The 457,871-nt window shown below is 40.0% G+C and overlaps 1 protein-coding gene, 4 non-coding genes and 1 pseudogene across 5 annotated transcripts; 2 read left to right on the top strand and 4 right to left on the bottom strand.

Annotated features, from left to right (window-relative positions):
• Positions 1 to 15,792: 15,792 nt before the first annotated feature.
• On the bottom strand, positions 15,793 to 361,943 carry LOC126266966 (structural maintenance of chromosomes protein 1A-like). The gene is made up of 24 exons (XM_049971693.1): positions 361,813 to 361,943; positions 361,179 to 361,293; positions 348,330 to 348,429; positions 329,969 to 330,108; positions 318,176 to 318,344; positions 306,482 to 306,694; positions 263,332 to 263,571; positions 261,028 to 261,242; positions 245,951 to 246,149; positions 240,956 to 241,182; positions 223,600 to 223,747; positions 219,317 to 219,439; positions 204,935 to 205,069; positions 197,810 to 197,875; positions 175,487 to 175,644; positions 131,897 to 131,994; positions 116,308 to 116,489; positions 103,122 to 103,244; positions 94,169 to 94,275; positions 81,494 to 81,632; positions 66,637 to 66,816; positions 49,424 to 49,602; positions 21,271 to 21,448; positions 15,793 to 16,577 (listed from the first exon to the last, which is right to left on the bottom strand). The coding sequence occupies exons 1-24, from the start codon at positions 361,922 to 361,924 to the stop codon at positions 16,446 to 16,448; spliced, it is 3,678 nt and encodes a 1,225-aa protein (XP_049827650.1). The 5' UTR covers positions 361,925 to 361,943; the 3' UTR covers positions 15,793 to 16,445.
• Positions 105,527 to 105,644, bottom strand: LOC126268306 (5S ribosomal RNA; annotated as a pseudogene).
• Trnas-cga (transfer RNA serine (anticodon CGA)) lies at positions 249,921 to 249,995 on the bottom strand. The gene has a single exon. It is a non-coding gene; the product is annotated as a tRNA-Ser (tRNA).
• On the bottom strand, positions 250,221 to 250,295 carry Trnas-cga (transfer RNA serine (anticodon CGA)). The gene has a single exon. It is a non-coding gene; the product is annotated as a tRNA-Ser (tRNA).
• On the top strand, positions 261,781 to 261,855 carry Trnas-cga (transfer RNA serine (anticodon CGA)). The gene has a single exon. It is a non-coding gene; the product is annotated as a tRNA-Ser (tRNA).
• Trnat-ugu (transfer RNA threonine (anticodon UGU)) lies at positions 338,392 to 338,466 on the top strand. Its single transcript has one exon. It is a non-coding gene; the product is annotated as a tRNA-Thr (tRNA).
• Positions 361,944 to 457,871: the final 95,928 nt, after the last annotated feature.

Raw genomic sequence — 457,871 nt, 5'->3', positions numbered from 1 at the left:
AGTAGGAAGGACAGCCCAATGAAGTCCTGTATGTCGTGTGTGCAGACTTGCTTGAGGCCTTGCGTTGTCATGGAGAAGGATACGTTCGTTTGCGTGTTTGTGGCGACGAACACGCTGTCGTAGTTTCTTCAGTTTCCTGAAGCTAGCATAATACATTTCAGAGTTGGTCGTTGCACCGTGAGGGACGGCATTAAACAAAATAATCCCAGAAGACCGTCGCCATTACTTTACAGGCTGAGGGAGCTGCTTTGAACCTTCTGTGCGGAGTGGAGTCGCGCCGCGCCACTCCAGCCGTTGCCGTGTTGTTTCTGGTTCGAAGTGATAAACCCAACGCGCAGATGGCCCTTCGTTGATCTTTGTGGGGTTCTGTTGGGCGGCGAGGAACACAGAGGGCACAAACCTTTGAGTATCTTGAATGGGGTGTCAGCACTCCCAAGAGAGACACCCAGTTAAGCAGCGCGATGTTTGAGTGTAATCTGTCGATCACTTCGAACGAGAGTGTCTGCAAGTTCCAACATTGCAGGAGTCACAGGTGTGTGGGGTCGGCCGGCACGCGGTAGTACGACAGGTTTGCGTGACCTTGTTGCGATGATGATAGACACCTCGCCCAACTGCTCATCGTGCTTTTGTTCACTGGCAGGTTTCCGTAGACAGTCTACAAGCGCCTATGAATATCTGCGACGCTCTGGTTTTCCGCCATAAGAAACTCAGTGACAGCTCTCTGCATGGAACGCACCTCTGTTACAGAGAGAATTTTTAAGGCTACTTATAGTGCGTCATCCATCGAAACTTAATGAAACTATAGGCGCTGATGCGGAAATATTCCACAATGTCCCACAACAGATTACACGTTTTTTTTTTTTTTTCAACCGAAAATGAACGAGAAGAAAAGTTGTCGCATAATTTGGTTGACTTACACCTTCTAGAGCACGTTGGGTGGCACGGGATACATGCGGACGTGCATTGTCCTGTTGGAACAGCAAGTTCCCTTGCCGGTCTAGGAATGGTAGAACGATGGGTTCGATGACGGTTTGGATGTACCGTGCACTATTCAGTGTCCCCTCGACGATCACCAGAGGTGTACGGCCAGTGTAGGAGATCGCTCCCCACACCATGATGCCGGGTGTTGGCCCTGTGTGCCTCGGTCGTATGCAGTCCTGATTGTGGCGCTCACCTGTACGGCGCCAAACACGCATACGACCATCATTGGTACCAAGGCAGAAGCGACTCTCATCGCTGAAGACGACACGTCTCCATTCGTCCCTCCATTCACGCCTGTCGCGACACCACTGGAGGCGGGCTGCACGATGTTGGGGCGTGAGCGGAAGACGGCCTAACGGTGTGCGGGACCGTAGCCCAGCTTCATGGAGACGGTTGCGAATGGTCCTCGCCGATACCCCAGGAGCAACAGTGTCCCTAATTTGCTGGGAAGTGGCGGTGCGGTCACCTACGGCACTGCGTAGGATCCTACGGTCTTGGCGTGCATCCGTGCGTCGCTGCGGTCCGGTCCCAGGTCGACGGGCACGTGCACCTTCCGCCGAACACTGGCGACAACATCGATGTACTGTGGAGACCTCACGCCCCACGTGTTGAGCAATTCTGCGGTACGTCAACCCGGCCTCCCGCATGCCCACTATACGCCCTCGCTCAAAGTCCGTCAACTGCACATACGGTTCACGTCCACGCTGTCGCGGCATGCTACCAGTGTTAAAGACTGCGATGGAGCTCCGTATGCCACGAAAACTGGGTGACACTGACGGCAGCGGTGCACAAATGCTGCGCAGCTAGCGCCATTCGACGGCCAACACCGCGGTTCCTGGTGTGTCCGCTGTGCCGTGCGTGTGATCATTGCTTGTACAGCCCTCTCGCAGTGTCCGGAGCAAGTATGGTGGGTCTGACACACCGGTGTCAATGTGTTCTTTTTTCCATTTCCAGGAGTGTAGAAGGTTCATCTTCTTAGTCATTCAGCAACTCAAGTACAGCCACACTCATCTAAATAAAGAAATTTCAACATTTCTTCCAACGAGAGACCAGTTTTGTGATACTGTCTCTGTAGAATGTTTGACTTTGTCGACGGAGCCACAATGTCGTCTCTGCTTGCACTGCTTTATCACTACAAGACTTCAGTCCTCAAAAGCGTTTTTTTTAAGTTTTCGAAACAGATGACAATCGGGTGGGATCAGTCAGGACTGTGTGGAGAAATGTCTCCTCGAGAAAAGTGTGCAACCATTATGGTGCCACCATCATATATCCTGCGAAGGAATCATGGGAATGAAAGAGAGGATTAATACGTGTACAGAGGCATATAGACATTTTCTCTCGCTTAACACGCGAATGGAGTAAGACAAATAGAGGGTAATACAGTTACTAAGTGCCTTCCACTAAGCGCTGTACAGTGGCTTGCCGAGTAATCGTGCAGATACAGATAATATAGCGCTACGTCCAGGTCTGAAAGTTTTTATAGGATGCATGGTTCAGCACATTCCCGGTAAACCTATTTAAAACAACAGAATGCAGAAATTACGTTACGAAGCGCCCGTAATACAACCAGGGCCGCCATGTCATCTTTATGGAGAGGAGTCACAATCGGTGTTCCGCAGGGTTCGAACATGACACGGTGATCTTTGATCTCATCAAGGCTGTAACTGTGGTGGTGGTGTTTGAGAAGCATATTGATGAAATCTGAGGTCATAAACCCTGTTGACTACTAGTTGTTTCGTCTGTTCGTGATTATGAGGCGATACTTTTCTATGGCCAACTTTGAAAGGCCTGTAGAGTACATTCAATGACGAACTGCAGTTGTTCTGCACGTCAGTAACTTCTGAACTTGACCCCAACGTCCCGATTGGTTATAGTAAATATCAATATCACCATTTACGTTTTCAAAAAAGCGTTTCCATCCGCCTTTCCCTGGTCCTAAGTATGCGAGGACCTATTGCTACCTTCACAAGCCTTGTTGGAACAAGATGCTCCAGTTGCCAATTTATTTACGCAACTGGTTTAGACTGTTATGAATCAAAATGGTTCAAATGGCTCTAAGCACTATGGGACTTAACATCTGAGGTCATCTGTCCCCTAGACTTAGAACTACTTAAACCTAACTAACCTAAGGACATCACACACATTCAAGCCCGAGGCAGGATTCGAACCTGCGACCGTAGCACCAGCGCGGTTCCGGACTGAAGCGCCTAGAACCGCTCGGTCGCTGATGATAGCTGTTATGAATCACTCAAGTCTATGTGTCTGTCAATAGCCTATCTGTATTACTAAAGGGCTAACAATGCTGTGCACGGCCTCCGGAAGCAGTTTGCCTATACACGGCGTTTGTTTTAATTTGAGACAACTAAAAATCTTGAAAACGATGCACCGTGCGAAAAAAATGTTTTAAGTGAAAAGTTAATATTAGCAAAGGGGTCATTGCTCTGTACTATAACTGGACACCTTATCACCTCTCCTGTGTGGCCGGGGTCAACGTTGTATTTTCAAATGGAAACTCCCATTTTTATTTAATATTCGGATTCTATGCCAAAAGATAAGTATGGTCTACTCACACCATTATTTCCCATTCGTGGAAGATGCCGCTGTAATCGGCAAATGTCAAGTGTGCCTGTTTTTGCAATTAAGAACCGACGCATTTGACTCTACATTTCATTTACGATTTAAATGTAAAACTTTGTTCTGACCATTGATACTGGTGTTCAAACGTTACTGTGTGTTGCTTATCCGATTGTAAAGTATTATTATATTATTATTGAAGGGATTAAAAGTGACGTTTCTGCCAGATAAGCTAGTTGCACGCTAACGTAGTTTTCTGTTGATTGTCGTGATTCCGCGACCCATCGGAATGCTTGGTTCCGGTGGCCGCCCTCGGCCACCGCCACCAGGGTGTGTTTGCATCCAACCGCCGTAATTCTCGCGCTGACCACTACGTGGCTACCGTCAGAATGCAAACCGCAACCATTGTAATGAGGTAAAATGTGGATGAGCAGGCAATGACAGACGCACCTGTCATGGAAACTCTCCGAAATGAAGCACCACAGTGGTGAGAGGTAAGGGGACTCGCCGTTATCAAGCATCCCGACGGGAACAGAAAACTATTATATCCACAACGTTGTTCCTGAATCACGCTAAATGTAATTTCTAACGAGAAATTGAAACAGCTAACAATATTGGCTGTACAATCAAATTTGCGACACTAAAGTAAATTTTGAATATGAATATCAACCGTTAGAGCACAAAGGTTTATACTTACATCGTTACAAAAACAGGCACACTTGATATTTGTCCATCACAGCGCACTCTACCACGAATGGAAAACAATGACTAGAGTACACCGTACATTTTTTTGGCTTAGAATTTGAATATGCAATAAAAATGCGGAGTCCCTATTTGAAAATACAAAGTTGACCCCGGCCACGCTGGAGGGATGGATAGGAGGTGACCAGTTGTAGCGCAGACAGATTTCCTCTTTAGTAGTATTAATATTTCACCTAGAACATTCTTTTCGTACGATGTGACGTTTTCAAGATACGAGGTCTATTAGGAAAGTCACTTCCGATTGGTGACGAAATGAAAGCCTCTGTAGAAATCCCATGACGCTTTGCACATATGCGTTGAGCAATGTCTCTAGTACGCCCATCGATCTCGTACGTCGCTATTTTCAGTTCAGAGTGCACCTTGAGCACGTAAAGATGCCTAGAATAGAGTGTCGCCCACCAAGTATGAGAGCCTAATGAGAGATTTCGAATGATGTTATGCATCCCACATAACGTAACTGTCACACGGTTTCTTCTTCGTAACAATTCTCAGCCTCTCCCTGCAGGGGGAATGAAGATGCTCCTGCCGCGTTTTCGATGGGAAGTATTTGACCACCCACGATAGAGCTCGTGATTGGTAAAGAAAACGAGCTGTAGGTCAGCGTAGAGAATTGGCGGAAAGCACAAGTGGCTGCCTTCAAAGACGATGGTATTGGAAAGTGGGTACAACGGACATATGTCTAAGTAGAAGTGGTAACTACGTGGAGAAGTAGCTCAAAGGTGTAGCTAACTGTTCCAAATAAAAAAATTTTGATTTTCACAGTGGTTTCCATTACGTGACCGATCTGAACTTACTTTACGAATAACCCTCTTACTTAGTTGTCTCAGATTAAAGCAAACATCCTGTATAAGAGCTTCCAAGAGCAATAAAAATTTAATTTCCAGTATTTCATATAACTATTGATTGAATTTAAAAATTTAAAATGCTGTCATAATCTACTTATAAATAATCCTCTCATAAAGATGTATGAACTTACATCAGAAGTTTAACGCAATAAGACAAGTACTACAGATAGAAACTGTGTGTTTGTATTGAGGCAGTGTAACTCAGGGTGTGAAAATTACCCAGACTATATTCATCTAGTATTTGAGAGTGAGAGCACTTAGCAGCTTCCAACAAACTTTGCACGTAACTTTTTCTCGCTGAAACCGTCAAAAAATAATGTAGTGAAATAGTTTTTCGCTTACTATATTCGCTGTTCATGCAGTAAAATTTCAACATCAGATATGAGGTTTTACTTTTTGCTTTTTTACTACACTACTGGCCATTAAAATTGCTACACCAAGAAGATGACGTGCTTAACCGACAGAAAGAAGATGCTGTGATATGCAAATGATTAGCTTTTCAGAGCATTCACACAATGTTGGCGCCGGTGGCGACACCTACAACGTTCTGAAATGAGGAAAGTTTCCAACCGATTTCTCATACACAAACAGCAGTTGACCGGCGTTGCCTGGTGCAACGTTGTTGTGATGCCTCGTGTAACGAGGAGAAAAGCGTACCATCATGTTTCCGATTGCAGCCTATGGCGACATTGCTGCTCGCGTTGGTCGAGATCCAATGACTGTTAGCAGAATATGGAATCGGTGGGTTCAGGGGGTTAATACGGAACGCCGTGCTGGATCCCAACAGCCTCGCATCACTTGCAGTCGAGATGACAGGCATCTTATCCGCATGGCTGTAACGGATCGTGCACCCACGTCTCGACTATCAGCTCGGATATCATGGCTACGGTTACCCTTGACGCTGCATCACAGACAGGAGCGCCTGCGATGGTGTGCTGAACGACGAAACTGTTTACAGTATCATGATGGTCGCATCAGTGTTTGGCGACATCGCGGTGAACGCATATTAGAAGCGTGTATTCGTTATCGCCACAATGGCGTATCTACCGGCATGATGGTATGTGGTGCCATTGGCTACACGTCTCGGTCACCTCTTGTTTGCATTGACGGCACTTTGAACAGTGGACGTTGCATTTCAGATGTGTTACGACCCGTGGCTCTACCCTTCATTCGATCCCTGAGGAATCCTACATTTCAGCAGGATAATGCACGACAGCATGTTGCAGGTACTGCACGGGCCTTTCTGGATACAGAAAATGTTCGACTGCTGCCCTGGCCAGCACATTCTCCAGATCTCTCACAAATTGAAAACGTCTAGTCAATGGTGGCCAAGCAACTGGCTCATCACAAGACGTCAGTCACTACTCTTGACGAACTGTGGTATCGTGTTAAAGCTGCATGGGCAGCTGTACCTGTACACGCCATCCAAGCTCTGTTTGACTCAATGCCCTGGCGTATCAAGGCCGTTATTACGGCCTGAGGTGGTTGTTCTGGGCACTGATTTCTCAGGATCTATGCACTCAAATTGTGTGAAAATGTAATCACATGTCAATTCTAGTATAATATATTTGTCCAACGAAAACCCGTTTATCATCTGCATTTCTTCTTGGTGTAGCAATTTTAATGGCCAGTAGTGTACGTACTAACCCAAGTCGCAACACATTTTGCAAGCAGTATGTACATTCGAGAACTGTTCAAAAAATTCCGAAACATTCGTAATTTCACAAAAATGTGCGCTGGAGCAAAATTCGGTTGGCACCCTCGCACATGCCTGTGTTTAATGGGTAACTGCCGGAAGTTTCACCGTTTTACGTCTGTTGGTAATTGCTCAGTGCTTTATTGAGTAGAAGGTTGTGTCGCACAATTTGCGAATTTCGAGATGGCAGAGTTAAAGGAGCAACGTGTCTGCATTAAATTTTGGGTGAAACTCAAGAAAACCTTTACAGAAACACACCAAATATTGCAGGAAGCATACGGTGATGAGTGCTTAAGCCTTACTCGGTGTTAAATCACACGATTTAAAAATGACCGGCCGGAAGTTAAAGATGACCGTTCAGGACACCCTTCGACGTCTAGATACCGACGACGCTCATGTCAGAAACATCAACGGAATTGGGTGTACCAATCGAAGACTGTCTGATAGATTGTAGAAGAATGTAACATTTCATTAGGATCATGTCATGAAATGCTAACACAGTATCTTGGAATGTATCGTGTTGCCGCGAAGTTTGTCCCACGACTCACGAGTCAAGACTAGAAAGACCTTCGCCTCACAGTTTGTGAAGAGCTTTGAATGGCGCAAATGAGAACGAAATGTTTCATAAGAGAATCAAAACTAGTGATGAGATGTTTATCTACGGTTATGATACTGAGACCACGGCTCAGTCGTTACAATCGATTGGGTCATCAGTTGAAGTAATTACACACTGTATGCTGTTACAGCAAGCACAGATTGATTTGCATATTTATTACCACGAACAATGTAGACAATTTTTTTGGAGAATAGTTAAAGTTTGCTTGTGCAGGAATAGAACTCGTGCATTCTTTGCAGCTTTCAACATCCATTTTGTGAGACGTGTTTTATTCGTTGCTGTGAACATTTTATATACTATTGAGTGTAGTACAAGTGAGATTCTTTCACTTTATGCATTTGTAGCATATATTGTGCTTAGAATGAGTGATTTTACTATTAATCTGTGCTAATGCTAATGATATAGTCCCAGTTAAAAGTATTCTTTTTTATTGAATCTTTAAGTGCCACATGGTTAGACAGACAGTGTTTTTTATGGTAAATATTGCTTTGTGCCCTTTACTGAAGTGTAGGTATTTCATTTCACATTGATATTATCAGAAGCTTGGCTTTGCATTTATTCAGTGAATTTTGTAAGTGTTTGTTTAACTATTTTGAGCTGGATATAAAATTTGAAGAACATGACATAATACAGGCCAGCAAATATGGTACATAGAAACAAAAAAATTAGAGAGGAACTTTTAGCCGTTTTAAATGAGAAAACTAAACAGGTCAAGCAACATGTACGTGAGGAGTTCAACTCTTTATAAATAATATAAAGTCAAGAGTTGAACATATTGATATGGTTAAAACAGCAGGATAATCAGTTTGTAACCACAATACAAAGTCTTGAAGAGCAGTGTGCACCTTTTAAGGATAAAGAGACAGAATTTGCTCCCCAAGAACAGTTACATACAGTTACCAAACAGGTTCTTGGATCATTGTATCTTGCATGCACTGGAGGTGGTTTTCCCACCATGGCATCTGTCAGGGGAGCCTGAATAGAAGCAGTGTGAGGGATATGATGCCGGAATAAGTTCATCATGCCAAGAAATCATCTGACATCACAATACATTTTGGGTAGAACCAGTTCATTAACGAAAGCCACGCAGTCTGACGCTCGATGTGTGGAGTGACAGAAGGTAATACTAAGGCAACAGTGTTGTGATTTATCTCTACACCCTTGTCCACAATAACTTGAAAGTCTTAAAGGTGCGATAATGGCTATCTACGGAATATCGTCTTTGTGTGTTGGAATCAGATTCTAAGCCTTTTTACACTCAATAACAACAAAGAGCTGTGCACCATAGCTGTTGCACGAAGTGTTGAGTGTTAGGTATTGGACAGTTGTCCATGACAGTATGCATATGGAGTTTAACATAGCTTTCACATAATTGAAAGGACCATGTTTCTTAGCAACAAGGTAGATTGCCGGCGACCAATTGTTATCAGATGGGCATACGATACCAGCATCTACGAGCTCTTATATGGTGGACTTAGGATGACATAGTTTTTTTAGAAGAAAGATATCTAGCTTTGTAACGGATGGGAGGACCTTTTGTGGTAGTTAGCCTGTGGCAGTTACCATTAGATATCACATTAACACATAGTTCAGAGGTGCTGAATAGGGAGCTGTGCAGTTTCCTGTGAGGGGGAATACAAACATCACACAAAACAGTATGGGACTGAGAATCACTGATATTATGTGTTTGTGGCATGGCTGCTGAAGAGGCAGGAACCTCATGGAAGATGGCTGTGAAGCAATGAGGCCTTTGACTGTGGGAAGAGCACACATCATGCTGGCTGACGTGTTGGCGATCATCTGACAGAGAATGTTGTTGGCATGTAATGCATCTTTGACTTGGCACTGAGTCAAGAGGGTAGCAAAGAAGTTGAGTAGAGAAGCCTTAGGCGGGAGCACTTGAAGGAAGTGCACATAAGATCACAGTGAGCTGCAGGTAAGTTAGGGGCAAAGGCAAAGAAGCTGCAAATGCATGTGCCCAAACTGTAGTGAAGCAAGGCATCTGTGTGAAGGTGCGGTGAGAAACCAGAATGTCTAAGGAAATCAGGGCCATCCACGTCGGTGGCATCAAAGGTGCAAGAGAATCGAAGCTGAGTCATAAACTGGAGCCGAAGATTGGTGGCGCTGTGAATAGTGATACTGGAGCTGTTGTCTGGTCATAGAACCATCGATGATGGTAGAAGGCTCTGGGGTACGAAGGAGGGAACAGTGACACTTGAACTGGCACCTGTGTCGATAAGGAACACACATTAGTAGCTCAGTCGAACATGTAAAATTTTTGGAGGGTGAATACCGATTTTGGAGGCAGTGCCCTGTTGCAGTGACATGAGATGAGGAGCCTAGAGTGGCACACACGGTATGTTTGGGTGCTGTGCGCAAGGAGTTCAACAGTACCTTGTAGTGTTGCCAAAATGTCATGTGGAACCAGAATAGCAAGTAGACAGGGTGTGGAGTGCAATAGGAGTTACTCATACTATCTGCTGCACATCTGCAGGTGGCAGTGCATTACTGTTTAGTGTCATATGTGTTCTTGCTCACCCCCCTGCTGTATGGGTGAAAGGGGGAGGGTCTGAAGCACTGTTGCCAACTAAGTCCAAGACTGGGTGAGTCACTGAAAACAAGAACTGGCAATGACATATTATGCAGTACATTTGGTCAGCAAGGTGAAGTTGGGCATCCAAAGGCTCAATGACATGGGATAATATTAGCAGTTGCAGGTCATGAGGTAACTTCACTATCCACAATGTCCATAGGTCCACATCCATAAACACTTCAGGATTGATGAGGGCACACAATCTGCACCACAGCTGTAATGGTGATTTGTCACCCAGTTGCTCTTCGTGCATGATATGATGAAATGCATCTTCTGGTGATTGAGACAGGTACTCAATAATAATGTCTTGTGTGCTGCCATATTTAGGTGAGGTGGGTGGAGAGAGTATTAAGTCGACAATCAGTTGTTTATGCAGACGGCTGATGAAGCACACGAATTTAGCATCATCATTGCAGATGCCATGGATGGCCAAAATATTGTCCAACAGGGCAAAACAAGTCTTTGTGCTGTCCTTGAGTAGTTGCTTTAACTTCGGAAGTAGTCCGACGTGCTCCTACCTCACCACGGGAGCACCTAGCAGAGGCATGGAAACAGTCTGTTGCAACAAAGTGCATTGGTGGTGTCCAACTGCAATGTCTCCCAAGATCTTGTTGACAGAGCAGGAGGGGGGTTGTAGGCATGGCACAACAGTGTGGCAGGAACGAAGTGTGTGGACCAGTAAGGATGCAATTGCCATAGCCGTTTGAAAACCCCAACTGCAACCAGTCTGAGCACTCGACAGAATGATGTGGTACTTGTGTGAAACACAGATTATATGCCAGTTGGAATGTTGGGAACAAGTAAAGTTCATGTTTGATCGGTCAAATCCTTGGGGTGAAGTGAATGTTGATCCATAGTTGCCGGAGAGAGTGGCGTCAAGAGTATGCAGCATGGCATGATGTTCCCGTCCTGGTGGTATTGTCTCACAAAGGTGAAGTTCACACACTGACATTTTCAGCAGCAAGACAAGATGATTTTGTGGTTGCAGTTGCACTGAGGAACACGATTATGTCATACATGTTATACCCTGTGTGAACGGTGACAGAACATTGATATTATACTGATCCATTGTTTTTGTAACTGTTTATGCCGATGGCTTACAAAGAGAAATGGCACAGAGCAGCGAAATAATGAAAGCAATGTAAAAACAGGATTTACACATTACATACAGTAGAGAGTAGAATGAATCTACACTTAGGATTGATGTCAACTTTTAGTACACATAACTCGGAAAAGAGTAACACAAAGCACATACAAGTAACATGACCACTGACTAAATTAGTCAAAGAAGCTTGAAGAATGGATGGCTATTGACAGTGTGGCTGTTGATAGTTGCCACATGTCCTTTCCAGGTGATGTAAAACTTTCTTCTTGCCTCACTGCATTGGTGGAATGCACTCACTTGAGTTTTATCTGGGCTGGGCACAAGGGGTTGTCATTATAACTGATGGCAAGTTATCTGTGGATAGATGTTAGCTTGGATTCTGTTTCTTCAAATATCACTCGCTGAGAAGCAACAGCTGTCATCTGCGTAGATGAAGAACTGGGTTCCAGTGCTCATAACTGATCACTGGTATGTGTGTTATATAATATTGGAGCCAGCACACTTCCCTGTGGAGGGCTGTTCCTCTGCATTCTCCAATGACCCTTTTTGTAATTTACACTGACAAAAAATCATCTGTTCTGCAGCAGACACTGAATAAACTGCGTCGGTCCTAGTTCTTAAGTGTTGTGTACAGCTTCTTTGTTTGTTTCTTATGATTCATTGGATCATAATCAGCTGTAATATCTATAAAGGTATCCCCCATAATCTGCTTTCTTTCATGCCTTTCCTCGATTTTCTGAGTTAAATTAAGTATATGACTAGTGCCTGACTTTTCTTTTCTGAAACCTGACGCTCCTTTCATTACCTTCTTGTTGACAGACTCAGAAATTAGATTGTTCCCGACATTGAATTGCCCTATCGTCACACTGATGCAGGCCAATTTAAAACAAGGATCTATAACTATACTGACTACCAAATATCATGGGATTGGCACCTAATTGTGTGGGAGGTCTCCTCTGGGTCTGCCGACGGCAGTGAGATGCTGTGGAAGTAAGTCTACAAGTCTCTCTTACTCCTCTGGAAGTAGCTTACACCAAATCATATGCAGAGCAGCAACCAATTCTTGTCTGTTCATGGGTGCAAGATGCATGACACCGAGCCTGCATTCCATTACAATCCGGATATGCTCAATGGGGTTCAAATTTGGGGTCCAGGTTGGCCACATCAGTCTTTTGATCTCCACTGAATGCTCCTGGAACCATTCAAGGGTAATGTTGGTGTGATGTGGTGGATCAGTCATCTTGAACACTGCAGATCTGCCAGGGTGTTGGAAGGCCAAAGGTGGGTGGAGATCACCCCGAGCAGCTCAGTATATCACGGAAAATTCGAAAACCCTTCCAGAACAACTAAGGGGCCCATTCACTACCACGAAAATGCACCACAGGGCATAACAGACACACCATCACCTTGGACCACACCGTCTTTGCAGGCAGGATCCATCGATTCATGTGGTCAGTGCCACAAACAGTGTCTCCCACTGCCATGATGCAATTGAAATCATGAATCATCTGACCATATCATGTTATGCCATTGTTCCAGTGTCCATCTGTGGTGATTGGTGACAAATGCAAGCTTTTGTGACCTACGATGTTGGGTTAACAGTGACACCTCTGTGCACCAGTGTCTCCCATATGCCATGTTCCTGTAGACCGTTCACTGGGAGACACGTATAGCACATCCTCTATTGAACTGAGCTGTGTTTTGTTGCACTGTTGCCTTTCTGTCAATACTGACGATCAAACTCAAGATATTGCTGGCCATGGTCGCTGAGGATGGCTGGTAGTTCATCTGTTGTAGGCTGTGACACTCTCATTTAACCATTCACAATACACCCTGGACATGTTTGAACATGTGAATCTGAATTCCTCCACCACTGCCGAAATCGAAATTCTCATCTGTCAGGCATCGAACACTGTACCTTGTTCGAATGCCGTCAGCTCACAACAGTGTTGCATATTACACAAATCACTTGCACAACCACTTCTCAGATGGTCTGCTATACAGTTGCAGCTGGCAGAGGAAGAGTGTGGTGCACCATGCAATACACTTGCACCACCTTTCCCCACTACCCCTGACACCTGCTAAGTCTATATACATAACCCAGTCACCATCAATTTTTACGAAATTAATGGATCACATCTTTTGCCACCCTTGTTCACTATTGTAATGTAGACCATATTCAGCTTTAGATTGTGAAACTGCTCCAGATCAATAAAACAACAATGCTACCAGCAGTCAGCGCAATTCTTCTTAACATCATGGCTTTCGGAAGCTGCAGATGTCCAGAATATAAAATACTATTAGCCTTAAAAATGAATGGTAATGACAGAACAGAGGGATGAGAATTCTCAGAATCTATTATGCAATCACATAATCAACAGGTACTGCAAAAACGCTATGAAATGACATCACAACACCATGCAGAAGGAATTTAGAGGTATAGTTGACAGTGAAAGAGCAAAAATTTACCAAGATCAACACATGTGATTCATTGTTCTTTATATCAAGAAGCACTTTATGCTAAATTTGCAGGCATGGAACACTTAAAGAAATTGGTCGTATGAACAGTAAAATTTCTGAAGTCGCACACTTTATTCCATTGTCAGTTGCAACAGTTTTCGATGGACTGAATGAGGAGTATGGAGGCTTTACACATAACTGCAATGTATGTTTGTTAATGATTTTCTGTTTGAAAACACACTATTTTTGAATTTATTAAGGAAAAAGGAGAACAGGAATGCAAATTAGAACATCCTGAATGGATTACAGAGCCTGTCTTTTAAGTGGGCTGGACTGCACTCCACCCACAGAAAGACTTTGCTATGTGAGAAACATCACATTTCCAATCTGTTGGGAATATACTTAAGAAGAAAATCACGTTGTAGACATGACAAATTCTGACAAAAACCACTCATTTCCCTAAGTTCATTGATGTTAAAGAAAATGTGAGGTACGAAGAACTCATTGTGGCCTTGAATATATTACAAGAATAGTAGTTTTCTAAATGTTTTGAGCACACTGCCAATTTTACATTGTTCTATAGTTGTTTTTGAGACCATTTGCTGTTTCAGTTGATAGTGCCCTGTGCATGTGCAGATGTAACTGATCCTTTTACATTAAAACTGCCCAGGACATCTAAATTGTTTTCCTCAGGTAATAATGAGGCTTCAAAAGCGCAACTATATTTCAATTAACACATGTGTGCCAAAGATCTTTTTTCAGTTATGAGGCTAAATAAGTCACGATTATGTGGCAATCCGAGTGCAATAATGTGAAATTGCCGGTGGCTGTCCATAATCAAAAGTTTGTACCAGACAGAAATTATAGTATGTAATTAGGATGCCAAAAATAATTAAATAATACTGAAACACTATTTTGTTTGTGAACTATGTTGGTGAGAAATATGAAAGCAAGTTCTACGCAGTTTGACTGAATTGCTATCCAAATACAACTCTCGTCCCCCTCCTCCAACACAGGCACCGTTGTGCGATGGTGGGGGAAATGTGCATCCAGGCTGACCGCTTTGGAATATGAGACAGAGCACAGCTCACATGCGTGTGTATGCATGTGTGTGGGCATGTGTGTATGTATTTGTACTCAAGCTTGTCAAAGGATTTATTCAAACAGCTAGCAAAGTTTTCATTCTTTCTGTATGTCTGTCAACAACTCAATGCTTCTGCTGCTTAGTGGGTAGTCTCCTTTACTCTTAGACTATTTATTTTCTGCCAGTACTTTCCTTACTATATTCTGTAAATTCATATTTGTAGTTCCAAATTTTTGAAAAAGTTGTAGTTATAATCTGTAATGAAAATAAAAACGTTGCTTGATTTAAAATTTTGAATTATTCTAATTAAAACTTGTAGAATTGACTCTCTTTCTCTATTACAAACAGATTTAAAAATGGGGATGAAGAGACTGAAGCCAACAAAAAGCATTTACTCTAATCATTATATCAAAGATAAGTACTGATACTTTCGGGAGTATGAGACTTTTCCAAAATGGAATTTTTTTAGTTTGGGTACTGACATGCATTTCTTTTATATATTTGTTGACATATTAACCAGGAAATTAGAATAAAAGTGGAGAGGTGATGAAAGGCAGAACAAACATGTTCTTATAAGAACTGTTCCCGTTAAACAAATAAACAGAGTAAGATGCTATTTTATTTCAGGCCATTTGTATTAGAAAAGATTGTTTAAAGAAAGTACATTTGATCACAACAACATAAACCACACAAATAAATAATTATGTTGAGTAATGTTATACAGGTAATAAAACACAAACTTATAAATGAAGAAAAATATCTGTGTTGACATATAAATCATTGAATTAAAATACAAGCCTGAAGGCAATTAAAGGCAGAGTTTATATTTCAGTGTCTTTACAAGAACAAAGATGTGAATACCAATACAGCAGCACTTGTTACATAAATAAATAGAGTAATACACTATTCTGTCAGGCATCTGGTTTTACAAAATGGTTACTTGTAAAAGATATATACAATCATAATAACATAAAATGAATCATATATAAATATTCACACTTGTAGTTCTTTACGTAAAAGACATTTGAACAGAGAAAAGTCAAGAAAACCATTAAACAAATACAGATAAATACACATGCTGCTTAATGTTAAAACAGATAATGAAACAAAAAATCACAAGAAGAAAAAAAAAAATTAAGAAATCCCATCCTGGAAAATTACGGGAATAAAATCTATTTGTAGAATACATATTATAAGAAACACAAAATATTACAACATATAAACTGACTTCTGATTTCCAGTCTCAGTGTATTCAAACAAACAAGAAAAATATTATGTACTGACAGAAGTGTGTTATAAATAAGGAGGAAATGTTTCAGTAAATCACTAATCCAGGAGCTAAAATATATTTGTCGCACTCAGTTCTCATGCAACTTTGACTACCCTCTTTGCAGTGCCAACTCATGCTTTATAAGTACAATTTTTCATTAAACTTAATTAAAAAAATCAATCCAAAACATTAATGCTTAAAGTAACATAACATCATTAACTTAGTGTGCGTATGTTGATAGGAAAGAAAGCACATACTAGTATTCCAAACAAATGTATATAAATCTACGGAATTTAAAAGTTCTATTCATCCATGTTTACTGACAACAGTTCATATATTGAACATAAGGCACCTCAAATTACTCTTAATAACTGAACTTAAGAAAATGTCTCGATAATTAAAACTCCCTTTTCTGCTGAAGAGCCCTACATTGCTTCTATCTGCTCATGATAACAAAGGTTATTGACCTTCCTTTTCTCTCCCAGCTTTGGATTTTTCTATTAGTTCCTTCAACTGTGTTTCTCCATTTTTAGGATACAAACTTAGATTGAGTGTTATGACTTTGGTAACTAACTGTTCCTTGAAGGTATGCTGAAAGGAAAGAAAAAAGTTTGTCTTGCACCTCAGAATGAAAATGAAAAAATTGAAATTCAGGAATGTTTGTCTTAGAAATAGTCACCAAATAGTTTTACACTAATAGTGATCAAAATTCAGCTATATCTTAACAAGACCAAGATGTACAAAATAATGTTGGGTAGCCAATGTACAATATTCAGGGTTGCCACATGTCTCCTCAAGTGAAATTCCCTGATATTTTCTTGATTTCCAGGCAAATTTTAGAATTTTTCCCTGATGAACTGCTTTCAGATGTAGAAAGCAAGCCAAGTGGTATATGTGTTTCATTACGACCACTATTGTTATTTTATTTCAATAAAATGAAACACATGTGGTGACAAAAATAAGCATTTTCTTGGAGCCACAAGATAGATTTAAAATAACTTCACTGATTTCTGGAACAACCAGGGAAAAAAGTACACCTCTTGAAAGAAGTGTATACGGCAGGGAAGAGTTGTAAACAAACACTATAGGTGACAGCCAATACAATGTTTTCTTTCGAGAAATATATGAGTATATAGTGTACAAACTGCCAGCACTGCTATAATTTTCTTCTTGTTATTGTCCATACTTTCTAATATATAAAGTACATTTTGAAATGCCAAAATGTCTATAAAACACCACACTGTACAATGTACTTGCGGTGAGACAGTTGCAATTCCTGAAATCCATTGCGCGTGGTCTCTGGCCTGCCGAGGGGTCCATGAATAAACCACGAAAATCCTCCGTATTATGCCACACACGAGAAGACCAGACCTAAGGGCAGATCGGTGAGACTAGATCAGACGGGCAGGGCCTGCACATTAATGAAAGATGGGTTTCAGATCTGCAGGCCCGATCCATTAGAGATACCCGAAGAAATGGCTTGCATTTTGGCCCGTCATGGGAATCCACCCATGTGGCCAGCTATCCATGTGTATTTTTATCAAATGAGACCATAGTGATCAATCCCTGCAACAGGCAACTTGTGCAAACACCTGAGAATCAATATTAATGAGAGTAGGTAGCAACTCACCTTCAAGATGATCGCTGAGCCACAGACAGGCACAAAGAAAAGAGAATCACACTCTCACAGCTAAACTTTCAGCTCATAGCCTTCGTCAGAGAACGACACACACACACACACACACACACACACACACACACACACACACACACACACACATACACACGACTGCCGTCTCTGCCTGCTGTGTCAAAAATCTCTGGAAGTTAGATCCAAACAAAGCACTCCTCACACCATCCTGCCTCTCATTGGCAGCTGCTAAGCTAGTGGCAAGAAGTGGTGGCAGCACTGACTGAAAACTGAGGGGAGTGGTAGGAAGGGGAGAAGTAGTAGGAATGAGGGAGTAGTGAAGCGGCGCATGTTCTCAGCTGTGCCCAGCCAGTGACAATGTGTGACACCTCAGTAAACAAACCATTTCATATACTGAGACAAAAATGATATTTTTTCCAGTGTTTCTTTTTCTTTTTTTCAAATTTCCCTGATTTCTCTGACATGTTTGAAATTTCCTGATACTCTCTGGTTCCCTGACTTCCAGAACTTGTGGCAACCCTGATATCAGTAATGTTATGTCATGATAAGAAACATATTATGAACAAATTGTGTCACATATTTTGTGATAGTGGTGTAATAACATGATCATACTCACATTTCAAAAACACAATAACATTTATTAAAACATATTTTTATGCTTTTTTAATACCATACTATATTTTACAGACTATAAGACCACTTTTTCTTTGAAAAATTGGCCCCAACATTCAGGTGCATCTTATACTTGAAATTAATATAAATATGTAAAGTGTTTGATTTAAAATCCCTGCCAGTCTTAAAAATGGCCACATATTTGATGCCACAGGAAACCTAACACTATCTGGCAACACTGAATTCAACTGCGAACAGCAGTGTATCAATGCAACAAACACGAGTTGCAGGGCTTCACACGCTTACTAACAGTCTCCCTCCCACCCAGCCATCACAAACCCAGAACACTGTCTAGCCTATGATGCATCATTACAGTCTACAGTGCCAGTGAACTTGAATATGGTTTGTGTTATCAGTAACAGTACAATATTTTTGTTAGCAGATAAGTTTTGTAATGGAAAAAAATAAAACATATTCATTGATGAGGGTTATGAATTGAAAGTAATGGTATATGCAGAAGAACATGGAAACAGAGCACCATTTCGGTCTTCCACCAAAAGAAAAACCATTCACAATTGGCGGGATAGTACAGACTAACTGAAAAAATAGGGAAAGTCTAAACGTGCAAATAGAGGACTGAATGCAAAATGGCCATAAGTAGAAGATGACAAACTGAAATGGATTCAAGGACACCATCAAAATGGCACTAGAATTAATTCAAATACATGCACAACTTAGCATTACAGTGGAACTTATCAGACTTTACAAGTAGAGTTGGTTGGTGCTACATGTTTATGAAGCGTCATGGACTTAGCATGCGAACCAAAACAAAAGTATCTCAGAATATGTTACAGAGAATGAAGAGAGAATATTATCTTTCTATCACTTCATCATTCAACATCGAAAGAAAATTAGTGTGGAACTAAACCACATAACAAATGTGTACAAAACTCCTATGACATTTGATGAGCCGAACAGCACAACTAATTCCATGAAAGGTGCTAAACTGTAACCATAAAAGCAGGTGGACATGAAAAAATGCACTACACTGTTATCCCTTTAAGTTGTGCTGACGGTACTAAACCTAAACTAAAGATCATTTTCAAGTGCAAAACAATGCCAAATCCTTCTGAAATAGCTGCCGGGTATTGTTGTTCACATACATGACAAGGGTTGGTTGGATGGATGGGGCTGGTATTAAATTCTGGACTAAGTGTGTGTGAGAAAAAAAAGGAGCTTTACTGAAGAAGAATTCTTTTCTTGTGTTAGATTAGTTTAGTGGTCAATTGAAAAATTCTGTGAAAGAGAAATTTAGACAGATAAATACAGAGCTTGCTGTTATTCCAGGAGGATTCACTTCACAATTGCAGCCCCTTGATGTCTCGATAAATAAACCATTTAAAGTTTATATGAGAGAGGAATGGAACAAATGGATGTTGGATAAAACCCAACATTAAATCACACCGTTTGGAGCTTTATCATTGATTGGCTCAATTTGTTGGATAGGGTGAGCAGTAAGCTGCAACTGTTTGTAAAGGAAATGTTGTCACTGAGTGACTAGCAGGTTTCACGGTGACCTGGACAAAATTTCCATTTGGTGTGATGAATGGCAGCTTGCTCTATATGTAGAAAAATATATGTTAATGAACATGAGTAGGGAAACAAGTTCTGTAATACTCCAATATAGTATTAACAGTGTGCTGCTCGACACAGTCACATCAATTAAGTATCTAAGCATTATATTACACAGCAATATGAATTTGAATGATCATGTATGATCATGTATGATCGATTATAGGGAAGTCAAATGGTCGACTTTGGTTTACTGGGAGAATTCTAACAAAATGTAGCTCATCCACAAACAGACCATTTACAGAATACAAGTGTGAACCACTGACTACCACGAAGTCAGACTGAAGGAAGACACTGAGGTAATTCAGAGGCAAACAGCTACATTTGTTACCAATTTGTTTCAATCAACACATGAATAATAGGGAAAAAGCTCTGTGAACTCAAATGGGAATCCCTGGATGGAAGAACATGTTCTTTATGCGAAACACTATTGAGAATGTTTACAGAGCCGGTATTTAAGACAGATTGCAGAATTATTTTACTGTCACCAATGCACATTTAGGGACAATGGAGACAAGATAAGAGACATCAGGGCTCATATGAAAACAGACAGACAGTTCTTTTTCCTTTGCTCCATTTGCAAGTCGAACAGGAAAATGAATAACTAATAATGACACAAGGTATCCTCCACAATGCATCCTGTGGTGGCTTATGGAGTGTGTATGTACATGTAGAATTTTCCTTTTGATTCATGTTTCAAATTATATGAATCACAAATACAGAACACTGGGCGACAATATAAAGAATAATGCGAAGTTAAATTTTTACAGGGTTTTGGCTACCCCTGTTCTAATATACAGAAAAGAATCATGGACATTGATTAAGAAAGACAGAAGTAGTATACCATCAACTAAAATCAAATTTTTAACGAAACTTGAATGATTTACACTGTGAGATCAAATACAAACACATAGTATAAAAGAAAAACTTAATATAAAATGACAAATGAAAAAATAGAACAAGGATGCATAAAATGGAAACAACACATCAACAATCCCGGACACAAATTAATGAAAACAAGTAATCAGTTATAAACCAACAGGAAAGAAAAATGTAGGATGGCCAAGCAACAGACAGCTTCTTTGAAGGTTGTTAGCCTACTCCATGAAGTGAAACAGAAGATTACTTACTTTTCAAGTATGTCCACTTTCCTCTTTACCAGAAGAGGATGCCGATGTTTATTTTAATAGCCTTAGATACTACACAATCTTTTTGTCTGGGTATTTACTTTATTGTGAGAGATCATGCACCTAACCCATGACTTCCTTCAACCTGAACGCCACTGACTTTTTAGCACACATATTATATTTTTATATTTTATGTATATGTCAGCCGTAACATTAGGCTGTTAGGCAATTACATTAAACAGAATTAGTCTGCAAAACTTACATTTGGGCAAACTCCCACAATAACATCACACTCAGCAGCAATCTTTTTATTCAGAGTAATTACTGTAATCTGCATTGAATCTTTGTGGCTATTTACATATCTCACAAGTCTGTCAATATTATTTGCATCAAGTGCATCATCCACTTCATCAAATATCAGCAATGGTGAAGGTAAGAAGCTGAAAATGAAATAAAGAATTTTGATGAGTTTATAATTAAAATAGTTTTCTAGGTTCCTGAAATACATACAAACAGTGTGCCCATAAATTTAAAGTAATTAGTGTTCTTTGAAACAGCCAAACATGTGTATGTTAAATAATGGTTATCATATCAGGGTTAGTTGGCTCAGAAAACTGTGAGATGTTACCATTTGTTAGCCAAGGAATAAAGAACCACATTAAATACACTACATAATATCTTTTTTGTAGCACATTTTTGACTCGGTATTCCCATCTCCCATGGCAAATAATATTCAGAATGAGAATTACTCGTCATGTGGTAACGTATCAATGAAAATTATCAATGTTTAGAACAAAATATTGTGGTACAGGAAACGGTGGGAGCGGAAAGGGATAAGAACTGCTGCCGCCTGGGCAGAGGTCTGGTCTGCTGATGAAGTGAGCCTGGGATGGCCAAGTCTGGAAGGAGGACGCAGTGCAAGAAGCTCATATCGCGATGCAGACCTGAACTCATGACTGCTGCTGGCAACCCCACGTGGCACCTTGTCTGGTCTAGCCCTCACATCCTGGCAGATTAGCTGGGCTGCGAATGAAATTGCTATCAAAATGACAGCTATTTATACAAGATAGCAGGGCATGCCAATGTACCACTTTTAGTCACACATTTTCAACAAAGCCACTAGAACACGGAGAATTAGCCCCCTCACCTGCACTGTGCTGTACCACTGTGCTAGCAGGTTTCACCAAGTGTGCCTGGCTCATCTCACAATAAATCAACAGCTCTGTTACTTCAATTGGAATGCCTACATCCTATACTCAACAGCGACCAGTGGCTGCTGCAATATGTCACCATATATCCTCACAGATTTGCCCATAAAATGGTAGTGGCACTACACTACCCCACTCCACAGAAAGACCCAGCCACCCTGGTTCTCATTTAAGTCCAATCTGCAACAGCATATCACATTTGCAGAACATGTTTGTACCATAAAAGTGTCTGGCTGCTTAATGCACAGGGTTCTCAGACTGCATTTAATCTATAAACCTTACTAGTCTGATCTTAAGCTACTCAGATGCCCACTTAATAGTCCATTATTCCCTTATTTTCTTTGGAACACTGCATTGTGCTTGTATCCTTTTACATCCTAACCAGTCATGTGCTCTTGGCAATTCTCTTTACATAAGCTCATGACTTGTTCTGTGACCTCATATCCTTTTAAATTGCTTTCATGCCCTACGAATCCTGTCTACTGAAACCTGTACTTATGGTGGATTGAGTTGATGGATGGCTCTCCACCTCAGATAGGCAAAGACTATGCACAGCAGAGCTAGTCACTACAGTGCTAGATTTTATGAAGCCAAGGTCATAGTCGCTCCTGTTGCCCTTCCCTCAATTCCTTAACATGCTGCATCAACTGTTCTACTAAAATCCACCATTCATGTGGGACTATTAATTGGTTCTGGGAATGGGTCAGGTCTAGTTTCAATGTGTTATTCAGGAAGATTACATTCTATATTGGGACTCTTCTAGAGATTCACCTGGCTAGTACAAACATGGCTTTGTTCATTCAACCGGGCAATTCCTGTTACTTTGGCTGGAGATGGAAGGTTGTCTCCATTAGATCACACACTGGCCCATTAATCAACAACCCACTATCCCTCAGCCTCTACTTTCCCCGCCTCTGTGTGCCTTCCCTGTTCATAGCAACGTTTCACAACTAATGCACTGCTGTATACAAGACAAACAGCTGCATTGTGCATGCATTTTCACCATTTTCAATCATCCGGCAGATTCTGACAATGTTGTAGTTCTACCTCTGCCATGACCACATGCCTTTCTCCTCCTGCTGATAACAACACAGCATCTGTGCTTACTTGCACAAATATCCCTAGGGCTCCCCATTTCAAAAGAGTTGGTATGTTCCACCATCTTGCTCAATTCTTTGATGACACAGGCCTCTGATGGTCCAAACACCATCCTCAAAACTCTCCCCCAAGCACATCAATTAATTAGCTCCCCATCTCATGCTTACGTGGGAAAGGTGTAACATTTAAATTGTGCATGCATATCCAATACTGGGAACCCAATGAGTATGTACAACTGTGCCTGTTCAGTCTCCACCTCTAATGATGCCACATGGTAATAAAAGAGTTATGCACTGCCTACTGGGCTCTGCAGTCAACCCCAGTTCCCTGCACTCTTCGCAATGTTGACAAGCTATTGCTCTGTTGATAACAGGATGGGATTCAGCTGTTCATGCAATGCGGTACGAATAGCTTCCTGTAAGCTCACAATCACCACCCATGGCTAGCGATTGCAAGAGCCCTCTCTTAGTGTCTCTTGCATCCAACATGTCTACCCATGCTTCCATGATTACCAGTTCTTGATTTACAGTGCCCTCTGCTGCCTTTGCATACTGCCATCACCTTGCTTGTCAGCTTCTGTAGCATGCCACTCTACTACCAACTTACTACCCTCTGCTAATTTCCTCACCATTTCCACTGTCTCATTCAATTCTCTGATGTCACAGGCATCTGATGGTCGAAACACAATCAAACACAATCTTCTGAATTCTCCCCCAAACATATCAAAACCCTCTTCAATTGAGGTAGTGAATGTGGCACCACCTCCACTACTTGCTGCATCTGTTCCTATAACTGTTTGTAGGACTTACGCAACTTCTCACATTCCTCAGTAACTACTCCAAACCCACCCCTGCTCTTGGGTCATTGTTGAAACCCAGAAAACATCTCCTCCTGCCTCTTCACTTCATTCTGGAATTCCCATGCATTAAGAACTCAGCGTCAATTGGTGGCTGGTAACCACCAATCCCCTTGTATGGCAAAAAGAACTCCCCCCACCACCCACTCTGCTCCATGTGAAGAGATGTAGCACTGACATGACTAGCACCCCTTCCATCCTTGACCTTGGTGTACAGCAACCTGAGAAAAAGACCTGTCATCATCCTCCCTGTCCCCTCAGAAGTCTGCTGACACTGGCCAGCACTTCCATACAATATTCAAAGACCTCTCACTCTTAACACACAAACTTATTCCTTTATCATTAATATATTACACTCTGACACCTCGCACATTACTACTGACAAACACAATTAAATACCTCTGTCACTTCCTTGACCTCAATGCATATAGTACCTCATGAACGGGTCATCCACTTTCTAATGTCTACTCCTTCGTTTCTTCCCTTTTGCGACCTTCTCAGGCTCTGCTCTTAACACTCCTGGGATAGAATCTGGACCAACTTGGAATGGTCGAAAGTGTCCAACAGGCACTATTGTTGATCTTATTGGTAACTGTAGCATAACACTGACTGGTGATATAATTTGGTAAGATCCTTGGTACCACATGATGAATTTTTTAGTCTTATCCTTAGGCATGTAAGGGTTCAAAAACGTTATCCACTGCCTTACTCTACAAGATGTTGGCTTCCCATGAGTTTCGCAGCTTCCTCCCATCTCTTCAATGCCTTTTTTGTTTTCTGCACCTATTTCCACACTTCCTTCACCATTCTCACAAAATCATGGAATGACTTTCCATCCTTACCCCTTCTTGCCTTCATCATATCAATTGATTATGGCATTTTCCTGCCATCTCATACTGCATATTCCCATATTAGCTTAGACCTCTGAATTGTATTGCTGACATGACAAATGAGAGATGTGTGATTTCACATAGTAGTTGAACAGTCTTCCGATTGCACAATGCAACAATTTTATCGTGGACTATTTTTCAGTTTCTTCTTGTTTGGTGTAGTAATCATCTCCACCTACTGAGAAAAGTGATCTATTACTGTCATCACAAAATGGTTCCCTACTGGAGCCCAGCTGAATGGTCCTAACATATTCATCCCAATTATTTTAAATGGCTTCTATGCTCCTGGGGTCTCTATAATGGTATTTGATTATCACACAAGTGTGCACATTGTTCACATTCTCACATACTGATTAATATCTCCATTTCCACCAATATCTGTCAATCACACTTCACACTTCAGTTTGTTATTCTGCACCATTCATGACCAGACATGTTTATGCGTATCTTTCAGTACTTCCTTCTTCAACATAGTCAGCACCACTATCTGTGGCTTTGCCTAGTTATTTTAATCACACAAGCTAAACTACTGTAGCATTTTATATTGCCTGCAGTCACGACCAGCATTCTCTGGTGCTTGGCATTCAGCAAGGTCATGATCCAGTACGTGCTCTATTGCTACCGTTCTGCTCAAAGCATCTGCATTTCAGTGTTTCTTCCTAGTCTTGTGCACCACTAGGTAATCCAAGATACTGAGTCTTAAGGGTCACCTTATTCTGCTGGATGGGTCTGTTAACCCCAACAACTGTTTCAGAGTGACACGGTTCCCATAACAGCACAAATAAGTGACTCTATATGCAAGGCAAAGAATCTCTTTCTCACAAGGGAATCTTGCAATCTCGGAAATTCAATTTGGGATGAAACTTCGCTGGTTGGTAGTATACCTCACGGAAGTCTTATAGCTCACTATCCAGAAAAGTCTGAGAAAAAGGAGTTTCAGTCCGATCTTACCTGCAGGCTCAATTTTATTTTGTTTTCTTAATTGTTTTAAAAATTATAAAAACTTTTAAAGGAAGTTAATTACCAAAGGTATTATCAATTAAATCATAAATAATTTTATTTTGTTTTTGAAATGACTGTTACAGGCTACTCAAAATGTGAATTACACTCATCAATACTTTCTTTTTAAAAAGATGAATAATTTCACATGCATTTTTAATGGAGGTAAATTAAAGTTTTGATTACTACTGGGCAATATTATAAGCTGTGGAAAGGTTATAAATAGGGTAAGGTGGGGTAAATCCAACCCAATAATTTCCTGTGGCTATAAAATGCTTATCCAAGGTCGGATCTTAACGTTATATAGGTTAAATTATAGGTAATATAAAGGAGCAACTGTTTGCAAAATATTTTGTTATACCATCAATAATGTTTGAGATATCCGTATTTTAAGAAATAAGAATAAGAAATTTTAACTGAAAAAAGATGATTTCATTGCACGGCAGTGCAAGAGCAATGTCGATCTCGGAATGTTAAAAATCACGAGTGACAGCTCGTACAGAGATTCCCATTTGCACTGCAGCAACTGCTAGGCGAATATTGTTTTGATAGAATTTTGTCATATTTGGTTTGTAATTTTGTACCATTTTCCTAAAAATAAACGAAAATTAACTTTGTTTCCATAAATAAATAATCCCATACACATAAACAATAAGCAATATGCGGTCGAATTTACCCCACCATTTAGCAGCCGGCTTTACCACACCATGCCATTTTTATTTAACACACACAGAAACAATTTACACGAAATTTCCAACAAAAACGATACATACACTGAATAGGTCACCAAATGCACTACAAAACCACTTACCGTTTGTTTTGAGATTGTTTTATTTAGTAAGGTATATCTAATGTTGCAATCTGCACAAACATTAAATTGAAACAATCAAAAACCCACTTGTTATCTTTTGAATGTGTAAATGTCAAATGCGGCAAAGCCGTCAAGGGGACATTTTCGTTAATTTGAATTCTCTACATGGTAACACTAATACGAAATCGCTCCACTTTGCAGTTGGGTTTACCACCCAGTCGGATTTACCCCACCTTTCCCTATTTGTTGCAAATTCGAGGAACCAGTGTCTTCATGGAAAAGCAGAGTATAGCTGTTGCCATATTTTGTATACAAACAGGCAGACAGTTAGGAAGTGTCAAGATCCGCATGGAACTAATCGAGGAATGGGCTTACATACCACAGTGCCAGTTTATTCCTATCTTTCACAGAGATTGGAGTGTTCTGTACTGTGAAATATTACTGAAATTTTTACAATATTGTCAATCAGAAATGTCTGTCAATGGACATCACAAAAGAGTCTGATACTGCACAATCATTATAAAGGGGAGCTCTGTGCACTATGGGACTTAACTTCTGAGGTCATCAGTCCCCTAGAACTTAGAACTACTGAAACCTAACTAACCTAAGGACATCACACACATCCATGCCCGAGGCAGGATTCGAACCTGTGACCGTAGCAGTCGCGCGGTTCCAGACTGAAGCACCTAGAACCGCTCAGCCCATCCGCCCGACAATTATACAGTGAAATGTCGAAGGTGATGTTAAAAAATACAGTTGTTTATTATGAAAGCTTGCTTACTGCAAATAATTTGACTGCATTGGAATCTTCAACGACAATTTCTTGTGATACAATGTTGATGGTTGAAGACATTTACGTGGACATGTTAGCTGAAAAAATACTTGCGACCGATGATGAACTTGTTTACAAAAATGAAAACTGCGAAGGTGAACGTTTTGAAAAGTACGAAGACCACAGATCATCGGATGAATATTAAACAGAAGAAAAGAAAGCAAAAGAAGTAGACTGTCTTTCTTTGGATTATAAAATTAGTGTTGTTAATATCACAAAGAATTAACCCACATGTAAACTATCAGCTGGTTAAGAAAGAAGGAATATTTATCCCAATGGGAAGAAGAAATAAAAAAAGGCAATCAACTGATAAGTACACAGCAATCCGTTCCTGGATGTATGATGGTTTTCTTGAAGCCCAAGAGAATTATCAACAAGTGACTACATGGAATTACAACAATTGGCTTTAGCAGAAGCACAACAGTTTACAGATTTTGAATTTAAAGTCTCTGACAGCGGGATTCATAGATTCAAAAATAATCATGGAATTTATCAGTGAAAAGTGACAAGATTTGTTTCAAGAAAAGAAACAGTGACAATCGAAGAAACCTTGGCAATTTCAATAAAGATTTTGTTATCAACATTCATCAGACAGGTATTTATTGTACGGTATCTAAAAATTCATTTTGCTCCCTATTTTTATGATTTTCTGACAAAATACTTCAATTTCTGTTGTTTTTTTCTTTCCAGGATATCAGCACCATTTGGTGTACAACAGGACTCTGGTTGTCAAAGGAAGCAAAGCTATTTTCATCAAAAGACATGGGATGAATTAAGTGACACATACATATACACTCAATATACTCTCACACTGTCTGGAAACATCCTATCTCAAGCGTGTGTTTGCTTACAAGAGGCAATCGGTAACTATGGTCCCCAAGTTCAAAAAACAGTAAAAGAAATGAGCAACATAATGAAAACATTGTAATAACATCTTCCAAATCTGTGAAGCTAGTGACAGAACTATATACTAACCTTTTCAACTGGTGGGTCAAGAGCGATTTCTATTAATTATTGACTCTTCGGGTGGACAAGCAAAGCCTGAATTATATGACAAGAACTCATCAACATGAACAATTAATGTGATTCCTTAAAAATGTACTCAACTTTTTCAATGAAATGAAATGTCGTGTGACTAGGGCCTCCTGTCGGGTAGACTGTTCTCCGTGTACAAGTCTTTTGATTTGATGCCACTTCGGCGACTTGCGCGTCCATGGGGATGAAATGATGATGATTAGGACAACACAACACCCAGTCCCTGAGTGGAGAAAGTCTCCGACCCAGCCGGGAATCGAACCCGGGCCCTAAGGATTGACATTCTGTCGTGCTGACCATTCAGCTACCAGGGGGGGACAACTTTTTCAATCATGTGATGTATATTTCTATACACAAGTAAAAAAATCTGATAAAGCATGTACAAAACTGCACTTATCTTATTGAAAACGACAGAAAAAAAATAAATTCTTGTGAAGATGTGTAAAAATACAATCAATGGTCCATCAGCAGTAATCACCAATTATTAGGAAAATGATCCAATATGCCTGGTATGCTTTCTGATGAAAGATAAGTTTTCAGGAATGTCAACAAAGTATGTTTTTCAACTGATCTTTTTTTAAAAAAAAAAAACATTGTTCCTGTAAACAATCCTTTTTCATAAATTGTGCCAGGTGCCAAAATATTTTTTTGTTTCCATTGTTATTGTGACAATTACATTGTGGTGCTTGCACATAAAATACAGAATTGACAAATGAACATGATGTAAAAAAATTGCATAACTGAAACTTCTCCCAGAATTTAGTGACAGTGGTAATTAATTTACCTCCATTAAAAATGCATTTGAAACTATTCACCTTTTAACTCATCAACATGTACAACTAATGTGATTCCTCCAAAATGTACTCCACTTTTCCCATCGTATGACATCTATTTTTATACACAAGTAAAAAAATCTGATAAAGTGTATACAAAATTGCACTTATCTTATTGAAAACAACAGAAAAATAAATTCTTGTGATGACTGTGTAAAAATACAATCAACCGTCCATCATCAGCTGTAATCACCAATTTTTAAGGAAATGATCCGATATGCCTGGTATGCTTTCTTTTGAAAGAGAAGTTTTTAGAAATGTCAACGAAGTATGTTTTTCAACAGATATTTTTTAAAAAAATATTGTTCCTGTAAACAATCATCCTTCATAAATTGTGGATAAAATACAAAATTGACAAATGAACATGATATTGTAAAAAATTTGTATAACTGAAACTCCACCCAGAATTTTGTGACAGTGGTAATTAATTTACCTCATTTAAAAAAGCATTTGAAATTATTCACTTTTTAAAAAGAAAATGATGCATGACCTTACTAATGAACAGAAGAAAAACTTTGCCCTTGGACCACTGTTGTTCGTCGTTACTCCTTATTCTCTGCCTAGAGCCAAGTGCTCGATCTATATCCTTGTTAGAATAGCCATTCTTCACGAAAGTTGAGCATAGATGTTCAATCTCATCTTTTAAAAAACAGGTTCACAAAGTTTGCACGTCCTGTCTACCAAAGTTTTCATTACACCTCTTTTTTGTCTAGTGTGGTGGTTTGATTTTTTGTGTAGATAACGATCAGTATGTGTGGACTTTCTGTGCACCTTATGGCCCAACGTTCCGTCCCGTCGTTTAACCACAGACACATCCAGGAAGTTCAATTGCCCATTCCTTTCCGTCTCCATGGTGAATTGGATTTTCGGATTAATGCTGTTTAAATGTGTCAGGAAGGCATCCAACTCCTCTGCTCCTTGTGTCCATACTACGAACGTATCATCGACATAGCGATACCATCTGGCTGGTCTCTTACTGGCAGTCTGCAACGCCCATTGTTCAAAAGTCTCCATAAATAAGTTAGCCACAGCAGGACTGAGAGGACTGCCCATAGCCACCCCATCAATCTGTTCATAAAAGTTATTATTGTATTGAAAGTAGGTTGTGGTGAGGCAGTGTCGGAATAATGCCACAATATCGGTAGGAAAAATATCCGCTATGCGTAAGATAGCTTTGTTTACTGGAATCATGGTAAATAACGACACAACGTCAAAACTGGCGAGGATATCATCCGGGCCCACGCTCGTTTCCTTTAACCTGTCAATGAAATGAGCTGAATTTTGAATATGACTGTCCGTCCTACCAACATAAGGCTGCAGCACTGAGGCAAGGTGTCTAGCTAACTCGTGTGTTGGTCCGCCTATAGCGCTGACAATTGGCCTCAACGGAACCCCAGGTTTATGAACTTTGGGTAAGCCATGAAGTCTAGGTGGGTATGCTTCTGTTTTACAAAGCAGCTTCTTATTGTCGGAGCCAAATGAAGACGCTTTCACCAGTTGATTAGTCATTCTTAAAATCTTACTAATCGGATCTTTCTGGAGTTTTTTGTTATTGGAGGGAACCAAAATATCATTGATTTTTCCATTATAGTCCTCACTGTTCAGTATGACGGTGGCATTACCCTTATCTGCATTAAGAACAATAATGTTTTTATCTCCATTTATATCCCTCAGCGCCTTCCTCTGAGCCTGCAACAAATTACTTTTAGGTGGCTTACATGTACGTAAAATCCTAGCCGTTTCCATCCTAATTACAGCAGCGGACTGCTGTGGCAGCTGATGGATACTGGCCGATATAAAATTCCTTGTAGTTGTGGACAGGTTTACATCGGTACCACAAAGAGAAGTGTGAACACCCGTCTTGCTGAACATAAGAGGAATTGCCACCTGGGTCACACGGATAAATCGGCCGTAGCAGAACATGTTTACCAGGAAAGTGATCATAAAATAAAATTCAGCGAGACGAGCGTCACATCAAAAACCTCTCATTATTATGCACGCTTGTATAGAGAGGCTATCGAGATTGATAAACATTGTAATAATTTTAACACGAAAGATGAAGGTGTTAACCTGGATAAAATTTGTATGTCAGCGTTGCACCGCAAAAGTGACGATCGATTACTTTCAATCGAGAATGTTGGCGTTACCAGAGACAATCTCATAGCCGACGCCACGTGATCAACAGTGGCGCCCTCTGTACTGCCTATATAATCAGTGCTTCCTCGAGTTCTCTTCGCAGTTCGCCGCTTTACCTCCGAGGATGTCTCCCGCAGTAGGAGACAAAATGTCAGTAGAGAGTTTTATACTTCGACCACGGCCTATCAGCCCGGAAGTTTTAAGTGAAGACAATACCAGCCGTGAAAGCTTACATTGTATGATCAAACGCCTTTACGGGGAGGATGTGTCAGCATCGGTTCGACAATTTGAAGGAATGCGCAAGAAGAAAGCACAACAACTGTGTACCCTCACCTTCCTGTTACGCTGCAGGCACACTTCGACGGTTTCGAAATTTCTGAAGGTGAAGAGGATGTTTGGCTCGGCCCAGGCACATCACATTTACAACCGTTTGGAGTCTGCAATACTACGTGAGAGGATTCATCAGACACACGGAGCAGGGGAGTTGGATGCCTTCCTGACACATTTAAACAGCATTAATCCGAAAATCCAATTCACCATGGAGACGGAAAGGAATGGGCAATTGAACTTCCTGGATGTGTCTGTGGTTAAACGACGGGACGGAACGTTGGGCCATAAGGTGCACAGAAAGTCCACACATACTGATCATTATCTACACAAAGAATCAAACCACCACCCTAGACAAAAAAGAGGTGTTTTGAAAACTTTGGTAGACAGGGCGTACAAACTTTGTGAACCTGTTTTTTAAAAGATGAGATTGAACATCTATGCTCAACTTTCGTGAAGAATGGCTATTCTAACAAGGATATAGATCGAGCACTTGGCTCTAGGCAGAGAATAAGGAGTAACGACGAACAACAGTGGTCCAAGGGCAAAGTTTTTCTTCTGTTCATTAGTAAGGTCACAGACCGCATAGGGAAAGTTTTAGGCAAGTATGGGATGGAAACTATTTTCAGATCCATGAAGAAAATAAAAGAATTTTTAAAGTCGGCAAAAGATGCACGACACCCTTTGGCTACACCGGGGGTATATAAAATTCCTTGTAGTTGTGGACAGGTTTACATCGGTACCACAAAGAGAAGTGTGAACACCCATCTTGTGGAACATAAGAGGAATTGCCGCCTGGGTCACACGGATAAATCGGCCGTAGCAGAACATGTTTCCCAGGAAGGTGATCATGAAATAAAATTCAGCGAGACGAGCGTCATATCAAAAACCTCACATTATTATGCACGCTTGTATAGAGAGGCTATCGAGATTGATAAACATCGTAATAATTTTAACACGAAAGACGAAGGTGTTAAACTGGATAAAATTTGGATGTCAGCATTGCACCGCAAAAGTGACGATTGATTACTTTCAATCAAGAATGTTGGCGTTACCACAGACAATCTCATAGCCGACGCCACGTGATCAACAGTGGCGCCCTCTGTACTGCCTATATAATCAGCGCTTCCTCGAGTTCTCTTCACAGTTCGCCGCTTTACCTCCGAGGATGTCTCCCGCAGTCGGAGACGAAACGTCAGGAGAGAGTTTTATACTTTAACCACGGCCTATCAGCCCGGAAGTTGTAAGTGAAGAGGCATCGGTATACCGAGAAATTCACGAAAAATGACAAAATGACCAAATGACAATCGGGGAAACCATATATTTCTTCCAAAGGCAAACATATCTCTGGATGGTCAGTTAAACCAAAAGATTGCTCAAAGGGCTTAAGGAAATGCAGTTCTAACTTCACTGAGGCTGGGTGACCAAACTTTCGCTAACAATTTTGTAATTTACATGATACGACAGACAAACAGCAGTCATACATCAGTTCACTCTTAGAAAAGGAAGATAAGTACAGTAATAGGACTTCTACAGACTCATCTAGCAGGAATGTCACAAATAAATACTTTTTAAACAAAAATGGTCAAAAGGCACAGGTCTGTCAGTCCACCTTTCTTGCAATGTTGGGTTTGACTCATTCATTCATACACAAAGTTCCGTACAAAAGGCATGATCACAGCATATTTCTTAGAGATTAAAGAGTACAGCACAAATTATCTGTAGCTCAATCAGATACTGTGAAAGAAATCAATACCTTTCAAAAACTCCCTTCGCACACATCATGTTAGGAAGGATTTTGAGAAAGTGCACTTGTCTCACGAGGTAAATCTTCGAAAAATGTACCAAATGAATGTCAAAACTTAAGAAAATAATCACATCACCCCTGAAATTGGGTCTGTTTTATTGAAACATATTTAATGCCAAATTTAACCTATCCTTTCATTACCAAAGTCAGATACTAAAGCACTGTTCTGTCGACAAAGGCTTGTGGTGTACAACCTGACTGTATAAAATAGTTTCAACAGAAGCTGCATGCCACATGTGCACAGCCAAATGTGGAACTGCAGAAACTGGTCATGCTCATTTAATTTTCTAGAACCAAATACAAATGGTAATAACTGGAATTTCTTTTCCAATACATGTGGAGAGAGAGGAAAAATTACAAACATGTCTGTTATGCTTCAATTTGCTATTGATCTTCTTGGTATCCCTGTAATTATACGAAGTGGGGTAGTACAGTGGTTAGGACATAGAACTCGCATTTGGGAGGATGACAGTCTGGCCATCCTGATTTAGGTTTTCTGTGATTTTCCTAAATCATTTACAGCAAATGCCGGGAGGCTCCCTCAAAAGGGTACAGCTGCTACCCTTCTCCATTCTTCCCGAATCCAAGCTTGTGCTCTATCTCTAGTGACCTTGTTGTCAGCGAGACATTAAACACTGATCTCCTTCTCCTCCTCCTCCTCCTCCTCCTCCTCCTCCTCCCCCTCCTCTTACTCCTGTAACAAACCATATGTCCTTTCAGCCAGGTCACTCACAAATTGACTCAGTTCATGCCTCAATAGAGAAAAATACAAAACTCTTCACATATTTGATCCATCAGGATGGTTCTCTGTCATCAGAATGACAAATAAAAGAATACCATGTTACTGTAGTTCAGCAGTAGGATGTTCTGGATTTCCCAGAACTGATATGCTAGAAAATAAAGAACAGAAAAGTTGACACTGATGGAAATTATGTCAATTGGCTAAAGACATTCTGGTTTCAGTATCAAAAAGAAAACTCAAAACTCAGCATATTTATTTAAATACGGCAACAATAATTCTGAAGAGTTTAAAACAATGGAAAAGTTCCACAGAGCTAAAACAAGGTTGTAAGAATCTTCACACTTCACCCTTTGTATTCTTCTGCAATTCCCATGCCAAAAGAAAAGGTTAAGGCTCCTCTAGATCTTTGCAACCAGAGCAGTATGATCACTTCTACAAGTCATTAATGATAAATGCAACTTCTGATAAAGAAACACAAATTAATGTTGATGATAATGAAAACTAAATTATTTGCTGCTCTCATAATGTTTTGTTTACTAATGCATTGATATCTTTACAAATAAATAAAATAAATATGTTCATTCTCTGTTGATCCATTGTGGATTTGGGACAGTGACTGGTCAAATATTTAACAAAGAAATTCTCCAAACAGTTATGCAAATTAAGATGTTATTTTATTTCTGTGGACAGTCTTGGCAATTCAATATGTCATCCTCAAGCCCCACATGAACCTCTCAAAAATTATTGATGCTGGCATAATGGGCCACTGTTTCTGGATGTCGCAAATTCTCAAATGCACTTGAGAATTCGCAACATCCGGAACAGATGGCATATGGAATTGCCAAAACTGGTAGTGAAAATAGAATAAAATAACTTCTCTGTTTTTGTGGTTGTCTGTCAAATTTCTCTGTTCAATAATTATGTTTTGTTTGTCATATATGGCAATTTCTCTTTGTGTTGTTTAAAGTCAAATGAGCATATAATTAACTTTCGAAGCACTGTAAAATCCCTAAAACAAATTGTTAAGAATTTTTAATGGAATTAGGCAAAATATATTTTGTTTACAAGTGCATTCCATGTTATTGTTATTCCCACTACATCAGATGCAACTACCCAGAGCACTAAGATGTTTAAAGTCAAAACAATGTATTTAAAAGAGAGCCTATCTTTCTGCTTATGCAGTACTTAATGCTGAAGTTGAAAAATTGTTGAATGAGTATAAACACACTGTTACAACCATGAAGTATCATGATTAACAGCATTGTGAACTTAGGTGGCCCAGATGATACTGTTTCCACTGTTGCAAAACTTCTTTTGCCTTTATCTGAAAACACACACTGTGTAGTTATGTTGCCATAAGCCTAAATCCCTCATTTTACTTGTACATTTGTAGTACATCGGTGCTGGGTAGCCACCATGCCCTCATTCGACTTGGAGAGAGCTGGGTGAACAGCAAGAAGACAACCAGCTGGCTGCAAAACACGCGAGCGCGCGCTTGCGCACACACACACATTGGTTTGCTGACACCTGTGTTCAATGTGCGTGCATCACAAACACCTTGTGTCAGCAGTGCACATAGACAGTTGGGGATCTTGTTATGGCAGCCAGCTCTGTGAAGAATGACTGCATTCCAGCAGCCATTGGCGTCCAGCCCGGAGGCACACCAACTGTGATAGCGGAAAACAGCTGCCGTTCATGGGAAAAGAAGTCCAGCCTGCTGATGGTGTGAGCCTGGGATGGCATGCTGCACCATGACACTATGTCTGGAGGGCTGACATGATGCTGGAAGCTGGTAACATGATGGAGACCCGAACATGTGACTACTACTGGCGGATTCATGTGATCCTCTCATCTGTTACAGCCCCCACATCCTGGTTGAACTGCTGGGCTATGAATGAAACTGCTACCAAAAAGAAGCCACTTATAAAAGATGGCTGCACTTCTGTTACACCAATGTGCCACTTAAGAGTCATGTTCTTGGAAAAGCCACTGTGACACATTGATGCAAAAATCCCCTCGTCTATAATGTGCGTTACTGTAACTGAACCTGTCCCATCTTGCAACAAATCAAGAGCTCTGTTACAGTATCAGAATGCCAACACTCTGCCAGTGGCTACTGCAGTACTTCACCATGTATCCCATATATTTGCCAACAAAATGGCAGTGGCACTACAAAATGCATGATAATTAATATTTAACATAAATTTAGCATTACAATATCAAGGATTGTATCAAACAACAGCCAACCATACCACTAATAACCACACAAGCTGGAAGGAACAATAAGAAAAAATAAAATAGATAGAATAGCTGAAAACATAGTAGCCAAAAATAAACCAAATAGAGCAGACGAATAAAATCCCCCAAACTTATACAGATTCAGCTGATAAACAAGAGGTAATGTACAAATGGGATGCTTGTAAAAGGACAAAGTAAATCAGTCCAGTAACTCAAAACAAGGCCAACATTATAGATGTCAGAAAGGCAATACTCGTAGCACAACTAATAATAAAATAAAGTGCACCACAGGATACAATTCACTTAGAATCTTCTCCTATTAAAACCTATTTCAGATAACAATGCTACACTTTGCAGTACCCTGCCAATATGACAGTTGAACAACTAGAACAGCTTAAGTTGAAACACAGCCACACACAAGAGACTACACACTGATGTTTCTGACAAGCAAAACTGCCACAACACTCTTCTTGTGCACCAACATCCAAGAGCATACACGATGATTAACATCTGTTTGTGGCTCGTCAGCATGACCTGTCCAGAGGCCGAGATGCCGGTACAGCCATCTCCCCATGAATAGGAACTGAGGCTTCATGTTGACACCAAGTCACTGCTTGCTTGCACCCCAACTCCACAAGGCTCACGCCACTATTGACCATGTGAATTTGCTGCTCTGTCAGTACAGTTCACATCTGTCTCAGTTCCTCATTTGTTGTGCTTCCTTACTGGCTCTCTGCAGATAGTCTGCACCTCCTTTTGCTTCCGGCTCTTATGACAACAGCCACATGGGGCTCTTGTCACCAGCTGTCACCTGCTGCTTGCCAGTCAGCTTCCTGAACCAGCCAGTCCTGGGCAGAAACAAGCTAGGTGATGCAATTTTTGACATGACAATGTTGATATAATATGGCTACACTTCCACTACTTAACAATGCCTGCTCATAACTGACTGGTTGAATGCACACTTGTTGTTAACAGTTGATAGTTCAAACTGCCACTACAGACTCTGAACTTCTTGAAACGTTTTGACTGGATTATTTCCTCAAGTGTTGGGCAAATTTGTGGCCAGAAGCCCTTCCTGTCACTGTAGTACCAGTTATCTTAGAGAGAGAAGTCGTGTATGTCACCTGTTTGTGAATTGTGTCAATTTTGTTCTGTGTGGGTTCATATTTTAACTGTCCATTTAGCATATTTTCTGAGGCAGAAATGAGAATGATAAACTGACAAAAAACCATACTCAGACTTCCTAGTGTATCAGTCAGTTGCTAATCCAATACATGGATTTGATTCTGGTCGAGATCACTTTCTTGTCTCACAAGCTAGCACACTGTGCATTATAATGTATTATGTGTTTTAGTCTAGGGAGCCACACCCATTAAAGCACCACAGGTAACAATAGAACGTAGATTTTGCAAAAAGAGCAAGAGAATTACTATACACACAGCAAAGATTTGTCCCTTTCCGGCTGAATTAGAACATGCAAAATTTTAACTAGATAGGTTGAAGGAGGAAAAAGATGGTGGGAACTGGGTAAAGAAAACAAGCCATAGCCAAAACACATCAGCTTACAGTATCAAGTAAATCTGACTTATTGCCTGGAGTAGGATAGAGTGCAGCAGACTTCTAGCAAAGAAACTAAATGTAGACCACTACCAACAGAGAGTATCTAGAAATTAATCTCGCTGCTTGGTAGTAGCATTGGCAAAGGTTAGACCAGATGGTACAGTACAAATCAGAACAGGGCAGCAGATCACAAGTAATGGGAAGATAAGGTGACATGGGACATAGGGAATTTGTGCAAATAGTAGGTGAAACAGGGAACAGTCAGACTAAAAACAGAAATTGTACCATTAGGGATGACATGGAAGAAACAGAAGTAGCAACTACACAAACACAAATGGGAGTTTTGTGGAGGTCTTAGGACGCCATGATCAGCCTTGGATTAACACTGCTGTCGCCTTTGTAAACACCGAGTTGAGCAGACTGCTGCTGATTGAAATGATATCTCCTACGAGAACACGCCTGTTGCTACAATTGCGAGATGGGGATAAAAGATTACATTCTAGCATCTTATACACGTAGGGCTTACCTTAGAAAAGGAGGAGTTGTTACATATATTAAGACAACACAGGTTCAAAAATACTGAGGGAATTAGATTTTCTGGTGACCGACACACATAAATGTGCACTTGTGAATAAATACTGAAAGTTGATTGCTTTTAATTTTAACCATACATAGATCCCCACTGGGAAATTTTGAACTGTTTATGAAGAATTTAGATTCTTTACTATGCTGTCAGACAGCTGTTGTTGTTGTTGTTGTTGTGGTCTTCAGTCCTGAGACTGGTTTGATGCAGCTCTCCATGCTACTCTATCCTGTGCAAGCTTCTTCATCTCCCAGTACCTACTGCAACCTACATCCTTCTGAATCTGTTTAGTGTACTCATCTCTCGGTCTCCCTCTACGATTTTTACCCTCCACACTGCCCTCCAATGCTAAATTTGTGATCCATTGATGCCTCAAAACATGTCCTACCAACCGATCCCTTCTTCTAGTCAAGTTGTGCCACAAACTTCTCTTCTCCCCAATCCTATTCAATACCTCCTCATTAGTTACGTGATCTATCCACCTTATCTTCAGTATTCTTCTGTAGCACCACATTTCGAAAGCTTCTATTCTCTTCTTGTCCAAACTAGTTATCGTCCATGTTTCACTTCCATACATGGCTACACTCCAAACAAACATTTTCAGAAATGACTTCCTGACACTTAAATCTATATTCGATGTTAACAAATTTCTCTTCTTCAGAAACGCTTTCCTTGCCATTGCCAGTCTACATTTTATATCCTCTCTACTTCGACCATCATCAGTTATTTTACTTCCTAAATAGCAAAACTCCTTTACTACTTTAAGTGTCTCATTTCCTAATCTAATTCCCTCAGCATCACCCGATTTAATTGGACTACATTCCATTATCCTCGTTTCGCTTTTGTTGATGTTCATCTTATATCCTCCTTTCAAGACACTGTCCATTCCGTTCAACTGCTCTTCCAAGTCCTTTGCCGTCTCTGACAGAATTACAATGTCATCGGCGAACCTCAAAGTTTTTACTTCGTCTCCATGAATTGTAATACCTACTCCAAATTTTTCTTTTGTTTCCTTTACTGCTTGCTCAATATACAGATTGAATAACATCGGGGAGAGGCTACAACCCTGTCTCACTCCTTTCCCAACCACTGCTTCCCTTTCATGCCCCTCGACTTTAATAACTGCCATCTGGTTTCTGTACAAATTGTAAATAGCCTTTCGCTCCCTGTATTTTACCCCTGCCACCTTTAGAATTTGAAAAAGAGTATTCCAGTCAACATTGTCAAAAGCTTTCTCTAAGTCTACAAATGCTAGAAACGTAGGTTTCCCTTTTCTTAATCTTTCTTCTAAGATAAGTCGTATGGTCAGTATTGCCTCACGTGTTCCAACATTTCGACGGAATCCAAACTGATCCTCCCCGAGGTCCGCATCTACCAGTTTTTCCATTCGTCTGTAAAGAATTCGCGTTAGTATTTTGCAGCTGTGACTTATTAAACTTATTGTTCGGTAATTTTCACATCTGTCAGCACCTGCTTTCTTTGGGATTGGAATTATTATATTCTTCTTGAAGTCTGAGGGTATTTCGCCTGTCTCATACATCTTGATCACCAGCTCGTAGAGTTTTGTCATGACTGGCTCTCCCAAGGCCGTCAGTAGTTCTAATGGAATGTTGTCTACTCCGGGGGCCTTGTTTCGACTCAGGTCTTTCAGTGCTCTGTCAAACTCTTCACGCAGTATCGTATCACCCATTTCGTCTTCATCTACATCCTCTTCCATTTCCATAATATTGTCCTCAAGTACATCACCCTTGTATAAACCTTCTATATACTCCTTCCACCTTTCTGCCTTCCCTTCTTTGCTTAGAACTGGGTTGCCATCTGAGCTCTTGATATTCATACACGTGGTTCTCTTCTCTCCAAAGGTCTCTTTAATTTTCCTGTAGGCAGTATCTATCTTACCCCTAGTGAGATAAGCCTCTACCTCCTTACATTTGTCCTCTAGCCATCCCTGTTTAGCCATTTTGCACTTCCTGTCGATCTCATTTTTGAGACGTTTGTATTCCTTTTTGCCTGCTTCATTTACTGCATTTTTATATTTTCTCCTTTCATCAATTAAATTCAATATTTCTTCTGTTACCCAAGGATTTCTAGCAGCCCTCGTCTTTTTACCTACTTTATCCTCTGCTGCCTTCACTACTTCATCCCTCAGAGCTACCCATTCTTCTTCTACTGTATTTCTTTCCCCTATTCCTGTCAATTGTTCCCTTATGCTCTCCCTGAAACTCTGTACAACCTCTGGTTCTTTCAGTTTATCCAGGTCCCATCTCCTTAATTTCCCACATTTTTGCAGTTTCTTCAGTTTTAATCTACAGGTCATAACCAATAGATTGTGGTCAGAGTCCACATCTGCCCCTGGAAATGTCTTACAACTTAAAACCTGGTTCCTAAATCTCTGTCTTACCATTATATAATCTATCTGATACCTTTTAGTATCTCCAGGGTTCTTCCACGTATACAACCTTCTTTCATGATTCTTAAACCAAGTGTTACCTATGACTAAGTTGTGCTCTGTACAAAATTCTACTAGGCGGCTTCCTCTTTCATTTCTTAGCCCCAATCCATATTCACCTACTATGTTTCCTTCTCTCCCTTTTCCTACACTCGAATTCCAGTCACCCATTACTATTAAATTTTCGTCTCCCTTCACTATCTGAATAATTTCTTTTATTTCATCGTACATTTCTTCAATTTCTTCGTCATCTGCAGAGCTAGTTGGCATATAAACTTGTACTACTGTAGTAGGTGTGGGCTTCGTATCTATCTTGGCCACAATAATGCATTCACTATGCTGTTTGTAGTAGCTTACCCGCATTCCTATTTTCCTATTCATTATTAAACCTACTCCTGCATTACCCCTATTTGATTTTGTGTTTATAACCCTGTAATCACCTGACCAGAAGTCTTGTTCCTCCTGCCACCGAACTTCACTAATTCCCACTATATCTAACTTTAACCTATCCATTTCCCTTTTTAAATTTTCTAACCTACCTGCCCGATTAAGGGATCTGACATTCCACGCTCCGATCCGTAGAACGCCAGTTTTCTTTCTCGTCAGACAGCAGCAAGCAGTTAATAGGCTGTGATGATTTCAACGTATATTTTCTAAAGGATTCTAATAGGAAAAATAATTTGGAAACCTTATTTGAATCCTACACTTTGATCTCAGTAATTAACTTTCCAACACAGGTGGATGAAGACAGTAGGACCCTAACTGATAATGGAATCAGGTAATAAACTGTTTCAGTTGTAAATATTTTATTCACTCAATCATGATCAGTTTCAGGCATCTTTAAATGAACAAGATTGCATCTAAAAGTGAAAAAGATTGTATTAGGAAAATGGAGAAACTACAATAAGAGACTTCATACCATGTAACATGTGTTTGTTATAAGAATAGTGGGAGTAACAGAACTTACAACACGAGGCATGTGGCCTCTGCACACCGGATACCAAGCTGCAGGCAGGTGAGAGCAGTGTGTGAAGCTGAGATACGGTTTAATGGGGTGGTACAATGTAGGCACACATGAAAACTAACAACTTCGCACTGCAAGGGAAGGTAAAGCCATCTAGTGGTGAACAGCGTCAGAGTTGATGAGCCCAATCATTAACATGTGGTTTAATACATAATATGTGATTGAATCAAATAGGGTTAGATGTAAATTGTTGACATTTAAGCAATATATAAAAATTATGTACCTGTGCATAAATGTCTGTCAAAAATGATAGAAAGGTAAAAATTAACTTAAAAAAAAGAACAACAAATGAGCCAAATGTGGCAAGCTGGATAAAAAAACTAAATAAATTTTGTTTGTTTTGTTTTAGGTCCAAAAACAACTAGGGCCACATGTACCCATGTCGGAACTGTAGAACACGAAGAAAAAATAAGAAAAAGGTTAAAAACGACTACATGTTAAGCCCAATCAACAGAAGGAAAGACAGCTAAAAACAGGGACTTGGAGAAAGATCCATAAAACACATCATAGAGAAATGGAGGTCCTAGACTAAATATTATTGTCCTTCTCCATATTGCTATGATGGATAAAAGGAAACTGTGGTCATTCACTAAAATGACCAATAACTCAAATCAAGAGTGGGCCAGGGACAGCTTTCCTGGACCCACTGTACTAAGGGATGGATGGTGTACAGTACATAGGGGCTCTGAAGGACATTGAGGGAGTCAGAGCAGATGGAGCAATTGAAAAGCCTGTGTCTCAGGATGAACTGCGTACCTCAATACAGGGCGAAGATTTCTGCTGCAAATACTGAGCAGTGTCCCAGAGGCCGACACCGAAATCATCGGTGCCAATAAGGAAGGCACACCTGACACCATGGTCACTCCAAGAGCCATAAGTGTACACAAAGGTACTATCGCAAAGTTCCATGTTAAGGTCATGAAACTTAAGGCGATAGAGCAAGGCTGGAGTAGTGTCCTTAGGAAGAGGGTGAAGGCCAGGGTGAACACAGGCCACCGCACGAAGCCAAGGTGGTGAAGGGTTTACACACATCAGGAAAGTAGCAGGTAGCTCGAAGTTAAGCTGCTGAAGCAAGAGCCGAAAGTGAACTCCACGAGGTAACTGAGAAGAGGGATGTGTCCCATATTGGCGATCAAAGGAGTCATCGAAGGAGGCGGCATAGGTTGGGGGACCAGGCATGGCAGACCAATGGCATGCACATCTGTTAAGGAGAAAGTCACAGTGGTAGTTTGGCAGCTTCTGCATAGACTCTCAACCGGGCTAGTGTAAAAGGTGCCAGTGGCCAATCAGATGCCATGATGGTGGTTAGTATTGAGAGGGCATAAGAGGGACAGATGTGCAGATGTACAAACAAAACACCCATAGTCTAGTTTTGAACGGACAAGGGACTGGTACAAATGGAAGAGGGTGATCTGATCCACTTCCCAGGAAGTATGGCTGAGGACATATGACACTGAGGGAGTGAGTTCAGTGGGTGGCCATGTAAGATATGTGGGAGGACCAAGAAAGAGTCCCAGAAATTTCATAGTTTAACAAACAGAAGAGCAACAGGCCCAAGACGGTGGAAGAAACCAATTGCACCACCACAAATTCATACAAATGGTATTGTCAGTGGAAAGGCAAAAGCTATAGTCAATGTTTCATGAAAAAAGATGATTGAGACATGGCTCAAGATGACTGAAATATGCTATTGTTAAGCCCCTCTATAAGAAAGGAGATAGGAGAAATGTCAATAAACACTGACCTTTTTCACTATGGCATCATTTTCCTGAAGTTTTGATACGTTGCTGTATTCTAGAACAGTATCTCACCTGAGCAACAATAATATCCTCAGTAACTCACAGACTCGATTACAGGAGAGTTGCTCTACTAAGAATGCCATTTACATGTTCACTCACCAAATTTTACAAGCATCAAATATGTGTCCTTTTTGTGGATGGCACAAATATTTTAATCAATCCAAGCATACATACAGCAACAGACAAAATGGAACAATATTCTTATAAGTTTCACTGACTGGTTTTCTGTAAATGGTCTCACCCTAATTACTGAAAGACAACAGCTTCTGTTCTGCACATCTAGAGCTGCTACACCAATAATAACTATAAGACATGGTGAGGAAATAATACATGTGATAGACAACTTCAAAATTCTTAGGTATCCATTTGGATGAGAATTTGAGCTGTACAAATTACATTTTGAAACACCTAAAACAACTTAGTTCAGCCATATTGGCACTTAGAATCACTGCAAATCCTGGGGAGAGATATTGGCACTTAGAATCACTGCAAATCCTGGGGAGAGACAACTCAGCAAGTTGACGTACTTTGCAAATTTTCATTCAACAATGTCATATGGAATAATGTTCTGGGGTAACTCATCTTTAAGAAAGGAAGTCTTCTTTGTTCAAAAACATGCATTAAGGATAATATGTGGTGCTCACGCACAGCCATCTTGTATACATCTGTTTAAGATTTTTGGCATTCCGACCACTGCTTCAAAGTATGTTTATTCCCTCATGAAGTTTGTTGTAAATAATGCACTGCAGATCCAAAGGAACAATAAGGTACATAATTACAGCACCAGAAGGAAAAATGGCATTCATTACTCCACATTAAAATTTTCTTTAGTACAAAAAGACATGCACAATGCTACAATTGAAATTTTTGATAACTTACCTGGTGATATAAAATGTCTGACACATAGTAAATTAAAATTTGAAAACAAACTGAAAAAGTTTCTCCTTGTCAACTCCTTCTATTCCATAGACATATTTCTATTATTATAATGTGTAAAAGGTCATGGATAAGAATTACTAACTCACATCTGCGCATCCTCTCTCTTAAAAAAGTAAAAATAAATAAATAAATCTCTACACATATAAATTGAAGCCCCTGCTCGCTTTTTTGTGTATGTTCAGGCTACTCTCAGGAATCAATGTAGGCATTTTCATGCAGTTTTTACAAATAGGTAGGGTTTACAAGGAAGGTTTGTTTGTATAATTCATAAATATTTTGTGCAAATAGGGTGAATTAGTCAGCACCTGCTATGAAAACAATGCCATTTCCATCTAGAAGTGAATGGCAGAATCCCAGCTCTGTTGCTCTGACTATCTCAGATAATATTTGTTTGAACAACTTCAAATTATATAGAAGATTGGCAATAATGAGGCTTTGGCCTTTTAAACGACACAAACATACAGGCAGTTCCTTCCTGAATGGGATTCAGAAATTCCCTGCAAGTGATTAATGAGGATTTTGAAATACTTACAGAGGTGATTGGTGGTTGCATTTCAAAAAATGATGATGACAATTTCTGACTGCCAATTTCATATTCTCTAAGATTAGCAATCTGCTTCATTTACAATCAGCGTGTTCTTTCAGCAGTATAGCAGATGACTCAACGTTCATTCTTTCCTTGAATCAAACATAGATACAGACACAATTCTTCGTGTTGCCAGGCAAAAAAGTCAGCCACAATGAGTCCACAATAAAGAACTGTGGTAATGAGTCTCAAAATGCATCAATGTGCACTAAGCTTCACAAGAGGTGCTGTCACAGGTTACATATCTACATCATGCATGTTTTTCATTTTTTCCCCCTTATATTTCTGCCCCTCAGCCAGCCAGGGACTGAATCTCCCCCCGCCTGCCCTCCTATCTCTCTCTCTCTCTCTCTCTCTCTCTCTCTCTCCCCCCCGTCTGCCCTCCTATCTCTCTCTCTCTCTCTCTCTCTCTCTCTCTCTCTCTCTCTCTCTCTCTCTCTCTCTCTCTTTCACACACACACACACACACACACACACACACACACACACACACACACACACACACACACACAGACATCTATCATTTGCATACAGTATTTATACTGGCTGTAAATATACTGCTTCATCACAATGTGTTCCCATCGCTGCCATGAGATATCACTTCAAACATCAATTCAGTCTTAACATTAATGCCTCAAGACAACTTACCTGGGGAGTACTATTTACATCGCTTAAATTATATTAATTTGATGATACTCAGTTACCTAACATTATTCTCTGAATTTTATTCACAGTTCTTCTAACTGGCCCGCAAACAAAATTACCGCTGTGCCAGACAAGTTGTCCGGGCATAGGTACTTAATGCTACCTGTGCAAAGCCAAATCAGGTTGTTAGTAAATAAATTATCAACATGTAGGCATATTTATTGGCAGATCATATCTGAGTGGCAAAGTTGTTACAATAATGTAAGTGAAATTTAAAATTGCAGTACTGTGACCAATTTCTTATTGAAATCATAGACACATTTTCTTTCACATAATTTGCATCTCCTAGCAGAATGACACAATTGATTTCCAAGAGATTGGAGTATTCACTGTTTTGTCTCCAAAGTCACCTTGTCAAAATTAGCCCCAGGTCCCACTTCTCTATAAAAACTTATTTTGTTCTTAGTATACATACACATCAGATTCGAAATGTTTTGTGCATTGTTGTCACCAAATAATTTTACCTTAATTTTTTCTGTCACTGTTGAACCTTCACAAAGATTTCCTTGCATTCATTTGTGTTTGAAAGACATACACACCTGATATCCCTTATTTTACTTGGTATTCCATAGCTCTCCTCTTTAACATCGAGAACAGCACATTTATTTGTCATATTTATCTCGCTTACTCTTTCAATTTTCTTCTGCACTATATTCAGTGACATGCTGTACGTTTGTTGGTTTCATGTGTCTGTTTAAAATTACTTGATAGTTGACATCTGTCACTTGCTCCTACGGTGTTGCCACTTCAGCCACTGGCTATCACTTTGATACAGGTACTACACAAACATGGCAATTCACTTCACAAATGCTGTTAATCTGTAATGTGGTGCAATGTTGGAAGTGGCCAACACAAGATATGTTGGAAATGCGACACTCTCTATTGATAGCTGATTTTAAGTGACCAATGACTGAATTGTGGCAAGAGACATGTTTTGTAGCCCTTAATTCAAACTCATATTCTAAGCTAACAACAACTTCGTGATGTGTAATGTATCCAACAAAGCAGCAGTGGTCTACAATCTGCGGCAGAACTAAAATCATGATCACTTTGTTCACAGCTATTAAAGCTAACCTCTATGAGTAAACTCAAAACAGAAAAAGTTCTGTTTCAGCACTAAATGCAAACAATAATTTCTTGCTATCACTGGTTACCTGAAACTATTCTGTCGTTGGCCGCGCAAGCTGCCGTGTTACCAACCAATGAGCAGTTCTTGTTGGCACTTGGTTGTAGATTATAGACGACATAGGCAGAGTCCAGATGAAAAAGGAATGACAGGTAGAAAAATAAGAGCAAATAAAAAAGACAATATGATGATGAAAATGATGTGGCAAAGACTTAGAAATTAAAAAAAATTACTTTTAAAACAATTAACTGAATAAAAATAATAATCAAATTCTTTTGATTAGATTTAGAAATAAAAAAAAAAATTCACAACCTGTGATGAGATTCAAACCTATAACCTTCAACTCGTCAAGTTAATACAGTAACCATGGCACCGGACTACAACACTGAATAAGGTTGTTATGTTTTTGACTGTGATCACCCAGTCGCAATGATGAATCTAGCCTTCAGAAACTCCGTTTCACTAAATGTTGTGTGAAGCTTATCTAATGTAAGCCATCTGTGTGACTGTGATAATTGATAATCGCTTATACGATTTTTAATTGTGTATTGTGTGGAAGAATCCAATAGTGTTTAGTTAGTGCTGTGTATGAAACGTGTATTTCATTAGCACTGTTAGGTGTGGGTGTTGGTTTTGTGTGGTCATCACGTAAGACGAAACAGGAAATAAATGTGCTAGATCCATGATTTGGGATCCAAACACATTAAGAAAGAAAGTCGGTAATGACTTGGAAGCATGTGGTGCTGAGTGCTCTGATTCGAGGAAACCAGCCCAAAAAGTGAAATATAAGAGTCGAGGGGCATGAAAGGCAATCAGTGGTTGGGAAGGGAGTGAGACAGGGTTGTAGCCTCTCCCCGATGTTATTTAATCTGTATATTGAGCAAGCAGTAAAGGAAACAAAAGAAAAATTTGGAGCAGGTATTAAAATTCATGGAGAAGAAGTAAAAACTTTGAGGTGCGCCGATGACATTGTAATTATGTCAGAGACAGCAAAAGACTTGGAAGAGCAGTTGAACGGAATGGACAGTGTCTTGAAAGGAGGATATAAGATGAACATCAACAAAAGCAAAACGAGGATAATGGAATGTAGTCAAATTAAATCGGGTGATGCTGAGGGAATTAGATTAGGAAATGAGACACTTAAAAGTAGTAAAGGAGTTTTGCTATTTAGGAAGTAAAATAATGGATGATGGTCAAAGTAGAGAGGATATAAAATGTAGATTAGCAATGGCAAGGAAAGCGTTTCTGAAGAAGAGAAATCTGTTAACATCGAGTATAGATGTAAGTGTCAGGAAGTCGTTTCTGAAAGTATTTGTATGGAGTGTAGTCATGTATGGAAGTGAAACATGGACGATAACTAGTTTGGACAAGAAGAGAATAGAAGCTTTCGAAATGTGGTGCTACAGAAGAATGCTGAAGATTAGGTGGGTAGATCATGCAACTAATGAGGAGGTATTGAATAGGATTGGGGAGAAGAGAAGTTTGTGGCACAACTTGACTAGAAGAAAGGATCGGTTGGTAGAACATGTTTTGAGGCATCAAGGGATCACTAATTTAGCATTGGAGGGCAGCGTGGAGAGTAAAAATCGTAGAGGGAGACCAAGAGATGAATACACTAAGCAGATTGAGAAGGATGTAGGTTGCAGTAGGTACAGGGAGATGAAGAAGCTTGCACAGGATAGAGTAGCATAGAGAGCTGCATCAAACCAGTCTCAGGACTGAAGACAAGAACGGCAACAACAACAACAACAACAACAACATGATGTCATTGTTTTTCCTGCTGCCTCTTTTCTACGTAGGCGTATTTTTCACTGAGAACTAAGGCAGCATACCTGTGTAATGCAAATGTGAGTGCAAGTCCAGCCATAACAGCCTCACCCCCTGATAATGATGCCATACCAATACAAGGCTTTCCATGTTCTACGAAGCACACTTGTACACCACCAAGGTATGGCTCCTCCTCATTTTCAAGTGTCAGCATAACGTGACACAAGTCACTCTGCATTAAATCCTGAAATAAAAATTAATTCATATAGTTTCAGGACATAAAATTAACTGATGAGTGCTAAAAAAATTCTGAACAAATAGTTTAAATAATATGCAAAGTCTTTTAAATTTCATTTATTGAAAGTGTTTTAGCAAATTAGAAGCATGCATGTAATGCTAAGAACAGGGTTTCCCAAATTGTGTTCCATGGAACAAGGTGTTCTGCTGGAAGTGAACAGGTGGCCTGCAAAAAACTATTAACAACACAGTGGTTTTTCCCAACATTTTCACAAAACAAATTATTTTTTATTTTATTATCATTTCTGTGTTATTGGTTATGATTTGAAAGTGAAATAATAAAGTTTTTCTCATTATTTAACATTTTAATAACCTTCACAATAAACAAGATGTTCTACCAAACCACCAGGACTCTCAAAGTTTTCTGTTGAAGGAAAAGTTTGGGAACCCCTGCTCTAGATATATTATTTTCCCTTGGTCTTGAAGTGTTTTGTTTTTGGGCATAATATATAGTTGAATATTGTGGAAACGATAGTTGCCATTCACCATATAGCACAAATACTGAGTCACCGATAGCCACAACAAAAAAACAGTCAGGAAATGAACTTTCCACCAGCAAGACCTTTTTCAAAAACTGACAAAATTCATACAAACACACAACACACCGAGACAAACACAAGTCACACACACAACCACAGCCTCTGGCAGCTGAGGCCAGATTGCAAGCAGCAGCACATGATAGGAGACACAGCTGGATGATGAGGGTAAGGTGGAGGCTGGGGTGGGGAGGCAGAGGAATAGCAGGATAGCTAGGTGCAGGATGGAGGTTAGATTAAGGGTGGGGCAGCGGAAAAGGAGAGAAGTAAAAAGACTGAAGGTGCGATGATGGAACAGAGGGCTGTGTAGTGCTGGAATGCGAACATGTAGCCCTGTATTTGATGGGACAAGTGATATTTGTGACCAGACAGGAGCAGGTGGGTTAGGCAGCACTATATGTGAGACCAGTCATATGATCTACAAGCTAAGCTACAACCGTTCTACATGGGCACGACAAGGAACAATCTGTCTGTCTGCACGAATGGCCACCGACAAATTCTGGCCAAGAAACATCTGGACCATGCTGTTGCTGAGCACGCTGTGCAACACAACGTTCTTCATTTCAATGACTGTTTCACAGCCTGTGCCATAAGGATCCTTCCCAACATCACCAACTTTTCTGAACTGGGCAGGTGGGAGCTCTCCCTGTAATATATCCTACATTCCCATAATCCTCCTGGCTTCAATCTTTGTTAGTCATTGTCCTTACCCATATAGCCCCTTCCCTGTTCCCATTCCAGTATTACGCAGCCCTCTATTCCACCAACGCGCCTTTAGCCTTTTTACTTCTCTCCTTTTGCACCACCGGTCCTCTGCCTCACCCTCCATTTAACCTTCCGACTGCACCTAGCTGCCCTAACCTCTCTTCACTACATCCCTGTATGCTCCCACAAGCAGCACTTTACTGCCCCCACTCCTACTCTGCTATGCCTCCCGTCCCTGCCCCAGCCTCCTCTTTACCCCTGCCAACCAGTTGCCTCTCCCATCGTGTGCTGTTGCTCACAGTCTGGCTTCAGCTGCCAGAGAGTGTGGTCATGTATATGTAAGTTGTATTTGCATTAATGTGTGTGTGTGTGTGTGTGTGTGTGTGTGTGTGTGTTTAATGTTGTCAATTTTCAACGATGGCCTTGCTGGCCGAAATCTTGCTTTCCACCAGTCTTTTTGTTGTACCTGTCTGCAACTCAGAATATCTGTTATATGATGAGTAGCAACTATCCTTTTCACAATGTCACTGAGATAAATCTAAACCATCTGACTTCACATCTTGTAATTGTACTGCAGTATCACTGCTCACCTCATAATTGGTAGTTGCTTCCCTCAAGATTGTAGTGTGAATGTCAGTGGGTTGCACGTGCGTCTTAGTTGTCAGTGCCATGATTATTGCCCTACAAAAATACTAACTGTTGTGGTGCCAAGAAGTTACATGTTTTATATCAGTATCAACCACCAAAAGTATCTGTAATTATTTATTAGTTATGTATTTGTGTGCTGGGTCATCAATGTAGCAATAAGCCACACGGGACAGTCTCAGAATCAAAAGACATGGACTTTCTCATAATTCAGTGAACATTAAATTGAGGGATGCCTATAAACTGTATGTAATTAAAATTCATGAGTGGAGACACTTTCATTTGAGTATCATGTTGCACTATCAATAGGCAGCCGCATTGCAAAAACCATTTACGCATATGCTTCTGAAAAAGATTGGTAGAGAAATTGTTCGAACTATCAAAAACAGAATTAAATATCATAACAGTGACTTTTCAATATTTGAAGGGCTACTGAATGAACAATGTATTTTAACAATACAATAGGCAGTAATGCATCACAAATAGACAACTTTGGCTGCGGTGATATTCACAACGTATGACTACTATTGTAATGCTACAACAATATGCGAATAGTGCAACCCACATTATTATTTTATACATATATCATATACATGGACCTTTAGCAGACAATTATGCTCCTCATTATATGCATGCTCCCCCATCCCGCAGCTAATTAAATCAACAATAACAAGGTTAAACTGTAGTTGGTGGTTGCAGCATGGAGAAGATAAGTGCCATGGGGGAAAACGTGTATGTGGTCTAGGCACACAACTGTTAAATATTATGGTCCAAGTGCCTCTAAGGCGTTTTACTAGTTGTGTGAGAGGCTCTGAACTGTGGATACAGGGTTATCTGTCCAATGTGTTTTTAATCCTCAGGCCATTCACATGGCTACCTTGAATCAATATGTAACCTGAGGTGAAGGAATTTATTAATAATAAAACTGTGAACAAACAGCTGATTGTCATGTGATATTACGAGTGGCATTGCAAAGAATTTTAGAATGCAGTGATATTACAGGAAAACCTCACTAACCCATCCCCTACATGACTGGGAGCATGGTTGGAACACAAAAAAGGCCAGATTATCAGAGGAAGACTTTTATTGATCCAATACATCACAGTACAGTAGAGCACAGCTCTAATGTTCAACTGGAAATACTGTATGAGTGTGTGTGTGTGTGTGTGTGTGTGTGTGTGTGTGTGTGTGTGTGTGTGTGAAAGTTTAACACCTGTCCATACCTTATTAGAGTACTGCGTTAATACACAACTGATTTGGACTTGAAGAGACCAAACAGTGAGGTCATCAGTCTCATCGGATTAGGGAAGGATGGGGAAGGAAGTCAGCCATGCCCTTTCAAAGGAACCACCCCAGCATTTGCCTGGAGTGATTTAGGGAAATCATAGAAAACCTAAATCAGGATGGTTGGATGCGGGACTGAACTGTCGTCCTCTGGTATTGGGGTAGGCCTGTAGCTTTGTTTGATGTGTTGAAGGACTACATCAAATGCATTTTTAGCATCTATGTATGATACTCAAGACACAGGTTCATTGTCTTCATTGTCATCACCATCTTTCTCCTTGTCACTGGTTGTTCAAGTTACAGCATCAATGAATTGGTCATCAGTTGATTCTGCTTCTGTTATGCAGTCAACATCAGTTGTACTCATCACTGGGATCAACATCTGCTTGTAAAGATAGCCTTATATGATGTTTAACTGGTTCCATAATTTAGTTGTACACACTTTAATATGTAAGAAGAACACTGTTACTAATTTATAAAAACATCGAGTTAGAAATATTTCGACTGAATTAGAAATTTCATATTTAAAGTGATGAAACTATCACAGCTGGCATCGGTCAACTCTCAACTGATCCATATCGCAGACGATGAGCCATCCACAAGTCCAGCCCTGACTGCAGCAATGCCCATGTAGGTAAACAAAACACCGGTAATGGTAATCTTTGGACTACGCAGGGAGTTGGATCACCCAATGTCAGATTGGCAAGGTTCTTTGCTGTTATCTGTGACAAAAGTGGCACCTACGATTGAAGCAACTAACTACAGGCGGAAACTGCAGATTACCAACCAGCCACTGGATGGCATTGCTTCATTTCAACAAGACAACCATGGAATGGGCGTGACATTGTGGCCATGTGAGCTCTGGAGTGACCAGTTGTCTGACTCAAGTTTTATAGCAACATAGCACTTCCTGATGCAAATAAAGCACCAAAGTGAAGTTTACCAGCAATACACACCCTGATTCAATAATTGCAGTATTACTAAATATAGTGACAATAAATTATAAACTTTGTCTTCTACTCTGGCACCTGTTAATCAGTTATATAAATGTGGCTGCCTAGTCTATTCTACCTCATTAATGCAATGCTAAATTATGATTAGGCTGTCTGTATTCTAAGACTGTATGTATGTCTGGTGTGCCTCTTAGCACTGTGTATTGGCACTGAAATAAAAGTGTTTCAATTTTTTCCCTTGGTCATTTGTATAATAGAGGGTAGTTATTTATGATTCAGTATTTTAATTATGTCTGTCTGCTCATGTTATATATATGTTAATCCAAACTGTCAGACAACAAAGTCAATGCATTGCAGCAATGGTCAGGAATGTAGATAGTGTCTCATGTGGTGAAAATAATTTAAAATGAAGTAGATAGCAGCAAGGTATCAGGAATTCTGAAACAAGGGGCTGCAGTCTGTCAGTAGACAGAGGAAGTCTATGTGCTGAATTGTCACCTGGCCCAGAATATCTCATTAACATGTCTGAATAGCATAAAACAATAATTGCTTATATATATCATATTTGTCTTTCTTGGTGCCGGAGATCTTACATGGTACCAGAGCTCCTTCATTCCTCCTTGCTCCATGGAGATTACAAATGCTCTTCAGCAGGTAGACTCTGTACCTGTTGAGTAGTGCTTTCGCACCGTATGTGTCCTGATGTTGACAAACTAATTGCGATCATGCATGTCTTTGCTGTGTATTTGACGTATGTGGTATATGCCCTTCCATGAATGGCATGAATCACTACAATATCGTGTGACAAAAAATTATGTTCAGCCATTGAATGCTTGTCTCATTGCTCTCCTTATGCTCATTTTTCAATTTGTTCAGCTTTTGTTTGTCAGCTAGATATTTAGACTTCTCTTCAATCTGTGATGAAGCTCTCTTTCTTTATGTAGCAGTTTTATGACCTGGTCATTAAACAATGGGTGGCCTTTCCCATCCCTTAAGACCTTTCTCGGAACATACTTTTCCTAGGCGTACTGAACAGTGTTTTTGAATTTTTTCCATTTGTGCTCCACATCTTTATCCTCAGCATTGAACATTTGATGGTGGCTTCTCAGATAATCTGCAATTTAATTCACGTCAAAGGATACTCACAACATGCCTCATTAGGAACTAGATTCAGGGATTAAAAAATTCTGTTAGCTACATGGCACGTAGCAGAGTTCATTGTACAGCTGCATGACAAGTCATAATGTACTTAAAACAGTAATCAGTATTTACAGATGAGTGTAAACATTTTCTTTGCACAATATCATTGTAATCAAGTAAATATTAATCCACCAAGTACAGATAACAGCAGCTACTTAGTATAACTGAGAAGGCAGAAGCTTTTTTAAAAGTAGCAGCTTTATTTCTAATGTATTTGATTACACTTAGCTAAATAGCATTAAGCAGTATAGTTTACTTATTATTGGATATACATATACAATTCACAGCAATATTTACAAAATAAAGACAAAAATGCATGGGCTCTGGTCTTAATTGATCTTATAGACTCTATTCATTCCAATGTTAGGGGAGGAATTGGTGATATCCTTCTGGTATCCACTGAAACATCTCTTGGGACATTTCTCTATCATGTGGTCAACGATGAGTTCTGAAGCTACACAGTCTTGCAACGGGGAATCTGAGAGTCGCCATTTGCAGATGATGGGCTTAGTGCTCGCATGTCCACATCGGATTCTGTGCAGCTGACAACAGGTTCTTGTAGGCAGTTGCAAGCCTGGTGTATGTGTAGGGCTTTTGAGGCTTTGCCGATGTATGTTGGTGTTGTTTTTCCACTTCTCATTCCACATATTTTCATTTTTGAATGGTTGGCTCTCACGATTTGTTCAGAATGGTTTCCTTGACTTAAGAGGCATGCTGGGTGCACTGAGCACAATTTACTGTATCTATAGCTTCTGGAAATACTATAAGTTACTAACTTGGTAGAAAGGAGTACCATGAACAACATACCAATATTCCTGTGTCTTGGGATGTGAGCATGTGGGTTGGGGGTGGGGGTTGGGGCAGGGGGCAATCTAGAGTTTCATTCTTTATGTTTTTCTTTAATAGCTCACAAACATCGGTTTCAGGCAGAAATGTATTCCTGTATACATTTAAACTATAATACATTAAATTTCCTACAAAAAAGATCCTATTAATTTTTTTCTATAGAACTAGTAGTTTCCACATCGCATGGGATGTAAAAATTGCAGATTATGAAAAATAATGTGTTAATCACATAAAATTAATATTTATTGTTGGATGAAGTCGGTTAACAACAAATATTAAATACATTTACTACATCTAAGATGCATGCGAGAAGGAAAGTCACTGGCATGTGGTCATATTTGAACTTGTTAAGTGAGCTTGTATGTAAAATATGTTCCTATGAACAGTAGCTGAGATGTTTTTTAGTTTGCAAGTGGGATGTTGTTAGTGGCCTATGTAGTGTTGGTGGGAAAGGGATTGGACTGGTGAACATAGCACCTTGCTCCTGACTATCCCTGACAGTTTATTGTAAAACTGCGAAATCATAATGTAGTAATTTGGTGGTGAATTAATAAATGACCATAAAGTTACTGCACTTCACTCATCATTAATCATGTTGCTGGTAGACTGCATAAATTTCTTCCATTCAGGAGCTGGTGGCTCTTGTCGGTGGGCAGCACCAGGTGGAGCCACTTACCAGACAATCAAAGCATAACTTGAAACGTAGGCGAGAATATGTCTGATGGAATGGAACTGGTCATGTTGAAGCCTATAACAGGAATCTGCTGTAATGCAATGCCTGAGTTATATTGGAATATCTGACGCTTCATAATAACTAGGTGACCTACTTCTATCACAGAGGGAGCTAATTTAAGCCTCTGAGACTCTTCAGATGTTGGGAGGGCTCAGGCTGGGCTAGTCCATTTGATACCCCTGATGCTCTGAAAAAAAATTTATCCATTGACAGCGGTCACAATAAAACTGACATTGTTGAACACATATTGACAGTAAGTTCGCTTGACATAATAGCAAATAAGCACTCAATACATTGAAAATAACTTCACTATATATAAACGAGCTGACAAGAGAATTGGACAGATTGACAGGAAATGCTGGGGAGGGGCAGAGTGTAAACTGTGCAGTGCTCCTGGTGGGGGAAGTTGCCTTTCCTGGGAGGACACTACAACTGCTGTACAGGATGATGAAGAGTCAATCTCCCCTAGAGCAGTGTAGAACAGTGTGCAGCAATTTACACATATCCAATCCATATGTGTTTCTTGTGTTAGTGTTATTAATAATTTGTACTGCATTGTATGTAATATTAACAATGTCTCTGCAAACTAAACACCTCTCACGCGTAGGTGCCTGCTGCAGAAGGATAGGTAACATTTGTGAACACCCTGTAGTTGCTTTGCTTCTTGTCAGGTAATGGGATAGTGAGAGTGAGGAATCACCTGTTTGCTTTTCAGTTTGCACACACATGAAGGAGAATGGTGCACAACAACAAACTGGAAACTACCTCACTCCAACCCCCCTTCACCACTGTTACACCCCGAAAGCACAGGGTTATCCCTTAATACTGCTCTACTGTACTTCGTTGTGGTGCAAACATTTATCGTTTGTTCTTAATTCACTCCATTAAACAATAAACATTTATTTTATACCATTGAAACACTATTTTTAGTGATATGTGATTGTTTCATTGCCTGCAATGCCAAAACGGTTAGCCCTAGAGAAAAAAATGAATAGGACATTTATTGTAATAAATATAATGCAATTAAATTTTGTGGTAGGGAACTTTTTCAGTTTAAGTTGCATTTTCAAGTTACTCAATAAAAACATAAAAGTGGACCTCTAAACAACCCCTATGCTCATATCCCGCTGCTCAGGATTTTCAGTATGTTATTCATGGCACTCTGACCTACCTCCAGGCAAAAATTTGTGACTACACGTATTTTTTTCCCATAATTTTCCTTCACTGACTGGACTGAAGCCAGGATCTGTTTAATACAAATGTTAAGAGTTGTAAGGAATGTATATACCTGGACTCAAAATAAACATTTAGAGTTATGCAGAATTTTCACCCCGGAGTCCAAATATTTCAATAAACTGTAGGAGTGACCAAAGAGATAATCTTCTATGAGGGTGGTTTGAAAAGTTCTCAGAATCACCATGAGAAGTCCGTGCTAGCACAACGAGTTGTTCAAGTGATATTCATGGGACTGTTGCCTGTAAACATGTGCCACATCAGTGCTCTTGGAAGAGAGCTGTGGCGGTGATATGGCTCTGTTGTTGTTCCCACATAGTGATTTGTGAAGATGGAAAAAATAGAGATTTAAGCAGTGATTAAGTACTTCGTAAAGAAAGATATGAATGCAAAGGACATTCATGCCGATTTCCCCCCACTGGGGGACTCTGCTCCTTCATATTCAACTGTTTCCAAGTGGATAAATGAATTTAGATTTGGTCAGGAGAGCTTAGATGATGATCTGTGCAGTGGTCGGCCAAGATGTGTCACTGCTCCAGAAATCAATGCAAAACTGCACAAAATGGTCATGGAGGATCACTGATTGAAAGTGCATAAAACTGTTCACGCTTTCCAGATGTCTTCTGAAATGGTATATCACATTGTAATTGAAGAATTAGAAATTCAATAATTATCTGCAAGGTGGGCACCACGACTCTTGACACACGATCAAAAACGCATGCTGTCGCCATGACAGAATTACACAAACTAAGGTATGAATTGTTGCCACACCCACCTTATTCACCTGATATGGCTCTGTCAGATTTCCATCTCTTCTCAAAACCCAAAATTTTTCTTCGTGGATGAAGATTCACTTCAAACGACTTACTGATACCCAGAGTTGACAACTATTTTGCAGGCCTGGAGGAAACTCATTTTCGAGATGGGATCAAGGCACTGGAACATCGTTGGACCAAATGCATTAATCTACAAGGAGTTTCAGTGGTGTAAGTACTTTTTTCTTTTCCATTCTGAGAACTTTTCAAACCAACCTCATAGTTTGTTTTTGAATGTTTGGTGTATATCAATTTTCTGCCTTGTATTTACCAGCAACCTGTTATACACTTTTGCTTCAGAGAGTAAAACTCCATTCTGAACCTTACACAGGAATTGCCTGACTACCGGTATGTGAAAATTATTTTTACTTCCAGTAATGTGATTGTGAATTGCAGAGTTCATCCTAAATTAACTCTTGTTATTAATCACAAATACAATTAAAGATATGCAGTGAATGTAAAGTGGCTTCTGCAGCATGTTTGGTTATCAAAATTACACACTATTTTTAATAAATTCATCTGCAGTTTTTTGACCTCAGCGTCTCTGACCTAGAAGATTATGCCATTGGACAGTACTGAACGAAAGTATGCAAAGTATGCTAACTATTCAATCTGCAGGTCAACACAAAGAGATAGATTTGCAAGTGTAATGCAGGCAGAACTGAGCTCTTACATTTATTAATCTATGTCCTGGTGCTACTTCAGTTTGTTATCCATCTGGATGCCGATAAATATCACATACAGAGGCCCATCCACTGTTTACTCATTGATCTTTTCTTCTGGTACTTGTGGGTCAGTTTGATTTGTTTGGCATTACATAATACCAAGTTTTTGTAAGATTAAGGTTTGGCTGAGAACCAGCTGTAAGTGTGTACAATTTTTGCCCTTTAAATTAATGTTTATTGTTATTTGAAGTGGCTTAAGAACATATGTTAAACACATGTACCATGTCTGAGATCAGACTTCAGAACCAAATTAATGGATCTTTATCCAAGTCAGATTTGGTATGTATGTGTTGTGTCATCACCAAACATCATGATTTTTGCTAAATCATCTATCTAGATTAAGAACAGGAACAGCCAAGCATTGAAAGTTGCAGCACATCTTGTTTAATGTTAATTTTGTTGCGTCATATTATACAGTAATCCTTGTTTTTTTATTATTAAGACATCTCTCTATTCATAGAAGGAGAAGGCCTGATTTACACAATAAAAGACCTTCAAAAGGTGATGAAAGATGCTATTAGGTTTTAGAAATTTAAAATGTTGATTGTGGTATGTATTTAACAAAACAGAGGGGTAACTGGTGAAACAAACCAAAAAGTTCCACATATTCACAATTGAAGATTATATAGATATACATGATAGGGGTAAATATTTAATAAAAGTACCTACACAAACAGAAAAAAGTACTGAAGGACCAGAAAGAGCAAAATGTGCAGCTATTAAAGGGAAAGCAAGAGTTTCAAGCAAACATTAACAAGAGAGTAACAGAATATGCTGAATTAAACAAAATTATTTGGAGCGTCTTTGAGAGGATGTGAGATCTGTGCCAATATTCGTTCACAAGCATGATTTTTGCCTACAATCATAAGAAGAGGCAGTCATTTCTTCCATCCTGCAATACATCTTAAAATATACATGTGCTAATAATCAAGATTTTGTAGATGGCCTGTATGATTGGCAACTGCAGAAAATTAGATGGAAATTAATAATGTCAGTGTAATTTAATAGTGACATGTGTGTGTGTAGTAACCGAACAATCGACTTTTTGTTAAACACCAAGTTTTCTGCAAAATACAGTTTATAGATATAGTAATAGTATTGGTACTTTGCATTGTATTTTTGTTACAATGCGAGGAATACTGTTCATGGCACCATTTTAGTTACAACAAGAATTCATACATTAATTCCAGTACTACAAGTAGTAATTATCTCTCATTATGTAAATTTCATGCCGATTCATACTCTTTGCGTTAGCTGTTGGGCTGCCTCCCAGCAAGGTTATTCCAACATCGACCAATAGACCTAACACAAAAGAACTTTGATAAAAGAAAAAAAGGAGAGAAGTTTTGGGAACACCTTTGATGTGCAGCAACATATACACTGCATATTTTCATATTACAAAAGTATAAATTCTAATTCCATCAAATGCAGCACGTTAGTTTCCAGAGCACTGAAATCAAGATTGTGATGTCCTTTTGCAATCTGATCATATTTCGTGTGACATGACCTCGCCAGCCGATGACATCAGATATTCAGAGAATAGGACATGTGTTGTTGTCAGCCAATAACAAGATCAGTGTTAAGTAGCACGAACATACAAAGACGAAAAGTTAATGATTTACATTAATATACATAGTGTAGATACAAGAAAAGCTAAGCTTTCACATATGATATTGGTCTTGAAGATTAATAAGCTACAAGAGAAACTTACTTTTCACATGTGATATTGGTCTTTTTGTGTATGTGTTACTCTTTAAGATACATCATACAAATGTGCCAGTAAATTTAAAATAATGACATAAATGTCTGGTCTTCTGGACTAAAAATTCTTCTAAGTAGCTGGTCCTCAAAGTGTTAAGTTTTAAATGAGCGTCAAACGCTCTGTGATTTCAGAAATTCATCCCACACTCTCGCAAGTAACGTAATTCATCTCATATAAAAGGAAATTTAGTAATGCTTTTCAAATCACCATTTGCAATACTTTCCTGAGACTGTTAGAAATAGGTTCGTTTTAGCAGTTGCCAGAGAGCACCAGAAAACGGGCATTATTGTGTATGCGTAGCTCTGGTGATGTAGGAAGCTCACATGTTCCGAGGTATAAAGCATTAAGACATCTCACATTAAGCTATTAAAGAAACGGGACATCAGAGCATACTCCAAGAGCATGGGAATTTCGTAAACCATACTGAAATGCATAAGTCCGCTTGAAGTGCAAACTGGTTTGTCCAGATTCAGAATGAAGTAAGCCCCACCTGATATTAAGTTTTTCATTGTGGTTTTTGGGATGTAAATTTTCTTGGAGTACCAGTACTGTACTATTTCATGTTTGGTTCTTTATTATGGCATAATGCCAGAAGATGAAAATGTGCACTTGAAATTCAGCAAACAATTGGAACTAGCCGATACTGTGGAATGAAACACTTCATTTCAAATTAATTTATTGCCTCAGCGGAAAAGATTAATAAAGCAAAATTTCTTTACCAAACCAACAAAAATAACTTCATTGTTCTGCAAGGTGATTAATGCTTGACTGCCAAAAACATGGAAATAAAATAAAATCAGAAAACTGAAACTAATAATATATTTTTGCCTTTTGTAATTATGTGAATCTGTTTTAATTCATTTGATAGCTCCCAGCCATAGAAATCCACTTTGTTTTCATTTGACATGGGAGCTGTAAATGAAGCGGAAACAGCAAAATCACTTAACATAAACACGGGTCACATGGACACTACCACCGTCCCCACTACAACTCAGACAACTCTGCGCATGTGTGGATCTGGCAGGTAGTGCATGCCAGAACAATTTTTCTCATCAACATCTGGCTGCTTACTGCTGCCAATACAGCTAACAGCCACATTTCAAGCAGACAGAAGTGGAAGAAGGTACTGCTCATATGAGTGTCAGCAGCCCATGCGCATGAGCCCGCTGGCAACTAATCAAACAAACCAACTGTAAACAATTCTGACGTCATGCTCATAGAAAGCTGTTTATTGTTAAGAAGCATTGCATAGTCTTCACCCTAAAACCTTTGACATATTTTTGCTGTTTGCAGAGGCTTGTGTGTGCACGGCATTTTGTTGTTGTAAATGGCGCATTTCCTTTGCAACTGAACTTTTATTTATTTTATTTTTTCATTTATGTTTTATTGCTGCAGTATTATTCTCCAGTAGCCGGATACAGTAACATTCTTTGTTAGAATATCAGTTATTACCAGTCAAAATTACAGAAGTTTAACTGAAAACTAAAACAATCAAAAATTCCCGTAGTTCCAAAAACTTCCCGGGTTTTTCCTGGATGAAAAAATTAATGGGTTTTTCCTGGATTTCCCAGTTGTTCCGGGACGTATACACCCTTTTAGTACTTCCGTATCTGAGTTCTTTGCATACTGATTCTTCCTGACTAGCTTCTTAAACTTCAGCTTACTCTTCATCACTGCTACATTGTGATCAGGGTCTATATCTGCTCCTTGGTACACCTGGACCTGATTTTGGAATCTATGTCTGACCATGATTTAATCTAACTAAATCTTCCCATATCACCTGGCCTTTTCCAAGTATGCCTCCTCCTATTGTCCTTCTTGAACAGAGTATTCGCTGTTACTAGATGAAATTTATTACAGAACTCAATTAGTCTTTCTCCTGTCTCAGTCCTTGTCCCAAGGCCATATTTTCCTGTAAACTTTCCTTCTACTTCTTCCCCTAAAATTGGATTCCAGTCCCCTATGACTATTAGACTTTCATCACCGTTTACGTACAGTATTACCCTTTCAATATCCTCATATACTTTCTCTCTTTCTTCATCTTCAACTTGCAATGTCGGCATATATACCTGAACTATCTTTGTCGATGTTGGTTTGCTGTACATTCTGATAAGGACAACCCTATCACTGAACTGTTCACAGTAACACATTCTCTACCCTACTTTCCTATTAGTTACCAACACAGTAAATAAGAAAATTGTTCAAAAAGCACAGAATATGTAAAAAACTGAATTATATTTTTTTTTTAGCAATGTGTAGTTCAGATCCAATACTTCAGTTATAGTATGCGAATTTTCATGATCTCTCCACATGGTAACTTTTTATAAGTACCTCTGTGCAACCATAAGTTGGATAAGAGACTACACTGATAAAAATGTCCACTTGTAACTGGATATTTCTATCAACCACCACACACCCCCCGATGTAAGTGAAAATTTTGAAGAAAACCTCAGTTCTTTGGTATGAATGTTTCCCAATTATCCTGGAAGAGACTTCAATCATCTAATATTCAATTGAGAAAATTACAGTTTTGTAAGTGGTCAGTGTGGCAAGGCGTCCTGTGAAACATTACTAAGTGCCTTCTCTGATATCCAACTAGGAAAGATGGAGATACATTACACCTAATGGTAACAAAAAGATGTGAACTCTTTGAGGATATCCATACTGAAACAGGTACCAGTGACCATGACATAGTTGTGGCAATAATGATTTCTAAAGTGCAAAGAGCAGAAAAAAGTACAAAGATTTACATATACAGTAAAGTAGGTAAAGGCATTTTTTTTTCATTTGAATCATAATATGATGTAAATCCCTTGAACAAAAAGCTGTGCTCGTCGATTAGAAAAAGCACATATCACATCCATCTACAACTAGGATAACAGGAAAAGGTCCACAACACTCCCATCAAATCTCATTGATGTCCATCTGTTGTAGAATCCTAGACTGTATTTTGAGCTCAATCAGAACGTGGTACTTTGATTAGAACGTTCTCCTCCATTCAATCAGCATGGATTCTAAAAACATCGATCATGCAACCAACTTGTGCTTTTCTCACCCCAAAACCATGCATCAAGAAAATCAGGTAGATGCAGTAGTTCTTGATTTTTGAAACGCATCTGACTTGGTAATACATTTATTAACAAAACTATGATCAGACAAAAAAAAGTATCTGTGACTGGATTGAGGATTTCTTGGTAGGCAGGACATGGCATGTTATCTTGGAGAGTGTGATAAAAAAAGTAAAGTATCTTCAGATGTGCTCCACGAAGTTTGTTGGGAACCTTGTTGTACATACTGTACTTCTTGAGCTGACAGATGATATTAATAGTAACCTCACATTCTAGTAGATTGATGTAATTATGTGTAATGAACTACTATCTAAAAAAAGCTACACAAGTATCTAGGTAGATTTTAATAAGCTTTCAAAGTGGTGCAAAGACTGGCAACTTGCTTCACATGTTCACTAACATAAAATTGTGCATTTCAAAAAATGCAGAATAGTAGTAGCCTATGGCTACAACAGCAGTGACTCATAATTTGGATCAATCAATGCACACAAAAACTTGGATGAACGATTTCTAGGGATATGAAATAGAATGATCACATGGGTTCAGTCGTAGGTAAATCAGGTGGTAGATGTCAGTTCATGGGCATGATACTCAGAAAATGTGGTCAGTTTACAAAGGAGACTGCTATAAAACACTTGTGTATCCCATCTGAGATTGTGGTAAGTGTGTGGGACCCATACCATAGAGGACTAACAGAGGATATTGAATGTATATGAACAAGGGAGACATGAATGATCACAAGTTTCTATGGCTCATAGGAGTGTGTCATGGAAATGTTAAAAAACATAAATTAGCAGACTCTTGAAAATACATACAACCAAGAAGCAATATTAAGTGAAGATTCTAAAGCAGTGATCTTCAAATCTTTTTGCTCAAGAGCCAAAACTGACACTGTGGGGTGGCACCTCAAACTGCTTAAGTACTGACCATGTAATTAAATGGCAACATACATGAATTACCACATTATGCGCCCCCTATAGAATGGTTAGAGTAAGGGTAAAATAAGTTGTCCAACTGCCTCAAAGAACTGTCTGTTAAAAGTCAGTAAAATTCAGAGCCTGTTGTGTTGATTGTGGTCTGTTTCCGATTGCTGTAAACTTCAGCGTCATGATATTACAGTTGCATGCTGAAGTGCTGTTGATTTTATTGTATATATGAATAACTTTGATAAACAACAGTATTTGTACTTGTATTTAAATGCTGTATTGAATATAAATATGTCTGCTTGTGTCTGTGTATGTGCGGATGGATGTGTGTGTGTGTGTGTGTGTGTGTGTGTGTGTGTGTGTGTGTGTGTGTGTGTGTACACCTGTCCTTTTTTTCCCCTAAGGGAAGTCTTTCCGCTCCCGGGATTGGAATGACTCCTTACCCTCTCCCTTAAAACCGACATCCTTTCGTCTTTCCCTCTCCTTCCTGAAGAAGCAACCATCGGTTGCGAAAGCTAGTAATTCTGTGTGTGTGTTTGTGTGTTTTGTTCATGTGCCTGTCTGCCGGCGCTTTCCCGCTTGGTAAGTCTTGGAATCTTTGTTTTTAATATATTTTTCCCATGTGGAAGTTTCTTTCTATTTTATTTACACCATTACAAAAGTTTTATTTACGATTTAAATGCCAGTTTTCTTCTACTCACTGCACTGTATTACAACAGCTTTAATTAATTTAATGTTCTTTGCTGCAAATAAGTACCTTGTTTGAAGAAAACCATCCCCGTATTGCGCACTCACAAATCCGTGTTATCTTAATGTCCAAATTTATACTACAGCAGCTGATCAGTACAAATCAATTGTCAATACTGTAAAATGTTCCACCTGTAACACCCTCTAACTCCGCAGTGGTCACACTCCTTACCCGACTGCATCTAAGGTAGGCTGCTAACTTTACTTTGCTTACAGCCGAATTCACCAATATCATTTAAAATCAAGCACACCTTAAAATATTACTATCTCTGGAAATATTTTTGTTTGTTACTGAGCACAAAAACTACACTCTTAAGAAGTTCTTAAGATTAGTTGATTTTTCTGGATTTGGTTGTTACTTGCTAGATGCATATTATTATAAAATACGGCTAAGAACTACACAGCGCATGAATACTTCATTCGGACTGCACACAGCCTGAAGGCCACAGTCTGGAAACTACTGCTCTAGAGATATTCTTCAGCTCCTCATGTATTGCTCCTGCAATGACTATGAAGACAAAATTAGACTAATAACAGCATGACATAGACATTTAAGCAGACATTCTCTCTGTGCTCCTCACATGGCTGGAATGGGAAGAAACACTACTATGTGGTATCATGCTAAGGTATGCCATCCATGTCACAGATGTTTGCAGAGTATATATCTACATGTATATGTAGATACCAAAATAAGATACAGAAAAATTAAGGATGACAATGTACTAATTAGAGACTAAATATCAGTCTCTGCTTAACATTTGATACTACAGAATATTCTGTGTACATATTACTCTATTGCTAACCTTGTATATATTACTGATCATAGATGACACATGTTTGAAGCAAGCCATGAATGCTTCAAAACGTCTTCTCTTAATATTTTCAAATTTATTTCTCAAATTGTTTGTCTTGGCAGTCTCTCTCTTCAGTTTGGAATTGACTTCTTTCATTTTATTCTCCCACGTGTTCATTCTTTCTGTAACCTGATAAAAGCAGAAAAAGACAGTAATTAAAGTTATATAGTGATACATGATAATCATGTTGAACTGAATGATATATTCTTTTTTGTCATGGCCTGACACAAACTAGGCAGATTAATGCTACAAACCATCCAGTTATGTGGAAACCAAGAGTGATACTAAGTTGATGCCTGAAATCATTGCAGTGAGCTAGTGTTATGACTACATGTAATTTGAACTTAAATCAGTATGCAGGAGGGAAGTCACAATTGTAAACAATAACAGAGAGAATCAGAATTCCAAAATTAAAGTCCAGGCTCAAAAGTGAGGTAGAACCAGAATTTGTGTACTAAGGTTTCAATAGCCACATATGAACTGCCAGTCTATCTCTCTGGCCTGATACTTATTTCACTCAGTGAGCCACTGATGACCACCATTTGATATGTTAACCATAACCTCTGGTGACACAGATATCACTGGAGGAACTACCTGCTGGACTGGTGCTCATCAGTGCTCTCCAAGTCTATACCCGTATCGCTTCAGTGGTGAGTTGTTAGATTCCACCCCATGCCCATAAGGACGGTAGCACCTGAGGTGAAATCAGGCTTGTGATGTGAGGTCACGAGAAGTACGCAATTCTGCCAAATGCTCAATGCCACCATTCAGTGTATGGCTGCAAATGTCAGCCCTTACAGTACTAGGGCATGTATGTGAGGACTGGACTTACTGGCTTAGACACAAAAGATTGAAAAGATACATGTGCCTGTGCACTATCTCAGCTGGGGTATGGCCATTTATGGGAGTGGACCAAGATAGAGGGACACAGCATGTCAGGATTTCTTCTTCAAAGGTGTTATCATTGTCATTTTGGCCTTATGCATTCTGACCAGTTAATCTGGTTCTGAGTTAGATGCACTACAAAATGGATCAGTGGTCAGATCTGCTACATTGCTCCTTTGATAAAAGGTACAGATCTAAAACACTGTGAATTGTAGATGGTTGTGGAATATAATGGTGTGTGGCACTCCACCTATTGCAGAAGAAGTGACTAGTTTTCAGACTGCAAATGATGATGCTGTTGATGACATCTAGGCAAGATACAGTAATTAATAAAGATTTAGTCAATCAGTAGCTCTTAGCAGTTCTGAAATAAGACTTTATTTCAAATATCTATGAACTGTGAAGCACAACCAGCTCAAAATATAGCATAGAGCCCCCTGAATGGCCCTGCAAAGGTGATATCCATGCACTCCAATAGCTTATTGGGAGTAGACCATGGGAGACAACATCATGCCAAATCCAAATGATTTTGTGCCCACATTTGGCAGGCCTGGACCACACATTCAGCCACTGCACGACACCTTGCCAATGCTTTCATCCTCTACATCCTCCAGTGTACCTCATAAACTAGCTTCAGGACTTGAGGCCGAATCATACTTGGGATTACCACTTTTCTGTAGTCAGCATCAGTATCCCTGATTAACATTGATTTTGCGGCACATCAAAAAATAGATCCAGTTCGCAGGTTCTGATGATCTGGGCAGGTAGTACACCCAGTTGAAATGAGTGTACTTAACCATTTCGTGGCATGTAGAATCCTGAGTTGTGAGTTTATGGACACCTTCTGAGCCCTCGCGCTGAGTTTGTCGAGTTGTTTTCACCAACCTGGTAGCTATCTACCTGTTGTTTATTGGAACCATCTGCGGATGGAACACAGCATTGGCACTGGCATGTGGAAGTTTAGGTTGCTAGTGAATTTTATTATGGTAATCATTAAACAGCATCATCTTATTGGCAAATTCACTCAGGGCCTTGTGGCCAGTAACCAGATGGAACTTTGCATTACATGAGAAAGCATGACATTTTTTGATACAGCCTCTTTTGCTACTTGGCTTTAATCCACTCATGACATATTCGTGTTTCAGGCATATATGCAGTCAGTGGTTTTGTGCTATTAGTGACTTAAGTGACAGAACAGTGTTGATTCTGAACTGCAAAACACCTGTTGACAGTACTACTCTGTCTTCCTGTGTAAATGTGGTCAGTTTGGGAACAGACATCAAACACTTTTTAGCTTCACAAGCACTGCCTGACAATAGTGAATTACAGAATTTTAAGATGACGGAGGGGGTATAATATCTGCACAGCATTCAGAATAAATTTGCCAGAGAAATTTATATTGGCCAAGAAGAAGTGGAGTTTCATCAAATCTTTAGGTGCAGGAAGAGTAGTATTTGCTTCAACATCAGCTGACATGGGCCAGAGGACACCTTTGTGTAGTAAGTGGCCAAGGTACTCAACACTCAGTTGGAAAGAGCAACACCTACTTTAAGTCTGAATTTTTACTATCGGCTGGATCTAGTGACTACATCATCCACGCAGTTCGCAGCTGCTCCACATATTTTTGAAATACTGTGGGATTACTCTCAACACCATACATCGATGCAGCCCGAAAGACATCTGATTACCATAAAACATTTGATTTTGCATCTAATGGTAACTGCAGGTAATTGTTAACTAAATCTATCTCGGAACAGACCTGGTCCCCTGATAACTTAGTAGTCACTGTAGTGAAACATGTGTTATTTGTGAGAATGATCCGTGTTCCACTGAAGATGCTCATGCAGGCGAAAGATGGTCCTGTCTTATAAACAATTTATGTAGTGTGAAAAATATAATGTGTGTGCCTCAATCTGTGCAGATTGTGCGTTTGCAGTGAGATAACACAGCAGGGGCAAGGCACGGCATGGTATGGCAATACTCTCTGGACATGGGTATTTATTCTTTGATGACACCCCATGAAGATGTCATGCACACATCAGAGGAAATGGAAATACTGCAAGGTGAAAGTTCAAGACAAGGAAAGTCTCTAGAACATTGAATTTTTAGCTTGAGTTTGGTATGGTCAGATGTATTGCATGATGTATCTGAAGTTATGAGTCACTAATAACTGGATCTGTCTTCACAATTAAAGTACACAGTGGAAGCAATAAAGAAGATTATCATTGAAGACATGCTCATAATTTAGTAGCTGGAAATAGTGAGACACACACGTACAGCATCACTCTGCCTGGAGATGAAGTCAAGAAGAATAAGTCTACGCATGATACAATGCACCAGCTTCACATGTGCAGTCAATGGTAGCATTTCGTTCACTGTTCAACACACCACATCAGCTGTGATTTTTGTCAGTTTCGCTTTTGTGTGTGTGTGTGTGTGTGTGTGTGTGTGTGTGTGTGTGTGTGTGTGTGTGGAAGAACTAACAAAATAGGTTACACACGTATGCAAGTGAAGAAACTCAGTGAACACCTTGTTTAAATAATTAGTTTGGCATTTAATTAATACTGCATGCCAGTATGGAGACACCAGAATGGTTTTGGTCATCCATGCAAGCACATTAAGAAGCTCACAGGAAGTCCTTAAAGCCAAAGTGAAAGGTATCATTAAGGCTGAAGAAGATGCTACTCTTAAGAAGGTAGAGAAAAGTTGCAACCAAGTCAGAAGCTACCATTACCAAGCTGGTGGCAATTAAATTGCAGGCAGAAGCATTTGAAGAGGAGTTGATATCTACAGTTAATGTACAGGGTAATAAAATTACAGTTATGGATCAAGAATCAAATGATTTTCCATGAAAAGTCAAATAGACATTATGGCGGCAGAGTGTGATTTAGTGAGGAACGAAGTACACGATCATTTGAAAGAAGTTCATGATAAAGTACAAACTTTAGAAAACTAAATCTCAGATATATAGGAGCAGGCTGAAATACAATAGGGCAGGGAAAATTATTGACTGAAATTTTGAGTCTACAAGCAACCTTGACTAGTTTGGAGGAGAGATTACAAAAGCTTTCCCCATAAAACATACAGGATATGACTGAATCGACTTGTATTAAAGCCAATTCTTTGGGAGCTACTGTAAATAATAGGAAGGAAATGCTGAAATTTATAGGAGAGTCATTATCAAAATCCTCTGCATAGACCCCTCCAAAAAAGGAAGAAGAGACAGCAGTAATAGACAATAAGAAAAGTAAGTTACATGGGTCAGCCCAGTGCAGACTAAATAAGAATAACAAAGTGTCAGATGTGCCTATATTTAGCACAGATGCCCTAGTTTTAGTAAAAGATGTCCATCATAGTTCCAACTTAAAGAAACAGACATGTAAGTTCTTTACTGGTATTGTGGACCTTTGAAGGTGGTAGGAACACCTCACCCTAAAGCTCTGTTCCTGGTTGGTCGAGATACAGGCCATCCAAGTAACAGAGTTATCCCTCTGAACAACAACGGAAATAAGCTTCTCATGAGTCGCACATAACAAGGCAAAGGACTCCTACAGAAGGGGCAATGTAAGTGATCCACAGAACAACTGATGTAAGCTGTACAAACTATAAGAACATAGCGACAGTGAGTCAGTGCTGCTCCATGTGCGAACAGGCACAAGTTGCTGGTACACAGTGTGGGTGCACAATTTCTACAGGTAGCCTCTAGTGGCTGGGCCGCAATGACACAGTTGGTGGGTGATTTAAGCAGTGACACTACACTCAGTGCACTCACACTCACACTCACACACACACTAGTAGCAGGGTACAACACTATACAATGCTGATATGATTAAGAAATATATATCCCCAGGAGAGTTTGCAAGCTTTACAAATCCAGGTAAAAAACGCCTGATAGTTCAAGTTAATAGCTTTGGTATTTTTTCTTTCGTTTCCTCCAAAGCCATTTCTTCTCCCTACACTATTCTATATTCTGTACCTCTTACTATTCTATCTTATTTAATACCTACATTTTATCCTTGTTTGTAAAAGCCAGAATATAGCACTCCAAGTTCATATTCAGATAACTGGAACTATCATTTTTTTTAAAATTATTAATAATGTGTAGTATGTTTCTAACAGAAAAAGATACATACATATGACATCTAGGTATACTGTTAGGTATAACTGCAATTTTATATTTTTGTAAGAGGAAGATACAAAATGGTAGGATTTCTATTAGTTTTACAATGGAGATTCTTTATAGGTAATTGATGGAGATGAAAATAGAGAGACACTTCTAATGGTGATTTCAGATGATTTAATGTTGTTCCTTTTCCTTTCTGTTCATGTGGTGTTGTTCTTTCTGTCCACGCTTCCAACAGATATTTGCTAATGTCAATTTACTGTGTCTGCAAGAACAAAGTTGTAACAAGTCTGATCTGTTGAGAATGCCTAACACCTCTCCCACCAGCATCACAACAAAGAACTTTAACAGAAGTGGGAATTCCTTGGGGTGGACAGTGGTAAGGGATTCTGTCTTTCAGGCCTACCTACTTTCTTTGTTTAACCTTAACAAATCTATAATTTACTTTCCTTTCTTCCTTCTCCACCCTCCATCCATATTCATAAGTTTAAGTCGGTAAAATCCTTCACTTTTCCACATGTTTCTGTCACAACCTGTCGTCACAGGATGGCCAAGGGGAGTAACAAACGTGTGATGATATGAACTGGACAAGTTTAGGTAATTTTCGTGCCATACACGTATTATGTATGACATCAGTTTGCTGCATATTAGGCATGTCGCACCTTGTGGGGGAGATAACAGAGGAAAGCCTGTGTGTGCAGAACAATGGTCTGAAATATGGTGCGCTAACATGAGCGTAACAAGTAGAATATACAAGTGCCATCTAGTGAGAAATTGATTAATTGACAGCACATACGTGCAACAAATAAAACTAGATAATTTTAGTAGTGTACACAAAACTGAGGCTGTATTTAGGTAACATACTGTTCAATCAGTGTCAGAAGACATAAGTGATATTTAATTATAAGTGACAATGGAGAAAAGAAAACTGAGTTACGTATATCAACTACCCTAGCAGGTTTTGTCATCAACGTAAAATCTCTGCTTCCTCAAAAGGTGAATATGGCAATTTCAGTCCCTGCTTAGAATGCCTTGTGGACTTTTAATGATAAAGTGAGCCGTATGTGTTGGAAGAATTTTAAGTACAAACATAATAGTGGGCCTAATGATCTAGGAGACGTCCAATACCCAGTAGCGGAGCATGCCCTCCAGCATAATTCTAGGGACCTAGGAACCTGCTACACCGTATGTGCCATTTGGCTTCTCCCACCCAACACCAGTGCCTCTGAACTGCGCAGATGGAAACTTGCACTCCAACACATCCTTTCATCCCACCATCCCCCTGGACTGAACGTACGTTAAACAACCTCACTCCCATTTATTCTTCAGTCTTCTCCTCTTTCTCTTTCCTCTTTAGCCATTCATCCATCTTTTCATCCTACATCTTTATACTATATACCTCTTTACTTCTGTATGCATCCTCTTTGGTTTGAAGCTGCCACAGTACTTATAATAGAATATCTTTGGCTTCCCTCTGACAGCCATGCCTCCATCCTTGCTACCTTCCCTGTTTTCCTTTCCCTGTTGCTTCATAACCTGGGTTGTGAGTAACTAAATCCACTTTCCCTTTTTCTCTTTCTTTCCCTTCTCTCCTCCCTGATGAAGGAACATTTATTCCGAAAGCTAGGAACGTAAATTTTCGGTTGTTTTTTGTGTATCTATCGGCTGTACTGAGCTCAGGTAACTACTGGCCAGCCCCTCTATCTCTTTGTTAGTATTTGTTTCACATCTTTATATGAGATTTTCCATTAATTATTTAGATCACCTATATGGTCCACATTCTTCATTGTTTTGTCCCTTTGTTAGCTATCACTTACATCTGTCATCTAAAAACTTTCTCTTCTTCAGTGTTTTATATATACATAAATAAATATTTTCGTCACCAACTGTGCTAGTTTCATTTGCCTCCTATTATTTGTTCCGTTTATAGTCTACTTCTCTTTTTCTATTTATTGATTCATTTATTTAACATTCCATAGTTTTAACGTTCGTTATTCGCTGTTTTCCAGCCAACAATCTCTTCCACACCTACCAGTATCATCCATTTCCATGGATTTTGTGTTGCTGGTGATATTTTTGTGCCATTGGCTAACTTTCTCTGCCACAGGAAACATTTTTTGGGACATTTCTGCGCCACCCGCGACTTTTTTGCGGCACGCGCGATCTTTTTTTTGCGGCTTGCGCGATCTATTTTTTTGCTACTCGCTATCTCTGTTTTTGAGCAGCGTGTTTTCTTTTCCCCTGATCTGGACATACTTGCTTGGTCTGGTCAACTTTTGCCGAATTTTTCTTATTTAGTGGTCTTCCTTTGGTATTGAACATTACCAACACAATTTCTTTCTTTCTCATCCTTCCTTCCGTGTTTTATTCATTCTTATGATTACTATTTTAATTTAAGTTATTTAATTTCCCTACCCACCAGTTACCCACTATGTTCCCTAATCCTAAACCACATTATTTACATTCATTCCGGAAACGTAGCCAAACTGCAATCCACATACTTTTCCTCCGTTCCTGGTTAACCTTTGAAATTACCCTTAAAGGACTTACCTTAAAAGTTCCCATCTCTGGGTGCAATTCCTCCTTCTACCAATGTCTCCTGGACTTCCAGAACCTTCAGTCCTTAGCCCTTGCCCAACTTGTCCTGAATCTCTACACTACTTCATGTAACCACCACTCCCAACAGCTCCTATATCTCTTCAAAGTTCTCCACCTGTCAAACCCTTACTTGGAGAACACACTCACGAACATCATCCTAGAAGCCAGCTGCAAACTTGAGTCCCATGCCACACACCACCTGAAAAAACTATCCACAGTGCTAGTGCAACACCTAAGAAGTGGGGTCCCTCTCCCTATCACTCACAAACACCAACCACAACAGAACCGTCAACAAACCCCCCTCATAGCCAACAAACCTAGCCTAGCCACCCTACTCAATCTCCCCTTCCCAGCACATACCCCACACAGACCAAATCTCAACTATAACCACAGTCAAATGCCACATATCACCACCTCCAATTCAGTTCTAAACCTCTCATCCAGATCCCTCTCTCCTCCAGATACATCTGTTCTATCAAAAGGCTTAACCTTTAGCCCCACACCTAAATTCAACCACACTGCCCTGGTTAAAGATCTCCTCTCATTCACCCGGAACCTCAACTGGAAATATCACTTCACTACCCAAACACAGCCCCCAAATACTAGACCCAGTGTTGAACCTTGTCTAGAACAGTTCCAACCACCTTCTCAAAGGGATCCTCCTCCCCTCCCCCAAAACAATCCCTTGCAGACATTTCAGGAATTCCTCACATCCAGTGTTGCCTCCCAGTCCTTCTTGAAGAACATCCCGACAACCCCCAACATCACCCCAGCTGAATCCCGTGCCATTAAGCAGCTGAGAACAGACCGCTCTATTGTAATCCTTCTGGCGGATAAAGGCTCCACAACTGTGGTACTTGACCGTGTGGAGTATGTGGCAGAAGGACTGCGTCAACTCTCCGACACCTCAACCTACAAAGCTGTTACCCAGGATCCCATTCCCTCCATCCAGACTGAGCTGCAGAAAATTCTAAAAATCCAAGGTCCCTCACAAGGCCTCACAACGGCTTCCATAGACTTACTCACTCCACCTGAGCCACGTACCCCTACCTTCTACCTATTACCCAAAATCCACAAAGAGAACCATCCTGGCCGTCTCATTGTAGCAGGCTTCAAAGCCCCAACAGAATGTATCTCAGCTCTGTGTAGACCAACACCTCCAACCTATCACCCGCAGACTCCCATCCTACATCAAAGACACAAACCACTTCCTAGAAGGCCTCAAATCCATTCCCACTCCTCTCCCACCTGAAACCTTTCTTGTCACCATAGATGCTACATCCCTTTACACAAACATCCCACACACCCATGGTCTCTCTGCCCTTGAGCACTACGTCTCCCAACGCCCACCCGAAGATCTTCCAAAAACCTCGTTTCTTATCACACTTACCAACTTCATCCACACCCATAATTACTTCACTTTTGAAGGCCAGACCTACAAACAAATCAGGGGAACGGCCATGGGAACCAGGATGGCTCCGTCCTATGCCAACCTCTTCATGGGCCGCATGGAGGAGGCTTTCCTAAAGACCCAACAGCTGCTTCCCCTGGCCTGCTATAGGTTTATAGATGACATCTTTGTGGTCTGGACTCATGGTGAAGAAACACTCCTTAATTTCCTCCATAACCTCAACTCCTTTTCGAATCTGAATTTTACCTGGTCCTCCTCTAAAACCCAAGCCACCTTCCTGGATGTTGACCTTCATCTTGTTGAAGCTCACATCCACACCTCTGTCCATATCAAACCCACAAACAAACAACAGTACCTTCACTTTCATAGCTGCCATCCATTCCACATCAAACGCTCCCTTCCCTACAGCCTAGGTATTTGCGGCAAACGTATCTGCTCCAGTGACGAATCCCTCAACAATTACACCAATAACCTGACCAGTGCTTTCCTCTCCCGCAACTATCCTGCAGACCTTGTCCACAAACAGATTACCCGAACAATACATTCCTCCCCGTCCAACAACACTGTTCCTACCCTCAGACCACACAGAAGCATCCCCCTTGTCACCAAATATTATCCTGGCCTCGAATACATCAATAAATTACTCTGCCAGGGATATGACTTTCTCAAGTCAACCCCTGAACGAGATCATCACTTGACAAAATTCTCCCCACACCACCCAGAGTTGCCTTTTGTCGCCCCCCTAACCTCCGTAACATCCTTGTTAAACCTTACAATATTCCCAGACTACCTTGTCTACCCAGCGGTTCCTACCCCTGTAACCGACCCCGCCGCAAAACCTGCCCCATGCATCCCCCCACAACCACCTACTCCAGCCCCACTACTGGTAAAACATACACAATTCAAGGCAGGACCACATGTGAAACTACAAGTCATTTATCAGCTGACATGCCTGCACTGCACAGCCTTTTACATTGGTATGACAAAAACTAAACTGGCTAAGCGCATGAACGGACACAGACGAACCGTCCGCCTCGGAGACGTCCAATACCCAGTAGCGGAGCATGCCCTCCAGCATAATTCTAGTGACCTAGGAACCTGCTACACCATATGTGCCATTTGGCTTCTCCCACCCAACACCAGTCCCTCTGAACTGCGCAAATGGGAACTTGCACTCCAACACATCCTTTCATCCCGCCATCCCCCTGGACTGAACGTACGTTAAACAACCTCACTCCCATTTACTCTTCAGTTTCTCCTCTTTCCCTTTCCTCTTTAGCCATTCATGCATCTTTTCAGCCTACATTTTTATACTATATACCTCTTTACTTCTGTATGCATTCTCTTTGGTTTGAAGCTGGCACAGTACTTACAATAGAATATCTTTGGCTTCTCTCTGACAGCCATGCCTCCATCCTTGCTACCCTCCCTGTTTTACTTTCCCTGTTGCTTCATATCCTGGGTTGTGAGTAACTAAATCCACTTTCCCTTTTTCTCTTTCTTTCCCCTCTCTCCTCCCTGATGAAGGAACATTTATTCCGAAAGCTAGGAATGTAAATTTTTGGTTGTTTTTTTGTGTCTCTATCGGCTGTACTGAGTTGAGGTAAGTACTGGCCAGCCCCTCTATCTCTTTGTTAGTATTTGTTTCACATCTTTATATGAGATTTTCCATTAATTATTTAGTATATCGTATCACTATTATTAAACCACTGCTCTTACCTAACAATATATTTCAGTTTAAAAGAAGAAAATACATCGCACACCCTTATAAGAGACAAGCACAATTACTGTTATGGAGTACGTACTGACTGAACCTGAACACTGTTGTATGCTTGGTTAGTGGAGACACATTTCATGCTAATTCTGTGAGACCACATAAATAACTATGTATGGACATTTAAATAAAATATTTAATACACCTATTAAAGAAAAATAAAATGGATAACAAACTGTAATAAATATCAAGTAGGTGACACTCAATTGTAAACAGTGTGTTAAAGGAGTTCTACATGACATTTATCATCTCAGTGGGGGACTCTGTACTGTAACATGGCTTATTTTTTAGAATTATTTTTGAGAATGACTCATGTCTTTTATAAACATTTTACAGAGTGTGAAAAATATACTATGCATGCCCACAGCAGCAATAAGGCATGGTGTGGTGAGTGAGGTAACACTTGCTGGATGTGGGTATTTATTTCTTGATGAAGGGCCTTGAAGGTGTCATGAACATATCAGAGAAAACAAAAATACTGCAACATAAAAGCTCAAGACAGAAGAAGACACTAAACCTTAGATCTTAACTTGAGTCTGTTGTGGTCAGATGTTTTGAATGATGTATTTGAAGGTACGACTTACTGGTAATTGGATCTGTATTCACAATTAATGTACACAGTTGCAACAATATAGATGATTATCGTTGAAGATGTGTTCATCATTTAGCAGCTTGGAATAGTGAGACACACTCTTACAGCATCACCCTGACTAGAGATGAAGTAAAAAAAGAATAAGTTCGTGCATGGCTGTAGTACGGAGTAGCTGTACCATGAGAACAAAACAAAAAGGGTATCATATTTGAAAGAGAACAGTAAAAGGTAATTCAGACCACATCAAACTGACAGGTCTGCCACACAGTATTCCTTATTCATGCTGTGACAGTCAAGTCACCATACACACATACGGAAGGGAAACACCGCAGTAGCTCTTCCAGATGCATGAGCAAATGCATATCTATATTACACTGAGCATCGGAAATATTATGAAAAGGATAGATTACTACTCACCATATACCGGAGTTGTTGAATCGCTGACAGGTACAACAAAAAGACTGCTGTCTGTGTAAGCTTTCAGCCAAAAGGCCTACTGAAGTAGACAACACACACACACACACACACACACACACACACACACACACACACACACACACACACACACACTCACACATTCCCAACTCATACACACACGACTACTGTCTCTGACCACCAAGGCAGCCAAAAGCATATTTGTTTAGCAGTTGTTTGTTGTGCCTGTCTGCAACTCAACATATCCACTAAATGATGAAGAGCAATCAATCCTTTTCATGGTACTGTCATTAGATTGAGAAATAACAGATGCTTTACAATTGTTATGAATCCAAACTGCGTCACTAAGTTTCTTAATTATATACATGTATTTTGTCCATTTGCAAGATGTGACTGAAGTCACAACAGGAGACACATTCAAACAATCAGGTTCTGGTTTAACACTTCCTTTACTGCAATTTCAGAGCCATGATCAGGAAAAAAAGGAGAAGTAATATTATGTTTTAATGATACTTCAAAGTTTTGTATACGACCACATTACATCCAAAGAAATCAGAATTGTTCTTACATAAAGCACTCAAATCACTAAATTGAATGCGGTTAGATGTGATACATACTGAATCTTGTATTTGAAAACCAAAGCCAGTAACGGAGTCTACAACAAAATGTTTTTGCTACTGGTTTTTACATTATTATTATTATTATTATCGTATTTGTGTCCGAGGCATTAACACAAGATGTGAGACACAGCTGGTAGTAGAGGTGATGCACAGTATGCACTTCTCCGCAGTCATAGCTGGTAATGCTGACTGGAATTCCTCATTTTTGGAGATTACCTCTAGGTAGTCAGACCACAGAGTGTAGGTGAATGACAGTCTGTCATGTGGTCTACTTCTTTTGGGTGTCCAGGAAAGAAATTTTCAGATCGCTGAGGCCTATGGGGATCATATTAGTCTTCTGGTGTAGACACTAAGCCGAATATTCATGGCCTACATACATATTATTACATAACACTGACTGTTACTGGGCGTTTTAAAGCAATAGGCTTGTTACTTATGTTACCAAATTATATTTAGTTGCCTCCAAAGGGCCAATACACCATTATGTATCAGTATTAGTTAGGAGTGCAGAAGCTATGATATCCACTTGGAAATCCATGTTCACATTGTTAGCGAATAGTGAGGCCATCTTTGAGTGGAGTTTTGGTACGGGCTGATGGCAGAAGTGTGATGCTTTGCAGTATAGAACCACACCATGGTGAAGACAATGGACAGCCTGGACATATAGTTTTCACATGTCCATATTTGTTGCAACAAAAATGTATAGCATTATGCTGTTGCCAACTGCACTTGCTGTCACTGCAGAAACACTTGGCGCAGAATTTTCTTGTTTTTGCTACATTTTTCGAACTGGCACTATGATAACTACCAACCATTACTACTGCTGGAATTTCAGTCTATATGACATCATATTTTTGCTTCGGACAACATGGACAGGGGATTTCTATCCTATATTGCCAATAAGTTTATTTCTCACGATATAGCAGAGATGCTAAGTCACAGATAAGCACAACAAAAAGACTGTCACAAATAACCATTCAGCCAGCAAGGCCTTTGTCAAAAATAGACAACACACACACACACACACACACACACACACACACACACATGCAAATGCAACTCGCACACACATGACTGCAGTCTCTGGCAACTGAAGCTTCAGTTTTCAGTGCCTTCAGTCGTATGTGTGTGTGTGTGTGTGTGTGTGTCTGTGTGTGTGTGTGGTCTATTTTTGACGAAGACCTTGCTGGTAAAAAAGTTATTTGTGCCTATCTGCGACTCAGTATCTGCGCTATATAGTGAGAAGCAACTTTCCTTTTCATAATATTGTTACATTCCAACCTGGATTTTCCTTTGTTTGGTTTAATAAGTCTATTTGTGCTTTGTGTGACAGTGCCACCGAATCATCTATAAATGAGGACCTTTTCGTCTTCTCAGTTGAGTTTGGGGGACAAATGACTTATTTAGAATGCACTTTCGCCAAGGCTAAGTCAACAGTGGGTACATGTTGTTTAGTAGATGAGTCATCTTAACTGGTAGCAATAAAATGTTTTGGCAAAATTTACAAGCCTTTCTACAGCCATATTTATGCACAAATCGCACAAAAGTTTCTTTGAAAATTATAGTGCTTCCACCCATTCTAAAAATGAATTTCACAAAATGCTAAATCGATAGAAAATTTGTCGAATAACACAACACTTCAGGAGGGCTCAGACATATGTTTCATGCCTTGCAGCAAACACATATTTATTGAATAGCATAGTTACTAAATATTTGGTCAATACAAGGTGTGGAAAATACAAAACAAAGAATAAATTTTTCATGAAATCTCACCTTTGTAATTTGCAGTTCTCTATTTCATGGGCAATGTTCAGTTATTTTATACAGAATAAGAACAATCACATTTTTTTTTTAAAAAATCAATGTTCCCATTTTTTATTGCATTCATCTGTATCATGATGGATTAAAGGAATGAAATACAGTCTTCCAAACCCATATTCATGCTCAGGTAAGTAACTTATTATTCTGCAGTCAAGAATAGTTTCTTGGAACTCATATTTTTATGTATTCCTCATGCCAGTTGATTAAGGTGTTCTGTATAAGCCCTTCATTTTCAAGGAAATATTAAATTATGTTTTATCTGTCATTGATTTTCCTTGTGAATTTATCCAATAAACTTGTGAATGAGCAATACGACGCATTGATTCAGTCACAGGTTTCGCATTTGGGACAAGTGAAGTTCAAATTACTATTTGATTATCCCTATATGGTTCCTCCATTGTCTCCAAAACTATTTTTGGTAATTTTGACCTTATTTCTTGTGAGCAATTTTTGAAATGTCATAAAAGAATCACAAAAAGCTTGCATTTTTCTGACTGCTCTATTTGTCTTTTGTCCACATTCCACATTCTGGCACAATAATACAAACCTGTACTATGTCTGGGGAATCCAGGGAGTTGCTTTCCAAATCTTGAATTTCAGATTCCATAGTAACAATCAAACTGTCAAAATCTTCTGCAGAAAGTGACTTGTCTTCTTCAGTTAGGTCACTGAAATCTACTTCAACCCTATAAAAGTACAAAACGAAATTTCAGACATCAGGTAGCAGGTACAGTTCTTTCTAAACACTACATGTGCCAGAACTATTACATCTCCAACAGCAATACACTATTACATCTCTGACAATATGAATCAGGATAGATTTCCACTCACCATCCAAAGAGGCCAATGAGTGGCAAACAGGCAAGCTTTAAGTGCATTCAAAAGTAGACTATGCCACGACACGCAATCCTTCAACTTATGAAAAACACACACCCATTCATGCGTACACAACACACACAGAGATATGGCCATTCTCACCTTCAGACACTGAGGTCATACTGAAGTGAGTAGCAGTCTCAGCTGAGGTGAGTGGTGAGAGTGCAGAAGAGGTGTGGGATGGGGATGTGGCAGAACAGCTGGATAGGGGTGGGAGAAGATGCTGTGATGCCTCTTGGGAGAATGGAGGGATGTGGTGGGGAGAGGCTGGAAGAGATGAGACAATGATTATGCAAGGTGGGCTGCTGGGGACAGAATTCACTTGTGGAGCTGAAGTTGAAGCAGGGAAGGGGATAGACGCAGATGGAGTACAAGAACTATTATCTGTATCACACTCATGTAAATGTCTACTTTTATTTGGTGTATGAATATTACATATTAGTAGAAAAGGGGGCGACATACAGGGTAATATTTATGAGGAAGCAAGCTTTTATGAGCATTTTTTTGTGACTCATCTTTGGGAAGTCATAGACACCAGACTGTCACTAGGAGAAAAATTGCCTTTGCAAAGTTTAAGATACTAACTTTTTCTACTTACAGGCAGATTTTTGTTACTTTCTGATTAGTGATCTCATTACTACAATGTCAATAGTGGGACACTGTGATTGAGCTTTCCATTGCAGCTATTGCAGGTGTAAAGCTTGAACTTTTGTTGGTTGCACTGTATGTCATTACAGTGAAACCACTATCTTACATTTTAGTGCTGTCCAGACTTTAAAAAAAACGCGAAGCTGAGGAAAATGCAGAATCGAGGAAAATGTTAAAATCCCTAAAATGTGAGCAAAAACATATGTAATTTAAAATCATAATATTTTCCAATACATTGTACAATATCTGTACAAGTGAATGAAATTAAATGTATAGTACAACGTTTATACAACAATTTGTGGTATTGAATTCCATCTGTTCTCAAATAAATTGCAGATGTGCGCTGAAGTTAAACACTGCAAGTTGTGTTAGCAATGCCAGTCAAGGATAACATCAGCATTTCCTCTCTTACATCTCTCCTCTCCACAACGGCCTAAAATATTCCCTTATCTCTACCACTACCTGCTATGTGAACCGCCTGTCTTTTGTGCCACTTATATTTTGTTCAGTACCATCAGAAGTCAATAGGATTAAAATGGAACAAAGTCAAGTGAGACATTAAACAAGAACGTAGAATCATGGTAAACCTTACTAGGAAGAAATGTAAAATTGGAGAATTTTTAGCATTGATGTTATGGATATTTCACAGGGGCTACGAATTTATGGTGTAGAATCACAAAAAATATAAAATTAGAGAACATAAAGTGAAGGTCCACTGTAGTAATGAACACTCCAGTTGTTTTCAGTTAAATAGTTTTTAAAGTAACGGCATCAGTAGCTGCAATTTATGTGGGACTGTGGCGGAGTGTAGTTAACTTACCGCCAACAAACTGCTACTGCTGTACTGTGCAACAAGTTAGTATTCACCAGTGAAGAAAGGCAACTTTATATTCGTATTCCAATATAGCACTGCCATGTTCAGTTGCTGTTGCGAGTAGAGGGTAATAAAATGGGAAATTGCAAGTGAAAGCCTGATAAAGCAGCTCTCTCAAAATGAACTGTGAAATTATTATACATTTTAAAAGTAAATAAAAAACTGATTAGCTAAAAAAAATTGCAGAAAACAATGTTAACTGAAATAAAATCTCCCTTCATCATTTTCACAGCTGATTGAAGTCTCACTGCTGCTATTGCAGTCATCTATTGCTATGTCAAGACAGTGGGCTCTTTGTGCATATCTGGTTTCAAGTTTTTTCATTTGGGAATCACAACTGTAAAGTATCACTTATCTTAAAATTCTTGTTCTCCTTTGCTACCTTGTTCTTGAGAAAGATCCAAAAAGTTCAGCCTCACTGAATTCACAACGCAGCACAGTTAACCACGGAAGTTTAATTTCGTTGTCCACTGAGCACACTACTCTTTCCAAACATTATTCTTGTAACCTGAAGTGTGGTCCTGGTTGTTCTAGTAACCCTGTTTTTTTTTATGGATTCATCATAAAGTGATATGGAGCCTCATCTATAACAATTTCAGATTGGTTTGATAATTTCTTGAGAATGATCCTAAACCACTCTTTGGAGTGTCTGGCATTCATCTCAGAATGATAATCGGCTCCTTCTTTATGCCCAGTAAAACATAAGACAAAATTTTCCATGACTGTTGTACTTTATAGTCCTTTTTCCAGAACTGGATGGCGTTTTAATTCTTCCTTTCCCACCTTTCCACTCTTGAGCACTTTCTCTGTGATGACTCCATAATTTTCTGACACATATAGCATTTTTTGTTTCTGTCTTCCAAACTTTCTGGAATGTTTTGCACCTCACCCACTCTCATTAGTGTAACAAATTCTGCATCCAGTGTTTTGCAAGTGTCTTATTTCCCACAAGAAATCATTGCTTTTTTACCTGATACTCAGTTACTTTCCATCTGTAGATGTACGTCATTGAACTGTTAGTATCTGAAACCCAGTTTCCAACTAGCATGTCAAAGGGTTGTTCCACTTGTGCAAGGGAAGTTTTTCAATCCAGTCTCCAGTTTCTGCAGTGTGGCTGCTACTGCTGATAACTGCTTTACCAAACACAAGTTGTGGATTTTCTTTCTTATTACTCCCTGTGACTCTTTATTGGTGGTAGAAGACATAAAGTTCCTCTATATTCTCACGAAATTTGCTTCACGGTATTTTCACTAATATCAGAGGATTCAGAAGTTCTCTTTACCAGCTGTGGTACAGAACTGCTCAAGCCCTACTCTTTTCTGACCTCAAGATAAGCACACAGACTGATCACTATGGACTTTCTATACCCCCTTAATGAAGCAGGGTTGACACAAGTACAAGGAAAAACACCCATAAATGAGGCAGGGTTGACACAAGTACAAGGAAAAACAATCACTATTCATTACAAAATACAAGAAACTAATCAAACAAAATGTTGTGTACAATCATGGCACTAACTGGTATGTTTTCTAGTGTCATCTACCTACTATTCATTAGGTCAACATCTTGATCTTTTCTTATGTCCAGGAATCCTGGAAATATCATCCTTGGAGGTCCATTCCATCTGACATATTGTCGACCACACCTAGAATAGCTTTTCATGACCCTCACAATCTCCGCAGTACCCGTGTCAGGCTCTATGATTCTTCTGCATACATTTCCCTACCCTACCCCTGTGATCATCCTCGCTGTAAGACTTGACCTATGCATCCTCTTGCCATCACCTGTACCAATCCTATAACTGACAAAAGATACACTCTCAAAGGCAAAGCCACCTGTGAAACAACATATGCCATATACCAGCTGTTATGTAAACATAGTTCTGTGCCTTTTACATCAGCATGAAAACCACTATGTTATCAGTTAGGATGATTGGCCGCAGGCAGAGGATGTATACTGACAACACATAGTATCCTGTTGCAGAGAATGCTCTATAGCACAGCAGTTTTAACCTCGGTGCCTGTTTCACCACACATTCAACCTGGGTTCTTCCCCCACACACCAGTTTCTCAGAACTCTGCAGATAAGAGCTGGCATTACAAAATGTCTTCAGTTCTCACCACCCCATGGTCTTAATTTTTGTTAATTTCTTTGGTTTCAGCCTTTCTTCACAGTAACTATTCCTTTGTTTACTCCCTTTTAATTTTCTAAACCTTTCATTTTGTAACCTGTCTATCCCCCCCTCCCCCTCCTCCAACCACTACTACATGCAATGCAGTTAGGTTTCTGCTCTTATTTATTCATACATGATGTTTGGCAGTAATTTTTGCCTTGTGTATTAGCCTATCTTCCACCTTTAAACTCTCAGGTTTGCAAATCTCATTCAGTGCATCCCCAACAAACAGTCTTTTCTTCTCATCCTGTCTGGCAAGACTTCCCTGACTTGGGCTTCCGGGTGACTTTTCCATACTTTCCCTATTTCCTAGACCTCAACAGTTCTTTTCCTGCACACCTCTTCCTTCACCTTCAACCCATCTGAGAGAACAAGGAGCCACTGGCTTGAAAGCTTGCAAATTCTAATACCTTTTGTATATGTGTCCTCCGATGCTGCTTGGTGAGTAGAAACACTCTACCTTCTCCTTAACATGTCTAATACAGATTTTTCTCTGAGAAATTACCTTCCCTAAGATATTTGTGAATTGACCAACAGTAGTCTCCCACCTTACTCATATTCCCAAAGACCTGATATTATCTTTCCACCAATCTAGTGTCTTGATAAACACCCTCAGCTTGTTTCTCACTGACATTGCCAAAATGTTCAGAGAAAAAAATCAAAGTGATTGTTCCAAATAAGCATCCTGAGGCTCAGCAAGCAGCCTATGTGCTTCAACTGTTCCATCTGTTGGCTACAACAGAAATGTAATTTGGAACCTTTCCCATACCTAAGAAATTAGTAACAACCTCCTTGAATCATACACAAGCCTCCCTTTCACACAAAGTCATTTTGTATTCTACTCTGAAATTGAACATTCTTTTCTGAAAGTCAGGCTCCACCAAACATGCCTTCTTGTAATTTCACTTCTGACAGATACTTGAAACAATTTCATTGTTTGGATAAGATTTGTTTCATCAGGCCAAACATAATGGATAAATGTGGTAACAGGACTTTTTTCAGAAGCATGACAGCTGTGCAGAAGTTCTTCTTTCCAGGCTTCAATGATTTCTTTGCAGGCCAGTTTATTCTGTACTAATGTTAATCCATTGCCTTACTATCTTATTCACATAAGAAGTACAGGTGTGTCACAATTAATGGCGTAAACACACACAGTGAAAAGCACATGATACTATCAAATGTTCATTTTACAATTGCCATTTTAACTGAGTGCACTGTGAACTGTTGTGTGCTGCTATTGGTTGTTTTGGATGATGCACGAATGGTATAACTGTGCTCAGTGAAAATGTAACACAGTTCGTGAACTGGACTTGGAATACGTGCAGCAGATAAAACACATGTACACTATTTTAATACATTCTTGTACAGAAAGACAATTATTAAAACTGTTGTTTTATGGTCAAACAATGCAGCTGTGTGTGCATTTAGGAGACACTGGTACATTTGCTTTTAATATATTTTTCTACAACAGGAAAACTAAAAAATGTAAAAAAAAAAAAGTTGTTTCACGATCTAATAACTGAAGCACAACGTATAATACATTTGCTATCAACACATTCTTCTACAGAGAATTGTGCAAAATTAAAATAAAACTGTTGTTTTTGAATCTAATAACTTGAAGTGGGCATGGAGCAGATAAAAATACATTTGCTGTTGATACATTATTATACAGGAAAGCATAAGAAATGAAAATGAAATTTTGGTGTATGACTTAATACCTAACAAAGAGAGGTCCCCATTGGGGGGATTGAAGTTTCAGAATTTTGCGGGAGAATCTATACCATTAAAATAAATGGCACATACTGTCAGTTGAGGTAGTGAAGTGGACAACACATCTGCTTACTGTACAATATACTAAGATATCAAATCTTGTCAGGTGCTGTAAAATGCTTTTTTAATTTTCAGATCTTTATCAAAATGACTCTTATCACAATATTATTAAATCTTGTATTGAAAAATACATTTTGACCACATTGCACAACCAACAGAAACAGATTACTCTACTTTTGTTTTTTAATCATCAGCATTTCCAAACATTTAAATATTGTGATACATAAATCAAAATAATTAAAATCACATACACAAGGATTCCAAATTAAAAAAGGAAGACAGGAACAAAAAATTTGATCCAGAGAAAAAAGTTAATATAATGTTTTCAACAACCTTTAATCCTTATGTAAGGGCTGAACATCTAGCTCTTCTGTACACAATTCTGCCTCATCCGATATCTCCTCAGAGCCACCCGACGAAATTTCACTGTCGCTGTCTGGTAGAAGTTGTATGATTATGCTCTCAATAGTTTCATTGACCAGTGCCAGTATTCGTTCACAACAGTCTTCACTTTTTTACTTCCTTTCTTTCAGTCATTTTTCATAACGCTCTATATTGCAGTCGTAATTCATTTAAGTTGGAGAAGGGTAATGCTGCTGACATTGTTTGATGAAACTTCCTGTCAATTAAATTCCTGATAATTTCAAAGGGGTTTAGATCACAGTTGTAAGGTGGAAGGTGTAACACTGTAAGTACTTTCCTGGATTCTTTTAGTATTCTCTCCACTGTATATTCTGGCTTGGCTTTGAATCATTTCACAACTTCCAAGAACTCATTGTGTGTTAAATCCACATGAAATGGAATTTTCTGCTTAGTCAGCCATGATTATGTATCATGTTACAAGAGGATGTGTTAAGGTGCTTTATTTTTGTCAACATGATGGTAGAGTGCATTGTCTAATACCACAATACTTCCACTTGGAATATCTTGCAACTATTTTTTCATTGTGATAACCTTCTGATGTTGATCTCAAATCAAAGATTAGCTCTGCACCCTCAATGAACCCCATTCTCTCCCACATGACCCACTATTGCTCTTTGTCGAGAACTTTCATTTTTCTACACACTTGGTATGTCACTATCCTGCCAACATTTACTGACAGTATAATGTATATGCACCCATGTTTCATCAGTATACACGTGTTTTTTTGTACCTTTCTTGTTTCCTCTCAACATTCTATGAAAGAGTGCATGCCGTGTTATAACGTCCTCCATCTCAATCAGAAATGTTCAGCTATGTCTACATTTTTAAAATGAAACTCCATATCCTTCAAAATTTTCCTTGGATTGGTTTGTTTCATGTCTGTATCCTGGATAGCCCCACTGTAAAGCTTTCAAATTGTGGGTATTTCTCTTTTAACATCATAACATTCCACGGACATTCTTTTCTGTAAACACTTATCAAAGCCGTCGAGATACTTCATTTTGTTCCTCAGTCTCTTCTTTCTTCGTGTCACAATTTCCTGAGCACTCTGTCTTAACATTGTTCACATAATACGCTGTCTTCGCACTCTTTCCCACAGTTGCTGCTGCTTTCTCCAGAGCTCCTTTTAACAGTATTAGCAAACCTTTCCGGTTTTCTTCTTGAGGGAACTGAACTACGCTATTAATCAAGACTTCTCTGTCTGAACATACTCTTCAATAACGTATATTTGTGCAATCACTGTCCATTTCAGAGGATGCTAAGAAAACACAGCAGTAGTAACACTCTATGGCAATAACATGACTGTACAATTCTGAGCCAAGTGCATCATTCGTGTACTGTCAAGTACTATCAGACACCTTTGGCCCTGTCAATATGAAACAAATCTTAGTTCTGCACTCTGCCATCAGCAATTGTAAAATGAACAGTTAATAGAAGCAAAAAAGTCTCAGTAAATCCAGGACCATAAACAACTGTTTATGAGGTAATTGCAACTTTGTGGTTATCAGCCACTACTGACTACTGTCAGCCAGCACCACATGCCAGTTCATGGTGTGGTCTTTGTTTACATTTTTGAGATGTGGAGTTGTAAACTGAATGGATACAACAGTATAGTACAGAAGCAGTGTGTAACTCATGTCAAATGTTTGTGGACCATCAGCTGAGTTGTAGAGTGTTAGTGGTAACATGGAACATTACAGTCTGAGATGTATGTATGCGGATATGCATTTCATGTGTGGTAAGGATAGCTTGCACTGTGCAGGAGGTTGTATGCTTGTAACAAGAAGCATATCCTGCCTGAAGGCACCTCAAGAGTCAGATGTTTTACATGGATGCATCAATGTCACCAATAAACTGCGAGTGTTTCACATGCTATATAAGTGGGCAGCCTACACAAATTATACCAGTGCTTGAAGATCTGGTGCTGGTAAAAGTGAACACTCTTAGGAATCTTGATGTGGAGACTTCTCACACAAATTCCTGGAATGAGTCACAATAGTGGTTGGAAAATAATGCATCACAATGCAATGTACCTGTACCACCTCCAATGAGTTCAGTGTCTTATGGAGTTGGATTTTTGTCCTAGACCAACGTTCTGCCAGGGAATACTACAACAAGCTGTAGGCAACCCTACATTCCACAATAACAGTTTATTTACAGATGAAGCAAGTTCATTTGTGACAGTGTGTTTGATTACTACAATTTTCATGTCATCTAAGCTCCAAGTCACAAGTTGTGCACGAGTTTTCACATCAGTGATTTTCCTCATTGAATGCTTGGTTACGGGTAACAGATGACCATCTTATTGGGCTGCATGTCACACTAAAGAAATTGAATCGACAAAATTAGGTTTGGTTTCTGCACCATCATCTTGCAGGATGGCTTGGGGACGACCCATTAGTGCAATGCCAGATGATGTGGTACGTGCATGATGGAGCACTGGCCCACTTTGTTGCCATGGTGAGACGACATCTAATGCAACAAGACAGCCAAGATGGGCAGTATGTGGATGACCTGTACAGAAGCCTCCAAGATCACCTGACCTAAACCACGTGGATTTCTGACTTTGCAGCCAGATTACATGTGTAATGTACACCACTCCGGCTGACACACTTAAAGAACTGAACCAGAGACTTGTCAGTGCTTATCAAGTATTTCAAAATGATCCAAACTTAGTTGAAAAGATTCAAAACTCATTAAGGTAGCAGGTACAGGCCTGTATCTGGGTACCAGAATGACAGTTTGATCAACTCCTTTGGCTACGACTACAATCATGTAACTGTTTCATGGTCATTCAAAACATTGGCACTTCTACCAAATTATCTCTAATAGCTATTCTTAATCACTTCCACAAAATTACCTCTAACAGCTCTTCCTAATGTTATCCAGTATTGTTACCTTTTACTGAGTGGGATGATGTTTACACCGAATCAAGTTAGTGGTGGCCGGTAACCACAAAGTCGCAATTATCTTGCAAATGCTTAGTTTGTGGACCTATGTTTGTTGAGAGTTATTTGCTTGCAGTACCATGTATTATCAACCCTATGCTTTTATGCCACTAACTATGGTATATCCAGTGTATTAACTAATGCAGCATATATAAGACATTCATATTATTGAAGTCAGTAAAGGTGCATTGTTTTCATTTGAGTGGTAATTAAAAAAAAGGATTGGTCATAACGTTTTTTGTCATTCATATTATGCCTCAGGGTGCTAAGAAACACAAGAATAAGCCACTAAACAAATGGTTCATTGTTGTGCTGAGTAATACATACTGATTTTAAACCTTCTGTTTCAGCCAGACTGCAAGCTTCGTTGCAAAAACAGTTTACTTTTCTGAAAGCCCTCCAGGTCATATGTACTTGTAACTTTTCCCGTCTGTACAGTCATTATCTTCAACTGTTTCAAATGCTCTGAATGCAAACATTCATCAACTGGTTCTATGATTTCATTATTGATTTTAGCTATTTTCTTTTTGTTGTGTAATTTATAAATGAGTTTAGGTATTTTACTATTGATTTTCAGACATAATTTTAGACCTGTGCTATTCAGTCCATCCATTTGTTATTCAAGTTTATCTGCACCAGAGTGCAGTCATCAGTAAAACAATGACGGTTCAAATACTGACCATGAACACATATTCCTTCTTTCTCCTAAATTAAGAATTGTCAAACAGGGTGATCTTGGGCAGTTTTGAGATTATTTTCACTGTAATGGGCATAGGTTATTCTAGATTGCATTGTCTGTAATTCTCCATTCTTCGTATTTGATTTTAAAGGCCTTTAGCAGGTGTTACAGGTGTCCATCATTACAAATATGTGACAAGGATTGAGAAGATGAAAATTTTATATATTAGAGGTCAATTGTTATTTTCTAACAAATAAAATTGCAAATTTTTAAAGTTCTAAATCAAAGTATTAAAAACATGAATAATGCAAAGAAATTCTATTACAAGATCAAAATCAGTTTTATTACTCAACATTCAAAATTAAGTTGAATGCTTCAAACATTAGCCACAAAGTTACAAAGGCAAACAAATCTTAAGTACATTTCCTCTAAAAATAAACATCTCTCTCTTCTCAGAAGTGTGGGAAGTCCTCACAAAACTTGTTCCTTTTGTATTGTGTCTTCATCAGGGACATTAGGAAACATAAACATGTTTCTACTGTTGTTGTGTGGGTGCAAGAATTTGACACTTATTTCCCTTGTACCAACATTTGTGACCAAGCCAACATACTACCTCACTTCCTCCTTGTTTCCATACATGTATGTATAGACCACAACAAGAACAGCCTCTTCTTTCAGAGCCAAAACTTTATTGGATGATAGATTGGTTTCACTTTTACTACTGTTAGAGGCACTACCACTTTTTTCTGTAATGTGTTGGTTAATGTGGAAGACATAGAGCATAATCGATTTCCCAGCAGGAAAACTGAGTTTGCAGGCTTACCTGGAGGGTACCAAACTTCTTTGGGCATTTCTTCAAAACTGGACATCCATGCCTCTCTGTTGCTTTGCCGGCACTCCATATTATCGGACCACTTCTGTAAGATGTGATCTGTATCAGATGAGATTAGGCCTGTGCCACAAAATCCACTCTTTATGTTTTCAGCCGAGTTTGCCGAAATCTTAGTCAGTGTATGCTTCAGAAGAGGTGGAAAAGCATCCTCAAAATGATCCCACAAGTGTACTTCTTCCATTCAGTTAACACAGCTTGCCACACTGCTTTCATTGGTCTGAAAAAACTTTCATCTAGCAGTTGGAAGAGGTGGGTGCTAACTCTCTTTGTTAATGTGACTGGTTAAGTTGTCCCCTGTCATCACTGTTGGCCCATTTTGCTTCTTCAAATAGGACAAAGTGATTGTAAAGAAACAGTCTTCAAACATCAGTAGACTAGATCATCTGCTCTTATTTCTACCGAAACTGGGTCCCCACAGGTCACCTTCCTGCCACGTGTCCCACAAATGCTCAGATTTGTAAACGACAAATAGAGGAAGCAATTCTGCTGTCATCATTATTGAAATGCTATATTTCAATGAATCCATCTCTTTTTCAGCATGTTTACTCCCTCATTTTGTAATTATCTGCTGTTTGCCCAGATCATCTGACATGTTGGTTTTGTCATAGATGATTATGTTGCTTAGGCAGCAGATTTTCCAGAATTTGCTTTATACTGGAGAAATACATTTAACTGTCACTCTGTTCACTTCTGCATGAGCTCTTTTAATACTTTCGCTTAAGCAAGTGGAGAAATCTTCTGAATGCTGCTTGAGGCATAGATGCGTTCATTCTTCTCCGGGTAGATTGTTGGAAACTTTTATCTCTTTTTGGCCACATTAATAAGATATCCTTTCCTTAAGTATCTAATACCCAAATTAGTAAAAGGAAATCGCAAATATGCAGCCCTCAAGATACATCACTTCAATCTTTCTTCTTCTTCCTCACTTAGAACTTCTTGTCCTTCAATTTTTTTGGATGTGTGGGAACTATTTGGGGACTTCACATTTTCAAGATTTGGTGTTTAAACAGAATGGATACAACAGTACACTACATAGACAGAGTGCCACTCATGTCAGTTATTCTACAGGGTAGATCTCGGTATACCACACAAATCACACTCTCTTCTGTATGATAATTTGCCACACTGAAAATCATGTAAAGATTTATCCAACAGTTTTGGGTCATAATTACACAATACTTTAGTACCTTTTTTGCTTTAAGACATTCTTGACTTCGTCTGAGATTAGCCCACAGAGTGCACAATTTTGTAAAAACTGTTGTTATTTTATAACTTCACACAAAACTCAGCAAACTTGCATGGCAGTTGTCTCAATGCCATAGCTACTGATCTCACTGACTTCAGTTATAATACTTTCCCACTGGTAGCAACAATACAAAGTTTCCACTTGATGATACTGTGCAAATTTTCAACAATGAGATTGTTCATCAGATATTTACTTAGGTAAACATTTGACGAAAAATTAAAGTTGTGAAATTTGGAAAATACAATCTTGAACTTAGAATAACTGGTGCATGGAAATGAAAATTAAAGTGACAATTCATTGCTAAGCAGGAGGAAAGAGCACATATATGACACTGTCAAAAATCCTGCTGGTGTCTGACATCACTGTTTTATGGAATCTCAAATGTTCCTCTGGGGGTGCTGAGTATAATTTTAGTGATGAGCAATCTCCTTGTATGAGTCCTCACCTCAGAAGTGGGGGAAAGAAACACCCCACACACACAGTACTAAGTTTCTGTAAGGTAAATGAAGTAACATTTTCAACACAAATTTCAAAATAAGGAGCCCTGCTGTAGAGATTCCATAATGAACACACTGCTCATTTAAGTGTGGTTCTTCAAAATCATGACTGTAGCCTTTCAAAATTAATACCCACTCATCACTTCGAAGAACTGTCCTCTCTGCAGAAGTATCAGAAGAAGAAGATGTTAATGACACATCAGCTAAACTCCCTCTCACAAAAGGCAGATCAATATTCTTCATCTGAAAAGAAACATATGATATTTTAATAGTTTGAAATTATTTAAACTTGAAACCTTCTTATATTCCTACAGGTAAAAATTTACCCAATTATAAAATGAAGTGTTCTCCCAAATTCATCATTCGAAAAATACAGGGTCCCTTTATATTTGCAGATCACATTCGAACAGGCTCAAGATTTCCTAATACACTGACACACTCAAAACAGTGTCGACATTGCTCAAACCATCATGTGACATTTGACTCGCGCAGCGCTACTGCAAAGGTACATGAGAAACTATGAACTAACCACTACAATCCTCTATTGCTCTGCTCATAAGCTAACAATTTTGTAAAACACTGTGTTTTGTTTGAACAGATTTGCACTAAAAGTTCTCAGACTTGTATGGAAGCTGTATGGAAACTGTGTACAAACATTACGTGGTATAACTGTTTTTCAAGTACAGGTAACATTCAAAAGCGAAATTTTGTCATTCACTTGATTCTGAACCCAGATCAATGTTTTAGTTGATTATGAGAGACTGAAATAATTTACTAAGTGAATTGCAAATAACAAATTTAGCCGCTGTTCACAAATTAGAATACCAGGTAAAAATGTAACCAGCTTTCAATCAACTGGTGACAATCGAGAAGTAAAATTAATCCACAATAAAATGTGAAACAAACACAGTAAATCATATTAAACTGTAACTGTTTACAATAAATTACAGTGGCAAGATCTTTCATGGAGATTGCACCAACAGATGTCAGTAGATCGTGGGACGAGCAAAGTTTGAGAATTGGACTGAATCGTGATTACGATCTTTTATTTAAGTGTGTTAGTTGCTCTTGTTACATATGACTCAAACACTAGTAGATCTTGCAGTCCATGTTTCACAGTTGCTCCAGCCCAGCACTACAGAAGGGTTGGAGGGGAAACAGTTGTCACAGCTTGGCTGAAGACTTGGTGAGAGCAGGGAAGGGAGTAGTGAGAGAGCAGTAAATTATGCTATTTTGTGAACCATGGGAATCTATACCATGTACTTTGGCTTTTTAGGAACATCTATCACGTTTATACTGCAGTTTGCCTGAATCCATTTGTAGTGAGAATTGAACTGACTTTAGAATTGGACAAATATTCAACAATAGTATTCATTTCTGCAGTAGATGGTAGAAATCTAGATAGTGGCAAGTGGTACATTTACATTTTTTGTGCTGCAGTGCTGTCAACACTCACTAGGACATGATGGGAACGAAAGAGGATGTGTCAGTTGCTGGTTCTATGCAGCCGATGAGAGAACAGTGGGCAGAAATATGTTATATGTTTGGTAGGAAGACACATTGTAACATTCTCATGTCAGTACGGAAGTGAAATCTGATAAGTACTTGGATGAAGACATCTGTGTTCTCAGGTTCCGTGATAACTATAACTTTAGAAATTGCAACATATTCTGAAGAAAACCCCAAATATTTATGACAATGAAGATATAAATTTCACAGCTCTGCAATTAGGACATTGATTAAAAATAATGATACTAAAAAATGTAGAAAAGAAAATGGTCCACAAATTAATGTAAACCACTTTTTTCATTTATTTATTTCTCCTTGTATTACTAAAATGTAACAATCAATAAATGCCATAAATTTAGAATAAGCATAATGTTAACTTTTTAGGCAGATATTTTATGCCAATAAAATAGGCACTTGCAGCAGCATGCTCCCTGTTGCCGCTCCCTCCACATCCTCCCATCACCTGCAGTCTCAGCCCCTAGAGAGGCCTTCACCTGCACATGTTGATGTTGAGCCCATTGATTTTGATCAGTACTCCCCCTCCTCCACCTCCTTGCTCCTAGCCATCAGAGGTGGCCCCACCTTCACTGCTGCGAACAGACCCCCAACTGCTTCAGCCCCTGGGCCCTTTCATCAGAACCAGTGGTGTCAGCATTGCTTCTTTGGCAGACAGTCTGCTACAGAATTCTCCATGGACCTATCCGTTTTTATGCTGAAAGTTGCAGCCCAAGGTTGGTCATTTTCACCCTACATGGCCTTTTCAAGGTTGAGGGATTTAGTAATACTGCCAGCGAACATTGTGGTGCAGGCAGACAAGCTTGCATGGGTAGTGCAGTGGAACAGTGCAGAAATCTGCCATGTGGGGTGCACACAACACTTAGTGTAGGGAAACCCATTGACAGAGATATTCACCTGCATTTGGCAGTGGGCAAGGCTGGCCAGTGCTTACATGAGAGTGCAACCATTGCAGACCTCGTCTTGTGCTTTACATTGAGTGTTGCTACCAAAAGCTTAGCAAGTAGCTGTCAATGTGAGTTGTGTGCTGTTTCATTCCCATGCCCATTTCTCTGTGGGTTCAGATTCTCCACTCCCTGTAATAGATTCACACCATCTACCACCTGATGATGCTGACTAGCTGTCTCTGGGAAATATTGCAGGATACACAAAATGTGATCGGGTATCAGACCTGGCAGCCATATAATAAATCAAATAGAAAACGACAAGAAGTTAATTAATATAATCAATTTCTCTTCAAGTTATGCTTTGTATTGTATTGTACGTTAACCGGGGGCCTAGAAAAGACGGAGAGGCTCCATCTCCGCCGCAGCCACAGTAGTCCACAACGACTATGGCAGTCCACTTAACCCCTCTGCCGCCGCCCCCCACACCGAATCACTCCTTCAGCATTATTGTGCAGTTCGATCCCCAGTGGACCACTAACTAACCCCCCCCCCCCCCGCCCCCCCTCCCCTGTCAGGGAATGTCTCACACCAGACGAGTGTAATCCATATGTTTACGCAGTAGAGTAATGGTGGTGTATGTGTACATGGGGAAGTGGGGAACTTGTTTGCGATGCAATCGCCAACATAATGTAGCTGAGGTGGAATTAGGGGAACCAGCCCACACTGCCTAAAAACCATCCACAGACTGGCCCGCTCAACGGACCTTGGCACAAGTCCACAGGGCGGATTCTTGCTGGGGATCAGGCGTTCCCTCCCCATCCCGAAAGCTGTGCGTTAGATCGCACAGCTAACTGGGGAGGCAAGTTATGAAGTTATGCTTTACTTACAGTTAAAAGTTTAACCCTCCCCATTTTTTTCTGAACGTGTTCTCCCCAGCTATATTTATTTTGGATAGGAAATAAGGTTATTGCATTGTTTGTAATGAACTGACAGCTCTACATAAGAAAGGCAGAAATATGAATTTGCCTGAGGATTTCATTACCTGTTATGAGTAACAGTTTCGTCAATTATCTTTCTGTCTGTATTTCATGAGGCATTATCAGGATAAAGTACAGCTTTAATGTTACATATCTCACAATAAATGATAGTTTATCTTTTAGATATTTCATTTCTTTCATTACAAACCTCAAACTCCTCTGTTTATTTCTTTCTGTTTGGCATTATTTATTTTCTCGTACAGACTCCATTCAGTGAGGAAAGATAGCAGTTTTCCGCACTCTCTAGAATTTCTGTTCCATAATATTGCACACAAGAAGAGTGGTGAATTTTCCCCCATTACAAAGATGCCTCTGCCCTTTTGTTCATTACCCTTTTAACCAATGGTGTAAAGGACACATCTGTCCAAATCTGCTACTTCTGAAAGCAAGGAGAGTATTTTATCACACCTTTTGTGTATATCTCTCGCAGCCCAAATACTGGTCAATCATTGCCCACTCCTTCCATAAACATTGTGTTCTAGAGCAACTGCTCATTTTACAAAATGAAATGACTGTTATGATCAACTGTATTTTAGGGCCACAGAAGGTATTGAGCATTGTAACTAACATTTTGTCACAGAAAGATACAGACACTACTTACTTATTACAATAATAAGTACACAATTCATATGGATATAGTTTCTTCTACAGAATCCATCAGTATAGATGAGATATCCTGAACCATTGATTGTGCATGCTTATGGAGCTTGTGCCGCATGAATAACTATTCAAGATGTGCTGTCAAAACAGGATGATTAAGGTTTTTATCTCTTCTCTTGCAATAAGACAAAACGAGATAAAAACATAAAGATTTTGTGAATCACAAAGGTAAAATATTCTTTGGAATACAGCATTTGAGAAGAATTCTATTTTAAACATACTGTGTTCTCAACCCTAATTGCAATTCTACCTAATATATAAGGTTCATGTAAATAAAATAGAAAGAAACTTCCACATGGGAAAAATATATTAAAAACGAAGATTCCAAGACTTACCAAACGGGAAAGCGCCGGTAGATAGGCACAATACATAAAACACACAAACACACACACAGAATTTCTAGCTTTCACAACCGACTGTTGCTTCTTCCCCGTCCAACAACAATATTCCTACCCTCAGACCACACAGAAGCATCCCCCTTGTCACCCAATATTATCCTGGCCTCTAAGGTAAGTCTTTCCGTTCCCGGGACTGGAATGACTCCTTACCCTCTCCCTTACAACTCACATCCTTTCGTCTTTCCCTCTCCTTCCCTCTTTCCTGAAGAAGCAACCGTTGGTTGCGAAAGCTAGAAATTTTGTGTGTGTTTGTGTGTTATTTTATTGTGCCCGTCTACCGGCGCTTTCCCACTTGGTAAGTCTTGGAATCTTTGTTTTTAATATATTGAAGTAATAAATAAAAATGTCATGAATGATGCTGATGTTTTACTGAATGAATAGCATTTTAATTAAGTCAATAATTGCATGAAGCATTGAAAATGAAGTTTGTGTTGGTCTTGGAAGCTGTTGATAGATAAACTGCAACTGTGGTTGGATGACTGTGTCTGGGTTAACCATGCTGTGATATAGATAAAAGAGATAGTCACAGTATCTCCCACAGTTTAACCCTGTAGCTTCCTACTGCAGTGCAGGCATGCTTCTGTTCTTTGTTTTCTGGTATCAAAGCCAAAATGCTAAAATCATCAATTTCATTGTGCAGTTGGGACATGATTAGTGTCTTCAGAAGATTTTATTCTCTACATGATGTAACACTTTTATAGATCTTACAAGAAATAACAGAATAGAAATACATTGAATATGGAAATTTTGTTCTTCCATATATTTGAAAGATTTGTGCCAACCGGAAGTTTTCTCCTCTCACCATTGCGAACCAAGAGTGATGTCACTATCACATTTCAGTTGCCTTCATAGCACTAGTTTCTGTGGAGAGTGATGTAAACTTCTGGTAGGCATGCCATATAAATAGCCACAACAACAGCACAAAACTTCTCATATTTATAGTACTGCTGTTGTATTTTTAAGAATACATAATTCAAGTGAATGTTGTAGCATAAACTGAAGGCAGAACAAACCTGCATCTATGGCAAACCATTGTGAACTGTACAGCAGAAGCTGCATAGCCTGCTACCACACGTTAGGATTTCTTCCTGTTCCAAGTGTGTATTGAGCATGAGAAGAGAACAAACAACTAAGCCTACGGGATCATTTCATATCGTATCTCTACATCAAAGTATTTTTATGCATTGACTGATTCTAATTATGAATGATCTAACTAATTAATGGAAAATCTCATATAAAGATGTGAAACAATTACTAACAAAGAGATAGAGAGGGGCTGGCCAGTACTTACCTCGGCTCAGTACAGCCGATAGAAAAACAAAAAACAGCTGAAAATTTAAGTTCCTAGCTTTCGGAATAAATGTTCCTTCATCAGGGAGGAGAGAGGGGAAAGAAAGGGAAGAAGGGAAAGTGGATTTAGTTACTCACAACCCAGGTTATGAAGCAACAGGGAAAGGAAAACAGGGAAGGTAGCAAGGATGGAGGCATGGTTGTCAGAGGGAAGCCAAAGATATTCTACTGTAGGTACTGTGCCAGCTTCAAACCAAAGAGGATGCATACAGAAGTAAAGAGGTGTATAGTATAAAGATGTAGGATGAAAAGATGCATGAATGGCTAAAGAGGAAAGGGAAAGAGGAGAAGACTGAAAAGTAAATGGGAGTGAGGTTGTTTAACGTAGGTTCAGTCCAGGGGGATGGCGGGATGAAAGGATGTGCTGGAGTGCAAGTTCCCATCTCCGCAGTTCAGAGGGACTGGTTTAGGGTGGGAGAAGCCAAATGGCACATACGGTGTAGCAGGTTCCTAGGTCCCTAGAATTATGCTGGAGGGCATGCTCTGCTACTGGGTATTGGACATCTCCTAGGCGGACAGTTCGTCTGTGTCCGTTCATGTGCTCAGCCAGTTTAGTTGTTGTCATACCAATGTGCTGTGCAGTGCAGGCATGTCAGCTGATAAATGACATGTGTAGTTTCACATGTGGCCCTGCGTTGAATTGTTATGTTTTACCAGTAGCGGGGCTGGAGTAGGTGGTTGTGGGGGGATGCATGGGGCAGGTTTTGCAGCGGGGTCGGTTACAGGGGTACGAACCGCTGGGTAGAGAAGGTAGTCTGGGAATATTGTAGGGTTTAACAAGGATGTTACGGAGGTTAGGAGGACGACGAAAGGCAACTCTTGGTGGTGTGGGGAGAATTTTGTCAAGGGATGATCTCATTTCAGGGGTTGACTTGAGAAAGTCATAACCCTGGCGGAGTAATTTATTGATATATTCGAGGCCACGATAATATTTGTGACAAGGGGGATGCTTCTGTGTGGTCTGAGGGTAGGAATATTGTTGTTGGACGGGGAGGAGTGTATTGCTCGGGAGATCTGTTTGTGGACAAGGTCTGCAGGATAGTTGCGGGAGAGGAAACCACTGGTCAGATTATTGGTGTAATTGTTGAGGGATTCGTCACTGGAGCAGATACGTTTGGGGAGATTGAGTAGGGTGGCTTCCCATCCAAGCACATACCCCACACAGACCAAATCTCAACTATAACCACAGTCAAATGCCACATATCACCAACCCCAATTCAGTTCTAAACCTCTCATCCAGATCCCTCTCTCCTCCAGATACATCTGTTCTATCAAAAGGCTTAACCTTTAGCCCCACACCTAAATTCAACCACACTGTCCTGGTTAAAGATCTCCTCTCATTCACCCGGAACCTCAACTGGAAATATCACTTCACTACCCAAACACAGCCCCCAAATACTAGACCCAGTGTTGAACCTTGTCTAGAACAGTTCTGACCGCCTTCTCAAAAGGATCCTCCTCCCCTCCCCCAAAACAATCCCTTGCAGACATTTCAGGAATTCCTCACATCCAGTGTTGCCTCCCAGTCCTTCTTGAAGAACATCCCGACAATCCCCAACATCACCCCAGCTGAATCCCGTGCCATTAAGCAGCCTAGAACAGACCGCTGTATTGTAATCCTTCCGGCGGATAAAGGCTCCACAACTGTGGTACTTGACCGTGTGGAGTATGTGGCAGAAGGACTGCGTCAACTCTCCGACACCTCAACCTACAAAGCTGTTACCCAGGATCCCATTCCCTCCATCCAGACTGAGCTGCAGAAAATCCTAAAAATCCAAGGTCCCTCACAACGGCTTCCATAGACTTACTCACTCCACCTGAGCCACGTACCCCTACCTTCTACCTATTACCCAAAATCCACAAAGAGAACCATCCTGGCCGTCCCATTGTAGCAGGCTTCAAAGCCAACCTATCACCCGCAGACTCCCATCCTACATCAAGGACACAAACCACTTCCTAGAAGGCCTCAAATCCATTCCCACTCCTCTCCCACCTGAAACCTTTCATGTCACCATAGATGCTACATCCCTTTACACAAACATCCCACACACCCATGGTCTCTCTGCCCTTGAGCACTACCTCTCCCAACGCCCACCCGAAGATCTTCCAAAAACCTAGTTCCTTATCACACTTACCAACTTCATCCTCACCCATAATTACTTCACTTTTGAAGGCCAGACCTACAAACAAATAAGGGGAACTGTCATGGGAACCAGGATGGCTCCGTCCTATGCCAACCTCTTCATGGGCCGCATGGAGGAGGTTTTCCTGAAGACCCAACAGCTGCTTCCCCTGGCCTGCTATAGGTTTATAGATGACATCTTTGTGGTCTGGACTCATGGTGAAGAAACACTCCTTAATTTCCTTCATAACCTCAACTCCTTTTCGAATCTGAATTTCACCTGGTCCTTCTCCAAAACCCAAGCCACCTTCCTGGATGTTGACCTTCATCTTGTTGTAGCTCACATCCACACCTCTGTCCATATCAAACCCACAAACAAACAACAGTACCTTCACTTTGATAGCTGCCATCCATTCCACATCAAACGCTCCCTTCCCTACAGCCTAGGTATTCGCTCCAGAAAAGAGGATAGGTATATACTCGCGCGTGTGTGTGTGTGTGTGTGCACGAGTATATACCTATATCCGCTCCCGGGATTGGAATGTCTCCTTACCCTCTCCCTTAAAACCCACATTATTGCGTCTTTCACTCTCCTTCCCTCTTTCCTGAAGAAGCAACCATTGGTTGCGAAAGCTAGAAATTTTGTGTGTGTTTGTGTGTTATTTTATTGTGCCTGTCTACCGGCGCTATCCCGCTTGGTAAGTTTTGGAATCTTTGTTTTTAATATATTTTTCCCATGTGGAAGTTTCTTTCTATTTTATTTATTACTTCTTTAGAAATAGCTATTCACAACATGTTTTGCAGACACTATCTACATAAACCACTGAATGTACTTGTAGACTTATATCTTTGTATGACATATAGTTCAAGTGGTATGACATCATAAAAATTGAGATGCACTGAGAAACTAACTATTGCTTACAATGGAGCACAAATTGCCCAAACTATACTGATCTCGTATTTGACAATGAGAGCACTTAGCTACTTGGTATTTTGGCAACTTTTATGAGTGGCATAATGCTTGTATCACATTTATTGTCTATCTACAAACTTTTTATAACTAAGTAAATTTTATCATTAAAATATTTAGCAAATACTGTTATAGACATACTTTGCTCTCGAACAAATATTTTATATGCCATTGGTGCTGCTGCTTCAAATTTGTTTCAAGAACTTCCATAGTTGTTGACAACATCCACTTCTCATGATCTCTGGTACTGATTCTCTTCTCTATCTGCAAAATTGAAAACACTCTATGCAACCTCATACTGAAAATGGACTGTAATTAAGGAATGTGAATGTAGAAAGGAGTTTCTTTCTTCATTCTAAATGTGACCTATTCAAATACCAACGGTTGGGTAAAAAACTGCTACTTTATAGCATTGCCGTTTTTTTAACTATTGAACATAAATATGTTTTTCTTTTTCATAGTTGTGATGCCACTCTGAACAGTAATCAAAATAAGATCAACATAAATGACGTACACAGTTACACTCTAAAAATTACTTCACAGTACGGGAAGAACTGAGTTCCGCAAGTGCTTCACGCAGGCTTTTTCAGAGCAGACTAGACGTTTTTCTTTTTCATAGTTGTGATGCCACTCTGAATAGTAATCAAAATAAGATCAACATAAATGACGTACACAGTTACACTCTAAAAATTACTTCACAGTACGGGAAGAACTGAGTTCCGCAAGTGCTTCACGCAGTCTTTTTCAGAGCAGACTCGACGTCACAAACACAGGTCTATGATCTCAAATATGGACATGGAGTGGTTGCAAACTTGTGAAGTAGAGGGAATTTACAGTGAAAACAATCCTTACAGAAATCTTTGAAATTTATTGTGTTTAAATGGCATCATTAACATGAAAAGAGAAAATATCCACTATCACCACAGTATGGTGAGTGGCTTTCCTTGCAATCAAGCAACGACAGATTTAAAATCTACAACTTGTGCTACTTATCACTGTCTGCCTATCCCATTTTATCACGACACTTGTGCTTGCCAAACTGCCTCCTGAACACATATGACACAGATGTGTTGTCCGTAACAGCACTCCTCTTGTAAACTTAGTATGTACTGGTTCACTATGCACAATCATTGCACCAATTCTTCGTTGTAAGCAATTTTGCATTAAAAATTAAAAATCGAAAAACTTAGATTCACATATCCCCCCCCCCCCCCCCCAAATCATTCTAAAATGATTGCAGGGGAACTAATCGGTAAAACATTGGAGTCTTCTCCCTCTTACAGTCTCACATCACAGTTTGATGATGTGTGACTGTCTATTCATCAGTGGTCATATTTATTATGATTTAGAAGTTTAGTAATGCACTGTCCATCATCTGATAAATTAGCACTGAATTTTGAGTGTGAAGTGTGATAACTAATGTAAGGGAAAGAGAAACTGGCAGTCTGAAATTGTCTTTTTTTGACATTCATCTCCCTAAATTTATGAAGTGTGTTATATAAATACTTATGTATAAAGTGTATTATTGTAACCTTAAATACATATGCCTAGAAATGACTTTCAGCTGTATATTTATAACTTGACTTGTCCAATGTCTTCTGCATAAGCTGCTTTGTAGACAACAGGACCAAAGAAAATACAATACAATGCAATACAACATCTCTTAGCAGTCTTTCGAAATCAGCTGCAGTCATCTGCAAGAGATTTTTGAAGCCTATTCTGTCCTTAGTTACAGTGTCAAGTAGATCAATCCCCTGAGAGAAATTAGTGAATCCCTTTCCATCCTCCATTTTTACAATTCAAGAGCATTGTACCTATGTCTGTTTCCTTCTTTAAGATCACAAATACAGTAATGTTTATGAGTAATGCTGCTACTTTTCAGCTGGTGCAGTTTGTGTTATATATTGCTGCATCTGCAGCAGCAATGTATTGAATTAACTTTTACATACCTTTCTTGCCTGTTGAGATTTGTCTTATGTATAAGTGTCCAAACAATTAATATTTACATATGTTAAGACATATCCATAACAGGTGTGCCATGTTGAGTATATTCAGCCAATTGTGAGTACATCAAAAGAAGCAGAGCATTTATACGCAGTCAGTTTGGACAGGACTGCACTGTGACATGCAGAGCTGAATCGCACAAAGTGGTTTCAGTTGGAATGCATGCAAGGTCACAGCCTGAGTAAGTCACGATTGCAAGTGCCACATTTATTGTACTGTACTGTCATTTAAATAGAAAGGAAAACTCTACTGTCGGTGGGTAACATGAAAAATAAAATTTAGGACAATGTGCAGTGGAAGCAGTCTTTCCAGTCAACTGCTTGCTTACAAGAAGAAGCACTCACTCCGTCATCAGGCCACAAGTGGCCCATCGGGACCATCCGACTGCCGTGTCATCCTCAGATGAGGATGCGGATAGGAGGGGCGTGTGGTCAGCACACTGTGCTCCCGGTCGTTATGATGGTTTTCTTTGACCGGAGCTGCTACTATTCGGTCGAGTAGCTTCTCAATTAGCATCACAAGGCTGAATGCACCCCGAAAAATGGCAACAGCACATGGCGTCCTGGATGGTGACCCATCCAAGTGCCGGCCACGCCCGACAGCGCTTCACTTCGATGATCTGACGGGAACCGGTATATCCACTGCGGCAAGGCCATTGCCTGCTTACAAGAAGAGATGGTCCAAAAACGTTTTATCAAATGTATTCAAAGACTCTGAAGATTTGTTGTATCTGAACCATGAATATTGAATACAGCCAATACCATTCATGATCTATTTCCAATTTTTTTTATTATTATTTTTTTATGGGACGATTATTATCCTTAGGGTCCAATAACATCTGCTTTTGTCTATGTTGTTTAGATTCTTTGAATTTTGACTACATACTTAATGAGAACACATTGTCATAATATGAATACAAGCAGTCACAGGATCACAGCAGCTGCAACAAAAAGCTGCTTATGAACTATGAGCAACCTTGTGAACTATCACACTGTATTCGGGCACTGTGAGATAATCACTTGCTGCTTGGTGTTTCCTATTTTGAGTAGTATTTGAGACACTCATGAAATACTGTCCCACAGTCATCAGATTCAAGATGCAATGTCAGGGACTCAAGGCACAATGTTGACATTCATGTTAAACTTATGATCAAGACAGTATAGCAATACTGTGTTGATGATTTTGAATTAGATCCATGCACATCTCAATAAATGGCTCAAGCACCATGTAAATACATATATAATCCAGACTACTGAAGGTGCTTTATAATAAATTGTGGCAATATGTGCATGTCAAGATATAAATTGCATTAATTCAGTTTCAAACAAGACATAAACCCAAACTTAAACAAGACAGTAAATGTCAGTAGCATTATGTTCTTGATTAATAATGTTATAATTTTCTATACTTTTTTTTAATGCATTATAGTAAGTTTCTGGCTCTTAAGTACTTGAACTTTAAACACTTCTTCCTTCTTTTAGAAGCCATGACACCTGAGGGTGTAGGGGGTGACCTAATACTAGCCTGAGTGTGTTCATGCAGTAAATTGCTACCAGCATAGAATATGAGTAGAGCTCACTGGAAAATACACTGAATTCTTCAAATGCAAATAAGCTGCACTCATACATTAATGTGTGCATTGAAAAGGCTACATTTTGCAGTCAACTGAAGCTAGTCTTGTAGCTTCATATCAAATCACTCTTCAAGTCACTGAAACCAAAACATCTCATAAAATAGGACAGGATCCATCAGCCCTTCATTACTAAACATGGTGAAGCCAGTTCTAAGAGCAACATGTGTAAAAGAGGAGAAGATAGTGCATCTCAGCCAACAATTAACAACAAAATTAGAAGTCACGTTGGGGACATGAGTTCAAAAATTTTGGACATGGTACTCAATAAAGTAAGATCAAGACTTTTTGCCACTAGATGTGTAACTAAACAATTCTCCACCTGAAAATGATGGTGTGAACCACTGAACTTGATAGTGGAAAAATCAATAAATGACAGGTGCATAAAACTGTATATTTATAGATGAATCGACCAACGTTGTGTACTGTTTCCAGCTGCCTGTCTATTGTTGAAAACAAAAAAATGATGACCTGAAACAATAATACTTGTTCTTGCAATCACTGGCAGTGAAGAATACTGTGGGAGGGGGGGGGGGGGGGGGGGGTGCAGGTGCACTGATTGAAGTTAGTAGGTGTATGTACAGGCAGAGCACCTGAGCACCTCCCATTTTAGGGTTCGCTCTAGATTCCACACACTGGTGAAAGGACTTGCTCCAAATGCAACATTCAGCCATTGCATTATATGCCATTACGCTTTGGCAATGAAAACACTTGCAACTGATTTGTTAAATGTACCTACTCATGTAGTGAAGATGAGGTAAGGTGTTGCATAGAGTGCTCAAGCTTCAACAAGAAACCACTTTGTTTCTGGAAATGAGCAGACTTATATGCCATAATAATACATAATATATTTATCTCCGAAGTGCTACGCCTTGTGATTTTATTTGTAGAAGCACACTTCACAATGACTTGCTAGGAAATAAGGTATAATTTTCACAGTACAAGACAAAGTTGCCAGTTTTCTTTGCAGATTGGAGATTTACCAACACAGGGCTGAAATTCAAAAAAATTCAATGTTCCCAGAACTGAAAGTGATGCTCTATGCCAGCAGTGAAAAATACTCTTTCATACATGAAGTAAATCAATAATAAATTACAGTAGTTCAAAAGAGAAACACGTTTTGCATACTACACATGAAGTCTTTTTTATTTATCTTGTTCACCCAGATGTGTTTTGCATTAGTTACAAAGTAATCTGTAGTGGGTGTCCCGAAATACTACATGATTCTTTTCATCCACACATAACAGGTTATTGTTTGCACTAGGATACAGATTTAAAACAGTTCATTGAGGATTTTTGTAATAAAATGGAGAAGTACTTACAAATCAGCATATAATTCATTATTTTTAAGCCAAGAAGTACTCGCAGTTCAGCATCTATTCATTATTTTTAACCCAGGCAGCTTCCTCTCATGTGGCAAACTGGTTGTCAGTTTGCACTTTTCTTTTTGGTCACTGCTTTCAAAGTATAGCAATTTAACTGCCGCAGTAGTTAGTCATATTCACTTGGTCATTTAGTAGTGATCTTCCTTTCAGCCTTTGCTTTGAATATGTCATAATTTTCTTGTAAGGTTAGGAGGCGTCTTTCATTATTTATTCTATTTTTTCTTGTAAGGTTAGGAGTTGTCTTTCGTTATTTATTCTATTTTGTCACAAATGTTCCACAAAAGTTGAGGGCATATCCCATATTTCCATGCTCTAATATGTTCTTTGCACCACGTGTTGGATGTTCTGCTGGTTTGTCTTCCATATCTTCCACCACTTGTTGCATTGTAGGTTGGTATATTTCTGCTTTCTGGTAGATGTCTGGTATATTCTTTTGGACTGAACTGTCGGTTTTGAATGCCTTGTCCTATGAAAATGTTTTTGTTTTTATGTGTGAATTTGTGCTTGTAGGTCATTGTGTACCATCTAGAATCTTATTTCTCATTTTCAGGTAGTCTTTGTGTTGTTGTTGTTCTGTTGCTGGGTGGGCTAGTTTGTGTGGTGTTTTGTTGTTCGGTTGTTTATGGCTGGGTATGTGTCAAGTTTATAGACTGTACTTGTTGTTTAATTTTTTTGTTTAACTTTGTGATTAGATTGCTTTTGGACCCACCATTTGTCCCTATTTGTGTGACGATGTCCAGTTTGTTGTCTAGTTCTTTCTGTGAGTTTTCTGTGCTGAGTGGTATTACATTGAGTCTATGAAGCATCTCACTGACTGCTGACTGTTTCTGAGTGTAGGTGATTTGAAGTCTGATATATGACAGTGTCTGTCTGTTGTAGGTTTACTGTAAATTTCAAAATTTATGCTGTTTGTTTTTTTTTTTTTGTGATTATATCTAAGAATTTTATTTGGTTTTCATGTTCTTTCTCCATTGTGAACCTTATATTTTTGTTTATTGTGTTTATATCCGCTTGAAACTGATCAATTTTGGCTTGGGGTTCATCAGTTAATAAAACTTAGTCATAATTATACAACAATAAATTTTGTCAATACTTTCCTAAAATGGAGAATCAACTAGTAAATGCCTCACTTTTAAAACTGTTTTCAGTGAATGAAGAAATATTTTCAGAAAGTGAAGTTCCAGCCAAAGCAGAATTACTGGGACTGCCTGCAGATACATTGAAAAACTGTCTGCAGATAACACACTGAAAACACATTACTTTAAAACAGTACAACCAACATGTTGAAGAAAGATTGGAGATGAGTTTACATTATTATAAGAAAAATCATTAAGAATATTGATCCCTTTCTCCACAACTTATAGGTGTGAAACTAGATTTGCAACTGATGGTGGCAATGAAAATGAAAATGAAAGTAAATAACTGACTGAACTTGGAACACAATTTACAATGTGCATTGGCTGAGACCAAACTGAATATAAAAAAAGGTTCATAGAAATAACCAGTACCGCCTATCTCATTGAGTTAATCATTTCTGGTCTCACAAGGAGAAGGCCTTAGACACATCCAAACAATTCGGCTCAGATTTGGCAGGTCACCTTTGTACAAGCTAAAACAAAGGACTATAAGATATTTTGGCTCCACACCCTCCCGTTTTTGATAAAATCACCCCTAAAGGTTATGACGAGCAATCGAACCAAAATTTGCAGGATTGATAGATAATTGTAAATAGAGCACTCAATATGTATGGGGTCCTCAAACGCACACTTTCCCAGAAATCGAGGAAAGAAAACTTTTGCAACTGCCACTTCTGTATTCACGTGGTAAACGCTTTTTGGTGAGAGTGCCGATAGTGCAATGGCAGAGGTAATTAGCTGGGACATGGAGAACTCGTGTTCGAATCTGGAGGAAACAGTAACGGTTTCATTTTTTTAAATTGTAGTTTTCGTATCAATATTCTTAGGGGTAGAAGGGTTAGTAAGGTACGCAACTCAACACGGAATAATAATATACTAAAGTTGGAAAACGAATTTCCTAAACACTGCGAATTACTGAGAATTAAACTTTTATGCCTTGTTGGTGATAGCGCAAAAGCCAAGGTAACTGGCTGCGAAGCGATGAACCCGTGTTCCAATCTCAAGGAATCCTAGTGTATGTTATTCTTCTCATTCATATTTTGCCATATCTCAATTGATAGATATACGAGGGTTAATAAGGTAAGTAAATTAATAACAAATGATAAAAAGGTAGAAACATAAATTTCTCAAACCTACTGGGATGATAAACAAGTAAAATGTTACTCCTGTTCACATTATAATGGCTCTTCCAGCCACTGTTACATCTCCTCACTTTTTTTCGAACAACTAGATGGATGGTACTTGTCATAAAAACATCCGAAACAAATATACTCACGGCACCAAAAACATCTAATGAATTCAATATTTCAACAGCTACACTGTCCCTTCTGAAGAGTTAAGGCAGAAAACAAACTTGGTTTACATTTAAAACAATGTCTTTTTCAGTAATTAATTTTGATGCATTCCATGCATACAATATCACTGCCTGGAAAATCGGTGCTGAAAGTTGGTTATGAATTATGTTGTGATTAGTTAATGCATCCATGAGGTTGTGCAATTCCCACTGGGTTTCCAAAAGCACACTGCAATTCTGAAGCCTGTAAATAAAGTTTTTAACCTGGCGATAGAAATAAATATCACGCGGCTGACACACAGGTGTGCAGTTACTTTAGTGTGCACATCGGTTGACCTTTGTCATCAATACACACGGTGTCACACATTAGAGGGTTAGTCTGTCCTCCCCAGGAGTCCAATATTAGACAAAACTTGTTATCAGCAACATATGCTCGTTAAACATTCTCAATAAATGTTCTGTAAATCACATTTGTCAATTTCCGGGATTTGGAGCAAGTAATGTAAACATTTTTCAATGACTTGCTTAAGCAACTGACCTCTTCTATAACCCGATGATCAAATGTAACATTCGTTTCTTGTAAACACAGGAAAACCTTAGGCAACCCTTTTCCAGAGGCTGTGGTAGCCTATTGTGCCTTGTACGAATGTGTTAGTCTTTTTTACTACCAACTGTGACAAGGGTTCATTTTTCTCCCTTATGCGATTACATGCGTTGAATGTTCACCCAATTCTTACATCCTATTTGATCGGTGTTGATCACATAATGACAATTAAATCCAGTCACAAGCGATGCCGTTTGCATGCTGAAAAGAGCCGCCACTTTCTGTGTATCTTCTATATTTTCTACCGCCTTACAGGAGATGTATTTAGTAATGTGCTGTTGACGAATTTTATATTCTTTTTTGAAATTCCTTGCCAAAGATAATGATGCAACAAATTTAATATCCTTGTTGGTCGTATATTGGAGCCCTGCACCTGCAGCCCACTCCTGGAGTGTTCTTCTTGTTACATTCTCGTTATGACAACAGAATTCAACAAATTGTTCATATGTACACTTATTTATCGCCTGGTATTTGTCGTATCTTGCCCCTCCTTTAATGATATCATTTTCCCACAGTTTTAGGTCCTTTTCCCTTTTCAAGGCTGTTGCTGCTCCATTCTTTTGCAGTGTTTGTAGGTCGCAATTTGGATGATTCCTGGCTAGCACTATCGCCTCTACTTTTACTTCAAGGGGTCTAGTGCCATAGTTCAATCATTTAGTGACCGGTTCATAATACTCATCAAGAACAGATGAAACACAGACTGCTTGCAACGTGGACATTTCCAAAGTTTTATGACCATTTTGCAATTCACTAGTCATGATATCTTCCACTGAATCATCTTCTGCTTCGCCTTCATGGTATAGTTATTCAGTACCAACAAAAGTAATTTTGTTCGTCAGCTCCAAAAATTGATCGATGATAGCCACTCCTATCACTCTGGAACACTAAGAAATAGAACTGCCTTCTTCCAGTAGTGCATTGATAATACATCTGTCTTGCAACACTTTTACAAACTAAAACACAGCATCGGTAACTTCCTGCTTTCCGTCGTCTGAGACAGGCTCCCAACTATGTATTTCAGTGCTGGTAGAAACATATACATCCTCCATTATTCAGATTAAGCAACTGAAAGATATGACACAACAAACAATAACTAGTTACTATGGCATAAACAGAGAAGATAATTACTACAAACTACATACTGTACAAGTCATATGTTATTTATGGAACATCACTGTATTCTTTCACAAAACATATTTTATTCGGTGGATTAACAATGAAAAATCATTACACATATCCTTGAGGTTCCTGACAGCCTAACCACAGAAAACAACTCTTTGGCTTCCATAAGGTTCGTGCTGAACACCCTCACTCTTCGAGATTCACAAGTATGATATGACTAACAGGCAACCAGGACAACATAACTCTCTCCGAGTGCATTCTGTCCCGTGTCTCGCTGTAAACCACGTCACGTGGGTGACTATCTATGGTCCCTCGTGAGGAACTCACAGCACATTTAAAATGGAATGATCATATAAAGTTGATCGTCGGTAAAGCAGATGCCAGACTGAGATTCATTGGAAGAATCCTAAGGAAATGCAATCCAACAACAAAGGAAGTAGGTTACAGTACACTTGTTCGCCCACTGCTTGAATACTGCTCAGCAGTGTGGGATCCGCACCAGATAGGGTTGACAGAAGAGATAGAGAAGATCCAACGGAGAGCAGTGCGCTTCGTTACAGGATCATTTAGTAATCGCGAAAGCAGGACTCTGCAGGAGAGACGCTCAGTAGCTCGGTACAGGCTTTTGTTAAAGTTTCGAGAACATACCTTCATCGAAGAGTCAAGCAGTATATTGCTCCCTCCTACGTATATCTCGCGAAGAGACCATGAGGATAAAATCAGAGAGATTAGAGCCCACACAGAAGCATACCGACAATCCTTCTTTCCACGTACAATACGAGACTGGAATAGAAGGGAGAACCGATAGAGGTACTCAGGGTACCCTCCGCCACACACCGTCAGGTGGCTTGCGGAGTATGGATGTAGATGTAGATGTAGATGTAGATGTAGATGTAGGTTTTCATGTGACAAGGCTTAAAAGAGTAGTTGTTTACTAATCCACGTCGTTTGGAAAATTAGTTTGGCTGTCTTACTACTATCATTATTTCGTGTTGAGTTGTGTACCTTATTAACACTCCTATCACTGTGAATTCTGATACGAAAAACTGAAATTTAAAGAAATGAAAGCTGTACAGTTTCCTCGAGATTTGAAAATGGGTTCTCCGCATCCCAGCCAGTTACCTTGACCCCTTGCACTATTTGCGCTCTTGCTGAGAAGTGTTTGCCATGTGGGAACATAAGCAGCGGCTGTAAAAGTTTCTTTCCTTGATTCCTGGAAAACTATGTGTTTGCGGACCTCATACCTGATGATAAAAAGTGCTTTGTTTACAATTATCTATCGGTCTCACCAATTTTGGGTTGATTGCTCATCATAACCTTTAGGGGTGATTTTCATGAAAATGGACAGGGGTACACAAACGATCTGCCAAATTTGAACTGAATCGGTTGGCTGTGTCTGAGGCCTTTACCTTGTCAGCCAGTGCACATTGTAAATTGTGTTCAAAGTTCAATCGGTTCTTTAATATAGCACCTACAAAAACATGTTCCATTTGTTGAACATTGATGAAATGTTTGCATTTCTCTGTAATTTAAAAAATAGGATAAAGAATGTTTTTCTCCACTCTAAATTTTAGTTACATGCCAAACCTTGTAGGGGCATTGGTTTCTAGATGTCTTTGTTTGGGGATAATGGTTTCATAAAAGATGGGAACCACAGCCACAGAGTATAGTAATGGAATTAAGAGATCAAATTATCTGCATTTTTTCTTGTGATTTTATTTTGGTTTTGGGTTGTTACTTAAAAAAGACTTCTGTCAAATAAAATAACACTGAGACAAGTTTTTGTCCTGACTGGACCACCAAACAAAAAAATTTGAGCCACTTTTAAATAGCCCATGGAATGAAGCAGATGCTGAAAATTTGATTTATATAGGGGACACTAGTGTTGCATCTAATTCTTCTACCTCACATATTACCGGAAAAAAGAGATTCAAGAACACCCTTTCCACACAAAGTCGGGTTTTTTATAAGGAACATTTATGTTTTTTCTACAGAAATGAAAACTAGAAGTATAATTAATTATGGTATACTTGGTTTCAATGATATAAGCCTCATACATTCTAAAATATTAGCCTTTAAAGGATGACAATGGTGCCACGGTTTCTACTATAATGGGCAGGGCAAGGGATGCCTGCACTGTCCTGCAGCCTGGTAAACAGACCACTAACAATAGACACACTCTACCTACACTGTTCAATCTACTAGTGTATCCTGTTTGGACCTGCTGTACTGCCATCATGGTCAAACAGAAAAATACAATGTGGCGCACATACATTTTGAATGGTACTTTCCCTGTTTTTGCGAAATTTGTGGTCATCTCATCTATATGCCAGTCTCCAGTAATGAGGAAAAACTAGACATGATGTTTATTTATGGTGAATATCACAGAAATGCAACCACTATTGTACCAATGTACAGTGAATGCTACTGACATCAACAGCCTCATTCACATCACACAATTTCCAATATCTGTACAAATCTCACAGAAAAAGGCAGCTAGGCATCCAGAAACTGTCAACGTACAAACACAACAGGTAACAACAACAACAACAAAATTCCTGTTTTGGTTGCTGTAGTGCACAGTCCTGAGGCAAGACTACGACAGATTGCACACGGTTCTGAGATAAGTCATAGTAATGTGTGGAGAATTTTGCACAGCCATGCATTTCATCCATGTTGTATCTCACTCCAGCATGAACTGTGTGGGAATGACTTTGTATTCCGCATTGAATTCTGTCATTTTGCGCTTCACTGGTTGCAAGGTTATCCTGACTTCCTACATCATATGGTGTTTACAGATGAAGCTTCATTCACAAATCATGCTCATGTGAATCTGTGGAACACACACTACCAATCCATGCAAAATCCCTACTTGCTCTGTGTGGCAGCTCTTTAACGACAGTGGGGTGTCAATGTTTGGTACAGCACAACTGGTACCTATATTGTAGGCCCCCATTTTTATCGCGGAACATTAACCTGAAAGCAATATGCATAGTATCTGCAAGACACTCTACCCCTTCTCATGGAGGTTGTGGGATTGGAAACACATCTACCAATGTGGTTCCAGCTTGAAGGATGCCCCACACACTACAAAAGTGTTCCCAGGGAAGTTGTGGATACAATGTTTCCAAACTGGTGGATTGGACAGGGATGTCCTGTGAACTGGCCAGCCAGATCCCCCGACTTGATTCCATAAGACTACTTTCTCTGGTGTGTAGTTGAAAGAGTGTGTGTACCATGAACCCCCAACGACAGCAGAGGGTACACAAAAATGTATTACCACTGTGTGCAGAAACACTACAATCTCTGTAACGCTCAATTGTACATTGTCTCCACAGGTGCACTGATACAAATGGTGGGCACTTTGAACATCTGTTGAGGTTAAATAGGTTTATCGGACATGATGTTACTAGTTATTTGTAAGTGAATTCTCCATGCTGGATGTCATGTACAACCTCTAAATTTCTGGGGGCTATATGTTAGTAATAACTGTGTTTAAGGCACTAGAACCATGTCTTATCACCAAGTTGTACCTCCAGTTTTCATTTCTGCAGAAAAGGCATAGATGTTCTGTTCAATAAAAAACTTAACTTTGTGTTGAAAGTGGTGTTTATTGACCTTTATGGATTATGTATTCTGGCACAGTGTTTAAGCCCATGATGTAGTGGCATCCCTGGCCAACTGCATTATTCACATTGTTCCATTTCGGTAATATATGAAGTCGCAAAGTCAGGTGTAATACCCTGTATGTTGGTTAGCAATACTGGCACTGTAACATAGTGCTGATACAATAATGCATTTCTCTCCTGGATTCCGTCAGTGATCACATTTCTTCTAGTATAATGTTTGAATCATTCATATTAACCATTCATACCCAGAAACAATATAAAATTTTACTCATATCACAATGGAAACCAGTTTTAACACAGGACGTCAATACACAAAAGAGATCCATATTATAAATTTTATGTATCCCACAGCACTTAATGCCAAAGCCCCAAACAAAAATGAAATGCAGATTTTAATGCAAATGCACAGAATATCTGCAAGTTTTTGCATTTTATTGGGAAGCAGGAAGTGTAAATATGTCACCGTCTTAATAATATAAGGAGATAAAAATTCCAGGAATATTACATAAATAAAAAAAATTACCTGTTTAATTTTTTCTGAGATGATTTCTTCTCTTGCTTCTGCTTCTTTTATTTTTCTGTCCAGAGTAGCTGTATCATCATTGTGGGCTGCTAACTCAATACTCAACCTTTCCTCTTCCTTTTGCAGATCCTCATACATATCTTGCTTTTCCCTCACTATTTTCGTCCACATGTCTATTTTGTCTGAATCAATATAAAAATTTTATCTTACATGATATTCGGAAATTGCAAGTGTAAAATTACATTTCTTTTTGTACACAATATTTTAAATAGAAACCTTTCCTTGTCGACATTCCACTGCATACAGTCAGCATCCACAACAACTCCCTTATCTACGTATGTAAGCAAGTTGTACATATAAAATAACTAACCTATATATCACAAACATGTATAGATTTATTTGAATGCATAGTACCTGTTCCTTCAAAACAACAGACACCACACATACCCCGCACCTGTGAAACACTGTATGTAAATTGAAGGGGGATGACTGCTGTCAGCTGCAGCGGGACATTACATACAGCATTTCCAACTGCTGGATCTGCGTGGTGTCTGTTCTTCCAAAGGAACAGGTACCAAGCATTCAAATAATTCATAAGCCTGATTGGGCAATGGATCCACTTTCTTTAGTGCAAATGCACAAATATGTCCGACCTGTTGTGGGAATCTCTAAGTAGCGGGCAGGAGTGTAAAAGACAAGGACTGTGGATAGATGGCATTTAGTGAGAGTGCGGATTGGTCTTAAAGCATACCAAGGTAGTCCATGCAGTTGCGATAACACTGTGTCCCAGATGGCACTTTGATTACCCCACCTGCCTAGTAAGCAAGAAATCCTAGGTTCGAATCCCAGTCCGGTACATGTTTTTGTTCATTGCCACTGATTCTGCTTAAAGTGCTGCTGCAGCTGATAGCAGTCACCCCCGTCAATTTAAACAGGTAGATTTTCATGATATGTACCATATTTCTATGTCTGTAACAAATTCATACAACTCGTGCAATATTTGGAAATCCTGTGTGGAATGCTGGGTTTGTATAAAGAGTTATGAGCACAAATTTGAGAAAAAAAATTACTGAAGACCTCACCTCAAACAATTTAAGGTTTTTGGAACAGGAAATATAGGTGTTGACATGCTTCTGTGAACAAATTTTCCATCTTGGAAGGTGCCCTGGAAGACCTTTTACAGAAATTATTTCAGTGCCACTTTGATTTCTCTTACCATGCCTGGGCATTGAACTTTGAAGGTTGTCTTGATTTAAGGGAAACTGAAAAAACTCTGCTGGGCCACTTCAGTAATGTAGGGGGCCTAGGGAAATGTTGCAATGCCATTCCAAGGCAGGTAGTCAATGGCATGTGGTTTATTGCATTACCATGATTTAGTTTCTAATTAACAGCAGTAACTGCCTTGACTCAGTTCCCCCATTTCTTCAACATCTTCAGCACTTTCGTGTAGAAAGTACGAATGAAGGTCTATCCCTCAGAAAGAAAGTGGTGTTCAACCACATCCCGTGTGCATAAGAAGACAATAAGCATGGCTTTGGCCTTTAACCTGCTCTTTTCTGGAGAGGGGATACTGGTGTGCACCATTCAGCACTTTGTCCGTTTCTTTGTTATAACACTGCCCAAACACTCATTGTCATTCTGAACATGCTGCAAAATATCTTTGCAATCAAGTTTTGCATTCTGAAACAAACCTGGCACAAATTTTTCTTGTCTGCAGTTACAGTTACTGATGGTCAGCAATCACTCAACACTTAACCGGGACAACTGAACATTCTCCTCCCTTGTGGATGGGCGTACTGCATAAGGTTCATATTCCCAATTCCCTCACTCTCTCTGAACCACTTGTCTCATCTCAAAACAACAGCTTTTGATAGGCTTTCATTTCTGAACAGTTGCCGGATCATGGCCAATGTCTCCATAGCCAATTTTCCAAATTGTATGTAGAATTTGGCAACGTAGTGCTGTTCATTAAAACATTGATATTCGTAAGCTCCAAGCAAATCCTGTATAAACAATGAGATGAGTACAGCAAATATAATCACTCAACATACAATAGATGCATTCAGTACTAAGTAGGCAACAAACAAGCTGCCATTTGGCTGAGCGGCTTACATTCTTGTGTTCTTGTTCAATGCACATAAACACAAAAAATATATAGGATAAGAGGGGAGGAGTCAGTAAGAGGAGTATACAGAAATAAGAAGAGTGTGCTTGCTGCAGTTTGGGGTAGTAGTATGTTGCACATGGCAAAATAAGGGATACTCCAATAGCTGCCAGCTGTTACACACATAAAAGTCTCTCATGTAGAGTCTTCCAAGCCAAGTGCAGTACCTCTACAATGATTCATAAGCCCCCTTCCATTATTCTCAAAGCCATCAGTGATACCTAAAATGACTGGGAGTGAAACAGGTATTCCAGAAACAGGTAATCCAGTGGAGAAAAAAGGTGTATAAATCCTAAGAATGATATTATAAAGACAAAACAAAGTTACCTGCCACCTAAAGACAAAGAACTGACTGAGAGAACAGGGAATACCATGATCACAATGGGAAATCAAGGAGTAAGAGTAATTCTCATGGACACCTGAATTCACTGAACTATAGGCCGATTAAAATTACTTGCTAGTTGACATCTGTTACTTGTCACTACAGTGTTGTCACATCAGCTGCCACTTGGTTAAAGGCAAACATGGCTGGCCACTTCACAACTGGTGACGTGTTGTTACATATAATGCTGAGTAATGTTGGAGACAGATGCTGTCAGGTGTGGCAGGTATGCCAGATTCTCTGCTTACAGCTGATTTTAAGTGAGCAATGTCTGAACCGAGCAGACAATGCATTTTGTAGCCCTGAATTTACCCTTATATTCTAATCTAACCACAATCTCATGATATGCAATGGATCAGAGAAAACAGTGATTAACAACCTGCAGCAGAACTATTAATCACACTCATTCTGTTCACAGTGATTGAAATGGGCCTCTATGATCAAACTCAAGACAGAAAAATTTCAGTTTCAGCACTGAAAGCAAATTCAATTTCTTGTTTTTCCTGGTTACTTGAAACTGTCCTCACAATGGTTACATGAGCTGACATGATACCAGCTAAGAAACAGTTCTGGTTGATACTCCATTTCAGGCAACACAGGCAGGTTCCAAATGAAGAAAGAACAATATGAAGAAAAAATAAGGGCAAATAAAAAAAGGAATATGATTATAAAGTGACAACACAAAGAATTTAAAAAATCACATTTAAACCAATTAATTGAATAAAATAATGATCAAATTCGTACTATGAAGAAAAAATAAGAGCAAATAAAAAAGCAAAGTGATTATGAAATGATATGACAAAGAAAAAAATCACATTTAAAACAACTGAATCAGTAGTTTAAGGAAGGGAATAAGTGCCAAAATTCAATTCCCCCCACCCCTCCGACCAATCAAACATGTGTCAGCTTATGCGTTCATATGGTGAGCTATAAGAAGGAAATAAAAACATTCAGATGCTGGCTTAATTTGACTTGGAAGTATTTTTTAGTTTGAAGAAGGGAACATATCCCAGTTTCCAGTTTGTCCACCCTCAACGCTCATTACAGGTGAATGAACAATAGTTATTGATAGAGCCACTACTGTAGACATTTTCAAAGAGTGTTAGTTTGGCATTTCTAGTGTGATGTAGTTGTTGTGGTCTTCAGTCCTGAGACTGGTCTGATGCAGCTCTCCATGCTACTCTATCCTGTGCAAGCTTCTCCATCTCCCAGTACCTACTGTAACCTACATGCTTCTGAATCTGCTTAGTGTATTCATCTCTTGGTCACCCTCTACGATTATTACCCTCCAGGCTGCCCTCCAATACTAAATTGGTGATCCCTTAATGTCTCAGAACATGTCCTACCAACCGATCCCTTCTTCTGGTCAAGTTGTGCCAAAAACTTCTCTTCTCCCCAATCCTATTCAATACCTCATCATTCGTTATGTGATCTACCCATCTAATCTTCAGCATTCTTCTGTAGCACCACATTTCGAAAGCTTCTATTCTCCTCTTGTCCAAACTATTTATCGTCCATGTTTCACTTCCATACATGGCTACACTCCATATAAATACTTTCAGAAACGACTTCCTGACACTTAAATCGATACTCAATGTTAACAAATTTCTCTTCTTCAGAAATGCTTTCCTTGCCATTGCCAGTCTACATTTTATATCCTCTCTACTTCGACCATCATCAGTTATTTTGCTCCCCAAATAGCATAACTCCTTTACTACTTTAAGTGTCTCATTTCCTAATCTAATTCCCTCAGCATCACCCGACTTAATTCGACTACATTCCATTATCCTTGTTTTGCTTTAGTTGATGTTCATCATATATCCTCCTTTCAAGACACTGACCATCCCATTCAACTGCTCTTTCAAATCCTTTGCTGTCTCTGACAGAATTACAATGTCATCTGCGAACCTCAAAGTTATTATTTCTTCTCCATGGATTTTAACACCTACTCCGAATTTTTCTTTTGTGTCCTTTACTGCTTGCTCAATATACAAATTGAATAACATCGGGGAGAGGCTACAACACTGTCTTACTACCTTCCCAACCACTGCTTCCCTTTCATGTCCCTCGACTCTTATAACTGCCATCTGGTTTCTGTACAAATTGTAAATAGCCTTACGCTCCCTGTATTTTACCCCTGCCACCTTTTGAATTTGAAAGAGAGTATTCCAGTCAACAATGCCAAAAGCTTTCTCTAAGTCTACAAAGGCTAGAAACATAGGTTTGTCTTTCTTTAATCTTTCTTCTAAGATAAGTCATAAGGTCAGTATTGCCTCACGTGTTCCAGTATTTCTACGGAATCCAAACTGATCTTCCCCGAGGTCGGCTTCTACTAGTTTTTCCATTCGTCTGTAAAGAATTCGTGTTAGTATTTTACAGCTGTGGCTTATTAAACTGATTGTTCGGTAAAATTTTCACAACTGTCAACACCTGCTTCCTTTGGGATTGGAATTATTATATTATTTCTGAAGTCTGAGGATATTTCGCCTGTTTCGTACGTCTTGCTCACCAGATAGTAGAGTTTTGTCAGGACTGGCTCTCCCAAGGCCGTCAGTAGTTCCAATGGAAAGTTGTCTACTACGGGGGCCTTGTTTCGACTCAGGTCTTTCAGAGCTCTTGTCAAATTCTTCACGCAGTATCATATCTCCCATTTCATCTTCACCTACATCCTCTTCCATTGCCATAATATTGTCCTCAAGTACATAGAGACCCTCTATATACTCCTTCCACCTTTCTGCTTTCCCTTCTTTGCTTAGAACTGGGTTTCAATCTGAGCTCTTGATATTCATACAAGTGGCTCTCTTTTCTCCAAAAGTCTTTTTAATTTTCCTGTAGGCGGTATCTATCTTACCCCTAGTGAGATAAGCCTCTACATCCTTACATTTGTCCTCTAGCCATCCCTGCTTAGCCATTTTGCACTTCCTGTCGATCTCATTTTTGAGATGTTTGTATTCCTTTTTGCCTGCTACATTTATTGCATTTTTATATTTTCTCCTTTCATCAATTAAATTCAATATTTCTTCTGTTGTCCAAGGATTTCTACTAGCCCTCATCTTTTTACCTACTTGATCCTCTGCTGCCTTCACTACTTCATCCCTCAAACCCACCCATTCTTCTTCTTCTTCTGTATTTCTTCCCCCCATACCTGTCAGTTGTTCCCTTATGCTCTCCCTGAAACTCTGTACAACCTCTGGTTCTTTCAGTTTATCCAGGTCCCATCTCCTTAAATTCCCATCTTTTTGCAGTTTCTTCAGTTTTAATCTACAGGTCATAACCAATAGATTGTGGTCAGAGTCCACATCTGCCCCTGGAAATGTCTTACAATTTAAAACCTGGTTCCTAAATCTCTGTCTTACCATTATATAATCTATCTGATACCTTTTAGTATCTCCTGGGTTCTTCCATGTATACAACCTTCTTTCATGATTCTTAAACCAAGTGTTAGCTATGATTAAGTTGTGCTCTGTGCAAAATTCTACCAGACGGCTTCCTCTTTCATTTCTTAGCCCCAATCCATATTCACCTACTACGTTTCCTTCTCTCCCTTTTCCTACACTCGAATTCCAGTCAACCATGACTATTAAATTTTCGTCTCTCTTCACTATCTGAATAATTTCTTTTATTTCATCATACATTTCTTCAATTTCTTCGTCATGTGCAGAGCTAGTTGGCATATAAACTTGTACTATTGTAGTAGGTGTGGGCTTCGTATCTATCTTGGCCACAATAATGCGTTCACTATGCTGTTTGAAGTAGCTTATCCACATTCCTATTTTCCTATTCATTATTAAACCTACTCCTGCATTACCCCTATTTGATTTTGTGTTTATAGCCCTGTAGTCACCTGATCAGAAGTCTTGTTCCTCCTGCCACCGAACTTCACTAATTCCCATTATATCTAACTTTAACCTATCCATTTCCCTTTTTAAATTTTCTAACCTACCTGCCCAATTAAGGGATCTGACATTCCACACTCCGATCCTCAGAAAGCCAGTTTTCTTTCTCCTGATAACGACGTCCTCCTGAGTACTCCCTGCCCGGAGATCCGAATGGGGGACTATTTTACCTCCGGAATATTTTACCCCAGAGGACGCCGTCATCATTTATCCATACAGTAAAGCTGCATACCCTCGGGAAAAATTACGGCCGTAGTTTCCTCTTGCTTTCAGCCGTTCGCAGTAACAGCACAGTAAGGCCGTTTTGGTTATTGTTACAAGGCCAGATCAGTCAATCATCCAGACTGTTGCCCTTGCAACTACTGAAAAGGCTGCTGCCCCTCTTCAGGAACCACATGTTTGTCTGGCCTCTCAACAGGTACCCCTCCATTGTGGTTGCACCTACGGTATGGCTATCTGCATCGCTGAGGCACGCAAGCCTCCCCACCAACGGCAAGGTCCATGGTTCATGGGGGGGTTCTAATGTGATGTCATGGTTTTTTTTTTTAAATATTATTGCTTTAATGTCTGCATCCACCTCTTAAAGTGGTATTGTCTCTAGCACACTAAAAAGTAAAAAGAAGGAACTGTTGTACAATGTAAATACTTTATGATTAAAGAACACGCGCTGAAAAGCAGAAGCGTTGAGTTGTCGACAGGCACACACAAAAGGAAGAAAACGTGCTAGTTTTAGGTTTTTATGATTTGTCAAACAAGAGAAAAAGAGAATACACACACACAAACACACACACACACACACACAAAGGCACATGCCTATGCCCATATGTGGAGCTACCGTATTTGCTCGAATCTAAGCTGCACTCAAATCTAAGCGGCACCTGAAATATGAGACTCGAAATCAAGGGGAAAAAAATTTCCCGAATCTAAGCCGCACCTGAAATTTGGAAATTTGAGACTCGAAATTCAAGGGGAAAGAAAAATTATAGGCTACATCTCCAAATCGAAACAAAGTCAGTCCATTTTAATATGAGACACAATTTTGGTCGAATGAATGACGATACAGCTACAGTAGTTTGGTTCGAGTCGTAAGCTTAGCAGTTAAGCTTTACCAGGTAGCCATTGCTATGCGTCAGGCGCTCCGTCCGTTTTTATACGGGTACCCTTCCTTTTCCACGTGCTTCCTCTGGTTTGAATTGATTGCTTATTTTTCTTTGATCTGATATGCGCAGTTTTCTTTGTTATAGGTGTTTATCAATCTAAGCTGAAAATGCATTACTGTACTGTGTCATGCATTGTTTGTCGCATTCTAATAGTGCATATTTATAGAAGATGTTCTGAACGAAAGTTAGCGAAAATTTTTCACCGTTTGAACATCTTTGCAGGCGCCTCTTTCGTACATTACATTCTACACAGAAATTAGAGTCATCTTAGATTTAAAAATCTAATCAATTGTCGTGCTCCATTTCTGACTGTATCACTAATAAGCATAAGAATAATATGAATATAAGCATGACATGGTATGTATATTCTTCCGCGTTTGCTGTTGTTTCACTCTAGTTTTGTAGTTTATTAGGCAGACAGGATTTAAATGAGATAGCAGCAAACATGAAACAATACATGGCAAAATGTTTATATGTGTATTATTCTTATGGAGACGAGAATACTGCATGTGATTCACAATTTATAAAAGTTCCTATTAGCAACCATCTCTTCTCACAGATAGGAAAAAATTCAGAATGTAGAGTTGGCTATATTGACAAACATCCCAAACAGTCTTGCCAGTCGGATTTTCGTAGTACATTGAAATGCGGCTACATTCTAAGATGAACAATACGGAATTTGTATTTACTTCGTTGGATAATGTATGAAAATGCAGTGGTCGAAACTCGGGGCGGAGAAAATAGCTCGTCTACCACCTTTTTTTTTTAAATTTATTTACTGACGCACAGGTTTTGGCGCCAGAATTTATCTTTGTGCCTACAAAGCATGCCTGTGTAGTGCTACATATATTCGACGGCAGAAGTAACTTGTAGTGGCACCCACCAACTTTTTTTCAGAATTTCCGCTTGCTTTGCACTCGATTCTAAGCCGCAGGCTGTTTTTTACATTACAAAAACCGAAAAAACAGTGTGGCTTAGATTCGAGTAAATACGGTAGCTAGACTGGCAGTCCTGATGTTCTTTTGTGGCAAGTGGGCTACTTGTACTGGAGGTAGTGTCAGATGGGATGGATGGAGGGATACGGAGGTGGGAGACAGGGAGGGGGGATTGGGGTGGGCAGCTAGTGGCTTGGATGGAGATGACCAGTTTGCTGGCTATGAATACAGAAGGGTGTGGAGGCAGGTGCATGGGCTGGCATTTCTTTCACAGCTGATGGGAAGCAACAGATGCTGAGGGTGACATGGGGATGTGAACTGGGAGGGGGGCTGACAGTATGGAGGAAGGGGAAGCTCTTGGGTTACTTGAGACTGAGGCCAGGATGACTGCAGGAGTCTCAATCACAGGTAACTCACAAGTCACTGCCACCCTCCACCCAAAAGTTTCTACTTCCTCCATCCTGTCGTCCACACCCAATTCAAGTCTCCACATCACATTCAGCATGTGCTGCTTCCCACTGGCTGCTACGTTTGTGCCAGCCCACATACCGGCCAACCCCCTGCCCCCGTGGCATTCTTAGTCAGCAAACCATCCGCCTCCCTCCCTTCGACCCACATTCTGCCTCCTCCTCCCTCCACCCACCCCATCTGACACAATCACCACTATAACCATTTCATCTGCTGCAAAGGAGTACTGACACCATCAGTCTAGTCAGTTCCATGAAAGGCATAGGCATGTGTGTACTCTAGCTCATCAAAGGATAAAATCTGAAAGCTATTAACCCTTTAACTGCTCTGAATGTGTTAACGTGTGCGCCATTGTACCTGTCCCCACGTGGTCTGAACGTGTTTACACACAGCACCAGTCCTTTTACTTGGTACTCTGAACGTGGCTACGCTTACACAGGGACAGGTACAAAGGTGAGCACGTTAAAACGCCCAGAGCTGTTAAAAGGTTAAGTTTTCTTCCTTTTGCGTGCACCTATCGACAAACTCTATGCTTCCGCTTTTTGGTGAGTGATCTTTCATTCTCACTTATATAAAAAAAGAAGAATGTTGTTCGCCACCCATAAACATGTAGCTTTGTGATGTGTAATAGGACAGGCACAACAGTACCATCTATGACAAATAATAGTGGTGTTTGCTCATGTAAACATAAACGTACTGAAAGGTTAAGTGGACAAGAGAAGAAACTTTGCTACAAAACTTTGTTTGATGTATATTTTAAAAGTAAGTGGCATACTTTCTTAATGGTGCTGCTTTACTGAAAATCACCTTTAGGGAAGTGATCTCAAAGAGTAGCACCACTCAAATGAGACAGTATTTTTGTTTATCATGTAAAGAATGCATTTAGCATAAATAATAAAGCAAACTTTCAATTACTGTCGTTCATTACTGCAAACCAGTTTGCTGTGGGTAAAAGAGGCACAGTAATGCAACACAGAATAACATTAGAACTTTTACTGGTGTAAACACATTAACAAATTACCTGTTAATGACACACACTATCACAATCAGAATATAAAGGATCTGAGTGCCGAACATAACATTAAAATCATGCATGACCGCTTTTGTAATAAAACATCCACACCTTTCAAAAGAAGTAAAATATGACTCTTAAAGAAAGTACCTTCACGAAAATTATGATCGGTGCTTTGGACGTCCTCAAGCCAATTTCTGTCTTCAGAATGATATTTTCACTCTGCAGCGGAATGTGCACTGATATGAAATTAAAACTGTGTGCACGACTGAGACTCGAACTCGGGACCTTTGCCTTTTGCGGGCAAGTGCTCTACCATCTGAGCTACAGAAGCATGACTCACGCCCGGTCCTCACAGCTTTACTTCTGCCAGTATCTTGTCTCCTACCTTCCAAACTTTACAGAAGCTCTCCTGCGAACCTTGCAGAACTAGCACTCCTGAAGGAAAGGATACTGCGGAGACATGGCTTAGCCACAGCCTGGGGGATGTTTCCAGAATCATATTTTCAGTCTGCAGAGGAGTGTGCGGTGATATGAAACTTCCCAACAGATTAAAACTGTATGCCCAACCGAGACTCGAACTCGGGACCTTTGCCTTTCGCGGGCAAGTGCTCTACCATCTGAGCTACAGAAGCACAACTCACGCCCGGTCCTCACAGCTTTACTTCTGCCAGTATCTCGTCTCCTACTTTCCAAACTTTACAGAAGTTCTCCTGCGAACCTTGCAGAACTGGCACTCCTGAAAGAAAGGATACTGCGGAGACATGGCTTAGCCACAGCCTGGGGGATGTTTCCAGAGTGATATTTTCACTCTGCAGCAGAGTGTGCACTGATATGAAACTTCCTGGCAGATTAAAACTGTGTGCCCGACCGAGACTCGAACTCGGGACCTTTGCCTTTCGTGGGCAAGTGTCACTGCCAATGTTTTTGCAACTGTCTCCTCTGCAGTGGGTGCCAACCTCTGCCGCGGCTCTTCCCCTCATAGCCGGCACCACCTATCCGATCACCTTCACTACAACTGCCTTCCCTGGGATTTGACTCCATATGGCGTCTCGCAGGTGGCAGACTCTGCACCTCTCCATGCTCATGTCACTTCAAACCCTACACACCGGTAACAGTGCATCACATGACTGAGCAACCTAGGCAGACCACAGAATAAATGGGCATGACCACAGTGCTCACTTCATTGCTAAGGAGGAGGAGTGATGCAACAACCAAGACTGTTTGCATTGCTTCATAGTCTGCGCGGTAGAAGTTTGAGCTAGATACAGCTGCTACAGATCACTCAACTAGCCTGCTAATATGGCAGTATTTGGATTCACAGTCTGCCAGCTCCACCCCCTGCTGGAACAAGTGCATATATAGGCCAGTGCGCCAGGCTTCGTCGGCCACTTGTGCATTGCTTATTGTATTGTATCTTTTTTGCATGTCTGTACTGTTCAAGCAATAAATTACAGTGTTCTAGAGTTAGAATGTTCGTCATCTACATTTTCTTCTGCATGCTCAGAAGAAACTTCTCTACCTTCACTGATGCCTTGTTCTTCTCTAAGCTGGCTTGTATTCTCTTCCACAACCTCAATCCTCATTTCTTCTTTCTGCTCCTCTGATTCTGAAGTTATATCTATGTCCTCTTCACCACAACAAATCCTGTCATCACAACAAATTGTATCTGATTCTATTGCAGGTACATCAGGTACTTTCTCACTTTGAAATACTGCTGGTGTCAAGAAAACTGCATCTTGATGCACCTCAATTTTCTTTGTTGGGGGAGGGTTTAAATATTCTGTACCCCTTCACATCATTATCATAACCCATAAATAGATCTACCTTGTTTTTGGAATCTAGTTTCAATCTATTTTCTTTGGGTACAAGGACAGACAGATGAAACCTAAATATTTTCAATTCTTCTAAGAGCAATTCTCTGCCATAAAAAGCTCCAAATGAGTTTTACTTCTGACAGCGTAGTACATAAGCTGTCATGTGTAGTGCTTCAGCCCAGAAATGTTTAGCATTCCTGAAATCACTGAATGAGCAGCCTCAACCAAGATGCACATTTCCCTCTCAGTTCTTCCATTTTGCTGTGATGTGTACATGGTCCTTATTTGATAGCTTACATCATTTTCACTCAAAAATGTACCTAATTCAGTATTCATAAACTTCAGTCCTTTATCATGCTTTAGAATTTCACTTTTCAAACTAGCTTCTCTCTCTGCTTTTGCAACAAAGGTTTTGATCAAGCCTTTAACTTCAACCTTCCGTTTCATAAAGAATACTTTGTGATAACCTGCATAGTCATACTTCAGTATGCAAAAATGTCTCACTCCTCCAAGTGAATGCATCGCCATCGGCCCATAGGCATTTGCATGAACAATTCAAAGTGGGGCATTAGCTTTGATGAACTGATGGGGAAAGGCAAGTGATGTTGCTTACCTGCCAAACGCTCTTCACATGTGACACAGTCGTCTATGAAGTCCATTCTTTTACACGACAAGAACTCTCTCACATGCGTAATGCTCTGAGGGCATAATTTTTTTGCCAACCGCTCAAGTTTTCAACGTGTTGAGACAAATATACCAGACCACTATCATGACTGACTGACAAGCTCACTAGTGTTATTACTGTCAACCACAGAGTCATTTTGTCTCCACAAGTCGGAGCAATCAATGACAAGGTTTACAGTTCAACAATTCATTGTTCTTTGCTTGACACAACACATACCTTTGTTTGACACAGTTCCTACCAAAAACAGATTGAATTTTAGTTCAGGCATAAAAATCACTGCACTAAATATTGTTCTGATAAATTTAACGCCTACACTCAGCAGAAAAGACCCAATGTTTCTCTATTCCTAAAAAAGAAATCTTGAAGTTAACTTGTCAACTGGTTGTTTCACAGAGTGGATGGGTTTCCTTCTTTAGGGTTGATTTCTTCTATTTTCGACCTAATTGTAACTGCCGAGTGATTATTTAATAGATGTGAAAAAAACTTTGGCTGAACTTGATGATTGATCACCGCAGACTCTTTCTCATACACAAGTCTTCAGTTTAGCCCACATGCCATCTGACAACATACACAAAAGTAGATGAGTGAGTGATGCTACCTCCACCTGCATTACAGTAAATTCCTGTGATTTGGCATCTGTTTCCAGCCATGTTTTTCCCTCAGCTTCTTTCTTTTTTGGATGGTTAACAAGTGTGCCAATGACAATATCTAAGAAGCCTCTGAATATCACTTCCATTTGGAATTTCTGGCCCCTCCAGAAAACTTCAAAAACTGATCTGCAGACTGCTCCATTACACCAGTAAACTCAAATTTGCTGTTGCTCATGATAATACCAAAAAACTATGCCCCTACAATGAGAAACAGACTTATGTACCTGGGCCTGTAACCTGTAATCAGATGCAGTAAATGAAGTTCTATTACAAGTCTGTTTGCACAAAATTTATTTAAATATATAATATTTACACTCAATGGCAGAAGACAGTAAGACACACAGAGGATAAACAAAAAACAAAAACATCTGAAAAACAGAAGTTAACACAAACCAAAAGAACATTAACACTGTATAACTAACAGGAGGTGTTGATGGGACAGACAACAGCTAATGTAGAGGACAGTGAATGGGAGGCCAGTAATTAATTTCAGAGTAAATTTCGTAAATCATGCTTTAAAAATGGTTAGTATAGATATTTCCTGCATATGTTGTATTAGGAATGTTTTGTAAAAATACAATTTCTGATGTTGTAATAAGAAATTTTAATCTCTTATTTCATAATCAGTTTGAAGAAGGAAACAAATCCTCAGTTTTTAATATCATGATTCATCCTCAAGGACAATCCAATTTATATTTTCAAGGTACTCAGATAGGACATTATTGTCAAGAATTGCGGTTTTTGTATTTCCCCACAAACAGAGGGGATTTGGATTCGTTCCCTTCTTTAAACTACCTGCTCAATTAATTGAATAAAAATAATAATCAAAGTCATTTTGGAAAAAAAAAATTATCACCTGCTGACACTCAAACCCACAACCTTTTGCATGTTAAAACTGTTAATTATCCACTACCCTTGTAAGGTTAGAGATATAATTACTCTCTTGAGTTTCAATATCAATACCTTACACATAACAGCTTAGCACAGCACACTGCCACCAGGTGAGCCCCCCCCCCCCCCCCCTCCCCCAGTGATCAAGAAGCTATGGCTGGATGTCAGATGTGGTTAGAAACTACATGGCCGCGTGCCGTGAGAAGTTCGATAAATCCATTACATGTTGCAAAGTTCATGGACAGGATTGAGAACTCATCAATATTAGAAGTGAGTCATAAGCAAAGATCAATAAAAGCAATGGTTACTTTATAAAAGTAACAACAAGCAGAAATAAGCGTGAATGTCAATACTTGGGTGTAGAAATGTTAGAAACGTGTACTGTACTTTGTACTAAAGACTATAAACCTTTCAGTTCTATGAAGTCAGTGTCTCCTTTCAATTACTTTCATATCTTAATAGATATAAACTAACTGACTATGCAGATTTTTAATGGCAAGTATGGTGATTTTGATAGGGCGTGTACCAGTAGGCACTTGGTCCAGTTTTTCGACTTCATGTGCATGTTTCTTGGAAGTGATATGCCCACTCTTAAGTCGTGTAGCATAATCATTTGTCCAATCACTATTGTTATATCAACATGTCTTGTTTTACAGAGAAAGTTGGCCACAATATATTTGAATACGGGAGTTCGCATCTTACATGCTACAGTAGCACACACTATTATAGTTCTATATTCATTCCTATACAGATCCAGTCACAATTATGATTTACTGCCTTCAAAAAGTCTGCCTCATGCAATACTGTATGAAACTTCATGAGAAGTAAGAAGCATTATTATTGGTGGGTGTAAGTGTATGTGTGTGGAGGGGGAGGGGGGGGGAGTTGTGTTTGTTAATACAAACAAGTTATAAGATAAAACAGGTACTCTGAACCAACGCTGTTCTCCAACGTCATGACATCAGCTTTTCACATTACCTACAGTTTGTGGTCATTCATTACAAACAGGAGTTTACAGATTGCCTTGTCAAAGCAAAATGTGAGCTTCATTGTTGAATCACATTATTACGAACACCTGATGGCATCCAGAGAATCTGCTGTTTGAAACAAATCTGCAACTGCAGTGGACGGCTGAATCAGGTACTGATAAGTTCCCACAGAAATCTAGAGTCATCTTGTCTGTGATTTTTCCTATCCAGTAATTTTAAGACAGTTGTAGCTCAACAACAAAGTATGGTATGTTGCTGAAAGATATCAACCCCCCGCCCCCAAAGAAGAGAGAAGGAGAAGGAAGGAGGAAGGAGAGTGAGAGAGAGAGAGAGAGAGAGAGAGAGAGAGAGAGAGACTGCAGCAGACCAGTTCTGCTGAAAATAAAGATACAGGCTATAGAGAACCATGTCCTTAATGTAAGCTTAGTGTTTATTACTGCAGTAAAGATACAACTCAAGAACTTCAATGTACCAAAAAATAAAATCCAAATGTTATGGTTCACAATTTAATCAGACAACAAAAATATGAATCACACATACCTGCAGTACTCTGGGACAATTCAAAATTCTTTTGCTGCTTTAGGAACTCCAGCTTTTCCTGCAGTTCTAGTTTCTTTGTAAGTTTCTCCTTGTATATCCTAAAAATTATGACAAACATGTACAAAGGCAAGCTTGACACATATATTTTCTGCATGATCACTAAGATTATACAGATGAAAAGAAAAACTGATATAAAAAAGATATTAATATTAAAGTCTAGTCATCGAAGAAAAAGTAGGATAAATAATTTGTGTAATCACGAATTTATGTACGATGGTCAGAGGGAGTGACTTAAATAACATACTAAAATTTCTGACTGGGGACAGGGGGATGGGAGTGGGCGGGGAGGGGGTGGGTTAAGCTTGGGAGTCATGGTTGTATAAACATTTCTTTTCTCATGTTTTACTCGTATGACTTGCAATTCATGGTCCCTAGCAAAAACATATTCCAATAAAAATTAAAATGCATTAAATTTCCTACAGCAAAGGTCTCATTAATTTTTTTCCAGACTAATACTTGGCACAACAAAGGGAATGGAAAAATTACAGATTACATTAAATAGTGTTTTAATGGTATAAAATTAATGTTTAATGTTAACTAAACTAAGAATTAGGCGGACATAGACCTTACTTGCCATAAACAAGCATTTTATCTTGAAAGCATACATTTAAAAAATTAAGAATTGAACCATTATCGATATTATCTTATTACAATTCCAGTAACAACACACAATTTGCCCAAACGCCACAGCATATGCTACACATCGTAGAGCATGAAATCCATTTCATTACACACATCCAGTAGAACACTGACAAAAGATGTTCCACATCGCTTCAGTGCTACTTGATCTTTGGTAGCCACTGTGATCCATTTTCCCCCCAGCTCCATCCCCAATCGATGGATTACGAGGCTGTTGAGCTACTATTGTATGTATAAATAAATAACCAAACTTCTGTAAGTAACAACAAATAGTGTTGTAAGAAGCATTACAAGTATAAAAACAGTTAAGGTCATAAAACTAATATACATATAAATAAAATCTTAAAGAGTGTTGGTGCGCTTGTTCTGTGGTTGATGACAGTGAAGCAAATTCTGGTTTGAGCTTTGTTGATGCTTTCAGGACTGCAGTATATTGGAGCTTGTTTCAGATCTTCCTGATATTCTTCATTTGGTACATTCCTAGAAACATCTCCTCACCACTTTGTGTGAATCTGCTGGTGTCAAGGACAAGACGTCTGATACTACCTTCATTCTGTAGGAATACTGCTGAACAGTGTCACCGTAAATGATGAATGTGGTGTCATCTGCTAAAGGCACGGAGCGAAAGGAATGTTTCAGCAAAAGGACTTTGTTGGAGTTTAGACTGAACCTTGTCCCTACCACACCTAATGAGGTCTCCATTACTCCGTGGTATTGCAAACGCAATGAATAAAACAATCAAATTGATATCTTCCCTTATCGTCATGACAGTGGAGTATATGGCAGCTTTCTCAAGCCAACATCTCACTGCGCAATAATCATCGCCTATAGTAACTACTGTTTCCATTCAAATGGTTAACTTCTGAGGTCATCAGTCGCCTAGAACTTAGAAGTCATTAAACCTAACTAACCTAAGGACATCACACACAATCATGCCCAAGGCAGTATTCGAACCTGCGACCGTAGCGGTCGCTCAGTTCCAGACTGTAGCGCCCAGAACCGCATGGCCATCCCAGCCGGCTCACTGTTTCCATTCCCCTTGCTGTTGTTTTGTCACTAAGTAGTTGTATGAGCCTAGTTCTGTTCATTTAACCTTGTGATAAAATGCTCCTGTTGAACTTTGACCCTCATGCTTTCATAAAAATTAACGGCAACTTAAATTGTTGAGGAGCTTTCTCTTCCACCCTGTTTGTTTTGCACTGTTGATAACATCATAACCTTTGAAAACCACAGTATGATTTTGACCACAATGTTTGAGTACACAGACTATGTATTAATAACAAAATAACAGAATCTTGGTTCCCACATTCCATTTCATACTGTGAAGAAGGGAGGCACCAACTACCAGACTGCTGCTCATTCTTAGATCATGAGTTGCGTAACTATCCTCTGGCACCTCTCTGGGGGACAACACCACTGTCTGTGCGGGTGGAGAGGCTTTCATATCTGCGTGAAGCTGAGGGCTATGACAAAGGTGGAGGACCTACTGCCAGAAAGGCCTCAGCTGATAGATCAGACTAAGAGTGTCCCACAATGCCCCATCTTCCCTATGCACTCCTAGACCTTACCTAATTCCCTTTTCCAACCCAAGGTGTGATGCGATCCGTGCCGAGGGGGGTGTGGCACATGGGAAGATGTGACACAAATGGAGCCTCAGGGATACTGGGCGACCTCCATGAGTAAGTAGCCTTACACCATGCGGGGTATCCGTGGTGTGGACCATGTAGATCTCCAAATCTTGTGGGACCAATATGGACATGACAAAAGAAAATAAATTAAAACAAACTGAGGGGCAAACTTAGACCTCAGATGACAGTTATCTAGGAGGGCTATCCACTGGTAGCCATCGCCTTGCAGCAGGAGGAACTTGTACAGATAGCCGTCTTTGAGAAGACTGCGGGGGGGGGGGGGGGGGGGGGGGGGGGGGGCAACTTGTTGGGAGGGTGGAGAAAGCACTTCACTTCCAAAAAATAGCCACCACATCTTCCTGGATATTGAGGGTGCCTTCAGTAACATGACCTTCGATTCCATGGTAAGGGCAGCAGAGATGCATGACCTAGGGACCACTATATGCAGATGGACCAGGGCCATGCTTAGTGGAAGGAAGGTAGAGGCTACCATGATGAATGAAAATATGGTAATTAACACCACTAGAGGTTGCCCACTAGGAGGAATTCTGTCCCCTTTATTGTTGAATCTAGTAGTGAACAAACTCATTGAGGAACTAAATTCCAGACAATGCTTCTCCCAAGGATATGCAGATGACCTTGTCATAGTAATACTTGGCAAACTTACTGACACTGTTAGAAATATGGTACAAGGAGGATTGGACATTGTGCAAGAATGGTGCATTAAACAGAATCCAAGGGTTAATCCTAAGAAGACTGTTGTGCTGCCATTCACGAAGAGGCATATCCAACACTTAAGTTGGAATCTAAAGCCCTTCAATGAAACTCTACCTGTGATGGGGTAACCTTAGATGAGAAACTAACATGGACCCTTCACATTAATAGCATCTGCGCCAAGGCAAAAAGTACCTGGTGAGAACCAGAAGGGCTTATGGTAAAAACTGGGGTCTAAACCCCAAAGGTATGCACTGGATATTCACCACGGTGGTTAGTCCTAGGATATCCTATGGGGCCATAGTGTGATGGAAGAGGGTAGAACATCAGGTTGCAGCTAAGGAGCTTGCTAAGCTGCAGAGACTGGCCTGCTTAGCCATAATAGGCAGAATTAGTGGCACACCAACTGCTGGGATGGAAGCCATGCTGGACATGCCTCCACTACACCTTTGGATCAAGATGGAGGCAGCAGCTTGGGCATACAGACTTCAAACTGGTAAAAACTAGATCTTATCGGGGTATCCAGAATCAAACACTAAGATAGTGAGTGAGGTAAATACGAGATGCATTCAAGTTCTAAGGCTTCCGATTTTTTTTCTCCAGACTGGAAAGAGATAGAAACATGTGCATTATTTTAAAATGAGGCCGCGTTCATTGTCAATACGTCCCAGAAATGGCAGCACCGTATGGCAGATAGAATTTTACCGCCAGCGGAGAGAATGATAACTGTTTTAAATACTTAAAATTGCGGCATTTTCCTTACTTGAACAGCGTGCAATCATTCGTTTTCTGAATTTGCGTGGTGTGAAATCAATTGAAATTCATCGACAATTGAAGGAGACATGTGGTGATGGAGTTATTGATGTGTCGAAAGTGCGTTCGTAAGTGCGACAGTTTAATGAAGGAAGAACATCGTGTGACAACAAACCGAAAGAACCTCGGGCTCGCACAAGCCTGTCTGACGAAATGATCGAGAAAGTGGAGAGAATTGTTTTGGGGGATCGCCGAATGACTGTTGAACAGATTGCCTCCAGAGTTGGCATTTCTGTACACACAATCCTGCATGACGACCTGAAAATGCGAAAAGTGTCATCCAGGTGGGTGCCACGAATGCTGACGGACGACCACATGGCTGCCCGTGTGGCATGTTGTCAAGCAATGTTGACGCGCAAAGACAGCACGAATGGGACTCTCTTTTCGTCGGTTGTGACAATGGATGAGATGTGGATGCCATTTTTCAATCCAGAAACAAAGCGCCAGTCATCTCAATGGAAGTACACAGATTCACAGCCACCAAAATAATTTAGGGTAACTGCCAGTGCTGAAAAAATGATGGTGTCCATGTTCTGGGACAGCGAGGGCATAATCCTTACCCATTGCGCTCCAAAGGACACTATGGTAACAGGTGCATCCTACGAAAATGTTTTGAAGAATAAATTCCTTCCTGCACTGCAACAAAAACGTCCGGCAAGGGCTGCGCCTGTGCTGTTTCACCAAGACAATGCACGCGCACATCGAGCTAGCGTTACACAACATTTTCTTCGTGATAACAACTTTGAAGTGATTCCTCATGCTCCCTACTCACCTGACCTGGCTCCTAGTGACTTTTGGCTTTTTCCAACAATGAAAGACACTCTTCGTGGCCGCACATTCACCAGCCATGCTGCTATTTCCTCAGCGATTTTCCAGTGGTCAAAACAGACTCCTAAAGAAGCCTTCGCCGCCGCCATGGAATCATGGCGTCAGTGTTGTGAAAAATGTGTGCGTCTGCAAGGCGATTACGTCGAGAAGTAACGCCAGTTTCATCGATTTCGGGTGAGTAGTTAATTAGAAAAAAAATCGGAGACCTTACAACTTGAATGCACCTCAAATAGGAATGGCTGGGGAAATGTCGGCTGACTATATAATAACTACTAACTGCTTCAACAAGCCTTACAATATAATAATTGAAAGTAGGGAGCAGTGGGAAAAAAGAGTTTGACACTGTACGGGGAACATTGTTTGGTTCACCGATGGGTCGAAATCAGACCAAGGCATTGGGGTAGGACTGTACAGGGTTCAGCCAACACTGGAGGGCATCGTCTCTCTAGGAAAACTGGCCTTGGTATTCCAAGCTGAAATTACTGCAATCAGGACATGTGTGGAGGAGAATATGCATAGTTGCTACAAGGACTGTAGCATCTACATCTATTCAGGCAGCCAGGTAGGCCTGAAATCACTGGCAGCTCCTGCAACGAGATCAAAAAGATTGTTGCGGAATGTCACAGAACTCTGGTGGAGCTAGGGAGAAGCAATAAGGTAAACCTAGCGTAGGTCCCTGGCCACACAGGAATCTGTGGCAATGAACAAGCTGACAGATTGGCCAGGATGGGGGCAACATCTCAATTTATTGGATGTCCTGACAATCACCTAGGCTATGATCAAATTAGAACTACGCAACTGGCTTAGGAAATGGCATGTAGAATATTGGACCAGGGTCCATAAACAAAAACATGGTAAGGTAATGATGCCCAAGCCATGCTTTAAAAGAATCTCTGTAATCCTGGGATTGAACAGGAAAGAGATCAAACTCATGACTAGACTGATGACCAGCCATGGTAATTTCAAAACCACCTACAGACAATGGATATAATGGAAGAAGACCCTAAATGTAGGATCTATGATGAGGGTGAAGAAACTGCATCACACCTAATCTTCGAATGCATGGCACTGGAGAGCAAAAGATACAGAATCTTTGGGACAACTAGACCTGTAGAAATTGTGTCTAGAAATTGTGTCTAACAGAAAACTGGTTAGGGGACTCCTTGAACTATTTAAGGGCATTGGTTGGCTTTACTAGATATACAGGGGGTGATACCGCACAATAAACTCAATTTCAGTGTGGGCAGTGGTCGGTTAGACCTAAACTGTTTTACTTTCCTGTCAAAATCACATCATATCAAATCAATCCTCTGGAAAAACATTGTTGTAAAAATTCTTTCTTTTTCTTATTCCCTCTCCATGAAAGAAAACCAACGAGAATGTCAATAATTCATATTCCATAAATGGTGCAACATCTTCGCCATTCTATTTTGCAATGGCTGTTCTCTGAAAACTTGTTGTAGGATTAAAACTGTTTCACCATTCACTTTTACGGCATTGTTAATACTAGACGAAAACAACATCACATTCTGATGTCACTTGATAACTATTTATTTTTGAATGTAATTTGATCTACGATGGATGTCATAAACTCCATGGATATTCACACTTGTTTGTGAATAATACAACCAGCCAGAAATACTTATAAATGCTTTATTACAATGACATAACCAGTTCTGGAATGTTATGACCATCTTCAGATGGCTAATGTTTCTAGTAACATAAATGTTTTCATCGCCAACATGTCATCTGCTCCTGCATTGCAGAAAAATATTTGAATATTAAGTGCCAGAACTTCAAATAAGTTTCTGCACCAATAACACTGTGCACTCTAACATAAGACACAGTACCAAAATCACCAGCCTAGATTATGGAAGATCAGAAGTTTACAAGAGTGCTTGTGACAACTGCCCCAGTTTTTATGCTGACCAAACTGGCAGAAGATTGATATAAGATACTGGAAACACACGGATGCCTTTGACTCAAAAATTTCAGTAAGTCTGAAATCACCACTCACATGGAAATACATGGACACACTGTTTCCAACATTGAAGTTAACTTGCAGATATTACAGAGCACTAACAAAAGCCACGAAAGTGGGCTTCCTAGAAGAATTAGAAGTATACATCAGTTCACCCCAATACAAAGTGAGTGACTGGAGCTGGTTAAAAAATAATTCCTCGAGTTGTTCATGAAAATTAAACACAACATAGACTCCCAGACAAGTGCAAGACAACAACTTCTTCCTCTGTATATTTCGACACACAGAAAATACTAATTATTCTTTGTTGCATCTCATCATCAGTCATCCACAGTAGGAGACAAGTGTGAGACAGCACTTGTCCCCTCTATATTCTGATACACGTAAAATACCAACTATTACATATTGCTACTACTAGAAACGAACTCAACACTGTTTTCATTCTTTACTAACTGACAGCAAACACGAGATAACAACAATTGCTGGATACTTATCAGAAACTCAGTTCTCTTCCCTCAAATGTGTACAGTCTTCTTGTATTTTACTGCAGCAGGATTGAACTGTCACATTATAATGGATCCAATGATAGCTGTAGCACTGCTTCTTCTGATTCCTGGTACCAACTTTCACTGTGACTGCAAATGGCTTGGTTCCACACACTAGGCACTTACATGCTGATTTTTAAATGTGGTCCTTCACTCCTTCCATCCGCCTGTCTCTTGGTCTTTCCCTTCCCTTTCATCTCGTGTATATTTGTGGGTATCCTTTCACCTCTATTCGCTTAACATGTCGACATCATTTAGGCTATCATTTGTTTATCCTATCATGTAATGGCTCCTCCTTCACCTGATTAAATTTGGCTACATTCCATTATTCTTGTTTCACTTTTGTTGCCATTAAACTTATAACCTCTTTTCATGACACTATTCCACTCAACTGCTCTTCCAAGTCCATTTCCACCTCTGAAAGGATTACATCAAGCCTCACAGTTTTTATTTCTTCACTCTAAACTTTGATTTCCTTTTCAAATTTCTCCTTAGTTTTCTTCACTTCTTTTCAGTGTACAGAGTGAAAATTATCTCACTCTCATTACACAGTGCAACAAATAAACTGTTAAACGTGAGAAACTTTGCCTCAAACAATGGAAAGCCCGGGTTGGAACATCATCAATATTATGGAAAGGATAGATTGATACTCACTGTAAATGTGATACACTGAGTTGCAGACAGGCACGACACAAATACTGTTACACATCGAGCTCTTGGACAAACCCTTCTTTGGAAAGGAAAATACACATGCACACTCACACAAGCAAGCAAACATATTGCACACATGGCCGCACAAACCTATTGCGCACATGGCCGCATTATCTGACCAGAGATAGCAATCATGTTCGAGTGAGGTATGCTTGCTTGTGTTTGTTTTCCTTTCTGAAGCCTTTAGTCGAAAGCTCAATGCGGAGCAGTCTTTTCATTGTGCCCGTCTACAACTCAATAAGCCATCTTTATGGTGAAAATCGATGCCTCAGCATAATACTATGTTTTTTATATGTTACTCAAAACCATAATCACTTTACTTAATTGCTTTACTGAATATTAAAGCAAGAAACAGCAGGTTATGGGCCCAGTCTACCCAGTAAGTGCAGTTTGCTTAAAATTATCAAACAAAAAGAACTAAGTTTAGTCATCTCTTTGAAACCAGAATTATGTATTAATTACATGACTGCTTATCGAAAAAATGAAGGAACGAGAGAACTACAACACGTGGCAGTTTGTAATGAAAAAAGATGCTGTAACAGAAACTTTGCACACTATTCCTCCAAGGGTCCGAGACACTATAATACTAAATAAGGTCATACTGAAAGAAACTGTCATAGCAAAGCCAAGAAAAGCAGTAAGCCAACTGAAATGACTTCAAATTATAGGACATTTTTCACCACAAAAGGTAGAGCCATAAATAATGACTGGGCTATTGACCATGGTGCTTCAGCACCCATGTCCAAACTCCCATGTGAAATGGATTCATGTAGATCAATGTTCACAAGTGGTAGTGGTAAATAATGAGAATTTATCCATTGATGGAATTGGTGACACACACAAAAAAAAGTTAGTCAAAGAAAGACAAAAATTGAAGTAACAGTTGCTGTTTACTGCCACAGTTAACTAAGAATTTAGTTACTGTGAGTAAGATGTGGAAAAAGAGACAATCTAACACCTTTGATAAGAGAGGCTGTCACATATACGATAAGGAAAAAGAATCAATTTGCAACAGCAACACTTTATATGTACAAACCAGACCAACCAGCTAATTGTTTAGTTAAAGCAAGGTAGCTACTTGGGTATATATGAGAATTCCATGTGTGAGTAAGAAAACCGTGATACTAGCCACAACTGGTAGTTTAATTGCCGTTAGTAAACATTGATAATTTGTATGTAATAATATTCATGTAATTAACACACATTGAAATATTAAGTATTTTAAAATTTATGATTTATAGAACTCAATAAAAATAAATTTCATTGCTAGGTTAAAAACACAGAATTCCTTGAAATTTTACAGGGTGTATACGTTGACAAGGAAAAACAATTCCTGGATGTCCTGGTTAAGAAAATACTTTTTCCTGGGTGAAAATACGCTTTTTCCGTGATAAGTGCAGAATACTTTCTCTCAGAACCATAAAACTTATCGACCCTTTGAATGGTTAAGGTTTTATACACTGGTGTAGAACTTACCCACACTTTAGAAACTGAATGACCCCCCCCCCCCCCCCCATACACACAAACACACACACACACACACAAAATAGCATGTTTTGTAAAAATCTTTGATGTGCAGCAGCATGTACACTGCATATTTTAGTATTACAAAAATATATATTTGAATTCCACCAAACACAGAACGTTAGTTTCCACAGCATTGAAATCAAGTTGCGATGCGCTTTAGTAAGCCAATCATAGCTGATGTCATGTGATCTCTCCAGCCAATGATAGCAGATATTCAGAGCATAGGACACATGTGCTTGTTCTCAAATGGCTACAGCAGCCTGCAGTAGGTGCAGCAGGCTGCACAGCTACACAAGAGCCTCAGAGTACTGACAAAGGGACAGCCAATTATGGCAACAGACAAGAGGTGGTGGAGTAATCGAAGGCAATCAATGTACAACACTCCAGATAGGCCCATTCATTCATTGGGACTCTTATGAACACAAGCAGATATCTAAGTAAGCTTGCCCACTTATGTTGTCACATCACTTTTACATGACAGACAAGGGGACAAATCGGTGCTACCTAATGGATTCTGGCTAAGATGTTAGTGCATTCCCATTGGATATCAAGTTCAACAAGAGTTTCAACTGGAGATTCGTTCTGGCTGACATGCATGAACCAATCCTTGGTAAAGATTTCATCCCTCATCCAGAACTAGGATTGCAAGTCACATGACCAATTGCCTTAGTCAAAAGTTTCTCTGCAGACAACCACATTTGATCACAAACAGTAATTTATGTTTAACATTTAAATTACATACAGTGAAAATTATTATTACAAATATTTAATTATTCTTTCATCTCGTTCATAATTGTTATAAAATTCACTTATTTTTTCGATTGTTACATCGCCGGAATCCACACACACAATTCAAAAGTCTTACTAAATTGACTCCTACTGTTCCCTCAGTGCATTATTCAAATGCCTTTTTTTTTTTAAATAAAAGAAATAAAATTACCAACTTTTCATTCAATAAACATATACTCAAATCTTATATGGATTAATGCAGAATCTTAACTTGTTTCTTTTCTTGCCTTTCACTTTTTCCGAATCAGTTTTCTCTAATCCTATCAGAAAATTCTTGGTAAAATTCCCCACAGTACACATGTTCTGCTGATGACAGTGCCACAGTTGTGATATTTATTAATGTGCAACACTATCGCCTGTTATCTTACAACCGCTATTATATGCCAAACTTGCTGGAATTTATGAGTGTTTCAGACGAGTGTAATCAACTGCAAAAAAGCATATAACCAGATTCCAGTCACAGAAGAAGACATTCTCAAGATGACCGTAACAACATCTTTCAGAGAATTTGAGCACCTATGTATGCTTTTTGGATCGAAGAATGTGGGTCAGAGCTGGCAGAGATTTGTAGATGAAGTGTTGAGGAACGTGTTTTTCAACAGAAATAAGTGACATATCTTGGGCAAGAGGTATCAGTTGGAGGTATCCATCCTCTCAAGGAAAAAGTTGAGGCACTATGGAATATTCCGCCACCGACAAATTATCAACAGTTGCACTCCATTCTTAAGGATCGTTAACTTCTATAGATATAATCTATCTGGGGTGGCAGAAATGCATGCACTGATGATGGATGCACTATCAGGGAGGAATCCAATAGGCATGCAACCCCTGCTACCAGAAGCTCAAACTAAGTGTAATGCATATGATAAAGAGTTACGGGCCATTTATGAAGCCGTACGGCACTTATGTCCATATGTTGAAGTGCAACCATTTACAATCTTTACTGATCATAAGCCAATCGCATACACTTCCTAGTGTATTAAAGAAGGTTGTTCTTCTTCTCAGTACCGCCACCTGGAATTTGTAGAGCATTTTACCACTGATGTTAAGCACTTCCTAAGGACAGACAAGATAGTGGCTATTCATTCTTGAGGGCTGGCACAAATCCTGCCATGGTAAATGGGACCAGTTAAGAACTGATCAAGCCACAGATCAGGAACTGCAGCACTTGTTGCGAAACAACTCCAGATCCCCTAAACTCAAACACGTGTGTTTGCTGGGAAGAAGTGACCTAATGTGGTGCAATACATCAAGGGCTCTAAAAATGCTGATTGTGACCCAGTCACTACTGTAGTGTCACAGGCTGTTTTGTAGGTTGTAGCCTGTCACATGCAAGGTTTAACTTAGCAGAAGAAATATGAAGGAAGATTTATTAATGTGTAAGTTACACAAAAAGACCAGACAGCCACTGCGTGGGGAATTCTATGCAGAGATGGAGTAATCCAAGGAAGTCATTTGTCTGGGGAACAACATGGGTGTTACCGTAAAACATTGCCACCTGCTGTGATGTGGGGTCACTCACTACATGCTGCTGCCACATCAGAAATAAGCTTTGCCCATGGAATAGTGCCATGGACGACAATGCATGACTTTCTTTTTATCTGTTCAGAGATATCACATGGTGTTGATTTGGGCCTAGGGTGATAATATGTCACATAGAGAACATTGACTGCATTAATAATTGTAATACTGATCTTGTGTTCTGCAAGACATTATTTAAGGAAACTGAGTATTCAGAACACCAGACAAGATGCTGTATGCACTTGCACATACTACAAGCATCAATCATGCCATGCAACACTGCACATCAAAAGAATTCCAATTGTCAAATGACTTTCAAAAAAGCTTTAAAATAAAATATAACTATTAGATTGCACTTGAAAATTTACCTATGGAACTATGAGGCCATAAGTAGTAAATAATTCTTGGGGGTTGTTATAAGAAATATATAGAGCAGCATCTAACCAGGGCAAAGTACAGGGTGGCGCTCGAAATGTGTTACCATTTTGTTTTTGAATATAATCTTTATTGTCGATACAATCTGAAAGGAACATATACTACAATGAAGAGCCGTACATGGAGATTTGTTCTAACTCAGCACATGCTCAATATGTCCACCATTTCGTTTCCTAGCTTCCTTCAAATGAACACTGAAGTTAGAGATTACCCTATGGCACATGTATTCCGCAATTTCGCTGAAAGCTTGAAGAATAAGTCTTCTGAGTTCCATTAAATCAAGTGGACGTTTTGGGAAATTTTTTTCCATTAAGTACCCCCAAAGAAAAAAGTCACATGGATTGAGGTCAGGACTATTGGGGGCCCAATTTGGTCCGTCATTGAAGCTACCTGGAAACCTGAGTGAAATGATCCGCATGTCGAAATGCTCGTGTAAAAACTCCAACACAGTGTTTGCAGTATGTGGCCTTGCTCCATCTTGCATGAACAACTGCATGTTGAAGGGCAAGGCAGTAGCAAGAAGCTGTGGAATGAAGCTATTGCGAAGCATGCTCAAATAATGCTCGCTGTTCACAGTTTCTTCAAAGAAAATGGGTCCAATAAATCCGTGACTGGAAATTGCTGCCCAAGCTGTAATCCTCGGAGCATAATGTTGCTGTTCATGAAGCACTTGTTGGTTTTCAGTGGCTCAGAAGTGTATATTTTGTTTGTTAACCACACCATCTAAATGAAAATGTGCCTCGTCTGAAAACGAAACGTTGTTGAGAGTTTCTTCCCTATCCTCTGCCCACTGAGCAAACTTTAGTCTCTGCTGCTTGTGTTCTTCAGTGAGCTTCTGTGCACAGGTCACCTTGTGTACCGAGAGAGGTGGCACAGTGGTTAGCACACTGCACTCGCATTCAGGAGGACGACGGTTCAATCCCGTCTCCAGCCATCCTGATTTAGGTTTTCCGTGATTTCCCTAAATCGTTTCAGGCAAATGCCGGAATGGTTCCTTTGAAAGGGCATGGCCGATTTCCTTCCCCATCTTTCCCTAACCCGAGCTTGAGCTCCGTTTCTAATGACCTCGTTGTCGACGGGACGTTAAAAAAACACACACACACAAAACAAAACTGTCATCTTGTATGGGTACATATGGAGGCCACTTTTAAGAACGCATTGAACAGAGCGTCTGGATATTCCCAGTTGCACTGCTGCCTTTCTACATGATTTCCCAGGACTTCTCTGTACAGCAACTTGTACCGCTTTAATATTCTTCGACGAACAAACAGCTTAGGCCAAGGTCGCTTCGCTTCCAATACTGTTCCTTCCTGTACAAATTTATCGTACAACCTGTGGATGGTCTTCTTGCAAGGGACCCATCATGTGTTACACTGTTGTCGAAAACACCTCTGAGTCACAACAAAGCTTTTTGTTTCACGAAAAATTAACACAATTGCTGATCGTTGCTGTGTTGTCAGTCTTCCATTGTCAGCCACTGCTGCTTACTAGTCTCCTAGCGGCAATATCGTGAATTACACATCATTTACTAACTCATTTGTTTTTCCAAGCTCTGCTGGTAATGCTGTAGAGATCCCAGTGGGATATCTAATGTGCATCATAAATTGTGAAAGAAACAATTGGTAACACATTTCGAGTGCCGCCCTGTATTTCGGTACTCAACTGGAAGAAACATATTTTCTAAAAGTACTGGTGACGAGACTCCCTTATTACGCTGAAAAAAAAAGTACAAAGGTTGGTCAACAGAACACTACATTTTACCTTTTGTTGAAGGTTTACAGTGGAACTTCAATTTTACATTCTCCGACTTTGTTTTTCATGATTCTACACCATAATTCATAGTGCCTGTGAAAAACGCATAAGATCAATGCTAAAAATTCCTCAATTTTACATTTCTTCCTAGTAAGGTTTACCTCAACTCTAAGTTCTTACTCGATGTCTCACTTCACCACACTAACACACATAAAATGAACTCGCGTACTGGATGCGTGCACAGGGCAAGTGGCCCTTCAGAAACGGGAGTGTTGGTAGGGTTGAAAACATTTTGTGAAGTGCTGAAAATATATTTTTCATGGAGGTGATGTGCTATGACAGAGGTTTCACTTGGAAATAGAACAAAGATTTTGCAAAAGCACATCTTAATGACTTTTATGTTCAAATCTGACATGATACAGTTGCAACAGCCACATACACTACTTATGTATATACTTTCCACCGCACACACCACAAACTGTAGATCGTAAAGATTGGCAGCATTGATAGAGGGCATCAAGCGGAACTGTAGCACCTCAGCTTTCTTTCAAATTTACAATTTACACAGTATGCAGAAATACACTGACCAAATTTTAATAAGCTTGTAACATCAATTGCAGTAGTAAACTCATTTTTTCACATCTCCGTTTCTCTCATCAAGCCTAAAATAGCACTGTGTGTTGTAAGAAAACCATTAAGCAATAACAGCAATGGTGACAAACTATGTCTTTAAGCAGATGTCTGCACTTACGCCTGTGGTTTAATCTCTTAGCTGCTGTGATGTTTTTGTTTAATTCAACGTGTTCATCAAGTTTTGCTTTTTTTCTGGTCGAGAAAAGTGGATGAGCCCTCAAAAATGCATGTTTCGAACATATAAGTTGTGATCGTAACAAGTCGGAAAACAACTCAATTACCTTGTAGTCAAATAATAATTACAATTTTTTGATAAGCTTTTACTTGCTGTTACACATCTGTGACTTTTAACGGACTTGTGAAACTCATTACCACAAATTATTGGATACACATTTAATTTCCTTCACTTTGACAGATTTTATACAAAGAATTGGAGAGGATGGTATTGTATTCTAGATTTAATTTCCTTCACTATGACAGATTTTATATAAATAATTAGAGAGGATCATTATTTTTAACCATATGTGCCAATAACATGTGCTTTCTCATATTTTGTGGAGCTTTAACATTTTCTTCGAGTCAGAATTTTGCCCGGTTTTGCATTTTTTAAGTCAGGACCAGGCTAAAAAATAAAACAGAGGTTTCACTGTGCTAAATTTACAAACCAAGAACCAATTCGTTTAGCCAACTGGTTTTTATTAAGGAAACTACAATAAACCACAAACAGTAACACACTCTTCAAAGCCAAAAAAACAATAAGGATCCCTTCTGTGGATCAAGCAAATAACAACTAGTTCCTATATCCAGGGTGCCTTTCAACTCTATCTTGTACAACTGTTCCACATCAAAGTTGTCTGTTAGTAGCTGGTAGATAGCCTACACAATGAAAGCGACATAGTACAATCGTTGTGCAAGAGGAGATGGTAAGGAGGCACATCGCTGGACCGGCCAAACTTCTCTGCACTAGACGAGTCAAGAACTGCCCACTGAACAGCCGTGTGCCAGCTTATCTAGCCCTGGGTTGAAGGGTATTTTGGGACTATTTGCACACACATGACTGATCGTCGTGCTCCCTTGCTCTGCTGCTGGTTGATGCCCTCTGATGGATGTTGGCTGCACGTAAGTGGTGTTGTCAACTGTAGTACTTGCTTTTAAACACTCTTACATCAACCAGACTTCACAGTGGAGTTGGAAACCTGCATCACTGGTCTGTCTGCAGTGTTGCCGCTGCAGTAGGCATCTGTTGTCAGTGCAGCAGTCTTCCCCCCCACCCCCCAAGGGGCAAGGCGAAGGCACACCTTGATGTCAGTTCCCGGTTCCGCTGGTGGAACGAGACCATGGGTGGCGGGGGAGGTAATGGTGATGGAGGCAGCCCCATCAATACCCATAGGCGAGGGACCAGTCCACGGTGACCCTGCAAAAGCCGGTGGCGGCGACGGATACAATGTTGGCAGCTGTAACGGTGGTGGCTGTTAACTGTGGTGGCTGCAACGGCAATGGCAGTGTCTGTGACAGCGAAGGGCTGTCCGATGAGTCCCCGGCCTCCCGGAAGACCTCAGACCAAAGGTGCAACACCGGAGACAATGGAAGCACCGGGCCTGCCCATGACGATGCTGTAGCTGGTTGAAGTGCTTCTGACAGAACGAACCATTGTTGAGGACGACAGTGCATCTGAGAAGTGTATAGACCTTGGCAGGAACCCAGCGGGAGCAGTCCTTTGGAAATACCAGCACCATGCCGTGATCCTGCAGAAACAACTGCAGCCACGCCGAACCAGAGCAACTAGATGAGGGGAAGCACGAAACAGGAGCGATAATGGCAGCTTCTTCGCCGGAGAGGACCCATCGTGAGCAGGAGAATGATAAATAGACAGGAAGAGGTCAATGATAGCTGCCTGTGAGTGACGCTGACACAGTTTGGCCATCTGTGATTTAAATGCATGGACAAACCTTTCAGAAAACCCATCGGATGTGGGATGGAATAGTGCCGTATGGAGCAGTTGGATGCCCGACGTAGCACAGAAGGAAGTAAACTCTGCTGACGTGAACTGCGGGCCATTGTTTGTCACAATTACTTCCAGTAGACCCTCGGTGGCGAAAATATGAGAGAGGAATTGAATGGTATTAAGTGGCAGTCTTCAAGGACATGGGTGCAACATATGGAAAACCACTGCCAGCGTCCACCAAAATGAGCCAGTAGGACCCTATGAATGGACCCACAAAATCCAGATTGCGCCAGGACAACGGGGGTGGCTGTCAGAGGCCATGGAAGCAGGCATTGTGGCGGCACCAACTACTGATCTGGCACTTACAGGAGGAACAGGAACCCACCATTTGGGTGATATTGCTGTCTATTTCCCACCAATAGACATGTTGGTGGACGAGGCGATTCGTCAGCACTATTCCCCAGTGCCTGACGTGTAGGAGTGCGAGGACCCTCTGATGGATGGAGGAGGGTACATGACACACCATCAACCAGTGTCCCCTAACAGAGGAAGAACCCCGTCGCAGACGGAAAAGTCAGTGCTGCAAGGCCAGTAAGCCCGAACCTCTGGGTCCAACACCTTGCAACAATCAGAATGCCACCCAAGTTGAATGTGGTGCAGAATTGTCTGGAGAACCATGTCCAAGGCTGTGTGCTGTGTGACAAGCCGGGCGTTAGGTGGACACGCAGCGATGGTGAAGGAGGCCACATCGTCCGGATGAAAACAAGTAACCGGATCAGCATCGAAGTCAGAATCTGCCACTACAGTAAGTCTAGAAAGAAGATCGGCATTGGCATGGAGGGCTGTGACCCTGTAATGGATGGCATAGGTGTACCCTGCCAGGAACAACACACAGCACTGCAGACAGCAAGCGGTCCAGATAGGAACGGCGGATGTGGCGGCGAACACAGAGACAAGTGCTTATGGTCAATGTAGAGTGTGAACCGGTGGCCATAGTTGAAGTTGTGTAACTTCTTGAATCCAAATACGATGACTAAGACCGCCTTCTCAATGTAGCTATAGTTTCGCTGTGCAAGTGATACAGTTTCCAAGCTGAAAGCAACTGGGCACTCAACACTGTCAACAATATGAGACAACACAGCCCCCAGCCTAAAATCTGATGCATCGGCGTCCAAAATAAGGAGCTTGGTGGGATCATATGGGACGAGGCATGGAGGAGCGATAAGAGCAGACTTGAGATGCTGGAAAGCCTGATCATATTCCGGCGACCAGGTCCAGGGAACATTCTTGTGAAACAGGTAATGCAGATGCTCCACCAGAGCCACAGCATGTAGGATGAAACGCCAGTAATAGGTGAGTTGACCCAATGTGGATTTGAGCTAGGAGATATTTGTCGGTGTTAGAAACTGCTTAATTGCCTCAAGGTATTCCAGGTTTAGATGCGCCGTCGGCTTAGTGCAGCAGTTGTATCCAGAGGTAGAACCCCATGCCATCCCTTAAGAACAGCTGACCGCCAGTTTAGCAAAGTATTTTGATGCCCAGGTCCAAGTCGCAGCAGCCCACCACACAATTCCTTCAGCTGTCAGAAGCTTCCATCTGTCTTAGAGGGAGTGGATTGCTTGCCTTCAAGGTCTCTTCTGGGACTGACGGTTCTCCTGTGCCAACCCAGGGTGTAAGCAATCGTATGGTTTGAGCCTCAATCGCAACATGATTCTGATCCATGCTTCTGACGATGCCCTGCGAACCGATATGTTGAAGCTGAAGATACCTCCTTGGACATGTGTCTGTTGGTCATTCGTGCCCATGAACAGTCTTCTCATTTACATGCGATGCTGCATGCCTCGCCATAGGTCTTTGTTGCACAGCCACTCCGTCGTCGTTCAAAGACACAGTCGCTGGAGAAAATGGAGGAATTTGAACAAACTCATTGCCACTACCAAATCTACAGAGCAAGAAACAACTTGTTTTTAACAAGGAAACTACAATTAACCACCAACAGAACACACTCTTCAAAACAAAACAAAACAAAAACAATAAGGATCCCTTCTGCAACTAATTCCTATAATCAGAGTTCCCTTTGACTCAATACCCATACAACTTCACAAGCCAGTTGTTAGCAGCTGGTAGATACCCTACATGACGGAAGTAACATAGCACAATCGTTGCGGAAGAGAAGATGGTCAAGGTGGCACACTGCTGGACCAGCCAATCTTCTGCGCACTCAGTGAGACGAGAACTTCCCGCTGAATGGCCAGGCGCTGGCTCATCTAGCCCCGCACAAAAGAATATTTCCAGGACTATAAGCACACAGGTGATCGCCAAGAAATAGTTTGTTGATCGTTGCACCCTCTTCCTCTCCAGCTGGATGTTACCCTCTGATGGACATTGGCCGCTCCTGCGTGTTTGTTGTCAACTGTGTTACTTGCTTGTAAACACTCCTGCATCGGCCGGACTTTGCAGCAGAGTTGGCAGCTGCATCGCTGGTCTGCCTGTGGTGTTGCCATTGTAGTAGATGTCTGTGGTGACTGCAGCACACTGTATATACTTTAAACACACAATGAGGGGAATTTATATCAGAGGAGACAAGATCTCAGGAGGCATTTGAGAACAGGCAACACTCAAACATATTTTCAAAAAGAAAAGAAACTAATTTTCACAGGATCAATAGTGCTGCACAATGAAGGCATAATAAAAGGAAATGGGAGCAACAAAACATGACATCACATGTTTGTATCCAATTAGCAACAAATATAACAAATGAAGATACATTAATGCCACTGGACATTTTCCAAATTGTTGGGAAACAATTCTAGTCTGGGAACCAAGGTCAGGAGCTAGAACATTGTACATTCATGGAAACTTCAGGGCGACCATGGTCCTAAGTGGTCTATGTATTGCGATGTATGCAAGGCACCCAAGTTACCCAGTGCAATACTTCTTCTTTTCCTTTTTCACCTCATTGAGTCTTCATTCTGTTACTTTTCTATCACCTGTAAATCACTTTACTTATACTGTCTTATACCATTACTTAAAATATATTAGTGAATAGAAGAAATAAAATACTTGAGACTATTGGTTTGAAATCTTTAAGGTTTCAGGACACAGGCCTAACATGAAAATACATACACATCCATATATACACACAAGTGCACTAACAAACAAACACTAACAGACGTTTAAAAATAGCACTTATTGTACTGAGGTTGCTTTTGGTATTAGGTACTTCACCTTTCATTGGGAAGGGGGGGGGGGGGGAGTGCTATTAGGAAAATAACCCAGAACCTGAGAGGGAGGAAGTGAATGGCACGCTAACATCTTAAATTTACTGGTAACAGTAAATTGAGTCACAGAAAACAGGGGATATGAAAATACTACAAAGCAACTCAGAAGGGTAACACAGAATGCCTAGAAAGAAAGGAACAACATAAGTCTATTGGGAGGAAGAAAAGAAATATCAAAGGCAGAAATAAATAATTTAAGGATAATGTTACATGGGAAGGTGTGAGCAGAAATAAAAGAGTATAGGCAAGGAGATGGCCAGGATTCAAAAAGATGAACTTAGGGGGGGGGGGGGGGGGGGGGACTCATGGAGAGGATAACTACAAGGTGGACACATGGCCGAGCCAACTTTTACCATTGTAGGGAGTAGATTAGATTTTGTATAGAACACAGACCCATCAGGTATTATGAATAATGAGGAGTATCTTCTTTTCTGAATGAAGGTAATTTACTTGTTCTTATATGAAATTGAGAGACAGTATTCTAAAAGCATCCTCCAAATGGGAAAGCAGCATCAAACACAGTGATAATTTTTACAGGAGATTAACGAAAAAGTTATAAACTATGATGTAAAGGAATGTAAGGGAAAAAGGCCATACAGGTTCTGAAATTTCAACAGAATATGGTTCATCATACAGGAAGATGGAAAATAAATTTTAATGAAAGATGTTCTCAAAAATATGAAAAGGTACATAAAGATAGTAAAAATAAACTAAAATAAGATGATGAAGTTTCTCTTTTCTCCTGTAATCAGAAGCATATAGAAATGGGAGTAGTGTTAAGAGACATGCGTAAAGTTTCACAATAAGCCTCAATAAAATATATTAAAAAGCCATAAGTTAAGAAAGAAGCAGTACAAGTTCAATGTAAATGATGATTCTGATATCTTTCCCCTCCATGGCATGATATGCAGTGTCACAGCTTATTTGGTAGGAAATTGCATGTCACTCTCGAGGTTTAGCAAAAAGACTGGGTAACCCACTGTGTGGGAAATTTTGTGCACAGATGGAGTAATTCATGGAAGTAATATGTCTTCGGGATGGTACATGCATTAAAGCATTGCCATCTGCTGTGATGTGGGGCTGCTTACGCCATGCTGATGCTGCACCAGAGATGGGCTCGGCCCACAGAACAGCACCACTGATGACAATGCATGATCGGGATATCAAATGGTGTTAATTTGTACCTTGGCTGAGACCTGTCGCACAAAGAACATTGCCTGCTTTGACAATTGTAAAACTAATATCATGTTCTGCAAGATGTTAATGTGAAGTGTTGTTAAGTTAAACTGATGTCTGAATATTTGTTAATTTGGTGATGTTAGCTGGAGAACAGCATCTCTTCTAGCTCCATATGTAACTGTCTGGCGAAAAATAATGATTAGAGGGGCAGATAGGAACGGAGTAGTGAGTCTGGTCCACTAGTGCAAATGGTAACCAAATTCTTTAAGCAAACCGTGAATATTCAGAACACTACAGTGTACACATCTACAACTACATAGGTACTCTGCAAGTCACTGTACAGTGTGTGACAGAGGGCACCCTGTACCACTACTTGTCATTTCTCTCCATGTTCTACTCGCAAACAGAGCAAGGGAAAACTGACTGACTGTATGCCCCCATATGAACCCTAATTTCTCATATCTTATCTTTGTGGTTCTTAGGCATGATGTATGTTTGTGACAGTATAATTGTTTGGCAGTTAGCTTCAAATGCTGGTTCTTTAAATTTTCTCAGTAGTGTTTCTCGAAAAGAATGTTGCCTTCCCTCCAGGAATTCCCATATCAGTTCCCGAAGCATCTCAGTAACAATTACGTGTTGTTTGAACCAATAGGTAACAAATCTACCTGCCTACCTCTGAATTGCTTCAACATCTTCCTTCAATCCAACCTGGTACGGATCCCAATCACTATAGCAGTACTCAAGAAGAGGTCGCACTAGTGTCCTATATGTGGTCTCCTTTACAAGTGAACCACTCTTTACTAAAATTCTCCCAATAATCTGAAATCGACAATCTGCCTCCCCTACGACAGGTTTCACATACCTGTTCCATCTCACATCGCTTTCCAACATTACACCCAGATATTTAAATGACTATGTCAAGCAAGACACTAGTAATACTGTATCCAAACATTACACGTTTCTTCTTCCTACTGATCCACATCAACTTATGTTTTTCCACATCTAGGACTACTGCCACTCATCACGCCAACTGTAAATTTTGTCTTAAACTGTCCTGTATCTTCCTACAGTCACTCAACTTCCGACACCATGCAGTACACAACTGCATCAGCAAATAACCGCAGATTGCTGTCCACCCTGTCCGCCAAATCATTTATGTATATAAAAACACTTTCACATATTACATACATAAGTATAAATATCAAGAAGCCATTGCGACAGTGCATTACGAAAGTCAGTTTATGACAGCACCCACAGCTTCACACATCCCAGTGCGAACACCACAGCCTGGCTGATGACAGAGAAGTTTGTATGGCCATGTATGAAGGAGGATTTTTATATGTGGGCGAAAACATATATAGCCTGCCAGACATGCAAAGTTGGTAGTCATATGCACCAACCAGTGCAGCACTTTTCAGACATGACAAGTCAATTTTCTCACTTGCACACAGACCTCATTGGCCCACTTCCACCAATGGTGAGTTGCCATTATTTGTTGTAATACAAGTTATGCGGAAGTGATTTTGTTAGAGTTATATTAGCAAAGACGACAAGAAGGGCATTCATGACTACATGGATTTCACGATTTGGTTGTCCAATTCATGCCACAACAGACCAGCAGACCAGCGTCAATGATTTGAATCAACATTGTTTCCAGGACTGTTAGATTATGAGGATTCCAGCACCACTATTCCACAAGCTATAACCCGTCAAACAACAGAATAGTGTAGAGATCGTATAATACTCTGAGGGCTGCACCTAAATGCCATAATTGTTAGAAAGAAATTTTGTTAGGATTATGCATAGCAGGAATTGGGGCATCAACTGCTGAAATGTTTTATGGAGAAAAATTTTGTCTGCCTTTAGAGTTCTTTCAGAAAAACAGATGTCTATGGAATCAGAGATGCTGTATATGTTACAGCAAGTGGAGCTAACAAATGGCCAAGCTATGGCTGACCCCAGCATCATGTCATGGAGTTCAAAAGAGGTTTGTACGCTCAGGACATTGTGACATGCTCACTTGTGATGCTGTGAACTGATGCTACACATGCACCTTTCTGGGTGTTAAGACATAGTGAGCAAACGGTTCAAATAGAGTACAATAACCAGCCTTTGACAGTGCCATGGGAATGTGTGCTCTCTAAGGATGCACCCATACAACAGCAGGGGAAGAGGGCTACTGCACTGATTACTGCGACCCCACCTGGAAAGAGGCATGTGCTCTCTCAGGATGCACCCAAACAACAGCAGGGGAAGAGGGCTACTGCACTGATTACTGCAACCCCACCTGAAAGAGGCAGAACACTCGGTAGCTGAACCACTTATGACAAGTCAACCAAGACCGCAAAGATATAAATTGTTGCAATTTATCTTGGTAACACATTAGTTTTCAGTAATAACCAATAAGAAAAAGAAAGCTTCAAAAAGAAACTCAAAGAACACAAAATTTAAATTGAAAGAGTGGGGAGAAGTGGCAAACTGCTTGAGCATCAGAATCACAAGAGGTTGTAATAGGAGGATATTATGGATGGTTCAGTCTCACTATACAGAACAATTTTATACTAAATCTATACTACTGTATAAATACTACTACATAAAGGAAGGGATTACTGATATCAGCTGCATCGGGGCATTACACAAAATCAGCAGCGATGAGCAAATATGTGTACCAGACCAGGATTTGAACCTGCGATCTCCTGATTACTAGGCAGTTGTTTGATACACTGTGCCATCCGGCGCACACTGTTATCGTAACTGCATGGACTATCTCGGCAAGCCTCATGACCGAGTCACATTCCCACCGAGTGCCAACTATCTGCAGTCCCTGTTCATTTCCTCCAAGCTCACAACTCCTGCAGGATGTCGGACTACTTGTGCACCTGTGCTGACCCATTGCCCGTCTAGGTGAATCAATCATATGACCACGTGATGTTTGTCCTTCCGGACATGTCCAAAGGAACAGACACCGTGCATTCTTATAAATGCGGTATTTTGTTTCCTTCCCCACCGTTCAACTCAACAGAAAACAGGAAAGTACACCAATGATCTCAAGCCATTTACCCGAGTGACTTAATTCCCGGCCAAGGTTTTATTTGCAATAATAATAAATAAGGCCGAAAGTCAGAGAGAGAGGAGAAGAGGGGGATGAACAAAAAAAGGAGGACTCAAAGCGGAGGAAGGAGGAGATGGACAGAAGGGGGGGGGGGGCAAGGAGAGGAAGAGGGAGAGAGGGGGAGAGGAGATGGACAGCAAATTTGGGAGGCGGTGATGAACTGAGAATATGAGAGAGAGAGAGAGAGAGAGAGAGAGAGAGAGAGAGAGAGAGAGAGAGAGAGAGAGTGGAGAAGGACATATACACAATTTCCATACATATTTAGCTACTGCAAAGCATTGCCAGGTTTGCTAGTATTAAATAAATACAGTGTGAAGGATTTCAATGCAGGGTTGACGCCTCTGGACAACAATCATGTACTTAACACACGATGTGAGCCCAGCGACAGGAGAAGAGAGAAAAGCCATGAGAAATATTCCCTACAGAGAAGATGTAGATAGTTTATGTAAACATAGTTGAGAACGAGACGTGAGCTTGTATATGCAACTCAGTTGTAACTTGCTTCATCAGTAATAGATACCTCACTAGGAGGAGTGAAAAGAATCATGAGACGCTTGAAAGGAACTAAGGTCTTGAAGCTGGAACTTTCTATGGAAGAGAACAGTGTCACAGTGAACGGTGACACAGCTGGATGGGAAACAAAGAGAACAGAAAGTCAATCACTGGTTTTCTGTTTAAATCACTATGAGATGTAATTTCATGGCGCAGCAAGAAACAAACAACAGTAGCTTTTATCAACTATTGGAGTTGAATACATGATCCTGGCATCGACTAGTCAAGAGGCACTCTCACTACAGACTACACCCTCTCTGTATCCTGAAAGTGATCCGAAAACTTTGCTGTGATAATAAGGTTCAGTTGATTTATCCAAAAGTGCCTACAGCAGACGAACAAAACATATTGATATCAGACATCGTTTTATTAGATAAAAGATAGTCATAGAATAAGTTATGATGGAACAAACCTCACAGACAAAATTCTTGCTGATGTGTTAACTAAACCACTTGCGAGAACAAGATATCATCAAAGGATTAAGAAATAAGGACTGATAGTACAAGGTGTTTTAAAAGTAATGTCATGATTTTGAATAAATTCTACAGAGAACTGTTCAAGGTAACGAAACAATTTAAATGTCAAATTGAAGAGAAAAAACAAAGTCCCCTCGCCATAAATTCATAAGTTTCGATGTGAGATCCATTTGCTGCTCTACGGACATCAAACGGATACTCGATTTCATGCCATATGTTTAGTAGCACCTCTGCTGTTACAGTTGTGATGGATGTTGAAATTCTCTACTGTAGGTGTCTAAAATTTCAAATTTTTTCTGCATGGACAGTGTTTTTTACACAGCCCCAGAAAAAAGTCCAAAGGGGTAAGATCAGGACTTCTGGGTGGCCAGAAAATAGAAACAAACCTATCCAACCATTTGGAAATCTACTGTTTAGTGTATTGGACACTGAGATGATGATGAGACGGGGTACAATCTTGAATGAATATGACCAGTTAGGTGTTCAATTTCTGTGACTGAAACAGCTGAAGCAAATCCAGATACACTTGACTGTTATTAGCAATAACTGTCCAATCTCCAAAATCACAAACTGAGACACTGATCCACCTGTAAACATTCTCACTGAAAAATCTGCGTAATAGCTATCATTTAGAAACTGGTGGAAATTTAGGCAATCATGTACACTTTATTAAAACTCTGTTAAGTGTTTAAAAATATTATATACTTGTGCAGTTTTGTCTAACAAATGTCTCTTGGCCATTATTGCTTTGTTAGAAAGCTAATATTCTGGCTCCAGCAAAAATAAATCACCCACTAAATTGTTGATATTTTGATATGACTATAACAAGCCCATACATAAACATATTTTTCAGATGTATTTATTTATTTCATACTAAAGCAAATACAATATGAAGAGCAGTAATATGAAACGTGTACTCAAGCCAAGGTTCTGTTTTGCACATTATTCAATCTTTTAGCCATCATTATGTATCTTCTTCAAAACGGACTACACCATTAAATCCTTCTATGTCATCAACGAGTTGATCATCTCCAATAACAAAATGATAAAAGTGCCTGGCATTGCTGGGAATCAAGAGCAACATAGATTTGAGATCTTCAAGTTTAGGTCTTGATACAGCTTTCCCATGATGCCCCAGAGAGTCAAACAATCAATAAAAATTTGAGTTAGAAAGTGCTCTTTCTTCTGTAGGTCTTCAGTCACATAGCCATCACTATTTTGGTATGCTTTTACGTACAGATTGAATGGATCTTCCTTTTTCCACGCCACATGACTCTCGCCCACAATATACTTCCTGAGATACAAACCTACTTCTTGGGCACCTCGACCTGTGGTGCCTTCAAGCTAAACAAAGCAAAAGCCTTTTCTAATAATATGTGAGTGAACTCCATAATTGTACAGCTGCAACTGTCTTTTATAAAATGCAGTGTTGGTTAGGATTCTTGGTAACGGCAGCGTCTTCTTAAGATCAGACATGATCATTTCAAACCCTTCAACCTCCTTCTTTTACCCTTTGCATATTTTGCATCAAATTAATTATTACTTTTTTTGGCATCACCTGTTGCCATTAACGTATTTTTGTGTAATTCCATGTCAATGCAATGCAGAAAAATAACATTTTCAACCGGGCAATCTTACATTTCTTTCGAAATTGGTGCATCGAATGGTCTGGATGAGAGATAAGAAACTACCAGTCAGCAGAGATACGTGACAATTGTGAAGAAAGATACAGGTCTGCCAAGTTCAAAAACTGTATGACATCTATATGCATCAGTAATGAGAGGTTTCTAATAACTTTCACATTCAAGGTTATTGACCTTAATCTTTCATCTTGTATATCTAAAAACACTCCACTTTCAATTTTTTGAAAAAAGTGTAATGTATTGCTATAATATGCTACTATAAATGTGGTACATATCAAGATGGCGCACCAAGGTGTCATGACCAAATGTTTATTTTATCAGCATAAGTACACTATCAAAATACAGAAATAATATGAAACACAAATAATTAAAAAAAAGAACATTCATAAGTAATGCTGTATAAAAATTATTGTTTATATTATCGTAGTGGTATTATGAATCATTTACAGTGTAGCTTCACTGGAAAGGCAATAAAAAGTGGTTACATCTAATTTCACATGTCTCTAATTAAATGATTAATGTTCACCAGATCTGATGAAGGGGGATATATCCTTCTAGTCGGTGTCACTGGATACAGCCTTATGAGAATGTCACATCTTCTGGTAAGACAAGTGTTTGGTATGGCAGGAAACACAAATGATGGAGATGGTCCACGTGGATGCCAGAAGCTGGACTGGATTTCATGTCACACAAACAAACAACAAATCCATGTATGTCTGTTAACAGCATTCTCTCTTCAATTTGATGACAAACCAAAATTTTCTAAATGAGTGCTGTTTTCAGACAAAGCAACATTTGCTACAAATGGTTGTGTTAATCATCACAATTGTAGGATATGGTGTTCAGAACACCCTAATGTTGTGCAAAAAAATGTCTGTGATTAGTCAAAAGCAAATGTGTGCTGTGTGTTACTTTGTGACAAAATGATAGGGACTTTCCTTTTCATTGAAAGAACAGTTACAGGCATAATTGAGTAATGATTAGCAACAGCAATCCAAGCACCAAAACAGAAATAGTAATATTGTGACACTGGTCGTACAAGCCTACATAGTAATTGAAGAGTGTCATCTGAGGTATTTTGAACTGATGATGTCATTGGGAAACAATTTTTTTACTCTTGTAATACAATACTGCCAGATTTCAACTTTGTCTTAAATAGCTCTCAGCCAGCCTGTTGAATGTCCTTTCAACACACCTCCTGCATCTCAATAATGATTTAACAACAACAAATTGCTTTGTCACTGGGTGCACTTTGTCCTGGATAACCGTCCTGAAAATGAGGCTGCACACTAACAACTGATTTAAATTCAGCAGAGCAAAGGGCACGATGCGCCTTCTATTACACCGACAACATAGTACTGGAAAGGGAGTCAAAGTGGTGGCATGCCAGCGCGCAATTTTTTTTCACATGTCAAAGTCATATGATACGACAAACAAAGCTTAGTTACTTTATCTTCAATTGAACAGTGTTTCAGTAATGCCTGTTCAAAATTCTGGAATTATTTAGGAACACCCTGTATGAAACATTGCTTTTATTAGGCATTGATACTGATGTGAGTGTTGTAAATGAAAATCTACGTCTCTGCCGCCAGCACGTGCGCGCGCACGCGTATATGTGTGTGTGTGTGTGTGTGTGTGTGTGTGTGTGTGTGTGTGTGTGTGTGTGTGTGTGTTCTTTGTCACTAATTTCCATGTAATTTCTTATTCTTGTTCATATACGTGGGTGTTCTGAATATTACATACATGCCTTAGTATAGCAAAATGCTTTTGTATGTTATGAGGGTAATCCCAAAAGTAAGATTCCTATTTTTTGTAAGTACATAGACCTGTTTATTTATACAATGGTTTACATCAGTTTACAGCTTGAACGTTTAGCCATTTTTGACATAATCACCAATTCCGTCGATGCATTTTTGTAGACGCTGTGCCAGTTTTTGTATGCCTATGTGATACCAGCTCGCCACCAGCTCTGTGGCTTTGGCGAAGAAGGATGCCACCACTGGCGTGATTGTTGCTTGGTCTCAGGTGTAAAGTGGTATGCCCAAGTTTCGTCACCCATGACAATTTAGTCCAGAAAGTTCTCCTGTTCGGCTGCAAGGTGGTGAAGAAACGCGCGGGAAACATCAACTCGTTGCCGCATGTGTCCTCAGCCAGCATGCGTGGCTCCATCTTGGGCACACCTTTCGATAGTTTTATGTTTCCGTTAAAATTCTGTGAGCGGTACTTCGGGAAACCTCAGGCACCAACGTGCATAGATCATCCAGAATGACCTGCTGATCTCCATGCATGCTTTGCTCAGCCTTCAACACTGTCTCCTCAGAAACTGATGGTCTCTCGACCTTTTGTTCATCGGGAATTTTGGTCCAACCAGCTGAAAACTCTCTACACAGCGTACGAACATTTTTGACATCCACGCACATCTCACCACACACTTCCGTCAATTAGCGATGGATTTCAATCAGCACAGTGTACTTTGCATCAAGAAACCGAATAACTGAACACAATTGGCACTTGGTGGTAACATCCAATGGGAGCTCCATTCTCAATGGCTGCCAAGCCAAGACTGAGTGCCTCAGCGCGGCATGTGCATGTTTACACACAGCGCATGAAACATTCTTCATAACAGTGTGACTAATTGCCACACAATCAGAGCTCTGTACTTATAAAAAATTAGGAGACCTTACTTTTGGGATTACCCTTGTATTAAAACCATGACTGCTTTACTGAGTATTACAGCAGTCGAATTCTATATCATTTTCTTAGCCAAAAACTGATCATCTGTTATGAATATACACATACACTTACAACAAAATGGAAAGGATAAATTGCCACTTAACATGTAGAAAAGGTGTTCAGTCGCAGACAGGCACAATTTAAAAAAAAGGAATATTTAAAACTCTCACATATACGCAGAATAAAAACAACCACAAGTGCATCACTATCATCTCCTGCTGCTAGGGCCTCACTACGACTGAGTCTGACATGGGTAGCAATCTAGCGGTCTCCTGAGGTGGGTGATGGGGGTAAAGAGGTGGCATGGGGCAGAGAGAGAAGGAAGGATAGCAGGATATGGGCACGGAAAGTTGCTCTGCTGCCTGAACAAGCATGCAAATGTGTGGTTGGACATGATACAGATGCTATGTGCATTGTCTAGAGCTGTGCTGGGGCAGGCAGCGGTTTGTGTGTGTGTTTGTGTGTGTGTGTGTGTGTGTGTGTGTGTGTGTGTGTGTGTGTGTGTGTGAATCCAGATGGCACAAAATATGAAGCAGTCATAAAATTGGTGGGTGGCAAGTTCAGCAATCAGATGGACCTGCTGTTTCTTGACCAAAGTCTGGTAGTGGCCATTCACGTGGACAGACAGCTTGTTAGTAGTTACAGCCACATAAACTGTGGCACAGTGGTTGCAGCTTGGTTTGTAGATCACATGGATGCTTTCACAGATGGCCCTGCCTTTGATGGGATAGGAGATGCCATTCACAGGACTGGAGTAGTTATTAGTGAAACTATGCACTCAGTCTTTTTATTTCTCTCCTTTTCTGCTACCTCGTCATACTCTCTCTCCCCTGCCCTTTATCTAACCTCCCAATTGCACCTAGGTGCCCTACTCTCTCTCCACCTCGTCTCTGCACGCTCCTCAGTAGCACTTCACCGGCCTTCACCCCTACTGTGCTAACCCTCCACCTTCCCACCCCAACCTCTTCCTTACCCCATCCTGTTGCCTCTCCCCAGCTGATACTGCCCATAGCATTGCTTCAGCTGCAAGTGGCTGTGGCCATGTGTGTGTGAGTTGCATTTGTAATAGTGTGTGTGTGTGTGTGTGTGTGTGTGTGTGTGTGTGTGTGTGTGTGTGTGTGTGTGTGCGTGTGTGTGTGTGTGTGTGTGTGTGTGCATGTGTGTGTGTGTGCGTGTGTGTGTGTGCGTGTGTGTGTTCGTGTCTCGTCTACTTTTGATAAAGGCCTTGTTGGCTGAAAGCTTATTTTGTAACAGACTTTTTTGTTATGCCTATCTGTGACTCAGCATCTCTGCTATATGCTGGGTAGCTACTATATTTTTCATAATATTGTGTCATTACATACAATATACATATAAACATTATATATGACAAGAAATTATCTAGGAATGAGTGTGAATATTGGAACACTGCTACAGATCTATGCCCTCCACTTGCCAGAGCAAGAGTGTATAAAATTCCTTGCATATGTGATCAAGTGTACATAGAAACTACACACAGAAGGAAAACTCTGGAGGACAGCGCTATTTAATCCTCGTACAACTGAGAGGATTAATGAAATAACTATCAGTGTCAGTGGTGTTGAGAAACAGAATCTTAGAACATATTTTGAACTCAATCATAATGAGGTAACATGAATATAATGGCCTCCTCAATGCCAACCAGCACGGATTTCAAAACCATCGATCATGTGAAACCCAACTTGCACTTCTCGCACATGACACACTAAAAGCTTTGGATCAAGGCAACCAGATAGTACAGTGTTTCTTCATTTCTGAAAAGCATTTGACCCAGTGCCACATCCATGCTTACTCTCAAAAGTACAATCATATGGGTAATCAAGTGACTCGACTGAGGACTTTTTGGTAGGGAGAACACAGCAGGTTATCTTGAAGGAGAGTAATCATCAGATGTAGAAGTGACTACAGATGTGCCCCACTGAAGTGTGATGGGACTCTTGCTGTTCACGTTGTATATTAATGACTTTTCAGAAAATATTAATAGTAAAATCAGGCATTTTGCAGATGATGCAGTTATCTATAATGAAGTATTATTTTAGAGGAGATACAAAAATATTTAGTCAGATCTTGATATGATTTCAACATGGTGTAGAGATTGGCAACTTGCTCTAAATGTTCAGAAATGTAAAATTCTGCACTTCGCAAAATGACTATAATATCAATGAGTCACTGTTGGAAGCAGCTAACTCATACAACTACCTGGGTGTAACACTTAGTAGGGGTATGAAATGGAATGATCAAATACGTTCAGTTGTGGATAAAGCAGGTGGCAGACTTTGGTTTGTTGGTAAAATACAGGGGAAGTGCAATCAGTTCAGAAAAGAGATTGCTTACAAATCACTCGTGTGAGCCATACTAGAATATTGCTCAAGTGTGTGGAACCTGTACCAGATAGGATTAATAGCAGACATTGGACTTTATAGAGAGAATGGCAGCAGGTATGGTCACAGGTTTGCTTAATCTGTGGGAGAGTGATACAGACATACTGAAGGAAAAGAACTGGCAGACTCTGGAAAACAGATGTAAACTATCCCAAGAAGTCTAAGTTTCAAGAACCAGCTTCAAAGGATTACTCTAGGGATATACTACAAACCCCTATGTATCGCTCACACAGGCATCATGAGGATAAGATTAGAATAATTACTGCACGCAAAGAGGCATTCAAACAATCATTCTTCCTGCGCCCCATACATGAATGTAACAGGAAGAAACCCTAATAAATGGTACATAGGATGTGCACTCTGCCATTCATCTTACAGTAGTTTTCAGAGTATAGATGCAGACGTAGAAGCATTAATATCCACCTTAAGGAACACAAGTGAATTTTTCTTCAATTTTTCGACTGGGCAACACACACAAATCACCAGTAGCAGATCATGCACTATGACTAGGGAATCACCGAATCTGTTACTCCGGTACCATGGTTATATCACTAAGCAGTCATTACTACCAGTCTGCTAACACACACAGGGAGGCCCTAAAAATACAAAAGCACAGAAACAACTCTGACAGAAGAGGAGAAGTATGGAAATTAGAGAAGCTGTGGGCTTTGATGCTAAATAAAGACAACAGTATCTACTCTTTCACACCACAAGCTCAATACTTCTTCCATGCAACAAGCGCCAGAACACAAGACAGCAAGAATTTGCAATATCAGACAGTGATCCTATAATGTTACAAACTGACCGTTGCATGGATATTTGTAAAAATTTCAGCTCACTGAGCTTCTTTGAGATTGTAACGGCTTTCTCAGTCATAATAGCCTCTGATGTCACAAGTATTCGAAGACAAAACGTTTAAACAGAGGAATATGTCTTGGACCACAACCTAACACCTATAAAACAAAGATCACCAAGGATGCAAATACCAGTCTTGAAATTCTGCACTGTATGAATTAACATCTTTATCCCATGGCAATTACATTTATTTTTTGTGTATACAAGAAATACAGCCCTTCCATGATCTAACAAATGAGATAAGAAAGGTCTGATTTTATGTATGATATCATGATGAAGATGATTCTTAGGAATGTATCTTAAATTGTCATTAAAATGCAACTTTTATTGTGTTGCCATGAATCTACAATGTGTATGAGAAAAGTAATGAGATTCATTTCTTATCTACCAAAGTTTTTATTTTTTTCAAACAACAATACTGTCATCTTTAAAGTAGTTCCCCTCGGCAGCTATACACCAATGAAGACATTGCTCCCTGAATAGGTAGCAGTGCTGAAAGACTTCAACTGATTGGACCTTTAAATTGTCTGTCACAGTCTTTTGAATGATCTCCAGAGCCTTAAATGATGACATTTTAAGCCTTTTTCTCAATTCTGGGAAAAGAAAAAAGTCACAGGGACTCAGATCAAGGGGACAGGGCAGCTGTGGAACAATAGGAATCTATTTTGAGGTAATCATTCCGTGAAAAAAGTGGCAATGTGACATGGGGCATTATCATAATGCAACACCCACTAGAATCACCATTTTACTGGGCCTTTCAAGGACATATTTGTAAAATATTGGTTCACAATTTGTGCTGTAGGAACAATCTCATAAGACTATGCATACATTCCACATTTCTGTTAGTTTTTGAAGTTGAAGATATCTCTGAATGAGGTTCATCTTCAACATGTTCCCGGAATACCGTGACGTCGTCGTGTTGTATTGTAAGGCGCCACATATACTGTTTGTATATCTATACGTGTATGTCATCTTTGTCATCTCTTCTTTCCCTCATTTTTATTAGATCATGAGAAATGTTTATATTTGTGTTTGCCTATTTGTTATTGGCAACACACAACTACAAGGCCACGGTACCACCTGATTCCAGAATAGTTAGCTTAATATAGTATAAAGATAGTGAGTTTCGATGCAGTGTTATTTATGTGTGATTTTATTCTTCAATTAATCTTTGTGACTCTAAGAGCCAGCTACTCTTAATCAGGCCCAAAACTCGACTTGCGACCAGTCTGTCACAATATTAATAATACGTGACGCTCTACGCCACAATAAGAAAATATCACTGTTCATTAATTAACGAATTTGGAATAAACTTCTTTATATCTTTCCTTTTATTCAATCAAATGCTTTCAAATGTTTATTTCGCACCCACAAGTCATTCACACCTCGATGTAGAGTGTAAACGTGTGCATGAAAAATAGTACACTGTTTCTGGTGATAACCACATAGGAGCTTTTGGGTTGCTAGGCTACTTCGATCAACAGGATTTATATTGGATTTTGAAACTGATCTTTCTATCCAAACTTACATCCTCCACAATGGCCCATCAACAGTGGGATAACCATCAAATATTCTACCCTTTCGAGATAATTAAGAATTCACGTAAATTGTGTTTTCGCGAGTTTAAAGCAAACCATCGGCGGCACGAAAGCAGTCTTGATGGCGCAACACACTCGCGACGCTTAATAGCCCGTCATGAAATTGACCTGCATACATCTACAATCAATTCCAAGGTCATAATTTGCCCCATGCGATTATGTGCACTTGAACTTCGTCAAATCAATTATTTCTTGAATCGTAATCACTGATCCCGACACTGACCATTCATAAACACACATTAACACTTTTTTTTTCTAAGAGTATAAGAATGACGTCACATCTTCTACATAGTTATTAAAATATTATTCCAAATGACCTCAAACATTTATCGTCATTATATTTTAACAGTAATGAGAACAATATGATTTATTACCGGAAAATAAAACATAACAGATCGCAAATCACACATAACCAAATGACAGCTTTGCATAGCGTCAGGACTGAATCAAGCAAGACTATATAAAGAAATGCCCAAAATCTCAATTTCTCGATACCAATTGACAGAAACAAATAAGTTATTCAAGACTTCATAGATCAATCCCAAACTGCAATATTATACCAGTCTTGCAAAAATGATTTGTGCCAGAGAAAAACTTGTGCTTTTGATAAGGATTTTTCCCAATTGGGCTGTTTCAGCTTTACACAGGTCACACTTGCGGATTCCCCAAGTTTAACACAAAACGTGATGGCATAACGTTGCTCTAGATTCTGCTATGCCATTTATTGTAACACACAACAAAAACACAACTTTGCTGACGGCACTCTCAAAAGTCACGTGATGGATGTATGGAGCAACTTGGACTGAGCATCTGGAAGTGATGAGTACACCAATCTACAAAAGTTGAACATCACAGTGTTGCCAGATCGCTTGCAGTGTTGTCAGTCTCATTACTTTTCTTACACACTTTGTATTTCTGCTCATGGATCCTAGGAAAATGATCCAGATGAAACTGTTGGTCATTCCTGTCTATGAATCCCAAGTACTTTAGGCTATAGTACATTTTCCAATTTGTCAAAAACGGATTTGGTGTACCTTTTTGCTTCTTATTCACATTCATCACAGATTGAGGGGAAAAGAATCAGAAGATTGAAATTCTTATCACCCGCTGCTCTTACTCCACTTTATTTTTTTATTTTATAAATCTCTGTCTCAGTGGGATGATGGTCAGCTATTGTTGTTGTTGTGGTCTTCAGTCCTGAGACTGGTCTGATGCAGCTCTCCATGCTACTCTATCCTGTGCAAGCTTCTTCATCTCCCAGTACCTACTGCAACCTACATCCTTCTGAATCTGCTTAGTGTATTCATCTCTTGGTCTCCCTCTACGATTTTTACGCTCCACACTGCCCTCCAGTAGTAAATTGGTGATCCCTTGATGCCTCAGAACATGTCCTACCAACCGATCCCTTCTTCTGGTCAAGTTGGGCCACAAACTTCTCTTCTCCCCAATCCTATTCAATACTTCCTCATTAGTTATGTGATCTACCCATCTAATCTTCAGCATTCTTCTGTAGCACCACATTTCAAAAGCTTCTATTCTCTTCTAGTCTAAACTATTTATCGTCCATGTTTCACTTCCATACATGGCTACACTCCATACAAATACTATCAGAAAAGACTTCCTGACACCTAAATCTATACTCGATGTTAACAAATTTCTCTTCTTCAGAAACGCTTTCCTTGCCATTGCCAGTCTACATTTTATATCCTCTCTACTTCAACCATCATCCGTTATTTTGCTCCCCAAATAGCAAAACTCCCTGACTACTTTAAGTGTCTCATTTCCTTATCTAATTCCCTCAGCATCACCGGATTTAATTTGACTACATTCCATTATCCTCGTTTTGCTTTTGTTGATGTTCATCTTATATACTCCTCTCAAGACACTGTCCATTCCATTTAACTGCTCTTCCAAGCCTTTGCTGTCTCTGACAGAATTACAATGTCATCAGCGAACCTCGAAGTTTTTATTTCTTCTCCACAGATTTTAATACCTACTCCGAATTTTTCTTTTGTGTCCTTTACTGCTTGCTCTATATACAGATTGAATAACATCGGGGAGAGGCTACAACCCTGTCTCTCACCCTTCCCAACCTCTGCTTCAATTTCATGTCACTTGACTCTTGTAACTGCCATCTGGTTTCTGTACAAATTGTAAATAGCCTTTCGCTCCCTGTATTTTACCCCTGCCACCCTTAGAATCTGAAAGAGAGCATTCCAGTCAACATTGTCAAAAGGTTTCTCTAAGTCTACAAATGCTAGAAACGTAGGTTTGCCTTTCCTTAATCTTTTTTCTAAGATAAGTCGTAAGGTCAGTATTGCCTCACGTTTTCCAGTATTTCTACGGAATCCAAACTGATCTTCCCCGAGGTCGGCTTCTACTAGTTTTTCCATTCGTCTGTAAAGAATTCGTGTTAGTATTTTGCAGCTGTGGCTTATTAAACTGATAGTTCGGTAATTTTCACATCTGTCAATACCTGCTTTCTTTGGGATTGGAATTATTATATTCTTCTTGAAGTCTGAGGGTATTTCGCCTGTTTCATACATCTTGCTCACCAGATGGTAGAGGACTGGCTCTCCCAAGGCCGTCAGTAGTTCCAATGGAATGTTGTCTACTCCGGGGGCCTTGTTTCGTCTCAGGTCTTTCAATGCTCTGTCAAATTCTTCACGCAGTATCGAATCTCCCATTTCATCTTCATCTACATCCTCTTCCATTTCCATAATATTGTCCTCAAGTACATCGCCCTTGTATAGACCCACTATATACTCCTTCCACCTTTCTGCTTTCCTTTCTTTGCTTAGAACTGGGTTTCCATCTGAGCTCTTGATATTCATACAAGTGATTCTCTTATCTCCAAAGGTCTCTTTAATTTTCCTGTAGGCAGTATCTATCTTACCCCTAGTGAGATAAGCCTGTGCATCCTTACATTTGTCCTCTAGCCATCCCTGCTTAGCCATTTTGCATTTCCTGTTGATCTCATTTTTAAGACGCTTGTATTCATTTTTGCCTGCTTCATTTATTGCATTTTTATATTTTCTCCTTTCATCAATTAAGTTCAATATTTCTTCTGTTACCCAAGGGTTTCTACTAGCCCTCATCTTTTTACCTACTTGATCCTCTGCTGCCTTCACTACTTCATCCCTCAAAGCTACCCATTCTTCTTCTACTGTATTTCTTTCCCCCATTCCTGTCAATTGTTCCCTTATGCCCTACCTTAAACTCTGTACAACCTCTGGTTGTTTCAGTTTATCCAGGTCCCATCTCCTTAAATTCCCACCTTTTTGCAGTTTCTTCAGTAAACCAAGTGTTAGCTATGATTAAGTTGTGCTCTGTGCAAAATTCTACCAGGCAGCTTCCTGTTTCATTTCTTAGCCCCAATCCATATCCACCTACTACGTTTCCTTCTCTCCCATTTCCTACACTCGAATTCCAGTCACGCATGACTATTAAATTTTCATCTCCCTTCACTATCTGAATAATTTCTTTTATTTCATCATGCATTTCTTCAATTTCTTCGTCATCTGCAGAGCTAGTTGGCATATAAACTTGCTACTGTAGTAGGTGTGGGCTTCGTATCTATCCTGGCCACAATAATGCATTCACTATGCTGTTTGTAGTAGCTTACCCGCATTCCTATTTTCCTATTCATTATTAAACCTACTCCTGTGTTACCCCTATTTGATTTTGTGTTTATAACCCTTTAGGCACCTGACCAGAAATCTTGTTCCTCCTGCCACCGAACTTTACTAATTCCCACTATATCTAACTTTAACCTATCCATTTCCCTTTTTAAATTTTCTAACCTACCTAACCGATTAAGGGATCTGACATTCCATGCTCCGATCCGTAGAACGCCAGTTTTCTTTCTCCTGATAACGGCATCCTCTTGAGTAGTCCCCGCCCGGAGATCCGAATGGGGGACTATTTTACCTCCGGAATATTTTACCCAAGAGGACGCCATCACCATTTAATCATACAGTAAAGCTGCATGCCCTCGGGAAAAATTACGGCCGTAGTTTCCCCTTGCTTTCAGCCGTTCGCAGTACCAGCACAGCAAGGCCGTTTTGGTTAGTGTTACAAGGCGAGATCAGTCAATCATGAAGACTGTTGCCCCTGCAACTACTGAAAAGGCTGTTGCCCGCTTCAGGAACCACACATTTGTCTGGCCTCTCGACAGATACCCCTACGTTGTGGTTGTACCTACGGTACGGCTATCTGTATCAGGAACCACACATTTGTCTGGCCTCTCAACAGATACCCCTCCGTTGTGGTTGCACCTACGGTACGGCTATCTGTATCGCTGAGGCACGCAAGCCTCCCCACCAACGGCAAGGTCCATGGTTCATGGGGGGGATGGTCAGCTAATGTCCAGTTAATTCAGTATGGGTCTGTTTCTTTTTAAAACTTTGTTGCTTCTTGGATGTGCAGACAACCATGTTGTAGAGGACTATTAAGTCTGAACAGGTGCAGAGCCAGTATCAGATTCCTCTGCAATGCAGATGATAGACACAATGGCTAGCATCTACATCTACATCTACATCTACATGACTACTCTGCAATTCACATTTAAGTGCTTGGCAGAGGGTTCATCGAACCACAATCATACTATCTCTCTACTATTCCACTCCCGAACAGCGAGTGGGAAAAATGAACACCTAAACCTTTCTGTTCAAGCTCTGATTTCTCTTATTTTATTTTGATGATCATTCCTACCTATGTAGGTTGGGGTCAACAAAATATTTTCGCATTCGGAAGAGAAAGTTGGTGACTGAAATTTCGTAAAAAGGTCTCGCCGCGACGAAAAACGTCTATGCTTTAATGACTTCCATCCCAACTCGTGTATCATATCTGCCACACTCTCTCCCCTATAACGTGATAATACAAAACGAGCTGCCCTTTTTTGCACCCTTTCGATGTCCTCCGTCAATCCCACCTGGTAAGGATCCCACACCACGCAGCAATATTCTAACAGAGGACGAACGAGTGTAGTGTAAGCTGTCTCTTTAGTGGACTTGTTGCATCTTCTAAGTGTCCTGCCAATGAAACGCAACCTTTGGCTCGCCTTCCCGACAATATTATCTATGTGGTCCTTCCAACTGAAGTTGTTCGTAATTTTAACACCCAGGTACTTAGTTAAATTGACAGCCTTGAGAATTGTACTATTTATCGAGTAATCGAATTCCAACGGATTTCTTTTGGAACTCATGTGGATCATCTCACACTTTTCGTTTGTTTAGCGTCAACTGCCACCTGACACACCATACAGCAATCTTTTCTAAATCGCTTTGCAACTGATACTGGTCTTCGCATGACCTTACTAGACGGTAAATTACAGCATCATCTGCGAACAGTCTAAGAGAACTGCTCAGATTGTCACCCAGGTCATTTATATAGATCAGGAACAGTAGAGGTCCCAGGACGCTTCCCTGGGGAACACCTGATATCACTTCAGTTTTACTCGATGATTTGCCGTCTATTACTACGAACTGCGACCTTCCTGATAGGAAATCACGAAGTTATGTGATAACAGAAACACAACCAGAAACATCAGTTGCAGTAGCATTGCGAAGAAAAATCGTATGAGGAAGCAGCTTGCCTGTATATGAACCTTCTTCATACTTTTCATACTCAGCTATTGCTTCCTCCATTCCAGAATCATTCAGTTCTCTCTCTAGAGATTCTTAAATTTCCTGCTCATGCAAAAAATGTGACATGTTTGAGAAAAGAATCAGTAGAACAGCACAAACTGAAAACAGCCACGTAAATCTAATGATATAAGCACACGATGTTAGTCACTACAACACTTATGTGTCACATACAGTTTCTTTCAAAACAATTCTATTACAGCACAGAGGGCAGCACCACTCAAGGAGTGGGTAGTAAGTTTTCCCACAAAAGCCAACTCATTTCAGATCCTTAACTGGCTCTTGGACCGTGTGTAAGGGTGGCCACACCTAAACTCGGTGCAGTCTTTTCACAGCAATTTCGTAATCCAATCTATACTCAGGTTTGGTTTCCAAAGTGTAAAGGATGTGTTCACGAAATTTTTACAAAATTACAAATCACAAAACTGTCACACTTTACATTGTAAAGACTGAAAACGTAAAGGATAGTGATATACAATAGGCAGAAATATAATTCTGATTAATGATTTATTCATATACTTAAATTTTATTTTTTCATAAAATAACAAGTTATTCTAGTAAAAAAAATTTTTTTTGGAAAAATATTTTTAAAAAATCTGTGCTACCATACACTGGAATCAGTTTTCTGAAAGGGTTAAGTTTCTAGATTTGGACATTCTAGAAACTGACAGTTTTGGATAGATATAACTTTTGAAATACACAAATTTCAGAAAAGATGAAACACTCTTCAGAAAGACAAGAATAAGGGTTTTCAAATAAAGTAGGTTGGTCATGAAACAAAGAATTATTAGTGGGGTCAAATTTTGAAGTGTGTATGGTTTTAGTGAATTGCAAATTTTGAATATTTCTTTAAATTAAAAGTTTCTATGTGAACTAAACATAATTTTGTTATCAGAAAGCTATAAATCATATACTGAACAGTAACGTTTAGGAAAATACAGCTTGAATTAGAACTTGGGATAATTCATGTGTGAGGATAATCATTCTCTATGATTCAGAGAACATTCTGATTACTGGTGCATAATGGAAATACTTTTACTAATCAAAAAACTAACTGAAGACGCTGTAAGGGATACTTTCATCTCAAACTGTAATGTAACCCAGAGGTTACATCTCTTTCACCAGCTAAAAAACTATAGACATTATCTGTTCACAAACTGTAATCCCCCTGCCTATGACAATAAGTTGCGTTTATTTTTGCTGAAGTTTGTCTATAACATGACAACAGTAAATTAGCTAAAATATCGCAATGAATGCTAACAAGATAGAATTTTGTATGCATAGTCCTACACTAAGGAAAATTCTGTTGTTAAAATTTCAACCAACATATGGGCGATAATAAATAGTTTTAAGTTTTTTAAAACAGCTATAAGTCACACTTAGTAAATTTTATTTCACTCTTCAGCTGAACAAGAGCATCATCAGAATATACACGGTAAAAGATAAAAATTAGGATAACATGGAAAACTTACACTGATGTTACATAAAGTACATATTCTGGTTCCAGTATGGCAACTTTCATCTACAGCTGGCTGACCGCTCTAAAGATTGTGTTTTAAGTTGGTTGACAGCACTGGCTGCACTATAGTACTGAAACTTTAAAGTACTTTTAAAGTACATTAGTAAATGATGACACTGACAGTGCCAAAAATTAAATTGCTTGTACAATAGTAGTTGTAACATCAAAAGATAATTTACAATTACAGAAAACGAAATTTACATTTTAATCACCTCTTTCATGGTCATGTGTATATATATCTCACATCCGCACATATCTGTACAAAGGAGAATGTCATTCAAAATACATACTCCCTTTGGCAGATAAGTTCTGGGGCACTTAAAAAAAATAGAAAATTGGACTTACCAAGGATGCTCCTTGCCCCTATCAAAGTAATCCCCTTAGCTATTTATAAACAGTTGTCAATGTTTCAGAAGGTCTTGAAAGCAAGCAAGGAAATTTTCTTCAACTGTGATTCTTGTAAGCTCATTTGTCACAGTCTGTTGGATTTCAGCGATATCTTGATGCAGCTTTCTTTTCAGTAATCTTTTCACTCACGGAAACAAGGAAAAACTGGAAGGCGACAGGTCAGGCAAATGTGGTGGATGTGAGAAGGCAATAACAGAATGTATGGATGGATACCTGGTAACAGATAAAGCATACTGGGTCTTATATTGTCACCAGTAAGAACCAGTCCTGAGAATTTCACAAATCGGGGTGGCAATGTTGAATTGCTTGTCACCAACATTTCAAGGCTTCAATGTAGAGAGTTTGTTTCGCTGTTTGCCCTGGAGGAAGTCTTTGTTCTTGAAAGCTGTCATTTGATTTTTCTCGAGGCTGGTGATCCACGACTACATCATTCAGCACTTTGACACTTTATGTGAGGATCATACTGAGAGTGCCAACTTTCATCCCCAGCCACAATCCTTGACAGAACTGTGGGATCATGTCTGGCTCTATCCAGTAGTTCAGCAGAGATTCTTTGTCTTTCCTCTTTCTATTCGTCTGTTAGTGTGTGAGGGATGAGTTTTTGCATTAAGTTTCTGTTTCCCTAAATGTTCCCACAAAATGTTATGACATGCATCATGATTCAAATTAAGTTCTTCTGATATCGCATGCACAGTTACACGATAGTCTGCTTGTAATAACTGCATAACACGCTCCATGTCTCCATTGGGATGCGCTGTAGATGGACAACCAACTCTGGAACTGTCTTGTACTCAATCTCTGCCTTCACGAACCTTTTATGACACTCTAATGAGTTTGTGCAAAAACATGAACACAAGCACATTTCAAGGATGCATATATTCCAGCTAACATAAAATCATTTGTTCCTTTTTAGTATTGCATACTCAGAAACAAAGAAATCTGAAACTTCCTGGCAGATTAAACCTGCATGCCAGACTGAGACTCAAACTCGGGAACTCCCGAGTTCAAGTCTCGGTCCAGCACACAGGAAGTTTCATATCAGCGCACACTCCGCTGCAGAGTGAAAATCTCGTTCTGGAAAGAAATGACTCTTATGATGAAGGGAGTATTTAAAAATGTCTTTACAAATATGCATTCAAACTTGCCATATTTAAAAATATTTCTTTTAGGATAACATAGCACTATTATATTATAGTTGCTTATCTATAGCACTTGATCAAATAACTGGAAGAATCCATGTAAATTAATTTTATTTGTTTGTTTAATAAAATTTGTGGGCTTTTCTTCTTTTCTATAAAAATTTCCTGTTCTTCTAAAATACTTAACATAGGACATTTATTTGTGGTGTGGATAATTTTCATACTGCCTTGAATCTCTCCTAAAGTACGTTTAGTTGTTCTGAAATGTTCAATCAATGCTGCATGATTTGAATTTTAACTGCAATGTTCCTTATTGTATAATGTATTTTAAATGCTCTTCTAATTTGGCCAAAGTACATACTTGGACAATTTTTGCACTTCATTATATATAATCCTGATTTGATGTATTTTTCCTTATGAACTTTCTCTTTGTGCATTAGTGCATGCCTACAGGAGTCGCTAGTTATTTGTAGAATTTAACATTAAAGTGACAGGCTAAAATCATAGACACAAAAACAAACTGAACGCACCTGTAATCACGCTGTTCAAACACATAAATGCTGGGACTCCCTAACTCTCTGAGGAAATTCTGGAACACATTATCCTTAATGGATTCAATCTTCTGTCGTAGATCATCCATCAACTTCTGACGTTCCACCAATTTATTTCTCACATCAGTGATGATATTCTGAAACGTAACAAAAAAATTTTAAAATCTTAAAGTAGCTCAATAATCTGACTCAAACAATGGAAAATCCAGGATGGAATGTAATACAGTCATGAACCTTTCCTCCTCAAGCCATATCCCCACAGAAACACCAGTCCTTTCCAAAGGCCTCACCTTTTGCTCCACTCTCAAACTCAATCATGCAGGACTTGTTAAAGACCTCCTTCCCTTCACCTGGTCCCTACAGTGGAAACACTTTTTTGCCACCAACTCTACCAATCATACTCAACCAAAGACCAATATTGAACCTTGCCTAACGCAGTTCACTCCTCCAACCAAATATGACCCACCCCCACTGCCCCCAAACGAACCTCTGTTAACTTTCCAGAATTTCTTAACATCAAAATTTGCCTCACCATCATTCCCCCAATCCCTCAACATGCAGACTAGCCTTACATCTATGGAAAGAACCACAGTCCACCATCTAAAAACTGATCCTGACCTTATTTTCCTACCTGCGGACAAAGGCTAGACCAAGAAGTCCCTTCTGTACAGCCTACCCACCCATGGTCGTCGCATCTGCAGTGACGAGCAGTCCCTCTTGAAATATACCGAGGGTGTCATGCAAGCCTTCATTGACCGTAATTATCCTCCCAACCTTGTACAAAAACAAATCTCCTGTGCCTATCTTTCCAGTCTCCCATCACCTCCTCAAGTCCCACTGTACAGCCACAGGGGAGAATTCCCCTCATAACTCGGTACCACCCAGGACTGGAGACACTGGATTACACTCTCCGCTAGGGTTTCAATTACCTCTTATCATGCCCTGAAATGAGAAATGTTCTGCCCACTATCCTTTCCACCCCTCCCACAATGGTATTCCGCCGTCCACCGAACTTACACAATATACTCGTTCCTCCTTACACTACCACTGCTCCCAATCCCTTACCTCATTACTCATAGGCCTGTAACAGACATAGACCAAGACCTATCCCATACATCCTCCCACCACCAGCTACCCCAGTCTGGTCTCTAACATCACCTACCCCATAAAAGGCAGGGCTAGCTGTGAAACCAGTCATATGGTCTACAAGCTAAGCTGCAACCACTGTGCTGCATTCTATGTAGGCATGACAACCAACAAGCTGTCTGTCTGTATGAATGACCACTGACCAACTGTGGCCAAGAAACAAGTGGATCATCCTGTTGCTGGAAACGCTGCCAAACATGATATCCTTCATTTCAATGACTGCTTCACATCTTGTGCCATATGGATCCTTCCCACTAACACCAGCTTTTCTGTATTGTGCAGGTGGGAACTTTCCCTGCAATATATCCATAACCCTTCTGACCTCAACCTTCGTTAGTCACTCCCCACACCCATCCAGCCACTTCCCTGTTCCCATTCCACACTACACGGCCGTCATTCCACCACCACATCCAGTGTTTTTATTTCTCGCCTTTCCACAAATCCCTCCCCTCCTCCTCCTCCTCCTCCTTCCCCCTGCTACCCGTTTAAACCACAACACTTTACTGTCCACAATCCCCACCATACTATCCCTCCCTCTCCCCACCCCGGCCTCCTCCTTACCCCCAGCATGTCACCACTCCCATCATGCACTGGTGCTGCTGCTGCTGCTCACAGTGTGGCTTCAGTTGCCTGTGACTACACTTGTTTGTGTGAATTGCATTTGTGTGTGTGTGTGTGTGTGTGTGTGTGTGTGTTGCTGACAAAAGCCAATGGCTGAAAGCTGTAATTGTGAGAGTCTTTTTGTTGTGCTCATCTGTGACACAGCATCTCTGCTATTTGGTGAGTAGCAACTATCAATATTCAGACTCAATTTTCTAATTTATGCTTTGACTATCTTAACAAAAAAATCTATTACAAGATACCAGAGGTAACAATATACATATTATAATAATTATTATGAAAAACTGTTTGAAATACATCATTGTTTCATGTGAATAATTTCATTATCAAATCAAATTACCAAATACCCAGGTAGGGACCTGACTGTCAAGAGTTAGCAGTGGTGTGCGTGATGTGTGCTTGCTTGTGTGTATGAAAAGTGTGTGTTTCTCTTTCACTGATGAAGGCTGTGGCTGAAAACTTGGTATAAACATCTTTTTGAATTGAGCCTGTCAGCAACTTAACATGTCTTCTTTACAGTCATTATAAAATCACAAGTAGACAGATGACTTTAATAGATATATCTGCTTATTATACACTTAACAGACACTGGAGTTTGGTTGATGGTTTCAGGATTAGTTCAACGAGGCTTTGTCAATGTTAACTACCCGGCACAACTGGATTAGGAAAGACCACAACAATATTAACTCCAGATGAAGACTGTGTAGTTTATTCATTCATTAATCATGTTCCATAGATCCTGTGAAAATTGTCATCTTCAGGGACGCAATACGAGACAAGATATACGTATATGAAAGACAATTAACACACAGAAACTTAATTTGTACCTTAACTATAAAATATTATTATAGTGCTTAATATTATTTATTTCTACACAAGATAAAAGTTATCTAGTAAATTAGAAATTTAAAAAAAAAATCTTTCAGGAGAGAACTGCTTCCTCAGGCATATTAAATAGATGATGTATACCTGTTATTGGTACATAATATTACTCCATTACATTGTTATCCTTCGAAGGAAATAAATATCTTTATATAGGCTTGTTTACATAGCTCATAGGAATGTTCACTCCTGGAATCTAAATGATTATACCATTTGTAGGCACAGTTAAAGACATATGATCTCAATTTTATTTTGAGTTGGTAGGGATTCTGAATTTCTCGTGTGATATTAGAAGGGAACTTAGAGAAAACCTTCGCACCACAATACATAACCCACACTGACCATCAGACAAGGAGGTAAAGACTTCATGAACATTACTTTTGTTCCTTGCCACGTGATTATACACATCACAGTTCATCTGATCTGATTTTTGCCCAATTTCTTTTTTGATGTCAGAATGGAACTTACCAAAAACCTTTGCACCAGAGTACATAACCCACTCTGACCATTAAACAAGGATGCAAGATTTCATGAATACAATTTTTGTTCCTTGCAATGTGATTATTGACAGCACAGCTCACCTGCAACTGATTTTTAAAATCAGCATCTGAAAGTATTAAGGATAAATGTTCTAAAAAGCCTGTGTAAGAATTCCAAGACACTTACAGAGACATCTGCAGAATGTGTTGGTATTTACTTTACATAATATGCTTACTACTAACTTTTGCTGAATACTTTATTCACCTTAGGTGCAATGCCAAAAAGATAATTCCCTAAGAGAAAAACGAGTAGCTAAATTCATTAAAAACTACCATAGATTGATGTTGATAAATTTTGCTTAGAGCATTATGTGGATTGAGGAATTTTTGTTAGAGCATTATGTGGAAGCTTGTACAACAGATGTAGAATTCCATAGCAAATCTCTTATCACAATAACTGTACAATGAGCACATGCAGAAAATGTCAACTTATGCTAAATCACTTTGAAGCTATATTGGTCTATTAAACGGTAAAAAAACTTCTTATAGTAAATATTTACTGCAGTCTGTAACATCATTATTCATTTAACTCTTACTGCAAATTTTCCAATCAGGGCAGCTAACTGCTACAAATGATGATAATAAAAAAATCTACAAAATCTCTGAGTTCAGGAAGACAGTTAGTTAGACAAAAACTGAGAACATCATGCAACTGATCAAAGACATGAACATGAGAGATGTTTGATTCTTGATGCTTTCCTGGCATACTGAATGTTCAATGAGGTTTCGGGATTGCAGCCAGACCATGTTGACTTCTTGCCACGATATTTCGGCTGGTAAGTTAGTGTCCATCACTGGAGACTGGAAGTTCCCTGTGTCGGCTTTATAGCAAAAACTGGTGTGGAAACACATGCATAAAGGTGAAAATTACATGTCTGCCCTCTGTCGGACTACGTGCTCATGTTGCTAAAAACAGATGTCAGGTGTCACCAGACCTGTCATTATGAATAACCTGTCTTCTCTCAGAAGAAATCAGAGAGATCCACTGGTCCCAAGCCTTGTCCAGTTGAAAACCGCCATCACGATTTATAAGATTTTGTGCTAGGCATATCTCCGCAGATTCTTTAATTACTGAATCCCAAAAGGTTCTCACTGGGTCCAAGATTTTGCCTCTGACTGATTTTGTTAGTAATGTTAAGAAAGCTGTTAGACCTCTTTCTAGTGATGCCACAGAAGAAATAAAAACATGAGACATGCCATGCACTCACAAATGCTCCACCTCAGAAGAGCAACATTTCTACCATGGGAAGGGCCACATTACGCAAGCTACAAGAAGTTCCTCACACGGTTATCTTACCAGAGGATAAGAGAAACGACACAGTGCTGTTGCCATGTGAGGTTTATAAACAGAAGATTTATAACTTACTGAGTGAATCAATGTATCGGAAGATTGATAAAGACCCCACAGCGAAAGTGGAAAGGAAGCGTCAGCACTGGTGAATTATTCTTCTATTCTGCAAGAAGTGGCCTGGTCAATTCTTCTTCTATTCTGCAAGAAGTGGCCAAAAGACTAAGCCCTGATAGTTCTGTGCCATCCAGGCTATATGGTCTTCCGAAGATCCATAAAAAAGAGTTTCTGTTACAGCCAATTGTCAGTAATATTGACGCCCCCAAGTATGATTTGGCGATACATCTCGCCTCTCTACTGACACCTTTTTTGGGGAAGTGTGTGCATCGTGTTCGCAACTTGGCTGATTTTATCAACAGATTGAAGTCACTTCAACTCAGTGAAACTGACTTACTAGTGAGCTTTGATGTCATCTCACTTTTCACTAAGATTCCTCTTATGAAGTCTCTGTCACTCATGAGCAATAAGTTCACGGCCGATATAACAGCACTTTTCCATCATGTTGTTTCCTCAACCTACTTTTTATTAAAGAACAAATATTTTGAGCACACTGACGGTAATCCCATGGGCAGTCCTCTCCTGCCTTTGGTAGCAAGCTTTTTTATGGAGGCCTTTGAGGAAAGGGCACTTGATTCGGCAGAACTTAAACCAAGAATCTTCTGGCGATACGTAGATGACACATTTGTAGTGAGGCCTCGTGGCGAAGAAGATATGTCACATTTATTGCAACATCTGAATGCAATCCACAAGAACACCCAGTTTATGATGGAAATAGAGAAGGGTGGTTGCTTGCCATTTTTGGTCGTCTTGGTTACTAGGAGAGTGGGTGTGTCATTAGGGCATTCTGTCTACTGTAAGCCCACACATACGGACCTTTAACTGCAAGCGTCAAGTTTCCATCACACTTCACAAATTGCAGGCATCCTTAGAACATTGGTGCACTGGGCTCATGTTGTTTCTGATGCAGACAGCCTTACAAAGGAGCTGGAACATCTACAGTCGGTGTTCAAGGGTAATGGTTACTCTCCACATCAGAAAAGCACAGCGCTAAGAAAGAAGAAACATGACCACCCACAACATCAAGAAAATAAGGAGCTGTTTAAGTTCAGGGTGTTCCTTTCATACATCCACAACCTTTGGTCTGAAGTAGGCAGGATCCTAAGGAAACATCAAGTTAAAGTAATCTTCCAGCCACTGATGAAGATTAGTGCCCTTCTCGGTTCGATAAAAGACAATCTGGGTCTGCGGAAGGCCAGGATCTACAAAATTCCTTGCCAGTGTGACAAAGATTAGACTGGTCAGGCGACACACACAGTGCATGAAAGGTGCATTGAACATGAGTTCCACACTTGCCTTTCACAGCCCAGTAACTCGGACATAGCTGAGCATTGTATTATCACGGGACATGATATGGATTTTTCTGCCACAAAAATCTTGGCCCCAGCAAGAACATTTTGGGATTCAGTAATTAAAGAACCTGTGGAGATACACCTAGCACAAAATCTTGTAAATCATGACAGCAGTTCTCATCTGGACAAGGCTTGGAACCAGGTGATTTCTCTAATTTCTCCTGAGAGAAGAGAGTTTATTCACAATGACACATCTGGCAACATCTGATGTCTGTTTTTAGTGATGTGAGAGCACATTCCGACAGAGGGCGGACATGTCTGGACGATTGCCAGCCGAAATATCGTTGCACGAAGTCCACATGATCTGGCTGCAATCCCGCAACCCCATCGAACAGGAGAGATTTTTACAGTGTTCATGACAGTAAAGAAAAATATGAATCACTTATAAAAATCCCCTTATCTAAAAACTGTTTTCGCCCAATTGTAACTCAAGTTGGGGAAAAACTCAAAGAATAAATATATGTTGTAGGAGGAAAGGAAACTTATCTGTCAGATAGGAAAAGTTCTGATGTTGATACTTTCACTCAGTACAAGAAATACTGAAGAGAGTAATCTTAATATTACAGCAAATGCAATATGATGAGAAGATGACCATATCAGGCAACAAAATAGAGATAATACAAAAGACTGGAGAAGGAGACCACAAGAGCTACATATGAAGAGAAGCAGATTGTTTTAAGACTAGATAATTCTATGGTAACTGTGTTGACTGTCACAAAGTTTTTTTAACAAGCACCTCATGTCAGGAACTGATAAAATAAGTTTTTAAAGCTCAGTAAACGCTGCACTATAATCTGATAGACTATCCTATACAAACAACTTTGGTAACATGAATATGACCTGCACTACATCAGAAGTTGTGATGGCCTAGTTTTGAGGTCCAAAAACAAGTTGTATCAATTATTTATGGCATGAATCCAAAACATCTTGCTGAACAAGATTCTAACAACTAAGTATACTAAAATTCAAAACAACATATTTATTGATAACATTGTATTACAAACATGAGATGAATTGCAAAACACTCAAAAATCTTGAAGTTATTGCTAATCTGTTACAAATGCTCTACGTGTCCAACAGCAGCAGCACAGACAAAATATAGAGGACACCTAAATTTGCACACAATTTAAACCATGTATCTGCTTTTACACAAGTTATGGTGCTTTTTATCTTGTTCTTCACTTCTTCTATGTCATAACGTAAAGGGGACATGAACACACGTTCCTTCACATAATAGTAGAAAAATTGCATGGAGTCATGCCGTGGGATCAGGATCTCATGCACCGTATCCATCATTGAGCCTGAGTGTCACTGAGAAACTGGTGTACATTGTTGTGCAGATGTGGCAGAGTTCCATCCCATTGAAAAGTGAAATTATTGGAGTTCATTGTAGTCCTCCTGAAGTTGTGGAATCAGCTTTTTCTGAGCATTTGAAGACAGTCCAATGTTTTATAGGGCGCATGGGAACCCAAGACACTGCGCTGCAGTCTTGGCCTCCAAGATTTTTTTCAGGATATATGAAGAAAAGTGTGTTTATCTCCCCTTTACCTTGTGACATAGAAGAAATAAAGATTGGAATAACAGCTGCCATAACTTCTGTAAAAGCAGATACATTGTGTAAAGTTAAATGACAAATTTAGCTGGATGTTGTTCATGTTGCTGCTGGTGGTGGACACATAGAGCATTTGTAAAATCATATCTAGAACTTTAAGAGTTTGCGAGTATTTTGCAATTAATCCCACGTAGGTAGTACGTTTTTATCAATAAATATGGATTCTGAACTGAGGTCATTCTTTTTGAAAAACCTTGTACTTATTTCTTAACGAAATTTGTTCACAAGTAATATACATCACTTTAAAACCAATAGCTCAGTTTTGCAGAACCAATACCATGAATTTGAGCACTCTTTGTGAGGACTTGAATTCATTTAATTTGGCCTAGAATAGTTGTGTTGTTGTGGTCTTTAGTCCTCTCCATGCTACTCTATCCTGTGCAAGCCTCTTCATCTCCCAGTACATACTGCAGCCTACATCCTTCTGAATCTCTTAGTGTATTCATCTCTTGGTCTCCCTCTACGATTTTTACCCTCCTCACTGCCCTCCAATACTAAGTTGGCAATCCCTCGATGTCTCAGAACATGTCCTACCAATCGATCCCTTCTTCTAGTCAAGTTGTGCCACAAGCTCCTCTTCTCCCCAATTCTATTCAATACTTCCTCATTAGTTATGTGATCTACCCATCTAATCTTCAGCATTCTTCTGTAGCACCACATTTCGAACGCTTCTATTCTCTTCTTGTATAAACTATTTATCCTCCACATTTCACTTCCATACATGGCTACACTCCATACAAATACTTTCAGAAACGACTTCCTGACACTTAAATCTATACTCGATGTTAACAAATTTCTCTTCTTCAGAAACGCTTTCCTTGCCATTGCCAGTCTACATTTTATATCCTCTCTACTTCAACCATCATCCGTTATTTTGCTCCCCAAATAGCAAAACTCCTTTACTACTTTAAGTGTCTCATTTCCTAATCTAATTCCCTCAGCATGACCCGACTTAATTCGACTACATTCCATTATCCTCGTTTTGCTTTTGTTGATGTTCATCTTATACCCTCCTTTCAAGACACTGTCCATTCCGCTCAACTGCTCTTCCAAGTCCTTTGCTGCCTCTGACAGAATTACAATGTCATCGGCGAACCTCAAAGTTTTTATTTCTTCTCCATGTATTCTAATACCTACTCCGAACTTTTCTTTTGTTTCCTTTATTGCTTGCTCAATATACAGATTGAATAACATCGGGGATAGGCTACAACCCTGTCTCACTCCCTTCCCAACCACTGCTTCCCTTTCATACCCCTCAACTCATATGACTGTCATCTGGTTTCTGTACAAATTGTAAATAGCCTTTCACTCCCTGTATTTTACCCCTCCCACCTTGAGTCTTCTAATCAACATTGTCAAAAACTTTCTCTAAGTCTACAAATGCTAGAAACATAGGTTTTCTAAGGTAAGTCGTAGGGTCAGTATTGCCTCACGTGTTCCAACATTTCTACGGGATCCAAACTGATCTTCCCTGAGTTCGGCTTCTAACAGTTTTTCCATTCGTCTGTAATGAATTCACGTTAGTATTTTGCAACTGTGACTTATTAAACTGATAGTTAGGTAATTTTCACATCTGTCAACACCTGCTTTCTTTGGGATTGGAATTATTATATTCTTCTTGAAGTCTGAGGGTATTTCACCTGTCTCATACATCTTGCTCACCAGATGGTAGAGTTTTGTCAGGACTGGCTCTCCCAAGGCTGTCAGTAATTCTAATGGAATGTTGTCTCCTCCGGGGGCCTTGTTTCGACTCAGGTCTTTCAGTGCTCTGTCAAACTCTTCACCCAGCATCGTATCTCCCATTTCATCTTCATCTACATCCTCTTCTTCCATTTCCATACTATTGTCCTCAAGTACATCGCCCTTGTATAGACCCTCTATATACTCCTTCCACCTTTCTGCTTTCCCTTCTTTGCTTCGAACTGGGTTTCCACTCTTGCTATTCATGCAAGTGGTTCTCCTTTCTCCAAAGGTCTCTTTAATTTTCCTGCAGGTAGTAGCTATCTTACCCCTAGTGAGATAAGCCTCTACATCCTTACATTTGACCTCAGGCCTTCCCTGCTTAGCCATTTTGCACTTCCTATCGATATCACTTTTGAGACTTTTGTATTCCTTTTTGCCTGCTTCATTTACTGCATTTTTATATTTTCTCCTTTTATCAATTAAATTCAATATTTCTTCTGTAACCCAAGGTTTTCTACTAGCCCTCATCTTTTTACCTATTTGATCCTCTGCTGGCCAGAATAGTACCATTCACGAACACAAATAACATGAGAAAGAAGTCAAGGTTCTAGACTCATATCTCTTACCAGCAGGTTTGACTTGCTCTCTGCTACTGAAATTGAAACTGAGCAGTCCAAAACCTCACCCATAGGGAAATGTGCTGTGTCTCCTGTCAGAGGAAAGAAACAGAAAAGGACAGGGGTCTGTTAGTCATTGAAAAGTTCAAATCTATGGTGAATAACAGTACCCCTTAGGAAATTGCTGCATATTTATGGTAAAAAGGGTGACTTCTGGGGAATGCCACTTTACTGTAGCTCTATTTGCATGAAAAAGAAAGACAAAGAAATCTATATGAATTGTGCATAATACACACCTTCCGAGTATGTGTTCTCTTATTCTAATGGTAGTTTCCTGAAGTTTGGAGCCAACTCCACATTGACACCATCTGCCCTCAAAAGTGTTGTGTAAAAGACTAAGCTGTCAGTTTCTACACACTTCTTATGGCAGGATATAACGAAAGTTGCTCTGACTCAGAGTTTTACATTCTTCACATCAGAGAGCATTAAACTGCAGAACCTACAGAAGTATGATTATGCCCTCTAGTGCAAATGCATTATCTGCTAAGTCACAAAGTGCACGGAAGTGTGTGATGAGTATGAAAAGGTTTTCAAATATTGCTACCAGCTACAATATTTGTTGACAACTACATTATTTATTTGGTGACATGTTTTGAGTTGACATCTCATCATCAGGCTATATTGGCATTACAAAAACATTGTGATGAGTGATCATGGCAGACAGTCACTGAAGGCGATTGTGACAAGAAATAAGGGGGTGGCTGTTGTACTAAGCATAGTAAACACTGAAGTCCAAGTTCCAGTACAGCATTTGGTTCAAGTGGCTCTGAGCACTATAGGACTTTAAATCTATGGTCATCAGTCCCCTAGAACATAGAGCTACTTAAACCTAACTAACCTAAGGACATCACACAACACCCAGTCATCACGAGGCAGAGAAAATCCCTGACCTCTCCGTGAATTGAACCCGGGAACCCGGGCGTGGGAAGCAAGAATGCTACCGCACGACCACGGGCTGTGGACACAGCATTTAGGTTCTAAGTCCAGAGCGCAACTGAATCAACATCAAAAAGCTTGTCCACCACAGCGTAGCATTTCTGAGCTCTGGAGTGGAAACATAGTATGATGAGAACTGGCTTGCAGACATCAGGAGCAGCATTAAATAAGAGTCCATAGTTAATGGAGTCGGTGGCTGCAGTCACTGTATATCTGGGTGGTGAGTCCCTGAGTGTTATGGGAGGCCAACCCGCTGTGTTTTGAAGCGCAAAAGGGGTCAGTGATGTTAGCAGTGGGCCACGCACAGAGAAGTACAGCCAACAATGCATTTTTTGGCCACACATAATGAAGTGCAGTGCGTCGCTGCTCAGTGTGGAGATTTAATAGTGGTGGATACCACACCTGTGCCCCCTTGGAGAAGTGGGGAAGCATGAGCTGCAAATGAACACCACATCCACAGAGTCCTCCTCCAAGTCCTCAGCAGCAGTGGTAACTAGGGGCACTGGAGCATATGGATGAAAATGCCCCAGCCAGGTGTGAAGATTGTATAGTGTGGACCTCAGCAGCAGAGCCAGTGGAGCAGGAGCCAGCAACATGTCTTCATCTTCATCTGGAATTACTCATGGTTGGTGACCAGTTGACATCTTGTAGTCCACGAAGGGCAACCTCTGAGGCTGGGCGATGTCTGGAGTAAGCCATTCTTGTTGGGTTTTGGCATTGGTCAGCTGGATGTGAGCAAAAGGCATGTATAAGCTTGGTGTTACACTGGCTGGGTGGCTTGGGTAGATGGGAACTAGGTGACTAGTAACGGTAGGGTGAAAGGGGGATGGAAAAAAATTGCTGGGAAACTAGTCAGGGATGAAGTTGATTGGCATGTTGCAGAACCTCCCAGTTCAGAATCTGCACCCCGAAAACCTTCCAGCCTCAGTGTTGGACAACTGCTCCCAGAATCCAGGTTAGCTGCCGACCAAATCCTTTTGCTCACACCAAGGTCCCAGGGCGGAACTTGGAAGCAGGCAGTGGTGGTGCTGGCTGTGGTGTCAGCATGAGCAGGCTCAAGAGAGTTCAGGGTCTGCTATCAGTGAAGAAGTTTCACAGGACTTTTGTCTCCAATGGGTGTGGACCCGTAACTGCTTTAAAAAAAAATAAATAAATAAATAAATAAAATAAAAATAAGAAGAAGAAGAAGAAGAATTGTGATGCATCAGTAGAGTGATCCTGGAGGTATTTCTTCACTTGAGGTTTGAAAGTGCAGGACATTCTCTCATCTTCTCCATTTGATTGAGGGTGGAAGGGGGGGGGCTTGCTGTAATGTGGTGAATGCCATGCTGGAACAGAAACAACGAAACTCCTCACTACAGCATTGTGGACCATTGTCAGTTATGAGCACTTCCTGCAGACCATCAATGGTAAATAATTTTTCTAAGGCTTTGATGGTACTGGTGGTCAACGTGCATTGCATCGGACGATGTATGGAAATCGGGAGTAAGCATCAACCACCATCAAGAACATGGTGTTAAACACCGGCCAAGCAAAATCAATGTGTACCTGCTCCAAAGGGCAGGCACATGGTGGCCAAGAAGCAAATTAATGTCGTGAGGCTGCCTGCTGACTTTGGCAGGATGGGCATGGTTGGGTGAGTCATTCAATCTCCCGGTTCATGCCTGGCCAGTAAGAGAACCTTCAAGCCAGGAGTTTAGTTCAAGATACTATCCAGTGACATTGGTGCAATAATTGCAGGACTTGCCAACGTAAAGAATAAGAAATGATTACTTGTGGACGTCCCTCGTCCAAAACGAGTAGTATGATGAAGTATGTGGCTCTGGACTTGTTGCAGTGCCTCATTCCTGCTGGTTGTGTCTGTGATCTGGGAGACGTTAATGCGAAAAGAATCTATGGCAGCTTCTGCTTCTTCATCACTGTGGAAACACAGAATTTCTTCTTTATCAAACTCTGGATCAGGTCCCCATAGAAGATGGGAGAGAGCATCAGCATTGGCATATTGAGTCATGTTGCAGAACTGATTATCATACTGGTAGCATGCCAAAAATAAAGTCCAGCACTGGAGGCAGTGAGCAGTTCTGTTGGAATCTTCGCTGCTGGATTCAATTCGCAGATCTGCAGTTTATGGTCTGTGACAAGGTGAAACTTTTTGCCATGAACAAAAATTCTGAATTTCTATAATGCGAAGATGATGGCCAGTTCTTATTTTTGTATTTGGAAGCACCTGCATTGGATGTAAGTCAATGTTTTTGATGCATTGGCCACAGGGTGCTCAGAGCCATCCATCTCCCTGTGTGCCAGGACCTCTCCGATGCCTGTATCAGATGTGTTCATTGCAATAACTATCTGCTTTGTTCGATCAATACATGCAAGGCACGGGGCCGTCAACAACTGGAATTTCAACCTGTGGAAGGCACGCGTGGAAGCTGATGTCCACTCGAAAGGTGCCCCTTTTCTGCATATTTGGGACAAAGTGCCAGTTTCTGCTGCTGCTGCGAGCAAGAACTTTTGGTAATACAATATCTTCCAGAGAAAGGAACGAATTTGCTTAATCATTGTTGGTCTGGGAAGCTTGATTATGACTTCCACATGTTTATGCCGAGGACAAAGGCCTGAGCTAGAAATGATGTGGCTGAGGTACCCAATCTCAGGCTGGAAAAAACATTTTTCTTTTCTGCATTTTAGGTCAGCCTCCCTTAAAAGACACTGAATGAAGATTTCAGAGTGTGAAAGTGTTCCTCCATGGTTCTTTCTGTTACAATGACAATGTCTAAATAGTTAATGCATCCATCCACTTAAGAGTATTAATTGACCAAACACTAGGCATTTCCAATGGTTAAGACTGTGAGGCGTGTTAAGTGTAAGAAACTGTTGAGATTCTGCATCAAGGGGAAGTTGGAGATAAGCATCTGCTTGGTCTATTTTAGAGAAGAAGTTTCCACTTTTTAATTTTGACAGACAGTAGTTTTTCTGGCTTTGGAATACGATATCTCTCAATCTCTCACTGGGCACTGACAGTTACTTTAAAATTGCTGCACAAGTGGATCTTCCCCGATGGCTTTCACATTATGACTAATGGAGTAGCCCACTGACTAAAAGGAATAGGTTCTAGAACTCAAACTGCAGTTAGGCAATCGACCCTTCCTTTACTAGATCTCTGAGAGCTAACGTTTCAGTGTGATGTGCACCTCAAAATCCTTTGTGTGCTGAGTTCCAAGGCGAACAGGTCCTCATAATTCTGCAAAGTTTCTCTAGGTCTGAGTATACAAAACCTTCGGATACCAAATTCACAGAATAATCTATTGAAAATCCAAATTTCTGAAAACGAGTCCAGTCCAAACACGTTCTCTGCAGAGTCAATGTTAACAACTAAGAAGGTAATGTGGCGGGTGACATTATGATAAGTTGTTGGTAGTTTGAACTGACTGTGTACTGGTATGGTATGTTTATTATACGCCATTAGATGTCTCTCTGTTTCTTGCAAGGGAGGAACTCCAAGTAAATGCTCATGACTGCACTGATGTCTACTTGTAATTGATCTGGTTTCTCTGCAATTTGCACTCCTACGAAAAGCCTGTTGGAGGTCTCTTGATAGTCTACAGTGGCTAAAAAATTAACATTCATCTGTTGGGCAGGAGGCAGTCTTGCTTGATGGGACTTACGACTTGCAGAAGCTAAATTGCTGTTGGCAGAACAGTTTTGGCAACTGGCCCCGTTGTCAGGACGGTCTTCATGTTGCTGGTTTTTAAAATAATTTGGACATGATAGTAATCATTTAGATACCCAGGACCGGTCTGAGCAGCTTGAGTGGGGTGGAAGAAATTGTTGGTTAATGCTACAGCACCCCGCCTGTGCAGTTGCTTCGTCCAAATTGCCATTAGTGTGGCCATTGGCTGCTGGCTCAGATGTTTACATTAATGGCTGCTCTGCTGATTCATGACCCCAGTTTCTTGCCTGCTGCTCGGGTCGCTTCAAACACTTGTGCTAAGTTACTAAGCCCAAAACTTTGTCCAATGATGGGTCTTCAAGTTGAAGTGCCTCATGCTGGAAATCCCTGTCTGGAGTACCCCAGATGATTATGTCCCTGATCATTTTTTCTGCTAATGACTCCTTACTTTTAGGGGTAAAAAAATGACATTTTTGCCCTAAACCTAGCAAACTCTGCGGCCTATTTTCTATGAGTCTGATTTGGATGTTTTTTGCACTGGTAAAATGCTACCCGGGAGGAAATAACATGGGTGTGCCACAGGCAATATTTAGTCAGCAACAAATGAATATTTGAAAATGTGAGCTCTGAAGTCATAGATAAGGGGGCCAATTTGCACAGTAGCCAGTAAATCTCAGGCTTTGACCATGACAAAAATAAAGATTCCATAAGGCTGGCATCAGTTATCTTGGATGTGTAGAAATGCCTAGTAATCTTGATCATAGGCTTCCAAAGTCTCTAAGGCCTTTTCAAAGCTGCAGCCTGAAGTAGAAATGGTTGGATGGCATTGAGTAACTGCTTCTGGCTCTCGTCATCCTGGTGAATATGTTGCATGAGTAGAGCTTCCAATGTAGATGGCTGCTGCTGGCTCATCGGTATGTTATTTTGTTATAACTAGGGATAACACAATAAGTATAACACCGTTCTACGGCTTATTGGCGCAACACTGATGCAAGTAATTCTGTTATCAATTGTCAAGTTGTAGATGAACACTTTATGGAAAATTATACAATTGATGGTGGTCATACCAATATCCAGGAAGTGCGAGTGAAATGCAGAAGCCTGTTGAATATTAGGCCTAGTGAACATTGAAGTCCAAGTACCAGTATAGCATTCGGATTCTAAGTCCAGAGCGCAGCCAAATCACATCGAACAGCAGGTCCACCATAGCATAGCTACCCTGAGTTGTGGAGTACAAACATAGCACCATGAGAACTGGCTTGTAGATGTCAGGAGTGGCATTAAATAAAGTTCCACAGTTAATGTAGCAGGCAGCTGCGGTCGCTGTATGTTCTGGGCAGCCATTCTCTGAGTGTTATGGGAGGCCAATCGCTGTGTTTTAAGGCACGCGTGCTTCAAGGCAGCATGTGATGATAACAGCGGTCTGTGCATGGAGGAGTGTGGTCAATGATGCATTTCTCTGCTGTGTGTAATGGGGCATGTCGCTGTTCGTTGTGGAGATTTAATAGTGGTGTATACCACAATTAGGCACGGTAATGTGTTGTGTTTTTGGTGTGGTCCATATTTTTGTCCACCTCCAATATGTGTGGAGCTGTACTATACTTCTAGATTCCTTACTTAGTACAGGAAGTTTTGTGTAAGTATTCTTTCATGGGATAATTGCAATCTACCTCCAAGTATCTGGCAGTTCAGGTTTCTCAGCATGTCCACAAAGCTGCCTCATGAGTCACACAAACCTGTGACCATAAGTGCTGTCATTCTTCGTACACAGTCAATATACTTGTTACTCCTATTTGGTATAAGTCCAAAACACTAGAGCAACTTTCTAGGATGAATTGCATGAGTGTTTTGTAAGCAATCTTCCTTGGTGTTATGCATATTGTAAGGTCATGTCCTGCCTTTATTCTTAAGATATGACACTGGTCATTGTTTCAAGGAATTTATTTGCCTCCAGGTATAAATCTATATGTGATCATCTGTGCTGGCACAATCTAATAAATGAAGTTTGAACAGGTTTCACATACAAAATTTCTAGCTTTCGCAACCAACGGTTGCTTCTTCAGGAAAGAGGGAAGGTGAGGGAAAGACGAAAGGATGTGGGTTTTAAGGGAGAGGGTAAGGAGTCATTCCAATCCCGGGAGCGGAAAGACTTACCGTGGGAAAAAGGACAGATGTACACTCCCACACACACACACACACACACACACACACACACACACACACACACACACACACACACACACACACACATATCCATCCGCACATACACAGACACAAGCAGAAATGTAATGTATAAAAATGTACTGTATAAAAATATATACACATACACAAGCAGATGTCTGCTTGTGTCTGTGTATGTATGGATGGATGTGTGTGTGTGTGTGTGTGTGTGTGTGTGTGTGTGTGTGTGCGCGCGCGCGCAAGTATATACCTATCCTTTTTTCCCCCTAAGGTAAGTCTTTCCGCTCCCGGGATTGGAATGACTCCTTACCCTCTCCCTTAAAACCCACATCCTTTCATCTTTCCTTTTCCTTCCTTCTTTCCTGACGAAGCAGCCGCCGGTTGCGAAAGCTCAAATTGATGTAAATAAAATAGAAAGAAACTTCCACATGGGAAAAATATATTAAAAACAAAGATTCCAAGACTTACCAAGCGGGAAAGCGCCGGTAGATAGGCACAATAAATAAAACACACAAACACACACACAGAATTTCTAGCTTTCGCAACCAACGGTTCCTTCTTCAGGAAAGAGGGAAGGAGAGGGAAAGACGAAAGGATGTGGGTTTTAAGGGAGAGGGTAAGGAGTCATTCCAATCCCGGGAGCGGAAAGACTTACCTTAGGGGGAAAAAAGGATGGGTATATACTCACGCACACACACACACACACACACACACACACACACACACACACACACACACAAAGGAGTTCCTCAGCAGCAAGGGCTTTGAAACGAATGGCAATGTGAAAGAAGCAGTTAAAGACCGTTAACCTCACAGGTAGCAGGTGTCTGTCTTACGGATGCAGAAGATTGTGGAATGTTATGAAATGTGTTTAAACAAATACGGAAACTATGTAAAAAACGGAGAATCATTTAAGAGTTTAAATAATACAGTTTTCTGAAAAAATCTGTAATAGTTTATGTTTCATGAGAAATTGGGCCTTACTTTCTAAATAACACTCACATATAGAGTTACAATTGAAAAGTGAACTATTTTTTGATATTAATTCACAACCACACACTTCTACGTGCTAATCACAACAAAGTTTGCTTGTATCAGTGTTTTGAACTTCTGTTCTATCTTAATGTACCTCACAACTCCTCCTTTTCCCACATTAGTTCTGCATGAGTAAGATGCTAGGGTGAAATCCTTTGTGTGTAACTTATCTAAACCTGTGGTTATGAGCTGCTCACATAGCACAGGATGTGCTTATTACCAGTCTTCTAGTGTTGGATGAAATAGTAATTCTATGTCCGCGGCTAGTGGGCTTGCGGTAGCGTTCTCGCTACCCACGCTTTATAGCCATCTCACAAGAATCTGCCATTATTGTGAGAGCGTCCGCAAAGGAAGATTCGTAGGGGATTCGTAGGTTATTTTTTTGGCTCGTAATGAAATTGGTTTCCATCAATTTTCTTCTTTAAGTTTCTTTTCCCATCCATTACACTGGCCGTACACCTCTGGTGATCGTCGAGAGGTCACTGAATAGTGCACGGTACATCCAAACCGTCATCGAACCCATCGTTCTACCATTCCTAGACCGGCAAGGGAACTTGCTGTTCCAACAGGACAATGCACGTCCGCATGTATCCCATGCCACCCAACGTGCTCTAGAAGGTGTAAGTCAACTACCCTGTCCAGCAAGATCTCCGGATCTGTCCCCCATTGAGCATGTTTGGGACTGGATGAAGCGTCGTCTCACGCGTTCTGCACGTCCAGCACGAATGCTGGTCCAAGTGAGGCGCCAGGTGGAAATGGCATGGCAAGCCGTTCCACAGGACTGCATCCAGCATCTCTATAATCGTCTCCATGGGAGAACAGCAGCCTGCATTGCTGCGAAAGGTGGATATACACTGTACTAGTGCCGACATTGTGCATGCTCTGTTGCCTGTGTCTATATGCCTGTGGTTCTGTCAGTGTGATGATGTGGTGTATCTGACCCCAGGAATGTGTCAATAAAGTTTCCCCTTCCTGGGACAATGAATTCACAGTGTTCTTATTTCAATTTCCAGGAGTGTATTATAGCAATGTGTAAACGGTGGTGGGAAAGAATTACTAAATCACTGTTGTATATTTAATAATAATAATAATAATAATAATAAATGTTCAGCATGTTTACAAATTAATTTGCTATGTGACTGCAAAATAATTCATTCCACATCATTATAATTTATCAAGAAACTGATCCACGGAACATGAAACTAACTAAGTATTTACTGAAAATCAGTTCGACTTTAGCTATTCTGCTGTTTGTGTCTGGAAGTAGATGTGTTCTGGCCCTTTATCAGCACACTTTTATCATCAGCAGCAAACATTAACAATTTCTTGAGGTGGACTCCAGTGTCATTGGTATACCACTTATGTATGTCAAAAACAAGAGTGAGCCAAAAAACATAACTTGTGGCACACAATGTATTTAGTCTTACTCACTTTGTACCAATGGTTAATATGTTTTCTGCTGCTGAGATGTGACTCTGTCCATGCTAGAAAAGGCCTTTTAATACCATAATGCTTTAGTTTCTCAAGGAAAATTTTATGAACTATAGACTCCTGAGCCATTGAAAAGTCACAGAAAATAACGACAGGATAATTTGTCTCATTTATTTCCACCAGAATTACATTTTGAGATCTTTCTCTCTAAAGTTAGTCCTTCAACATTTAGATAAAGCTGTGATCATAGTCGCTGAGCACCCTTGCTATCTGTTTTCTGTGTAACCTAACCTTTCGTAAAACATAAAATGATTCTTAGTTTTGTACGAATATTCTGAAGATATCATTAAACTTCTAAACTGATGTGTGCCCTTGCTATAATTATTCACATTGTTTTATCAGTAAATACTCTAAATAATGTGACTGTACAAGCATTTCAAGTTTCTTTGAAATTGTACTTTACGTACTTTAGCTACATCTTATGGATTAGGAAGCTTTATAACTAGCATCTGACAATCATGACACAGAAGAGGCACTGGGTCACAGAGTCACAATGTAAAAGACTGCAAAAATATACAGGCTTTCAGACTAAGTCCTTCTGCCAAGGTGGAAAACACCTACATTCACACAAGCATAACAAAACAATTGGCCATTGCCTCTGAATCCAAGCTGTAGAGATAGTGGCCACTTGTGTGTGAGTTGCACTTGTGTGAATGTGTGTTTGTGCGTGTATTGTATTTTGGATGAAAGACTGTATGAAAGCTGAAAACCACTGGTGGTAAAAATAACCCACCACCATGAAGCTTATTAGTTACATGATTAATAATTCTCCAAACTGATCATGTATTGTCCTTGGAATTTATATGACATCAGTTAATGTTGGTAGGCATACTTCTACATCTGAAAAATGATGACTAATCAAATTTCATGGCAGTCGCAAAAGAGTGGTGCTGATAGTGCCACTGTGAGAATGCAAAATCAGGTTTGCTTCAGATACATGCTGTTGTGGTCGTGAACATTAGTTACCTTTAAGACTGGTCAAGGTGAGGTGCCTTTGGATTGTACATGGTGAGTTGATGTTAGTCAAGAATGCTTTTAAGGTGACAAACACCATTATCAGCATCCCTCTGAGGTTGAACAAGGTTGGGCAATAGGGCTACAAGAAGCTGGATGTTCCTTCCGTGATACTGGAGAAAGACTTGGCAGGTACGTAGCCACTGTACATGACTGCTGGCAGCAGTAGTCACAGGAATGTAAGATCGCAACAAGACCGGACTCCGGACGACCACGTAACACTACAGAAAGGAAGATCATCATGTTTAGCAGCATCTGCAGCAGCAATATAAGTGACAGTTGGAACTACAGTGACACAATGAACTGTTACAAATTTGTTTTATTTCAAGGACAGCTCCGAGCCACTGCCTCAAGCCATCACCATCTGCAACTTCTGTGGCGTCACACGAGAGCACATTTGAGGGGAGTATGGAAGTCTGTTGTTTTTTCTAATGAAAGGTGGTTCTGCCTTGGTGGCAGTGATGACCATGTGTTGGAAGGGCGAGGGAGGCATTGAGCACCTGCAACCGATCTTGTGTGCTAGACACACTGGATCTACACCTGGAATTACGGTCTGAAAGAGTGTGATTTTGTATAACAGCAGGCGCCCTCTATGGTTATCCCACGCACACTGCTAATTTGTATGTCAATCTTGTGACTGTGACCTGTTGCACAGCCATTCATGAACAGCACTCCAGGGAGCGTTTTCCAAATGGATAACACTCACCCACACTACTCTGTTGTAACCGAACATACTCTACAGAGTGTTGACATATTGCCTCGGCCTTTTCAATCACCAGATCCATCTCCAATTGAGCACCTATGGGACATGACCAGACAGCAATTCCAGCATCATCTACTAACAGCATTAACTGTCTCTGTATTGACCAACACCGTGCAACAGGCATGTAACTCCACCTACAACTGACATATGGCCGGCACAATTACACCACAATGCATGCACATTTGCATGCTAGCATTCAACATTCTGGCAGTTAGACACATTATTAATGTACCAGCATTTCACATTTGCAGTGGCTTATCTCACGCTTACATTAACCTGTGATATAACAATGTTAATCACTTAAATATGATACCTAGACTCTACATTAATTTTTTTGGTGTTGCAATTTTTTTCCATCAGTATATTTTAGGAGTCCATTGTACCTGTCTGCAGCTCAATGCCTCCTCTCACAATATATCCTTACAATATTGTTATGATTCCATCATTGGCTATCCATTGTTTCATTTGACAAACTTGGTCAGACAACCATTTGCTATAGGCTCACATCCACTTCATGAAAAGCATTTGTATTTACAAATAAATTAATAATCACTGCATGATCTTTACCAAATCTTTTGCCAGAGAGCCTCAATGATATGTGACACCATTAAGCCCTGCATTCCGTTTCAAAATATTAGTTAGTTGGTGTTCATTTCCCAAGTTCGAATTAAAATTTGAATCCTATCACTACTCTTAGCTACAGCCAGCTTTAACATTCATGTTTTTCTCTGTACTGTAAGGCTATTGCTGAATTCCCTGTAATGCCTGAAAATTTTTGTCCACAGCGCTTTCCACAAGAGTAATACACACAACTACAGTGGCATCAATGATAAGTCACTTCTCCATCCAGGTTTTCACAACATGACGTCCATCATTTATTACTTCTTTATTGTAGTTTCCATATTTTCCACTAAGAAACTGTTTGACACGATTTGTTCAATGGAAAAGTAAGATTACACTTTGCACATTTTATTTAACAGGAAACAATTGCTTTGAATTATGCTCTACAAGAGGAATATGCGTATGACTGAAGGCCACGAGGAAAAAGCAAAATACCTCCAATAAGCATTTTCCTAGTGAGCTAGTGCTGCTAATAATGCGGGAGCATCTTCAATGATTTATAACACACACTGCCTTCACATTTGGTTGTCACTCCTGAACCAATTTTATATTACCAGATTCTTCTGCACCTCTTGGCGGAGCAATTTCATATATAAGTCTGAACTACTGTAACTTGTTTGCTTTTCAACCTCAAAAATTTTGATTTTCTACACAATCACACAACCAGTACTCACCTCTGATGTCTGAATATTGCTCTTAATCTGAACAGTTCTCTGTTCAGTGTAAGTCATGTCATTCTCCTGAAAAGAAACATAAATAATGACATATTTGTCCACAGCAAAAAGTAATACTTATAAGTTATATGACATTCATTCATGTGATCAATAAGGAATGTGTCAAAGCATACATTAATGCAAGAAACTCGATCTGTCTGCTGTTCTGACAATAAACTACTATTACAATGCTTAATGTCATTTATGCTGATACTATCTAAATTAAATCAAGTAAATTACTATGTAAAATCTTACTTTTAAAAAAGCTGCTGCTTCCTCCGTTTTAATTTACAGCTGCTGTTTATCTGCTTAATATTTACTTGATTATAATGGTATTTTTCAAAGAATATATTTTTTTACATCTGTAAATACTGACTCCCTGTTTCCAGCACATACTGTCACACAGCTTTATGAGAAATAGTTCTACCTGTAGTGTAGCTAACAAAACCTTTCAGTCCCTGAATCTAAATAATCAGATAATTTGTGGACAGGGTATGCTTTTAATTTTTTTTTGAATTGGCATAAATTCCCAATTTTTTGTTTTATGTTCGACAGAGTACTGAAGTCCTTCATGAACCCTGGACAACGAGCCAGTCTATATAAAAATTATTTGTATGTCGTATATTGTGACTGCGTATTATCACAGTTCAGTTGACACTGATTTTTGTCATGAGCAACCACTAAGGAGTAAATGTATTGGGAAGTGGGTGTAAGAATTTCAAGGTTTCTTGTTTGAAATTATGTAACATGAGTTTTTGTGGGATTAAGACAAACTGTTAGTTGTAAACCACTTGTAGCCCTGTTCAGCTATCAGTTGAACTATGTCTGTCAGGACTTAATCTAGACTCTTGATTAGTATGTTTGTATCACATTAAAAGTTTTTGAATTGTCCCTTAAAGTAACTGGAAGATCATTTATGTGGGTTAGAAATGAGACATCACACAGCACCGATCTGTATGGCACTTCTCATGTTATGTTTCCCCAATCTGATGTTACTTTCATGCCTGAGAAACAATCTGTGAATGAGAAAGTAAGTTATGCAGACATGATTACATCCACGCAAGAGGATAAAGCCCTAATACTTTAATTTGCTGCATAGAATTTTGTAATCTACACAATCAAAGGTTTTGGCAAGATCACAGTACATACCAGCAGGATAATATTTCTTGTTTAGCTCTGTTAGCACTTCATTTGTGAGATCTTGTACTGCTTTCAGTTCTGTGTGAAGAAACTTTTATGAAAGCCAAATTGAGGGGCAGTTAACAAGTTCTGCTCAGTTAAACGAGTTTGTATTCTATCATAGGCCACTCCCTCAAACACTGTTGAAAAGACTGGAAGAAGTAATATATGTTTGTAATTACAGGTGATTTGCATATTCCCAAGTTTGTAGATGGGAATTACTACACCACAATGAAGTCCATAAGTCTGTCAGAATATATGCTCCGAGTCACTGACTGATCACAAAGATAGCCTGAGAACAATCTTAGCAAGTCAGCAAAAGATTTTAATATTCTGCTAGAAACAGCATCATAGCCAACAGAATCTTTACTGATGAATTCTGTAATCTTCTTACTGTTTGTATTTTTTATCTTCTTTGAGGTGACAAAAGTGATGGTGTGCTTCCAAATATCGTGTTGTACCTCCTTTTGCCCAGTGTAGTGCAGCAGTTCAACATGGCATGGACTCAACAAGTTGTTGGAAGTCCTCTCCAGAAATATTGAGCTGCATTGCCTTGACAGCCACTAATAATTGCAAAAGTGTTGCAGGTGCAGGATTTTGTGCACAAACTGACCTCTCAATTATGTCCCATAAATATTTGATGGGATTTACATCAGGCAATCTGGATGGCCATACCATTCGCACAAACTGTCCAGAATATTCTCCAAACCAATCAAGAACAACTGTGGCCCAGTGGCGCACTGTCATCCACAAAAATTCCATCATTGTTTGGGAACACGAAGTCCATGAATGGCTGCAAATGGTTTCCAAGTAGCTGATATAACCATTTCCAGTCAATGATTGATTCAGTTGGACCAGAGGACCCAATCCATTAAACACAACCCACACTGTTATCAGACCACCACCAGCTTGCACAGTGCCTTGTTGACAACTTGGGTCCATGGCTTGGTGACGTCTGCACCATACTCAAACCCTACCCCCAGCTCTTACCAACTGAAATTGGGACTTATCTGACCAGGCCACAGTTTTCCAATCATCTAGGGTCAAAGCGATGTGATGACGAGCCCAGAAGTGCTGCAGGCAATGCCGTGCTGTTAGCAAAGGCACTTGCATGCATCGTCTGCTGCTATAGCCTATAACACCACTGTCCTAATGGATACATCCACTGTACATCCCACATTTATTTCTGTGGTTATTTTATGCAGTGTTACTTGTCTGTTACCACAGACAACTCTACGCAAACACTGCTGCTCCCAGTTGTGAAGGCCGTTGGCACTGTGTTGCCCATGGTGAGAGGTAATGCCTGAAATTTGTGTTCTCAGAACACTCTTGACACGGTGGATCTTGGAATATTGAATTCCCTGACAATTTCCAAAACTGAATGTTCCATGCATGTAGCTCCAACTGCCATTGCTCGTTAAAAATAATTCCCATCATGTGGCCATAAACTGCCACAAACCTTTTCACATGAATCACTTGAATACAAGTAACATCTCTGCCAATCAAATGCCCTCTTATTTCTTGTGTATGGGATACTACTGCCATCTGTATATTAGCATATTGCTACCCCACAACCTGAGTCAGCTCAGTGTAATGTCTTCCTCACACACATTCACACAAGCAAGCACACCTCATGCACACTTGACCTCCAATGTGATCAGAGCTGCCAGTGGTGGCGGCCAAGTCTGCACGAGGTGTGCATATTTGTGTGAAGGTGTATATGTTTTCTTTGCTGAGGAAGGCTTTGGCCAATAGTTTCATTTGTAAAAGTCTTTCCATTGTGCCTGTCTGCAACTCAATGGGTCATCTTTATGGTAAGTAGCAATCTACCCTATTCCTTATATTGTTATTCCAACCTGCAGTTTTCAGTGTAATGTCTGTTGGTAATGCTTTTGCAGTCTCACAACAAGGAAGTCTAATGCATCTATATTTGGTTGTTCATTACTCTATGTGGTGTTTGCAGGCACTGTGAGGAAGTAATCATAGAATTTGGTGGCCAAAGATATGAAAGTGTCACCTTTTATGCCACAGTTATTTTATGGGGACTCAGTTTCATCTGGGTAAATAGTTTTGTTTGTTTCTTGTTTAATAATGTTCTATATAGTTTTCACCTTAGTGTTCTATATAGTTTTCACCTTAAGAGCATTTTGCTTTTGAGCTTTTTTAAGCATAAAGATGGAGGGTGTTGACAATACTGGTGGTAATGGAATCTTTACTATTGTTTGTTCTCTGTATTATGTAAGGCTCTCTTCCTGGCAAAAGGTGCTTTAATCCCAGGAGTTATCCAACCCATATCCTAGCTTCTGTGCAATCTGGACCTTTTCTGTCTTGGTGGAAAACAAGATTCAAAATTCTTTATGAATATGATTAAGAAAAGAGTTAAATTTTACATCAACACTTTCTGCATTATAAATTTCTCTCTAATGTTCTTCCAGTAATTTTTCTCTAAACACTGTGATCGAGTCATTGTCTATGATACTTCTGCACAACACTTTTCTTTTATGATCTGTACCTAACTGGTCAGTAAATTTTATTGTTAAAATTTGACTATTTGTTTTACAGATAAATCATATCAAGTTATTTGTTCTAAGAGAAAACAATTATCAACAGCTGTTGCTCTATATTTTTTCATATACTCAGGAATTTTATTAAGGAAAAAGCCCAAACCTGGACATCAATAACATCATATGCCCTCTGTCAATACTATCTGACAGAAATTCTACGTGAAAGTCTCCATTAACAATGCTTTTCCAGTTAAGTCTACATAAACTTATTAAAACTGCTTCCAGCTGTTGTCAGCAGTTTAAAAAACTTCATTTTGGTGGTCTGTAAATAATCAGCACTACAAGCTTGTGTGTTTAATGATCCACTATTGGCGCCACAGCTTTCTAAGAGTTGTTCATCACAATATTCATTGACCTGTTCCTCCATGTTTTTTTTTAACACTCACAGGAATTTTATTACGGAAAAAGCCCAAACCTGGAAATCTTGGCCAGAACTCCAGTCAGAGGACACTCACCAGACAGGATGAGAAAGAAAGACACTATTCCTTTTCCTGAACCTCACCAGCCCTTTTCTATAAACCCTCTTCCTCCCCCTTAAACTCTTCTGCCAGCATAAGGAGGCACTGGTTCCAAAAGCATGTGTTCTGCTGCCACTTGGTGAGTAGATTTTTTTCTATCTATCAAGTTACACTACATGTATACATTTATATCACATAATTCACGAGATAACTCCTTACAAAAGGAAACCAGGAATGGTAAGGATGTTTTGAGTTGTTTAACAATTAATTAATGAGAAGCAAAAGTAAACACAGTTAATATTTGTTGTATAATTAAAAAGGAAGGATTCTACTTATGATACATGATGTTTGAGTTAGATGACTTTGGAAAATAGAAACACATTTACTCATTTATATGAGCTGGCATGTGGGGGGGTGCAAAACTCAGATGAATTAAGTTCAAGAATTTTCTCATTAGCATTAAAACTGTGAAAATTTTTGCACTCCCATAATTTATAAATGATTAGTAAAACTTATTTTGTTATAACTTTAATATTAAAAACTATTATTTACATGTAGATAATATACTATATGTGTCCATATGTTGGTTTTCAAACATTGGAAAATCTGGGATGGAATAACATGAATCTGAGAAGGACAGATTGTTACTCACCACATAGAGGAGGCATTGAGTGGCAAACCGACTCAATGAAAAATACTAGTACATATTACTTAGCTACCAGACTAAGTCCTTCAACTGGATAGATAAAAAATCTACTCACCAAGCGGCGCCAGAACACATACACAAACGACGATTGTAATTGGGAGCAATGTGTCCTTTTAATATTGCAAATATGTGTTTTGTAGTTTTGTTATTCCTTTGAGGTACTCTTAGGACAACTTCTAGTGGATGAAGTTCAACACCAGAATCCCCTGTCACAGCAGAAGTTACAAGGAGCTACCAATGCCATATGGAGCGCCAAGGAGAACTCAAAGAGTGCTGCACTCCAAAGTAAAATCAGGGATGAGAAAGATATCAATGTTAAGAAAGAAAAAAAATACATGTAAAACTCCTAGTTCCTATGAGTTTAACTACTTCTCATACCAGATGTTTGTATTCACAAATATGTAACAGAAGTTCATCACTATTCGAAAACAGAAGCATCGTTTTATTCAGTAAAAGTCAGAAGATAAAAAGACACTACCAATCATTATTAATATGGATTTTACTATTGAAAAGGTCAAAGTGATGCTGCTACAACTGGAGAAACAAAAAAGGAAGGAGAAGAAGTTCAACTTTGATGGATAATACATGGTAGTCAGTTACAAAAATTTGGAAAAGACAAGAGACATTTTAAAAGGCAATACTCTATCATTTAGTTTTTACTGCAATGCTCAAAAACACCTTTTTTACTGATCAACAGTTATACTAATTCAACAATGAAGAAAAAGGAACAGAAACTGCATGTCAAATATATTAAACAGATTATATGTACTAAAAACAAAGATTCCAAGACTTACCAAGAGGGAAAGCGCCGGTAGACAGCCACAATAAATAAAACACACAAACACACACACAGAATTTCTAGCTTTCGCAACCGACGGTTGCTTCTTCAGAAAAGAGGGAAGGAGAGGGAAAGACGAAAGGATGTGGGTTTTAAGGGAGAGGGTAAGGAGACATTCCAATCCCAGGAGCGGAAAGACGTACTTTAGGGGGAAAAAGGACAGGTGTACACTCGCACACACACACATATCCATCCGCACATACACAGACACAAGCAGACATTTGTAAAGGCAAAGAGTTCGGGCAGAGATGTCAGTCGAGGCGGAAGTACAGAGGCAAAGAAGTTGTTGAAAGACAGGTGAGGTATGAGCGGCGACAACTTGAAATTAGCGGAGGTTGAGGCCTGGCGGATATCGAGAAGAGAGGATATACTGAAGGGCAAGTTCCCATCTCCGGAGTTCGGATAGGTTGGTGTTGGTGGGAAGTATCCAGATAACCCGAACGGTGTAACACTCTGCCAAGATGTGCTGCCCGTGCACCAAGGCATGTTTAGCCACAGGGTGATCCTCATTACCAACAAACACTGTCTGCCTGTGTCCATCCATGCGAATGGACAATTTGTTGCTGGTCATTCCCACATAGAAAGCGTCACAGTGCAGGTAGGTCAGTTGGTAAATTACGTGGGTGCTTTCACACGTGCCTCTGCCTTTGATCGTGTACACCTTCCGGGTTACAGGAATGGAGTAGGTGGTGGTGGGACAGGTGGAACAGGTTTTACACCGGGGGCGGTTACAAGGGTAGGAGCCAGAGGGTAGGGAAGGTCGTTTGGGGATTTCATAGGGATGAACCAAGAGGTTACGAAGGTTAGGTGGACGGCGGAAAGACACTCTTGGTGGAGTGGGGAGGATTTCATGAAGGATGGATCTCATTTCGGGGCAGGATTTTAGGAAGTCGTATCCCTGCTGCAGAGCCACATTCAGAGTCTGATCCACTTCCGGGAAGTATCCTGTCACAAGTGGGGCACTTTTAGGGTTCTTCTATGAGAGGTTCTGGGTTTGAGGGGATGAGGAAGTGGCTCTGGTTATTTGCTTCTGTACCAGGTCGGGAGGGTAGTTGCGGGATGCGAAAGCTGTTTTCAGGTTGTTGGTGTAATGGTTCAGGGATTCAGGACTGGAGCAGATTCGTTTGCCACGAAGGCCTAGGCTGTAGGGAAGGGACCGTTTGATATGGAATGGGTGGCAGCTGTCATAATGGAGGTACTGTTGCTTGTTGGTGGGTTAACCCCCTGAAAAAAGCACTTTCCCGCTTGGTAAGTCTTGGAATCTTTGTTCTTAATATATTTTTCCCATGTGGAAGTTTCTTTCTATTTTATTTAGATTATATGTACTTGTTCATAACTTACTATGTTCTTCAGCAAAAATTTATATTTACTCATCTTCGATTCTAGTTCAAATATATCTGTTTCAACAGCAGACTTTTGTTGTATTCTTTTATTAATGGTTAAGTTGACGTCCTTCACTTCCTTTTCCAGCTGTTTCTAAAGGAAAATAAATTGATAGAGACGACTAATTAATCACCAGGTACAGTATATTTCTTGATACATGATTTATTAGATCTAATATTTCTTACACAATAAAAATAGGCAAAAGAGTGTAGAAAAAAGGAATATTATTGACCATTTTATAATGACTGACTCCTAGCTTCGATCTCCTCATGTGTCTTGTGGCAACATGGCACGATGAGCATCCATGTGTAATACTGGTTTGTGCATTTGTGCAGCTACTCATGACATCCAGTGTGGGTTGTAAATATCATACAACAGAAAAACTTAGTAGATATTCTAATGCACTTATGTGGAAGCGATTTATGCAGGGGGAAAAAAAATTATTTCTAACTTTGGCCATCAAGTGTAAATCTGGTACTGTGAATGCAGAAAGATGTATAGAAATGTTTCCATTTACTGCAGCTTAAACAATTTGTTGAATATGAGCACCAGAGACATTGACGAGACCATTGCTCACAGCAGTTCAGTTCTCAGTCCGTATACCAACCTTCAGATCAGCTAGAGACCGAATGTCTCATTGGTAAACATGATATTTTAGGTATCCCCAGAGCCAAAAGTCACACTGATTCAGATCGGATGAACTTGCTGTCCATACATTTGGGGAACCTCTGGAGATAATACTTTCGTGGAAGGCTGGATTAAGAAGATCTTTCGATGGGCACATTACATGAAATGTTGCCCCATTTTGTATGAAAAACATGGTTTTTCACACAGTTGCACTCTTCCAAAGCAGGAAGCACGTTATGTATAAGGTCATCACAATACACCTGGTTGGTCATCTGGCTGTGTTCGCATCAAAGACAAATGGAACAAGAATAAAGGAGCTTGTGAATCCACATGATACAGTCAAGTACGGTGACTGCAATGGCGTATGTGTGACACACTGTTTAACAGTAACCCAAATTTTATGGTTCTGTGTATTCACTGTACCCTGCAGTGTAAAATGTGCCTTGTCACTTCATACAATATTGCACATGTAGTGTAACATTGGTTATATGTGAGACTGACTTGCGCGTGATGAGTGCAATAGCACATGCTATATGTGGACATTTATGTGTAGGTGATGTCCTTTGAATGTGTCACGAACACTTCAGAGAAAAAGGACACACTACAATGTAAATGCTTTGGGCTTGAAAGTGACTGGAGTAGAATGTTGAGTTGCACTTCAAACTGAGCCCCAATGGACAGCAAAGACATGACTGGAGACACCTTAGACAACAGTGGAGGTGTCCCAACCTGACTGTCGCCCACCCATATGGCCCGACAATCACAAGTGATGGTGTACGGTGCCATTCCATTTCATAGCAGGAGCCCTTTAGTTGTTATCCGTAGCACCATTACAGTACAGCGGTACACGTACAATATTCTACACTCTGTTTTGTTGCGCTTTATGGCAGGCCATTCATGCGCTAAAATTTCAGCAAGATAATGCCTGCCTGTATTGTCTTCATTGCTCATCAAACCCTGCCCTGGCCAGCAAGGTAGCTGGATCTCTCCCAATCTGAGAATGTTTGGAGCATTATGTGTAGGTCTCTCATATCAACCCAGGATTCAGATGATCTAAAGCCACAATTCGATAGAATTTGGCATGTTATCTCCCATGGCGACATGCTACAACTCTTTCAATCAATGGCAAGCTGAATAACTGCTTGCTTAAGTGCCAGAAGTGGACCAACACATTATTTACTTGCACTATTTGTGATGCTCTTTCTATTGAATGAATCATTCAATTTTTCTGAAATTGTCCTCCACCCTTGCTGAGTGGTTACATGCTTGCCCCCCTATGCAGCAGGCCCGGGTTCAATTCCCAGCTGGGGGAAATTTTCTCCACTCGTGGACTGGGTGTTGTGTTGTCCTTATCATCATTTCATCCTCATCACCAGCACGAGAGATGCCCAATGTGGCATTGACTGCAATAAGACTCACACTCAGCAGCCAAACTTCCCCAGATGGCACCTTCCTACCAGCAATGCCATGTGCTCATTTGAAATTGTAATCATCTGTTTGCTGTATATGTACATCACACCTATCAATTTCCATCCCATTCGGATAATTCTTCGTGGTCGTCATTATTTTTGTCTTCTCGTTGCTGTTGTTGTGGTCTTCAGTCCAAAGATTGGTTTGATGCAGCTCTCCATGCTGCTCTATCCAGTGCAAACCTCTTCATTCCCAAGTAACTACTGCAACCTACATCCTTCTGAATCTACTTAATGTATTCATCTCTTGGTCTCCCTCTATGACTTTTACCCTCCCACACTTACCTCCAGTACTAAATCCTTCTTATAATCAGGTTGTACCACAAATTTCTCTTCTGCCCAATTCTATTCAGTACCTCTTCATTAGTTTTTGTCTTACAGAGTATGTAAAACAATGCAGATTGGACATATAATGAGACACATTTGCTGTTTGTTAATGTAGGGAGAATAATTAAATGTTTAATGTAAAATGAGAACAAAATGTTTAGCTTTGTCACATATACAGGGGTACTATTACGTAATTATATTAATTATGTGGGAACAAATATAAAAGATACAGATGAACAGTATTTTTTTTTTCTTTTCAAATTAAACATCCTTCTGCTATATTATGTATGTAATTTATACTATCTGTGGTTAAAATGAAGTGAGCTGAGTAGAAATTAAGTTTCTGAGGTTCATTTTCAATAATACTGCTTAAGTTTTGGGAGTGAAGGGAGGGGGAATGAATATTCAATTGCAGTAAAATATTTCACTGGCAATGCGTTTCTTTCCATGACATTGGATAACACTGCTAATGAAAGTCTAATAGTACTACTAAATAATTAAAGTCCTGGATGGAATAACACACAGCTGTTGGAAACAGTGGTCATGTGTATGTGAGTTTGGATTGTGTGAATGTTTATGTATTTTCTATTTCCAAAGAAGGACATTTTTGTCTGAAAGCTTAAATGTTTTGTACCTGCCTGCGACTCAACACCTCCTCATTGTTGTTAAATAGTACTATTACGCATTTGATGGTCTGGGCTGGTACTGAGAGACAGATATAAAAAGCTGTAACTATTGCCTTGCAGATGAATTAGCACAGACAACAAATCCTATAATATTAGAATAGGCACTGCCATTTTGGGGTATTCACAGACAGACTTGCAGTCATATTGCAGCAGCAATCAGCAGTAAATTTGCAAAACTTTTGCAATCATTTCATCTCAGGTAGTTGTCACAGGCAATGAAGATTAGTTTATTAATGTATAACACTTTGAAAGCACGTACAACAGGTGCAACAGTCTTATTGAAAATGTCAGTAAACTGTGGTGAGGGTTTCCATTTCTGACAAAGAGGAATCACCCACAGATTATCTTGATGTTGACTGCATAAGGAATTTTGTACTTTTATCCATCTTAGTTTCATGTTATCACAAACTGTAGCAATGAATGTAAGATACTATGTACCTGGAATTATATAGCAATTTAAATCCATGAAAAACATTCAAGTGTTCATTGCCCTTGCATGTCAGCTTTAAATCAACATATATTCCTAATGAAGAACGAAACACAGTTTCCATCTCTAAGCTTTCCAATATTCCATGAGTAAGATGTGACTAACTTATTGCCCCCTATTCTTCTCACTGTTACAGTTTAGGCAAAGTGTCACGGCTAATACACTCTGTAATTTCCTTAAAAGGCTAAAGGACACTTGCAAAAATAATACAGCTGTCAATCTTCTACACTTTTACCTTCCTCTTGTTAACCCTCAAAGTAAAACTGTTGGTCCTTCTGAAAACTTGAATTAAGAAATGTGTTATCTTTAAGTGTTACATTTTCAGCTGTGATTTATATGCATGGCACGTGTTACCTTCATACAATATCTGACCCAAAAGAAACAACTGCTTGTGCCACTTAAGGAGTATGTTAATGTGTGCTCTTTTTGACCTAGATCTCTGTCCTTGTTAAGTGTGTGCAATGTTCATAATCACTGATGTTGATTTTGATTTCTGTCATTGATATCCAAACAGCAACAGCTGATAATAATACATCCCAAAACATCAATGTTAAATAAAGAACCTACAGAATGGTGTAAAAAGCATCATACAAATAGATGTAATATCATGTATATTAATCAATGAAAATAATCAATTATTAACAATATAATGCAGATGGATAGATAAAAAATGTACCCACAAAGCGGTGGCAGGGGAACACACACACAAAAGGATTTAACTTTTACAAGTATTCAGAGCCAGTGGCTTCTTCTTCTGGCAGAAGAGTTGAAGGGAAAGGAAGACGGGTGAAGGAAAAAGACTGGAGAGGTTAAGGGGAAGGGATACAGTTCAGAAAAGTCACCCAGAACCCCAGATCAGGAGAGACTTAGTAGACAGGATGAGTTGATGCTGCCTAGTGAGTAGATTTTTTTATCCATCCATTTACAGTATTCATATTAATCAGTAAATAAAGCAATAATTAACATTACATATTCTACTACCTTTTGTCTAAAGACTGAGACATTTCCCCTGCAAGTCTACTGCAAGGTGACAGAGACCATCTCCTGCTTTTGAGAACATTCTTTCAGAAGCTGTTGACATGGCTATACAGCTAAAATTTAAGTGCAGCTTTCTGTGGTTTTGGATACGTAGTACCAATTATGTGATTTAACGCTTCTAATGGATCTTGTTTAAGAATAATAAGGTGATTTTTCAGACAATATCTGTGATGATAGATCAATTTCTGTTCCTGTTTGAAAATTATGCTTTTTTGTGCCACTTTATGACATTCACTTGTGTAACAAATTTGGTTTCCCTCTTCTCCTGCAATTTATCAATGTACTGTTCATCCTCACTGACAATCCTTTCAACAACTACAAGAAAATTCTTGCTAGTTTTGGCTGTCTCTGAACATGCTAAGGAATTTTGAAAATGTGTGTTCTTCACTCTAGGATTGAGCATTATTGATATGGCTAATATTTTAACATGTTCAGTTGGTACTGAGTCCTTTCTGAAAACTATTCTGATATTACTCTCCAAATTTCCTCCGATAGTCTGTACTGGTCGCATGGCAGATATTTTGATATTCCACATATTAGTTATTGGCATTACTTTAATGCTTCAAAATACATTTCGATGCAAATTTCACCAGTAATCACTTCTAAAAAAATATATAAACACAAATGTCTGCGAGATTCAAATTACAGAGAATCTGCAGCTGTCAGCAGGGTGGTTCACTATCATGACAATTAATGATATTAATGATAACTGGTTGCACCTGCAAAAATCTTTCAATGATATAAAATGTTGAATTCTTCTAGTGAATATTCCTTAAATTGTCAGAGGTCCATTTATTTTCTTGGCTCATAATTCACAACTGCCCTTTGTTTAAGCTACAAGACTTCTCACAGCAGTAATCAATTCTGGCAGTTCGCCAGTCTTTTCAACAGATGTTTTTGCTATCAAACCGAGCACATGGGTAAAAAAAGCTCTATGTCTTCTTCTTTCAAATGCTATAACTACTTCTGTGCCCATATTTTCTCCTACATTAGTCAACACTGCCATATTTTGCTGGTACTTAATTCCCATTCATTACAAGTCTGTAAAAGCATGCTTGGAACACATTTGTTGACTGTTGCTAGGGAATGTCTGACACTTGCTACGGAACAACTACCGATTACTACAGAACAACTGACGGTAGCCACAGAACACCTGGATAATTATAATAACAAGAAATGTAGCAGGTGACTGCAGTGAAGCCTGTACACAATGCTCTGTATGCATCTGACAGTTCATCCGGTATGGTGTTTGGTTAAGGTTTTGTGGAACAGATTAGTGAAACATTCCACGTAGTATGGCAATATGTCTGCAAGGCATCATTTGAATGCTTACAATCAAGCCGTTGGATGGCTCAAAGCCGGTCAATTAAAGAAGACCACTGAAACTGGAAATGCTATGCTGCTGGCGGTTAACAATGGACTACCACACCACAGGAGCATCAGTACATAGTCCCAGTGGTGAAAAGAAAAATGATATCTCACTCCAAGGCAGAGCGCTGCAGACCTTGAAACCACTACCGGTATACATGTGTCTGCCACAACCATTTCACAGTGATTAAACCCGGCTGGTTTGTATGCTCAGAAGCCAGTTAATTGCATCCCACTTCAACCATGCCATTGTTAAGAAAGTTTGTTGGCCTAAGGAGCATGTTGGCTGCAGTCAGCAACAGTGATCCAGAGAGATATTCTCCAGCCAATCCCCCTTCATTGTGGCAAGTGGTTCTGGCCACCAGTTAATGTGGGGAAAGAGGGTTATGTTACACACCACAGAATGTTCATGAACATCATCGGTATGGCCTAGGTGCTATGGGGTGGGCAAGCATCATGCACAATGGCCAAACACCACTGCATATCCATGCGCAAGATACCATTATAGCACAGTGGTACTGCAGAGAGATTCTTCTGGATCATGTCCTTCTGTTTAGATACATGGTAGGTCCCAACTTTCTGTTTATGGATGACAATGCCCACCACAAAGGACTATTGAGGTGTCAGAAACAATGGAAAGTGGAGATATTGAAAACACATCTCCCCAAACCATGCAAGAACTCAAAACCATCTTGAGAGAGGAGTGGAACAATATCCCAAGTACTCCTTAACAGTTTAGTACCCAACATGAATAACAGATTCAAATTGTCCAGTAGTGCCTGAGGAGGGCATATTCCTTATTGAGAGTCTGATATCGACCTTTATGCTGAGACTCTAACCTGTGAAGACATGATATTATTTAAGTCTGTTATCCTACTTTACCATGTGTTGAAATCTGTACTATTTTTTGTTATAAATATACAACCCCATCTCTAATACGTAAGTAATGCATTTCATTGTTTCCATCATTGCCTGTGATTACTCCTGTCTAACAATATCTCTGTTCCTTAACAATTGTACTGTCAGGCAGTGCACACTTGCCTGTGTGTGATCCTTACAAGAGTAGCCATTTTCATTTTACTGCCATCAAAGTAATGAACAGTGATTACCAAGTAATTTGTACACAGCATTTTGTCTGCTAAGTACCTGTCAAGAGTACTAAACTGTTGGGGTTCTGAATATTATTTTTTAAATAGCAAATTCAAATTGGTATTACAGCAACATTTGAATGTATGTCTTGATGGAAAATTTTAAAAAGACTTAATTTTCAACAATTGGAAAGGGATGAATGTCTTTACAAGTACATAACTGCATTAGACAAGTGTACACCTTTTATTCCAGATTCAGATTAATACAATTAGATATTTTGAAACATGGAACCCTACATTGGCTGAAGAGAGTTTTTAAATACTGAGTATTGCTTTTACTTCATTCAATAAAATATGCCGCCCCCCCCCCCCCCCCCCACACACACACACACACAAAAATGAAGAGGTAAAAAGAAGCTTGGGTATTTGGTAACACAGAAGACTGATATTTTGTCATTAACACAGATGTTACAATTTTTGAAAGATTTTAGTGGTGATATCAACGTTTTGACTCCCAAATGTCATTATTGAAGATTATCGAGTATCTCTGGCCCCTTATAGTATGACAAGTTGCAGTCTTTTTGATCACCTTAGTGATGGTGGAAGAGCTGTTTACTACAGACATTTCTCTGGTTTTCACAGGAAAACAATATATACTAAATGTGAACCGCAACTAAACAATGGCTTTTTTTTCTGAAACTTGAAACAAAATCAGCAACACAGAGTGTTTGTCATGTGCATCCACCTTTGAATGGTAGGAGATTTTCTCTGTCCATCAGGCCTGAAAAATGACCACGATACCCATGGGCCTCAAGAGCCAAGAGGAACGCAGTAAATATTTGAAAAACATTACAGAAGAAATGGTGTATAATCTTGTGTTTGTAATATTGACAAAATGTGGCATGTGGACAGAGAAATTGTTCAACATATTTTAACAAAAGATTTGTAAATAAAGAAGGTTTAAGAGAGGAGTTGAACTTATAAGGATTGGGTGTGCAAACACTGCTGAAAATTTTGTTTGCGTAAATCAAAAAGGAAGTTTGTTATTAACATTTTGACATTTCATTATAAATTAATGAAAAACTAATTCTTTGAAAGAGTATATGCGCATATGATGATATGATTTAGAAACCAGAGGCAATCCATGCATTTTAAATCATTAATTGTACCACACATGATGTCCACGACATCACTGTGGTAGAATATGTATGAGCCATTTAAAGCTCAAAGCAGTGTTTAAGCAATGGAAAATCAAGGATGGAATGTGAAAATATTACGAAAAGGATAGTTGCTACTAACCATATAGCGGAGACGCTGATTTGCAGATAGGTACAACAAAATTGACTCACGAAGCAAGCTTTCAGTCAACAAGGCCTTAATCAGGAATGGACAACACACACACACACACACACACACACACACACACACACACACACAAATGCAACTCACACACACCTGACCACAGTCTCTGGCTAAGTCTGGTCTCTGCAGCCAGAGACTTCGGTCATGCATCTGTGTGAGTGTGTTTGTTTATGATGTCTAATTCCAATGAATGCCTTGTTGGTCAAAATCTTACTTTCTGACTGTTTTTTGTTGTGTCTATCTGTGCATCAGCATCTTTGCTATAAGGTGAGTAGCAACTATCCTTTTCATAATACTGTCAGAGCAGTGTTTAACATTTTCCTGAGTGTCTACGGCATTACAATGACAGAATGGGTAAAATAGTAGGATTCACAACACTTTATCAGAGAAACGAGTTATGATTAATATAATCAGTTTTGGGCATCATGCATTTTTTCCTATTTACAAAAATCACATCTGTTTCAAAGAGAGGTTGACACAAAAATACATGCAGAATTGTTTCAGCAGTGGAAGGAATAAATGCAGACCTGTGAACTCAGTGGGTCCTACACTGAATGAGATTACCATTAAATCCACATAGCCAACACGTAAACGATTTTTCTCTGTTATATTTGATAGTTCTGAATTGATAGTGTCTGGAAACATCTGCCACTATCAGCCTTATTGAATAAACAATAATGAGTGCAGGAGTATTGTGGGAGGCATTGTTGAAGGCCATTTTTCGTTTCCCTGTGCTGTACTCAGGCTCACTGTACTAGTACAGGGGACAGAAATGAAGTATTTTCTCCCTGTAGAGGGCTATTAGCAGTTGTGTAGCAGTATGGACATCCCAGGAGAGATTCAATTTCAGCGAGGTGATGGGCACAGAAAGGGGAAAGTTCCTGCACAGCATGAACGGCAAAGTCCATCAGGAAAACATCAGCCACCCCATTGTTAGTGTGCAACTGCAGTTTTATCATGATATGAGCATAGTGATTTACACTAACATGAAGTAATCATCCTTTTCATACCAGAACAGTGCAGTTATAAGTAATTCTAATTGCACAACATAGTAAATGATGAGATCATAGCAGGCCAATATTTTACAGCAATTAGACTCGAGTTGTCGTGAACTTGGCTCTCAGAAAATGGAGGCAATATAATGATGCTGTAGGAGCTGCAAACAACATAAATGTGTCAAACTTGGTGATTGTTGTCATTCTATGAGGAGACTCAAGCTTTCCTGAAGGCTGTCAATTAATTTACAAAGTGATAACCATTACTGATCATTACCATGGACAGAAGAACTCTGCTAATTACGATAAGTGTATTTGGACAACAAAATTATTCCCATGTTTGGCAAACTGAAGTTATTCCCAGTTTTGATAAACTACAAAACCAACATATTGCAGTTATGGTCAGTATTGCATGTAAGGGACACAGATCAAAAAGCCAACACTGAAAATTTTGTTAGACATTTTTGGAATACAGTGATCAATAGATTATTATATTTTAACTAAAGTTCAGTCTTGATCACAACACTTATGTCTCAATAACATAGGTGACCGGTTTCGGTTATATTTATATAACCATCTTCAGACCTGTGAATTAATTTTAGAAAATACTAGAAACCAATCATGAAATAAAATGAAAAGTGTCCAATGACAACAAAATTTTAACAAGACAAAATAAAACTTATTATACCCATGGCTTCCTTGGAGGATGATAGGCGGAGCTCTCCTCAGCAGCTACGAAGTCAACTGATGGTTATGAGTGCTGAGAATGAGCTTAAATATGCAGAGGCTCCGCCTACTTCCTCTCACACTACTTCACAACTGCCAATCAGCGTTCATAATTTGACGCTATCATCAATGTATAAAAATACGAAATATACTAATAACATAAAATTGATTCATTTAAAATGTCTGATTAACAGATAGTTAGTATGTGTAGAACTTATTTATATTTTAGATAACAACGGTAAACTATGATGTGTAATAGCTGTGACCTCTATTGGCAACCTTAATACTATTATAGTGTCAGTTAAATCAAAGATGTGAAAGTCCTTGGAGTTGTGGTATTTATTGATTATACCGAGTCACCTACATCACAATTGCATCTTTGATGGATGTTGCAGAATTGTCTTACTTTAACTGTAGTTTTCATAGTAATATTCTTTATAACAGTAGGGTACCAGCCAGGAGTACGTTCCGCATTATGTATGTCTGAATAACTGATGAGACCGCTGATTAAATATTTAGAACTCATCGATCTAATAGTTTTTATAATAATCAGTTTCAATTTAATAAATTTTTTTAAATGTTATATAGCATATTTTTCATACATAGCTTTTGCCATGGGTATAACTAATCTTGTATTTTAAAACAAAAGAGTAGGTGCATCTTCATTATAAAATTTCGTCAAAAAGGTTGTAAAAATATTTTTTGCGAAAATCAAATTGTTCATTGAGCGGCACTGATGATTCGGTTTTCAAATGAGCATATATCTCGATTTCTTCTAAGATATTCATAAGTAAACCTTTATTTGCATAATGAAGAACTTATAGATTCTACTCTACTGTCCCCTCAGCATGATTATTGAATGTTATGTGATAGCCTAATACAGATTTTGTTTGTGAGGCACCCGACATATGTTCTTTGTACCTTACTGCAAAAATTTCGACCTGTTTGGCCGATATATATTTTCTCACAGTCTCTACATTGGATCTTATACATATATGTTTCTCATGTATGTCATCTTCATATATTTTGGATTACCTATTAGTGGAGTACTTTGTGATTGTTCACACCTGATCTGGTAAATTTTTCATTATCTTTACTTAAAATTGCGAAAACCAACTCTTTCGATACACGACAGGTAGATATCATTTTTAATAAAGTGCAACAGTCACAAAGTGATCAAGAGTGAACTTTAGTTAAAATACAACACTGAAAAGTTTGCTTGATTATTTGAGGAGTCAATACGATAATGTATTTTCTTCACACAAACAGAACAGATACGCCCCAAGCAAAAGACACACTGTGAAACCCCTATTTTACGTTTTCATGCGATCCAGACACACCACCAGCACAAAAATTGAGGAAAATGCATAATTGAGGAAAATGTCCATGCATTTAGAATAGATGATTAAAACTCACAATCCTCTCCAAAAAATCTGTCTAAGTGAAGTAAATTAAATGTACAATACAATGCTTATACAATAATTTGTGGTAATGAATTTCTCAGTTCTTAAAGAATTGCAGATGAGTAACAGCAAGCAAAAACTCATCAAAAAACTGAAATTGATATCTGGGCACAATGTAATTCAGCCATTTTCTGACATGCTATGACTACAAATTACATGTTCAAAACAAGCATTTTTGAGAGATCATTCTTTGTGCTCGCCCAGAAAAAAAGCAAACATTTATGAACATGTTGAATTAAACCAAAATGTCCCAGCAGCCAAGTGCTTGAACCATAACCATAAATATGTACATATGCTTAATGACCTACTTTGTCACCACTGCTGGCTTAAAAAAAAGAACTGCACTTCATACACTCAGCACTGATAAAGTGTTAGTTTAGTCTTGATAAGAGAAATAGAGACATGAAAAAAATTAGTTTACTTCCACAGATGATGTTACAAGCTTATTAGAAGTAAGCTCAGTGAATTTCTGTAGACTGTGTAAAATGTAAATTTGAAAGAAAGCTCAGGTGCTACAGTTTCACTTCACGCCTTCTATCAATCTTTACAATCGACAGTGTATGGTGTACGTGGTGCAAAGAAAATACATGAGAAGTGCATGTAGTTATTGCAACTGTCTCATGTCAGAATTGAACACAAAAGTCTTTAAAATGTGCTACTGCAAAACCCTAGTTCTATTTCCATGTAACATCTCTGTCATAGCACATAACCAGCATGAAAAGTATATTTTCAGCAATTCACAAAATGTTTTTACCGCTACCTGCACTCCCGCCACTGAAGGGCCACTCTCCCTCACCACAAATCCAGTAGGTGAGCTCATTTATGTGTGCTAGTGTGGTGTGGTGGCTTCCCTGGCTATTGGGTGACTTAACAAGTCATCAGTGAATAAGAGTTCACTCGCCAGAAATGTTCAATGTTTCCTCGATTATGACCAAGCATATTCTTTGAGACTCAGTATTTGAATTTAAAAGGAGGCCAATTGTTATTGTTGCTGAGTACAGTACATCGGAAATACAAGCACAAAGATGAGACTGAGTTATAAGTGGCACAACAGAGGGTGTCGACTGGGCCCCTTCGTCACATATTGGCTCGGTCCGGAACACTTCGCGCCAACTGTCTTGTTTTTCCATTACCGCAGCAACCTAGCAGTAGTTGTATCATAGCTGTGCGGTGAAGCTAAATGTTGCAAGTTGTACTGGCAACAAGATTGTGGATTACATCAGAATTTCCTCTCTCACATCTACCCTCACCACAATGGCCTAAAATATTCCCTTAATACCACCGCCACCTCCAGTGCAAACCATCTGTCTTTTGAGCCACTTACAACTTGTTCAGTCACATCACTTGTCAATGGGAAGAAAACGGAGCGAAGTCAAGCGAGACGTCAAATAAAAACATAAAACTGAGGTAACCCTTACTAAGAAGAAATGTAAAATTGGGGAACTGCTAGCACTGACCTTGTGTGTTTTCACAGGGGCTACGAATTTATGGTGTAGAATCGTGAAAAACGTAAAATTGAAGAATGTAAAATCGAAGTCTCGCTGTATTACATTGATCACTACTTGGCCATTCAGTTCTCTGACTACCACCATAAAAGTGTGATTTTAATGTAATTGAACTAGCTTGGTGTCAACTGAAGCATTATGTAGGAACATACCAATGTGACATGTCACCAAAAAATTGCAGGAACATGTTCGGAAAGAAATTCAAATGGTTACAGAGAATGACCAGTCACATTTCTGTTGTCGAAGAGTCAAGTTAGGAGACCCTTATGGGTAAAGAGGTGGAATCATGGAAGATATGGTAGATTAAAGTGCCATTAGTTAACACAAACATTACAGTGAGAGTGAATGTATTGGTGATTTCCTTGATGCATTCAGGCCTCTGTAAGCAAAATAAGTAGACATCTGTTTGTAATTCAGACTGTAATAGTGGCACCAGTCAACATACCAAGCAGCCCCATCCCATTAAGGCTTGAGAAAAAAGATATGAGCCCTACTGTTTTCAGATACATTGTTTTTTCTTATGGAAATACATAAACACCATATTCCTGCTGAATAATTTACATGAAAAAAATTTCAGCATGTAATAGTATCTGCTGTAAAATATGTTGACTAAAAACCTAATATTTATTGTAAAATTGTATCCAAAAAATTCCATTTATAACAATTTATACCTACAAGAAGTTTTTTATCCCTTCTCATATAATGAAGATTAGTGTTATTTTTTATTAACATGTAACAAATTAATGGGAAGGTAAACACATCAAAAAAGATCCTTCATAATTACGCATTTCGTATCCTGATTTTCTGTCCATTATAAACAAGATCTTTACCAATAATATTGTTCAGTGTGCTACAAAATACAAGACTCCCAAAATACTGTTGCTAGCCCATCACAATTATTTCTTTCCATCTCTTTGCTGCATATTTTGTGTGTGTGTGTGTGTGTGTGTGTGTGTGTGTGTGTGTGTGTGTGTGTATGTGTGTGTGTGTGTGTTTTCCTTGTGATGATTCAGGGACAGGGAATGGTATATTTATGTAAATGAGTGCACAAAGGTACCAATAATGATTAAAGTTAACTCTATCCGTAGCAGTTTTGAAAATTCAAACTAATAACAGTGTTGTCTGTTTTAATTGTTATTTCTTAATAAACAATACTAAAAAGTCATGTTTGTTATTCATAACAAAGTGAAACTACAAACCTTCTGCAGTCTAAGTTCTATGATGTCTTGAGACAGCCATCGCTCTGATCTACGCTCTAACTCCATCATTCCTCCAACAATTAGACCGCTCCTTTTGTATAATGTCCCTTCAAGTGTCACAGCCTGAAATTATAATAATTTCAGTCAGTGTTGGTCAGTGTCAGATTACTTCTCCCGTCTTATTAATTAGATGCTACCAATAAATGAAAGACACTGATTTATACAGTACACTAGGAAATAAACAAAACTTCTAAAAAATATGAAGACACAATGAATCAATAGTTCCAGTGAACATAGCTACCATTTTTTCAGACCAGAAGTAAAACATCTGACAGCCTAAAATGTGAGGAACAACTCTGATACCAAAAGAAGCAAAGGATGAAACTGAAAAAAATTAAAAGTAATATGCACTGGAGCAAACAACCAAAAAAAGAATGTGTAGGGGTGACAGCAAGAACAGTAAGGAGAGAAAACAATTACATAAACCGACTATTACAACTATTAAGCAAACTAATAAAAGTAACAATTAAAACAGGACATTAAATTCAGGATGATAAAACAAAAGATGGGAGAGGAGCCTGCTGATTGTATGAGCCAAGTGGAGAGTCAAAACTGATACATTATTGGCGTACATAAAGTTCTGGAAGTATTTCCATATATAGAACCCAAATAATCTGATGTGTATAATAAAAGGAGCCAGCAGCATGCATGCTGTGTTATGTTCAGATTCCAATTAAATGTATTGTGAATGATACTTGAAACAACTAACATCCTAAAGTGAACTACTTCTATTCAAGAATCTTTGAGCATATCTGTGAAGTACTTTCAGCGAGTGACATGTCACCTCCTTTTATCGTTACTTATAGATGGCATGCATTTTTGCAAAACAGATCTGCTAGACAAACATCTACAGCTGTCAGAAAAAAATCCTTTCCTGTGGCCATTGCCCCAGCCATACCACCTCAAAACAAAAGAAAAATAGACGATGTGCACTACCGGGAAACTACTTATCATAGCATATTAAGGCATGACCTTTTTTCCAACCTTTAATTGTGTCGTTAAACTGTGCCGAGTTTCATCAAAATCAATCAACACAGTGGCAATAGATGAACAAAGTTACTACAGACCTGTTTTAGACACAACTTTGAGGATGTCACCACTAACTGTAAATATCTGCAAAGTTTGCAGCATCAGTTTGGTTGCTGAATATGTCGAAACTCATAAATGGTATCTTCCAGCAGAGTCTAGGACATGACTTCTCTATAGGAAACAGTTCATTCACTACCAATATGTTGGTGAATTTTGCTGCAACTTCAATCTTCGAAAATATACTATTGTAGGTCACAAAATAGTGAAGCACTAACAAATCATGACAAATGGTTCCTTAATAAGGGGTGCAGCCTTGTCCTTTGTGTTAATGTAGTTAACATTAACTTGAGCAACCAACAACAGGCACTCTGGTCCAGAATGAGATTTTCACTCTGCAGTGGAGTGTGCGCTGATATGAAACTTCCTGTCAGATTAAAACTGGTACTCTGGTACTTATAAACTGCTCATGTGCACTTAGCAGAATTTTAAGATTTTGTACTTCTTGCCCCCAATTTCACCAGACTGCAGCTCGCAATGCAATTTGGTTAAATGCAACTTTCACAGTGGAAGTAGTATACTTGGGACAAATTTTCATTAATATAGGCAGTCATAAAAGTGAACACAGCTTGATAGCGACCAACAACCTTTAAACACTGCAAGACATTATGGGGTTGCTGGCATTTGTGTTGATTTCATTCTGAGGGTCCCATATATTGTGCAACCCTTTGCTGAACTTTTTTTTCAAAAACGGACTTCATTCAAATGGTCACCAAGTTTCAAACAGATCTACACAAACTTCAGCAACACCTCTATCGTGTCTCCTCCATGGCTCACTACAAGCGAATAACGCCATTTTTCCTGTCAGTCAAGACATCCAGTATGATAGTACCATCATCTTAATGAGACAAAACATATGTTACCAAAATTCCAATTACTTTTACTTACAAGAGCCGTCAAGTAACTCCAAAACTGAAAAGGTGGTATCAGATGTCACGTAAGTCACAAAATATTCCCTACCTCTCCGAGATCTGTTCACATTTGTTTTAAGTCATACATGAACACAATCAATTTCACACCACCAGTTAGTATTTAAGTGGATGTGACTTCTCTCCTGTCAATGGACTCAAACTCGAATGTAGGTCAGTAGTAAACTGATATATGTGTCTTAACACTGTGAACTGTTTTCCAACTGCAACATCAGAAGTGATGTACATCCCATGTCTGAATACTTCTCTCTACAAAGAATGAACTGTTCTCTGCAAGACAGCTGGCTAAACCAAAAACATCTATTGTGTCGACAAGTCGCATCTTGTTGAGTACCAAATGAGATAACTGCCAAATAGATCTTTCCCACTCCAGGCACACTAACGTCTTATACTAGCTACACAAATTGTCTGACACATGAAATGCACAAAAATATAATTTGGTGCCACATTTAACGACCAAACATTAAAAAATAGTACACAGCCACTGCATCAAGAAAAAGTTATAACCAACAGCTTTTCAAACTGTAGTTTAGCACATCACATCATGAATGTGGTACCACATTCATATCAAATTCAGGAAGTAATTCTTGTGTACCAGTGGCTGATATACTTCAACATTGCACCTACATTGTTAACATAACATCCATTTCAGCAGAAACAATGGTGACTGACTATAGGAGCTTCCTTGGTAGTACTTATAGAAGTTTAATGTTCACGTACAATGTGTTTCTGAACTTCCTTCAGTGCATCAGGATCATTTATTACATCTTAACATTGTTGCACTCCCAGCAAAATTGAGATGTCAAACAACTTTTCTGCAGTTCCAACCATGAAATGTATAAGATGATAATGGTTATGATATTAACACTGTTATTCAGCACCCTACTCACAACATTAGTCAATGGTGACAATCGGAAGAAATTTTTTGCAGCCACCAGTACTGAAATGTCACTTAACTTTCTCCGCCCATCAACTGCAGACATGGCCCATCTGCTCACAGTGGATTTTCAGCCAGTGTCTGTAGCCTGGACACAACCATTTTACAGCCATAGTGTTGGATACCTGACATTGTGGTTTACCAAAATGAGTAGACAGTAGGTAAAGTAGTATGCAACTCTGCCATCAAACAGAAATTTCATTGGCGCTTGACTGCTGTCCAGTCAGCTGCTGCAGTAGTTTTCAAACTGGCTAGCGATCTGTTCCTGCTTTCACAGCCAGAAGCAACTGCCAGTGTCATACAGTGACAATCTGTGACCTCCATACAGCATAGACAGGAAAGGCCTCATCTCAGTGCCATTCCACCTCTGCAGAAAATTCGTAAGTGTTTAGACATAAATGAGTTCATGCTGCTTCTCCCAGAACAAGGACCAACAACTACAGAAGGGGTGAGGTACTACAAATCCTATCAAGGCAGTGACAACATTTAGGATTGCAATAGCCACTGCACCAAAAAATTTTTAGCTTTGTGGGTAAAATATATGGTGGAGAGATCTGGTACCTTGGCATAACGTCAATGACAACACCGTCCATCACATGAGATGATAGAGACATTGTGTATACAGAGTGCACTGAGCACAAGCTACCAGTGCCATCTAGTGGTGCATAGGGCGGAGTTAATGATGCAAAGAACAATGAACTGGTGTGCATCCCTCTTCAGTATTGAATAAACATGCCATATTGGGTTCACTATGACTTCATTCTTGTCTCAGCTACATCATCTGTTAATTGCCTATTGCAGTTAACATGGACATTCCTCAAGTGATTGCATTATCGACAGGGACTGTGTAATGAAGATTTTTTAAAATATATAAAAACATGCTTGTTTATGATTTCACCACACAGTTATTCATCTTCTAACACATTTTTGGTTTCGCATTTTATATAAAATAAAGAACCAGGCACCCACTGACAAAAATACACGTGCACATATGCTGAGAAAAAACAACCTAATGGATAACAAAAATTAACAAACTACAATTTGCTTTCCCTCCGGAACTCAACAAACATAAGTATCTTATAGTATTACTGATTTTGAATAAAGACTGCACTGGGAGTGGCAGATATTCGTTGAAATCAACTGACTTTTTATAACTGGTAAATGACAACATGCAAAATGCATTACATTCATTGATGGTATTTTATTAGTAAGCAAACAAAAAATCATTTTTCTGTAACCTGGAAGAGGAAAAAGAACAACTGAATGCTTACATCACATCTGTTGTTTTCATTATAAGCAATACTTTGGGCCACACCGTCACTGGTGCACACCACCACATTCCCTGTTACTGTCACTATAGCTTTCCTCAGATTCTGATTGAAACACAGTAAATCAAGCAACACAGTAGCGTAACCATCTCTGTAAAATACAAATAGACAGTTACTACACATTACAACATTATGGATCAGTACAGGAATCTTCATGGTACAACTTCTCACTGCACATTCAACACAAATCCAGAAAGACAAGGGTGACTTTCTCAGATTTCATAAATAATAATTTAGTTTATTCATAAGGTTTGGACTATTGATTGTGACAATGGGAGATAAAAAAAATAACAATAAAAACATAAAAAAATAAAAATAAACACATTTATGTAGCATATAAGACTGCAATAAGGTGTGTTTCCTAATTTATAAAGCTGCCAACAAAGAGAAACCGTCCCCAGCTTTAAGTTGTGCTAATTCCACACTCATAGCATATACAAATAATATTGCTTACACAAAATTAACACAAAAACGACTGGGGAAGAAAATAACATCCCCACTAGAATTCTGCTATTTCTATGACTGCCAACCTTTTATGGAGAAAATAAGGGATTGAAGAGAAAGGCTACAGAATATACATTTCAAACAGAGTTTTAAAAAGAATAGTACTATTAGGAATATATTTAAAATATGCAAGCATGTTTTATTTTAAATTATTGTTTGTATTTATTTACAGACTTTGCTTCTGTTTGCAAAGATTTATTCGTAAAGAATTCTCTACAATTAAAATTAAAATTCACTGCTACTTGTAGTTCCCCTTTTATAAGTTCCATGGTGCATTTGTTGCATATCTCTCTTTGTCCCTTTATGGTTCATAAAGAAAAAATACTTTCTGTGTCAGCACTTGAACCAGGAATGCTTAATACAAACCCAACTACTTTCATTAAACTGGAAACCTAAACATTATTCCAGCTCTCAAGGAACAGAAAACATTAACCCAACTCCCGTTTTGCATTGCCGTCTGTGGCTATGCTTTACTTCAAAATATCCTTTGCATTACAAAATTCACCATTCACAAAATCTTCATCTACATCATCTATCTGAACTGAGTCAAGTACTTCTTGAAGATGCTTAAATTTTATCTCAGAACTTAGACACAGGGGCATCAAAGATTCTATTGGCATCAACAACTGATCTTCAAATTTGAAGTTATTGACTCAATCTATTTACAATGAAATCAAACACTGGAATCTCTAGGTAGAAATATCAACAATGTAAGAAAAGACAAATTGCGACTTACCACACAGAACACAAGTCAAGTTGCAAACAGAAACAAATGAAAGACACTTACATAAAGCTTTCGGCTACAGTCTTCATCAGTAAAAGAGAGGCACACACCATTCACACACACATGCAATCATACTTTACACACACATGACCGCCAACTCCAGCATCTCAGGCTGGAATGCAGCTATCACATGGGATGCAAGCAGCAATCTGGAAGCAGTGGGAAAGGAGAAGGGATAGTAGTATAAGGATGGGGAGAGAACCAAACACTTTCTGGTGGAGTGTGCTGAGACCAGACTGCCAACAGGTGCAGTGTCAGAAGGTTGTAGGGCAGCGAGGAGGGGAAAAAAGGAGCAAAAAACGAGAGGAGCAGAGAAAGATGGGTAGATGCGTTGGCAGAGGGTAGCATGTAAAAAGGTTGCGGATTGAGAATGGGGAGCATATGACAGGACAGAAGGGGTGGAACCTATTGGGTGGTGGGTATGGGGAAAGTATATTACCATAGGTTGAGGTCGGGATAATTATGGGAGGGGAGAATGTGTTGTTAACCATAACTCCCATCTGCGCAGTTGAGAAAAGCGGTTTCAATGGCACATAAAACACCGTAAGATTATCTTCTAATTCTGGAACAAGTGAACTTATTAAAAAACTTTATTTGTGCCACTACCAAAATATCTATCACTCACTGTTTGCTCAATTTTGCTAATCACAGAAGTTTACATTATATTGATATTAGGGTGTTCTCAAAACTTAGAACAACCTAAAGGAACTGCACCAACATCACATCTGCAAAGTTAACACTCTGCAAGGGTCTTTAGAATCATTTAAAATGTCTTTAGAGCTTAGAGAGAATCCTTACAACTTTTCATGCAACTTTTAATGGATTCCCAATTTGTAATGATTATGTCAACGGCTAGTGTTAAATAAAACCGTCTAGCTGGTACATGTTGGAGAATTTCACTCCATTCTACATCTACAAATTTAAAAAAAGTTTTTAGAACTTCCCTTTGCTTTACAGAAACAGAGAAGAGGCCACACAATTTTAAGACCAATTTTTCGAGATTAACATCTAGGGTATCACTTTTATGTTTCATCGCATTCTGCAAAATACAATATGAATAGTTGGGCTTGAAGATTTGTCTGTAAAGATCATTTAAGGCATTATCAGCACACAATGCAATACAATTGTTTAAATGAAGTTTGTAGAATTCCAAGGAATGTTTACAAAAACTGTGGATAGACATCCCTGTTCCACTGCTCTCCTCTATAAAATCCAGAAGTTTATTCTGAATTTCATTTTCAGAATCAAAAATCTCAAAACAACACCTTCTTCTTTTTATGGTTTGAGGCATCACCTGCTTTACAGAAGAATCCCCTTGACTTCCTGAGACTGTTTAAATGTAACACTTTTGTAATACTTTTTGGAGCTAAAACTTTTTTAATTACTGTGTTAAGATTTTGTGCAATGCAATACTAGAATCACTGAATTCATCCTTTTGACTTTAACATTGCAGTCCAAGCTATTGTAGCTGAGGTTATGTGTCATTGTGTGATACACAAATATCAATTCTACTTCAATGGCTCTGCTTAATCCACTTATTGTTAAGCCACCTTAGCAAAAAAGTAGCTGGAAATCTTGGAAGATTCCTTTATGTATTTCTCCTTGTTTGGATGTCCTAACAAAATTAAAAATATTTACTACTAAGTTAAATTTATGTTTGCATAATTTAAAACTGCACCAAACAAAAAAAAATAATGGTACTATTAAATTAATTACAGTTTACCTGTAGTTTTTGAATGCTCAAAACAGTTGGTACTGCTGCCGTTTGCCACACTAAATTCCCATTTGAAGGTAGAAAATAAGGTTTTGAAACAATTAGCAATAAATCACTCTGAATCCAAGCAGATAAATGCTCACATCCTCTAGCTTGACGTAATGTGGTCCTTCCTTAAGTTCCTGGGTCGCCAGCCAGCTTAGCAGATTTGTACGTAAGCACTGTTGCTGTTTTACTTGTTCATCACAGGATCGGATATTGTGGGGAAAAAGATGTGGCATGTCAAGGAAAATAAATTATTTTAACTACCATTGCGAAAGTTAGAAAAATATGGGATGAATTTGAAATAATATGGGACATAGGATTTGACAAAAAAATAGCAGTAATATGTGATTTCCTGGGAAATATGGGATAGCTGACAATCCTAGTTACCTCACTTTATGTTCTAAGTAATAATACATTGTGAGTGGTGACCCCCCCCCCCCCCCCCCCCTCTGTGAGTTATTTGCTTTTGACATCCTTGTCTTCTATTTGGACTATTTTACAACCTTGTATTCAATGCAGTACTTATCACTTCTTTGTCATCATTTTTACATCAATCCTCAACATGCAATTAAACACTGGTAGTTGACATTAAATTTCCTCTGTGTGTATCTAATAAATATATCTACCTTACATAAAGTTCATGAACACTTTCTGCTTCAACTAAATCACTTATACACATGAGATATACACGATATCAAAGTGCTGACAGACATAAATAATAGTGCATACATTATACCAGACTGTTTTCAGGCTGTTCCAGCACTGTCCCAATGGACAAAAACACTCCTGGGCACCCACCATGCAGCAAAATCACATGTTTTCTTAATATGCACCAGCCACTTAGCTGCCCCTGCCTGCAGGTGTACAGTTATGTAGGTTACAGCCTGGCTGGTTGGCTGCGCGTCAGCTGTTTCCCTTCCCCTGCCCACCTGCTGCCTGTGTGTGATGTCTACTTAAAGTGGCGTCACACCATTGCACAGCTGGCATTCAAAAGGCATGAGAGTCCATGCTCCTAAATCTTCTTTTGCTGGCTGTTAGTTCACAATTTAGTCATGGTATTTATCTCTGGATATGGCAAGGTGCAGGCACTGTCTACTGCCACTTTGTGAAATTGTGGGGAGATTCTATCTATAAGGTCTCATCCACAGCAGAAATCACCAGTTATGTAGAAGATATTAATACCACATATACTGATCATAATTGTTTTAATTCAGAAACTCACTAAAAACGTAAAACGAGGCAAACAATGAATGAGGAAGAGAATAACTAACACTTTCACAGAGTGTATTTAAACTTGGTTTACCAGTCATTTATTTCCACAATCTCATATGCCATCAATGAATGAAAACATACAAAATATACTGATTTCCATATCCCCAAAGTTAGCAGTTATTCTTACAAGAAAAGTAGTCGACCTTAACATTTTTGCAGGTCTGCTGTACAGTTTTTCCACTTTAAGTTTTCATCAGTATGCACACCTAAGAACTTAGAATCTTCTACACTGTTTCCTTTTTTTGTTGGTTTACGAAGTTAAAAGGAGGTGCGATATTTTTGACAGAACAAAACTGGATGAACTGTGTTTTTTCAAAGTTTAGAGTTAATCCATTTATGCATAACCATTCAGTAACTTTCACAAAAACAACATTTACTATTTTCTCTGTTGATACTGCATTCCTTGGATTTACAACAATGCTTGTATCTGAAAACAAGACTAATACTGCCTCTTGATTTAAATAAAATGGCAGATCAGCAGCGTAAAGCAGAGCAGTAGTGGGCCAATAAAAAAAACTGTGTCAGGCTCCCTTTGGAATTATTCTCTATGCAGATGATGTGGCATTCCTCTTTGTATTACTCAAACAACCTAGGTTAACTTTCTGCATTCTGTTTCTTAAACACGAACTAAACCAGGCATTTGCTTAACTACGTATTACATAAGACATTTACTTCTCTAGTACAATATTATGACTGACACAATCAAATGCCTTTGATAAGTCACAGATGATCCCAAACTGTGAAGTTTTATCATTTAAAGAGTTCGTTATGTGCTCAGTAAATGTTAAAGAGCTGTCTCGGCAGTATGGCCCTTTTGAAATCCAAGCTTTGACTGGCTATGTGTTATATTATTACACAGCTTACCTTCGCAAAAACTATGTAAGGATTGACACAGGGTGGTAGTTCTTCATTCACATCTGTGGAGTTGTCCTTTGTATATAGGTGCCTAACAATGACAAATTTCAATCTTTCTGGGAAATGGTTCATGGTGTGGGTTCCTGTAGTCATGTCCTAGTTCATGAACCACGGGCAATGTATGAGTGGCCAAGTAAGTAGTCCCGACAGTCGGGATACCAGTTACTCTGGAATAAGGCTGGGCATCTCGGACATATTCTGAGTCGTGGTCACCTTTGTGCTCATACGGCAAAGACTACCAAATCCACCGATTAGTCCCTAAACCGTTAGGGGTAAAACTCAATGGGACTCGGGGCAAGTAAGGCTAGCAACCTGCTTCCCTAGTACTTTAAATATGATGCTGGCAACAATCAGAGCAAAATGCCTCGGACTTTTGGAGGTGACGAAGTTCCACCTCTAACTGACAAACCAGGGACTCCTAAGATACGACTTGGCAAACAAATGGTAATGAGATGGGGAGCTATTAATATCAATGGGGGCTACTCTGGGAAGAAGGTAGAGCTGGCAGAGGCTGCAAGTAAGATGGGGCTGGATGTTTTAGCTGTTAGTGACATTCGCGTAAGGGGTGAGAAAGAAGAGGATGTGGGAGAATACAAGGTCTAACTGTCAGGAGTCAAAGCAGGAACAGCACAATGGGGTGTAAGGCTTTACATCAGGAAAGAAATGGAGCCCAGCATAGTTGCAATACGGTATGTAAACGAACGACTGATGTGGATAGATTTGACAGTGTCTAGCAAGAAAATTAGGATTGTGTCAGTATATTCGCATTGTGAAAGGTCAGATCAAGATAAGATGGATAGTTTTTATGATGCACTCAGTGATGTAGTTGTTAGAGTAAAGGACAAGGACAGTGTTCTGCTCATGGGTGATTTTAATGCCAGGATTGGAAATTGAACAGAAAGGTATGAAAAGGTTATGGGTAAATTTGGAGAGGATATGGAGGCTAACAAGAACGGGAAACAACTCTTGGATTTCTGTACCAGTATGGGCTTAGTAATCACAAAGTCCTTTTTTAAACATAAGAACATTCACCGGTATACTTGGGAAGGCAGCGAAACCAGATCTGTCATTGACTATATAATAACAGATCAGGAATTCAGGAAGGCTGTGAGGGACACACGTGTATCCAGGGAATTCTTTGATGACACTGATCATTATTTAATCTGCAGCGAAATTGGGATTGTGAGGCCGAAAGTGCAGGAGGTCAGGTCCATATGTAGGAGGGTAAGAGTGGAGAAACTTCAGAATAAGGAAATCAGACACAAGTACATAACAATGATCTCAGAAAGGTACCAGTTAGCTGAATGTGGTCAATTACAGTCATTGGAAAAGGAATGGACAAGGTACAGGGACACAGTGCTAGAAGTGGATAAAGAATGTCTTGGAACAGTAGTGTGTAAAGGTAGGATGAAGCAAACAGATGGTGGAATGACACAGTCAAGGCAGCCTGTAAAAGGAAAAAGAAGGCATATCAAAAATGGCTACCTACTAGAACTCAGGTAGACAGAGAAAGTTATATTGAAGAAAGAAACAAAGCGAAACAGATAATTACAGCATCCAAGAATAAATCTTGGGAAGACTTTGGAAACAGGTTGGAGACTTTGGGTCAAGCTGCTGGAAAACCATTTTGGAGTGTAATTAGAAATCTTTGAAAGGGAGGTAAGAAGGAAATGACAAGTATTTTGGACAGGTCAGGACAACTGCTTGTGAATCCTGTGGATTCCTTGGGCAGATGGAGGGAATATTTTGAAGAGTTGCTCAATGTAGGTGAAAATACAATCAGTAATGTTTCAGATTTCGATGTACAATGGGATAGGAATGAGGATGGAAATAGGATCACATTTGAGGAAGTAGTGAAAATGGTCAAAAGATTGCAGTGCAATAAAGCAGCTGGGGTGGATGAAATTAAGTCGGAACTCATCAAATACAGTGGAATATCAGGTCTTAAATGGCTACACAGGATAATTGAAATGGCCTGGGAGCCAGGACGGGTTCCATCAGATTGGACAAAAGCAGTAATCACACCAATCTTTAAACATGGAAACAGAAGAGATTGTAACAACTACAGAGGTATCTCTTTAATCAACGTTGTGGGTAAAATCTTCTCAGGTATTGTTGAAAGGAAAGTGCGAGTATTAGTTGAGGACCAAATGGATGAAAATCAGTGTGGGTTTAGGCCTCTTAGAGGTTGTCAGGACCAGATCTTTAGCTTACGGTAAATAATGCAGAAGTGTTATGAATGGAATAAGGAATTGTATCTATGCTTTATAGATCTAGAAAAGGCATATGACGGGGTTCCTAGGAGGAAGTTATTGTCTGTTCTATGAGATTATGGAATAGGAGGCAAACTTTTGCAAGCAATTAAAGGTCTTTACATGGATAGTCAGGCAGCAGTTAGAGTTGACAGTAAATTGAGTTCATGGTTCAGAGTAGTTTCAGGGGTATGACAAGGCTGCAACCTGTCTCCACTGTTGTTCATATTATATATGGATATATGCTGAAAACAATAGACTGGCTGGGTGATGTTAAGATGTGTGAACACAAAATAAGCAGTCTTGCATGACTTAGTTGTGATGGCAGATTCGATTGAAAGTTTGCAAAGTAATATTTTAGAGCTAGATCAGAAATGTAAGGACTATGGTATGAAGATTAGCATCTCCAAAACAAAAGTAATGTCAGTGGGAAAGAGATATAAACAGATTGAGTGCCAAATAGGAGGAACAAAGTTAAAACAGGTAGACAGTTTCAAGTACTTAGGATGCATATTCTCAAAGGATGGCAACATAGTGAAAGAACTGGAAGCGAGATGTAGCAAAGCTAATGCAGTGAGTGCTCAGTTACGATCTACTCTCTTCTGCAAAAAGGAAGTCAGTACCAAGACTAAGTTATCTGTGCACCGTTCAATCTTTTGACCAACTATGTTGTATGGGAGTGAAAGCTAGGTGGATTCAGGGTACCTTATCAATAAGGTTGAGGTTACGGATATGAAAGTAGCTAGGATGATTGCAGGTACTAGTAGATGGGAACAATGGCAGGAGGGTGTCCACAATGAGGAAATCAAAGAAAAACTGGGAAAGAACTCTATAGATGTAGCAGTCAGGGTGAATAAGCTTAGATGGTGGGGTCATGTTACACGCATGGGAGAAGCAAGGTTACCCGAGAGACTCATGGGTACAGCAGTAGAGGGTAGGAGGAGTCGGGGCAGACCAAGGAGAAGGTACCTGGATTCGGTTAAGAATGATTTTGAAGTAATAGGCTTAACATCAGAAGAGGCACCAATGTTAGCACGGAATAGGGGATCATGGAGGAATTTTATAAGGGGGACTATGCTCCAGACTGAACGCTGAAATGCATAATCAGTCTTAAACGATGATGATGATGATGATGATGGGAATACATCCTCTGCACTACATAACTGACTAGGAACATTACATTACATATTATAGGCCAAGTGTCTTACTGGAGATATTATCCACCCAATATGCGCTTTTACTTTTTAGAATGGAGGGTTCTCTCCTTCTTGTAGCGATCTTACTCATTTCGGAGGGATCTTGCCTTCCACCAAACTTTTATTGTGAAATGACTACTATTACAAAGTAACAGATGTTGATACACTCGCAAACAGGGTTTATTATCCCAATTCAAACTGGCTTAACTTCCAATCAATAATAAACTCACACAAGTGTTAACATGAACAGACTCCCCGTATCATTCTTGTCAAACTTGGTTATGTTTTATACATCGATCTTCTTAGTTACCAGTCCCACAAACATGGAATTTCACCATGGATGGAGCTCCATGGCATGCCATGCTCCTCAGTGACTCTGATCCCCTGCCTGCTTTGATGTCACAAGCAGCCGTCCAACATTCCTGAAATACCTCTTACATAAATCACAACATAAATCCAAACAGAACCTGATTTTCTTTTACCTGTAACGATTATTACTTACACCTAGTTTTCCGCCAATTCAACCCATGGCTCTATATACATATTTCCGTGAACACCAAGACGCACGATCTTGCTATCTCAACTCAGTAGTACGGGTGCCTATCACGGACTCCCCCATTGGCCACCCACACATTTGCACCCTCACGAGTCATGATGATATTTCTTATTTCAGCTGGAGATGTGAGATTAATTTTTATTTCAGTATACTGTTTGTTTCCTCTTTTGAACTATTAGCAACAACTTTCTCATCTATTTTTAAAAAGTATTAAAAATATCTACTAAACATGAAATGTTTTTTACAATGCTCCCATTCTCTTTAATGGAAATAAAGTTATCTTCCATGTGTTTCTTCCCTTTCTCTCTTTTACAATATTCAATATTGATTTGGTTTTATTGTCTGAGCTGTCAATTTCAGACAATATGTGCATACTCCTGGATATTTTTACAACTTTCCTTAATATTTTATCATCCAAGGTTTCTTAAATGACATATCATTATTGCACTTATCTTTTTAGGAAAATTACTGTCAAAAAAGGCTACAAACTCATTAAAAAAATATGCTGAATTTACTGCTTTATTCGGGTGTTTTCCAGCTGTACATGTAGCTTTGTTGTATAAAGTAACTGACTGCACATCATGATCTGACAATCTGTTTACCACCATATAGCCATCTGCCTCTTTAATTTCTGCTTGTGGGAAGAACATACTATCAGGATGCCACAAGCTTGGGCAATTCTGGTACGGAAATTTATGACAGATACTGAATTCTACGTGGTTAAAAGCACCTCCAGATTGCTTTATCTGTCACACTCCTTTAAGAAAATTACATTAAAATCGCCATAAGTTAATGATCACTTCCTTCCGCCTGACAGAGCACAATAATTCATCACAATTTTTCAAGAAAATTTCCCAGTCGCCCTGTGGAGACCTGTATACTGTAACAAACACAAATAATACATTTCTCAATAAGAACTCACTAGCACTACTATATCCTGATCTATAGAGAATTTACTTATTTCTTTGTTTTCACATTTAAGTCCCTTTTTGTGACTGTGAAACTCCTCCTTTATCCATGCTGAATCTACATGAATATGCAGCTAACTTATAACCACTTACATTCAGATTTCCCATTCCTGTGCATACACTTATGGTATTCAGAGTCAAATGACATTAATTTCAACTGCAAATTAACAATGCATTACCTTCATATTTTATATATATAAAATAACTTTACATTTTATATGTGTTTACTTTATATTTCTGGTGAAGCAAGTTGATTTCACTTCTTCCTGCATTATAAGATAAATTGGGGTCTCTGTCAGTTTAATTTCCTTTAATGCTGTCTGTCTTGTTTGACATATTATTGGTGTCTCACCTGACAACAATAACCACAGGGATTTGCCTTTGTGTGCTGATGACCCTCCACCTCGCCCGCCCCAAGTTTTCTATAAATAGATATCCTTCCTATTCAAGTGTGGGCAATAAGAAGTCTATCCCCATCTTCCTATAGTGGCTGCTGGAACAGCACCCATGCAAGATTTTGCATCTATCTGAAGTAACCCTCTCAGTTCCATATTTAATTGCTTTACAGCGAAATTGCCCCAGGCTTGGTCATGGTGCCGCAGAACCTCCACAAAACCCACATTTATGTGTTTAGTAGCTGGCCCTATTAGTTCAGATCACCCACAACACTACATTTTTTGTTTTTTCGCCTGGCTGTTTCCAGCTTCCCCAAATATGAACCCCTAATCTTCTTTCTTAAAATCCTCACACCTTTGTTTTCTGTTACCTTCCAAGGACTAGCACTTGGTGTCACAAAACTATTTGAAATTTAGGTTGAAATACTGGTCAGATTATTATAAGTGACAGATTTTCCTCTGTCTATTTGTATTTTTATCAATATTAACGTATGGTACAACAATGATGGTGCTTTCTTGGGTAAAATATTCCAGAGGTAAAATAGTCTCCCATTCAGCTCTCCAGAAGGGGACAACTTAGAAGGATGTTGTCATCAGGAGAAACAAAATTGGTTTTCTACGAATCGGAGTGTGAAACATTTGATCCCTTACACAGGCAGGAAAATCAGGAAATTTAAAAATGGAAGTGGATAGGTGAAAATTTGATATAGTGGGAATTAGTGAAGTTTGGTGGCAGGAGGAACAGGACTTCTGGTCAAGTGAATACAGAGTTATACATATAAAATCAAATAGGGGTAGTGTAGGAGTAGGTTTAATAACAAATAAGAAAATAGGAATGCGGGTAAGCTACTATGAACAGCACGGTTAACACAGTATTGTAGCCAAGCCCACACCCATTACAGTAGCACAAGTCTATGTGCAAACTAGCTCCACAGAAGATGAAGAGATTGAAGAAATGTATGATGAGGTAAAAGAAATTATTTGGATGCTGGTAATTAGGGGATGAAAATTTATTAGTAATGGTGGATTATAAGCTGAAATAGTAGGTGAATATGGGCTGGGGGAAAGCAATGAAAGAGAAAGTCACCGGGAGCAGTTTTGCACAGAGCACGATTTAATCATTGCTAACACTGTGTTCAAGAACCATGATGGTATGTTGTACATGTGGAAGAGGCCTGGAGACACCAGAAGGTTTCATATTGATTGTCTGTTGGCAAGGTAGAGATTTTGGAACCAGATTTCAAATTGTAAGACATTTCCAGGGACAGGTGTGGACTCTTGACCACAATTTATTGGTTATGAACTGTAGAGTAAAATTGAAGAAATTGAAAAAGTTGGAAACTAAGAAGATGGGACCTGGATAAGCTGAAAGAACCAAAGGTTGTTGAGATCTTCAGAGGGAGCATTAGACAACTGCTGACAAGAACAGGGGAAAGGAATGCGGTGGAATATGAATGGATAGCTTTGTGAAATGAAATAGTGAAGGCAGCAGAGTATCAAATAGGTAAAAAGACATGACCTGGTAGAAATCCTTGTATAATACAGGAGATATTGAACTTAACTGATGAAAGCAGAAAGTATAAAAATGCAGTAAATTAAGAATGTAAAACGGAATACCAATGTCTAAAGAAAGAGACTTACAGGAAGTGAAAAATGGCTACACAGGAATGGCCAGAGGACAACTATAAAGATGTAAAAGCATATAGGTGGAAGGATGTCTATACAAGGGAGATGTACTTGATGGCAATGTTATAGAAATAGATGAGGATGAACATGAAGATGAGATTGGAGATATGATACTGGGAGAAGAATTTGACAGAGCAGTGAAAGACTGATGTTGAAACAAGACCCTGAGAGTAGATGCCATTCCGTCAGAGCTACTGATAGCCTTGGGAGAGCCAGCCAAGACAAAACTCTTCCATCTGGTGAGCAAGATGTATGCGACCAGCAAAATAGTCTCAGACTTCAAGAACATAATAATTCCAATTCCAAAGAGAGCCGGTGCTGACTGGTGTGAATATTACAAACAATCAGTTTAATAAGTCCTGGTTACTAAATACCAACTCAAAGTCTTTACAGAAGAATTGAAAAACTGGTAGAAACCAACACTGAAAAAAATCAATTTGGTTTACACAGAAATGTAGGAACATGTACAGCAATACCGACACTATGATTTCTCAAAGAAGATAGCTTAACGAAAGGTAAGCCTATGTTCATAGCATTTGCAGAATTAGAGAAAGCTTTCTACAATGCTGACTGGAATATTACCTTGGAAATTTTGAAGATAGCAGGGGTATACTACAGGGAGCGCAAGGCTATTTACAACTCATACAAAACCAAAGAGCAGCTTAAAAGTCAAGGGGAAGCAGTGGTTGAGAAGGAAGTGAGTCAGGCCAGTGTTATTGAATCTGTACATTGAGCAGGCAGTAAGGAAACAAAGAAAAATTTGGAGTAGGAATTAAAGTCCAGAGAGAAGAAATAAAAACTTGTCGATGACATTGTAATTCTCTAAGAGACAGCAAAGAACTTGGAAGAGCAGTTGAACAGAATGGGCAGAGTCTTGAAATGAGAATATAACATAAACATCAACAAAAGCAAAATGAGGAGAACAGAGTGTAGTCAAATTAAACCAGGTGTTGTTGTTGTTGTGGTCTTAAGTCCAGAGACTGGTTTGATGCAGCTCTGCATGCTACTCTATCCTGTGCAAGCTGTTCATGTCCCAGTACCTACTGCAACCAACATGTCCTACCAACCAATCCCTTCTTCTAGTCAAGTTGTGCCACAAATCTCTCTTCTCCCCAATTCTACTCAGTACCTTGTCATTAGTTTTGTGCTCTACCCATCCTATCTTCAGCATTCTTCTGTAGCACCACATTTCGAAAGCTTCTATTGTCTTCTTGTCTTAACTATTTATTGTCCATGATTCACTTCCATACATGGGTACACTCCATACGAATACTTTCAGAAAAGACTTCCGGACACTTAAATCTATGCAACTTGCCTGCGAAAGGTAAAGGTCCCGAGTTCAAGTCTCGGTCTGGCACACAGGTTTAATCTGCCAGGAAGTTTCATTTCAGCACACACTCCGCTGCAGAGTGAAAATCTCATTCTGGAAACTTAAATCTATACTCGATGTTAACAAATTTCTCTTCCTCAGGAACACTTTCCTTGCCACTGCCAGTCTACTCTTCATATCCTCTCTACTTCGACCATTATCATTTATTTTGCTCCCCAAATAGCAAAACTCTTTTACTACTTTAAGTGTCTCATTTCCTAAACTAATTCCCTCAGCATAACCTGATTTAATTCAACTACATTCCATTATCCTCATTTTGCTTTTGTTGCTGTTCATCTTATATCCTCCTTTCAAGACTCTGTCCATTCTGTTCAACTGCTCTTCCAGGTTTTTTGCTGTCTCTGACAGGTGATTCTGAGGGAAACAGATCAGTAAATGAGGCACATAAAGCAAAATTGGGGACTGGCGATGGCAAGCAAAGGGTTTCTGAAGAAGAGAAATTTGTTAACATAAAGTATTGATTTAAGTGTCAGGAAGTCTTTTCTGAAAGTATCTGTATAGAGTGTAGCCATGTATGGAAGTGAAAGACGAACGATTAACAGTTTAGACAAACAGTTTAGACAAGAAGACAATATAAGTTTCTGAAATGTGGTGCTACAGAGGAATGCTGAAGATCAGATGGGTCAATCATGTAAGTAATGAGGACGTACTGAACAGAATTGGGAAAAAGAGGAATTTGTGGCACAACTTGACTGGAAGAAGGTATCGGTTGGTAGGACATGTTCTGAGGCATCAAGGGATCACCAATTTAGTACTGGAGGGCAGTGTGGAGGGTAAAAACCATAGAGGGAGACCAAGAGATGAATACGCTAAGCAGATTCAGAAGGATGTAGGTTGCAGTAGTTATTCTGAGATGAAGAAGTGTGCACAGGATCGAGTAGCACAAAGAGCTGTGTCAAATCAATCTTTGCAAGGAAGACCACAACAACAACAACTGTAAAGCATGAAGTAAAATACTATTATCAACAACATGAAAACACTAGTTATAATAGCAGCATCAACAATAATACTAGTTGAAGAAGTTACTTTTATTTTCATTTAGGACAATAATCTTTCAGCCAATAAACTGCATTGTATAAAAAATAATAGGTAAGATAAAGTCAAATAATGGAAAGTCCATGTTGGAATACCAACATTTACAAAAAGGACAGATTGCTACTCACTGTAAAGATGACAAGCTGAGTTGCAGACAGGCACAATAAAAAGACTGTTATACACCAAGCTTTTGGCCAAAACCTTCTTCAGAAAAGAAAGGAAAACACACACACATCCACACAAGCTGACACACTCATGCACATATGACCACTACCTCTGGCCACTCCAGTCAGACTGCAACTGTTGTGCTGACTGAATGCAGCAATCAGGAGTTGGGCAGGGAAGGAAAAAGGATAGCAGAGTATAGAGTGGGTGGAGAGAAGAGTGCTGTCTGGCAATGGGTGCAGGGACCAGAGAAGACTGCTACAGAAGGCTTGGGTGGGGGGGGGGGGGGGGGATAGGGGGAAGGGAAGGGGATCTGGGAGTGGAAAAGGGGAGGAGCAAAGAGATCAAAAGACTAGATGTGGGAACAACAGGTTACTGTACATCCAGGCTGGGATAATTTTTGAAGCAGATAATACATTATAAGGTTAACTCCCAACAGTGTAGTTAGAAAAGCTAGTGGTGGAGGAAAGGATCCAAATGGCCCGGGTTGTGCAGAACCCATTAAAATCAAGCATGTTATGTTCAGCTTCACAGAGCCACAGAGTGGTCCAGTTTTCTCTGGGCCTCTGTTTGGTTAAAGCCATTCGTCCTGTAAGCAGCTAGTTGGTAGACACACCAATAAAAAATATTGTGCAATGATTGCACTGGTATATGACTTGGCTACTTTTGCACGTGGCCCAGCCTCTGTTTGGGTAAAAATCTGTGGCAGGACTGGAACAGGAAGTGCTGAATGGGTGGATTGGGCAGGTCTTGCAGCTGGGTCTTCCACAGTGATATTGATGCCTGTGGCATGGTGTTGGGTTGGGAATGGCATAGTGATGGACTAGGACGTTATAGAGGTTCAATGTGGTTTAGCTGTTCCAATCTGGGGTGGCGATATTGGATGACTAAGGCTGTACTCCTCTGTAGCTGGTTTTTAGATGTGGTGGGAAGACCGGGGGTGTATGGGGATATAGCATGGAAAATCTCTTTTCGGACATGGTCTGGGGGTTAATGCTGTCTATGAAGGCCTTTGTGACACCTTCAGCATACTGGCCAAATGAGTTCTTTTGTCACTGCAGATTGGAGACAGTGTATCTTCAGTGACAAGAACCCCTTTGCCCAGTATGCTGAAGATCTCACAAAAGCGTTCACATACCAACATTATACCTCAGACCATGTCCACGAACAGATTTCCATGCCATATCCCAAACATGCCAAGTCCCACAACCAACCCCAAGAACCAGAGACGAATGAGCACCCCCTTTTGTCACCCAATACCACCATGGACTGGAACATCTGAACGACATTCTAACTTAGATTCTTCCCACCCCTCCTAAAGCGGTGTTCCATCACCATCCAACCTCCACAATATCTAATCCATCCCTACTCCATTACCAATCCCAACCCCTTGCCACAGGCATCATATCCCTGTAGAAGACATAGGTGCAAGCCTGCTCAATCCATCCACTCAGCACTTCCTATTACAGTCCTGCCACAGGCTTGGCCTAACCCATCAGAGGTCAGGCCACCTGTGAAAGCAGCAATGTCATATACCGGCTCTCTGCAACCACTGCACAACTTTTTATATTGGTATGACTAGCAACCAACTGTCTACCAGGATGAATGACCACGCCAAATTGTGGCCAAGATCTAAGTGGACCCTCTCTCAACATAACATGCTTGATTTTAATGGCTGCTTCACAATCTGAGCCCTCTGGAGCATCTCCTCCACCACCACCTTTTCTGAACTGTGCAGACGGGGAGTTATCCTTGCAACATATTCTCCATTCGAAGAATTATTCCGGCCTCAACCTACAATAACCTACAGTCTGCACACCCTCCACCCAACTGTTTCTGCACCCTCTGTTCTATAACCTCCTCTCAAGTCAAGTCCCCTCAACATCATTGCACTCGCTCTCCACGAAGCACCCACTAGTCTTCTCTCCTCTCTGCTCTTCTCCTTCTCCACTGTTCATTCCCCCCCCCCCCCCCCCCCCCCCCCAAACCTTCCAAAGCTGCCGACGACTTGTCCTACCGCCTTTACAGCAGTTCCTGCACGCATTGCCAGACAGCACTTATCTCTCCCCCCACTCATACTCCGCTATCCCTTCTCTTTACCTGCCCCACTCCCGGCTGCTGCGTTCACCCAGTGCAACAGCTGCAATCTAGCAACAATGGCTGTAGATAGCAGCCATGTATGCATTAAGTGCGCCTGCTTGTGTGAATGTGCTTGTTTTTGTTTCTTTTCTTAAGAAAGTTTAGCTCAAAGCTTAGGGTGTACAATTGTTTCCATTATGCCTGTCTGCAACTCAATGTGCCTTCTTTATGGTGAGTTGCAACCTTTCCTTTTCATAATTGTTAATAAATATTTGACATAGGCAACTAAATAAATAAATTTTATGTAGTACAACTATACTTGTGAAATACTCTGAGTACCTGCCTGATAAAAGGTTTGTTGTGAAGCAAATGATGGTAGTCCTTCGGATCAAGATTATCGAGTGGGAGAAATGTCTCGCGTAAACGCTGTTCTCTGAGGTAACCCACACACTGAATAGCAGTTCTTGCTGTAGCAACAACAATTGCATCCATTTTGTTACCTATGACTCTTGTCACTGCAATTTTATATTCATCATTAATGGGCGAACACAGGTCAACAACTCTCCCATACTGCAAAAACAAGTGGTATACTCAGATCAAAATGGTTACTTGCAGTAACTTTAGTAATTAAACATCCCAAAGATTAAATTAAATTACACACATAGTAAATGAAAACAGTATGCAATATAAGACAACATACATTAAATCAAGAGATATTTAAAAGTTCCAAAGTGAAATAAATCAAACACCATTGCATCTCAAAGCAATACCCTATAAAAATTTGTTCACTCATAGTTCTGTCTCACACTATATGTGCAACATCAGAACTACAAATAATTCCTCTGGTTGTCAAATAAATGAATTATTAACGCTAATCTGAAAATGAAATCAAATTTCAAGAACTTTCAGGCTTCAACCAACTTAATACGACTTAAGTTCTCAAGATGTGAAAGTGGTCCTTACATATTTTAGTTTAATCGCACTCTTTTCTTCAGAATTTCTGAAAGGATAAGAAACAAGGGATTTGTTAGACATGAAATAAAGGAAGTATGGGTCCAAAGAAAATGTACTGCCAGGACACAAAAACATAAAGTTTGGGAATTTTTGGATTAATATCACAATATGTTATATGCTCAAGAGATATATGGCTGACAGCATGAACTTGCTTCACAAGGACACCCACATCTACTCAGCAAATGGGAAAAGAAAGAAGCAAATGGGAAAAGAAAGAACAATTTATTAGGATTAATAGGCTTTTAAAGTTGAACTCGGAGCTACTTTGTAAATTGTCATCAACTTTCAGACTTAACAAAGAACAGCACAGTACATTTTGACAAAAACATCATAGTCAGAGCTGTGATGTTGCGCTATATAAATTTCAAAATGAATAACTGTATAGCTGCTGTTCCCTTGGGATTTGATGAGAAGAAATCATGGAGGGGAAAAAAAAGGAAGTTCTCTGCACTAAAGCTTTCACAGCCCTACATTTTTTAAAAAATCTGAAAGAAATTATCATGTTACAGATGGAGAAGAATACACTTGACTATAGTATGTTAACAGAAAGGCGCATATAGTCTGTTGACATTGTCACAAGCAAAACAGTTACAAATTTGAACAGATGTTGGGCTATAGATCTAGTTTATGAAAGGGGAATTGTAAGAAATGGAATGGAAGAGTTAGGGGACCACATTGAGAAAACTACTAAGATAACAAATGACTCTGACCTATTAGGAAATAAGAACTGCATAAAACAAGGGCAAGATCTTTATTTTTTTTTAAATGCCCCCCCCCCCCCCCAGGCGTATAGGAAAAGACAGAGAAACCAGTGACCATAACAAGTCTGTGTGGTGAAGGGTTATACTGAGAAGCTCATGTGGTGTGTGCCCTGCAGCAAAGCAAACTGTAGAGCCAGCTGTAGTGGAAATACCTTGTCAATAAAATTCTTCTGGGTTAGAGACCGCATTGTCATTTATAAAATTCCAACGTTTCAGCGTCTGTTGCAAGACGCCTTCCTCAGGGTGTGTTGCTAACTGCTGAATGAGCACAAGTGTGGGTACATATATACTATGGAAGAGTGTTGTGATTGGATGTGAGGATGAGGAGGAAGGGTACTAGGAGTTCATTTTATTGGCGTTTGCATTGCGTCTTGTTATTGGCGGAAATAGGCGTTTTCCATTGGAGTTTCCTTCACTGTCTGCCATTGGTGGAAATCGGCGAATAGGAGACTTAGTGGCGACTGCAGCGTAGCGTTGTTTACTAACTGCCTAGTATCGACTAGGCCGCGTCAGCGCTCTGTGTACCATCCTCCGCTGTGGCCTACCGCACGCCTGTTGCTTTGCGCGAGCTGTCCTTCCGGCAAAGCTGTCACGGCAGGCAGCCAAGACGCTGGAAGTCTGTACCCGTCTTCTCTGTTCATATTATCGGGTCGCTTGGCTATTTCTATAGCCTCTCTAATCTTCCTCCTCAAACTAAACGGCTGTTTCGCCAGTACTCGGGCCTCTCGAAATTCGATGTTCATCCTGCACTGCTCATGATGTTCTGACACCGCTGATTTGCTATATTGTTCGAGGCGGATATATCTCTCATGTTCAGTTAGCCTCGTGCTTATTGGACGCCCAGTCTCACCTACATACACCAGTCCACATTCACACTCGATTTCATAAACTCCGGCGGCATGAAACTTGTCAATTGTATCTTTTGTCGAGCCCAGAATGTCTTTTATTTTGTTGTTGCTACGAAAAATCGGCTTAATACCTGCCCGACGGAGAATTTTGCCCAAACGTTCAGTAACCCCTTGTACATACGGTAGCACGGCGGTGTTCTGTGCTTCGTTCTGTATTTCCCTGTTGCCCTCCTCCTTCGGCGCCATGGTTTTGCGTATCAGCCTCATGTCGTAGCCATTAGCTCCAAAAATGGTCCTGAGGTTCTGCAGTTCAGCTTGCAGGTTGTATTCATCACTGATCCTGTAGGCTCTCTTAGTTAAAGTTCGCAGGGCCGAATTCTTTTGCATAGGATGGTGGTGGGAGGATGCATGCAGGTACCTGTCCGTGTTGGTGGGCTGCCTGTAAACTCTGTGTCCAAGCTTCCCATCTGGCTTACGATAAACTTCTACGTCGAGAAAAGGCAATACCCCGTTCTTTTCAATCTCCATGGTAAAATGAATTTTGCTGTGCTGCTGGTTAAGATGTTCGTGGAAGTTCTGAAGCTCTTCTTCTCCGTGTGGCCAGATAACAAAGGTGTCATCCACGTATCGTGGAAATACCTTGGTCCTGCTACTAGTTACAGCCACTCTCCAGTTAAAGTAGAGTACATTGTTACTTTACAGTGCAAGCACAGAAAGTGATAGTGTACAATACTTCCATGGGAGCCACAGTGGCTTGCTGTTAACATCATTAAATTAGAGGACCGTGCATACAAGGAACGTGACAGAACTTTTAAGCAAATATTTAAGAGCAAAAGTTAAGCAAGTCGATGGGGTGCAAATTATATGACAAGGCACACAATGCAGCGAGTTGCCCCAAAGCAGAAAAAATTAAATGCTCACACTAAATATTTCATTTATGATACAGATAAATGGGTAGTTTGGTAGCAATTTTTTTTAAATATTATGAATAATGTAAAGGAATACTATCTTTGCAAAAAGTTCAGAGCTTTTGTAACACAGATTTGGATTTCCAGGCTAGCAAAGTAACTCTGAGAAAAAAAGTTCCTTGTAGAGAGTTTTCTTTTTAAAACATGCCAAAGTAAATGAGATTCTGTATGAATGAGAAAAAATATTTCAAAAAAAAAATTATACGGAAAAAGAGAAGTACTGGAACTGAAGCATCTTGTAATTTATTTAGACTTACTGTAGCTTAATACATATTACACAGGTGTTAAATTTTGGTTAAGTGACAGTGTATCAAGAGTAATGCCAAACAAAAGTGCCAGTCAATGTTACATTTCTGCGAATATAGGCACTGATAGAAATTTTGTTTTGTGTTCACTTCTCCTACATAACTATCACAGCAATACCTTCAGACTATCACACAGAAATGTACAGAAAAATTTAAATAAAGAGCAAAGATAAGCCAAACTTTTGGGATTAATTAAGGAACACAATCTTTCTCCTTTATTGCATGAACAAAATTTTTTAGAAAAGCCCCCCCTCCCCTACTACTGTCAAATCATCAAGACCTAAATCTTATCTAATATTGGAAACAATAAGATCCATAATCATAGTACTTTGAGCATCTTGCTTTATAGCTAGAAAAAATAATGACTGATGCTTCTGCTGCTAATAAATAAATGTCATGTGTCACACAACCTGGCAGAAACCATCAATGTGATGCCACTTCAGCGACCTGCATATCAATTTGGGTGCTTTTGTGTTTCAGTATCTTTCCAAATTTTGTCTCACAAATCTGACTGGACCTCCTTCCAGACCATTCCATTAGAGAAAGATTTAAGGTGGTCACTTGGAGTCAAACCCAGCCCAAAGGCCTAACCACTAGATCAAGGACTCAGTGTACTTTTGTTGCACTGGTATTATTGAAACAGAAATGCTGTGTATCACACCAAAAAATATGTGGTGACTTCTGGAGTAGAAATACTTTGATGGATGAGGAAACTAAAAATATAATAAAATCAGCTAGCAAAGATTCAAACAAGGAGTGGAACAGACAAAGACAAATCAAGGCACAGCCAAGCAAGAGAGCAACATTAACTGGGTATGTACTTTCACAGATACTATAAGCAAAGTTTTGCAAGCAGGAAAGGTGATATCTCCTGTACACCCCGTTTCCGTACTCCCCCTCCCCTCCCCCTTTCTTGGTCATTAACATGCAGTACTGCAACCCTGGACAGGTATTCAGTTTCACTTTGGCATGTAATATCAATCCTCTGTCCTTTGGCAAGGCGAGCCAAAGAAGTGGGCTCCTGCCACTAAAATAACAGGAAATCCAAGTATGCATGGTATGAAAGAAAGTAATTTAAAGCATAATAAAGAAACAAGAAGAAGACATGGGGGAAGGATTGAAAAAAAGAAGAAGAAGAAGAACGAAAGCAATGTTCAAAACAAGTAGCATACCCACAGTAATTAATATATCAAACTAATCTACATGAATAAAACTATAATATTTAATTGTGATGGGAGAGAGCACAAGGGTTCCTCTACTTAGTTCATGTAGTGAACACGTAAAGGTTAAGAATGTTCAAAATTTAAGATTTTGATCACACCTGGCTAATGCATACCTCTGGCAGGTAATGCTGAAACAAAAGGCTCTGAATATTCAGAAAGATAATCCACTTAAACTGTAAAAAACATATTAATTAAAAAGACAAAAGTTATAGCACTCACCACACCAGGAAAAAGTGACTGCAGTTTTCTTATCAAATCTCTCTTATTCTCTTCCTGTTTTCTGAAATTAACATCTAACAGTGCGGCATCAATTACAGCCAGTTTGTTCAGCAATTCCCTTTTTTTAAGCTCTTGAGTTTCCTCAGAAACCGTTTCTCTGAGTTTATTTTTCATAAATTCAATTCTTTCTTCAACTGACCTTCAACATAAAGACAAACGAATAAAATGTGAATCGAATAAAACATGAATCATTTTTAAACTGACTGCAGTAAGAAATATCAACAGGCAGAAATTTTCATTCTGTGAGCATATGAAAAGATTATGAACTAATGTATGCTGTTAATTCCTGCCAACAATACAGTTTTCTAACAAATGAAATCATTGATTAGTTCTGACTGGTCTGCCACGCGGGATTAGCCGAGCGGTCTAAGGCGCTGCAGTCATGGACTATGCAGCTACTCCCGGCAGAGGTTTGAGTTCTCCCTCGGGCATGGGTGTGTTTGTCCTTAGGATAATTTAGGTTAAATAGTGTGTAAGCTTGGGGACTGATGACCTTAGCAGTTAAGTCCCATAAGATTTCAAACACATTTGAACATTTCTGACTGGTCTGCTTTCAGTTGTTCTACTAGTTGCCTCAAGCAGGCAGAGGAACCTAATAAAACTACTCTTGGATGCAAAGGTTAACTCCTGCATAGAAAAACAATACAGTCAGAATGTTCTGTCATTATCCATGCTGACTTAATAAGTCATGCTAAAATAGACCCTAACTAATCAGTACATTTGAAACTCATAATCAATTTAGTGGTCTTGCACTGAGCTTCACAATGAGAACTATTGGAGTAGGAGGCACACTTGTGTTAAGCACAATATCCCCTGCATAACACATCTGCAGTTGATGCTTATCAATTAACTTCTGCAACAGAGAATCTAAGTAGTTTTTAAAACAAATATTGATGGTTGGGTGTCCAGAGTCCAATGATTTATTTTGTAGAATATTCATCATGTTGCAAAGCAATGAAATCTGATAATACAGTTAATACCAAAAGATACTGTACTAATGTGTACATGTGGCCAATGACAGGCATTCAATGTTGTTCAGGGGTATTCATCATATTTTCTTTGCATAAAGTAGGTTTGCTAAAGGTAATAACATGGAATATGTACCCAGCATTGTAAGATTGAGAGGTGTCTTCATTTCTCAAATTTACGAAGCATAGATAGTGATTTCAACATATCTTCAGATTCAATATTGAAGATCTCCAATGTTTAGGTATAAAAAGAAATTGGGATCTTTAAATAATGAAACATAGACAATTAGGGCAGTCTGTATACTGCATGATAATTAGTTCGAGAGAGAATCTAGGTAGTTTTTAAAAGACATAAAGGTAGGGTGTACACACACCCATCAGCACAATTACTGTTTACTACAAAACACTTCAGTGATGGAATGGAGAGAATACCACTGGCTTACCTAACATGCATATTAATATGCAATATTGCTGCACAACATTATCTTCATTATGGGTTGCACAATTGGTCTTAGAATGATGTTGCCCTCCTCGAAGTCGAATTATAGCTGAGGGAATCATGACATGTAAAGCCAGATACGAAAGGATAGACATGGAATCACATGACATATGTTAGTATCTCAAACAGATATTCAGTCACAGGAAATGTTATTCTTTTTAATGTTTAAGGTGTATGGTGGCAGAATACAACAGTCTGAAAGGTACCACTTCGTCATACACACTGACTGTGTAGGAATTTCTTTACCCGTCATTACTTGTTCCCATTCAAAGTTGTTGGGAGCTAACAAAAAAAGTTACATAGAGCTCACATATTTTTGGAATAATTCTATCTTTTCTAACTCTGCCTATGCTCCACCATCTGAGTTGAATTCTTTTCTTGCTTTCTCCTTGTTGCGGCAAACTCAGTTCATTAAATGCAGAGTCTTTACATATGCTCCAATTGCAATTGAATTATAACCATTGAAAATAGTAATTTCTTTGACAAACTACATAGTGTTTAATGTCCAACTGTGGCTGGCTGTAAGGTAGACAATAAATGAAACACTTCTACTTCTGCTGATAAGATCATCAATGTAGTTAATATTGTAACAATTGTGCATGATGTCAATTCTTCATAAGAACACAATAGAAACACATATACTGAAATCAAAGTATAATTTCACATGGAAAACATCAGTTTTTGATTTGATGCATCACTGACTTATTCAAAATCAACTCAGCAAAAGACTTTAATTATATGACTATCCATAATTTACTCTTTAACTCTGCCTTGCCTTTTCCTGTAACATGGGATACAAACATTGATGCTGATGCTAAAGACTGAGAGGACTGAGAATAAGTAACTCAAACATACTGATATAATACTATGATGAACAGTTCTTGGTGAGATATTAACAACGGAAGGCGTAAAAGAAACAACTTGCTGCATAACTGACACACTATGCAATTAATGTTAAAAATGGTAAAATATATGTGCCAATACTGGATACTAAGAATAAATAAATCAAATGTATCAACATAAATATGGTAATAGATAGTTCTTAGTGGGACATTAACAATGAAAGGAGTAAAGGAAATGACTCACTGTATAGGTGAGATACTGAGCAAATGATACGCACATAAACAAGACTTAAAACACAGCTTAGCTTCAGACAATATCATTCTTAGGGAATTAGTAGCAATTTTAGTCTTGTTTACTATCAACCATCCAACAATTCAACTACACGGTCGATTATTACATTAAACCTTCCAACATTTATTTTAGTCCAAAGCCTTTCTGTTAACATATGGAGATAGAAAATGTAAATGCTTGTGAGACTGATTTTGCAAAATTAAGCATCAAGAGAGAGCAAAAACTTAGAACTCGGCCTTTCTATCAGCCACCAGACACATCTCAAGATTCAACCTCAAATGTTACAGAAGTTATCAACACACTAATACAAATTCTTTTCATATACTGTATAGAATTTGCTCCTGAGTTAGCTTCCTACTGGTATCCATCTATTGCAGAACCCTATAACCTACTGTAATTTCAAACACTTAAGGTATCTCAAACAGAATGATTTTCAACAAACAAATCAACTCTGACTGCAAACCCACAGATAATGTGAAATCCAATTACATTTTTCTCATGTGATCACGGGAATCGCGTAGATGTAGTGGTTCTTGGCTTCTGAAAAGCATTTGACTTTTATTAACAAAATTATGACCATATGGAGTAGTAAATAAAATTTGCGGATGGGTTGAGGATGTCTTGGTAGGGAAGACACAGCATGTTATCTTCAATGGAGAGTCACTGACAGAAGTAACTTCAAGCTTACTACAGGGAAAAGTTTTGGAAACCTTGCTGGTTAGTTGTATATTGATGGCCTGGTAAACAATATTAATAACAAGCTCAGACTTTTGCAGCTGATGAATTTATCAATAATGAAGTACTATCTGATAAAAAAATAAGGGTTGCTTAAATCTTTGGGCAGATATTAATAAGATTTCGAACTGGTGCAAAGATTGATAAATTGCTTTAAACATACAGAAATGTAAAATCGCACAGCTGACAAAATGTAAAAATGTAGAATGCTGTAACTACAAACTCAATCCATCACAAGTGGAGTCAGTCAACTCATGTCATTACCTTGCAGTAACAATTTGTGTGGATATGAATTGAAATGATCACACAGGCTCAGTCACGGGAAAATAAGATGGCAGACTTCAGTTCATTGGCAAGATACTGGAAAAATTCATTAAGTCAACAAAAGACATTGCTTACAAAACATTTGTGTGTTCTATCTTAGAACATTGCTAAAGTATGTGGGACTTATACAAATTGTAACTAACAGGAGATGTTGAATGTATTCAAAAACAGGAAAACAAATCCAGAATGAGATTTTTACTCTGCAGCGGAGTGTGCGCTGATATGAAACTTTCTGGCAGATTAAAACTGTGTGCCCGACCGAGACTCGAACTCGGGACCTTTGCCTTTCGCGGGCAAGTGCTCTACCAACTGAGCTACCGAAGCACGACTCACGTCCGGTACTCACAGCTTTACTTCTGCTAGTATCCGTCTCCTACCTTCCAAACTTTACAGAAGCTCTTCTGCGAACCTTGCAGAACTAGCACTCCTGAAAGAAAGGATACTGCGGAGACATGGCTTAGCCACAGCCTGGGGGATGTTTCCAGAATGAGATTTTCACTCTGCAGCGGAGTGTGAGCTGATATGAAACTTTCTGGCAGATTAAAACTGTGTGCCCGACCGAGACTCGAACTCGGGACCTTTGCCTTTCGCGGGCAAGTGCTCTACCAACTGAGCTACCGAAGCACGACCACGTCCGGTACTCACAGCAGGCAAAGGTCCCGAGTTCGAGTCTCGGTCGGGCACACAGTTTTAATCTGCCAGAAAGTTTCAGGAAAACAAATACTCACAGACTTGTGTGGTTCACAGGGCAGCATCACAGAAACAATGAAAAACCGTTGGCAGATTCTTGAAGGTAGATGCTAATTATCCTGCAAAAGTCTTCTTTTAATGTTTCGAGAACAAGTATTAACTGAAGAATAGAGAAATATACTTCAGTCCCCTGTGTATTCTTCCCATAACACTGCAGAGACAAGTTTGGACTAATTATGGTGAATACAAAGACATTTACGCAATCATTTTTCCTTACTTTCCATACACAACTGGAACAAAAAGAAGCTCTAGCCTGTAGTAAAACGCTTAGTACCCTCTGTAACGCATTTCAGAGTGGTCTGCGGAGTATGTACGTAGATGTATATTCATCCTGTTATGTTTGATTTCCTTATTAGCTATGCATTTCCAATAATTAGTTATCCCAACTATTACAACAATGATCAACTGATGTTCAGCAAGTTACTGTTAAATGTACAATTGTTAATGATTACTGAAGGAATACATACTAAACACTTATTGGAAATACGTTTAATACTTCTGGTCTACAACCTCATATACCAAAAAGAAACAAAAATAATACTCATCAAAGTTGCACTCTGAAAAGAATATCAGTACACATCCTGCTTCCTTCCAAAATACAGAAAATAATTTTCCATGTGCAAGAGGCCCTTGAAAACAAATAAGTATGGAAATTAGAATATAAAGTTAGAAATAAGTCCCAATGACAATACCAAAGATCTCAAAAAATATCAGAGCTGAGGATTATATACTCCCATTATAGTAGATATCTCTTCCTATGCTCCTCATCTGCTTCCCAGTATACTTCACCTATAAGTAATGACAGATCCCACCATGGTTTAGAAACAATTTTCAGAAACTGTTGAGGAAGCAGAGGCTGCTGTACTCTTGGTTCAAAAAGAACGCACAAATGACGACAGACAAGACACCGTAGAGATTTGTGTGTCTGTAAAAAGGTCATAAAACAATAATACCTTAGCAAAAGACCTTGAGGAGAACCAGGAAAAATTCTAGCCCTACGTAAAATAGTCATGAGGGCTGAATGCTTTTATCCAGTCACTTGTTGACCACTCTAGTAAGTCAATAAAAGACAGCAAACAGGAGGCTGATAAACTTCATGTTAAAGGAATCATTCACACAACAGGTTTGTACTAACATTAACACTGTCTGACTGCCTCACAAACTCCTCTATGGAGGATAGAGTAATAGGCATCCCCAGTGTAGACAGGTAACTGAAAGAGTTGAAAATAAGCAAGTTGTAAGGTCTGGATGAAATCCCAATTCGGTTACACGGAGGGTACTCTACAGCATTAACCTCTTACTTAGTTTGCATTCATCATGATCCTCACTAAGTGCAAAGTCCCAAGAGACTTGAAAAAAGAGCATGTGACTCCTATATATAAGAAGGGTAAAAAGAAAGGACATGCAAAATTACAGACAATACCCGTAACAGTGATTTGATGCATAATTCTTGAAACATATTCTGAGTCTGAATATAACAAATTTCCTTGAAAAGGAAAAACTTCTGTCCACAAATAAACAGGATTTCAAAAGCATTGCTCAAGTGAAACTCAGCTTGCCCTTTACTCATATGATATCCCGCAAACACGGATGAGGGTCAACAGGCAGATCCCATATTCCTAGATTTTCGGAAAGTGTTACATACAATGTCCCACTGCAAACTGTTAACGAAGGTAAAAGCATGCAGATTAGGTTCCCAGATAGTGTACTGAATCACATTATTTTTCTTTCTTTTCTTTTCTTTGCTATATGTAAAATGAATGAGCTATAAATGAAAGACACCGCCAAAGGTGGATTAACAGGTTGTTTTGTGGCAAGGATAATGTTTTGATACATTGTTAAACAAAGTAAGAAATACACTCTTCAATTTATTAATTCATGTATCTTCATTCTTCTGTTTTGGGAGGTGAAAACATATGGACATATGCTTGGATCAGTCACACCAGCATTGTTGAAAGTGTGTATTTTAACCGATCATTAAAAGTTTTATAAAAGGTATTAGAAAAAACACTTATTCACATGGTTATAAGTTCAAATCCTATCTGTTCATCATTTCACTCATTGCCGAGATCCTGCATCAAGACGTTAAGTGCAGACAAAAATAATCCAAACTGTATCTGGAGGAGTGTTCCTGCCTAAACACAATGGAATTAATGTGAAGGTAATGAGTCAGACTTGGTAGGCACCTACTGAACTTGGTTTACTTATACTAAAAATATTGTGCTTCATGTGACAGGTCAACAGTTTCAATGGTTGCGGTGATTATTTGGTACCACACACTACTGGAAGCAGCAGTACATAATGCAAATTATGTTTATTGAGCCTGATTTTAATGATATTAAAGGGCTGTTGATAATGATATCAGTTAAAGTTCACCCAAGATTCTGCACAGATTCATAAATTACTTTCAATTGTTTTAACTATTCTTTCCAATCAATTTTTCCAATCATTCAAGCAACTATTAATCCATTACCATTTCCACATCTCTACTAAATGTTCAAGTGGCTTGAAGACTTCTTAAGTAATATATCACAGTATGTTGTCCCCAAGAGTGAGTGTTCATCAGGGACAAGGGTATCGTCAGGAGTGCCCCAGGAAAGTGACAGGGCCACTCTTATTCTATACATACATAAATAATCTGATGTGCAGGATGAGCAGCAATCATCGTCACTGAACTGCTACCTTGTGCTGTACAGGATAGTGTAATTGTTAAGTGGCTATAGGAGGAGACAAGATGACTTAGACAAAATTTGTAGTTGATGTGATGTATGGCAGCTTGCTTTAAATTTAGAAGCACGGAAGTTAATGCAGATGAGTAGGAAATATAATCAATCAATGCTGGAATACAGCATCAGCGATGTGCTTGAGACAGTTCATCAATTAAATACCTAGACGCAATTTTGCAAAGTAATATGAAACAGAACAAACATGTGAGAATGATGATAGAAAGAAGTTGAAGCATGGTACCTAGGGAGAATTTTAGGAAAGTTTAGCTCATCTGTTCAGGACATCCTGTACAGAACATTAGTGTGACCAATCCTTAAGTGCTGTTCAAGTGTTTGAGATCCCCACCCATCAGATTAATTATGGGAATATGGAGTGGGGCAGGGAATAGGGAGGGATAGCAGGGTTCAGGTGGGGCATGGGGGCAGAGAAGAGAACAGTCTGACAGAGCATGGAGGGACTAGATAGAGGCATGAGAAGATTGCCCAGTGCAGCAACAGGAGGCTGTGTGGCTGGGGCAGGGAGGTGGGGGGGGGCAGACTCGAATAGGGAAGGAGCAGGGAAGGGAAAAGATAGTTTGGTTTGCCGGCTGAGGATAGAACACAATGAGGATGAGGGGGCGAGAATAGGGAGGTGGAAACTGTAGCGTGGAGGGTGTAGGGACAGTAGGTTACCATAGCTGCAGCAGCCATTGAAATCAAGCTTGTTACATTCAGCTGCAACTTGGGCAACCAGGTGCTCCACTTTGCTCTTGACTATAGTTTGGCAGTGGCCTCTCATCCTGAGGGATAGCTGGCTGGTAATCATACCAATAAAAAAAGCTGAGCAATGTTTGCAGCAGAGCTAGTACACAACATGGCTGTTTTCACAGGTGGCCCAGCCCCTGATTGGCTAGGCAAAGCCTGTGACAGGACTGGAACATGAAGTGCAACTGGGTCTTTCAGAGGGATATGATTCCTGTGGCAAGGGGTTGAAATTGAGACTGACCTAGGGATAGGCTAGGATGATGAGGATTTTTGGTGGGCCACAGAACTTGTGTGTGTAAGGGGTTCTTGCTTGCTTGTGTGTGTGTGTGTGTGTGTGTGTATGTGTGTGTGTGTGTGTGTGTGTGTGTGTGTTCTTTACTGGAGAAAGCCTTCGCCGAAAGCTATAAATGTAATAGTTTTAGTCTTTTTCTTGTGCCCATCTGCTACTGAACTTGTCATCTTGTAGTGTCACAGGCTGTTTTGTAGTAAATAGTGTATCACAGTCAAGGTTTAACATGGATAGAGCAATCCATGGAAGATGTATGTCTGGGGAATTGTATGGGTGTTAAAACCATTGCCACTTGCTATGATTTGGGGCCGCTTACTCCATGCTGGTGCCACACCAGAGATGAGCTCAGTCACTGGAATAGTGCTGCAGACGACAATGTGTGACTGGCTTCTTCTCTGTTCAGGGATTTCAAATGATGTTGATATAGCACTCGCGTGATGATCATTGACACAGAAAACATTATCTGCTATCACAATTGCAATATTAATCTACCACATGGCAGTGCAACCTCCAGATCAGATGAAAGGAAATGCGGATCCCAGCAAACTGTGAATAACTACTTACTTACATAAAAAAAAGGGCAATGTGATCTGTTTGATAATCCAAAAATAACAAAACTGTATCATTATAGATTCCACTGAAGATGCCTTAGAAAGGCAGAAAATGGTGAAATGTGTCTGGGAAAATAAACTAACTTGCAGCAAGAAAAGGCAGTTTTAATTACGAAACAAGTATTTCTGTGCTTGCTGTGGAGGATGGCTGCGCAAAAAATCTTGGCTGTTTTAAGTTTTATCTCTCATTTCTTTCCACTCTTCTGTTGTTACAGAAACCTACTAATCTGGTGTACACCAAAAATAAATATTCTTTTGGTGATTTTCAGTAATGGCGAGCAACAAAATGTGAAGAACTTACAATGTTCTGTAAAGTAACAGTCAACAAAAGAAAACATAATGTAATAATCATCATTTGTATACTATTTAATAATAGAGCAGTTCCTGCTGTCCACGTCATCTATTTATTTATTTCACATTCCACTGACCCAGGTACTGAGTAAATCGCAAGGACAGGGACTGTGTCAAATTGTACATATTTCGGGTATAGCTTACTTAAATACTATAAAAGATACAATGCAAATAAGGTGTCAAATAAGTAACATATATCCAGTTAACAGGATACTGTGGTACACTGCGGCAGGATCAGATAAAGGCTAATTTACATACAATAAAAGATAGAATGTAGATAAGACATCAAGTAAAGAACATACATCCAATTAACAGAATATTCTGTTACACTTACGAAGGATTTGCAATGTACAGAGGAAGCAAATGTAAGCTTAAAAGTACAATAAACACATACATGAATACAGTAAACCAAATTATTATATAGCTATGATAGGTTAAAAGAATTTGCAAAACAACTGTAAATTTAGTGGTGGTATTTATTTTCTCTCATAAATTCAATGACCTTATAAAAATATTTCTCTATTAGGTACTCTTTCTGGATTTGTTTGAATTTTGGTAATTGTTTATGCAGACATTTGAAGTGTGGTAACTGTGCATTAAACAGCTTAAAGCTGGAGTAATGAGCTCCTTTTTGCACCAGATTTCGACTTTCCAATTCATGTGTAGACTATTTTTGGTTCTTGTGTTGTAGCCACGAGGTTCGCTGTTGATTTTTAACAGAGAAAAGTTCAGATGAAGGTCAACAAAGAAAAAACACACTGTGAGGAGTTGACAAGGATCCGCATATTCCAAAACAAGTTTCTGCAAGACTGTCTATGATGGACACCACTCTTTATTCTGATGGCTTTTTTTTGAACAGTGTTTTTTTTAGGTTTGTTTCTCCAGGATATAATGGCATAATACATTACTGAATGGAAATAGGCAAAGTAGGAATCCTTAAATCTTACCCACTTCAGTCACAGAAGCAGTAATTCATAGTGTATATATTGTTGAGCTAAGTGTTTTATAGAGATGAGGGATGTGGGTAGACGAATTACATTTGCTGTCTATGTACGTATCCAGGAATTTTGTATCCTCGATTTTTTTATATTGGTTAATTCTACACTTTGTGCTAATTTCTTCAAGATATCTTTGTGGCATGTGGATCCTGTGTTGGGTGAGAGACCATTTGCAGAAAACCAATTTATTCAGAGAAAACTTTGTTTGCAGTATGTCCAAGATTGTTGCCAAATAATTCATCAACGAGAACTGATGTATAATGTGTAATAATAGTACAATTACTTTTTGTATCAGAACAAAGAAAAACGCGATTAATGAAAATAAGAAATAGCAGCACACCTAAAACTGAGCCTCAGGGCACACCACAACTTAGGGTACCCCATTCCAATGAGGAAGGTTCTCTGGAAAAGCCAGTGAGGATTAAGATCTGCTTTCAGTCCTTTAGGTGTGACTGATGCCGCAGACCAACAATACCACTTAGACCATGATATTCTGTCTTTTTCAAAAGAATTAACTGGTTTACACAATCGAAGGCATTCGAGAGATGACCAAAAAAAAAACTACTGGAGATATTTTTTTGTTAATGGTTTCCTAAACTTGATTCTTAAAGGAGAATGTTGCTTGTTCAGTACAAAAAGCAGCACAAAACCTGTATTGACTATTGTTGAGGATATTGTGGAAGCTGAGATGGTTGACAATCAATCTGTGCACAAGTTTTTCAAGATTTTTTTTGATAAGATAGTTAAAAGGTAATTTGGACAAAGGTTTCCCTACAGTCTATCAGGGACAAATCCTTTTTGCGAAGAGGCAGTGAATTTGTTGCAAAGACTTGACTTGTATATTTATAACAACATTCCAATATTTTGGTATAAATATTGTCTATGCCAACACTTCTTATTTTTTAATGACTTCATTGTTCTTTCAATATCATTTAATGTAACCAGAGGTAAAAATATCTGTGGGACTCTGTTGCAGATAGCTTTCTGCAGAAGAGTCACTGCTTCGTCCACAGATCCTTTACAGCCTGCCTTCTCTGCTGTTGACACAAAATGTTTGTTCAACATTTCTGCAACTATTTTGGGTTTCATTATGATATTGTTACCTTCTTTAATTCCCATCTGTGTCCTGTTCCCTGTTCTTCTGCCAGTTTCTCTCTTTATAACATTCGAAACTGCTTTTGTTTTCTGATGTCTCAATTTTAGTTTTTATGTATATACTCTTTGATTTATTTATAACTTTCTTTAGAATGCTACAGTAAAGTTTGTAGTGTTGTTGTTTCTTTGGGTAGTTACACGTTTTGAGAGAACTCCACAGCATCCTTTTTGTTCTGAAGGATGTTTTTATTCCTGCAGTGAGCCACACTTTCTTTGTCAGTGGCTACATGATTGCTTCTAATTATTTTTTTGAGAATGCTGGCTTCAAAGTGGGACATAAATTCGTTTAAAACGTATTATACTTTATATTGACATCTGTTTCATTGAAAACTGGACTCCAGTCTACCTCCTGGAGGCTGCAGTTGAAATTTTAAAGGGACTCATCATTTATTATCCTACAAGATTTCCAAAAATTGTCAGACCTGTTGCACAGATTGACATCAATGAATGTAAGTAATCAGAAAGGCCATTAACAGTTGCACATACACTAGTATTGTTGACTCTTGATTTATCTACAAATACATTGTCAATCAGAGTTTGACAGTTATTAGTAATCCTAGTTTATTAGTAATCCTAGTCAGAAAATATACTACTGTCATCAGGTTAAAAGACTCTTAATAGATGTTCTACACCTACATTACTGTTGCTCTCATTTAATAAATTGATATTTAAATCGGCTATAATTATTAAATTTTTGTACTTTGAAGAAGCTGTGATAAAAGAGACTCTAGATGCCACAAGAACATATTCGTGTTCCCTGCTGGAGCCCTGTAAAGTGCTAACACTACAACTGGCAAGTCATGTGTAATAGGCTCCATCTCTGCTCCACGTGTTTCAATATCTTGTTCTATGCAGTGACTCTAAGTCTAATGCTTGGTGAGATACAGGGCGACAATTATTGAACTGTATGAAATAAAATCATCATAACTTCTGGACGTTCAAACTGCACAGCTGGCCGCGGGGCATGATGGGAATCACTAAGCATATTCGCATGCACCTTGTTGTTGTCCACTTGCGTGTGAAAATGTCATGGTACAGTGTGCCTGAATGTACAGCACTTGTGAAGTGCCTACTATGTGAGCAATAACAGCCCAACTGCAGGTAAAAGGAAGTTCAAGCTGAAGACAACTGGTCCAAGTGTGCTAACAATAAAGAATTTGATTCGCAAGCTTGAGAGAATGGACAGTGTTCTTGATGACAGTGTTGGCAATGTCAGTCGTCCAAGAAGGTGAAAACACCTGAAAAGATCGAGAAGAGGCGTGCTGTGTTTCAAACCAGCCTCAGGAAGTTGATCAGACGAGCTACACAACAGATGGGAATCATCCGGAAGACATTGCAACAAATTGTTGTTGAAAACCTGTATCTCTTCCCATACATAATTCAAACCCATCAGCCATTAAAGCGCCAAGGAACAGCAGTTGTGTTTCACCAAACTACTGTCCACAGAATTGACAAACAGGACTCTGACGTGAATACGGTTTAGTTTAACAGCAAAGCTCACTTTCATTTGAATGGGTTTATCAATAAGCAAAATTGGCACATTTTGACGCCTGACAATCTGCATTTCACGATCGAGACGTCTCTTCGCCCTCAACGAGTGACTGTGTGGTGTGCAATGTCCGGTCACGGAACAATCGGTGCGATATTCTTTGATGGCAAGGTGACTACCGAATGGTACGTGAAGGTTTTGGAAGATGAGTTCATCCCCAAAAAGACCCTAATTTCGACAAGATGTGACTCACATGAGAAGGAACTCGACCCCATCGAAGCAGGAGTGTTTTTGATGTCTTGGCGAAGCACATCAGGGAACGGATTCTGGCTCTGGGGTACCCAGAGGCTACTGTCATGGGCCTCGATTGGCGACTATATTCTCCAGATCTGAACACATGCGATTCCTTTTTGTGAGGATATATTAAAGATAAGATGTACAGCAATAACCCTAAAACCATTGCTGAGCTGAAAACGGCCATTCAAGAGATCATTGACAGCATAAATGTTCTGACAGTTCAGTGGGTCATGCAGAATTTCGCTATTTGGTTGCACCACACCATCACACATGGTGGCAGGCATATCGAAAATGTCATAACCTAAATCTGAATATCTGCAATGATGTTTACATATTTAATAAAGTGTGTGCACACCATAGTTTGTAACTAATTTACGTTTTTTCTTTCGTATAGTTCAATAATTGTCACCTTGTGTGTTATTTTTTTAGGTAAATTACAACACCACCTTCTTCCAATATAGACATAGAGTAATGTGTTGCTATACAGTAACCACTCACCTGCAACATTTCAGCATGTCTCATATGAAATTCACTAAAATAGAGTATATCAACATCTAATTCCTTGAAGATTCTCTAAGAAAAGAGAAATTTCATTTGCTTTACTTGTAAGTCCTCTCATATTCTGGTTAAAAACTGTCATTGTTTTATTTGCTGAAACTACATACTTTTGCATAAAAAAGTATCTGAGGGTTTTGAAATAACTGTTTCTTCTTGTTATACTTTTCACTGTTGGCAGCAGGACATATAGGAAGCTGCCAGAAAGTTTTATTTCTTGAAAGATGAACTTAAATTATTTCACTTGTGCGATCACACACAAACAGTTTCCCTTTATAGTTCAAGTGCATTCCGTGTTTAGTGAACAGATTTCAATGCACCTTACTTATGTCTAGTGCTTCCCATTTATCATATTCTGAACACAGTTTCTTTATTTTAATGTTTGTCTTCCAAACTTCTTTGTTTACACATGAAGCTGTTAATCAAATCACGCCTATGAAACACTGCGGCAACCATTGTGTTTGTAGATTTATTAAAATCTAGAAATTTACATAAGTTTTTACAAAAACCTCTACTTCATTTTTAACCACATGATTCATTCCCCTTATAGAGACAATAAAGTCACTAAATTGTGTTATTTTTGTCTGAAAATTAGTGTCTACAGCATGTCTGGTTCCCGCTCCAGGTTTCACTACAACAGTCACTGTTTTGTCACGATTTTTCTCTTGGAGCGCCCACTCAGTACCAACTGCAAAGTTCTTCTTATTTCTCATGGATGACTATATTCGGCAGTATTCATTTGTATATTAAATTAATTTTGTGAGACTGGTACACTTTACAGTACTCAAAATTACAGTTAAAAATGCACGTGAAATATGACCCATTCTTGAGTTGGGACTATCTACAGTTATTGATAAGAATTATGGAGCTACAACACTAGGTATGTTGTTCCAGCACGAAAAAAATTCCTCCACATTATCCTTGCCATAACACATCTTATGAATTTAACAATTCCTCATTCTTATGTCAGCTTCAAACAACACATTCAACAGGCACCAGGGCTGCTGAATTTTAATGTATTTGATTTTAATCTGTGAGTATGGAGAAGATGAAACTTATAAGGGAGAAAGTAATTACAAGATAAATAGATTATTGTAATATAAACAGAGCTAACCTAACAAAGATCTCCTCAAACAGCTACGCGTAATTTTCAGAAAAGTGCTAAATAATATACTTACACCAGTGGTAGATTTTAAGAGAAATTAATTTAATACGACAGATATTACACTTAACATTCTAACAGCTGTACTTCTACACTCAGTAAATGAGGACATGGATTTGTATGAACATATTAACTCAAAAATTTCCACACTATTTCCTATAACACACACTATATGCATACTTGCTTCAATCAATCCTACACAATGAAGGCTTCAGTAATTTAAACCTTACCATAAATGTTCACTGAATTGTTGATGTCTATCCTCTAATTGTTTGCTTCGTAACACACATTCTTGAAGTTTCTTTTTTTCACGGTAAGAACTGCTGACTTCATCATCAGTTATCTTTTGATCTCTTGCTTGTTCATCCTCCAAGCTTCTCAGCTTTGCAAAGTATTCTGCAGCTTGCACTTCCACTAAAGACTTAAGCCTGCAATATTCCTGTACCTGTGAAGATCATGTTCTTTAACAGTTACTAATAATTTTCTCAGAAGAACTGTTTTCTAAGATACATATAAATTTAATACAATACTGGATGAAGGATTTACAAAAGTATAAGAAAAGTAAAGCAGCAAAACTTTTGAAAGAGTGGACAAAAGGTAAGAGTAGATGTTACAAAAAGAAAATCAAAAGCAGGGAGGAAGAAGCAGCTGCTAGCAAAGTACCTGCCCCAAGCCTTCTTCTACTGTTTTACAACATGCAGCGTTCCCATATAAAACTGGATAAGGTTCCTTTTCTACAGCATAGTGGAAGCTTATACTGTACTTTATAACTGGAATGACTGAGGGGCGAATGGCAGCACCACAAAAACAACTTAAATTCCCACATTTCTTTCTTCCAAACAGTTTAATATCAATTTTAACATTTAATTTATAAGTATTTTGAAACTTCCTGGCAGATTAAAACTGTGTGCCCGACCGAGACTCGAACTTGGAAGGTAGGAGACGGATACTGGCAGAAAGCTGTGAGTATCGGCCGTGAGTCGTGCTTCGGTAGCTCAGTTGGTAGAGCACTTGCCCGCGAAAGGCAAAGGTCCCGAGTTCGAGTCTCGGTCGGGCACACAGTTTTAATCTGCCAGGAAGTTTCATATCAGCGCACACTCCGCTGCAGAGTGAAAATCTCATTCTATAAGTATTTTGTTGCTGGTTTTCAACACATGGCTCATTTCACTATCAATAATTCTTAGCTGGCATCTAACCAGGGGCACAGATTACTCCCTTGAGCAGTTATCGCTTCCTCACTTATCACTTAGTCTTCAAAAGCGGTTGTGAGAGTTGCGTCTAGGGGGAGATGCCTCCGAAGAGCGCAGCGCCGGCAGTTGATAGGAGTTTTAGCATAACATGGAGCTACGGCACCAACAGCAGTGCTTTATGCGACGCAAACATTCCATAGAAAAGCACGACATCTTTCCCAGGTCACTGTTCACTCTTCTTCACAAGGACTGGAAACAAGGGAAGGTCTGGTTCACATATGTTGTGTGCAACTAGTTGTTCAGCCCTATGCACTGATTTCAGCTCTGCAAGCTCAGATGTTCATGTTTACATTTCATGCACACATTGTTACTTGACTCTGCGATTTTGTGAAGAGTGTATTGCCCTACCGGGTCTGTGCGATTTTGAAGTAACTTGTCTTAAATCTGCTGGCCAGAGTTCTCTCTCAAAATAATTTTACCATGGTTACTGTTGTTATGGTTATGTAATGTGTCCAGTTGTCATGGAATGTGTATCCCTATGTGATATTACCGTCATATGATATTTGCAGACAAAAAGCTGTAAAACTTGTATCCATTTGGGATATACAGTAGCACAATGATACAGACAGGTGCTGTTTATAGTGTTACAGAATATTCACTGTAACACCAATGGCTTGCTGTCACAGTAACAACAAATGAATCTTTACTAGTTTGTTTTAGTGTATGTTATTAATTATATGTCAAGATATTAAAAGAATTTGCGTGTTTTCTGTTTCGTGTTGAGTGCACGAGTTCATGACAATGCAGCGCTTTCCTGCAGATCCTTTTTGATTTCTCAGACATGGGAGCAGAAGAATGTCTCAATAGGTGCTTTTAAACACTTCGACATATAAGAACTACTGCCTAACAATATTAGCAACTAATGGATGTGAGTCATGAAATTTGGGAGGACGACGGTTCAATCCCGCGTCCGGCCGTCCTGATTTAGGTTTTCTGTGATTTCCCTAAATCGCTGCAGGCAAATTCCAGGATGGTTCCTTTGAAAGGGCACGGCCGACTTCCTTCCTCGTCCTGCTCTAATCCGATGAGACTGATAACCTCGCTGTTTGGTCTCTTCCCCCAGAGAACCCCTAGCAATTCCAATGCAGCTGGGAATCGAACCCGGGCCCCTTAGCATGACATTCTGTCATGCTGAGCACTCAGCTATCTGAGGCGGACAGTATTATTAATAATAAACATATAACGATAGGCTAGAACAAAATACAAATGTGATTTATTGTGCAAAATAATAACATGCACATAAAATAAAATCTTCAACAGCAAAGTAAAATAACTGATGTAAACCTTTTCATCTGTCAGGTGATGAAGATCAGCTTCAGATGGTGTCCGCTCTTCTAGTTCTTGTAACTCTCTCATTAATTCATTAATAGCATCTTGTAAAGCACTAACTTGATACTGACATTTCTCATCTACATTTCTTGCTCTTTTCAGTTGTTTTCTGTTGTCAGTGATTTTATCTTTCAACACTTCCAAATTCATTCTTACTTTGTCAATCTTAGAATGTAAATCTTTATATTCATTTTCCTGAAATAGCAATGAACATAATTACCCAATGAATATTAATTCAGACAATGTTCATTTTCATTAAATGCACTCCTAGACTTCAAATAAATTATTATGGTTGTTTTCCTTTTATGGCTTGCACCATCTGCAAGTTCTAACAGCAATTCATGCTACCATGAAAACAATGTTTCATCTAAAAAAGTAGTTTGTCTTTTCATAAAACAATTGGAGGAACATTTTAACATAATTAATAATTAGGAAACTTAACTTTCTACACAACAATATTGTGTGTCCTAAAACTTAGGCTACCATGTTGCTAAAAATGTAAATAATTCCAGGTACTAAAATGTTATCCAACTTTTTATCTAGTTGCCAATATCTGCTCTAATATTGTTTGAATATATTATTTCACAGCAAGAAATTGGCTACACGCAAATGTTGGTACCATGGCCTCTCTGTATGAGTCAGACATCTGAGCCCAACATTATACACTCCTGGAAATTGAAATAAGAACACCGTAAATTCATTGTCTCAGGAAGTGGAAACTTTATTGACACATTCCTGGGGTCAGATACATCACATGATCACACTGACAGAACCACAGGCACATAGACACAGGCAACAGAGCATGCACAATGTCGGCAATAGTACAGTGTATATCCACCTTTCGCAGCAATGCAGGCTGCTATTCTCCCATGGAGACGATCGTAGAGATGCTGGATGTAGTCCTGTGGAACGGTTTGCCATGCTATTTCCACCTGGTGCCTCAGTTGGACCAGCGTTCGTGCTGGACGTGCAGACCGCGTGAGACGACGCTTCATCCAGTCCCAAACATGCTCAATTGAGGGACAGATCCGGAGATCTTGCTGGCCGGGGTAGTTGACTTACACCTTCTAGAGCACGTTGGGTGGCACGGGATACATGCGGACGTGCATTGTCCTGTTGGAACAGCAAGTTCCCTTGCCGGTCTAGGAATGGTAGAACGATGGGTTCGATGACGGTTTGGATGTACCGTGCACTATTCAGTGTCCCCTCGACGATCACCAGAGGTGTACAGCCAGTGTAGGAGATCGCTCCCCACACCATGATGCCGGGTGTTGGCCCTGTGTGCCTCCGTCGTATGCAGTCCTGATTGTGGCGCTCACCTGCACGGCGCCAAACACGCATACGACCATCATTGGCACCAAGGCAGAAGCGACTCTCATCGCTGAAGACGACACGTCTCCATTCGTCCCTCCATTCACGCCTGTCGCGACACCACTGGAGGCGGGCTGCACGATGTTGGGGCGTGAGCGGAAGACGGCCTAGCGGTGTGCGGGACCGTAGCCCAGCTTCATGGAGACGGTTGCGAATGGTCCTCGCCGATACCCCAGGAGCAACAGTGTCCCTAATTTGCTGGGAAGTGGCGGTTCGGTCCCCAACGGCACTGCGTAGGATCCTACGGTCTTGGCGTGCATCCGTGCGTCGCTGCGGTCCGGTCCCAGGTCGACGGGCACGTGCACCTTCCGCCGACCACTGGCGACAACATCGATGTACTGTGGAGACCTCACGCCCCACGTGTTGAGCAATTCGGCGGTACGTCCACCCGGCCTCCCGCATGCCCACTATACGCCCTCGCTCAAAGTCCGTCAACTGCACAAACGGTTCACGTCCACGCTGTCGCGGCATGCTATCAGTGTTAAAGACTGCGATGGAGCTACGTATGCCACGACAAACTGGCTGACACTGACGGTGGCGGTGCACAAATGCTGCGCAGCTAGCGCCATTCGACGGCCAACACCGCGGTTCCTGATGTGTCCGCTGTGCCGTGCGTGTGATCATTGCTTGTACAGCCCTCTCGCAGTGTCCGGAGCAAGTATGGTGGGTCTGACACACCGGTGTCAATGTGTTCTTTTTTCCATTTCCAGGAGTGTATTAAGTACCACACTGTAATAAATTTCTCAAGGTAAAGTCTATGGGAAACAAACATTTTCTGACAGCCAGGAGCAAAAAAAGATAGAACCCTTTGTCCTCAATACCCTAATGCAGACATATACGCAATGATGTTACCTTCCAATCTGTGCACAAAGGACAGGTAAGCATCAACAACAAAGACACTTGTTCATTTGGTTTCTTCTGGAGCATAAATAAGCTTGCCCACATTGTCTCATCATATCCATGTTACAAAATTATATTTCTAGCAGTACAACGCTCCATAGGAGTGAACAAGGCATAGGATGGTCCACCCCACTCTTGGCCACAGTTTGCATATACATGAACAATGATTGCAGCACAGCTGGTGTATAACAGGTGGCTCGGACTCTGATGAGATAGTATAAGCCCATGACAGGACTGGAATAGGAAGTGCTGGGTGAGTGGATTGGGCAGGCTTCGCAACTGGGTCTTCCACAAGGATATCACCCCCAGTGTCAAGATGTTGGGTTGGGAGTGGCATAGGGATGGCCTAGGGTGTTGTGCCGGTTGGGTGGGCTACAGAAAACCACTTTAGGAGGGGTGGGAAGGATGTCCCTAATTTCACGGCATAATGATAGATTATCAAAGCTCTGATGAAGGATGTAGTTCTACTGATCCAGTCTGAGGTGGCACCGGGTGACGATGGATGTGCTCCTGTATTGCTGGTTCTTGAAGGTTAGAATATTGGTATATGTGTGGATATGGCACAAAAACTCTGTTTGCTGACTAGGTCTCGATGTAGTGTCTGTCTATGAAGGCCTTTGTGAGACCTTCAGCATATTGGGCAAGGGAGCTCCCTTCACTGCAGATACAGAGTCACCAGATTGCTAGACAGTATGCGAGGGATTTTATAGTGTGGAAGGAATGACAGCTGTGGTTGGAGCCATCAAAGAGGAGGAGGTCAATGTCCAAGATCATGGCATGCTGACTTGAGGAGGACCGAGTGAAGTGAATGGGAGGGAAGGTGTTGAGGTTGTGAAGGAATGAGTATAAGATGTCCTGGCCCTGAGTCCATATCATGAAGATATTATCAATGAACTAGACCAGAGGTTTGGGGTTTTGGTTTTGGGAAGCTAAGAAAGTTTCCTCTAGGTGTCCCATAAACAGGAAGGCATAGAAGGGTGCCATGCAGATACCGATGGCTGTGCTAAGGATTTGTTTATATACCTTCCCTTCAAAAGAGAAGTATTTGTCTGTTAGGATATAATTAGTAAGTTGTATAAGGGATGAGGTAGTGGGTTTGGAGTCTGAAGGACACTGGGAGAGTTAGTGTTCAATGGTCGCAAGACCATGGGCATGAGGAATGTTGGTGTCTAAGGAAATGGTGTCATCAGTGACAAGTAGGGATCCAGTAGGTAAAGGGGTGGGGATGGTGGAGGAAGTGGTTGACATTTTAAATGTAAGAAGCTAGATTTTGGGCAATAGGTTAGAGATGATAGTTAATGAGGGCAGAAATTGTACCAGTGGGAACACAGTAACCATCTACAATGAGGTGCTTTGAGTAAAGGATTATAAAGATAGGATTTGTTTTGAGACTGTGTATGGCCGGCCTTTCTCCTGGTGGGATGGTGGTGTGAACTGGGAGAGACAGGGTTAAATTTTGGAATTATGTTAGTTCTGGTTGCAAGGATTGGTCCCAAAGATGTGTTTCCATTGCAGGGATCAGCAGAAGGAGAGTAAGTGCACTGATGATATCTTCATGATACAGACCCAGAGCCAGACCACTCTACCCTCATTCCTTCACAACTTCAACACCTTCTCTACAATCCATTTCACTCGATCCTCCTCAATCCAGCATCCCAACTTCTTGGACGCTGACCTCCTCCTTCATGATGACTCCTTCCACACCTCTGTCCACATTAAACCCACCAACATTACCTGCATTTCAACAGCTGCCATCCCTTTCACACTAAAAAAATTCCTCCCTCACAGCCTGGCCATCCAGTGACTGCAAGTCTGCAGTGAAGAGAGCTACCCTGCCCAGTATGCTGAAGGTCTCACAAAGTCTTCACTGACAGACACTATTCCCTGGACCTAGTCAGCAAACGATTTCTTGTGCTGTATTACCCCAATACTCTCAACCCAAAAACCAGCTACAAAGGAGCACCCCCTTCATCTTGACAACACCCTATGTTAGGGTGTCAATTACCTATCATCGTGCCCTGAAATTAGGGACATCCTATCCAAGATCCTCCCCACCAAGTAGTATTCCATAGCCCACCCAAGCTCCACATCATCCAAGACCATCTCTACGCCCAGAGGGATCATATCACTGCGGAAGACCCAGGTGCAAGACCTACACAACCCACCCGCCCAGCACTTCCTATTCCAGTCCTGTTATGGGGTAATCCTACCCCTTCAGACACCATGCCAACTGTGAAAGCAGCCATATTATATACCAACTGTGCTGCAATCATTATTCAGCTTTTTATATTGGTACGACTATAGGAGAAGAGCAGGATGGACCAATCTTTGGCACAACATGCTTGATTTTAATGGCCGATTCACAACATGGGCTGTCTGGATCCTCACCTCCATCACCACCTTTTCTGGAATGCACGGCTGGGAGTTATCCTTACAACACATTCTCCACTCTCAAAGTCATCCCAGTCCTTATCTACAGTAACCACTGTTCCCACACGTCCATCCAACAGTTTCTGCCCCCTGTGTCCTGTCACCTCCTCACAATTCGTCTCCCCTTACCTTCATTGTGCACTGCTCCCTATCTACAGAAACCTACTGTTCTCACACCTCCATCCAACTGTGTCCAAGCACCTATTCACAATTCGTCTCTCCTTACCCTCATTGTGCACTATTCTTTGCAACCACATCCCTTTCTGTGCTCCTCTCCTTTCTGCTGCCTATTTTATCCTTCTCTCCCTCTCTCACAGCATCCCAACACTGCACCTGGCAGCCCTGTCCTGCCACCTCTAGTCCCTGCATACTACGCCACATAGCACTTTTTCCTTTTCTCCTACCCATACCCTGCTACCCCATCCACCTTCTCCACCCCGCTCTCAACTGTTACTTCCGTTCAACAAAATTCTGTTGGAATTCGGCCAGAGTGGCCAGGGGTAGCAGTCATGTTTGTGTAAGGTGTGCCTGTTTGTGGGATTGTGTGCACATTTTTCATTTCTGAAGAAGGCTTTGGCTGGAAGCTTACACGTAATGGTCTTTCCATCACGTCTATCTGCAGCTCAACTTGTCATCTATATGATAAGTAGCAATCTATCCTTTTCATAATATTGCTAATATGCCAACCTAGACTTTCCATTGTTTTCAGTTACTAATAGCAAACACATTGGTCAAAGATTGCAAGAGGAAGTATACACGGAAAAGTGACACAGGAAGATACCACCTGGAGTACTTCATGGTTGGACAGAGATTTGGAAATCAGTTACTGGACTTTAAGTCATATACTCAGGTGCAGATATAGACTTCAATCGCAATTTAGTAATGATGAAGGGTAGACTGAGATTCTAGAGCATCATCCGGAAGAATCAAAGTGAAAAGAAGTAGGACACTGAAGTATTGAAGGATGATGATCTGAAGTTCTCTAATGCTGTAGATACTATGTTGATGAATACCACTGTAACCAGTTCAGTTCAAAAGGAACAGACAGCTCTAAAAAGAGCAATATCTGAAGTTGGATAGACAAATATAAGTAACTGGGAAGAAATCTTTGGTAAAAGAAGCAAAAACTTTAAATGGGTGACAAAATAAGGAAGTGCAAAAAGAGTCACGGAAAGAAGAATTATAGCAATATATGTCATTTAGGGATGAAATAAACAGGAAGTGCATGGAATCTAAGGCAAAATGACAAAAGGAAAAATGTGAAGAAATTGGAAACAAAGTAGCTGTCGGAAGGACTGATTCAGTACATAGAAAAACCTAAACATCCTTCAGTGAAATTAAAAGCCAGGGTGACAACATTAAGAGCACAATAAGAACTCAACTGTTACAGTGGAGCAAGCAGATAGGTGGAGAGAGTACACTGAATGTCTCTACAAGTGGGAAAATCCTGTCTGATGACGATGGGATAAAAGAAGAAATGGGAGTCACGACGTTCAAAAGACTTGCCAACAAATAAGAGAGAAGGGGTAGATAGCATTCCTTCTTACTTTCTAAAATCATTGGAAGTGATTGCAATGAAATAACTATTCAACATGTTACACATCCCAAGAAATACCAATTTAGTATTATTATTATTATTATTTATTTTACTACCATTATTTATTAGATTACTGCAGTCATGCATGTTTAATTTGTGTGTGCGCACGCACGTGTGTATGTGTGTGTGTGTGTATGTGTGTGTGTCATCTATTTTTTACACAGACTTTATGGGCTGAAAGCTTTATTTGTGAAAGTATTTTTGTTGCGCCTATCTGGGACTCAGCATCTCTGCTATATGGTGAGTAGCAACTTTCCTTTTCATAATATTGTTAAGCTATCCATTTATATGTTATATGATATTATATATGATTATATATAATCATCCCATGTCTAAAAGAACAGACACCAAGCAGAATCCACAGCTGTTAAACATTATATTAAATTAAAGGTGCAGTGCGAAAGAAAGGAAAGGAAAGGGAGGGGGTCATTGCTGTCAGTTGCATTGGGACATTACGCAGTATCAGCCTCGATGAGTAAAATGTGTACTAGACCATAATTTGAAACCGTGTTCTCCTGCTTAGTAGGAAGGTACATTAACCACTGCACCATCCAGGATTTAGCGTTACCGCAACTGCATAGACTACCTCAGCCCGCCTCATGGCCAATCCACACTCCCATGAATCCACCATCTTCAGTGTGGTTGCACATGTTAAGTCCAACCTCCTGTGAGAATCTCAGCGAGAGAACATGGAAGAAATGGACAGGGGCGCTCCATAGGAGTGTGGATCGGCCGTGGTACATGCCGTGATAGCCCGTGCAGTTAAGATAAAGCTGTGTCTTGGATGTCACACTGGTCACTGCACCTTCCTAGTAAGCAGGAGATACCAGGTTTGAATCCCAGTTCGGTACACATTTTCATTCATCATCGCTAATTTTACATAATGTCCCAATGCAGTTGACAGCAATGATCCCCTCCCTTTCCTTTCCTTTCTTTCCCTCTCCACTTTCAGTTTACATACAATATACACACATACTATCCCTTTGTCTTTCCCACTTCTGTCAGCTGTACCCAAAAACACCCACAGAAACTCTGAATAAAGACTGGTTCCTTCAGTTTGTCCAGATCCCATCTCCTTAATTTTATATCTTTCTGGAAGTTACTCCATTTTAATCTGCAGTTCATAACCAATAAATAATAATCATCTGCCTTTGCAAATGATTAGTAGTTTATAATTTGGTTTCAAAATCTGAATAGTGAGAGTGCATTATCATCATGATTTTCAGAAACATTGCTTTTCTCTTCCTAGCTAACCTGGGTTAAAGGAATGCTTTGGGCTCTCACTGGACCAGTAGAGTCAGAAAAATCATTTATTATGTGGCTCACATATATTTCATGAAAGACACTTGCATTTAGAACCAAAACATGAACCACTGTAGCATGAGATGAATCTCATCCCCTGCGATAAGTCTCCCCTGACTCGTCGTTCTGGTGACTTAACTGAAATCCATCCCTTTTCCTAGACCTCTCCAGTCCTTTATCTGCCCAATTAAATTATTTTGTCAAAAACTGATTTGTTTTCATTGTTTTTAATAAAAGGTCATCTTGGTCCACACATGAATGATGAGGAGTTGTCTGCTTTGACAGATAATACTGAAGAAGTCGAATCTTAAGATGTGATAGTGATACAAAACAGACTACAGCAGGGAGCTCAGATGAATCAGATGGCAGCAATGAAGCTCTATCAAAAATTTTTGAGAAAGTAATGTATTCAAGAGTAGCCTCCCATATTTGTAAAAATAAAGTACTAACAAAATGTCAGTTTGGTTTTCAGAAAGGCTTTTCAACAGAAAATGCTATATATGCTTTCACTGATCAAATATTAAATGCTCTGAATAACCGGACATCACCCATTGGTATTTTTTGTGATCTCTCAAAGGCCTTTGATTGTGTAAATCATGGAATTCTTTTAGATAAGCTAAATCATTATGGTTTGAGTGGGGCAGTGCACAAATGGTTTAATTCATACTTAACTGGAAGAATGCAGAAAGTTGAAATAAGTGGTTCGTGTAATGTTAAAACAGCTGATTCCTCAAACTGGGGTGCTATCAAGCACGGGGTCCCACAGGGTTCGGTCTTAGGTCCTTTACTGTTCTTGATATACATTAATGACTTACCATTCCACATTGATGAAGATGCAAAGTTAGTTCTTTTTGCTGATGATACAAGTATAGTAATAACATCCAAAAACCAAGAACTAAGTGATGTAATTGTAAATGATGTTTTTCACAAAATTATTAAGTGGTTCTCAGCAAACGGACTCTCTTTAAATTTTGATAAAACACAGTATATACAGTTCCGTACAGTAAATGGCAAAACTCCAGTAATAAATATAGAATTTGAACAGAAGTCTGTAGCTAAGGTAGAATTTTCAAAATTTTTAGGTGTGTCCATTGATGAGAGGTTAAACTGGAAGCAACACATTGATGGTCTGCTGAAACGTCTGAGTTCAGCTACGTATGCTATTAGGGTTATTGCAAATTTTGGTGATAAGAATCTCAGTAAATTAGCTTACTATGCCTACTTTCATTCACTGCTTTCGTATGGCATCATATTCTGGGGTAATTCATCGTTGAGTAGAAAAGTATTCATTGCACAAAAACGTGTAATCAGAATAATTGCTGGAGCCCACCCACGGTCATCCTGCAGACATCTATTTAAGGATCTAGGGATCCTCACAGTAACCTCACAGTATATATATTCCCTTATGAAATTTGTTGATAATAATCCAACCCAATTCAAAAGTAATAGCAGTGTGCATACCTATAACACCAGGAGAAAGGATGATCTTCACTATGCAGGGTTAAATCTGACTTTGGCACAGAAAGGGGTAAATTATGCTGCCACAAAAGTCTTTGGGCACCTACCAAACAGCATCAAAAGCCTGACAGATAGCCAACTAACATTTAAAAATAAATTAAAAGAATTTCTAGATGACAACTCCTTCTACTCATTGGCTGAATTTTTAGATGTTGTTGTTGTTGTTGTTGTCTTCAGTCCTGAGACTGGTTTGATGCAGCTCTCCATGCTACTCTATCCTGTGCAAGCTGCTTCATCTCCCAGTACCTACTGCAACCTACATCCATCTGAATCTGCTTAGTGTACTCATCTCTCGGTCTCCCTCTACGATTTTTACCCTCCACGCTGCCCTCCACTGCTAAATTTGTGATCCCTTGATGCCTCAAAACATGTCCTACCAACCGATCCCTTCTTCTAGTCAAGTTGTGCCACAAACTTCTCTTCTCCCCAATCCTATTCAGTACCTCCTCATTAGTTACGTGATCTATCCACCTTATCTTCAGTATTCTTCTGTAGCACCACATTTCGAAAGCTTCTATTCTCTTCTTGTCCAAACTAGTTATCGTCCATGTTTCACTTCCATACATGGCTACACTCCAAACAAATACTTTCAGAAACGACTTCCTGATACATAAATCTATATTCGATGTTAACAAATTTCTCTTCTTCAGAAACGCTTTCCTTGCCATTGCCAGTCTACATTTTATATCCTCTCTACTTCGACCATCATCAGTTATTTTACTTCCTAAATAGCAAAACTCCTTTACTACTTTAAGTGTCTCATTTCCTAATCTAATTCCCTCAGCATCACCCGATTTAATTTGACTACATTCCATTATCCTCGTTTTGCTTTTGTTAATGTTCATCTTATATCCTCCTTTCAAGACACTGTCCATTCCGTTCAACTGCTCTTCCAAGTCCTTTGCCGTCTCTGACAGAATTACAATGTCATCGGCGAACCTCAAAGTTTTTTCTTCGTCTCCATGAATTTTAATACCTACTCCAAATTTTTCTTTTGTTTCCTTTACTGCTTGCTCAATATACAGATTGAATAACATCGGGGAGAGGCTACAACCCTGTCTCACTCCTTTCCCAACCACTGCTTCCCTTTCATGCCCCTCGACTCTTATTACTGCCATCTGGTTTCTGTACAAATTATAAATAGCCTTTCGCTCCCTGTATTTTACCCCTGCCACCTTTAGAATTTGAAAAAGAGTATTCCAGTCAACATTGTCAAAAGCTTTCTCTAAGTCTACAAATGCTAGAAACGTAGGTTTGCCTTTTCTTAATCTTTCTTCTAAGATAAGTCGTAAGGTCAGTATTGCCTCACGTGTTCCAACATTTCTACGGAATCCAAACTGATCCTCCCCGAGGTCTGCATCTACCAGTTTTTCCATTCGTCTGTAAAGAATTCGCGTTAGTATTTTGCAGCCGTGGCTTATTAAACTGATAGTTCGGTAATTTTCACATCTGTCAGCACCTGCTTTCTTTGGGATTGGAATTATTATATTCTTCTTGAAGTCTGAGGGTATTTCGCCTGTCTCATACATCTTGCTCACCAGCTGGTAGAGTTTTGTCATGATTGGCTCTCCCAAGGCCGTCAGTAGTTCTAATGGAATGTTGTCTACTCCGGGGGCCTTGTTTCGACTCAGGTCTTTCAGTGCTCTGTCAAACTCTTCACGCAGTATCATATCTCCCATTTCGTCTTCATCTACATCCTCTTCTATTTGCATAATATTGTCCTCAAGTACATCGCCCTTGTATAAACCTTCTATATACTCCTTCCACCTTTCTGCCTTCCCTTCTTTGCTTAGAACTGGGCTGCCATCTGAGCTCTTGATATTCATACACGTGGTTCTCTTCTCTCCAAAGGTCTCTTTAATTTTCCTGTAGGCAGTATCTATCTTACCCCTAGTGAGATAAGCTTCTACATCCTTACATTTGTCCTCTAGCCATCCCTGTTTAGCCATTTTGCACTTCCTGTCGATCTAATTTTTGAGACGTTTGTATTCCTTTTTGCCTGCTTCATTTACTGCATTTTTATATTTTCTCCTTTCATCAATTAAATTCAATATTTCTTCTGTTACCCAAGGATTTCTAGCAGCCCTCGTCTTTGTACCTACTTTATCCTCTGCTGCCTTCACTACTACATCCCTCAGAGCTACCCATTCTTCTTCTATTGTATTTCTTTCCCCTATTCCTGTCAATTGTTCCCTTATGCTCTCTCTGAAACTCTGTACAACCTCTGGTTCTTTCAGTTTATCCAGGTCCCATCTCCTTAATTTCCCACATTTTTGCAGTTTCTTCAGTTTTAATCTACAGGTCATAACCAATAGATTGTGGTCAGAGTCCACATCTGCCCCTGGAAATGTCTTACAACTTAAAACCTGGTTCCTAAATCTCTGTTTTACCATTATATAATCTATCTGATACCTTTTAGTATCTCCAGGGTTCTTCCACGTATACAACAATTTTTAGATATAAAGTAAAAAAAAAAAAAAAAAAAAAAAAAAAAAAAAAAAAAAAAAAAAAAAAAAAAACCTTAATCATTAGTGTCATGCAATATTTTGTGTAATGTAATTTCTTGTACAGACATCTTTTATTAACCTGACACGTTCCACATCATTACGAAGTGTCGTATTCATGATCTATGGAACAAGTATTAATCTAATCTAATCTAATCTAATCTCCATGTGCACATAGCAATGTAAAAGGAAAGACATACGACGTTTCTGAGATCTTATATTTTTGGTTTATTGATGAATTTGTTCTAAAATATATTCAAAACTTCACTGAAACAGAAGCACTTACAGCATTAGGCGGCGACAAATGGTCATTACCATTAGAAAAGTTTTGTATTTCTTACTATTCTGTATGAAAGAGGGGCCACTGCCAGAGGATCTTCTTTGGTAAGAGAACTGGGAAATACAATATTACAAGTATGTGGTGTCAGTAGTCATCTCAGGAAATCATGACATTCCTCAGGTTCAGTTTAGGGTCAACGTGGTCAGTGCAATTAAAAATGTAAGCTTGCCCTTACACCACACACATGTAAGAGAGTCATAGCAACCTGAGAATGCATCTGCATTACTGGTCCATATATTTGGTTGGGTCAATCATTCCCTTCCCAGTGTAAATGTCAGTTCACTCATTTTATGGTTTAAAGGCCTAACAAGTATGGACAGAAAATCTGGATGGCTGCCAATGAAGATATCAAGTACATATTAAATGCTTTCCCATATCTTGGTAGAGATGAAAAGTCATCCTGGTGGTGTACATCTAGAACTTCGTAGTAAAGAAACTAACAGAGACTTGCCTAAATAAAAGAAGCTATTTTATGTGAGACAAGTAGTTCATCTTTCACTACAATGAGATCTGAAAACAAACTGAACATGCTTGTTTGGTGCAATAAACAAAATTAGATGGGAAGTTCCTGAGTGCATGAAAAAAAGCTTGCAAGAACATGTACAAGGCCGTAGCTTTCAATAATGATGATATAATGCTCCAACTGTACCATGAAAAGCAGGGAAAGATTGAGAATTTCTCAGTTTGTTCCATACACTGTAAAATTTCTCAGTTTGTAACATACAAGTGTATAAATTGGAACCAACTCAAAGTTAAAGTGTGACACAATGACATGTTACAATGAAACTTCATAGGAGTAAATGATTTTGACCATAAGGCCTGCAAATACTCAGTGAAAGCTGGGAGAAGAAGGTAGACTGTTCATGCTTTTTATAAAACTCTAGATATAGCAGATATTGATGATTTGGTAATCTCTACAGGGAAGTAATAAATATCTAAGCAACAATGCAAGATTTCCTTCTCAAACTAACAGATGAGCTTGCCAAGGATTGTAAAGAAACTGGGTAAAAGCTTTAATATGCACACTGACTTGTCAGACATGGTGGAAGTCACCTATCAGGTGTGAAAATCATGCCAAGAAGGAAAAACTCAATTTAAATGTGTTTTGTGTGACGAACAAGGTTGCTACAAAAATATTGTTACAGAGACCTATATTTGTACAAATTGCAAAGCTCAGCGTACTGATTACAATAATCTGTAGGTATCTAACAGGAACACATTTATTTACACAGATGGTAAATGTTTGGATAATGTGTATTAAAGTGTAGACCTGGCTATGGAAATGTATCGATTCTGTGTTGCCTATTCTTGCTTACTAGTAAAACATTATTTTGTAATGAAAACTTTTTGACTTGGTTGCATTTTTATAAAAATACATATTTGACTCACGATAATATGAACAATTTTCAAGTACTTGCATAGTTAAGTTGGTTTGGACAAAACTACAAGAATATTCACTGTTTGGAATTAAAACAAACTAACAGACAATTAGAGCGACTATTTGCTACAGGAAAACTTATCCATTAAAATAAAAAATGACTAAGAACATACTGTAAATGTATCGACAAGAAATTGGACATTTTTGTTCTGGCAGGGTTCTAGGGGGTTCAAAAAAGCTGGCAGTTCTAGTGTTAAACCTCACCCAGATTTTAGACATAATACTAAGATTTAGCAGACATAGTGGGAAAGTCAGTGAATGTGTTGATTTCATTATTGATTTCATCTAGGATAGTACTGATAAAGGGAAGGATGCCTAGCTTCATACCAACAACAGAAAGATACAGTGCAACAGTGATTCATAATTTATTTTGAAATGCAACTGTCTTTTGTGAAATGTGTGCCAGCCCATAATAAATGGTCTGGCTGACTGTGATGTTCAAATGGCAACACTGATGCATCCCCATCAATAGGATTTAGCATCCCCACCATTAAGATTTAGCTTTTAAGTCAGAAGCATTGCTTCACAAAATCATACATGTAGACTCTGCCATGCTATTCAGAATTAATTTACTGGACAGAAAATGGTAAGAAGTTCATCAAGGGTACAAAGATGATGAGAAATTTAAAGATTTCCTTAAATATTCTTCCAAAACTATAATCCAAGTTCTGTTTACACTGGGTCAGGGACAATTATAGTGGAAGTCGAAAGTTTGAGTGCTTAAAGTCTGGGATCAAGGTGTATTACATCAGGAAGAGCGAGCTTTATTTAATGCTGAGAACTAGTTCTGCAAGTAATATTGCAATGGTCTTCACAGTGCCATCAAAAAGGATAGAAATATTCATTATGCACAAAAAAGAGGTTCTAAGAACAAAGGAAAATGGTATCAGGAAACGTTAAAAAAACAAATCAACTCAGTAGGAAAGATAATTTTTAACTCCCTGATAATGAAACTAGAAGGGAGACAATCTTACATTCAAATAATGACCATTAAAGTCAACAAATTCAACCCAACATTTGTACGAATTGAAGGGGGAAAATGCACTGTTCAAAATAGACCTATTAGATTTAGTTAGCAAGAGCTTGCCAAATCCACCAAAACATAGTTTTGACAATTTAACTGATTCAGAAATCACAAAAATTATTAGGTCACTGAAAACCAAAGACTCTCCTGCCTATGATGGTATATAAACCATAATGTGCATTCACTCATTCATTCACCACTACACATACAAGCAATGACACAATACATTTCTTGCGCAGTTGAATAAGAAAAAGCCTGATCTTGCCCTGAGTTTAGTGCCCCCTTGAGTTATTTTTTGTAACCATATGAAGAGTCAAGGAAAATGAACTTAAAGACAATATATTGGAAAAAAACTGTGAGAAGAATTAAACTGAATGTTGTAAAACCTGAGTAAAAAAAAGGCTTCTAAAGTAGAAAACATTACCTCACAATTATTGACATGCCTGGGAGAGATAGTCATGACAGAAATATTCAACCTGGTGTCCAAGACATATGAGACAAACAAAATACCTCAGCCTACAAGAAAAATGTGATGATTCTAGTTACAAAAAAAGGTAGATGCTGACAGTTAGGAATATTCAATTAGTTATGGTTACCAATTACTGACAAAAATTATTGTCGTACAAGTGGATAAACTGGAGAAACCATCCTTTGGGGAGATCAGTTTTGGTTAAAAAATAAATAAATAAAAATAAATAAATACATTGTAGAAACACATCAGGCAGTGATGACCCTATGACATGCCTTAGAAGATTTAAGTTGAAGGAAAGGAGACTTATGCTTATTGCATTTAGAGAGTTAGAGAAAGCATTTGACAATGTCCACTTCAACATTTTGAAAGTACCAGGAGTAAAGTATAGGAAGTAAAAGGTTATACACAATCTGTACAGAAACCAGACTGCAGTCACAAGACTCGAAGAACACAAAAAGAAAGTAGTAGTTAAGAGAAGAGAGAGGCAGGGTTGTAGGATATTCCAATGATCTTCAATCAGTACTGAGCAAGCAATAAGAGAAACCAAGGAGGAATTTGGAAACAGAATTAAAGTTCAGGGGAAAAAAAACAACTTTGAGGTTTGCCAATGACACTTTAATTCCATCAGAGACAGCAAAGTACTTGGAAGAGGAAATGAATGTAATGTATAGGGACTGGAAAAGAGGGTAAAGATGAACTTCAACAAAAGCAAAACTAAGGTAATAGAATGTCACTGAGTTAAATCAAGCTAAGGTGAGGGAATTTGATTAGGATATAAGGATCCATAATTAAGCCAAAGAAGAGAGGGTATATAATACAGACTCACAATATTGAGAGAACTGTTTCTGAAAAGAAGAAATATTTTAATGTTTAAATTTAAAAGTTAGGAAGCCTCTTCAGAAAATAAATTTGTCCAAAGTGTGGCATGGATTAAAAATAGGACAAGCAAAAGGAAAATAGAAGGTTTTGAAATGTTCCATGGAAGAGTGCTTAAGATTACTTGGATAGATCAAATAATTAACAAGAAGGTTCTGAACTGAAAAGTGGGTGGGACACATCCTGAGATATTGTGAAATCATAAGTTTGGTAATGGAGGGTAGTGTGAGGAGTTAAAATTGTAGAAATACACCAAAGCTCAAATGTAGCCAATACAGTAAACAAGCTCGAAAGGATTTAGGTTGCAGAAGTTATACAGAGATGAAGAGAAATGCGCAGGATATACTAGCATGGAGAGTGGTATCAAACCACTCTCCAGACTGAAGACCACATCAACAACAACAATAATATGGATGATGGGTGAATGTGAACGTCCTGAAAGAATGAAATACCCAGTAGTAATACCTGTTTGTAAAAGCAGATACAAGAAAGTGACCAGTAACTATAATCTAACCTGATGAGCCAAAACACTATGACCACTGCTCACTGCAGGACTGGTGATGTGGGTACATAATGTGCTAAGGAAAGTATTTAAGCGGAGCAGCTGAGATCGGAAACTTACCCACTCTAAGGCACATCCGATAACAGAGTACCACCTGGAGCAGGCACAAATGTTTCAGAACAAGCAGTTCAGTGCACATATTTGAACATAAATGTTTTGCAGCTGACAACTCATACATGTTTCCTTGATAACTCAATGTCACCATCATTAACAATTGAAGTAGGCACAGGATCACTGAGACTGGACCATTGGTCAATGGAAACTTGTCACCTAGTCAGATGAATCATTTTTCTTGTTACACCAAATCAATAGCCATCCACGAGAATGGGGCTCAAAATGTGCAGCACATCACAGACTCAGGCTGGTGGGGGTAGTGTTATGCTATAGGTGACACTAGCCTGCACTTGCAAAGTGGTTTGAAGAGCATGATAGTGAACTCACTTTATGCCTTGGTCACCAAATTCACCTGATCTGAAACTGTTGCAACACATCTGGGATATTTTCGGGCACACATCTCCACACCCTCAGACAATTGACCAGGAATTTATGGATATTTAGTGACCTGTGCATCAACATCTACTGACACATACTTGTCAAATACATGCAATGCAGAATCACTGCTGTATTGTGTTCCAAAGGCAGACTAGCACACTTTTAAGCAGGTGGTCACTATCATTAGTGTATATCCCTCCTTATAATCTTCTCAGGCATTTTTTAAGAATGTTGTTTATGTCAGAATAATGAAGCATTTTTCTGACATGGGTGTCTGTGAAAGATTTTCTATTGGATTATCATTATTCTGCCAGCCCTGCAGCAGCTGCGCCACCTAAGCGGCCAGCCGAGCAGCGGCCGCTAGACTGGGACCCAGTGCTCATTCGAATGCTAACGTGTACACATGTGTTGCTTGTCAACTTACTCTGTGACTTTTATGTGTTGTGTCGTTCTGAAATATATTTGTTCAACTTGACATTATAACAACTGGTGACGAAATAGTGGATTTTTCCTTTTCACCATTGACCCACAGGTTTCCATGGTTACTGTCGAGCAACTATTGCCAAATCTCCTTGAACAGCAAACGCTTCTAACAGCGGCGATTTGCGTTTTCGTCGTGGCGTCAAAGGTGGGGCGTTTCTCGTCGTTGGCTATACCTCCTTTTCCTACTTACGACGAGACGGCGGAAGACTGGTCTGATTATGAAAAGCGTCTTCGACACCACTTCTTGGCATTTCATGTCTCTGTTCCTTTCCTGGATTTCACCTCAAATGTATCGGTTGTTGTCGCAATTGGCTCCTTTGAAGGATCCTGCGTCTTTGTCCTTTGCTGAAATGTGCTCACTTCTGTTTGTCTATTTTCAAAAGCAAACGCATGTGGTAGCCTCTCGTGTTGCCTTTTATCGTTGTCAAAAACCGCCACATCAATCCTATCACACTTGGGCTGCTGAACTTCACGGCCTCAGTCAAAAGTGTCAATTTGTTACTGACGTTCACAAAGAATCCTGTGCCGATTCCATGGTCCGGGATGCTATTATACGGTCGGCACCCGACAAAGAAGTTCGCCAATGTGCCCTTCAGTTGGCAAATCCGACTCTAGATGAAGTTCTCTCCATTGCACAGTCTTTTGAAATTTCTCGCGGCGCTGAGACGCAAATAGAGGCGTGGGGTGATGTCGGAGAAATACAACCTCTGTGTGCTGTTGACGACGCGTGCAGTGCATCCCCACCGGCCAACGTGGCACCAGTGCTCTCCCACGCGCAGCCTCGGCCTAACCACAAACAACCTGCTAAGAAACTGCAGCAAAACCCCCGGCAACTTCCTTCATGTCCATGGTGTTTTACAAAACACTCACGCGAGGATTGTCCCCAACGTTGGGCTGTGTGTCACAATTGCAAAAAGAAATGTCATATGTCTTGTTTGCAAATCCGACCACATATATGATGTTCATGAATATGACGCTGATTCTGATTCTGTGTTGTCTGTCAATTGCACTTCTTCCCTTTCAGGGAAGTTATTCCTCACTGTCCAAATCCTTGGTTGAGATGTTCACATGCAAGTGGATACCGGCTCTGCTGCCACTATAATTAATTCTCAGACGTATCTTCATTTGGGTTCTCCACTCCTGTCACCTGTCACTTGGCAATTACGGAAGTACAATAAACAGAAGATTTCCCTCTTGGGACAGTTTAATGCTGAGGTATCTTACAAATCCGTCGTTCGCACTGTCCCCATATTTGTGGTCGACCAGAGTAACGCAGAGAATCTTTTTGGTTTCGATGCCTTTCGTGTTTTTGGGTTCTCCATAGATGACTCTCTCAATATTGTCTCTGATGCTATTCCTTATACTCAACTGGATTCCTTGTCGACAACATTTTTGTCCCTTTTTTCTCCTGGGTTAGGCCATGCAAACGACTTTGAAGCTCATTTCACGCTCAAACCCACTGCTCGGCCTAAGTTTTTTCGGGCTCGGCCCATTCCTGTGGCCCTTCATGAACGAGTGAAACGGGAGCTGGATTGTCTCACTACTTCAGGGGTCTTGCTTCCTGTCACTTCCAGTGAGTGGTCCTCTCCTGTCGTTTTCGTTGCTAAGCCAAATGGTGATATTCATCTCTGTGGCAATTTTAAAACCACTGTAAATGCTCAATGCCTCATCGACACTTACCCTATGCCCCGTCCTGAAGAACTGTTCACTAAACTTGCTAGAGGCCAGTATTTTTCTAAAATTGACCTGTCAGAAGCTTATCATCAACTTCCTCTCGACGCTGCTTCCCGACAGTTTCTGGTCCTTAACACGCCTTTCGGCCTCTATCAATACCAAAGCTTGCCATTCTGGGGTTGCTAGCGATTCTTGGAACAATTATTGCTCCATGTCCCTGGCTGTATCAATTACATGGATGACATTGTTGTCACTGGCTCCACCACTGAAGAACATCTTCAAAATCTCCGCACACTTTTTCATGTCTTACAGACTGCTGGTCTTAAGTGTAATCTTCAGAAATCACAATTTTTTCAGGCATCTATCACATACTTGAAGTTTCAACTCTCTTGGGATGGTATTCGTCCGCTTCAGCAAACTGTCACTGTGATCGATGCCCTTCCTCGCCATACATCTGTTAAGGAACTGCAGGCCTTCTTGGGGAAAATAGCATACTATGACAAGTTTTTACTGTCTGTGGCTTCGGTGGCTCAGCTGTTGAATAAAAATGTGCCTTTTCACTGGTCCGCGTCATGCGATGCGGCTTTCCAGAAATTGAAGACTATGCTGAAACACGCCCCGTGCCTGGCTACTTATCGACCTGGCCAACATCTGTTCTTGCCACAGACGTCTCTCAATACGGGGTCGGTGCAGTCCTTGCACACCATTTTTCTGACGGTTCAGAACAACCCATTGCTTATGCCTCCAAAACGCTCACGGATGCCCAACAAAAGTATTCTCAAATTGAAAAAGAAGCTTTGGCCATTATTTATGCTCTTCATAAGTTTGGTGTTTTTCTCTCTGGCTCAAAATTTCATCTTGTTACGGATCGCAAACCACTTGTTTCCTTGTTTCATCCATCAACGTCACTTCCCGACAAGGCTGCACACAGCCTCCAGCGTTGGGCTCTTTACTTGTCTTGTTTCAATTATGAGATTCATTTCTGGCCAACGGCTCAACATGCAAATGCTGATGCTCTGTCTCGCCTTCCCATGGGTCCTGATCTGGCATTCGATAGTGACGAACTTTTGTGTTTCCACCTGGATGTTGCCAAGCAGTGGGTTGTGGACGGGTTCCCCATCACTGGGGACAGGCTGGCGGCTGCTATGGGTTCTGACTCTACCCTCTCCCGGGTTTTACGGTGTACTCAGAAGGGTTGGCCAGATCGCCCGTCCGCTAAGACTTCTGATCCGTTGCGGAACTACTGCGCTTTGTGCTACCGCCTCACAGCTAGGGATGGTGTTTTCCTCCTTTCCACAGACAATGCTTCGCCGCGTGTTGTGGTACCTGCGTCTTTGCGTGCTTCGGTCTTGTGCCTCCTTCACCAAGGGCACTGGGGTGTGTCTCGCACAAAATCTCTGACGCGCCGTCATGTGTACTGGCCTGGCATCAACTCTGAAATAGCACACATGGTCGCTGCCTGCAGCCCTTGTGCGTCACAGGCAGCTGCCCCAAAGTCGTCTTTGTCACTGTGGCCTTCGCCTGAGACACCCTGGGAGTGCATTCATGCTGACTTGCGGGACCCTTTTTAGGTACTTATTGGCTCCTCGTAATTGACGTCTACTCCAACTTTCCTTTCATTGTCTGTTGCACGTCGACTACCACCAGTGCTCTCGCCCGCATTTTTTATTTGGAAGGCCTCCCCTCTACTCTAGTTACTGATAACGGTCCGCAATTTGCCTCTTCTGAATTTGCGGATTTTTGTGCTCGTCATGGCATTATGCATGTCACGGCCCCACCGTTCCATCCACAATCAAACGGTGAGGCTGAACGAATGGTCCGCACATTTAAGGCTCAGATGTGGAAACTTCTGACTTCTTCTGCTGCTGATGATGCGCTTCTCTAGTTTCTGGCGTCTTACTATTTCACCCCCATGGGCATCCACCAGCCCGGCTGAGTTCTTACATGGCCGACAGCCCCGCATGCTACTTCATCTTCTGCAGGTTTCCATCTCACGGCCGCAGGTGCCTTCACTTGGCCGGTTCACCGACGATGACCTCGTCCGCGTACGGGGATATGGCAGGCGGCCAAAATGGAGCCGGGCCACATCTTAAGACACCGTGGCAGACGCCTGTATGAAATCCAGATGGACACAGGTGTTGCAGTGCGTCATTTGGACCAGCTTCAGCCTCGTGTGCCAGCAACGCTTGTTCCGAATGCCGCTACACCACCTTCGGCTCTACCTGATGCTCGGGATCTTGGCATCTCTCAATACTCACAACACAGCCCTCTCACCGTCATCGCGATGCCAGCACAAGAACGGATGTCATCAGGAGACATGCCCATGCAGGAACCAGATGACCATCCTCTGTCAGAGCAAATCTACTCGCCTCCTCCTCCAACGGACGCTGACACATCGCCCATGTCACCTGTCATATCAAATGGACTTGCCGCAACGGGTAGATTGGTGCATGGGGGGCCAGCAGATTCGACCCCTACATCTCCTGTCATCTCGACCCGTTATCATCAGGGACACTTCCGTCCGTACGGGAAGCCTCCTCCTCGAGACTTTACGGTGAGTCAAACAACGCCTATGGACGTTAGCCATCTCCAGGACACATCCATCAAGACCGGTGCAACAATTTCAAAGGGGGAAAAAGTATTGTGACTCGCCGATCATTCAAAGCTCCGCCGCGCAATTATGCGCGTCCTCTACGTACGGCACTGTCTGCCAGCCCTGCAGCAGCTGCGCCACCTAAGCGGCCAGCCGAGCAGCGGCCGCTAGACTGGGACTCAGTGTTCATTAGAATGCTAATGTGTACACATGTGTTGCTTGTCAACTTACTTTGTGACTTATATGTGTTGTGTCATTCTGAAATATATCTGTTAAACTTGATGTTATAAGAATTATATTACCTCACTAACTCAGTTTTGGTAGAATTCAACATGAAATGCTAACCAGTTGATGTTTCTATTGTAACATATTAGAACAGTCTTGCCAAGGCCTTTGATATGTAGTTCATAAATTGTACGAAGTGTTGATGGAGAATATGACTAAATTTGCTGTTCTGCAAAGTCTGATACTTGGCCCTCTTCTTTCCTTGACTAGACAAGATTATTTATAACATTAAGTTTGTCTGCGACTCAATGCCTCCTGTTTATGGTGAGTAGCAAGCTGTCCTTCCCGTATCATCATACCATATCGTGTAAATATTGACTGTAGTGTATAAGAATTTACTCTCATTAGTTGGCCCTAGTTCTCATATTGCTTGTGCACAACGGTGAGTGCAAAATATTTGAGATGCTGTAGGAAAGTTTACTTCTTGGATGCAGTGCAGTTTACTACTGCTACTATAATTATTATTACGGAATAAATAATTTGATAATTTGTGTCATTGCCAATATGACATGTGAATTTAATTCATTACCAAATCAACTTCACACTCTCTTCCAATAGCTTATGGACACAGAAGCAATTAGATAATTTACCACATCCGTAAGTACTATGCTTCCCGAGACAATTGCATCATTCTCGCTGTATACACAACATTGTACATCGTAAAACAAAACACACAATTCCCATCTGGTCATTTCACTGGCAAACAGCAAGTTATATCCAAGGCAGGGTATATGTGATCTGGAACAACCGGGAGAGCCGGGAGAAACACAGGAATTTTTTCATCTAGGAGAAAACCGGGAAAAACCTGGGAATTTTTTAGAATTCCAGGAGAATTTTTCATTGTTTTAGTTTTCAGTTAGATTTTTGTAATTTTGATGTCTACGAACCAGTATCCTAACAAAGGATATTTCTGTATATTGGTATTGCAGAATAATACTGCAGCAATAAAACATGAAAAAGGGAGGCGGGGGGAACGAAAATAAAACTTAAGTTGCAAAGGAAATGCGCCATACACAACAACAACAACAAAACACAGTTCTCATACAAGCGTCTGCCAACAGCAAAATGTGTCAAAGACTTTAGGAAGACTATGCAATGCTTCAGAACAACAAATTTCCTCCGATGAGTGTGACGTCACAACTGTTTACATTAGATTTGTTTGAGCAGTTGAGTTGCATTTGAGTAGTAATTTCTCCCACTTCTGGCTACAGAAATGTGGCTGTTAGCTGTGTAAGCAGTTGCATGTAGCAACCAGATGCTACCCGGAAAAATTTTACTGGTGCGCCCACGCTGCCAGATTCATGCTCGCGCAATAGACCCACGTGTAGGGGGCGGTGGCAAAATGGTTATCTGCCCCTGGCGGCTTTTCAGGGCGCCGCCAAATTTAAATTCTTGAGGAGAAAAACCTTGTTTCATGAAGAGCCTAGCATTCAGCACACGCTGATCTATCAATTATTCATATGATTTTGAAAAGCATCCCCGTTGGTTTTTGAACATTTTTAAACACATCCTAAGTTGATTTCTGAATGAATCATAAGTTGGATATTGAATGCATGCATAGTGTACGTTGATGTCTCTGCCAGGATAATATCCGTTGCATCTAGAAATAAACTATTCCTGCAGACAAAAGGGGACAGGACTATATGAGCTGAGCAGAATAAAGCTGCATGGGTGAATACCAATTGCTGTTTGTTTATGTGGTTGACTGAGTTTGCAAATGATAAGCATTGTTATAATTAATAGCGAGAGCCATAGATTCAGACTACCAGAGTGGAAAAAAACGACTTACAGGAATAATGGGTAAGGAAGATTACATGTTATCTTCTTAGTGTATCCAAGAAAATGAAATTTTGACAGAAGGGTTTTGGCCAGACCGCTACACTAGTAAGGGCCAGTTGTGCAGTCCCTGGCTACCAGGCATTTAAGTTCTGTTCTGGGTGTAGCGCAGAAAACGTGTTGTACGAACTCATTATAACGCCTAGCTGGTGAATAAACGAGGGATAACTAAATCAGTGATTGAGGCAGTGTTAGTGAAGTTAACCCGAGAACACGTTTTGACACTGGCAGCAAGAGTTACGGAATTAGTGGTGACAAGATTGTTTGTAAGAACGAGGAAGGAGAAACAGGGACATCACACAAATTATGAAAGAATATGACGATTCCAAATTTATACAAAAATTTCATACCAATACTTTTCGATTTCATACTTGAGAAACTCGAGCATATGAATGAAATGTGAAACTATTTCCTAACAAAGCTTTTTGCATGTAGTAGGCCAAATAGGCATTTAATATTGGTACTTCGTGAATTATATTCTGTTGTGTCATCAAACTGACAATTTATTCCAAAACTGTCTTGTTTATTTGCTGTTTATTACAATTACTGCAATATTAGACAGTGCTATTTCATTTTATCTAGCAGACACTGACAAAATACACATGATCAACTCGAGAAACAACACCAGTCTTGGGTACTATTTGTATTAATAGCTTTTTCACTATTAGACAATGACATTTTATTTTTTCATGTAGCAAAACGTTTATCAAACTTTGATGAATTAATTGATTCTTTCGCAGAAAGGAAAGCACGCCATGTAAAGCCATAGCAAGATTAGAGAGATAAAAATGCTAGAACTTAAGGATTGAAGGAATGTGTACTATCTTGTATGTCTCGTCTTTAATGGTTTTATATAATGTATATTTAATTTTATGTCACACAAAACAGTAAGTTGTTAGCCACTCGTCAATAAAGAGGCAAATATTCTGAAGAGTTCTTCACCCCCCCCCCCTCCCCCCCTCAATATACATGTTTGAATTCGACGGAGTGAAATACAGTGACATGCGATGGAAGAATGCTTTGTGAAGAGGCTTGGCACTGCACTTTGGCACTCTTAAGACCTTTGCACTGCACTTTGGCACACTTAAGACCAAATAACAACTTATATTTCCTCAAAGACATATGTTTTATGTGTCAGAATCTTCAGAAAGATGTTCACTACAAAACAACATTTTTTGAAAATTAGATTTAATTTTTGGTGTGCTACCTTACCATGTGTTTTTGTTTTCAGTTTTGGTGACCTATCACCATGACATGAAGATACAGTTAGAACAATCAATGAATTTTTGTTTTCACAGCATTCTCATTCTCAGAATTTGAAGATTTGTTTAGTTTTTTCTTCTTTCAGCACTCATGAATTCTATGATTATTTTTCTGTCATTCATGTGCTTCGCAATTGAATTTCACTTCTGGGGGTTTATTGTTTTGCTTACTAATTGCCAATGCCAAATGTGTAGTTTATTATTGAAACAAACACACATTTCATTGATTCCCAAATTAATCAATCACTTACTTGATAATTCACTAGTAATTACTGCTGCAAGAATTCTCAGTTGCCATAATCAACGTAATAACAATGAATATACCTCTCTGGTTTTCGCAGAATCCAATCATACCATTCATCAAGCATTTAGCAGCCCAGTATAACTACATAAACCCTTATCTTCAAGTGGTGATTGTAAATTTTCCACACCTTTTTGGCAGTAACTGCTCTATGAAGTTACGCATATATGAATTAATTTACAGTTATATTTATTTTCAAAAATGCTTTCTGTACAGCCTTCAGATTATTACTGATGCCAGCAATTGTTTCACACAGTCTATCATGTTTTAGGTATACGAGTATGTTCATTTAGTTCAGCAAATAAATTTTGAATTTCTCATAGCAAAAAATCTGATACTGCCGTGTTGAACATGTGCAGTATGTGGTAACTGTGATGACAATTTATGTCACATGAATAATACTAAATGAACTTGATTTATCAGGTTTTGAAGAGGTAGTACTTACGAATGTGGTAAATTATCTAATTGCATTTAACTATAATCAGGACAGTGGAAATTAAGATGTCCTGTGGCGCCTCTCGTGCTTCCAGTCGGCCAGTTAGACATCCTGCTGCTTTTTCTTTTCTTTTTTTTTTTTTTTTAAATCCCAGTTAATACTTGATGGGATTATTTGTAACCAGGAGAACAAGAACTCTTCAGAATATTTGCACTCTTTATTGACTATTAGCTAACAATTTGCTGTTTTGTGTGACATAAAATTAAATATACATTATATAAAATCATATCTAAAAACAAAGATGATGTGACTTACCAAACAAAAACAGAGGCACGTCGATAGACACACAAACATACACACAAAATTCAAGCTTTCGCAACCAATGGTTGCTTCTTCAGGAAAGAGGGAAAGAGAGGGCTGCTCCTCAGCCAGCTTCATCCTGGCCCACAACTTCTTCACTTTTGAAGGCCAGACATACCAACAATTAAAGGGAAAAGCCATGGATACCAGGATGGCCCCCTTGTACGCCAACCTATTCATGGGTGGCTTAGAGGAAGCCTTCTTGGTTACCCAGGCCTGCCAACCCAAAGTTTGGTACAGATTTATTGATGGCATCTTCATGATCTGGACTCACAGTGAAGAAGAACTCTAGAATTTCCTCTCCAACCTCAACTCCTTTGGTTCCATCAGATTCACCTTGTCCTACTCCAAATCCCATGCCACTTTCCTTGGCGTTGGCCTCTATCTGTCCAATGGCCAGCTTCACTCATCCGTCCACATCAAACCTACCAACAAGCAACAGTACCTCCATTATGACAGCTGCCACCCATTCCACATCAAACGGTCCCTTCCCTACATCCTAGGTCTTCATGGCAAACGAATCTGCTCCAGTCCGGAATCCCAGAACCATTACACCAACAACCTGAAACCAGCTTTCACATCCCGCAACAACCCCCCCAACCTGGAAAGAAGCAAATAACCAGAGCCACTTCCTCATCCCCTCAAACGCAGAACCTCCCACAGAAGAACCACAAAAGTGCCCCACTTGTGACAGGATACTTCCCGGGACTGGATCAGACTCTGAATGTGGCTCTCCGGCAGGCATACGACTTCCTCAAATCCTGCCCTGAAATGAGATCCATACTTCATGAAATCCTCCCCACTCCACCAAGAGTGTCTTTCCGCCGTCCACCTAACCTTCGTAACCTCTTAGTTCATCCCTATGAAATCCCCGAACCACCTTACCTACCCTCTGGCTCCTACCCTTGTAACCGCCCCCGGTGTAAAACCTGTCCCATGCACCCTCCCACCACCACCTACTCCAGTCCTGTAACCCGGAAGGTGTACACGATCAAAGGCACTGCCACGTGTGAAAGCACCCACGTGATTTACCAACTGACCTGCCTACACTGTGAAGCTTTCTATGTTGGAATGACCAGCAACAAACTGTCCATTCGCATGAATGGACACAGGCAGACAGTGTTTGTTGGTAATGAGGATCACCCTGTCGCTAAACATGCCTTGGTGCACGGCCAGCACATCTTGGCACAGTGTTACACCGTCCGGGTTATCTGGATACTTCCCACCAACACCGACCTATCCAAACTCCGGAGATGGGAACTTGCCCTCCAGTATATCCTCTCTTCTCGTTATCCGCCAGGCCTCAACCTCCGCTAATTTCACGTTGCCGCCGCTCATAACTAACCTGTCTTTCAACAACATCTTTGCCTCTGTACTTCAGCCAAGACAGACATCTCTGCCCAAACTATTTGCCTATACGAATGTCTGCTTGTGTCTGTGTATGTGCGGATGTGTGTGTTAGTGTGTGTGTGTGTGTGTGTGTGTGTGTGTGTGTGTGTGTGTGTGTGTGTGCGAGTGTATACCTGTCCTTTTTTCCACCTAAGGTAAGTCTTTCCGCTCCCGGGATTGGAATGACTCCTTACCCTCTCCCTTAAAACCCACATCCTTTCGTCTTTCCCTCTCCCTCACTCTTTCCTGAAAAAGCAACCGTTGGTTGCGAAAGCTTGAATTTTGTGTGTATGTTTGTGTTTGTTTGTGTGTCTATCAACCTGCCAGCGCTTTTGTTTGGTAAGTCACATCATCTTTGTTTTTAGATATATTTTTCTCACGTGGAATGTTTCCCTCTATTACATAAAATCATTAAAGACTAGAGACATACAAGATAGTACATATTCCTTCAATCCTTAAAAAAGTTCTAGCATTTTTATTTCTCTAATCTTGCTATGGCTTTACATGGCGTGCTTTCCTTTCTGCGAAAGAATCAATTAATTCATTAAAGTTTGACAAACATTTTGCTACATGAAAAAATAAAATGTCATTGTCTCATAGTGAAAAAGCTATTAATACAAATAGTACCCAAGACAGGTGTTGTTTCTCGAGTTGATCATGTGTATTTTATCAGTGTCTGCTAGATAAAATGAAATAGCACTGTCTAATATTGCAGTAATTGTAATACACAGCAAATAAACAAGACTGTTTTGGAACAAATTGTCAGTTTTATGACACAACAGAATATAATCACGAAGTACCAATATCAAATGCCTATTTGACCTACTACTTGCAAAAAGCTTTATGTTAGGAAATAGTTTCACATTTCATTCATATGCTCGAGTTTCTCAAGTATGAAATCGCAAAAGCATTAGAATGAAATTTTTGTATAAATTTGGAATCGTCATATTCTTTCATAATTTGTGTGATGTCCCTGTTTCTCCTTCCTCGTTCTTACAAACAATCTTGTCACCACTAATTCCGTAACTCTTGCTGCCAGTGTCAAAACGTGTTTTCGGGTTAACTTCACTAACACTGCCTCAATCACCGATTTAGTTATCCCGCGTTTATTCACCAGTTAGGCGTTATAATGAGCTCGTACAACACATTTTCCGCGATACACCCAGAACAGAACTTAAGTGTCTGTTAGCCAGAGACTGCACAACTGGCCCCTACTAGTGTAGCGGTCTGGCCAAAAACCTTCTGTCAAAATTTCATTTTCTTGGACACACTAAGAAGATAACATGTAATCTTCCTAACCCATTATTCCCGTAAGTCGTTTTTTTCCACTCTGGTAGTCTGAATCTATGGCTCTCACTATTAATTATAACAATGCCTATCATTTGCAAACTCAGTCAACCACATAAACAAACAGCGATTGGTATTCACCCATTCAGCTTTATTCTGTTCAGCTCATATAGCCCAGTCCCATTTTGTCTGCAGGAAAAGTTTATTTCTAAACGCAACGGGTATTACCCTGGCAGAGACATCAACGTACACTAAGCATGCATTCAATATCCAACTTATGATTCATTCAGAAATCAACTTAGGATGTGTTTAAAAATGTTCAAAAACCAACAGGGATGCGTTTCAAAATCATATGAATAATCGATAGATCAACGTATGCTGAATGCTAGGCACTTCATGAAACAAGGTTTTACTCCTCAAGAATTTGAATTTGGCGGCCCCCTGAAATAGCCACCAGGGGCAGATATCCCGGTTTGCCCCCGCCCCCTACATCCGAACCTATTGCGCATGCATGAATCTGGCAGCTTGGGCGCCCCGTAAAATTTTTCTGTGTAGCATCTGGCTGCTTCCTACTACTGCTTACACAGCTAACAGCCACACTTCTGTAGCCAGAAGTGGGAGAAATTACTACTCAAATGCAACTCAACTGCTCAAACAAATCTAATGTAAACAGTTGTGACGTCACACTCATTGGAGGAGATTTGTTGTTCTGAAGGAACTAAAGTGGATGGAAGTATCAATTAGATGAAGTTGGTCATGTACATAAGAATGTTTACTAAAGGGAAAAATGGCTAATGGACTGAATTGCTTGAACATTAATTTAAGTCCAAGTATTTGTTTGATAAAAATAAAACAGTCTTGGCAACTTTTACCAAAAGAAAAAATGAGAAGTAAAACAAAAGGTCTCTTTGATACAGTACTTTTTGATATTTGTAGACTAATGAGCATGGCTTTGTGGGAAGTAGCACATTACCTCGATTTCTACGGATGGTATGACAAGACAAGTCATTCGACAAAGAGCTACAATCAACAAAATCAGTCTGCAATTCTTATGCTGAGTCCAAAGCATGAGTAGAACATGTAACTTCAAAAATTTAAAATATTTCAAACAAATAATGGAACAGAATTTGTCAATCAGCATATGAAGATATTCTAAAAGGCAAATAGAATTCGACAAGAACTAACAACTCTTTATACTCCAGAACAAAATGGAGTAGTGAATGCCTGAATCAGATGCTCAGTGAAAAGACAAAATTGATGCTGAGAGATGCAAGACTATGCCTAAATCATTTACAAATTATTGGATGTCATGAATTTGTATATCTGCCGAAACAAAAACGAACAAAGTTAGAAGACAGATTCAAAAAGTAAACTTTTATTTGATATTGTTAATGGTCTAAAGTGCACCACCCAATTTAATTCTAATTCACCAAAGACAACTGCTAAGGCCCGTGATTTACTATTGATTATCAATTCAAATGCAACTGTAAGATCATCATGAAGGTAACGCAAAATACAATAATTGTACGGGCAGAACTCAACCGATAACAAACAGCAGCAGGACCTACACAACATGATGACAGAAATGCACTGTATGTTGAACAGGTACAAACTGACACTGAACAGACAGTGAATGGCAAGATTATTAGGGATACTGACAAACCACATAATACAGATCACAAGCAGCCAGAAATTAAGAAATGACCATATTACACAAACGTGAACCCCAAAATGATGTGAACCACAAATATTTTAATGATGACTTTACTTGTTTTGCTACCATTTATGAGTGAAATTCATACAAAGAAACAATTACATGTGACGACTGTGAAAAATGGAAGGAAGAATTAAATGATGAACATTACCTTTTACTTGAAAAACATGCTTAAGAATGTGACTGATTTATTGCCAGGCAGCAAGGTAATCGATTCAAAATGGGTATTCAAAGTCAAAGAAACAGCAGACGGTGAAACTGAATTTTATATGGCTCGTTTTGTCACCAGTGTTATTACCAGATGCCAAGGGTAAACTTTGATGAAACATTCCAGCCTGTTATTCATCATTCTTCACTTTGTATCCTATTAGCTACAGCAGCTGAATCTGACATTTACACTGAACACGTAGATGTTCAAACAGTGTCGCTATGTGGGGATCTTGATGGAATTTACATTCATCACATCAAAAGTTACATGAAGAAGGTTGAGTAGATGAAGGTGTGCAAACTGAAGAAGGCAATTTAGGGTCTGACACAGGCTTCATATGTTTGGTCTCAAAAATTACATATAACTTTGTGTAAAATGATGCATTTATTAAAGATATAAGAAACAAAATTAATGTATTCTTACCCTTTATGTAGACAAGCAAATAGAAATAATAAGTGGAAGGAATAAGTGAAGTATTAATTAATTAATTTAAGATATCTTGGTGAACTCGGCTGGTGTTGTGGCATGAGAATAAAATAAGACAGAAAAAAGCCATGATTATCATCAATAAAAGCAAATATACAATTAACATAGTGTTGTAACCACAGAAAAGCCAAGTCTAAATGCAGTTGTTCTCAGACGATACACCAGAAATCATACGGGGAGATAGAGTTAACAGGGGACGCCAGGCGTGTCAGAGGGGTCACAAAAGATAACGACGCAGCCAAATAGCCGAGGCGGCGGTCCAAGCGGCCAGGCAGCTGCGCGTGATAAGCAAGGAAGCAGACTCAGCTATTAAGATAAACAGGGCGCTCTGGGCAGGTCCCTTAATAAACAATTACTTGCATTATCAACACTCTTGGCTAGAGGGAGAAGTCTGGGAGCGGAGAGAGAAAGAAAGAGGGCCCTAGGTGGGGACCGCACTACGTCATGAGGAGCCAATGAAGGGCTCAGGACGCAGTGCATGACCATATAGGGAGAGGCCCCTCTACCCCTCCACCCAGCTTCTGAAGAAAAGTACTGAAGTTAATACTAAAACAATCCCTAATAAGGAAAAGTTGCACTCGACGCTACGTCATGCCAAGCGCTGGCGGGGTCGAAGGGGAAGAGCTAACAAAACTCGGAGGCACGCCGCTCCGGGGATCTCTCTCCCTCGGGTTTAGGCAGCGACGGTAGTCAGCGTGAGTAGCAGCCGACTTGGGCTGAGGGCGGGCTGCAGGCAGACAGTTGGAGATAGTCGCCGATGAGCGTTTAGGCAGCGACAGCGGGACTCTGACGTAGGGTGCTAGTGTGGGCAGCAAAGTGCTGGAAAGTTCTATCAGGCAGCCAGAACGGTGGAATTCAGTCACCGTCTCTGTAATGGGCTTGGCTATTCTGTAGGTACAATCACTACGCAGTTAGGGTGATCTGTATTCTTTATGAATAAATTAGAACTTTTATAACGTCCATACGAGTTTACTTCTACCAACATCCTAGCCTTGTACCTTCACACCAGGGAATTTAACATCTTAGCCAGATCAAAAGTCTCCCTCTCAATTAGGTCAACTGGCTAATTCCCGTTTACGAACCGTGTCGCTCAATCCCTCGCAAAACCCACACTTGGGACGCGACATAAATAAAAGTTTTGGTGCCAGGTGTGGGGTACCACAAAGGCATATAGGCAAAAAGGAGATAGGAGCCAGTAGATTTTGCTACAGCGACTGTGGCAATTAGCAGGAAGTTGTGGCGACTCGCAACTTTCAGCATTAGTAGCCCCACTACGACAGAGTCCAGAGAAGTAGTCCTCGCGGGTGCAGGGCAACGCAGGATAGCGGCAGCACGACGCGGAGCGACGAGGCACAGAGGTGCCTAAGGAGCCAGCGTTCGAGACCGGGGGTACGGGCCGAGCAGCGGCAGCAGCCGTAGCAGCGGCAGCCGAGGCGAGCGACGGGGTCGGCACAGCCCAGCAGAGCGGCGGCCGACGCATTGCGGCAGCGCGGAACAGCGCGGGCATAGAGAGCACAGAGACAGCGCGGAGCAGCGCGGCACAACGCGGGACAACGCGGATCAGCGGAACAGACGGCGCACCACAAGAGAAGCGGTACATATAAAATTATATTAAGAATTTTGTATCTTGTATTGTAAAGTGCTAACATAGTTAAGTTGGTAAGATGGCCCAAACTAACGAAGTTCCGTCATCCTCCAGTAGCGGTAAGATATCAGTGAAAGAAGCCTTGTGTATAGTTCCAAAAGTGTTCGAAGGAAATAAGAGAGATCTTAGGGAGTTTATTGAAAATGTAGACGCTGCATTTGAACTTGTGAAACCGGAGGAACACGAAACGTTACTGAAGTTTGTTAAAGCCAAAATAACCGGAGAGGCCAGATCGAGGCTGCAAGTAAGGGAACGCACGGGGACATGGCAGGAAGTAAAACATGTTCTAGAGGAAAATTATGCGAGTAAGCGTACCATTGACTACTACGCGTGCAAGATATTTCAATCGAGACAGGGACAAGGAGAGCCAATTGCGACATGGGCAAGCCGAATAGATGAAATGCAAAGGGATTTCAGGGAAGCAGTAAGCAGAGTTACGGCTAGGGAGAACTTAAAGGGCGCAATAGAACTGGTTGATTCACTAGGAAGAGCATGCTTTATACAAGGGTTAAGCAATGATAGAATACAGACGATAGTAAGAAGTAGAGGCGATGAAATCACGCTAGCAGCGGCCGTGGAACTAGCATTGCAAGAAGAAAGTGCAATACTGTCAATGAAAGAGCGGGGACTAGCCCCAAGAGTAACTTTCAACGGGGAAAGGAAACGGTGAAGAATACCAGAGATATTAGAGATTTGAAATGTTTCAATTGTGGACTGAGAGGGCACATGGCAAGCAAGTGTAGAAAGAATAGGCCAGAGGGAAGAGTACGGATAATGACGGGCAAAGAGTTTACGAATTTTTGTTACGGGTGCGACAAGCCAGGACATACAGACGCGGAATGCCGGGTAAGATTAAGAAAAATTCAGCCGATAGATACAAGAGACTTTAGAGGAAATCATAGGGAAGCTGATGGAGGGTTACAAGAGTGGAGGTGCCCACAATGTAATCTACCAGGGAACTGTGGAGTTCCGTGTACGAGGGTAAAAGACGTTGCTTGTTTCAAGTGTAAGCGGCCGGGACATTACGCGAAAGATTGTCACGCAGGGCCCTGGCACGCATGGAGAAAAGGCAGGGTGCCAGTATCGAGCAAAACCGGTAAAGTGGTGCAGGGAAACTAAGAGGCGGCAAGGCCACACAGTCGGGCCTTGTTGCGATAGGTAAACCCTCAGTTAGGGTAATCGACTGTGCAACAGAAAATGACGTTTTGGTTTTATACTGCATAGAATTAAAAAGATATTTGAAGTTGCTAATAGACACTGGAGCACAGTTGTGTCTGCTCAAGAGAACGAGTATTCCGATAAATAGTACACTTGCAATTAATGAAGCGGAAAGGCTTCGGCTAAAAGGTGTAACCAGTGAGGCCGTCAGCACAATAGGTACGGTACAGGTACACTTAAGTGTGGACGGTTCTGAGCAAGTAGGGCAAAAATTTCACGTGTACGGGAGAGGATTAGATATTCCGTACGACGGACTGATAGGCAGAAATTTCTTGACAGAGCATAGAGTTAAGTTAGACTATGTAGGTAAAATAGTGAGACTAAAAGGGCGAGATATACCCTTAGTAGTAGAGGAAGAGCCAAAGGGACATGAGAACGAACAAGATTCAGAAGTAGGCGGGGAAATAGGGCCCCGAGAGGAAAAAATAATGTTATTAAAGGTGGAAGGAAATGTAAAAAGGGGAATCGAAAAGGAAATGATTATTCCTAGGCAGGAGATTGCACAAGGGGTACATGTACCTGAAGCGTTAGTAAAAGTGCGAAATGGGAAATGCATAGTAAGTGCATTAAACTTGTCAGAAGACAGAGTGCAGTTAGGAAACGTCAGGTTAATGACGGAAGAATTAGAAAAAGTAGGCAAAATAAGCGAAGTAAAATGTTGTACTAATGTCATAGGAAAGACAGAAAGTCGTACTAGTGTGTTGCGAAGGCAATTAAGAATGGATCATTTGAACGCTGAAGAGAAAAGCGCTCTAGCAGAGGTTTGCGCGGAATACGGAGATGTATTTCATCTACCAGGGGACAACCTGTCCTATACTTCCGCAGTGAAGCACAGAATACCGATTGCACCGGAACACGCGGGAAAGGTAGTAAACGCTAGACCGTACAGGATCCCGGAAGAGCAAAGGGAAGTGCTAAGGGAGCAAATAGAGCAGATGCTAAGAGATGACATAATTGTCGAGAGTAAGAGCGCTTGGAACGCACCGTTACTGTTAGTTCCAAAGAAGCTAGACGCTAGTGGCAAACAGAAATGGAGAATCGTAATGGACTACAGACGATTAAATGATATCACTGTAGGCGATGCATTTCCACTACCGAATATCTCCGAGATACTGGATCAGTTAGGGCAAGCTAAGTACTTCTCGACGCTTGACCTCGCAAGCGGGTACCATCAAATATTGACGGACGAGAAGGACAGAGAGAAAACGGCATTTAGCTCAAACTATCAGCATTACGAATACAAACGAATGCCGATGGGACTGAAGGGAGCCCCAGGATGTTTTCAGAGACTGATGAATACAGTCTTGGCAGGTTTACAAGGAGTGAAATGCTTTGTATATCTAGACGACATAGTATGCTATGGGAAAAACCTGCAGGAGCATAACGAAAAGCTCCGGGAAATATTTGACAGGTTGCGAGAGCACAATTTGAAGCTGCAACCAGACAAGTGTGAATTCCTGAGGAAGGAAGTAATCTTCCTAGGTCATTGCATCACTGACAAAGGAATATCACCAGATATGGCGAAGGTGGAGAAGGTGAAGTTCTTCCCACAGCCAAAGACAACTAAGGAACTAAAAGGGTTTCTCGGATTGATAGGTTACTACCGCCGTTTCATTGCTAACTTCAGCAAGATTGCGAAACCTCTCCATGAGCTCTTAAAAAAGGGAGTGGAGTACCGATGGAGCGAACGTCAGAACAATGCGTTCGAAGAACTAAAAGAGAAATTAATAAACCCTCCGTTACTTCAGTACCCTGACTTTACGAAACCGTTCATCATTACAACGGATGCGAGTAACGCAGCCTTGGGTGCAGTGTTATCGCAAGGTAAGAAGATTGGCGAAGACTTGCCCATCGCATATGCATCCAGAGCATTGAACAAAGCCGAACTAAATTATAGCACAACGGAAAAAGAGTTGTTGGCTATAGTTTACGCAGTAAAACGGTTCAGACCATATGTATATGGCAGAAAGTTCACTGTAGTGACAGACCATAAGCCACTAACGTGGATATTTAGTGTCAAAGATCCGAGTTCGAGACTCCTGAAGTGGAGACTGAAACTCGAGGAGTATGATTATGAAGTAATATACAAGCCAGGAAAGTTAAATAGTAATGCGGATGCGCTGAGTAGAATAAGGCATGAAGGGAAGGAAGAGATAGATGCGAAGCAGAAGGTGGAGACAGAGATCTCGGCAGCAAAAGCAAATGGGGAAGAAAGTTCCGTAAACGTGCGGCAAGCACAAGTGTCGAGTGAAATAGAACAGGAAACGGATAGTGGTGAGGAAATTAGTCCAGAAGAAAAAGAAAATATACTAAAGGAAATGCATGACAATCCCTTGGGAGGTCACCAAGGAATGCACAGGACACTCGAAAGAATTAAAGCATACAAGCAGTGGCGCAGAATGAAGCGTGACATTGAAAATTACATTAGGAAATGCCCATCGTGTCAAAAGAATAAAAACACGCAAATGAAAACTAGGATGCCCTTAGAAATTACCGACACAGCAGAAACAGTATTCGGAAAGTGTGCGATGGATATAGTGGGTCCACTAGATGTATCTAATACAGGAAAAAGGTACATGTTAACATTCCAAGACGATCTGAGTAAATTTACCTTAGCAATCCCAATTGACAAACAAGATGTCGAAACAGTAGCTGAGGCATTTGTGGAAAACGTAGTATTAAGGTATGGAATTCCATCAGTATTATTAACAGATCAAGGGTCTAACTTTCTGAGTGATGTATTTAGAAGTGTATGTAAATTGTTGAAGGTAAAGCGTATAAATACTACAGCGTACCACCCTGAATCAAATGGTGCACTAGAAAGAAGTCATAGAACTATTGTAGAGTATCTCAGACACTTTGTAACAGGAGATCAAAGTTCTTGGGACAAATGGGTACCGTATGCAATTTTTGTGTTCAACACTACACCACACAGCAGCACAGGATACACACCATTTGAATTACTATACGGAAGAAAGGTTAACATACCAGGAGTACTGCAGCAAGGAACACAGCAGGTAAGTTACAATTATGAAATGTATGTAAATAAACTAAGAGCGAGAATGCAGGAAGCCCACAGAGTGGCCAGAGACTCGATTATAAGAAGTAAGAAAATCAGTAAGGAACAGTATGACATGAAACAAAATCCAAAAAACTTCAAGGTAGGAGATAAAGTATTACTGCACGATGAGTCGGTGAGACGGGGTAGATCTCGGAAATTAGATTCACAATGGAGAGGTCCATTTGAAGTAGTAAAAGTGGAAGGTCCAAACGTAGTAATAAAAGTTAAAAGAAATAAGGAAACAAAAGTACATGCCAACAGGCTGAAACAATTCTTTTAAATTTCAGGTATGACACTCAAGTGGCAGGTCGTGAAATTCGTCATAGTGATAACAGCATACTACATCACTGCATCAGAGCATGCAACAAATGAGTACCAAGTGACGCCATTTCCGAGTTCATCAGGACTATATTACGATAATAGAGGACAGGTAGAAATATACAGTACCACATGGAGAATAGTCACATACGTAAATCTAGATATAATAACAGAAAGGTTTCAGAATGCAGAGAGGTATGGTAGGGCAGCGGTACAAAGGTGCCGAGAAACACTAACACAACTAAATGTAGGATTAATAGAATGCAGGGTACTAGACCAACAAGTAACCCATCATGTGGAAAAAATCACAGGATTGCAACTTTTAGTACAGCAGCTAACGAAACACGAGACCAGAAGGAAGAGAGGAGTATTCAACTTCGTCGGGCAGGTAAGTAAAATACTGTTCGGGACGTTGGACGAAGCAGATGCAGCATACTATAAGGAAAGAATAGACGCTATGGAGAAAAATTCAGAAGGGTTGTTGAGGCTAACAAAGGAACAGGTGGCAGTGGTAAGAGCCACATTGGCGGGAGTAAACAGGACGGTATATACACTAGAGTCAAATGAGCACGTTCTGAAGACAGGTATGCAAAGACTAGAACGATTCATGAAGGAATACGTGAAGGAAACCGATATAGGGTTTAAACGTGTAGCGTCCTTCGCCACAGTAACAGAGCAAGTATTACAACTATCGGCAGTGTTTGGTCAGATCGAAGAGGAATACGAACAAATGATAAATGCCATTGTAAATGCTCAGAAGGGAATACTACAGCCTCATATAATTAATCCAGTCCAAATTGTAAAATACCTAAGTTTAATACAGGAAGAACTAAAAGATGTAAAGTTTCCTGTTCCTCTTACGGAGTCCTCAGGTTATCTATTGTTAAGAATAATTGATTTAGATGTTTTCATCTCGGGTAGCATACTAGGATATGTAATTAATATTCCATTAATAAATAATAACAATTTCAATTTGTATAGAGTACTCCCACTACCAAAAGAAATTCCAAACATGAAAGGTAAATATGTGTACATACAGACAGAGAAAGAATTCTTACTAATAGATGAATCCAAAAGGCAGTACGCGAAACTTTCTGCGGAGGAACTAAAATGCAAGGAGCTAAGTAAAAATAGGAGACTGTGCAAACAAGCATTCGCCTTGCTGTCAACATTCGACCACGAAGAGTGCGAAGCCAAATTGTTGCAACCGGTAAGAGAAATTCCGGAAGACTGTGTGCGAAAAATAGTCGCACTGAATCAGAGCCTTTGGACTCATCTAAACAGTAACGAATGGCTATATGTAGCACCGAAGGAAGAAGGCTTAACAGTATTGTGTGGAAGGGAACCACCAAAGGACCTAGTAATAAAAGGGGTAGGAAAAATTAGTTTTTACAGTAAATGTAAGGGGTATGGCACTAGAGTGTTCATACAAACAGATAGAGTGATTCAGAGTAATGTGACGAAGAAAGACATAGTTCCGCAGATCAATCTAGAATTCGATTGTTGCGTGGTAAACAAGGAAAAAAGGAATGTCTCAACGTTAGCATTAGATTTGCCATTGGACCAGGTAATAACACAGTTAGACGACTTGAAAGTCGCAGGAAAAAGACTGGATGATTTCCAGAAGATGGTAGAGAGACAAGAGGAGGAAATGAAGTACTCCAGGTACTTCACACATTACTCCATAACTACGTATGTAGCCATATCAATAGTTATTCTAATCATAATAACATGCTGTTGTAAAAACTATAAATGTTGTAAAGACTGTTTTAAAAGTATATGGAAATATTTTGAAGACAGTGATTGTTGTGGAAAAGTATGTATAAGAAATACCATAGTGAACCAATACCCAGAGACTAGTTCAGCTAGAAGACACAGTAATAAAGAAACTGAAGAGATAGTAATTTATGACAGATGTGGAAAAGACCAAGGTGATACGGTCGCTTTCAGAAACAGACGTTAAATAACTGTATTTGAAATGTGTAATTGAAATGTAACTGTATTTGAAATATGTAATTGAAATGTAACTGTATTTGAAATGTGTAATTGAAATGTAACTGTATTTAAAATGTATTTCTAATTGAAATGTGAATGTATGTATCAATGAAAGTGTCCTTTGATTTTAATGCAAATGCTTTTGATATAACTGAATGTTAGGCATGTATAATGTAATTGTATTATTGTGTGTTTAATGAATTTGACTTTACTAAATGAAAATGAAAAATATAACATATCAGATGCTAATGTAATAAACAAATCTGTAAAGCATGTAATGGAAAAAAAAATAAGAGTCACAATTGACGCTACTCTGAGGAGTAACGCCAATTTCCCTGGCGGGGGAGGTGTTGTAACCGCAGAAAAGCCAAGTCTAAATGCAGTTGTTCTCAGACGATACACCAGAAATCATACGGGGAGATAGAGTTAACAGGGGACGCCAGGCGTGTCAGAGGGGTCACAAAAGATAACGACGCAGCCAAATAGCCGAGGCGGCGGTCCAAGCGGCCAGGCAGCTGCGCGTGATAAGCAAGGAAGCAGACTCAGCTATTAAGATAAACAGGGCGCTCTGGGCAGGTCCCTTAATAAACAATTACTTGCATTATCAACACTCTTGGCTAGAGGGAGAAGTCTGGGAGCGGAGAGAGAAAGAAAGAGGGCCCTAGGTGGGGACCGCACTACGTCATGAGGAGCCAATGAAGGGCTCAGGACGCAGTGCATGACCATATAGGGAGAGGCCCCTCTACCCCTCCACCCAGCTTCTGAAGAAAAGTACTGAAGTTAATACTAAAACAATCCCTAATAAGGAAAAGTTGCACTCGACGCTACGTCATGCCAAGCGCTGGCGGGGTCGAAGGGGAAGAGCTAACAAAACTCGGAGGCACGCCGCTCCGGGGATCTCTCTCCCTCGGGTTTAGGCAGCGACGGTAGTCAGCGTGAGTAGCAGCCGACTTGGGCTGAGGGCGGGCTGCAGGCAGACAGTTGGAGATAGTCGCCGATGAGCGTTTAGGCAGCGACCGCGGGACTCTGACGTAGGGTGCTAGTGTGGGCAGCAAAGTGCTGGAAAGTTCTATCAGGCAGCCAGAACAGTGGAAGTCAGTCACCGTCTCTGTAATGGGCTTGGCTATTCTGTAGGTACAATCACTACGCAGTTAGGGTGATCTGTATTCTTTATGAATAAATTAGAACTTTTATAACGTCCATACGAGTTTACTTCTACCAACATCCTAGCCTTGTACCTTCACACCAGGGAATTTAACATCTTAGCCAGATCAAAAGTCTCCCTCTCAATTAGGTCAACCGGCTAATTCCCGTTTACGAACCGTGTCGCTCAATCCCTCGCAAAACCCACGCTTGGGACGCGACAATAGCCAAGGAAATTTGATACAGAAGATTGCAATCCAGTTGAACATTGACTCAAACTTGGCTTGAGGCTACAAAAATATGAAGAAAACTTGACGGATGATAAGACCTTCTGTTACATCACATTCCCAATCACTTAATCATTGGTTCACTCCTATATTCATCTCAAAATGCAAGACCAGGCAGTGTATAAGCTGAGGGGTTTGTAAGGCAATTCAAATATAATAATATTGAAAGATCCACTGAAAAGCAGTCAAACAAATTACGAGATACAGCAAAAGAACAGTCAGTGTAAGACTAACTTTCCAAAAGAGTGGAACATTCAAAATTGAGGGTTTCAGTAATCTAAATTATTCTTCAGATCTCAATCAACAGTTACATTTTTAGGGAAATGTCGTCTCACAGACAGGCACAACAAAAAGACTGCTAAATAAATGAGGTTTCGGCCAAAATACCTTCTTCTGAAGTACGCAACACACGCATATTCATGGAAGCATAACTCTCACACACCTAAAAACTGTCTCTGTCCACCAAGGCAAAGTCCAGCCAGAGACAGTGGTCATGTCTGTGTGACAGTTGTGCTTATGTGAATATGTGCGTGTTGTCTATTTAGAAGAAGGTACTTTTGTTTACAGGTCTTTTTGTTGTACCTGTCTGTGACTCACAATCTCCACTATACGGTGAGTAGCAATCTATTCTATTCATAATACTTTCATTTTCCTGTCATATCCTAGATTTTCCATTGTTTAATTTTAGCTCGGACAGCTACTTCACAGACTTCAAAATTGCAACAAAGGGTCACTCTATCAACTTCAGAAGCTGAATATATGTTCCTATCAACTGCAGTGCAATAAGCAACTCTCAAGGGTACCTCATGCATTGTGAGATAAGAATAGTGAAAACCAGTAACTGTGCTATGCGATAACATAGGTGCCATTACACTGACACGCAATGGTGTGCATAACCCATGAACAGAGAACACCAATATGATGCACCACTATATTCACAAGCTAATCAACGTATAAAAGTTCAGCTTCAAACCAACAAGTAGCAAGCTGATTTTTTTGTGAGAGTACTGTCAAAGATTAAGCATTTGTAGTACATCCAGAGGTCACGAATTAACTTATGAGCATCTCAGGAACTGGTGGGGGGTGTTGGGTACAACTATGTTCCTGTGTCGATATCGTGAAACAGTTAGTTTTTTTTTTCCCCCTCCAATTTCTCTTGCAGTTACCATGGAACAGTTACTGCACCTACCTGGTAAGCAGGCTATTCTAGGATCAAATTCTGGTCCAGTACACATTTTTCATTCTTCGCCACAGATTCCACTTAATGTACCGATGCAGTTGACAGTACTGCTCCCTCCCCTTTTCTTTCCTTTCTTCTCCCATCCATCTTCAATTTATATTTCTTATTTAGCATTTCACTATCTTCTTTGGCAATAAAGAAAGTTTTAAGATGATGTGCTGTTAGGCAACACTTTCTCTCTGAGTCATCGAAACTTAATGTGTAGTATGATGAACATGCTTCTTCTAATATATGTTCCCAAAAATATGCTGCCATCAGTTGTTAGATCATATCTCATTTTCTAATATGAAAGTGAGAAATGTTCAAGAACACTATCAGGGAACACCATCTTAAAAACATTATAATTAACATTTGACGAATCCATGGAGTGAGTGGAAATCAATGACTTCTTTGTCCTAATCAATTAAGTGGTGATGGAACTATCCCTTGTACCTAATATCAGTATTGTTGGCACATGTACCAAACTTTTCTGTGTCTGATCTTAAAATTTTGAAAGTAGCTAATATGATCCACATTTAATTTCAAGTTACATTCTCATTTTCTTGAAGCAGAGTGGTTAAAAACTGCATGAAAATTTTTTGTCACAAAATTAACAGAGCAAGCACACACACTGCAAAATAGTTTTCACTAACTTTGTTCCCCATGGAGAGACTTTACTTTTCAAACTGCCCGCATTTTCGAGAGTATTACAGCAGTAGTTTTGTTGTTACAGTAGAATTAAAACAGGAACAAAAATGGATCAACTGCAATACAGGAATATGCAATTTGAATATGAAGTGGGGATAATAGTTTCAGAATCCCTTCCGGTTAGATTGTTTCTCTTTTTATCATTGCAGCATTCCAAAAAGATAAATTAACAAACATGAATACAGAAACTTGGAAACAAGGGGTAAATAACGTATTTTCTTCCTAAAAGAGCAAGAAAGATTTAAAAAGGTGACAAAAATGTAAGAAGGTTACAAACGGTGATGACAATGTAAAACAAAGGTGACTAAAGGTGAGAAACATGACTCAACTCCTCACCGTCTTATCTCCATGAAGTTACATTAAATACTTACCTTCAATTGTTCCTCGTTCCGCAGCTCTATCAAACTTTCTGATAGGGTCTGATGTTCACACTTCAATTTTCTTAATTCTTCAAAGTCATTTGTATCTTCTTGTTCCAATATGCTAAGCTGCTGAACTTTAAGATCTTGTTGGCTTCTAAGTGTGTTTTTATTCTTGCAGTTATAATACAACTTAAGTAACATTAACTTCAGTTTTTTCTCCTTCTGAAAATAGCAAGCAGAGATTGAACAGGGTTGTTTTAAAAATCTGCACAAAATTGTAAGTTAAGTATGTATGTTTCCTGACTTTGTCACTGGGAATTCTGTGAGGAAAATAAATAAAAACAAGCTTAAGTACCTAAGTTCCTTAAAAAAGAGCCACAATGAGTGAGAGTTCCTAAATTTGTATCACTGTTTTTACAAAATAATATATAATATGGAGAATAAACACAAAGTAGTCTGGAGTGCCACAAAATAGCAGACAAGAAGAGACAAACAAAAGCACTGTAACATGACATTTCTCACAGAAGTATTACAGGCCCTCTGCTGTTCCTAATTTACAGAAACGGTCCATGAGACGATCTAAGAAGCACTCTTAGGTTGTTTGCAGATGCACACTATCATTAACTGTCTAGTAAAGTCATTAGAAGATCAAAACCAATTGCAAAATGACTCAGGAACAATTCTATATGGTGTGAAAAGTAGCAACTGACTAAATATGGAAAAGCGCAAGGTCATCCACATGACTATTAAAAGGAGTTCATTAAATTTCAGTTACACAATAACTTGCACAAATCTAATACTGTAAATTCAATTAAATATCCAGGAATTACAAACACATTAAATTTGAACAAGTTCATAGATAATCTTGTGGTGAACACAAGGCAAAAAATGCACTTTATTAGCAGACACGCAGAAGACGCAACAGCTCTGCTAAAGATCTTGTCTGCCCTTTTCTGGAGTATTGCTGCGCAGCATGGGATCTACATCAGATAGGACTAATAGAGAACATTGAAAAAGCTCAAAAAAGGGCAGCTCATTTTCCAGTGTTTGCAAAATAGGCAAGAGAGTATCATGGATATGATAACTGAGTTGGGGTGGCAATCATTAAATCAAAAATGTATTTCGCTACAGTGAGATTTCTTCATGAAATCTCTCTCATCAACTTTCTTCTCTGAATGTGAAATATTTCATTAACATCAAACTACATGGTCGGAAATAATGATCATCATAATAACATAAGAGAAATCAGAGCCCATGTAGAAAAATTGACGTGTTCATTTATTCCACACACTGTTGTGGAACAGTGGAAATACAATCTGAAGGTGGTTCGATGAACCCTTTGCCTTTCACTTAAATGTGAATTGAAAAGTAGCTGTTTAGACGTAGATGAGAACATAAAGACAAAGGGTGGCAATAAACTAACAATTCATTCACACAATATAGTAAGCTATGTCCAAGCTGTGTTTCATTAAGTCAGCAGGCCTTGGTGGAGCATCAAACTGAGCACTGAAACAATGCATACAGAGCACATGTGCTCCCTTAACAAACATTATAATTGAGTTAGTCCACATCAAGGAAACTGTCCTATGGTTAGAATGTGAGAAAGATGGAATGAACCCTTGCGATGACTGGTGGGTGCACTCACACAGACTGTTCCCAAAAACTGTATCACAAAATTTGAAGGAATGAACGACTATTTTTAAACTTGTTGATAGTGAAGCAAAAGATTCTTGTGCATTTCTTAAAAAATAACGATGAATTAATTGGGGGGTGGGGGGGGGGGGGGGGAGATAAGAAGATGATGATGAGGATTAGACCGTATGGCATTATTGTGTGAGAGAACCCATCTGGCGTAGCCCTTTCTATTTGAAGCCACTTGGGCCACTTGTGCATCGATGATGTGATGATAATGATAAGATGAAAAGATGAGGACAACCCAAACACTCAGCCCCAAAGTGGAGAAAATCTCTGTCCCGGCCAGGAATCAAACCTGGGACCCCAGGGTCTACAGCCAACACACTATGCAAAGGATCACAAAAAGTGGCCGAATACATGAAAAGTTCAAGAAATGGAATATTCAAACAGGAATTCAACTAGTAAATACTAAAACAGAATCTGAAACAGGAAGTCAACTAGTAGATACTAGAACAGATGGAATTCTGTTGCACAAATGGTCAGTTTTTGAATCCAAAGAATTTGGCTTGAAGGAATGCCCCAGCAAAATGGTATAGCTGAACATCTCAACAGAACATTAGTGGATACGATTAGGTAGCAGTGGCTAGGAAGCAGTTTACCACAGAGTTCTCGGACTGACATGATGTACACTGCAGCATACATAATAAATCATGTTACAAATAGCCACAGCAATGAAAAAATGCCTTAAGGATTGCGGACAGGTAGGAAGCCAAAGTTGACAAGAAATAAGATGTGACGTTATCATTCACGTACCCAGACAAAGATGTTGTTCTAAATTATCCACAAGGAAATAAAAAGGCAATTTATGGATGCTCTCTATACAGCCATAGATATACAATCTGGATGCCAGAAACAAAACACTTTGTAAAATCTAGACTGTATATTCGAAATATTTTTGTATGGCAAATGCTCATATGTAAACAGAGAACAGAAAGGGTTTATTGAATTGCTCAATAAAAGAACATAACCATTTCCATTTACCAAGGATGAAATCCAAAGTGAAAAAGAATATTTGAGCACTGAAAATGAATTTTATGGTTTCTCAAATCAGGTGGAAAATTTGGAACAATTGCCTTTATTAATTGAAGATAATAAGGAACTTGGGTAACACATTGAAAATTCACAAAAATTATGCAGGCCAAGAAAGAATATAAGGAAGTATATGTCATCCAATGACACTTCGTGCCAAAGGGAAACTTTATACTGAAGAAATACAAGCAGCATTGTGCGAGGAAGGAACAAGAAAACACCTGCATGGTGTGATAATCAAGCAGCAATTACATAGTCCAAGAACCATATCAATAAATCAACAATAAAACATACTGCATAAAACAGCACTTCATCAGAAATAAATAATGGGTAGAACAACTGACTTCTGATACATTTTGACCCATAAAAGTGTAGTTGTTAACAAAGCCACTGAATCAGAACATTCATGGATGTCATAAATAAACATCACAAAAAGAGATTAATTTGAATTACAGTTTAATTTTAGATATCATTTCAGGTAAGTGAATGACGAGAGTTAAAAGTTAATCAAGGGATACCTCTTTTATTTGTTCCATTTTTTGTGACTGGATTATCTTTGACATTGCTGCTGTTTAGAAAGGCAATGGAGAGTCAAGAAGTCTTTGTTTTTGTAGAAACTTTAGTTATTTTGTCTCTTTTAATGGCTTACACTATTTTTCCTTAAATAAACATTAATGTGTGTAATACAACTGTTTACTGTACTCCAACAAAACATTTAAGTCCCCAGTCGGGATGGAATCCCAATTCAGTTTTATGGAAAGTATTGTTTTATATCTGACTCGCATTTGGAAGGACGATGTTTCAAATCTGGGTCCAGCCATTCTGATTTATGTTTTCTGTGATATATCTAAATCTATCCAGGCAAATACTGAGATGGTTTCTTTTAAAGGGCACCACCGATTTCCTTCCCCATCCTTGACTGTTCTGCATTTCCCCTTACCTAGCTTGCATTTTAATGTTAATCTGTCACCCAGAGCAAAGTACCAAGTGACTGGAAAACCACAAAGGTGACTCAAATATCTCAGGAAGGGAAAAATAATGGATCTGCAAAATTACAGACCAATACTTTTTACATTGGTTTGCTGGAGGATTTTTGAGTGTATTCTAAATTCGAATATAATAAATTTCCTTGCACAATATCCTACAAACGCATGAATCAAGGGCAACATGAGGACTCCATATTACTACATTCCTGGAAAGCATTTGATGCAGTGTGCCACTGTAGACTGTTAATGAAGGCCTAAGCATACAGAATAAATTCCTAATGCTTCTGAACTTCTTAAGCAACAGAACTAAGTACACTCTCCTGGATAGTAAGTGTTTATCAGAAACAACACAAGGAAGTGTCATAGGATCGCCCTCATAACTATTCATGTTTCTCAGTGATCCTTTCGGTTGAAAAAGTGCGGATTTTGTGGTGGGACATCAAGGAATATTCCCACTTCAACCCCTACAGTTTCATAAAGTTCCACCAGGTGGCGGCGCTATAAGTGGCCTTCGAAATGGCACCTGTAAGAGAGGTGCGTTTCAAGCACAGACTTGTCACTGAGTTTCTTTTGATGGTAAACCAGAGATATTTACAGGTGCTTGGAGAATGTCTGCGGAGACCTGGCAGTGAACAAAATCACAGTGAGTCGCTAGGCAAACTGTGCTGTCGTCATTGAAACAAGCTTGCACAAACCCATCCGATCTCCTGCTTGCTGGCCGGCTGCACACAGTTGTGACTCCTGCAATGTTGGAGCATACGGACACTCTCATTTGAGGTGATCAACAGATCGCAATCAAACACCTCACTCTTCAACCGGATGTCTTTTTTAGAAATGCTTACACTCTCACCCGCCAAAGATTTTTCCTCACCACCTAACAGAAGACCATAAAGAGCAATGAAGGAGCATCTGTGTGGAAGTGCTTGTACAATACAAGGCTTATTGTGACTGAACTAGAAACAAAATGGCTATCCATGGAGAAGTGCCACACCACCTCTCCTCCCAAAAAAAAAAGTTCAAAGCCACACACTGTGAGCTGGTAAAATCATGGCAACAGTCTTCTGGGACTCTGAAGAGGTTATTCTATGTGATGTTCTCCCTCATGGTGCTACATTCGTTGCTACAAAAATTCGAACAAACCTCTCCCTGTAAATAGTCTTCATGGGCTTGCTGCCGGAAGACTATATATAACATATCTGCTGGGAAAGCTTGAGAGTCACAAACCTCGCCCTCTTAATGACAATGCAAGGACTTACACAAGTCTGCGCACCTAAGAGGAACTCACAAAATAGCACTGGAGTGATCCTCCTCATCCACCCTACCACTGGGATCTTATACCTTCCAACTTCCATTTGTTTGACCCAATGAAGGATGCACTCCATGGGAAGCAGTATGTGAATGATGGGGATGTTATTAATGCAGCAAGATGTTGGCTTCATGGCAGAGTGGTACTATACAGGCATAGAGACCTTCCCAGTAAGGTTGTGTAAGGCCGTCATATTCAAGAGAGATTATGTTGAAAAATAGTGTTTTGTAGCGAAAGAAGAGGGGAATAATATGGTGCATTGGAATCATGAATAAAACCAACCTGCTCTCAGCAAACAAATATTTTGCATTAATTACTCAACACCCCTTGTATATACACATGTTGACAAATAGGGTGAGTAGCAATCTGTGACTGTTTGCTCATGATGCTATGATGCACAGAAAAGTATCGTCATTGATTGTCTGTAGGAGGGTAATGTAGGAAAATTTAAGTTAATGGAGATCAGTAGGAAAAACAGTCCTGTAACGTTCGAATACAGTATTTGAGGTGTGATGCTTGACATGGTTATACTGATTAAATATATAGGTGTAACATCGTTAAACAATGTGAAATAGAATGAGCACATAAGGTCGGTATTAAGGAAGGCATATGGTCAACTGATGTTTAATGAGTGAATTCTAGGACAGTGTAGCTCATCCACAAAAGACCCACAAAAGACATCACTTATAGAACACTAATGCAACCTATTCTTCAGCACTTCAAGTGTTTGAAATCTCCAGGAGGTCAGATTATAGGATGAATAAAAACAAATTATAGGTGTGCTGCTAGATTTGATATTGGTAGATTCAATCAACAAACAAGCATTACAGAAATGCTTTGTAAACTCAAATTGGAATCCCTGGAGGGAAGAAGACAACCTTCTTTTTGTGAAACACTATTAAGAAAATTTAGAGAACTGGCATTTTAAGCTGACTGCAGAATGGTTCTACTGTAATAAACTTACATTTCACGTAAAGACCATTAATTGATTCAGAATTACTTGATTTAATTCGCCCTACATTTCTTTACTTTTTTTGATGATCACCATATAATCTTGTTTCAAGACACTGTCTACTATGTTCATCTAATCTCCCATTTTTGTTCCATCTCCCTGTAGTTCAATCCATTATCCAAAATTCCTTTCATTTCTTTGACTGTTTGCATACAGTAAACTAAGCATTATCCTGCAGATTTTTACATTTTGCAAGAACCCAAACTGGCCTTCAATTCTGCCAGTTTTTCCATTCTTCTGTGCATAATTCAGGTCAGTATTTTGCAACCTAGACTTATTACAGTGATAGTTAAATAGTATTCACACCTGTCTTTTTTCTAATTGAAATTATTACATTTGTCTTGCAAGCTGAAGGTACTTCACCTGCCTCACATATCTTGGACACCAGGTAGAATAATTAAGTCATGGCTGACGGGCTCTCCCAAGAATCTCCATAATGCTGAGGATATGTCGTCTAGAGCTGGGGCCTCATTTCTAATTAGGTCTTTCAATGTTCTGTCAAATACTTCTCACAGTTATCTCCCATCTCATTTTCATTTACTTTATTCTATTTTGTGTCCTACTACTATTTTTTCCTCTCTTCCTTTTCCAACTATTGAATCTCAGTCCCCCATTAAATTTTGGACTCCAGTAACTACCTAAATAATTTATGTATTTCATCACACAATCTTTCAATCTCTTCAACATCTATGTAACTCATTGACCTGTACTACTGTGGCATGTATTCGCGTGATGTCTGTATATCATTCGAAATTCTGACATTCCATAGAATAGTAACATTTCTATGGTCATCCATCCGACTACTGGAAATGCCTTTCTGATACGGGTGAGATGTAAAATAATGTGCATCAAATAGATGATGAAATATCAGTTCCTGATAACGTAGAACAAAATTATAATGTGGCAGTAACATGTCTCTCTGTTTATATGACATCTGTAAATATTTATTTAGAACCAATAGCGAATGTCACAGCGTTCAGCAGTAAAAAAATAAAGACTCTGTTTTTGGAGTGACTTGTGTACAGTGGGAGCCATTACTAAATGGGTTTACTAGTATAAACATTTGAATTTGATTTTTCACTTGATGTTCATCAGTGCCTTCTGCCTGACAGTAAGTTGCAGCGTCTCATTCACGTTGCCCAAAACCGGATAGAACCACACTGAAACTCACATGTTGAACCATCAGCAGCTAAACTCACGTGTTACTGATGAGGTAACGCTACCGAACTGCGCTTCTAATGATCTGACTGACCAATAGGCCATTCAGTCCCAGCAGCTTCTCTAGGCCTGCCTGTTTACGGCATTAAACTTTCATGCATATAAAAATAAGTTTTATTTATGGGTGCCTACAGCTTTCTCCTCCTGGTCAATCCTTACGCATTAACACTTGACTGAGGGCCATGCCATACACTACCAATGATGATGACTTTTATTTAACCCGAATCGACAGTGATGAGTATGATGGACTTGAGACGTGAAAGTGTAATAGCAGTCTCTTTCCCAAGCCATCCAATTTAATGATAAGAATGTGACTACCAAAAGAAATTTCAGTGTGGCATAGAACCTTATCTTGAGTGGGCAAAGCACACTTGATCCAAAAAGAATCGATTAACTGTAATTACAGAAACAGGAAATAATTTAGAGACAATTTTGTTCCTGCCAGATTTATAATTTCTTAAATGGAAAAGTTCACAAACGTACATTTCAATCACTAAAGCAGATAGTGTTATACATAAAAAAGCAATATGATTTTCAATTGCCATCATTACAAAAGATGTAGTTACATAGTTTCTCTGTGAAACTCCAAATTGTTTCCAAAGTTTCATTATTGCATAAAGCAAGCTATATTCGCCTATCGATTACATTGATGTTGCAATTAAACACTATCATCAAGGAATATATGTCTATAGCATAACTAAATTCATCAGACTGTAGTTCCATCAGTGGAGGGTGTATATCAGGAGCAACAACAGCCTGCAAACACACAAATCTACTACTAAAATGGTTGCAACAGCAGTATGGCGAGCACCCACCCTTGACATGGTAACTTGTTTGATCTCAGCCTGCCCACTTCGAACATTCGTACCTGAGTAAGCCATGCCCAAGCTCGTTGGTCTCAAGACAGTATGAGCAATAAATCTGCCCTATTTGCAAACCTCTACACCAAACTTCACTAATTGTCACAATACCTAACTTCAACATATCAATTTCACTTTTGAAACTCTCTAATCTGCCTACCCAATTAAAGATTCTAACAATCCATGCATCGACCTGCACAATGCCATTCCACACTTGGCCTTGCACAGAATGCCAGATTTGTTTCTCCTAATGATATCATACTCTTCAAAGTCCCTACCTGGAGATCCAAAGAGCCGGAGTGGGAAGAGGGGGATGTTTAACTTAAGAGAATACCATCATTATGCCACACAGCAGAGCTGCGTCTCCTTGGGAAATATAATGGCTGAAGTTTTCCACTCAATTTCATCCATTCACAATACCAGAAAGTAGCTGTAGCAGACAATGTCATACTTTTGGATCTACAACTACTAAAAATGCTGCTGCCCCTGTTAAGAAATCACAGGTTAGTTGGTCTCTCTGTCGATACCCCTTCATTATCGTCACCCTACACAACAGGTATATGCATTACTGACACAAAAAAGGCACATCTTCTCAGCAAAGCCCACAGTTCAATAACCATGCTGATAATGAAACTTGTTTCCAATCAACTTGAACGTGTAAATATTGTGTATACTACTAAAACAAGATCAGATTTGTTCCATTATTATATGTGGCTATGCTCTAATAGATATAAAGTCTCAATCAAGGAGGCCCTGTCGTCCATCTTGAGCTAGCTGATGAGAAAACTGTAGCTCCAAAGATAATAATTTGTTGTCCATATTTCTCTCATAATGTACTGTAAAAAATTTCTAATGATCTTTAAAATAGCTTTAAGAAAATTACTTCCAGAAAACAGTTATGGTGCTCCGAGGTAATGTTCAAACATTAAATAAGATTAAAAAATCTACTGAATCTCATAACGATGTGTAGTCTAAAAGATGTGGCCTCGCCCACCCAGGATGTAAAAACAACTAAATCATTCTACACCAGATTTTCATTCCAAGCACCTTCGACTCATTAAATCCTATGAATACTGGTTATAATGGCCTTAGTACCAAAATCATTCGACTATACAATATTCACTTACAATGAAAGAGTAAAAATATGACATGGGTGAAAAACTACTACATAGCAAACACAAAAAGTGTAAACAATCTTTTAACAGGAGAAAAAATGACTGAAGTACTCTGCAAAATACTTCATATCAAATATATGAAAAGCATTTGCACTATCTCACCCACTCCTAGATAAATACATAAAATAAAACACCAAGCCTCTCAAGGAATTTGTTTATGAACCCAAGTACGTGGATCATGATGTTTTTGTAACAGCCTCACAAGACAAAGATACAACATTTGTGATTCATTTTCATCTGCTCCAATATTTAATATACTTCAAATTCATATCCAACTCCTCAGTGTGATCTGGAATAAGTTTTCCTCTCCAGTTTTTCTAATGTTGTCAGTCAATAATGGATACAATGTTACAACACTGCACTGTGCCACCATCAGAAAACACCTAAGATCTATTGCAAGCTGTCTTGTAGCAAGCCTAGCTATTTTTCCCTTTGGTGTGGCAGAGTCTTTGATCACATCAGCTATCATGGTATTTTCACAGGTTCCCATATTGTGTATCATGAGCCAAATCCATAGGGGACGTATTGCCACTGACAGTTGCATGACTGCTGGCACTTGATTAAGTCAACAAAACTGCACTTTGAATGATGACTGGTAGTAAACATGTTGGATAACTTCTTAACTGTGTTAAACAAATGCTAAGGTATTTGAGAATGAAAGTGTTCCAAAAACTACAAATTATGACTCATTCTCCTTCTCATCTCTTTCCTTGATCTTTACAATAATATCTACACCATAAGCTATTGTACATTGTATTGTGGAGGGTACTTTCAGCATTTTCTGTCCTGTCCAATTCACAATTAAACTACGGAAAAATAAGTGTCGGTAAGTATGGACTTGGGCTTTGAGCTGCTTGATATGTTCATGATTGTTTTATTAGTAATATATCATTTAATAATTAGTAACTATAGTTCCGAGCAGAAGCAATTCATAACACTTGCTTTTCCTTCTCACTCTCTGCCCACCTTCCTCTGTGCTGGCAGATTAGATGGGATGTATTCAGAGTGCAAGCACACCTGCAGAACTGTTTGGTAATGCCTGGATGATATTACATACATCTACCAGACTAACATGACATTGTTCACACTGATTGGAGAAGGCACTACCATTGCTACTGAACTGTCTCCTAGAAGCCTTTAAAGAAGTAAGGTCGAAGCCATATGCATTAAGGTGGGGATAAGAAAAAAACCTACAAAGTATAAGCTTGGCTTGTTTTCATCAGTCTTGCCTAAGATAGTGAAAACTGTTGTGAAAGACAAAATACTGAATGATATATAAATGAGCCACAGCACGGGTTCAGAATACGTCAAATCAACCAGCACGATGATTTTCTTGCCGCCATGTATGACACACATTACACTTTAGTCCCCACTAACATCAGCTCTGTAGTTCCTCTGTTACTTTAACATGAATTTTTCTATAGATTTTTCCTCCATCTATCTGTGACATTTCACAACCTTCACAATCCTTCTCAAGAATTGTGCAGTAAACAGCTTGTCATGTGACAATGAAAGTACAATAGCCATGTATTCTTCACACAAAAATGCCAATTGTACAGGGTGTTAGTGGTGCAAGTGCAGATGTTTCTACTGATGACTGAGGACAGTATACTTAACATTACATCAGTTTTTACTTCATTTGCAGACTAATAATTACAGCTGTTACAAGTAGTTTGTTTTCAGTTAGATTAGTACTTCCAAGTACTAGCTGCAAAAGCCAGCCATTAATGTTTATTTTTCACTGGGCAGCATGTCAGGTATTGAAGAGCAGATGTGTGGATGCAAAATGATAGTCTATGTCGACAGGCATAGTCCACTTCCAAGCAAAGTTACGACCACACAGAATACATCACTTAGTAAATTATGTGATGTGTCTGTGGGAAATCTGTTTCATGGAGAGAAAAAAATACCACTGACTCTGAAGTGGGTACATACTTAGATACCAATCATCACAATATCTGCACCTACACCCATAAAATCCTGTATATCTCGGTTCTGCCATTGTAATTTTCAGTTGACATAATTTCAGTTCCTCTCAGACAAAACAGGTATAATCATAACAGCCAGCTACAATCATTAACTTGTTCATAAATGTTACTATCTATCATCTGTATTCACATGCGGCACTGCCTTCTAACAAAGATATTGTACAAACAATTGCACTCTTGCCAAGAACAACAGAGATGTTGCAATTTACAGTTCATAAAACAGGTATTGTCTTGACTGCCAACTCATTATGACAAATAATCATGAAAGAATTGTGGAACTCTGCAAGCATTTTGCATAAGCAAGATTAGCCTTTCTGTTAAACATAAATTCTTTCACTTGCAGTTCACAAATGTAACAGGAAACAGTTGTGCTGACACCATACACTTCATCCTAATACGTCTATTAGGTGATGTGTTATACATGCATAGCTTACCAATGCAAGCTGGATCTCTTCAAGCTCTGCAGCATCATCTAATTTACTCTTCAAATTTTTAAGTTCTGAATCAACAATTTTCTTCTGGGCTCTCAGGGAGCTTAATGTTTCCAAAGTGTCTTGTAACTGAATATTCAAGTTGTCATATTCCTCCTTGAATGACACAGACCTGTATAACGTGCACAAGAAAACTTGGATGAGAAATCTTACAAAAGATTGTATAATCCTTGACAAAGATATACACTCCAAAATTACTATGTAAAGTTCTTTGTTTCAAAAATATAATCAATCTGCTTCCTTCTCAGACAAGAACATCTATGAGGCTATTCTGCTATCCACAAAACAAAATAAATGTTCAGATTACACACAGACACAGATTTAGGAGAAATCATTAAGCCTGATGCAGGGGAAAACGAAAGCCATCAGAGTAAGATTAAGGAAGATGTACTAAGAGCATTTTACTTAAGAAAAGATGTTTATGATAAAGAAATCATTGTCTAGGAATGCAAAAATGTATAACTGCAAGGCAGCTATTCGGCCAGAATGCACAAATTCATCACAAGGACTAATTTTAGAGTGATTAAAAGAAAATGAAGAAACCAGGATAAAGGAAAGATGGTTTTTGAGGACAATATTAGGAAATAAAACACTTTCCAGAACATTTACTATGTGACGACTTATCTCATCCAATCTGAATAATAGAGGTTCTTTGGGTGAAAATCAAGGAGGAAGCCGATGTAGAAAATGGAGTGATAACGACTAATGCCAGGACCATCTTAAGCTAGAAGAATATACTAGAAGAAAGTGGCAGGAAAGGGCTTGGGTGGTCGGTCGGTCTCTCTCTCTCTCTCTCTCTCTCTCTCTCTCTCTCTCTCTGTGTGTGTGTGTGTGTGTGTGTGTGTGTGATTGTGATTGTGGGGGGAATGAGAGGGAGGAGCAAGAAGCTAATGGTATAAGTTGCAAACCAGTGTGTGTGTGTGTGTGTGTGTGTGTGTGTGTGTGTGTGTGTGTGTGCACAGGGGGGGGATGTAAATCGGTTACTGAAGTTATCCTTGTTGTGCTGAGTAATTGGTTGGTGTTTGGTTTGAACAATCGTTTGTGAATGAGACCCATTATGCATCAACACCATTCAAAAAATGCATGGCTTTTTGTGTGACACATTCTCCAACCCATGAAGGGCCGTGACCAAACTGGGCGAGGGCAAGTTGATCATAAAGTGCCAGAACATGCTGCTGAGTACAATATGATCAACTTTAATAGTTGCTTTATTACCTGTTCCATCTACACCTAGAAATGAGGTAAATAATTTCTTGTTTAAAAATATGGACCAAAAATAAAATTTGAGCTATGTAGTGGCTTGGTGACCACTGCCATTATCAAATGTAATTTAATAACATTTCCTGCTAGCAATGAAATCAAACTCATGAGATGCCATTTAATAACACTTTTTCATACCTCTTAATATCAATGAAAGTTAGTTGTAAATGAGGGCATATTGAATAACAGGATGAGATATGAGTAATAGGACATTTTCAAGTTGTTGATGTTGTTATGTGTTTTGTTATTACAACAGTATTTGATATGATTTGTAAATCAATGATACTATGAATAACCAAGAAATTGTGTGATAACAATGTGTAGGGCTCCACCTATGGTAATTTCTTAACACAATCAGCTCAGTAAATCAAGTCCAATCCTTGAATGTCAAAGACCATATTATTTCAAAAATTGATGTACCAGTAGATAAATGTCCATTTATAAAGTAAGACACCACTTATCAATGATTTCGGGTCTCTTATGAAACACTAATGTCAGTTATTAATGGCTATATGGATGGAGTGTAAGTGACTGTTTAGTTCTCTGCAATATCTATGTATGTTCTGTTATTACTGTACATGTACTCGTTGGACAGGGAAAGATGATCACAATATAATATTATTTTCTTGTAATATGGGACCACAGCAACTATAAATTCTTTGAAAGACGTCATATTGCTTTTATTTGTTACTGTTTTATTTTATTTCACTACCAAAGTTTTGGCATTTGTGCCTTTTCAATAATTTAAAGAACATAATACAACATACTGAGAACAACATAATATGGGATTAACAGTACATACAACCAATTTTGCAGTTTGCTGACATTCACATACTCACAAGATACTTGACATACTGGTTGGTTTGTTTTGGGGCTGGTGTGCCTCACAATTGTCCCTAATTTGTTCTTCATACAGAATCTGATTCACACATTAGTTTTACAAAAATTATAGGCTCTTCTACATGATGTATCACCACAATAATAAGGTAAAGCAATGCATTTCATTTTGTCTGGTTCTTCTTCCACGGTTAAAGTTATTTCTTCATCTACACTCTCGTTTTTGTTTTGTAATTTTGTAATATACCTTTTGTATATAGCCATTATATGTTGATATCTGTTTTTGCACACATAACTCTTCAATAATTTCATTCTATTCTAAATGGAGGTTAATTACTATTTGGTCATGGAGTTAAAGTATGATTTTTTGTGTACTGTTAGGTGGCACAAAGTGTTGTGGATTACATTGTCAGTGAACTTTGGCTTCCAAAATATTCCAACTTTCTGGGTGCTATCATCGTTCTTTATCATCAAATCTAAAAACTTAATGGCCTGTTGATTTTCTAGTTCCACGGCAAAAACAGTATATGGACGTACACTGTTAAATTGTGAAAGCATACTTTTGATTTCAGCTATCGTGCCATTTAAGAGAACAGGAATATTGTCTACATTCCTTGTATAACATAAAATCTTGGTAGTTGCATTAGTACATTTTCCAAAGAACTGGTTCTCTATATGGTCTACAAAAATATTTGCCAATATGCTGGCAATACAATGGCCAATGCCAACACCATGAAGCCAGATGAATTGTAGTAAATCGATAATTCCATCAGTGTCAGCTAGTCCCAATTTTTTTGGGTAGGGTCTCTTTAGTGTTCCTTACCTAAGTCGAAAGAAGGCCCCTGGAGTAGACAACATTCCATTAGAACTACCGACAGCCTTGGGAGAGCCAGGCCTAACAAAACTCTACCACCTAGTGAGCAAGAAGAATATAATAATTCTAATTCCAAAGAAAGCAGGTGTTGACAGATGTGAAAATTACCGAACTGTCAGTTTAATAAGCCACAGCTGCAAAATACTAACACGAATTCTTTAAAGACGAATGAAAAAACTGGTAGAGGCCGAATTCGGGGAAGATCAGTTTAGATTCTGTAGAAATGTTGGAACACGTGAGGCAATAATGACCCTAGACTTACCTTAGAAAATATATTAGGGAAGGGAAAATGTACATTTCTGGCATTTATAGACTTAGAGAAAGCTTTTGACAATGTTGACTGGAATACTCACTTTCAAATTCTGAAGGTGGCAGGGGTAAAATACAGGGAACAAAGGGCTATTTACAATTTGTTCAGAAACCAGATGGCAGTTATAAGAGTCTAAGGGCATGAAAGGCAAGCAGTGGTTGGGAAGGGAGTGAGACAGGGTTGTAGCCTATCCCCAATGTTATTCAATCTTTATATTGAGCAAGCAGTGAAGGAAACAAAAGAAAAAGTATTTGTATGGAGTGTAGCCATGTATGGAAGTGAAACATGGATGATAAATAGTTTGGACAAAATTAGAATAGAAGCTTAAGAAATGTGGTGCTGCAGAAGAATGTTGAAGATTAGATGGGTAGCTCACATAAGTAATGAGGAGGTACTGAATAGAATTGGGGAGGAGTTTCTGGCACAACTTGACTAGAAGAAGGGATCGGTTGGTAGGACATGTTCTGAAGCATCAAGGGATCACCAATTTAGTATTGGAGGACAGCCTGGAGGGTAGAAATTGTAGAGGGAGACCAAGAGATGAATACACTAAGCAGATTCAGAAGGATGTAGGTTGCATTAGGTACTGGGATATGAAGAAGCTCACACAGGATAGAGTAGCATGGAGAGCTGCATCAAACCATTCTCAGGACTGAAGACCACAAAAACAACAACAACAACAAACATTGATAGCTGTTATACCTGTAAGTTGTCAGGATCTTGCTGGCTCTGCAGTAATTAATGAAAATGTGTAGTTACAGAAAGAATCCCTGATACTCAATTAAATTCCCTGATATTTCCATGACATTTCCTGTGTACCTGAAATTCTGTGATGTTCACCTATATTCCTTGTTTTCCCAGTCTGTGGCCACCCTGTGTTTGTGTGTGCTGTAAGTGGGATTCTAAGTATGATTTGTTGAAAAGTGGTTCTGGTAAATTATTCAAACTTAACAATACTGTATGTACCTCATAATTGTGACTACAGATGTATACAACGCAAAAGAGACACAAAACATTTCAAAAGCTGAGACAGTGTTATAGTGCGCAACCGCTTATTAAGGCTTTGGAAAAGTACAGTGTGTACAATAAGTTAATCCTCAATTATGTCACAGAGATATTAATTAAGTAGGTCAGATTAAGTAGGCTGAATAGTATAGGGCCTGGATAGTCATGAGGCAGATACTCAAGTCTCTACTGTACAGTGTAACCTCGCATAGCAAGCCAAATTCATTCCAGACTCTTACTCGTAGTGCAAAACACTCATTAAGTGAAACACTTTAACCCATATAAATTAATATAAAATACAATAAAGCATTCCGTGTAGAAAAAGTACTAAAAGTTTTCTTATCCGTGCCATTTATTCAAAGGAAATTATATATACAGTATTAAGTACTTTATATTAAAAACAAAGATTCCAAGACTTACCAAGCGGGAAAGCGCCGGTAGATAGGCACAATGAATAAAACACACAAACACACACACAGAATTTCGAGCTTTCGCAACCGGCGGCTGCTTCGTCAGGAAAGAGGGAAGGAAAAGGAAAGATGAAAGGATGTGGGTTTCAAGGGAGAGAGTAAGGAGTCATTCCAATCCCGGGAGCGGAAAGACTTACCTTAGGGGGAAAAAAGGATAGGTACGGAATCAAATGTCTCAATGTCATGTTCGACAACACACTCTGGGCTAAGCTTCTTCCGAGCAAAAGTGAAAGTTCTCTTGGTAACCCTTCCCACACCTTTTTGATCATCTTGATGCAGGCAATGACGTTCAAGTGATATTTCCAAAACTCTCTCAGCATGAGATTGGTAGCTTCAATCAGCTCAAAGCAATGCTTGAAGAGTGCTGTTGTATAGATCTTCTTAAATTTAGAAATAATCTTCTGGTAACTCGAGTAACAGAATGTTATTGGGAGGTAGAAATTGGATCTTGATTACATAAAATTCTTCAAGGAGGCAGTCTTGTACACCTAGAGAATGAGGGCGAGAGGGGGGGCAGAGGGGAGGAGCACTTTCCATAACAAGCAAGTGGCAGATTCATCTCAAGCAAATATTTTTTCACCAAAGGACCAAACACTTCACTGATTCACTCACGAATAAATTACGTGTCACCCAAGCCTTGTTCTTGGACATCAACATCACATTTAAACTGATCTTCTGGACTTTACTCTTCTTGAATGCTCATTGAGTTTCTGAATGGTAAACAAGCAGTAGTTTTAATTTTCAAATCGCCACTTGCATTGGCACAGAACAGCAGTTTGAGACAGTCTTTCATTGGCTCGTGACCGGGTAATCCATTCTCCTCAACTGTTATAAAGGTACACTTCGGCATATTTTTCCAGAATAGACCCATCTCGTCGCAATTAAAAACCTGTTGCATCTTGAAGTTGCTGATGAAGTTCTTTACTGCCTTTGTGTCAAAGCTGTCTGCTGCGTCATGCCTCTCAACGCAGTGGATGCTGGTTCTTCTCTTAACCTTCTGGAACCAGCCACAGCTTCCCTTAAACACTTCTTTGGCTATTAATGATCCTAGCATCATCTTAACAAGGTTGGTGAAAATCATTCTCACTTTCTCACAAATGACATTCTCATTAATAGTGTCACTTTGCAATTGCTCTTCATTTATCCATATAAGGAGCAATCTGTCAACATTGTCTAGAATACAAAACCATTGGTTAGATACTCTTGTCACTCCCTTTGAAGCATCTATCTCCTTAATCTTGTCCTTGTTCTTGAGGATAGTGCAAATAGTCGATGTAGACCGATTGTATGTGTGTACTAAATCAGAAACACTCACAACACATTTGCATTTTTGAGTGACTTAATGTTTCATTTCTAAGGTCATTTTCTTTCTCTTATGGTAGTCTTCTTGCAGTTTTATCTTTGGGGACATTTCCACAAAGGTTACTAAAATCTGCACACAAAAAACACCATGTAAACACAAGTTTAGAAAAATGTGTGATCACAAGCTGCACTAAGATGCTGCAGACAGAGCACTAAACCCAGACAGCAGTACATACTAAAAATACTGTTCATATGCAGGTGCCAACAATAAAAAGTGTTCATATTGTTGAATGTTTCTCATGCCGCACACAAACGACTGGTGACATCACACTAAATCGTTAGCATTCATTATGCGAAACATCACTCATTAAGCGAGTCATTTTTTTACAATCTGTTTTGCTCATTATGTGAAATGCATGGTATCGGACGTGTTCATTAAGTGAGGTTCCACTGTACACTGGAATCACCACAGGCTATTAACTGTTTGCTGCTGCCTGACTGATGCAATAGAAATGACTCTATATTCCTCACAAACAGTTCAAAATTTCCCAGTTACAATTAAAAGTGAAATATTTTTCAGTACTGATTCACAAGCACTCTTATATGTGCTGACCACTACAAAATCTACTAGTCTCAATGTTTCTGAACTTGTGTGTTGTCTTAATACTTGTAACAACTCCTCCTCTACCATATTAGTTCTACACGAGTTAGATGCTATAGCGTTAATCTTTTGTAATCAGCTTTTGCAACCCTGCACTTAAGTGGCATTCAGATAGACACAGAACATCTGATGAGTGTTCTAAATTTTTCACTCAGACATGAAGCTCTTCTAACTTATTGCTCAGTCCTCTAATATTCTGACAAAATAAGTTAATTTTACTTTTCTGTGTACTCTTAAGCATTTTGTGTGGCTTGTAAGTTATTTTAACCTCTTTTATAACAAGGTGATTGGATTCAGTACTAGCCATGTTAAAATCACAGTGACTACAAAGTGGAACTATAGGTCGTACAGGGGATGTCACTTCATTGGTGACAGACATTGGAATGACAATGATGAGTATCATCACACACTAGTGTGATGCATATTTCAGCATGTGCCTCTATGTGTGCACTGAAGCTCTTTGTTCATCATCTGATAGGAGGTGTAGCTGTCCTTCCTGCTACCAATAATGAAATCATCACTATTGGCCAATGAAATACTGTGAGAATTTCACAACTTCCGACATCTCTCCCAAGAATCTTTTCTACAACTAGTCTATCGGGAAAGCCTCAAGCAACACACTTTTAAAATTTATCAAAATTTTCCACTTTAAAGTTATACAGACAAGACCAAAAAAATTCCCAGACTTGTACTGAATTTCCCAGTTAAAAATACATTCTTTGTTGGGTGAAAATACACTTTATCCCTGGCGAAATTTCACTTCTTCCCAGTTGAAAACACACTTTTTCCTCGGTGAAGGTTTGAAATACCTTTGATGTGCAGCAACATGTACGCTGCATATTTGAATTCCACCAAACACCGCATAGTACTTTCCGAAACTTTGAAATTGAGATTGTGATGCGCTTTTTTAAAGACAGTCATAGCTCATGCCCTGTGATCTCGCCAGCTGATGGCAGCATAGGACATGTAATGTAGTAAGCCAATAGCAAGATCACTTTTCAGTAGTGCGAACACACCCACACATAAGAAAAGTTAATGGTTTAAATTAATATAAATAGTATTCGCATAATATTGGTCTCTAAGTTTAATAAGATGGAAGGGAAGCTAAGCTTCCACGTATACTGTTGATCTTTTTTGCGCATGTTACACCTCAAGATACATCACACAAATGTGCCAGTAAAATTTTTAATAACGGCGTAAATGTTTAAGCTTCTGGGCTCGAAATTCTTCTAAACGGTCGTCCTCAAAGAGTTGATTTTTAAATGAGGGTCAAACGGTTTGTGATTTAAGAAATTCATTGTACATTCTCGCACATAGTTCATCTTGTGAAATATGCTTTGTATGTAACGCTTTTCAAACCACCATTCGCAATATTTTCCCGTGACTTGCTAGAAATCGGTTTGTTTCAGCAGTTGCAAGAGAGCACCAGTTGACAGGCGTCACTGCGCTTACGCAGGTACGACGACACAGGAAGCCCATATGTTCCTACATGTAAAACATTAAAAGATCTTACATATGTCATAAAAGAAACAAGACATCAGACGATACCATAAGAGCGTTGGAATTTCATGAACCATACTAAAACGTAGAATTCGGCTTGAAATGCACATCCATATGTAAATTTTCTTGGAGAACCAGTACTGCATTATCTCATGTTTGGTTCTTTATTATGGCATAACGACATAGGTGCACTTGAAATGCAGCGAACAGTTGAAACTAGTCAATAGTGTGAAATTAAACACTTCGTTTCAAATAAAAAACTAGTCAATAGTGTGAAATTAAACACTTTGTTTCAAATAAATTGACCACCTCAGCAGAAAAGATTAATTTTAAGCCAAATCTCTTTAGCAATCCGGATAAAATAACTTCCTTGTTCTGTAAGGTGATTAATGCTTGACTGTCAGAAAGGTGGAAATAAAATCTGAAACTAATAACATATTTTAGCCTTCCATAATTATGCAAACGTATTTTAATTCATTTAATAGCTCCTGTCCACAAAAATCTTTTTTGTTATCATTTAACGTGAGAACAATAAACAAAGAGGAAACAACAAAATCAATGAACGTAAACACAGGTCAAGTGGAGACTCTTCACCTCAACTCAGACTACTCTGTGCATCAGCCCCAGATTTACTATATTTCCGAACCGGGGCAATATTAAGTAGTGATGCCCAGCCACACTTCTATAACCAGAAGCGGGAGAACGTATTAGTCATACGTAACTCAACTGCGCATGCTCCAAACAGTCCCACAACAGTTCAAACGAATCCAATTTAAACAGTTGTCATGTCACGCTCATCGGAGGCAATTTGTTGTTATAAAGCATTGCATAGTCTTCCTTAAGCCCTTGACACACTTTGCTGTTGGCAGACATGTATAAGCACTGTTTTGTTGTTGTATATAGTGCATTTCCTTTGCAACTTAAGTTTTATTTTTGTTTTCTCATTCATGTTTTGTTGCTGCAGTATTATTCTGCAGTAGTGGGATACAGTAATATCCTTTGTTAGACTATTGGCTCTCATCAGTCAAAATCAGAAAAATTTAACTGAAAACTAAAACAATGAAAAATTCCCGGAATTCTAGACAATTCCTGGGTTTTCCCGGTTTTCTCCCAGATGAAAAAATTCCCAGGTTTTTTCTGGATCTCCCGGTTGTCCCAGGTTGTGTACACCCTGGCATAACTTGTAGTCCGTGAAAAAACAATGAAACTTGGACTTTTTTAGCGTCTTTACGATATATCAAACACAAACAAGAAAGTAAAATTTTAAGTAATCGCATAAAAGGCTGGTATTTAGGCCCCAAAATTTTTCTAAGTGGCTGGTCCTCAGTGTTAAGTTTTGAATGAGAGTCTAACGCTGTGTACTTTAAGAAATTCATTGCACATTCTCACAAGTAACATAATTCATCTTAAGTTTTAAGTAGCGCTTCTCAAACCAAGTCACAATATTTTCCCACAGTGTGTTAGAAATGCAAACAATTGTGACGTCACATTCATCAAGAGCAGTTTCTTGTATTACACAGTCTTCATCATGCTCAACGAAACGAGGTCCATGAGAAAGATGCATCGAAATCAATTTGTTGTTACAAAATACTGCATGCTCTTTAACACATTCTGCTGTCAGCAGAAGCTTTTGTGTGCACTGTGTTTTGTTGTTGTAAATAGAGCATTTTCTTTGCACCTGGCATTTTATTTTGGTGTTATTCTCTTATTTATTTTTTATTGCTGCACTATTACTCTGAAGTAACGACTAAAGTAAAATTCTTTGTTAGAGTATCAGTTCTTACCAGTCAAAATTACAATAATTTAACTGAAAATTAAAATTCCTGGAATTCTAAAAAATTCCTGCATTTTTCCCGGATTTCTCCCGAATGAAAAAATTCCCAGGTTTTTCCTGAATTTCCCGGTTGTCCCAGGGCTTGTACACCCTGTTATATAATTATGCATGGATTCAAACTAATTCTAGAATCATTTTTCCACTCTGATGTTTGTGCCTCAAAAATCATGATTTTGGAAGAATTCAAGAGCTTCGTGAGGAGATGAAAACTTTTTGTTTGACATAACAGAACATACGGAAGGCTCCAGGCAATAAATTGGGTTAATAAATAAATAAATACATGACATGTGACATTAATTTCATGTTTTTATCTTTTAAATAATCAATTATTTGACATGTTATGTAATATCTAACATTGTCATCATGAATAATGATGCGACAATACCAGTTGTTTTTCCTGAATTCATCAACAACGAACTGTTGTGTACCATTCAGCATTAACTACTCTTCAGTTTCCTGAAGCAATGGCAGCAACATCTCCAGGGTAATCAAAGAAAGAAGCAACTATTTTCTTGGTAGTGATTCATAAATGAACCACTTTTGTTGGTTTTGGTTCACCTTGGAACAGCCAAATAATTGGCCAATGCTCAGTTTCCGTTTGTATGAAATATCCAAGTTTTGTCTCCCATTACAACACTGTGTAAGGATTTTGCATTTCCTTGCTAGAGTTTTTTGGGTATATCTTTGCTTCATTTGAAATGAGCCTGAAAAGATCTTTTATGCAGCAAAATGTTCATGCAAAATCAATGTACTGCAGTCTTCAACATGTCTAAGAATGCCTTCACCTCACATAAATCACAGGCCAATCCTTCTCAATCATGTTGTGCAATGACAACCAATTTTGGTCAACCTTCAGGAAATTCACGACTGTTGGAAGCATAATCATGATGAAATTCTGCATGATCATGATGAACATGTTTCTTGAAGTTTTCCCAGCAGATAGAAAATTCTATCATCTTTTAGGCATGCAACTGGGACACAAAAAAATTTTCTTCCAGGTATACAGCTGAAAGATGATGGAACATACTTGTAAATAGTCTTTTCTGAACATGACTGATTATCAAAAATAAACAAAGCTATCTGATGAATTGTTGTTAAGTTGCACCTTTAAAAAAATTGTAAAAAGTCATCCACCAAAAACATTAATTCAAAATTTCCATTTCTTCATAACAGTTTCTTTAATCACTCACTGTAAACAAACTACTAGGCCAATTTCTCATCTCCAATTATATTAACAATAACAAACACCAAATGTTAAAGCAATAGTAATGTTATCTCTCAACAACACCATCTACTGGTCATTTGTAAAAACTTGAAAATGTAACCCTTATAATTCCTCCAGTATACTGAACATTCTCTCATACATCTTGGATGCCAATTGGGAGAGCCCAAAAGATATTTAGTTTAAGCAGACAGTAAGTAAAACCTTGTGGCTGCTACTTCAGAAAATATGTAGAGGACGAGTTCAAACCATAACATCAGAAAATTGAAGTATAACAGTATGAATTGTATCCTCAATATTATGCAACAAATTTGAAACTGGTTTACCAGAACATGTCAAGGTGCTAAGGTATGTATGGGTGCCTGTAGTTTGTTTCCGTGTGTTTAATTTGGACATAAACGACAGTGTCAAAATGCCACTGCAAGTCCAAAACTGCAATGAAAATAGTAATACCTACTTACCCACTAATTGCTTCCAATAAAGATGTATGTTCTTTTGGCTTTTTTGTGGCAAAATCTTGACTTGCACCTTGGAATATGAAAAAATATTCACTTATTCCAAGATCTTTCAACTGAGACAGATATTCTTCTTTTGTTACATCCTGAAAATATCACATAATTTTTGTTGTAATCAAAATTTTACAAATTCTGATTATTTAACTTGCAGTATTTGTGTAGTGATGAGGAAAAAATGCTGCAGCAGTGGAAGAAATAAACTAAATTCCTAATGGAGGAAACTTAAATTTATATGTCAGTTACTTATAACAGTACCTTTGCATCAGGAGAGTTTACTGGAGCAAAATGGGCAGTTCAACAAGACTAGTTCCCCACTCTATTAGACTGTATAGTAATAGTGTTAAATGTTTGGGACTCAAACTCGACAACCGTGTTCAAGAATCAACAAACTTTAAAAACCTTAAGAGCACTCCAAAGAGCATTGCTTTTACAGCATACAAGAGTTTCTTGAGTGTGATCTATCATAAATTAAATTATATATTTTCATTACATTTCAAAATCAAACTGTTTCATTACAAATAACCTAATGTCCATTAATAAACTTTTGCTGTTTGATTATAATCAGCACTATTATTTGAACTTATTCTCACTATGGTATTATTATGGATACATATGTAATACATATTCAGTGAGATGTAATTCATAAGAAACGCAGTGCTATGTCTATAAATGTTCTCATATCATCTGCTTGACTTGTTCCATTTCATGTTGTACATTTGTGCACTGAATGATTGGGCAGATCAATAAATATACAAATACAAATGCAAATACCTTATTTTCAGAGAAGAGGATGATTCACTCACAAAAACTATTAAATTAGGGACTGAATCACTTGTACTTAGCTGTCCTATATTTTGGAACAATTAGTTCCTTATATGAGAATAGTGCTGTTATTTGACTATGTATTTTTGGGCATGTCTGTACGTCTCATCATCAAAACATTACAGTTCATACTGGTATAGTTAAAATATAAGAACAAAGCATAAACAGGAGTACAATAAACACTGCACAGCTGATACCCTTTAACATTTTGTGCAGTAGTGATGTCACCTAACACAGTACCATGCAATGAGCAAAACATGTTTTATGCATACCATGGAAGGCAGTTGTTTTATCAAATTTCACTTCTGTATCTTCATCAGGCAAAACATCTTACAATCTCTGACAGGATGCTGATTTAGTTAAAAGCACGTCAGGCTTGCCGCACAGATGCTTAAACTTAGCCAATTACTGTCATAGCAATTCATGGCATACACTGACAAGGCAAAACACTAACAACTGCACACCATGAGATTGAATGCCATCTAGTCGCATTGTGGGCATGTGACACAGAAGCAGAAATATATAAGCAGAACAGGGATGAATAGGAATCATTATATTGATGATACGAGCCAAAAATGAGGAAATCTACTGATATGTGCAACTTGGAGAAAAGGCAGATTGCTATGGCCAAACATCTTGGAAAAGGTGAAGCTGGTTAGCTGTTTGCACGCTACTGTCACATCTGTGGAAAGTGGTTGAAGGATAGTGAAACCAAAGCATGGGAAAGGTGTTGGTGGTCTATGCCTCATCACAAAATATGGAGGTTGGAGACTTGCTCACTCTGTAAAGCAGGACAGGCACTGACGTGTGGCAGTTCTGATGACAGTGTATACAATATTGGTGCAGGTACAAGTGTTACAGAGAACTGTGTTCAGTGCACATTGTTGAACATGGGGCTTCACAGCAGACAGCCCCTATGTGTTCCCACACTGACCCAACAAAAAAATCATTATTACTGCAGTGTTTTGGCTAATCAGTGTATAAAATACTAGAACAATTCTGTGTCAAACCAGTCTGTTTGAGTTTCCATGCAAACATCTGTACTGGATATCCATGCTAACATCTGTTGTGTCTTCCTCGAACTTGAATATCTTGCTAGTGTGCACTGCAAGTAGATAATTTAAAAATAATAGAAAGTTTGGAGAACCTGCATTTTATAACCGCTGAACTATAGTTGTTCTTAAAAATGCTGTATTTGTTTTCAATACATGCAACCTGATTTCTGTCTCACAGATATAATTGCAGCCAGACTTTTAGTTATTCTTTTCATGGCAGATGTTGTTAAGTAGCTGTTTCTAAAACCACGCCATGCTTTTCACAATAATTTTCTTTTGAAAGAATGCTTTCTAATATCATTGCAATAATTTCTTCAGCCACTTTCTTTAGGCTGCTTTAAATGTATGCACCGCGACAGGTTGGAGTTGCCATGCCTAGTTGGCACAAGCCACCACCATCCAGGTTCTTCACATTGCGTAACACATCAGGAGAAAGGGAGGAAATCCAATTCACGATTTTCACGTTGTAAAAACTGTTGACGGTATATAAAACTGTACCACATGAGTTTTTTAACTTATTTTTGGCTTAAAGGATTTACTTTCCCTGCAAAAGAAGAAAACATCTACTTTTTATTATGCACGACTTTTAGTTCCATTAAGGTTTCTCAATCGATTTTGAAGAAAGTATGCAATTAAAGCATCTGATTTTTGTACATGCGGCAATGATGCATCTCAGCTTTTCAACAAACCATTTACCTTTTCGTAATTAATAACAGTCATTGTGAAATGATACTGTTTGTCGAGTGTGTTCACTTAATTTACAAATTTAGTAAAAATTAAAAAAAGATTTTTGAAATGGTAGTGACAGTGGTAATTGCCTCCTTTCACAGGTAAAGGTGAGTTACTGTGTGTTCTCAATTCCACGAACGCACGGCTATGGACCTTGCGTGAGTTTTGATTACTGTCAAACACTGCAGGATATAAAAACGAATTACTAGAGATCAATAAAGGCCTAGTATCGGACCTCATGTGATTTTAATCATCCATGTTCAGAAAGATCCAAATGCAAACAAATTCTTCCTCTGCAATGATTAATTACACTCGACAGTCATCTCCTATGGTTTTACAATAGGCCACACTTTACTTTATAAAAGCCAAGCAATTATTTGAAGGGTGAGCACAAATTAAGCTCTATGGCACATTTTGACATTTTATAGGATTGTGTAGAGTAATGTATACAATAGCTTGAATCGCTTGCTGTAGTAGTTGACTTGTTGAAAATTAACTTCCGGTTATTGACAGGATATTTAGCGGAAAAAACTTTGTGATGCTGGATTGGTAGAAAAGGTAGGTCCTGCAAAACAGATTCCAAGGCAGGTGAGTAGAAAAATGCTGTATCGGGTTTGTAAAAAGGCATTTGTGTTCCAAACAGTGGTGTATGTGCCCTGTGGAGTGGATGGCTTTAGTGGCATACAGTATGTGCATCTTCTGAAAGTAATTACAGCAAAAGTAGGTAACATGAATAAAATTAATTACAGTTCCATCATTATCATCAACAAAAAAATATAATATCAGGGTGTATACATGGACAAGGAAACAAAATTCCCGGATTTTCCCCGCATTTCTCGGTTGAAAATACACTTTCTCCCTCGGCACTGTAAATCTTATCAGCCTTCTGAATATGCTGAAGTAGAATTTCCCGGCACTTTAGAAAACAAAACTCAGGGGAGGGGGGGGGGGGGGGGGGGGGGGAGGAAGGGGGGCGGGCAAGGAACACATTTTGGAAAGATCTTTGATGTGCAGCAGCAACATGTACGCTGCATATTTTCGTGTTACGAAGATATATATTCGAATTCCACCAAAAACCGCATGTTACTTTCCAAGGCATCAAAATCGAGATTGTGACGTGCTTTTGTAAGCCAGTCATAGCTCATGTCATGTGATCTCACTAGCTGATGACAGCATAGGACACGTGATGTAGTCAGCCAATAGCACGATCACTCTTAAGTAGCGCGAACACACAAATAAGAAAAGTTAATGGTTTAAATTAATATACATAGTATTGCTACAAGAAAAACAGAGGTTTCACGTATAATCGTAGTCTCGAAGATTAATAAGCTGCAAGAGAAGCTAAGCTTCCACATATAATGTTTATATTTTTTGTGCGCGTTATGCTTTCACTCAAATGTGCCAGTAAAATTTTTACTAACGACATAATTGTTTGATCTTTTGGGCTCGAAATTCTTCTAGATGGTCGTCCTCAGAGGTTTTTAATTGAGAGTAAAAAAAAAACACTCTGTGATTTAAGAAATTCATCGTACATTCTCGCATATAGTTCATCTTGTGTAAAATGAAATTTACTTTGAAAGTAACACTTTTGAAACCACCATCCAAAATGTTTTCCCGTGACCTGTAAGAAACTGATTTTTTCAGCAGTTGCCAGATAGTGCCAGATAACAGACGCCAACACTCTTGCACAGCTACGATGACACAGGAAGCCCGTATGTTCGTACATGTAAAACATTAAAAGATCTTGCACTAAATCACAAAGAAAACAAGACATCAGAGGACACGTCAAGTTTATCGGAATTTCATGAACCATACTAAAATGCATAATTGGGCTTAAAGTGCACTTTCTTACGACCAGATTCTGATGTAAATTTTGTTGAGTACCGGTACCGTATTATCTCATGTTTGGTTCTTTATTATGGCACAATGCCATGCGAGCTAGACAGTTGTGAAATTAAAAACTTCGTTTCAAATAAATTAACTGCCTCAGCACAAAATATTAATAAAAGCCAAATATCTTTAGCAAAGTGACAAAAATAACTTCATTGTTCTGCAAGGTGATTATTGCTTGACTGTCAGAAAGGTGGAAATAAAACCTAAAAATAATAACATATTTTAGCCTTCTGTAATTATCCGAACGTATTTTAATTCATTTGATAGCTCCCGGCCACAGAAATCCGTTCTGTTTTCATTTGATGTTAGAGGAATAAATAAAGGGAAACAGCAAGATCACTAAACGTAAACACAGGTCACATGAAGACTACCCACCTCCCCACCACAACTCAGACTGCTCTGTGCATCAACCCCGGAGCAATACTAGATACTAGCACCCAGCCACACATCTGTAGCCAGAAGGGGGAGAAGGTACTACCCATACGCGACTCAACTGCGCATGCACAAGAGCCCGCCCGCGACTGCTCAAACGAATCTAATGTCGACAGCTGTCACGTCTTGTTCATCGGAGGCAACTTGTGGTTATGAATCGTTGCATAGTCTTTCTAAAGCCTTTGACACACTTTGCTGTTGGCAGACGCTGGTATGAGCACTATGTTTTGTTGTTGTATATGGCGGATTTCCTTTGCGGCTTAAGTTCTATTTTCGTTTTTTCTTCCTCTTGTTAATGTTTTGTTGCTGCAGTATTATCCTGCAGACACTGGATACAGTAATACCCTTTGTTGGAGTATTTGTTCTTACATCACAAAAATTTAGCTGAAAACTACAACAATGAAACATTCCCAGAATTATAAAAGATGTCCAGCGCAGCGCTGGAAGAAACGTTAGGAGCTGAAGAGTTTCATGGAGCACGACCTTACATCCCAGAAGGTTTACCAGAAGATACTGCAGACAGTGTTCATACACTCCTGGAAATTGAAATAAGAACACCGTAAATTCATTGTCCCAGGAAGGGGAAACTTTATGGACACATTCCTGGGGTCAGATACATCACATGATCACACTGACAGAACCACAGGCACATAGACACAGGCAACAGAGCATGCACAATGTCGGCACTAGTACAGTGTATATCCACCTTTCGCAGCAATGCAGGCTGCTATTCTCCCATGGAGACGATCGTAGAGATGCTGGATGTAGTACTGTGGAACGGCTTGCCATGCCATTTCCACCTGGCGCCTCAGTTGGACTAGCGTTCGTGCTGGACGTGCAGACCGTGTTGAGACAACGCTTCATCCAGTCCCAAACATGATCAATGGGGGACAAATCCGGAGATCTTGCTGGCCAGGGTAGTTGACTTACACCTTCTAGAGCACGTTGGGTGGCACAGGATACATGCGGACGTGCATTGTCCTGTTGGAACAGCAAGTTCCCTTGCCGGTCTAGGAATGGTAGAACGATGGGTTCGATGACGGTTTGGATGTACCGTGCACTATTCAGTGTCCCCTCGACGATCACCAGAGGTGTACGGCCAGTGTAGGAGATCGCTCCCCACACCATGATGCCGAGTGTTGGCCCTGTGTGCCTCGGACGTATGCAGTCCTGATTGTGGCGCTCACCTGCACGGCGCCAAACACGCATACGACCATCATTGGCACCAAGGCAGAAGCGACTCTCATCGCTGAAGACGACACGTCTCCATTCGTCCCTCCATTCACGCCTGTCGCGACACCACTGGAGGCGGGCTGCACGATGTTGGGGCGTGAGCGGAAGACGGCCTAACAGTGTGCGGGACCGTAGCCCAGCTTCATGGAGACGGTTGCGAATGGTCCTCACCGATACCCCAGGAGCAACAGTGTCCCTAATTTGCTGGGAAGTGGCGGTGCAGTCCCCTACGGCACTGCATAGGATCCTACGGTCTTGGCGTGCATCCGTGCATCGCTGCGGTCCGGTCCCAGGTCGGCGGGCTCGTGCACCTTCTGCCAACCACTGGCGACAACATCGATGTACTGTGGAGATCTCACGCCCCACGTGTTGAGCAATTCGGCGGTACGTCCACCCGGCATCCCGCATACCCACTATACGCCCTCGCTCAAAGTCTGTCAACTGCACATACAGTTCACGTCCACGCTGTCGCAGCATGCTAACAGTGTTAAAGACTGCGATGGAGCTCCGTATGCCACGGGAAACTGGCTGACACTGACGGCGACGGTGCACAAATGCTGCGCAGCTAGTGCCATTCGACGCCCAACACCGCGGTTCCTGGTGTGTCCGCAGTGCCGGGCGTGTGATCATTGCTTGTACAGCCCTCTCGCAGTGTCCGGAGCAAGTATGGTGGGTCTGACACACCGGTGTCAATGTGTTCTTTTTTCCATTTCCAGGAGTGTATCATTTTACTATTCATTTTTTTTACCAGGTTCCATGGGACCATTTGAGACAAAGTTACTTGGCCATGGAACAAGTCAGTATATATTGTAGTTTACAGAATGTAAATTAGAAAATTTACCATCAGAAAAATACTTTTGGAGCACAAAATGGCAAATATGCTCCTGTTTAAAAGGCTCTGACTTAATAGTGGGGTGCCAGCTGTCTCACTCTACCTGCCTCAGCAACTTTAAAAATTTTTCCAGCAATTTTGGCATGCAAACATATCTGTGCTCTTTGTAACTTGTAAGTCACCTCTAACCTCCACAAGGTCAGCTAAGTGTAACTCAGTCACACCCACTACTCTATCACTGTAAATTGGTCTCACCCTTCCATTCCCACCTGCCCATTCTCGCTCACTCATTCAGGCCACCGTCTGTCTCTCTCTCTCATAAATGCCACTGTTCCCTGCTTCACAGTCACAGTCTCCTTCATTCTGTCCTACTGCTATTGTTTCATCTGTCTGTGTCTCCCTCTTGCTCTCTCTTACTGTTGCTATCACATTTATTCCTTCCCATTGCTGATGTCTCTTCTCACTGTCACTACCTCTCTCTCGCTCATTGCCATTGTCATAGACTCTGTCTCTCATTATTACTGGCTACCAATCACTTCCACTTTTTTACTCTCTTTACTCCTGTCCTACTATCACTGTCTGCTTCACTCTTTTCCTAACACTGTTATGTCATTGTCAACTATACTTCACTGGGACTCTATCCTTCTCTTTCTACCCACTGCCATTGTTTCCTTCCCTCTTTCTATACCACAACCACTGTCTACTACTTGCAGTATTTATTACCTTTCCATCTTTCCCACTGCCACTGTCTCCTTCTGCCTCAATATAGAAAGGCACAAATATGTTTGCATGCCAAAATTTTTGGGAACATTTTTTTGGTGCTGAGGAAGGTAGAAAGAGACAGCTGATACCCCACTTTTCACTCACAGTCTTTTAAACAGGAGCATATTCAACTTTTTGTGCTCCAAGTGGAGCATTTTTCCATGATGTCACTCATACAAAAAGAACTTTATGGGTCAGAAATTTTTTTTTTGCTTTATTTATGTGCAACTAAAATAATTCAAAACTAATTTTAGATGTCAGGCCAGAAGTAATGTACACAAAAATGTTGCCATTGCTTCAGTGCTATAACATAGAGTTCTCAGAACCCTTCAATGATAACAGAGGCACTTTACAGCATATTTCTCAGTGCTATATCAGTTTATAAACTACATTTTGGCCTCACACTGGACTTTACATGTGTATTTTAAGTGCACAAGCAAGATAACTTCAAATGTCTGTACTTCAGAAACAGGCAATGATATCAAGATAATTGTCAAGGTGGAGTGTTGGGTGGGGACACTACGGCTATAGTATGTGGACATATAAGGTGAGAATGTGGGTCTGACGGGGGGCGTGCACGAGATAGTCCCTGCAGTTTTACTATCCTCTACGCCCTCGGTGGCTCAGATGGATAGAGCGTCTGCCATGTAAGCAGGAGATCCCGGGTTCGAGTCCCGGTCGGGGCACACATTTTCACCTGTCCCTGTTGATTATCAATGTCCATCGGCAGCTGAAGGTATTAATATATAAAAATTGTCAAGGTTGTTCAAGATCGTGATCTTGGGAATTTATTGTAAAAATTACAACTGTCTGCTGTGTGTAGCCACCTTGGAATCTGCAACTTCGTTTAGGTACCCCAAAATCATGTTCTTCGGGTGTTTGGTGCGAATGGATAAAGATTTTAGAAAATGGGAAGATGGAAGTTCTATGTGTGTGTGTGTGTGTGTGTGTGTGTGTGTGTGTGTGTGTCTAGAAAATACAAAATTAAAATTTGAGCATTTTACGTGCATATTTTACATGCACATATATGGTAACGTTGAACATCTGTATCTCAGAAACAGATAAAGATACCAAGAAAATTTTCAAGGTTGTTCAAGATCAGTATCTTAGGAATATACTGTAAAAAATTAAGCCTTTTGCTGTGCATAGCCTTCTTGGAACCTTTGGCTTGGTTTTGATATGAACCAAAAAGAAAAGAAAACTTCTTGGAAGGTTTCCTAAGGCACAGCCCATTAACATACTGTGCCTCCAAGAGTCCCTTACGGCCCACTGCTGACCACATCAAATGCAAAAAGAACCAAATGATTTTCTCCATTTTCCTAACCAGAAGGAAGTATGTAATATTAATACTTTGACTCCGTACTGTAGGATAGTGACACTAAGAGGATCCTCATGTAGGGTATATAAATGGTTGGTTGCCAAGGGCTATCCAAAACACATGATCCTACATTTCTATCATGTACAGAACCCAAAGTATGAGCCCACAAGGAATCCAGCTTTTATGGGTAGCATTTTGGAATGTATGAGATACCACATGCTGTCCCATGGATATCGATGAACAAAAAAATTAAAGATTCATTAAAAAACACACAAAGAATTCTTTGATAGTATATGAATAAATAACACATTACAGATGCAAGTTCTGACCTATTGCAAAAATCTCCTGTACAGAATAGGAAACCTTTCTACTTAGATTTGAATACAAGGATTATCACTCAACTTTTTTTCTGTTTGCTGGAAAAGAAACGCAAATGAAACTTGCTAAGGAGTACAGAGGGTTCACTCGTCCTTATAAAAAACTTAGTGGTTATCTTTCTGACACTGACGGTGTAGAAATGTAGGCTGCAACATAATCAGGTAATTTTTCAAATGGCTGGAAGTGTGTCTGTGGAGACGGTGGTACTTAGGTGCCTATAACAAGTTTTATTCATGGGTGGGTGTTACATGATAAAGACAATTTCTGGAAATGACTCAGCAGCTGATAAGATGGATGCAGAACGTCTACATCTACATCCATACGCTGCAAACCACAGTGAAGTGCATGGCAGAGGGTACATCCCATTTCACTAGTTAGTAGGGTTTCTTCCCATTCCATTCACATAAGGAATGCATGAAGAATGATTGAATGCCTCTAAGGGTGCTGTAATAATTCTAATCTTGTCCTCACGATCACTGTATTAGTGATATGTAGGGGGTTGTAGTATATTCCTAGCCTTATAATTTAAAGCTGGTTCTTCAAACTTTGTTAGTAGACTTTCTCCAGATATTTCATGCCTACCCTCAAGAGCCTAACAGTTTAGTTTCTTCGGCCTCAGTGTAACACTCTCCCATGGGTCATATAAACCTGTGACCATTCGTTCTGCCTTTCACTATATACTTTCATACCGCCTGTTAGACCTATTTGGTACAGGTCCCACACACTTGAGCAATATTCTAGGTTGGGTCACACAAGTGATATATAAGGAATCTCTTTTACAGACTGACTGCACTTCTCCAGTATTCTACCACTAAACTGAAGTCTACCAACAACTTTAGCCACAACTGAGCCTGTGTGGCCATTCCATTTCATATCCCTACAAAGTGTCATGCCCAAATATTTGTAGGGGTTGGGCAATTCCAACTGTGACTCACTGATATTACAGTCATAGGTTACTATGTTGGTCGCCCCCTCCCCCCTCAGACAGTACTTCATTATAGGTCACTGCATCATCTGCAAGAAGTCTGACGTTACTATTAATACTGTCTGCACGGTCATTAATACACATAATAACAGCAATGGTCCCAATACACTTCCTTGGGGCACACCTAAAGTTACTTCTACATCTGATGATGACTCTTCATCCAAGGTAACATGCTGTGTCCTCTCTACTAAAAAGTCCTCAATCCTGTCACAATTTCACTTGATACCCCATATGATTGAACCTTTGACAATAAGCATAGCTGTGGTACTGAGTCAAATGCTATTTGGAAAACAAGAAATACTGAATCTACATGACTACACTGACACACAGCTTTCAGTATGTTATGTGAGAAAAGTGCAAGTTGGGTTTCACATAATTGATGCTTTCGGACACCATGCTGGTTGGCATGGAGGAGGCCACAGCTGTTCAAGATACCTCATTATTTATGAGCTCACATTATGTTCTAAGATTCCACAACAAATCAGTGTCAAATATATTGGATGGTAGTTTCGTGGATCACTTCTACTACCCTTCTTGTTGAAGGGTGTTACCTGCGCTTTCTTCCAACTACTGGGCACAGTTTTTTGTTCAGGGGATCTATGATAAATTATAGCAACAGACCATGAAGCTTTAATCAATTTTACTGTTTTCAGCTGTTTCTCGACACTGCTGCCACTAATACTGATTTCACTCATCTTTTCAGTGGCACGAGGATTAAATTGGGGCAATACTGCTGCTTTGAAAACAGAATTACGCTTTTCAGTTTTTGCTTTGCTACCCTCAATTTCAGTTCCTGTCTCATTCGCTAGGGACTGGACATTAACTTTGGTGCCATTAACAGCCTTTAAATATGGTCAGAATTTGTTTGGGTTTTGTGAAAGATCATATTACAGGACGTGCTTGGATCAAGGAATAGTCGGAATTATAGTTGTAAATTGTTGTAGTTGCGCTGGAAAAGTCCCTGAGATTCAAGCGCTAATAGAAAGCACAGAAGCTGATATCGTTATAGGTACAGAAAGCTGGCTAAAGCCTGAAATAAGTTCTGCAGAAATTTTTACCAAGTCTCAGACGGTGTTCAGGAAAGATAGATTAGGCAGAATTGGTGGTGGAGTGTTTGTGTGTGTCAGTAGTGGTTTATCTTGTAGTGAAGTCGAAGTAGATACTCCGTGCGAATTGGTGTGGGTGGAGGTTATACTTAACAGCCGAATTAAGTTAATAATTGGCTCCTTCTACCGACCCCCAGACTCCGATGATACATTTGCGGAACAGTTCAGAGAAAGTTTGAGTCTCGTAACAAATAAATACCCCACTCATACGGTTATAGTTGGTGGGGACTTCAACCTACCCTCGGTATGTTGGCAAAAATACTTGTTCAAAACCGGTGGTAGGCAGAAAACGTCTTCCGAGATTGTCCTAAATGCTTTCTCCGAAAATTATTTCGAGCAGTTAGTCCACGAACCCACGCGAATTGTAAATGGTTGCGAAAACACACTTGACCTCTTAGCCACAAACAATCCAGAGCTGATAGAGAGCATCATGACTGATACAGGGATTAGTGATCACAAGGTCATTGTAGCTAGGCTCAATACCATTTCTTCCAAATGCATCAGAAACAAACGCAAAATAATTTTATTTAAAAAAGCGGATAAAGTGCCACTAGAAGCCTTCCTAAAAGACAATTTCCATTCCTTCCAAACTGACTATGCGAATGTAGACGAGATGTGGCTCAAATTCAAAGATATAGCAGCAACAGCAATTGAGATATTCATACCTCATAAATTGGTAAGAGATGGAACGGATTCCCCGTGGTACACAAAAAAGGTCCGAACGCTGTTGCAGAGGCAACGGAAAAAGCATGCGAAGTTCAGAAGAACGCGAAATCCCGAAGATGGGCTAAAATTTACAGACGCGCGAAATTTGGCACGTACTTCGATGCGAGATGCCTTTAATAGGTTGCACAACGAAACATTGTCTCGGAATTTGGTAGAAAATCCGAAGAAATTCTGGTCGTATGTAAAGTACACAAGCGGCAAGACGCAGTCAATACCTTCGCTGCGCAGTGCCGATGGTACTGTTATCGACGACTGTGCCGCTAAAGCGGAGTTATTGAACGCAGTTTTCCGAAATTCCTTCACCAGGGAAGACGAATGGAATATTCCAGAATTTGAAACACGAACATCTGCTAGCATGAGTCTCTTAGAAGTAGATACCTTAGGGGTTGCGAAGCAACTCAAATCGCTTGATACGGGCAAGTCTTCAGGTCCAGATTGTATACCGATTAGGTTCCTTTCAGATTACGCTGATACTATAGCTCCCTACGTAGCACTCATATACAACCGCTCGCTCACCGATAGATCTGTACCTACAGACTGGAAAATTGCGCAGGTCGCACCAGTGTTCAAGAAGGGTAGTAGGAGTAATCCATTTAACTACAGACTTATATCATTGACGTCGGTTTGCAGTAGGGTTTTGGAGCATATACTGTATTCAAACATTATGAATCACCTCGAAGGGAACGATCTATTGACATGTAATCAGCATGGCTTCAGAAAACATCGCTCTTGTGCAACGCAGCTAGCTCTTTATTCGCACGAAGTAATGGCCACTATCGACAGGGGATCTCAAGTTGATTCCGTATTTCTAGATTTCCGGAAAGCTTTTGACACCGTTCCTCACAAGCAACTTCTAACCAAGCTGCGGAGCTATGGGGTATCATCTCAGTTGTGCGACTGGATTCGTGATTTCCTGTCAGGAAGGTCGCAGTTCGTAGTAATAGACGGCAAATCATCGTGTAAAACTGAAGTGATATCAGGTGTTCCCCAGGGAAGCGTCCTGGGACCTCTACTGTTCTTGATCTATATAAATGACCTGGGTGACAATCTGAGCAGTTCTCTTAAGACTTATTTAGCGTCTAGTAAGGTCATCCGAAGACCAGTATCAGTTGAAAAGCGGTTTAGAAAAGATTGCTGTATGGTGTGTCAGGTGGCAGTTGACACTAAATAACGAAAAGTGCGAGATGATCCACATGAGTTCCAAAAGAAATCCGTTGGAATTCGATTACTCGATAAATAGTACAATTCTCAAGGCTGTGAATTCAACTAAGTACCTGGGTGTTAAAATTACGAACAACTTTAGTTGGAAGGACCACATAGATAATATTGTCGGGAAGGCGAGCCAAAGGTTGCGTTTCATTGGCAGGACACTTAGAAGATGCAACAAGTCCACTAAAGAGACAGCTTACACTATACTCGTTCGTCCTCTGTTAGAATATTGCTGCGCGGTGTGGGATCCTTACCAGGTGGGATTGACGGAGTACATCGAAAGGGTGCAAAAAAGGGCAGCTCGTTTTGTATTATCACGTTATAGGAGAGAGAGTGTGGCAGATATGATACACGAGTTGGGATGGAAGTCATTACAGCATAGACGTTTTTCGTCGTGGCGAGACCTTTTTACGAAATTCCAGTCACCAACTTTCTCTTCCGAATGCGAAAATATTTTGTTGAGCCCAACCTACATAGGTAGGAATGATCATCAAAATAAAATAAGAGAAATCAGAGCTCGAACAGAAAGGTTTAGGTGTTCGTTTTTCCCGCTCGCTGTTCAGGAGTGGAATAGTAGAGAGATAGTATGATTGTGGTTCGATGAACCCTCTGCCAAGCACTTAAATGTGAATTGCAGAGTAGTCATGTAGATGTAGATGTAGATGTAGACAATATTTCTGCTATGATAGTCACTAAACACTTCATGTATTGCCCTCTTGAGAGCCAAATGTGTTTCATTCAGTGTTTGTCTGTCTCTAGTCCAATGCTTTGTTTTACACTATTATGCAGTAGTCTCTGTTTCTTTAGAAATTTCTTTGCAGTGCCTCTATGGCAACTACTCTTTTAAATATGAGCCATAGTTCCTCTACATGCTACGCCCCTGTGCTGAAAGTTCAAGTTCCTCACTGAGATGTGGCACTACTCATTTTTTATCTAGATTACTGAACATATGTATCTTCCTGCTTGTTTCAGTTGCCCTTAGTACTTTGATAATCATTGTTTCCACAAACGCGTCATGATTACTGATAACCCAAGAGGTCAGGTGTATTTGTTGCCATTAGATACAATATATTTCCATCATGAGTGAGGTTCTGAACTATCTCTTCAACGTAATTTTCATAAGGCATTTGGTAATGTTTCCCAATATGTCTTATTCACCCACCACTAACAAATTTGTAATCTTCCCAATTAAAAGTGGGATGATCGCAGTATAATAGGGAAATTACATACAAGCAAAATGAGGTTTAGTTTTTAGTTACATCAGAAGGAGATGAAGCTGGTAATCAATAGGAGGATCCAATTACCATTTTATGTTCACCCCTGATACTGAGTCTTGCCCAAACAATCTCACATGCAACTTCAGTTTCTATCTCGGTGGATTTCAGTTACTAATCAACTGCTATAAATAAACTAATTCCATTTCGCATTAGCCTACCTTTTGATACATATTTAAATTTTCCCCGAAATTGCCACTGCTACCAACTTCAGATTTTGAACCAGCTTTTGTATCCAGTACTAGGTGAGCTTCACTGCTTTTCAGGAATGCTTCAAACTCTGGCACCCTGTTGCGAATGATTTGGCAGTTAATCCCCATGTTTCCTGCAGCTATCAGTCTGGACTGGATGGAGAGTCGTTTAATCTAAAGAAACACTTGTGTGCTCCCCACACATAGATGCATGGATTGCAGCCCCTGAAGTGTAGTGCAATAGGGAAAAGGCTCAAAATGAAATTTCAGGTATCAACAGAGATATCACATATTTCAGAAGTAAAAGCTATTATTATAGGAATCCCATATTGGTTATTTGTGGTGCAGTTTTTCCCGGAAATGTACTCACACATCACAAAAGTCTTTCTTCTTGATGTTTTTGGGTGGCAAATGAGAACCTGATGAATACTGATGCACAAAGTCGTGATACTACCCACTGTTTTGCTTTTTCCAGTATCAGAAGTAAGCATTTTCAATGTTGCTTTAGCATTGTGCTTTGTGTTTCAGCTTTCACTTCAGCAAAATTTTCGCTAACCATTGTCTTAACAAATTTTCCACAATGAACATGCATCTGATCTCAACACACCAAATTTTAATTTATAACCACTTTTGAAAAATCTCTCTGTACAAGTTTTCGTTGATATTACTTCAAGACACTTTGCCTGACATGGGGCATACAGTTTCTACAAGCTCTAGGCTTTTTCTATCACAATTTGGCATTCTGTGAGGCCATTTGGTATGCTTTCCTCTTTTTTTCTTTGAGGGGTAATTTGCTGTTTAATTTGTCAATCAAAATTTGTACTCCATGAGACATCTTGTAACAAATGATACCTTACCAATTTATACAGGCGAATGATACATAAGTGAACAACGGCAATGAGACATCCTTTTTTTGTTGTTTGTCTACACATCAACTACCCCAATGCTCTTGAATGCCAAGGATTGAGTCTGCTAGTCATTATCGTTCACTCTTTGAAACAGCTGTGCCTTATCATTTGTTGATAAATTTCAACATGAAAACTGACAGTGGCCATAAAAAGAAACAAAATTTCATTCCTAATATTTTGAAGATCTCAGAAAATTTTTATACTGATGGTTATGTGTGAATGAAAATCATATGAAAAAATACAAATTATGTTTAATAAAAGATTCTAGTTTTGACTTACACTAGTTATCATACTAAAAATCTGCAAGTCTATAACACATACAACTTCATGGACACAAAAATTCAGAGAAAATACACTCCTGGAAATGGAAAAAAGAACACATTGACACCGGTGTGTCAGACCCACCATACTTGCTCCGGACACTGCGAGAGGGCTGTACAAGCAATGATCACACGCACGGCACAGCCGACACACCAGGAAACGCGGTGTTGGCCGTCGAATGGCGCTAGCTGCGCAGCATTTGTGCACCGCCGCCGTCAGTGTCAGCCGGTTTGCCGTTGCATACGGAGCTCCATCGCAGTCTAACACTGTTAGCATGCTGCGACAGCGTGGACGTTGTTGACGGACTATGAGCGAGGGTGTATAGTGGGCATGCGGGAGGCCGGGTGGACGTACCGCCGAATTGCTCAACACGTGGGGCGTGAGGTCTCTACAGTACATCGATGTTGTCGCCAGTGGTTGGCGGAAGGTGCACGTGCCCATCGACCTGGGACCGGACCGCAGCGACGCATGGATGCACGCCAAGACCGTAGGATCCTATGCAGTGCCGTATGGGACCGCACCGCCACTTCCCAGCAAATTAGGGACACTGTTGCTCATGGGGTATCGGCGAGGACCATTCGCAACCGTCTCCATGAAGCTGGGCTACGGTCCCGCACACCGTTAGGCCGTCTTCCGCTCACGCCCCAACATTGTGCAGCCCGCCTCCAGTGGTGTCGCGACAGGCGTGAATGGAGGGACGAATGGAGACGTGTCGTCTTCAGCGATGAGAGTCGCTTCTGCCTTGGTGCCAATGATGGTCGTATGCGTGTTTGGCGCCGTGCAGGTGAGCGCCACAATCAGGACTGCATACGACCGAGGCACACAGGGCCAACACCCGGCATCATGATGTGGGGAGCGATCTCCTACACTGGCCGTACACCTCTGGCGATCGTCGAGGGGACACTGAATAGTGCACGGTACATCCAAACCATCATCGAACCCATCGTTCTACCATTCCTAGACCGGCAAGGGAACTTGCTGTTCCAACAGGACAATGCACGTCCGCATGTATCCCGTGCCACCCAACGTGCTCTAGAAGGTGTAAGTCAACTACCCTGGCCAGCAAGATCTCCGGATCTGTCCCCCATTGAGCATGTTTGGGACTGGATGAAGCGTCGTCTCACGCGGTCTGCACGTCCAGCACGAACGCTGGTCCAACTTAGGCGCCAGGTGGAAATGTCATGGCAAGCCGTTCCACAGGACTACATCCAGCATCTCTACGATCGTCTCCATGGGAGAATAGCAGCCTGCATTGCTGCGAAAGGTGGATATACACTGTACTAGTGCCGACATTGTGCATGCTCTGTTGCCTGTGTCTATGTGCCTGTGGTTCTGTCAGTGTGATCATGTGATGTATCTGACCCCAGGAATGTGTCAATAAAGTTTCCCCTTCCTGGGACAATGAATTCACGGTGTTCTTATTTCAGTTTCCAGGAGTGTATTTTTTATTGTGAGTAGCAGTTACATTACTCCACTAACCCTATCAGGTGGCATGTTTCCAGGAACAGGTCACTTTTGATTGTAATATAAGTACACACAACACCCTTCGGTGACTTGAGTTTAATGTCTTCGAGTTACAAATGTTAATTTTAGCTGTCCTTCCTTTATTGAAGCGATTTTGCACTCCCATCATTAGCATAACATTCGATGCATCACCCATAATGTCTACACTTTCAATGTTTTCTGTCGCAACAAAGAATTTTGTGTTTCATCAATGGTGCCAAAATAATGCAACACATAAGCAGTTTAACTTACGGCATCACATACAACACTGTCCCAACTCTAAGTTTCAACAAAATGTTGATTACAACATCGTTCCAGTAAATGAGTCAAATTAAGACACTCATTTGAATGAAACTGCAGAAGTACGACTCTACACAAAAATTTTGGTCTATAATCTAAATAAGCTATTCTTTCCTTTCACATCATATTTTTCATTTTTTTTTTTTTTCACACCCAATGCGGAAACATTTTTTAGAACAATGTATTACAAAACATTCTTCTCAAACTCTCAAAGATGAAGATCTAGTTCAATATGATTTTATTACTGAGCTCTTTGATCAACATTATTACAATAAACAATCTTCCAAAATGACACCCTGTTATCTACTTTTATATCTTGAGGTAACATACCTGCTGGTCTATCATATATTTAGATACATTTCCCATGAGTCTTCTTGTTAAATATATCTCCACTGCATCACTTAATTCAAGTACAATTGTCACTGCGGTGCTGGACAAAGAATAAATGCTGTTAAGTGACACAAATATAGTAGAAAGGAACATGTAAGAAAAGAACTACTGCAATAAATAGTAAACTCTATCCAGAATTTCTCCTTAGCTCAGGTATGGCACTGATACTCTATGAAAGGTTTGCTCTCATCTGGACTGGAAAGGTCATGGTACTTCATGTGTACACCGAAGCAGTTATGACTTCAGATACATTTCAACTACATCAAATAAACCTTTAACTTTTACTTAACATGTAAGATCACAATTAAGGCCTTCAGAAAATTTTCACCTTTAAGTAATAACAATATTTCTATGTGTTTAACATTTTGTTGCAAAAATTCATTGAACATAGTCCTAATTACATTTTGCTTTGTGTACCTAAAGTATTCTGTCATTGCAGAAAAACTTAAACTGTTTCTAAGGTATTTCATTCTAATTTAAGGATGTGTAATAGGCATAGAGTATTTTTTAGCAATTGGACATTACTAAAGTATGTGGGCTATCACTGCTAGAGATAACCTAAAACATCCAACCAAATTGCCACATGCCATCCACTCTTTTATGAGTGCCCACATGGACACCATTCGGCTGCCTGCATAAGGCCACTTGCTGCCATTTTTTTTACTGGATTCTGATGGACAAGCTGATTTTGGTACATCTGGTGCTACTCACCTGTGTTCTCTCAGAGTCCACTGACACTCATTGCTCAATTGTTCCTTCCAGATACCAAGCACAGTTTGCTATGACCCAAGAGAGGATATCCGAAGACTACCTAAGCACCTTGTTCTGCAGGTGACACTGTTAAGCCCTTTTTCCTACACTATGAACATAAACAAAAAAAAACTGTCATTTATATACCATAATCTGTTTCTACCATCATACTAAAACTGTGCGCCAGGCAGGACTCTAACCTGGGACTTTTGCCTTTCAAATGCAACTGCTCTACCAACAGAGCTACCCAAATGCACCTCACAACCTGTCCTTTACACACCTCATCTTCTACCTTACAAACTTGACAGTTCTCCTGCAAAACTTGTGAGACTAGCACTCCTAGAAGGGAAGATATTGCTGAGACATAGTTTAGCCTCAGCCTGGAATATGCTTCGAGAATGAATTGTCATTCTCCTGTGAAACTTCTGTGAAGATGTGGTGCTGGCAGATGTAAAGCTGTGAGATTGGATCTTGTACAGACTATTTTCCTATGATAAAATTCTGTGAAGATGTGGTGCTGGCACATGTAATGCTGAGGTCGGACCATGAATAGGCCATTTTCCTATATTAAAATCATGGTTCAGATTGTTGTTCTGACTGATTATAACATCTAAATAGCATTTACAGTAAATATTGTCACAAAATATCTGTTATTTTATGTATTATGGCTCAAAGTACGACAAAATTATCCTTAGCAAAACTTGTGCTAATTTCCTGTGTAAAAGGCACTCAGACGGGATACTGCCACCTCAGGCGATCTGTAGCACAATGGATAGTGCATTTGACTGCAGTGGAAGAAGTCACGTGTTCAAATCCTGGGAGGGTATTATAGTATATAGAAATACAAAAATAGCGTTAGCAAGAACTGATTATAGCAGTTGTTTCGACTGTGGGATTTATTATATATAGCTTCACATCAGTCTTAGTCTGAGAAACGGATAACAGAGGATAAATGCATTTACTTTGTGAGCAAACAATTCACTTTTTTGGAAAGCAATATTAGTAGTGAAGAAATCACCATAAATTCACAGTATAATGACTTGCAGGACTATTAGGCTACATGGAGAGATATAAAGCTGGTACAACATGCAGCTGACACAAACGTTAAGGACTGTGATGTTTGTGAGTGTAAATTAACATTACCATCTGAAGCAGTCTTACTTCATCTTTATGTATGATGATGAAACTGCAAAAGTTTAAACATTAAGGATCCCAGCTAGACAGTCGAAGTTACACAAACATTATTTCTACAAAGTAAAAAGTCACATTAACCAGAAAATATCTTTTTGAATGTGTCATGTATGAACAGTAATTGCAAATGTAAGTGCATGTAAAAAGCAAGGAAAACACAATAATAGTCTGTTTCTGATCAGTGTGATGAAGTTTTGTAATCGTGATTGGTTTTCATACGAGAGGACTTTCGAGTCGATTTACAAATAAGTATGGACACCATCTTATGAAATTTGATGATTTACCATTCTAACAACTGAGCTACTGAATAACTGGGGTATAGTTAGGTGAAAAGATAATTTTCACTAGGAGTTCTAGGAGTTTAATTTAGTTGAATAACGCTATCCTTTGTTATAACAGTGGGACAGCATATCTTGGAGACAAGTTAATGTTAACTTCACAGTGCAAGACATTTTTAATTAACTTTGTGAACTTGTGCATTGCCATGGGTGCAATTTGCCGATACAGTGCAACCACATTTTACATGTCTTTCATTCATTCTCGTAACACTCAAAAACAGGAGTTTTTGTAGATTTATTTTTATAGTGTAGTACTGCACACCATTTGTAACCCATCTCCTCAGATTTACATTCCAAAACAAGACATCACCGTGAATTAGCATTATGACAGTGGGAACAGCAAGCAAGCCAGCGATGTCACAGGCATTAAATGAATCAAGTGGAGCATTTTAGAAGGCATTCAAATGATCTGAATTTCAGTTCCATTTTTAAAGAATAATACTGAAATTCAAGACGAAAAAAGCATTTAAGGAGTATAAAATGGCATAATTAATCATTTAAGACAATTTCCAAAAAAACAGTCAAATGCCCTATTTTGCTCAGATAGCTCAGTTGATGGAGCACTTGTCCACGAAAGGTAGAAGTCTCAGGTTCAAGTCTCAGTCCAGCACACAGTTTTAATCTGCTGGGAAGTTTCATAACAATGCAAACTCCACTGCAGAGTGAACATTCATTCTGCTTCTGCCAAGTTCGCTAACTGCAATCATACATTGCACCATTTGAGGTTTCTACCCAAACACAGTTCTGTGAAACCTAATTGAGACTGCAAGGTGAAAGTATTCATTTACCTAATTTTTCATAAGTTAGCACACAGATTACACACTAATTATTAATGCAAAGCCGAGAACATTTTGTTAGAAGTAAAAACTTTTGGGTATCTCTCTAAACATAAACATTTATTAGGCATGGTATTTCAGTGTTACACTCCAACATCAATATCCAGCATTCTTCATAACATCCACTGGCAAACACTGTGATCTCACATTTTGCTGCTTGCACTTTGTATCATAGGGATGCTAGTTGCTTATGTCTGTAGCAAATTCTAAATGGAAGAAAATCCAAGTGAGATTCTACTTTACCAAAAAAGATTGTTACCAAAACGGTCATCATTATAATCAACCCCAATTTGAAGTCTTGAAATGCAGCTACACAGCAGATGAAAAATTTGACATGTTATCTTTTGAACAAAAATTCTATGAATTTGTGGTGAACTAAAGCCAAACAAACCTCCTGTAAACTGTATTCAATTAGGTGCAATAGTAATGAAACAAAACACTTCAGTAAGTAACACCAAGATTTCAAATGGAGTTTAAAATTATACATCTGGTACTAGTTTAAAATTACACAGCTGGTGCTCTAAATTATGTTTTCTATCGCAGTAATGGGAAATAAATTAATTATAAAAATAGCTGGCTTCTTTTTATCTGTAAACATATTGTTATGTGTGGTCAACATTTCTGCTAGTAAAGTAACATCTATAAGGCAGACTGTAAAGTAAGCTGCCAAGTGTTACATAACTCTGTAGCAATTCATGCACATATCTGACATAAAAATATACTTGCAATAACTTTCACATAAATAATAATAAAGCTGCCATTGATCCAAATACAGGTTTGAACATCACAACTTTACTAATCATGGCCCTATTCAAGATGGTGTCCCCTTGTGTTCCTCTGTTTTGTGAACTGATTTGTCACCTAGTTATAGGGGCCCTCCAGTTTACCATGGAATTTGAACCATGATGATACTTCGCATTTTTCACATTCACAAATCACTGCCAAAGGAGACAGAAACAACAAATGATAGAAAAAATCCTAGGGCCATAAATGGATCAAAACCTGAATATTTGGATTTGTAGTTTAGCTCATGCCCATTGAGATGCCGACCCACACAACTTTTAATTACCCAGATGAAAATAAACAACCACTTTTTAGAATAACAATGACGAATACAAATGTTTCTCTCATTTATTTAGCAAATATTTATGAACAAAGATATGGGTTTTGTCACACACAAATAAAATATCTGTGCATAAATGCACATAAGTGACACACATCTACTATTCACTAAATATATACACTACATACAATATACAACAAAACGTAACTACCCTGTGACTGAAAGAAAATTTCAATTATGTTATTTACACAACATTAAGTTTGTGTCTTGAATTCAATGTTAATTGCTATCTTTTTTGGATTTTATAAAATGCACACTGAATACCATTTAAATACTCTTTACGTGCAAAATTACTTTTCTTCATAAGATACATCTTAAGACTTTTTCCAAATCTTTGAATTTCCCACAGTTCTTTAATATACATGGTCAATTTACTATACAGTTTTATTTCTTAGTATCCTATACCATTTGGAGTTCTAAAGTTAACGTATCCTTCCTAGGTGCAAATACTCGCAGAGACTCGTGTTGGGTTTATGAATAAAGCTGAAAGTGGGATTTAAAAACAAAAATAAAGAGAGAGACAGAGAACTTCTCCTCCACGCCCTGCAGGTCTAGGGATGTCAACCAACCACCATGTCACACTCTGCCACATGGTGTCATGTAGATGTGTTATGGAGTGGCATGTGGTCAGCACACCACTCTCCACGTCACGTTGCTGAACACAGAGCCGATACTACTCACTCAAGTAGCTTCTCAATTGGCATCACGAGACAGTCCCCCCTCCCCCCTCTCTCCGTACCAGTTCTCCCATCAAGTAACAATCCTTGGCAGTACCAGAAATCAAAACCAGGTCCTCCGCATGGACGTCATTTAAGCTTACCACTAAGCTACGGATACTGACTGAAATGGCATAGCGACGGATAATTTTTCTGATGAAACTAATGTTGGAAAAATATCTTGATTGGAGACTGTCGAGATCCATAAGCCACTCAAAGTAATGAGCCGATTTATTCTTGTTTGTTGAGAGCCTTATCCTGTTCTATTTTCAGTATGATTGAGTAATAATAAACAAAAAAACAAAAAATAGAAATAAAACTGGTTACTACTGCTACTACTACTACTACTACTACTACTATTATTATTATTATTATTATCATTATTATCATCATCATCATATAACAAGCACTTTCAGGATATGCCAAGTAGAGGAAATAACTATCCACTTTACTTAATTATATTCATGCCTAAACTTTTGTGTTGGTTATAGCTGACTGAGTATTACTACACCAATGGCTTTGTATAGTGGTAGGCATGGTGTCTTACTATTAGCTCTTTATATCGTTGTTATCAAACAGAATTTTGTCTCGCAGCCTGACACTGGGAAAAATCACACCACAAACAACCAATATGGGATTCCTATAACAATAGCTTTTACTTCTGATATATGTGAGATCTCTGTTGAAATCTGAAATTTCATTTTGAGCCTTTTATTATTAAGATTTAGATGGTAACACTTGCTTACTACTCTCCCCAATCCTAGTGCCTCTAACTAATGGAGAAGTACTCTTGGTAAACTAACAGTTTCATCTTTTTTATGTTGTGATGAAACTCTGACTTGTACATCTACATCTATACTCTGCAAACCACCATTAATGGCAGAAGATACTTCCCATTGTAGCATTTATTAGTCTTTCTTCCTAATCCATTCACCTATGAAGCACAGGAAGAATGATTGTTTAAATGCCTCTGAGCATGCAGCAATTATTCTAATCTTATATTCACAATCCCTATGTGAGTGTTATGTTTCCTAGAGTCACTATTCAAAAGCAGTTCTTGAAACTCTGTTAATAGACTTTCTCAGGATGGTTTACATCTTCAAGAGTCTCCCATTTCAGTTCTTTTAGTAGCTATTTGACACTCTCCCATGGATAAAACAAACCTGTATCCATTCATGCTGCCCTTCTCTGTATACCTTCAATGCCCCCTGTTAGTTCTATTTGGTTTGGGTCCCACACACTTGAGTAATATTCTAGAATTGGTCACATGAGTGAATTGTGAACAATCTCCTTTGTAGACTGATTGCATTTTCCCAATATTCCACCAATAAACTGAAGCCTGCCACCTGCTTTATCCATGGCTGAGCTATGAGATCACAGTGAATCACTGATATTATAGTCATAGAATACTACATCTTTTTGTTTTGTAAAGTACACAATTTTACATTTCCGAACATTTAAAGCAAGTTGTAAATCTTTGCACCACTCTGAAATATGAATGAATATTTATGCAACACTTTCAATAGTGCTTCATTATAGATAAATGCATCATCTGCAAAAAGTCAGAGGTAACTATTAATACTGTCTGCAAGGTCATTAATATACAACATGAACGGCAAGTGTCCGAACACTCCTCTCTGGGGCACATCTGAAGTTACATTTGACAATGAGTCTCCATCCAAGACAACATGCTGCATCCTCCCTAGCAAAAAGGCCTCAAAATCCAGCCACAAATTTCACTCGAAATGTGGCATTTGCCTGACTGCCTTTATAAAAAGCTTTCAGTATGCTATGTGAGAAAAGTGATGAGTTGAGTTTCACATGATCGATGTTTTCGGAATCCAAACTATTTGGCATTGATGTCACTCTGTTCAAGATACCGCGTCATTGTTTGAACACGGATGTCAAAGATATAGGACAGTAGTATTATGGATCACTTCTACTGCCCTGCTTGTAGATGGATGTGGCTTGTGCTTTTTTCCAGGAACCGAGCACGGTTTGTTGTTCAAGGGACAAAGAATAGATTATTGTTAGAATAGGGGCTAATCTAGCTGTAAATTCCGTATAGAATCAGACAGGGATTCCATCAGGGCCTGGAGCTTTGTGTGATTTCAGCTGTTTCTCAACATCACTCACACTATTACTTATTTCATTCATTTTTTCAGTAGTATGATGATTACACTGAGACAATTCTCCCGGGTTTTCCTTCGCAAAGGAACATTTGAAAATGGAGTTTGGCATTTCACCTTTTGCTTCACTACCTTCAATTTCAATTTCTGTCTCATTCACTTGGAACTGGACACTAACTTGTTTCAAATGCAAAAGCTACCTGAAATAAATAAACCATTTATTATGTATGTTACGAGCTCATTTGTGCTAGCAATACATTACTTGAGCAACAACACCAAAAGTTCATCTAAGTTCGAGGATTTTCTTCGAAACTTGCCAATTGCCTTGGGTTAGTAATTAATTTTTTTGTCTTACTATCAATTTATTACCATCTGACTTCTCATTTCTGATCCAATTTTTACAGCTGTCCAAACCGCACACACTCTGGAGCTCTTGAATTACAGATGGTTGCTGTGTTGAAGATTAACACCTAAGTCTATGCGGGAAACCCAATTTCCTGGAGGTTTATGTACTGAGATGTCAGATCTATATCAGGATTAGAACAAAAAAAAGTGACTGACTGTTAAGCATTTACAGTGCAGCTACTATGGCAAGAACCAACTACAGCAAGAGTTTGGTCATACCCTCAGCCCTGTGAAAAATTACTCTGCTACCTCATCTGCAGACAACAATCGCAGCATGTAACAGAACAGTTGTGATTTTTTCTTTCCTTTGTTTCACAGTGCAGTGTGTTTCTTTTATGGAATGTGTGAAGCTAATTGAGAAATTGCTTATGGAACTAATAAGACAGTTACGAACCTGCGCATTAACAGGGAGCTTATGAATGTATTCAGTATGAAACTGTACTACTGCTGCTGTTGTTGTTGTCTTCAGTCCTGAGACTGGTTTGATGCAGCTCTCCATGCTACTCTATCCTGTGCAAGCTGCTTCATCTCCCAGTACCTACTGCAACCTACATCCTTCTGAATCTGCTTAGTGTACTCATCTCTCGGTCTCCCTCTACGATTTTTACCCTCCACGCTGCCCTCCAATGCTAAATTTGTGATCCCTTGATGCCTCAAAACATGTCCTACCAACCGATCCCTTCTTCTAGTCAAGTTGTGCCACAAACTTCTTCTCTCCCCAATCCTATTCAATACCTCCTCATTAGTTACGTGATCTATCCACCTTATCTCCAGTATTCTTCTGTAGCACCACATTTCGAAAGCTTCTATTCTCTTCTTGTCCAAACTAGTTATCGTCCATGTTTCACTTCCATACATGGCTACACTCCAAACAAATACTTTCAGAAACGACTTCCTGATACATAAATCGATATTCGATGTTAACAAATTTCTCTTCTTCAGAAACGCTTTCCTTGCCATTGCCAGTCTACATTTTATATCCTCTCTACTTCGACCATCATCAGTTATTTTACTTCCTAAATAGCAAAACTCCTTCACTACTTTAAGTGTCTCATTTCCTAATCTAATTCCCTCAGCATCACCCGATTTAATTTGACTACATTCCATTATTCTCGTTTTGCTTTTGTTGATGTTCATCTTATATCCTCCTTTCAAGACACTGTCCATTCCATTCAACTGCTCTTCCAAGTCCTTTGCCGTCTCTGACAGAATTACAATGTCATCGGCGAACCTCAAAGTTTTTACTTCGTCTCCATGAATTTTAATACCTACTCCAAATTTTTCTTTTGTTTCCTTTACTGCTTGCTCAATATACAGATTGAATAACATCGGGGAGAGGCTACAACCCTGTCTCACTCCTTTCCCAACCACTGCTTCCCTTTCATGCCCCTCGACTCTTATGACTGCCATCTGGTTTCTGTACAAATTATAAATAGCCTTTCGCTCCCTGTATTTTACCCCTGCCACCTTTAGAATTTGAAAAAGAGTATTCCAGTCAACGTTGTCAAAAGCTTTCTCTAAGTCTACAAATGCTAGAAACGTAGGTTTACCTTTTCTTAATCTTTCTTCTAAGATAAGTCGTAAGGTCAGTATTGCCTCACGTGTTCCAACATTTCGACGGAATCCAAACTGATCCTCCCCGAGGTCTCCATCTACCAGTTTTTCCATTCGTCTGTAAAGAATTCGCGTTAGTATTTTGCAGCCGTGGCTTATTAAACTGATAGTTCGGTAATTTTCACATCTGTCAGCACCTGCTTTCTTTGGGATTGGAATTATTATATTCTTCTTGAAGTCTGAGGGTATTTCGCCTGTCTCATACATCTTGCTCACCAGCTGATAGAGTTTTGTCAGGACTGGTTGTTCCAAGGTCGTCAGTAGTTCTAATGGAATGTTGTCTACTCCGGGGGCTAGAGGAGCCATATTGCACTTGCACTTAATTGTAAACTGACAACGATCCCTCTTTCCCTGTTCAATTATCAATCACTTTGTTATTCTGATCCAGGTATAGTATTGGCCACAGACACCAGCACATTTACTCACAGCCAGATTGTGCATGCCCTAGTCAAACGATACTCTCATCTCTGATGTCAGGCACGCACTGTGTATATCATCTACAATGAGAATCTCAAATTAACTAAACTGCCACCACCAACATCAACTGCTGGGCAGCAACATGTTGATGGCAGAAGTCAATATCATACCATCATGCAATGTAACTATAGACTGATGGACCATGGTGGAGCAAACTGTTCACTACTTTACTGTTAGACAACAATAACCAATAAGTAGCTTATTAATTACCACTCCCCCCCAATGGGACACAGAAGCCATTGTCCAACAAACACCGTAGATCATCACTGGATACTCATGGCATTGGAAAAGAATGCTTAGACTTATGAGTTGTATTAAACATTGATGATTGCTTATGGCACAGTTAGGGTATATTGAAAATCACATGAAATGAATCTTCTTACTTGCCCAAAGAGCAATGTTCAGGCAACTGGCAGAAACACTCTCTTATTCTCTTCTGGAACATGTTCATGTGGGATGAAACAGAGCCCGACATTGCTGGTGCCGTGTTTCACAACTCACAATACAGCAGTTTACTATAACCAATCATAAATATCAGGTTTTATTTTATTTAATGATTTCGCTCATTTGCTCATATGCAGTACAGCGCACCAGACAATATCTGACTTGGCCTAAATCTAGTGTCCATTTGTATGCAAATATACTATTGTTCATGTATTCTATCAAACAGAAGCAATGGTATTGTAAATATTTTCCAATGGCTCCTTCAAAAGTGTTTATGTGTATAATATACATTTTAAATCATCTGGCAACTTGCTGAAAGGTTTTATTCCCATATAGTTTGTTCCTCACTGTGCAAGGTTTGTGCACAAGTCCTACATTTTTCTAACACATCTGCACGACAGGAGTGCAGCCAATCCAAACGGGGTCAAAGGAAGGCAAAGTTACCTTCAAAAGACACCTATCATCACTCGCTTAAGAGCTTCTGTGCACTTCATTTAATCATTTTAGTGTACCTCCGACACAGGATCAGTCGAGTAGTGCCACACCGTCATAAGATTATGTGTGAGACTCAGAAAATCAGGTACGAAGATATCAGTAATGAGCCAGTGAGTATTTGAAAGAAAGCCTATCAAAAGCTGCTGTTTTTAAACAGTGTAAGTGCTACACATACGGCTGAAAGAGTACGAAAGACAAACCCTATGAGCAGCAATTAGGACAATGTGTAATGCATGCGTGATGCTTTGAACTCAGACTGGTGTTTAAGTAATTGAATCATCAGACTACATGGAAATTGATAAAATGGCTGTGCAAAGGGTCAACACAGTAAGCCAGGCATTTTAACCAGTTAGATGATCGCTGGTCAGTGACTCCTTGTACTGGAACAGCATTATAATGCTTCCACAGTCTCAATACAGCCTAGATGTGATTCCAGGAGACTTCTTTTCTATTCCTCTATGTATGACAGCTCTCAAAGTACAATGTAGCAGAGGTCAAAGGTTTCAACACACTGCTTCAAGGAGTTTCTGAAAATGGACTTCCAGGACACCTTCCATTCATGGAAAACTCATTAGCAGAAGTATGTTGATCCTCAAGGGTCACATTTTGAATATTTTTGTTTTTAGTGATATCTTCAATAAAATTTTCCCCAAACATGAACTCAGTTTTTTTAACATAAACCTAATATGGACTGGTGTTATACATGTTTCCTTCTACTCTAGTATTCATGACCTTGTATCTCTCATTTTTTGTGAAACTAACACTGCTACTCATATTTATTTTTAATACACACTAGTGTGACCACGAAACAAATGCATGGCTGTTTGCCCAAACCGCACTACAGATCACTTGTACCTTGAACAAGATAGTACGCCATCCCAGATGATGTCATAAAGTGTGGAACCTAGATGCAGCGCAACAAAGATTTTAGGAGGTTTGTAATGATATGCATAAAAATATCTTTTATAAAAGCTGTGGACCAAAATCTAAAGAAGAGCTGTTAAGGATATCTGTGATGCCATCAAGTAATAAGTGCACTTTTGAATACAATTCTGGCCAATCTGCTTGAGGTGTGGGTAGTTGGTGAGTAGTCATGGATCAGAAAGGCTTCCAGTGTCTCTCAGAACCCACGCTATGATACAATGTATCATCAGGATGAAGCAAGGTGATACACACTACCTGGTTGGTGCCTCACATGTGTATTATTGTTAAATTAACTAGTATTATAACGATGTTATATCTACATACATAACTGATCATTTCAACAGAACAATTTTCTAGTGGCGTAGATACTGGAAGTAAGAGAGATGGCCACTGATTTGGCACATATTACACAGGTACCAGTTGAGACTATCGGTAGATGGGGTTTCCGTAGACAAATCCTACACCTAAACAGGACTGGTAAGGTAAAATTGTCACTGCTCTTTGGTGTAAGTGGAGGGGTTGGATCTTCAGCCACCTAGTATCAAATACCTTTTGTCATGAAGAGGAAAAATATGATTTTTCTTATAAAGAAAGATAATAGGTTCCCTGCCAGAAAAATGTCACCATCAAGTTCAAAACTCCAGCAGCAAACTCGCACATGGTAGATTATGACACATCAGTAGGAATGTTTCACACACACAAAAAGGCTGGTATTAGATAGTGCTCTAGGGCCCTTACAAGCACCTCAGATCCATGAGAAAGTGTTACAGTGAGCCAGAGTAACACAGGAAGGAACTGATTTTTGCAACACAATTTTTAAAAAAATCATCAAGTGGTAAAATAGGATGTAATGCAGAGAATAATGGCAAAGTAGTCTGAGATACTGTATAACTGGACACAAGGAAAGACAAATGACATCATAATAATGTAAGCCAATAACTTAGGGAAATCATTATAAAAGTTTTAAGCTTCTCAAATTCCCTGCAAAATATATCCCTTCCTTGAATGCAGTTGGCTGAATAGGAACTTCAGACACTTTACTTGAAAGAACAGTTTAGAACTGTCACAGGTAATGTTCCACTTCCATAATTCCTATTCAAAAATACAACCTGAATAAGAATACATACTGATATCTGTATTAATAAAACAAAAGATACATGGGTTGTTAATAAATAAATTACACTAAAAATAAAGCATTTCTTATAGATGACATGAACAAAGTGACTATATTCTTACTTCCTAAAATTGCCCACTTTTATGTCTTTCACCCGAATCACAATAAATCTGTAACTCCATTGCACATATTTATTCCTCTATTACAAGACTACAAATAAAAAGGGTGTTTACCTTCTCGAATCGAGGGTGCTGGTACTGTGTGCCAAATGAGACACCTGGTGAGCACGTAAACGGCTTGTTTTCACACAAGCGCCAAAACTGACAGCATCCATAAAATTTGATTTACCTAGTCAGAGAAATGCATTTTAGAAAGTAACTGTTCCTCTATAACACACACAAATACATACTTAGGAAATTAAAACAGCACGTCAGAAAAAGTCGAGAATGTGGAAGTAATAATGAAAATAGGTCAGATGCAAGCCTACAACAAAATTTGTAATAAACTAAACAATACTTCATGCAATTACAAAACAACCGATACTATAGCATAATCTGACTTGTGATATTTATGTTGTTTCCCTTTGTCTCATCGCAAAATTTTTATGCGCAAAACAAATCGTCCAATCAAAATTATCTTGTAATAAGCATACTAAGCTCACTTATACTCAAACGTACGAAAAGATACTACGAAAATTAACAAATCCACAGATTGATAGGCAAATGTGTTCCTTCTGACACTTCGAATATTTACATGCTTCATCTTGTTCTTTACTTGAACCTGCTTCCTTCATTATTACTGGCAAAACCATATCTCTTAAAGGCTATTCTCATGATACCCGTGCTTGGTGCTCTACATCCACATTACCTGAACCATTTGGACCAGTCACAACCGAAAACTGTTTCAAAGGACCAATTCTATTTAAGCCTCTAAACGACTTGAAGTTCTCAATTTCCACTCTCTTCAATTTCGCAGTCATTGCGCCTCCTTCAAATATCAACAATGCCTTCGAACAATTCGCGCGTCTATTACGCTGCCACGGAATATGGCGGGAAAAATTAGCCAATTGAAATTGTATCAGCCGGAAACCAATGTTGAACAGGTGGCACAATTCGACCAAATATGGTCAATGATATCGACTCTTAATTAATTCTTTCATATATTCTCCATAGACCAATACAGGATTTCTTCTGTGTTCTAGATATATTTTATATTTCCTGTCAACAATTACTTCTTAACGGCACCAGAACTTGTAGGTTGTGGGCGAACCTTAAATGGTGCTTTGTGTTTATTGCAAAGAGCTAATCCCAACACATATAAAATAATAATAATAATAGCTTTATTCAACATCGAATGGTACACTGCACATGTACAAAGAAACAATAATGATTAAAGTTATTTGTACAATTTGTACATAATTTGTATTGCCTCTGTCACTATTACTGAAGTTACAAATACCATCAAGGCCTTAAAAAATAAAAATTGACAGGTTTTGACAACATTTCACCTAAAATTCTAAAACATTGTAGTGAGCACATATGTTAAGTCCTGTGTCACATTTTTAATGAGTCTATGTAGCAAGGTGTTGTACCAGAAAGATTAAAGCTTTCCATTGTGAAACCACTTTTCAAGAAGAGTAACAAAACCAAATTATCTAATTAGCGTCTAACATCACTACTAAGTAGTTTCTCAAAAGTATTGGAAAAGTAGAAAAGAATTGCAGAACATCTTAACAACCACAATATACTCAACAGAAACCAGTTGGCTTTCCAAAAAGGTAAATCAACTGAGCAGGCTATTTTTTTCCCTGACAAATGAAATTTTAGAGTTAATAAATAATAAAATGTCGCCTATTGGAATCTTCTGTGACTTGCTAAAGGCCTTTGGCTGTGTAGGGCACAACATTCTTATACAGAAGGTTAAGCCTTATGGATTAAGAGGTAGCATTGGTAGGTGGATTTAATCATGTCTACAAAACAGAAAACAGATGGCGATCAGTAATGGTGCTGATGATAGTCCTGTCTCATCTGATTGGGGCACATTAAAGTGTGGAGTGCCTCAAGGGTCCATTTCGGGACCTTTGCTTTCTTTTATCTTCATCAATGATCTCCCACTTAGTACAGACACCGATTGTAAATTTACTCTTTTTGCTGATGATACCACTATTCTGCTTAAAAGTCGAACTAACACTGATCTAGAAAATAAATATAATGCTGTACTTGTTGACATCTTACACTGGTGTAAGAGCAATGGACTAACTCTAAATATCGAAAAACTCAGTTTATGCAATTTCATACATCTCAGCAAGAAAATGAAGTATGCCACTTAAACTGTGGTAAACTAAATATACTATACTCTGAATCATCTAAGTTCTTGGGCATTCTAATAGATGGCAAGTTGAACTGGTCTGTGCATACCCTATACATACATAGAAGGCTCAGTGTGGCAACTTTTGCTCTGTATGTAATCACTCCCATTGGTGACTTGGATGCTATCAAAGCTGCCTACTTCGGTTATTTCCATTCTCTCATGTCATATGGCATAATATTGTAGAGAGAGTAACCAGCCTCCAGCCAAAATAATATTTACTGCACAGAAGAGAGTTGTGAGAATCACGAGCAATGTTCATCCAATATATTCTTTCAGAAATCTGTTCCATAAGTTACAAATGTTAACAGTCATCTCTCAATACATTTGATGATTTTTATTTCTAATAACTAGTCGCTTTTTAAAACTAACAATGAATGTCATGGTCATGATACTAGATCAAAATATGATTTCCGTTGGGATCTGAAACATTTAAGTCTTGTGCAAGAAGGTGTTCATTAATCTGCCACAAAAATGTTCAACTTTCTTCATTCAGATATTAAAGTTTACATTAATGTCTTAGCTACTTTTAAATGTAAATTAAGATAATACCTAATGGGAAATTCGTTCTACTCTCTTGATGAGTACTTGTAGATAAAGTAATGATCGTTTTTTTTTTGTAAATTGTATTGCCATTGGTATTTATATTCTTATTGTGTTTTGCATAACTCATCTTTAACTGTTTAAGGTGGACAATGTACTATAATTTCTTGTCAAGTAATTGTTTTATGTTACTTGAGCTATACCTTTGATATGACATTAACTATCAAGCTTACTCATCATTTTATGATGCATTTTTGTCATTTTATGTACATAAACTATATCTGTGTTATGTAATCTTGACTCATTCCACATCCATTGATTTATCACAATATGGTTTAATGGAATGTGAAATAAATAGATATCTTCATGGAAACAATTACAGATGACTAAAAAACACCTTATATCTTGTTACTGGTGCTCCTAAATACTACTGGTACAAATGAAAGTATTCTACTTCTCTGAAAGGATGTTCGTAACGTTACATAAACATTGGTTAGTAAGAAACTCCTTTACAGCAGTTTAAAGCAGGTTCTTTATGAGTTTTCTAATTCTATGGAAGTTTGTTATAAAATTTAGAAGTGCTCATGTAATAGGGGCTCTTGTCTACAGTTCCTGTGTCATGTCTCTCATGCATAAAGGATCAGTGTGATGTTCCCAACATTATACCAAGAAAGGTAGTTTCATCAACCAATTTTATTTCTCTATCATCATCTTGCAAAACATTCCACTGCACTCTGTCACGTTTGTGGTTCAGTTGACAGCCCATTACACCTGTTTCTATAAAGTTTAAGTTCAAGCAATTATTTTGGCAGTAAAACACCAGAACAGTTAGGGCCAGGTTATCCCCACTGGATCCCCACTTTAGAAATGTTGTGTCACGCACGCAGAGCCAGCTCCACAGATTTTGCTGTCCCTGTGAAAATTTCAAACATTGCAGTGCCTGTCCTTTCATTTTCAGACCTACCATAGTAAAGCTATTTCACAATGGCATTGTGAAAATGTTATTTTCAAGTATAATATTTGGTCATATGTCTTTTTGACAGTAATATGTCTTTAAGACCAAAGGCAGCATACGGATAAATTAGAGAGTAATAAGGATCTTGAAAAATTATCTAGACTCCCTGAAGGTGCTGCAGCCATGGGACTTTTTGAACCTTTGGCTGGATGCTTTTATGGTGGTAAGAATCTGTCAGGCTGAAATGTATTGTGGCTTGTAGCACACAGATCGAATGTTATGTATGTCTTGGTATATACATACAGTATTTCTTAGTATTAAATGTACACATTCCAGTGCATGTGAAGAAAACTGCTGTTGTATAATATTTAACTTCAGGAATAAATTCTGGAAAGAAAACAGTAGTACCTTTCGACGATACATGGATATCTAACATTGTCAGAAACGGCACAGCACTGACTTAAGATTCTTTTTTTAACAGTAGCTGCTATTTTTTACAGAACTAGTAGACATGAAGCTCGAAAATAAATATACTTCAATTCAAAAATTCAAGTGCTAAACAACAATCTCTATTATAAAGGCAATGTCCTGTCTGACTAACTAACACTCATAATCGCCCAGCCCAAACCACTAAAAATGGAAACCGGAAATTTGAAGAAGGAGTGAATCTTATGCTGTAAGCATCGCTTAAGAAGTCATTTTTCGAAATTCCAGCCCTAAGGAAGTGAAATAGGGGATTATGGTTATTATTTTTAAATGTCGCTACTAAGGCAATTTTGAAGCTAGACCTGTGAAAATTTATATTTGGTTTCTGAGTCAGAAATAAAAAAATTTATGTTTCATCAGTTTTGTAAATTTAATCCTGTGTGGTGGGGAATAGTGGGTGAAATATATCATTGTTAAAGAACAACTAAAATGTTTTTAAAGTTTCATCTATGAACATTGCTATTTGACTTATAGGTCTACAAATAAAAAATACATCTTTCAATGTTTTTGAAACTGAACCCCTATATGGATGAAATAGGGGATGAGACTTTTATGAAAATACTTTATTATGAAATCATTTTTAAAGTTAAATCTATGAAAGTTCGAATTTACTTCTTAGTTGTAACCAAAAAAATATGTTTCACTGCTTTTGGAAATTCAACCTCTAGGAGTTGAAATAGGAGGTCAAACGTTTTATGAAAATATTTCAGTGCAAAAGCATTTTTAAAGTAAACTTTGAAATTTGGCATTTGGATTCTCAGTTGGAGATGAAGAAATACATTTTCACTGTTTTTGGAAATTCAACCCTTCAGGGGGTGAAAGAGGGTCAGACTGATTCACTGACTCATAATTGTCCACCCAAAATGCTAAGAATAAAAACTTGAAGTTTGGAGAAGGTTTGGATCTTATGCTTTAGGCTTTGTTTAAGAAGGTATTGTCCAAAATTCCACTGCTAAGAGGGTGAAAAAGGGGATGAAAGGCTCTTTGAAAGTATGTCGCTATTAAGAGAATTTTGAAGCTAGAACTATTAAAGTATTTTAAAGCTACATCTGTGAACATTGCTATTTGACATCTTGGTTACAAATAAAAAAAAAAACACGTGCTTCAATGTTTTTGAAAATTGAATCCCTAAGGAGTGAAATAGGGGATGAGATTTTTTATGAAAATATTTTATTATGAAAGCAATTTTAAGGCCAAATCTATGACAATTTAAACTTGGCTTTTCAGTAAGAAATAAAAAAAGAATTATTTCCCTGTTTCTGTAAAATTCAACCCCTTTAGGGATGAAAAGGGGGATTACATTTTTTTTATGGAAATATTTCATTGTGCAAGCAAATCTATGAAAATGTGTATTTGTCTCCTCTGCTAGAAATGAAACATTCTTTTCACTGTTTTTGGAAAGTCAACCTCTATAAGTGTGAAATAGAGGGTTAAACGTTTTTCGAAAATATTTCGGGGAGGGAAAGCGACACTTTGTGGACAGTGACATGGGCTCTTTCCTTGGCTCAGAGCGTGAGGTGTGAGAGAAATCTTGGTGGTTCCATTAACAGTCATTTATTAAGACATAAGACCCTTTAAACAAACAGAGTAATGTAATGTGTTTTAACTCGTTCAATTCTTCACGGCAGCAGAGCGGCGGGGGCGAAGCGTGCAGGTTCCAGTGACAAACGATCCGGCGACGTCTCGTGTTGCAGTGGAGCTTCAGCTGCGGCTTTTACGTTCAGTACAGTGATCGTGACTCACTGCAGCGGAGGAGGGGTCTTCTCCTTGTGCATTCGCCCATTGCCTTACTAACGGCTACGGCGTGGAACGGAGTGCTTCGTCCCAGAATCAAATCAGCAACCCGCAGGTTCGGCGTTTTCTGGTGTTCATCAACCTCTAGGTTCACAGGTGACCCATTTGGTGAGGCCGCAATCGCTTCATTCTCACCACCTACCTGGGTAAGTACCACATGATATTCTTTCTGGTAACATCAGGGTTGGCTTCTTCTGCGTTGATCTATTGACGCGGCACCGACATTTTCTTCTGTCGAGCAGTGTAGCGAAGTATGACGTCCGCTGACTAACCATCGGTCCATCCGTTCAGGCGACGTTTTTTCGTGTCTTCTTTCTCCCTCCCGAGGATCCTCTCGTGCCTGTTCGTCAGAGGTATTCATTCAGTGTTCTCGCCAACGTCGCTTAGTTTCTAGGGCGGCGACTGGCTCTGCGGTCATTGATGTATGATTCTAACGTTGGGCAGAAACGTGACCATTGTCGACACACGTGCCGGCTTTCTGTTGTTTTATGTCTATGCTGACTTGGTCGACCATTGCCCTTTTGTCCTCCTCCACATTGCCAGATACGTCACACACGTGAGTTCAGTATGCTGACAGATCCTGTAGCATTGACCACTGACGTGCGAACTGCGTCGATTGCTGTTCTCCTTGGTAGCATTGCTCGCCTGCTTGGTTGTTGATCTGACGAAGTGCTGACAGCTGCTGCACAAACTCCGCTGGTCATAGGACTTCTCACGTTGGGTAGAGAAGTGACCAATGTCGTCACACGTGCCAGCTTTCCTTGCCCGACTGCTGCTGCTTCCGAATATTGTGGCTTAACGTGTCAAAGTCTCTAAAATGTTCATTTAACCTGTAATAAATCTCTACGTATTTTTTGCTGGATTCTGCTCTGAACAATCATAAATAACAGATAATTATTATGCACAATCACAAATAACACATAATTATTATTTATTATACACCTTACATTCCTCCACCATCCGGAAAAATTCGTCCTCGAATTTTCTCCTATGTACATCTACAAATGACTAACAGACGAGAAACAAAAACAAAGTGGAAACTTTAATCTGTCAGGAAAATTATATAAACCATACACTGTGTAGTAGCTTGAAATACATCAGCATTAAGGAAACCTCTCAGAGTAATGTTAGAAATATGGTAGAAAAAAATGGTTCAAATGGCTCTGAGCACTATGGGACTCAACTGCTGTGGTCATCAGTCCCCTAGAACTTAGAACTACTTAAACCTAACTAACCTAAGGACATCACACACATCCATGCCCGAGGCAGGATTCGAACCTGCGACCGTAGGAGTCGCACGGTTCCGGACAGAAATATGGTAGAATGACGATCAGTAACAGTGCAGTGAAGTAGCAAGCAACAATTATCTCTACATACATTTCAGCAGTACACATGACTAGTAGGGAGGTGGGGTTACGAGTACAATTTTGATAACAAATTAATATGCAAATTAATTAAATTGATCAATTAATCACCCCTGATGCTGACCACACCTACCCACCCCCAACCAAATCCACCCCACCCCCAAATGACATCATGTGTTTTTCTCAGCCTGCACGTGGGTCACAGCCCAGTCCCTCCCCCTCCCCCTCTCTCTGTCCAACAATGTACCCTGTTGCCGGGAATTTCGATTTTTGGCTGGAATTTCTTTGTCCTAGGGCTGTGCTGATATCCCACCCCATCCCCCACTCAGGAATTGGTGGGCAAATTAAAATTGGCTGTAGCCTTTCTGGGACACAAACCCTGATTCTACTGGAAGGAAAGCCCAAGTCCTCCCCCCAACACATGGAAAATGTCCAGATGCAGGAGAGGAAGGATACGTTAGTGTACTTCATTTATTGTTGTCAGGAAAACTAAGTAAAGATTGGTCCTAATTATGCAACTAATCATAAAGATTGGACCTATTTAAACAACTATATGCATAGTGCTACATAAGGATGGCCTAAAATCACAATACACCTTAAAAATTGACGATGCCATACAACTGGTGTTATCCTGCTGGGAAAAAAGTTCTGAATACCACTCGAAACTAGCGACAGACACATTCAAAATTTAACCTTCATCTGCAAGCTGGTGGGAAAATGGCAGGAGTGTAAGCTACTACCGTTATTCTTTTTGGGTGGAAATACGTTTAACTGATGAGATGCTGGTGTTGGAAAAATAGGTATCTGAAAAGTGTATTACCTGTAAGCATACAGTACCTATCGTTGTTTGACGTCAGAGTTCGCTACAGACGCTTGCTCAAAAACCGCGATACATCCCAGCTAACCGAAGCCAATACACGATACTACAACTGATGGAGAAAAATGTATCACAGTTCTAATTACACTTTTAAATTGAGAAAGAAACCAGCACTAGTAATGAACGGGTCATAATGCAATATATATACTGGGGGCAATCGTCGTCCTAAAAGACAGCAAAGGAGGTGGTATCTGAATATGCATTCTCCTCCATGTACAATCACAAACTGCAAAAAATCGAGGCCTTCTTCCCTCCCACCCTCCCTCCATCCACCTACAGGGGGGCACAGGCTTTTTCAAACAGCCAGCTGCTCCGCCGATCTAGACAACACAAAAGGAAAATTTAGTAGCACAACCCCGCCCATCCAGAGAATGCTCCAGATGGCTTCTTCAGACGTTGGCTGCTTGTGAAACAGGAAGCCCCTTCTGCCTACAGCGACCACAGATTCACACCGCAGTGTCTTCAGTACAATGTGCTTCAGCGGGAGCACGCCACTAGGCGGCCAGCATTACAATAGGGTGCTCAGAAAAAAAAGAAATAATGATAAAAGCTCTTTCACAAGTGTGATAGCTACACCGCAGCATGTCTGAAGCTCCAATCCATGGATTATACAGTTCACGCCAACACTTCAAACATCTACCCCAATAAAAACATACTGTTTTGCCACCATTACTAGGATAAAAGTACCCTGCTTCACTTAGAACGCAACATTTCCAAGTGTCAGTAAACAATCTTGATGAAACTTGGCTAGAGTGTAGAGGGGTTGAAATAGTACAATATATACTTTTTTGTTCGTGCCCAATTTCACTTTTAAGTGGTGAAAACTGTATAATCAGCTTTTGTAATAATCTGAAATTTTACAAAATACCCCATCACCATTATTTAAACTTGAAAAGTGAAAACTTTTGTTACAACAGAAATTGAAGAATCTTTCAAGCCACATACTTCTATGTGTAATAAAGTTGGTTTCTGAAATACCGTTTTCGTAATATAAGCTACATACAATGTGCTGATGGAGTATTTTCAACATACCTAATTAAAATATCTGAATATTCATTATCATTCTAATTATTTATTTCACTTATATTTGTTTTATGTTTTACATTCATGGCTTTCTTGTTTTTTTTATTTACATTTCACATATGTGTAGCTTGTTAATTGAAAATAATGAGTAATTCATTATTATGATAGAAAATAATTATGATAATGATAATATGTAAGAAAAGTTTAACATATTACTGTTTTTTTACACAACACACTTAAAGTGAACAAATTTTTTCCTTGTAGTATATACAACACAGAAGTCAATTAAATCAAAATTCAGCAGGATTTCAAATTGTTATAGCTGGTCCTCTGCATATCCTGATTTGTAGTAGTCATATTTCAGTACATTGGTAAACATTGGTGAATAGAACTGTACTGTACTAATGACTGCAGCTTGATTATACTGTTTCTCAAGGGGAGATCGATATCATAATCATTCAACAAAACTATATGCATGTGTGAAGATAAGATATTCATTATGTCACATCTTTCCATCAGTGGTAGTAGTCATTATTATTCATTATCAATAACAGCTCATGTTGATCATCTTTAATTGTAGGTTTTACATTTCCATGCACAGCACACCTTAACTGCATTTGTATCTTGACAATGATGATGATTGCTGAAGATATCAGCTGTAAGTATGTGGCAAGTTTAACATCTCACATCGCACTGCTAAGCATTCAATATTTTCTTATTCCACAGTATTATTTGACTGAAATGTTAGTGATGATGTGACAGGGAGTTATATTTGCATGCTGATAGAGAAACTAAGTAAAGTAAATGGATTAGCACATAAGTGTATAAACTTATGTATGTTGATCAATCTAATCATATAGTTTTTTCTCACTTTTTTTTGACAGTTCAGTATGAGTAGACACTGATGGGTATGACAGATGCATCTTGCCATTTTTGCGATATTCGAGAAATTGTAATAGAGATATTTCCAACAATTACACAGTAAATAATTATTACTTATATATGGGTATATAATTTCGTATTCCAGAAAATAAGTGTTATACTTAATGCCTTAACGAATTTTTTCAATAACGATTCTAATGCTTGGGGTGGGGGTGGGGTGGGTGGGAGGGTATGAAGAAACTGGGTGTGTGTTGCAAAATGGGTGTAATGTAGAAGAACAGTAGAGAGTTTACAAATAAATTTTATTTCACGTTTTTTGTTATATCATTTACAATTTGTATGTGTGAATTTCGAAAAAAATTCCATTTTTAGCTATGATCATGGAACATGTAATTCCAATGTGAATTATCCACCGGCATCGAGTGGGTGTGTTGCCAACAATACAGTGGCATACCCCACTCCTCATCTGTGAACAGTGAAATATTGCTTTGCCACGCAGTGGACACTTCCTTATCTTTGTTGCCACAGTCATGTAAACTTCGCTGTCTGACTAGTATATCCCAGTTAGGCTTTTCTTGTAATTTCTTCTATAGTCTATACAGCGCTGCCCTTATACCAAAATTAACAGCATCTGCACCTTCACCTGTTAGATATTAGTGTCTCGTGTTCACACCTGAAAAGAGGTGATGCGTAGTGTTCATACTTGCAACAAAAGGTAATGCACTTAGGCTATTCTACTGAAACATGTACATATGTGCAAAGATTATATTGTAAAGTATCGTTTGAAATGGCAAGACTGCTGTTAAGGGTGTATCCTGCAATACAAAAAACATGTTCATTTAGTGGTGAAAGACAAGATGTGCATCCCATTTGCAATTCCACTGTAACACACGTATACTGTAGGGCTATAGATTTTAGTGAGCATCACTGTCCTTATTTTCTGCTAGAGCGACATCAGGTAGGCCATAAAAGTATTTCATGTTGCATGGAGGAGATCCTGGCAGGTGATTCATCGGTGGTCCAATGACACACAAATTGGCAGTGCAGGTCACTATTCAGAAGAGTGCTGATGGTTTGCGGCAGTGGGAACATGGGGTTATAATTGTGAGCATCCCCTATGTGTATTATTGTACTGTTTATGTTTAAAATGAATATATGAAAATGCATCAGTTCACAAGAAGGTCTAGAGCATGTAAGGCCAAAGCATGTCATGTCATTGACTTGTAAATAAAAAGAGTGTTATTTAAATGTGTGTTAACTACATCTATTAAGTACCATAACAATTGTACCAACTGGCTATACAGATGTTACTGAAACTGGACATACTTTGGCATAACATTTAAAAGTCATTGACTGATGTTCTGAAGAAAGGATAGGTCATCTATTTTAATCTTTAGTTGACCAATGAACAGAGCTCCGAATTTACTAGTAATTTAGAAAATTTTGAAGTATGTTACACAGCGGAACCTATGTTTAAAGTGTTATCGATCTGTGAAGAAGCATGAGAACTTAACTTCTAGAATATTAGGAAAAGGAACAGCTTAACTTCTTTTAAGGTGACGAACTTCGAGCACTATAGCTAAATAGCTTTTTTTTATTACTTGAATGTAAATTTGATCTTGGTGGTAAAGTTAATCATAGAATGTACAGCTTCATAAACTTTACTTCCAGGTATAGAAGTCTGTGAAGGCTACTCATTAACAGTTTCAGATTAGAGGTCTATTTGACAGGAAAGTGGACACAGGAATTTTTAAGAGTTACGAATCTTACATTTCATCCAACATATTAACTGACATTGAAGAATAAACCGCTTTAAAGTTTTATACTTCAGTGTTGCTCAGCAGAGCTGTTAAAGAGTATCTGTGGCTGTCGAATTTTATCGAGAAGATGTTTCATTGTTGTAGTGGAACAGAAAAAGTAATTCTTGTATGACGATGACGGTTTATTGAAATTTAGTAAAAGTACAGCCCCTTCTCAATCGGGCAGACAAAAGGCTCCTGCTATACACAAACAGAAACTGGAATCCATTTTCCATTAAGTGAGATATAAATTATTAAGATATAAATTAATTACAGAGAAATTTTCGTGGGTGGTCTGGTTCCACTGATTAACATGGTAATTTCTATCAACGAAAAAATCCTTTAAGAATATCAGCTAATTCATAACATCTTATCTTATCCAGAATGCACTGGGTTGTCTATGGGTTACTGAAGACAGCAAGGCATTCAATTGTCGGTGATATATCAAGCAAGAGAAAACACAGCCAATGGAGGAAGTCATTGTGTCTAGTATCGGGACAGGACATCTTGTGGCAACCAAAGTGTACAGGAAGCCACTAGAAGAGAAAAGGACTGGAAAAGATTGAGTTGTTGGTCGCTAGCGAAATACCGAGTTCGCCAGAAGGTCTGTGGAGGATGAGAATCATGCTTAAGGAGAAATCTAGAATTTGTCCAAGTGCAGTTTTAGTTGTGCATATACCGTGGGGAGGGGAGTGGGGTGGCCTTTATGGGGCAGTGACACGATAATGTCAGAATTCCAAGTGCGATAATGTCATGGCCTTGGTGCAATTCTCTGAGAGCAATGGTGTTAGGATTTCAGGAATGATGATGTCATGGACTTGATGCATATGTCCTGGTGTGATGAGGTCAGAATTCCAGGAATTCTGATGTCTCACTGACCTCTCCAATAACAGCATCAGAAATTTATCTTTAGTATATGTACCAGCAAACAAGCTCTTGTCTATAGGTGAGACAGCTGGGGAACTCATTTCGCCTGCACAGAGAATGGGATTAAAATGTAGAGTGTCCAACATATCAGATATCTGAAGTTAGACTTCCTTATGACCACACAGAATAATGGACCACTCTGAGGCACTCGGCTGATTGTTCAGTCTTGTACACTTGGATAAGTTAGCAAAAGAGCACCGGAAAAGTGTCCTTGAGGTTGTCAAGTTCTGGCCTTCAAAAGTTTAGTATTTGTAATTGTTTATTTTTGTTCTTAGATGAGTTGTGTATTCATGTTGCTGTCTTCTGACAAAGACCAATAAATAAATCATCAAGAGGAACACAGGCTTGGTTGAATTAGATGCATGAATATGAAGTGTTTAATATAAAGCAGCAGATTCTCTACTTTTTATCTTTGGTTGAATTTTCCAAGGCAAAAAATGCTCCAAATTAAGAACTTTATTCAGCTGTGGTACTGCACTTTATCCATTTGGATGTAACACCTCCAATAGGGAAGTGTGTCGGGACCCTTCCTGTTCGTATTGTATACCAGCGATCATTCCGACAATATGGAAAACAACTTCACACGTTATACAGATGATTGAAAGTATCTGTTATGAAGTACTGTGTGGGAAAAGCTGCATAAATATTCATCCAGATCTTGGTAATATTTCAAAGTGATCAAAGATTAGTAACTTGCTTCCGATGTTCAGAAATGTAGCTTTGTGCCTATGACCATAATGTCAATGAGTCACAGTTGGAGACTGTCAACACACACAAACATCTGTGTGTAACAGTTTGTAGGGATGTGAATGGAATGATTACATAGGCTCAACCGCAAGTGAAGCAAGTGGCGGACATCAGTTTATTGGTAGAACACTGGGAAAGGGCGACGTTCACAAAAGAGATTGCTTACAAATCATTTGTGCAACCTACCCGAGCACAATGCTCAAGTGTGTTGGACCCATACCAGATAAGACAGACGGGGGATACTGAATATATACAGAGAGGGCCAGGACGAATGGTCACAGGTTTTTCTGACACACAGAAGAGTGTCACGGAGATGCTGAAGAAACTGAATTGAAAGACTCTTGAAGATAGACATAAAATATACAAAGAAAGCCTATCTACAAAGTTACAACAATAGGATTTAAATGATGACTCTAGGAATAAACTAACAACCCCCTACGTATCGCTTCAGTAGAGATCGTGATGACAGGAGTAGATTAATTACGGCTCGTACAGTAATTTTTGCCGCGCGCTATACGTGAATGGAGAGGGGAAAAGTGTTAATAACTGGTACAGTGAGACGTACCCTCCGCAGTGCACATCGCAGTATTTTGCAAGGTATAGACGCAGATGACGTGAAAGTATTTTTAAAAGCTATAAAAAATATGTTGCAGATTAAATTGATGTTTATGTTTTGTAAAATATGTAAGAACATAGTTCAAGCAACAGTTAATTGAAGATAACCCCATTTCAGTGCCAGGTCACGTTGGACTCTTTCGCATTACCGTCGAACGTATTACTCGCAAGCATTAATTATGTTCACATCTCCACAATACCCAGCTTTGCCCATGCGTTTTGTTAAACAATAGGGTATTGCGTTTCAGTTTTAAATTGTCGTTACAACGCGCCCCTATCCTTGCCCTGACAGATCGCTACAGCATTGTTAGACTTACGACAAGATTGCTATGGTAACAAGCATTAAAATTTGCAGTCTATAAAACGCACTGTATTGGAATTCTCAAAAATGAGGTCGTCGAAAGCAGGAAAATCAGTGCGAAGTAAACTAAGGCCAGAAGCGGCTTGTAAGAACAAGGGTAAGCGGTAAAACACATAGAATCTGGACACTGTTCTATATCAATCATGTATGTATTATACAAGGGACATTTCATAAATAATGCACAGGGTGTGGGTCTAGTGAAGCAGGAGATACAACCCGTCGGCTTTGACCAGTGACATCTTACATTACTCATAGATAATTATAACTTCACTTTCAGCCATAGTAATAAAACAGTTCTGTGTTCCGGATAAGCGCTATCATTGTACATAAAAATAATTGAATGTGATTTTAAAATAGATCGCTACATATTGCTCAAAATATTCTTCGTGTGCATTTATTTAAATTATTGGTTGTTTGCAATTCATTCGGTACTTAATTTCATTGTTAGTGATATTGAGGTAATTTGGACTATTAGTTCCTTATTTTAGGACAATTTTTAGTATCTCATTTTCGTTTGTAGGTAGGGATTTATCTGTTCCGATCAACGTGGATGATTTGAGAGGGGCTATGGGCGTAGACATGTTGGCCTCGATTTGCTTTTTACAAATATGTGGTCTCGTTGCCGAGTACGTTCGATGTCGAGAGTGTGGCGAAGACATGCACCTCACAAGTGTATCTCGTCGCAGTACTCACGACTTACTCGTATGGCGCTACAGCAAAGATCGTTTGTGACAGTCATTAGACGAGGGGCGTGGTTCGAAAAATCTAAGCTCGCCTTGAGAGACAGTATGAAAACCATGTACTATTGGTGTTTGAGATATCCTGTGTGGCTGTGTGTCCATGAATGTCGTGTGAGTAAGCGCACAGTTGTGCATTGGTACTCTTTTTGTAGGAAAGTTTGTGGGGAATGAATGAAAAATAGGGGGCCGTTGGGGGAGCCGGATGTTATGGTCGAAACTGACGAGGCGCATTTTGGCAAAAGGAAGTACAACAGGGGGGGGGGGGGGGGGCTTCCGGTGGGATTATGAGTTTGGGGGGCAGTAGTTTCAGGTCAAGAGTGTGACGATGTAGTGTTGAAAGTAGTACTCAATCGAAGGAAGGAAGTTTAGGTCAGCTTAACTGAAGACCACGTTGCAGTGGGTTGGTTTTTCTTCATACAGGGATTTAGGGGAAAGGGGTTGTCAGCATTTCGTAGTTAATCAAAATATTGAGTTCAGATCATTATCCACAGGGGCTTGCACAAATAGCATAGAGGGTTATTGGTCAGTTGTGAAACCTCTTGTATGGAAGGGGAAACGCAGGATTTCCACACTTCAAAGTCAATTAGACGAATATTCATGGAGGCGTAGTATTCCCCAAACATATTGCCCGTTTAAATGTTTTGTTAAACGTTTAAATGTTTTGTTAAACGTGTTGAGCAGATGTACCGTCCGAAATATGTCAGCTAATTTCACATTAGGATGGGGGGTGGGGGAGTGAATGTGTGTGTTGTGCGTGTATGTGTGTCTGTCTGTACGGTGTGTGTGTGTGGGGGGGGGGGGGGGTGGTTGCAATGTTTTGTTGTGTATGTGGGTATGTGATTTTTGTTGATGTCTCCCCAGGCGAGCTTCGGTTCTTTTAAGGAGTTCCCGTGTGGTAAGTTCATTTTTTTCTTTTACTGCATTTGACTATTTTGACGTATTTCATTGTTGTATTACACCATTACGTATGTTTCCGTGTACTCAGGTACGTAACAGAAATTTTGGAGGTGTCGTTCTTCTTTCGTTTCCAGCATTGGTACCAGCACGATTTTTTTGAATCTGAACCAGCAATATCGAAATGCCCGACACAACTAAAATTTGTATTCCGTCCTTAAGTTGACCATTACATTGACACTACCTATACGAAAAGAACTACTGAAGAATGCTGAGGATTAGATGGGTAGATAACATAACTAACGAGGAGGTATTTGAGACGATTGGGGAGAGGAGAAGTTTGTGGCACAACTTGACTAGAAGAAGGGATCGGTTGGTATGACATATTCTGAGGCATCAAGGGATCACCAATTTAGTATTGGAGGGCAGCGTGGAGGGTAAAAATCGTAGGGAGACCAAGAGATGAACACACTAAACAAATTCAGAAGGATGTAGGTTGCAGGAGGTACTGAGAGATGAAGAATCTTGCACAGGATAGAGTAGCATGGAGAGCTGCATCAAACCAGTCTCAGGACTGAAGACCACAACAACAACAACAACAATTTCATTCATTAATGATGCAGATAAAGAATGTTTGTGGTCATATCTGGCATTTCTCCTGTACTTACACCAAGCATCAGGATCATTTGAGCAAAGACCGTGCACTGGATTTTCATTTGTGGAAAGCTTATGGAAAAAGGTAGTCAATACAGCTTTTTTCATGTTTTCTTAATTCCCTATATTTCTTCTTATGGCCAAGCCATAATAATTCTGTAATCTATCTATTTCAACATTTGTCAGGCGACCTCTACCACCTATCTTCTTACCATCTTCCAATACTATATGAGACTTTTCTTTCAATAATCTTCTCAACCTGGACCCGATTCTCTTCTGGACTTCCCCAAAGCACTTTAATTTAGAAATTGTGACATTAGGACCATAGGATTGTTCTGCACATATCCGGTCATAACCCTTGCTGTCACCGTCCCCAGATTGCACAGCGTCAGCAAAACCATATCTGACGAAAAAAATTTCGTATTTATATAAAACAAAAACTCTTTCACGCAGGAAAGACCAGGCATTTCAAATATGCTAAAATCTAAAAATCGAATTTTTTAAGCCCAGTTGCCTTCCGTCTCCCCTTAAACGAAAACAACTACTCGTGACAAGCGAGACTCAGCACAGGAGTGAAAGCCAGGGTCACTGCAGTATACTCAACTACCTCGAGTAAGCGGTTGAGTCAAGGAAACTGCTCATCTAAAAGGGGCGAACTCTGAACGACTGCCTCCATCCCGGACCTGTAGCTCCGTATTCAAATCGTGAGACCCGAGGACTCCCAGAGTGCAGTGACGGGAGCGGAAGAGATTAACACACGCGGGAAGATGTTTCCACAAATTTCTGCGCTGTATTCTACAGCAGACGTATTGTTGTTGTTGTAGTTGTGGTCTTCAGTCCTGAGACTGGTTTGATGCAACTCTCCATGCTACTCTATCCTGTGCAAGCTTCTTCATCTCCCAGTACCTACTGCAACCTACATCCTTCTGAATCTGCTTAGTGTATTCATCTCTTGGCTCCCTCTACGATTTTTACCCTCCACGCTGCCCTCCAACACTAAATTGGTGATCCCTTGATGCCTCAGAACATGTCCTACCAATTGATCCCTTCTTCTAGTCAAGTTGTGCCACAAACTTCTCTTCTCCCCAGCCCTATTCAGTACCTCCTCATTAGTTATATGATCTACCCATCTAATCTTCAGCATGCTTCTGTAGCACCACATTGCGAAAGCTTCTATTATCTTCTTGTCCAAACTATTTATCGTCCATGTTTCACTTCCATACATGGCTACACTCCATACAAATACTTTCAGAAACGACTTCCTGACATTTAAATATATACTCGATGTTAACAAATTTCTCTTTTTTAGAAATGCTTTCCTTGCCACTGCCAGTCTACATTTTATATCCTCTCTACTTTGACCATCATCAGTTATTTTGCTCCCCAAATAGCAAAACTCCGTTACTAGTTTAAGTGTCTCATTTCCTAATCTGATTCTCTCAGCATCACCCGCCTTATTTCGACTACATTCCATTATTCTCGTTTTGCTTTTGTTGATGTTCATCTTATATCCTCCTTTCAAGACACTATCAATTAAGTTCAACTGCTCTTCTAAGTCCTTTGCCGTCTATGACAGAATTATAATGTCATCGGCGAATCTCAACGTTTTTATTTCTTTTGATTCCTTCAATGCTTGCTCAATATACAGATTGAATAACATCGGGGAGAGGCTACAACCCTGTCTCACTCCCTTCCCAACAACTGCTTCCCTTTCATATCCCTCGACTCTTATAACTGCCATCTGGTTTCTGTACAAATTGTAAATAGCCTTTCGCTCCCTGTATTTTGCCCCTGCCACCTTCATAATTTGAAAGAGAGTATTCCAGTCAACATTGTCAACAGTTTTCTCTATGTCTACAAATGTTAGAAAAGTAGGTTTGCCTTTCCTTAATCTAGCTTCTAAGGTAAGACGTAGGGTCAGTATTGCCTCACGTGTTCCAACATTTCTACGGAATCCAAACTGACCTTCCCCGACATCGGCTTCTACCAGTTTTTCCATTCATCTGTAAAGAATTCGCGTTAATATTTTGCATCCACGACTTATTAAATTGATTGTTCGGTAATTTTTACAGTCCTGACAAAACTCTACCACCATCTGGTGAGCAAGATGTATGAGGCAGGCGAAATACCCTCAGACTTCAAGAAGAATATATTAATTCCAATCCCAAATATAGCAGCAGACGTAAACGCATAAGAAAACACTTCCTTACGTACGTTTTTATCTCTACTTCTGTGCCTGGCACTTTTCTTACAACATTACGTAGTCCACTACCTGTCTGTCACAAACTTAAGTCTGATTTTTATATTATGATCTAACGCAACATCAGTTTTCTTCTTTCCGACCCTGCGTCAAAGGCACTGCTCTCTTCTGGTTCGCCGTTGCTCTGGCATCGCAGTCGGAATGTGCCGAGGAATTTTCTTTTCTTCCACTGAAAACAGTCACTGTTGCTTTCTCTTATTACATCTTTCGATTTTGGCATTTGTGACTTATCGTTCCGGCTGCTTTCTGCAGCGAACACACCTTTTAAGCAGACTGCGTGCTTGTCGAGGCCTTCTGCTTTCTTAGCTATAGAGTTCTTTCCAACTAAATCTGACACTTCACAAGCGATTCTGCTGCTTCGTTCTGTCGACGTTATAGAACATTGGTTTGATATTTTGTGACCTACGCCCGTGAAAATATTTCTGCTCTTTCGTTGGGTGCCTACAAATAACTGCATCACTGACTAATTACTCTAACAATTCCCTGACGATTTTACACACTTTGTGTTTTTACCCCTGGCCTCGTACTTCAATGTTTACAGTTCTTCTTTCGGCCCCCTCTAAGTACCATAAACAATTGATGCTTCCATTTTAACTTTCCTTCGATCACAGAAAGATCTTCCAAGTCTGTTGTGAAAAAGGTATCCAGTTCTTCCTCAGGATTATGTAAATTGAAGGGGTAGGGGAGAGAAAGGAGAGGGAAGGGAAAAAATGATGCCGAAAGAACAGACGTCGCACATTCATATAAAGTCTTCCTCAAGAGCCGAAATCAGTGAAGACAGTGATGATCAACGTTGTGATGGGATCTGGAACGCAGTCGACGTTCTAACTCATCCCAAATGTATTCTTAAGTAATAGAACCCAGTACGTTGTCCTCGATGGTGAGTGTTCATCGGAGGTGAGGGTCTCATCTGGAGTGCCCCTGGGAAGTGTGGTAGGTCCGCTGTTGTTTTCTATCTACATAAATGATCTTTTGGATAGGGTGGATAGCAACGTGCGGCTGTTTGCTGATGATGCTGTGGTGTACGGGAAGGTGTCGTCGTTGAGTGACTGTAGGAGGATACAAGATGACTTGGACAGGATTCGTGATGGGTGTAAAGAATGGCAGCTAATTCTAAATATAGATAAATGTAAATTAATGCAGATGAATAGGAAAAAGAATCCTGTAATCTTTGAATACTCCATTATTAGTGTAGCGCTTCACACAGTCACGTCGATTAAATATTTGAGCGTAACATTGCAGAGCGATATGGAGTGGGACAAGCATGTAATGGCAGTTGTGGGGAAGGCGGATAGTCGTCTTCGGTTCATTGGTAGAATTTTGGGAAGATGTGGTTAATCTATAAAGGAGACCGCTTATAAAACACTAATACGACCTATTCTTGAGTACTGCTCGAGCTTTTGGGATCCCTATCAGGTCGATTTGAGGGAGGACATAGAAGCAATTAAGAGGCGGGCCTCTAGATGTATTACTGGTAGGTTTGATCATCACGCGAATGTTACCGAAATGCTTCGGGAACTCGGGTGGGAGTCTCTAGAGGAAAGGAGGCGTTCTTTTCGTGAATCGCTACTGAGGAAATTTAGAGAACCAGCGTCTGAGGCTGACTGCAATACAATTTTACTGCCGCCAACTTACATTTCGCGGAAAGACCACAAAGACAAGATAAGAGAGATTAGGACTCGTACAGAGGCATATAGGCAGTCATTTTTCCCTCGTTCTGTTTGGGAGTGGAACAGGGAGAGAAGATGCTAGTAGTGGTACGAGGTACCCTCCGCCACGCACCGTGTGGTGAATTGCGGAGTATGTATGTAGATGTAGATGTAGATGTATTCCCTTGAGTTCTGTCTGGACTATGGGCAGGCCCGCCCAATGTAGCAATGTTACTTACTTACTCCTTGGCGCTACAGCCCATGTAGGGCCTTGGCCTCTCTGATGATCGCAGCCCAATCCTGACGATTTTCTGCTCGTTTCCCCTATCTCCTGACTCCAGTCTTTCTCAAATCATTTTCCACATCCTCCAGACATTGTTTCCGGGGTCTCCATTTTCTCCTTTTGCCATCTGGATTTCCTGTGTAAACCTTTTTGACAGCTCTGCATGGCCCAGCCATCTCAATTTGTTACACTTAATAACAGCCACCATGTCAGAATTTCTATACAGGTCTTCCAATTCCTTGTTTCTCGTTGTCCTCCATTGCCCTGCCTCATACATAGCTCCAAAAATCTTTCTTAATATTTTCCTCTCCCATCATCTTAAGAGTTTTTCTTCTGCTACAGTCACTGTCCATGTTTCTGAGCCATACATTACCACCGGTCTTATGACTGTTGAATAGGCAGTCACCTTCGATTTTCTGCTCAGGCTACGTGACTGAAGGATCTTGATCAGGGCCAAGTAAGCTCTATTTCCTGCAGCAATCGTAGATTTTATTTCGTCTCTTATTCTGCTATCCTCCGTAACCAGCACTCCCAGGTATTGGAACTTCTCACATCCCTCATAATTGCCTCTGTTTAACTTAATATATTTCTCTTTAACAAGAGAATTTTTTCTGTAAGCAAAGAGATACTTTGTTATTGTGTTGTTTACTCTAAGTCCCAACTGCTCTGCCTCCTTTTCCAGTCTTCCAAACTCTTCTACAATTTCTTTCAAACTTCTAGTCAGCATACACACATCATCAGCTTTAGCTAGATTTTGGTTCATACTGCTAAACAGAGTGCCACCTTGGCATTACTCTCCAACACTATGTTGAAGAGTAGCGTGGATAATATACTCATGCTCATAAATAAAGGATAATTGCAGAATGTGGTGCCACACAACGTACCACTACACAAAACTGGCGTTAATAGCATAGGCACATAGGGAACATACACGACACAGATCTGTAAGTCCGCGGTATTGGTGATAAGTTGAGAAAACCGTCCCGAAACACATGTGCCTAAAAACGCCACTGTTTCTTGCGCATTTACCCCGACATCAGTATGGGATATGATCACCATGCACACGTACATAGGCCGCACAGTGGGTTGTCATACTCTGGATCAGGTGGTCGAGCAGCTGGTGGGGTATAGCCTCCCATTGTTGCACCAGTGCCTGTCAGAGCTCCTGAAGTGTCTTAGGGGTTTGAACACGTGCAGCGATACGTCGACCGAGAGCATCCCAGACGTGCTCGATGGGGTTTAGGTCTGGAGAACAGACATCCACTCCATTCGCCAGATATCTTCTGTTTCAAGGTACTCCTCAGCGTTGACAGCCCAGTGGGGCCGTGCGTTATCATCCGCCAGGAGGAAGGTGCGACCGACTGCAGCCCTGAAAAGGCGGACATACTGGTGCAAAATGACGTCCTGATACACCTGACCTGTTACAATTCCTCTGTCAAAGACATGCAGGGGTGTACGTGCACCAATCATAATCCCACCCACACATCAAACCACGATCTCCAAACAGGTCCCTTTCAAGGATATTTAGGGGTTGGTATCTGGTTCCTGGGTTAACCTATATGACAACCCGCCAAGAATCACTGTTCAGCCTATACCTGGACTCGTCCGCGAACATAACCTTGGACCACTGTTCCAATTACCGTGTACTGTGTTCTTGACAACAGGTTTTACGGGCTTTCCTGTGACCAGGGGTCAGTTGAATGCACCTTGCAGGTCTCTGGGCGAATAAACCATGTCTGTTCAGTAGTCTGTAGACTGTGTGTCTCGAGACAACTGTTCCAGTGTCTGCAGTAAGGTCCCGAGCAAGGCTACCTGCAGTACTCCGTGGCCGTCTGCAGGCACTGATGGTGAGGTATCGGTCTTCTTGGGGTGTTGTACACTGTGGACGTTCCGTACTGTAGCGTCTGGACACGTTTTCTGTGTGCTGGAATCGTTGCCATAATCTTGAGATCACACTTTGTGGCAAACGGGGGGCCCGTGCTACGATCTGCTGTGTTTGACCAGCCTCCAATCGCCCTAGTATTCTACCCCTCATAACGTCATCAATATGTGTTCTTTGAGCTATTTTCAGCACACAGTCACCTTTAGAACGTCTGAAAACGTCTACACTCTTACTCGCTGCACCGTACTCTGACATGCACCAACACACCTCTGCGTATGTGGACTGCTGCCAGCGCCACCGTGCGACAACCGCAGGTCAAATGCACCGCATGGTCACACCCCGAGGTGATTTAAAGCCGCAAACCACCCACCAGAGCGTTGTTTTACCATGTAACAGCATTATCCTTAATTTATGAGCATGAGTCTGTCTTAACCCTTGATTGACCTCAAATTCTTTACAAAGTTTTCCTGTACTTTTACCTGTCATTTAGTACCAGTCTGATAAGTTTACTTGGGAATTCCATCTCCATTAACGTGTCACATAGTTTTTTCCTTTAAACACTACCATAGGCCTGTTTAAAGACCACATAACAGTGGTGTACATTCACATTATATTCATAACACTTTTCCATTATTTGCCTTACAATGAAGATCTGTTCAGTTGTTGATCTGCGTCACGCGGGATTAGCCGAGCGGTCTGAGACGCTGCATTCATGGACTGTGCGGCTGGTCCCTGCGGAGGTTCGAGTCATCCCTCGGGCATGGGTGTGTGTGTTTGTCCTTAGGATAATTTAGGTTAAGTAGTGTGTAAGCTTAGGGACTGATGATCTTAGCAGTTAAGTCCCATAAGATTTCACACACATTTGAACATTTTGTTGATCTGCCCCGTCGAAAATCGCACTGGTGGTCTCCGAGTATTTCTTCTGTAATTGGTGCAAGTCTCATAGTAATGTTACTGTGGACAAATCATTGTCTCACAGAAACTGCGTTAAGGGAAAGTGCATTTTCACGCTAATACAAACTATTATTGTCTCCGAACTTCTCTCTACTATACACAGTACACAATAGAATAAAATGTAGTTATATATATATATATCCGCCTGTAGCATTCTCATAGGCTTCGTAAGCGAACCACACCCTAACCACAAAAAACACTCCCATATCGTAACATCACATCCTCCCTACTTCGCTATTAGCAATAGACATCATGGCAGATAGCGTATCTAGGCACCTGGCAACCTCAAACCTTTCTACAGAATTTCCACAGGACGTAGCGTGATTTATCACTGGAAATCAGTCGTTTGCAGCCGGCTCTTTACAGCAGTCTCTTAGTCTGACGACAGAAATGTGTGGCTTTTGTGATGCTGCTCGCCCATCGCACGCCATACTTTTTAACTCCCTACGCACAGTGATTGTCCTAGCTGGACTCCTAATAGCACTTTGGAACCCACTAGTGACTTTGCGGCTGATTCCACGTAATATTTTACAACCACCCACCACAAATCTCGATGGTCACTGTCCGTCAGTACATGAGATCTGCTTGGTCTTGATTTTAGATGTGGTAGGTCCTTCATTTTTCCGCTTGATAACCACATCACCAACAGTCGCTCTGGACAGCTTTAGAGGCGATGAAATGCTTTAGAAGCGATAAAATGTCCTTGGTGGACTCAATAAATCAGGTGGCATCCATTGATGGCATTTCCAACAGGATAATAAAAGCTGGTTACCAAGAAATAAGTGGGATTCTTAGCCACACATGTAATAGCTCTCTGAAGCAGCGTATTTTCCCAGGTAGACTAAAGTACGTCTGATGTCAACAACTACCGCCCAGTCTCTCTTCTGACTGCCTTATCCAAAATTCTTGAAAAAGTAATGTATTGTAGAGTAGCTTCACACCTTGTAAAAATAAAGTTTTAACAAAACGTCAGTTTGATTTCCTGAAGGGTTTTACAACGAAAAATGCTATACATACTTTCACTAATGAAATATTAAATGCTCTGAGTAACCGGAAGTCACCTGTTGGGATTTTTTTGTGATCTATCAAAGGCTTTTGATTGTGTAAATCATGGAACAATTCTAGATAAGCTCAAGTACTGTAGTATGAATGGGACAATGCTCAAATGGTTTAAATCATACCTAATTGGAAGAGTGCACAAAGTTGAAATAAGCAGTTCACATAATATGCAAAAAACTGGTGATTTCTCAAACTGGGGAACAATCAAGAATAGGGTGCCGCAAGGTTCGGTCTTGGTTCCTCTGCTGTTCTTGATATATATTAATGACTTGACATTCTATATTCACGAAGATGCAAAGCTGGTACTTTTTGACTATGATACAAGTATAGCTATCACACCCAACAGACAAGAATTAACTGGTGAAATGTAAACTATGTTTTTCATATAATCATTAAGTCGTTCTCTGCAAACGGGCTCTCATTAAACTTTGACAAAACACAGTATATACAGTTCCACACAGTAAATGGAATGACACCATTAATAAATATAGACTTCGATCATAAATTGGTAGCTAAGGTAGAATATTCAAAATTTCTAGGTGTATGCATTGATGAGAGGTTGAACTGAAAAAAACGCACTGAGGATCTGCTGAAACGTTTGAGTTCAGCTACTTATGCTATTAGGGTCAATGCCCAATTTTGGCGATATACAGCTCAGTAAATTAGCTTACCACGCATATTTTCATTCTCTGCTTTCGTATGGCATCATAATCTGGGGTAACTCATCATTGGGTAAAAGAGTGTTCATTGCACAAAAGCGTGTAATCAGAATAATTGCTGGAGCTCATCCAAGATCATCCTGCAGACACTTATTTAAAGAGCTAGGGATCTTCACTGTAGCCTCTCAATATATATATTCACTTATGAAATTTGTTATTAACAATCCGAACGAATTCAAAAGTAATAACAGTGTACATGGCTACAACACTAGGAGAAAGGATGATTTTCACTACTCAAAATTAAATCTGACTTTGGCTCAGAAGGGGGTAAATTATGCTGCCACGAAAGTCTATGGTCAATTACCTAATAGCATCAAAAGTCTGACAGATAGCCATATAGCATTTAAAAGGAAATTAAAAGAATTTCTTAATGGCAACTCCTTAGATGAATTTTTGGGTATAGTAAAGTGGGTAATTTCCCTAAGCCCACAAAAAAATTAAGTTCGTTTAATATTTTGTGTAATGTAATATCTTGTATAGAGACCTTTTATTAACCAGACACGTTTCACATCATTACAAAGTGTCGTATTGATGATCTATGGAACAAGTACTAATCTAATCTAATCTAATCGAGTCACTAGTCCATCTTCGAAGTCCCCGAGTTGTCCTGACTGACTCAATCTCTTGTTCACACAGGATACAGAAGCTAATGTGCAGTGATCAGTTTCCGTCCAAAGCGCTGGGCAAGGTCATTGATTTGTTTGTTCAGAATGGGAGACCAATATTGTTTGCCTATTTTCAGCCAGTCAACGACGCACTGCGTTGACAGAATCGGGGCGGACGCCCTGTAATCTTTCTCAAACGATTATATGGAAACTATTCGGTAAAAAGATTCTACTTATAGTTTTATACGTCAGCTTCATGATGATGCACCCATCATTTTGTTTAATGGACATAGTTATTGTGGTATTTGTGTTTAAGTAAGACATTCTGCGAAATTTGAAAGGTTTGCAATGAAAAACAGGAGATTTTGCGTTTGATGCGTATTACATAATACGTTGCTACGTTTGAAATTTAGTTAACGCATGGAAGTTTTCTTTAGACTGGGGTGGAGGTCTCCACCTTTCACGAATCTCGAGAAAATTGATCTAACATAGCACACTCATTTGTGATCGCATGTGCCAGCGATAAGGCTAGAATGAAATATCCGGAACGTTCCTCGTGTTTCATAAACCATTTGAGGTGTCTAAATGAGATTTTGGCTAGTGATAGCATGCAAAGAGGAGATTATTTTTGCATATGGTTATTATGCAAATATTCGTCATCTGCCCTTTATTCCATTAATTAGATTTTTTTCTCGATGAAAGAATGTAAATTTAAAGGCTATCGATAGCTCGCGATGTGAGAAATGCTGTGGGTTTTGGAACAACGTAAGTGAAGACATTAAACGTTTATTTTTGCACAAAGGATGTGCATTTTCATAAGCTATTGACCTAACTTTTCCACAGGTCGTCATTTAACAAACTTAATAGCCCACTGCTGCCCGCCCAGCTAGCCGCGCAGTCTTAACGTGCTGCTTCCCGAGCGGTAAGGCGTGCCGGTCCCCTGCACGAATCCGCCCGGCGGATTAGTGTCGAGGACCGGTGTGCCGGCCAGCCAGTGGATGTGGGTGGTTTTTCAGACGGTTTTCTATCTACCTCGGTGAATGCGAGCTGGTTCCCCTTATTCCGCCTCAGTTACACTGTGTCAGCGGTTTCTGCGCAAATACTGTTTCCACATAAGCGTACACCAGAATTATTCTACCAGGCCAACATTTGGGGTTACACTCGTCTGGCATGAGAAGTTACCAGGGCGGTCCACTGGGTGGGGGGAGGGGGAGGGGGGGGGCAAACCGCACTTTAATCCTGGGTTCGGTGTGGGGCGGCGGTGGGGTGGGTGGACTGCTGTGTCCTGTTGTGGGTTTGTGAACCACTGAAGGCTACAGCGGGACGAAGCCTCTCCGTCGTTTCCAGGTCCCCGGTTTAATACATACATACTGGGAGTTTCAAAAATGACCGGTATATTTGAAACGGCAATACAAACTAAACGAGCAGCGACAGAAATACACCGTTTGTTGCAATATGCTTTGGACAACAGTACATTTTCAGGCAGACAAACATTCGAAATTACAGTAGTTACAATTGTTAACAACAGATGGCGCTGCCGTCTGGGAAACTCTATAATACGATATTTTCCACATATCCACCATGCGTAGCAATAATATGGCGTAGTATCTGAATGAAATTACCCGAAACCTTTGACAACGTGTCTGGCGGAATGGCTTCACATGCAGATGAGATGTATTGCTTCAGCTGTTCAATTGTTTCTGGATTCTGGCGGTACACCTGGTCTTTCAAGTGTCCCCACAGAAAGAAGTCACAGGGGTTCATGTCTGGCGAATAGGGAGGCCAATCCACGCCGCCTCCTGTATGTTTCGGATAGCCCAAAGCAATCACACGATCATCGAAATATTCATTCAGGAAATTAAAGACGTCGGCCGTGCGATGTGGCCAGGCACCATCTTGCATAAACCACGAGGTGTTCGCAGTGTCGTCTAAGGCAGTTTGTACCGCCACAAATTCACGAAGAATATCCAGATAGCGTGATGCAGTAATCGTTTCGGATCTGAAAAATGGGCCAATGATTCCTTTGGAAGAAATGGCGGCCCAGACCAGTACTTTTTGAGGATGCAGGGACGATGGGACTGCAACATGGGGCTTTTCGGTTCCCCATATGCGCCAGTTCTGTTTATTGGCGAAGCCGTCCAGGTAAAAATAAGCTTCGTCAGTAAACCAAATGCTGCCCACATGCATATCGCCGTCATCAATCCTGTGCACTATATCGTTAGCGAATGTCTCTCGTGCAGCAATGGTAGCGGCGCTGAGGGGTTCCCGCATTTGAATTTTGTATGGATAGAGGTGTAAACTCTGCCGCATGAGACGATACGTGGACATTGGCGTCATTTCGACCGCAGCTGCAACACGGCGAACGGAAACCCGAGGCCGCTGTTGGATCACCTGCTGCACTAGCTGCGCGTTGCCCCCTGTGGTTGCCGTACTCGGTCGCTCTACCTTTCCAGCACGTTCATCCGTCACGTTCCCAGTCTGTTGAAATTTTTCAAACAGATCCTTTATTGTATCGCTTTTCGGTCCTTTGGTTACATTAAACCTCCGTTGAAAACTTCGTCTTGTTGCAACAACACTGTGTTCTAGGCGGTGGAATTCCAACACCAGAAAAATCCTCTGTTCTAAGGAATAAACCATGTTGTCCACAGCACACTTGCACGTTGAGAAAAGCACACGCTTACAGCAGAAAGACGACGTACAGAATGGCGCAGACTGCGTTGTCTTCTATATCTTTCACATCACTTCCAGCGCCATCTGTTGTTGAAAATTGTAACTACTGTAATTTCGAAAGTTTGTCCGCCTGAAAATGTACTGTTGTCCTGAGCATATTGCAACAAACGGTGTATTTCTATCGCTGCTCGTTTAGTTTTTATTGCCGTTTCAAATATACCGGTCATTTTTGAAACACCCTGTAATAACCCACTGTTTCAAAATTCTCTCAAAAACACGTCTGCACAACACGGCCGGCCGCGGTGGCCGAGCGGTTCTGGGCGCTACTGACTGGAACCGCCTCGAGGATGGGTATGTGTGATGTCCTTAGGTTAGTTAGGCTTAAGTACTTCTACGTTCTAGGGGACTGGTGACCTCAGAAGTTAAGTCCCAATGTGCTCAAAGCCATTTGCACCATTTTTTTGCACAACACGTTATGAGGAGACATTGTGTAAACTCCACTGTGCTTTGACAAAAGAAGCAGATTTCAACATGTTTGAAGAAGAATTGTAAGCTTTTTATTTTCAAAATTCGCCTCACACGATGCTTCTCTGACAGTTGCAAATGGTTAACAAGTTAAGCCAAAATAACACGCTGCTTTTATTGCTTTTTTAGCGGATTTCTTTTTGGGCACTAACCAAAACAGAGGCGACAGTACATCGTTTTGAATGGTCACCACGCAACTCTGGGCATGGAGGGAGGGTACTTGAGACAGCATTTCCCCTACAACGCTTGTTCGCAATCCTCCCCCCCCCCCCCCCCCCAACACTCATCCCATGCATGCCCTACCGATTGCGCATCTTCAGGCCACGTTATTCAGCGCCCACTTTTACTGCTTCTCTACTGGCAAACCCTACAGTCCCCTCCTTCTGTACTATATTTCGTTTATTATAAGAATAAACCTGATGTAAACAAACACAAACGCGATGATTGGTCAGCAGCCGTAGCTCTCGTACACTGCTGTTGTTCCGCTATTAGAAGTAGGTCCAAACTATGGATTAGACATCTTATTACGTAATTGCAAATGAAACTTTAAGACATTCTGATGTATTCACAGCCATCAACGTTTCCCTTAATCATACTTTTGCTAAGTAATTTTTATTTAAAAAATCACGTACAGTCACAGTCTCTGTCAACGCTACTTGTGCTCTGATTGTCTCGCTGTTCATACGTACCGTGAAAACGGATTAACACAGCTTTCTGCTTCGTAGTGAAACATGTGCGCTGAACACCGTTAATGGCGAGAAACTAGTTATTGTTATGCTTTTCACAAGATTACAGAGAAAAAGAAATTAGCTTTGACATTTTTGGAAATTCGGGGAGTTTGACAATTTATGCCTGGCATAAATTAGTAGCGTCTTACATGGGTAAACACGTGTACGTGCAGGCGGCGGTTCGCAATTCGTTAAGGTCTGTAATTTTTTGTGTGTGTTCGGTTTGAATACCTAAATCGTTTAAATATGGAATTCATCAATTATGTGGCAATTAACTCATTCTTAACCATCATTTTTAATAAAAATGCACGTCTTCTAATTTCTAATTACCTGTCGCACCCAAAATTCTGGTTTTAACTGCAGATATATGTTCTTAATTCAAAATGGCGCTGAGCACTATGGGACTTAACTTCTGACGTCATCAGTCCCCTAGAACGTAGAACTACTTAAACCTAACTAATCTAAGGACATCACACACATCCATACCCGAGGCAGGATTCGAACCTACGACCGCAGCGGTCGTGCGGTTCCAGACTGTAGCGCCTAGAACCGCTCGGCCACCCCGGCCGGCTGTTCTTAATTATCGATATTTTATAAAAGACTGTTAAAGATTGTTGATTAAGAAAACATTACACTACTGAATTTTTTGGAGAAAAATTAAAAATCAAATATTCTTTGTTTGAATATGCTTTGTAGGACAGGTCTTGTGTCACACGGGCCAGAGTGATAAGTATCGTAGAAACGTGGAAAACAAAAATTTTCACGGCGTCGAGCACATATACAGTGCGTACGCCTCATTTTCACTGTTTTCGCCTAAACACTGCAATCTGAACCCAATAGAGTGCATCTGGAGCCAAGTTAAGTGATTTGTCGCGATGAATAACAAGACATTTAAGCTGCCAAACGTACTGGAAGTAATGCACAAAGCTCTGCGACACGTAACTGCCAAGCGGTGTCGAATTGCAGAACAGTGTGTCATAAAATAGGAGGTGGAAACGTGTTTTTGGTGGCCTGGGATTCTGTTGCTGATCGCTCCGTTATCAACATTATAGCAATACTGAAATGTATTCCTCGGAGTCCGATATGGAAGGAATTCAGAGATTGCCAGACGACTGACTGTAATACCTTCAATATTTAACTACATGGTGAAATACTAGTAGCCGGCCGTGGTGGCCAAGCGGTTCTAGGCGCTTCAGCCTGGAACCGTGAGACTGCTACGGTCGCAGGTTCGAATCCTGCCTCGGGCATGGATGTGTGTGATGTCCTTAGGTTAGTTAGGTTTAAGTAGCTCTAAGTTCTAGGGTACTGATGACCTCAGATGTTAAGTCCCATAGTGCTCAGAGCCATTTGAACTTTTTTTTTTTTAATACCAACAATGCGTTTTTACACTGTACGCACGTCATGCAGAAAAATTATCCTTGTTCAAATCAGGGATTTTCACCACTCTTGACTTTAATTACAATACTTCGTTAGCTACGATCGAGAGCATGTTATGTTTTCTGTCTGGTCACCTAAAAAGCGCATCGCCTGACTTTACGGTAAATATTTCTTTCTATTTAAAAATTAAATGACGTCATTGCTCTCTACTCGCCCTTTTTCACGTCTTTACTAACACTGTTCACATCACTGCAGGTTAGGTTGATTACTCGCCCGACCAGTGCTGTCCAAGTTAAATGCGCCGGTACTGCTGTTGCCCCGTATTATCGCTGAGTCGATGTAGCATAACGCACAGCATGACACGTATCCTCATTATCGTACCTGATTGTACTCGAGGCAGCTTGGCTTTCGCTCCACGTGAAACGAAACCCAATGAGGTTCTATGAAACGCGGAAGAATACATAGCGTAATGTTTACATGAGGTTTATTCTTATGATGAACGGAGTCACCTCTAGTGACTTCTGTTGGTCACTTCCGCATTAAACAGGGGTGTCCGGATACTTGTGATCAGCTAAAGTGCGCGTCATTTACGACGACGGCCGAGTTTAGCTTCGTTATGCACATCTGACATCACAAAACACAATCAGCCAATGAACAGAGAACGACGTTGCCAGAGCTTGACTGCAGTGCAGACCACGGACGAGTGGCTTCAGTTTTAGAAACGGTCAGTCATAAATAAAGTAATTGAACAAAAGCTATGTCTTGATAGCAGACTTTCTTTTATAGAAAGTTTGGAAAAAGCATTCTTTATACAAATTGCTTCATAGTCTATTAATTAATTAAACCTAACAAGCAATAAGCCTCCTAATTCAGGCGATAGCAAGGAAAGGTGGTTGTATCATTATCACGAACCGCTTTTTCGCAATTACGGACAGCGGTAATTGTTTATTTCCTATTCTACTTCGACGAAACGTGAATAATTCATAGTCATACCAACAGTATTTGTCGGTATTTCGCTTGATGTTTTATACTCCTTCAGGTATAGGTTTAAAAATTGGGCTGCGTTGGCGTAATGGTTAAGATGTTTGACTGTAAAGCAAAGGTTTTTGAATTCAAACCTTGTTAGGTGATTAATGGTTTGTTTATTTTAAAAAATATCGAAGTGTCTTACTTCATGAATTTTATTCGTTTGAATGTAATTTTTTGAAATTTCTAGTTCTTTGTCTCTTCATTATAATCATAATAGTTTTCGGTTTTTCTAATTTTGTCCTCCAATATTTCTTTTCACAGCAATTAAAAACAATGAAAAGGCATACATACAAGATTCATGTTATCTGTTTTCTTTGTATATTTTCTCTTCTGCAGCCGCTGTTTTACTGTTCATATTGAAATATATTCTTTGCGAAAGTGTTAAAAGTATTATTTAGAGCAGAATTTCGGCACGTATGTTGCCGAGCTACTTGATTGTCTGACGCAATTCTCTGCTTCGCTGCTTCGGCAACGTCATCATATTCAATGTTTTCGTCAACTGGTCTATGTTTTGGCAAGTATTTGCTGTCCGTTGTGACAAACACAATTTTTTTGCGCATTGCGCCTCACTGCCAATATACTTTATTTTCTATGTTTTATTATGTCCATAATTCAGTTTTGTATACTTCGTCAATTTTAATCACAACTTTTTAGAAAAAAAGCTAAATGACTCTGGTATAAATAAAAGTTTTATTGCAGTCGCGAAAGACGGAATATTTCTCAATATTACATACGACACCTATCTGGTACTTAAATTAAATGAGATATTGTTATGCAGTAAATTTTATATGAAATTTACGTATATTGTCCACATTTCATTCTCAACATGTGGTAACTAAAATAGACCATACGGAAAGTATACGATACGGATTTTTACCTCTGCGAACTCTTCAAAATTTCGTGCAATGGTTTACTACATTTAATGCTGCACAATAACTGCGTTGAACATCGAAACAAAATTAAGTCATTTATGGAGGGCAGGTATCAGTAAAGAAGATGTGTAAAAATCAAATTTTTGGGCCAAATAGTTTTGTGAAATCGATATGATAAGTGTGTCAAAGCAGTCGGAACACCATGTGTCTGCACAGGCGAGCAGTGCAGTAATGACAAAATCGCGCACATAGCGTAATGCGGAGAGCACGTCTCTGTAGCAGCTAAAGGGTTAATGCGGCCGTGGTGGCTGTGACTCCCCTCGAAACGGTAGTTTGCGAACTATACTTCTCTTGGCGCGTGCAACTGGCAACGCAGCAGTCTCCCGCGTCGGGGCGGGCAGCTCGAGCCGCCAAGATAAAAGAATTGAACTATAGTGTACATCGAAGCTGACGACCTGCCCGCGCCCGCGCGTGGCCTGCGGCCTGAAGCCCCAGGAAGCCTTCGTGTCTTGCAGGCCCCGGTCCGGCGGCGTACGCGCTGCCCGGTACGGTGGGGCTGGAGGACCACGACCCGACGCGTCACCGCGCGCCCGGCTACACCATGGCCGGCGTGCAGCAGAGGAGGTACGAGTCAGTGGGGCCCGGACCGGCGCACGGCGTGCCTCAGGGCATGACGAGGAACGGGCCGGCGCCACACGTCGGCGTGCCCATCTCCGGACCCTGGACCATCCTGCGTGAGTAGCCGCCACCAGTCTGCACGCACTCATCGTTCGCCGAGGTGACACAAGTCATGGGATATCTCCTAATATTGTGTCGGACCTAGTTTAGCCCATTGTAGTGGAGCAGCTACACGCAGCATGGACTCATGTCATTGGAAGTCCCCTGCATAAATACTGAGACATGCTGCCTCTACAGCCTTCCTCAATTGCGAGAGTGTTGTCGGTGCAAGATTTTGTGCACGAACTGAGCTCTCGATTATGTCCCACAAATGTTCGATCGGATTCATGGAAAAAAAACAAACGAATACGGAGTTGGCACGCGTCACCGCTTTATAGATTTCAAAGCAGCTTATGATAGCATAAATAGAGAGCAGTTATATTGTAACACCCACCCGTCACTTATCTGGTTTTGGCGTGTGTTCGCCCCAGCTAACTGACTAACAGATCAACAGAGAGTGCAAAACTGCCGCAATATCGGCTAACGCAAAGAAAGTAATAAGGCCCTGTGACTCCTGATTGAACTGCGGTGGCAGTGTTGACATTAATTTATTCAGAATTGACCACTTTTAATTAAAAAGGGGTGCACATTGATGTTATATTCAGCTATTGAACACCGGATGCAAATGTTGAACATAAAATTAATTAAGAAAGTGACTTGGGATTTCAACTACTTGATTGAAAACAAATGCAGTCGATTAGCACAAGCCGGCCGCGGTGGTCTCGCGGTTCTAGGCGCTCAGTCCGGAACCGCGCGACTGCTACGGTCGCAGGTTCGAATCCTGCCTCGGGCATGGATGTGTGTGATGTCCTTAGGTTAGTTAGGTTTAATTAGTTCTAAGTTCTAGGCGACTGATGACCACAGATGTTAAGTCGCATAGTGCTCAGAGCCATTTGAACCATTTTTTCGATTAGCACAAATTTATTTTAACTCCCGACCTTCAATCATCACATTACAAGACTCTCCTATCAGGCAGTGGTAATAAATTGCGATTGCGTGGAGTAAAGCGCGATAACTCAAAAGTAATTCCTACCGACTGACCCAGGCGTAATGCGAAGTGCGAGAAGAATTCTACAATACACGGCCCATGAAACCCTCGAGGAAACTTTGCCCACGTGATCCAACAAATTAATCAGTGGCCGGAGCGGGCGCAATATCACCGAATGCAGCGTGGCGGAGCGGCGTCGTTGTGTGGATGTCGGCCGACCTCGTGGTGCTGCAAGGCTGCGCTCGTCTATTCACTCCTAGCTATCTTGCTCAGTACATAGCTGAACCAAAACTTCCTATCTCCAACCTGAATCGTTACATTTGCTAAGTCCTAAACTGCAGAGATGCTCACTCTTTCTCAGGCAAGCTGAGTAAAGAACGCCACGTCCACACTCTAGGCAAGCTGGGAACTGAAGACTTCTACGGAGACTTCTCACAGTCCGCTCTTCGCCTCTGTTTCCCCTCCAGCAAAATCACTTACGCCAATTGCAGCGCAAGTCGCGTTAATTATGCGTCGCTTCTCAGTGCCAACCAATGCCTGGTCTGGGAAGTGAACAAATTCCCACAAAATTTCCTTCCTCTCAACTTCTGCTATTTAGCTCCTGCCAGGCCACCCATCAAGGTTAGTGTCTGCACAAAACACCAATTTTTCCGAAATTCTGACTCCAAGGAGAGAACTTCAAATTCCTCGGTCCTACGTTCCCATCGGAGGCCGGCGTATTTCATTCTGTCGCTCTTCACCTGATGTACTTCAACTCTGCGGACAGTGAATTCAGCGTGAAGTTGCTATAGTCACGAACACGCATATTTTGGCCTCTGTTGACCTCTCCACCATAGCTTTGCACGGCTTTCTCGCATATTTCACTGAAAACGGGACGACGGACATTTATCAACAGGCGTACAAGTTCTCCGTCTGCTTCCCGGTTCACCAGCATGGCGTCAACCACCCACGCACTGTCACTCATCTTAAGGCAGCTGGAGGCCGCGCCTCGTTACTGCTTTCTCAGAGCTTGAGCCACCCTAAGCTGCCTATTGTCGCTTCCCTTCGCTTCTCCCCAGCCGGCCACGGTCAACTCTAAATACTTCCCTGGGATAAACTAGCCTCCAGTAAATCGACGCATTTCCACAAAGTTTTCATGTCGTGTGAATTACTTCAAAACCATCACCCGACATTAATTATTCCAATACGTCCATATTATACCTTCTACAACATGCATTGTGCCTTGTCAGTCGTTTTTGTTCAGCCCTACTGTTCGCTCAACGTCAAGCTTTAGATGAACTGGGAATCTCCAGAAAGTTGGTAAGGCTGGTGAGAATGACAATGAGCGAAACACAGGGTAGTGTAAGAATAGGAGGAATGATGTCCAATACACTGAGTATTAAAAATGGAGTGAACAAGGGGATGCATTGGCATGCCTTCTCTTTAATGCCGCCCTGGAGAAGGTGATGAGAAACACAAACATGCTGAATAGGGGAACAATCTTCTATAAATCAGCGCAGATACTGGCCTACGCAGATGACATAGATATAATAACAAGAACCCAAAAAGCAATAGAAGAGACATTTACAGCTCAGGAACAGGCCATTAAGAACTTGGGGTTAATTATTAATGAACAAAAAACAAAATATATGGCAGCTGGAAAAGCACCTAGAGAAAATGTGCCAAATGCAATAACAATGCGCAGTTATACATTTGAGAGAGTTGAACATTTCAAGTACCTGGGCTCGACAGTTACACATCTAAATGACACCTCCTATGAAATTAAGCAGAGATTAATACTAGCCAACTATTTTGCCCTAACAAGACTTCTATCCTCAAGGCTCCTGACTCGTACCACGAAATTAACTATTAAATCACTTATACGACCAGTACTTACATATGCCTCTGAAGCCTGGAGATTAACAACTAAAGATATTGAAACACTGGATGCATTTGAAAGAAAGGTACTTCGACGAATTATCGGCCCAATCTGTGAAAGAGGAAGATTGAGGATGAGATACAACCATGAGTTGTGTATCATATACAAAGACCAACCCATCAGAAGGATAGTGAACTCATCCAGACTGAGGTGGGCGGGACATGTGGCTCGCATGAATGATACAGAAGTACCAAAAAGAGTATTACAAGGAAAGCAAGGAGGGCAGAGAGGACGTGGTCGACCAAAAGCCAGATGGGAAGATGGAGTAATCGAAGATCTTAGTAAGATGGGTATAGAAAATGGAGAGTATTGGCAAAGGACCAAGAGAAATGGAAGGAAATTGTAGAAGAGGCCAAGGCTCATCATCGGCTGTAGAGCCAAGAAAGAAGAAGAAGAATGTTCGATCAGATTCACGTCAGCGACCTGGTTAGCCAAGTCATTCTCTCGAATTGTCCATAATATTCTTCGAACCAATTGTGAACAACTATTGGCTGGTGATATGACGCATTGTCATCTATAAAATATCATTGTTGTTTGGGAACTTCAAGTGTATAAATGGCTGCAAATGGCTTTCAGGTAGTTAAACATGACCATCCAGTCCATGATCGGCTCTGTAAGATGAGAGGACGCAGTCCATTCCACGTAAAGACAACCCGCACCATTAAGGAGATGTCACCAGGTTACACAGCGCCTTGTTGACACCTTTGGTCTTTGGGTTCGTGGGATCTGCGCCACACTCGAACGCTATCATCAGCTCTTACGAACTGAAATCGGAACACATCCGACCAGGCCACGGTCTTCCAGTTGACAAGGATACAACCGATATAGTCACAAGCCAAATAGAGGTGCTGCAGGCGATGTCGTGGTGTTAGCGAAGGAATTCGCGTCAGTTGTCTGCTGCCTTAGCCCATTGACGCGATATTTCGCCGCATTGTCCTAAAGGATGCGTCCCAGCTCCCAAGTTGGTTTCTGCGGTTATTTCACACAGAATTAGTTGTCTGTTATCACTTCTACTCCAAGCATAAGCCACTGCTCTTGGTCGTTAAGTGAAGGCCGTCGGCCACTCCATTGTCCGTGGTGGGAGGTAATGTCTGAAATTTGGTATTGTCGGCGCGCTCTCGACACTATGGACTTTAGAATACTGAATTCCCTAACGATTTCCGAAGTGGAATGTCCGATGCGCCTATCTCCATCTACCATTTCGCGTTCAAAGTCTGTTACTTCCCGTCATGCCGCCATAATCACGACTGACACCTTTTCACATGCATCCCCTGAATACAAATGACAGCTCTGCTAGTCCACTGCTCTTTTATACCTTGTGTACCCCACACTACCACCTTTTCTATATGACCATAGTGCTATCCCATGAGTTTTGTCACCTCACTGTGCAGCATGCATTTTTATTTGGTACGGATATTGGAGATAATGCATTTAATTGACGAAAGGAGAAAATATAAAAATGCTGTGAATAGAGGAGACGAAAGAAAATACAGACGTCTAAAAATGAGAGTGACAAAGTGCAAAATGGCGGAGTTGCGACCGGCAGGGGATAAATGTAAGACTTTTAGAAGCGCGCGTGGGGAAAGATACAGGGTGTTTCAAAAATGACCGGTATATTTGAAACTGCAATAAAAACTAACGAGCAGCGATAGAAATACACCGTTTATTGCAATATGCTTGGGACAACAGTACATTTTCAGGCGGACAAACTAGCGAAATTACAGTAGTTACAATTTTCAACAACAGATGGCGCTGCAAGTGATGTGAAAAATATAGAAGACAACGCAGTCTGTGGGTGCGCCATTCTGTACGTCTTCTTTCTGCGGTAAACGTGTGCTGTTCACAACGTGCAAGTGTGCTGTGGACAACATGGTTTATTCCTTAGAACAGAGGATTTTTCTGGTGTTGGAATTCCACCGCCTAGAACACAGTGTTGTTGCAACAAGACGAAGTTTTCAACGGAGGTTTAATGTAACCAAAGGACCGAAAAGCGATACAATAAAGGATCTGTTTGAAAAATTTCAACGGACTGGGAACGTGACGGATGAACGTGCTGGAAAGGTAGGGCGACCGAGTACGGCAACCACAGAGGGCAACGTGCAGGTAGTGCAGCAGGTGATCCAACAGCGGCCTCGGGTTTCCGTTCGCCCTGTTGCAGCTGCGGTCCAAATGACGCCAACGTCCACGTATCGTCTCATGCGCCAGAGTTTACACCTCTATCCATACAAAATTCAAACGCGGGAACCCCTCAGCGCCGCTACCATTGCTGCACGAGAGACATTCGCTAACGATATAGTGCACAGGATTGATGACGGCGATATGCATGTGGGCAGCATTTGGTTTACTGAAGAAGCTTATTTTTACCTGGCCGGCTTCGTCAATAAACAGAACTGGCGCATATGGGGAACCGGAAAGCCCCATGTTGCAGTCCCATCGTCCCTGTATCCTCAAAAAGTACTGGTCTGGGCCGCCATTTCTTCCAAAGGAATCATTGGCCCATTTTTCAGATCCGAAACGATTACTGCATCACGCTATCTGGACATTCTTCGTGAATTTGTGGCGGTACAAACTGCCTTAGACGACACTGCGAACACCTCGTGGTTTATGCAAGATGGTGCCCGGCCACATCGCACGGCCGACGTCTTTAATTTCCTGAATGAATATTTCGATGATCGTGTGATTGCTTTGGGCTATCCGAAACATACAGGAGGCGGCGTGGATTGGCCTCCCTATTCGCCAGACATGAACCCCTGTGACATCTTTCTGTGGGGACCCTTGCAAGACCAGGTGTACCGCCAATTGAACAGCTGAAGCAGTACATCTCATCTGCATGTGAAGCCATTCCGCCAGACACGTTGTAAAAGGTTTCGGGTAATTTCATTCAGAGACTACGCCATATTATTGCTACGCATGGTGGATATGTGGAAAATATCGTACTATAGAGTTTCCCAGACGGCAGCGCCATCTGTTGTTGACAATTGTAACTACTGTAATTTCGAAAGTTTGTCTGCCTGAAAATGTACTGTTGTCCCAAGCATATTGCAACAAACGGCGTATTTCTATCGCTGCTCGTTTAGTTTGTATTGCCGTTTCAAATATACCGGTCATTTTTGAAACACCCTGTAGAAGCGGCTATAGGGGAATTTAACAAAGCTTTGGAGAAAAGAGAAATGCTGTATGAATATCAGAAGCTCAGATGGTGTGCCAGTGCTAAGCAAAAGCCGAAATAAACAGAGTGTTCAGAAACAGACTGAGAAGCTAGTACAGCACATGTGTTGTAGAGTAGGTTGTGCTGAGACATAATTGTTAAGAAAAAAATTCGATACAATGCCCCGTATCCAAGTTGTCCATACTCTAACTGCGAACACGTTTCACGTGTTTCATAACGGCTGTAGTCGTCGCAGTGCGTGCATCGTACCTCTGAACAACACTAACATCGTATTTATCCGCCGACACAGGCTTGTCTCCCTTGTAGGGGAATATATACAATGAACGTGCGAATGCAGGTTGTAGACACATATTTGACGACATGTGGAGGTTTGGGTTTGGCCGTGAGTCGTGCTCTGATAGCCTAGTGGTAAGGCTGATAAGCGTGAAAAATGGTTTCGAGTCCCGGTGTGGAATAATTTCCAGTGTCGTCATTTCCATTACATAGGTGATGGTTGCCTATATTCGCAACTGCGAATACATTTCATGTATTTCATAACGCTTGTAGTCGTCGCAGTGTCTGTTTTTTCATCGGACTTCTGAAGAACACAGGTCCTCTAATATAGTTCTCACAACATAGATGATAGCGCACGGGGCTGCTCAGCCGTTGGCTCGGGTTCGATCCTTACTACCGTCCCATCTCTGATTTTTTGTATCGCTCTGCTGATCAGTTTTAGGAACCCAAAGAAGGACACGTTTCACGATATGATCTCTGGCGGGCCACTTGAATTTGCCCGCGCAATGGCCTGATGGGCTGACTTAACAGTTATTTCTCAGGATAACCTATCCTGCAACACTCTTACAAGCTTTTCATATTTCTCACCACCCTCTATAGAAGGCCTATACAAGGGAAGTGAATCCGAAGGCAAGGTCGTCAATGAAGTATTAAACTCAGAATGTAAACATGTAACGAATGCAAATTAAAATATATTTCTTTCAATGTATATCTCTCACTCATCTCCTTACAAATGTGTCCAGACAGTTTCAGTCTCCTACAATCACTCTTTTATCATGGGAGACCTCTCAAGCAGTGGAAGTTTACTTATAACCACCTTACACAGGATGATTAAAACAGAAAGAAAAGATTTCAGTTGTTTATTACAGACAAACAATGAGAAACAGAAACACATTGCGTACGTCACTGGATAGAGGAAGGGTCAACGTCTTATGTTCGAACAGATACTCTACCATACACTCTACATGAGCACCATCCATTGCTCGAGAAACATCGTAACGGTAGCCCATTTCATTCCACTCACGAATCAACAAGTCACTGTTTATTAAATAGACAGCTTCAACAATTCGATTTCTCAGCTCTTGAGGAGTAGCTGTAATAGGTGGGACAAAGGTTCTGTCTTTTATGTATACCCACAGAAAAAAAATCGCAAAGTGACTTGGAAGACCAAAAGCAATGAACAAGATGTTGTTCTCCACCTCTTCCGATCCAGTGTTGTAAGAAAAAAAAATCGCAAAGTGTGAGGTCTGGTGACCTGGGAGGCCAAAAGCAATGAACAAGATCTCGTTCTCCACCTCTTCCAATAGTGTTGTAAGATAGCGATGTTAAGATAACGCCGCGACTCAAGGTGTGAAACTGAAGCGGGACGCCGTCATGCATAAAAATTGAATCACTGCAATCTTCGTGAAGCTGATGAAACAACCAGTTTTGCAGTATGTCCAGGTACGACATTCCGACATTCCTTTCACAGTTTTCTCTGCATAAAAGAAAGATCCATAAATTTTGTGAACAGAAACGGCACAAAACCCATTCTGTTTCGGTGAATCTCTTACTTGTTAAACGATTGCGGGAGATTTTGTGGCGCCCCCTCCCCCTCCACCCATAAAAAAGATAAAAAAGTGTCCTCTGCTATATCCTGGACAACAGAAAAGCAAAATTTCGTAGCTTCTGTTGTGGCTGCCTGGTCGCAACTGCTGCAGTAACTGCAACTTGTAAAGCTTCATATGCAGGCGTCGTTTCAGAACACCCCACACCGTTGTTTGAGGAAGCTGATGTTCCTGGCCTGCCCGCCTCATGGACTTCCGAGGGCTGCGTGCGAAAGCATCTCGGATACGCTCAACATTTTCATCAGACGTGCGCGGCGACCAGAGCTCTTCCCTATCCATACGCAACCAATTTCCAAGAATTCTGTATTCCAGTCATAAATCTACTTATGGAGAGGCTGAATCTACGTCGGAATGCACGTTTTACTTAACAATGCGTTGACTCGTTCCACTTGAACAATGGATTGACTTCGCACAAATTCCAACACACAAAATTATTTTTCTTGTGGTACAGTCGCCATGTTGCTACCAGCAAACAGCGTAGCTGGGTCAAAATTTTGAACGTCCCTCTACCCAGTGACACGCGCAATTTGTTTATATGTTTTACAGTTCGTAATAAACAACTGAAATCTATTCTTTCTTTTTGAGTCACCCGGTACTTTGGCTGAACAGCTCTCATTTTATTGAGAAAACTACCCCTAAAATTCAGGACCCGCAATCGACTCTCAATTTTCGAGGTCGACAGATAATTGAAAACCGAGCATTTTTGATCCACATGTTGTTGTTGTTGTTGTCTTCAGTCCTGAGACTGGTTTGATGCAGCTCTCCATGCTACTCTATCCTGTGCAAGCTGCTTCATCTCCCAGTACCTACTGCAACCCACATCCTTCTGAATCTGCTTAGTGTACTCATCTCTCGGTCTCCCTCTACGATTTTTACCCTCCACGCTGCCCTCCAATGCTAAATTTGTGATCCCTTGATGCCTCAAAACATGTCCTACCAACCGATCCCTTCTTCTAGTCAAGTTGTGCCACAAACTTCTCTTCTCCCCAATCCTATTCAATACCTCCTCATTAGTTACGTGATCCATCCACCTTATCTTCAGTATTCTTCTGTAGCACCACATTTCGAAAGCTTCTATTCTCTTCTTGTCCAAACTAGTTATCGTCCATGTTTCACTTCCATACATGGCTACACTCCAAACAAATACTTTCAGAAACGACTTCCTGATACATAAATCTATATTAGATGTTAACAAATTTCTCTTCTTCAGAAACGCTTTCCTTGCCATTGCCAGTCTACATTTTATATCCTTTCTAATTCGACCATCATCAGTTATTTTACTTCCTAAATAGCAAAACTCCTTTACTACTTTAAGTGTCTCATTTCCTAATCTAATTCCCTCAGCATCACCCGATTTAATTTGACTACATTCCATTATCCTCGTTTTGCTTTTGTTAATGTTCATTTTATATCCTCCTTTCAAGACACTGTCCATTCCGTTCAACTGCTCTTTCAAGTCCTTTGCCGTCTCTGACAGAATTACAATGTCATCGGCGAACCTCAAAGTTTTTACTTCGTCTCCATGAATTTTAATACCTACTCCAAATTTTTCTTTTGTTTCCTTTACTGCTTGCTCAATATACAGATTGAATAACATCGGGGAGAGGCTACAACCCTGTCTCACTCCTTTCCCAACCACTGCTTCCCTTTCATGCCCCTCGACTCTTATGACTGCCATCTGGTTTCTGTACAAATTATAAATAGCCTTTCGCTCCCTGTATTTTACCCCTGCCACCTTTAGAATTTGAAAAAGAGTATTCCAGTCAACATTGTCAAAAGCTTTCTCTAAGTCTACAAATGCTAGAAACGTAGGTTTGCCTTTTCTTAATCTTTCTTCTAAGATAAGTCGTAAAGTCAGTATTGCCTCACGTGTTCCAACATTTCGACGGAATCCAAACTGATCCTCCCCGAGGTCTGCATCTACCAGTTTTTCCATTCGTCTGTAAAGAATTCGCGTTAGTATTTTGCAGCCGTGGCTTATTAAACTGATAGTTCGGTAATTTTCACATTTGTCAGCACCTGCTTTCTTTGGGATTGGGATTATTATATTCTTCTTGAAGTCTGAGGGTATTTCGCCTGTCTCATACATCTTGCTCATCAGCTGGTAGAGTTTTGTCATGACTGGCTCTCCCAAGGCCGTCAGTAGTTCTAATGGAATGTTGTCTACTCCGGGGGCCTTGTTTCGACTCAGGTCTTTCAGTGCTCTGTCAAACTCTTCACGCAGTATCGTATCTCCCATTTCGTCTTCATCTACATCCTCTTCTGTTTCCATAATATTGTCCTCAAGTACATCGCCCTTGTATAAGCCTTCTATATACTCCTTCCACCTTTCTGCCTTCCCTTCTTTGCTTAGAACTGGGCTGCCATCTGAGCTCTTGATATTCATACACGTGGTTCTCTTCTCTCCAAAGGTCTCTTTAATTTTCCTGTAGGCAGTATCTGTCTTACCCCTAGTGAGATAAGCTTCTACATCCTTACATTTGTCCTCTAGCCATCCCTGTTTAGCCATTTTGCACTTCCTGTCGATCTCATTTTTGAGACGTTTGTATTCCTTTTTGCCTGCTTCATTTACTGCATTTTTATATTTTCTCCTTTCATCAATTAAATTCAATATTTCTTCTGTTACCCAAGGATTTCTAGCAGCCCTCGTCTTTGTACCTACTTTATCCTCTGCTGCCTTCACTACTACATCCCTCAGAGCTACCCATTCTTCTTCTACTGTATTTCTTTCCCCTATTCCTGTCAATTGTTCCCTTATGCTCTCCCTGAAACTCTGTACAACCTCTGGTTCTTTCAGTTTATCCAGGTCCCATCTCCTTAATTTCTCACATTTTTGCAGTTTCTTCAGTTTTAATAGTTTTAATAGTTTTAATAGTTTAATAGTTTTAATAGATTGTGGTCAGAGTCCACATCTGCCCCTGGAAATGTCTTACAACTTAAAACCTGGTTCCTAAATCTCTGTCTTACCATTATATAATCTATCTGATACCTTTTAGTATCTCCAGGATTCTTCCACGTATACAACCTTCTTTCATGATTCTTAAACCAAGTGTTAGCTATGATTAAGTTGTGCTCTGTGCAAAATTCTACTACGCGGCTTCCTCTTGGGGTCGGAAAATTCATATTTTCGTAAAGATCGACGGAAGGAACTTTTTCGACTGCCGCTTATGTACCAATAAGGTAAGAAGAACGGTTCAACGAAAGAGCCGCTGGTGTATCGACCCAAGACATCTGGCCAGCGGAGAAAAGGACCTAGTTATTTGTTTTGTAAATAAAACCGTATTTCTTGCTGCAACTGTAATTTATTTTTCGCAGACGCGTTTCGACTTTTTTTTTTACTCTAACCTAGTTAATTCTGCAGATTTGTTGTCTGTATTTTTTCCGTTTCGAAACTGTTTTGCGCAGCAGGATTAAAAAGGCGAGTAAAGAAATAGGGAGTAGGAACAAGGTAGGCAAATAAATTTCTCGAACCACTTGGATTACAAACTAATTAAATGGCTCTTTCACTCACTCTGTTATATGTATTCAGTTCCCTTCGAACAACTAGGTGGATAGTAACTGTCATATTAACATTCGTAGCAAATATCTTCGCGCAGCTACTTTGTTAGTTGCGATTCACACGGCGCCCCCCGTCGGAGGTTCGAGTCCTCCCTCGGGCATGGGTGTGTGTGTGTGTGTGAGTGTGTTGCCCTTAGTGTTAGTTAGTTTAAGTTAAATTAAGTAGTGTGTAAGCTTAGGGTCCAATAACCTCAACAATTTGGTCCCATAGGAACTTACCACAAATTTCCAAATTTTACTTCCGAAGATCCGGAGGAACACAAACTTAGCTTACATTTAAAAATACTTCTTTTTCGGGAATTAATTTCGATGTATACCATGCACACGAGAACATTTTCTGGAAAAATCTGTGCTGAAAGTTAGACATGAATTAGGTTTTGAGTATTTATTGTATCCGCTCGGTTGAGCAATTCTCTCTGGGTTTCCAGAAGCAGATTGTAATTTTGAAGCCTCGAGATAAAGTTCTTAACTTTAGATAAAAATAAACTCACATGTCTGGCATATAGATGTGCAGTTTGGCGGCATTACTTCTACCGCGCAAGTCGATTAACCCTCGTCATCTAAACTTGCTGTCATACTTGACGGTTTTAAGGGGGGTAGGACGTCAAACGGGCCGACTTGGAGCAGGAGAGGCACCACAGGACATTTTAATTTCCACTGTCTATACTTTTACAAATAAATTTATAAAACTTTGTCAGCATGACCAGCAAGGATTCAGGATTCACACTCATAGCAGTGGAAGTTCAAAAACATGCAAAAATATTTTTTTTACATGTGAAATTTCATCATTTTTTTCAGTTACTGTTGGAAGAATTTGATACTATAGGTACACTTATCTTCATAAGAAGGAGAGACTCTTCGATGAATTTTGCACAGCATACAAACCGTACATACAGGTGTATGAAACTCTAGAATTTATTTAATTTATGAAAAAATGAATGAGTTGTTACATTTTAAACTTCAAGTTAAGAAAAAAAATTCAAATTTTCTAGTTAATAATCTCAATTTTTTACGACAGTTTTTAATAGATTTGGAAAAGTCTAGAGTTTCATACACCTGTAACTATGGTTCGTATGCTATGCAAAATTCATCGAAATATCTCTCATAGTTGTGAAGAAAAGTGTACCTATAGGAACAAATGCAGCCAATAATAAGCGAAAAACTGATGAAATTTCAGATATAAGAAAACATTATTTTGTTACGTTTTTGAACTTCCACTACTATGGGTGTGAATCCCAAATCCTTCCTGGTCATGCTGAAAAAGTTTTATAAACTTATTTGTAAAAGTATAGACAGTAGAAATTAAAATGTCCTGTAGTGCCTCTCCTGCTCCAAGTCAGCCCGTTTGACGTCCTACCTCCCTTAAGTTATCCAGCCCAATAATCCAATTCAGCAAAACTTATCACTAATGTATGGTTTCAAAATTTTCCAAAACAAAGAAAAAATTGCAGTAGGAATTAAATTTTAGGGATAAGAAAGAAAAAATTTTAGGCCCACTACAGGGTAATACTGTCAAAGACAGCAAAGGACTTGGAAGATCAGTTGAACGAAATGGATAGTGTCTTGATAGGAGGACATAAGATGAATATGAACAAAAGCAAAACAAAGATAATGGAATGTAGTAGAACTGAATCAGGTGATGCTTTTGGAATTCGATTAGGAAACGAGATACTTAAAGTAGTCGGTGAGTTTTGCTATTTGGACAGCAAAATAACTGATGAGAGGATATATAACTTAGACATTCTACAACAAAAAAAGAAAACACTTTTTTAAAACAGGAATTAACGTCTAATATAAATTTAAGTGTTATAAAGTCTTCTCTGAGGGTACTTATTTGAAGTGTAGCCTTGTACGTGAATGATACATGGACGATTAGGAGTTCAGACGAGGATGGAATACAAGCTTCTGAAATGTATTGCTACAGAAGAATGCTTAACATTAGAGGGTAGATCAAATAACTAATGAGGAGATACTGAAATGAACTGGAAGGAAATGAAAGTCTTGGAACCACCAGGCTGAAAGAAGAAATAGACTGATTGGATGCAATCTAAGGCTTCAAGAAATTATTAATTTGGTAACGAAAAGAAGTGTGAGCGAGGCAGAGGGTGGTAAAAATTGTAGAGGAAGATTTATGGATCATAAATAGAGTAGGCAGGTTCAAATGTATTTAGATGCAGTAGTTATTCGGAGACGACGAGTCTTGCACAGGATAGGGTAGCGTGGAGAGCTTTATCAAACCAGTCTTCGGACTGAAAGTCACAACAGCATCAACAACACAATCAAGTTACACACATAATGCTGAAAGGAATCCAAATGTTATTTATTACTTGCTAAAGTGAACGGTGGACCTGACAATAGCGGGACCTACCTTGGCTACGTGATTTGGTACATCCACGACAAAGTTGAAATAGTGTACATTACAAAAGTCAGATGTTACTTGCTGACGCCGGCCAAGGTGGTCGAGCGTTACTAGGCGCTCAGTCCGGAACCACGCGACTCCTACGGTCGCAGGTTCGAATCCTGCCTCGGGCATGGATATGTGTGATGTCCTTAGGTTAGTTAGGTTCAAGTAGTTCTAAGTTCTAGGGGACTGATGACTTCAGATGTTAAGTCCCATAGTGCTCACAGCCATTTGAACTTGCTGACGTATGTACGCAGACTGAAGCGACAACGGGAAATTCTGTACCAAGGCCAGGATTCGAACCCAGGTCTCCTGCTCACTAGGTAGATGCGCTAACCACTACGCCACTTTGGCACAGTGGTTTTGCCCAGCTGCACGTACTACCGTTGCTCACCTCCTTCCTCAATCACGTTCCGTCGTGCACCATTTGTCGCGTACTCGTGGTTTCGCCGCCCTTTAACCACTTTCCATAGATGGTCACCTCAGCAGTATGAAAACAGCCCACCAGCTCCGCCGTTTCCGAGATGATTGTTCCCAGTTGTCAGACAATAAAAATCTGCCTTCTGTCAAAGTCTCTTATGCCAGTGAACATGGTGTTTGTAAATGTATGGTGCGGTTTTAAAAATTAATTGTTAATCGTTTCATTACTTTTTAAGGGCAAACCTTACAATTTAAGTAGCGCCAAGCGTCCAAATTTTTGATGCATTAATCATAATCCTTCAATATGTATATCGTTATTCACACAACACACATCTACACGTTAACCAAACTCTTCCGATACTCGTTACTGATGGTCTGCAGTCCAAGTTTACCAGTCACACGCTTCCGGATTCGGGCACTGGTGTTACATGAACTCGGTCTTTCAGAAACCTCTATAGGCAGAAATTAAAGGCTTGTAAATGCGTCGAATGGGGGAGCCAGGGCAGAGGGTTGTCTGCCGCTGCAGCTCAGCGCTGATGAGGAACACGATTAAGAAACCCTCGTACATTCCTGTGAAAATGAAGCGCAGCACCATCCAGTTGTAAAATGTAATCATCATAACTAGTGTTCAGCTGGGCCGGCAACCAGGTTTCCAACACGTCTCCAAATGAGTTCCCCGTCACCGGTTCGTTGTACAAAGAGAAATGGGCCGTGCAACTTCTCGCGCGAAACCGCTTGGAAAACTTCACTTTTGGAGAATCACGATGATGCCGTATCAGCGAATGTGGTTTCTCGCTTCCCCAGATAGGGATATTATGTGGGTTCACCTTGACACTTACATAGAAAGGAGAAGTCAGTGTCTGTCTCTATCTCTCTCCCCCCCCCCCCCCCCAATAAAAAACCACCAGTGTCCTCCATTTCTAGATGCACCTCCTTACAAAAGTCACGGCTTTTCTCTCTGTTTATTGGTGTGTGAGCCTGCACCAATCCCTCTTTCTACGGCTCTACGGCCTAAAACACAGCCTCTTACGCAACACCTACTACACCGTAATCTTTGGTATGAACAATTCACTACTTGCTTTGCTGAGTGACTTGCGAGGACTTCGGTGAAACACCCCAGGCTCTCTTTCGAAGCTTACATCAGACATTCGAGGTCGACCAGCACTCTTCCCCTTATAAAGGCATCCGGTTTCCACAAACTGTTCGTACCACCTGCCAATGTTGTTTTTGTGAGGTGGGTTTTTCCTATACCGTGCACGAAACTCATGCTGCACTGTAACCACACATTTTGACACTCGTAACGGAGAAAACAGAAGGCCTTTTCTTGTTGCGACGCAATCTTCGAAACAGACGCTACGCCATATACAAACGGCGGTCGTACCGCGTACACAGGTATAAAAACGCAGTGCATTGGCCACGTTGTCATCTGCACTCGGGCGATTCGTGTGAAAAGATTTCCGACCTGATTATGGCCGCACGACGCGAAGTAACAGATCTTGAACGCGGAATGGTAGATGGAGCTAGACGCATGAGACATTCCATTTCAAAAATCCTTAGGAAATTCAATATTTCAATATCCGCACTGTCAAGAGTGTACGAAAAAAAAAAACACATTTCAGGCATTACATCTCACCTTGGACATAGCAGTAGCCGACGGCCTTCACTTAACAGTGGTGTTTGCTTATAGTTTTCAGTGCTAACAGACAAGTAAAACTGTGTGAAATAACCGCAGAAATCAACGTGGGACATACAACGAACGTATCAGTTAGGACAGTGGGCCGATATTTGGCGTTCAACGGACTATAGCGAACGCTAGTGGCTTTGCTAACAGCACAACATCGCCTGCAATGCCCCTCCTGGACTCGTGACCATATCGGATCGGCCCTAGACAACTATAAAGCCGTGGCCTGGGCAGGTGAGTGCCGATTTCAGTTCATAAGAACTGATGACGGGGGTTGAGTGTGGCGGAGACCCCACAAAGTCATGGACCCAAGTTGTCAACAACGCACTGTGGAGACTGGTGGATGTTTCATAATGGTGTGGACTGCGTTTACACGGAATGGATTGGGTCCTTTGGTCCAACAGAACCGATCATTGACAGGACATGGTTATGTTCAGCGGCTTGGAGACCATTTGCAGCCATTCGTGGAATTCATGTTCCGCCGGCCGGGGTGGCCGAGCAGTTCTAGGCGGTTCAGTCTGGAACCGCGCGACCGCTACGGTCGCAGGTTCGAATCATGCCTCGGGCATGGATGTGTGTGATGTCCTTAGGTTAGTTAGGTTTAAGTAGTTCTAAGTTCTAGGTGACTGATGACCTCAGGAGTTAAGTCCCATAGTGCTCAGAGCCATTTGAACCATTTGAACTTCATGTTCCCAAACAACAATAGATTTTTTTTGTGGGTGGCAATGCGCAATGACACTGGGCCACAGTTCTTCGCGTGTGGTTTGTAGAACAGTCTGGATACTTTCAATGAGTGATATGGTCGTCCAACATGAATTCCATCCAACATGTTTGGGGTATAATCTAGAGGTCAGATCGTGCCCAAAATCCTGCACCAGTATCACTTTCGCAATTATGGACAGCTATAGAGACAGCATCGCTCAATATTTCTGCAGGTGACTTCCAACGACTTGAGTCCATGCCACGTCGAGTTGCTGCACTACGCAAGGTAGAAAGATGTCCGGCAAGCTATTGGGAGGTATCCCATGACTCGTCTCCTCAGTGTATGTTATTCTTGTGTGGTGGGTCTTTCCTGAATCATGCACGAAACTCACGCTGCACTGTAGCCACACATCCAGACACTTCAAAATGGAGCACGCAGAATACCTTTTCATGTTGCGAAGCCATCTTAGAAACACATGGTACACCTGCACAGCAAGCATGGCAGGCGAATAGCGGATAGTGCATCAAAAATTTGGACAGTTGCAGCTGCTCATACTGTGATGTTTGCTCATATAAAATAATGAATGGATGTATAATTATTTTTTAAAATCTCGCCATTCATTTATGAACACCCTGTATTTTCCTATTTGCGGCCCGTTATGCCCGCTGGAATAATTCTGCATTCATCTCTGCTCCACCAACGTAGTTCCCTTATCGCGTCACGTGCCCACAACACCACGAGACGGCATTCAGTTTCCCGGTGTTTGATGATCTTTAATGTTCTGACTCGTCATTGTAATCACGAATACTAGAATGCATGTTAAGGATCACGAAGTGCATCTGCTGTAGCAAGCCGCGCCATTGACGTCAGAGTGAACCCAACCAGCACTCAATAGCCCGCAATCGTCATAACGCATTGTCATGTAATTGCGATTACGAGCGGAAATAAGGTTGTTTACAGCAGTATGAATTTTTATTAGTAACCATGGACCTTGACGTTGGTGGTGAGGCTTGCGTGCCTCAACGATACAGATAGCCATACCATACGTGCAACCGCAATGGTGGGGTTTCTGTTGAGAGGCCAGACAAACGTGTGGTTCCTGAAGAGGGGCAGCAGTCTTTTCAGTAGTTGCAGCGGCAACAGTCTGGATGATTGACTGATCTGGCCTTGTAACATTAACCAAAACGGCGTTGCTGTGCTGGTACTGCGAACGGCTGAAAGCAAGGGGAAACTACAGCCGTAATTTTTCCCGAGGACATGCAGCTTTACTGTATGATTAAATGATGATGGCATCCTCTTGGGTAAAATATTCCGGAGGTAAAATAGTCCCCCATTTGGATCTCCGGGCGGGGCCTACTCAAGAGGATATCGTTATCAGGAAACAGAAAACTGGCGTTCTATGGGTCGAAGCGTGGGGAGTCAGATTCCTTAATCGGGTAGGTAGGTTAGAAAATTTAAAAAAGGAAATGGATAGGTTAAAATTAAGTGAAGTTAGGTGGCAGGAGGAACAAGACTTCTGGTCAGGTGAATACCGGGTTATAAATACAAAATCAAATAGGGGGAATACAGTAGTAGGTTAAATAATGTATTAAAAAAATAGGAATGCGGGTAAGCTACTACAAACAGCATAGGGAACGCCTACCACAGTAGTACAAGTTTATATGCCAACTAGCCCCGCAGATGACGAAGAGATTTATGAAATGTATGATGATATAAAAGAAATTATTCAGATAATGAAGGGAGACGAAAATTTAATAGTCATGGGTGACTGGAATTCGATAGTAGGAAAAGGAAGAGAAGGAAACGTAGTAGGTGAATATGGAATGCTTGTAAGGGATGAAAGAGGAAGCCTCCTGGTAGAATTTTGCACAGAGCATAACTTAATCATAGCTAACACTTGGTTCAAGAATCATGAAAGAAGTTTGTATACGTGGAAGGAGCCTGGAGATACTGGAAGGTTTCAGATAGAGTACATATAGATAAGACAATGATTTAGGAACCAGGTTTTAAATTGTAAGACATTTCCAGGGGCAGATATGAACTCTGGCCGCAATCTATTGGTTATGAACTGTAGATTAAAACTGAAGAAACTGCAAAAAGGTGGGAATTTAAGGAGATGGGACCTGGATAAAATGAAAGACCCAGAGGTTGTACAGAGTTTCAGGGAGAGCATAAGGGAACGATTGACAGGAATTGGGGAAAGAAATACACTAGAATAAGAATGGGTAGCTTTGAGAGATGAAATAGTGACTGCAGCACAGAATCAAGTAGGTAAAATGGCGAGGGCTAATAGAAATCCTTGGGTAACAGAAGAAATATTGAATTTAACTGATGAAAGGAGAAAATACAAAAATGCAGTAAATGAAGCAGGCAAAAAGGAATAATAACGTCTCAAAAAAGGAGATCGACAGGAAGTGCAAAATGGTTAATCAGGGATGGCTAGAGGACAAATGTAAGGATGTAGAGACATATGTCACTAGGGGTAAGATATATATTGCCTTCAGGAAAATTAAAGAAACCTTTAGAGAAGAGAGAACCATTTGCATGAATATCAAGAGCTCAGATGGAAACCCAGTTCTAAGCAAAGTAGGGAAAGCAGAAAGATGAAAGGAGGGTCTATACAAGGGCGATGTACTTGAGGACAATATTATGGAAATGGAAGAGGATGTAGATGAAGATGAAATGGGAGGTACGACACTGCGTGAAGAGTTTGACAGAGCACTGAAAAACCTAAATTGCAATAAGGCCCCGGGAGTAGACAACATTTCATTAGAACTACTGATAGCCTTGGGAGAGCCAGACCTCACAAAACTCTGCCATCTGATGGGCAAGATGTATGAAACAGGCAAAATACCCTCAGACTTCAAGAAGAAGATAATAATTTCAGAATGAGATTTTCACTCTGCAGCGGAGTGTGCGCTGATATGAAATTTCCTGGCAGATTAAAACTGTGTGCCCGACCGAGACTCGAACTCGGGACCTTTGCCCTTCGCGGGCAAGTGCTCTACCATCTGAGCTACCGAAGCACGACTCACGCCCGGTACTCAGGAGTGCTAGTTCTGCAAGATTCGCGGAAGAGCTTCTGTAAAGTTTGGAAGGTGGGAGACGAGATACTGGCAGAAGTGAAGCTGTGAGTACCGGGCGTGAGTCGTGCTTCGGTGGCTCAGATGGTAGAGCACTTGCCCGCGAAGGGCAAAGGTCCCGAGTTCGAGTCTCGGTTGGGCACACAGTTTTAATCTGCCAGGAAGTTTCATAATAATGTCAATCACAAAGGAAGCAAGTGTTGACAGATGTGAAAATTACCGAACTATGAGTTTAATAAGCCACGGCTGCAAAATACTAACGCGAATTCTTTACAGAAGAATGGAAAAACTGGTAGAAGCCGCCCTCGGGGAAGATAAGTTTGGATTCCAAAAATGTTGGAACACGTGAGGCAATACTGACCCTACGACTTATCTTAGAAAATAGATTATGGAAAGGCAAACCCACGTTTCTAGCATTTGTAGACTTAGAGAAAGCTTTTGACAATGTCGACTGGAATACTCTCTTTCAAATTCTGAAGGTGGCAGGGGTAAAATACAGTTATAAGAGTCGAGGGGCATGAAAGGGAAGCAGTGGTTGGGAAGGGAGTGAGACAGGGTTGCGGCCTATCCCAGATGTTATTCAATCTGTGTATTAAAATCCATGGAGAAGAAATGAAAACTCTGAGGTTCGCCGATGACATTGTAATTCTGTCAGAGACAGCAAAGGACCTGGAAGAGCAGCTGAATGGAACGGACAGTGTCTTGGAAGGCGTATATAAGATGAACATCAACAAAAGCAAAACTAGGATAACTGAATGTAGTCGAAATAAGTCGGGTGATGCTGAGAGAATCAGATTAGGAAATGAGACACTTAAACTAGTAAAGGAGTTTTGCTATTTGGGGAGCAAAATAACTGATGATGGTCAAAGTAGAGAGGATATAAAATGTAGACTGGCAATGGCAAGGAAAGCATTTCTAAAGAAGACAAATTTGTTAACATCGAGTATAGATTTAAATGTCAGGAAGTCGTTTCTGAAAGTATTTGTATGGAGTGTAGCCATGTATGGAAGTGAACCATGGACGATAAATAGTTTGGAAAAGAAGAGAATAGAAGCTTTCGAAATGTGGTGCTACAGAAGCATGCTGAAGATTAGATGGGTAGATCATATAACTAATGAGGAGGTACTGAATAGGACTGGGGAGAAGAGAAGTTTGTGGCACAACTTGACTAGAAGAAGGGATCGATTGGTAGGACATGTTCTGAGGCATAAAAGGGATCACCAATTTAGTGTTGGAGGGCAGCGTGGAGGGTAAAAATCGTAGAGGGAGACCAAGAGATGAATACACTAAACAGATTCGCAAGGATGTAGTTTGCAGTAGTTACTGGGAGATGAAGAAACTTGCACAGGATAGAGTAGCATGGAGAGCTACATCAAACCAGTCTCGGGACTGAAGACCACAACAACTACAACCGGAAATTGTGTATAGAGTTACGTCGTAATTCCCAGAGTATTGAGGAAATTTATTAGAGCAAGTTTTTAAGTGACAAAAATGATTCGTTGCGCGATTGCCAGTTGTAATAACCATAGCAGACAAGTAAGTGAGTTAGTAATGAAGTGTCATATAGTTTCTAAAAGTAGTGAGACGAGACGAGAATGGTTAAATGCTTTTAAACGTTCAGATTAATTTTTAGTCGATTACTATCGAGTGTGCTCAATACATTTTACTAATTGGATTACGAAATCGATTTGAAAAGCGAACTGTTGAATATTCCTTCAAAACGCAAGATGAAGACTGATGCTGTTCCAATGCTAAATCTGCCATCCTCTGTTGCCGATATAGGCTGTGGAAATGAACTTAATAATGAGAGGAATATTCGGGCACAGAAACGAAGGTACCATAAAGATGAAAAATGCAGATAAAATCCCTTCTGCACCATCCATTATTTTTCGCCGTTGAATATTCGTTTATAACTTGTACCGTACTTCTGATTCTGAATCTATAAGCTGTATTACAAAAACTATGTTTAATAAGTAATCGATGTAATAGTGTATGTATTTCTGACTGTATTTAATTGATTGTAATTATATTGAAAATATTGTAAATTGCTGGGTAATAGCCAAGTGAACTTTATTTAAATGTATCGATAGCAAATACGAAATGGCAGTAGCTGGTCTTTGCGTATGGGGAGTCCCTGTTGGGTTGCGAACGGACAAGAAGCAGAGCAGCTTCAGTGATGAAAGACTGCGGAAGTGTTTGCTGGATGCTCCTGCCGACGCTGTGTGCAGCTATGCTCGCGCCAGTATAGAGGCGCATTACTAGTTTACCCTCGAGTGTTGAGAGCAAGGCAGGAGTGGACAGGCGGAGTAAGCTGCAGTTCTAACTGTTGCCTACCCCGTAATTATCGGTGGCCCTGGAGACGACTTGGCGTTCTCAAACAGCAACAGGATTGTCGTCGGCTACATTCTTCGTCGTCCGCACAGCTACAACATCGTAGGACTGTTAACTCACAGATATAGTATTGTAGAGGTTTTGTCCAGTTGAATTTCTTTCACAAAGTATGACTAACTTGAATAATAACTTGCGACAGTTAAAACTTGTAGGGCACCCATGTTGTCATTGTCCTCAGATATTACTACCACACAGGATCCCTTTCCTTTCCGTGTAGTCACCGAGTGTCGTAAGAATATGGAAGTCGATTAACTATTTACAGCCAGTTTTGAGTGTTTGCAAACGATCAGTTTCAGTCTAAATTTGTTGCCTCAGTATCTGTTCATTCTTGTATTGCATAACACAGGCTTAAATAATTTGTAACTTTGAATATCAGCTTCATTCACTTAAAGTAAAGTAAAATTTCACAGGGAAAACTAATAACTAAAGATACAGCACAAATTAAGAGTGTGCAATTTCATTTATTATGTATCTAGCTTAGCGAGTGACTTCTGCTGGCTTGGTATGTATTTTATTGTTGTAATTTTAAGAGTAAAGTGAGTTGCTCGTTTGCGTAAAGTAATTTCAGTTCAGTGTTTTCAATAATCAAAAGTAAATTGCTTGCCTTTTCTAAATTTTGCATTACGGTGCACTGAGGTTACTGAACGTCATTTTTTTACATAACAGAGTTTAAGTTAAACCAGTCATTTATTTAACCAGTAAGTCCATTTAATTTACTTTCAGTCTTTAGTATTTCGGAATAAGTAATTGCAAACTTAGTGCTTTCTGATTCATCTATTTTCTTGTGAACTGTTGTGCTGAGGAAAAGTGTTACAACTTTCTGTTGGTACGCCCGTGATTGTTGCTTAAATTTCTTTGCCATTACCTTTCTTAAGATTCTGGAGATTCATTGCCTAGCGGGCTGGCGACCATTTAATTATATTCTTTTTAGCTAATTAATGTTTTCTTTGTATTATCAGTAATTTTTGTAGTAAATATTACATGGTACCCTTTTCCTCCCCCTGCGCGGTTCGTGAGCGATTGCACTACATTCCACCCATTTCAAAATTGAATCACTAATTGGAAAAAGGAAAAAAGTCCAATCACTTCTGTTTAGAGAAAACTATAAAAACTTGTTAACACTTACAATATTGTTCCTACAGTTTTGCTATCCATTACAGACTTGTAGAACTAGGTTATCTATACACAGTGATGAGTCGTTCCAGCGCATTCGATAAATATTTTTGAAGCTATCTTCTTTGGCAGTTGGTGGACATTCGTCCCTTTTCCAATAAATGACCCTCTCGTGGGGAGTTTGCAAAGAATGTCACAGTAGCATAGGTTTACGCAGCTATTTATTTTTATTTATGTTACTAATCAGTAGAAAACACTGGTATTTATTTAGTTACAGATCTTGAGAACAACAATGTACTGTGATACAATGTAAAAATTTTAATTAACAACATTCTTTAACACTTTTTAATCTTCATCAGGTTGTACTATGTTGTCTTTAGGGAAGTCCTACTCTTCTCCATTAGACTGGAAATCATTATTTCCTGTGGGCCACTGAAGACTATTGTTAAAAATCTCTTGATACTCTAATGGGATGTACTGCATTATTTTATTAAGATCTTGCAGTTTCTCCTTATTTATGGGAATCTTATTGTTGTATGCCATAGTTCTTGGATAATCAGGCATTTGTTTTCCTTAAAAAGCCTGTATGTATTGCGAAGCAGTCCATCTATCCATTCCCGAACAAATGACATACATTGGATTCTAATGCTTATAGATCAAATGCCGAAATTTAACAACCGAAAATCTTTCCTTTGCTTGACAATTTATGGCAAATGAAGATTTTTTAAAGTAGCGTGGCCGCCATTCCTTAAAATCAATAATATCTTTATGTTCAATAATTTTGACTTGAAACGAATTCAGTGTTTTTTCGTGAATTAACCATCATTTCAACGTACTGTAAGACAAGAGTAGATTCTATCTTGTTGTCATATTATTCTCTTGATTAAGGCAAAATCCCTATCACATGGGTGGAAGGAGTGATCACGAACAGGAAAATAATACTGAATTATTTGAAATTTCCCAGTCATTGCGAGATACATCAGGTACCGTACAACAGTGTTGTTTTTATTTTGCCCACCACAAGAATCACTGAACACATGTAATTCTTTCACTGAGTCAGTTAGTCCACTTACGTAGTCACTGAGAAATGTGCACACCATGGTAGCGGTAAAACTTTGTTGTATTGTCTTTCAGGTTATGGATTCCTAATACAAAAAGTCACAGTGTTCGTAAGTAGAACATTTCCTGTACAGGGAACAAGGAAGGAGAACATTTGGCATATAATCAAAAACCAGGCCATCTACATCATTCGTTTCAGCACACATTTTTGTCACCTCTTGCTGCTTCTTTTTTTTTTTTAAAAAAAAAAAAAAAGCTTTAGGTGCTCATCGCTTGTGAACTATCGGTTCCGCGACAGCCTCTCGTTTTGCAACTTCATTTAGGAACGGTGATCTAATTTTGGCTCGATGCTCCTCACAGACAGAACATACATCTACCTGTGGGCGAACGAATCCATAATTAAAATTTTCATTGACGTATTTGAGAAAATATTCTCACTTCACAGTCAATTCTGGGTTTTTATCACAAAACAAATCGTGTAACTTTTTCACATTTCAGATGGAATCAAAATACACAATACTTTTGCCACTGTAGTGTGACTGGTGGGTTGGGAAAGATCGAATATAAGCATCAAACTTAGCAGTGACATCAGATCCAACTTCATTTCCCCTGTTAATACACTTTTCTCTACGGTCATCTGGAGACTGGCCACTAACAGGGAGCGATGTTAAACGTACAACAGCCTTATCACTCACAGCATGCAAATTGTAAAATGCTGCCTCGTACCTGTATCCTTTCGGTCCGTTTCATAACATGTACCTTTCTTCACAATTGTCGGAATTTCTTTTCTGCTCTTTCTCCTTTGTACAGTTGAATGCTCTATGAGTCCCATGAAATACAGATCCTTCTCCTTCTTAGTTTTATCATCGTACAATCTCCTAATTATTTCCATTTGATCCTCATCTTTGGAATGTTCGAAACACTTATGGTACAACTGCAATAAAACAGAATGTTGGAGCAAGATACAATATACTACACTTAAATACTTAGCAGTAAAATGAAGACAAATATCACCTGAAAACATTTATATAAAACTTACTTGCATGATGGACCAGACCGTTTTGCTGGCACAACTAATCCTTTATAGGTTACGTATTCCTGTCCTAGTGATCTAGCTCTCTTGTTCTGTCTTTGACATAGTCATCTACATTCCTTACACCTTTTCTTCTCCTATGCACTTTTTTCAGTTTCAGAGTCACTTTCACTCATTATGCTACGAGTCTACAAACAGCAACTTACATATACACACTGACAATAATGTGGGATAGCAAAACTGAAACAATGTGTTTAAATGCCACTTAGTAGCACTGCTATAACATTCTTTGCCTGACATCTGGTGATGCTACTTACACTAGTATTATTATCAGTATTCAGCTTAAGTTTAGAATAGATTCTTTCTTCAGAAGAGTCTGTTGTACACTTCCCTCCAAGCAACCGGTCTATTTTCCTTCGGTAACGATAGCCTTACTCACTGTAAAACTTCATTAGGCATATGCGGTCACGGTAGGCCGACAAGGAAGGAGGAGGTTGCAAGGTAAATCTATTACCAACTAATGAAGAAATTACCACTAAACAAAACCTTAGCCGTGAAAACGAACACTGCTGTGAATGCGACAATACGTGTTTATGCCAACAATTACAAATTATGGAAACAGAAATGAAAGACTCTAGCCAGTAGGAAGCAGATCTAAAGGATCGTCTCTCTCCGAGTAACTGAAATTAAAGTATGTTAAAAAAAACATTCGGCGATCTTTTTCTGACTGTCAGCAATAAGTTATTGTGAAAGGATGGTGTACTAACTGGTCATTTGCAGATATTGCAAAAGCAAGACATTGCAAAAGCTGAAATGATAATTAAATCAAGACCCTAAGCTGTCGACAGGCGTTGACAAACATGAACAGGGAAAGTTGAAGATGTGTGCCCCGACTGTGACTCGAACCCGGGATCTCCTGCTTACATGGCAGGCGCTCTATCCATCTGAGCCACCACTGGCGCCGAGGATAGTGCGAATGCAGGGATTTATCCTTTGCACGCTCTCCGTGAGACCCACATTCCCAACTTAATGTCTACACACTACATGCGTAGTGCCTCTGCCAATTACACTCATTACTCGCGGCAGACAATCTTATCGAGTCCCGTAAGAGTTCGGGCACTGCGTGTGGATCCAGTACAGAAGAAGAAGAAGGTCAATGGCATGTCCGAAAGAACAGATACCATCTTCATATAATTAAGGCTAACCGGCCATTGACCTTCTTCCTCTTCTGTGCTGGATGCACACGCATTGTCTGAACTCTTACGGGACTGGGTAAGACTGTCTGCCGCGAGTAATGAGTGTAATGGGCAGGGGAACTACGCATGTAGTGTGTAGACATTAAGTTGGGGATGTGGGTCTCGCGGGGAGCTTGCAAGGGATACATCTCTGCAGTCACAGTATTCTCTATGCCCTCGGTGGCTCAGACGGATAGAGCGTCTGCTGTGCAAGCAGGAGATCCCGGGTTCGAGTCCCATTTTCAACTGTCACCGCTGAGGTATAACAACGCCTGTCGACAGTTTACGGTCTTGATTTAATTATCATTTCATTCTAAGAGAGATGCATGGTCACTGATGGTATCTGTTCTTTCGGACATGTCCAAAAGAACTAATACCATGTTCATATTGCAAAGGCTAAATTTTATGTTGCTTACCTATAAAGCGTTATCTTTTGTCAGAGACATATTGAAATATGCTCTACCTAGTGAAGTCACTATCAAAGGAGACTCAGGCAACTGAACGTTCTACCAGTTTCATTGTTTTAAACCTTAGTGTTGTGAAAACTCAAGTAAAGTTATTTACAAAACTTGAAAAAGACGAAAGAGAAGGAATGGAGGACTTTGCTGTAGTGCATTTCGTAAGGACACACACTTTCATTACAACGAAAGCTATCAACAAGTGAATAAAATGCAAATTTAGTGAGCATACTGAGAGTGAACAAAGGCAAAAAATGATAAAATAAAAAAAAGTTGGAACATTTTTCCAGAATAGAAAAAGAAAACCTGTTAATACAATTAAAGAGTTTAAAATGACATTTTAGGGATTTTCCTTACTACAGGTATAAGTGGTAAAAACTATGTGTCTCTCTTCTCCCAGAAAAAAAGCAGTGCCCTCCGAAACGGTGAAAGAGACTGACGTCCTTCGGAAGCTTTACACTAGAATTTCACCGCGAATTGAAAAGAAAGTAGTCTAACTAACATGAAGCCTAATAATACACTACTGGCCATTAAAATTGCTACACCACGAAGATGACGTGCTACAGACGCGAAATTTAACCGACAGGAAGAAGATCCTGTGATATGCAAAATATTAACTTTTCAGAGTATTCACACAAGGTTGGCGCCGGTGGCGACACCTACAACGTGCTGATATGAGGAAAGTTTCCAACCGATTTCACATACGGGCGTTGCCTGGTGAAACGTTGTTGTGATGCCTCATGTAAGGAGGAGAAATACGTACCATTACGTTTCCGACTTTGATAAAGGTCGGATCGTAGCCTATCGCGATTGCGGTTTATCGTATCGCGACATTGCTGCTCGCGTTGGTCGAGATCCAATGACTGTTAGCAGAATATGGAATCGGTGGGTTCAGGAGGGTAATACGGAATGCCGTGCTGGATCCCAACGGCGTCGTATCACTAGCAGTCGAAATGACAGGCATCTTATCAGCATGGCTGTAACTGATCGTGCAGCCACATCTCGATCTCTGAGTCAACAGATGGGGACGTTTGCAAGACAACAACCATCTGCACGAACAGTTCGACGACGTTTGCAGCAGCACTGACTATCAGCTAGGAGACCATGGCTGCAGTTACCCTTGACGCTGCATCACAGACAGGAGTGCCTGCGATGATGTACTCAACGACGAACCTGGGTGCACTATTGGCAAAACGTCATTTTTTCGGATGAATCCAGGTTCTGTTTACAGCATCGTGATGGTCGCATCCGTGTTTGGCGACATCGCGGTGAACGCACATTGGAAGCGTGTATTCGTCATCGCCATACCCGGCATGATGGTATGGGATGCTATTGGTTACACATCTCGGTCACCTCTTGTTCGCATTGACGAGCACTTTGAACAGTGGACGTTGCATTTCAGATGTGTTACGACCCGTGGCTCTACACTTTATTCCATCCCTACGAAATCCTACATTTCAGCAGGATAATGCACGACCGCATGTCGGAGGTCCTGTAGTGCCTTTCTGGATACAGAAAACGTTCGACTGCTGCTCTGGCCAGCACATTCTCCAGATCTCTCACCAATCGAAAACGTCTGGTCAATGGTGGATCAGGAACTGACTCGTCACAATATGCCAGCCACTACTCTTGATGAACTGTGGTATCGTGTTAAAGCTGCATGGGCAGCTGTACCTGTACACGCCATCCAAGCTCTGTTTGACTCAATGCCCAGGCATATCAAGGCCGTTATTGCGGCCAGAGGTGGTTGTTCTGGGTACTGATTCTTCAGGATCTACGCACCCAAATTGCGTGAAAATGTAATCACATGTCAGTTCTAGTATAATACATTTGTCCAATGAATACCCGTTTATCATCTGCATTTCTTCTTGGTGTAGCAATTTTAATATCCAGTAGTGTAATAATAATAATAATAAATTAATAATACACGAAAACATGGAAAATCTAAACTACATTCATACCTGCCTATGAGTTAAAATGTGCTCGCCATGTGTCTATCAACTGCAATGCAGAACGGCATGGCGAGAGGGTTCACGGTGACGTCACAGCTCGCAGTCCACTTGGTCGTGACCCCTACCCTAGCATCAGGCGTTATAATAACTGTAGATGTGAGAGCCCTGCGGTTCCGTCCAGCACTTGTACGGTGGTGTACGGTGGTGCAGGCACGTTGTCGGTGCCGGGCCCGGGCGCCCACCGGCCGGAGGACTTCCCGCCGCAGGGCCGGCGCGCGCCCGCCTACAGCCTGCGCTTCCGCGAGGGTCCGCGCCGCAAGCGCGGCCCCGCGCCGGCGCCCATCGACTACGCGCTGCCCTCCTGCCTGGGTCACCACGTGCCCGACAAGCCCTCCTCGCCGGCCTACACCATGTCAGTACCACTTATCACTGAACTCTCTGTCTGGTTTGCGGATAACGAAAGAAGCGTCGGTGAACCGTCTTCACACGAGTAGCTGAAGTCACGCAATGGTTCCCGGCATACTGCGATGGCGCCGTAAGCTACCCTTTATAACAAACCAAAATTATACGACTATCTATATCCGAATCCCGCTCCAGCTACTGCTGGGTCTGGGTGTTGTCGAGTCCTCTCCATTTGGCTCGGTCGTTCCACCACTTTTCTTCTTCCACTTGCTGCCAGGTCACACCTCTCCTTTCTACAGATATTCTCACTCCCATTTTTCACCGTGTTCTTGGGCGCCCTCTAGGTCTTTTCCCATCCATATTTAGTTCTTCCATAATTTTGGGGAGTCTCTGCCAATGCATCCTTTTAACATGCTCATACCAACTTAATCTCTTTTTTTTCAATTTCTTCTCTCATACTTTCTTGTTTAAGGTCCTTTCTCATCTCTACATTCCTTACTCTGCCCATTCTTGTTTTTCCCTTAACTGCTCTGAGAAATTTCATTTCCCCTGCTCGCAGTCTGCTCCAGTCCCTTTCTGTCATTGTCCATGTTTCTCCACCGTAGGTGGAGGTGATAGGCACCTTTGATTGTAGCACCATACACAGTCGTTAATCTGGCTCCAGGGAGGTAGGGTCCCCTTCCCTATGCCTCCACTGGGGTAATTCCTGTCTGGTGCATCCACGTCGTGGGGGTGGGCATCCTATACTTCAGTAGGCTCGAGTGCTAGGATGGCTGAGTTCAGACAGGGACCCAATCCCATGGGGTATAACACAGAACCCACGCCCAGGGTTATGGGTGAAGACCTTAATGGCAGCGACGGCGGAGAAGGAAGACTTCAGAACGGCGTAGCTGGCAGATGATGCAACCCTTCTTTCTGGGGATTAAATGAGAAGGGAACCACTGCCTTGTGGTGGAGGAGAAACTCCTAAGGCTAAGGGAGACAACCCCAACAGAAAATCCTTTCTTGCTTTAGGCCTAGCAAGCCAGTAGGAAAGTCTTCATATATTGCTTTCAAAACACAGACGAGCCTAGGAAAATTATAGGACTCCCAGGTCAAAAATAGTTTACAATGCCAATTTATCAAAAAATTCGATCTTACCCTTCTTTTGTCAGTGTTCACTCTAATTGCAGCCGGCCGCTGTGGCCGGGTGGTTCTAGGTGCTTCAGTCCAGAACTTCGCTGCTGCTGCGGTTGCAGGCTCGGATCCTGCCTAAGTCTAGGGGACAGATGACCTCAGATATTAAGTACCATAGTGCTCAGAGCCATTTGAACCAATTTTCCAATTGCAGTTACCAAGTACATGATTTACACTGAGATGACAAAAGTCGTGAGCTACCTCCCAATATCTTGTTGGACCTCCTTTTGCCTGGAGTAGTGCAGCAACTGTACGTGGCATGGACTCAACGAGACGTTGAAAGTCATCTGCAGAAATATTGAGCCTTGCTGCCTCTACAGCCATTCATAACTGCGAAAGTGTTACTGGTGCAGGATTTTGGGCATGAACTGACCTCTCGATTATATCCCATACATGTTCCATAGGATTCATTCCAGGCGATCTGGGTGACCATACGTTCGTTTCAAGTGTCAAGAAAGCTCTTCAAACTAGTCGCTGACAACTATGGCCTAGTGTCATGGCGCATTGTCGCCCAAAACAATTCCATCGTTTTTTTGGGAGGGTAAAGTCCACGAATGGTGCAAATGGTCTCCAGATAGCCGAACATAACCATTTCGAGTCAACAATCAGCTCATTTGGACCAGAGGATCCAGTCCATTCAGTGTAAACACAGCCAGCAGCATTGTGGAGCCACCACCACCTTGCAAATGCCTTGTTGACAACCTGGCAACATGGTCTCATTGAGTATGCGCCGCACTCGAACCAGCCATCTTATACCTACTGGAATTGATTTAAGATGAAAAAAAAGATTGTTTATTACAAATATACACTACTGGTCATTAAAATTGCTACACCACGAAGATGACGTGCTACAGACGCGAAATTTAACCGACAGGAAGAAGATGCTTTGATATGCAAATGATTAGCTTTTCATAGCAATCACACAAGATTGGCACCGGTGGCGACACCTACATCGTACTGACATGACGATAGTGCCCAACCGATTTCTCATACAAAAACAGCAGTTCACCGGCGTTGCCTGGTGAAACGTTGTTATGATGCCTTGTGTAAGGAGGAGAAATGCGTACCGTCACGTTTCCGGCTTTGATAAAGGTCTGATTGTAGCCTATGGCGAATGCGGTTTATCATATCGCGACATTGCTGCTCGCATTGGTCGAGATACAATGACTGTTAGCAGAATATGGAATCGGTGGGTTCAGGAGGGTAATACGGAACGCCGTGCTGGATCCCAACGACTTCGTACCACTAGCAGTCCAGATGACAGGCATCTTATCCCCATGGCTGTAACGGATCGTGCAGCCACGTCATGATCCCTGAGTCAACAGATGGGAACGTTTCCAAGACAACAACCATCTGCACGAACAGTTCGATGACGTTTGCAGCAGTATGGACTGTCAGCTCGGAGACCATGGCTGCGTAACCCTTGACGCTGCATCGCAGACAGGAGCGCCTGTGGTGCACGAATGGCAAACCATCATTTTTTCACATGAATCCAGGTTCTGTTTACAGCATCATGATGGCTGCATACGTTGAAACGTCCCCTTAGAACAATTGTACATGACTGTGCTTAAACTGACACACAATATTTTTTAGCGCAACGCAATCTGACTTTCAATAATCCCTACAAAAGAATGGCCCTGACAACATTAAACTATACCTTTCACAAATCACTTACCTCACAAAAACCTTCGTCACTCGAACTACTGCAATGCAGCGAGCGCCACTACTGCCAGCTAAAAAAAGATTCAAACTACAGAAGGCACTAACTACTGATAGGGATTGTTAGCAAATGAAAGATTTGAATAGAGAACAATCAATGTATTTACCTTAATATCATCAAAAGTCATAACATATATATATCAGTTCACGACATCCATTCTTACAAATTTCAAATCTCCGCCATCTCTCTCCCCACGTCCACCACTGCTGGCGGCTCACTTCCAACTGCGCAATGCTACGCGCTGTTAGCATCCAGCTGCCGCTGCCCAACACTACAATGGCAGACAACAATACAAACCAGCCACAGACTGCACACGGCACAGCCAGTGATTTTCATACAGAGCACTACGTACCAATAAAAAAAACCTAAACAGCCTACTTACATAGCCCCCATGCTTCCCACAAAAAATTTACAAATTGTTTTGGGCAGTGGCCAATACAGATTTGAAAATTTTTTTCATAATTACAATAACAAAGAAATCACATGCACACACTTCTCGATACAATGTTGGTCAAAAGCTAAAATTTTCTCACAGTCCACAAAGACAGTCCTGATCATTCATCAAAGTAAAATTGCAGTGTTTGTCTCAAAGTCTGAGTAGCAAAAGAAAATGCACACGGAAGTAGTTGATTTCCATGCACTGCCTTTCCAACGGAAAGACAGTGCTGACTCTTGACATGCTGACAGGTAATGGGCCACAACAGAGCAAACCCACAGCAGAGTCATTCGAAGTTTTGAAGAATATTGGTAGGTTGGTCATCACAGAGCAGACCCACTATAGTCCTAGTAGAGATTATGGTATTAGTGGGCCACCAGAGGTGCAGACCCACTGCAGTCCTTGTAGAAATAATGGTATTGGTGAGTCATCAAAGGTGTAGACCCACTGTAGTCCTTGTAGAGATGGCTAGCAGCCAACTGTTGCAACTGTGCAGGTGCACAATCACCATCGAAAAGTCTTGTGGACAATCTAGCAAGTCCATAAACCACGACTTGTCCACTCACAAAAAATTTGTTTGAAATGACCTTAGAACCAACAATGCTGTTATCCAGTCCCTTGCTGAATTGTCAACACACGTGCAAACACTAACATTCCTTTTTTTCACATATTGTGCATATATTATGACCAACAGAAACGTGTGCACTGAAATGAAACTTAATTTGAAGAAATGGTGTCTATACAATTATAAATTTACAGCATAATAATACAATTACAAAGGTACAAAATACATCATTACAGAACATAACAATACAGATAACATTTGTAGTAATACAGGCTTTACAAAAGAATCGAAATAACAAATACATCAGTGTTACAAAAAATATGACATAAGTACATACATAAAAGATCAGAATAACTTTTGAAACATCAACTTCACACATGAGCATTAGAACAAAACAGAATAAATAATGTGTAAACATCTTTACGAAGTAAATAACATGTTATTAATGCAAATTATATTTGAGGATAACAGTATTCCTCATCATAGTGAATGTAGCTTAGTATTAGAAGAGAAAAAATTCTATGAAACAGTACACAGAGACAGGAAGAAAACAAATACACAAGGGTACACAAACACATAGTGGGATAACACAAGCGGAAAGAGCAGGGTTTGTTTTCAGTGTAACATTTGGTACTGCAGTCCAACCCAAAACTTCATTCCATAGATCTTCTGTCTTATTTCAACATTTGTTTCCACCAAAAAAATCCTATCCAAGCATGCTTTCTGTATTTATGTGTTCACATATTTCTTACCTCAGTATTTATTTTCCAGTATCTTGCCTCACCATTTATTTCCAAGAAAATCCTACCTATACCTGCTTTCTGTACGTTTTTCGTATAACCTCTCAGTGCATTTTTCCAATTCATCGCAACTCATTCTTTTATATAGGCTACCCCCTCTTAAGCTAACTTAAATATACTGAGCTCAAATGCTTAAACTAAGGGACGAGGCAATGCAGCAGCACAAAACAATTAATACAAACAGCAGTGAAAAAAATGGAAATTGTCAAAGCAAGCAGCAATATTACAACTAATATGAGGCAATGCACAGCAAACAAGAAAAAATAAATCCGTAGTAAAACTGGCTTAACAGAGTAACACAAAGACAAATTCAGTAGCACTATGCCTGGCAAACAGCAGCAGCAAATGCAATAACTTATATCTAAACATGACATAGCTCAAGCAGAAAAAATGTTACAGTAAAAACAACAATGCAGATAAGGGAAATGTCTATTCACATCTTAATGTCTATATAATTAAAGTGGTGCACCACAACTTATTCTACGAAATAAATTACCAAGTACTTGAAAAGAAAATTATGTATGCAGTTCCTGTGAAGGTAAATGTCTTTTTGTGCTCCCTCATTTTTTTGGAAGTATATCACATTATTATTATATACTGGATCTGTAGACAGAAAATATTTATATTAGTACATCCATAAAATTTTATTTTAACCAATGCTGCAGTGCAGTTAGAAACTAGATATTAAACAAAATAGGCAAAGCAAGGCGTGAAATGTCATTCGCTACCCATAAGGCATATCATAATGCAGTAAACAATCTTCCAACTAGCAAGACAATAGGCATGAAATGTTTCTCATCATTTCAGTAAATATCATAAATTAAGAACTCTACAGTGTAATCATGTATTCAAGTTTGAGGGTGTCGTATTTACGATGCTTTCTACAAAGGAATGTCAATAGCGAGGATAATGGCCTCTTTTTTTTCTCTCCACCTGTGCCTCTGACAGGCACACACTAATGGCTTTTTTCAAGGCGTCTGTCGCGCAGCTGGGTGCCCACGACGAATTACGTGCAGGTGGTCACTTAACTTTCTTACCGAAATATTTACGACAGCAGCTTCCGCTACAGTGACAGCATATAAAAATATTTCACAGGTCAAGAATTTGCGTTACAAATCTGTAGAAACAAAATCCTTTAAATATAATGGTGTCCAAAAAATTTTCGCCAGCATAGTGATACATTCACGCATATACACACATTTCATAACTCTTAAAGTACGATTCTCGGTTTCCAACATCCTTTTTCACAAACCAGTCCCCCTAACCATTACTCATTATTCCTTACCTTATTACACGTATACATATTCGTCGACACTTCTTCAATATTTCATCATAACAGATATGTAGCATAACCAAATAACTCATATAGCATCAGCTTAAACATACCTCAGCAGCATAATTCACATCTTCATCGTAATAATAACATCAGAACACCTCAGTCAAATCTCAAAAACGTCATAGCTTTCTGCAATAATTTCAAAACTTAAAAAAAAATTCTCTGCTCATATCAAAAGTGTCATCTGCCTCAAATGTACCTTATAAATCGTGAACCCACACCAAATACATCATTCAAAGCTCTCATAGTATTACAATGGTTCTGAAAAGTATGAACAGTTCAAAAACTACAGACAAATACAATTTTATAAGTGTGACGTTTTCCAACGGTGTAATTACGTAAACATGTGTTACTGACGTAGTAAAAAAGATGTTTGTTTCTCTGTCAAATAACCAGATAGTTGTGTAATTGATGTGTTAGAGAAATATGGTACCGATGTGTAAAATTGTATAAGCAAATAGCATATTAGCTAAGGCTCCTTGTGCTTGCCAAGCAAATGATACACAAAGTAAGCGTGTACCTCTCTGAGGATTAATGTGATTATATCCTCAGGTGTTACAGATTACAGCAATGGAATGAAATGTATCACGGAAAACCTTTGAATCATTGTACTTCAAATATCTTTAAAAATAAATGTTTTAAGTACAAAATTAATCACTCAAATACGTGTACTGTAGCGCTAAACTGTGCGTCTTGTTTAAGATAATCTCTGTGGAAGTATTCTAGTTATCGACACCTGAAAGCTAAGTTCTGCAGAAGTCAATGTACTTACCTCATGATAAAAAAAAGTGAAATGCATTGCGTATAGATATCGTAGTTACTACGCTTATTGCCGTGATGAAGAAAGTAATGTACTGTAACGTATTGTTGTGCTACAGAAAAGGCTGTCTCATTGTAGTTATACCACAAAGTTACTACTGAAAAAATGAAATGTCGTGTGGCTAAGGCCTCCTGTCCGGTAGACCGTTCGCCTGGTGCAGGTATTTCGATTTGACGCCACTTCGGCGACCTGCACGTCGATGGGGATGAAATGATGATGATTAGGACAGCACAACACGTAGTCCCCGAGCGAAGAAAATCTCCGACCCAGCCGGGAATCGAACCGGGGACCTTAGGACTGATATTCCGTCACGCTGACCACTCAGCTACTGGGACCGGACAAAGTTACAACTAAAACATGTTTTCCTTTCCAGAAGAATTCAGAAAAACTGTGCAGATATAAAACAGATACACCGCAAAAGCACAATGTAAATTGTGTCACACATTAGTAGCGTCGTGATAAAATCGTGTAGCTGTCAAATAAACCAAATTCTAAGTCATCTTTAATCTCACAGAAAGTACTTCAAATAAAGACTGTCTTTTCAACTAAACCAAAATGTTGCATTAAAATCTCATTAACAGTATATGTTGTAAGAATGTAAGCCTCATAGTCGTTACGTAATCGTGCAACTAACAAGCAAGAATGTGCAAATAACAACACTGTGTCGTCTGTTCACTATAACAATGCACTCGTAATTTCTGTTTAAAAAATGTTCCCTACGTTCTAGACTGGATAGTTAACTTCAAAACATTGTTGCATGTTAACAGTTTCTCAGTGTGACAAAGCATAGTAGAAATGTGAAGTGAAATGTTTTATGGCAAAGACAAAGTTAAAAAGCAGATTATCTTTCAATAAACGGTTTTACATGTGAAATGTGGTGCAATCCTTTACTCTTCCTAGAGGACAGAGTTTAAACTACACAGCAATTATCATGTGGTATACATCGCTAAAGAATGCTAAAATTGTTCTCAAGGTTAGCGTCTATGTTATTTTTCTCTGAGCCAGCCGGCGCACGTGGCTGCCTGCGGTGCGGGTCATTGTCTGCCTCTTTGTTGGCGCGCGTCGTTATTAGGATTAGGAGACCTAACTTCTACAAATTCACCTTGTCGAGAGGGCCCTGCTCTGTTTGAAACCCGACAGTTCTGCTGCAATTCAGGTCTGTCGTTACGATCGTATCGTCTGTCGTCATGTCGGTAGATTCCATGTTTCTTTCTTGTCGGTCACGTGGTGGAGAATTTCTCCCTGAATCGTAACTGCGCGCTGGACCGTTGCGTCTGAAGTTATTCTGTCTCCCTTGATAATAATTATTTTGGTTTCCATGTTGTCTGTTTCTCTGATTGTCTCTGTGATGGTCATTACCGCGGAGAGGCGACCTTTCCCTGTAATTATTACTACTCTGCCAACGGTTGTCATACGGTTGGTGTCTGTTTTGGTCACGATTTACGTTGTAAGAATAGCCTTGTCGTGTATTATTTCTGTCATCGCGGAATTGTGACAGATGTGCCCTGTAATTGTTGTGCTCCTGTTTTCGCGTTCCGCGATTGTCAATGTCAATTTCCAGTTCTTGTAACAGTCCCTGAAAAGCTTCAATGTCGTCTTTGCATCGTCCTGCTAAAATAATATGTCGTAAATGTTCAGGTAATTTAGTTAAGCAAATGTGGATGAGTTCTGAGGGGCTGTATGGGTTTGACAGGTACTGATTCTTGTGCATCATGTCTTCAAAATATTTCACAAGACTGGAAAATTCAGATTGTTCGAAATGTTTCATCATTATGATGCTATTTTTTACTCGGTCTTGTGTAGCTTGAGACCAATATGCTGAGAGGAAGGCATGATAAAATTCTCCTTCACTGTGACAATCGTGAATGATCGATCGCATTCTTACAGCTGGTTCATTCTCCAAGTAGTCACACATAAATTCTAATCTGTGCTCTATTTACCAGTTGGGAGGAAAACAATGAGAGAATTGATGGAGCCACGCTTGTGGATGAATGTCGTTGCCAGAATTCTTAAATGTTTTGAATTTACGTTTAGTAATGAACAGCTTATAGTCAAAATCATCGTGTCAGCGAGTAGCATATCGGTCATTGTTACGTCGTGTCGGCGGTTCCATCTCAAAATTCGGTGCACCTTGCCAATTTCTTGCAAAATTTCCGAAGTGTCCAGTGTTATTATTTTGTGGTTGTTCTGTATTTCTATGTCCCTCTTCCCGTACTGGAGCGCGAGTGTCCTCTGAAGTATGTAATTCTTGTATTACTTGAGCCAACTGATCTTGTACTTCCCGCATTTCTCTTTTGTACTGTGTGTTGATTTGATTTTGATTCTGTTTGAATTTTCTAATTTGTTCATACTCTTCAGTGTCAGTGAAGGCTACAGGTTTTGTGTCATTCAGATCATCATCTACCTTCGTAGATAAGTTAGTGAACTGATCTGAAAGTTCGGCTACTTTATCCGATAGTGAAATTATTTCCTCTGTGTGTTTTTCTGAACCAAGTTTCAGAGTGTCCATTTGTGTTGAAATCGTATATACTGTGTCCTTTAAGTTTTCCTGAGTTCTTGCAAGTTGTGTAACCGAATCGTTAGATGCAACTGAGTCAATTTTAGCTTGCAAGGTCTCATGATTTTCTTGAACAATAGTTTGCAGTTCTTTTATGGTTGCTTCGTGATTCTGTAATGCATTTTCATGCCACGAAGAAATAGGTTGAAAATGCTCACAAATGTGTGTTTTTACGTCATTACAGACTTTTTGACATTTCGATTCAATGTTATGTAACTCATTAGTTAAATATTCACGTGTTTGTTCAAGCATGGTGTCTAACTTCAGAAGATTTTGTTCCATTGTGTCTAACTTTTGAAGATTTTGTCCCATTTGTTTCTGATTTTGTTCAAGCGTTGTGTCTAACTTTTGAAGATTTTGTTCCATTGTGTCTAACTTTTGAAGCTTTATCTGTGTTTGTCTCTGATTTTGTTCCATTGTGTCTATCTTTGTCCCATTTGTTGCATTAATTGTAATAACAATGCACTGGTGTCTGAAACATGTTTCTCAATGCTATCCGGCAATGCATTTGAACCGGCAATATTCGCAGTTTGAAAAACAGAAAATGTGTCTTGACTTATTTCAGAAAACGGTGAGGACGCAAAACCTGAATCTAGAGTATTTGCAAGATTGTGTCCTGTCATTTCGGAATCCTGAGGCGAGCTGTTGCCGACTGATCGATCGATAATGCTTCCCTGTTCACTAATTGTTTCACTACCATTATTTGCAGCCCGCTCCATTTCCCTATGCACAGTTACCAAATTACTACTTTGAACATAAGTTAATTCATTACATTGTGGCGCTAACACACTGCTTTCGTCTTCACTGTCATTTCTCAGTTTACTTTGGAGCCTAGTATTACGTTTTTCACACGCCATTATTGTCACAATATTTTACACGATAACACAGAAAAGCACAATTTGAAGAGCACGAATAAGAGAACACAATAACGTAGCACTGAAAATAATATCTCGTTAATTGCAAGCGCAGCTCCGAAATACTTGCTGCAAATCTAAATGCATGCCACAACTGTTTTACTGTGCAACAATGAAAAACTACAACTACAAAGGAAATTCTCTCTATTATTATGCGCTAGCAATAAACAAAAGCTACACTAATTACACAAACTACAAGAAAAAATCAGAAGATTCCAGTGAGGTATCCTCGGCTAAGGGTCGACATATGAAACGTCCCCTTAGAAAAATTGTACACGATTGTGCTTAAACTGACACACAATATTTTTTTAGCGCAACGCAATCTGACTTTCAATAATCCCTACAAAAGAATGGCCCTGACAACATTAAACTATACCTTTCACAAATCACTTACCTCACAAAAACCTTCGTTACTCGAACTACTGCAATACAGCGAGCGCCACTACTGCCAGCTAAAAAAAGATTCAAACTACGGAAGGCACTAACTACTGATAAGGATAGTTAGCAAATGAAAGATTTGAATAGAGAACAATCAATGTATTTACCTTAATATCATCAAAAGTCATAACATATATATCAGTTCACGACATCCATTCTTACAAATTTCAAATCTCCGCCATCTCTCTCCCCACCTCCAACTGCGCAGCCCTACGCGCTGTTAGCATCCAGCTGCCGCTGCCCAACACTACAATGGCAGACAACAATGCAAACCAGCCACAGACTGCACACGGCACAGCCAGTGATTTTCATACAGTGCGCTACGTGGCGGCGGCGTTGTTGTTGTTCTCTTCAGTCCTGAGACTGGTTTGATGCAGCTCTCCATGCTACTCTATCCTGTGCAAGCTGCTTCATCTCCCAGTACCTACTGCAACCTACATCCTTCTGAATCTGCTTAGTGTACTCATCTCTCGGTCTCCCTCTACGATTTTTACCATCCACACTGCCCTCCAATGCTAAATTTGTGATCCCTTGATGCCTCAAAACATGTCCTACCAACCGATCACTTCTTCTAGTCAAGTTGTGCCACAAACTTCTCTTCTCCCCAATCCTATTCAATACCTCTTCATTAGGTACGTGATCTATCCACCTTATCTTCAGTATTCTTCTGTAGCACCACATTTCGAAAGCTTCTATTCTCTTCTTGTCCAAACTAGTTATCGTCCATGTTTCACTTCCATACATGGCTACACTCCAAACAAATACGTTCAGAAACGACTTCCTGATACATAAATCTATATTCGATGTTAACAAATTTCTCTTCTTCAGAAACGCTTTCCTTGCCATTGCCAGTCTACATTTTATATCCTCTCTACTTCGACCATCATCAGTTATTTTACTTCCTAAATAGCAAAACTCCTTTACTACTTTAAGTGTCTCATTTCCTAATCTAATTCCCTCAGCATCACCCGATTTAATTTGACTACATTCCATTATCCTCGTTTTGCTTTTGTTAATGTTCATTTTATATCCTCCTTTCAAGACACTGTCCATTCTGTTCAACTGCTCTTCCAAGTCCTTTGCCGTCTCTGACAGAATTACAATGTCATCGGCGAACCTCAAAGTTTTTACTTCGTCTCCATGAATTTTAATACCTACTCCAAATTTTTCTTTTGTTTCCTTTACTGCTTGCTCAATATACAGATTGAATAACATCGGGGAGAGGCTACAACCCTGTCTCACTCCTTTCCCAACCACTGCTTCCCTTTCATGCCCCTCGACTCTTATGACTGCCATCTGGTTTCTGTACAAATTATAAATAGCCTTTCGCTCCCTGTATTTTACCCCTGCCCCCTTTAGAGTTTGAAAAAGAGTATTCCAGTCAACATTGTCAAAAGCTTTCTCTAAGTCTACAAATGCTAGAAACGTAGGTTTGCCTTTTCTTAATCTTTCTTCTAAGATAAGTCGTAAGATCACTATTGCCTCACGTGTTCCAACAATTCGACGGAATCCAAACTGATCCTCCCTGAGGTCTGCATCTACCAGTTTTTCCATTCGTCTGTAAAGAATTCGCGTTAGTATTTTGCAGCCGTGGCTTATTAAACTGATAGTTCGGTAATTTTCACATTTGTCAGCACCTGCTTTCTTTGGGATTGGAATTATTATATTCTTCTTGAAGTCTGAGGGTATTTCGCCTGTCTCACACATCTTGCTCACCAGCTGGCAGAGTTTTCTCAGGACTGGTTGTCCCAAGGCCGTCAGTAGTTCTAATGGAATGTTGTCTACTCCGGGGGTCTTGTTTCGACTCAGGTCTTTCAGTGCTCTGTCAAACTCTTCACGCAGTATCGTATCTCCCATTTCGTCTTCGTCTACATCCTCTTCCATTTCCATAATATTGTCCTCAAGTACATCGCCCTTGTATAAACCTTCTATATACTCCTTCCACCTTTCTGCCTTCCCTTCTTTGCTTAGAACTGGGCTGCCATCTGAGCTCTTGATATTCATACACTTGGTTCTCTTCTCTCCAAAGGTCTCTTTAATTTTCCTGTAGGCAGTATTATCTTACCCCTAGTGAGATAAGCTTCTACATCCTTACATTTGTCCTCTAGCCATCCCTGTTTAGCCATTTTGCACTTCCTGTCGATCTCATTTTTGAGACGTTTGTATTCCTTTTTGCCTGCTTCATTTACTGCATTTTTATATTTTCTCCTTTCATCAATTAAATTCAATATTTCTTCTGTTACCCAAGGATTTCTAGCAGCCCTCGTCTTTGTACCTACTTTATCCTCTGCTGCCTTCACTACTACATCCCTCAGAGCTACCCATTCTTCTTCTACTGTATTTCTTTCCCCTATTCCTGTCAATTGTTCCCTTATGCTCTCCCTTAAACTCTGTACAACCTCTGGTTCTTTCAGTTTATCCAGGTCCCATCTCCTTAATTTCCCACATTTTTGCAGTTTCTTCAGTTTTAATCTACAGGTCATAACCAATAGATTGTGGTCAGAGTCCACATCTGCCCCTGGAAATGTCTTACAACTTAAAACCTGGTTCCTAAATCTCTGTCTTACCATTATATAATCTATCTGATACCTTTTAGTATCTCCAGGGTTCTTCCACGTATACAACCTTCTTTCATGATTCTTAAACCAAGTGTTAGCTATGATTAAGTTGTGCTCTGTGCAAAATTCTACTAGGCGGCTTCCTCTTTCATTTCTTAGCCCCAATCCATATTCACCTACTATGTTTCCTTCTCTCCCTTTTCCTACACTCGAATTCCAGTCACCCATTACTATTAAATTTTCGTCTCCCTTCACTATCTGAATAATTTCTTTTATTTCATCATACATTTCTTCAATTTCTTCATCATCTGCAGAGCTAGTTGGCATATAAACTTGTACTACTGTAGTAGGTGTGGGCTTCGTATCTATCTTGGCCACAATAATGCGTTCACTATGCTGTTTGTAGTAGCTTACCCGCATTCCTATTTTCCTATTCATTATTAAACCTACTCCTGCATTACCCCTATTTGATTTTGTGTTTATAACCCTGTAGTCACCTGACCAGAAGTCTTGTTCCTCCTGCCACCGAACTTCACTAATTCCCACTACATCTAACTTTAACCTATCCATTTCCCTTTTTAAATTTTCTAACCTACCTGCCCGATTAAGGGATCTGACATTCCACGCTCCGATCCGTAGAACGCCAGTTTTCTTTCTCCTGATAACGACATTCTCCTGAGTAGTCCCCGCCCGGAGATCCGAATGGGGGACTATTTTACCTCCGGAATATTTTACCCAAGAGGATGCCATCATCATTTAATCATACAGTAAAGCTGCATGTCCTCGGGAAAAATTACGGCTGTAGTTTCCCCTTGCTTTCAGCCGTTCGCAGTACCAGCACAGCAAGGCCGTTTTGGTTAATGTTGCAAGGCCAGATCAGTCAATCATCCAGACTGTTGCCCCTGCAACTACTGAAAAGGCTGCTGCCCCTTTTCAGGAACCACGCGTTTGTCTGGCCTCTCAACAGATACCTCTCCGTTGTGGTTGCACCTACGGTACGGCCATCTGTATCGCTGAGGCACGCAAACCTCCCCACCAATAAAAAAAACCTAAACAGCCTACTTACAACGTGTTTGGCAACATCACGGTGAACGCACATTGGAAGCGTATATTCGTCATCGCCATACTGGCGTATCACCCGGCGTGATGGAATGGGGTGCCATTGGTTACACGTCTCGGTCACCTCTTGTTCGCATTGACGGCACTGTGAACAGTGGGCGTTACATTACAGATGTCTTACAACCCGTGGCTCTACCCTTCATTCGATCCCTGCGAAACCCTACACTTCAGCAGGATAATGCACGACCACATGTTGCAGGTCCTGTACAGGCCTTTTTGGATAGAGATAATGTTCGACTGCTGCCCTGGCCAGCACATTCTCTAGATCTCACACCAACTGAAATCGTCTTGTCAATGGTGGCCGAGCAACTGGCTCGTTACAATACACCACTCACTACTCTTCATGAACTGTGGTATCGTGTTGAAGCTGCATGGGCAGCTGTACCTGTACACGCTATCCAAGCTCTGTTTGACTCAATGCCCAGGCGTACCAAGGCCGTTATTACGGCCGGAGGTGGTTGTTCTGAGTACTGATTTCTCAGGATCTATGCACCCAAATTGCGTGAAAATGTAATCACATGTTAGTTGTAGTATAATATATTTGTCCAATGAATACCCGTTTATCATCTGCATTTCTTCTTGGTGTATTAATTTTAATGGCCAGTAGTGTACTATAAAAGGTAAAAACACGTTGCATGTGTTACTGGATAGGCTAATGTACAAAGTTTTGAAACATCTGCGCTGTTTGTCTGTAGAAGCATGGTCACTACACCACGAGAGACATCACTGTGTGTGTTGGAACTAGCGCGAAGTGAATCCATTGTTCAAGAGGAACGTCGTGATTTGCGCCGTCTATTCAGCGAGAAGACGCCTCTCCACAAGCAGATTTATGACTGGCATTCAGAATTGATGTGAATCAGTTGCATATGCAAAGGGAAGAGTACTTCTCGGCCTGGCACGTCGAATGGAAATGCCGAGCGTATCCGAGATGTGTTTGCATGGAGCTTTCGGAAATCCACAAGATGGGCAGGGCAGGAGCCCTAACTTCCTCAAACAACGGTATGGCATGTTCTGAAACGACGCCTGCACATGAAGCCTTACAAACTGCAGTTACTGTAACAATTGCATTCCTGCGATCACAATAGAAAGTACGAATTTTGCACTTCAGTTCTGGCAGAGAACACTTTTTCCGAATGACTCATGTGTCCGGTGAATCGACGTTCCAACTAAAGGGTAAAATAATGTAAGACTTTGGGGGTCACAAAATACTGCCGTCGTCGTCGAACATGAAAGAGACTCACTGAAACGGAATGTCTTTTGTACCATTTCTGTTCGCGTACTTTTCGGACCTTTCTTTTTTCAGGGGAATCTGTAACAGGAGTGTCGGACTTGGACATACTGCAGAACTGGTTGTGTCCTCAACTTCACAACGATTCCAGTGGTTTCAAATTTATGCATGATGACACCCCCTTGAAGTAAGGAGTTATCTTAACGACACACTCCCAGAACTATGGACTGGGATAAGTGGACGACAAGATTTTGTTCATTTCTTTTGGCCTTCCTGGTCACTAGACGACACACCTTGTGCTTTTTTTCTGTGGAAGATGCATAAAAGACCTCACCTACAGCAGTTACAATTCAAGATCTGAGAAAACGAATCGTTGAAGCTGTCGATTCAGTAAACAGGGACCTGTTGATTCGTGTGTGAAATGAAATCTATTACCATTTCGATGTTTCTTGAGCAACGCATGGCGCTTATGTTGAGTGTTGGCTATGGTACAGTGTCTGTGCGATCATAAAACTTTGAACCCTCCTGTATCCACTGAAATGAGCAATGTGTTTCTGTTTTCATAGTTTTTCTGTGATAAACAACTGAAATCTGTACTTTCTTTTTGAATCACCCCATGCAGTGGTCACCAAACTGCGGCCTGGCCTGAATCAAGTATTTGTGCGGCCCATTGTTCTCAGCTGTATTTTATAATAACCTTGCAACCAACAGCCAAATCCAAATAGTCTGCTAGCATTAAGAGCTCCTTAGGAGTGTAGTTTTCCTGCCCAGAAGGAAACAAAAATATTTTCGGAGACAGTAATATTTTAAGATGTGCTTACGTTGCTGTTTGCTACGGTCGCAGCTTCGAATCCTGCCTCGGGCATGGATGTGTGTGACGTCCTTAGGTTAGTTAGGTTTAAGTAGTTCTAAGTTCTGGGGGACTGATGACCACAGATGTTAATTCCCACAGTGCTCAGAACCATTTTATATGCACTTTTCTGTTTCCGAATTTGCCCATGAGCTAAGTAAAGATGACTGTTACCTCAGGCACAGATGGATAAGTAGCACTGCAGTATTTTAGGATGTGAGAGAGCCGAATGTTTTATTGTTTGTCTTTCAGCACTGACAAGTCGCGGTCGTGCGCGATTCGTTCAGTACCGATCAACTGCTATGGTATAAATTTCGACACGGAAGTGATACAGACTCGTAAATGCAAGTTACAGAGACGAACTTCTTCAAGCGTGGTATTTATTTGTTGCAAGGAATATGAAATCAAATTAAGGCTCTCTGGCGCAACACAATGAGTAGGAGAAAACTGCCATTCAAATCATTTAGTAAACATTTGTTATCGAGACTCATATTGTATAACCTGCTAAAATCTTACCATAATTATTGTCATTAATCAATTAAGACAACACTTCGTTAGATAATTACAGTGTCATAATTTGGGGTTGTAAGGCGTCAAACAAATGACATACCTTACATTGAATTCCTGAAACAATTCACGTTAACTCGATATGTCACACGACACTTACGTGAAATTGAATGAATGTTATTAAAATGCTGATGTAATAAATAAGCTAGCATTTCGTGAATATGAACCAGTAACGCTCACACTAGTAGTTGCATGTTGGTAATTTCCTGCGAGATGCAGTTCTGAGGGAAAGAGAATTTTGCGGCGGCAATTCCCATCCCATGTAGGCCGACACCTTTCGCCACGGGGCATCCAGCGGACACAAAGAGATGCCCGCGCCACTGTGTAGGCCATCAACAAAGGCCGCCCTTGTCGGTGCTTTTACCAATGACCCGTCGGAAGGCCTTTCCCAGGAACACAGAGATGCCAGATAAAACGTCCGGCGACGTCCAGTGAAACCCAACTAACAACATAGATGTCCCATTGTAGCCACCTGCATCAAAATCACACATGAAAGAAAAAGCTGTTTATCTCAGTATTACATAGCAAAAGTTAAAGTTTACCCCACGAAAGAAACAACGCCTGTCATAGGCTACGAAAACTCTTAGTGGATGGAGTTGGAACAAAGTCCGTATGCTCCGATTGGCCATAAACAAAAGCGCTTGGCCACCAGTTTTGATATAGTCAAATTGTGGACCAAGTAATTGACTCTTCTCTTGCAGAAATATACATCTACCTTTATACTCCGCAAGCCACCCAACGGTGTGTGGCGGAGGGCACTTTACGTGCCACTGCATTATCTTCCTTTCCTGTTACGAGTCGCGTATGGTTCGCGGGAAGAACGACTCTCTAATTTTACATTCGTGATCTCCTCGGGAGGTTTAAGTAGGTGGAAGAATTCGATACCTCGTCCAGAAACGCACCCTCTCGAAACCTGGACAGCAAGCTACACCGCGATGCAAAGCGCCTCTCTTGCAGAGTGCCACTTGAGTTTGCTAAACATCCCCGTAACGCTATCACGCTTACCATATAAACCTGTGACGAAACGCACCGCTCTTCTTTGGATCTTCTCTATCTCCTCTGTCACTCCGACATGGTACAGATCCCACACTGATGAGCACTACTCAATTATTGGTCGAACGAGTGTTTTGTAAGCCACCTCCTTTGTTGATGGACTACATTTTCTAAGGACTCTCCCAATGAATCTCAACCTGGCACCCGCTTTACCAACAATTAATCATCCGCGAAAAGCCGCATGGAACTTCCGACACTATCTACTAGGTTATTTACATATATTGTGAAAAGCAATGGTCCCATAACACTCCCTGTGGCACGCCAGAGGTTACTTTAACGTCTGTAGACGTCTCTCCATTGATAACAACATGTTGTGTTCTGTTTGCTAAAAACTCTTCAATCCAGCCACACAGCTGTCTGATATTCCGTAGGCTCTTGCTTTGTTTATCAGGCGACAGTGTGGAACTGTATCGAACGCCTTCCGGAAGTCAAGGAAAATAGCATCTACCTGGGAGCCTGTATCTAATATTTTCTCGGTCTCATGAACAAATAAAGCGAGTTGGGTCTCACACGATCGCTGTTTCCGGAATCCATGTTGATTCCTACAGAGTAGATTCTGGTTTTCCAAAAACGACATGATACGCGAGCAAAAACCATGTTCTAAAATTCTACAACAGATCGACGTCTATAGTTTTGCGCATCTGCTCGACGACCCTTCTTGAAGACTGGGACTACCTGTGCTCTTTTCCAATCATTTGGAACATTCCGTTCCTCTAGAGACTTGCGGTACACGGCTGTTAGAAGGGGGTAAGTTCTTTCGCGTACTCTGTGTAGAATCGAACTGGTATCCCGTCAGGTCCAGTGGACTTTCTTCTGTTGAGTGATTTCAGTTGCTTTTCTATTCCTTGGACACTTATTTCGATGTCAGCCATTTTTTCGTTTGTGCGAGGATTTAGAGAAGGAACTGCAGTGCGGTCTTCCTCTGTGAAACAACTTTGGGAAAAGGAGTTTAGTATTTCAGCTTTACGCGTGTCATCCTCTGTTTCAATGCCATCATCATCCCGGAGTGTCTGGATATGCTGTTTCGAGCCACTTACTGATTTAACGTAAGACCAGAACTTCCTAGGATTTTCTGTCAAGTCAGTACACAGAATTTCACTTTCGAATTCACTGAACGCTTCACGCATAGCCATCCTTACGCTAACTTTGACATCGTTTAGCTTCTGTTTGTCTGAGAGGTTTTGGCTGCGTTTAAATATACAGTGAAACTATCTTTGCTTTCGCAGTAGTTTCCTAACTTTGTTGTTGAACCACGGTGGGTTTTTCCCGTCCCTCACAGTTTTACTCGGTACGTACTTGTCTAAAACGCATTTTACGATTGCCTTGAACTTTTTCGATAAACACTCAATATTGTCAGTGTCGGTACAGAAATATTCGTTTTGATCTGTTAGGTAGTCTGAAATCTGCCTCCTATTACTCTTGCTAAACAGATAAACCTTTCTCCCTTTTTTTATATTCCTATACTTCCATATTCAGGGATGCTGCAACGGCCTTATGATCACTGATTCCCTGTTCTGCGCTTACAGAGTGACTGAGCAAGGCGACTCGCGCCGTGCTGAGACGATTGTGAGAGGCATTATGTGAGCACAGGCTGGTCTTAACTCGTACGGAGTTAAACTGCTAAGTCTCCTAATAAGGAGAATGGCGCCGAGCACTGACAGTTAAGGCTTGTGAGTGATTTGAGGGCAATCACGTATGGGCTATTCCAGCCAAATAGGGTGTACTATGCCAATTATTTTAGCTAGAGAATAAGTAGGAGTTCCGGCTTCACCAAAGACGTAGGAAATGTATCCGACTGGTGTTTAACAGTCGAGAGAGATTTGGAATAGATTCTCAGGTTCACAGCTCGCGCCGACAGTCGCCGCTGCCGCCGCCGACTCAATGTAAACACACGCGCGCTCACGCCACGCTAGCAAGTGATACTCAATTGAAACTCAGAACTGCGGTCTTCGTCTCTCCTATTTTTTTTTTTTTTGTACATTGAACCATGACGTGTAGTTAAACATATTCATGGTTGTCGGGCTTAGCTGAAGCAGAAACGGTGCGAGATGTCCGATCTGACGAAAAGGACTTATTAGCCACTGTAGAACTATGAATTGTTTTAATTGTGCACTTCTTTTTGATTATTCATTACCGACCCCCCATTGAATTTTGGGTATTTTCATTGGGCATTTCAGCGTAATTAATATCTCTGGCCCCAATTATATTTGTTTGTATTTTTATCGATCTTCAGATATGCACATCAACCATCTTACCATTCAAGAAACTTATAATTGTTAGGAATTTCGCTTCACAGTTGTGAACACAGTATCAACAGTTTACCAACATGTACGTCATTTTGCTACCATTGCTGTATCGTGAAGTCAAACTTACAGTAAAAACAAACCTTAATAACGAAAAACTAAGATTTTCATTTTTTGCTAACATATAGTGAAAATTACCGAACAATCAGTTTCATAAGTCACAGCTGCAAAATACTAACGCGAATTCTTTACAGATGAATGGAAAAACTAGTAGAAGCCGACCTCGGGGAAGATCAGTTTGGATTCCGTAGAAATATTGGAACACGAGAGGCAATACTCACCCTACGACTTATCTTAGTAGCTACATTACGGAAAGGCAAACCTACGTTTCTAGCATTTGTAGACTTAGAGAAAGCTTTTGACAATGTTGACTGGAATACTCTCTTTCGAATTCTGAAGGTGGCAGGGGTAAAATACAGGGAGCGTAAGGCTATTTACAATTTGTATAGAAAACAAATGGCAGTTATAAGGGAAGCAGTGGTTGGTAAGGGAGTGAGACAGGGTTGTAGCCTATCCCCGATGTTATTCAATCTGTATATTGAGCAAGCAGTGAAGGAAACAAAAGAAAAATTTGGAGTAGGTATTAAAATCCATGGAGAAGAAATAAAAACTTTGAGGTTCGCCGATGACATTGTAATTCTGTCAGAGACAGCAAAGGACTTGGAAGAGCAGTTGAACGGAATGGATAGTGTCTTGAAAGGAGGATATGAGATGAACATCAACAAAAGCAAAACGAGGATAATGGAATGTAGTCGAATTAAGTCGCGTGATGCTGAGGGAATTAGATTGGGAAATGGGACACTTAAAGTAGTAAAGGAATTTTGCTATCTGGGGAGCAAAATAACTGATGATGGTCGAAGTAGGAAGAATATAAAATGTAGACTGGCAATGGCAAGGAAAGCGTTTCTGAAGAAGAGAAATTTGTTAATATCGAGTATAGATTTAAGTGTCAGGAAGTCGTTTCTGAAAGTATTTGTATGGAGTGTAGCCATGTATGGAAGTGAAACATGGACGATAAATAGTTTGGACAAGAAGAGAATAGAAGCTTTCGAAATGTGGTGCTACAGAAGAATGCTGAAGATTAGAAGGGTAGATCACATAACTAATGATGACGTATTGAATAGAGTTGGGGAGAAGAGGAGCTTGTGGCACAACTTGACTAGAAGAAGGGATCGGTTAGCAGGACATGTTCTGAGGCATCAAGGGATCACCAATTTAGTATTGAAGGGCAGCGTAGAGGGTAAAAATCGTAGAGGGAGACCAAGAGATGAATACACCAAGCAGATTCAGAAGGATGTAGGTTGTAGTAGGTACTGGGAGATGAAGAAGCTTGCACAGGATAGAGTAGCATGGAGAGCTGCATCAAACCAGTCTCAGGACTGAAGACCACAACAACAACAGTTACGCCTGAACCCGTACACTAATTTCTCTTAGTGATAATGTTTCCTTCACAGGGAGTGTAGTGTAACCGACAGTGATATCATTGTCTGATTACTTCACTGTCCATATTGCTTCACTCTTCTGAACTCTGTATGTGTGAGATTGTGTCTTCCTACCTTGCAGGCCGTAGGTTCAACACCAAACTCCTAAAACACTCACAAAGCGTCATCGCGCAACTGTGATAGGAAGATAGATCAGAACCAGTCACACACGTGTTTGAGCATTGCTGAGGTAGCAGCAATCTGCAGCAGATCAGTCAACACGAAGTGTTCCGAATGATGCCGACTTATATAAACATTACTTGGACTCGTGTGCCCAACTTATCGCACGCTTGGGCTCATAACTCACTAATTCAAGTTGGTTACCACTTAATAATAATATCGGTATCTATGAGGTCCGAGGTGCTGCCTCATGGAGTCAGTATTGGCTCTGAAATAAAAACGTTTGATGGCCACTGGTTCATAACAAACGAAAATTATGGGATTCCTATGTCAAATATAGTTTGCGATACCATTTTACCAAAAATTGTGATTCTATCCCTTCTTTCACAAATGTTCATTCTAACTGCAGTTATGATGTACAGTATTCATGTCTACTGGACTTATGCATGATACTAAAGCATTTACAAAAATTCTACACTTTTCCAAATTATGTCGCAATATATTGATACATTATTTGTATCTTTCGAAGTAAAAGTTTTTGATCATAAAAATTAGTTAAAAAGCTCAAAAACAATAAGTCATCAGGAGAAGATGGAACTGAAGCTGAACTATTGAAGAACCTTGGTCCAAATTTCTTAAAAGAGATCACTCAGATCATCCAAGAAATTTGGCAGACAGAAAAAATTCCAGAGGCGTGGAAATGTGCACAAAATCACCCATTGCGCTAAAAGATAGTGAGAGATCAGATGTTAAGAGCTACAGATGCGTTTCACTTTTGCCAGTCACTTACAAAATTTTATCCATGAGAACACTAGAACAGCTACAACATACAGTTTCAGATTACCAAGCAGGCTTTCGACCTAATAGATCATGCTCGGAACAGATCTTTAATCTTAAAAAAATATATTAAAAATTAAAGCAATCAGTTCGAAACCAATAGTCTGCACATTTTAAGAAAGCATACTATTCTATAGATAGACAATCTCTATGCAGTATTCTAGAAGAACGCGTACTGGATACAAAAATTCGAAAACTGATCGAAGAAACACTTTCAGGAACCAAATCAAAAATTAAATTCGTAGATGAAATTTCAGAAACGTTCTTAGTTAAAACAGTATTAAGACAAGGAGATGGGATCTCGCCACTTTTGTATAATATAGTTTTAAACAAAGTAATGAAAGAATGGGAAATAGAACTAAGAAAACAAAACTTTTGGAACCAATCGAACCAGAAAGAGGCCAAGAAAACTGAACGGCCCATATATGGCGTTTGCAGGTGACTTGGCGATTCTAACCGACAGCGAAGAAACAGCAGTAAGACAAATCGAGACCCTCAAAGAATGTGCAGAGAAGGTTAGCCTGCAAGTATCCTTTGAAAAGACTGAATTTATGTGTTCCAAGTTAGATATTCCGAAACTTAAAACAAATTATGGTAAAATCAACAGAGCCAAGCTCTTTAAGTACCTTGGTGTAATGATTGAACCAACAGAACTTGAAAAAAATAGTACAAAAAACAGATTCAAACTGAAAAAACAAAGAAATGTTCGTATGGCATTGTTGGCCTGGAGGCCCCATTCGGTGGAGTTCGGTCGTCGTATTGCAAGTCCTTTTTAGTTGCTGCCATTTCGGTGACTTGCGAGTCAATGATGATGAAGGACACACAACACCCAGCCCCTGTCGGGACACACAACACCCAGTCCCTGTCGGGAATCGAACTCGGGTCCCCTGTGTGCTAGGCGGTAACGCTACCGCTACACTACGGAGGCGGACAGTAATCAACTCATAGTCACATATGCAACTGAACACTCTCATTGAATCGAAAACTAGATTTACAAGAAATTCAGAAAATAGAGAGAAAGATTATTAGGAACATTCTGGGACAATGATACACACAAGATGGATACAGACTGCAAACCATTGAGACAACAGAAAAATATCAAACATCGAAAGTGACATCAGAAAGAGACGAATGAAGTTCTATGAAACCTAGACAGATTACTTGGAAACCGACTGAACCAAATGTCTATTAGACTATATGACATCCCTTAAAGCATCAATACCTTGGGTAACTGAAGTTAAGAAGGATTTGACAAAAGCAATGATTGACGTAACTAACACATCAGACAGGGATACATACAGAAGTAAAATTGATAAGTGGAAGTTTATTCCAGAGATGGAACGAAAACCATACCGACCAAAGTAGATCGAAGAAAGAAAGGAGGCCTTCGGGGAGAAAATGAAGAAATATTGGGAAAATAGGAAGAACCCTAAGAAAGATTGAAAATCATCTGCTTATCATTCTCCAATGGGGACAATAGTATTATGTTATGCCAGTCCTGCCTGGATATCCGCCCCCCCCCCCCCCACCGCAAAATTCTATAAGTCCCTCCAGATCCTCCAGCGCCATGCACTCCACCTCGCCTTCCGTATACACCTACTGACCCCCATGCAGATCTTCGATGACATGATTCTTTTGCTCCATCCGATTGTTTTCCTCGAACACATCCAAGTCCTCTACACGTCCCACTGACTTGATCCCCCCCCCCCCCCCCCCATCCCCTGGTTGCTCCTCTCCTCTCCAACCCTCACCCACTGCCATGCCTTCACTGTTATGACCCCCCCTACCATCCACCTCTACACACTTCATCTCCTTTCCCAAGGTGGCTTCTGTCAACTCCCCCTCCTGGATGATGCACTCTCTCCCTCTATTTATCCCTCGGATCATCTCTGATCCTCACCTTCCCCTCCCTGTCTCTGTACTATTCCTGGGATCCTTCTCCCCTCCTTCCATCCTGTTTCTTTTTCACCACCTACCCTCTCTTTGACTCCTTTCTCTCTCCCGAGTCCTTTTGCTTCCCCCCTCCCCCCCCACTACCTTCCCCATTCCTTCCCACGTCCGCCATGCCACCCGCCTCCTTTTTTGTGTCCTTTCCCTCCATCGGATCCTCCCCCCTTTTGCTTTTCCTCTCTTCCCTCCCTTTTTTCCGGTTATGGGATCTTCTTCTGCGGAGGCTGCTATGCCGTCATCTGGAACCGGTGCTTGTGCTTTTAATGGGATGCCACTTGCCCAGGTTAGACTCCGTACCCGCGGAGGGCAAGATCTGTAGTACTGACAACGATGGTAGGCGACACTTCTCATTACTGTATCCTGTTTTACAATATTTATATAATCACACTTTTTACACTGTCTTTTAGAACACTCGACATAGCTTTCTTAATTGTACGGTAACTTTTCTGACAACTTCCGACTAGAGTACGTCATATCCGGTTCTGAAGAAAGCCCGAAACAGTCTTACATGTCCGTCACTCCAGAACGACCGAAACAGAGTTACGTGGCCGTCCCTCTAGGACGCCCGAAACAAAGTTACATGTCCGGTTCTGAAGAACGCTCGAAACACTGTCACACTTTCGGTCCTCCAAACGACAGAAACAGTTGCGTGTCCGGATCTTCATAACGCCTGGAACAGTCTGATTAGTGCAGCCAAAGTACTTCCTGTCCCAGTCGCGCCAAAGTGACCCGAAGGTGTCCGAAGCACTTCGGGCGCAATATCGTTACATTTATGTTTCTCAAAACTAGGGAAATTTAATAAACGACAATGGTAGACTCGTAGGGTAATCATGAGAGATTGTCATACTGAAAAGTGGATTAAATACAATGAACGGTATATCAACAATTAATAAGAAAAGTTTTGTCCTGCAGACTATTGAATGGAACCAATTTAACGCTAATTACGAACAAATGTGTTCAAACTCGATACCGCAATAAGAAACCGCGAAATCTGATTTCGTTACTAATAAAGGATAGCAACGAAAAAACTGTGTTGCATGCTCGTCACAACAATGCTTTTCGACTCATTTAGCTTCAATTTGTTGAGAATTTTTCTTGCTAAATATCCGGCATGTTCCTTTTTAAGCCATTGATCAGTTTTAGCAGTGCATTAGACGATTGAATGCACTTATTTAATATACCCGGCTAAATTGGCTACAGAAGAAAGTATCACCAGCGGCGCGGTGGGCCCAAAATGGCAGCCACTGGCAAGTTGGCTGTACTTTCCCTATACAGAACTTTACGAGCCGCTGGTGGCTTGGCTCAGCGGTCGCGCACGATTGGGTCCGCCAGCTCCCGCGCGACTGCTATCGGTGTTAGACAGATACTTACAGTTCCGTTGCTATGACGCCTGTGGGGTGATATTGATATGTGGTGCCACAAAGGGTCTCCTAGGAACCTGAAATACTCTAAGCATATGTGATGTATATATGTAGACTGAAGCAACGAATGAAAATTTGTACCAAGGCCAGGATTCTAATCTGAGTATCAAGCTCACTAGGCAAATACGCCAACTATTACGTCATCCTGACACAGTGGCTTTGCACACTAGCACTCCTCCCTCGCCGCGCTGGCAGCCGCGCGCTCTTAGGCGCCTTGCTACGGTCTATGCGGCTCCCCCCGTCGGAGGTTCGAGTCCTCCCTCTGGCATGTGTGTGTGTGTGTGTGTGTGTGTGTGTGTGTGTGTGTGTGTGTGTGTGTGTGTGTATGTGTGTGTGTGCGTGCGCGTGCGTGCAGCGCGCTCCCATGTTGCTCACAAGGTTGGTAAGGTGTTCCTGTAGTAGGGGGTTCCATTCCACCACCAGTGAGGTTGACAACTGCTGGATGGTCGTTGGTGTTGTGGCCGTGCGACAATACATCTCTCCAACGAATACCACACGTGCTCGATGGGATTTAAATCAAGGGCTGGCCAGTCCATTCGACCAGTATCCTCCCATTCAAAGAGCTCCCCACCTGCGCTTTTTGATCCGGTTGCCTCTGTCATCCACAAAAACGACGTCATTGCCAAATACACCTACGAAAAAACGCGGATGGTGAAGTACATCTACACCTACATCGTTACTTTGCAATTCACACTTAAGAGCCCGGCAGAGGGTTCATCGAACCATTTTCATACTACTTCTCTACCATTCCACTCTCGAATGGCGCGTGGGAAAAGGGAACACCTAAATCATTCCGTTCGAGCTCTGATTTCTCTTATTTTATTATGATGATCATTTCTCCCTACGTAGGTGGGTGTCAACAAAATATTTACGCATTCGGAAGAGAAAGTTGGTGATTGAAATTTCGCAAATAGATCTCGCCGCCAAGAACACTGCCTTTGTTTCTGTGACTGCCACCCCAACTCGCGTATCATATCAGTGACACTCTAACCCCTATTGCACTATAACACGAAACTAGCTGCCCCACTTTGCACTTTTTCGATGTCCTCCGTCAATCCTACCTGGTAAGGATCCCATACCGCGCAGCAATATTCTAGCAGAGGACGGACAAGCGTAATGTAGGCTGTCTCTTTAGTGGGTTTGTCGCATCTTCTAATTGTTCTGCCAACAAGGCACAGTCTTTGTTTCGCCTTCCCCACAGTATTATCTACGTGGTCTTTCCAATTTAAGTTGCTCTTAATTGTAATTTATAGGTATTTAATCGACAGCCCTTAGATTTGTGCGATTTATCGTATACCCAAAATTTATCGGATTTCTTTTAGTACCCATGTGGGTGACCTCTCACTTTTCTTTGTTTAGTCTCAGTTGCCACTTTTCGCATTATACAGAAATTCTCTCTAGATCATTTTGTAATTGGAATTGATCGTCTGATGATTTTACTTGACGGCAAATTAAAGCGTCATCTGCAAACAATCTAAGGGGGCTGCTCAAATTATCACCTACATCATTTATATAAATCAGGAACAGCAGAGAACCTATGACACTGTCATGCGGATCGCCAGATATCACTTCTGTTCTACTCCGTGATTTACCGTTTGTCATTACGTACTGTGACCTCTCTGAGAGGAAATCACAAATCCAGTCACACAACTGAGACGATACTCGATATGCACGCAATTTGATTAATAGTCGCTTATGAGGAACGGCATCAAAAGCTTTCTGGAAATCTAGGAATATGGAATCGATCTGAGATCCCATGTCGACAGCACTCATTATTTCATGGGAATAAAGAGCTATCTGGGTTGCACAAGAACGATATTTTCTGAATCCCTGTTGGTTATGTATCAACAAGTCATTTTCTTCAAGGTGATTCATAATGTTCGAGTACAGTATATGCTCCAAAATCCTAATGCAAATAGAGGTCAGAGATATGGGTCTGTAATTCAATGGGTTACTCCTATTTCCTTTCTTGAATATTGGTGTGACCTGCGCTTCTTTGCAGTCTTAAGGGCCGGCCGGTGTGGCCGTGCGGTTCTAGGCGCTTCAGTCTGGAACCGCGTGACCGCTTCGGTCGCAGGTTCGAATCCTGCCTCGGGCTTGGATATGTGTGATGCCATTAGGTTAGTTAGGTTTAAGTAGTTCTAAGTTCTAGGGAACTGATGACCACAGATGTTAAGTCCTATAGTGCTCAGAGCCCAGTCTTGAGGAACAGACCTTTCATCAAGTGAGCGGTTGTATATGATTGCTAAAAAAAGGCGCTATTGTGTCTGCATACTCTGAGAGGAGCCTGATTGGTATACCATCTGGACCGGAAGACTTGCCTTTCTTGAGTGATTTGAGTTGTTTCGCGACACCTAAGAAATCTACTTGTATGTCACTCATGCTGTCAGCTCTTCTGGTTTCGAATTCTGGAATATTTACTTCGTCGTCTTTCCTGAAGGAATTGCGGAAAACTGTATTTAGTAACTCCGCTTGAGTGGCACCATCATCGGTAACATTTCCATCGCTATCGCGCAGTGACGGTACTGGCTGCTTTTTTGCCACTGGTGTACTTAACATAGGACTAGAATCTCTTAGGGTTTTCTACCATATTTTGAGACAATATTTCATTGTGGAAACTATTAAAAGCATCTCGCATTAACGTCCTCACTAAATTTCAAGCTTCCGTGAAAATTGCCTAGTCTTGGGGATTTTGCGTTCTTCTTAATTTGGCATGCTTTTTTCGTTGCTTTTGCAACAGTGTTCTGGCGTGTTTCGTGTACCATGATGGATCAGTCCCATCTCTTATTAACTTATGCGGTATGAATCTACTATTGCAGTCGATACTTTATCTTTGAATTTGAGCCCTATCTGGTCTACACTTCCATAATTAGCTTGGAAGAAATGGAGACTCTTTCTTAGAACGCCATCAAGGGAATTTTTATCTGCTGTTTTAAATAGATGTATTTTGCGTTAATTTTTAGTAGTTTTGGTTTTGAGCCTCGTTACAATGACCTTGTGTTAACTAATTCCTGTATCCGTCATGGCGCTCTCTATTAGATCAGGATTATTTGTGGCTAAGAGGTCAAGTGTGTTTTCGCAACCATTTACAATTCGTGTGGGCTCATGAACTAATTATTCAAAGTAGTTCTCAGAGAAAGCATTTAGTACAATTTCGGAAGATGTTTTCTGTCTACCACCGGTTTTGAACATGTATTTTCGCCAACAAATCGAGGGTAGATTGAAGTCCCCGCCAATTATAACTGTATGAGTGGGGTACTTATTTGTAATGAGATTCAAATTTTCTTTGAAGCGTTCAGCTATTATATCATCTGAATCGGGGAATCAATAGAAGGAGCCAATTATTATATTGGTACGGCTGTTGAGTATAACCTCTACCAACAGTAATTCTCAGGAACTCTCTATTTTGCCGGTGGCGATGGTCTCGCGGTTCTAGGCGCGCAGTCCGGAACCGTGTGACTGCTACGGTCGCAGGTTCGAATCCTGCCTCGGGCATGGATGTGTGTGATGTCCTTAGGTTAGTTAGGTTTAAGTAGTTCTAAGTTCTAGGGGACTGATGACCACAGCTGTTAAGTCCCATAGTGCTCAGAGCCATTTGAACCATTTGAACTATCTATTTCAACTTCACTACAACATAAACTACTACCAACAGACACAAACAAACCACCAGCTACTCTATCACTTCTGAACACGGTTTGCGCCTCTGTAAGAATTTCGGCAGTATTTATCTCCGAATTTAGCTAGGTTTCTGTTCTTATAACGATTTCAGCTTCAGTACTGTGTCACAATAACGTCGACCAGTGAGTGTTCTTTGTTCAAAGATTTGCAGTTGTGCCGAGAAAGTAGGTACTGGACCAGACAGGAATGAGGTTGCGTGCCCTTCTCGGCTGAGAGGAGATTTAGTCTGCTTAGTGATTCAAGACCTACCCTCGTATGGCAAGAGGGGGGAATAATGCACCCTCGAGCATTATCAAACATGGTCGTTTTCGTGGTCCAGGTGGTACAGTGTCGGGAGGCACAATGTTGCACGGACGTACTGACCTCTAATTCTTTGGACTTGGAGCACTCACCAGTCGACGTTATGACACTATACTCCTATACGCCTTCCCTACGTGCGTCTTTTCAAATGTGCTTTCAACCCTAACGTCGTTTTTATGGATTACAATGCTCTATGGCATCGAACAGCGCATGTGTAACAGCTTTTGGAACGAGAGGATATTCGACGAATGGGCTGGCCTGCCTGTTTCCTCGACTTAAATCTCATCGAACATTTGTGAATTACGTTGAGGAGACGTTTTGCAGCACATTCACGGGTACCAGCGACCTTCCAGCAATTGTGGAGGAATGGAATGCCATACCACAAGAACTCCTTACCAATCCCGTGGCAAGCACACTACCATCTGTGGTGGTCACACACCCTATTAAAAACCACGTCCCGCCTTTTGTAACGTCCAGGGGACCATCACAAATCGCGCTGACTTCGGTGTAATTATTATCTTCGAATAAAAGTGTCATTTCTACCCGCCAGGTTAGCTGAGATCGCTAATGTGCTGATGCCTGGACTCAGGTAGGCGAGCCGGCCCCAGATCGAATCCGCCAGGACGATTAATGACGTCGGCTGGTGTGCCAGCCAGCCCAGATGTGGTTTTTAGGTGGTTTTCCACATCCCATTAGGTGAATACCGGGCTGTTCCCAACGTTCCGCCTCAGTTATACGACTCGCAGACATCTGGACACGTTTGCACTATTCCATGGATTACAGTAGATGCAGACAGCTGGGATACACTGATTCTGTCCTGGAGGGTGTGGGATGGCGGCAGGAAGGGCATTCGGCTACCCCTTAAACTAACCTCGCCAAGTCTGTCTCTAACCCTGTGAAACTGCGAGACAAGGCACAAGCGAAATAAAGAAAGAAAGAAAAGTGTCATTTCTGTTCGCCTCATAGCGTACTTCTTTCAGTTACTTTATGTAGTGTACTGTAGCAGTTCTTTATATGAATGGTCCAAGTTTTATCGAACTGTGTTACTTCGAAGTGACACTTCGCCCTCAAGTTTTGCGTACCATTGCACATCTATATGTAAAAAAAAGTATTTACAAAAACTCCCTATTTTTAAGAGCTTTTTCATTCCATGCAAACTAAACAAAGCACACCATAGGGTGAGCAGCAGTCTGAGATTGTTAGCTGATAGCGATGTAGTGCACGGGAAAATTTCGTCTTTGAGTGACTGTAGGAGGATACAGGATGACTTGGATGGAATTCCGAATGGTGTTATGAATGGTAGCTTGCCATAAAAATGGTTCAAATGGCTCTGAGCACTATGGGACTAAACATCTGAGGTCATCAGTCCCCAAGAACTTAGAATTACTTAAACCTAACTGACCTAAGGACATCACAAACATCCATGCCCGAGGCAGGATTCGAACCTGCGACCGTAGCAGCCACGCGGTTCCGGACTAGAATAACCAGAGCCGCTCGGCCACAGCGGCCGGATAGCTTGCCGTAAGTGTGGAAGAATGTAAATTAATGAGGATGACTGGGAAAACAATCCATGAATGTTCGAATATACAGGGTGTTACAAAAAGGTACGGCCAAACTTTCAGGAAACATTCCTCACCCACAAAGAAACGCTTACTTTCCATGTTAGAGCTCATTTTATTACTTATCTTCAAATCACATTAATCATGGAACGGAAACACACAGCAACAGAACGTACCAGCGTGACTTCAAACACTTTGTTACAGGAAACGTTCAAAATGTCCTCCGTTAGCGAGGATACATGCATCCACCCTCCATCGCATGGAATCCCTGATGCGCTGATGAAGCCCTGAAGAATGGCGTATTGTATCACAGCCGTCCACAATACGAGCACGATGAGTCTCTACATTTTGTACCGGGGTTGCGTAGACAAGAACTTTCAAATGCCCCCATAAATGAAAGTCAAGAGGGTAGAGGTTAGGAGAGCGTGGAGACCATGGAATTGGTCCGCCTCTACCAATCCATCGGTCACCGAATCTGTTGTTGAGAAGAGTACGAACACTTCGACTGAAATGTGCAGGAAGGAGCTCCATCGTGCATGAATCACATGTTGTGTCGTACTTGCAAAGGAACATGTTCTAGCAGCACAGGTAGAGTAACCCGTATGAAATCATAATAACGTGCTCCATTGAGCGTAGGTGGAAGAACATGGGGCCCAATCAAGACATCACCAACAATGTCTGCCCAAACGTTTACAGAAAATCTGTGTTGATGACGTGATTGCACAATTGCGTGCGGATTCTCGTCAGCCCACACATGTTGATTGTGAAAATTTACAATTTGATCACGTTGGAATGAAGCCTCATTCGTAAAGAGAACATTTGCACTAAAATGAGGATTGACAAATTGTTGGATGAACCATTCGCAGAAGTGTACCCGTGGAGGCCAATCAGCTGTTGATAGTGCCTGCACACTCTGTATATGGTACGGAAACAACTGGTTCTTCCGTAGCACTCTCCATACAGTGACGTGGTCAACGTTACCTTGTACAGCAGCAACTTCTCTGACGCTGACGTTAGGGTTATCGTCAACTACACGAAGAATTGCCTCGTCCATTGGAGGTGTCCTCGTCGTTCTAGGTTTTCCCCGGTCGCGAGTCATAGGTTGGAATGTTCCGTGCTCCCTAAGACGCCGATCAATTGCTTCGAACGTCTTCCTGTCGGGACACCTTCGTTCTGGAAATCTGTCTCGATACAAACGTACCGCGCCACTGCTATTGCCCCGTGCTAATCCATGCATCAAATGGGCATCTGCTAACTCCGCATTTGTAAACATTGCACTGACTGCAAAACCACGTTCGTGATGAACACTGACCTGTTGATGCTACGTACTGATGTGCTT

The sequence above is a fragment of the Schistocerca gregaria genome, chromosome 4 (genome assembly GCF_023897955.1).
Source record: "Schistocerca gregaria isolate iqSchGreg1 chromosome 4, iqSchGreg1.2, whole genome shotgun sequence".
Lineage (NCBI taxonomy): Eukaryota > Metazoa > Arthropoda > Insecta > Orthoptera > Acrididae > Schistocerca > Schistocerca gregaria.
Note: the sequence above shows the minus strand (reverse complement) of the source record. Positions and strands in the feature narration are given on the sequence as shown.

Excerpts from the sequence above, each read along its gene's own strand:
- LOC126266966 (XM_049971693.1), bottom strand. The coding sequence starts at position 361,924 with ATGACTGCGAAATTGAAGAGAGTGGAAATTGAGAACTTCAAGTCGTTT. Across the intron at positions 219,440-223,599 it reads ATGAAAACAACAGATGTGAT|GCTGTGACACTTGAAGGGAC; the intron begins GTAAGCATTCAG and ends TTATAATTTCAG. Across the intron at positions 94,276-103,121 it reads AATATTTGTTCGAGAGCAAA|ATGAAGAATATTGATCTGCC; the intron begins GTATGTCTATAA and ends GTTTCTTTTCAG.